At 46.7% G+C, this 488,825-nt stretch overlaps 18 protein-coding genes and 5 long non-coding RNA genes across 56 annotated transcripts in view; 11 read left to right on the top strand and 12 right to left on the bottom strand.

The window, feature by feature from the left end:
• Positions 1 to 45,674: 45,674 nt before the first annotated feature.
• Positions 45,675 to 59,577, top strand: HAS1 (hyaluronan synthase 1). The gene is made up of 5 exons (XM_083627278.1): positions 45,675 to 46,418; positions 52,584 to 53,281; positions 55,980 to 56,205; positions 56,946 to 57,078; positions 57,729 to 59,577. The coding sequence occupies exons 1-5, from the start codon at positions 46,232 to 46,234 to the stop codon at positions 58,402 to 58,404; spliced, it is 1,920 nt and encodes a 639-aa protein (XP_083483404.1). The 5' UTR covers positions 45,675 to 46,231; the 3' UTR covers positions 58,405 to 59,577.
• Positions 59,578 to 104,086: 44,509 nt separating this feature from the next.
• LOC310769171 lies at positions 104,087 to 149,365 on the top strand. Of its 3 annotated transcripts, none has more exons than XR_014551480.1 (4): positions 104,087 to 104,103; positions 135,138 to 135,203; positions 141,443 to 141,613; positions 142,705 to 149,365. It is a non-coding gene; the product is annotated as an uncharacterized lncRNA (long non-coding RNA). The 3 variants fall into 3 exon arrangements; XR_014551481.1 differs by lacking the exon at positions 104,087 to 104,103 and adding an exon at positions 129,561 to 129,580; XR_014551482.1 differs by lacking the exon at positions 104,087 to 104,103 and adding an exon at positions 131,964 to 132,047.
• On the bottom strand, positions 149,322 to 152,367 carry LOC310769213. The gene is made up of 2 exons (XR_014551533.1): positions 152,089 to 152,367; positions 149,322 to 152,057 (listed from the first exon to the last, which is right to left on the bottom strand). It is a non-coding gene; the product is annotated as an uncharacterized lncRNA (long non-coding RNA).
• A 4,865-nt stretch (positions 152,368 to 157,232) lies between these two features.
• On the top strand, positions 157,233 to 184,625 carry SPACA6 (sperm acrosome associated 6). 11 transcript variants are annotated; one of them, XM_083627641.1, is made up of 9 exons: positions 157,233 to 157,392; positions 162,839 to 162,916; positions 167,719 to 167,787; positions 169,583 to 169,606; positions 169,719 to 169,796; positions 170,717 to 170,820; positions 179,738 to 179,894; positions 182,455 to 182,701; positions 184,463 to 184,625. In XM_083627641.1, exons 1-9 carry the CDS (start codon positions 157,248 to 157,250, stop codon positions 184,497 to 184,499), a joined length of 939 nt encoding a protein of 312 aa, XP_083483767.1. In that variant the 5' UTR covers positions 157,233 to 157,247; the 3' UTR covers positions 184,500 to 184,625. The 11 variants fall into 11 exon arrangements, with proteins under 11 accessions (XP_083483767.1, XP_083483768.1, XP_083483759.1 ...); XM_083627636.1 differs by lacking the exon at positions 157,233 to 157,392 and adding an exon at positions 161,591 to 161,990; XM_083627634.1 differs by lacking the exon at positions 157,233 to 157,392 and adding an exon at positions 161,785 to 161,986.
• A 15,010-nt stretch (positions 184,626 to 199,635) lies between these two features.
• Positions 199,636 to 204,033, bottom strand: LOC310769173. The gene is made up of 3 exons (XR_014551484.1): positions 203,897 to 204,033; positions 201,734 to 201,969; positions 199,636 to 199,764 (listed from the first exon to the last, which is right to left on the bottom strand). It is a non-coding gene; the product is annotated as an uncharacterized lncRNA (long non-coding RNA).
• On the top strand, positions 199,702 to 205,571 carry LOC310768967 (uncharacterized protein; the record flags this gene model as incomplete). Its single annotated transcript, XM_083627963.1, has 4 exons — positions 199,702 to 199,874; positions 201,807 to 201,944; positions 202,690 to 202,963; positions 203,813 to 205,571. The coding sequence occupies 4 exons, from the start codon at positions 199,702 to 199,704 to the stop codon at positions 203,981 to 203,983; spliced, it is 756 nt and encodes a 251-aa protein (XP_083484089.1). The 3' UTR covers positions 203,984 to 205,571.
• A 10,015-nt stretch (positions 205,572 to 215,586) lies between these two features.
• Positions 215,587 to 216,014, top strand: LOC310769673. Its single transcript, XR_014551787.1, has 2 exons — positions 215,587 to 215,728; positions 215,856 to 216,014. It is a non-coding gene; the product is annotated as an uncharacterized lncRNA (long non-coding RNA).
• A 17,265-nt stretch (positions 216,015 to 233,279) lies between these two features.
• KCNN4 (potassium calcium-activated channel subfamily N member 4) lies at positions 233,280 to 279,944 on the top strand. Its single transcript, XM_083627576.1, has 9 exons — positions 233,280 to 233,950; positions 257,757 to 257,852; positions 265,474 to 265,883; positions 268,084 to 268,216; positions 270,297 to 270,407; positions 274,021 to 274,139; positions 275,044 to 275,113; positions 276,441 to 276,616; positions 277,554 to 279,944. Exons 1-8 carry the CDS (start codon positions 233,750 to 233,752, stop codon positions 276,597 to 276,599), a joined length of 1,299 nt encoding a protein of 432 aa, XP_083483702.1. The 5' UTR covers positions 233,280 to 233,749; the 3' UTR covers positions 276,600 to 276,616; positions 277,554 to 279,944.
• An 889-nt stretch (positions 279,945 to 280,833) lies between these two features.
• Positions 280,834 to 288,022, bottom strand: LOC310768592 (uncharacterized protein). 4 transcript variants are annotated; one of them, XM_083626972.1, is made up of 3 exons: positions 287,674 to 288,022; positions 284,378 to 284,464; positions 280,834 to 283,277 (listed from the first exon to the last, which is right to left on the bottom strand). In XM_083626972.1, exons 1-3 carry the CDS (start codon positions 287,875 to 287,877, stop codon positions 281,103 to 281,105), a joined length of 2,466 nt encoding a protein of 821 aa, XP_083483098.1. In that variant the 5' UTR covers positions 287,878 to 288,022; the 3' UTR covers positions 280,834 to 281,102. The 4 variants fall into 4 exon arrangements, with proteins under 4 accessions (XP_083483098.1, XP_083483099.1, XP_083483097.1 ...); XM_083626973.1 differs by having other exon boundaries at positions 287,591 to 287,709; XM_083626971.1 differs by lacking the exon at positions 287,674 to 288,022 and adding an exon at positions 286,247 to 286,746.
• SMG9 (SMG9 nonsense mediated mRNA decay factor) lies at positions 287,687 to 304,688 on the top strand. Of its 4 annotated transcripts, none has more exons than XM_083627475.1 (14): positions 287,687 to 287,826; positions 290,776 to 290,932; positions 291,017 to 291,091; positions 291,974 to 292,217; positions 294,162 to 294,259; positions 294,549 to 294,661; positions 295,491 to 295,602; positions 296,190 to 296,285; positions 296,756 to 296,841; positions 298,315 to 298,421; positions 299,230 to 299,337; positions 299,595 to 299,720; positions 301,957 to 302,101; positions 303,918 to 304,688. In XM_083627475.1, the coding sequence occupies exons 2-14, from the start codon at positions 290,789 to 290,791 to the stop codon at positions 303,994 to 303,996; spliced, it is 1,533 nt and encodes a 510-aa protein (XP_083483601.1). In that variant the 5' UTR covers positions 287,687 to 287,826; positions 290,776 to 290,788; the 3' UTR covers positions 303,997 to 304,688. The 4 variants fall into 4 exon arrangements, with proteins under 4 accessions (XP_083483601.1, XP_083483602.1, XP_083483603.1 ...); XM_083627476.1 differs by lacking the exon at positions 287,687 to 287,826 and adding an exon at positions 288,049 to 288,136; XM_083627477.1 differs by lacking the exon at positions 287,687 to 287,826 and adding an exon at positions 288,326 to 288,365.
• A 1,636-nt stretch (positions 304,689 to 306,324) lies between these two features.
• LOC310768812 (interferon-inducible GTPase 5-like) lies at positions 306,325 to 350,179 on the bottom strand. 4 transcript variants are annotated; one of them, XM_083627608.1, is made up of 2 exons: positions 349,965 to 350,179; positions 306,325 to 308,062 (listed from the first exon to the last, which is right to left on the bottom strand). In XM_083627608.1, exon 2 carries the CDS (start codon positions 308,044 to 308,046, stop codon positions 306,808 to 306,810), a length of 1,239 nt encoding a protein of 412 aa, XP_083483734.1. In that variant the 5' UTR covers positions 308,047 to 308,062; positions 349,965 to 350,179; the 3' UTR covers positions 306,325 to 306,807. The 4 variants fall into 4 exon arrangements, with proteins under 4 accessions (XP_083483734.1, XP_083483735.1, XP_083483736.1 ...); XM_083627609.1 differs by lacking the exon at positions 349,965 to 350,179 and adding an exon at positions 312,087 to 312,247; XM_083627610.1 differs by lacking the exon at positions 349,965 to 350,179 and adding an exon at positions 311,299 to 311,351.
• On the top strand, positions 312,348 to 317,717 carry LOC310768906 (uncharacterized protein). 2 transcript variants are annotated; one of them, XM_083627811.1, is made up of 2 exons: positions 312,348 to 312,679; positions 314,390 to 317,717. In XM_083627811.1, exon 2 carries the CDS (start codon positions 314,395 to 314,397, stop codon positions 315,310 to 315,312), a length of 918 nt encoding a protein of 305 aa, XP_083483937.1. In that variant the 5' UTR covers positions 312,348 to 312,679; positions 314,390 to 314,394; the 3' UTR covers positions 315,313 to 317,717. The 2 variants fall into 2 exon arrangements, with proteins under 2 accessions (XP_083483937.1, XP_083483938.1); XM_083627812.1 differs by lacking the exon at positions 312,348 to 312,679 and adding an exon at positions 312,691 to 312,935.
• Positions 329,166 to 460,652, bottom strand: LOC310768763 (interferon-inducible GTPase 5-like). Its single transcript, XM_083627519.1, is given in 6 exon segments — positions 329,166 to 330,013; positions 330,015 to 331,170; positions 333,256 to 333,400; positions 357,548 to 357,684; positions 432,698 to 432,933; positions 460,044 to 460,652. Coding segments are annotated over 4 exon segments (1,455 nt in total). The 5' UTR covers positions 357,657 to 357,684; positions 432,698 to 432,933; positions 460,044 to 460,652; the 3' UTR covers positions 329,166 to 329,968.
• LOC310768814 (interferon-inducible GTPase 5-like) lies at positions 346,228 to 410,505 on the bottom strand. Of its 4 annotated transcripts, none has more exons than XM_083627618.1 (2): positions 410,089 to 410,494; positions 346,228 to 347,748 (listed from the first exon to the last, which is right to left on the bottom strand). In XM_083627618.1, exon 2 carries the CDS (start codon positions 347,718 to 347,720, stop codon positions 346,488 to 346,490), a length of 1,233 nt encoding a protein of 410 aa, XP_083483744.1. In that variant the 5' UTR covers positions 347,721 to 347,748; positions 410,089 to 410,494; the 3' UTR covers positions 346,228 to 346,487. The 4 variants fall into 4 exon arrangements, with proteins under 4 accessions (XP_083483744.1, XP_083483746.1, XP_083483743.1 ...); XM_083627620.1 differs by lacking the exon at positions 410,089 to 410,494 and adding an exon at positions 371,821 to 371,871; XM_083627617.1 differs by lacking the exon at positions 346,228 to 347,748 and adding an exon at positions 364,413 to 366,664 and having other exon boundaries at positions 410,089 to 410,505.
• Positions 351,885 to 357,667, bottom strand: LOC310768833 (interferon-inducible GTPase 5-like). Its single transcript, XM_083627680.1, has 2 exons — positions 357,540 to 357,667; positions 351,885 to 354,462 (listed from the first exon to the last, which is right to left on the bottom strand). Exon 2 carries the CDS (start codon positions 354,444 to 354,446, stop codon positions 353,289 to 353,291), a length of 1,158 nt encoding a protein of 385 aa, XP_083483806.1. The 5' UTR covers positions 354,447 to 354,462; positions 357,540 to 357,667; the 3' UTR covers positions 351,885 to 353,288.
• LOC310768832 (interferon-inducible GTPase 5-like) lies at positions 351,885 to 432,522 on the bottom strand. Of its 3 annotated transcripts, none has more exons than XM_083627677.1 (3): positions 432,377 to 432,522; positions 427,100 to 428,900; positions 351,885 to 352,048 (listed from the first exon to the last, which is right to left on the bottom strand). In XM_083627677.1, exon 2 carries the CDS (start codon positions 428,882 to 428,884, stop codon positions 427,727 to 427,729), a length of 1,158 nt encoding a protein of 385 aa, XP_083483803.1. In that variant the 5' UTR covers positions 428,885 to 428,900; positions 432,377 to 432,522; the 3' UTR covers positions 351,885 to 352,048; positions 427,100 to 427,726. The 3 variants fall into 3 exon arrangements, with proteins under 3 accessions (XP_083483803.1, XP_083483804.1, XP_083483805.1); XM_083627678.1 differs by having other exon boundaries at positions 432,369 to 432,518; XM_083627679.1 differs by lacking the exon at positions 432,377 to 432,522 and adding an exon at positions 431,243 to 431,336.
• Positions 364,413 to 469,603, bottom strand: LOC310768800 (interferon-inducible GTPase 5-like). 3 transcript variants are annotated; one of them, XR_014551375.1, is made up of 3 exons: positions 468,939 to 469,083; positions 465,643 to 467,190; positions 364,413 to 365,158 (listed from the first exon to the last, which is right to left on the bottom strand). XR_014551375.1 is itself a non-coding variant. In XM_083627593.1 (3 exons), exon 3 carries the CDS (start codon positions 467,160 to 467,162, stop codon positions 465,897 to 465,899), a length of 1,266 nt encoding a protein of 421 aa, XP_083483719.1. In that variant the 5' UTR covers positions 467,163 to 467,190; positions 468,939 to 469,068; positions 469,219 to 469,603; the 3' UTR covers positions 464,893 to 465,896. The 3 variants fall into 3 exon arrangements, 2 of the variants coding, with proteins under 2 accessions (XP_083483719.1, XP_083483718.1); XM_083627593.1 differs by lacking the exon at positions 364,413 to 365,158 and adding an exon at positions 469,219 to 469,603 and having other exon boundaries at positions 464,893 to 467,190; positions 468,939 to 469,068; XM_083627592.1 differs by lacking the exon at positions 364,413 to 365,158 and having other exon boundaries at positions 464,893 to 467,190.
• Positions 373,902 to 378,598, top strand: LOC310768824 (interferon-inducible GTPase 5-like). Of its 2 annotated transcripts, none has more exons than XM_083627652.1 (2): positions 373,902 to 373,980; positions 377,380 to 378,597. In XM_083627652.1, the coding sequence occupies exon 2, from the start codon at positions 377,396 to 377,398 to the stop codon at positions 378,578 to 378,580; it is 1,185 nt and encodes a 394-aa protein (XP_083483778.1). In that variant the 5' UTR covers positions 373,902 to 373,980; positions 377,380 to 377,395; the 3' UTR covers positions 378,581 to 378,597. The 2 variants fall into 2 exon arrangements, with proteins under 2 accessions (XP_083483778.1, XP_083483779.1); XM_083627653.1 differs by having other exon boundaries at positions 373,908 to 373,988; positions 377,380 to 378,598.
• Positions 395,433 to 399,216, top strand: LOC310768145 (uncharacterized protein; the record flags this gene model as incomplete). Its single annotated transcript, XM_083625860.1, has 3 exons — positions 395,433 to 395,501; positions 395,548 to 397,084; positions 399,197 to 399,216. Exons 2-3 carry the CDS (start codon positions 395,911 to 395,913, stop codon positions 399,214 to 399,216), a joined length of 1,194 nt encoding a protein of 397 aa, XP_083481986.1. The 5' UTR covers positions 395,433 to 395,501; positions 395,548 to 395,910.
• On the bottom strand, positions 401,116 to 444,653 carry LOC310768791 (interferon-inducible GTPase 5-like). 3 transcript variants are annotated; one of them, XM_083627573.1, is made up of 5 exons: positions 444,488 to 444,653; positions 443,501 to 443,639; positions 408,153 to 408,287; positions 407,090 to 407,213; positions 401,116 to 404,167 (listed from the first exon to the last, which is right to left on the bottom strand). In XM_083627573.1, exon 5 carries the CDS (start codon positions 404,164 to 404,166, stop codon positions 402,865 to 402,867), a length of 1,302 nt encoding a protein of 433 aa, XP_083483699.1. In that variant the 5' UTR covers position 404,167; positions 407,090 to 407,213; positions 408,153 to 408,287; positions 443,501 to 443,639; positions 444,488 to 444,653; the 3' UTR covers positions 401,116 to 402,864. The 3 variants fall into 3 exon arrangements, with proteins under 3 accessions (XP_083483699.1, XP_083483700.1, XP_083483701.1); XM_083627574.1 differs by lacking the exons at positions 407,090 to 407,213; positions 444,488 to 444,653 and having other exon boundaries at positions 443,501 to 443,915; XM_083627575.1 differs by lacking the exons at positions 401,116 to 404,167; positions 407,090 to 407,213; positions 408,153 to 408,287; positions 444,488 to 444,653 and adding an exon at positions 439,097 to 441,389 and having other exon boundaries at positions 443,501 to 443,654.
• On the top strand, positions 414,961 to 423,341 carry LOC310769129 (interferon-inducible GTPase 5-like). The gene is made up of 2 exons (XM_083628251.1): positions 414,961 to 415,220; positions 421,275 to 423,341. The coding sequence occupies exons 1-2, from the start codon at positions 414,976 to 414,978 to the stop codon at positions 422,566 to 422,568; spliced, it is 1,539 nt and encodes a 512-aa protein (XP_083484377.1). The 5' UTR covers positions 414,961 to 414,975; the 3' UTR covers positions 422,569 to 423,341.
• Positions 452,274 to 460,060, bottom strand: LOC310768775 (interferon-inducible GTPase 5-like). Of its 2 annotated transcripts, none has more exons than XM_083627540.1 (2): positions 459,561 to 460,060; positions 452,274 to 453,562 (listed from the first exon to the last, which is right to left on the bottom strand). In XM_083627540.1, exon 2 carries the CDS (start codon positions 453,544 to 453,546, stop codon positions 452,389 to 452,391), a length of 1,158 nt encoding a protein of 385 aa, XP_083483666.1. In that variant the 5' UTR covers positions 453,547 to 453,562; positions 459,561 to 460,060; the 3' UTR covers positions 452,274 to 452,388. The 2 variants fall into 2 exon arrangements, with proteins under 2 accessions (XP_083483666.1, XP_083483665.1); XM_083627539.1 differs by having other exon boundaries at positions 459,553 to 459,868.
• Positions 469,604 to 484,240: 14,637 nt separating the features above from the next.
• Positions 484,241 to 488,825, bottom strand: part of LOC310769194 — a 122,198-nt gene continuing 117,613 nt past the window's right edge. Inside the window, exon 3 of the long non-coding RNA XR_014551511.1 lies at positions 484,241 to 484,274. This is a non-coding gene — a long non-coding RNA (uncharacterized lncRNA). The remainder of the gene's footprint in view (positions 484,275 to 488,825) is intronic.

Here is a 488,825-nt window from a genome sequence, read left to right on the forward strand (position 1 = left end):
TTGTGTGCCGTGTAGGAATGTGACTTTTGCATCCTCTCTTTCTGGCCTCGCTTCGCAATAACGTTTTCCCTGGCAAGCCCCCGTTTCCTCTGCCTGTTTGGCCACGTCTGCCAAACCTGATGCCGTAATAAATTTGTCAGCTTTCAAACATTTTCCAACTTCAGGTGGGCCTTCATGGCAGGAGTAGCATTGCCAGCTCCTTACCTGAAGGCCATCCTATAATTCTTTTCCAAGAGGGATGACAACTACGTATTCTTTTTGCAAACAGCTTTGAGTTGTTTTTTATGATCAAGCAGTACAGACCCTCCAATTGTCCCTAGTATCCAGGGACGTCCCTGATTTAGAGAAGCCGTCCCAGTTTCTGATTTGACCCTGGAATAGCCTGCTTTTCCTTAGCACGTCCCTATTTTCATTGGAGAAATGTTGGAGGGTATGGAGTCATCCAACCCCCGAGCTGTCTGAAGACAATCCTGCACAGTGGTACCTCGGGTTAAGTACTTAATTCGTTCCGGAGATCCGTACTTAACCTGAAACTGTTCTTAACCTGAAGCACCACTTTAGCTAATGGGGCTTCCCACTGCTGCTGCGCCACTGGAGCACGATTTCTGTTCTCATTCTGAAGCAAAGTTCTTAACCTGAAGCACTATTTCTGGGTTAGCGGAGTCTGTAACCTGAAGCGTATGTAACCTGAAGCCTATGTAACCCAAGGTACCACTTTATAGTGAGTATTTTAAAAATAATAATAATGTTTCATGTTTTATTATGTTTTTATATGTACTGGAAGCCGCCCAGAGTGGCTGGGGCGACCCAGTAAGATGTGTGAGGTATAAATATTAAAATTATCGTCGTGGAATGGGGGGAAATGTTGAAGGGTATGGCAGTAGATAAATGAAATAAATAAATAAATACCTTATTTGCCGAGTGAGGCCATAGGGTACCCCACCACCACTTCCTGAATACCTGGTCTGGACTCCACAAAAGTTGTTTTTGCTGCTGCAGTAACAAAACCAAAGTCTCTATGCTGCCATTACTGGCACAAACCATAATTAGAGGGCTTTAGTGCTGAGAAGACGGAAGGCAGGGAAACAAAAACATGAAAATAAACCAGTCCTCCCCCTTTGCTGCTGACAATCCTAAATGAAAACCTCTTACAAGCACGGCTTCCTCAAATAGTGTCCCTGTGTTCAAGCGGGCCTGACCCCCAGGTAGGCGTCACCTAGGTATTCAGGCTGCTGCAGTCCTGTACCCACTTACCTGAAAGCAAACTCTGGAGAAATCAATGGGTCTTCCTTCTGAGCAGACACGCATAAGATTGCATGGTTAGCGCGCTATATTCCAACAAGTCTCAGGGAGGCGACAGCCCAGACAGCAGCCTAAATGCCAACATCCCTTAGCTCAACTGTACAGCGATGGTTATTTATATGACCGCTTTTCAAGATTTCTGCAAGCTGCGGTTGGCTCCCTCCCTGCAAATTAAAACTGAAGGCACGCTTCGGTCTTACACCTGTAATGGTTTTCATTGCCCAGGGGATGGAACAGTGAACCCCACCTGCTTGCAGGGGACCCCCCTCCCCATATTGCTGCATGACTCATTGGAACGGGTGTGTCTCCTCTGAGGTTTAAACTAAGTATTACAGAGAGTTCTGTGATTCTTTACTTCTTTCTTTAACCCCCAACGGGCCAGGGCAGACTGTGTCTGAGTTGAAGGATGGAGAGACATGGAACAGAGAAAGCTCATAGTTTGGGAATTATTTCTGTTAGGCAATTTATGGCGCAGCAATGTGTTTGGCAATGGTCTGCAATTACTATGCCCTGAAGACAGGCCGTTCTCTAGTACCTGCTAACAAGAGGCAAGACCTGATCCTGACTCAGCCTGCTGGCTCAGGTGCCTTCATTGTGAAGTTGGTGTATTCCCTGGCATGGTATATATTCTCTGTATTTAATCGTTCAGCCCAGATATTGAGGCATTCTGGCAGTTCCCTACCTGCGAGAAGTGAGGTTACAGGGAACTAGGCAGATGGCCTTCTCGGTAGTGGCACCTACCCTGTGGAACGCCCTCCCATCAGATGTCAATGAAATAAACAACTATCTGACTAACAAAGACATCTGAAGGCAGCCCTGTTTAGGGAGGTTTTTAATGTTTTAAGTTTTATTCTGTTTTTAGTCCTTTGTTGGGAGCCACCCAAAGTGGCTCAGGAAACCCAGCCAGGTGGGTGAGGTATAAATAATCAAATTATTATTATTATTATTGTGTTGAATTGCCAGTGACTTTGTTTATGGGGTGGGGTGGAGGGTTTTTGTTTTTTTTTTTTTTTGAGTTTGTGGATTTCATCAGCATGCTCTTCTAAAATATATATGTTGTTTTATGCAAGTCACTTTGGGGTGCACTTGTTTCCATTGATCGAGCAATCAATTTAGTTAAATAAAATAAACAAATAGAGAAGAGGGTGGGACTCTGGAAGCAAACCTTGGGATGAGAATAGCGGTGCTGCAAAGCCTGCCCATATTTTCATTTGTGGAACATCAGAGGCATGCCTTAGGGCCGGATGACACATTTCCTGAGCTGCAGCAACAAGTCCTCACAGCCTAAGAGGAGGGGAGGATGTGGTTGACCCCAAACTGGCTATGGCTGAACATCAAGGGCCTGAGGAGTTCCAACAGGGCTCACCCTGGATCCAGCTCAGTTTGCAGCGATGCTGCTGTGTCTCGGCCTCTTCCTCCCTCACTCCCTCTCTCACACGCTTGCCAATACTAACCGCTAAGTCTTACTAACCTGAACTTGCTGTCTGGAAGCAGAAATTCAGTCCAAGCAGATTCATGACCGTGGCCACATTCACACCATGCATTTAGAAGACTATGATACCACTTCAAAGAGTCATGGCTTCCCGCAAAGAATTCTGGGAGCTCTGCTTAGAGTCATTGGAAGACTTCATCTGCCATTCTTCTCTGGTCAGAACTTTATCTTCTTTCCAGATGAAGTTAATGGACTATGCTGAAATGGCTAAAATGACTGGAAGAGTCAGAAATCAGGAAGACCAAAATTTTAACAAGAAGTGGGGAACTTATCTTAAGTTGAAATCCTTAGTAGGATTGGAGTATCACTTGTAGCTTAAGGGTGGATTTTGGACACAGTGGAGATGTAAATGATTTGGATCATCATAAAAGATGTGGGAGGATATGATTAAAAATAGGACCCACAAAGGGGAGGATGGAAGTCCAGGAGATTCCTTGGAATCTTGTTTTTACGATTTATGTTTGATATATCTCTGTAAAATTTTCATTTGAAAAACCATATATACACACACACACACACACACACACACACAATGGGAGATGCTTATTTATCCTAAAATGCACATTTTAATATTTGTTTTGGAACAGAGATTTTTTGCTTTTGAATTTTTTAAGTCGAGAACTTCTATCACAAAATTCGCACTAGTACAAAATTCAAAGGATAAATAGATTGCAATCCGCATAGTATTCCTAGAAATGTGGATCAGATCATCTCACATCAGAATTCCCAGAAATCAAATTCCTCCAGCGTCCTTACTTCCAGATAATCATGGATGAGATCGGGTCAGATACAACTCACTCTGTGTTGAATGTTGCTATCACAGGATAGAAAAATACAACTGCTCAGGGATTCTTTTGGCTGGGGTGAGGGATCCCCTGTGGACAGGAGATAGGGCACACACACAGGAGCCCTTTGCCAGATGACTAAATTCCTTATTCCTTGGGAAAATATTGCTTAATTATCAGTCCCGGGATGTTGCAGAGGCAGAGCCATGATTAGGATCTCAGCGTGGACACACACAATTACAGCAGAGATGAGGAGAGCAATTTAAACATTTTCCCAGTGAAAATCATGCCACACCACAGCTTCTATTTGCCACAATGACAAAGCCAACATGGGGCAAATCGTGGCTGCGGGAGGGGGGCAATTTCATAAAGAAAACAAAACTGAGATAAGTGCCCTTTTCTAGCATGATGGTCCTGATTGAAACCACTACCCCAGCCCTAATGTTAACTGGAGTGTTTGGGGGTTTTTTTAGTGGGAGAACCTATTCATTAATTGCCAGCTTCATGTCCAAAGAGTAGCTCTGTTCTGCTCCATCTTGTTTTGCTTCTGCTCAACCTATCCACAAATGAGGAGTTCCTTAGCACTGATTTTTAATATGCAATCCTGGGCTAGGATACAACTGTGCCACACAGTCATTGTGTGACCTCAGAAGACTTCTTCTCTCTCCTCCACTGTTTTCTCCAGACGTTTGTTTCTACATTTCCTTCCTTTCTTCTCCTTGGCCTTTCCCCCCACCCCACAAATCTCTTCAAATAGCTCTCCTCCGAACACGGCTGCACCTCACAGGGTTACACCTGATTGCTATGCCCTGCTGCAAACTGAAAACACCAAACCAGTAAAGTTTCCTGCAGCATAATATTACGTTTGTACTATACAGAACGAAAGCCCTGCAAATGGAATTTTTGTAAATGGCCGTCAGGTGGCAGTCAAAGCTTAAACTGGACAAGTTTTCTGCCCTGTTCTGACTACTGAATTCATAGCCCCGAGGCAAGGGGTGAAGAATTGAGGCTGGGGAGGGAGTCGAAGAGTCAGGACTCCTGGGTCCTGAGATTCCTGGCTGTTCAAAAGAAACAGGATTCGAGCCTTGCAGGGAAAGAAAGTAGCCTGTGGGCCTTTGGCAGTGGTTCAACACCAGGTTTCCATGGCAACTGAAGACCGTGGCAGGCCTCAGATATTTCAGACCCTGCCTCATTTTAACTTCATTTCTAAGTAAGGCAGCAACCTGTTTCCGGTTCTTGAGTCTGCACTAAGCACTCCCGATTCATCGGGGACAGCCATTAGACAGCAATACACATAGATTTGTCAAACATTAGGTCCCAGGAGAAGACAATTTGGAAAATAAAAGCCATGCAGATACATTCTTTCCTTGCTTTCGTCAGGATTCAAACAAGGTGGTTTATTATGAGCCATAGAAAGTGCTTTTTTTCTTAAAAAAATGTTTAGAGGTACTCTCATTTTCTTACTCATATTGAAATACTGCCCCTCAATGAGGCCAAACTTAGATTCACAAAATATTTAGGGGTATGCGTACCCCAAGAAAAGAAGCACTGGCCATAGAGCAGTGTCAGAGTTGTAGGACACCATAGGGCAAAAGGGACTGATACTAATTATACTATCAGCTCATGCTTAGAGGCCTGGATTGCATGGCATGGTAAACTAAACTATTACTTACTGGGACTGCACAAATTGTTTGTTTGCTTGCTTGCTTGTTTGCTTGTTTGTTTGTTTGCTTGCTTGCTTGCTTGCTTGCTTGCTTGCTTGTTGTTACCCATTCTTCACCCTAAGGTCCCAGCACAGGTAACAACAATTTTAAATTCAACATTAAAAACAGTTTTAAAACTTGCAATTGCAAAAAAAAACAAAAACCACCCCACAATAAAAAAGTAACATCTAATAAAAATAACAAAAGCCTCTAATAAAAAGGAACAAACATATATGCAACTGTTTATATTAGATTTCAGATCTTTTGCATTATAAATTTTAAAGGCTGTTTTCTAAACAAAAAACAAAAAAAACAGATTATTTACTATTTCTCTACTTGATTTGGGGAAGGTGTACACTATCTGAGGACTGGCTTATAGTTTTGCTATCATCCTATATACACTGGGGCTTTTTGTTTTGTTTTTACTTTAGCTTTTAAGGTTTTTGAGCTGCTCTTCAGGACACTGATTGCTGCTTCATTGCAGGCATCTATTTTCTCATTAGTGGTCATTTTCCTGCTTTCACTCAACATATCTTCGAAAAACAGATCTTGTAAGGCCTGGGAGACGTCACTGCTCTTTACCAGTTTGCTAGAAGAGGAGAACTTGATATGATATTGATCTTATTCTCTGAGATGGCATCATTACTGCCATTGTGGATACCGACAGACCACACAGCAGCTCCGGCTACAATTATGTGACGCTTTGGAGAATGTGCAGGCTTCAAAGAGAAACTTGCAGCCACTTTGCTCTTTCCCTGTTCTTTTGCCGCTTGGTGTGTCACTTAGTATAGCTTAGTGTGTTGTCCAAATCCATAGTTAAAGTCTCTCCTCTCGATACACCAGCTGGTACCTTCTTCAATCAGTTCCTGACACAATAATAGCCATGCGCAAGTAGTGGATTTATTCTGCTTTAGCTCATTCTGTGATGCTTCCCCAGTGCTACCACATTATTGTTGTCTGGAGGGGCTATAATTCAACAAACGTGGAACAAAAAGATAAACCAGAAAATCTGCGGTATGAAAAGCTACGGGATTTCGGCAGGAAGTTGTGGGTTATGCACTGGAAGCGAAACAGCATGGCCTCCTCAAAACCTCTGTAGGTTCAATGAGCATCAAAAGCAAAATCATGTCTGACCTCTCTGATAGCATCAGGAGCACAAATCATGAATGTGCAATAAAAAAAAAAGTTTGAGGGGTCCTTATTTTTCAGCCTTTGAAAGAAGGTTAAATAACTGGAGGGGGGGAAACACCTTGGCCATCTTGTGTATTTAAGATAAGAGGAGAGGAGAGCGACTACAAAGGCACAATGTGGACAGCATGGGGAGAGGCTGGTCTGGTCCAGGACCTTGCAGGATGTTTGCTTATGACACCTTAAAGACAGATTTATGGTGGTATAAATCAGGGCTGGGGAGCCAGTGGCCATCCAGATGTTGCCATGCTCCAACTTCCATCAGCCTCAGCCAGCATGGCCAGTGGTCAGGGACAACGGGAGTTCAGCAACGCCTGGCAAGCTACAAGTTACCCATCACCGGCAAAAGCTTTTGATAAACTTCTATGGACCGAAGTCCACTTAATCAGTTGTCTAAAGCTGGCAGGTACGTGTATACACGTTAGAGTAAGGAGAAAAGGGAAATAAGCAGCAAGGTCAGAGGAAATAAAATGCAAATACAGTTTATTATACCTTGGCGTGAGGTGTGGATCTCTAAGCCTGCCAAATCAGTCTCAGCGTCTTCAAGAGAAAAGAAAAGTGACTAAACTTTAGCATTAGGTGAGATAGAACACAGCACGACCTTTACATATCATATCAGAAATACAGTGGTACCTCGGGTTACATACGCTTCAGGTTACAGACTCCGCTAACCTAGAAATAGTACCTTGGGTTAAGAACTTTGCTTCAGGATGAGAACAGAAATTGTGCAGCAGCAGCGTGGCAACAGCAGGAGGCCCCATTAGCTAAAGTGGTGCTTCAGGTTAAGAACAGTTTCAGGTTAAGAACGGACCTCCAGAACGGATTCAGTTCTTAACCTGAGGTACCACTGTATCACCAGGGTGTTGGAGCCAATGTAAGAATGGGATGTACTCCCAGCTGTGGCAGAACTGCCCATAGGTGGTTATTTTGGGTGCTAGGAGATCTCTTGTAAACAGAGAGAATAAGTTCAGTTCGTATTCCAGTTAATGTCACTCTAGATATTTGATGGGCATAATGAATATGTTCAATCTAAGGAGTCACTTACCTTTTTGGCCACAGCAGCAAGACTGTTGATTATTCAAACTTGGAAAACACTCCAAGCATATTACAACTCAAAAATGTTGTTGTTGTTGCAATTTCTATACTGCCCTTCCTCCAAAGATCACAGTGTAATCTTTACAATACAAAAGCACAAAAAGACAAAAGAAAAACAATAACCTCACACACATGCTTGAAAAGGCCATATTGGGAGGTTTTAATGATTGATGTTTTTATCATGTTTTTAGATATGCTGTAAGCCGACTGGGAAACCCAGTCAGATGGAAGGAGGAGGAGGAGGAGGAGAAGAAGGAGGAGGAGGAGGAGGAGAAGGGTCTGGGAGAAGAGGCATGTTTTTGCATGACCTCTAAAGAGATGTAAGGGACACGGGTGGCACTGTGGGTTAAACCACAGAGTGTAGGACTTGCCAATCAGAAGGTCGGTGGTTCAAATCTCTGCGACGGGGTGAGCTCCCGTTGCTCAGTCCCTGCTCCTGCCAACCTAGCAGTTCAAAAGCACATCAAAGTGCAAGTAGATAAATAGGTACCGCTCCGGCAGGAAGGTAAACGGCGTTTCTGTGTGCTGCTCTGGTTCACCAGAAGCGGCTTAGTCATGCTGGCCACATGACCTGGAAGCTGTATGCCGGCTCCCTCGGCCAATAAAATGAGATGAGCACTGCAACCCCAGAGTCGGTCACGACTGGACCTAATGGTCAGGGGTCCCTTTACCTTTAAAGAGATGTAATGAAGGCAGCTGGCGAGCATCCCTATAGAACTAGGAAAGTGCAGAAGAGGGCAAGCACAATAAACAGAGGGTTGAGTCACCTTCCTAACAAGGGACAGCAGCTTTGGGGGATTTTGAACTTTGGGGGGTGAGAGGGAGATAACCAAGGGAGACATGATAGAAGTTTATTCTGCTTGGAAATTTCGGTTGCTAGCTTTGCAATAGCCCTTAAGAAAACCATGTTTCCCAGGAGCTATTTGTGAGCTGCCACATTACAAGACAGCACACGAGGAGCTAGGGAGGATGAGGACAGAGATTTCCCTTCCTTTCCTCCACTGGTGCCATTCCGTTGATCCAGTAAGTGGGGTGCCAAGGAATGAGGGCTGAGAAAGGGAGGAGGGAAAATATTGTCCTTCTTGCATTAAAATCCAAGCTGGAGAAGAATTCAGTCTGAGCCCCTGAAACTTAGTATCTACAAAGACAGAGGTTCAGGTCAAGGATTTAATAGACATGGCAAGTTTCTAAATAACGCTAAGGTTCCTGAGAACACAGTTCAAAAACCACAAAACCACAGCTGAAATTAAACGTGCTGGTGAAACACCCTTTCCTCCCGTCAGTGGTTTCTGAAGCATTGTTTTATTCGTCTTATTCTTAGCCCATCTTATATTCAAAGTTTCTTGATCTCCCTTCATAAATAAATCGTATCGTAAGTATTACAAGTGTCAAAATTTTATGGATGTTATGCTTTCTTAGAATCTTTTGGAGTTAACATAATCTCATTGCCCCTTGGCTCACATAGCTTTTTTTATCATGCAGTGTGTCGACTTTGTGCTGTTTTTAAAATTCATTTCCTGTTATTTTTCTGTGTTGTTGTTTTTTACTGTTTTGTTTATGCTAAATTTTGTACATTGCCTTCCGTCATATATGTGGAGGGATGATAATAATAATAATAATAATAATAATAATAATAATAATAATAATAATGTCTAACAGTAGAAGAACAAACCCATAACTCCAGGAGCAGTAAAAATAAGGGAACTCCAAAATTAAATTTTGACCCAGCAAAAAAACTAAACCACACCCCCGCACCAACAGTCTCCAGCCATCCTGAGCAGAAAGTCAGGAGGGGGGAACTTGAAATGACAGATAAATCCCTAAAATTCCTTGGATTCTCCCTGTCCTTCGACGGCTCCCTTGTATCAGCAGAACAGCACTTGCACCCACCCTTGTGCTGAATCACTGAACCGCTCGCTTTCCAAGATTGCACAATGCCCAGGCTCTGGTTGAGATCAAGTGGTCCAAGGCTGACTCACTCTCTTATGCCAGACCACCACCCCCTGCCCCTGTTGACCAGACTGGAGAAGTCTATTCTCCAGTGTTATTCCTGAGCATTGCTGCTGAGTGTAGGGGTGTGTGTGTGTGTGTGTGTGTGTGTGTGTGTGTCTGACTGCCTGTCTTGAGTCCTAAAGTGAAATTGTGGAGGGGCTGGTCAGGCCAGGCCAGGTCAGGGGGTAAGGGGCATTTGGAGGAGTTTTCCATTGGTATTCCTGAGGAGGAACCTAGTGGGTTGGGACAGGCTGCCTCAGAGCCTCGAGAGACAGAGAAGTCATCCTGGGAGAGAGATGCAGATGAGGAGTCAGATCCCTGCAAGGGTCCCAGGGGTGTAGCCTCCCAGCGTGCCACTGCCCTCCCTTAAATCACCCAGATGCGCTGCTCCCATTTCACTCCCAGCTCCTGCGCCAGTGTCGCCTCCGAACCCATCAACTCCTCCAGCATTGCTGGAGCCTGCCCCTAGCCATGTCCAAAGTCTGATTTGGGGGCCTAATCCAACTCGCCAGTCAGATTAATCTGGCCCCTGTGGCAGTTTATTTCCTCGGGTAAAATCCTTAAAAAAGCTCTCAACAACTTCAGTCCTGGTTTTAACCTTTAAAGCACTATACGGCCTAGGACCCTCGTACCTACGGGACCGCCTCTCCTGGTATGTCCCACGGAGGACCTTACGGTCTTCAAACAAAAACACCTTGGAGGTCCCGGGCCACAGAGAGGTTAGGCTGGCCTCAACCAGAGCCAGGGCTTTTTCGGCTGTGGCTCCAATCTGGTGGAACGCTCTGTCACAAGAGACTACGGCCCTGCAGGACTTGACATCTTTCCGCAGGGCCTGCAAGACAGAGCTGTTCCACCAGGCCTTTGGCCAGGGCACAGCCTGACCCCCTCCTTTGGTAATCCTCACAGAACTCTAGCCCAATGGTTGCCATTAATCTGATTTGAACTGATTTTATAATGAAATGATTTTAGAATGTTGTATCATTTTACTGTTGTCAGCCGCTCTGAGCCCAGCTTTGGCTGGGGAGGGTGGGATATAAATAAAAATTTATTATTATTATTATTAATCCTTAATAAAGGCCAACAGCTTTGGTCGGTCCTTTGGTCGGCCCTCACGGCCCTTCACTTCATCAAATCTGGCCCCCTTTGAAAAAAGTTTGGACACCACTGCCCTAGCCCATCCTCTCAGGAGGAGTCAGGTGCCGAGTTTGGCTTGGAGCCCCTATTGCCACTGCCTCCATTGCCTAGGTCACGGGGACACCAGTGCAGGCATGAACAGGCAGCTCAGGTCCAGCCCTCCAGAAGGCGTTCCTGCTTGCATGCCTGTTTCTGTGTGCCTTCCCCATTCCCATATAATGGGGAACCCAAGAGGACATATTGGGTCAACATCTTAGCTTGCATAGCTATGCAGAGCACCTGGTCTGAACACTATTTGCCTGTGCACCCCACTGAATTGACCACCCAAGATTTTGGCAGAAACCAGACTCCGAGTTCAAGTTCTTCATCCAGTGAGAGCCAGGATACTGCCTGCATTTCTGCAGAACCCTGGAGACTCATGCCGGACCAGGCATGTGCAAAAGGCTCCTCCTTTGCCCGCACTTCTCTGAATTTTGCCATGCAGTTCACCACCCACCAAAAGTGTACAAATACAGTGGTACCTCGGGCTACATACACTTCAGGTTACATACGCTTCAGGTTACAGACTCCACCAACCCAGAAGTAGTGCTTCAGGTTAAGAACTTTGCTTCAGGATAAAAACAGAAGTTGTGCTCCGGCGGTGCAGCAACAGTGGGAGGCCCCATTAGCTAAAGTGGTGCTTCAGGTTAAGAACAGTTTCAGGTTAAGAACGGACCTCCGGAACCAATTAAGTACTTAACCCAAGGTACCATTGTAAAAAAAATGCCTATACAAAGGTGAAGTACACATTTAAAAAAAATCCATTATTATTATTATTATTATTATTATTATTATTATTATTATTATTTTAAAAAACATATACAGAAGTGCATTATTTATGGGGAAATTGTATGTGCTAGGAAAAATCTGCATTAAAATGCTGGTGAATTTTCATGAGAGCTTTTTTGAAAATTGCAAACTGATGTGGAAATGTGGGGAGCAGAGGAACAGCCTGGAAAAAATGAGGAACGGGGAGAAACCAAAACTGACAGATTGGCCCATCCCTAGGCATGATAAAGGGCAGGGTAGCCCCTGTGCCAGGATCAAAGCCACAGCTCACTTGACTTGGGCTGGGCTTGTCCTCCCTTTTCTTCCTCCTACACAGTTTCCCGGCACTGTGGCTCTGAAACAGATAAGGCAAAGCTGGGTTCTCCCAGCAGCTTTGTCCTTTTCTTTCAAGTACTCAAATTGCATCTCAAGAGGAATCTCAAAGGTTAGTTCCGATTAGCTTCCCTCACCACCTTGCAACAGCCAGGAATTTTTGAGCTTTTGTCTCCCAGAGGAAATCTCCTCCTACAGGTAGGGCTGTTGGACATCAGGTATTAGGGGGAGATGATAGATAGATTAGATAGACAGATAGATAAATGATAGATAGATAGATATAGATAGATAGATAGAGGATCTATCTATCATCTATATTATCTATCTATGGGAGCAGGTATCTTGTCAAAGGAACCAAATTCTTTTGGGCAGGAAGGAGGGGAAGAATTATTTCCCTCTTTATTCTGTTGGGACTCACGTCCTGACTTCCTGAACTGCCCGATCAAGGCATGCGCCACTCCCAGTCAGAACAACAACACCCTGGCATTCCTCAGTGACCACACTGGCAATCCTACCTGCGGAAGAGTTTCCATACAGAATCCTCTTACTTGGTCACACCAAGGTTCGACAAGAGGACGTCACGCTGGCACAGAAACCACACATACTATAATCCTCTTACTTGGTCATGCTGGAGTTCGGCAAAGAGACACAATACGGGCATAGGGAGAACACATATTGCAACTCTAGTACTTGGTCACACTTAAATTCGACAAAGAAACAAATTACTGGCATATATAAATGCATTCAATGCCAGATCTGGTTTGGGTGCTTTTCGAGCCGGGCCAGAATGAAGCCCAGGTCAGGTTGCGGGAGGCATGCACAGTCCCAATACAGGGTATGGTCAGCTAGGACTATACGCTATGCTGTCACCAAAAACCCATCAGCTTTGATGGGTGGTCAAAGGGAAGTGTGAGGGAATCTCAATCTTTTCACCTTCCTTCCCTCTATCTGCCCACTAGACAGAGAGGACAGGGCTCATGGGGTAGAAGAAGAAACATGCTAGGGAGAAGAAGAGAAGGAGGAGGAGGAGGAGGAGGAGGAGTTTGGATTTGATATCCCGCTTTATCACTACCCGAAGGAGTCTCAAGGCGGCTAACATTCTCCTTTCCCTTCCTCCCCCACAACAAACACTCTGTGAGGTGAGTGGGGCTGAGAGACTTCATAGAAGTGTGACTGGCCCAAGGTCACCCAGCAGCTGCATGTGGAGGAATGGAGACGCGAACCCAGTTCCCCAGATTACGAGACTACCACTCTTAACCACTACACCACACTGGATGGAAGGCATGCTTTGCAAATCCACACCATGATCAACTCCCGCCCAGAAACCAATGTCCCCACTGTGGAAGGATGTGTGGATCCAGAATTGGCCTCCACAGTCACTTACGGACTCATTGTTAAAACCGTGTTTATGGAAGACAATCTTACTCAGCTACAAGTGATCGCCAAAGAAAAAGAAGAAGAAGGGTTAGAAAGAGAAGATTTCAGCAGGTGTCACACCATAGCCCCGAGAAGTAAATGAAGACTTCTGAAGAACCGTCTAGCCCTGAGGGGATCAGAGAAGAGAAACAGACTGAGTTGCAACCATTGCACTCACAGTGCTGGCTTCTCCCTCCCTCAAAGGCTACTACAGGCACTTCTAAGAACTCGAGAAGAGACTGGCTGCTGGACCAGGCCAAAGGCCAACTGATCACTTGAAGAACCACCTTACCTTAAAAACCACTGTAAACAATTAAAATTATTAGTAGGGCTGGAATGACACTTGTAGTTTAATGTTGAATTTTGTGTATAATGGAGATTTAAAAGATTTGGATTAATAGACAAGATGCAGGAGGAAAAGGTTAATATAAGGACCCACAAAGGGGAGGAGGGAAGTTCAAGAGATTCTTCGGAATTCTCTTTTTATGTTGGTTTTTGGATAATTGTTTCTAAAAAATGTAAATCTGAATTAAATTAAATCTGAAAAATAAAAAGCCCACATGCAGAATGAAACACAGCACTCTCTCCACTAGTGATTCCTTGGAACTGGCATTCAGCAGTTGACTGCTCATAAAAGTCCTTTTTTGTTTGCCCTGCATCTCCCACCATTCAGCTGCTGGCCAACTCCAGATTCTACTATTACGAGAAAAGGGGGGAAGCTCCCAGTCCTCTTTCTCTTTCTGAACTGTGCTAACATATGACGGAATGTCGGGAGAGTTTGACTAAATGCTGAGAAATGTGTTCTACATTCTCTCCATTGAAGCCTTTTAGAGGGCCCTCCCTGCAGGCTGCCTCTCAAAATACTTAACCACAATATTTTTAATGCAATTTTCCACTTGCCTAATTTAATTACCGCTGGAAGATCCAGCAGCAATTCCAGGCATCCCGAAAAAAAAGGCTTAGACAGGTTTGAGATCTTCTAAAAGTCCTGTGATAAATATTAGCCTGGTTAAGGAAACAAGTTTTAGGGGGGGGGATGATCTAGCTCAGTAGCAGAACATTTGCTTGGCCTACAGAAGTTCCTGGGTTCAACTTATGGCATCTCTAGATAGGACTTGGGGTGGCCTTTTGTCTGGAGAGCCACTAAAAATCAGTGTAGGCAATAATGCACTAGATAGACCAATGGTCTTCTTGACTCAGTAGAAGGCAGCTTCCTAAGTTCCCAAGAGAGGCATCTCAAACTTCTGGAACTTGGAAAATGGAAATTTGCCTGCCTGGGATGAGTCCTTGAACTCAGTTGATGCCTCTTGCTTCCCTGGATGGAGGTTAGTGTGTGTGTGTGTGTGTGTCACCCTGTCCTGTTGTCTCCTTCTCACCACCCCTCCAGCTGCTATAAGAAGAATGCAACAGCTCACAATGTTCTGCCAGCCCCTCAAGCTGGCAAGGCATCATGGAATAGGAATAGGTCCCCCCCAAAAAAAAAACCTGTGCCCAGGGTGATGGCCCCTGAGCCCCACCCACACTATGCCTCTGATTGGAGCCGAAGTCCAGCAGCATCTTCTATCATCATGAACATCATCATCATTGAAGTGTAGGTGGGTTCCCATGAGGCAAGACACAATGATAACAGCAAGAACCTTTATTGAACTAACAGAACTGGACAACTGGGGCAAAGCAACTGCTTATACACATTTCTGAAGGCCTTGGCCACTTCCACTCCCACTCCCAACGTGATTGGCTGTCTAAACTTTCAAGCTGTGAATCATGACTCAGAGTTTAAGGGCCAATGGCAGAGGCCCAAATCCTGAAATGTTCTGTGATTGGCTATCACGTATTGAATTAGAACACAGGGGCTCAGAATCCTGAGTCCAGACTCAAGCTCAGGCAAACCCAGACCACTGAATACATAACAATTATCATTATCATCCTTATTAATTTATATACCACCCTTCACCCAAAGATCACAGGGTCACTGGTTCCCCATTCCTGCTCCAAGGCAGAGGCAAGTAGAAGGAATCTGATATGGCAAAGGGACCTTCTGATAGATCTTGGAGGTTTGCAGCAGATCTGCAAAGGCTTCTGATTCTGAAGAGTCTAGGAAGAAAACCTGAGGGGGCGGAATGTTCTGGCAGGCATTTATTAATGACTGGTCTCTCAGCCTCAATTTCCTTGCCTATAAATATAAGAATTAATCTGCTGCCTTTGAACAGGTCTTAATGCATGTTATCTGGCCAGTTTTAGACTTCAAATACCAGTTTCTGGAAACCGCAGGAGGGGAGAGTTGTCTTGTACTTGGGTCCTGTTTGCAGGCCTGTGGCTGGCCACTGTGAGAACAGAATGCTGGACTAGATAGGCAAGTTCTGTTTGTTCTTATTTAATCATGTCTGAATCCCAGTAGTAACCTGGAAGTAGATTTGTACTTGTATATGCAAGTTACTTTATTCTGCGGCTCACAGGCTAGAGTACGCACTGCTGTGCCACCCAAAGCCATCATTTTTACTTGATACTCCAATCCCTCCCCCCGAAAGCAATACATATTGCTCTAGTTTAAAAACCTCAAGGTTCCAGGAGGGGAAAACAAAGTAGATCCCACAAGCCTGAAGTCTGTCCGGCCCTGTTTATGAAACGTTTAAATCCCACCCAAACGGACAACTTTCCATTCCCTCACAGAAGTGAGCTTGCAAACCATGTTGTTCCTCAGGCAACCAAACATTCCATGCCATCATGCCAGCTCAGCCAATCAGGGTTAAGTGATTGACCAGCACCAGCTCAACACATTTGTTTCTTTTGGAAAAAGTGAATGCCGTTAAACGCTGCCCGCAAAAGTTCTTCTTCCAAATCATTACAACAGCGTAAGTAGTGCCCTGCTGAGTCAGACCCTCAGTTCATTTAGCTCAGCAGTTCTGCCTTCCGGCAATGCCCAACCAAATACCAAGAGGAAGTTCATAAGCAAGGCATCTGCTCTGCTGCAATACCCTTTTGGAAGAAGGAGGCTCATAGTTCCAAAATAGAGATCTGCCAGGATTCAGGTCTATTGGTGCCTTCTCAACCAGAAGCCCTACACCAGGGAAGGGGAACCTGTGGCCCTCCAAATGTTGCTGGACCAGCTTCCACCAACTCCAGGAAGCACCATCAGTGATCAGGGATGATGGGCACTACTGAACAGGCCACCCTCTGCACCTCTCCTAGGGGTGGGACCTCAGAAGGCTCGTCCTTTGTGCAACCAGGTCTCAGAGCCCCGGGAGACCTGGCTGGTTCCATCACTGTTGGTCTTATGAAAAGGGTCCTATTTCGCCTGGCATTTTTTGGCCCAGATACCTGAGTTTTGCTCCTCTCTGAAAATAAGCAAATTTTCAGAAACTGATTCTTCATACAGTTACATAATAAACAAGGCAGTGGTTTCCGATGAAGGCTCTGGAAGGACGGGGATGGAAAACGTCTGCTCCACAACTTTTGGATGTTCCTGCTGCTCTAGTCCCTGAAACATGTGTAAGCAGGCATAAAAACAAGAGAGTTTGATTCCACTTGTTAAAATATTTACACCCTACACTTCTGTCTCAAGGATAAGAGCGCCATAGTGGCCAAAAGCAACTCTGTGGAACAAAAGCAACTTGCAGTGCAAAGGTATGAAGAGCCAGCTGATCACTTGAAGAATCACCTTGCCCCTTGATCAGATGACTAGATCCCTGCGATCGTCGGGATGAAGCCCTCCTGACCATCCCACCGTTTATTTCACATTTGTTTAGTTTCCGTGCAAACCAAGGCTTTTAGCGCAGTGCCCCCAGCAATTTGGAACACAGCCCCCGTTGAAATTGGGTGGGCCCCTGTGACTTTGATATTTCCTCAGCTGCGTAAATATTTCACCAAGGATTTTTCTTGAGAATTGATTTGATTCAAGGTTATTCACATCTGTGCTGCACCTTATTATCTTATCATTTTACAAGGTCTTGATGAGTTTTGTGGAACACCATCATGATGCTATTATTTCTTTTACGTGTTGGCAGTTTGCAAATGTTATTATGAATTAAATTAATAAGGAAACGGCCCTTTTCCCCACCTTCCTGTACATTTTCCCCTTTTGTATCACATCTGTTTGACTGTACCTTAGCAGGAAAGGGTTGTCTTGCTTTATGCATAGTTATACAGGACTACGAAACCTTTGGACTCTATACAAGTAATAATAAATGGGACCTCCAACAAAATGTTGCAGCACAGAAAGCTACTGTTCTCTGTTCCAGCCAGCCATGCCCCTGGTACCCCTCTCCCACCTGGTTTTCCATTCCCCATCCTGCATTAAGCATCCTGAGACCACAAGAGGCAGACCTGAGCTCAAGGAAGGGAATTCCACAAGAGCCCAGCTTTACAGAGTATGGCCCTCTGCCTCAGGTATCCTCAACTTTTACAGATCCACTTTTAACCTAAACATGCATTGGGGGAGTCATTTCTTTATCTTTCCCCCAAGGCATTTTGGCATCTCAGGCAAACCGCAAAATGCTTTCCCCTGCCCCGCCGCTAGGGAAGAAGGGGTGAGTGAAGATCTGCATAAGGAACAAATGGGAGGGATGAAAATCTACAATGGGAACAAGAAGCAGACCTTCTATTCAACAAGAGACCATTGTAGAGGCAGCAGGGGGCGCTGCTGAGGAGGCAGCATATCCAATCTCCAGATCTGCTGGCCCTTGTGAATCCTGCCGCCGGAGGCGGTCTCCTCACCTTGCCTCATGGGTGGGCCGGCCCTGATTTACATGGTGGTAGTGCTCCTGCCGTGACCGACTTTGGATCAGGACATGGCCCACTTGTGGGTTCCAGCCCACCAGCTGAACATACAGTGGTACCGTGGGTCAAGAACTGAATTCATTCTGGAGGTCCGTTCTTAACCTGAAACTGTTCTTAACCTGAGGTACCACTTTAGCTAATGGGGCCTCCCACTGCCGCCACACGATTTCTATTCTCATCCTGAAGCAAAGTTCTTAACCAGAGGTACTATTTCTGGGTTAGCAGAGTCTGTAACCTGAAGTGCCTGTAACCTGAAGCGTCTGTAACCCAAGGTACCACTGTAACGCTCTTTCTGAAGGTATCCTCTTGTTTAATGGGACTGCCTGGCCAAAGGCCAGTTTAAAGAACCCTGCAATTTCCATTGCAAGATCCTGTTATAGCAATTGCTTCTAAATTGGTGGCCATGCATATACAATGGTCCGTTCTGTCCAAATGGGGGTCTTCGCTTTTCCTCATTCTTTGCTGATGCATGTTGCTGCAGTCACCTTCTCCCATCCCACCTTAGGTCTGCAAAATTTCATGGTGACAGTGGAGAAAGGGCAGTCTAACTCTCTCTCCTGAGGTGGACCATGGTTAATGGCAGACCACCCACTTTGCAGTCAGAAAATCCCAGGTTCTCTAGCATCTTCAGGGAGAGTTTCCTGCCTCGAAGCCCAAAGATCTGCTGCCAGTCAAGGCAAACGATATGGAGGCAGACTGACTTTGTTATAAGGCAGCTCATGCCAATTATTCCTAGTCAAGATGTTTGCATCACGTATCCAGCCCCAAGAGAGGCATAACTTACAACAGAAAAACATGACTCACTACAAAGCACGTGGCTAGTCACTATGAACAATACTAAACAACAACAGCCCATTCAAAGTAGCTAAGCAATAAAATACGGCAATAAATACACGTGTTTCCAATGTTAATCATGCTCAGAGGAGACTCCTTGAAATTAATGACTAATATGGGTTGATTAAATGTACATATGAAAATGCAAATTAGGGTTGTTTCGTTTGCAATCTCTGGAAAGAATTGGTCTTATCGAAACTGGCCATTAAGGAATTTTGGAATCACATCTATAATGAATTTTAAAAATTATTTACGTTCTCATTTAAGAAAAAACCTGAAACCTTCCTCCTAGGTATAATGTCACCAGAAATATTAAAAAAAAAAAAAATTAGACCACTTTTCTTGTATACAACAGCAGCAGCCACGATCTTAATTGCAAGAAATGGGAAAAGTGACAAAACACCTTCAGTAAATGAGTGGCAGGTCCAAATGATAGAATATCTGCAAATGGCCATGATGACAGGGAGAGTTAGAGGTTATCCAAAGCAAAATGTGTCCAAAGCAAAGAATGGAAAATCTTTAAAGAATATCTGGAAAAATATTATAATAATAAACATCTCTTGGCAGAAATAGAATGATCCTTGAAAAACAAGAAATATAATTTTTTTTGGTATCTGAGGAAACCAAAGAAAGTAATACAACAATTTGGAACTGTGTGTGAAAAAATAGTAGAAATAATAACACAATGCGTCTAATCGGATGTCAAATGTGTTTATTTTATTTTGCTTTGTTTTCTTTTTCTTTTTTTCTTTCTAATTTTTTCTTTGATTTTCTTTGATTTTTTTCCCTTTCTCTCTCTCTCTTTTTCTTTCTCTCTTTGTACCTCTTTCTTTGCTCTTTTTCCTTTTGACTTGCTAAGTAAGAGATTAAGATATAAAAGTTAAATATGAAAACTCGAGTAAGTTAAAGTGATGTTCTGTAATTTTTCAATTATTGTTCAATTATTGTTAAAGATGATCAGTTGTAATGAACTGATGTAGTAGTTATTGCGGTTTTATTTTGTTATTGTCGAACTCTAAATAAAGTACAGTGGTACCTCGGGTTAAGTACTTAATTCGTTCCGGAGGTCCGTACTTAACCTGAAACTGTTCTTAACCTGAGGCACCACTTTAGCTAATGGGGCCTCCTGCTGCTGCCGCGCCGCCGGAGCACAATTTCTGTTCTCATCCTGAAGCAAAGTTCTTAACCTGAAACACTATTTCTGGGTTAGCAGAGTCTGTAACCTGAAGCGTATGTAACTCGAGGTACCACTCTATTAAAAAAAAAAGAAACTAGGAGTGCTGACAGTGTTTAATTTTAACTCAGTTGGATTGTCTTTCTTTATTTTTGTATGCTTTTGTAGTGCATGGCCTTGGGGCAATCTGGGATGGGATGCAAATGAACTGAAGAACTCACCTGGGTTGATATGGATGGGAAATGAATCAGCTTGCCATTGGCGAAAGTTTTAATTTAAATTTGAAACTATACATAAAAATTTGCACGTGCAAAATTGTGGGGGCCTCAGACCCTGAGTTTTTTTATATAAACATAGCAACACTCCTACTCCAGGAAGAGAAGGAACTGTAGAAGGAACTGAAACTGGCAGAGTTCATGCCTCCAGAAGGCAGCCTTCAGATCGGCAATGTCCTCAGAGATGATGTTGACATAGGCCAAGAGTTTGCCCACAAGCTCAGTCTAGTCGCTAGGGTGGCTCATTGGATTCCATGACGGCAATGCAGCCTTGCCATCATAGGAACAGTTTCCAAAGCCCAGAGAGAAGTCTGGGATGAACTGACCGGTCATAAGGAAGACACAGTGCTTAAAAATCAACAACCCAGAACTCTAGCAGCAACAACACAAGCCTGAGCCTCGTCTCAAATCACAGCACCACCATCTAATTGAATTTTCATGAAGACGTTTTTATTTTTACAAAATAAATGAGAAATAGAGAGAAACCAAAATTGACTGTTTAGTCCATTCCTAGCCAGGTGGTTCAAGATCAGCTTGAAGGAGAGGCTGACCAGTTCCCAGGTTGGACAAACCTCATATTGCGATTGTGGACAAACCTCCGGAAGGCCAAACCTGATTCTGATAAAGGGAGAGAGAGAGAAAGAAAGCATCTGATGTGTTTCGCATCTCCCCTCAAATCTATATTTATCCATCAGGTGCACAGAGAATACATTTAAGTATCTGAACGGACCACCTCCTAGTCTCTCCCTTAACATTTCAGCAATTACCACCCATTCATCACACTGTCACCAAGACATTTCCTAATCAGTGGTCAACACCCAGATACCACAGTCTACACAAACAGAATCCTTCACAGAGAACTAATATATATATATTTAAAAGGACTCCTGGTGACAGGCCTTAAATTTCTTTCTGTGCTAAAGAGAACTGAAATCCGGCACCCAGACCATAATACTCTGCACTAAGAGAAGCAACATCTTGCAATCTGTATATAACAATCAGCAAATCAGTACACATTTCTTTGCTTTGCATGATTTATTGCACCATATATATATATATATATATATATATATATATATATATATATATATATTTGCCATTGGAGTTTTGCTGAGTTACAAGATGGGACAATGAAGCATGTATTCCAAGGAATTTCACCTCCTACCAAGACAAACCACTGGAAATTTTGCTCAGTGACTCTGGCTAAATTTGGAGTTTTCAGGAAGTATGACATAGCTTTCCCTCCCAAAGAATAAGGGCATAGAAATACTTTTTGTGTGTGTTTTTTAAAAAGTCCTTGGGAAATTGAATTCTATGCCCACATTCTAAGCAATATCTACCACAGGGCTGCCCCAAGATATTCTTCTCCAAGAAGCAAATTACACCCATGCCACACTTGCATACAGAAATCAACCAGACACTTTAAACTGTCATGGCTCCCACCCATCCCTGTTGCCACCACCCTCCCTCAGTGGGTTCGTGCAGCGGCGACTTCTGGATTCTGGTGAGATCTCACAAGACCTCTGCAAGATTGCGTGGAAGCTGCCACAGCTGTACCTCCTCACTTCTCGGGCTGCAGGGAGGATCCTACCACCTGAGGCAGCTTCCTCAGTCTGCCCCATGGATGGGCCGGCCCTGTAGGTAAGACAACCGGCTACCCCAAGCCAGAAATAATAAAGCATTGCTACCTCTCTGGGGAAGCAGCTCAGCTGTAGGATGTTTAAGGGGGGACAGGTGAGGCAGCTGCTGCCACCAACCACAACATCCGTCACTTCAGGCAGGCTGCCTCACCGCCTAATGGTAGGGCCCGCCCTGCACAAGCCCTGCCTTTTGGTCCCAGGACATAGTCCGAAAGGGCTGTGATAGACAGCAGGGGTGAGGAATCCCAATCAGCACGAAGGCTGCATTCCCTTCTGTAGAACCTACCAGGGACCGCATGTCAATGGTGGGCAGGACCCAATGAACAAATGTGGGTGGGGAAATGTTACATTCCAGCCACACAAAAGTCAGAGGTTTCTACACACACACAAAGAAGAAGAAGAAGAGTTTGGATTTGATATCCCGCTTTATCACTACCCAAAGGAGTCTCAAAGTGGCTAACATTCTCCTTTCCCTTCCTCCCCCACAACAAACACTCTGTGAGGTGAGTGGGGCTGAGAGACTTCATAGAAGTGTGACTGGCCCAAGGTCACCCAGCAGCTGCATGTGGAGGAGCGGAGACGCGAACCCGGTTCCCCAGATTACGAATCTACTGCTCTTACCCACTACACCACACTGCATCCACCATCCAACCATGCCATCATCACTGTTTGAGAGCACATGCGAGCCAGGCAAAAGCAATTGAGAAGGGCACAGAGCAGAGCAAATGAGAGGTGTGGGAGTGTCCTGGGGGCCATTTGTTGTTGCTGTTGTTGTTGTTGTTTTATACCCTGCCCACCTGGCTGGGTTGCCCCAGCCACTCTGGGCGGCTTCCAACACATATAAAAACATAATAAAACATCAAACATTAAAATCTTCCCAATACAGGACTGCCTTCAGATGTCTTCTAAACATTGTGTAATTCTTTATCTCCTTGACATCTGCTGGGAGGGCGTTCCACAGGGTTGCATTCAGCACACAGTTCTGAACTTCCCCCACTCCTGTGATGTACACACCTCGGATCTGGACACTGGTTAGATTATACAACGCCTTGAGTCTCACAATGGAGGAAAGGTCACATCTAAAGGCAATACATAAGCCTGTCAAAGCCTACAGGGTCCCTGCTGAATCTGCTCTCGATAACCAACTTTCAAACTACTTCTTCCCCATAACCAGGAGTTAAATCTGCCCAGGCAATGCAGACACAAAGTTAATGAGAGAACTGGCTTCCCAGTTCTAGGAATGAGGGAGAAATTTCATTCAGCTCTCGTTTAAAGGTGAAATTGTTGGATTCATACTGAATTCTTACAGAATTGGCATTTACCTGAATTTTGCAATGCAGTTATCCAATCAATTAAAACAAAAAACTTATATCACAGTGAAGTGTGTGTAAAAATTAATGAGTGGGGTGCAAGTAATGAGTCCTGTCAGAAGAAGCCCATGCAAAGACTTACACTTGCGCACTAGGGCTTCCCCCTCTCATCCCCTTGCACCCCCCCAAATGGCTTTGGGTTTTGGGAGGAACCCCCCCCCCCGAATTAGGGATGCCAACTAGAATAAAATATGGGGGGCAGGTAAGCCCCCACTCTGCATAATCGATCACATGCACACCATTTGAACGGCAATGTCCATTACCTTTGGGGAGCCCAGCCCCCTGAGATATTTTATTGGGGGGCAAAGACCCTTTGGCCCTTATGCCCCAAATTGTGATAGGAGGATGAGGATGGAAGGGAGCATTCTGTCTGGCAAGTGAAAATGTTTGGCCTTGGCGGAATGATCAACTTTGCACGATGTTTAATTCCTCCCAACATATTAGTGGAAATAACATACAAAAAATGGATGCTTACGTATAAGGAAATTGCTTGCAAAAATGTGTACATTGGTTGGTTGGAACTGCGTCCAAAAATGTGTTTATTGGGAGAAACTCGCACTAAGACGCTGGTGGATTTTTCACGAGGATTAAAAAAATAAAGAGATTCGTAAATTGTTGCAGAAATGTGCAGAACTGAATTTAAGATTGGAAAATATAAGGAACCGAGGAAGATTATTCTGTCCCTGCCTAATGCAGATTCTCCCACCGTGGTTTAAGAAGCACCACTGCTCCTTTTCCTACCAGCGCTTTGGAACTGCAGCAGTCCGTCAGTTCCCAGAAGACCAAATGTTTGGTTTGTCAAGAGTGAGCAGATAAAAAAATTCTGAGCCTGCATAACTGAGGCAAAAGCTAGGCATTCCTAGCCTGAAAGAGGAGGTGTGTTCAGAATGCTCTGCATTACATGCTCCCATTGGCTCCTGGCCAGGAGAACGTGTGGAGAACAGCCAGAGGTGGTGGGAATTGTGGGCAGGCACCGAAAGAGGTAAAGAATGGGCAGGAAACATTTTTGCACAGAGAGAGACCCGGAGAGGATTAGAGCCGAGTGGAACATTGGAAGCTGCCTGATATACAAGCTTATACGTCCATCTAGCCAGATATTACCTACCACTCTCATTGGTTTAGTTGGCTTCAAGGCCCTGCCCAATGCTCTGATCCACTCCCCCCAACCTCCATGGGGCAGGCAGCAAACCTGAAGGGCCCTCCAAGAATGGGAAAGGTTATTTCCAACCAGATTTCTCAATCTGTTTGGAAGCGGGAAGGGGATTGAGCAATACACTCCTTCGAGAAAGATGCAGGATTTAAGAAACGGAGTTAACGGAAATTCCCGAAACCACAGGAATGGGGCTGCTTCTAGCGTTGACTCACCGGTTCTCAATTGCCAGGTATAATTTGTGAATGTCGCCAGCAGGCACAGTGTCCCACACACACACACCTCATCCAGTTATGGAGAGGGGGCACAAAGAGTGGCTAAGCCCATTGCTGCTTCTTCCAGCAGGAGCAGTGGTCCCAGCTGCATGCTTTATACTTGAGCCCTAGGTGGAAATTCAGCGGGTGCAGCTTTGCCTATCACATAAGTGCAGGATAGGCTTCACCGGGTGAACTTCTGCTTGTTAAAAGACACAGGAATCCTGCCTGGGTGGAGGGGGCTGGGAAGAGCAAAAGGTGAGGAATGTGACGCAAAACGTATCCTTTCCCATATCACAGATTAGTAACAGAGACGTACATGTAAGGCAATTATATTTGCATACCTGGAATTACTATCCTGTCTTTGGGCAGGGTCATGGCTCAGTTGCAGAGGAGAATAGCTGCAGATTTGTCTGCAAATCAATGGGAGATGCTAAGCAGGGAAGAACATATACTCTAGGAGTGTAGCCTTGGCGATTTGGGCTTCGTTGCATGTCAAGACCCCGCAACACCCCCTTGTAAAGAATAAGACACCAGGACACGGATATTATGTTAATGCTACTGGGCAAATTTTGGCCACAACTTTATCGATTACAGACTGTGAGCGGTATTGGCTTAGGCACTGAATGGACCCAACTATATCTGACTCCTGCCCATTGTGCAGGAAGTCCGGTAAGGGTCAACCACCAGAAAGGAGAGCCCCATCGATGCAGACCAACTCGAGCTCCCCCTGGGTTCCCCACGGGGTTGTGGCATGGCCCTAGTCCAGCCCCGGACTTCGGACAAGATCCACACCCCCAGATTCCTTTAACGGAATACCCTTAAGCTTGAAGGGGCAGGTGGTGGCCACACCTCCCCTCCCCCATCATAAGGTCAAACAATGCCTAACCGCCAAACCTTACAAAGTTGTGACGTTTGCTACAAGGCAGGCGAAAACCAAATGGCCCCATGCCAATTTTGCCAAGTGGAAAAATTCCTACCAGGCCCCTCAACGGCTACCAACCGAGGTCCATAACAAGGCCAATGAAAAAGAAACCTGTAAAATAGGGAGGGAGGGAGTTTGAAGATGCGAGCCAAGAGGAAGCCCTCCAGCTCGCGCCACAGCTTAAACGGTCGTGGCCATGCCCCCCAGCCACCAGATTGGCTGGCTGGTGATGACATGGCCAGGATCCCCCGGGCAATGCTGGACTTTGTCCCCCACCCCTGGAGGAGAGGGGGTGGCCACGTGGTCTACCGCAATCCCTCCCCACCAGGAAGTGGAGCAGACTTCACAGCCCTATTTACTCTGCACCCAGTGTGTGCCCTCGACACACAACATTAGGCCACTGGCTCACCTTGTCCAGCATCCTGCTCCCACGGAGGCAACCCAGAAGACTGTGGGAGATCCCCAAGCAGAACACAAGTATATCAGCTCTTTCCCCTCCTGTGTTTTCCAGCAAGTGGTATTCAGAAGCATTATTGCATCTGGCTGCGGAGACAGCGCATAGCCAACATGGCTGATAGCCTTCTCTTCCATGAATGTGTCTTATTTAAATCTATCTAAGTATGTGGCAGTCACTGCCTTCTGTGGCAATGAGTTCCATAGTTTAACAATGCACAGTGTGAAGAAGTTCTTCTATCCCTGTTGAATCTTCCAGCATTCAGCTTCATTGGAGCTCCATGACTTCTAGTGTTATGAGAGAGGGAGAAGAACCTTTCTCCTTCCACTTTCTCCTTGCCATGCATAAATGTTCTGTCGTGTCACCTCTTCCTACCTTTCCACAAAACCAAAAGCCCCAAATGCTCCAATCTTTCGTCATAGGAATCCATAACTACTCTGTATCTATCCTGTTGTTTCTCGTGAAATTCTGTGTTCTGGTGCAGTTCCCTGCAAATCAGCTTCAACCCAGGATGAGAAAAAGAATGACCTAGCTATGTTTTAAGCCAGCAACTTGTACACATCCTTAAACCCTGGATGGCCTGGGGCTGGGGAATAGCTGGAACCTGAAGGCGACATTTAGCTATACACAGAAGCAACATTTTTTAAAAGGCAACATCTGAAAAAGCGAACACTGGAAGGCAAATTCAGGAAAGTAAGTAACCCAGAACGGATTGTTGAGCTGAAAGAAGATAAGATTCATGCACCTGCGACAGAGTAGATATTTTAGTTGAGTTTTGGATACAGGTTTATTGGCTTGTGTTCATTCACTGAAATGCACGAAAGTATCTGGTTCCTTCCATTGATTAGCACCGAGGCATAATTCCCACCCAGTGAGCTGCTGGAGAAAGAGTACCAAGGGGTGTGAGCTAAGAGACCACAAATTCAAACAGGATGTTGAATTTGGGAAGGACTCAGGAGTTACAAAGAAGATTAAAGGATGCATTGGCTGAATGGGAGGGGGAGAAAAGTGCCTTTGGTTATTCTGTACTTAAATAGATTTCAACAAGGAAACAATTGTTCATACTGTTCATAGTAGAGAGGCAAGGATACATTGGTTTGTAAGTAGCGGGGAAGCGGATTTAGATTAAATGTTAGTCACCCATGAAACAAGCTACTTACAAAGGTTGAGGAATCTAGAGGGTGAGGTGGGAGGGGTGGAGTTGGCCAGGCATCTGTTGGGAATATTTGAGGTCTGCGATGGCTTTTCTCCCAGAGGAGATGATTCAAAGCCATATCATGGATGAGTTTAAAAGCAGCCAGATGATATTCTGGAGAAGGTAGCAGGGGATATTTCTGAGGTGGGGGGGGGGACTGCAGCTGCCCAGCTGTTTCCCCAGAGCTTCGGAAAAACTTTTTTGTCTGGGCCACACTTTCAGAATAAAAATCTGCTCATGCCACACCAATTTTTTAATTGATAAGACATACATTGGAAAACACAACCAGGCTTGTCCTGGATATCACCTGACGCTCTTGCTCTCATTTTGAAAAGATAGCTATCCATATTCTGCACATTAAATATATATATATATATATATATATATATATATATATATATATATGAGACTATACTGCCCTGAAATGTTTAAATATTTCTTTGATTGTTGTTGAATCTTCCCAACACACTTGTGCCACGTCACACCCTTTGAGAACCGCTCCTCCAGATGAACCTATGAGTCATGACTGTCCAGCATTTGACATTTAATGGTTGGCTGGGGTCCTTCCCTTGGGAGCCCTATAAATCAAGGCACTCAATATTAAATCAACGGTCAGTGCCGGCTAGGTTCTCTCCACCACCAGAAATCGCTAGGAGTCCCGATTTCTTCCATCCCTTAAAATCTTGGGGACAGACAGGGAGGGCAAAGGTGTCCAACATCAGGCAGTTCCAGTCATCAAAGGAGATTCTTGTGGCCATCCCATAGATAACAGGAAAGGACAGTTTAATCAGTGGGAAAGAAAAGAAATGGAAAAGTTATCCAGGTCTCCCCCTTACCTAAGACCAGTTAATTTGTAGCCAGGTTGACTCCTGCTACAGGTAATGGGTCTAGTCTGGAATGCAGAGTGAGGGCCCTTTTGAGATTTTAAATGGCTCTCATAACGGTTAGTGTGCCTTCTGAGCCCCAAATCTTGATACGCGCCTTTAATCCCTTTGCTACCTATTTACTACACAGTCAGCTGTTCCTTGGTGCTTAATCTATTCTTATTTGAAGCCTCTGCATCATGCCTTTGTTCTTTTCCCAGTATCCTGATGTTGCTTATCTCCTGCACAGCGCCCCTCACTCCCTTTTCATCTGGGTCAACACCAGCCTTGTTCCCTAGCTTGCAGTTTCCTTCTAGCTAAGCGATTTAACCGTTTCGTTTCCTACGTATCTGTAAGTAACCTGGCCTCAAGCCTCCATTTCAATTGTCGAAATAGGATAGGGCAAATTCATGGGGGCATGAGGCTATCCGGGGTTACTGGTCACGGTGGCTGTGCTTTGACTCCACAGTCAGAGGCAGCTAAGCTTCTGAATACCAGTCGCTGGAAGCCATGGGAGTAGAAAGTGGTCTTGCAGTTTTCTCTGCGAGAACAGGATTCTGGACTAGACGGGCCATTGGTCTAATGCAGTAGGCTATTCTTATGTTTCCATAAGTCAGCCTGGATAGCTCAGTTGGTTAGAGTGCGGTGCTGATAATGCCAAGGCTTCAGGTTTGATCCCTGTATGGATCAGCTACATATTCCTGGGTATATGTTTCCAGCTGCTGTTGGACTACAACTGCCATCATCCCTAGCTAGCAGGACCAGTGGTCAGGGATGATGGGAATTGTAGTCCAAAAACAGCTGGAGACCCAAGTTTGGACTAGAAGATGAACCTCAGGGTCCCTTCCAACTCTGTGATCTATGATTAGCTAAATGCTCTCACCCAGACATTTTCTTCTGCCATTGCTCTAGTTTTGTTTTGTCTCTCTTGAGTGGTAGCCTTTATGTGCAAAAAAAATATATGCATACAGTGGTACCTCGGGTTACATACACTTCAGGTGACAGACTCCGCTAACCCAGAAATAGTACCTTGGATTAAGAACTTTGCTTCAGGATGAGAACAGAAATCGTGCTCCGGCAGCGCGAGGCAGCAGGAGGCCCAATTAGCTAAAGTGGTATTCACATTAAGAACAGTTTCAGGTTAAGAACGGACCTCCGGAACGAATTAAGTACTTAACCCGAGGTACCACTGTATTTGTTCCTCTTTTAATCCCTGCCCAAATCTTTCTCCTCTTCCTTGGTTGTGTCCAATTTTAGACTGGCAAAGCCCTTGGCATACAGAGACCGCCTCCTTTGCACTCTGCAAAGCGCCAAGAAAACTGATGGGGTTCTATAAAAAGTGACAGTTAGCAAGCCTGACGCAATGAAAGCTTGTGTGGAAATGAATTCCAGGTGCACCCAATGGAACAGTGCTTTCAAATGAGTGTGACCAGGATTGCAACCATAGCAGAACACAGTAGGACTTGCCTCTGTGCAAACAGTTGTCAGGTCAGTCTGGCTGAACGCCTTGTAAAGAAGGGGTACTCGACTTCTAATCTTAAATCTTAACGTCACATTTTCATGCAGTTTTATGTGGATAGTTACTATTTACAGATCTCTGTTTTGTTTCCAGCGCTATGTATAGAAGGGGTTTCTTTCCTTGTTTGTTTTTCCACAGTGTCAGGGCTTGAGGCGTTTCTTGGGCTTGAAGCAGAAATTCAAAATGGCGACACACGCACACACACCTTTTCTGTTGGAGCCGTGCTCTGTTTCAATGATTTCAGTGAGTGGAGACAGGAAAGGGACACTCCCCGTAGAAGCAAATTGTGTGTTTTAAAAGCACAAACTTTACACAGAACTAGTAACCGCATTTTAAATGTTGAATGAATGGAAACAGCGGGAATAATAATAATAATATATTTATACCCCCGCCCATCTGGCTGGGTTTCCCCAGCCACTCTGGGCAGCTTCCAACAAAAGAATAAAAATACATTAAAACCTCAGTCCTTAAAAACTTCCCTAAACAGGGCTGCCTTCAGATGTCTTCTAAACGTCAGATAGTTGTTTATTTCTTTGACATCTGATGGGAGGGCGTTCCACAGAAGGTCCTCTGCCTGGTTCCTCTGCCTATAACTTCACTTCTCACAGTGAGGGAACCACCAGAAGGCCCTCAGAGCTGGACCTCAGTGTCCGGGTTGAACGATGGGGGTGGAGACACTCCTTCATGTTCCCATTTTTGATCACCCTCATTTTAGGGATCAGGACCACCTCTTTCCATATGAATCTACCCGGACCCTGAGATCATCTTCTGAGTCCCTCCTTTGTGTGCCTCCTCCTCGAGAGGTCCAGAGAGTGGCAAGATGAGGTGAGGGGGATTATTGGTGTTATGTACTAAGCTTGGATCCTAGAACAATAGACAGGTAGGATCCTAGAATGCAACAACAGACTGACCTGCAGTAGCAGCCCAGTCAGGCTCCAGGAGGGAAGCAGAATCAGCCAATCAGACGGGACCCATTGTGTAAATAATGTATATAAAGCCTGAGGTTTGGAGGGGGGAATCATCCACTCTGAGGTTTTGGGGGGGGTGGAATCATCGACTCTGAGTATATTTCAATTTTATTATGCATTATGTATTTTTTGTGATTTTATGTTGTAACCGCCCTGAGACCTGTAGGTATAGGCCAGTATACAAATTTAAGAACAAATTTAACAGGAGGAGGAGGAGGAGGAGGAGGAGGAGAAAGAGAAAGAGAAAGAGGAAAACTTTCATACTTGGTGTGGGTGGAAGGAGACTGTGAGCAGCAACTTCAAGACCCCTGCTCTCCCTTATTTATCTTTCATCTTTAAAGCAAGCATATCTAGATAGCCTGTCAAATAGAGAACTGTCCTATGGAGAGTTAGGGGTGAGCAGGGAGGTGGTGACACCATATTGTTCAGAGTGGGGACACTGAGTGAACAGGCATTCAAATGGCAAATGCAGTTCAGTGTAAAGATGGGGGAAGTGGTTCACATTCAGGAAAAAAAACTAACTTCACATACACATGACTGGCATTTGACATAGCCGTAACTGACGTGGAGAAAGATTGTGGGGTAATGGCGGATAGCTCAATGGAAATGTCAACTCAACCCATGGCGAGTGGCTGTGAAAAGGGCAAATTCCATGTTAGGGGCCTTGAAAGAAGACAGACAGACAGACAGACTGGTTGATTGATAAATAGGCAATGATATAGCTGTACAAATCTATAGTTTGGCTGCATTTGGAATCCAGTGTATAGTTCTGGCCCTCAAAGAGGTTATTATAGATCTGGGAAAGGTACCAAAATAGGGAATGAAATTTTCAAAGGACTGGATGGAACTTCTCCCTTGTGAGGAAAGGTTACACACTTGGGGCTTCTTAGCACAGAAGAAGGTATCTAAGATGGAATAAGACAGAGGTATCTAAAATTATGCATGTATTGGGGAAAGTGATTGAGACATTTTCTTCTTCCTCCATCCTTTCTATCTCTAGAGCACAAGGTCACCCAATATAGCTGAACTTTAGAAGATTCGGGAGAATGCAAAAGGAAGTGTTTCTTCACATTGTGCATCGTTAGACATGTGGCGTTTGCTGCCACAAGAAGCAGCGAAGGCCACCAATTGGATGTCTTCTTACTTTCTTTAAGACACAGGAGCACTTTGCTTTTCAAACTACAGGCACCCACACAAACACCCCTTACGGGTAATTGACCCATGTGCAAGCGCATATATGTGTGGTGCTGGGAAATAAATAAATAGATTCTAAATAGAGTACTTGTGGCTTGTGAGGAGATCCTCCCCGGCAGGGGCGTCTTACCCATAGATGTTAGTGGCACAGGGCACCAGGGCATCAGATTTTGGAGGGCGCCACAGGCCAAGTGTCCAGGAAGGAGGGTCAGGGCGCGCTCCCTTCCCAGCTCTGGGGCAGCCCTCTCCTCTTCTCTCATCCACCCATCAGAGCACGCTGCGTCTGGCTCAGGGAAGCCCCTTCGCATCCCCTCCTGCCAGGGCTGCCTGGATGCCTGACGGGTGTGATCGGGGGCAGGCGCAGGGCACCCCCTCTGGCCACATCCCTGCCTGTGCACCTCCCTGAGAAGTCTGCAAGCAGAGCAGGGAAGTGCCCTGTGCGATCCTGGCACCGAGCGAGGATGGCACAGCCGGCAAGCCACCCTATCTGCTTGTTGGCCCTCCTTTTTTTTTTTTTTTTAAATAATATTTATTAAAATTTTTCAAAAATACAAAAAATATCACTTTACGGGACTCCCCCCTTCCCCCACCCCTACCATATTCCCCTTTCATATTGTTGGCCAAACAAGTTCCCCATTCAAATTGAAACTTAATTTGTTTTACAGTAAAAAAAAGAAAAAAAAAACCCAGTGTTCTTTCCCCAAGACCCACCCCATGTCATTCCACAATTTCCATTTTTTAATAAAAGAAGCACCCCAGATAATAGAAACAGAAAAGGTAGAGAATAAAAAAAATATAATGAATAATAGACCAATTCAGCAAAAAATAACCAAGTTGGCAAGCCTTTGGAGTTTTAGTTCTCCCCCCCCTGTCCCCGGTTTAATTTCCCCCTGACCATCAACCCCTGGTGTCTGCCTGGAATTCTTAAGACCATAAATCACAACTTTTCCCCAACTCCTTGCTGGCTTTTTCTTTTTTAAAATTAAAAATAAATTTTTTTGAAAATCAAAATTATTATTATTATCATTATTTTTCAAAACTTTAACTTCAGTCTTTAATAAAACTGTAATAGAACTCCCTCCATTGTTCTTTCCAGGTTGTAGTCTGATTTCCCTTTGTTCCGCTGCTAAAACGTTGTAGTTCGAAAGTTTGGTAAGTCTGCAGGGATGGTTGTTATTCAGGGGCAAAACCTTACGTTCAGTCCCTTCCTTTCTTCAATAGAAAAATCTATTGTCTCCTTTAAAAAAACAAAAAAGAAAACACCCTGAAGACGAGATGTTATTTCCGTTTTGCAGCTTTCCCAGAAGATAACCAGTCCTGTAAAGTTCCATTGGTGTTTTTCCACTTTCCCAATCCTTGTAATGTCCCGAAACTCCTCAAGGGGGATTGTTGTATCTTTGTTTCCTCTAATCCAAAAGTCAATTTGTTATCCATATTCGCCATTTTGTATCCAAATTTTAACAAGTTGTAGCAAATTGTATCAAATTTAACCAGCCAAGTTCTCATAATAAAATCCACTCCGCTTTTCGACTTTGACAGCTATTTTGACAGCTGTCAAGATCTCCGACTCCTTTCACCAGGCTCTCTCTTCAGTCACCCCGGTTCCCAGGGGGGGGGGTTGCGTTTCCCTTCTCCAGTTCCTCCTCCAGCACAGTTCTTGTAGTTCCCCATCGTGAAATTTTGGATTTTTATCAGCAATGCAAGCCTTTTTGGGTCTTGGTTTCCCCGTCCTTGTTTTGGAAAGTTTACAATAGGGAGGGGACTGACTTCCTTTTTGGATCCCCCCCGCTCGTATCCAATTCGAAAAAAAAATTTTTTTTTCCTCCTTTTGAACCCGATTTCCAAATTTACTCACGGGTTGTTGTTGAAAAGTCCGAATTTTCAATGGAAGAAGTCAGCGCTCTCCGCCGAATGGCATGCGGCTTCACTCAGCAGGGGAAGCAGAGAACTCAAGGCACCACGCTTCTCCCCGGCACCCGATCCGTAGCCTTTAAAAAGGCTCCTTCACGAGTCGGGAGGGCGCTAACGGTGCAAGCCGAGTCTCCATGTCCACGGCCTCCGTGGCCGTGGTTTCTAAGGGTCCCCGCATCGCCGGTGCGGTAGAACCCAGCCCCTGCCGAGCAGACTCCCTCCGGAGCTCGGAGGGAGTCCGCCATTCGGCGATGGCGCCAACCCGGAAGTCCCTGCTTGTTGGCCCTCCTGTGGCACAGACTTCCCCGGATGGGGGCACATAAGGGGCACCAGGCATAAGGGGCACCAGGGAGGTTTCGCAGGAGACCATCTGGGCTGTGATCCGGGCGCCTCTTACTTACATGCAGCACCGAGCACGCGTCGGACCGCGCAATGTAAATGAGCCAGACCAAAGTCCCCCCCCCTTTAAAAAAGGTTGACAATTCTGCGAAAGGGGAAGGCGCAGGAGAGATATTTGCACCACGGCGCCGGATATGCTTAAGACAGCCCTGCTCCCCGGAGCCCAAAGAGGACTTTGGTGTGAGTGGAGGAAGCCCCAAAGAGACCGGAGGCTTTGTTAGGATGCTCAGCCTCCCCACCTAACAGCTGACGCACGTGGTAGCACAGCAGCAGCTTTTCCACGCAGCCTTCAGCCGGTCCCAGCATTGTAGATACACCATAAATTTAAAGAATCCTGGAAACTTGTAGTTTGTTAAGGGTGCTGGGAATTGTAGCTCTGTGGGGGGTAAACTACAGCTTCCAGGATTATTTTGGGGGACATCCCACTAAATGGGAAACCCAGTCAGATGGGTGGGGTATAAACATTATTATTTGCTTTAAATGTACAGAGGGTATGCAGCCTGTGTGCCTTTGTATATGTGCACGTGCAGATTTTAAGCAAATCTACGTCCTCTTTTACCGGCCTTGGCAATGCGTAAGAGACGGTGCTCTTGCTACCATCGGGGAGATTCTGTTTCTACTGCCTGAGGCACTAAAATGTAGGGCTGTTTCTAAACTCTGGTAAGGTCCCCAGCTCACGGCTCCCTGGAACTCTGTTCAGAAGCCAGTTTTGCAGGTGAAATGCCCTGGCAGACAGCCATTCGGTTTCGAAAGGCATTTTTTTTTATTTTTAAAATGGAGTGCAGCTGCAGGTCAGCAATGCTGTCCTCGCGCAACACATAGGTTCAGGAAGAAGTGTCAAAACTGATACAAGCGTCCTTTGTCAAAATGCCTGTGGCATATGCTGCAACCATCCCCATTTGTGAGGGACAGTCCCTGTTTGCTGGAACCTCTCCCTACTGAGTCTGCGTTTGTGGGGAGAAGTGGAGCTCACTGAGCTCAATTTGTATGCAGTGAGACAAAAAAATCACTCTTCTCCACACAACAACCAATCAGATGCCTCTGAGAATCCCACAAGAACAAGCTGGCGGCAACAGACTTTTCCCCTAAATTTGCCCCTCAACTGTTATTCAAAGGTAGACTGCCTCTGAATCTGCAATTTACAAATAGCTACTGATAGACCCACCCTCCATGAATTGACTAAAGTCAATGAAGGCCTAGCAGTGACAGTTTGACCTTCTGGTAGCAGGTTCAACAAATGAATTCTGTGTTGCACAGGCTGCATAATCTGCATTTCCTACTTTCTGCTTCTGTCACATAACACCTAACTCTAACTCTCTAAGCTCCTTGCAGGAGTTTGGACCAGATTACCCTTGTGGTCCCTTCCAGCTCTTCAGTTCCATGATTCTATGATTCATTCATTTCCCATCTCAAACAGAGTCCCTTGATCCTTTGTTCTTAATAACCATCCCCAGGCTATCACCCCCTGAGGAAGTTAGCCTTGCTTAATTAGCTGTTAGCACTTGCTGATTGCAGGAGATTTGCATTGTCTAGCACACAGCTTAATACACACGGATCTGGCTTAATACACTTGAGACTGGCTATTTCCCAGGTTTAACACTCCTAGCATTGATTAAATTCTAACACTAGCTTGGTCCAGAGATTACAGTGGTCTAGCACCCACAAACTCATAGCACTATAATGGTCTCCTCTACATCACTGCCTTCCCACATTTTAATCATACCTGTTCCTCTTCAGAGAATCCCTGGCATGGGAAAATCCAGACTGAAGGAATGTTTGGAAAGCCAGTGATTTGGAGGCTAGCTTACGGACACTAAAGAATGGGTGGAATGACAGGAGCTTACTATCCACATTGAACGGCAGTATGGATGAGTGCTGGTTTTCAGAGACATGCAGCTTTTATCACTGGAGGTGATGAGCCTCCTAACCCTTGGATGAAAGAGAGATGAGAGCTCTTCCTTGTGTTACCTGTGGCTGCGCTCCTGTGCACACTGGCTTCTGAGTAAGCCTGCAAGAGCTCAGGCTGCAACCACTCATTCTCTTTGTCATTATTAATATCTATAAGAAGACTTGTGCACAGAGCTTTCAAGTGTTCAGAGCAGTTCTCTGGCTTGCAGTCCTTACGAAGACCCCGTAAGGCGAGTCAGTATTATCATCTCACCTGCCCCTATTCTGCAGATCAGGGGCACCATCTTGTCCTCAGGAACGTGGGTGCCCATCACTGCAGTGCAGACGTGCTGGCGTGTGACGTCGCACGTCTGTGGTTGCAGGGGTCGGCAGCAACTCCTCTTCCTCCTCCTATCCGCAGCCAGCGAGGCACCCTTCTCCTTGGGGTGGGGCTCAGACTCAGAGGCAGATAGACTCTGCCTCCATGCCGAGCTCCACCTCCCCGGAAAAGGGGTGCCTCACTCACTGGCTGCAGAGGGCCAGTGCTTCTCTTTTGGAGGCAGCGCCACTGCCACCTGCCAGCTTTGGCCATTGACTTTGTGGGTGCCCAGCCCCCACAATCATACAAGGTGTGACCAAAACGTTCAGTGAATGGCCACAGAAATCGGACAGCGGGAAATATTCGAACATACAATCAGCATCGGAAACCCACAATTGTGTACAGAGATGAAGCTGTAACTCGAAAGACAGTGTATGAGTGGTTTAAGCATTCCATGAAGGACAGCAAACCATTGAAGATGACCCTAGGTCTGGCAGACTGTTGATGAGCAGAACAATGGCAAATGTCAACAGGGTTCATGAGTTACTGATGTGGGATCGGCATTTGTCCGTCCGAATGCTGGCGGAAGAATTGCATATTCCGCATGAAATCGTTACTGAGTTTCCCCACCCTCCATATTCTCCCGATCTGGCCCCACCAGATTTCTTTCTTTTTCCAAAACCGAAATTTGCCCTGAAAGGGCACAGATTTTGCAACATTTCACACATCCAAGCTGCTATGACGAGGGAACTGAAAGCAGTAGGAAAAGAGGATTTCTCCAGAAGTTTCCAACGGTTCTATGAACGTTGTCAACGGTGCATTGGATCACAGGGGGCCTACTTTGAAGGCCTGTAAGGTATGTAAGTAAGGGTGGCTCTGTGGTCTAAACCACAAAGCCTAGGGCTTGCTGATCAGAAGGTCGGCAGTTTGAATCCCCATGATGGGGTGAGCTCCCGTTGTTGGGTCCCAGCTCCTGCCCACCTAGCAGTTCGAAAACACGCCAAGTGCAAGTAGATAAATAGGTACCACTCTGGCGGGAAGGTAAATGGCGTTTCCGTGCGCTTCTCTGGCTCGCCAGGAGCGACTTAGTCATGCTAGCCACATGACCCGGAAGCTGTCTGCAGACAAACGCCGGCCCCCTCGGCCTATAGAGCGAGCTGAGCGCACAACCACAGAGTCAGACCTAACAGTCATGGGTACCTTTACCTTTAAGGTATGTATGTTCGAATATTTCTTGCTGTCTGATTTCTGTGACCATTCACTGAACTTTCCAGTCACACCTTGTATTACTGTGGGTGCCCAAGTACTCACAGTCCCCTGGAGATGACTCCTGTGTTGCAGATTGGGCAAAGGCAAACCCAGGCACTCCCACAGCCACCTTGTGAGTCTCGGGCAAGGGCAAGATGCGAACCAGGGACTTCCTGACGTGTTGCTCACCCCCTTAGGTGCTATTTTTAACTTTGAGTCCATTCAGTGACACCTCTTGTTTCTGAAGCCAATAGTGAGCAGGCTACAGCAAAGCAAATGAATGCAATATACATAGCTTTCAGTGATGTGCAATTGCAGTGGGTGGGTGCTCAGTTATCCTTGGCTGTGCATACAGAGGTGTTAAAAAGCGTACAAGAATGTCTGAATAGCCAGTATTTCCTTGGAACTGAAACCAGCGGGTCTCTGACTCTAAACATGGGCTGGGCAATGAACACTAAGAAGCTGGGCATGGGGAAGGCTTAGCTTTGCGCAGCCATGGCATGCCTTAGTCATGTTGCCAAAAAAGCCAATTCCCACAGCATCTGGTAGGAGGAGGAGAGCCACTTATGTCATGAAACTAGGTGTGTCTTTCAGCCCCCTTGCTTACAGTTGCTGCCTGTCCCTTGTGCCACTGGAGCTGAAAGACTGAAAAATGATGGATGGACAAAAGCTTGGCAAGGAAAAGAGAAACCCAGGAGCAATGTTTGCAAAGGGCTGTCGGTAATACCTGAAGGGTGTTTGCAAACCCAGAGGTGGGCAGAGCTGTGGTTTAGGAGGACGGAGGGGGAGGGAGGAAACTTTGGGGGCTGGAACAGAGTGGAGAGGCAGCTGCGGTTTAAGGCTAGATGCCTTGCAATAAAATCCTCTCTGTGTTTATGCAGAATTAAGTCCCTGTGTGTGCGTTGGTAGGGCTTATCTCTAGGTAGCTGGGCACTGGACTGCAGCCTTGATGCTGCAAGGTAAGCGAGATGTAGGCCTAGGAACAGGCAGCTTAAAGTTCGCTCAGAAAGCTGCCAAATTGTCCACTTACAGGCTTTGTTTATTTTATTTAACTGAACGTATATCCCCCTTAATCATCCACAGCCTCTAAGCGGTTCGCATAGCATATAAAACGCTTATTGAAAAACATTGCTAAAGCTGACCATCAAAAGCAAACACTCAAATGTGCCAAAATATCAGCAGCTGTTAAAAATATACATCACAAAATAGAATTCTGAGTTAAAATTACAGGTCTGGGTAGGCTTGCTTAAACAAACAAGCAAAAAGTATTTAGCAGCTGCAGAAAACAATACAGGGAAGGGGCCTGCCTAGTGTCAATGAGCCTTTAAAATATCTCTCAAATTATTGTTTTCGCTGATGCACCCCACCCCAGTATCTGAGAGGTGTGAGATTCCAGGTTTCCAGGTGCACTTACTTGAGGGTCCGTGTTTCCTTTTTGGGAATGAGGCACAGTGGAGACGATGGTGTCTTTAGGATAGATAAGTTTATTTACAAATACAGTATATACAACTTGAGCCTACGATGGAGGGGTTCACAGCACCGACACCCCGAAAGGGTCTTGTTTCTCCCATAGCTGCAACCTTGGATGCAAACGGAAATCAGCTCCCTAAACTCCTGAGAATTTTACTATGGCTAGCAAAGGTAAAGGGACCCCTGACCATTAGGTCCAGTCGTGACCGACTCTGGGGTTGCAGCGCTCATCTCACTTTATTGGCCAAGGGAGCCGCCGTTTGTCCGCAGACAGCTTCCGGGTCATGTGGCCAGCATGACTAAGCCGCTTCTGGCGAACCAGAGCAATGCACAGAAACGCCGTTTACCTTCCCGCCGGAGCGGTACCTATTTATCTACTTGCACTTTGACGTGCTTTCGAACTGCTAGGTTGGCAGGAGCAGGGACCGAGCAACGGGAGCTCACCCCGTTGCGGGGATTTGAACTGCCAACCTTCTGATCGGCAAGTCCTAGGCTCTGTGGTTTAACCCACAGCGCCACCCGCGTCCCTCCTTACTATGGCTGCCATACCCCAAATTCAGGCTTGCTTGTGAGGTTGTGGGGAGGCGGCAAGGGAATGAATCTGCACTGCCTCCTTCTGCTCCCTGCGAGGATACACATCTACCACACAAAATATGTGCATGCGCTTTATCCATTATGCGTACGCACATAGATGAATGTGTGTGCACTTGCATTCATGCAGTCCCACAAATGCAAGGCAATTCTGCCTCCTCCAATGGCTTTCCTCCTCCCTGTTACCTTTCCTCCAGCTGGAGTGACAGCGAAAAAGATAAGGACAGGGAAACTAGCGTGCCTCCGAAGCCAAGTGGAACCACTGACAATTGCCTCAGGGGCAGCAATCAGTCAAGTGTGCCAAGCCCAGGCTAACTTCCCACAGATCTGTTACTTGGCAAATGGTGCCTAAGCTGCATTTGTGTGTGTGCACGCACATGCAACCAGATTTATTTCTCTGCTGTTTTTCGCAAAGGAAAGAGGGAGGCTATATCATGGCTCGGAAATCCTCGCCTGTCTTCCCGACCATCTCATTTTTGTCCTTGGTCACCTACAAATAAACCGGCTGAGTTTCAGAATCAGATATAGATGCTAAGGAGGAATGGAAGTGCTGGCTGTCGTAAGTTGGGAAGGCTATGGGACATTCATGCTGAACGGACCAGTTACTGCGGAAAGGGAACCATACATGTTCGTTTACTGGAGATGCAAAATGCTCTTTGTAGGGCTTTGATGGGAGACAAGGTTGTAAAACACAGAGCCTGTCTGGTGGAAAGGGAGGCCTGGTGTATGACTGGTGGCATGTGTGCTTTAAAAAAAAAACTGACAGGCATTGACAGAACTGTGGGCATTGCTTTCTCCTCTGGCCAGTTTATTGCTTATTATTGCATTTCTGTGCCATCTTCCCTGCAAGCAGTTTTAGGTGGTGAGCATGGTTCCCCTCCTTCCACATTTTATCCCCGCAGCAAACCTGTGACGTAGGTTAGGCTGAGAGACAGTGACTGGCCCAAGTTTACCCGGTCAACTTCATCATGACTGAGTTGGGATTTGAACCTTGGTCTCCTAAGTCCCAGTCCAACCCTCTAACCAGGCCTAGTGCTTGAATGCCCAAGGCCTATAAGAAGGCTGATCGCCGAAGAATTGATGCTTTTGAATTATGGTGCTGGAGGAGACTCTTGAGAGTCCCATGGACTGCAAGAAGATCAAACCTATCCATTCTTAAGGAAATCAGCCCTGAGTGTTCACTGGAAGGACAGATCGTGAAGCTGAGGCTCCAATACTTTGGCCACCTCATGAGAAGAGAAGACTCCCTGGAAAAGACCCTGATGTTGGGAAAGACTGAGGGCACAAGAAGGGGATGGCAGAGGACGAGATGGTTGGACAGTGTTCTCAAAGCTACCAGCATGAGTTTGACCAAACTGCGGGAGGCAGTGGAAGACAGGAGTGCCTGGCGTGCTCTGGTCCATGGGGTCACGAAGAGTCTGACATGACTAAACAACAACAACAAACGGCCTATTCTATAAAATGTGTTCTTTTAAAGACATATATATCAGACCGTCCAAGCATCCCTATTTTCCAGGGACAGTCCCGGATTTACAGAAGCCATCCCAGTTTCTGATTTGACTCCAGAACATCCCACTTTTCCTTAGGATATCCCTATTTTCATCAGAGAAATGTTGGAAGGTATGGAGTTATGCAACCCCTGAGCCAATGAGATACAGTATAGACTTTAGAAGACACCTGAAGGCAGCCCTGTATAGGGAAGTTTTATAATGTTTAATGTTTTATTGTGTTTAGTATATGTTTGAAGTTGCCCAGAGTGGCTGGGGCAACCCGGTCAGATGGGCAGGGTATAAATAATAAAAGGGTGGTTGTTGTTGTTAAATAGGATGTCGGACCCTCCAAGTGTCCCTATTTTCCAGGGACAGTCCCAGATGTATAGAAGCTGTCCCGGTTTCTGATTTGATCTTGGAATGTCCCGCTTTTCCTTAGGACGTCAGAGAAATTTGGGATGGTATGGAGTTATGCGACTTCCTGAGCCAAGAAGATAAGTAACTGTACAACCTTTAGAGTCAGGTAGGTAGCCATGTTGGTCTGACGCAGTCGAAATAAAAAAAAAAATTAAAAATTGTCCAGTAGCACCTTAGAGACCAACTAAGCTTGTTCTGGGTATAAGCTTTTGTGTGCATGCATCTGAAGAAGTGTGCATGCACACAAAAGCTTATACTCAGAACAAACTTAGTTGGTCTCTAAGGTGCTACTAGACAATTTTTAAATTTATTTGTACAACCTTTAGAAGACATCTAAAGGCAGCCGGCCCTATGTAGGAAAGTTATTTGATGTTTAACGGGTGGCATATAGATAATAAAATTGCTGTTGTTGTTACATAGAACATCCCTATTTTCATTGGTGAAATGTTGGAGGGTGTGATATATATCTGAAAATGCAATGCTCCAGAACCTGAAGGAGAGTTTCATTTATGGAGGAAAGTCTTGGGATGGCCAAATCGTTGCCTGAGATAAAATGAAGAGGGTGGACTACTGAAGTCTTGTCTATGCCTGGTCTCTGGCCTTTCCACTATCGCTTCACATTTCAGGGGAAAGCCCTTTGAACTGGAAGTTACAGGCTGTCCTGGCTATGGGGGAATTTGCCCTTTGCTGACCCGTTAGGCGGGGATGTTGTCCTGGGATTGGGAAGCCCTAAAAGAGATTGCAGGCCAGCTTCTGAAGTGACTAATCCCAGCAGCATCTGGAGCAGAGATTCTGTGTGTCAAAACCTGAGGCGGGGTGACATAAGCCAGAATGGGGCCTGGCTTCTGTGAAGGCAGAGGAGAGATTTTGCGAGAGATGCGCAGAAGTCAAAATAAATTTCATTCCAGCAGCAGAGTCCCTGGTGTCCGTTTTTGGACCGGAGCGAAAGCTTCGTGTGGTTTAAGGACATGGGAGGCTGTTTGCTTTAACGTGGAAGTTCTGTGTAAAAGGGAAAAAAGAAATCTCTGAGGGCAATTGTGTGTCTGACTCAGAAAGAAATAAAAACCCCTGACTCTGTGAGATACATGTAAAAATGGCCACACATGTTAAAAAATATGTATACCCTGTCACATATTCCCCAAAACTAGCAGTTGACGTCTGGTAAAAAACAAAACAAAACTAAGATACACAATATACACAAAACTAAGATACACAATATATATTTACAGCACTCTTATAACACTTTAACAGTACTGGTTTCTGCCAAATAATTTTGGGAACTGTAGTTGAAGAGTTCTGGGAATTGTAGCTTTGTAAGAGGTCCCCCAGCAACTCTCGGCACTCCTAACGAACGACACTTCCCCAAATCTTTGGGGAAAGCCATGACTGTCAAGTTGGTATTTGGTATTTATAACATTTTAACTTTTAAACAGGACCTTTGTTTGTATTTTAATGTGGTTTTTATTCAGGCCGCTTTGGTCCGAAGAAAGAAATCTTAGCCTGAGTTTGAATTGAATAATATTAAACTCTGTGTATGTTCCGGTGAAAGTGCAGAATTGTTATTACTATTATTGCTAATGATTGAGGATTATCTATAATTTGGCTTTTCTCCAAGGAGCTCAGGACAGCATACATGGCTCCTCTCTGCTCCTTTTCACAACTACCCTATGAGGTAGACCGGGCTGAGAGAAGGAGTGACTGGCGACTCTCAGCAGGCACCATTTTAGAAGAAGGCATAGTGTTCAATGGAACTTGTATTAAAAACAGATCTTTTTTTTAAAAAAAAATTGACTACAAGTTGCAGGACTAAGAATTTTGTTTTATGTCCTACTATTACTCCAAGGAGCTGGAACTGATTATTCCCACACCCTGCCCCATTTTATCCTCTTGCACAACAACACTATGACATAGCTCAGGCTGAAAGAGTGACTGGCATTAAATTAGGGGTGCCATACATCCAGAATTTCCCAGACATTGCCGTGATTCACCCTTCAAAAACGACATCCGAGGGGAATTTTTGAAAAGAGCTTGAAATGTCAGGGTGGGGGGAGCTCAACAACTTTGGCCAAAAAACAAAACAAACAAACAAACAAAAAACCACAACAACTTTCGTGTCCGGATTTTCACTTTTTGAAATATGGCAACCCTAATTAAATAAGGAAATTTGGTCGGGAGGAGGGAGGTGTTCTTAAAAACAGAGAGTTTAACCTTCCCACCTGAAGAGGACCAGAGGCATTCATATCTCACAGCAGAGGTGAAATTTAGAGGGGACCAGGGCAGGCCTAGCCTGCTTATTTTTATTTTGGAGTCTCATTATTAAACCTGCGTGCGTCTGTGGCCCTATATTGGCATGATAACCTAAATAGATAGGTTTTGGAACCGATAATGACATTTTCCCTAGCTAAAAATGAAAAAGAAGGGTAGTAATGTGCCTTTTTCAAATCCCCGCGACGGGGTGAGCTCCCGTTGCTCGGTCCCTGCTCCTGCCAACCTAGCAGTTCAAAAGCACGTCAAAGTGCAAGTAGATAAATAGGTACCGCTCCGGCGGGAAGGTAAACGGCGTTTCCGTGTGCTGCTCTGGTTCCCCAGAAGCATCTTAGTCATGCTGACACATGACCCGGAAGCTGTACGTCAGCTCCCTCGGCCAATAAAGTGAGATGAGTGCCGCAACCACAGAGTCGTCCACGACTGGACCTAATGGTCGGGGTCCCTTTACCTTTACCTTTAATGTGCCTTTTGTTGCTATATGACAAGAATATGTTGTCCTCCAACTCTCTTATTTAAATTTGTATTGGTATGTATTTCTTAATACAGTACATATAGATAAGCATGTTTCTTAAGAACGTAGACGTACAGATTTATGGATACGTCAGTATTTATAATACATTGGAACACAATGATAAGATCTGATCGCCTTTCTGATCGCCACCCTTTTATCTTTTATTTCTTGTGTCATAAAAAGTGTGTGTGTGTTTGCACACACACGCGTGCGCGCACTTTTAATTACTTTTTCTTTAATAAAAATGAAGGGGGGAAATACTGGATCCCACCCACTCATCCCACTGGGTGTCTTCGGACAAGCCAGCATCTCTCCGCCTAACCTACCTCACAGGGTTGTTGTGTATGCCAACTTGAGCTCTTTGGAGAAAAGGTGGGTGCTAAATGCAGTAAGAAAACGAAAATAAATTTTTGAAGGCCATATTGGCTGGCATCTTGCATTCACGGGAGCCAACCAGTCGGCTCTGAGATACCCAAAATCAGCGCCTGAGCCCAACAGGGTTCCCCCATCCACTTGCAGTTCCCAGCAGCCAATCTCTGCCTCTCAGCCTAACCTACCTTACAGTCATAGAACTTGTAGAGTTGGAAGGGACCACGAGGGTCATCTAGTCCAACCCCCTGCAACACAGGAACCTTTTTGCCCAACGTGGAACTCAAACCCACAACCCTGAAATTAAGAGTCTCTTGCTCTCTCTATGGGATATAAACCACATACAAGAGCCCAGCAAACATTATAATGCTTCTGGTTTGGTTTTGTCTAGCTTGCCTCACGGCCTTGGCACTTAACGGGCCCAGGAGGATCCACAATTTGACGCACGATGTGTCAATTGCCTCATAACATCTGTCCATGGGCTCCTTTCTTCTTGTTTGCCAACCATGTCTCACAGATGCCCCTGGCCCTGCTTTATAACCCAGGGATCCCCTTATCAGCTCCTTGACTTGCCTCCTTCAGTAACGCATCTGACCCACATCTTTGACCCCTGGCCATCATCTGCTCTGATCCCCTTCCTCCTCCTCCTCCCGGCTCAAACACTCTCCTGTAGCCCAAATCCACCTTCTATTCTCCATCTCTACCCTCCCCATCCCACAGCTGGACTGCCCCACCCTCCAATTTTCTTCCGAAGTCCACCCAGCCAGATTACGAAATACAAATCCCCCTGCCTTCCCGCTCGGCTTTTGCAGGGGGGGGGAAATCCTTTTTCTTCTCCACAAGGCACTCGAGAACTTTAGCACGACTACTGACAGCTGTTCCTGGAAATTCTCCGGGTTTGTCCACACCCTCCCTGCAAAATGTGAAGAGGCTTGCATCGTGGCAGCCGCCTTGTGCGCGCTTTCTCGGGAGTAAACCCATCAAGGTCAGGGAGGCTTACTTCCGAGTAAACGCACGCAGGAGGATCATTCTCCAGACGGGGAAAAAAAGTGCTCAACGCGAGTGACACACCATATCTTTAAAAAAATAAAATAACCAGTCAAAGCGCACCCACCCACGTGCCAGGAAATCCGTTTGTTCAGAGAGCTGGGAACGGTAGCTTTGTCGAAACTACAGTTCCCAGAAGGGGGCTTTAAATGTTTGCTGTGTGCGGGATTCAAGGCTTCTCCCCTGACTGCTAGCCTCGATCCCGCCCTTCTAATGCTGGATGCCTAGTGCGTCGGCCAGCTGCGCTTTTACGCAGCTCGAGGGGCAGTGCACTCGGCACGTTCTCAGGAGCACTCTTTTCCGGCACTGGAAATCCGGTTCCAGTTAAGTCCCAGCTTGAGAGTTGATAAAGTAGCCGGAGACTCCTTGGAGGCTGCAAAGCAACGTGTGCGAATGGATGGGCGTGTTCCACCACGGGATGGGGCTCAGACCCTAAAACGGCATTACTGGGGCGTGAGTGATCCCAATGACATCAGATGGGCCCCAGCCCAGCCTTGACGCACGTCAGGGGCCGCCTCCCCTCCAATCCGCCCTCCTCCTCTCCCCCCCACCTCGCGAGATTCAAAAGCTTCCCCGCCAGACATCAAACAAACCAGACTTCCCCGCAACCAAACCCGGATCGCACACGGGCTCCGGCCGCCCCAGCGCCGCAGGTGAGAGACGGGACAGCGAGCCTGCTGCTGGAGGGTGGCTGGGTGGGGGGCAAGGTCTCGTGGGTCAGGGAGCCTGGGCGTCTTTTGCTTTGAGAGAGAGGGGGTAGTGTGAGCTAGTGGTTTAAATTGATGCTGAATTGGTGCCAGGGCTTGACCCTGGATGGCCGCTCAAAAGAAAGAAAGCCACCGCGCCCTTGAGCACATGCAGAGTGCAATTCACTCAGCACTTAGTAGCTACAAATAAGCCCCTCTGCATGGGGCAATTAAGACTTCAGTTGGGTTAGTATTATATTTCAAGGGCTTTCAGTTGCAGTGGTATTTCCAGAGGCGTTGAAACTCTGCATCCCTCCTTCCCCCACTCCCCAACCTAGAAAAATAAGCTCTAATGTTGCTGGAGGGATAGAGTGACTGGATCTTAAAGCCCCAACAGCAGGGTGGGGGCTGGTGACCTGTGTATATATGAATACTTCAGATCACTTGATAGAGACTAGTTGGAAAGCTTTTTTAAAAATGTATTTCTGCCCCTCCTCGCCGTTTGAGTTGGTAACTGAGTGCTTGGAAGTTCCTTGAGTTCTCTTCTCGTGTGTTTTGCTTTAATGCACTTTGAGGTGCCAATTATGAGTTCCTGGTCCAAATGAGCAATTGCAATACTTAGGCTGGGTTGATTTATCAGGAGTAAAATAAGGTGCTTGTTCACCTCCCCGCTTACTGCCAAAACTCCACTCCTTGTTGCAACAGAGCTGGAAGTAGCGGTTAGTGGTTGCAACCTGGAATGTGACTTGAAAAGCCGTGGTTGAGCTGCTCCCAGGGGGCAGAAGGGGAGAGCCTAGTGGTCAGTGCAAAGGTGGGAGCATGCAGGTGTAGGGCAGCTTGTGGGGGGTGGAGGCTTGCTGTGTACACTACAAGGAAAAGACTTCAGCTGCAAGACATGTACAAGTCTTGATTTGCATAAAAAAGGTCCCCAGTTTATCTCGGTAGCATCATCCAAGGATCATAATGTTGTTTGTGAATGAGCTGGCACAAAGGACTGGCAACGACACTGATAGTGAGGTTGCCGAGTTCTGAGCCTGCTGCCACATTGATTGATACAGGTTGGCATGAATGCTGATGGGATGCCAACATTTTAATCAGCCTGCAGAACCTATCTCAGTCTGGTGGGTACTTTGATCTGTCACATATACCTGAAAAGCTGGGCTGGAAGATCTGTACTCCAGAACACTGATTCTTAGAAGTCTAATCACTCCAAGCAATCCTCCAGGGGTGGCTCTTTGTAGTTTTCAAGGTACCTTTTAAGAAGTGGTGGAAAGGAGGGTTTTCTTTTCATGGAATAATAATAATAATAATAATAATAATAATAATAATAATAATTTATTATTTATACCCCGCCCATCTGGCTGGGTTTCCCCAGCCACTCTGGGCGGCTTCCAACAGAATATTAAAATACAATAACCTATTAAACATGAAAAGCTTCCCTAAACAGGGCTGCCTTCAGATGTCTTCTAAAAGTCTGGTAGTTTTTTTTGTCTTTGACATCTGGTGGGAGGGCGTTCCACAGGGCAGGTGCCACTACCGAGAAGGCCCTCTGCCTGGTTCCCTGTAACTTGGCTTCTCATAGCGAGGGAACCGCCAGAAGGCCCTCGACGCTGGACCTCAGTGTCCGGGCAGAACGATGGGGGTGGAGACGCTCCTTCAGGTATACATACATGTGCCGTTTATCCCACCGCTGCCTGTGGTCAAACGGTTAGGGGGATGTTTTGGGGAAGTGATTATATTGGAGGCAAAAGTGGTGCCCGTGCCCACATCACAATGGGGTTGGACTAGATGACTCTTGGGTCCCTTCTGCCTCTAAGATTCTATGAGTTGTGACCCTTCATTTGAAATGCCTTTGGCTTCCTGGTTAGCTTCATCGGCAGTGGACCTTACAAAAAACCGAGAAAAAGGTAGACCAACTGTATTGACCTCAGGTGCTGATGGAAGGTTGCCTATGGAATTTGTGGCTGAGTTGGGATTTGAACAACGAACTTCCTCCTACCCAATGTGGGTATAGCAGCCACTCCACCCTAAAATGGTTGTGGTGGAATTCTAACCAGGGCCGGCCTGCCCATGAGCAAGGTGAGGCATCCACCTCGGGCGGCAGGCTCTGGGCAGTTGGGAGGGGTGTGCTCTGCCACTGCCCCCACTGTGCCCCACTGCTGCCTGCTCCCCTCTGGAAAAAGGGTGGCACAGCAGCAAGAGAGGAGGCTGATGGAAAAGAAGCTCAAACCTGTCAGCCGCCTCTTTCATCACTAGGTCTCCAATGCAGCAATGTGAAAAGGGTGAAGACTGCCTCTCTGTGTTCAGTATCTGAGACCCTTCTTTGTATGCTTCCACCACATGAGGTCCAGAGGCTGGCAAACACGAGAAAGGGCCTTTTCTGTAGTGGCTCCCCATTTGTTGAATGCTCTCCCCAGGGAGGTTCACCTGGCACCTTCACCATATATTTTTTAAGGCTTTAGGCGAAACGGTTCCTGTTCAACTAGGCCTTTGGCTGATTAATATTCTACAGCCTTTTAAATGTGTCTTTGGGGAGGGGGGAGGGTATTGTTTTGCTGTTTTGGTTTAATTACCTTGTATTTTATTCTGGGAACCACTCCGAGATCTTTTGGTGAAGGGCGGTAAATTAATTTAATAAATAAAATAAAAATAAATAAGATCAGCGTCGGAAGTTAGGGGGCAGTGAAGATCAGCACTGAAAAGAAAGGGGGATTGAAAATGGGCATGGGGGAGATATTTCCAGTATTTCCCAAGTGAAGATTAGCATCGAGAAGAACGGGGCAGCAAGGATCCGCATCAAGACCGTGGGGTGTGAGGAGCCTTGGCTGCATATAAAAAAGCACCCCTCACAAACTGCAATGGGGGAGGCATCAATTTCTGATTCGCCTCCGGTGCCCAAATGTCTGGGGCCAACCCTGGTTCTATCAAGCCACAGGGGCAACTCTTTATTTGGCTTCCTGGTATGTCTGTACACATATGATAATCTGGGCTCACGTAAGCTGCGTGTTTGGGGTCACCGATGGTTGTGTGCGTTCACCACCGAGGGAGTGCAGGACCAGGCTTTTTGGAAGGCCAGTTCCAAATGTTGCTTCAGGTTGCTCTAGCAGCAGAAGAGATTGGAGTAGTGGTGCATAGTGGTTAGAGTGTGGGGTTTGCTGTTCAATGGTTTGTAGAGAAATGCATAAGCTAGACAGGGGTCAGCAAACTTTATCAGCAGGGTGCCAGTCCACTGTCCCTCAGACCTTGTGGGGGGCCAGACTATATTGGGGGGGGGAATGAACGAATTCCTATTCCCCAAAAATAACCAAGAGATGCATTTTAAATAAAAGCACATATTCTACTCATGTAAAAACACCAGGCAGGCCCCAGAGATGCATTTTAAATAAAAGGATACATTCTACTCATGTAAAAACACACTGATTCCCAGACCGTCCGCAGGCCGGATTGAGAAGGCGATTGGGCCGGATCCGGCCCCAGGCCATGGTTTGCCTACCCATGAGCTAGAGGGCTCCCTAAAGGCTTGTGGCACAAAATGGGGGTTTTCTTCAGTGATGTGGGGGTGTCCACAGGCTGTCATCCCAGTGCTGTCCTGGACTTTTCTCCCTTTAAAGGTGTTTGCTTGTTTATCATTGGAAAGTCCAAAATGGCAATGATCAAAAACTCTGTGTTTAAAGGAAGAAAGTTTCTGGAACAAAACTGAGCTGGGGTCTACATTTTGGTCTGGTGTGGATAAGCCCTAGATTTTACCAGCGGCTCTGAGAGGCCAGGAATTCTGGGTTTGGCAGTGCAATCTTATTCATGCCTACACACTTGAGTTCGGTGAGACTTATCCTTAAGTAAGTATGCGCAGGATTTCACTTGATATTTACGGTTAAAATAGGAGGAAGGAGATTTTCATGTGCTGTTGCAGGAAGGGGCAAGCGAGGGGAAAAACAACAACACAGGATTTCTGTTCCATTTGCTAAGTGGGGTGTGCAAATGGTATGTACTGTGTCAAGCACTTTGTCATTTATTTATTCAATGACCCGTTGGTGTCATTTGCTGTAATCTTTTTGAAAACGCCTCTTCCTTGGCTCTATTAATAATTTTTTATAGAGTTAGCCTGAGCCCCTGCCAGGAGGTTAGTTTGGAGTGGAGGAACCTGGAGAGAAACTTGTGTAAACATTTAATAGTGGGACCAGCAATCTCCAAACAGATTGGCTATCGCCCTCTTCTTGGGGGGTGGGGGGTTGTTGCAGGCTAGCCAAGAGCCCTGTTCCATTGTTGGCTTTAATGCAAATCATGGCTCAGCCTCTGGTTGGGTCCATATACCCCCACCCATATGTGAAAGATGGGATAACTTGACAGGTATATTAACTCTGGGTCTCTGGTGCAGTACATCATTCTTGCCTGTAGGTGGTGTACACACCCCAAAGGTTCAAGATGACAGATTTTGGCTAGGGAGAAAGAGACAGCATCGTCTATGGTAGTACAGTGGTACCTCGGGTTAAGTACTTAATTTGTTCCGGAGGTCTGTTCTTAACCTGAAACAGTTCTTAACCTGAAGCCCCATTTTAGCCAATGGGGCCTCCTGCTGCCGCCATGCCGCTGGAGCATGATTTCTGTTCTTATCCTGAAGCAAAGTTCTTAACCTGAAGCACTATTTCTGGGTTAGCGGAGTCTGTAACCTGAAGTGTATGTAACCCGAGGTACCACTGTAGTCTGTGCCTAGACTTGCAAGAAACCACAGCCTTTAAAGTCTAAGCACCAGGGCTTTTTTTCAGGGAGAACTCATAGGAACTCAGTTCCAGCACTTCTCAGGTGGGCGCCGTTGCCATTCTAAGAGATTTTATGCCCCTTCTTGTGCTTCTGCACTGGTTACAAGTGAGCATCTCAGAATGATCCTTGGAGCTGGCATTCCTCTTTAAACAGGACACTGCTTTGAGCCCATAGAGAGGTTGTTCCTTTGCCCATAAATCTTTCGCCCTTTGAGATACGCAGGTGAGGCCATTTTCTACATCTCTTAGGGACCAGCAGTAAACACCAGAGCCGTGTGGATTGAAAGCTGAAATTTATTTATTTTTAATGCACCCAGGAAATCCAGATTCTGCCACTAAGAAGCTGAACAATGTGACTTTGGTAAACTATGCAAAGGGGGGGGGATCCTAAATTCTGCACATAATTTATTCTGGCTTTGTTAATCATGGGAAACAACAAGGGACAAAAGCCCCTCAGCCATTTCACCTCTCGCTCTAGAACCAGCCCCACAACAGTCTTTATTAAATTTGTCCAGAGCTGGGTGTTCCCATTCCTCAGGGTGTAAACCCAAAAGGGGAGACCGTATTTTTTTTATTGCCCCTTTGAGATTACTGTACCTGGGTAGTGCTCTTAGCAGCCTTCTGCCATCTGCAGTGGGTCCCAGGTTTATACCTCCTGCCCAGATGCCGGTGGGTACAACCCCCATGCTACAAGTTGTTGATGTGGGGAAGAAAAGTCCAGCGAGTCGCAACTTGCCATAGTACTCACCTCCTGTTCTCCTGCCCACAACATTTCTGCACTCTTGTCTGTTGGGATGAAGCCGCTGTGGGCTTTTGGGAGCAGGGGTCCAGGTGGCACAAATCTGCCCTCCCTGCTCCCAGAGTCTTTCAGCCATCTTGTTTCCCCACTGCCTCTGAATAGTGCCGTGTGTATTCTTGACCTGTGGATAAATGTTCAATACCGTATTTTTCGCTCTATAAGATGCACCAGACCACAAGACGCACCTAGTTTTTGGAGGAGGAAAACAAGAAAAAAAATATTCTGAATCTCAAAAGCCAGAACAGCAAGAGGGATCGCTGCGCAGTGAAAGCAGCAATCCCTCTTGCTGTTCTGGCTTCTGTGATAGCTGCACAGCCTGCATTCGCTCCATAAGACGCGCACACATTTCCCCTTACTTTTTAGGAGGGAAAAAGTGAGTCTTATAGAGCAAAAAATACAGTAAATACCATCTGCATGCTTAATGGGTTTTTAATAGTTTGTTTTGCATTGCAATTGTTGTGTTTGTTTTGTGTGCTGCCCAGAGAGCACTTACACTGTGGGGTGGCCCCATTCCATCGACAATAAATTCTCCTGAGAACAATCCAGCTCACTCACTACCTTGACTATTCCTTCCAGGGATGGATGTCACCATACTGCCAAAGGGCGTTGTCTCTATCGGACGTCGGATCGTCACCATCGGCTTTGCGCTGCTCATACTGTCCATATTGGCATGGGCCTACATTTCGGGGAACCAGCTGGCTTCCGACCGGTACCACATTATGGCATTTGGCCTCTACGGGGCCTTCCTCACGGCCCACCTCATCATCCAGAGCTTCTTTGCCTTCCTGGAGCACAAGAGGATGAAGAGGGACTCTCTGACTTGCAGCTACACCAAGACGGTGGCTCTCACCATCTCCGCTTACCAGGAGGACCCGGCTTACCTCCGCGAGTGCCTCGAGTCTGTTAAGGCAACTTTGTACCCTCCAGAGAAGCTCCGGGTCATCATGGTGATCGATGGCAACAGCCCTGACGACCGGTACATGATGGACATGTTCCAAGAGGTCTTTGCTGGGGAAGACGTGGGGACGTTTGTCTGGGAGAACAACTACCACCAGCAGCCTCTGTTGGATGTAGACGAAGGGGACAGCGGCTACCAAGCCGGAGATGAGCCGCCTGTCTACAGTGAAATAGATATGGACGACCTCGGGCAGCTGGCTGTAGAAGAGCTGATCCGGACCAAGAGATGTGTCTGCATCATGCAGAAATGGGGAGGGAAGAGGGAAGTCATGTACACAGCTTTCAAGGCCCTGGGCAACTCGGTGGACTACGTCCAGGTAAATGGCTCCTATCCGGTTGTCTCGCTTCCTTGTTTGTTTTATCCCATCCCGCAATGTCCTCCAGGCTGAGAGATAGGGACTGGGCCAACATTTCCCGCAGCAGAGAAAGGCTGTTGCACTTCAAGGGGGAATTAAAGCAGAAAGCAGGGAGGAGATGGTGGGAAAGGCAGAGATCCTTGCCACACGGGTAAGGTGCTAGCAGCAGAAGCAGGAAGGCGAATGGCCCTAAGGGGGAAAGAGAAGGGGTGCTTGAGTTTGCCAGTCTCCTGTGCCTGCTGCCTGAAACGGTTGTCTCATTCCACCTCTTGAACAGCCCTGCCCTGCCATGTGTCGTGCCTCACTGCATGCAGTGAGAATGCACAGCGTTTGCTTTTGAGCAGAGGTTGGACAGTCAGGGTTGCTTTAGCTGAGAATCCTGGGGTTGGACTAGATGATCCCTGGGGTCCCTTCCAGCTGTGCAATTCAACAATATGCTCACCGTTCTTCTCTGGCTGCACATTGGAAGATCAGTAATTATGGGCAACTGCTTCTTCCATTGCTAACCTCATTAAGGTGCTCCTGGTCAGCTTACAAGGAAGCTTGTGGTTCCTCAGTGTAGACTTTGACAACCGCTGAAGTGTATATTTAAGTGCATTCTGTGATTTCTGCAGAAGCTCAGAAAAATACCAAAATATGGCGTTGGTTGAAGGGTTCGGCATTCCGAGACAGGGATAGGATGAGGCAAGGCGAAGCACCGAAGCCTCTGTTTCCTGACCCACACAAATCCCACTGAGTCGTCGTCTTCTCCAGTTATTGACTTATGCCATAAGAGCTACAAACTTGGTTTATTTAAAAACAAATGCTCAGTTGCTAGCCAGACCCTTGTGGCTTGTTAGGATTGACCTTTTAGAAGTGTGCGAGTCAGTGCCTGAAGAGAGCGTGCTTCTGCGAGTCAAAGGGAGCGGCCCCTAACACTTTACTATGGGAAGCAGAATTGATTGTGCAAAATACGGAAATATATGGAAATTTGTTTAATTTCCACAGTCCAGCTTATCTGGGTACAGAATTTATTTTTCTTGGTTTTGCCTAGTCATGCTACCTATGAACTATCTCCTCTCCTACTACCTCTGGGCTTTAATATCTAATTTGACCCTTTCAAGCTTATTCTCAAGGGCGACACGCTGCCCTTAACTCTGGAGGCATCCCTGGTCACCAACTAATTTTGCTGGAGTGCGAGACTGACAAAGCAGAAGAGGAGCAGCAAGCCAAAGACTCTGCCCCTGCCCCAACTTTGTTTCCAAAATTGCCTCCTGCCAAATCCACCAAATCCAGATGTTGCTTTTTGCCTCACAGGCTGGCAAGGAGTGGGCCAGATGACACCAGGGTGGATTTGTCCTGGAGTTTCCAGTTGCAGACCTTTCATGTATATACTCTGGGGGTGGGGGCGGGAGAGATAGAAACCTTGTCCCAAGGAAACCCCAATTCTTCAGCAAGGGGGAGGGGAAGCTTCTGCAATCTGCATGAATCTGTTCATCTAATTTCGTTTACGCATCGCTTCTTCTTTAGCATCTCAGAGCAAGTACATAATACAATAAAAGTGTATATTTTAAAAAACTGCATGTAAAAATGCAGCTAAAACAATTGCATATATAGAAATGATTTCAACTCCAATACAGATGCCAACAGGGATAGATTGCCGCTTAAAAGTATTGTTGAAAGAGGAAAATGTTCAACATGGTAATTATCCTTATTAAGCCTTATTAAACATGTAGCTCATTACTTACTTTGCAAAACCTAAGCTGCTTCCCTGGGTTGTGATGAGGAGCAAACCTCATCAAGATGGTGAAGTTTTGCCCTTTGACCTCTACCCATCATGCCCTACTCTCAGGGTCCCACCTGTATCTCCATCAGCTTCTTACCTGGCTAACCATATAACCCAAATTTCTGTCTCTCTTTCAGTGTAACAGAGTATTGCATCCATATAATTAACTGTGCTTTACAAATTAGTTTTCATAAGGTTCTCCTCCACTCCTTGCTTCCCAGCCATCTTCAACCAAACTATTGATCCACTTAATGTTCTGCAATATGAGCCATTCATTCTCCCTCATTTGTACATCACTCCTTAGCCAAAGAAGTGTCATTTCTAACTTTGGGGGTGTGCAAAATGCTTGATAACCTTTCTCCTGTTCTTATCCTTGCATTAATTGCGCCCGTTTTACAGACAAGGTAAGCAAAGACTGATTTGCCTCAAGCCAGTCAATTAATCCCATAAACCGAGACAGCGTCTGAGCTGGGCTTTCCCTGCACACAGTCTGTGCTCTCCCCCATTGCATCACACTTGTCAAAGACGCGAATGTTGCATTTTCGGGACGCTTTTCATACATTCTCTGGTTTTGCCACAGACCCTGGGCTACTTCACACATGCATGTGTGTTACTTAATTATTGTGCACTTAGCAGTTGCACATTGGAAAGGATTGTGGCGTTGACCAAGCCATGAAAGTGTCAAAGCTGGGGCATTTCACCGCAAGCTTAGTCATTGCTCGGTGTCACAATTCTCCAGTGACAACTGTGCAGATGTGTGAATCAGCCTTTGAAAGTGAGAGTGCTCTGGCTAACTTTCCCCGTGTTCTGTAAATTGAGCTTCTGGCAACTCAGATCTGTCTGGCAAATTCTAGGGGTGTCCCTTCTCAATCTCCATCTCTTGGCCTCTCCCAGGTTTGCGATTCGGACACCAAGCTGGCCCCAGATGCAACCCTGGAACTGGTGAAGGTGCTGGAGTCGAACGAACGCTACGGGGCTGTCGGCGGGGATGTGCGGATCCTTAACCTCTCCGACTCCTATATCAGCTTCATGAGCAGCTTGCGGTACTGGATGGCCTTCAACATCGAGCGCGCCTGCCAGTCTTACTTTGACTGTGTTTCTTGTATCAGTGGCCCCCTGGGTAAGGCTTCCCCTGTGTGTTGGTTCCGCCTCTTTACTTTCAACAGGAAGCGGTTTTATTCGTTTGATCAGAAAGCTGGTTATGTTTTACCAGCCCGTTGTATACAGTGGTACCTCTGGTTGCGAACAGGATCTGTTCCGGAGCCCCGTTCGCAACCTGAGCAGAACGCAACACGTGTCTGCGCACGTGTGGGTCGCGATTCGCCACTTCTGCGCATGCACATGACATCATTTTGCGTGTCTGCGCATGCGCGAGCGGCAAAACCTGGAAGTAATCCTTTCCGGTACGTTAACCTGAGGTATAACTGTATTTGTATCAGGGACGTGGGCGGCGCCATGGTCTAAACCACTGAGCCTCTTGTGCTTGCTGATTGGAAGGTCAGCGGTTTGAATCCATGCGACAGGGTTAGCTCCCGTTGCTCTGTCCCAGCTCCTGCCAACCTAGCAGTTTGAACGCATACCAGTGCAAGTAGATAAATAGGTACCACTGTGGCGGGAAGTTAAACGGTGTTTCTGTGCGCTCTGGCACTCAACAAGGACTGCCGTTGTGCCACAAGCAGTTTAGTCATTCTGGCCACATGACCTGGAAAAGCTGTCTGTGCACAAACGCCGGCTCCCTCGACCTGAAAATGGAGATGAGTGCCGCACCTCATAGTCAAATTTTACTGGACTTAAACATCCAAGGGTCTTTTACCTTTTTACCTTACGTTTGTATCTCACCTGTTTTGTCCCCCGTTATAGGCCTGTATCGGAATGACCTTCTGCAGCAGTTTCTAGAGTCCTGGTACAATCAGAAGTTCCTGGGTACCCACTGCACCTTTGGAGACGACCGGCACCTCACCAACCGGATGCTGAGCATTGGCTATGCCACCAAGTAAGAACATGTGGAGACTTGGGTTTTCTGGAGCAAGGGTGATGCAGAATGAAAAATGGCACGGAGATGGGAGAGGTGCAAGGAGACAGCATCTTGTTGGGTAGCTCCAGCTCCCATCAGCCCCAAGGCAGCACAGCCGCTGGTCAAGGATGATGGGAGTCGTAGTCAGTGACGTAGCATGGGTTGCCAGTGCCCGGGGCTACGCAGAAGGGGGGGACACGGAAATGGACAGAACAGGCATGCGCAGTTGCAGAGTTAAGAAAAATAGTCATTCCATTGTCTGGAGAGGTCACTTCCTGGTTCACATGGAGAAGCCGTTTTCAACAGAGCCCAGAGATGGAACCGGGCACTGAAATTTTGTGCCCCTAACCATTTTGCACCTGGGGCAACCAGCCCTGTGCCCTCTGTGCTATGCCACTGTAGCTCAGTGACATCTGGAGGGCCGCGGGTTCCCCATTCCTGTTCTAGACAAAATTGAATGAAGACTATATTACCGGTATATTAGACAGTGGAAAACAGAAGTGACAGAAGTGCCTGGCGTGCTCTGGTCCATGGGGTCACGAAGAGTCGGACACGACTAAACGACTAAACAACAACAACAACAACATATTATATTCTTAACTTCTCCTCCTTTCTCCTCTGTGTACCAGGTACACTGCCCGCTCCCGCTGCTACTCGGAGACGCCGTCCGTGTTCCTGAGATGGCTGGCGCAGCAGACTCGCTGGACCAAGTCCTACTTCCGTGAGTGGCTCTACAACGCCCTCTGGTGGCACCGCCACCACCTGTGGATGACCTACGAGTCGGTGGTGGCTGGGATCTTCCCCTTCTTCGTCACGGCCACCGTCCTGCGGCTCTTCTACGGGGGAAACTTGTGGGACATCCTGTGGGTGCTGCTCTGCGTCCAGCTGGTGGCTTGCGTGAAGGCCCTTTACGCCTGCTGGCTGAGGAAGAACTTCATCATGATCTTCATGTCTCTCTACGCCGTGCTCTACATGGGCGGCTTGCTGCCGGCCAAGTACTTCGCCATCATCACGATGAACAAGAGCAGCTGGGGCACCTCGGGCAGGAAGAAGATGGTGGGGAACTATATGCCTCTGCTGCCTGTCTCCATCTGGGGCCTGCTGCTCTTGGGAGGCCTGGTCTACACCATCTACCAGGAGGCCCTAGCTGACTGGACAACCGAGGCCAAGCAGACCGAGATCTGGTACCTGCTCATTGGCTCAGCCATCTATGTCGGCTACTGGACGTTCATGATCATGCTTTATTGGCTGTGGGTGCGGAGATGCTGCCGGAAACGGGTGGATTTCTATAGTGTTCAGGTGTGAAGGGCCTGGGGGGTTCTGAAATCTGACTGTAAGACAGAATCTCGGACCAGTGAGGGCTTGGGTGCTCACCTAAGGTCTAGGAGTGAAGAGTGATCTCGTAGGAGCCACTCCTGGCTAAGAAATGATGAGTTCAGTGTCCTGTGAGTTTCCACTCCATCATGTGGTCTGTCAGCAGAGTGGATGTACACACTCCTTGGGATCTCTTCTAGGACTAGAAGCCCCGGGGTTGCCTGAATCTCAGGGAGGAGATCTTTTACCCAGCAAGACATGAGGGTCTCCTAGCCTCCTCTTCTCTCCCTCTTTGGCTGCTAACGGTCTAGGTCCTGGGAGATGTTTCTGACCTCAGTTTATTTATATAGTGTTTGAGTTTTTTCACATTCCAAAAAAAGCCAAATGTCTGCCTTCTCCTCCTTCTTGAAATGCAGCCATCTCTGGGGTGGGTCAGCTGGGTGATGCGAAACCCCACAGGGACACCAGACGCACAGGAACCAATCTCATTGCACTGATATGCCACTGCAGATCCAAGTCTTGAGTGCTGCAGCCACTGAGCAGAGAGACAAGGATGGAGGGATGTTGGCCAATGGTTGCTGTTCAGTTGACACATGCAACAGGTTGGATCTGACTGGGAAAAGAGGGAGGTGGGTAACCTCCTTTTGATGGAACTGGAGACCAGACCTTGACACACATGAATCCTGCATCACATAAAAGGATTCTCTTCCCTCTCTTTTTCCCGCAAGAAAAAGAAATCCCTTAGTGCTATGTCTTATCTTGACTTGTTGAACACTTGATGGTTACAGAAGAAACACAGTTTACAGTTGTGGGACAGAAGCTGGAAACTTCTGTCTTGGTTTTTGCTTTGTTTGTTTTCGTTTCTTTCACCTGGAAAGGAAATTGGCATTGTGGCTGAGAGGAGAGGGTCAAACTCGCCCTTAATCAACTCTCTGTTATTGTTTTTTAAATTGTAATATTGACCATTGGAGTTTTGGGAGCTCCTTTCTACAGGAAAATGAAGGAGTATGATATTATTTATTTGCTGTATTTTAATAATAAGGGCTATTTAATGGTTGTTGATTTTTTTTAAAAAAAGAAAGAAAATTGAATAATGAGGATTTTTAAAAAACAGTTATTTTTTATAAATGGTATTAAAAAATAAAACATATTTTTTTGGGAAAATTTGTCCTTGGTGTGCTTGCGTTAATTTCACTTTTGTAGGGAAGGTGGAAACTTTGCTATCGAATAAAAACAGTACTTAGCAGTTGCATAGCACTTTCAGAGGTTCAAAGCACTTGGCATGCAGTTGCTTTGTGATCTTTACAGCAGCAGTGAATAACCTGGGGTTTTTTGTTTTATATATATATGTTTTTTATTAATTTTTTTGAAAAATATAAACATATTACAAACATCAGTTCAAAATCCAAATATTGAGATTGCTCTGAATCTCTTGACTTCCCCCCATCCCTTTCAAGGGTCCTGTAAAGGGAATTGGGGGTTGCTCGTGCGTAAGGGGGCTGCTGCTCTAGGCAACGTTGTCTGGCTAAACCTTTCCCTGGCTGGACAGCCCTTTCTCCGTGGCTGTGTCAGTCACTGGCAGAATCCGTCAGTGGGCGTTTCCTGAACTTCTTCCAACATAAAAGCTCCTTGACGCCAAGTCTCCGCCTAGCTTCCCTGCGCGGAAGTCTTCTGCGCAGAGTGGGCGTGGCCAGCGGAGGTCCTGGGCTCTCCCCGCTGGTGTCCGTGGAAGAGTCTTGGAGCCCTCTCTCCGAAGTCCTTCCCTGCTCCCCTTTCTTCCTGGTGTCACGCCGATTTCCTTCCCCAAAGGAAGTGTTCTCTCTCTCCCTGCTGGTCCCTTCTCCTGCATCGTTGGGGAGCCTTACCTCCACTCTTGGCTCCAATGGCAGTTCCCTGACAGGTCCTAATGTTAATATTTACAACTGCATATCAATATTTATCCAAACTTTTATCCTTCTAAAATATCCATACTTTCCATTACTTACAAGTGTGGTAAAAGTTCTGTTAATGTTTTAACCTGCTTGCAGTGGTCTCATAGGTAAATTATAACCTTTCCCCAATCTTTTTCAAAGTTCTTGTCTTCCTGAAGAACCTGTTGACCTACAGATGTTGCTAGACTGCAACTCCCATCATCCCTGGCTATGGGCCACGTTGGCTGAGTCTGATGGGAGTTGGAGTCCCAACATCATCCACCGGTTCCTTGTTTATCTTCTTATTGTAGATGAGTGGGGCTGGGTCTAAAGCCAAGAGAGGTTGTCCTCCTTAAGACCACCTGGTGAGTTTGTGGCAAAAGGAAGACTGAAAACAAATACTTGATGCTTTGTAGCTTGGCCACTTAGCCACAAACTCCTGCATCTCAAAACTGAAAGGAACAACAATAATTGTATTAATTTTATTTGCTAATTTGTTCAAGAGCTCTAGTACCTGATATGCCTAAATACACCAATAACAAAAAAAAGGTGATTGCTGCAAGGCTTCTTATCCCAGGTCCAATCTCCAGTTTATAGTATTAGGTAGCAGTTGGTTGGAAAGGATTCATAGATTTGTAGTGATGGAAGGGATCGCCAAGGGTCATCTAGCCCAATCCCATGCAATGCAGGAATCTCAGCTCATCCAACCTCTGCTTTAAAAACCTCCAAGGAAGGAGAGTTCACCACCTGAGAGCATCTGTTCCTCTGTTGAACAGCTCTTACCAACATTGGTTCAGGTCCTAGCTTCTGGAGCTGTAGAAAACAAGCTTGCTCCATGTGGCATGTAACAGCCTTTGAGATATCTGAAGACGGCTATCGTATATCCTCTCAGTCTCCTCTTTTCCAAGCTAAACATACCAAACTCCCTCAACCATTTCTCATAAGGCTTGGTTTCCTGACCCTTTATCATCTTGGTTGCCCTCCTCTACACACATTCCAGCTTGTCAACATCCTTCTTAAATTGTGTCACCCAGAATTGGATATAGTACCCCAGGTGTGGTCTGAACAAGGCAGAATAGAGTGGGACTATTACCCCCCCCCCCTTGACTGGGACACTACACTTCTGCTGATGCAGCCTAGAAGAGCAATAGCTGCTGCAAAAAAACACTGACTCATGTTAAGCTTGTGGTCTACCAAGATTCCTAGACCCTTTTCACATTCACTGCTGGCAAACCAGATGTCCCCCATCTTATAGTTGTGCAGCTGGTTATTTCTGCCTAAGTTAAGAACCTTACATCTGTCCCTTTTGATCTTCATTCTGCTAATTTGGACCCAGTTCTCTAATCTGTTAAGGTCATTTTGAATCCCGATTCTGTCTTCTGCGCAATTAGCTACCCCTCCCAATTTGGTGTCATCTGCAAATCTGATGAGCATCCCCTCGATTCCTTCATCCAAGTCATCTATAAAGCTGTGGAACGGGCCCAGGACAGAACCCCACAGCACCCCACTTGTCACTTTTTCTCAGGATGAGGAGGAACCATTAATGAGCACTCTTTGGGTTCAGTCAGTCCAGCCCACAGTTTACCAGCTTCACCACAAGAATGTCATGGGGAGTGTTGTCGAAAGCCTTATTGAAATCAAGATACACTACATCCATAGCCTTCCTCTGATCCACCAACCTTTTAACGCTAGCAAAAATAAAGAAATGAGGTTCGTCTGGCATTACTTGTTTCTGTAACCACAGTGCCCTTTTTTAAGCATCCTTTTCTAAGTGGTCACAGACCGACTGTTTAATTATGTGTTCTAGGATCTTTCCCAGTATCAACATGAATCTTCCTAGATAGCTTTCTGGGTCTTTTTTCCCCCTCTCTGTGAAGAGTCTTTGTTGTGTTTGCTGCCAGGCAGAGCAAAGAAGAAGATAAGGCAAATATTCTGACCTGCCATAAGACAGCATCCTTTGGAAAACAGGGAGCTGACATGTGAGGCGGTTGGAGGATGGATGGCGGTTAACAGATTGAGGTTGAATTCTGACAAGACAGAAGTACTGTTTGGGGGGAACGGGGGGGTGTATGGAGGACTCCCTGGTCCTGAATGGGGTACCAGCTCCATCTTGTATGCAAGCTGAGACCGTACCTGCCCATGGACTGTCTTGCCAGAGTGGTGCATGCTCTGGTTATCTCCCGCTTGGACTACTGTAACGTGCTCTACGTGGAGCTACCGTTGTGGGTGACTACAACTAATCCAGAATGCGGCAGCTAGACTAGTGACTGGGAGTGGCTGTCGAGACCATATAACACCGGTCCTGAAAGGCCTACATTGGCTCCCAGTATGATTCCGAGCACAATTCAAAGTGTTGGTGCTGACCTTTAAAGCCCTAAACAGCCTTGGCTCAGTATACCTGAAGGACCATCTGCACCCCCATCAGCCCAGACACTGAGGTCCAGCTCCGAGGGCCTTCTGGCAGTTCCCTCCCTCCAAGAAGTGAGCTTAGAGGAAACCAGCCAAAGGGCCTTCTCGGTGGTGGCACCCACCCTGTGGAACGCCCTCCCATCAGATGTCAAGGAAATAAACAACTACAGTGCTACCTCGGCTTATGTTACCTTCAGGTAACGTAATTTCAAGTTATGAACGCGACAAACTTGGAGGTGTATACTTCTGGGTTTCGCTGCACACGCATGCACAAAAATGACGCCCCCAGAAACAGACTTTTCAGGGTAAGTACGGACCCACGGGATGAATTAAGTTCGTATCTGGAGGGTTCACTGTATCTGACTTTTAGAAGACATCTGAAGGCAGCTTAGAGAAGTATTTAATGTCTGATGTTTTATTGTGCTTTTAATATTGTGTTGGAAGCCGCCCAGAGCGGCTGGGGAAACCCAGCCAGATGGGTGGGGTAAAGGTAAAGGGACCCTTGACCATTAGGTCCAGTCGTGACTGACTCTGGGGTTGTGGCGCTCATCTCACTTTACTGGCCGAGGGAGCTGGCGTACAGCTTCCGGGTCATTTGGCCAGCATGACTAAGCCGCTTCTGGCGAACCAGAGCAGCGCACAGAAACACCGTTTACCTTCCCACCGGAGCGGTACCTATTTATCTACTTGCACTTTGTGCTTTCGAACTGCTAGGTTGGCAGGAGCAGGGACCGAACAACAGGAGCTCACCCTGTTGCGGGGATTCGAACCGCCAACCTTCTGATTGGCAAGCTCTAGGCTCTGTGGTTTAACCCCACAGCGCCACCCGCGTCCCTCTGGGCAGGGTATAAAAAATAAAATATTAATACTAAATCAGCCCATTGGCCCATCTAGTTCAGTTATTGGCCACAATGACTGGCAGCAGGGTTCCAGGCAGAGAACATTCCCAGCTTTACCAGGAGACTGAAGTCTCCAACTTGCTCACTTTATTTCAATTCCGAAATACCCCATGCCGTGTTGCTCATTTGCCATGCCTTTCCCCCCTCACTGCCCGCCCCAACGGTGCACCATTCCTGAAGCTGTACTATCGCAAACTGAGTCAATGCTGAGGCCCCAGCGCTAAGCATTTGGTGGGGGAGAGCTGAGCCCATGGTTTGCCAAAGGCCTGCTCTTGCCCTGAGCTGTTGCAACAGTTCACAAGACTTCTGTCTGCTTCCCCTCATGCCTTTGCTGACTCACATCTCGCGCAAGCCACTCTGGCAGCGAAGGAGCAGGAGGAATTTGGAGCAAAGGCAAGTGAAGGCTGACAGGATTGCAGCACAGACGGGACCGTGAAGGGACAAGAGGGAGATGCCCGTATATTCAGGGGAACTTCGAGGTTTGCAAAAGTGCAAACAACTTTTTTTTAAAAAAAATGCAATCCCCAAAGGTTCAAAAATCCGAGCACCAGCCCAATGATGACTGAGATACGGAACATTGAGGGCTCATCTAGATTTCATTTTGTGCCATGTTTCTAAGCACAGGTTCGCACTGTAAAGTGCCGTGTCTGAATGCTTCATGCCACTCTTTGCCCGTGCTTTTCATGTGAAAACCCACTTTTACCCCTGAATCAAGCAGCCTAAACTGTCATGGGGAAATCACTGAGGCAAAAGAAAACGCCTGGAAACGTGAGGGAGAGTGGAGTATCCTGCTTGATCTCCTTAATCCAGCGATGAAGAACCTGCAGCCCGCCAGATGTTCCTGGACTGCATACACACCATACAGTTAAAGCAAAGAATCCTGGGAACTGTAGTTTACCCCTCACAGAGCTATAATTCCCACTAGACAACACAAACTACAGTTCACAGAATTGAGAAAACCCTTTAAATGTGTGGTGGGCATGCCGACTCAGCTTTCTTTTTTTGAAATCATTTTTATTTGATTTTTACAATACAAAGTTATAAAAATATGAATACATATCCATTTACAGTTATACCTCGGAAACTGAACAGAATCCGTTCCGGAAGTCCATTCAACTTCTGAAACATTCAGAAACCAAAGCACGGCTTCTGATTGGCTGCAGGAAGCTCCCGCAGCCAATCGGAAGCCGCGGAAGCCCTGCCGGACATGCGGCTTCCAAAATAACATTCGGAAACCAGAGCAGTCACTTCCGGTTTTTGATCGTTCGGGGGCCGATTTGTTCGTACAACTACTGGAGTCTCATTTAAACATTAAAAACTGCATCTTCTTCCCAACTCTAGTATATCAGTCTATATTTTCCATGGCAATTGCTACACTACAAGTGAAATCAAAATCCTGCCAATGTTTCCATCTGCTTACAGTGGTCTCTTAAATAACTTATACATTTTCCCCATTCTTTTGTAAAGTTTTTGTCCTCTTGGTTCCTGAGTTTTCCAGTTGGCATTGCCATTTCGGCATAGTCCCTCAGCTTGGTTTGCCATGTGCAGACTTGGTTTTCTCTCCAGCGCCCTCGAATCCAAACTTTTCTCATTTGAGTTGGCAAAGGGTAGTGACCAAAAAGCACCCCAGAGGCTAGGAGGGTGGTACTCAGTGAGCAAAATTCCTGTTTGGCTATGGTATTTCCTCTCCCCTGAGTCCATGTCTCTGAATCCTACCTCACTTCCCTTTCCCCTCTTCGCCAGCCTGTCTTATGAGGTGGGAATTATTCACCACTGAGGGGTGGTTGTTTTTTGAAGTGGGGGTGAAGCTTTGGCTACTTTGCTGAGCTGGGCAGCTTACTCAGCCCCTCAGACTTCAAGAAGTAGACAGAGCCCATGACGTTGCAGTCTACCCCCCGGTCCACCCTGGTCTCTGAGAACTCTGCCTTCAGTTGCTATGAAACATCTGGCTGGAGGGATCTGGACAGGCGCTGAGTCAGGTCTTGGAAGCGGAGATGCTATCATGTACAGGAAATGATCCGCTCACTTGACAGATGAATCTGCAGGGAGGACAAGCTTTCGACGGAACTGAGTTTAGGTCTTAGCCCTCCGCAGTACGTTGGGGCTGTCATCTTGGGCACAGATGATGGCATGACTCACGCCCTGAAGGAATCGGAGCGTCAAAAGGGAGAAGGAACGAGTCCTGATCGTAGGACGCTATTTTCAGATTTCAGGGGGGTGGGGAAGGGGAAGGGGAAGGTTCAGTGGCCTCCTCTGGCAGATACTTCAAATTAAAACGCACATATTACTGGGGCGGCAAACCACAGAAGTGTAAAAACGTCAACGTGAGATCACAGCTGAAATGAGCGTAAAGCAGAACGGCTGCAACAATTCAACATTGCAAAATTCAGCCCAGTGGATAAAACCCAGTGGTTTTTTTTCTAAAAAAATGTTTAGGGGTACTCTCATTTTCCTACTCATATTGAAATACTGCCCCTCAATGAGGCCACACTTAGATTCACAAAATGTTTAGGGGTATGTGTACCCCTGCGTACCCCAAGGGGGAAAAAGCATTGATAAAACCTATGCGGGCCAATTCATATCCAGAATGAGCTGTGGTCCAGCGGTCAAGCAAGCTGAAGGTCCCAGATTCAGTCCCTGGCATCTTCAGGTAGAACTTAAAAGGGCTCACTGGAACACCAGATTGCTGCTACCAGTCAGTGTGGACAATACAGTGTTAGATAGTTCAGAGGTCCGGTTCAGTAGAAGTCAGCTTTCCATTCAGGAATGCCTTGGGAAATAGAATTGTCTTTGTCTGCTGCCAATGAAGTAATGCTGTGGAAGCCATCAAGCCACCTTAGGGAGTGCATTTAGCAAACAGGGTGCCGTGACTGAAAAGGCCCCGTCTCCATTTGCCGCTGACCTACGGTAATTTCAGATGGTGGTGGCCCTGGATGAAAACCTCACTGCAGGAGGAGAACCTGGATAATGAAAGCAATCTCTGGATGAGCTCTTGTAGAAGAAGGTTGTTGATAACTGTTTGGTTTTGGTGGGACTTGCTATGGAATGAAATGTGCCATGTAAGTGACATGGTTTTAATTGTGTCAGTATTGTAGCAGTTGTCAGCACACCAAGTGAAACTATCTATTATTATTATTATTATTATTATTATTATTATTATTATTATTATTATTATTATTTTATTTATATCCCGCCCATCTGGCCAGGTTTCCCCAGCCACTCTGGGCGACTCCCAACAGATTATATTAGAAACATGATAAAACATCATACATTAAAAACTTCCCTAAACAAGGTTGCCTTCAGATGTCTTTGAAAATCAGATAGTTGTTTATTTCCTTGACATCTAATGGGAGGGCGTTCCACAGGGCAGGCGCCACCACCAAGAAGGCCCTCTGCCTGGTTCCCTGTAACCTCACTTCTCACAGTGGGGGAACCGCCAGAAGGCCCTCGGAGCTGGACCTCAGCGAAGGGAGGTGGAGACGCTCCTTCAAGTATACTGGGCCGAAGCCGTTTAGGGCTTTAAAGGTCAGCACCAACACTTTGAATTGTGCCCGGAAACGTACTGGGTGCCAATGTAGGTCTTTCAGGACCTATGTGCTGCTGCAGGGGTAAGGGGTTGCAATAATGGAATGAGTGCCTATTGGATGGTGCCCATGCCATTGCTGAGAGCAAACCATCCGTCAGGGGCAGCTCATCTGCAAGAGGTTCCTACATAGCAAGATTCTTGATGCCGGCCTTCTTGTCACATTTGCAGAGATCTTTCTACTGCATATACACCACTTCCCAAACCAGCAGTGGGAGCACACTGGATGCAGCATAAACAGAAATGTGCACACAGCCTCTTTCTGTGGCACCTTGAAGCTCCTCCCAAAAGGACCCTGGCCCACAGGGTGGGGTGTGCCTTGTTGTCTTGGCTATTAATAGCCACTTATCAGACGTGACGTGGTTTCCCTAGGTGTGGTCCGGCTGAGACGTTCAGGAGACGCCAAAGGGGCTGGAGGAGACTGTCAGGAGCTGTTTCGCAGTCCGTCCTGCAGCCGCAGCTGGTGTTGGTGTGGCCAGGACAAGCAGATCTTGCAAGGGAATGAGAAGCAACTGAGGGAATGGAAAAGCCTCTCGCAGAGGGAAAGTCAGCGACACCCAAAGACAGACAGGGGCCCACCCAGCTGAGCTCAGCACCACAGCTCGGCTCAGCCAGCCGGGCAGGAGGGGAGGCAGCAGGAAGGCACAGTCTGAGCAAACACAAACTTTCTCACTCCTTCGGACACGGAAAGGGCCAAGGAACTGGGCCTAGACTGCTGCAGACTCCAAACTGTGGGGGTCTCAATATGTCCTGGAATGCAGAGAAAGCAGAAACAACACGCAACACGGCTGAAGCATAGCTTGCGCATTTCCTCCTGCGTACACATCTCACGACGACTGTGCGCACACCATTCATTTAGAGCACGTGGAAAGCATAATTCCACCCCCACCCCAAAATGGGAACTGTACAGCGGTACCTTGGGTTACATACGCTTCAGGTTACAGACTCCGCTAACCCAGAAATAGTACCTCAGGTTAAGAACTTTGCTTCAGGATGGGAACAGAAATCGTGCTCCGGTGCTGCAGCTGCAGCGGGAGGCCCCATTAGCTAAAGTGGTGCTTCAGGTTAAGAACAGTTTCAGGTTAAGAACGGACCTCCGGAACAAATTAAGTACTTAACCTGAGGTACCACTGTAGTTTTCTTCTCCCAAGGCTACAATTTCCAGTACCCTTAACGAACTACAGTTCCCAGTACAGTCGTACCTCTACTTACATATCCCTCTGAATACAGAATCTTCAGGTTACGGCCATGGCAAACCCGGAAGTGTATACTTTCGCCCCGCGCGCATGCGCAGAAACACGCCTCTATTTACGTTATTTTTGGGGTGTGAATGGACCCCTGGAAGGAATTAAGCTCGTATCTGGAGGGTCCACTGTATTCTTTTTTGGGGGGAGGGAGGAGTCCCTTAAATGTATTGTGTGTACACAGCCCGTGAGAAAGAAATAAACACACATACACTCTCCCCCCTTTTGTACTCTACCTGGAAGCATGACAAGGAAATATATGAGTCATCCTCAAACATCTGTTTGGGGTTTGGGGTGCTTTTTTGTTTCTTTAACCACTTCCAGCTTTGTGCGAAGTGGCTGGAGAGCAGGAAACGGGTTGTTTCGAACTCAGGTCCATGTATGTGTGTCTGTGTGTGTGTGAGAGAGAGAGAGAGAGAGAGAGAGAGAGAGGAAGAAGAAGAAGAAGAAGAAGAAGAAGAAGAAGAAGAAGAAGAAGAAGAAGAGGAGGAGGAGGAGGAGGAGGAGGAGGAGGAGGAGGAGGAGGAGGAGGAAGAAGAAGAAGAAGAAGAAGAAGAAGAAGAAGAAGAAGAAGAAGAAGAAGAAGAAGAAGAAGCAGCAGCAGCAGCAGCAGCAGCAGCAGCAGCTTCTTTTAACGCAGAGAAATTGCATGTGGTACAGTCCTTCCTGGACTATGCCACTTTAAAGAGCACAAGTGCAAGACTGCATGCTTGCATTCTTTCCCCATATTTATTTGTTTTTAATCCAAGTCTTCCTGCAATTAGAAAACTAGCCTAATAGTCTCCCTAATTTCCAAGTTCCAGGGTGACCCCTGACACAAAGCTCCATCAGTAGGTCTTGGCCATAGTAGCCAGACAGTGGGGTGGGGGAGGTCCAGCTGCCATTCTTCATCCCCATGTAGTCCTGTTCTGGAACATTGTGGGAAACGCCAAACCAAGAGAAAAGACAGAACAGGTGCAGCAGTGCATCCTGGGCCCTTGGATGGCAGGTCCAAGCTGCTGACCCTGTAGCTGGCACTCCTGTGAGTGCACTTGCCTCACTGTGGGATGGTGAGATGTGTAGAGCAATTGACAGAAGGACTGTACCACATGCTCTTTCTGCATGTAAAAAGCAGAGCCCTACAAAGAGTGTGTTTGCACAGGTTCATTCATTTCTGATAAGGGCAAAGAAATACTGATCCTGCTAATCATCTTCTGTTTAATAATAATAATAATAATAATAATAATAATAATAATAATAATAATTTATACCTCACCCATCTGGCTGGGTTCCCCCAGCCACTCCAGGTGGCTTCCAGCACATACAAAAATAGAATAAAAAGTCAAACATTAAAAACTTCCCATTACAAGGCTGCTTTCGGATGTCTTTATAATCATAATTTTATAATTTGAGGACCGAAGCTCACATTGAACTCATTCCAGGGAATGGCAGATTCACCCCACTTGGGTAGTTCCCGGTGGGGTGGGCTTCATTTGCAAACATATCCTTGACCACAGACTTGGTTTATTTGCCATATTTCCCCTGGAAAGGGTAAATCCAGATCAAACGGGGCAGGGCAGAAACAAGCTGACATTCTGATGCCGACAGTGTTGGGTGGCTGGTGCAAAATTCCACAATATGCGCCCATCTGGAAGCACCCTTGCATTGCACTCTCATAGAAGCATAGAATTGTAGAATTGGAAGGGACCCCGGGGATCATCCAGTCCATCCCCCTGCAGTGCAGGAGGATGCAGTTGTCCCATACGGGGATCGAACCTGCAACCTTGGCGTTATCAGCACCACGCTCTAGCCAAGTGAGCTATCTAGCGTGCCTTGAAAATTAAGACACACAGTCTATTTCCCTATGGTTTATCTACCCACCCATCCCTCTATATTACATAAGAACACAGGAAGCCCCCTTATGCTGAGTCAGGCCATTGTTCCCTCTGGCTCAGTATTGTCTGCACTGACCGGAAGCATCTCTGCAGGCTTTTAGTTAGGGGACATTCCCTGCCCTATCTGGAGATGCTGGGGATTGAACCCAGGACCTTCTGCATGCAAAGCAGGTGTCCCCCCACTGATGCATTTTCTGAATCGGCTTTTAGATACATCCTGCATCCATCCAGATTCATTGGGATGGTTCAGTCGGTAGAGCAGGAGCCTCTTCATCTCAAGGTCATGGTTTCGAGCCCCACATTGGGCAAAAGATTCCTGCATTGCAGGGGTTGGGCTAGATGACCCTTGGGCTCCCTTCCAACTCGATGATTCTTTGTTTTGGTAGATGGTTAGTGGGATCATGTGGTTGAGGAAAGCTGAAGGTGAGACTCGGACTCACCCAGATGAATCCCAGTACACATAGGAACGAAAGGCTAACAGAAGCTCCCGTCTAATTTGCATTGGTGTTTGGTGCCATCTCCTGGACCATGACTGAAACATCACCTGAGTAGCTGATTCATAAACATTGCCATGCATGCACTCCTCTCTATGGGGTTGCGGCGCTCAACTCTCTTTCAAGTCGAGGGAGCCGGTGTTTGCCCACAGACAACTTTCTGGGTCATGTGGCCAGCATGACTAAATCGTTTCTGGCACAACGGAACACCGTGAAGGAAGCCAGAGCGCATGGAAATGCCATTTACCTTCCCGCCAGAGTGGTACCTATTTATCTACTTGCACTGGCGTGCTTTCGAACTACTAGGTTGGCAGGAGCTGGGACAGAGCAACAGGAGCTCACCCCATTGCAGGGATTTGAACTGTCAACCTTCCAACTGGCAAGCCCAAGAGGCTCAGTGGTTTAGATCACAGTGCCACCCGCGTCCCTTTGACTGGACTTAACCATCCAGGGGTCCTTTACCTTTACCTTTAAAAGTAAAGGTAAAAGGACCCCTGACCATTAGGTCCAGTTGCGGACAACTCTGGGGTTGTGGCACTCATCTCGCTTTATTGGCCGAGGGAGCCGGCATACAGCTTCCAGGTCATGTGACCAGTATGACTAAGCTGCTTCTGGCAAACCAGAGCAGTGTATGGAAACGCCGTTTACCTTCCTGCCAGAGCAGTACCTATTTATCTACTTGCACTTTGACGTGCTTTCGAACTGCTAGGTTGGCAGGAGCAGGGACTGAGCAATGGGAGCTCACCCCGTCACGGGGATTCGAACCGCCGACCTTCTTATCGGCAAGTCCTGCACTATCACCAAATAAATGAAGCGTTTAAACTGGACAGTAAAATTGGCTTCCAGGTGGAAAAATCAAAATTGGAGACAGAACTGTTAGAACCCAGTACTAAGAATTTGTCAAAAATGTACAATTTGCTGCTGAAATGGAATACACAAGATGAAACGGTTAAATCGGCCATGATTAAATGGGCTCAGGACATTGGTCATAATATTTTGTTTGCTGATTGGGAAAAGTTGTGGACCACCGGGATGAAATTTACGGCATGTAATGCCTTAAGAGAAAACATTATGAAAATGATATATAGGTGGTACATAACCCCAGTCAAGCTTGCAAAGATTTACCATTTGCCTGACAATAAATGTTGGAAATGTAAAGAAACTGAAGGTACATTTTTTCATCTTTGGTGGACTTGCCCGAAGATTAAGGTATTCTGGGAAATGATCTATAATGAACTTAAAAAGGTATTTAAATATACTTTCCCCAAGAAACCAGAGGCCTTTCTCTTGGGTATTGTCGGCCAAGGGGTGTTAAAGACGGATATAACTTTCTTTATGTATGCTACAACAGCAGCTAGAATACTCATTGCGAAGTACTGGAAGACGCAAGAGCTACCCACACTGGAAGAATGGCAGATGAAGGTGATAGACTACATGGGTTTGGCAGAAATGACGAGCAGAATCCGAAACCAGGGAAGAGAAGCAGCGCAAGAAGAATGGAAAAAATTTAAAGACTATTTAAAGAAATATTACAAAATTAATGAAAGTTAGAATGATGCTGGACTGGAAAGTAAATGGTTACTATTAGCTATGGTTAAGACAAGGAGAATAAGGAAGACTAGTCTAAATTTAAATTAAAATAAGGGAAGATTTGCTGAACAATCGATAAGAATTTGGAATACAGAAAAGGGAGGCATGAGGAAGTCGGGGAAGAAAGGTATAAGAAATTAGGATATGAAATGATACATGTTTTTTGTTCTGTTTTTGTCTTTGTATGTTTATGTATGTTGTGTTTATATGGAAAAAATAAAAATATTATAAAAAAAAAATTATCGGCAAGTCCTAGGCTCTGTGGTTTAACCCACAGCGCCACCTGCGTCTCTTACCTTTACCGTTTTCTAAAGCGCAAAGTCCCTGCCTTGAGCATAACTAAGCATTTCATCAGCACAGACATAAACCACAGTTATGGCTGGCCTGGGTTTCCACTTAGAACCCTGGTTTCAAATCCCAGCTAAGTGGGAAACCCGGTTAGCTTCAAACGCAGGCAATAGCAGTGTTGATACAAAGCTTAACTAAGTGCAATGCAGATAAGGAGGAGAAAGCAAGCGATCCACAGCTGGTTCCTGGGTATTGATTGTGCTCAAGCCATGAGAAGCGTGATTGTGCCATGGGGAAGAAGAGCCATGGCTCAGTGGTAGAGCAGCATGCCAAAGCTCGCAGGTTCAATTCCTGCCATCTGCACATCGGGCTGGGAATGTCTTCTGTTCGGAAGCCACTGCAACTCAGTGCAGACAGTACTGAGCTTGCTGGAACACTGGTCTGACTCCACATGAGGCAGCTTCCTACATTCCTAATATCTGGAGGGATTTGTTCCAATAAAGACAGCCTACAGATCCCACAGAGACTCACAAATGTGTTTGTGGGCTGGAAAGCCTCTGTCTGGTGCTTTGCAAGGGTTTTGTCAGACAGCGGCTTGCACTTACCCCATGTGATCGTCGCCTCTCCCGTTCATCCTCCCTCTATTGTTTTTCTACCCTCTTTCACTCTCATCATGGAAATTTAGATTGCAAGCCCCCTGGGGCACAGACCTGGCTTGTGTTGTTCTGTAAAGTGCCATCAAGTGGACTGATGCCAGGCAGTAGTAAAAAAATAAAATAAAATAAAATAAAATAAAATAAAAATAAGGGGGTGGGCAGATAGTTCAGGGGTCAGATAACCGCAAACTGTCCAACATTTCTCCGATGAAAATATGGACATCCTAAGGAAAAGTGGGACATTCTGGGGTCAAATCAGAAACTAGGACAGCTTCTCTAAATCAGGGACGTCCTTGGAAAATAGGGACATTTGGAGGCTCGGTGAGAGCCCAGTTACATTTGGGTCCTCCTGCCCTTTTGAACTCTTTCCCTTCTTGCTGCCCATTATGACTACACAACTTTTAAGAACTGGCGCCTGAGTTTGCTTGTTCCCTCTTCTCTCCTCAGTGTTTTTCTGAGGTTGTTGTTCATGTTTGTTACGGTTGCATATCTACAGGGCCGGCCCACCCGTGAGGCAAAGTGAGGAGACTGCCTCAGGTGGCAGGTTCCACAGGGGCAACAGATCTGGCCTCCAGGGAATGTGTCACCCACTGTTACTGCTGGGCTGTGGTGCACTCCTTGGAGGCAGCCTCCCCGGTATGCTGCCTCTACAGCGGCCTCATGACAAACAGGAGGCTGCTGGTCTCCTCTTCCCTCCTTGTTCCCAACGTAGATCTTTAGTCCTCCCTTGTTCCTGCTGTAGATCTCCACGCATCCCTTCTTCCCTCCCTGGGGGATGTCTTGCGCCAGCCCTATATATCTCTGAAAACTAAGAATAATTATAGGGTTACCATATTTCAAGTAAAAATCCGGACAGAAAAGTTGTTGAGCTTTCTTTGGGAAATCAACCTCTAAGTTGTTGCTTTGCTTTGCTTTGCTTTGCTTTGTAAATTGCCCACAATTGTCATTCTTGGTTCTGGTGGCGAGAACCAGAACGTTTTGCCGCGTGGAATTCTGGACATATTCTGAATGTATGGCTGGAGGTGGCTGGAGCCCTTTGGGACTGGTAGGATGGAAGCCAAGGAGACCAACAGTAGAGGGTGCCAGAACCAATAACAGGCAGAGCTAATTCATTCTCGTTTTTTGCCCCTCTTCCTGAATTCTACATGGGCAATGATGGGTTTAAGGAAAGGGAAGCAGACAAGCTTCCTGGACTGGTTGTAAGGAAGAAGGCAGAGACGGCTGGGGGCTAGCTAAGGGCAGTTTGATGGACCAGCCTCCCCTGCTTTAACTGCATGGTGTTGTACACAACTTGAGTGTCCTACTAGACAAAGCACAGCCCTCTGTTTCAAGATGTCCTCTGTTTGAGGGGCTGTCTGGTCCAAGTCAGCTTTATAAGGAAGGAACCCCAAGAAAAAAGGCCTCAAACCTCTTTGGGACCCAGACAGTAGACTTAGCAGGCACACAGGCCACATTTACACCATAAAGTACAGTGATTCCACTTTAAGCAGTCATGGCTTCTTCCAATGCATCATGAGAGCTGTGGTTTGATAAAGGTCCTGAGAGAAGTAGCTCTGGGAGGGGAAAAGGGGTCTCCAAACTACTCTCAGCACGCTTAACAAACTACAGCTCCCAGGATTCTTTGCGGGGGGAGCCATGGCTGTTTAAAGTGGTACCATAGTGCTTAAAATTACTGGTCTTCAGCTGGTGGTTCAGGACGCGCTAATGGGTCACAGCCTGGTCCATCAGCAGCACCCCCGTGCAGTTATATGGTAAAAGATTAAGAAATGGGTCCCCAAATGCATGGTTGAGCTAAAGGGGCATCCTGAGTCTGAAAAAGTTGAAGACTGCTGTTTTAAATATATGGCATAAATGTGGCCCTGGTCACAGTTTCCTTCCAATACGGTGAGAGGTATAGAGGTACCTCTGGTTGCGAACGGGATCCATTCTGGAGGCCTGTTCGCAACGTGAAAAGCCCGCAACCTGAAGCGCCGTATCTGCGCAGGTGCGTGGCACAATTTGGCACTACTGTGCATGCGCAAAGCATGATTTCGTGTTACTGCGCATGCGCAAGCGGCAAAACCCGGAAGTAACCCTTTCCGGTACTTCCCGGTTGCCGCAGGACGCAACCTGAAAAAACATAACATGAAGCAAATGTAACATGAAGTATGGCCGTATTGCTGTCTTCATGGAGTCGCCTGGAATAGCTCAGTCTGTAGAGCGTGAGACAGTTAATCTCAGGGTCATGAGTTCGAGCCGCACAATCCCTGCATTGCAGGGGATTGGACTAGATGACTCTCATGGTCCCTCCTCTCAACAGTACAATTCTATGGTCCTGTTTTAAAGTCTAGTAAAAGTAATTTTGCATGGGGGTTACGTTCCGGGTCATCACGCACAATGGCGAAGGGTGCATAAGCCCGCCCTGCCCCGTGATGCCACCTTTTTCTGCCACTTCTGGGTTCACAGCAATGCGTGTGTGTACAGCCGTTTGTTATTTGAAGGCGTGCAAAATGGGAGTTGCCTGTAAATATTTCCAAAAGTGCGTCAAGACAGACACAAATTAGCACATTAAAATGTTATGCAGATCTGCATTTTTATTATTATTATTTATTTATTTATTCATTTATTTATTTAAAGAACATGCAAGTGACCACCCTAGAGCACAGCCATGTCTCATTTGCCTTTGGCACCAGGTTTCTTACACATCATAGTAGCAGGTCGGAAAGGAAAAGGGCGTATGTCATCTGTCTCTCTGTGTCTGTGCATCTGCATTTCCAAAGATGGACAGCAGAGGGAGAATTTTTTTTTTCATGTTAAGGCACCCAAGCAGCCCCTGAGAGTGCCCCCTTCTCAACACACAGACAGAGCCTGCATACACTGTGCATGTACAAACAGTTCTGTTTGCTCACGTCCTCAGTCTTGACCCATGAGCTCTTCCTCCCCTAGCCCAGGGCTCGCTCCCCTTTCATAACAACTCCACAGAGTTTTTGCCCGCAGCTCACCCTTTGTCACCCAAACAAGGGCTGCGTCCCGTCAGCTTCCCCCCAACTTCCACCCCCAAACTGCCCAGTGCCGTTGTTGCTGCTGCTGCACCATGGAAGCCAGCGAAGGGTTAACATGTTCCAGACAGAACATGGGGGTCGGGCTCTTTGATCTGCTGTGACCCACTGACCTGTGACCTCTGCCTTCATGGCTGGTCGGTGGCGGAGAACTAGAGAGCAGCTGGAGCGTTCGATCCTGGAAGGCGGGGAGGGAAGCGTCCTGTCCTGAGAGACGCAAACACACATCTTGCCAGAGTCCTCAGAGAGTAGGCACGGCACGGGGACCAATCCTCACCCCTGTTTTTGCCGAAGCAAACACAGCGCGAGTTGACTTTTTGCCAACACTTCTGAAACATCGCATCGATCTCCCGAACGACCAGGTGTCAGACTTGCAAATCCAAAAAACGGGTGCTTGAGATGTTGTTTTAGTCTAGTTGACCAACTCTTGCCTATATCTGGGGCCCATGTGGATAATGTTATTATATAGTTTAGTCACTAGGTGGCACTGGACTAAATCCTAGGTATCTGCAGGGCTGGTTCTTTCCTGCTGCTGTTCTGTCCTTGTTGGAGATGGGCAGTGAAGGTCTTGCCTCCTGAGTGCCGTGTCTGTTATTCCTTCCATTACGGGGCAAGCACCTGGGGAAGGAGAGAGACAACACGAGGCATCTTGATCTCTGAGGGGAAGAACAAAATGGCGCCCATTGATCCATGTACAAAAGCCAGCTGGGCTGCCAACTGAATTTTCTTCCAGTACTGGCCTTGGGATAATGCTCTCCACTGTACCTGATGGCAGCAGGCTAGTTACGGGGGTGTAGAGCCCAGGGAACATAACATTCTGCCTCCCAGCAGAAGGAAATGACCAGGGAGATCAAGCGGAGCAGCCGGAGATAATGATGATGATTTCGCCTTCTACCCGCGTCCCAAGGCGATGTACAAACTATAGTAAAAACTGCCAAAAAAATAAACCCCCTTCAAAACAGCATGAAAAGTAACAGGGCATGGATTTGAAAACAATACAAAGTACACATGGAACAAAAATACTCCAGCCATTATTTTAAACCCACCTTCGTCAACTTGGTGCCCTCCAGATGTTTTGGCAGCAGCTCCCATCAGCCCTAGCCATCTTCCCAATAGTCCAAAACATCTGGTGGGCACCAGATTGGCAAAAGCTGGTTCGAACGCTCAGCATTGCATAGTTGATGGCAACCATCGCATACCCAAACCTCTGCATGGCAGCTGTCCAGCTGATCTCCAAAATTCACTAGTGTGGGAGTTCTTTGATGGCTCTTTACTAAAGAAATAAAATTACTGGTACACATGCTAGCGTGCATCAGAACCCTTGTTGCACATAGGAACTGAACAACCTGTGGAAGTCCATCCTTTCGCCTAAGCCGACACCAAGCACTATAGGTTAGCGAAGGCACAAGTGTTTTCTGCATCCAATAAGCGCCTCTGGGTTGCGTATCCGGTGCTCCGGTCTGGCGAGGCCTTCAGCTATTCCCTGCTGGGCTCAGTCCCGTTTGCTTCCCTTTGGGGGAAGCTGGCGTCAATTTTGCAGGAGGGCGTCAACCGCAACCACAGACTGCAGCACGATGTGTCCTTGGACGACCTAGTGTGCTGGAGCAAACTCGGCAGCATTCTGTGTTCCGGGGTGGGAGTGAGGTGAGCGGGGTTCTGGAAGGGAGAGAACTTTCCCTGCCTCTCCTACGTCAGCCGAAGACATCACTCGATGGCATTGACTGACTTGAGCAATGTCCCAGCAGTGGGGAGAGGCAGGATCTGTACTAGGTAGAGGCAACCGGAGGAGGCCTGGAGTCTTTGATTTTGCCTGTTGCCTCACCAGGTGATGCACAAGGAGCTGTGCGATTTCCAAGAACAGCCTTTGCCAAACTGGTGCCCTTCAGATGTCCTGGACTACAACTCCCTTCAGCTGATTTAGAACCCAAAACATCGGAGGTTGGCAAAGGCTATCCCAGAAGACAGAAAATCTCCATGATTGATGAATAAATATGATATTGTATGCATGATACTGGAGGTAGCTGTACGAGGTAGAATCTGAGTACCCAAGCAATGGGCATCTCTGCACTGAAGTTTATTGTGGACTCGGTGCTGCTCACATATGCAGGCTTTGCACAGCGCCCACATGTCTCTTCTCTGTGTGCCATTCCCCTCTTCCAACCCCCTGGCAGGCCCTTTGACCGCATGGAAACTTGAGTGAACTCAAGGAATAAAGGGCATGCGGAAGGTGCAAGGTGTGAGCGTAGGGCTCTTGCATTCTTTTCATCTTCCAGACATCTGCTGGGGCCTCTTACTCTTTCCACCTCAGCTCGAGACATCAGCCCATGTAAGGTGCCTTCATTGGCAGGGTCCTGTCACTGCCTCAAGACTTTTCACTCAGACCTTTGGGGTGCGGGGACGGACTATCGAGCCAAGTTGTTCGACGAGACCGGCCAAAAGTGGGAACGCTCCACTTACTGCTGAAATACATTTGCGGTGATCGTCGTTTTTAACCGCTTGGCTGAATGAATCGGTTTGATTCATAGCTCCCAGTTTGTTTTTGTTTGTTTGTTTGCTTTGTTTTGTTTTGTTTTAACATGTGAATATTGCAAACCGCCTTGTGATTCTGCCAGATAAAAGGCAGTCTAGAAGTACAGTGGTACCTCAGGTTACATACGCTTCAGGTTACAGACTCTGTTAACCCAGAAATAGTGCTTCAGGTAAAGAACTTTGCTTCAGGATGAGAACAGAAATCATGCTCTGGCGGCGCGGCAGCAGCAGGAGGCCCCATTAGCTAAAGTTGTGCTTCAGGTTAAGAACAGTTTCAGGTTAAGAACGGACCTCCGGAACGAATTAAGTACTTAACCTGAGGTACCACTGTAGAAGGAATCATAAATGCAAGAAAAGAAAGAACACATTCATAACTGACAGATGGGTATTGACATATGACTGTCCCCTGAGATCCATCTCTGGGCAGGTGTTACTCCTTTCGCCATAGCAGTCGCCCAGTTTCGGGTCACTCAAACCCACCTCAAGCATTATCTGCCTTCATTCTGTCAAGTCACTGGGAAGATGGCTCTTCCACTGAACAATTCTTAATTTATTTTTATTTTTACATTCTCATTCTCGCAGATGCAGCCTGTGTGTGAAGTGTGTGTGAAGCCTTATTCAATTCCAGACAGTGCGAGGAGGCAATCTCCTAATCTCTCCATCCAAACCCTCCCCATGCCTAACACTTCTCTGTCCCTAGGGGAGATAACAGTATCTTCAGTGCCTGGAGCAGTCTTTTAACACCAGCCGGTAACAGCTCCATCACAGACAGGAATCAGCAGCTTTTCTCAGCATGGAGAGGCAGCCGAGGCAAAAGCTCCACCTGTTTATTTCTGTCTGTTTGTGGGGGGGGGGGCAGGAAGCCAAGTTCATATTTGTGGCAAGCACAGCCCCTTGACGTCACCCTTGAATTGGCAGAGAGGGGTGTGCCATTTCAGGGAGCAGTTGGGGCTAGGTACCACTTTTGAACGCTGTGTAAGGAAACTCCTTGCAGGAAGAAAACTGGCATGTTAGGGAGAGAGGCCTCACCATTATCTTTCACCTGTACAGTGGGGATGGGGGCTAATTTGGATCAGACCAGTGACAGATTTAGGGGCAGTGTGGGTGGTTCCCTCACACAGAACACCAAGCCGAGGGGGCACAAAGTTGAGAACATCCATAAATGAGAAGATGCATTTGGAGGCACCAAAATTTGGCCTTGCACTGGGCGCCTCATTACAAAAGATTACCAAAGTCCGTCCCAGATCAGACAAAGAGAACAGAGAGATAGGGTGAAGCAGTTAACCCCTTACCCAGCGCAATTCTTCCGCTCCTTACTGAAGCCTCCACATCTCCTTTTTAAAAAACGTAGCTCACAACTGCATAGAATAAAAATGTGCATAGCTCCTTGGCACAAGAGTGGATTCTGATTGCCCAGAGATCCGCTTGTTGCGTAGAGCTGCTCTACACACAAAGGATCCCTAAACAAGGCTGCCGAACACACACAGTGGTTAGGGAGTGAAACCAGCACTCTGTGGGAGCTGGGGCAACGTGGTCTGACCCCACAACCACCCTGTTGTCTTTACCCTGCATGCTGCCATCTTCTGATGCTTTCTCGGCAAAACATATACCTGAAGGAGCGTCTCCACCCCCATTGTTCAGCCTGGACACTGAGGTCCAGCTCCGAGGGCCCTCTGGTAGTTCCCTCCCTGCGAGAAGTGAGGTTACAGGGAACCAGGCAGAGGGCCTTCTCAGGTAGTGGCACCTGCCCTATGGAGTGCCCTCCCATCAGATGTCAAGGAAATAAACAACTATCTGACTTTTAGAAGACATGTGAAGGCAGCCCTGTTTAGGGATGTTTTTAAGGACTGATGTTTTATTGTGCTTTTAATTCTGTTGAGAGCCGCCCAGAGTGGCTGGGGAAACCCAGCCAGATGGGTAGGGTATAAATATATTATTATTATTATTATTATTATTATTATTAATTAAGGATGCCTCACAAGACGCCTTATGCTGATTCAGGCCATTGGTCCCTTCAGCTCAGTACTGTCTACACTGACTGGCAGCAGCTCTCCAGGGTTTCAGGCAGGGTCCCTGGGGCCCTTTTTAACCAATGCACCAATCGCATTGAGTAGCATGGAGAAGGAAGCCACCATTTTAATTTCCCACAATGCCCCTGGTGTAGCAACACTCCAAGGCATTGTGGGAAATAAAAATGGTGGCTTAACCATGGTGCTGTTGCCTACTGCTGCTCCCAGGTAAGCTTGGGGTGACAGAGGCGGTGAGGCACTGAACTAGGAGGCAACGCATCAGACAGCCGTTTGCTGAGGGCCCCCTCAAAGCTGGGACTGCGCCTGCTAGACAGGTGCAATTTTGCCAGAACCAAGAAGCACCTTCCAGAATCTCTTCTTAGATGCTGCCTCTGATCACCCATAGTGGTAAATTTCCAGACCCTGGGCGGTTAATTTTTCCTTCTCCGGAAGGCAAAGTATTGGGTTTTCACCAAACAGGGAAGGTGCAGAGAAAAGCAGGCAAAGGATGAATTGCTGGACTGCTTCCTTCCGAAAATGCTCAATAGAGAAGTTTAGCAAGGAGGATGGAGGGGCAGATGATGGATGGATGGTGTAATGTTTCTCGTTTAGCTGGTGAGGATGCCTGCATTCCAGAGCAACTCTTTGAAGGCCAAAGCCAGCCAATTGGATCGGCGCTTCCCAAGTGTGGGCGGGGAAAGGGGCTGTCTGGCTCTGTGTCCTTGGCTCACCCCTCCCCTGAGCTAAGCAGCGGGAGGGGCTGAGGGCCAGGAGATTCCTAAGAAGCTTCCAGATGCAACTAAGCGGAGATGCAGATGGGGAGGAGGAGGAGGAGGAGGGAGAGAGGGAGCAGAGATGCTCTGTTTGCAAAGCTGGAAGGGGAGGCAATGCAGAGAGCAAGTCTGCATTCCGCCACCCCAGCCTCTTAGCAGCCTGCAAGGAGACATCTCTCCCCTGGGTGAAGGCTGAACTCTCCAGAATGGCATCAGAGGACACACTTCTGCAAGGCCCTTGCACACCAGGCTGGCTCTGAATGGTGCCTGTGTGCCAGGATGAATTAATCAACATGCAGCTTATGTTGCAAAGCAGAGACCCATCTGTACTGGGAACTCTGCAGCAGCGGGAGATGGGTTGGGCTTGCAGTCAGTCACATGCCTGGTAGGTCGGCTCTTTGCAGGGTCAGTGCTGTTTCTAAGGTTGTCTCCTGAGAGGCGCATAGCAAAGCGGCAACCAGGGTGCGCCAACAGGGTGCGATGAGAGTGGCGCCACTGCAAGCTTGAGGCCTTCTGAGAGTCCCATGGGTATGAGCTGAATAGATGGGGGCCATCTTGGTGTTTTGTTTTTCTGACAAGGAGCCTGTGACCTGAGCAACAATGTGACAGGCAGAAAATCAACAGGTGAAGCCCTTTCCCATCATTATGTACCCTACATAGGCACCTTGACACCACACATTTAAAGCATTATGATCTCTCCTTCAACAGCCATGGCCACCCCACAAATAATTCTGAGAGCTGTAGTTTGTTAAGGTTGTGAGACTTGCTCGGAGACCTTGATTCCCTACAGAGAGCCACAATTCCCAGAGTTCCTTGTGGAGAGGGTTTGATTGTCAAACTGCTCTTGAAACTGTAGCTGTGTGAGGGGAATAGGGGTCTCCAAACAATTCTCAGCACCCTTAACAAAGTACAGTTTCCAGGATTATTTGAGGGAAGCCATGACTGTTTAATGTGATATGATACTGCTTTAAATGTATGGTTTAAATGTGGCCTTAGAGTATGTTATGACTAAGTGGTCTATAAATCTTTCTAAATAACTTTTTAAAAAACAACACCAAATATTGACATTTTCATACAGGAAAAGGCTTCACCTGGTGCATTCCCCGCCACCAAGCACCATTTTAAACAAAGAGTTCCTTGATATAGGACAGGGGTGGGTCAGCAACCTTTTTCAGCCGTGGGCCAGTCCACTGTCCCTCAGACCACGTGGGGGGCCGGACTATATTTTTAAAAAATAATGAACGAATGCCTCACAAATAACCCAGAGATGCATTTTAAATAAAAGCACACATTCTACTCGTGTAAAAACACCAGGTAGGCCCCACAAATAACCCAGAGATGCATTTTAAATAAAAGGACACATTCTACTAATGTAAAAACACGCTGATTCCCGGACTGTCTGCGGGCCGGATTGAGAAGGCAATTGGGCTGTATCCGGCCCCAGGGCCTTAGGTTGCCTACCCCTGATATAGGAACAGAGAAATAAGTTTCATTTAAAGTTTCATACAGGGCATCTAATGCCTAAGTTTTGATATAACAAGTCTGTCCATCGCCTCTCACAAAATCCATCCAGATTCAGATTACCCTCCAGTGTCAGGAAGCCAAGTCGACCAGAGTCTACACAGAGTGCCAGGGCAGGGCAGCTCCTGTGGGTGTGATGGGGTAAGGGACCACACTTCACCAACTGGGATGGAAGCGGGGGGCGACCACCCAAAAGAGACGAAATAAAACTAGAACAATGGCAGATGTAAAGGCCTGGTGACACTTGCATTTATTTAATGAGACTATAAACTGAGCTCTAGCACAGACTGATCTTTGACCAGCTGAAAACCAAGTTATCCAATCAAGGTGTAAAATGCCACAGCTTCTCCCCGCCCGCCCGCCCCCCGCAAATTCTACCACAGATGAAAGGCCAAATTACACATAATGTCAAATGTGTATTGTTCTTGTCTTGTTGTATTTCTATACTGCCCTTCGTCTGAAGACCACAGGGCAGCTGACAATATAAAAACACAAAAATGCATAACATAATAAAAAGCAAAAACAACACTCCCCTCCCCGCCCCCATTTTATGTTTGCAGTGGTTTTACTTTAATACAACTCCAGAATCAGCTGAGAGGACTGATGGTTATCATAGCATAGGCATCTGCAGAATTTTTGCAGGGTGGGGCGGGGCAAGTTAAACACTGAAATGGGGAACAGGTTAGTTTTTCATACACACAAATGAGAAAAGTGGGAGGCAGGAGGGCTCTGAGTGTGTCCTGGAGCCCTCATGCTGCCTTCCCAATGCCAGGTGAGCAGCCCTCCACCTTGCTGGGGTTGGGGAGGGGGTGTCAGCTCTGACGGTTCCTGGCTTTGTGTGTTTTTACCTTTACGCATGGACCTGGAACTGAACCCTTAATGTAAGATGCAAGCTACCTGTAACCCCTAGACACCTTAGCTTCAATCCTGATTTATTATTATTATGCATTGTATTAATAAGAAACATTTTGAAAGCAAAGCACCATAAAATACTGAGCTGGAAACAGTACTGGGCCTCCCTTAAAGGTAAAGGGACCCCTGACCATTAGGTCCAATCGTGGCCGACTCTGGGGTTGCGGCACTCATCTCGCTTTATTGGCCGAGGGAGCCGGCGTACAGTCATGTGGCCAGCATGACTAAGTCGCTTCTGGCCAACCAGAGCAGCGCATGGAAACGCCGTTTACCTTCCCGCCGGAGTGGTACCTATTTATCTACTTGCACTTTGACGTGCTTTCAAACTGTTAGGTTGGCAGGAGCAGGGACCGAGCAATGGGAGCTCACCCCATCGCGGGAATTCGAATCGCCGACCTTCTGATCAGCTCTGTGGTTTAACCCACTGCGCCACCCACGTGCCGGGCTTCTCTTACAGTGGTTTAAAAGATGGCCAAGGCAATGAATTGTGTACATCGAGTTGTATCCAGCTCATTTCTAGTTACAGTTAGCCCACCGAAACCGATAGACCTAAAGTAGCTGTGTCTATTCATTTCAATGTCTCTAGCACTGGATGCAACCCTTCAATATGTATTATTGATGATGACGGTGGTGGTGATCCCTAACAAATATATAGTCATAGTCAGGTATTAAGAGACCCATAGGGAGCGGGTGGCGCTGTGGTCTAAACCACCAAGCCTCTTGGGCTTGCCAATCGATTGGAAGGTCAGTGGTTCGAATCCGCGTGACGGGGTGAGTTGCCATTGTTCTGTCCCAGCTCCTGCCAACCTAGCAGTTCGAAAGCACACCAGTGTGAATAGATAAATAGGTACCACTGCAGCAGGAAGGTAAACTGTGTTTCCGTGCACTCTGGTTTCCATCATGGTGTTTCGTTGCACTAGAAGCGGTTTAGTCATGCTGGCCACATGACCTGGAAAGCTGTCTGTGGACAAATGCCAGCTCCCTTGGCCTGAAAGCGAGATGAGCGCCGCAAACCTCATAGTCACCTTTGACTGGACTTAACTGACAAGGGGTCATTTACCTTTACCAATTGGAAGGATCCTTGCTCTCTCCAAAGCTGCTGGCCGAACTATCTAGTTTTTTAATATATTTGTCATCTTTTCTTGACACCCCAGAGTCTGACACTTGAGGCAACTACCTCAGACTTCCTCAGGGTTGCCCAGGCCCTCGATGGTCACACCACAAATTTTCGCTAGGCCTCCCCCTATGTACCAGAGAAACAGATGAAAGTTTCAGCTTTCTTTTCCTTCCCTCTTCCTTCTTTTTAAAGTTATTTATATTCCACTTCTTTAGAAGAAGAAGAAGCTTCAGGCAACTAACAATAATTAAAACATTAAATCACACCGTTGGCGATATTCACGGTTATTCCCGGCTTTGAGGCAAGTGGAACAGAAAGGTGGCGAGGGAGGGTCGGGGAGGCCACTTGTAAGATTGTTTGGCAGTGCAGTCCTTTACTTGTCTACTCAGAGGTAAGCCCCGCTGACCTCAGTGGGACTTAGCCCAGCCTCAGAAAACACAATGGGGCATCTTGATCTCCAGCCCCAGCCATTAACTCCAGGACTGGCAATTCTGGGGGTAATTTACTGTGGAGTCAGTGCTGCTCATGTGAGATCGGTTGCAATTTCTTCCACACACAACGTAATTGCTGTAAAACCTGGTATGTTACGGCAAGTGGGGCACTGCCCAGCCAAGCTCAGTCTGCCTTCTTGCTTACATCCAGCCCAGCGGGTGGCACCCCCTGCCATCTTCCACTTCTTTAGTTTCAAAGTTGGCCTCCTAGAACTCAGCAGGAATAAGGATGGAGGGCAACATCATAAATAGTTGGCTCCGCCGCACATTTGCTCTGGCTCTCCACTTACTTTCGTCCTTCCTACTTTCCTGCTTTCCCAGTCCCAACGGGCACCAGATGCCACTGCATAATTGGCATCAAAATGGCAGCCTGATTCTGTCTCTCTCTCCCCATTTAATATAGATTTGCTCATTCTGGGAAGAAGTTGGTTTCTTTAAAACAAACAAAAACCTGACCCAGTTGCAATGTCTGAATCAGCCCCTTTTCAATATTAAGTCCCTGTTTGGAAGTGTCCACAATTTCTGGTACAGTTGAGGGAGACCCGTACAGAAACAAGTCCCAAGCAGCTGACTTTTTTTAAAAATTGATACTTTATTGAAATAAATTTAAATATAAAAGAATAAAGTGATACAAAAAGAAAAAGAAACAAAACACACAACTGTGTAAAGTGGGGGACAACAAACATTATATGAATATATACAAAAATACCCTAACCCATACATTCTTTCATAAATTTGCCATTATTATCCTAAGACTAATGTAAATATTAATAGCCTGCTACATTTTGTATAAATTCGTTCTAAATATTGTCGTATTTATCCAAGCAGAGTCTACTACTACAGTCTACTACTGTTCGTAGGTTGCAAGTGTTATCATATTATCAATCCACTGATTAAAGGAGATAATGTCTTTATTCTTCCAGTTCGTCAATATAAGCCTCTTGGCTACCATTAGAGCACGTAAAATCCATTTTTGTTGTCCAGTTGTTAACTTTCATATAGTCAGTATACAGTACCATACCGATTTAAACAGCCATGGCTTCCCCCCACCAAGAATCCTGGGAACTGTAGTTTGTTAAGCGTGCTGAGACTCGTCTTGAGACCCATGTCCCATGCACAGAGCTACAATTCCCAGAGAGGTTTAACAATCAATCTCTCTGGACAAAGAATTGTAATACTGCAAGGGAAACAGGACTCAACTCTCAGCCCCTGTAACAAACTACAGCCCCCAAGATTCTTTGGGGGGGAAGCCAGCACGGTTTAAAAGCAGTGTGCCATTGCTACAAAAGCAGAGTGCAGGCAGGGGCCCAGGCTGTACACCCCAGACATTTAAAGCATCCCATCTTAATAATAATAATAATAATAATATTTCAAAATATAATAATAATAGGAGCTGTAGTTTACCAATCACAGCACCCTTCACAAATTTCAATTCCCACGATTCTTGCTTGGAGGGATTTTCCTCGACGCCGTCTGTTTCTGCAGCCATAGGAGCCAATTCCTAGGGGCCAAGGGGTCTACGCCCCCCCTAAAATATTTAAGCCCCTCAAAAGTTGATTAGCATTGCCATTCAAATAGTGTGCGTGCATCGCATCCTGTGATCGATTATACGAGGCAGGGCTTACCTTCCCTCCCCCCACCCCAATATTTGATTCAAGTTGGCACCCCCTCATTAGCCCAGGTCGCTGACACAATGGTGCAAAAAAAAAAAAAAGCCAACTAGAAACCTCTAAGCGGCATGTGCAATCAGGGGGAGGAGACCCTAAGTCCTTCGCCATTCTCCTGGCGCCCAGCACCCTGCCGGTGCCGGATGAGACCCATACCTCTCCCGCGCGGAGCCCTCCAAGCTCCTCCCCGCCTCGCCTGTCGCTCCCAGCTGCAGCGGCGGCGGCCGTGCGAAGGCGGAGCGGGGAGATGGAATTTTTTCCCCTGGCTGCCGGCCAAGGGCTCAGCCTGACTGCCCGGCCACAGTGCGCGGCTGGGGGAGGGCAAGGAGGGAGGGAGGCCGCCAAGGCAGCCAGCGACGGAGGCGCTGCTCTCTGCAGCCAGCCGAGCCCGGCGCAAGGGAGGCGCAGCAGAGCGCGCAATCGGGATTCCAGAAGGTTATGGATTCGCCGGGTCCTGCGCCTCATATGCATGGCCAGAGTAACGCGGCCAGGAGAGGAACGGCTCCAGAAGTATACCTCCCCCCCCAAAAAAAAACCCCACCCCTGCTCGCCATTTGGACATGCACGTTGCGCGCTATGCAGCCCCGTGGGTGCAAAACCAGTAGGAAGATCACGCAGTGGGATCCAAGCTGCTTTACACTGGATCGCCTACGCCTTGCCAGCAGCCACTTCCTCCAGCCTTCAGATCTCCGACAGGGCCTGACCAAGCCGCCAGCCTCTTGGACGGTATCCACTGCTGCATATATGTAGAGCACATTCACACACATGGGGCATGAGAATCGTGGGAACTGTAGTTTGATCTGGATGCTGGAGGGTGGTAGCTCTGTGCGCGGTAAACTACAGTTCCCAGGACATTGGTGGCAGCGGTAGAGACGTGCATGGTGCTTGGGAAGGGGCTTCAACCCCAAATGTGCCTCTTCTAATGTTATGCTATACTGCGTTTGCTGGCCATTCTGCATTTCTCTCTCCTGCTGCTTTTCTATTTCCTCCTCCTGAAACTTTTTGCTTTTTCTGTCTTTAAAATAAACGCCCCCCAAAAAGAAAAAAAAACACTGGGTCCTTGGATATCACTGCTGCATCTGCCACCCCACCTTGCAAATGCACTCAAGCTGTGTGGGAGAGAGGTGTGGAACTCGTTATTCAAATAGAACTCTCTTGCTCCCCTTCCCAGAGTACCGTTTTTTATACAAAGAGCTAAATCCGAAAGAAAACACTGCTTTTGCAATCCAAGTACAATTGGCGACGTTGGGCCACTCACTCTCTGTTAAGCCTAACCTACCTCACAGGGTTGTTGTGAGGATAAATGGGGAAGGGGGAAACCATGCATACCACCTTGAGCTCCTAGAGCAAAGGTAAATGTAATAACAGAGAGAGAGGCAGAGAGAAAGGAAGGAAGAGCAAAAGATTACAGGTCTTGAAGTTACCTATCAACAGTTAACACCTGGACAGCAGGCTAAGCAGTCAGGCACGTCACCTGGTCACAGTCGTCCCCACCATGTTAAGATATATTTATTTTTAAATTATAGTAATTATTTCTAACTTTGCATCTCTTGGGGCACGTGCAAATTTTATGCAGATCTGTGTTTTAATCCCTTTTTTTGCATGCATTTCCTCGCTTTAGGGTTTGTTTGTTTGTTTTTGGCAATGTGTTTATTGGCTACTTTAGTTTTTAGTCTGGACATGCACAAGCAAAAAAAACAAAACAAACAGCATACTTCTATGTCCAACCATGGAAGAGAGATGTGGCTCTTTAATTTTATTCTTTTTTCAAATAATGAGATTGCCTTCGAATCGCAAAGCATTAGCATTTCTGCCTCTGCTGCTTCCGGGTTTCATTGGAAACTAACAGAACACACAATTCAGTCAGTCGTAAAGGGTATTGTGACACTTTCCCCTGGGATCAGAAACAGCTTTCCAGCTTGGCACCAGGCAGATGGCCTAAGGCAGCTTTGCAGGTAGCCATGCATGGGACTCAGGCCAGAGCCAGCTAGGCAGACAAGCGGAGAAGGCTGCCTGTGGATTATACCCTTTTAAAATCAGGGGCACTGAGGGCTGCTAAAGCTGCTGCTGGGGTACCAGCAAGAAATTCAGGAAGTGTTCCTGGAAAAGAGAGGTAAGCCGTAAGAGGTCTAGCAGCCGTAAGATGCTGCTAGAATATGGACAGCTTGAGGCCTGATGTGCAAGACTTCTTTGGTCCCTTAGTTGCCTATTCGGCCTAAAACATGGATTTGGGGTGGAGAGAGAATGCTGGTTAAAGACCCTGGTAACATCTGAGATGTGCCCCAAGAGCACGAAAAAGAATCAGTACATATGTCAGAAGACCACGAACCTTAAGCACACCAGAAACCATCTTGGGTGTGGTAACAGCAGTCAGGATGGTGGGTATGCAGAGCAGGGCCTTCTTGATGGTGGCACCATTCATTTTTTCTTCCAAGTGAGATCAGGCAAGCCCCATCCCTGCAAATTTTGAAGGCATCTCCAACAAAACATTTGTGTTCTTCTGCTCTTAGGAGGATGTTCAACTGAATGAAATCCATTTAGCAGGAAGGCTGTTGTCTCTGTGTGCTGGTTAATTTTAAGGTTTGAGGGTGTTTTAAAGTTGTATTTTGTATGATTGCCACATGGCATGTTTGCCACCTTGAGAGGAGATTCTTCTTTAAAGTGCAATAAAAATCTACTAAAATAAGTAAGCAAACAGCACCGTACTTTCCTGAGTCCTTTTGGATGCAATGTTAACCTTGCTGTCCTACGTTTATTTTGAGATGTTACTACCATTTGCCCATCTGTAATGCTGTTTATATTTATATTTAAAATGTTTTATTGCAGCTTTTATGTAAACCACTCAGGGAACATGATCAAAGAGGACCATTAAAAAGAAGACCTGGATCTTCTGGATTCTGCTTCCAGGTTATTTCACAAGTGGAACCCAAATATGCTATCTCCCTACCCAATCTCCACCCTGTGGCACTATCAGAGGCTTCTAACAAAAGCCCGTCTCATTCAAGTCAGAGTTGGCCCCGATATGGGGAGGAGTCGGACTGTTCTGTGTACAGTCAGTAAGTCACACAGTTCAAGCTGGAGTTCACTCTTTATTAGAAAAAAGCAACCTTCACAGACTTGGGTTTCAGGCCTGATGAGCACAGCAACACTTGCCCTGTAGGTGATACGCAATGAAATCAGTTGCCGAGACGAAAAGCTCCCATCTCCCTACAGCTGCCTAAGTCCCCTCCTCTCCATGATTTTCCCCAAGCGATCAGAGACTGCCTGCATGCAGCCTGTCACTGCTCCACCCATTTCAGCCCTCTCCTGGTTCTGGGAGTCAAGGGAGGAGGAAGACACCCATGACTTCACCAGCCTGACTCATCTCTGCTTCTGGACCTCCCTCCTCCCACTCGCCTGCTTCAGCTTCTGTCTCTGATTCTGGTTTGCCACAGACTCTCCAAACCACTGAGCCCTGTTACCCCTTCGATTTCCAACACTTTCTCTTCCCAGTCTTCTCCCTCTTCTCCCTGTAACTGCTCTTTACTGTCCCACCACCGCTCCCTGGGCTCTGAGCCGCCTTCTTCCCTTGGTGGTTCTCCAGCTGGTTCCTCCCAACACTCCTCTGTGTTCAACCAGTCCATGACATTGGCTTAACTTTGCACCCCAAGTGTTTTTGCCTGGCTGGAATGTGTCCTTAAACTCTGATAATGCTTTTTGCTTGTCTGGATGGAGAATAGAGAGGGGTGTGTGTCTGTGTATAAACTACCCTGCTGTACAGAGCTACTCCACCTACCTCCAGTATGTAGCCCTCATAAGGGAATGTGGCTTTCAGGCTATAAAAGGTTCCCCATCCCTGGGTTAGGTAGTGGCAAAAGCTTCACCAAATAAACTTCCTGGGTGTTGTTATTGGCACAAGAAGCACCATTAAAACGAAAAAAGTGGCAATCTTATTGGGACGAAGATGTTTTCCCTTCACAGATACAGCTTAGCCATTATCTGAAGAACATTTTTATATGCTGTACAGTTGATTTGTTTTCCTAATTTGCACTTTGTGTGCAGAATTTGACCTTCCATCATGCAGAATAGGTTTCCATGTCGTCCCCTTCTTGCTACCAGACTCTTCTTTCTTCCTCGGCATCAAAGACTTTAGAAGCTGCCATAAACCCCATTAAACCTTGCCAGGGAAGCCAATTACCACCTGTAAACGCATTATACTTGATCAGCGAGGGACTAATCTGCCCGAAGTGGAGCTCAAATTGGGGGCTGAGAGACAGCAGCAGAACTCGGGCTAGTTTAGAAAGAAATGGATGAGCAAAAAAAACGGATCGCGAGAAAACTTAAAAGTGACCCCTGTGTGTTGCAGGATTGAGAACAGAGCCGGGATCATAGCAAAAGGGCAGCCCTGAAGTGGATTGTTCCTTCCAATTCTATCTCCTGTTAATTATGCCTGCCCCAGTTTGAGCCAATGATAATCCCTTTTATTCTGCATTATTTTCCATTTGTCCTTCCAGTGGGATGGCTATAAATAAACCACAGCAAACAACAACAGCATGTTAGAGAGCGAGAACTCGACAAGACAAGCAAAAGCCAAGGAGAGTCAGTACTGTAGTTAGAACTTGGAGCTGGGACCAGAGAAATGGGGGCTCAGGCCCCAGATCAGTGGAACATTTGAATCTGCCTTGCACTGAGTCAGACCATTGGCCCATCCAATATTGTCTACACACCAACTAGCTGCTGATTTCTAGGGCTTCAGAATGGAGTTCCTCCCAGCCTTATCTGCTATCCACTGAGCCACAGTCCTTCCTCATAAAGGATATGAGGGCTTAGTGAGGCTGCCCCACTCCCAAGTTTTCTCCATACATGCAAGCACCCTCACGGGCCATAGGGCTGCAATGAGGACAGTTATCAGGGATTTCAGTTGCGCTATCATCCAGCAGGGCTTCATTTAGCCTTTTGAAACGAGCCTCAGTTTCCCCGTGGTAACTCAAACTCAGGTCATGGATGCCGCAGCGCGATCAAGCTGCAAATTTACTTTCTGGGAAAAACGGAAGGAAATCAATCTCAGAGCAATCTTGTCCTGGATGTGGCTTACACATGAAAGCGTTTTTAGGTACTGTACTGTGAAAAGTTGCATTCAACTTTTCTGAAGATGGTTAGTTTGCAAGAGGGGCATGGCCTGCCCTTCAGATACCAGGTTTGCAAGAGACAATGTACAACTATAATCCAGTGATCTCACTGAGAGATCTGCTTCTGCTTTTTCTGCTATTTGATGTCCATGCATCGGAGGCCATATTACAGTTGACAACTGTCCAAAACTGATCAGGTAAGAAGTTGAGGACACAATTCTCCCTTGAATACCCAATGCCCAGGATTTTGAAGGCTTTTCAGATGGGGTAGGCACATATTTTCTCCTTTACGACACAACCTCAGCATGACAGGATGGCTTTCTGCCTGCCACATTCTTTAAGGCTGACATCTGTCTGGCTTTTCTTGCCCATATCTTATGGGGCTGGTGATCTACGGCCAGCGTCGGACCAACCCTTGACCCAGATTATCCAAATCCAGAAATAGTTTGAGAAGAGCACCTTCTCTACTGTGCCCCTTCTCTCTCTCTCTTTTTAAGGGCGGAGAGAGCAGGTGACTTTTAATATTCCGTGGTTAAGAACATTAGGAAAATCTAGTCCAATATTTTGTGTCAGCAATAGCCAACCAGATGCCTCTGAGAAGGCCCTCCCTTGCTGCTAGTTTTTAGCAGCTCATCTACAGAGGTATTCCACCTTTGAATTTGGAGATTCCATTTAGAACATAGGATGCTGCCTTGTCACAAGACTATTTACCCTTCAGTATTGTCTATTCTGGCTGGCAGCCTCAGCCAGAGGTCTTGCCCATTACTTGCAACCTAATCCTTTTGACTGTTGATGCTAGAAATTGAACCTAGTAGGACTCGTAGAAAGGAAAAATGGGGTGGGCCTTGGTATGTGCCCACCAAAGTCAACAGGTCCATTCGGGTGGCACCACGAAAGGCCTTCCAGTGAGTGGTCTTTTCTTGATTTCTACCATGCAAAATACACTTCAGGGATTCGTTTTCTGAACTGGGCCCGACCCAATCCTTGTCCTAGGCATGTCGTACTTGCACAGAAGGCAAACAGGCCCTCAACCATACCCTCCAACATTCCTCCAATGAAAACAGGGACGTCTCATTCCATAATGACATCTGAAGGCAGCCCTGTTTAGGGAAGCTTTTAATGTTTAATAGACTGTATTTTAATATTTTGTTGGAAGCCGCCCAGAGTGGCTGGGGAAACCCAGCCAGATGGGCGGGGTATAAATAATAAATTATTATTATTATTATTATGCTAATTTTACTATTTATACCCCACACATCTTACTGGGTTGCCCCCAGCCACTCTGGGCGGCTTCCAACATATATAAAAAAAAATAACAAAACATTAAACATTTTTCTAAAAACCTTCCCTATACAGGATTGCTCCATACCCTCCAGCATTTCTCCAATGAAAATAGGGACATCCAATGAAAATAGTACAGGCCTTGCCCCACTCTAACAAAGTTGCTGTTGTTTTGTTTGTTTCTGCCTGGCATTTCTTAGCTCGCCAAACTGGCCACTCTTCCTCCTGTTGCACACCAGCGAGCAAGTGTAAGTGGATAATGACCGCCTCGCTTCGCCGCAGAACGGACTGCCCAGCCACTTCCAGGTCAACCCTAAAATGTCAAGAAAAGGAGTGGGGCCTGCAGCTGCTAGGCAAACCGTGAGGCGCTCCTTGGGCCTAGCTAGGCAGCATAACCAGGTAGCTGGGACCCTGGGAGTAAAAGTGTCTGTAGACGCACAAGCTGAAGGGTGTGTGTGTGTGTGTGTGTGTGTGTGTGTGTGTGACACACAATGGATGTGCACACCTCCGGTGCTTTATCCAAGAAATCAAGAAACTAGGGCATGCGGTGCCAGTTCGGGCTAAAAAAATTCCACACATCAGGGCTGCCGCAGGCTGTGAATTCTTGTGGCCTATTTTAAGCTTTAAAATACCCAGCCATTTTAGAGGGCAAAACCAGGCCATAAGATATTGCACTTCCCATGTCAAAGACAGTTGAATTCTCAGACGTTTCAAGCACTGCATTCTCGTTGCCTAGGCTTAATCCGATCACGGAAGTCACCTTCGTGTCAAAGCAGTCTTTCCCCCCTTTCTTTTTCCTTTCCCCTTTTTTTGCAAGCCGGCTGGATTCGACTTATCGCTGTGCAACAGCAACGCAGAGTTTCTTGGTGGTGTTCTTCTGCAAAGACTTTGCTGCTACAATTCATGACCTAGGCTTTGAGGCCTGGCCAAAAGTTTCTGTGCAATAATTGTGTTTCCAGAGTGGAGGGGGTCGGCGGCCTCTGAGACTGGCTGCAGGAATGAAAATCCATGCAGGATATCTCACCACACCCTCTGACTTGTGTGTACAGCTCTTTTCTCTCTCCCAATTGTGATGTCCCAATGACAGTGCAGTAAAACAGGTAAGCAATACTGAGAAGGAGGCTTGGAGGCACCTTGGTAACAAAAGCACGCACTCCAAAATTTATCTAATGAAATTAGGAACGTCCTATTCAATAATAATAATGTTGTTGTTGTTGTTTAGTCATTTAGTCATGTCCGACTCTTCGTGACCCCATGGACCAGAGCACACCAGGCACTCCTGTCTTCCACTGCCTCCCGCAGCTTGGTCAAACTCATACTGGTAGCTTCAAGAACACTGTCCAACCATCTCGTCCTCTGTCGTCCCCTTCTCCTTGTGCCCTCAATCTTTCCCAGCATCAGGGTCTTTTCCAGGGAGTCTTCTCTTCTCATGAGGTGGCCAAAGTATTGGAGCCTCAGCTTCAGGATCTGTCCTTCCAGTGAGCGCTCAGGGCTGAATCCCTTAAGAATGGATAGGTTTGATCTTCTTGCAGTCCATGGGACTTTCAAGAGTCTCCTACAGCACCATAATTCAAAAGCATCAATTCTTCGGCAATCAGCCTTCTTTATGTTCCAGCTCTCACTTCCATACATCACTACTGGGAAAACCATAGCTTTAACTATACGGACCTTTGTCGGCAAGGTGATGTCGCTGCTTTTTAAGATGCTGTCTAGGTTTGTCATTGCTTTTTTCCCAAGAAGCAGGCGTCTTTTAATTTCGTGACTGCTGTTTCACCTTCATTAAAAGGTTATTTAATTCCTCCTCACTTTCTGCCATCAAGGTTGTGTCATCTGCATATCTGAGGTTGTTGATATTTCTTCCGGCAATCTTAATTCCGGTTTGGGATTCATCCAGTCCAGCCTTTCGCTTGATGAATTCTGCATATGTTAAATAAGCAGGGAGACAATATACAGCCTTGTCGTACTCCTTACCCAATTTTGAACCAATCAGTTGTCCCATATCCAGTTCTAACTGTAGTTTCTTGTCCCACGTAGAGATTTCTCAGGAGACAGATGAAGTGATCAGGCACTCCCATTTCTTTAAGAACTTGCCATAGTTTGCTGTGGTCAACACAGTCAAATGCTTTTTCATAGTCAATGAAACAGAAGTAGATGTTTTTTCTGGAACTCTCTAGCTTTCTCCATAATCCAGCGCAAGTTTGCAATGTGGTCTCTGGTTCCTCCGCCCCTTTGAAATCCAGCTTGCACTTCTGGGAGTTTTCTTTTTTTAAAAAAAAATAAATAAAATTTTATTAAAGTTTTACAGAAAAGAAAAGTAGAAATTCTCAGAATAAAAAAAACCATAAGTTACAGAAAAAAGAAACACACAAAGATACAAGAAAAAAAATCACAACTAATTAAGAAAAATTAAATTTAAACAAAAAACAAAAAATAAAAACAGATCCATTATTCCCAATAACCTCGAATTCATATGCTTATGTTCTTGACCTCCTCACGCCTCCCCCTGCACTTCTGGGAGTTTTCAATCCACATACTGCTTAAGCCTGCCTTGTAGAATTTTAAGCATAACCTTGCTAGCATGTGAAATGAGCGCAATTGTGCAGTAGTTGGAGCATTCTTTGGCACTACCCTTCTTTGGGATTGGGATGTAGACTGATCTTCTCCACTCCTCTGGCCACTGCTGAGTTTTCCAAACTTGCTGGCATATTGAGTGTAGCACCTTAACAGCATCATCTTTTAAAATTTTTAAATAGTTCAGCTCATCACTTCCACTGGCCTTGTTATTAGCAGTGCTTTCTAAGCCCCATTTGACTTCACTCTCCAGGATGTCTGGCTCAAGGTCAGCAACCACACTACCTGAGGTGTACGAGACATCCATATCTTTCTGGTATAATTCTTTTGTGTATTCTTGCCACCTCTTCTTGATGTCTTCTGCTTCTGTTAAATCCTTACCACTTTTGTCCGAAGCTGTACGCCGGCTCCCTCAGCCAGTAAAGCGAGATGAGCGCTGCAACCCCAGAGTCGGCCACGACTGGACCTAATGGTCAGGGGTCCCTTTACCTTTTACTTTGTACGAAAAGTTCCTTTAATAATAATACCCCGTCCATCTGACTACCACTCTGGGTAGCTTCCAACATATACATAAACAATAAACATTTAAAAACTTCCCTATAAAAGGCTGCCTTCAGGTGTCTTCTAAAGGTTGTATATTTACATATTTCCTTGGCTTGGGGGGGTCACATAACTCCACACCCACCAACACTGATCCAATGTAAATAAGGATGTCCTACCATACCCTCCCAAAATTTTCCTAAGGAAAAGCGGGACATTCCAGGATCAAATAATCAGAAACCAGGACGGCTTCTGTAAGTCTAGGACTGTCCATGGAAAACAGAGTCACTTGGAGGGTCTGCAAAGGCATTCAGACCCAGTTATAGTACAGACAGTAATCTATCTGTTGACAATAGGAGTCACAAGCCTTTTTTTGCCTCTGCGTGTGGGGGAAGATCCAGAGCTTATGCCCTCAATAAAAGCCCTTCTGCTGGATCACACCTACCTAATCCAGCCAGATGCGCAAGTAGGACATGAGCACAACGGCACTCTTCCTCGCTCAGGTTTCCCTCTGGCTCATAGGCATCATGGCAAGTTGCAAAATGCACTTATGTAAGAAGAACGCTGCTGAATCAGGCCAAAAGCCCATCTAGTCTAGCATCCTGCCATCACAGTGGCATACCCTCCAACATTTATCTGATGAAAATAAGGATGTCATCATCATCATCATCATCATCATCATCATCATCATCATCATCATCTTTATTCCCCATCCATATTACTGGGTTGCTCCAGCCACTCTGGGCGGCTTCCCACATATATAAAACATTAAACATTTTTTAAAACTTCCCGATACAGGGCTCATAGCTGTCAACCGTCCCTTATTTGGCGGGAAAGTCCCTTATCCCAGCGCTGTGTCCCGCTGCTGTCCCTTATTGATGATGTCCCTTAAATTTCCCGGGTTTCAAAAGGAAGCAGCTCCTCTCCCTCCCTGCCTGCCGGCCAGGGAGGAGGGAGGCTCCAACTGTGTTGCTTGGCTGCGTTGCTCACCCAATAAGGAGTCTAAGAACGACTGGGGGGTGGAGCTTGCATGCCTTGTGCCGATCAAATTGGCTGCATTGCCTGGGGACTCGCCTTTGCTCAGTGCTTCCCAGCGGAGAGGTGACAGTGGTTTTCCTTGCTGCATCCCCTTTGCCGGGTTGCTGCGCTGTGGGAACCACGGCTTGAGGCTTCGTTTGGCTGCTGGCTGGGCTTTCTGCCTTTGGCTCGGAGCGGCTCAGAAGTTGAACATACCTGTGTTCAGAAAATCCCTTTTGGCTGCTGAGCCCTTATTTTCGAGGCTGCTGGTTCCTTATTTTCAAATCTGTAAGTTGACAGCTATGACAGGGCTGCTTTCAGATGTCTTCTAAAGGTTGTATATTACTTATCAGCGTAAGCTAGAGTCCAACATGGCGGCAAGAGCTTTGGGGCAGCCCACCTAGGACAGTCTCACAACTCACCTGTGTGTCCTGTCCCACTGGTTGAAGAGCTATGCTGCATTCCAGTCCATTCCTCCCAATTTTTCGTGCCCCTCCTGGCAACAAACAACATTCTGAAGTCTCTGAGCATGCTCAGTTCCCATTGGGCTGTTTTTGGGTGCATGGCATGGCATACCCCCTATAGATTTTAGCCTAAATCTTGTTTCCTACTTTACAAAGCTTGGGGTGCCCTTGCCCATGCTTATACCTCCTCTTCCTTGTTTCTCTGTATCCCCATTTTGGCTTCACGGCCATCATAACTCATCACTTGAGTTCACTATTAATGCATGAGACAATCCATACACAGTCGTACCTTGGATCCCGAACGCCTTGCAAGTCAAACGTTTTGACTCCCAAACGCCACAAACCTGGAAGTGAGTGTTCCGGTTTGCGAATGTTCTTTGGAACCCAAAGAAGAGCCAGTGTGGTGTAGTGGTTAAGAGTGGTAGATTTGTGATCTGGGGAAACGGGTTCGCGTCTCCACTCCTCCGCATGCAGCTGCTGGGTGACCTTGGGCTAGTCACACTTCTCTGAAGTCTATCAGCCCCACTCACCTCACAGAGTGTTTGTTGTGGGGGAGGAAGGGAAAGGAGAATGTTAGCCGCTTTGAGACTCCTTCGGGTAGTGATAAAGCGGGATATCAAATCCAAACTCTTCTTCTTCTTCTTCTTCTTCCGATTGGCTGCAGGAAGCTCCTGCAGCCAATCAGAAGCCGCACCTTGGTTTCCGAATGTTTTGGAAGTTGAACGGACTTCTGGGATTGGGAGCTTTGTCCATTGTAAGTATTTTATTACTTATTGCATCCCTCCGCCAAAGCACTCAACATGTTTCCCCCCTTATTATATTCACAACCTCCGTAAAGTTGGCAAAGCTGAGAGAGTGGGAATGACTGCCCCAGAGCCACCCTATACCTGCCGTGAAACAAAGGATGTAATAAATGAGGTGCATTGTTATTTATTTGATGTGTCAGCAGCCCTATACCAAAAAAAAAAAGGGGGGTTCTAGAAAACTTAGAATAAAAATCCACTGAAGACCCAAGTGGTCTCTGGTCAGGCAGTGCCCTCCATTAGCCAGCCTGAAGTGATAGCTGCCACATTTCCTGGGGAGAGATAGCCTGATCACAGTTATACATGCCTTGTCCACAATTACATTAGATCGCTGCAATGCCTTGTCCTTAGGGCTGCCTTTGAAGACTCTTCAGGAACTTGAGTTAATACAAAACGCAGCTGCTAACTGGAACCGGCTAGGGATAGGCTTGTGTGACATCATCTTTGATGTCATTTGGGCGCCACTCAAAGACCTTATTAATTGCACAAGGAGCCCCAGCATTTCATATAAGCCAAAGCTGTTCCTGATTATGGTTTTATCTGTTGGGCCAAATTTCAGGGCTCTGTTTTCATTTCGGTTTCTGCTATTTTATTCTATATGGGTTTTATTTCTTCAATGGTTTTATCACTGTACCATAAGTCACACTTTTTTCTTTTTCTTTAACTGAAGGGTGGCATAGTTTTCTTCTAAACTTTTTTTTTTAAAAAAAAAAATTAAAGCACTGGGGAAAGTCAACCAGTTTTTACTTCCCGTTTTAGATTATTGTTTATTATGTCCGAAATGGGACAAACTGAAACTGCACCAACCATGACTGTTCCTGGAGAGGGATAGTTTTGCGACAGCAGTCCATATACTTGTAAGCTCACAATTAGACTAGTACAATGCACTGTATGTGGGGCTGCTACTTGCACTGGGTTCAAAACGTGCAGGCAGCTAGTGTACAATGCAGCTGCCTGGGTGGGAGGTGGGGGAACCTCAGCTTTTGCACATATCACACCAGTGTTGAGAGATCTGCACTGGCTGTGCATTAGCTGCTGAGCCAAGATTTTGCTGTTGACATTTAAGGCCTGAAACAACTTGGGACCAGGATACCTGGCAGACTGTCTCGCCTGATACAAACCAAGCTGATCTTTCAGATCTTCTGAGACCTGGTCTAATCACAACCAGCATGGTGACAACATGGGAGCAGTCCTTCTCGCTGATAGCACCCACCCTCTGAAATGCCCTCCCTTGGGTAATTTGCAAGGCAAAGGCAAAAATGACCTTTAAAAGCCTTTTTTAAACTTACATGTTTACGCTGCTTTCGTGGACTTTGACTCTTAATTTTTAATTTTGTGGACAGCTAAGATTTATTTGTGATATACAGTTGCTTTCTGGGTTGTTGGGTTTTTTGTGATTTTCAGGAAATTCTATTGAATGTTGTTTTGATATTTTCATGCAAACATAAAAAAATAAGATAGGTAGCCGTGTTGGTCTGCCATAGTCAAAACAAAAAAAAAATTTTCCTTCCAGTAGCACCTTAAAGACCAACTAAGTTAGTTCTTGGTATGAGCTTTCGTGTGCATGCTTCAGTGCTTATTTTTTAGAAAAAGAGGTGCCAGAACTCACCATGAACCCTTGTTTTCTTATAATGACAGCGGTGCCCATCTGAGAGGTGCCAGAACTGAGTTCCGGTGACTTTTGGCTGAAAAAAAAGCCCTGGCTATGGTTACTCTTAACTATGGTTAAGGAAAAGCATGCCAACTTTATTCCTAAACCACAGTTTCAGGTTTAGACATAATAATAAACTGTGGTTAATTGAAAATTGAAGTACAGTTGTACCTTGGTTGAACGTTTTGGCTCCCAAATGCCGCAAACCCAGAAATGAGTGTTCCAGTTTGCAAACGTTCTTTGGAAGCCGAATGTCCGGCGAGGCTTCCGCAGCTTCCAATTGGCTGCAGAAAGCTCCTGCAGCCAATTGGAAGCTGCGCCTTGTAAGTCAAACGTTTTGGAAGTCGAACGGACTTCCGGAACGGCTTCCGTTCAGCTTCCAAGGTACGACTGTATAAGCTTCCAATCACCTCCCTATCAACGTGCCATAGGACAGAGAAAGGGTGGGAGGATGCATAAAAGCCTGTGTAATATTGCCAAACCATAGGTGAGCATTGTGTCCAAAACATTCGAAAACCAAAGCACGGCTTCTGACTGGCTGCAGGAAGCCCCGCCAGACGTTCGGCTTCCAAAAATAGTTCACAAACTGGAACAGTCACTTCTGGGTTTGCAGCGTTCGGGAGGCAAAACGTTCAGGAACTAATCTGTTCGAAAACCAAGGTACAACTGTACAGTGTTGTGTAACTTAAGGACCACCTTCTTCCATGAGAACAGTGGTTCCATCATGGCAACACTTGGGGGGCAGAAGTCCAGGCCCCCACTCAGTTGAATGTGTAGAAGGTCCACCAAACACAGCAGAGCTAACTTACCACACTTAGAAGTAAGTCATTAAGTCCAATGTTCAAAGTATAAAATTACCTAACTAAACCACTGTGTAAGATCGAACCAAAACTCTTCCCCATGTCTTGGAAGCTCTGCTTGAAATTTCTCTGCCATCCGCACTTCCACATCACTTTTATTTTTATAAAAGTCCTCAAGAAAATACATCAACATTTCAGTGCAGACTTCTCCTAATATATGTATTACTGTGCCATTTTGCCTAACATACACATTTTTGCAAAACAATCTACCCTCTATTATAACACATTGTTAATTTTGCTAACATGTGGATTTTCATGCACATTTTCTTCTAGCATGTGCACTTTTGTACACATTACTTGGCTGGAGTACTGCATTGCAAAATTCAGAGACGTATGGATTTCAAAAGTTGCCTGTGTTTCGGTAAGTATGAATTTGGTAGTTTTATCTTTAATGTGAACTGAATCAAATTTCTTCCCTATCCATATCCGGGACAGAGTGAAACATCTGGGGAAGATTCTTTCTGCCCTCTTTCTCCTGGTTTTTAGAAACTGGGGTCAGTTTCTGTTTATTGAGTCTTCATCCTATTCAGGAGATTAGAGGACATAGCATCCAACAAACACTACCCCACACTGTCCAGTGCATTTCCCCCTAACTTTCCATATCACAAAATCCCCATTTGGGGGTGAGAAGGTTTGTTGTGCAAAATCTTCAAATCAACGCACTGCAAAACCAAGAGTTTACCAGTGCGTGACTGAATCACACCCCAAAATAGTGGCAGTCTGGAAGCATCCTGGATTAAAGGGTTGTTTTTATTAGACACCTTCTAGGCTCTCCAGTTATCTATAAGCTTTCTTGTTTGCTCTTATTAGTTTTTGTTTGTTGGTTTCCGGTTTGTTTTTCGTTCATCTCATTTGTTGTATATTTTTCTGATTATTTTATTTGTGCTGCTTTGCTTGCTATGTGTGACACATTTTCCAGATTTAAAATGATTTTGTAAGCCCGTCGGGCCAAAAGGAGAGATAAAAATATGTATATGACATTTTTGAAAGGGGCTCTTTCTTGAGCCTCTTGAGGTTTCGTCACTTCATTCATAATTCCCTGCTAATTTAAGATTTTGGGAGCCTTACCCTTTGATTAGGAGTGACTTGCATGGGGCAGGAATACCGTTTCCTTGAAGGAAATGCCAGCTAAGCTGTAGTAGCCACACTGATAAGTCCACTTTCTAGTTTAAATTTTGGGCAATATTTCCCAGAATTTGCCAATGCAGAGGCCCAGATCAGAATTGGTTTGCTTGTTCAATGGCAGCAATAAGATTAAGGAAACAAGCACTGGAGACTTCCTTTGAATCTTTTCCAGGGTCTACCTAGGAGATGGGGAAGCCTTGCTCAGCTGATGGGGAAAGGAGGGTCTCTTCCTTCCAGGTTGTTCAAGAGAAACCTAGAGAGCTTGGGGAATCAAAGATGGGCCCAAGCTCCAGACCAGGCCCTCCTATGTGCTTAGAGTGAGTTCAGAGGATGGAAATCCATCAAAGGACTGCTTGCCCGATCTATACCGAGCAGGATCCTTCCCCGTACGCGCTGGCAATGCTAGAGGACTGGGACCTTTCTTTGGAACGCCAGTTTCCCCCTTAGCTAAGCGGGAAAGGAGAGCAGACTCTTCCAGCCACCGTTTGGTGCCCTACCTAGAGTTTTTATGGCTACTGTGCATCTTGTTAGTCCCTGATTGGCACCTGACGGCACGCCTCCATGGGCGAGGGAAGCACACTCCACACATGCCCAGGGGCAATTACCAGGAGGGATCCAACTCTGGCACTGCAAAGAACCTCGCGCCTGCTGGGCCCTCTCTCCGTTTATAATCTCTTCCCCTGCTTATCACTTGACCCAAGTCAGCTGGCTGCGGCCGGGTGGGATGAGGGAGAGAGAGAGAGAGATCAGGGACCCAGGAGTCCTGCTTCCTCCTCCTCCACCACCCAAACTCAGCCTTCCTCCTCCTCCCCATCTAGCTGTGTTAGGGCACCAGACCAGACCCCGTGCAGCCTCCCCCCGCCAACGAAGCGGGCGACGGGCGAGCGCGCCTGCTGCAGCCCGGAGCTTTGCTGCTTAGCGCAGTCCAGCGGCTCAGGCTCAAACCAGCCACTCCAGGGCGAGCGAGGGGGGGAGTCGGCTGCTCCGCTTTGCTTTCTTTTCTCTTCCCTCCGTCTCTCTCTCTCTCCCTCGCTCTCCCACCCCTTTCTTTTCCGGGAGGGGATCCAATATCCCGCCCCCCCTTCTCCAACCAATGACATCACCAGCACCCCCAAAGAGCCTCTCCCAGCATGCAGCGCTGGCTGGCCCCGGAGACTTGGTCTTCGTTGCCGGTGGAGACGCAGAGGAGGAGGAGGCGGAGGAGGAGGAGGAGGAGGCTGGTGGCGGCGGCGGCAGCAGCAGCAGCAGCGCTTCGGGTCCTGGCAGGTGAGTGCACGGCGAGGCTTGAAATTAAAGATCGGTGGCGGCAGAGAGCGGTGGAGGGGGGGCGTCCTCCCCTTCCCGAGCCATCGCTGCCTGCACTGAACCGGGGCAGGGGGCATGCCCTTTTTGCACTCCTCTATCCCTCCCTCTTTCCTCTTCTCTCTGCATCCGCAGCAGCCCCTTTGCCTTGCCTTCCCCGCTAATCTCTTTCTCCTTCTGCCATCTCCCTCCCTCGCCAGCTTTCCCTTCTGACTTTCTCCTGTCAACCTTATCTGAGGCTCCTTCCTTCCTTCCCTCCCGCTGGAAGTTCAGTGGCTTTACTCCCCGGTAAGTGGCCTATGGCAGCCTCCCAGCCCCCTTGTTCCTCCTTCTCTCCTCGTCTCTGCTGTCATTCTCCTGCTCTCCGAGCCCGCTTCCCAAATCTCCTTTCCTCGTATCTTGTGGATCCACCCCCCTCCCCGATCCCGTCCTTCCTAACCCTCTTTTTCCTCCTCCTTAACCTTCTTCCTCTGCAAACCCTACTTCTGCATTTTTTGCGGGGTGGCGGCGGCAATTCTGCTGCTTTTTCTCCCTTTTCAGCACCCCGCCCCCCTCCCCGTTTTCCTCCTGCCCTTGAGTTCATGCATTGCTTCGTTCCCCTCCCTCGTCCAGCAACCTGACATCTCCCCTCTCTCCGTCCTTCTGTCCGTCCTCTCCCGCCGCCGCCGCCGCCAGCCTCGCCTCCTTTCACTCCTGGGTTTCTTCTTTTAGCTCTGAGTTGCGGAGAGACCCCCTTTCTCTCTCCTCCTTTTACCCGCACACCCCGCGCGCGCGCTCCGCCGCCGCCCCACCAATTCTGCAAGATGCAAAGAAGGGCAAAGCTGCCTTCTCCCCTGCAGGTGCAGCAAAACTCCTGGGCTGGACAGCCGCCCCCCACCCTCCCCTCTTTCCCCTCCCTCCCCGTTTCCCCTGCGGGGCCCCTTTCTAACTCAGCCTCTCGCGCTGTGTATTTTCCTGTGCAGAAGCCTGGAAAAAAAAAGAGAGAGGGGGGCACACACGCGCACACACGAAAGAGAAGCAGATTGGACTGGAGGTCAAGTTCGGAGAGAGGGGAACCAGGAGCCTGGGAGGAGAAGGAGGAGGGGTTCCTACTCTCCCCGCACACCACCAAATCAGAGCAGAGGGGTCGGCAAGAGAATGGCAGGCAACTTCCCTCCCCATCCACCTTGTAAGATGCGCGTTCTTTGTTCGTCTGGATCGCTTTCCCCCTCCACCCCGCGCGCCCACTTTTTGGGAGCTCTTAACTGGGGGAAAGAGAGGATCACCGCAAGCCCCCTCCCTTCCCCCCCGAGGATCAGGTAGGTCGGCAGGGCGGGGTGAGGGGCGCTGCAATGGGAGGCTGCTCCGAAGGAAGGAAGTTGAGGCGCTGGGGCCGCTTGGAAAAGATAGGAGGGTTCCTTTTGCAGGAGGGTTCTGCCCTCGAGCGCAAAGTGAGGGGAAGGCAGTGCGAGCCCCGTGTTTACTCGAAAGCAAGCCCTACACTTCACGGGGGCTTGCTCGTAAGAGTTGGGCTGCAGCATAAGAATCGTAGAATCCCCTTGATACTTTCCTCTTTCCCCCCGCCCGCCTCTTTTCTGTCATCTTTCCTAGGATTGGTACTGTACTGTGCATTGCAATAAACATTGCGAAGGGGACCCCTTTCAGATGTTTATTCCCCCCCCCCACATTAATGCACATATTTCGAGGGGAGGGGTGGAGGCGTTTCTGCAAAATCAAAAGGAAAAGCGACTGTCAGGACACTTGGGTTCCTTTCCTGGGAGCCGGAAGAAAAGTGCAAAGTGGGTTGGAGCAAGCAGGCTGTGGATTGAGGCGCTCCTTGAATGGGGAGCGGGGATCTTGAAGGGGGGGTGGAGCGGAAGATTGCCTTGGAAGTGGGGCCTGTAGGATTTGTGTAAGGTGGCTGCAGGCGAATCAGATCCGGAGATCATGAATTGTTTTCCAGTTACGCATTGGGCATCTTGGGCGAAGGTTTGGGGTCTTGGCATCTGGGGGTGGGGGAGGAACACAAATCCGGGCAACCTCCTTGGGAGACAGCAGCAATTCTCTCTTCCCTGCCACCCTGTCTGGTTTTGCTTGCCTCTCCCCCTCGCTCTCTTTCGTCTGTCCCTGAATTCTGCCATTCCACTGCCCATATAATTTATTCATCCCAAGATGCACCACTCTGCAGTTGCAGGCAGGAATGGGGGAGGGGGGCCCAAAGAGCTTGCCCCCCCCCAATGACTCTACATTTTGCTTCTGCTTGCAGCCCCTAACCTGTCCTCCGTGGAGCAGGGGAGGAGGGCATTGTGGGAGGTTTGGGGCATCCATGGAGCTGAAGAGGTGTGCGTGTGCCCCCCTCCCCGCTAACGTTTAGGGGTGGGGAGGGCAATGCAACACGAGAGTAGGAGGAGCCCAGGGAAAGCACCGAGGAGAGCTTGGTGTTGAGGCGGGAGAAGGGAGATGGGGCATTTTCAGGGTTTGAACAGCGTCTCCCTTCCGTGCCCTCCCCCTTTTGACTTGGAACTTGCAGAGTGTAAATGTTATTCTGCTGAGATTCGGGAAGGGGTGGGGTTGAGAGCAGGAGAGCATGTCTTTGGGATAGAGCTGGAAACACTCTTTCATTTGGAGGTGGTTTGCATGATCTGCTGAAATAGGTTGACTGAGGATTTGGAGAAGTAAAGATGAATTTAGAGCAAGGGTGGCAGCTAGGATTCCAGACTCCTCTTCCCTCTCCCTCTATTCCGAAAATCACACCTCTTTCCATCTTGGCAGGATCAGGTACAAGAACCCCCCTCCACCCACCCACCCCACAATCCTAGCCGAGTTGGCTGCTCTTTTGAGAGCTGTGGCACTCACAGGGTTAATGTCTGGCAGTCTCCTTGGTGGGGAAGGGCGGGTCTGGAATTAAAGGGTCAAGGGGGAGAGACCCAGCTGCAGCCTGTCTGTGAAGCCAGACAGGGTCAGAGGTCATGGGCGAGGTCAGGGGTCTCTCCCAGCGCAGCCTCCATTCATTGGCAGCGCTTTGCGTGAGCATAAATCAGTTGGCCTAGGAGGGGAGTGCGGTCTAGGGGGCTACAGGCAAGGAGTGGGGCACGCCTCTGTGGTGCTTGGGGAAGCTGATGCAAACTGGGAATCCTCGGCTCACATCCTTATATAACACAGCCTTACGGCTCTCCATGCGTGAAAACACCCCTCCCCTCCCCCTCTCTCAGTCTCGCTGTACAGTGCATAGAGACAAATCCATATACCACTCGTGCAACACAGTCATGAGTGTGTGTGCACGTGTTTGCACTATAGTTTGTGTAGCAGCACGCCAGAAAAAGTTAACACGTGTTCAGAACCACCTCCGCAGTACAGGGAAGCAGATGCATATGTTCCTCATCAAAGGTGTCGCTGCATCCGCGCATGCGTGAGTGCACACAAACAGCCTCTGCTAAGATGTTCCAGGGTGGGGCAGCATCTTGGGAGTGGGGGGCATAGCCTTTTGGCTCCCCACTCTCTGACATATATTGCAGCCGCCTCTGTGTAGAATAACACTAGGAGCAGTGGGGGCACGTCCAGCACACACACAGAGACACAAATTATGAAGAATCATGCATTATTCTACAACAATTACCTAAGTTCATTGCTCAATATGCAGATGCATGTGTACTCTCTCTTCCATATACACTGTACAAGTGCACCTTCTTCCCCTATATATCTTTCTATTCACTCACCCCTGAATATGACACCATCCCACAAATTCCAACACAGCATAGATCCCAGGCCCCTTGTGGTTACTTCCACGTTTCTTTTGCGCAGGCACCAACCAGCCTGTAACACAAGAGATGTGCCTTCATGCCCCAGAAATCATACCTGCTCCCCTTAGGCGATGACTGGGCCCTTCCCACCGGTAGGAACCAAACCTTAATGCAGTGGGTAAAGCACATTATAATGGTCTGTAATATAATGAGGAACAATGCTTAGTTTGAATTAAATGCAACCATCACCCCAGTGCCACGAATCAGCAGATACGTTTTCCATGGGGATAAGGATGCATCTGAAATTTCATATGCACGGCCTCCAAGAGTTATGGGAATACCTGACTTATCAATAACCGGGAACGTTCACCATAATGGACAGATTTGAGAACAAAAACAGAGCTGCAGCTGGCTAGTTAGTTGCCTCAGAGAGGTAGCAAACCTTATAAGATGGGGCTGTGGACTGATGGAGAAGACTTTGAGGTGTTTGGTTTGTGGGGAAGACTGCTGCCTGGTGATTTCACCACTGCCCCCCTCCCCACCCCCTCAGTTGTGACCTACTTTCTTAACAGCCCAAGTAAAGGTGTCTTGGATGGTGATGATAAGTGGGCTTGGGGTGGTGGTCCTGATCTGTTCTCCCTTTCTGGCTTAGAGGGGTCTGTATGTGTCCATAGTTTCTTAATTTAAGTGTGTGTGTGTCCCTGTTTTTCTGCTTGCACATGCAATTTGACTAGGGTGCTTTTATGTGCTGAGTTGTAGCTAAAAGCTTTGATCCCAAATCTTAGCCCAGTGAAATTATGATTTAGTTGGTGGGCGGGTGGAGGGGGGCTATGCCCAGGACGCCCTTGTGTATCTTATCTGTTTGGATAATTGTACAGCTTTGGGAAAAGATATGCGTGTGAATGAGCACGGCAATATGATGTGCAAAGGTGCTGCATGCTCAAGGAGGTCGTGTTCACCTAGCGGAGCACGCCTGTACAGCCGGTCTTTTGTGCACACAAGCATGCAGTCTCCTACAGCCCCTATGCCACCACCCCCATGTACTTTCACTGCCTGTGTTAGAGCCAGAATCCTCTTAAGAACTTGACCTCCCGACCAGCTCTAAGGCGGTGTGTGTGTGTGTGTGTGTGTGTGTGTAAGAGAGAGAGAGAGAGCAGGGAGGGAATTGCAGCACAGCAGGGACAGATGGGGGAGGGGAGCTTATTGTAGTGGTCCCATCACTAGCTATTTTCCTTCCTTGCTCCTTATCCCTTTACTTTTCTGCTCCCCCCCCCCCCTTGCCTTCCTCTTTCCCCACTTTGTGGATATCCCAGCCTTGGTCCCCCCCCCCCCCCATATCCTCTGTGTTAGGAAGGTGGAAGCCTGCATTCAAAGAAACTGCAAATGTTTCTCTTTGCAATAGTTGCTCAGAGACTGTTGGAGGCTGCAGCCTCTCTGAGCTGTGGTTTGAGGGGCATGGTGGAGGGTGGGGATTCTTCTGTCCTTTCGGTGCGAATGAGGTGATGAAAAAGGCCCTTTGAATGCAAACCACTGTGGTATAAACGGCTGGTGTGGACCGGTCTCTGTGTGTTTTGAAATCTGCACCATGTCAAAAACGCACAATGGCACCCTGTGATCCATTTCCCCACCTGTCCAGATATATAGATATCCTACCCATCACTCTGCTTAACTCAGCCAGCTTCTTATCTCCACCCTTTTTTCTAATGCACACCCATCCATGTCTTGCAATACACCGCCTGCCCTTCATCTCTCCCCATTCATCCATCTCCCCTACTGGCTTCCTCATCCATTCATCACCCTTTATAGGCACTGATCTATTTCTGCTCCTGATAGGCAACTTCCAGCCCAGCTCCGTATTCCCCCACCCACTCGCTTTTCCATCATTCTTCAGCCTTACACATCCGGTGATTCCCATACAACTTTCTATGCCGTCCCACCCCACGCCCTTGCCTTCAACACCATATGCTCATATTTACCGCATCGTCTGCATTTAGCCACCCATGTCGACCACCATTTCCCACCTGATTTTCCATTCTCACTTGTTCAGATATGCCCACGTTTCCACATACCTGAAGGGTCTCGCACTGTTATTTGGTGGTTGCTGGAGAGGTCAGAAAGCATGTGTAAGGGCAAGTGTTTGTGGGGATGACAGGCCTACCTTAAAGGTTTGAGGTGGTTATGAGGCACCTTCTCTCTATCTTGCCCTGTTATTACCTCTTCTGTTGGCCTAATGTGAATTATGGATTTCCCCCACCTTAGGGGTCAACACCTTTGCTTTTTGTCCTTTTTCTTTGTGTGTTTCCATCTCTCTCACATGCCCACTTGCTCAGCCTTTCCAGGAAGCATATCTGTGTCCCCAGGATTTGTGCATTATGGTGGGTGGGTGGGTGTAAGAGGAGGATGGGGCAAAGAAGAGAAAATGTGCAATGACATGACCATCCCCACCTACCTAGGAACTTGGGGTTTGGAAGGAGGGAATGAAGGAAGTGGTTTGACCTTAGAGAAGAATGGGTTGGACACAGCTTTCTCATATTACAGCAGAGACAAAAATGTCATAATTATCAGAGTTGGGATAGTGCTACTAAAATAGAAGTAGCTTCTTCATGTTAGGCCGCATGCATAAGGTTTGTGAGGCTATGCAAAGTCTCAGTTGGTTTCATGTTCCCATAACAGATGGTCCCGGCAGGTAAGAACGAGGGGAAAGGTTTGCCATGCCAGGCTGTTTAAAAGGCCAGGCCCTTTTGCAGGGAGGAGAGTGTGATGTATCTTCCATGACAAAGCAAGCAGGTGGCCGCCAGGTCAGCCCCAGTTTCCATCACTGCCACCACCCAATTTTTTCAGAGCTCTGCATGCTTGCTGTAAGGAGGAACACAGGGGCATGAATTTGGGAGTGGGCCCACTTAACTGATCCAGGGCACCAGTCAATGAGACATGACTTGTGACATTTTGCGGGTTTAAGAGTGCTTCTAGTTGGATCCTGGGTTTTCAGATGTCGGGGGCATAAAGAGGATTCAAATCTGTGTTAGCGATTGTGGACATGGGGCCTGATGGTATGGTAGTTATCTCAGAGGATGCCTTCTTATGCAGATAGTGTATCTCTTTTCCCAGAAGGGGAGTGGCAGAACGCAGAGTCCCAAGCAAGGTGAGTTTGGTTGTTAGCAAACAGGTTAGTAATGGACAGGGTGGACTTCCTTCTGGAACTGTCCTAAGACCTAGGCAGTTGCCTTTCTGACCAGGAGGCCCTGTTCCCATTGCTCAGTCTCCCCCATTGCTCACTCAAAGCAAATAATAGCTAATTCTTCTGGACAAAAGACCTGCACCTACATTCTAACATCATTCCATCCCTCTCTACCACCTACCTAATTCCACTCCCCAAACCCGGGAAACCCAGGAAAAGAAGGACCTTTTCCTGGCAGAGGAAAACCACAGGTCCCTTATTCCATGGCTAGTCCTAGGGGACAGCTAAGATGGCGGTTTCAGTGTGCGCCTGTGTTTCAAGCAAGGCCAGCCCAACAGGGCGCCTCATGTAGCGAATATGGAGAGCATTTTAAGACCATTTGAAGTCCCAAATATCCTACTGACAAACTGTCTCAAGATACTTGGGGGTGGCTGAGAGATGAGAATGTGGATCGTATACAGGTTTCCTAGAATGGTTTCTCCAGGCTGGTTCCATCTTGCCTAGAGGATGACAAAATATTGGAATATGGGGTAGGAAAAAGCTGAGTGGCAGTGCAGCAAAGGTGATAAAAAGGCTCATTTTAAGTGAAGCAAAGGCCGGGGGGAGGGGGGTTGGTGGCAGTGAAATATTTTAAGGTGGCAGGATTATTGTTTTTGATCAAAAATCAGGTGTGGGGGCATAAACCCTGTTAGAGAGGTTCTGGGATTTCTGTCTTTTGTGGATTTCAAATGTATGGGGTGCCATGTCTCCCAGGGGGTCCCTGCATTGTGTTGGCCTCCTGGGTTGTTGGTCGGCACCGTGCATTGTCTTGCTCTCTAACCCGGTCGGTATCCTTTGCTTTCTTGACTTCCGTAGAAAGACTCCTTAGCCCTCAGACTGTCCCATAGCCTTTGTGTGGTGATCAGCCTCCGAAACCGTGTGGCCTTGCGTAGTTGTCTCCAGTGTGTGTGTTAAATGCGCGCGCATGTATTTGTGGGCGCACGCCTCTGTGGGTACCGTGACACTGCAGTCTGGTGCATGCACGAGGGTCACTGCTGTGCACTTGCTTTGCTGTTTTCTCTTTGTCGCGTCCCCCTCCGCTCCCCCCCCCCCCCGCGCGTTTGGCGCATGCATTCAGTTTCACCTGTGCGCATTCTTGTGGCATTGTAATTTATCTGCTGCTGTGCATTAGCCGGGTGATGTACATGGCTGCGTCGCTCTTTGTCTGCATCAGTGGTGCTCTGTGCTTCTGTATCGCGGCGAATCACTGCTTGAGGCTCAGCACCTTGGCTCCAACTGTTTGCTCCCCATGCATGTGGTGCTTCAGCCCGGATGTCGCGGCACATGCATGTGTGTGTGTGCACTGTTGTACGTCTGTATCAGGTGCTAGACTGATTCTCCTGGGACTCTGCCCCAACCCCGCCCCGTAGTGTCTGTGTCTCAGCCTCTTTCCCCCTCCCCAAGATCCCCCTTCAGGGGTCAGGGAGTGCCAGCGAGACAGTCTGCCGCCATGGCAACGAGGCCTAACACAGGCTTCAGCCTGACAGTTCTGCTCCCCCCTTAACCCTTCCGGGCCCAGGTTTCGCTACCTCTCCCCAACCTACCCGCTCGCCCCAATTCAGTCTGCTATTGAGTCCTCTCGTCCAGAAACTTTGCTAGTTAGCTTTTCTGCTGTAAACCCCTGCGGCTTAAAAAAACGGTGACCCCTCTCTCCCCGCTGCCAATACCCCTGACTTTGCAACATCAAAGTTGCTTAATTGCTTCAGCCCCAGACCACCCTTCTAATGGCTTTGTACCACCCCTGCGTCCGCATTGCCGGTACGGCTGCTGTTGTGACGCTAAGCCAACCCCCACCCCCCACCCCCAAAAGCCCTTCCTATTCTTTTGTGTCATACTTAAACCAAACCTGAAAGGTCCAATTTCCCACCCACCATGCTTTTCAGCTGTTGCTACAGCAAAAAAAGGGGGGCAGGCACCTTGTTCTTCTAACTACAGAGTTTTCTAAAGGATGAAGTATTCATGGGGACTAGATGCATGCCCTTCCAGCCATATCTTATTTTCTCACTGTGTATACTAGCTGTAGGTGTGGGTGGTATTTTAGCCTCTTAATAAGTTATATTTAGCTGGATCCCACAATACTTCATGATGATGATGACAGTTTCCTGGTGGATCTTACAACTTTGCTGTTATATTGTACAATTTGGGAAGCTAGATTCGCGTCCAACAAACATGGATTTGTGGGGGACTCCAAATGCAATATACAGTATTTGTTTTTCTAACCATAAGGGAAGGGGCACATCTGAAAATAAGATTTTCAGGTTTTATCTGGTGGGTTGGGCCCGCTGTCAGGCTTCATGGAACCACTTTTATCCCCTCCTCCCTGCATATGAAGCTCCTGTAATTTTTTTTAAGTGTACCTATTTTTACTCTTAACAAATGTTGGGAGGTCATGTAGAAGCCACAGATTGACAATAAGCAGCAGCTGCCGTGAGCTCAAAGGGTTGTCAAGAGGCCCTGAGAGGTGAGGAAGGGAAAAGTAGAGAGTCCTCTCTTAAGCAGGAATATTATAACTCAAGAATGGGCATCTTTTTGTGGGCCCCTGTACCTTTTAATAGCTATGCAGAAGGGGGAGCACAATAGCCCTGGTCTGCTTGTAATCCCCAGTAACTGGTATTCCGAGACACCCAGCCTCCGATACTGGACATACTGGACGTAGCATATCATGACCAGTAGCCATTGGGAGCTATTCTCCTCCACAATTTTTTCTCATCACCTTTAAAAAGCCACCCAAGCTGTTGGCCTCTTGTGGCAGGGAATACCACAGTTTAACCGTGTGCTTTGTGAAAAAGTCCTTCTTGTTTGTCTGAACCTTCCGACATTCAGCTTCTAGCACAGTGAGAGAAATTTCAGTGCACCACTCCAATATGAGAAGCAGCATCTGCCAAAACATTTTTCCTGCATATGGCTCTTAAAAACACAGACACCTTGATGCAGAAGAAAGGTTGGTTGTCTTCTCCTTGACTCCTCCGCCGTTATGAACGATAAGAGAAAGACACCCTCTGCCCTTTCCTTCCCAATGTGCCTTTGTCCGGCATGAAGCACATGGCTGTTTGCATTATAAGAATTCTGGGTTGCATCTGTATGCCTATTGTCACAGCGGAAGGAATGGGGTTGCATTCTTTGGTTCTTAAAGCTGACTGGGTAGGGGAGCAAGGCACACTCCCCTTTGAATAACCCCTACCAGAAGACTGCATGCTGTTGGCTTATGTTAATGTGAACACAGCCTGGTATGAGGAAGAGTTTTGTATACCATTGGTCCATTGCAGAGAGAGCTGAATTGCCTTGATCCTTGTAACACATCGCATTTAAATCAGGCGCTAAGCAAGAAAGGGACTGCAAGCTTCTGTGTTTATAAGAGCATCCTTCAGCGTTGGTACAGGAAACAGCCACCCTTACCATTGCTGCCTTTGAGGAAAAGCCAACACACCAATACTGACCCAGCTAGCTTTTTAGCTGGGCCTAAGGCAGGGGTGTGGGACCTTTTAGGCATGGCTGGCCAGATCTTTATCTCTCTCCATCCTGTGGGCCAATTTTTGACCAGTTGGTGAGACTATGCTCCTGTCAATCATCTGACATCATAATGCACAAGCAGCCAATCCAGTCATGTGACATGGGGTGAAGAGCAGGTGGACGTGATTTGGGGAGAATGGCCTCATGGGCCAAATAGGGAGCCGGATTTGGCCCAAAGGCTTGAGGTTCCCTACCCCTTGGCCCAAGGGGTGTTGGGAAGGGGAAACTTTGAGGTTGATTAGCAACTACATTTCACCTAGTATCCCATAGTTCTAGCTTCTGCCCTTAATGGATACCTTTGCCACTGGTGGGTATAATGAGCCACTGCTGCAGAAGGCAAGGTAAAGGTAAAGGGACCCCTGACCATTAGGTCCAGTTGTGACCGACCCTGGGGTTGCGGCGCTCATCTCGCTTTATTGGCCAAGGGAGCCGGCGTACAGCTTCTGGGCCATGTGGCCAGCATGACTAAGCTGCTTCTGGCGAACCAGAGCAGCGCACGGAAACACCGTTTACCTTCCCGCCAGAGCGGTACCTATTTATCTACTTGTACTTTGATGTGCTTTCGAACTGCTAGGTTGGCAGGAGCAGGGACCGAGCAACGGGAGCTCACCCTGTTGCGAGGATTCGAACCGCCAACCTGATCGGCAAGTCCTAGGCTCTGTGGTTTAACCCACAGCGCCACCTGCGTCCCTTTTTGCAGAAGGCAAAGTTGACTGCAAAGATGGTGTGAATGCTTGCTTATTTATTTATTTATTTATTTATTTAACATTTAAATCCTGCTGTATGACTTTATGAGGCCGTTGTGGTGAGTTGCCATTCAACCTTTTTCTAACGATTTTTGACTTACAATTCTAAAACAAACAAACAAACAAAAAACCCTGTTGAAATCCACCGAGCTGAAAATTAACAACAACAACAACAACAACAACAACAACAACAACAACAACAACAACAACAACAACTGTAAATAGTAAGCTGGCTCAGCCTCCGAAAGCTGACTGAAATAAAAGTGGAACAAGTCAGTGGAAGGCGAGGACAAAGCTAGCCTGGTGGGCTTCAGTTCAGGTAACCATTTACAGGTTGCCAAAAGAGAGGAAATGCAACCCTAGGTGGGGGGGACAAGTGGGCACAGATTTGCATAAAATAATCACCAGAATTTAAATAGAAATGCAATACATCTCATCATCGTGGAGAAGCCTGTGACCTGGGAACCTTTGTGCCTCCTCTTTCTGGGGTCTTGGCATACAAGGAGGCCTGTAATAGAGGAGTCGTTTTCCTTATGTACAGTATTCCTGAGTCTAGGCCTGTGGCAAATTCATTCAGCGCTCAGTATCATCCTGCTCTCCAGAAGCTGTGGGCCACTCTTGCTATCTGGACTGCGTTCCTTTCTGGTGTGTGTGTGTGTATGTGTATGTGGGTGGGTGGGTGTACGCCCAAACAAGAGATAGTGAGGCAGGGAAGGGATGGGATGGCACAGAGGGAGAAGAGGCTGTGTAATTTGGCAGTACTGCAAACACCTTCTCGTTTTGACACTGCCTCTGCCCACAATCTCCCCACCTATGCAATGATTTTTTCCTGTGGGTCAAGGACCCTCCATAAGGTGAGGAGCATTATTTACTGCCAGGCTAGATAATTCAGGGCTTATCTCTCTGTTTTCATATCCTGGTTCCTGATACATCCTAGCTGTTGGCTTCACTCCTCCACCACCTTCAGCCACTTAAAAGATCTCCTCCTTGTTCAAATGTCTTCATCCTTTTCTCCCTTGCTGCCCCAAGATATGTATTGGCAGTGGCAAAGCTGGTAAAGGATGCTCTTGGCAACAACCCCTTAGTGGGTACCTAAGAGCAAAGCAGGGTTGAGCATTACCCTCCAGGATATTGTCTCTCACGCCAACCCAGATCCAGCTGGGATGGGAGATGTACAGGCTGCCTGAAAGCCAGGCATGCCGTCTGGGAAGGTGGTGAGAGGCTTGCAAGCAGAGGGAGAAATGCTGATGGAGATAAAAAAGGGTGTGCTCACCAATCGATGAGGCCGTCTTGAGAAGATGCCTGGCTCTTTGTCCTTTTTAATTTGAGTGCCCCATTGTCTCTTTGTCAGCATTTGGAGGCTTAAAGCTCTCCGAGCTCCTCTGTGGTTTTTGAACAAAATTCAACTGTCTGTGAGTTCCCTTTAAAAAAAAGGAAAGAAAAGAAAAACTAGTCACTTGCGCAATTGCCTCTGCCTTTCTTTGTTTCTTTATTTTGTCGGTGGTCTTCAACCTTTCAGTCTGGGACCCAACTTTAATCCCAGCCTGCTACAATGGCCCCACTATTCATTTTCCATTATGTATGTATGCCCCCGTCTTACCCTTTTCTTTCCCCTGTCCACTTTCTCCTTATCTCTCCCCATGTCCTCCACCTTTATCCTCTCTTTCTGCTTCTCTTACTAATATATATGCATATAGAAAGAATACTGTGATTGCCCCTCTCATGTGTGACCCATCTCGGGTTGAATTGCAACCTGTTCCCACCCCCTGCCTCAACTGGACCAGTGTGCTATAACCAGAGAAACTTTGGGCTTCCAAACTAAAACTGCAATCCTAAACATTAAGTTTCATTGAACTCACATATTCCTCTAGGTAAACGTGCTCAGGACTACACGACAAATTCAGGAGCATGGCTGCTCCTACAGAGTCCTCCTCTCTTCCTCCAACAATAAGGAAGGAAGTCTTGGAGCCAAACTGGCAGAAAAGAGGATAATTTGACTTAGCAGTCTATCACTGCAACACGGAAGTGTAATAACATCCCAGTAAATATAGGACCTAGGCTGCGCAGGAAGGGAAAGGCAGAATGCCTACCCTAGTAAGTTAATTTGCTGCCTTGACATGTTGGTTTGTACACCTTTTCTAAAAGGGATTAGGTGAATGTATGAAAAATCGTTCTATTTGTGTCTATTAGTTGTGATAACTTCATAGATCCTCCATTTGTAGAGGGTATATATATATATCAGTAACTGGTTCCGAACAAGAAAGGAAGGCTATTGGACCATGCCTCACTGCAGAACTCCCAGAGGCCTTCTGGTAGACCATAGTTGGAAACAAGATTCAATGGGCCTTGGTTTGATCTAGTATAGCAGGGACTGTAGCTCAGCAGTCGAGCGCTTTGCATGCAGAAGTTCCCAGGTTCAATCCCTGGGCATTTACAGTTTAAGGAACAGCTAGCAGGTGGAAGGAAAGAGTGTCTGCCTTGGGAGCTGCTGTCAGTAAGAGTAGATAATACTGTACTGGACTAGGTGGACAAATAGTCTGACCTGGAATGTGCTTGTAAGTCAGTTCTGTGACTTGTAGGAGTCTTGCTAGTGTGGAAATGAGTCTTTTGCCCTAGCTGAAAGCACGCACGCCTGCCAATCCAAAACTTGAGCAATCCGCAGTTTATTCCCCCACCTCTTCCCGTTTCTAGGACCAGAATCTGAAAGGTCCATGTCCATAGTTCCCTATAGCTATTGCCTCCAACCAACTAGGTTTTATCTTCTGTTGAAGCATCAGAGGTTGGTGTGATTACCAATGGCATTTTGGGTGCTGCACATTAGTTTTTGAGTATGTCTGCATGGTGCTTCTTTTAGGGATCTGATGCATTTGTGCAACGTGCTTGACTCCTGAAGACTGTTAAGTCCAGGGTCTCCAATCCATACTAACCCCTGCTTTTCTAGGCAGTTGATGGGACTGAAGATGGAACTGTGTAAACAACATTACCAGCTTCCCTTTAGGAGCACAGGGGGAAAGCACCTGTCTCATCAGTGGACCCTTCTGTTGAGCATCAAAGCAGCAGCACTTGCCAGCTTGTGGGTGGACATTTTAAAGAGCCTGAAAAACTCCTGTATATTATCTTTTCTGTTTGTATCTGGGTGTGTCATACTTTAGTCTCAGGGTCCAACTGACCACTATATATTGGGTTGGGCAAGAACTTTTCGGCAGGCAAGATTATTTTGGCGGTTTTTACCTTAGCTTGCTTTACCATTTCTATCTGGCATTGGTTTGTTTGCTTGAGTTAGAAGGAATTTTTTTGCTCCCTTTTTCGCTTGTTGCACACTATAATATTCCATAGATAGATTAGGTTAATTTGTATATCCCCTGTTTCTGCAGTGACCCCCTTCAAGCACGGAAATCGTTTCTGGGGGCATAAATGACAGCATACCAAGGACCTTAGTTTTTCATTTAACAGTAAAAGCAAGTTACTAGCCCCTGAGGTTGTGAAGGTGTGCTCCAAGGTATGTGGGCAATGTCCAGTAAAGTTCATGCCCTCCAACACTGCACAGATGAAAATAGGCCTGTGACACCCCTATTCTACCAGAGATCAGCTTTTGAGCATCATTCATTCTGCATTGCTGCATTCATTTACTGTGCAGTAGGTAGCCTGTCCTTTGCCGGTTTAGAATCAATATGTTCTTTGTTCTTTTGGTTGCAGATATATTGGTAGGGGGAGACCTGATTGTCTGATAATATGCCATCACAATCTGAAAACATATGTCACCATCTGCAGTATGTAAAATGCCAGGATTTGTTCTTTGTAGCGTGTGCATGCATTTTTATGCATGTGCACAAGGGTGAATATACATCCATCACAGAAATGCACCTTCTAGAGACTTTGGGGAGGAACTTAAACGTTGAAGAACTGCAATTCTAGCAGCCCATCCTAAGAAAGCTTTAATACCGCCCCCCCCCAGCGCAAAATAGGAATAGTGATTTACCAGGAGTGGTAGCAAAGAATATAGACAGTTTCTGGCAAGCAAGGACAGTTGACATGTATGGAAATTTGAGATGAAATCTCAGAAGGCTTTTGTGCCTTTCATAGCCCTTTGTGACTAGGAGATGCAGGATGAATTCTGCAAATATATCCTAAACTCATTGTTTTCGTACTGATCTGCTTTTTGGTACAGAAGTTGGTCTACCTTGTGCCAGAAACATAGGCTGCTTCCACTAACTGTTTTCTTTGAAATTGTCACAGTTCACTCACTTGGTTATTCTGGAGAATCCAGACAGTGGTGCTCCCAAACCATTACATTCCCATGTTTTCCCAGATATAGTCTTGCTCCTATATTACCTTTTCTGCAATGTGGTCCCCTACTACTGTCACTGCCTCTTAAGCAACTTGTACTTGCCATCTGTGAAATTCATATATATTATAATTCTTCCCAATGTATAGAGTGAATGTGCCTGTGTGTGAGAGAGAGAGTGTGTACACACACAGGGCAGAAGGACAATAAAAACACTTGCTGTGTTACAATTTGGTTGTAGATAAACAAGTGCAAAAGTTTCTGTTTTTGAAAGGAAACAAAATGCATGGAGGTTGATGCAGTTTGTGTGCATGTCTTTGCAGATGAGAAGAAAATGGGGATGAATGGGAGTAGAGACCTGCAGTGCACCATATGTTTCTCTATACTGTGCCATTATTCATTTCTACTATGGAGGGACAAGTGTTACAGGATATTACTTTATTTATTTATTGAATGGTATTTGTGCACTCCTTGATTGTGAATAAAACCTCTATGTTTTAAAAATGTGAAATACACGTTAAAATAGTTAGTGTTAGTTGGAAAAGTAGCTTTTATGTGGAACCATAATTTTAATTTCACTTCCATCTGACTGCGGAAGAGCAATGACTGCATAATACTAAGACACTCTGGTGTGGAAGCTTTCTTATAATCTTGCGGATGCCTCTGGGGGAGCATGTGTGCCTACAGTCCTCTATCTCCTTCTGAATCACCTCTTTGGCACAGGTAGGTACAGTCATCAAACTGGTCCACGCAGCTGAACTCAAACAGTGAATGCATCATTGGTTTATATTTAAGCAGACTTCACATTTGGTGGGGTGCAGATTACTGAGAATTTTGCCTTTGGCTGAGGGTTTTCAATTTAAAAAAGACCTTCAGGTTCTCTGTTGGTCTGTGACTCAACCAGAGTGAAGATCGCCAAAGAGACAGATAAACATAACGTGAACGAGGAATTTAAAAAGAAGGCCAAAAACGGTTAGAGATAGACTGGCCATATGTTCCGCGTTGCAGAGGAGAGCCCTTTATTTTGAAGGCCTCTCAGAGGACGTTCCTCTATTTGAAGGTGACCTCTGTTTGAGGGCTCTCTAATCCAGGTTGGGATTAAACATAAGGGACCATAAAAGGGGATAACAGGAGCCTTGAAGTTGTGCATCAGCAATGAACAGCACCTGGTCTGAAGATTGAGAAGGCACACAAGTCACCTGGTGTCTTCTCCGCTATGTTGAGATGTGTTTCTGTTCATTACATCTATACATACAAATCGCCATATGCAAATTCTGTGCAAATTACTGCCCTCTCTTTTTTTGGTGATGCAGATCTTCTTTGTTGGCAATGCGTAACTGGCCGTGAGGATCAGTGGCCAGGAGGAAGGATGGTGTAAAGCATTTCTTCACTTTTCCTAAAGTCAGAGTATATTTTGATAAAGTCTGATGCTTTTTATGATCTGTTAACTTTCATGTTAAACTGCCCCCCCCACCACTGGCCAAAGTGCTAAAATGGATTACAGCTCCCATCATCTCTAACCATCAGCCATGGCAGCTGGGATTGATGGATGTCTGAAGGCTGTTCCCTATCTCTGATTTAAGAGTAGTCTGTGGATATTTAGTGGGAGAGGTGGAGATCTCTGCTACTTCAGTGGATAGCTAAATCGGTAGAACACGCAACTCTCAATCTCAGGGCCATGGGTTTGAGCCCAACATTAGACTAATGATTCCTGCATTGCCAGGGATTGGACTAGATCAGGGTTTCCCAAACTTGGTTCTCCAGCTCTTTTTTGGACTACAACTCCCATCATCCCTAGCTAGCAGGACCAGTGGTAAAAGGTGATGGAACTTGTAGTCCCAGGTTTGGGAAACACTGGACTAGATCTTTCAAGGGTGGTGCCTTCCAACTCTATGATTCTATGAAGCTGAGCCAATGGCAGTGTTAAGGGCCTTGCCAGGGCTACAGTGGCACCAGGAAAAATAAACCACCAGAGAAGGATAAGTAGAACTAAGTTGTACAGGGGGTAGGGAACCTGTGGCCAACTCCCATCAGCCCCAGTCAGCATGGCCAAGTGTCAAGAAAGAGGAGAGTTGTATCCTACACCCATACAGTCCCTGTACCTGCTGTACTGCTCTGAAAAGTTTTAACAGAGCAAGAAATTTGCGCTGCACAATATGCCTTTGTGCATGTCATTTATGGGCTAGCACTACTCGAAGATATCACAGGTCGCACCAAAACTTGCCTTACACCCTCAAAGGATCAGTTGCCTCTCTATCCTAGAGACCTCTGGTCATCTCCCCACAAATTATATGCTGTTTCTAGAATGGACCTGAGGCCATGCAGTGCCTGTGCCCATTCTGGAAACAATTCAGTCTCAATTGGACCTCCTTTTTCCAAGTGCGGAAAAAAGATCAGAGATAGAGATTGCTACAGTATCTGACTACAGTATATTTATGATCCACCATACAGGTGGAGCAGAAGTATGGAAATGCAATCCCCTTGTAATATATTTCTGACAGCATGTGCTACTGAAGCAAACTTGAAGAAACTGTAGGATGGGACGAAAGCCCTTGCGTCAGCACAAAAAAGTGCAGTACCTGCTTGCAATTACAGGGAAAGAGAAATTATGATAGATTATTGGTACCAGTGGAGAAATTTCTGTGTTTGGATATGTGCATTCTCAGAATCCACAGCCTCAGTTTGTCTTACTCTGCAGCTAGGAGGTTGGCTTAAGACATTTAAATTTGAGGTTCCCAGCACTTGCGGGTTTCATAAATTTTGGCTTGAGGTAAATGGCTATAATAAGGGGTTTAGTGTATTCTGTGATGAAGCAAATCGTAATTTTCAGTTCAGAACAAATTAAAATGATTATAAATTAATCTACAATATAAGTACCCTAGTTCCCCAATATAAGTACCCTAATGTCCTTATTTGCACCCATCCCAACATTCCTTTTCCAACCTTATATCTGACTTGGTCTAAAGAGATTTTGGGGCATACGTCGCTTTTAAGTAAGTGTGCTACTCTGGAAATAGACCCAGATGTGCTTTCATTAAATTCAGCGGGACTGGCTCAAAATAAGTTACTGTTGGATTGTGCCCCGTGAAACTACTGGCATCTGAGGCACGACTGTTGAAAAATATTTCAGATTCCTAGGCAACAACATCACATATTTCAGTGCCTTAGAAACTAGGCACCTGGGATTTTTTTCTCAGTTGAACTTCTCGGTCATAGTCAATCCTGCCTCCCATTTTGAAAAAGCCAGGCTTTCTCATCTGCTACGAAGAGAGAAATGATTGGTACATTTTTGAAAAGGCAGGGAGATTTCTGGCAAACTGTGGCCTAGTTCGGAATCTTACCCCGGCCAAAGATTGCATTCCTAACTTGGCATGTGATACAGGCTTGTGTGCAGCGTAGCACCAAGCATCGCTCTGCGCCAGTGAACAACCTCCTCTTAACGGGATGTGACCCTTCTCTTCTTCCCCCCATGCACCCCACAAATTCGTTCCATGGGTTTCGCCAACCTAGGGGGGACAGTGAAGAGTTTGGATTTGATATCCCGCTTTATCACTACCCGAAGGAGTCTCAAAGCGGCTAACATTCTCCTTTCCCTTCCTCCCCCACAACAAACACTCTGTGAGGTGAGTGGGGCTGAGAGACTTCAGAGAAGTGTGACTGGCCCAAGGTCACCCAGCAGCTGCATGTGGAGGAGCAGAGACGCGAACGCAGTTCCCCAGATTACGAGTCTATCACTCTTAACCACTACACCACACTGGCTCTAGGGAGGGAGAGGGTGGCAAAGTCACTCAGTTGCTCCAGTGGGTATCTTTGCTCTGGCTCCCAGTTACCACAAGGGTTTAGCTGAATGTTACCCAAAGATCAGGGGTCTCCAGCCCTTTTGGGCCAGTGGGCACATTTTGAATTTTGAGAGAATGCTGAGGGTGCCTGTAGCAAAATTGCAACCGTGGGGGTAGCGTAAAGCAAAATTAGACAGCAGGCAATGGCTGTTTAACCAATTTGAATCCATGGTGTAGACTCCATGCTATGGCAGTACAGTGGTATCTCGGGTTACATATGCTTCAGGTTACATACGCTTCAGGTTACAGACTCTGCTAACCCAGAAATAGTGCTTCAGGTTAAGAACTTTGCTTCAGGATAAGAACAGAAATCATGCTCCGTGGCCCGGCAGCAGCAGGAGGCCTCATTAGCTAAAGTGGTGCTTCAGGTTAAGAACAGTTTCAGGTTAAGAACGGACCTCCGGAACCAATTAAGTACTTAACCCGAGGTACCACTGTATGCACCTTTTGCGTGAAATGTTGTTTCTTGCTTTTTCTACGCTCACACTAACTTTCCTGTAAGGCAAGGAGGCTGTGCGTTTCCGGGCCGGATATCTGCTTGCAATGGCTGTCGCAGGTCATTCTACTCCCAGGTATATTTCCACAGTGCCCACGTGGGCACTTCCTTTCAGTTTGACTCAACACTCTGTAAATATGGCCACCCACAGTCCTGCTGCCCAAACAACCACTTGGTCCTAACAGTATTTGGATGAACTGCAGGCATGCATCCTGCACACATCTTCTAATGCATGCAAACACGCAACACTGCTTTGTGTTTGTCAGCAGGCTTGTCCAACTTGCTTGGCATTGTCTCTGACTGGCAGTAGCTCTCTGAGGCTTCATATCAAGCTCCTTCTTATATCCCTGGTGCTTGCGTTCCTTGTAAACCAGAGACTAAACTTGGGATACGATGCACACAGAAGCATGTGGTCTACCCCTGAGTTGCCGGCAGCATCCATTTCTGAGGAAGTGGTGAAGCACGGACATGTTCAGATTGCAGAGGAGCGCCACTCAGAATGGAATACTTATGATTACCGGAAGCCATAATAGAATAACTCCTTAAGATGTGGAGAAATGACTTACCCATTCTTTAAGTAGCTGAACTGAGTTCTCATTGACGATGCCAGAACACAACAACCAACGAGGGTGTAGTGAAGCCACAAGTACCTCTTGCCCTTGCACAGAAAGGTTTAAGAAGTTGCACAGCATCAGTCCACATGCGTCCGTTCTTTCTGGTTTATTCCTTTGCCCCAAGATTCACTGGGTTCGTGCCACGTGTTCAAGCTTCTCATGCAAACACAAGAGCTGGAAACTTGCTTTGAATAAAACAATTAAACTCGAAATGCCAAGGACGCTACGTGGGAATTTGCAGGAATATAGCAGAACCCTTTCCACATTGGGGAAATGGGAATTCTGTGTGTGCTCGCTGCTGGCGTTGCCGCTCCATTGAAGCAAAAATTGAAAAGGGAATGGTATTGCAGCTCATAAAATCAGGAATATTGTAGGGGTCTTGGAGAATTCTGATGAAAATGGAAACTGGGATGAAAATTGCAAATATTTGCTTATTCTTCCCATGGCTCCCTGACTGTGGAATGCTCTCCCCAGAGAGGCTCACCTGACACCCTCATTACATGCCTTTAGACACCAGGCAAAAGCATTCCTCTTTACCCAGGCCTTCCACTGTATGGACTGTAAAAATGTGGGGGGGGTGAGGACTGTTATTTTTATGATTATTTTACTATTATGCTGTCTATAAGTTTGCTTTTTATTATGTTTTTATTATGTTTTTGTCATTGATGTTTTGTAACATGTTTCAAAGGTTGTATAACATCCTGAGATATTTTGATAAAGGGTGGTATATAAATTGAAGTAATGATGATGATGATGATGATGTCTGGAGCGGAAATTATTCCAGCAAATACAATCGGTATTCATTGCTGTTGTTGCTTTCAGTCCCCAAACAACACATACAGTGGTACCTCAGTTTACGAACTTAATCCATTCCGGAAGTACGTTCTTAAACCAAAGCCATTCTTAAACTGAGGCATGCTTTCCCTACTGAGGCCTCCCGCTACCTGTGCCCTTCCACCATTGGGCTTCCGTTCGTAGACCGAGGTAAAGTTTGCTAACCGGAACACTACTTCCAGTTTTGCAGAGTTTTTATACCGAATAGTTCGTAAACAGGGCTGTTCTTAAACCGAGGTACCACTGTACTTGATTACATCCCCTGTTGAACCATTTGCATTGTGTTTCCTTTGCATCGAAATGAATGGGGTGGAATAGCGTAATGACAACATAATTTACATAATTACATAAATTGCATACGTAATGTAATTTTGCCACAGTGGGCAGCAAAATGAATAATGTAGTTTTTGGCGGAGGGTGAACTGCAGTGGGACGGAAACAGAGCTGTAATGAATATAAGGCAGAATGAAAAACAATGCCTTTTTACATCCCTAGTCATGGGATGACCTGCTGCCGGCTCTGATTCTGCCTCATGCCTGGCAATCATGCCGCGCTGTGGTGTGGATCCCACACCTCGTTGAGTATTGGAATACAACTGGTATGCAGCTGACCCACGCTATTTTGCAGTAAGCATGGACTCGGGTGTATAGATTGCATTCAGGGGAGAGCACCCAAAAGGATGTGTCTTACCCAAGGATGCATGCAGCTAAATTAGGATTTGAACACATATCCAACTCATGGGGACCTCGTTGGCTCTTAGGGACCCTCTTTCTGGTCCTTTCTGTCAAAGTTTCCCATTGAAGAAAGATAGGAAGGCCTTAAAATTAGCACCAAACAGCCTCAATAGAGGAGGAAAAACTTCCCTGCATGCAAATGGGAGGATGATTCTTCCTATGCAAGAAAGAAGTGCCTTGACTTGCCTAAATGGGAGCATCCTGCACTCCATGCTAAGTGCTTTACTGTAAAACAGGACGTGTGGGAAGCAGCACTTGGAAGTGCAGGGCCAATGTAGCTTGGTAGGGTTTCATGCAACAGTAGCTCTACATTGTCTCTGCCAGCAGTGCATAATCTGCAATTTCCTGTATCTGCCATGTAGACGGATGAGGTATTTGTTTGGGGATGTGCATGGCTTGCTGTGAAGTTAGGGAATGCTAAGTAAGCACATCTGAGACCGCTGTTTACTTGCTATAATTATTTATATCCCATCTTTCAGGATGCAAATCCTTCCAAGGCGCAGCTTACAGGCAGCACCGTAAAATCAGAACAAACGACATCGAAACAAAAGAAGTCATTGGGATCCTTCCCACAGGGCATTTGGTGGTAGATGGTTTGGGGGGCGGAGAGGTGGAGAGGGGACAGTCCAGCTGGTCCTCCTTCCCTCTCTGTGCCCTGGTATCCTGCCCCAATCCTCTTCTGAAGATGCCCCTATAAACCACTGGTGACACCCTGGGGGTTGTGACTAGCAATTCGATTGTGATCTTCATGAAGTGAGTTGCAATAGATGGCAATCAGGGCATGGCGAGATCAGGAGAGACTGGAGCCTCAAGGCCAGTGGCACCACAGCCCCCAAAAGTGCCCAGGATCCTTACCTTCTACAGAGCATCCAGGAAGACCAGGTGTGAGGTTTTTAAATTATACATAAGGCGGAGGAGAGGTAAATGTTTCTCCCCGTCTTTCTCATAACACATGGGATCACTTTGACCGGTGGTAGATTCCAGACCAGGGTTAGGCAACCTAAGGCCCGGGGGCTGGATGTGGCCCAATTGCCTTCTCAATCCGGCCCGCAGACAGTCCGAAAATCAGCGTGTTTTTACATGAGTAGAATGTGTGCTTTTATTTAAAATGCATCTCTGGGTTATTTGTGGGGCATAGGAATTCGTTCATCCCCCCCCAAAAAATACTGTATAGTCCGACCCCCCACAAGGTCTGAGGGACAGTGGACCGTCCCCCTGCAGAAAAAGTTTGCTGGCCCCTGTTCCAGACCTTCCAAGTGTCCCTATTTTCCAGGGACGCTCCCAGATTTAGAGAAGCCGTCCCGGTTTCTGATTTGATCCCGGAATGTCCCGCTTTTCCTTAGGACGTCCCTATTTTCACCGGAGAGATGTTGCAGGGTATGGAGCTATGTGACTCCTGACCCAAGGAGATAAGTAGCTATGCAACCTTTAGAAGACATCTGAAGGCAGCCCTGACTGGGGAAGTTTTTTTTAAAAAAAAATTAAATGTTTTATTATGTTTTGATATATGTTGGAAGCCGCCTAGAGGGGCTGCGGAAACCCAGTCAGATGGGTGGAATATAAGTAATAAAACGACTACTGCAGGAAGCTCCTGCAGCCAATCGGAAGCCACAGAAGCCCTGTCTAACATTCAGCTTCCAAAGAATGTTTGTAAACTGGAACACTCACTTCTGGGTTTGTGGCATTCAGGAGCCAAAACGTCTGAGTACCAAGGCGTTCAACAACCCAGGTACGACTGTACTGTTATTGAACAGAACGTCCCTGGTTTCATCAGAGAAATGTTGGAGGGTATGAGATTCAGGACCTAATTTTTTAAAGTACTCCTTATAGACACACACACATGCACACAACAGTGTGCATAATTAATATATAGCATTTTCTGTCGCAGGATGCGGCGACGGCCACAAGCTTTGATGGCACTCAAAGAGAATTAGACTTGTTCATGGAGGGAGGGAGGTGTATGGATGACTATTAGCCTTAGTGGCTGAATGAAGCTGCCGCATTCAAAGGCAGCATGGCTGGGGGAGGGGGCTTTGTGGACAGGAGGCATTAGCAGTTGCTGGGGGGCAGTCAGCAGTCATTCCTGCCCATAGGCTACCCCGATGCAGTTGGTTGGCCACTGCCGGAAGCTGTATCCTGCCATAGCTCCGCGATAGAGCATCTGACTGGCATTTAGAAGGTTGTCGGTTCAATTCCCAGCATCTCCAGGTTGGGCTGGGAATCACTGCCTACCTGGAGAGCCTCTGGCAATCTGTGTAGACGATACTGAGCTAGTTAGACTAATGGTCTGGCTCCGAATAAAGCAGCTGCTTATGTTACTTAGTCTAGCAGGGCCAACCTCATGTATGAGAATTCCCCACTGGCACATCCTACCTCTTCGGAGTTAAGAGGAGCTCAGAAAGCACAGCTTTCTTGTGGGCTCCAAAGTCTTGGAGCCGGCAGCGCTTACTTGTTTTCTGCTTTGCTCCGATCGCCAGGAAAGAAGCAGGGGCGCGAAATGGCTTGGGGTGAGGGAGGAGAGAGCTGCAGGAGGTGGGAGAGAAATCTAAAATGGCTGCCGCTGCTGGTCACTCGTGCCTCGGCGGCTAGTGCAGCGAGTCCTGGCTGGGCTGCATGAGGATGGAAGCAGGAGAAAGTCCAAGAGAGTGGGGAGACAGTGAGATAAGATGGGTTTCATGTTCAAGCCTGGGGTTAAATATGTGCCCCAAGTCTGGGAAGTCTACAAACCGCCGCTGTCTATGCACCCCCTAAACGAGCCGGGGAAATGGACTCCTTTGCCGGTCATAGGGGCAGTTGGATTCGGACAGAAGAAATGCACCAGGAAGAGCCAGCTCTGTTTGGCTGAGGCTGTGTGCAAGGAGAAGAAGCTGTGGAGAGCAGCCCTAAGTCTCGGTTTGGGGCTGGTGGCCCCAGGCCAGCCATGGGTGCCCCTACTCAGAGGCACGAAGGTTCCTGCCGAGCTGGGCTGAGTCAGTCGGGGTGGGAGGAGAGAGTTAACCATGGCTGTTGGATCGTGGCCCAGAGCTCTGTTTTTTTTTTCCCAGCGTCCCTCTCTCCTTTGCTCTCTCCCGCTCTCCCTCCTCCTTTCTCTCTTTCTCTTCCCCCCTCCACTGGCACTGAGCGCTCACTCATTCTCCCAGCAAAGCACCCCCAGCTCCCTCCCAGCTCCCCTCGGCCACTGTGCCCCGGCACCCTCTGCAATCTCCTCTCCCACCCTGCTCCAAGCCTCAGGCACGATCTACCTCAGCTTGGCACACCCTGGCAGAGTTCCCGGCCTCTCGTCCCTCTCGCCCTCGGTGCCAGCCAAACCCCTCCATTTTCTTTCTCCTTCGCTCTGTAACCTGCACCCTTTCTCGCTTTTGTCCCCCACCCCACCCCCAGCTCAGGGCATCCCCCCGCTTGAACCCCGAAGACCGTGTCCCTGGAGGCGAACCCGTCCCGAGCCGGGTGAGGCGTCGTGCTAAAGACTTTGCTTTTTTTATTCCCCCTGTGTATGCCAATTTTGGGAAAGGAAAAAAAAGTTTTGTTTCGGGATAGCTGTGGGGCGGCGGGTTGAGATTGAGGGGCGTCCCCATCGGGTTGGGACACTGAGAGGCTTGGCTTGGCAAACGAGGGTGGAGCATAATGGCGGCGCTTTGTTTGAGGAAGGGGGTCCCGCAGGCGGGGAAGCGAGCGGGTCATGCCTGCAGTTCCTCGGTTTATCTTTACTGTAGTGAGCCCCAGGTAGATACTGCAGCCCAAAGGGCCACGTTGACCGTTCTTCTGCCGTACCAGACAAAAAGGAGGCGATAGGTGGGCCAAAATGCGTGGACCACATTGTGCCCGGGCACAGTTTGTGCTGTGGCGGTCGCAGCAAACGCCAAGTCCTGCTTCTTCCTCTGATCTAGGAATGCCAAGGCACAAACTGCTTAAGGGTTAGCTGGGCTAAAGCCCGGAGACCACCGCCGTTGCATCCTGAGCCCTTCGATGCTCTCCCTTATTCGCCCCATAATTTTGGTGCGTGGCCTCGCGGATCCTTCACCCTCAGAGGGGATCTTAATCCACAACTGCAGATCCCCACAGGCAGGTACTGCAAATGCCAGCAGCCTCCTTTGGTTATTCTGGCTCACCCCCGGGGTTTGGGCCCGCAGCCCCTCCGTGCACACCCCGAACGTTCGCCTGAGCTCCCCCAGGCTCGGTTTTTTTTAAAAAAAAAATTGGCCGCAGTGCAGTTGTGTAACAGGACTGAAGGCCTTTCAGGAATTTCCCCCATCAGGCTCTGGGCTGGAAGATCGCCGCAGAGTTAGGTAAGGAGCGGGGGTGCCTGGAGTTCTGTGGTTCCCTGGGAATCTGATCTGGCCTGGCTGTAGGGCTTGGGAGCAAAAAGCGGTGTGGCGGCAGCAGCGATAGGGGAAGTGCAAAGCCTCAGGATCTCGTTCAGACACCTCCTTCTGCGTTTGCTGCATTTGCTCAGCTCCCGTTTGTCTGCATCTAAAACCGGTGGTGTGTGTGTGTGTTTCGTTTTCAAACCACAACAGGGGCGAAAAAAGAAGAAAGGGTTATCCAAGACAGTGTAGGATGGGAGCGTTGCCCCTCAGCAGCCCCACTCCAGTTCGGTGGGGAGGAATAGCAAGAGGTGGTTGGGTGGGGGAGGCTGCAGTGGGTCAGGGTTGAAAAAGAGAGGGAGGGAGGGAGAGAGAGAGACTTGTAGCATTGATGGAAGCTGTATGCGCAGGACTAAGAAGGGGGCTGGCGGGTGCCATGGGCGATGGATCGGCACAGGGAGGGTGGATTGGCACGATGCCAAGGCCTAGGCGGCCGTTGCTAGGAAACCCAGGTTCCCTTGGCAGCCAGACCGCCGTTTCACTTTCATTAAAGGGTGAGGGAGACGGAGACAGAGAAGAAATGGGGAAAGTGGCAAGGGGGGAGAGAGAGAGAGAGAGGCAGGTCAGGCGGAGTCTTTAGAAGGAGCGGTGGCGGAGTCGGGTCAAGCAGCAGCGTGTGGGGGTCACAAGGACGAGGGCACAGTGTGGAGCTGGGTTCAAATGCCCGCTGCAGAGGGCAGGGTGGGGTCGCATCGTGGTGTGCCAGCTCCTCCACCCCTTGGCTCTCATGAATAGATAAGGAATCAACTTCTCCCTCCCCAAGAAGGTTTTCATGAGGAGAGGGTGTGTGCATGCGCATGTGCATGCTCTGGGCCTTTGGTTCACAAGGAAAGTGCAAAAGTGAGTGGGGGGGGCAGTGGGGGGAGAGAGCAAGAGGGCAAAAGACCCACCGCTGGTCAATTTTGGGGGTGTAGCATCAAGACAAAGGAGGCAGTGGCCTTCTGCGCTCGTGCTTTTCAAAAAAAGAATATTCCACAAAAAATTATAAACTACACAGCAACCCTTGGTCCCCCCACCCCCTCTGCAAGCTCCCTACTCCCCCTCACTTGCTTTGAGGAATTTTAGGCCCAAAGCCTAATCCCTTTCTCTTACACTCCCCACCCCACCCCAAAAACCCAGGCTGCTCTCTGCTGCCATTGTCTCTACTGCCCTCCCCGCAAAATGGCCAGCACGGGTCATTTGGAAGCTGGGACAGAGGAATATGGGGAGGAGGGGCATTTGGTGGCTGTGAGTGTCTGGAAGCGGGTGGGTGATGGGTTGGTAGATCAGGAGAGCTTTGGATTCCAACCTGGAATAGCTGTGGTTGGGCCCTGGCAAGTGAGGAGGGCACCACGCAGGGTGAATATTCGCTGCACTTAGGGAGACAAGTTGCTGCGTGGAGTGGCAGCTGGGGGGTGGGGTCGGGAAGGTTGGGTCAGCAGACTGGTACTCCAGAGCAGCTGGCAATCTGAAGGGTGGGCGTTGAACTGGAAGAAAGGAAAGGAAGATAGATGGCACGGGGAGGGCCTCTCCAATTGGCGCTTAAGGGTTGGCACAGGAGATGGTGGCAGGTAATGATATAGCTGGGGAGGGTTGGCGGTTGCGAAGCCGGGGGGGGGAGGGCGGCAGGTTCCTGGCATTTTGAGGCCAGGTTGGCGAGCAGGGAAGGCCTCGCAGGCAGGCGGGTGGGGGCGGAGGAGGGCTGGCTGCCTGGCACTCCGGGGGCCAGCCTGCTGGCGGGCAAGTTGGCATAGTGTACCGCAATACAGCGTGATGTGAATTCATTAGAGGCCAGAGCGAGAGAGCGAGACAGGAAGGGAAGGGAAGTGGCGGGGGGGGGAGAGAATGGGAGACGGGCACTGACCCAAAGGCCAGACAATGGCAGCAGGTAACCATGGTGATGCGCCCGGCTGTGCCAGCCTAGCTGCCAAACTGGGAAGAGAGTTATCCAGACAACCCCTGGGGAACTGCCCGCCCACAGTGGTGTGGGGTGCAAGAGAGGGGTGGGTCACCCTTTTCCATTCTTCCCCTTCTGTCTACTATTTATGAATGTGCGACTGGTGCCAACATGACCCCCCCCTTTCTGCTCCCACACTCCATCTCTACCTCCTCGGCTGTTTTCACCATCCTTCTCTCACACCTCTGTCTGATCTTTTCATCCCTCTGTCCTCTGTTGCTGTCTGGCTTGCCCCTGTTCTCCCCCCACCACGATCATCTCCCCCCGCCCAGCCCCATAGCGGTGCCCTTCTTTCTTTCCAGCCAGACCCCTAGCCACATAACATACCCCTCTCCATCCCAGGACCCTCCTGTGTTGACGGTGCCGCCTGAGGGACGGCGGGGGGGGGGCCAGGGAGGTGGCACCGTGCCCAGATCTGAGTATTCCTCCCTGCCTGCACGTCCCTATCTTTCTTCTCCATTGTCTGCCTCGGTCTTTTTGCTTTTCGCCTTCCTCTTGTTCTCCATGCCGCCGCCACAGCTGTCCGCCGGCTTCTCCCACCTCATGCTTGGCCCTCTCTGTCGTTTTATTTCCCACCCCCTGTGTATCTTGGCACAAGATGCCCATCTAATAGATATTCCGAGGCTCGCTCTTCTCTGCCACTGCAGCCCCCCTCCCATTCCAGCACAGCACCTCAGGGTGAGTCCCGGTGCATGGTCTGTAGGTCCATCACTCCACCCTTGTTCCCCATTTTAAAAAACACAGAGAGAGAGAGAGAGAGATATTAAATGTTTAGGGGGAGATGGCGACAGTGGTGGGGGGAGCATGCCTGGGATTTATTTCCTCCTTTACACACCCATCTTCTCCTTGCACTCCCTTCATCCTTTCATTTCTGCCGTCGTCTCTTGCAGCCAGAGAGATTCGCGACCAGGCCTGGCCCTGCCATTAGGCAGAGTGGGGCGGCTGCCTCAGGCGGCAGATGCGGGCGGGTGGTATCAGTGGTGAGATACTGGAGGGCAGAGCTGCATGCATCATGCGGTCTGCTCTATGCCTCTTAAGCTAGCCTGTTGCCCTCTGGTACTACTTTTGTACCCGGAAAGGAGAGAGGTTGCCATCTTGTCCTTTGTCTCAAGCGGCACAGTGCCTTGGGCTGTACGAGGAAGGTGCCTCTACGTATTAGGGCTCCATACACTCTATACATTTAAAGCATCCCCGCAAAGAATCCTGGGAACTGTAGTTTACCCCTCCCAGAGTTAAAATTCCCAGCGCCCTTAACACACAACAGTTGCCAGGATTTTTGGGGGGAGGCTGACCTGAACAGAAGGAGCCTTGTCTTCTATGGGAGAGCAGGGATGGTGAACTTGTGGGGTGAGGGTTTCACTCAGAAGATGGGGCTAGTTTAATGGGTACCTAGTTTAATATAGCTAATATATCTGGTTTTCACGACGCTGCAAAGATCCATTTCATTCTGAACCACGAAAGGAAACCACCTTTCCAGTTTCTAACGCAGGAGAGGCGATGGCAGAATTAAAAACTCCTTTTGGATTTCTCAGGAAGGGCCTGTAATGCCCCTGTCAGTCTTCAATCCTGGTGTAACTTTTCCAGAGTGCAGACCATAGATAGGGATTATGAAGGCCTCCCCCCTCCCTCCAAAATTATAATTAACTTGATCAATATTCCAGTGTAGGGCTTGGAGAGATCCCTGCTCCCAGCCATTGTGGGCAGTACTGAGCTGGATGGAACAATGGTCTATCTCATTATAAGGCCATTTCCCATATTTCTAAATTTCCTGTGGCTTCTCTTGAAATTCCTTACGATGTTTCGCCCAAGGAAGAACATCTAAAATACCCCATGAATTTTGATTTAGGTGACGCCTGGCAACAGCCTAAGGATGCGTAGAACCGCCCAGATAATTATTTGTCAGTTGGAGCAAAATTTGTTTGGCTTCCCTCCCCGCCCCCTGACGAATTTTAAAACGAACTCCTCAGGCGAAGTTTCGGCTGAAGCAACTGGAACCTGCGAAATGGAGCCTTTGCAGGGCACCAGGAACTGATGAGCACATTTCTTGGACTTGTACCTCAGAGAAGATTTTTGCATCAAGGCCTACTTTTGAAGCATCTGTCAAGACAAAGATAACCCGAAACAATAGATAGACCTGTTATTCAAATATACCTGCTTGCCTCTTAAGTCTACAGGACTTAGCATTTATATAATTAACTAGACCTCTCTCCTTTTTCCTCCTGGTTGGAGGAGGGTGCCTCTGAACATGGACAGAGTCTGTCTCTCTCTCTCTCTCTCTCTCTCTCTCTCACACACACACACACACACACACACACTGGGGTGTTGCATGTTGGATTTTGGATGTAGGAAATGGGCTTATCACTCACTGATCCTAACCTAGCTTGCAAGGTTACATGCAACAACCCGGTGTAACTTACCCTGAGCTCACTGGAAGAAGCGTGTTATGCAAATGAACAAAAGACAAAAAGAATTAAGGGGAACAGAAGGTTTTTTTTTTCTAGAGAAGTTTGTTTCCCTTGTGCTTCTTATTTTCTACGAAAGAATAAGCCCATTAAAATTGGGGGTTCAAGTATTCCCCACCACCTGGGAACTCAAAGTGATTAAATTACAAATGCACTCAGAATCCGCTAAACTCAGCTTTGCTTTATTCGGTTTGTACGGTCTCCTTAAACAAAGAGAAAAACTTTTCTCTCTTTTTTTCTAGACTAAGAACCAGAGAACCCATTTCTGAGCCCCACTGAAGAGAAATGAGGGAAGACAACCCCTAGAGGTAAGACTGTTAAATGAACATTATTTCCCCTCATTGGTAAACATCATTTCACAAGCAATTTGCACATTTAAAAGGACAACAAAAAGAAGTATTCTGCCGTTCTGATCTTGTTTGCTCTCACCTCAGCTTTGCTGCTGATGTTCCCATTTTGCAGATTGGGAGCTATAACTTGGGACAGCGATGACTTCCCTGAGACGGCCCAATGAGTTCATTGCTGCCCAGAGATAATGAACTTAGATTGTTCAGATCCTGTGCATTGTTAGTAGTTTGCCCTGGCTTTCTTCTTGGCCACCAGACAGTTGCCTCTACGCATCTTCCTTATCTTGACTCCGCTAGAAAGCCCCAACCTTTAGCATCTTTATCAGGGCTGCTTCAGTAATTGCAAGGAAGCATCTAGAGCGAAGCACTTCCTCTCCCCACCAGTGGTGTCAAGAGGCGAATGAGGTGCATGTCTCCTGTGCCAGGGGGTGAGGAACCTTTTTCCAGCCAGAGGGCCAAATTTTCCCCTGGACAGCCTTCCAAGGGCCACATTGGGCAGGGTCGGGGGAACAAGCAGAGAAACATAGGCAAATTTTACCTTTCTGCTGCAGGCTGGTTCCTACACAAACGCGCACACCCCATCCAGACAAGAAAGAGGCCTTGTCAGTCAGGCAGCAGTGTTTAGTGTGTGAAGCAGGCTCGGGGTTGGGGTACGGCTTGTTGAGAGGGTGAGACTTCCAGCAGTCAGGCAGATGTTGAGTGCCTGGGCCTCAGGTTCTCCATCTCTGCCCTTACAGGGACATGAGTGTTCTGCCCTCTGCTTTAGGCAGATGTACTTTGTCCTGTGTGAGAAATAGACGCCACCTCCTTTATTTATAGGGAGAGGAGGATATGTGGCTCGTGCTTTCTGTCTCTTACCACCCGTTCGAAGAATTTAAAGTAGCTGGTGATCGTACTATGCCCCTCGCAGACCCCCAAGCGTGGTGACCCCTTGTGAGAGGCTGTCATTGCACCCTACCCTTCCTGCCTAACCCTCCCATTCTTTCTCCACTTTTCAAAGGGCGGGAGGGGTGTAAGGTTTAGTGCTGCTTAACACCAAAGGATTGCCCAACCATCCCTCCCCAGGGTTCTTATGTCTTGCCTCTGAGCTGGAGAAACGCCCATTCATTTCAGCAAACCATGCACAGGAGAATTTCCTAGAGGACATTCTAATCAGGAGGAGGGATTTGCCTTTTGAATGTTCAGCCTCAGGCACCCAAATAACTTAGACCGGCTCTTGCTGTCGCGAGCCACCCACTTCAACACCTCTGTGACATGACTGGCACCGTCATTCTGAAGAGTCTTTGTACAGCAACGCGTGGTGATGAGCATAATCAGCCTTTCCTTCTGCTCTTCCGGGCCCTCCCTGCAAATCTGGGTTGAGTTGCTTTCATATTTTGAGTTGATTCACGGTTTCCTCTTACACTCTGCAGTGAGTCAGCGCTTTTATTTTGAAAAATCGTTATTTTGTTCTGAAAAGAACCGGGCGAGGCTTCTATTCACAATTCCGCTGCAGAAACATTTATGTTTGGAGCAGCTGGAAGCAGCTTTGGCTGGGGAGAGGGGACCAGAATCCATAAAGTGGCTAAGAGGCTAGGGTACCCCGCCCGTGCGCTAAGCATCTATCTGTGCAGAGAGAGGTCAATTTGAAGTGTTTGATGCCCTCACCCAAGCTGCATGGGAGTGTCCGGTTTGCAGATCTGTGCCATACATTTAAAGCACATGGTTTTCCCCAAAGAATCCCGGGAACTGTAGTTTGTCAAGGGTGCTGGGATTTGTAAGTCTGCAGGGAGGAATACTACGCTTCCCATGATTATTTGGGGGAAGCCATGTGCTTTAAATCTATGGTGGGGGTTGTGACCTCAAAGCACGTTTAAAGCACAGGATTCTTTTGGTGGGCGGGTGCTTTAAACTTATGGTGTGTACACACCCTCACTCCCTAGTGTCCCTTCCCCCTTCATTCTGCATATTTAGTAGTGTTGCACAGCAGTGCAGAAGGAGCACAATTTCCATTCGGAAGCCCTGTGGCGGCTCGCAAGATGGTCACCGTAAACACATTAACTTTTATTGCTGCTGCATCACAACTGTCGAGTCACTGTGATGTCCGCCAAGACCCCTAGATCCTATTCACATGTATTGCTGGTAAGCCAGATGACCCCCCCCCCCCCATCTTATATGTGTGCATCTGGTTCTTCCTGCCTAAGTGCAGAACCTTACATTTGTCCCTATTGAAATTTGTTTTCTTAGCTTGGGCCCAATTCTCCAATCAGTTAAGGTCTATTTGAATTCTGATTCTGTCTTCTGCGGCTACCCCTCCCAGTTTGGTGTCACCGACAGATTTGATGAGCAGTTCCTTCATCCAAGTCATTTACAAAGCTGTTGAACGATGGGCTCAGGACAGGACCCTGCAGCACCCCACTTGTCACTTTCTCCCAGAATGATAAGGAACCATTAGATAGCGATCTTTGGGTTGGGTCAGTCAACCATCTTGCAAATCTGCCTAGCAGTTCCAGCCCACATTTTACCACCTTCTCCACCGGAATACCATGGGGGACTTTGTCAAAAGAACTCAAGCTACACTATGGTTCAGGGTACGTTCCTGTTTCCGTAACCTGACTTCTTGGTGCAAGTGAGCCAGTGCGAGAAAGGCTCAACCGGTGCTTTTAAAACTCCCAGTTTCACTTTCTCCCTACCAGCCTGCAGTGTGAACCCTCTGGATTGTCCAGGCCAGGTTTCAACAGAATGGATGACTCGTACAGGGATGAACTAAGTTAAAATTCCCTTGCCCGGCCATGGATGTGCTGGGAACTTAGGGCAGGCCACAGTTTATTGAGCTCAGCTTCCTGTCTCTAGAATTGCATCCTACCTTAGCACTCAAATGATCAAGGCCTGCTGTTATGTACTCCAGGCTGCGCACGGCTCAAGCTGCCACTCCAACTCAGATTCATGGCTCTTCTTCCAGCAACAGGTAATCTGGTTTGGGGAGGGGCAGGGAAACCCAACCAGCAGAATCCTAGGTCCTTAAAGGATTCAGAATCCCAGGACCAGGACACATATTTATCTTATTTTTGCCAAAAAAAGAAAGAAAGATGCTGATTTGGGAAAGAGCGTGCTGGATCAGGCCAAAGGCCCGTCTAATCCAGCATCTATTCCCAACTAGATATCCACATGCAAGCATGCAAGATGGAACTGAGCTCAACAGCACTCTCCCCTCCTATAGTTTCCAGAATCCGCTAATTAGGAATATACCACCTCTGACCAAGGAGGTAGGGAAATCCATTCTGTAAGCAAAACGTGTGTGCATGCGGGTTTTTTTAATGTTTAAAAGGGTGCAGTGGGAAGGAACAAAAGCCTCAGGCCCCCCTGGCTACCCCCTAACAACACCCTTGTTGCCCAGCTTGGGCCCACTTAATACTGCTGATTAAAATAAGTAAATAAAATTCCAGGAACTGCATTCCTTGTTCCTTCTCCCTCCCGCCAACAAAAAAAACCAACAACCCCAAGGTGATTGAAATCAAGTTTGTACAGATCACCTTAATGTGTCTAATGCCATAAGATTGGCATTTTTTAGCTCAGACTCCTAGACTGTGTTTGTGTGTGTAAAATGACGTTTCATTTGGGTTACACACATAAATATTAAGCCTAAACACTGCTCAGCAACTACCTCTAGCATCACATTAGATTATTTTATTATTTTGAAGCATAGTAAGGTGTTGAGATAAAACATGTTACGTTATCATCTGGTTAAAATTACAATACCGTAGCAAAATGCTGGTGGCGAAAGAGCTCCCCCTTGTGCATTTTCTCTGAAATTCCTCTCTTTAACCCACTGCCGCTACCCTCTTGCATTTTGTCCTGTGACAACCATCCTTTCTCTTTGTCACCAGCTTCTGCAGGACGGTCCATAGAACAGGCTCACCAGCCAGAAATAAACTAGCAGAAGCACCGGGGGCGGGGCGGGGGGACACCCTCTTTGTTCAAAAGACAGTGTGGGCCGTTTGAAGAAGAATAAGTGGGAGAGAGAGAGAGACTTGTCATGCCACTGGGAGAACTAAGAGCATAACCCAAGTCAGTTGCACATTGTCTTTGGCGGTCACTCATAGCTGAGGGTCTTCCATGAACACGGTCTTAACGGTGTGTCCGTAATTGACTGTGAAAGCTAATTCTGGATCCACACGTCCTTCCACAGTGGGCACGTAGGTCTCCAGGCAGGAGATGATTACGGTGAGGATTTGCCAAACGTGCCTTCCTCTTAGCTCATTTCTCCCTTTCATCCTGAATTTTTGCTTCTTCAAAGTCCACAACGACTTCAGTAGAGGCTATTCTCCAGTTCAAGCGCTTGCAGGCCAGTGTTTCTGAATTATGTTTTTTAGATTTGCCTTGAGAGCATCTTTAAACCTCTCTTGTCATCCACCAGCATTTTGCTTTCCATTCTTAAGTTGGGAATAGAGTACAGTCAAACTTTGGGTCTTGAATGGCTCCGTTTTGGAACGTTTTGGCTCCCAAACGCCAAAAACCCCAAAGTAAATGCTCCGGTTTTCGAACATTTTTCAGAAGCCAAAAGTCCGATGCAGCTTCCAATTGAGTGCAGGAAGCTCCTGCAGCCAATTGGAAGCCGCACCTTGGTTTTTGAACAGTTTTGGGAGTCAAAGGGACTCCTGGAACGGATTATGTTCAAGAACCAAGGTACCACTGTAGTTGCTTTGGAAGATGATAATCAGGCATCCGAACAGCATGTCCATAGTTGTGCATCCACCACTATGAGAGCCGGTTCCAAGACTGCATGGTGGTGAATAATAATAATAATAATAATAATAATAATAATAATTTATTATTTATACCCCGCCCATCTGGCTGGGTTTCCCCAGCCACTCTGGGCGGCTTCCAACAAAACACTAAAATACAATAACCTATTAAACATTAAAAGCTTCCCAAACAGGGCTGCCTTCAGATGTCTTCTAAAAGTTTGGTAGTTATTTTTCTCTTTGACACCTGGTGGGAGGGCATTCCACAGGGTGGGTGCCACTACCGAGAAGGCCCTCTGCCTGGTTCCCTGTAACTTGACTTCTTGCAGTGAGGGAACTGCCAGAAGGCCCTCGGCGCTGGACCTCAGTGTCCGGGCAGAACGATGGAGGTGGAGGTATACTGGACTGAGGCCATGAATTCACAGCTGGCCTGGGATATGCTCTTAGTTCTCCCATGAGGATGGCAGGTTCTTTGCAAAGTGTTGCCTGGTGGCCTGCCTTTTCAGACACTCTTAATGCTAGTGGGCCCTGGTGGCCTTATCTGGCAGTGGTAGACAATAGCTATTGGACATGTGCTCTGATCAGCACCTTGGCAGTGGGACTTTTCCAGTGGATCATCTTATTACAATAGCCAGCCTTTATTTCACAGAACTCATGGCAGCAGACTTCAGATTCCCAGTCGGGGCCTTCTGTCAGGTAGAGACCAGAACCACACCTGCTTAGCTTCATTACTGTTGCTGTGTTCTATGCCTTCAGATCATAGGCTTACAAGAAACTAAATTAATTATTTTTATTTTTTTAAAAAAATTCAGTTTTATTAAAGGTTCCAACCTAATATACCATCAAATTCAAACTAAACTAAACTAAAGAGAACAATAAAAAACAATACATCAAACTGGAAAAAACTGACAAAAAAAAGAAAAATACATTAATAATAATCCTCACACGATCCTCATGAAGCACGAAATTATAAATATACCTATGTAGCGCTCAGTCACTGTTTTATCTTAATCTTCACACATACAGAGAGTTGAATCCTCCCACCTCCCACCTGAGAGAGCTCCCCCTTCCTTAGTCCCCCCCCCCGAGAAAAGCCACTCTGACCTGCCTCTCATACAGCCCCCTTCCTCTTCTCTCTGTCAGCCCCCCGTACATGTCTTCATTTATCACAAATATAATTTTTTAGACGTTAAGACGTACATCTAGTGAATACTACTAAGAAAGCCATCAAAGATCACACAAGAAACCCAATCTCAAAAGAAAAAGAGATGAGAGAGAAGAGAAAGTAGAGAAAGGTTAAAAAGAAGAAATACTACAATTTCTCTATTTGCCAATTGTGAATATAACTGTTATTCATAGTATTTAACACGTATACTGCAGAGCAATTCCAGCTATAAGTAACATCTAGTTATTGTGTTGAAGAAACTCACTTTATTCTTCCTTCTCTCCTCTTTCCCTCTCTCCCACAAATCCCAGTGTTTTTCTTTTTCTTCCACAGCCTTGCAGGTTTTTCTGCCCTGCGCTGCAGGCCTCTTCAGCTCCTCCAGGCAATAGTCCACCCAGCTCCTGCTGTGGTTTTGCCGGTTGCCATAAACCCGTAGATCCGAACTTGCGGTACGACTGCCTCACACAAGCTCGAGTCTGTGGGTATGTGTCGACCTTGGCCAGGACTTCCAGACACGCTGTTGCACCCGGACCTTCTCTCTAGTGTTGGAGCTTAGATACGGACCCCCCTGAAAGTTGTCGAGAGCTGATGTCCCTGCAGCAAAAGCAAGCAGTGTGACAACTTCCAGATCCCCGTTCTCTGGAATCATTCAGCTGAAAGGGCAGGGGAGAGCACAAAACATGGGAATTTAGCTTCCCAAGGACCTCAGCTTTTGTTTATTTTTATTTTTTTAAATCAGCAAGATCCTAGTCCATATGTCTCTAAAAAAAACATGCTTGGAAGTGTGTGGCGATGCCTGCTGAAATTCCAGAATCCAGAGAGGTTGTGTAAGATTTTCGTGAATGGGGACGGACAGGCCTTCAAGTGCCCTACATAGCTCTACGCTGCTCCCTATGCTAAGCAAATCCAGATTCAGTGGTGCAAAAATTAATAACAATTATGATGATACTTTATAAATAGAATAAATTATGCAGAGGAGAAACACCGAACGTTTACCCTACCGGCTAGTTTAAACAGGTTGCAGCATTTGGACTGCCTGGGAAGATCTTTTTCTTTTCAGCAAGCAGTTGGCACAGCCCTGCCAGCCAGCCCCATGACCAGCACCAGCAGTTGGCAGGGCTGGCACCTGCCAAACCCCAGAAGCTGCTGCAGACCCCATCGCCAATCTTCCCTGCTAGGGAATTTGCGATCTCCCAGGCTTGCAAGTTGCTAGATCTTCGTTCCGATTTATAGGCACAGATTTTGTAAATGCTGCCTAGAAGCAACAGCCTTTGCCCCAGAAGCCTTTTCCCTGTATCTCATATGCTTTGAGGCTGCCTGTGATGATGCAGGGATAAGGGAAAGCCTGATTTTGGACCAGAAGGATCCCTAAGGGCCTCTTATCCAAAAGCCCATGAAAACCTGAAGCCAGGTCTTCTCTCTCTTACATATAGCTGGGTGGAAGCCAAGCGTATTTGAGAAGAAAACCCATTCTATTTCCTCATGGCAGTAGGTTTCTATGATCTTAGAGGGGGCGAAATTGGCCTCTTTCTCTTTGGTGGTAGGGCTGTGTGAAAACCTCTGTCTCCTGCAGCTGGACTTCCTCCTAGCCAACGAATGACTGGTGTCTTCAATCTGCGGCGCAGCTTGTCTCCTCCTGCTGGGGGTCCTGCCACATTTCCAGACGAAACCTGGTTGGGAAGCTTTCTCTCCTCTTCTTCCAACTCCTGCTGCGTGGCCTCGTGTTGAGGTAGTAGGTTGTATGGTTTAGAATAACACCATCAGGAGATAACTGTACAGCCTCCTAGCTTTCCCTGGGGCAACGCCACCATCCGAGTTGGTCCACTTGGCAGCGGGGCGCCAGCCGCCATAAGGGTGAGTAGCAAGCAAGGTGTCTCCCTGTTGCTGGAAGCGATTTGGCTTAACCTCAGAAACTCCCTGTTGCAGTTTCCTCATGGGGTGGTGCACCGGAAGGCGAGCCACATGCCTAAAGCTGTAGACCGGCTTCACGAGACCTGGAAATGGTTTGAGAGAGGCTCCTCTTTGTGTGGCACAACACACCCACATTTATTTCGTCTACACACCTATTTGGTTGAAGGAGAAAGTTGCACGCCAGCACGACCCCTCTTTGAAATGTCCTTCTTCTAAGGGGGCTGCTGTTTGTGCATTGCCAAAAAGGAGGGGACGGGTTTGCAAAAAATGTGCACCTGCTAATTCATATGGATAGGTGCAAATGTAGAAGCAAGCACTGCAATTTAAATGGAAGTTAAATGCATTTGACCCTACTGTGGCAGAGGGGGATGAAGTGACTCCTGTGTCTTCTCAGTCTGCTTTCTGGGTGCTGCTAACTTGCAGGGGAAGTAGAAGGGACCCTTCTGCTCGCCTTTAATTACGGTGTTTTGTCTTTAAACCATACTTGGTCCAGCCATCCTTTCAAGCAGACAACTGTTAGCTGTAAATTATTATCATTATTACTGTAATCAGCAAACAGATACACAGTTTAAAAACAAAAACCAAGCAAAAGACATTCGGAAGCATATTAAAGGTAAAGGGACCCCTGACCATTAGGTCCAGTCGCGGACGACTCTGGGGCTGCGGCGCTCATCTCGCTTTACTGGCCGAGGGAGCCAGCGTACATCTTCCGGGTCATGTGGCCAGCATGAGTAAGCCGCTTCTGGCAAACCAGAGCAGCGCACGGAAACGCCATTTACCTTCCTGTCGGAGCAGTACCTATTTATCTACTTGCACTTTGACGTACTTTCGAACTGCTAGCTTGGCAGGAGCAGGGACTGAACAATGGGAGCTCACCCCATCGCGGGGATTCGAACCGCCAACCTTCTGATTGGCAAGCCCTAGGCTCTGTGGTTTAACCCACATACTTCCATCCAGTGTTTTCTCGAGGTTTGCAGGTACAGCATTCTTCAGCCACCAAATGGCTGGGTGAATGGGGATGTTTTCAAATTCCTCCTTAAAGTTAATAATGAGGGAGGGAGGCACTCCTCACTAGGATACATGGCAACCCTATATCTTCAGAAATCTTGGGGCCGGAGGCAGACATCTTTCTCCAGGTTCAGAGGCTGGAGAGGTTGCTGAATACAATTTTCAGTGGTCAGGAATGAAGATCCAGTGTTTTGCAGGACTCCTTGTGGCTAGCGGAAACCACAAGATTAAAAACTCAAGATTGCCGATTCTGCATAATGCGTTTTGTAGAACAAATTTGCAGGTTTGCGTGACAGTTGCCTTTCTTTCGGTGCAGGCCATTGTTTGTGTAAATTACACAACCGGCTTAAAGAGGCTTAAAGACAAAGATTCTGCAGGTGCTGACCTGCAAGGGATGCCAGGCTTCTGTGGGTAAAAGGGTTTGAGAAATGGAGTTGACCTTGGAGAGAAAGTGGGCAAGGTGGATGTCTGGAGCAGCTGTAAGAAATGATACTGAGCCTAGGAGAAAGACGGGGAAGGCGTGCAAGTGCTGGAGATATACTTGTTGCGTTTTTATCTTGCCCTTCGCCCAAGGGTGGCATGCAAGGCCTTTCCAGATGGGAAAGGATGGCGCCGTCTCTTTATGTGAGGTGCTCAAATGCCATGTGCTGCGCAAGCAACACGGGAGCAACAGATGGCTTTGTGAGTCACATTAGGGGAAATCAGAGGGCACTGAAGAAGCCCGGGACCACATACAAGGAGGCAAGTTCATGCCTGGCCTTAAGGGCATGTGAAGATGTCAGCTGTGCACGTTGCCCCTTGCACTAAGTTGTGGTGAGGCACATCACCGTGTGATATGCAGGGTCTCTCCATGACCTTTCTGCTGCCCCCTGTGTTCACCCCTTGTGTTCACTCATTTGGGCAGAGAAGGATTTGTGTTACGTTCCCTTGACAGTGGATGAGCAAAGTGGAAGAGATTCTGTGTGCAGGACTTCGGTGTGTGTGTGTGTAAAGGGGGTACTTATTCCAGATAAATTATTCTGGAATCTTGTTTTATTTTAAAGCATGATCCTAGGGGAGTGACCTTTTGGTTCTGCACACATGGAGGGCAATACGCATTTACAAAACTGCAGGAATACGCAGATCGGGTTGTGTTTTGTAACCTTTGGGAAATAGTGTGTGGTCTGAAGCAGCTCTTTGTTTTACTGCGTGAATTGTCCTTGTTTGTGCTGTGAGCGACTGTCTGGCGTGGTGTGGAAGCTATATTGTGAGATGTAGCCTTTGTTAGCAACACAAAGCCCTTGCAAAAGCAATGCATGGAGTTGGGAAGTACCCATTTATTTATTTTTTAAGGGTTGTACCTGTGGGCACTGGGCATGCACTTTTTGGGGCGGGGGCAGCTGCCTGCATGGGAGGGGCTGCTTCATTCGCAGACGGGCCATTTGCCTTGCGCCTCACGTGCCGTTGTCTAGGTACGTACACGCGTGTGGTGCATCTGTGTTTCATGCGTACACTTAATGTGGAGAGCGTGTGAATTTCAAACGTGAACATGGGGGGGGCGTCTCTCTGGGGCAGACCAAAGGTCCCTTGGCTCCAGCGTTCGGTGCTCAGCAACGATCTGGCATGATAGTGCGGGCCATGCCCATTTGCCCCATGTAATTTAAGATACACTGCCACTGAAAATGGAGGCTCCATTCCTCTGGCACGGACGGTTCCGGCTTGTGCCTTGCGGCACTTTTTTTGTCATTTTCACGCGAGGCAGCCATGCGTGGCTGGCATGCTCTTGACCTGTGGCGGGCCATGCAACATGGCATGTCTGGCTCTCGGTCCATGTGGTGCGGCTTGCGTCTTTTGCCTTGCATTTGCCAGCCGCGTTGTCCCACACTTGCCGCGCTGCACACTCTCGTCTGATGGGCGCAGAGTGTGGCGTGGGTCTGTTTGGGCTCAGCCCCACCTGCCTAGCTCACCTGCCGCTTATTGTCTCGGTTTGCTGCCATTTGAATTTTTCCCAGCCAGCTCCCTCCCTCCCTCTCCGCCGCTCCCTCTTCTCCCCTCCTTCCCTCTCTCACTCTCTCTCTCTCTCTCCCCGCCCTCCCTGCCGTCTGGATCCAGGCAAGTCTGATAAAGTTCCATTCCAGACAACAGCCGCATTGCGTTGCTACAGCATAGACAGCGGCCCAGGGAGAGAGAGGGAGAGACATACAGCCAGAGCTAAGCGATGATGGGGAGAAAGAGAGAGGAGAGCATCCGTCAATAGGCACCACCACCCGTGAACCACAGCCAAAGCCAAGGACGGAGGATGGCAAGCGAGGAGGGCAGAAGGAGAAGAGGACCAGAACAGGTTAACCTTCCTTGCATGGGGAGTTCACCAGCCCTGACCTGCGGGGTGGGAGAGGGAGGGAATTGGGAATAAGGGAATAAGGAGGACCAGGATGGAGGCTGGAGGAAAGGGGCTGGGTGGGTGAGTGCAAGAAACAGGCGATGAAGAATAAGGGGAGGGGAAGGGGCTGACACAGAGCAACAAGGAGGAGAGAGGCGATGAGGCAGAGGTGCTGGAGAGGATGGTGGGTGGGGGGACAGGTGGCATGTCAGGGGCAAGAGGGAGAAAGGGAGATGGGTCAGCCTTTGCGCACAAAGCTTGGGTGGTGAAGGGGATTGGCAGGTAGGTTAATGACCTTAAGTTTGGTGGTGAGGAAGGGGGAATGTGTGGGGGTTTTGTGTGGGAGGAGGCGACTCACCTTCCTTAGAAAGATGAGAAGCCCCGATAGCTGTGGAATGCTAAATTTCCATCCTGCCTGCCCCCTCCAGGGGCAAGTGGAAGCAAAGATGAGAACAGAGAGAAGCACTCTTTCTCTGGGGTTCAACAGTTGCCACCTGGGGCATCTCTCTCTCTCTCTCTCTTGTTCTCTCTCTCTCTCTCTTTCATATGTCATGTGTGTCTTTCTCCAAGGAAGGCGAAATGCATGCGCAGTGTCCCCATCCCTCCCACCCAGCCAAACCAACCGGGGGTTTCTTAAAGAGGTCCCAGCTGCTACCACCCCTGTGGGCACTTCCTGACATAACGCACCTGTGGACCCGTGACCTCATTGAGGGATCCAATGCATGACCCCCCCCCCAAAAAATTTGCCTCCCCCCACTCCAAAATACGAGATGGACACGCTGTATGCGCATTGGAACGATTCATGTGCGTGCACACACGCCTCGGGGGCCACACCCACCCAAGGGAGTCCCATCCTCAGATATACACCAACCTCTTTTGAAAACACTATTGGGTTCTTCTCTCAGGGAAAAGAAAGCACACACACACACACACACACACACACACACACAAACACACAGAGAGGAAGAGTCCCCCAGGACTGGTCAAGGAGGAAAAAAATCTGCATGTGAGGGAGCTGGGTGTGGGTGTGTGGGGGAACAGAAAGACTGAGAAAGCGGTTCTTAAGGTTATTCGTCACAGATCGCCTTCCGTTGTGTGCATGGATAACTACTGTTTGTGTGCGGTAGGGTGAGCCGGATTTGGCAAGTTGAAAGCAATGGGAATTACGTGGCACAAGTTCCGTATAACGAGAGAGGGGTGTGTGTGCCATGCCACATGCGTGTGCCATGAATCAATCCATTGTGCACCACGGAGGCAGCGTGCTTGAAAGGGGCAGTTTGGCAGAGGTCTGTGAGTGCGCGGAGAGAGGGTATTGTTTGCGGAGAGGATGGCGTGGTTTGCGGGCAGTGGTATCGATGTCAAGGTGAATGCATGAAAGAGATCTCTGTGCGGGGAAACGTGTGAGCCTGTGTGTGCCCGGGGTGTGAGTGCGAAGGAGCGGGCAGGTGTGTTTGCTGTGCATGCCGTGGCTGCAAATGTTCAAATCCTTGGTATTCCTTTGGACAGAACATGCTCACATAACACAGACCCCAAGCAAAAGTATCTGTTGGGGAGTTGGACCCTGTCTCTGCCTGGAGTGTCTGCATTATAGCATGTTTGGAAGATGGCTTGTATCCAGCACAGTCTTGGGCTGAAGGAAGTTTGGTGTATGTGTGCCCATTTGTGTGTGTGTGTTGTGCATACATCATGAATTGGCTGTAGAGGGATTTGTGTATGTGGTTGCTGGCTTTGGGGGGCTGGTGGAATTACCTGCAGATGGTTGGGGTTGTCCATTAGATGTACTTTTTGGAAAACACAAATGTGCTGGTGCAGGTGTCTCTCCTATTATATCACAGAGCCGTTCGTGATGTGGCTTTTGGCTCACCTCGCCCAACGCCTGCGCCCAGCGACAGCAACAAGATACACACCCTGACCAGGTGAGTTGGTGGGTGGGGAGAAACACCCTTTTGTGTTCAGGGACTGGGCTCCAGATCTCCCTCAGACTTGGCTGGTTATGCTTTTCCATGCAGCCCTGATCAGTGTCCCTCGCCTAACCTAGCGAGTCTCCGTGGCGCTGCTCCCTGTGGACTTCTCAAAGGCCACCAAGGACTGTTTCACATGATGGCTGCAGTCAGGTGCCCACCGCTTCTTTCGGCTTGTGGGTCAGCCGATGTGCTCGCCCCGAGCAGATGCTGCCACTTTCTCATGTCGCCTCAGATCAACACCCGTTGGCAGCAGACGAGGCAGACAGCTTGCCACAAAATCAGGGGCTGAAGCAGCAGCCACGAGAACCACAGTTGTGGAGACTCAGCCTGAGCAAGCTGCTGGTTTTCCGTGAGGAGGGCAGTCTGTGCCTTGGTGGGCTGGGGGGGGGCGGTCCTCTCACACAAGGGCTGAGTTCAACAGGGCCCCAGAGCCTCTCTTGAACTTTCTGGGCCAGCACATTTCCCTGACTTGAAGCCTACCCAGAGACTGAGCCGGCCAGAGGAGTCAGCCCCCTGACTGCATTGAAATCCACTTCACCATTTGCAGCAGCAGGGGGACAGGCGCAGTTCTGTGTCCTCTGGCATATGCTGGAACATTCCAGAAATGTAGGCCCATCCCTTATCCAGAGTGTAAGGGAGTCTCTCTGGAATCTTAGCAGGAACTAAGGCCCAAAATGCAGAAATGCCAAGAGCACAGCGGGTACAGGCTGAAGCTGTCCCACCTATAATATGCTACCCAATATTGAGGTTGAAACATCCCAGTGGCTTCTCCTTGCCGACCCACTTTCCGCAAACTTCTCAACTGGCGCTTATCGAAATGGAGATCAGGCCCAGGCTTTTCTCCAAATTGAAAGCATCCTTTAGAAAACTTTCTAAGAATGGCGCCCTTCAGAACTTCCAAATTTCCCACAATAGTTCTTTTAATTAAATGTGTCTTGCCTAGCCTGGTTTTGTTTTCATATTTGTTCAATGCTTAAAAAAAAGAAAAGAAACAGCTTATATCCTCCCAAACAGCCTTCCCTCTTTTTAAAAACCCTTTTTAAAGATTCCACTTCTTATTTAGCAACTGGCTTTGATGCTCTCTTTCGCCATGACCTTCCTGAGTTCACATTACCTGTTCTCAGTGTGGTTCCCCCCCCCAGCACCACATTCTCTGCTCTTTGGTGATTGTATTTTCTTCGGGGCATACCCTTTTGGTTGCACGTCATAAAACTCCCACCTTTTGGGGGGGGGTTGCATTTTCCTGGGTCCATTTTCAGCAACTCTTGGCTGTAACACATTACGAAACCTGTGTCCCCCAGACATTGCCAGACTGCACCTACCACCAGTCCCCCACCAGCCTGGCCAGAGATCAGGGGTGACAGGAGCTGTAGTCCAGCAGCATCTGGGAGGCCCACACATTCCCCCCATCCCTATTACTCCAGCGGTGCTCTGCCCTGAAAATGGTTAGCTGCTGTAGAGTATCTGTCTTCAGCTGGTGGTTTGGGTCACGGCTTAATCCAAGGTGGGTTGCAACAGGAGCACTTCCCATTGTGGAATTGTATGGTAAAAGATTAAGAAATGGGTCCTCAAATGCATGTTTGAGTTACAAGTGCATCCTGGGTCTGAAAAGGTGGGAAGCTACTGCTGCAGGATATTAGGAGAGGTGAGTAGCAGGAGGGAGGGAGGGGAGGCAGCGGGACATGTACCTTTGCTGCATTTCTATCCTGGTTGCTTGCATACCATTGGGGCAGGTAATAGCGCTGCAAAGTGACAGTGGGCTGTAGCCAACGCTCATTCTTCTCAGAGCAGACCCACTGAAATTAATGGGCACGACTGATTTAGGTCCATTAATTTCAGTGTTGTCTAAGCAGAAATCAGATGGACCCAGAAGGGTTGGCAGTTAAATAGATCTAGTTGTGGTGGGAACTGGCAGAATAAAAAGGTCGGCTTCCACTGGACTGAGGGCTAAGTGGGAGGCTTGAGGAGGTGCCGGACTTCAAGCTTCCCAGGATATTGTATTCTTTGGCCTAGAATTTTTTCTTTCAGCTTTCAGATACTTGGGGGCTGGCTACCAATACTGAGTGGTCCCGCATGTGTCTGGGAGGACACTCTGTGCGTGTTCAGGGTAATTTCTTGTTCATCTCACTTTCCATGTCCTAATATTTGGCGTTGAGAATAATGATCCAGCCCTGGCAAAATTGGAATTGGATAATGGTGAAGATGATTTACGCAGCCGCCGAGAGCTCCCTGCATGGCTTACAGCAATGATTTTAAAATGCAATATACAGTAATAATTACGAACCAACAATTAATAACAATATAAACCTTACTTTCATAAAGCAGCCTGAATTTAAAACAATTCAAAAGCCTGAGTTGAATAAAAAGGTATTTACTTGGCACTGAAAAGACCACTAAGAAGATGTGAGGTGAGACAAATAGCGTCAAAGAGACCCTGCTCTGAGTGCCAAGTGCGGTGAGCCGAGTGGCTCCAAAGGAGAGAGCCTTTTTGATAGTGGCACCATAGCCTACCTTCAGTGGCGGTCAAATGCCTTCCTTATGGTATTTCTGGTGCCTTTTTATTCACCCAGGTGTTTTAACTGTGCTTTAAACCCGACCTGCAAACCGCCAGATAATTAGATATGAGTTATGTCAGAAAAGCAACAGGGCGTTCTGTTTTGTATTTTAATTTTCAGGGGAAGCTAAAAAAGAGAATCGCGTTGAAAGAATTGACCCAGTTCCGCTGAACTTAAAGCGTGTCATTAAGGCTTCCTTGCATTTCCAAAGCGGCTGCCATCCTTCTGCTTTGCTGCCTGCCTTGGCGAAGGAGGGGAGGTTTGGGGATAAAAATGAAACTAGAGAACGAGAATCATCCAAGATTCTTTGAGGACCTGCCATGATTTGTGTGTAGCAGCAGTTGAGGAACGGAAGTTTGCTTGCTCTTTTTATTCCTGTCTTGCTAACCTTATGGTGCCTTGTCTCTCACCTGTTTTCCCCCCTCCCAGGTTAAGGAGTCACATGGGGGAACTACCTCCTCCCCACCCCTGCCTGCCCCTTCCTGTTATAGTCCCATTATCCTTTCTCTGCCTTCCTGCTTCCTCATTTCCCGGCATCCTCTCTGTCCCTGAGACCCTTAACCTGTGAGGAAGCCCAGAGGTCACAGGTGAGGTTCTTGGGAACTGAGCGGGTAGCCCACCCCCTGCGACCCCCAAACATCAGGGTTCTTGCCTCGTTCTCCCAGGACGGAGCAAAGGGGCTCAGTAGCACAAACTACTAGATGCATTGTGAAATACTGTGGCTGTCTTGGTCATCCAGAATGGTGAAGAAAGCAACTGCTTTGAGTGGATTCTATCTTACGCTGCGGGGAACACCCAAGCTCACAGAAAAGCTCTTAAGATGAATGGTTTGCACAGCATCGGCCCGATAGGGTGTGTGATCTTTGTGCTATATACCTCTGGTCTCACAGCTAAAACCCATACTGCTCCCATCTAGAATGTCCCATGCCCAGCACGACCTCCTATCCTGGGTACCAGAACCATAGAGGCTTCGCCTGTGTCAGCAGTTTCACTAGTGAAAAACTGAACTTCCTCCAAAAGGAAGTTGCCCTGCTGTAGCTGTTCTTGCCCAGTCTTGCGGTGTTATCGGAGACAACAGAATGCAGAAATGAATTGGCCTGGACAAGTTGGGAATGTGCATCTTCATTGGCTTCTAGTTAGGGCTCGCTTTCGCAAAGAACCCCTGGGAACTGTAGCTTTTGTGAAGGGACCAACAAGTCCCTCTCTCAGGATCCCTGGACTTCTTGTTCCCTGCTGCAGCTCCTACAGTTCCCAGGATCCCTTGGGGGAAGAGACAGCATCATTTACACTAGTAAACATCAGTAATGTAAGAGACGCTCCCCTTGTGAATTGGCAGTGGCAGTGGCACATATGGTACTTCCTCCCTTGAGTCGAGGAGTTTTCAGTACTTTAACTGAGGTTGGGAGAGCCTTTCCCATTGCTGTGCTTGCACCAGCCACAGAGATAACTCAGCTGCTCCACAGAGGCACGGCCGTGAAGCTTGAAAGGTGCAGTTGACCCACAGCCCAAAGTTATCCCTGGCTGCCTGGAATTGCCATCCATCCCCCTCCAACCCAGCATGAACCGCGACTGATTTCTAGTCACTGCATCAAAACCTATTCTAAGCAAGATGGTAATTTCTGGATTTTCCTGATTGGACCATTACGCATTAATCAAGGGAGCCGTAACGCTGCCTGACCTTCTGCAGTAGAATGTTTTTAACACCACTGAGAAGCATCTAAAGATAACTGGACGTGCTCAGCTTTGAGGTGTTCCTTTATTAGGTAAAGGTAAAGGGACCCCTGACCATTAGGTCCAGTCGCGGATGACTCTGGGGTTGCGGCGCTCATCTCGCTTTACTAGCCGATAGAGCTGGCGTACAGCTTCCGGGTCATGTGACCAGCATGACTGAGCCGCTTCTGGCAAACCAGAGCAGCACACGGAAACGCCGTTTACCTTCCCACCGGAGTGGTATCTATTTATCTACTTGCACTTTGATGTGCTTTCGAACTGCTAGGTTGGCAGGAGCAGGGACCGAGCAACGGGAGCTCACCCCGTCATGGGGGATTCGAACCGTCAGCCTTCTGATCAGCAAGTCCTAGGCTCTGTGGTTTAACCCACAGCACCACCCGCGTCCCTGTTCCTTTATTACATGTGGTATAATACCAAGAATGACAAAGTACTCATGGTTGGGTACACGGACTAATCGTTTCACACATATGTGGGCAACTCACAGGCAGTCATCAGAGGTTCCATGTGGCCTGCTCAGGTGTTCAAGTTGCCCCCCGCTGCCAAACTTGTGCATGCAAAAGGCTCCCTGCCCTTCTCAGTACCGCTCCATCCCTGTTTTACTCGGACCTCTGTCGTTGTTTAAAACCACCATTTTCCTCTCAGTGTTGCTCCACTAGCACTTTCCACAAACTTCTACCATTATTTAAAAGAACAACATTTTCTTCTTTCCAGTGTAGCTCCCTATCACTGCACTCCCAACTTCCCCCTCTTCCGTTCCATAGCTGCCTCTTGTGGGATAGATAAAGCATGTGTAGCCTTCAACTATTCCATAGTACTTGCTCAAACCTCTGCTCCTTTTCGAAAGTGCCCCTTCCTCTCATTTTTCTCCATCCCAGCTTTAGTCAAACTTAACCCTGTTGTTTTAAAACACCACTTTCCCCTGCTCAGTGTCCTCCCTCCCTTGCCATGGCCACTGCTCGTGCAACCTGCCTTCAATCTTGCTCCGCGATCCTGCCCCTGACTTCATCCAAATCCAAGATTGTGATGAAGTACGACATCCTTACATTTTTATTATAGAGGGAGATATGACTCGTTACTTCAAGCTAAACTGCGGGAGGCTGGGATTCTTTTACACCTTCCCCACCCAAGGGAGCAGGTTTGACAGGTGTCTCTGTGCCTTTAAGGCTCCTCAGAGGGAGACACCATCAAATGACTGATCCCCTCTATCTCAGCAACATCGGGGGTCCATCATCCCACCTCAAGAAGAAACTGAACGGGAGGACAGTAGGGTCACTTTAGCAAAACCTGATGTTGTGTGTTTTTCTGTGACATTAAAGAACATGCTATCCAGCCCTCTGTTTTTCATATAGCCTGCCGTATCCCAAGGACTCTGTGTAAGTAACAGGGGTAAGTATGAAAAGAAATGAGAATATGCAACCGACAGTGCTAGTGAGCTCTTGTCATGCTCCATTTTAATGTTGCATGGCAAAGGTGAATGATTTGCCAGTGGTATGGAGTCCTTCATTCAGGTGTGAGGTCTGTTAATCACATAGACAAGACATGTGGTCTGTGCTATCAGAGTGCAGCACAGCCTACAGCTAGCTGGCTGCACATTGTTCTGTTGTTGCAATTCAGGTGACATATCAAATCCATGAACAGTCATTTTTCTTAAACAGGAGAATGGATGGTAAAGCTCATACCTGCTGCCTGTCTTCTGCAGGTTGCCCTTTTCAGTTATCCTGGAGAAATGGTACAAGCAAGGCAGCACAGGTGGGGCAGCCCTATTTCCAGTGGGTGATTCTAGGTGGTTGTCTAGGGCAGCACTTTTGCTGCTGCAACAGCAGGCTGAAAGACCCTTTCCCACTGGTAAAAAGGTAAAGGGCCCCCTGACCATTAGGTCCAGTCGCGGACAACTCTGGGGTTGCGGCGCTCATCTTGCTTTACTAGCTGAGGGAGCCGGCATACAGGTCACGTGGCCAGCATGACTAAGCCGCTTCTGGCGAAACCAGAGCAGTGCACGGAAACACCATTTACCTTCCCACCGGAGTGGTACCTATTTACTTGCACTTTGACGTGCTTTCAAACTGCTAGGTTGGCAGGAGCAGGGACCGAGCAACGGGATTCGAACCGCTGACCTGATTGGCAGGCCCTAGGCTCTGTGGTTTAGACCACAGCTCAACCGCGTCCCTTTCCCAGTGGCACCTCTCTACATATGCTTTTACAGTCTGAGACCAGCAGAGGGCAACATCTGAATGGAGTAGCATCCAAGGAGGTATCAACCAAGCAAGATCCCAAGAGGGTCCAGCAGCTGTAATGTTAAGTGAGGAATCCTTGGGACCCAAAGTCTGGTCTCATGTTTTTAAGCAGTGTTCAAGCGGTCCTTTGCTATATTTCTATCCCAGCTTTTAATGCAGATGTTCCCAAAGTGAACAGTTCGAAAACAGCAGTAATGAAAGTGGGCTTTCAAGATGAGGAGCAGCATATGGAAAGGAGAGATCTGTCACATGTCCCAGGGGATATAATGGACACTATTCATAAGGTGCTCGCGGGCAGCCGCAGATTGTACAGTGCTCTTTATTGAAACAAGCTGGGATTTTCCTGCTACACAATGTGGTGGGAGCTCATTGATGGGGGAAGTGCCATTTCCCCGCACAAGAGAAGTGCCAACTTCAGGTGTGGAGCAGGTAGGTGGGGCAGCTGGCTCTGCTGCATCAGCTGAATAAAGACTGCACTACGTTGAAGACACATGTTTCCACAACTATTAAGGGTGGCACATTACGCTTGTGGAAAATATTGGCCCATCAGGGCTCCCGTTCATTCCAGCTTTCTTCAGCCTGGTGCCCTCCAGAACGTTTGGACTTTCTGGGTGGGGTTGATGGGGGCTGTATACCAAAACAGCTGGGGGGCACCAGGTTGCCAAGGCTTTTTTGCTGGCACTGAGTGAAGGGGAATGGAAGATAACCACACTTGGAAAGGTGCCTGATTTCTGCTGATAATCAAGTTCAATTTCAGTATCGGATAATTACACACTCCTTAAAAGTGGCTTCTTTAAACCTTGGTTTATTGCCTCTAGTGCCTAAAACAACAACAACACACCTTTCAGAAACACTTCTATGCAAGTTGCCTCTGGGCATGTTTGAAGCACCTTTGTAAAAAGAGTGCTTCCTTGCCTGTCTTGAGTAAGGTGTGGTATCTGGTTTTTATGCTAAAGCCTACCTGCCCTAGCATGGGAGAGCCTTCACACTGTCTTATCTGAAAGGTAGTATTTTGTATACAGTCATTGCATGCTGCTTCGGGGGCGGGGGGGGGGGAGGCATTAATCCTATGTGATTACTGGTTGCACAGGTGCACACAGTGACAGCAAACACATGCACTGACAACTACCAACCTTTCTCTTCTGCCTTTGCAGCCTCTTCATTCAGACAGCTGACCAAAACTGATACAGTTCTGGCTTGGACCCCCCAATTTTGCCTGGGTTGCAAAAGCAGTCCCTAGAATTACTTTTGTCCAGCCCTAGGCTCAACTTGATGCTCTCCAGCTGTTGGATTACAACTCCCTGCAGAGCCAGTGACCAGAAATGATGGGAGTGTAGTCCAGCAACATCTGGAGGGCACCACATTGGGAAACACTACCTCAGGGTATCACTGAGCTGGCACTATAAGGGGGAAAAACTTTTCCTCCTATAGCAGCAGCGAGGAACCTGTCATTCCCAAGGGCCACATATCCCTTCTGAGCAACTTTTCAGAATTTGAGGACAGGTTTTAGCTAGGCAAACACACTCGGTGTGAGGAGTGTGGGCCTAGGGAGGGGGGGATTGGCATTGGGCCTCTAGCGGAGGAACTGCTGCCCTCCTGAGGGTCCAAGCAGCCCTTGCTGAAGCAGACCTGAAAGACCCAGGTGCAGAAACGTACCACCACCAAGTTTAAGAAATGAGCCGTTTAAAGCATCTTGCAAAAAGCAAATTGCCACTGGATTTTTACAGCTGGGTTTTTAACACACACAGGAAAGAAGTTAAAAATGTCTGGTGGGAGCAGTGGCGTAGCGTGGGTTGTCAGCACCCAGGACAAGGCAAGTAATTTGTGCCCCCTAACCCGTGGATTTGCGCCCCCTAACCCGTGGATTTGCGCCCCCTAACCCTGACCCCCAGATGTTGCGCCCGGTGTGGCTGGCCCCCCCTGCACCCCCACGCTACGCCACTGGGTGGGAGTGCATTGAAAGAGCTGGCATTTGAACCAAGTGCGAAACCAGCCGCAGAAATGGAGGCAGGGCAGAAGGACATGCAGATTGGGAACTGAGTCTTGAGGGTCCAAGGCTGAGCTTGCCTTGCAGATCAGTGTTCTCATTCGTTCTCTTATCGATTTAGCTGTCATGGGCAAGAGCACCTTCTGCCTTCTCTGCTTCTCCCTCTCCTCCCTGTTTAAAGGACATATTCTCAGCTTCAAGCTGAGCTGTCTGGTTTCCATGGAGACAGAGGTCTGAGGCCTACAGATCCCTCCTCTCTCCCATTACGGCTTTCCACTCTTCCACATTCTCTCTCTCTGCCTCCCCCCTTTTCCGCCTGTCACAATGCCAAGAAAAGCAATAAGTGTATAGACAGAAGGTGCCAACAATGCGGCACCTTCCGTCTTGCCAGGGAGAGTCGTCGTCATTCTCTCTCGGCATCTTTGTTTCAGCAAATGGTCTGGTGCTTTTACCAGCATGCTTAAGACAAGGGGTCCTGTTGGCCACAATGAACAGGTACCTGTGGGGAACAGGTGCGTGAACAATAAAACCATTGTCCAGCCAATCCAATTCTGGGTCCCCATAGTGTCTTAACAGCAATTAAAAAAAAAATACGTGCAAAATCGCCTAAGAGTATGAAAAGTTAGGGATGGTTTCCAACTAACACGTCCTGTCAGAACAAGGATGTATGCTTGTACAGCAGAACTTACCCCCTGTGCACCCCTAAATCTGTTCTATGGGTCTCCCCAACCCTCTGGATGAGATTGGTGAGGATGGGGAAAGAGGAAATGTTCCATTGCATAAGGGTAAATCCTTGACCTTTTTCTCCAAAAGACTAAAATAGATGCTGGGCGCACCTCGCTGGGATTCCACAGACCCAAAGCACCCAAACGGGGCTAGTCTGTAGGGCAGCACTTGCTTACCCAAAACAAATGCCAGGCCCTCGGGGTTTCCTTAAGCTTAAGACGTCCGCCACCTTCGCTGGCTGAAGTCCAACCGTGCAGTTGATTCTCTTCAGCCCTCTTTCAAGCATATCAGATGTGCACGGTAGCTAGGAGCCACCAGCCACTGATAGTCATGAAAGAAATGTCTGGCTATAGGAAAGCCAAGAGAAAGCAAGATTTTGCTTATCCAAAAAGAACAAATGCAACAGGTTATAGAAATGTGAAACCAAGCTGCAAAGCTACATATACATTATGTTTTTATATATGTTGGAAGCTTCCCAGAGTGACTGGGGCAACCTAGTCAAATGGGTGAAATGATGATATTATTATGATGATGATGCAGATCAACACTTCCCGAGGAATCCCAAGAGTCTAGATCAGGGGTTGGCAAACATTTTCAGCAGGGGGCCAGTCCACGGTCCCTCAGACCTTGTGGGGGGCTGGACTATATGGGGTGGGGGAATGAACGAATTCCTATGCCCCACAAATAACCCAGAGATGCATTTTAAATAAAAGCACACATTCTACACATGTAAAAACACCAGGCATGCCCCACAAATAACCCAGAGATGCATTTTAAATAAAAGGGCACATTCTGCTCATGTAAAAACATGCTGATTCCTGGACCATCTGCAGCCCAGATTTAGAAGGCGATTGGGCCAGATTCGGCCCCTGGGCCTTAGTTTGCCTACGCATGGTCTAGATGCTTAGTTATGCCCATGGAATACCTCGCGAGTATCTGGCAGGTGAAACAGTCCATGCTCGGAGCACTGAGAGGTCACAAATACAGCCAAATTTCATGCAAATAAATGGTCACATTTGCATATTATTGCTTGCTTAGCAAATAGAAGTTGTAGTCCTCTCTGTGTTTTTTTTTTTGTTTGTTTTGCTTTTTGGGTTTGTTTTTTTTACAACGGCGCTGCCAGGGCTAATGTGTGATCAAATGGGTGGTATCCAAATTCTCAGGCTTTTGTTTTGCTTGGCAGAGAGTGTGTGAGGGGAGACTGTTAAGCCCAAGGAATCTTGAGAAGGGATTTGAGAGAGATAACTTGAAGAGATAACCTGGGAGGAAGGAAGTTTCAGGCACAGAGAAGGAGAACGAAGATGCAGATTGTTTTAAGAGCATGAGATATGTATCGGGAAGGTTTCTTAATGTTTTATCATGTTTTTATGTATGTTGGAAGCTTCCCAGTGTGGCTGGGGGCACCCCAGTAAGATGTGTGGGGTATAAACAGTAAAATTATCATGGAAGGGGACGTCCCTATTTTCATCGGAGGAATGTTGGAGGGTATGGGTGGAATATAACAATGGTGTTTTATCATGTCTCATAGGAATATAGGAAGCCATCACACACCAAGTCAGACCAGTGGCTTGATATTGTCTGCACTGCCTGGTAGAAGCTCTCTGGGGTTTCTGTTGGGCTGTCTCCAGCCCTGCCTGACGAGGTCAGAGGTTAAACCTGGTACCTTCTGCATGCCAAGCAGATGTTCTGCCCTTGAGCTACGGCCTCTCCTGTTGTCTTTCCTCTAAAACATCCCAAATCTTATCTTTCTCCTTCCCCTTGATAATTTTGGCTGCCTTTTGCTGAACCGGCTTCAGCTCTGTGATGCCATTTTAGTAGTGAGGGATCTTTGTTACTGACAACCTGATCCTTACCTCTCTCCCCCCCCCCATCCCCAACCTCTCTCTGCTTAATGTGTGGATGTGCTGAACCAAAGGTGACACATGGGCATTGCCAGAATTTTTGATTTTTTAATAAATCAAAGAAGTTGTTGAGCATTTCTTTGGAAATCACAGGTAAAAATGCCCCATAAATAGGCTTCTGCTGGGCGGTGGAGCAAAACCATAGCTGTCAACCTTCCCTTTTTTTGCGGGAAATTCCCTTATTCCAGGACCGTTTCCCGCTGCTTTCCGCTGCTATCCTGGATTGTTAGATATCATGTAGACGGTCCCCAGGACAGGTGAGGCTGCTGATCCCTTATTTTCGAGGCTGCTGATCCCTTATTTTCAAATCTGAAAGTTGACAGCTATGAGCAGAACCTCAGATAAATGAGCACTTTCAATACTTTTCAATAATATTTGTGGAATATCTAGGGAAGGCAGCTGCTCCCCTCCCCCCCCCCAGCTATGCCCATGAAAGTTAAACTGTTCCAGTAGCTCTTCAAACGCCATCTTGGCAGTCAAAATAACCCCACAATTAATTGGTAGTTGTTTGTAACCTTGAGCTCATATATGTTTATATTCACTTGCTTTGATGTGGGTTAATTGGCTTTGTTTTGATGCTATCCTTATCTGTGGCCTTGGAGTGCTGAGCTTTGAGCCCAGAAAGTGGAACTATCTGTAAGACTTGGGTATTTGCCATTTAAGGCCTCATCTGGTCAGGTGGAGTGATGGGAAGTCCTGGCCAAACTGCGTTTGCCAATTTGTGTTTATAGAATTATAGAGTTGGAAGGGGACACGAGGGTCATCTAGTCCAACCACCTGCGATGCAAGGATCTTTCACTCAACGTGGGGCTCCCTCCCACAACCCTGGGATTCATGCCCTACTTCTTTCGTATATCTGCACCCAGCCACTCCCACGAACCTCCCTTTGGGCCTGTGGTTCAAAACAGTTGATGGGAAGTTGAACAACCAACCTGAGTTTGCCCTTCTCCAAAGTTTGCAATTCAGTTTTTGAAAGTTTAAACACATCAAAATGTGGATTTTGAGAGGGGAAAAAATATTATTAATAATAGTAATAATTTATTATTTATACCCCACCCATCTGGCTGGGTTTCCCCAGTCACTCTGGGCAGCTCGCAACAGAATATTAAAAACATGATAAATTTACAAATACATACTTAATCACACATATAAATGCAGAGTTGCTTTTAAATTCAGGCTGATTTTTTAAACAACAACAAGCATACAGAGAAGCCGTTGGTTTGGGTCCACCTTCAGAGCAAAAGAAAACAAGCTTGCTCTATCTTCCATGTGACAGCCCTTTAAATATTTCTTCTTTAAAAATCTTCTTTTCCAGGCTAAACATAGCCAACTCCAGGCTAAACATACCCAACTCCCACAACCTCATAACCCTTGATTCCTTCCAAACCCTTGATCATCTCTGTCACCCTCTGCACACATCTCAGCTTGTCGATACCCATCTTAAATTGTGGCGCCCAGAACTGAACATGGTTGGATGGCCATCTGCCTTGTATGATTTAGTTGAGATTCCTGCATTGTAGGGGTTTGGACCAGAAGGCCCTTGGGACCCCTTCCAACTCTACAATGCTAGGATTCTGTGAAGAGGAAGTCTAGTCAGACGGTGAAAAGAAGCAAAAAGCCAGTGCAGCAGTTTTAAAGAGGAATGTATTCTATGGCCTGAATGCAGAGAAATGCAACTATTTCAAACACGAGTCATTGTGGGTAAAATTGCGTAAGATGGATGAATGGTCTGATTCAACATAAGGAAACCTCTGAGGTGCCTGCATTTGTTTTGTTTTTACTTCAGAGTAGTTTATTTATTTTATATTATCTCCTCTCATTTATGAATCACTTCCCATGAAACACCCTGAAGCAATTTAACAGTGATATCGTCAACAAGAAAAAACATATGTATAAAACAATTTCAGATCCAATACATGAATGGATAGGATTTTTTAAAAGGTCTTTAGCAGGTGATGGATGCTTTAGCCGAGATCCCTGTATGACAGGGGGTTGGACTAGATGACCTTTGGGGTCCCTTCCAACTCTACAATTTATTATTCCAAAGGGTAGATGCCACCTTCTGCAGAGCACAGTGGTTGGTTGGGTACATATGAATGGGCGATGCAATATTTTAGGTGCAAAGACCTTTGACCCTCCGTGGTCCCCTCTTGGAGCTACCCTTCTGCATGCGAGCCATGAAATCACAAGCAGCTCTGTGGACCTCCCTTATGACATCACTGGAGAGTTCTTTTCTTGGGCGTGGTTCTTCTCCAGTGGCTTCCTATCCCCACTCAGAAGGCTGGGCATAATGCTTACCATACATTTCCTGCTCCTCTGGCTAGCCTTTTCTGCACAGGCCACAGCTTGCCTTCTCTGCTTCACCACCCAACGAAAACGTGCCCGCGTCTGCCAACACTTCTTTGGCCACCGGGTTTCCCAGCATGGAAACTGCCAACCGATTATGGAAAGGGCCTTTGCGCGTTTCGCCAAAACCCAGGTGGGTGAGTGCCGTCCAATTGAGCACTGGACCAAAATGGAGGCGGTTGCACATACCACCTTCCCCCGATGTGCAATGTTCAGTGTGCATGCTTATGGGTGCTTATAGGATTCCCCGATCTCAGTTGTTTGATTTGAAGTTTCAGGGGTTCAGCTCTTTTCGCTCCAGGTCCGCAACCAGAAATATGTTAAGCGGATCTTAACGGACAGGGCCATAGCTTGTCAGTTATCCCAGTGCTGCCAGTCAGTGTCAGCGATACTGAGCTAAATGGAATGATGGTCTGGCTCGATATAAGGTAGCTTGATATAAGTTCCTTGGATAGCTATCTGAAAGCATAGGTAAATGTGACCAACTTGGCCAGGCAACTGGGCTATTGTAGATGATGCCAGGCAAAGGAATGTGTGGAGGAAATGCCACAATTGTGGTGCCAGCACAGAGAAGGCCCTTTCTCTGGTGGCCACCAGCTTCACCTCCAAAGGCGGGCTGACCTGGAGAAAAGCTTTCAGGTGAAGATCTGAATAGATTGGCAGCTTCATAAGGGAACAGGTAGCCCTGAAGGTATTTTTCTGCTTGGTTCTCCAACTTGTGTTCGGCTCCCTGACACAGCAGATGCCATTCACCACCTTGACACTGTGCTCCCGAGCTCTGCCCCTATCCGGAATCATAGAATTTGTAGAGTAGGAAGGGACCACAAGGGTTATCTAGTCCAACCCCTTGCAATGCAGAAATATTTTGCCCAGCCTAAGTCTTGAACCCATAACCCTGAGATTAAGAGTATCATGCTCTACCAACTGAGCTACAATGGGAAAGGGACCAGGCCCTTCAACAGCTTCCTATCGTCTTCTTTCCAAGATGCGTCTGAAATCGAGAAGCTGAAGGATATATTTGGCAGAATGATCTTTTTCCTGGAGGAGAAAAGCATGGCGAAGGGTGGGTATAGACTCTTCCATCTTCTGCACAGAACTCTGCATATTTAATTGGATTTATCACCTACGCTATTCCAAGGTCTCATGGTTGCTAGCGGGAATGTTCTATTTTTTAATATATTTTTTAAAATAGAAACATACAACAACAAAAAATTCAAGATCCAAATACAGTATCGAGATTACTCTGAATCTCCTGACTTCCCCCCATCACTTCCATGGGTTCTAGTGATAATATTTACAACTGCATACCAATACTATCCAAGTTCTATCCTTTCAAATTATCCATACTTTCCGTTAATTTACAAGTGTGGTTAAAATCCTGCTAATTTTTTAACCTGCTTACAATGGGTTTGTCAATAAATTGTAAACTTCCTATTCTTTTTTTAAAGCTCTTGCCCTCTTGATTTCTGAGCTCCCCAGTTAATTTTGCCATTTCCGCATAGTCCATCAACTTGGTTTGCCATTCTTCTCTGGTTGGGGTTGTTTCTTCCTTCCATCTCTGAGCTAGTGGCATCCGTGTGTGTGTTGTCACATATGTGAACAGTCTTCTCTGGTCCTTTGGTAGCTTGGTACCTGTAATTCCCAATAAGAAGGCTTCTGGTTTTTTGTTAAAAAGCTAGTGGGAATGTTCTAGAAGAGTAAAGGTAAAGGACCCCTGGACAACCGTCCAGTCCAGTCAAAAGCGACTATGGGGCTGCGGCGCTCGTCTCACTTTCAGGCTGAGGGAGCTGGCGTTTGTCCACAGACAGCTTTCTGTATCATGTGGCCAGCATAGCTAAACCGCTTCTGGCACAACAGAACACCATGATGGAAACCAGAGCAGCGCACGGAAACGCCGTTTACCTTCCTGTCACAGTGGTACCTATTTATCTACTTGAACTGGCATGCTTTTGAACTGCTAGGTTGGCAGGAGCTGGGACAGAACAATGGGAGCTCACTCTGTTACAGGAATTTGAACCGCCAGCCTTCTGATTGGCAAGCCCAAGAGGCTCAGTGGTTTAGACCACAACGCCACACGCGTCCAGGGGTCCTTTACCTTTCTTTACCTCTAGAAGAGTAGCCATGCCACAGCACCCACAGCACGTAGAACATAGAATTCAACCGTGCCCTAAAGGTCACATCCGCACCATAGCTCCGTCCAAACAAGAATCCCGGGAACTGTAGTTCATCCTCTCACAGCACTACCATTCTCACCATCCTTAGCAAACTATTGTTCCCAGGATTGGGGTAGAAGCTATTGTGTGGATGATGGCAGAAGCCTCCTTGAACTAGAGCCTATTTTCTCTTTGTGTGACCAGTGAATTAGCTTTAGTGCAGGACTGGATAACCTGTGGACCTTCGTTGGACCACAGGTCCCATCACTCCTGACCGTTGGCCACACTGTCTAGGCCTGATGGGATTTATAGTCCCACAGCATCCCCATCTCTGTACAGAATCCAGCATTCTCCCGTCTGATGGATCTTGGACTGCCACTCTCATCAGTCCCAGCCCAACTGGGCAGTGCTGGTTGGGCTTGATGGTACGAAACAAGGGTGGAGAACCTTTTTTCAGTGTGAGGACTGCATTCTGTTCTGCGCAACCATCTGAGACCTAGTGATATGCAGGGCCAGAAGCAAAAGCAAGCAGAACAACTAATACAATGTTTACCTTTCTTCAGCACGAACACATCCTCTCTATCTTCCATCCAGGCATGGGATGACACATTACAGCCAGGCAAAGTCAGATAGGGGAGACTTCTGAGGGTCAAATGCACCTACAGGTCTGCATTTTGCCCCTGATCCAGAGGTTTGCCACCACTGGTCTAAAACATCTGGGCATCACTAGGTTGGGGGAAGGCTGATCAAGTACATAAACTTTTCTGCCACAATAAATTTCCTGTAGTGTTGGTAAGTCTAAACTTTATATGTCAATACAGAACTCTCTCTTTTCAAAAAATTGTGTGTGCCCTCTGCTCCCATGGACTTGGGAGCATGTCGTACTGATTTCAATGGGGGCTTACTCTCAGGTAAGGCAGCACAATATCACACCCATAATTGCTTTCAAGGGTTCATGTCTCTTAAAGGTTTTGCAATATAAAAAGCAAATTGGGGTTATAAATGGTTCCACAAGGGCACTGTGAGGGAGACAGTAAGGCAGAAAATAAGCCAGGGCTGTCACTTTGTAGAATCAGTGCTTTTTTCTGGGGGGATGCACGGGTATGCATACCCCTAAACATTTTGTGAATCTAATTTTGGCCTCATTGAGGGGCAATATTTCAACATGAGCAGGAAAATGAGAGTACCCCTAAACATTTTTTTTAGGAAGGAAAAGCACGGCGTAGAATAATTCTCAGCTGCTTAATCTTTAAGTTGATTTCAGGCTACATAAATATGCATATCAGAAAAGAACAGTGGTTCTAAAGAGGGGGGAAATCTTCTTGTTTGTGCTTCATTGGGTGCCCATTTCCATAGCTCCAAAAACGAGGACATAAACCTGCCTTAAAATGTGGACATAATTCACGTGTACAGATAAACTTTTGGGAAGAATTGCTGTTGTTTAAATGCACCTACATCTCACCATAGCAAGGGAAACTCTGAAAAGGTTACCCATGTGCCTGCTCAGTCCGCAGCCTAGGAAGCTGGCCATTGTTAGGCAGCTTCAAGGTCCCTACTCTCCTTTCCCAGAGCTCTTTATCTGTAAAAGCACAAAGCTAAACTGTGGAATTCACTTATCCCACGGGAGTCAGTGACGGCCATAAGCTCACAATACATTTAAAACATAAATATAAATACATTGCACCATTATACCAAAAAAAACAGAACAAAGCAGACCGCATAACAGCCACAGGAAGGTTTGTTGTGGTGCACTGGTAACAAAACAACACCATCTTAGTCTATCAAAAGCCAGCTGGGGGTGGGGAGGGGAGATAAGCCCTTCCTTAGCGCCCAAAATATGTCAGCAGTGGCAATGCTGCAACCCTAACAAAAAAAAAAGAAAATCCATTTTTAAAAACCCCACCTATCCCATGTATGGAGAACAAGAAATTATTCTGAATATTTAAGGTAGGAAAGGTGATTATGATGAGTGATGCTGAATTTTATTATTACGGTCACAGACCAGTTCCGGCTCACTTACAATATCAGGAAAATAATAAAACACAACAGGAATACATTGAATTGCAATTGGGTATAACACAGACAATACAGATTTAGCGGCAGTTAAAAATATATATTGAATCTTGATCACTAAAATATAACCTAAAATGGTCATTTAAAACCTTAATCATTTGGTAGCACAGCTTGTTCCCTAAGTTTTATGGCAGTCGCACAAAATTTGGCCACCCTTGGCGTGATCTCTCGATCCTTGTCCTCTACCAGGAGTTTTAGACATTGAAGTTCGAACCCATTTGGAGATTTTTGTATAACAGGAGTGATAAACACCTAGCGTATATCCCCATACAAATGGCGGCGTAACAAGACAAGGTGATTAGACGTTGAAATCATAAAATTATATAATTGTAGAGCTGGAAGGAACCCTAACGGTTGTTTTGTTCAATCCCCTGCAACGCAGGAATCTCAGCTAAAGCATCAATGACAGATGGCCATCCAGCCTCTGCTTAAAAGCCTCCAAGGAAGGAGAGTCCATAACCTCCTGAGGGAGACTGTTCCACCATTGAACAGCTCCTACTATCAGAAAGATTTCCCTGATGTTTAGTCGGAATCTCCTTTCTGGTAACTTGAAGCCATTGGTTGGAGTCCTACCTTCCAGAGCAGGAGGAAACAGGCTTGTTCCCTCTTCCATGGGACAGCCCTTGAGATGTTTGATGGTGGCTATCATATCTCCTCTCAGTCTCCTCTTTTCCAGGCTGAACATTGAGGGAAGGAAATATGTGGTGGGGCTTAGGAAATATGCTTCCATGTACAGTAAGATTGGCCAGTTTCTTGGCTCTAAGGGACAGGGAGAGTCGAACGGACCCTGCATTGGCCAAAGAGTGCTGCCCAACCTTCTCCAGTCCAGAGTTCTCCATAGGTTTTGGATTACTGCTCCCATTACCCATGCTGCCTGGGGCTAGAGGGAGTTGTAGTTGCTCTGAACCGCAGGCCCAAAGTGCAAACTCAGGTTGTCTGCTAAACTTCTGATACACTGCTGTGAATCGCAGACCCAAAGTTGGGTTTGTGGGGGTGGTTGGGTACAGGGATGTCAGAAACATCAGAGCAATCAATTCCAGTGCTTTATTAAAGAAGGTGCAGACTTACAGCAAATCACCCTGCCAGGTATCCCAGCCTTTATAGACTGCAAGACAGACACTGCAGCAAGGCTATGGCTTGTCCCATGCAAACAATCATACATTCTTTATACACAAGGCATCATAGGTCACTTGGGCCGGCTGTTCCCATAAGGGCATAGGTGGCAAACAACCCGAATCTTGCAGATAGTTCCCTTTCTGGGCTCCTAGCCCAGCATCCCAAACCCACAGATAAGGATAGCATCAAAGCAAGCCAATTAGCCTATATCAAAGCAAGTGAATAGAACCATGTACAGTATGAACTCACGATTACGACAACTACTGTATTTTTTGCACCGTAACACTCACTTTTTTCCTCCTAAAAATTAAGGGGAAATGTCTGTGCGTGTTATGGAGGGAATGCCTACGGGTGGCATGCCTACGGATTTTCCTCCTCTAAAAACTATGTGCGTGTTATGGTCGGGTGCGTGTTATAGAGTGAAAAATACGGTACCCATTAATTGTGGGGTTATTTTGACTGCCAAGATGGCCTTTTGCATCCAAAGGAATAACTTGACGCCCTTCTCCATCTGCCCTCATAGTGCCTTATCCCCTGGCAGTTAAAGAAGCTGAGAAGCAGGTTGAAAAAGAGATGGCACAGCTCAAAGCAGGTAATGTAGAGATATAACTGGACGTGGGGCTGCCTTAAAGCTGCCTGTTCCCTCTTTTGAGTCCACAAACATTGTTCCCTCCACCACACAGCCTCCTTTTCTATCTCCAACTTGAAGATAGCTTTGCATCTGCGACTAACTGAGCGTAGGTTTTGTCTGGCTGGGTGCATTATCATGTTCCTGGAAAATGCAAGTAGATCTCCTCTTGTAAGTCCCACAATATTTTGCTAGTGTCTCAGCCTTTATTGTGGCTATTAGACGTGATAGCTAAATCAGGCTTGTAAACAAGCCCATAGAAGTTAGTAGCCTGTGGAAATATTTACCAGAGGATGGCCAGACAGCTCCACAAGCCTGTTGCGTTTCCATGCTAGGCATGGAGAAAGCTGCTGGAGTTCCTTTGATATTACTTGGACAATCTTAAAAGGCGATTCGATGAATTCATGGAGATTAAAGGCTATCAGTGGCTCCAGCTACGCTCTCCCTCCAGTGTTGGAGAAAATATATGAATACCAATTGGTGGAAATCACAAGTGCAGAGAGCACTGTTGACTCAGATCCTGCTTGTGAGCTTCCCATAGGCATCTGGTTGGCCAGAACAGGATGCTGGACTAGGTGGGCCATTGGCCTGATCCAACAGTTTCCTTCTGGCAGCCCACTTGCTTTTACACTGGACAAGAGGGAAAACAGAACACTCCATTGCTTTTCCTCCTCCATCGCCTTCTCACTCACTTGCATGGAATTCATTCTTGCTTACCACTACCAGGCTAGTGCTTAATTACAAGGCTGAATAGACCCAGAAGTTTCTGAGACTGTGTACAATGGAATAACAATTGCTCTGGGGCAAACAACAGGAGAGGTTTTCATGTCTAGCACCCAGGCTTCACAGAAGTATCTGGTTGATTGCTGGGGTAGAAGTGGGGATGTGATTTCGGCTGGTCCTGCCCTGCGGCAGAGCTGAAGCAGCCAGAAGCGGTTTAGCCAGATAGATAAAGGCAGGAAGTGGTGCCTGAGTGATATAATAAGACTTTTTAATGGGTTGACCCTTGAGGGGAGGGCATTTGGACTCCTCTTCATATGGTAAATGTTTGAATAGAATCAAAGGCTAGATGGACCTTTGTTCTGACCCAGCAGTGTTGATAGGTTCTTCTACAAGAAGGCTGACTATGTTTGGATGTCTACAGATTCTCCACCCATACGTTCATCCAATACAAAAGCTCAAGGTGGCTTGCAAAATTGCAATAATAAATAAATGGGTAATAGATGAGAGCTGGCGTGGTGTGCTGAACCAGGACCTGGGAGATCAAGGAGATCAAGTCCCCTACTCACTCATGAAGTCCACGGGGCAGCCACAGATCAGTCACTGTCTCAGGTTCAACCTACCTCACAGGGTTGTTGTGAGAATGAAATGGGGGTGGGGAGAGAAGCATGGACAACACCTCAGTTGAACTTATTGGATGACAGGTGGGATAATAATACAGTGGACGCTCGGGTTGCAAACATGATCCATGCAGGAGGCACATTTGCAACCCGCAGCGTTCACAACCCGCAGCGCACACGCAGGTTGTGATTCGGCGCTTCTGCGCATGTGCGATTAACACTTCTGCGCATGCACAAGCACCGAAACCCGGAAGTAACCCATTCTGGTACTTCCGGGTTCGGTGCTGTGCGCAAGCCAAAAACGCGCAACCTGAAGCGTCTGTAACCCGAAGTATGACTGTAACAACAATAGTTTAAAATGTAATATAAATGTAATAAACAAGCAAACAAATAATGCAATTTCCTCTCCTCCTGTACAGCTCCAGCTTGCATCCCACCGTGTGGTGAGTGCTCAAACCTACCGCTTTCCTAACCTATCCTCATTGCCCCTCCGTTCCAGCTTCCCTCCCTGGCTTCTGCATCTATTCCCATCACACCCTTTCATCTTCCTCCCAGGGTTCCAGAAAGAGGCTCGCCAGTACCGATGCTCGTCTTGCACCATGGTGGACTGCTCGCTGCCCATCGATTGCCCAAGTACATCCCTCTTGGTTCTTCCTTGATTTTCGGGGTCAGGGATATTTGCTGGCCCAGGTGGTGGAAAGATTCTGTGCCAACCGTACCAAGAAGGAACTTGCACTGAGAGCTATGGAAACCACAGAGATGTGGGAGGGGAGAACTGTAGAATTGTAGAGTTGGAAGGATAAGGAAAGGCCATAGCTTAGTGGTAAGACACATGCTTTGCATACCAAAAAATCGTGGGTTCAGTCCCTGACATTTAATCCCTGGTATCTGAATAAGTGTGCATGCACATGGAAGCTCATACCAATAATAAACTTATTTGGTCTCTACGGTGCTACTGGAAGGAATTTTTTTTATTTTGTTTTGGCATTTACAGATTGGGATAGGGAGGGGCTCCTGTCTGAAACCCCTGAAGAGCCACTGACTAAAGCTTTGATGATGTTTCAGGGGGGCTTCCTATGTTCCACATTGCCCTGGTGAATGATGCGCATCAAATTGGGCTCACAGCTTAATAGGAGACTTATGTCGTGTGCATTTCAGGGGCATTGGACTAGAGAACCCTTGGTGATCCCTTCCAACTTGGTGGTTCTATGATGATTCCATACCTGTGTAAAGTACATTTGAAATATGTTCTTTCGCTCAGAAGAATTTTGGGCACTGTAGTTTGTGACTGCTGGTAACTGTAACTCCATGAGGAGCAAACTATCTATTATTGATGTCTTAAACTGGTATACTGACCTTCGTCTGTAGATCTCAGGGCAGTTCCCAACATGTTTTGAATGTGCTTTAAAGGGATAGCGCGTACAAGGCCACAATGTTTCTGAGCACCATCTAGGATGAGAAATTTCCCCAGTCTGACTTACTCTGCTGAAAAATATATCAATTTGATTCTTTCTCCTCCCCGCTCCCCAATTCCTCATCTCCCAACCTCCCAGTTCAGGATGTGCAGAAATCTGAAGGGGACGTGACACTTCTCAGCTGCGGAGTTAAGTTTGAGATTCCTGAAGACGCAACCTTCCGATGGAAATTTGCCAAGGAAGTAAGTGGCTTTTGGGTGGTTGAAACAGAGCCGTCCTCGCTAACCCCCCTGCTTGTGAGGTAGCTCTATACCAGAAGATTAAATGCTCCTCACTGTGTCCCTTGTTCAAAGGTGCTTTGAGCAAGGTTTTTGCTGCAAAAAGCCGCAAAACTTTGACTCAGGTTTGGAGGGGACCCCAGATTTGGGGGTTCATAGTTGATGAAGCCATTCTTAGGGCTTTCCTTAATTCCAAGTGTGTCTCCACCGATTTGTGGTGTAGTCCTGCAAATCGTCATTCAACGGAAATAACACAAAATCCAATGCAAGTCTAACGGTTTGGAGCCCTCACTGCAAGGAGGACTGTGTTCCTGAGGAGGGGTGAGAATGCTTTTGTGTATGTGTAAGTAGCCCAATAATATATATACTCACACAGCAGAATAGTGCTCAGTCTGCAAAGAGGATCATCCCCTGGCAGCTGAAACTGACTGGTCTCAAGACCGTCTTGAAAGTGAGGCTGAAACCACCAAAAAGTCTGGTATCGTTTCATAGAACCAGTGTCGGATTTAAGCATAAGCTAAACAAGCTATAGCTTAGGGCCCCCCCAAAAAATAAAGAAAAAAACCTGGATGTACATTTCCAAAATATAAGACAAAAAAAACAAATAAAATAAAACCTACATACAGCAACAGTGTTTTGCGTTGTGTAGGCTCCTACTTGTTATGTGCAAATGGCTTTAGATACCTATTAGGTCCATAAATTACCATACATCATATATTCATTTTTTTTTTTTTTATAATATATTTATTGAAGTTTTCAAATAAAGCATATATTAGATAAACACCACTTATCATTGTCCATTTAACATCTCTCAATTGTTACATGGGACTCCCCCACACCTCCCGCATACACTTACATCATTATTAAATTAATTTCAAACAAATTATCATTTAACTCATCTTAATTAATAATCTTAATTTGGTTTGACATATAATTCAGCCTTAAATCTAATTTAATGGTAGACAATTGTCTGCACTGGCATCCAATTCAGCACTCAGCCAAATTACAATATTTTTGTAAATAAATCTTAAATTTCCTCCAGTCTTCTTCCATCCTTTCTTCTCCCTGGTCTCGAATTCTGCCGGTCATCTCGGCTAATTGCATATAGTCCATCAGTTGCATCTGCCATTCTTCCACAGTGGGTAGCTCCTGAGTTTTCCAATTCTTGGCAATTAATATTCTTGCTGCTGTTGTTGCGTACAAAAAGAATGTTCTGTCCTTTTTTAACACACTCTGGCCGACAATACCCAGGAGAAAGGCCTCTGATTTCTTAGTAAAGGTGTATTTAAACACCTTTTTTAATTCATTATATATCTTCTCCCAAAAGGCCTTCACTCTAGGGCAGGTCCACCAGAGGTGAAAAAATGTTCCTTCATTTTCCTTACATTTCCAACATTTGCTATCAGACGAATGGTATATTTTAGCCAGTTTAACAGGGGTCATGTACCATCTATACATCATTTTCATCACATTTTCCTTCAACGCATTACATGCAGTGAAGTTCAGCCCAGAGGTCCACAACCTTTCCCAATCTTCAAACATAATATTATACCCAATATCCTGCGCCCATTTTATCATTGTTGATTTTACCATTTCGTCATGTGTGTTCCATTTCAGCAGCAAGTTATACATTCTTGAAAGTACCTTAGTCTTAGGTTCTAACAGTTCAGTTTCTAACTTTGACTTTTCCACTTGGAATCCTAGCTTTTTGTCATTTTTAAACACTTCTTTAATCTGAGCATAGTGTAACCAGTCTCGCACTTTGTCTCTCATCTTTTCTAAACTCTGCAATTTCCAGTTGTCACCATCCTTTTCTATTATCTCCCAATATTTTGGCCAGTTGGCCTCCATATTGGCTCTTTTCCGAGCCTTAGCCTCCAGGGGTGACAGCCACCTCGGAGTTTTATTCTCCAGTAAGTCTTTATATTTTGTCCAGACATTAAAAACTGATTTTCTGACAATATGGTTCTTGAAGGCCTTATTTATCTTAGCTTTATCATACCATAAATATGCATGCCATCCAAACGCATTATTAAAACCTTCCAAATCCAAGACATCCGTATCTTCAAGAAGTAACCAATCTTTTAACCAGCAGAAAGCTGCAGCTTCATAATACAACTTTAAATCTGGCAGGGCAAAGCCCCCTCTTTCTTTCGCATCTGTTAATATTTTAAATTTGATTCTGGGCTTTTTGCCCTGCCAGACAAATTTAGAAATATCTTTCTGCCACTTCCGGAAGCACTCTGTCTTGTCTACAATCTGCAGTGTCTGAAACAAAAATAACATTTTTGGCAATACATTCATCTTGATGGCAGCTATTCGGCCTAACAAAGAAAGTTTTAGTCTTGACCAACTATCCAAGTCTCTCTTAATCTCTGACCAACATTTTTCATAATTATCTTTAAATAAACTCAGATTTTTTGCTGTTATGTTTACCCCTAGGTATTTAACTTTTTTAACCACATTTAGTTCTGTCTCTTTCTGAAGCTGTTCCAACTCAATATCTGTCACGTTTTTCCCCAAAACTTTAGTTTTTTGCTTATTTAACTTAAATCCTGCCACTCGACCAAAGTTTTGAATCAGTTGTAGTACTCTTTTCAAACTAGACTCCGGCTCCTGTAATGTCAGAACTAGGTCATCTGCAAAAGCTTTAAGTTTATATTGTTTCGCTCCGACCTGAATCCCTTCCACCAACCGGTCCCCCCTAATCATATTCAGGAGCACTTCCAGAACCGAAATAAACAGTAATGGGGAAATCGGGCAGCCTTGTCGTGTACCTTTTTCAATTTTAAACTCTTCTGTAACCACATTGTTAACTATCAGTTTAGCCTTTTGTTCTGAATATATTGCCTCAATCCCGTTCTCAAACCCCCGTCCCACTCCCATTTCTTTTAAATTCCCCTTCATAAATTTCCAAGATATGTTGTCAAAGGCTTTCTCCGCGTCTATAAAAATTAAAACTGCTTTAGTGTTTATGTTTGTTTGTAAAAGTTCCAATATGTCTATGATGTTCCTTGTGTTAGTAAACATATGTCTGCCCGGGAGAAAGCCTGCCTGGTCTTTATGGATTATCTCACTTAAAACTTTCTTAAATCTTCGTGCCAAAACATCTGCAAATATTTTGTAATCCACATTTAAAAGGGAGATGGGACGGTAATTCTTGAGTTGTGTCTTTTCAGTTTCTGACTTTGGAATCAATGTGATAAATGCTTCTTTCCACGATTCAGGCGCCTTCTTCCCCTCCATTATTTCATTACTGACCTCCAACAAAGGTTGTATCAAATAATCCTTCAATGTCTTATAGTAGTTAGAGGTCAGTCCATCTGGCCCTGGTGATTTGCCCTGTTTCAGACTCAGGATGGCCTGTTCAATCTCTTGTCGTGTTATTTTGCCATTTAAAATTGTTCTATTTTCTTCTGACAGCTTTGCTAATCCATTTCTCTCCAAAAATTGTGTAATCTCTATTTCATCTTGTGGCCCTTGAGTATATAACTTTTTAAAATACCTCTGGAAGCACTTTCTAATCTCTCCCGGGTTCTGAATGTTCCTTCCTTCAACCTCTAAGTTTGTTACTGTATTTAATCTTTGTCTCCTTTTCAACTGCCAAGCTAGCAGTTTCCCACATTTATTTGCCGATTCAAAAGTTTTTTGTTTCATTGTTTTAATCTTCCATTCTATTTCCTGATTTATCAGCTTGGAATATTGCGCCTGATAAAGTTTAATTTCTCTCAGAATCGGTTGGGACTTCGGGTTAGATCTTAACTTCTTCTCCAACTCTTTGATACTTTCCAGAATTTTATCTTTCTTTTCATTTTGCAGTCTTTTCTTTAAGGAATTCTGTTGAATCAAGAACCCTCTCATCACAGCTTTACTTGCATCCCAGATAGTTCTTTTTTCCACCGTAGTGTTCAAATTAATCTCAAAATAGTCCTTTAAGGTTTTTTGGGCCTTCTTTACAATTCTTTGGTCTCTAAACAGGCCATCATTCATCTTCCATCTAAAGGAGCCGATTGGGATCAATGTCATATCCATTCTCAAGGCGTTATGGTCGGAGCATGTTTTGGGGCAGATTTCCACCTTCCTCACCTTAGGTGCCAGACTTCTAGTTATCCATATTTGGTCGATTCGTGTCCAAGTCAGTTGAGCTTCAGAAAAGAATGTTCCTTCTCTTCCCAGGGGGTTTCTAACTCTCCAGATGTCAACCCAGTCCATATTGTCAGTCATTTCAAAAAAGGTCTTAGGTAGTCTTCCCTCTTTAGTAATGTTCTGGTTCTGTGACTTATCCATATTTGTTGATACGACCCCATTCATGTCCCCCATCATGATGACGTTGTTGTAATCCAGATAATCCAGCATGGTCTCGTGCAACTTCTTATAAAAATCCGATTTTCCTTCATTTGGAGCATAAATTCCTAATATCAAAATTTTTTCTCCTTGATACTGTACTTCTATTGCGAGGATTCTTCCACTTTCATCTTTAAAGAGAAATTTTGGTGAAAGGCTCTCTTTTGCATAGATCACTACACCTCTCTTTTTAACTGTATCCGATGATATAAATTCTTGACCAAGCCTTTTATTTATTAACACCTTTCTATGGAGCCTAATCACATGTGTTTCTTGTAAGCATATAATGTCCAATTGTTCCTTTTTTAAAATATGAAAAATTTTAGACCTTTTTTCGGGACTGTTACAGCCATTTATGTTCCAGCTCAAAAGCTGCAGAGACATCCTGGATAGGTCTGGTTATTCTTTCTGGGGTGGTACCTTGTTCTCCGGTCCTTGAGGATCCGAGGGGGCGGGCTCCCCTGGAAGTTCTGGCGCTGGCAATCCAAGTCCTTTGTGGAGGTCTTCTCCGTGTGCTCCCAAAAACTTGTCTCTATCTTCCACTGTTTTGATTTTGATCTTTCTCCCTCTGTAGGTAAAGGATAATCCTTGTGGAAACTCCCACCTGAAGATAATTGCGTTGCTTCTCAACAGTCTTGCCAATTCCGTGTAGTTAGATCTAAGGTCCAGCAACTGCTTAGGAATGTCCTTGTAGATTTCAATTCTCTTGCCCAAAATGTCTAGTGACTTTTCGTAGTGCAGGCCCAAAATCTTGTCCCTTTCCTCCTTTGATCTCAGTGTTATCAAACAATCTCTGGGCTTCTCTGTCCTTCTGACTCTGCCAAGCCTGAAAGCAGATACAATTTTAAAGTCTTTTTCCTCTAACTTCCAAAACTTGGCAAATTCCTTAGTTAGAAATTCAATAAAATTATCTTCTTCCACCTCTGGTATTGACCGTATCCTCAAGTTGGTCTCCCTGTTTCGCAGTTCTGTCATCAAAAAGTAAATCTGATGTTCTCCAACTTGTTTGCTGAGTGGTCTTACTTCTTTCTCAAGTTCTTCCAATCTTTGACTAGTATCTTCAGCCAGTTTACGATTTTCACCTACAGCCTCCTTTAATTCTCCAATAGACTGGGCATTCTGTGCAACTTGTCCAGTCAGCTTATTCAAGCTTTCTGTGTTCTGTTCAATTTTAGCTGTATGCAAATCAGCCTTCTTGTCCAGAGCCTCCAGTTTCTCCAAAATTTTCTCCAAGACAGAGCTACTTGTCCCTGAAGCCATATCTCCCAGGTGCAGCTCCTCTGTCTCACCCTCCCCTGCCTGTATTAGGGAGGCCGCCTCTATGTCTGGAGGCAAAGTGGAAGGCAAGGCCGGCACAGAAGATCTACGCTGTGAGGCTGCAGATAAAGTTAGAGTTGTTTGTTTAGTCCTTCCTCTTCTCCTTGCGCCACTCATTCCAAAGTTATCTGTAATCCAAGGTCAATCCAAGTTGTTCCCATGAGAAAGCAGAGTCCCAGATACAATAGTCAAACAGAGACCGGGAAAGGGAAAGTAAAACAAAGTCACTGCTGTAAGTCCAAAATCCTCTAGAGGGAGCTTAATACGTCTTCAGGGAAAAGATCAAATCCAAGTTAGACTTATAAATTTAAATCCATGTCTATCGCCTCCACAATGTATTATTTTTAGCAGAGTAAAACTTAAAACAAAACAGTGTTTCTTACAGTGCCTTGACTGCAACAGTTTCAAAGTATCCAGTTCCAACTCAGAATGTTTCAAAACCTGAATTCAATGTATCCAAAGTTGCAAACTGGTGCTCATCCAGGCAGCTCCAGCACCAGAGATTCTTATTTATTTTATAATCCACTGGTGCCACAGAAGAAGGATATCAATGCACCCCGAATATGACCAGCAAAAGTCAATAGCTCAAAGTCTTTCACTCAGAAAACTGCTTTAACAGGGTGCCAGCATTTAGTTAACACATAACTTTTTGTCTCCACTCCTCCTGCTCTTTGCTTAAAGTTCAGTATAGCGGGAGATGGGCTTCCTGCTTATCCTCACTCCGTTTTCAGCCAGATTTCAACTTTTTTAAAAAAGTTTTAAAAGTTTCATAAAGTTCTCAAAAAGTTTCAGAAAGTTGACAAAAGTTTCAGAAAGTTTTCAATGTCCAAATTTACTCACGGGTTGTAGTTTCCAAAGTTCAGAAAAGTTGCAGGAAGAAAGGACAGCGCTGACCGGCAACAGCAACGCGGCTTCACTTCGCTGTTTGCGCAACGACCCACAGCGCCGCTACCCCCTCCGCGATCCGGAGCCCCTTACGGGGTCCCTTCAGCGTTTTGGGGGCTGCTTCTGGCGCCCGCCGGGTCCCGAGACCACAGGCTTCTGCCACCTGTGGTTTTCCTGAATGGGTCTCCGCTTCGCCGTAGCGGACGACCCGTTTACAGCGGAGCTCCCTTCTCCTTACTCGGAGAAGGCAGCCATTACCGGTCGCGCCGCCTCCGGAAGTCCCATACATCATATATTCAACACAAAAAACAGCAACAATTTGTTGTTGACAAAGGACAGCTGGACATATAAAGGGCCCCATTACCTTCAGTAGCTTAGGGCATGGGTAGGCAAACTAAGGCCCGAGGGCTGTATCTGGCCCAATCCTGCGGACAGTCCAGGAATCAGTGTGTTTTTACATGAGTAGAATGTGCCCTTTTATTTAAAATGCACCTGTGGGTTATTTGTGGGGCATAGGAATTCATTCATTCCCCCCCCCAAAAAAATATAGTCTGCCCCCCCACAAGGTCTGAGGGACAGTGGACCGGCCCCCTGCTGAAAAAGTTTGCAGACCCCTGGCTTAGGGCCTCATCACACCTAAACCCGGCCCTGCATAGAACCACCATTTATTTCTAGAGACAATGCATCTGTGATCCCTAGATGCAAGCAGCAACAATAAGCCATCGCTATCAAGGTCAAGGGGGCCCTGTTTACTTGCAAAGACACCTGGCTTCCTGCTTGCTGGGAACAGGAACATTGGTGTACTTTTTCTGTGGCCTTGCAAGCCTGCACAGATAGTCCTTGGACATTCTGTAATCTGCACAAGCGATCACAAGCTCTCAGAATACAGTTTAAAGGCTACGGCAATGATGAGAAACCTTTTTTTCCCCAGCTGGAGGTCCACATTGACCCATAACACCAACCTGTTGTGCACTGTCTAGTTATTTAGCAGGCTTCTGGAGCTACTGGTCGGTGGGGACAAAGGCAGATGTGGACAGAGCGAGAAAGGCAAATTTTGTGTTTGTGCAGGAGGCTCGTTCCTACAAACACCCTTCCCTTTCTTTAATCCAGGAAAGCAAAAGGCATTATCAGAGTTGAAGGACACATTCCAGCTGAGCAAAAAATGCTCAGGGAGGATGCGATGTAGGAACAGCAGATGTGGCCTGGGGAGAGGGAGGGTGGAGAGAGGCGAGTTTTGGAAGCCAAACAGAGAATCTCAGAGGGAAGTATTTGACCCCCACCCCCACCCCCAGGCTTGAGTTTCCCTGCTCCTGATCTAAGGGAAGGGGCAATGTTTGTGTGCCTGAAGGTGGAACTTGAAAAGACACACACACCAGGTTTTTCTCCTTGAGAAAATAATCTATACACATCCCCCTATATTCCATTACCCAGGGAGAAAGACAGATTTGCTTAAAATGGGAGGGGGGGTATGTGTTTGATTTTGAACAGAGAAATGGCTGGAAAGGAAAAGGTTCAGCAGCCCCCACACTAGACAATCTGCAGCCACCTACAGCTAGTTTGCCTGGCAAAATAAATTCCCCAGGAGAGCTGGGTGTGGGTGCAAAATTGTGCAACTACACACTATGGGTTGCATTCGACTAACTTTTACTCAAAGTTGGACCCATTTGAATGAGCGGGTCTCATTGGGTCATGGCCATTACTTACAACGGGTCCTCTCAGAATGAAAGTTAGCTGAATGCAGTTCCTCCTGTATGCAGTTCCTCCTTGACAAGAAGGTTCTCCACACCTGGGTGCAAAAAAAAGTGTTCAGAGGATCCACCAGGATTCGCCTCCATCCAGGTAAGAATCTGAGGAAACACCTGAGGGAGAAGAGTTGCAGCATGGCTGCTTTACGTCATTAAAAACAGTCATAATAATGACTGCATGAGAGGCACACCATATTCAGAGTCATTTTTGTCCTATCCCTTTATTGCTGTTACCATCGATTTATCATGAATCCTCTAAACCACCGTCTGAAAGCAATTTACACCTAAGATACATAAAAAGCAGCTATGAATGTGAAAACAACAAATATATTTAAAACGAGTCCGAAATCCTAACAAGGAGACACCCATTCAACCATCTGGGAAAGGCTGTCAGAACAAAAATGTCCTCGATTGTTTGCGGAAAGTACTGGTAGTGGACACCTGTCATATCTCAGCAGGGATGTTATTTCACAGCACAGGGGCAGCCACAGTAAAGGCCCTGTTCCGAGTTACTGCTTAGGACTTGTAACACTACATTTCCCTTCCTTCCTTCTCTCACCCCTCTTCTCTCTCCACTTCTCCACCTGCAGACCAGAACCAACAAAGTTTTCCTCTTCCAAGACCTGAACTTTGGGTTCAATCCTTCCCTCCTTATCCGCCCCACCCTGGGATCCCACCATGGCACTTTCGCCTGCCAGATCGCCGGGGAGGACGGGGTGCTGGTCAGGAAGTTCTTCTACCTCAACGGTGAGGAGTTGGGGCTTGTGGCACAAATAGGCTCCTCAGAGAAGTCCAGTAGTTTTTGGATGGTGAGGCCTAGACTAGCTTGGGTCACGTCAAAACCACACCATACATTTTAAGCCCGCTTATACCACTTTAACCAGCCATGGATTCCACCAAGGAATCTTGGGAACTGTAGCTTGCCCTTTGCCAAGCTACAATTCCCAGTACCACACTTCTCAAGTTCCCCCGAAATACGAGACATCCCTTTTTTTTTTTTAAGAAATATTTATTAAGAGACATCCCATTTTCTCGTGTGAGATCTCAGCAGTTGTTTTGGGTGCCGTGCTCTCACGCAACCAAAAAAACCCCCACTTTTGGAGGGTGAGAGCAAGGTACAGGTCACAGGAGTCCCAGTTTCGGGTTTTTTTTTAAATGGACATTTTGGAGTAGTCTTCATAATCTACAGTTTCTTTTTGGGAAGCAATGGCTGTGAAAGTAGCATAAGAGTAGTTCAAGGCTCACCTTTTTGCCCTGGCTGTGGACACTTGAGAGCTATATATACTTGGGGGACCCACCTTATTTCTGCAACTGCAAGTTGCTTAAAATTGTTTTAAATATTGTGCTTTAACCTGCCCTGGGACCTCAAGGTGAAGGGCAAATTAACAAACAAACAAGCAATGCATGGAGTGGCTGTGACCTTTGGTTATACAGTGGTACCTCTGGTTACGAACTTAATTTGTTCTGAAGGTCCGTTCTCAACCTGAAACCGTTCTTAACCTGAGACACCACTTTAGCTAATGGGGCCTCCCGCTGCCACCGCGCAATTTCTGTTCTCATCCTGAGGTAAAGTTCTTAACCCGAGGTACTCCTTCAGAGTTAGTGGAGTCTGTAACCCGAAGTGTCTGTAACCCAAGGTGTTTGTAACCCAAGGTACCACTGTACCTGGATTGGGCCAGGAGGCAAATGATGTTGCAGCAATAATATACAATAATATACAAAGGTAAAGCTTTCCCCATCACTGTGTGCTTGGGATTTTTGATTATTTCCTGCCCATTTGTAACCCGCCCTTCCTCCAAAGGTTTCAGGATGTGGTTCATCCTGCCCTTTATCTGAAATGGATAAGGCTGAAAGGCAATGAGAGCTCCAAGGTCATCTGGCAAGAGTTTCATGCCTGAGTGGGGGTTTCTTTGAGCCTGACTCTCTCCCCTTTCCTTTTTGTGTAGGTGGGTGATTTCAACCAGAATTGCTCCATCAAAAAGCATTTGCTCATCAAAAAAGCCTTTTATTTGGCTCTCCCCATTCTTGATCCTGTGCCCTGAGCACTGCGCCATGATGCTGCTAGGGGCAGAAAGCCAGACTTTCTTTTAAAAAATAAAATAATAATGACTTTTTAAAAAATTGTTGCATTTTTGCCTGTTGCTCAGCTATTAAATAGACAGGAGTTTCTCTCCCTAAAAACCTGGCAACCACGGACTAAATAGCAACACGTTGAATTTGCCACGTCAAATTGGTACAAAAAGCCTTTAACAGAACTGACCTTTTGACAATTGCCATCTAAAGTTAATCCCACACTTGCAAGAAACTGATCCTTCAATATGGCAGTGTCCTTTAGTACTCCCTGCTCATTTATATTAGGCAGGTGTTATTGCAGTCTTCTTTTCTGTGACTGCTAAAAACTTTTGTGCTTAAGCAAGCCTGCACAGACATATAAATCTGGCATGTGTGTGTTTTTATACTGTTTATTTATTTATTTTTAACTCCTGGTTTTCTTTTTATAGAATCATAGAATTCTAGGAAAGGGACCCGAGGGTCATCTAGTCCAACCCCCTGCAATACAGGAATCCCAATACAGTGGTACCTCTGGTTACGTACTTAATTCAATCCAGAGGTCCGTTCTTAACCTGAAACTGTTCTTAACCTGAAGCACCACTTTAGCTAATGGGGCCTCCTGCTGCTGCTGCGCCACCGGAGCACAATTTCTGTTCTCATCCTGAAGCAAAGTTCTTAACCCGAGGTACTATTTCTGGGTTAGCGGAGTCTGTAACCTGAAGCGTATGTAACCTGAAGCGTATGTAACCCGAGGTAGCACAGTACAGGAATCTTCAATGACAGAACCATTTAAATATTTAAGGCCAACCTTTTCCCTAATTCATTATTTTATTGGTAACTTAATGTGTGTTTTGTACTTTGCGTAAACCGCTTAGAGGTTTTGACGACTAAGCGGTAAATCCAGTGCATTGTTAACCCGTGGAACTCCCTGCCACAGGAGTCGGGGATGGACAAAGTCGTGGAGGGAGAAGCCCATCAATGGTTACCAGCCGCGATGTCAGCATTCTGCCTTCATGGTCTGAGGCAATAATGCTTCTGAATGCTAGCTGTTGTGAATCACAAGTAGGGTGAGAACTGTTGCACTCAGGGCATGTCCTATAGGCATCTGGTTGTCCACTGTAAGGGCAGGATGCTGGACCACTCGCCTGACCCAGCACAGTTCCTCGTATGTTCTCAAATTCAATAAAATATAGCAAGGTTGGTCTTTCAATGGTGATTTGGCTAAGTGGATTGGATTTTCCCCTCTCCTCTGCAGTGACGGCGAAGAGACTTCATCTAGAGAAAGAGTTGCAGGAGATGTTCAAAGGCATCTTGAACCCCCCGCCGATGGTAGAGGTTGCGGGCGAAACATGGGGAGAGGAGGTGCAGACCAACCTATCCGAGTCAGAGATGCCGTCCTTGGAAGAGATTCTCTCTGGGCCAGACTTCCTCCACAAGAAGGTCGTTGTCTTCCTCATCGTGGGGATAGCCATGCTGTCAACGCTGGCCACTATGATAGCAATGTGAGTTTCCTTGCAGTTCTTCCTGCACAGAGGGCTGGGATTCCAAAATAAAGCGACTTGCTTTATTTTATCTCGCATTCTGTTCACCTCATTTTACATATAAAAACGAAAAGTACTGAGACACCGGTTTCCTTGCCTGGAACAACCTCAGCTCAGGGGTAGAAGATGTGTTTTGCACATAGAGTTGTCCAAGCTTCAGTCTTTTGGGGAACAACTTCTATAAAAGTAGACAATACTGAAAACAAGATGGACAATGAGTGTAAGAAGATTGCTGGCAGGGTCAGTTCAGTGGCCAATCTCACAGTGGCTTGTCAATTGATTAAAACTAGTATCTGTTTAATAACCTGCCTTTTAAACCAACTAACTGATTAAATCTTAGGCTGTCACCTGACTAAATAAATCCAGGGCTGCAAAACTACACCCATTTACCAGGGAGTTAGCCCCACAGAGTAAACCTGCATGGGAAGGCCATTGATCAAGAACTGATTAAATCTGCTCAAATCTGCATATGAGAAACACCCATTTTAAAGAGGGAGAAAAGATCATTCCTGATTTTTTCCAGATAAGGTTGGCATACCCAAAGAAGATGCGTTTGCCTCCCTCCTCACACACAAGTGGAAGAATGGTGTTCACCATCTCAAGTGTGTTGCAAATAAGTTATATTAAACAGTGTTTTTTTATCCCTGGCGGTACACTTACCCCTAAACGTTTTGTTTAAGTTTGGCCTCATTGAGGGGCAGTATTTCAATATGAGCAGAAAAATGAGAGTACCCCTAAACAATTTTTAAGGAAAAAAAGCACTGATATTAAAAAATATGATTGAAAAATAAACAAATAAATTCTTAAGACCACATATTTAGTGTCAGGTATCTATATATAACCATATATATATATATATATATATATATATATATATATATATATATATATAATGATAGTTCCAACTGGCTAATAAACAAAACAGTTGCAACTCTAGTTAAATATATTTTATTTTATTTCATATTACTGCAATAAACAACTCAATAGTAGCCAAATTGTTCAGCATCAGCTACACTTCCTTTGTCATTCAATAAAAAGAAATTTGCTCCCCTGATTTTCAGGTCAGTGGAGTCAAAGTTCTGAAGCAAATAAATAAATAAATGTTTTTCAGACGGATCCATCCATTCATAGTTTTCACCTATTTGAAACCTTACATGCTTAAAACAATTTAAGAACGGGCTTAGGGATGAACAGAGGTAGAGACTCAACCATTCATCTGTCCCTGGTCACATTATACTGTATTTGAAACCTTGCATTTTAGAGCAGCTTTTTTTCCACCCAACAGATTTTTATTTTTAGAAGTCTTTTGTATTCCTACGTTTTTGCATTTGGAAGCCTCAGGTTAATTTTCTCATCTCTCAAAAAGAGCTGGGTTTTTAAAAATAGTTTGATCTGTTAAACCCTGGAAGTTTAACTACCCCAATTCCCATTGTTAGAGGGGAAAGTTGTCCTTTCGAAATATTTTCCCCATGTGCTCCCAAAAACACATTAAAAAATGCTCTGTTATGCATGTAGCTCTGCTGGTTAAATTTGGCCGGCTAAACATCCTACACATTTTTTTGTTTTGAGATTTAAAGGTCCTTTTGCGATCAAGAGCACTTTCTCCCACATAAGAATGCAGCCTTGATTAATCTTATCTCTTAAGCAGCTGCTAAGAGATGTTAGTTTTAAGTATTTGGAACAGCCATTGAACTAAGCATCAACTCTCTGTTTGCTCTTTAGCACAATTTATCGCTGGGCTACAGACATCAAACTGTGAATTGGGAGGAACTTCACAGAACATTCCTCCCTTCCCCTCTACCCACCCCTTCTTTTTGCTGTGCTTTGGTAAGGACTGTACAACGATGACATCACCATTACGACACAATTAAAAGAATAATAATAATCCAGGTCGCACACTGGAACTTCTAAGGACAAGTTATGAGTTTTGCAATTTGTACTCAGGATAATCTCTCTTCCATTTAATGACGGGGTGGGTGGACTGGTGACTAGCAAAAACTCAAAAGCTTGCATCTGTCTGTCTGTCTGTTGTTGTTGTTTGTTTGAGCCTGTCTGAGCCTGTCACAACAAAAGGAAAAAGCACATTGGGTCCTCTCTGGGCTGTTTTAGACGTTTCTCCCGCACTCATCCCCATTAAGAGGTCCCCCCCTCCAAATTTCTGCAGAGCATAGGTTTGTGCCAAGCCTACTGATATCTCCTTCCTGCTAAGCGAGCAAGGCACTCAAATCTGAAAATGGAGAGATTAGAAGACACAAAATCCACAAGGACAGAGCTGTATTACAGTATAGCTCAGTGAGAGGGCATCTGCTTTGCATGTGGAAGGTCCCAAGTTCAAGTCCTGACAAGGCTTGAAACCTTGTAGAGCTACTGCCACGCAGTGTGGACTAGATGGGCCCACTTTCTGACTGGACCTGCCTGCTGCAGCGAAACCAAAAGAAGTTTTCTAAATGGAAATTAAGCCAAAGATTATGAGCTGGTCCTGCAACAAAATGTTGCCATGTGGCCTGTTCCCTGTTCAGGATTCTGTTCCCTCAACACCCAGGTTCCACCCCATCCCCGCAAAAGTCCGTCTGTATTCCACGTCACGGGAGACAGTCAAGTAACAAACTAATAGTGCAAAGTAGGAATTTATTAACACAGGAATTAATACATTCCTCTAAGACAGGGTTCGCCAAACTTGGGTCTCCAGCTGTTTTTGGACTACAGCTTCCATCATCCCTAGCTAGCAGGACCAGTGGTCAGGGATGATGGGAACTGTAGTCCCTAAACAGTTGGAGAGACCCAGGTTTGGGCAAGTCCACTCTAGGGAGGGAAACCTGTGCATCTCCAGATGTTGTTGGAATCTAACTCCCATCAATTTCAGCCCGAATGGTAGGGATGATGGGAGTTGTAGTCTGGCAGTGAATGAACAAAGGTTAATCCCCACTGAACTTGTCACCTCGCCTCAAGAACGATATTTGGGGAAGTTCAGAAAAGGGCAGACAAAATGATTGAGGGGATGGAATGGCTTCCCCAATGAGGAAAGGTTGCAGCACTTGGGACTTTTTAGTTTACAGAAAAAGCAAGAAGGACATGACATGATATATAAGTTTAGGCTAGGCATGGAGGAAACTGAGAAAGAGAAGTTTTTCTTCCTCTCTCATACATAACACTGGAACTCGGAGACATCCAAGGAAGCTTCACAATAGATAAAAGAAAGAGTTCTTCAGGCAGTTAAACTTTGGAACTCACTGCCACAGGAGTCAGTGATGGCCACCAACTTGGAGGCTTTAAAAGAGGACTGGGCAAATTCATGGTGGGCAAGGCTAGCCATCGTTACTTGCTGCAACGGCTATGCTGTGCTTCCACAGCTGGAGACAGCAAAGTGTTGAATATCATTTTCTGGAAACCACTGGAAGGGAGGGAGCGCTTGGGTCCTGTTTGCAGGTTTCCTAAAGGCACCTAGTTGGCTGCTGTGAGAACAGATGCTGGACTAGAGGGGCTAGTGGCCTGATCCTGCAGGCTCCTCTTACATTCTCATGACAAGAGCAGGGCTGACGAATCTGTGGCTCTCCAGATATTGCTGAGCTCCATCTCTCATCAGTCCCAGCCAGTATTACCAGGAGGCAGGGATGATGGGAATTGTAGTCCAGCAACATCTTTAGCATGGCAAGTTCCCCATCCCTGCTGCGCAAAAGGCAGAAAAGATCATGTTTCCCTGGTGGCTTGGGGCAGTTATTATAGGAAGGAAATTGAATTCACTCGAAACTATTCAGAACTATCACCCTACCCTGTTTCTCGGATGCCTCTAAAAACAGGCAGTTACAGATCTTTAAAGGGAGCTGTGTGGAATTTTCAAATGAGAAGAAACATTTCTTCTTCCAACAAAGCTATTTCATTTTTTTTAAAAGAAGTTTCCTTCTCTTGGTGAATATGGGCTGCTGAAATTGGCAGTGTTCAAATCATCAGTGACATTGCACTTGGGTGATTTTAGATTCTGAAGTGAATAAGTTTAAAGTGTGGGCCCTGGGGCCACAATTAACAACTCTGCACTGAATAGAGCTCCAAGAGCTGATGGATCTTCACCTCCACAGATCGAGTGGAGATAATCTGGCAGATCCGCCTGAGCTAATCAAAGACACTTGATTAGATTACTGATTGTTGGGTGTCACCTTTTCCTCCTGATCCATTTGCCCCCAAGGGTAATAGGCCCACCCTAGACTCCATCCATCCCTCTTCAATGGGTCTTGGGAGGGGGTCTTTGCTATCCACACATATCCAAAACAGCAAAAGGTCTTCTGGCGGTACCTTAAAAAAACCCAAAACCTAATTTATATTACAAGTACATAACGCATGAAGCCTGGTGTGGTTTCTCTTAATTGTGGAAGTTAACATAAAGCATGTGTTTGGCTAGGGGTCAAATTGAAAAGAAGAACATGATAACTTCTCAAGTGTTTCTCAGAGCTTTATGTGCACATGTGTGGTGTTAATATAGCACCCAAACTGTTTCGGCCAGGTATGGAATCCATTTGACACTCCTTAAATAAGATGGGAGACTGCAGAGGGTGTTTTGGACTAGGCAACTCTTGTAACAACCTATATAATAACAAAAAGCAAGAGTTGTATTGATCGGTGGATACATTACTTTGTCAACTGCAAAAAATTGTTGTGCTCCCATATATAATTTTCTTCTCAGAAAAGCTGAAAACAAATATTCTTAAAATTTAAAAAAACAAATAAATGAGGCATAAGGTTTCGTGCACTATGGATTCGTGAAGCATTATTCTGAATTATAGGTATTTTTACACATGGGTTGGTGGGGGTGGTAAAAAGCGAGAACTTTAAAGTGCCACAGGAGGCTTTGTAGCCCTCTGCTGCAAAAAGACTAATGAAGAAACTGAAACATAAAGGTAACGCAGGACTGTGAGGAACACATATTTGCAAACACAGGTGTTAGGTAAGAGACAAAGGAGGAGTCCAAGGGTACCTTGATAAACTGAGGCTGCAGCCCTAATTCCCATTTACCTGGTTTTAAGCCCCGTTGAATTCAGTAGGGTTTACTTCTGAGTAGACACAGGATTGTGCTGTAATGCATTTATTTTTCACATAAACCATTCGCTATTTTCTTCTTCTGCACAGGCTGCGTACACACTCCTGTTTACTCGGCATCCGGTATATTCCCACTCCTAGTTTGGGAAGCAGAGTACACATGGCGTTAGCCACAAACCCATGTCCATCCTGTCGAAACATTCCATCTTGATCTATCTCCCCTCCAAATTGAGAAAATAATAATAATAATTTTATTGTTTATACCCTCCCCATCTGGCTGGGTTTCCCCCAGCCACTCTGGGTGTCTCCCAACAGAATTAAAAGCATAATAAAACACCAGACATTAAATACTTCCCTAAACAGGGCTGCCTTCAGATGCCTTCTAAAAGTCAAATAGTTGTTTATTTCCTTGACATCTGATGGGGGGGCGTTCCACAGGGTGGGCGCCACTACCGAAAAGGCCCTCTGCCTGGTTCCCTGTAACCTCACTTCTCGCAGCGAGGGAGCCGCCAGAAGGCCCTCAGAGCTGGACCTCAGTGTCTGGGCTGAATGATGGGGGTGGAGACGCTCCTTCAGGTATACTGGGCTGAGGCTGTTTAGAAAAGTCATGGCCTAGCTGTGTTTCAAGTAAGGTGTGCCTCCTCTGGAAATTAGCAGATGCAGGCGGTAGCTGTTGTCAGTCCATACATCTTAAGTCAAACATACAAGGTAATATAAGCCCTGATGAGATAGGTATTGACGTAAAACCAAATGAAATATGTTCAACTGTGTTGCAGCCAGAACTGTGCGATCCTCAGACAATTGCATAATGAGCGGTGGGGGTTTCTCCTTCATGGTCCAAGTATAAAATCTGTTTTGCAGCCATTAGGGCTTGCAATGTCCACTTTTGTTGCCCTACTATCCATCAGTACATGATCATCTGCAAACAGGAAGGATTTTCACCGATACCAAATTGATGCAGGCAACAACTTCGGACCAGAAATAATCTGACAAAGCCAAACCACATGCTTCAATTGACATCTGTACAAATGCCTTTCTGTACAAATGTTGTCGAGTCCGATATACTTGGAAGTCTACTTTGTGCCAGATCAAACTCAATTTCACATCCAAGGAAACATTCCATTTGGATTCTAAAGCAATTCATTTAGGGCAGGGCTCAGCAACCTTTTTCAGCCGTGGGCCGGTCCACCGTCCCTCAGACCATGTGCTGGGCTGGACTATATTTTTTGGGGGAAAAGAGCAAATTCCTATGCCCCACAAAAAACCCAGAGATGCATTTTATATAAATGCACACATTCTACTCATGTAAAAACACCAGGCAGGCCCCACAAATAACCCAGAGATGCATTTTAAATAAAAGGACACATTCTACTCATGTAAAAACACGCTAATTCCTGGACCGTCCGTGGGCCAGATTGAGAAGGCGATTGGGCCACATCCGGCCCCAGGTCCTTTGGTTGCCTACCCCTGGTTTAGGGTTTATATCACCTTCCATTTCCCTATTCCACACGTCTCCACGACACCTTCCCAAGTTGGTCTAGATGGGCCACTGGCCTAATCCTGCACCTTCTTTTTCATTTCATTCTTAAGTCAGCCTGCTTGAGCAATCTCAACCTGGACACACTATTTGATTTCACCTGCTTTAAAATCTGTTCCATGTTTCTCTAAGTTTATTATTTTAAAATCATTTTTAGAGGAGGCTTCCCCATGTTTTAAAATACGCTTCCCTTCTTTTCAGCTGTATTATTTTATCGCAGATATGTTTGCGGCCTTGGGATCCTCTGGGAGGGAAGAGCAACGTGTAAATAAATGTAATAAAGGAAACAAGGTAACTAAACAAAATGTACCTGTTCCTACTAAAGCTCATTTCCAAGTACAGCAATGTTTGTTCCAGGAGCCTGAAGCCTTGACATTCACACCTCGATCCTTATCTATAATGCAGTGGTATCTCAGTTTAAGAACAGTCCGGTTTAAGAACGATTTGGTTTACCAACTCCGCAAAACCAGAAATAGTGTCTTGGTTTGAGAACTTTACCTCAGTCTAAAAATGGAAACCAAATGGTGGAAGGCCGAATTAGGGAAAGCGCGCCTTGGTTTAAGAATGGTTTTGGTTTAAGAACGGACTTCCGGAACGGATTAAGTTCGTAAACCAAGGTACCACTCCTGAGACAGCTGGATACCAATCAAATCATTATCTAAAATAAAAAAATTATTTTTATAAATATATCGGTTAAGGTTTGGTTAACTACAATAACATATATATTTTAATGTATACTGTACAAGTTTCCCCCCTCCCAGTTCTGTTTTTTCTACATGGGTGCTATTATTTTCCTTCTTCTTTGCATCTTACCTTACTCTGTGCACTTGCGATTATGTACTTTTTATATTTCAATAAAGAATATTATATAATAATAAATTTATTATTTCGGTCACAGACCAGTTCCAGCTCACATACAATATAAGGGAAGTCATAAAACATGATAGGGATACATTTGAATGTGCAATTGGGTATAAAAAGGAAATATTATATACATACAGTGCTTTTTTCTTAAAAAATGTTTAGGGGTACTCTCATTTTGACTCGAGAAAAATCATCATTTTATAGTTCAGATTGGGAAAAATAAATACAGTAAATGGAGAAATGGACAAAGATTCACAAAATGTTTAGGGGTACGCATACCCCTATGTCCCCCCAGAAAAAAGCACTGTATACATATAAACTGCATGGGGGGTGTTATTGTTTTGCTTGTAACTATTGCCATGCATTTTTGTGTTTTTATTTTGCAAACTGCCCTGTGATCCTCAGATAAGGGCGGTGTAGAAATTAAATTAATCAGATTAGAAAGAACCCCTTTCTTCTCCCCACCCGCCCTTTCCTCCTATTGTCATGTTAATCCCTTTGTCCAGAGATCCGTACAGCTCCTAGCAAATTGAAGCACCCCGCGCGGCCCTGCCGGCCACGCCCCCTGTGACGTGTCCCTCCCCTCCCTAAGCTTCCTACCCCTCGCCCTGCACGCTGGAAGGTCCCACGTGGACAGGATCTCCATTTATGGTCGCTGACGCGGCAGTCGCGCAGGGAACCCCCGCCTCTTTCCCCCCCGCGCTTTGGTCCCGCCTCTCATAAGTCAGAGGATCCAGGAAGAGGCGCGCACAAGCCCAAGGGAGCGAAACAAGGGAGCCGCGTGGTTGGCCAGAGCGGAGAGGACCAGAGATCGAGCGAGAGAGCGCACGCTGCCTTGTCGGGTAAGGCTGATGCGGGGGCGAAGCGGGGCGCGATCTGATGCGGGGTTATTTACTCCGGGTACCTCTTTTTTCCCCCGAGAGAGCTGGAGTTTTTTCCTTCCTTCTCCTTCCAGGAGAGTGTTTGGCGGTTGCGATGGGAAAACTATTCCTGGGATTCTGGGTTTCTTCAAGGGATTTATGCGCTAGATCCTCTTTTTTCATAAAACGTTTCCCATAGAAACTCTTTCCACCGAATTAAGGGGCCCGATCCGGTTGGTTTTCTGTTTAGCGAGTGTGTGTGGCTTTCCCCCTGCTTCCCCACTCCCCGATCGTCTTACTTTTCTCTACCTGATATTCCCTCCCCGCTCCCCAACCAAAATTTCATTTCTGCCTGTCCGACTCTCCCGACCGGATCCAAACATTCCTGGCGTCACACCGACGACACCCACCTCCCCACGCCGCGAAGAGTTATTGCTTAGCTGTCCGGTTTTCTTTTTAAATTACTTTTTATTTCCCGCGAACGCACTCGATCCCCGTCCTGGCCGAAACCTTTCCTCAGTGGATTTGACCCACCCGCGGTGATATTTCTGTCCCTAGAAATAGGGATCGGGTCCGGGGTTAGGGGAGAGGTCGTGTAGGATTTTTTATTTCGATTCCCGCCCCCCTTCTCCAGTCCTCAACCCACTTTAAATTCCCCATCGCTGGTATTTTCTATTGCTGGCATTGCTATCTGTGCCTGTGCCGCTCTCCCCCCCGCCCGCACAGTTTCATCCTTCAGATCTGACTCAACCCTGCTTCATCATATTGTCCCCGCCGGAGCCATCCTGGCACTGCACCGGCGACCACCTCCACTCCATGCGCGTTCCCACCCCTAATTCCCGGGCGGCCTCATAACATGCGTCCCTTCTTTAACATTAGCACACCTCAAATCTACCTGAACTTTCCGTCCGTCTCTCGCTCTCGCTCTCGCTCTATTGCCTTGTCTGGTTCCCAAATCCTTCTTTCCTCCGAGTCTATTCTTTCCCCCACTCCCCTTTCACGTGGCTCGTGGCGCCTTAAATGTTAATGCACGACCCTCCCCGTGCCCATCGGAAGGATGCGCAGAGTTCAGGGGGTCGCCATTCTCCCAGGGACGTGCGTAAAGGATTTGCAGCCTTGGGGTGCTCCAAAGACTCCCGTGTGTTTAGACTACTGACTCCTTCGGCCGTGACCTTCCTCCTGCCCCCATCTCGACACCCCATATTCTCCCCCTTTCCCGAACTCGGTACCCACTTCCCCCAGGTTACCGATTGCCAACCCACTCTCTGCGTATTTCCTCCTCTGACGCTCGTTATCGCCTTCCTGCTGATGAAACTGTCCTGTAGTTTGTTTTGCAACTTTCATTTAGATCAGTGCCCGGGGTGAGAAGGGAGACCGGCCTTTGCCTCTCCCCTCCCGCGCTCCGCTGGGAACTTTATTGTTAAACAAATTGTTAAACGCATTCCTATGCTCCCTTCTGCGTGATTTCGCCGGTGAGTTGTGTGGGGGTCTCTTGGGTTGTTTGTTTTGATGTTGCGCAGGAATCTCAGGTGGGGAGAGCGGTCTTGCACCTGGGTCCTGCTTGGTAGCTTCTCTGGGCACCTTGGGTTGGTCAGATCCACCTGCAGAACTCTTCTTGCGTTTTCAGTTGCCGATTCCTTGTTTTGCACCCTCTGTTGTGCTAATAGAGGTGGGTTCTCTGTTGTTCAGGAAAGTTTTGGGGAGGTGTACTGCCCCGTGGAAATTGTATTCCCCTTGAAAGACACATTTTCAGAGAATAGGTCCACGGAATTGTGTCTTTCAATGGAGCTCCATTTTCAGGGAGAACATTACCCCCCCAAATATATATAAATGCTAAGCAGATTTTAAGATGTTTTTAGGACAGAACCCAAAGGGTGTAATGGGACTGCAGATCCATTTGTACATTTGCTGAGGAATTGGGGGTTGCCTTTAGCTACCTGCTGAGTCCGGATTTCCCATTATGCTGTGTGGATTTGTACCTGCTGGCAATGCAATCAATATGGCTTGTTTATATACCTTCTTAAAAAGTTACATTTTGGGGGCATGGTTTTTTGGGATTCTCTCCCTGATGAATGTATTTGAGGCAGGTAGTAGCTGGGACTTTTGGTGACTTGCACAAGACTGGATCAAAGAGTTTGTTGCAGAGCTGAGAACTAAATATTAGGCTTTTTCAGGGCTGGTGTGTGCAGTACATTGTTTGGTCTGTGTGAGTTGTTCTGACCATTCCTGGCTGCACGCTCACTTTGCATGTGTGTGTATCTGGGATGTCAGGTGGAGAGATGCTATATTGAGGCTCATTCATGGATGTTCTGGCAAGTGGACAAATCAAGTGCAGTATAAATAGCTTTGCATGCAGGGAAGTTTTTAAGTATAGGGAAGTTTTTAATGGTTTATATTAGTTGTATATGTGTTGTAAGCCACCTAGAGTGGCTGGGGAAACCCAGCCAGATGGATGGGGTATAAAAAAATATTATTGTTATTGTTAATATTATCTTCAAGTGTCTCAGGGGTGAGGAAACTGCGGCCATCCAGATGTGGTTGACTCCAATTCCCATCAGCCCTAGGCAGCATGACCAATGGCTAGGGGATGATGGAAGTTGTAGTCTAGCAACAGTCTGAGTGCTCCCAGTTTCCCCATCCTTTCCCATTTTCTTGAGGAGGGAAAGAATCTCAAAATTCCTAGTGGGTTACTCCAGTTTCAGATGTTGCGATGTGTTGCATTTTGGTGTCTCTGCTGGATAGCATTTATTTTTTTCATCACCCTTAAGCCAATGGTCTTGCTACCTTTGGACCCAAGTATGCATTCAGGGACATTCTGCATGTACTTTGCATGGTGGCAGTCCTGCTATTGCTACCCCCCTGGTAGCAAGCTGTGACCCAGTAGTAGTAGCTCTTTCCTGCCCACAGGCTAAAGCTAAATGGTGCATTTGGGGAAGTGGTTGCCTAAAGGGCTGGCAGTGAACATCTCTTGGGGTGCATTTGTTCCTTCCAGGCAGCATGAATTCCTGAATATCTGTTAAAGCCCTACCCCCTCCCTAAAAAGATAACCAAACAGAAAAGGTGCCCCTTAGCATTTAAAGCCTGCTAAGTCGCATTTGTGAAGGGCCATTGTTGATGGGCTTAGATAAGGTGTCTGAAGGCTTTCTCTTTTTTTATCTGTTGTGTGTCTCACCTTGGTTTTTGGAATGACCACTGCAATGCATAGCTTAGAGCCTCTCATTTGCATTTTTTTTAAATCAATTGTTTCCTAATGGGTCCTGTATTGCCCCAGGAGAGGGTGGATCTTGCTAAATTAGCATCTGTATCACAAGGTTTCTAAATAGCCATTGGACAGCTGCTGGTAGACCAAACAATTAATTTGTCTGCACTTTTGGGAGGGTTGAGGTTGAATCATTCCTTATCAACCTTGCACTTTCCAGATGTTTCGGGGGAGAATTCCCATCAGGGTGCTGGAAGAGGCTAATGGGAATCTTAGTCCAACGCATCTGGAGGGAGGCCCCAGGCTAAATAAATCTGTCTTAAGTGTTGTGTTCAGTTGCTTGCTGTTTTATAGCTTCTGGATTAATGTTTTAGCCCAGGCATAGGCAAACTGGGCCCTCCAGATGTTTTGGGACTACAACTCCCATCATCCCTAACCACTGGTCCTGTTAGCCAGGGATGATGGGAGTTGTAGTTCCAAAACATCTGGAGGGCCCAGTTTGCCTATGCCTGCTTTAGCCTCTAGAACTGGGCTTCCCAAACTTGGGTCTCCAGCTGCTTTTGAACTACAACTCCCATAATCCCTAGCTGACTGGTCAGGGATGATGGGAATTGTGGTCCCAAACACAGCTGTAGACCCAAGTTTGATGAAACCCTGATCTAGAAGCATAGTTATTGTTTGCAATGCCTGGGTTATAAATAGGATAACCTCCATATGTGCATAGCCACCAGAATATCATAATAAAACCACACACACAGAGTAGATCATAGACCATAAAATTGTACGGTTGAAAGGGACCCCAGGGGTCATCTAGTCCAACCCCCTGCAATGCAGGAATCTCCACACACTGTCCTCCATCCAGTTTTGAAACCAGACTCTGCTTAGCTTTGCAAACAATACTGGTATTACGTAGTGTGCTTCCTAGGTGTAGAACATCTCAGTGGTACTTAAACTAACCTTGGAAAGTAGGCCAGTGTGATTTCCTCTTGTACTGTGGATTGTGCAAGGCGGGGAACACCAAAGTGGAGAGGAATGGTGCCTTGCAAGAACCCATTCAGTAAGTTTGCAAACAGAGCGGGTTATGTATGTTTTGAATGGAGGCTTTCCTTCCTGGGTACGGACTGTTTGGCCAAACATTTGTTTTTATTTTAAAAGATGTGTAAACGGCTTTATCGGGAATGTGTCCTTGGTGAGGAGCCTCACGAGTTAGCTGGCATTGAAAAGTGGATGGAGTAGGAAGGGTTTGCTTTTTGTTCCCCGTGAGGCAGAAAGCGAAAGAGGGAAGTGGGAAAAGCCCCTAGGTCCAAAAATTCCTGTGGGGTGAGGCAAGTGGGAAATCATTTTCCAGAATCCCCTTTGTTTGGGGAGGGCAGAGGAGAGCACAAGGGAATTCCCAGTTCACCTTTTCACTTAGGTTGAGTGGGAAGTGACTGACAAACCATGTGTGTGTGTTTGTCTAGGTCTAGGAACAGGTGTCAGATTTGGCTTTGGCAGTTGAAAAACAGCAGGTGCTCAGGCAGCAACCGTGACTTAGTTTGGGTGTGTGTGCCTCTGCATTAAAGTTGGGCCATCTGAGGTCCTAGGGCAGGTGGGGGGGACCCTTAGCCCTCCAGATGTTGTTGACCTGTGGCTTCCATCACTTCTGGCCATTACCTGTGCTTTCTGCATTAAAGTTGGGCCATCTGAGGTCCTAGGGCAGGTGTGTGGGGACCCTTAGCCCCCCATTACCTGTGCTTTCTGGGACTGATGGGAGTCATAGTCTAGCAGCATCTAAAAGACAAAGGACCCCCCCCCCAGACCTGAGTTACAACCTGGTTCCAAAATTTGATATTTGTGGGGCAGAAATGAGCCCCAAAGTAGAACTGATCACATTTTAAGTGATCCAAAAAATCTGGATTTTAAATTTTTTTAATGTTGCGTTTGTCAGGTTTTAAAAAATGTTTTTAGGGTAGATTTTCAGGCTTCCCTGGTGGGGGCAGATTTTTTGATTTCTGGTTTTGGTGATCCTGTGAGTAATGTGTGTCTTGCCAGGAACTGAAGCTTCCTTTTCCACCCCAGTATTAGCTTCCACTTCCAAAGTAGTTTGTGGGACCCCAGTGTGCTCCGCACTGTTTACCATTTCCAGGAAGTGCTTTGTGTCATGGTTTTGGCTCCCTCTCCCTATGATATCATTTGATTTTTTTCCCCCCAATGTGACTCTTGAGTCGGTGATAAACGCAGGTGAGCTGATAGACGCTGCAGATAGCTTGCTGAGCTAATGATACTTGACAGGTTTTGTGGCTTGGAGGGGTGAGGTGGGTGAACGCTTAAAAACAGGTGCCTCTCCTCTTCCTTACAGCCTTGGGACCTATGTAATGGCTTGCCTTTCTGGCAAATAATGCTGTGCGTTATTCTTGTTATCTGTCCAGCAAGTGTCTTGCTCAGGTTCTGGGTGGGATGGGGCCCTTCTGGCCATGTTTGCTGGAGTTGGTGGCCGTTGTGGTTTAGCACCATCTGTTACTCACACCTGGCCTTGCTGCTGCAACTTTCTCCTTTGTTATCCTCAAGACTAGCCTGTAAGGTGCTATAATCCAGGCTTCCCTTTGATGGCTGTCAGTCAGGACCAGACCTGTCATTAGACAGGCGAGGTGGCCTGCTTCGGGTGTCTGATCTTCACTGTTTTCAAAAGTCCGTTAAACGACTGATGGTAATTTTTTTCCTGCATGTGCTTGTGAGCATACCTATACACGTACAAGTGTGCCAGCCATGTGGACTTTGCCTCAAGTCCCACATCGCCTTGGACTGTCTCTGCTGTTGCTTGAGCATCAGAACAGGCCTGTTGTATACTGGGTGCAGTTCAAGATGCTGTGCTTCTAAGGCCTACACTGCAGGGCTGGGGGACAAGTGCCCTTCCAGATGATGTTGAGTTCCAACCCCTGTCAACCCTGGCCCTGGGGGTGATAGGAACTGTAGACCAGCAGCAACTGGAGGCAGTGTTTTCTGGGCGCATTTTGCACCGGGCTATCGGCCACTTGTGGTGCCTGATGTCTCCACCATCTGGAGGTGCACGCCTGGGGATCTTAGGATCTTGCCTGTTTCCACACACTAACACCACATCCTGTAGAATTTTATCAATGATATTTTATCTTCGCAGTCAGAACGAATTTCAGGAAGCAAAAAGACTCACGAGCCATCAGGCCCCTAACTGGCAAGTAGACATTCCGTTTTGGAGGCTGTAACCCTGGTTTAAGGAGCCATTTGGTTCCTAGCTTATATATATCTGGGTTTTTAACAGTATGGCATCTAGACTAGCTTTCCAGGATCATAGGTAACTCCTGTCATGCACAGAGAAAGATCTCTGTCTGAAATCTTGAGAGCTACTGCCTGTCAGTGTAGACAGTTGCAGAGGGACCCAAGGTGTGACTCTGTTTATAGGTCATGTTTGGTTTTGGCTCATGTGCTCCTATATAGATTCTGCCCACATTTCACTCAGCTGACGGTTCTTGTAGATTTGACTCTGCGGGGGCAGAACCTGCCTCCGTGTGTTTTGGAAGCATAGGGCTGGGGTTATGATGGACAACAACATTGACCATTATTTCCTGATTTGCAACATTCATTTGCCTCTCTCTCTAGCCAAGCTAAACACAGCTGGGTGCAAGGGAGCCTTCTTTCTGCATCAACAAACCATAAATCTCTTGCCTTGCCCCAACTGCCTTGTGCAAGAGATCACAGCTTTGTACGGGTGTGTGTGAGCGCATGCAGACGTACCCAGTCACGTGCCAGTGTTGATAGGAAGAGGTTGGCAGCCCACGCATGGCCCTTTCTCTTTTTGTTTTGCTGCTTCGAGGCCCAGCCCCTCGTGTTGCAACCTTTTGCAACCAACTCAGTGTGTACTTCTGTGTCCCGTCAATGGCAGGTAATCTGCTTGCAACAAGCTGTTCCCGGAAACTGAGCGGGCCAGCCCAGTGGGGGGAAGAGCGTGTGCGTACAAAATGGCATGGCTGAGCATCCAGGCTGTGGTTGTTCTTATCTGGAGTGTGTGTGCTGTTTGGGTGGGGGTAGGTGATTGACAAGGGAAGTAGAATTCTTGGTACCATCAGCATCAATCGAGAGAACTAGCAGAATGTAGGGCAGGTAGCTTTGGCAAATGCTGCTTTAAAAACCTAGGTTACAGTCACCAAAATGGAATGTCTAGGGGCCATTTCCACTTCTCCCTGTGAATAATCTTCTCCTCCTCCTGGCTTTACTTTACTTTTCTTGTTCTTCATTATCATCATCTATACGGCTCTATATTTTAAAGGAAAACTCTCAAGCAGTTTACAACCCTTTAAGCCATCAAATAAAACAATTCAGAACAAGACAAATTCAAACTTCAAGGAAAATATCTAAGATCCTTCTCTAAAGTGATGTTTTGCCTTCCTCATATTTCTTAACCTGCTTAATTTATAGAGCTTGCCCTATAGTAGAAGTACCCTAGGAAGCCAGGGTCACAGTGTAGGACTTGTAAGGCCAGGGTTCAAATCCCCGGACTCTGCCATGAAGCTCACTTGGCTGTCCTTGGGCCAGTTACAGCCCCTTAACCTACCTCACAGGGTCGTTGTTGGGATTAATTGAGGAGGTGGGTGAACAATGTATTGCTTGGAGAAAAAAGCAGGATGTAAATGAAATAAATAAGCTTCTTCTGAAGAAAGCTGGAGGGGCCGGCCAGATGTCAGACACCAGCCTGGCATTCAGAGATCTCCACGTGGTGCCATTTGGTGATTAGATGATACACCTGAGTTTCTGACGCTGGGTGGGCCTTCTCACTCACCTTATTCATGGTTCTCCTTAACTAAGAAGGCTCCCCCTCCCCCTTTTTAAAAAGGATAAGGGACTTAGTTTTTGACCCCTTTCCTCTAGGGCATAGGGGAGTGCTATAGTTAAGAGACATGTTTGTTATTGATAAGGGTGTTGACCCACAAGCATTCACCCCCCTCCCAAATGCCCTTTTGGCTGTGTTGTAATTCTCATCCTCCTCCTTGACCCAAGGATGGATGGGTTGTGTGAATAGTAGCGAGCTAGAGAGTCCTAGATGGCCACAAGGCAGCCCACTGCAGCACCACCTTGTCCAAAAGTCCTGGAGCCAGTGTTTTGTCAAAAAGGTTGCCTACTCAGCTGAATTGGTATGGGACTGGCAGGAGCCCTGATGTAACAGCCTTGCAAGCTCTGCCTCGGTGATTCACTTCTGCTTCATAGGCCCGAGTCACTATTTTGTGGTCCTGGTGTTGCAAGCTTTTAGAACAAAGAGTTTCCTCGTGCTGTGCAGGAACACAGCTCTCTCTCTCGAATCTGTTCCTTGCAAATTGAAGGGCCACTTCTTTTGGCACAAAGTGACTTTTTAGAGAGTTTCCCCGCTTCCTACACTGGAGCCCTTGGCTGCTTTCTTTGTAGGGCTCATTTGCTGAATGGGATTTCTTCTTTTCTCCCCCAGGACGTACACAGCGAAGGGCCCAAGATGAAGGAGGAAGTGGAAAAAGCAGTCTGGTTCATCTCCCGCGTGATGGATCGCGACCGGAAGCTGGAGGAGGAGAAGGTGGAGCGTTTCAGGGAGAGCCTGGCCACGATCCTGTGCGAGCGCTACAAGGACCATTGGTACCCAGAGAAACCCTGCAAAGGGCAGGCTTACAGGTAAGCAAGGAAGTTGATTTTTTTTTTATGAACTAAAATTGGAATACTGTCAACTGATGGAAGAGCTTTCAGCAAACAGATCCCCCCACCTTTCGGTTAAGTTGACATTCACGTTGTTACCAAATACCGTGTTATTACAAAATGTCAACATTTGTGGCCTGCTGTTTTTAGGTGCTGATTTTAAATTGTTTTGGAAATGCCGATTTGGGATTCATTTGAATGGAGTGCGGCATAGAAATTCACTAAATCAACTCCCTTTCTGAATGCCAACAGGCTTGTTCACACATTACATTGGGTGAAAGAGTCTACACTTCATACAGCTCGGTGGCTGCCACACCACTGTGACAAAATTTAAGAACTTGTAATGGAAATAAGGCACATTCTCCCTCTGTTTGCCCTTTTTGGCTTCCTTCCTCCTCTTAGTTTTCTTCCTCCGAGATCAGGGTGGGGGGAAGCTGTAGAATAGTTTAGGACTACAAGCTCCTCATCAGCCTCGGCTAGCATGGTCAGAGGTCATGGATAATGGGAGTTGCAGGCTCAGCAGTATCTAGAGGACCGCAAGCTCCTTATTAGGGCTGAAGGTTAGATTGTAAGCTCCTCGGGGCAGGGACTTTGGTGCTATGTGAGTAAATAAACAATACACAGCTGCTTCTGATTCTCATTGCCTTAAAGAAAGGGATAAAAAGAGCTTGTGCTTTTTGCCAATAACTTGTGTTCTGCTCCGGAACCATGAGGGCTAGCTACTTGGATAAATACATTTCACATTTAAAGGAGAAAGGGGAAGAAATAGACTCAGAGCTGCGGTTATGTTCCTTGCTCTGTCTCGAGATCCCAGACATTGTTACTCACCCTCGCCTCTTGTCTGTCTGTTTGTCGAGGATGAGGCAACGATTGGATGCCTCTTTATGGCGGCAGCTGTTTGCAGAGCTAGCTGCAAAATAACTGTATTGTACCTCTCAAGGCTATTTGTGTAGCTGATAGAGAACTGCGGTTTACAAACCAGTTGGCTGCTGCTACGCCTGTGTCACCAGCCTGCAGGTCAGCTGGAAGCTTTGTTTGCAAGGACTCTGTCTGGAGCTTGTTGTACTACAGATTATTACCTGGCAGTCCCTGTTTTATAATATAACAAATTGCTGTGTACACAGAGTACCCGAGTGGCAGAGCATGTTCATTTCAAGTAAATCCTGCTGAGCTTAGTGGCAATTAATTTCTGACTTTGCGCACGTGTAGAGAACAAATGTTCGAGTCACCCAGCAAAAGTAGAAATGTTAGATTCACCCAGCAAAATTGATTTGGCCGTAGATTCTGGGCAGACAGGTGCAAAGGGCGCAACGAGTAGGCAACCTACAGTTCTTAATTCTGAAGTTTAAATTGTGCAATAAAAACAATAAGTCTAATAATAATAAGTATTTGTAAGATGCCATAGATAGAGGTATACCTGTTAAATAATTATGCATATTTTTATAGATATAAAATATTTAGAATTGTAAGGTGAAAGGGATTGTGGTCTATGTGTATTGCATGATTTCGTGGTTCTAGGGTTTCCCCCCATTGTGTTTACAAAAATGCATTCAAAATGCTAATTCAACAGCCCAGGAAATGATTGTATTCAAAATGTGAAAATGGAAGTGCTGGCAACCTTGAATATGTATAAATAGCTTGTTTGCCTCTCTTAAGTAGACTTAAAGGTCTCTTCAGTTTCTGACAAAGCTACATCACAGATTAGTGAGGATCGGGGTGGGGGGAGACTGCAGATGCCACCCCGCCAAGCTCTTTAGAGGAAATGAATAAGAGCAAACCATGCTAATTTTCTTGGGGGTGTCCGGGTGGTTCTCCCCATTATGGGAATGTAAGTTTACCTGCTGTGCCTGATCACCATATCTCGTTCTAAATCTAAGCCCTTTCTGCATCATCTCCGCTTCCTCCTCGCAGGTGCATCCGAATCAACAGGCAGTATACCAAAGATGATGCCATCCTGAAAGCTTGTATGGAGAGTGGTCTCGATTACTCGGCCTTGACGCTGAAAGGCGAAATTACAATCTGGATTGATCCTGGCGAGGTTTCTTGCAGGTGAGTGCATTCGACGGAACCGTCCCTTTAAAAAAGCAACAACCCCCATAGGTGAGTTATAATGGAAAGCACCCTTTGAAAGAGGGATTCCCCTTCGTGTTGTGTAAAGTTCTTATGCTAAGAGTTGATTTTTAATTGAGCACCAACAATTCTTGTTCAACCCAATAATTTCTTTGAAGCACCCCATCCTTCAGATGAATAGAGCAACTTGTAAGAGCAGTTTTAAAGCTTGCGATTCATTTAGCTCATCATATTTTTCAGTTCTTAAAGTTATGTAGAAGCTCATATAACTTATCACCCGGAGCATACAGTAAATGGATTTTCATTTCCTTCTTTATTTTCATACCCCCCAACCACATTACAAAAGTAAGATTGATACAAATCTTACTTCTGCTTGAACAGCATTTCAGGATTCAGATTATGTTTCTCTAAAGCACAGCATTGTCTAAATACAGGATTAAGGACATTCTGTTTAACATAATATTCGATCTAATACTTTATGGCATTCATTGTTTTCTATAACGTGTGATTAAAACAAATGTCCCCATTCACTGGATCCACATTCGAGCTTTCTCGATTCACCTTGCATTTTTCATTAAAAAAAACCAAGCCATCATTGGAACTGTTCTCTGCTTGCAAAATAAAACATTTAAGAAAAAAACTGCCTGTCTTCCTTCCAATGGAAGCTTGTGAGTGTAAATAGAGGGAAAGCGCTGATCCCTACCTTCCTTCCCCCCCACCCCAGGCTTGGCGAAAACAGCCGCCCCTTCACAGTGAAGGATGATGAGGAGATGAAGGAGAAGAGGAAGGAGAAGGAGAAGAAAGTGGAGAGAAGCAGTAGCAGTAGCAGCAGCAGTGGCAAAGCAACGCCTGAGTCTGAGACGTCTGACTATCACTCCGAGTCTCCTTCGGAGTCGCCTTCTGAGTGTGCGTCGTCCTCAGAGGATGAGAGTTCCGGCAGGCGTTCTGCAGCAAAGACATCGCAGATTAAAGCCGGGGGAGCAAATCTCCCCAAACACGTAAGCTGATAGGAGAGAGGCTGGGAATCTGGTTCTGTACTGTGTGTTTGCTTCTAGGCAGCAATGTAATTTTATGCAGTGTTTTGTACTATAATAATAAAAATAATAAATAATTTATTATTTACAACCCGCCCATCTGTCTGGGTTTCCTCAGCCGCTCTGGGCGGCTTCCAACAAAATATTAAAAACGCAATAAAACATCAAACATTAAAAACCTCCCTAAACAGATGTCTTCTAAAATTCAAATAGTTGTTTATTTCCTTGACATCTGATGGGAGGGCGTTCCACAGGGCAGGTGCCACTACTGAGAAGGCCCTCTGCCTGGTTCCCTGTAACTTCCACTTCTTGCAGGGAGGGAATCTTGGGCTGAATGATGAGGGAATTCTTGGGTTGAATGATGGAGGTGGAGATGCTCCTTCAGGTATACTGGGCCGAGGCCATTTAGGGCTTTAAAGGTCAACACCAACACTTTGAATTGTGCTCGGAAATGTACTGGGAGCCAGTGCAGGTCTTTCAGGACCAGTGTTATGTGGTCTCAGCAGTCACTCCCAGTCACCAGTCCAGCTGCTGCATTTTGGATTAGCGCAAAGGGGGCACTGGCCTACCAAGCTCAAATGACCCACCCACCTGCCTTACATGCAACCAGTCTAGGGGGATGACCCTGGCTGTCTGAATTGTGCTCGGAAACATACTGCTAGCCAATGTAGGTCTTTCAGGACAGGTGTTATATCGTCTCTGTTTTGTTTTGTGCTGAGGTCGTTTATCTTGTGCCCAAGCGTTAATAAACTACACCAATATGTTGCGTATTTAAGAAGTCCTATTCTGACCTCTCTCTCCCCCCTTTTCCAGGAGCCCCATCGCTACCGAACGCCATCTCCCCTTTGGATCCCGCACCCACAAGGCACAGTGTTCAGCTACTTCCCTGTAACTTACTATTACGTTCAGCCGACGATGCCGGTTCTCCAGAGACCCAACCCCAACATGTTGAAACGGCTCACGAAGCGAGCATCCAAACCCTGAAGACTGGGCAGAGCCTGGGGGTGGTTGTGGGGTTTTTTTGGGGGTGGGGGTGGGAAACCGTAGTATCCCTTCACGAAGGACACCTGGCTCCTAAGACTCCTCCTTGAGTCTGGAGAGGTTCCTTGAGAGGGGCTGGGTTGGGCTGACCTTGTTTCTATGGTGTTGAACAACTGTAGCATTCCAGTTTGTCTGATTAAGCCCTTCCAGAATGGACGGGCTGTGTTTGCCAGTGGTTAGAGCAGGGTAAGGTGAGTGTAAAATATATATTTATATATATATATATATATAGTGTGAGTGTGTGTGTTTTCAGCTCTTTATAGAGAGAGAAATGTGAAGCGGTGGGGCAAAGGACCCGCGAGTTCCTAATTCTCAGTGGCTTTTCTCAAAGAGGTTTTCTGTAGGCGCTGTGTGTTTATCCTGCACTTTAGAACCAAACGCTGCTTCTGCTGCTTTGAATGAGAGGGACAGGAGAGCTCCTGACCCCCTATTGCACTTTTATGGGAAAACATGCCATTGCGTGCAAATGCGCTCTGTCTGCAGCAAGGCAGAGGTCCAAATAGCATTAGAGCAGAGGTGGGGGGGACCTGTGATCCTACAGATGTTGCCATGCTCCAGCTCCCTTCAGCCTCCCCCCCCAGCCCTTGGGCTGCACTGGCGGGGGGGGGGAGGCTTATGTGACCCAGAGGGCTGCAGGGTCCTCCCACCCTCTGCTAAAGCCTCATTCGCTTGCTGTTGCTGCTCAGGTCTCCTTTTGCTGCCACCCCCAGCTTCTGCAATGCATCCAGGCATCTCTCGCCTACATTTCCAGCTCTTCTGCTACTTAAGGCAAGGCTGGGGGAGCCTGTAGCCCTTCAGCTGACCTTTTCTTTGGACTCCCAGCATGCCCAGTGGTGGTGGTGAGGAGGTTGGGGTTGAGTCTAGCAGCGTCTGAATGGCCACAGGTTACCCTTCTCTGACTTAAGGTCTAGAAATTATAGGTGTTTTGTTTTTGTAAGCGCTGAGATACATCCCAGCTGTGATCCTACGTGCATATACTTGGCAGTAAGTCCAGTTCAATCCAGCAGGACTTAATTCTAAGTAGACATGCCTAGGATCGCACAGTTTGAATCCATGCGCACGTATATATATTTATATAAATATAAATACATGCCGTACTGCCTTGCGTCTTTTCTCCTGGGAATACACACAGCTGCAATAATAATACTTATCTACCTCAAGAGATGCTCTTATCAAGTTGTTATTGTTATTATTATCAAGTTATTATTATTGTTCTTACTATTATTAATACTACTGAAGGATTGTTGGCACTTGACTGGACCTACTTCTTGTTGGGGAAAGTATTATTCTTGTTGTTGCTGATAAAATGACAGATAATATATATATTTAGATATATATTATGTATTCTGTAAATAACAATCGGGAGCTTTGTAATTTATGGAATGAAAATGATTTTGTAAATATGGTACCTGCAGCTTGTTTTTACGCACCATTGATACAACAAATTTTGCCTTTTTTTAAAAAAAGCAAACGCCTCTTATCTTTTTTTATACAGCTTTTAAAAACTAATAAAATAAATGATGCAAATAAAGGATAAGGTTGTGTTTGTGGTTTGGGCAGGGGGGGGGAGAAATGATGATGATGATGGAGGTGCAGCCATTGTACACAGGCACCCAAAAAAGGAACTTTCAAAACAAAGCAAATAAGGAAGCGTTTCCGTTCTAAAACAGTCAGCTTTGTCCCTCCAGATCTTGCTGGGTTACACCACATGGCCTGGAGACAGGCAGTCAGGTTGTGCATCTGCAGCAGTGACCAGAGGAGGAATGACTGCTGGGAGGAGCTCAGAGAGAAGAAACGCCATGGCGATTCTGCAGCGGCAAAACTGGACGCCTCACTCTGCCCCAGCTGCAACAAATCATGTCTCTCCTGTATCAGTCTCTGCAGCCACAGCAGGTGCTGTAACACTCCAGCGGTTTGCCTTTACCCCCGCCCAAGGGTGCACTTTAGACAGATCCCAACGCACACACTTTTACTCTATCCAAGTTTGAAGCAAGGGAGCCTTTTCATCTAGCAAAGCTTATCCGCCTCCCCGATCTGGTCTACATATTTCCTAGCTCTGCAATGGCCTTTCTGAGTGGCCAGAGCCATATTCCAAGGGGCGACGGGATCCCATGGCCCTCCACTTATGTATTGGACAACCTCCATTCAGCCCCAGCCAGCTTACCAGTCAGGGGTGATGGAAGGAGCTGCTATTGTTCCATCGGATTTCTTAACTGGTCTTCACCACGAGGTCCCAATGCAGGTTACAGGGATTTAGAAAGATGGCATTCAAGCCAGCTAAAACAAAAGTCTATGGCAGCAGGTGTCTCACACCGAATGTAGCCGGCCTGTAGAAAAGTCTCTATCCTCTGAAAACAGACGCCATATGTACCCTTGTTAACTATGAAAATCCTTTAATAAAAAAAATTACTTTTTTAAAAAAATTAGGGTGGGTCTTAAAATATTGGTTGTAGCTCATTAGCAGCTGGGGGGGGGTGGCAACAGGCTCCATTCCACAATTGCTGGCCAAACAAAGCTGACCACATGTTTCTTACATAAAGGAAATGGAGGGAATGTCCTCTTTGGGATTTTCCTTCTCCATGCTAATAATTCCTTGCATTCGGTTTGCTCTCCCGCAAGAGAAAAAAACCTTTGCTGAAGGTTTCAGTGTTGTATACCAGCGTGCACCAACCTGGTATTCTCCAGATGGTTTGTGTTAAGTTGTGGGTGAACATATCAGACGACACAGCGATTCTTCAAACAGCTCTTGTTTATTCACAGGCCAGAACAGAACTGAACTGAAGGGTTCAGCCAGCCTGCTTATACAGAGCTCCACTAGAATGCAACAGTAACCATTTTCTGTAACTATCCAATCACGGAACGTCACTTTCAATCCCTTATTTGCATATGTGAACCTGAGTGAAAACTATCTACAGTGTCCCCCTGCTGGTCCAGGGTGAGAACTTCAGTACATAACAGTTTGGACTACAACTCCCATGAGCCCTAGGAAGTATGTGTTGGCTGGGAATGATGGGAGCTGTATGGGATAATTATTCCGGAAGATTATTGTAATTTTGAGGAGATAGTGATCTGACATGGCCAACTCTTCCTGTCTGGTTATCTCTTCCTGACTCTGGCCATCTATGTTTTATTGCTTTCTCCATCCCTTGAAAAAAAAAAGGTCTTTGATGTAGAGTAGCTCAGCCCCAGCAGGGACCAGCATCTATAAAATACCTAGTTTTGAATACAGGGGCTGGGAGTTCGCGCACAGTCTGTTGGCCACAGAGCTGTGCAAAAGAAGGCTACCTGGTGGTCACCTCACCACGTCTCCAGGGCTTCCCCTTGGCAAATTGAAGTGCTGCTTGGTAATGTATATTTTACTTGCTGTTCATAATAAAATCTGAAATCTTCTCACCCACTTGCGTTTGTATTGCTTCTGAATCTAATTTTAAAAGAGCCGTCTTGCATTTGGCAAGACAGAGCCGTACCCCCAAAGATCTGGAGGGCTCCACATTGGCAAAGGCTGATCCTACTTTAAACAGGGCTGCCATAACCAGTTCAGAACATTTCGTATGTGAAAGTAACACAACGTGCACCGTTTTGCTCTAGGGTTGCACCCTATGTGCCTTTTCTGCACACATAGGCACAATTGGGAGCCAATGTGTCATTGGTGGTGCGAGCCCAGGGTTTGAAACCCCACTTTCAGCCGTGAAGCTCACTGCGTCACCTTGGGCCAGTTGCTGCCTCTAAGCCTAACCCACCTCACTGAGTTATGAGCACAACCACAATAAAAGAGATAGCTGGATCAGGCCAATGGACAAGCCTGTCCAACATTCGGTTCTCACAGCTGCAAAACAGCGGCCTGTGGGGGCCATGAAAGCAGGGGATAAGGAAAGAGCATTCTCCCCTCCTGTTCAGCAATGGGTATGCAGAAGAATTACTGCCTCTTGACTGTGGAGGCAGAGCATAGCCATTGTGGCAAGTAGCCACTGAGAGCTTTTCCCACTATGAATTTGTCTAGTTTAAAGCCACCCAAGTTGGCTGCAGTCACTGCCTCCTGTGGCAGTGAGTTCCACAGTTTAACTCTGCACTGCATGAAGAAGCACTTGTTTTTATCTGTCCCGAATCTTGCAATGTTCAGCTTCATTCAATGCCCCTGAGTTCTAGAGTTGAGAGAGAGAGAGAGAGAGAGAGAGAGAGAGAAACCCCCTCTCTATTCACTTTCCCCATGCTATAAAATGATAAGCTTCTATGCATTGCAGCAGGGTTGGACTTGATGACCTTTGGGGGTCCCTTCCAACTGTATGATTCTATGTCACCTCTTAACTCTCCTTTTGGGACGCGGGTGGTGCTGTGGTCTAAACCACAGAGCCTAGGGCTTGCCAATCAGAAGGTCGGTGGTTCGAATCCCCGCGACGGGGTGAGCTCCCGTTGTTCGGTCCCTGCTCCTGCCAACCTAGCAGTTCGAAAGCACATTAAAGTGCAAGTAGATAAATAGGTACCGCTCCGGCAGGAAGGTAAACGGCATTTCCGTGCGCTGATCTGGTTCGCCAGAAGCGGCTTAGTCATGCTGGCCACAAGACCTGGAAGCTGTCTGCGGACAAACGCCAGCTCCCTTGGCTTATAGAGGGAGATGAGCACACATCCCCAGAGTCGTCCACAACTAGACTTAATGGTCAGGGGTACCTTTACCTTTGCTAACTCTCCTTTTCTGGAAACTAGACAGTCCCAAATGATGCAACCTCTTCGGCCAAGGCTCAGCATATATTCCGATCTAATAAAAGACAAACGGCAGCGACAAGCTTCGCACAGTGCTGCTAGCTGTGCTTCTTTGCACTGCGTGAAATTTTCCCCTCGAGGAAAATGTTAGCGTTCGCATCCCGTCGCTTCGGAAACTAAGATGGTCCTTAGCCCTAAGGAAGCATCCCGAATTCCTTTAGCTGCAGTTCTCTCCTAACGCCACCAGGGTGGGCTATTGCTCTATAGGTGTGCAAGTGGCCTGTGGCTTCCCTATTCTCATTCATTCACGAACTTCAGAAATAGAGAGAAGGGACTCTCCTTGTAGCACCGTCAATGATTGCACCAACCGGGGTTTTTCTTGGTGCAGGATGCCATTTGCGTGCAGCTAGTCCCATTCAAGGAGACATGTTGCAGACAATAGCAATGGTGGACAGGTGCTTAAAAAGAAGCACCCTTCCTGTAGCTCACTGGTTAGAGCATCCGCTTTGTGTGCAGGATGTCCTGGGAATCCTTGTTCAATCCCCACCATCACCTGGGAGCGCTGAAGGAAAAGACACCAGACTAAAATTCTGCAGAGCTCCTGCCTGTCTAAACATTAGGAAGAAGGTTTCTGACGAAAAGAGTTTCTGACCCTGGGGGGTCCCTTGTGTTATAAGAATTTTAAGGTCTTAGATATGTAATAAATGTACCAAGCAAACAAACAAACAAACAAGCAAACAAGCCACATGTCTGAAACCCCACAGAAAAGAAAGTCCTGAACAAATTGACCTCAAATATTTCTCTGCAAGTTCAAAGTGGGAAACCTCCCCATTGTCTCTTTCCTCACAAGGGCACATTTAAGATATGAATAGGGTGTGAGCCTGTGACCTGGCTCAGGAACTAAGTATTCATCATTACAAATGACTGGCCGGGCTCCTCAGGGTATCCAATCAAGTAAGCATTAACAGGTAACCTGCCAGACAGGAGATAAACAATGACAGGAGATAAACAATGTACTCAGATTTCTGTTGTAGACTGCCCTTTCTGTGATGTAGGTATGGTGTTTCTGGGGGTGGTCTTGGACTCCAGGGTGAGCAATTTAAAATGTCTTTATAAAGGCGGACACACCTGGGTTCTGGGTCCTCCTCCTCCTGCGTGTGAAGGGGGCACCCTGTTGGAACAGTTCAATAAAGATCAGGCTTACTAGCTGCTTTGCTTCTCAGTATTCTCTGGTTGGCCTCTGTTATTTTTCTCTGACTGATGGAGAACCAACAAAGGACTCTACAAGGGCTCTTGTGTACCCCATAAGAGAATAAGGGCAGATTTCCGTTTATTACACTTGCAACTCTACAATGGGTCTGACTCATTGCAAGGCGGCTAGCTGACTTTAATTGTTGTGCTGAAGAGGAGATTGCAGCAAGACTAGCTTGCTTAATGTGGGTTGATCTGAACCAGCAAAAAGCATCCACATTGTATGCAGAAAGGTCCCAGGTTTAGTTCCTGACGTCTCCAGGTATGGCTAAGAGAGGACACCAGTCTTCATTCCTGGGGAGCTGCTGCCAATCAGTGTAGACCAGAGGTTTTTGAGTCCACGGCTCCTTTGACCAAGTACCTTCTTTCTGTGGCACCCCTGTGGGGATCAGGAGCCCAGCTATGTCACCCCTTGCCTGCAGAGCTGGCAGCCTCTCACCCTTTTTCAAATACCCTCCCTTGCAGAGTTTTCCCTCAGACTCCTCTCTTCTCCCCTCTCCTTGGGAGTCCTCTGGGCAGCCGCCCCTGGTCTTTGAGCTGCCTCCCCTGCCCCAAAGAGTGGTGCCCCCTCACACTGCCCCACAGGGGCCTGGGAAGCACCCCCTGGCCTGCTGCAGAGGCACCATTCTCCTGGGGAGCTTGTAGCCAGGGCTGCTGCAACGAACAGCTGTGCAAGCCTTTGGGAGGCAGAGACGAGAGAGGGCACATCAGAGGAGGGAGGGAGGGAGGGAAGGAAGGAAGGAAGGAAGGAAGGAAGGAAAGAAGGAAGGAAGGAAGCCAGAGGCCAGTGTTGCCCACAGCACCCCTGACCATCATTCAAGGCACCCCAGGGTGCCATGGCTCCCTGGTTGAAAACCACTGGTGTAGGCAACACTGAGCTGGCTAGACCAAGGCTTTGACTCAGCATTTGGAGGCCTCCTATGTTTCTGCGCCTTGAATAGCTGCGTGGAAGAGGGGATTTCATTGAGCCCAGCTTGCTTAGTCAGCAGCATGGAGAAACTGAAACATGATCCACTAGCAAAACCCAGTAGTATCCTATCTTGCGTAGGGCAGACAATGTCCCTCCTTGCTTCCGCCCACCTCCTGCTTCTAACCATGCCTAACTGTAGCTTGATAAAGCAGCCGTGAGCCAGTGATAAAGCTTATCTGCCCTTTCTGAACCAAATCAAGCCACTGTAGCGTGTGAAGCTAGAGAGACCAGTGAACAAGCTGGTCGCTCTTTATCTGGGCTGTGCGCTTATCCAGAAAGGTGAGAGAGGCCTTTTGTTCCGTTTCCTTCAAAATGCCTTTGCAGCTTATCTTGGCCCAGCTAGGGCGGGCTTAACAGATGAGGCAAACAGTTCCCGACTTTGGATTTTGGAAAGGCCAAAATCCAAACCGGGAAGTAACTTGTACCCTCCAACATTTCTCCGATGAAAATAAGGACACCCGATTCCATAACAACAACAACAACAACAACATTTATACCCTGCTCATAATATCTGGGCGGTTTCCAACGCATATAAAAACATAATAAAACATTAAGCATTAAATAACTCCCCCCTACAGGACTGCCTTCAGATGTCTTCTCAAGGTGTTATAGTTACTTTATCTCCTTGGATTGGGGGGAGGAACACATAACTCCATACCTTCCAACATTTCTCCAATGAAAATACAGACATCCCAAGGAAAAGTGGGACATTCTGGGGTCAAATCAGAAACCGGGATGGTTTCTGTAAATCAGGGACTGTCCCTGGAAAATAGGAGGGTCTGGTAACTGTTTTTTTAACTGGGGTGTGTTTGCAATTGTTTCAGTTGCTTTGATATATATATATATAATTGTTTTATACATATAGATTGCATTGCAAATCATTTTGTGATGCATCATAGGAAGTGATTCATAAATGCGGGTTTACCCTTGGGCCTGATCCGGAGGCTCTAGTTTGTGCAAAACACTGCTGCTAGATTGCCAATGGGGACAGACTATCGCCAGCACATCCCTTCCAGCGCTCAAAAGATTTCACTGGTTGCTCATATGCTACCAGACCAGGTTCAAGGTCCTTGTATTAATTTACAAGGCTCTTAACAATTTGGGTCCAGGATATCTCAGGAACTGCCTAAACCCTTATACCCCAAGCGGATCCCTGAGATTTTCTGGGAAGTCACTGTTAATGCTCCCTCAAGCCTCAAGCCACAAAGCTTCTATCCACCAGGAATTGTGCTCAGAAACTTACTGGGAGTCAATGTAGGTCTTTCAGGACCGGTGCTATATGGTTCCAGCAGCTGCTACCAGTCTCCAGTCTAGCTGCTGCATTCTGGATTAGTCTAGCTATCATGCTGGAGGAGCTTTGCTTACTAAGTTTCTGCTGGTCATGTTAAAGACACAAGAGCGCAGCCAGGAAAAAATTTGGCAACCTTTGCTGATGACATTTGAGAAGCATGGTGACCAAATTTTCCCTCACAGGGCTCCTGTGCTGTTAATAGCTTCTGAACAAGCAAGCAAGCAAACACTTAGAAGGAAACATTTTCGTGGCATGAAGATAAGTGGTAGGAACAAGTTGCACCTCTTAGAAACTTTTCTGAGTCCAGCAGCTGTTAAATGTGCAGGAGCTCTTCCAGGGGGTAAAAGCTAACAACCTCAACCATTAAACTTTTCAGACTGGTTATTAAAATTCTTCACCGGATTTTACAAGGTTGCCTGAATTAATTAGCCCTCTCAGTCCCTTAGTTTTGTAACTGTTTTTGAGCCCTTGAAATGGTTGCTTCTCGTACCTACGGGACCGCCTCTCCTGGTATGCCCCACAAAGAAACCTACGGTCTGCAAATAAAAACATCCTGAAGGTCCCAGGCCTCAGAGAGGTTAGGCTGGCCTCAACTAGAGCCAGGGCCTTCTCGGCTGCGGCTCCAATCTGGTGGAACGCTCTGTCACAAGAGACTAGGGCCCTGCGGGACCTGACATCTTTCCGCAGGGCCTGCAAGACAAAGTTGTTCCACCAGGCCTTTGGTCAGGGCGCAGCCTGACTCCCTCCTCTGGCAACCTGCACAGAGTTTTGCTTAATGGTTGCCATCAACTTGATTTTAATTAATTTTTATAATGAAATATTTTTAGAATGTTGGTTTATTTGATTGTTTGATTATTTGATTGTTGTTAGCCGCCCTGAGCCCGGCTTCGGCTGGGGAGGGCGGGATATAAATAAAAATTTATTATTATTATTATTTAAAACTTGCCTCCCCCCCCCACTAAATATACTTTCTACTCCGCCAACCCGAAACCGATGATCAGAGCTGATGATTCACACTGTACATTTAAAGCATCTGACTTGCCCCATAGCATCCTGGGAAGTGTAGTTTGTTCAGGGTGCTGGGTATTGTGGCTCTGTAAGGGGGAAACCACAGTTCCCAGGATTCTTTGGAGGAAGTCACGTGTTTTAAATGCGTGGTGTAGATCTGCCCACGGATACTTCCTGATGTTGGGTGGTGAAGTGAAAAACAAGAAGTCTTCTGCAAACCTGCTATTGTTGCCCTCGAGGGCCTGCAGCTAGGAGGCACTGATCTCAATGCAGGCATAAACAGAGGCGTAGCAAGCCCCCTGCTGACATCGCAAGGAAGCTTCCTAACAACAAAGCAGTGGCCCTTTCTGAGCCTGCTTCTTCCCAAGCAAGGGCACAGTGAGGGCGCTTTCCGCTGGGGGGCGGTGAGGGTTCTTTGCCATGCAGACCCAGTCCTCTTGGCCGGAGGCACAACTTGCTTTAGGATGCTGTCTCTCCCTGGAAAGTCAGATACAGTGGTACCTCAGGTTACAGACGCTTCAGGTTACAGACGCTTCAGGTTACAGACTCCGCTAACTCTGAAGTAGTACCTCAGGTTAAGAACTTTACCTCAGGATGAGAACAGAAATTGCACAGTGGCAGCGGGAGGCCCCATTAGCTAAAGTGGTGCTTCAGGTTAAGAACAGTTTCAGGTTAAGAACGGACCTCCAGAACGAATTAAGTTCTTAACCTGAGGTACCACTGTACTCCAAAGGGAGGGCTGCCCCACAGTTAGATAACCACACATGGTAGAGCATCTGCTTTTCGTGCAGGAGATTCCAGGTTGCATTCCTAACATCTCCAGGTAGAGCTTGTGTCCTTTTCCATTATACACACCGACAAGTGGGAAACACTGGCCTACGAGCGCTCCAGTAGGAGAACAGCCTTTACCAAAGGTGTCATGGGCTTTGAAGACGCTCGAACTCAGGACGAAAGGGAGAAATGCACTAAGAGGAAGGCACGCTTGGCAAACCCTCACCGTGATCAACTCCTGCCCGGAAACCAACGTCCCCACTGTGGAAGGACGTGTGGATCCAGAATTGGCCTCGACAGTCACTTACGGACTCACTGTTAAAACCATGTTTATGGAAGACAATCTTACTCAGCTACGAGTGGCTGCCAAAGAAGAAGCGCTTTTTTTGTTGCAGAAGAAAATCCTCACCCCCCCATTTATATATTAAAAAGTGCATCGATTCATAGAATTGTATAAGTGGAAGGGACCCTGAGGGTCATCTAGTCCAACCCCCTGCAATGCAGGAATCTGAACTAAAGCATCCATGACAAATGACCATCCTTCGAGGGACTGTCAAGGAACAATCCTCTAACTCAGGTTTGGGGAGTCATTGGCCCTCCAGATGTTGCCCCAGGAAGAACGGTCAGTGACTAGGGATTATGGGAGGTGTGCTCCAGCAACATCTGGCGGGCCAAAGGTTCCTTGCACATGCTGTTAACTGAAGGAGCTCTCTGTTTGGAAGGGCTGCCTGGTGTGAAGCTGAAGAACCACAAGAAGGAAGATCAGGAGTCTGGAAATAGCTGCCCTTTAGTACTCGATCAGCAGACATTTGACCCCTGACCCCCAGGAGTCTTCCCCATGATGGTGAGATGTTTTGCATCATAAACTGCAGTATTCCCACCCCCACCCCCGAATTTGTGTCTATAGATAGTGCGTACAAATGTTATGCAATTCTGTAACAACCCATTTTTGGGTGACGATGGCTGTTGAAGGATTGCACAATGTCATGTGATTTATTTAAAAGTGACCCTCTTATGCTTGGGCATTTTCACTTTCTGGGAGGAGGAGGAAGACAATGTGATTTAGTGGTTAGTGCGTCAGGCTAGGACCTGGGAGACCGGGGTTCAAATCCTCACATGGCCATGCCAGTGGCATAGCATGGGTTGCCTGTGCCTGGGGCTGTGTGGAGGTGTGGGTGGGTGGGAAACAGACAGAGTACGCATGCCCATTCAGCTGCCTAATGGAAGTGTCTCCATCACCCAGGAAATTGTAGCCACAGAGACAGGAAAAGAAGAGTCGTTCTGTTGTCTGGAGAGGCCACTTTTTGCTTCGCATGGAGAAGCCGTTTTCAATGGAGCCTGTGCAGCTGTATTGAGGCACCACCAGGTGTTGAAATCTTATGCCCCTAACAATTTCATGCCCGGGGCAACTGGCCCTGTGCCCCCCGCCTTGCTATGCCACTGGGCAGTGAAGCTTCCTGGGTGCCTTTGGGCTGCCTCTCAGACTAACCTACCTCACAGGGTTGTTAATGGGGATTAAAATGGGGAGGGGGGAAACCACGAGCCCCTTGGAGAAAAGACTGGGAGAAATGTGCATCACAGAGAAGATGGTGAGGTGCCCCTCTGTGTTGACCCAGATGCGGAAGGGGACCAGAAGCTCAAGCCTGAGATGCCACATTCCTTACATAGAGTCCCCGATTTGCGGTTTTAGCCAAATGTGGTAAGCCTCTAAAGAGATTAGCGATGCATTTGTTTTTCTTTCTTGGGTGCTGCTGGAGAAATGGGTGTCTGCAGAAAATGTGTTTTTCCACTTGCCTAGAACAAAGTTTTTATTCTCTCTCTTGCAGGGCTCCTCCTGTGCTTAACAGGCAGTAATCCAAGAGACGAAACTTTTTCCCATCACTGCACCTGCTGAAATTCCGCACCGTACACTGTCCTGTTCCGCCCTGCTGAAATCCCCTCTCCTGCACAACTATTAAAAAGTGCAAGAGCCCTGCCTTCTGCAACATCTGACCATCCTACACAGCAGTCAGCCAGTGTAGCTGACCAACTAGGACCAGATGGATGGGATTTGGGGGGGTTAGGGGTGGGGAGGTGTAATTCTGCAATACGACATTGCCCCAATAATGGTCCATTAATGGTGGGATTATCCTGGGCTGGCCACACATCCTTCCATGATTTTAGCTGTGCTGCGATGCTTCCCCAGAGTTATTGCATTATTGTCATCTGGAGTGTCAAGCTTGCATTACAGCCCAACGAAAGCAGGACGAAAAATAAACTGGAGCACTTTTGGTATGAAAAGCTACAGAATTTCATTCTTGATAATAGCCATTATAAAAGCTTTGCCAGCTACATTTCTGCTGGTTAGGCAGCTGCAGTGATCCAGGAGTCCTGTTTAAAAAAAAAAGGGAAGGAGAGAAACAGCCTTAAGCTCTACCAGTTGGATTTCTGCTTGTAGTGCAATGGTTAAATGGCAGCAATAGAGAGATTTGGAATGTGGCACAGCATAGCATTCAATGGTATGTCACCTTTAGGCTGCCAGGATTACTTTTGCATTATGAGAGCAAGTTCAACAGGTGAAGCTTTTCCACTTGTTGCTCCTCCATCGCTGGAGAGACTTTCCTGATTGTCTGCTGGCCATGAAACTGCGAAAACATCCAAGGGCCCCAGCAGGAAAATATATTGACAACACTTTGTTATTGTATCTGAGAAGCATGGGTTGCTAAATCCGGTGGCCAACTTTTCATTGAGTCCACCTACGTATTTTTAAATTATTGGCTTAAATTACAATTTGTAGATGGAGGAAAGTTCCTCAAAATAGACCTTTCCAACAAGAAATTTCTTCTGGCTTCTCAGCTGGAACAACCCTTTCCATGGCTCTATTTTCTACTTTTGATTAAACAGAGAAAACTACCTTATAAAGAATCATAGGAAAGGTGATTCACATGTTACATTGAACAAGTGCCCCTGTATTCACAAATAGCTGACCTGGACATTGGTACATTTATTGACACGTAGCCTTCAGTGAGTGTACAGTCTGCATATATCTCAGCAAGTATACACTCTTTCCATTAGGGAGACTTTGCATATCAGTAGCAGGAGTAATTCGTTATATGCCCCCCATCTGACTGCGTTGCCCCAGCCTCTCTGGTCTACAGGAGTGTCAACTTGGCCCCGTGACCATGGGTGCCTGGGGCTGTGGGTGCCATGCACCGTGCATGGCCCTGGCACTGAAATTTGTGAGTGCCCGGCCACTTCATGGGGAATTTTGTGGGTGGTTGGGCACTCAGGGCCCCAGGGAATTGGCACCTATGTTGGGCTGTTTCCAGTGAGTTATAAAACTGCAATAAAACACCACACATTAAAAAACTTCCCTATACAGGGCTGTCTTCAAATGTCTTCTAAAAGTCAGATAGTAGTTTATTTCCTTGGCATCTGATGGGAGGGCGTTCCGCAGGAAGAGAGCCACTACTGAGAAGACCCTGTGCCTGGTTCCCTGTAACCTCAGTTAACTTCACAGTGAGGCAAATGCAAGAAGGCCCTCAGAGCTGGACCTCAGTGTCTGGGATGAACGGTGTGGGTAGCGATGCCAGACCCTTCAAGTACCTCCATTTTCCAGGGACGTCCCTGATTTAGAGAAGCCGTCCCAGTTTCTGATTTGATCCCAGAATGTTCCACTTTTCCTTAGGATGTCCCTGTTGTCATTGGAGAAACGTTGGAGGGTATGGAGTTTTCTGACCCCTGGGCCAGCTGAAGGAAATCCTGTATAGGGAAGTTTTAAAAAATGTTTAATGTTTTATTATGTTTTTATATATGTTGGAAGCTGCCCAGAGTGGTTGGGGCAACCCAGTAAGATGTGTGGGGTATAAACAGTAAAATTATCATTATGGAATGGGACGTCACTATTTTCATTGGAGAAATGTTGGAAGGTATGAGATGCTCCTTCAGGTATACAGGGCCGAAGCCATTTAGGGCCTTAAAAGTCAACACCAGCTCTTTGAATTGTGTTTGGAAACATACTGGGGCCTGATGTAGATCCTTCAGGACCAACAGCCGCTCCCAGCCACCAGTCTAGCAACTGCTTTCTCCGTTAGTTTAAGTTTCCGAGTCACCTTCAAAGGAGCAAAGTGCTACTCTTTCCTGTCTCAAGTTCATTTGCACATTGAGATAAAATTGCAAAACACAGATCAGATTTGCCTAGAATCTCCGAGTATTGAAATCTGACAGCTGAAGCAAGCATTTGCAGAGTAATTTTTTTTGCAAATGTTGCAAACTCACCAAGATCTAAATCTACTGATCCTGTCTTAAAAGCATGGCGGCATGTAGATCATGAATGTTGTCGCCAGTACCCATCTGGCTCCCATGAAACCTGCAGGCAGCAAGATAAACTGAAATCAAATGGGTATCTTATCACTTGCGTCACCTCAAGTTGCATGGGAAGGATCACCGCTAGGCACGGAGGCAGGAAATCTGGGCAAATTTAGTTCTTCTTTTTCCCTCCCTCTTTTCGACTAAAAATAGCAATCATACGTGCTTGCGGGTTTCTTGTTTTTAAAAGAATTGTTTGTGAGGTTGACCTAAATCTCACAATTTGGGCTTTTCAGAAGTTGGCTAGACCTCCTAATTCACAGCCTAAACCTGCATCAAATTAGATTGCAAACCTGCCAACTTCATGTCTGGATAGACTTGTCTACATAGGCCTAGATATTATTTTCATAATAGCTTGCTTGTGCAGTCTTTCCCCCAAACAAATTATCAGTTAAGGGGAAGACTATATACAGTGGTACCTCGGGTTACATACGCTTCAGGTTACATACGCTTCAGGTTACAGACTCCGCTAACCCAGAAATAGTGCTTCAAATTAAGAACTTTGCTTCAGGATTAGAACAGAAATTGCGAAGCGGAGGCGCGGCAGCAGCAGGAGGCCCCATTAGCTAAAGTGGTGCTTCAGGTTAAGAACAGTTTCAGGTTAAGTATGGACCTCCGCAACGAATTAAGTACTTAACCCGAGGTACCACTGTAGTTATCAAAAAAAGAAGAAGAAAGTTCTAAAGTTCGACTAAGATCCCCAGAAATTTCCAAGCAATCCACGGTGTGTGTGTGTGTGTGTGTGTGTGTGTGTGTGTGTGGTTAGGATGGCTGTCCTGGTTCTGGACGTTGCGTGACCTGGAGACATTAGCAGGTGATGTTGCTTTGATTTGGGATCATGCAAAACTTCACTCCTGATTTTGAAATTCAGAGATCTGCTGTTCAGGGTTTCCAGATCAAGATCATCCAAGACCCTGAGATCTCAAGAGCCAAACATGAAACAGAGGTGCAGCCCTTGGAGATGTCACGGGAGTGTGTCCTGGAGATGGAGGTTAATTGGGAGAGGGGAGGAGGGCAGACCTTGCAGAGTACTGTATCTATGCTGTGATTTGCTGGCAGGTGGACAAGTGTGCCTTATCTATAGTGCCCACCTGGAGATTCAAGTCCTCCACCTCTAAGCGGTTTACATAAAATAGAAAATATTTATTTGAAAATGCCAGTAACCTGCAACTTTATAAAAACAAACAGAGATGAAATGTATCAAAGCGTACGAAAAATCAGCAATTCTTTTTTTATTGAGTTTTATAAATACAAAAAGCAAAAAAAAGCAAAATAAAAAACATAGAAATACATAGACAAACAAAAAATAAACTGCTGTTTACACAAACAAGAATTGTACCCACCCCCGTGACTGCACAGTTCTTAGCACAAAATATGCACAACAAAATTGCATGTCTGGGGACGAGTCTTGCCTAAACAAAAACAGTTTTAGGAAGTGCTGGGGGAAAATACAGCGAAGGTGCATGCCCTCATATCAATGGGTAGTGGTATTCCCATTTATTTTGGAAAGGGTGGCAAAGTGAAATTTCAAGTAAGCCACACCTTCTGAAATAATTCTTCTTCTTAAACCCTGCCTATCCTCCTAAGAATCCCCGCCTTTTTTACAATCTCCCACCTCCAGCATTTCATAAGCCGCCCAGAGAATTTATGCCATGGGGCAGCCAGTAAATAAACAGATACATACATTTGGTCAGGGGAAAAATCTGTAAGTATAAATCAGTGACACCATTTCAGGATGCTCAAATTCGGCCACCCAAAACGGCCATGGCACTATACCTTTTGGTGGGTAGCTGACCTCCATTTGTTTTTGATCTGTTGAATTCACTTCTGTTTCCTTCCTTCTCTTCCTTCAAAGCATAGCCCAAAGCTTGTTCTCTCCTGGATCCATTTCTGAATGCCCAGCCCACTGTATTGGGATCACCCTGGCAAGTAACTGGCTCTGACAAACTCAAAGGAGGAGCTGGTTAGATCTTATTACATCTGTGCTTTCATTCCAGGGAACTCCTCATCCAGGGGCTGAAACTCTCAATCTTTCCAGGACAAGCCAAGACGGCAACTTCCGGTGGCTTCCCCGCCCATCACAGAAATAGCACTTGTGTGTCATAATGGCCCCTTCTATGAATCATAATTTCTCTCCTTCTCCATGGCTGGTGCACCATTATTCAGAGCCGAGAGGAATCCTGGGATTATCTTATGCAATAAATGCCCTGTGTTTCATCGCTGACTCCCAGAGGCATTTGGAGGTCTATTAAGCACATTCTGAAAGGCCGTTGTGACACAGAAGCGCTGTTTTTGCAAGGGCTTGTGGGTTGAACCTCAGGGCCTCAGAAGAGCCCTGATGCACCAGTCCAACGGCCCATCAAGTCCAGCATCCAACTCTCACTGTGGCCACCCAGAGGCCTGAGGGAAAGCCTCAAGCAGCACCCGAGTGCAAGACCACTTTCCCCTCCCGTGGTTTCCAACAACAGATTTTCAGAAGCATAGCTGCCTCCACCTGTGGAGGCTGAGTGGAGCCATCCCAGCTAGAAGCCATCAATAGCCCTCTGCTTCACGAGCATCCTCTGCGACTGCATCCTACAGGTTGCAGAAAACATCACTACAGTGGTACCTCGGGTTACAGACGCTTCAGGTTACAGGCACGTCAGGTTACAGACTCCGCTAACCCAGAAATAGTACCTCGGGTTAAGAACTTTGCTTCAGGATGAGAACAGAAATTGTGTGGCGGCGGCGTGGCGGCAGCGGGAGGCCCCATTAGCTCAAGTGGTACCTCAGGTTAAGAACAGTTTCAGGTTAAGAACGGACCTCCAGAATGAATTAAGTTCTTAACCTGAGGTACCACTGTATTAGGTATCACAAAGGCCACTATCAGGGCTGGATTTAGGTATGATGAGGCCCTAAGCTACTGAAGGTAATGGGGCCCTTTATATGTCCAGCTGTCCTTTGTCAACAACAAATTGCCGCTGTTTTTTGTGTTGAATATATGCTGTATGGTAATTTATGGACCTAATAGGTATCTAAAGCCATTTGCACATAACAGTCCATGCATAATGTAGGCAGCCTATATATAAAAAGGTAAAGGTACCCCTGCCCGTACGGGCCAGTCGTGTCCGACTCTAGGGTTGCGCGCTCATCTCGCTCAAGAGGCCAGGAGCCGGCGCTGTCCGAAGACACTTCCGGGTCACGTGGCCAATGTGACTAAGCTGCATCTGGCGAGCCAGCACCAGCGCCGCACACGGAAACGCCGTTTACCTTCCCGCTATAAAGCGGTACCTATTTATCTACTTGCACTTAAGGGTGCTTTCGAACTGCTAGGTAGGCAGGAGCTGGGACCAAACGACGGGAGCTCACCCCGCCGCGGGGATTCGAACCGCCAACCTTTCGATCGGCAGGTCCTAGGCTCTGTGGTTTAACCCACAGCGCCACCCACGTCCCTCACCCTATATATAGAAATGAGCAAACCAGTGATATTTTAGGGAGCAGGCTAGCAGGCGGGGCCCATTACTTACATCACAGGAGCCTACACAACACAAAACACTGTTGCTGTATGTAGGTTTTATTTTATTTGTTTTATCTTATATTCTGGAAATGTACATCCAGGTTTTTTTTCCCTTTAAATTTTTGGGGACCCCCAAGAGAGGGGGGGCCCTAAGCTGCAGCTTGTTTAGCTTATACGTAAATCCAGCACTGTATGTGGTCTTGTCCAGAAGCTGTTGGACTCCATTTCCCCTCAGCCTCAGCTAGCATGGCCAGTGGTGAAGGATGATGGGAATTGTAGCCCCAAACGTATTGGAAGGCATCAATATAGAGGCATCATATTGACCAACTACCCCTGGCTTTAATGAACTCTCTTGTGGGTGTACATCATAAACTTGCTGTTCTAATTTATACTAGGTATTTTGTGGTTTTCATATTGTAATTTTATGTCACGAACTCACCCTGATGTATGTAGATGAAGGCAGGTATTTAATAAGTAATAATCATGATAGAAAATCTCCCCACCCTCTCTACGCATCTACATAACATTAATTTATATCCGGTAACTTTTTTATTGTTGTGTTTTATGGTGCTAGTTTAGATTATGATATCCCAGGTTTATTGCATCTCGGCACGCTCTGAAGCGTCCCTTTGAGGAGAGAGACAACGAGCAAACAGAAATACACATGTTGCAAGGTTTGTGGTTTGGGGACAGGAAGATTTGTGGAGCCAGAATGACTGTGAGGCTTCTTCAATAGACCCTGGCAAAGCTGGCTAGCACCTTTTTATTTTATTTATTTCTTGGTTAGGGAGATTACTGGCAAAATGGCTAGGAAATACCTGAATGGGTGTTTGTCTCCCTCCCTCTGATCTTAGGTGTCTAGGGGTTATTCCAGAAAACCTGCTTGTTTTCCCAACTTGTTTCCTTGGAGATTAGACGATGTTCACGATTTAATGAGCATTCACCCAGAGTTGCTTAGGGGAGGCTAAATGTCATTGCATCAAAACAAGTGTCCCACACTTTCCAATGTACAGTATCTTCCTGCCACTTTCATTATCACAAAAAGCCCAATCTCAGGGGGAAGTTATATGTCTCTACAATATATTTGCACTTGTTTGTCTTTTGGGCAACTATGAAAGACCATTCTTTTTCAACATGTGCTTTAAGTAGAGGTGTGGTGTTTTTTTTTAATAAATCCCAGTCTGTGTTCCTATTGGATTTTATTATTATTATTTTATGAAATTGTTTTTTGTTGTTAAATTGCTTTGAGGTGTTTCCTAGAAGGCAATGCATAAATGGAATGCATTAAAATGAACAGAGAGATACCTACTCGGTCATTAGGGAGAAACAGCCTGCACTTAAAAAAATAAAATAAATCAGAGCATGGAACACTTTCTACATATTTACCAAATAGGCTCTTTTTAATGTAGGGTTAGGACTTCCTGTGAGCAGGCAAGAGGGCCTAAGATATCAGCTCTGGAATGTCTGTTGAATGCCAAGGCACAATGCCCATACTCCACCTATCGGAACATGCAAAATAAATAGGAAGACGCTTCACTAAAATGTCTGATTTCACCTCTCAAAGTTTATTAAATGTGAAATTTCAAAATTCATCCCCCAGCACTGCAAGCTTCCCAGATGGCTGTCCTCCATCAGAATCAAGATGCTGTGTGTCCCTTATTTTGGTCACCTTACCCACAGAAAGTTACCTATTGCCCAGCTTGGTGGAGGGCAACCTTCCTTTCTAAACACAGAATGCCCTTTAGTTATTTCAACTAGACTGCAAAGCCAAGCAGAAAGGCAAGCGGCCAAGGCAGAAGGAAAGGCCCTCTGATTGTTGAAGGATATTGATTCAGCCACACTCAGAGATGCTGCCTTCTCACCATTGCCAGGTGCCAAAATGGCACTTCCTCTGGGTCACACAGGCGGATCACAGAGAGCACTGCAGCGGGGGCCTTGTGGACATTCCATGTGGCTGCATTTTAAAGTCGCCCAGCTGCTAAGTTTGGCTCTTCGCTGTCATTTCTCAACCACTTCTGATCCCTCGAATTTCAACAGAGGAGGGATATTCCTTGCTGGCAAGCTGGGTCTGTCCCCCCGGGTTCTCCTTTGATGGGATCCCTAAAAATAAATAAATACCCAAACCCTCCAGGATGTGCGATTGATGACTCACTGGAGTGGCATCAAACCCATTGCATCAGGCAAAAGCCAACGCCCAAAGTTGGGATGGTTGGGTGGCGCCATGGCGGGGAGAGGAGCAGGGCTTTATGTTCACACTGCGGTGAACGGCCAACCCCAGCTGAGAAGCATGTCACATGGCTCCATCCCTGCTGGATATCAAACTCTAGGAAGGCCGTGTTAAGGCCTTGCCTGGTACCCATAGGCGAGAAGGAATCACAAACTTACTATTATTGAGGGGAAGTGCGTGGAACAGGTCTCGGTGTTTCGATTTCTGGGAATGGAGTTGAGAGACGACCTAACCTGGGGAGAAAACAGCAAAGACCTGATGAAGAGAGCACAGCAGAGGTCATATTTTCTGAGAATCCTCCGGAAAAACAATCTCTCAAAGGACCTGTTGATGGCATTTTACCATTGCACTGTGGAGAGCGTATTAACTTATGGTCTGTGTGTGTGGTTTGGGAGCTGCACGGCCAGGGAAAAAACAATGCTATCCAGGGTTGTAAAGACTGCAGAGAGAATAATTGGGTGCACTCTTCCCACCTTAGATCAAATCTATGGTGCCAGGTGCCATAAGAAAGCGGCAGAGATAGCACATGACAGTACGCACCCCGGAAATGGTCTCTTTCAGCTTCTGCTTTCTGGAAGAAGGTATAGGGTTATAAAGGCCAGGACTAGCCACCTGAGAAACAGTTTCTACATAAATGCAATTCTGGTTCTAAACGCAGCATAAGGGGTCTCTGTAGTATAGTGTATTTTAAAATGGGGTTTCAGAGTTTTTAGGGTTTTTTGAATGTTTTATGTAGTTTTTCAGTTTCATTGTTCTGCATGGGACAATGACAATAAAGATATCGTATATCGTATTGTATATTGTAAACAGAATTCTATTAGGATGAGTGAGTGAGAGAGCAAGGAAGTTTGGTCAAGTTGCTCCATACTTCCCTGTACTAAGCATAGAAACTAAACGGGTGTAGGAAAGCCCCTCTCTATCCCGCATAGCATACCCTCCAACATTTCTCTAATGAAAATAGGGACGTCCAGTTCCATAATGATAATTTTACTATTTATACCCCACACATCTTACTGGGTTGCCCCAGCCACTCTGGGCAGCTTCCAACATACATAAAACATAATAAAACATTAAACTTTTTTTAAAAAAACCTTCCCTATACAGGATTGCCTTCAGATGGCTCGGGGGTCAGATAACCCCAACATGGGGACATCCTAAGGAAAAGTGGGACATTCCAGGATCAAATTAGAAACTGGGATGGCTTCCCTAAATCAGGGATGGCCCTGGAAAATAGGGACACTTGGAGGGTCTGGCTTAGAAATGCAGACAGCTGTTGAAGGAGGGACAGAGCACTCCATCTACCCTCTGCCAGCCCTCAGCTGGTCAGTAATATTCCTTGCAGGCTAGTAGCTTTTGTACACTTATTTGCAAGGCTATAATGAATGAAATAATAATAAGAATAAACTATTTCCATCCTACTTGTCTACCGATGAACCTAGTGGGTTGTTACCTAAGTTCTACTTGAAGAAGAAAATCCATTGAAATTAAAGGACATAAATTGTTATTATTATTTATTTATTTGATTCATTGAAGCCCATTAGTCATGCCCATTACTTTCAACGGGTCTACTCTGAATAATGCACAAGCCCTGGATATAGCCCAGAGCAGCTGCCAGCAAAGATTTAAATCAACAGCAATAAATTATTTCGATCCTGCTTTTATACTAATGTACTCATGAGTGGTGATCATCCTGTATACATTCCTGCAATGCAGAAATCTTTTGCCCAACTTCGGGCTCAAACTCATGACCCGGAGATAAAGAGCCTTGTGGTTTACCAACTGAGCTACATCTCTTGATTATTATTTCATTAATAGTATTTTCTGTCTAGCTTTTCTGCTGGTGTACTCAGAGCAGGGACCAGCATAGGTTTAAAAAGTAGTCACAAGAAAACAATACAGATAATCAAGCAGCTCTGTAAGCCAGTCTAGACGTTAACACAGAAAGAACAGTAAAATTGGGCGGCGGCACAATCTAAATTTGCAGACAAAAAGACTGCTGAAATAAAAATGCATTTTCTAAGGGAAAAGGCTCAAAGTTCATACATTTTTCAAGGATAAGACTGGATTAGCCACCGTTTGCGTTCCAAATCAGACAAAGCCAAGCCTGCCTGTCTGATGCATGTATCTACAAAAAATTTAAATAAGTAGTTGTGCATCACTTTTTTTGCAGGGAGGAGTGTACACTCTGAACATCTTAGCTATGCACCTAAATCATCCTATCTGAGCAGCCCTCAAGACTCCGTTGTCAACTTGGATTGATGGGGCGGCATTGCTGGTATGCAGCTGGAACAGAGATCGGTTGGCACTTGAGAGAGACTCTCCAAATACAGTTGTACCTTGGTTTTCAAAGGCCTTGTGAGTCTAACATTTTGGCTCCCGAACGCGGCAAACCCGGAAGTGAGTGTTTTGGTTTGTGAATTTTTTTGGAAGCCAAACATCTGGCGCGGCTTCCGATTGAGTGCAGGAAGCTCCTGCAGCCAATTGGAAGCTGTGCCTTGGTTTCCGAACATTTTCGGAAGTCAAATGGACTTCTGGAATGGATTCCATTTGAGAGCCAAGGTACGACTGTAACCACCTTTTGCTAGCACCCCATTGCCCAGGTGATATATAACACGTCTGAACCCTGGCTGAGCTTCAAGACTTCAGGCTGATGAGTTGCCTCCTTCCCTTCTGATTCTTCCTCTGATACCCTTTGGCTACATTCACACGATACATTTTAAACACTATTTTAAGCACGCTTTTAACAGCTGTGCCTTCCTCCCAAGAATTCTGGAAGCTGTAGTTTGTTGAAGGTGTAGAGAGGAGTTTATTTATTTTTGCTTTTTTATATCCCAACGTGCTGTGCGTAGCTCTACCTGCCTCAATATCATGCCCATACTGTCTGAACATTACAGTATGTATGGAGCATAGTTATGTAATAGCTAATCTGCAATAGGATTTCATGTTAGGAGAGCTCTGGAGGGAAGTTGGGTTCTCCCTGGGAAATCGCTGGCTTCCAACGCACTGTGGTCACTCTTGTCCGGCACCTCAGTTTCTTTTCTGTAAAACGGGAATAATAATAATGATAATGACTCACTTCAGACAGCTGTCATCACGAGGATGATTAACAAGTCTGGCAAAGCCTCGCAAAGCACTTCCCCGGTCTTGTATGAACGATTATTAATAAACAGCTCAAGGCTAAACTTACAGCCAACACAACTGACTCACACTTTGCCATGTGGTTGTGGCAAGGCCTTTTCTTCAGGCTGGCGAATGTAACCCCACTCACACCCATTTCTCCAGCTCCTCTCAGATCGCTTGGAGTTTGCTTCTTCGTCTGTCGAGAGACTCCAAAAGAAAAACATATACAGTATATATCTCCCTGGAAGTCACACTTCAATCTGGAAGCCCAGGCCTGTAATTCTGTGCCTCTGTTTACAAGGGAATCGGTTGTGCATAGTCACACACTTTTCACATGCTCAGAAGCACTGCATTTCCTTGGATTATTTTTTAAAAAATATCTTCCAGGGTTGAGCCCAGCGCTGAAGAATGATTGTGCTATGATAATTCCTTCCCAGGACCCAGAGGTGAAGGAAGATGAGGCTCCCTTTCCCACGAGCAATTGTGTTCCCACAGGTGCAATTCTGTTCATCTCCCCGCAGCAGTACTAAAGGGCAAGTGCTGAGCTTCTATGCCCGCTATTGAAGGTAGGTAGATCTTCTGGCCATCTTGGCTCATATTTAGCCCCGTGAATGAGCATTTGCCCTCAAGACCTGCCTCCAAGGCTCACCTCCCCTGTGCCAATGGGCACATCAGAGTACCTGCTATTCCACAGGAATCAAGGAATTTCTAACCCAATGAGGAAAAGGCGACTTTAGGTCCCCACCTGGCTTCAAGAACAGCATCCAGGAAGTGGAAGGCCCAGCAGGAAGAAGCACTTCTGCCTCTTACTTCTTGAAAGCTCCAGTGCTGCCAACCCGAATTAGCCCCAGCAAAATAGCCCTTTCTCATACACTGCTGCAGTTTGTGGCTTTGCAGTCCGGACTAGGAAATCCACCCAACGGTATCTGACTCACCATGACTGAGGCAGATTACCTCCCTCCCTCGCACAACCAAAGAAAGGAGAGGGAGGGAAATGCCACAATTTTAGTTGCATATCTGAGGGAACGGCCTGTGTTTGCTCAGAGCGGTCAGCGAAATGCACTCTGCACATGTTCAGAGGTGTCGACTGCTGTTGCTACACTGTGTGCTCCGGCTGCATTTGATTTAGAAATAACACCTATAAGAAGTTAGCTGCAATCCTGTGTTCCGGGGCCGAGTACTCGTATTGCAACTATGTGCTTGGGCTAAATCCCAGTGAAGCTTGGACAGAGCTTAAATCCTGCCACGGCCTCCATCCTGTTGCATTTCTCAGCTCTGAATTTACCGCCCTGTTTTCTTAATTTACCCAAATGTAATTTTCGCTACTGGATGTCATTTGTGATTGTAATCACCTTAGGGCGGAGCTTTCCAAACTTTTCATGCTGGTGACACGCTTTTTTGACATGCATCATTTCGTGACGCAATACTTCAGTTTTACTAGCAAACCGAAGGTTAAAGAAACCCCTTTTCCAGCCCCAGGAGAAGCGCATGACATGTCTGCATGGCACACCTACACACTGCAGCCGACACACTAAAGTGTCGTGACACTCAGTTTGGAAAGCTCTGCCTTAGGCTGTGTGGGACTGCACAAGCTAATAAAGAACTACAAAACCAGAAAAGACAAATCATGGTAACCCTTTGAACAATCCTGAAATATTGTCAGTATAGTCAGAGGATAAATGTTGAACTAGGACTGGGCTCAAATCCCTGCTCCACTGTGATCTTTGGAGAGCCACTACTGACCAAAACAAATAGTACTCGACTAGAACCAGTGGCCTAACTCTTCATTCTTCTTCTTTGGCGATCACTCATAGCCGAGAAACATTGTCTTCCATGAACACGGTCTTAACCGTGAGTCTGTAAGTGAATGTGGAGGCCAGTTCTGGATCCTCACGTCCTTTCACAGTGGGGACATAGGCCTAACTCTATACTACAAGGATAGGGAGCCTGTGGCCTTTCACCTGTTTTTGAACTACAACTCCCATCATCCTTGACTTCTGGCCATGTTGAATGGGCCGCAGAGAAATGGAATCTGTTAATATCTGGAGGATCACAAGTTTCCCATTCCTGCTGTACAAGATAACAAAAAACAAAAAAAACTGATGGCTGCAGAATCTCACAATTAAGCAGAAAGGAAGTCATGGGTGCAGGAATGCCCCTTAAACTCAAAACCTGGGGGGTTTCCTCCCATTGCAAAAACTTGGGGGTTTCCTTCCATTGCAAATAGCCTCTTTGGTCAAATTCCACACTATACCACTTAAAGCACATAACATTCCCCAAAGAAACCTAGAAACGGTAGTTTCAGGGTGCTGGGAATTATAGCTCTGTGACCAGGCAACTACAATTCCCAGGATTCTTGTGGGGGAAGGCATGTGCTTTAAAAGTACAGTGTGGGTGTGACCTATGTCCGAGCCCTGTTTGGCCCGGAATTTCATGTGCCCATGGAGGAAATTCCCCTGATCTCTCTTGCACCCAACATTCTTTTTGTGACCCTGAGCCAGGATTTCCGATAGGGCTGCTGATCTGTGGAGAAAGTGCCCAACACTGGGAAGTTAAACAGGTGGAGTTTTCCTGGCTGCTAGAAACAGTGCTTAGGGAAGCTTCGCCTGTTGAATTTCATCCATCCCACCATTGTTCAAGCCCTTATGAGAGAAACAAAACAAGGCAGCAATTCTCTCCACCCCAAACTGCCCCTGCAGCAGGACGAAGCTTCAGGTGATGGAGTGGAGATCATTGAAGACAGGAATCTGAGTCTGAGTAGTGAAGGGATGACTTTTTAAAATGTGGGACCATGGATGAGAGATGAATTTTTGGTTTCAAAATGCCTCGGGCCAGCTCTTCTCCACAGCCTCCTTCCTTCCCTGCTTTACTTTCTTCAGGAGGCTTACAGAATTCTAACAAAACATATTAAAATGTCAAGCAAAATAAAATAAGTGGAACCACCTGCATCTGGGAGGAAATCAGCCCCAAGAAAGAAATAACTTGTTGGCCTTCCAGAAGATCCCAGGCGTTGGCTCATCCCCTGCCTTCAGTTATCACAGGGCAAGGAGGACCAAGGGAGAAGAACAAGGAGTCCATCTGCTCTGCAGGATTGCCAAGCAGGCATGAACTCACAATTCAACAGGTGCAGGGTTTTTATCCCCAGCATGGAGAAACAATGGAGAAGGTTTCACCCTTTGAATTTCTGAGTGTTGTAAAAGGCACAGGAAGGACTCACTCTAGCCGGCCCTTGATGCTGTCAACCACACCCTTCATTGACTTTGTTTTGCACCCTCTTGGGGGTGTTTTTGCTTGGTTGGGGTACATCTTCGAACTCTGATAATGCCCTTTACTTCCCTGGATGGAGGATAGAGGGTGTGTTGGTGTGCATGTGCAGAAACTTGCCTACCATAAAAAGGTAAAATTGACATCCATTGCTCTGCTCACGTTTTGCCCCTTCCCCCTCTCCAAGGTTGCCCAGAAGGGAATCAGAGAATCAGAGAACTGTAGAGCTGGAAGGGACCCTGGGGATCATCATACAACCGCCTGTAATGCAGGAATATGCAGCTGTCCCACACGGGGATTGAACTTGAAACCTTGGCATTATCAGCACCATGCTCTAACTTTCTAGGAATGTGGCCCTTAAGCTGAAATGGGCCTGTCAATGGCTTCTAACTGCATGGCTATTTGCAGCCTCCCGGTTGCCTATTACAGGTATGTCTCTGCATGAATGAATGAATGAATGAATGAATGTGAAGGTCACAGAACAATGAAGTGACTCTTTATTGCTTTGTAGGCTCTCCCCTGCCCCATGCACAGCCACACCCAGAACAATGACACACACAGAAAGTGGGACCTCCTCTGCCTATGGGTAGCAATGCTTCTTCAGCAGAGCAATTCCTTTACCTGTCTATTCAGAAAGGGCTGTGCTTCTCCTTCCCACCCCAAAACAGCCAGTGTGAACATCACTAAGCTGAAAATGTTGAAACCATGGAGGCACCTAACTTCTTGCTTCTGGAGCGCTCTCGTTCTGTGCGCTCCGTTAACTATGAAATCCCTAATTTGGGTGCCTCGCCTCTTTCCCCAGGCTGCAAACCTGGGCGGCAGTGGCGGCCAGCTCTCAGAGAGCTGCTGTCCACCTGCGGGTGGCTCTGTGCCCATCTCTGCAATAGCACCCACTGTGTCCGTGTGTCCAAGTGATGAACTGGCACAGCTTCCTTGGAGGGGATAAAAAATTATAGGGTTTGTAGTTAAGGAAGCTCTGGTGCCTGGGTGGGAGACCTGTGCCTTGGCTGGCAGAACTTAAGGTGAAAGGGTTTTTCATCTGCAAAGCAGATTCCATTATTCATCTGAAAATGCCCTCTGTCCGAGGACCCTCGTGCACTTGGCTGAGGTTACCTGACCAGTGTGTATGTGTGTCTCAGTAAGTCTTGTGAGCAGTGCAGTTGCCTAATCCCTACCCAGGCTGTTAAAGTTCCCCGTGGCTTGTAGCTACCTAGGCTATTATAATACAATAATTGCTGCCAGTGCCTAGGACCTAATTATAATTTCTCCATTGCTGCTTCATCCCTACCTACCTAGTCTAGCATAAGAATCCCCTCACTGATGCCTAGCTGGTGAGTACAGTATATAATTCATTCCTTAAATGTACTTTGGAACTTCAAAGGAGGCTAGCACACAAACACCAGGATCCACCTGCCTGGAAATTTACAGGGTTCACCCCCTTTTGTGCATCCAACAATATCTCCAACTTTCATGCACCTGTGTAGGAAAAAACAGAAAGTTATGGCCAGTTTAATTTTTATTTTTTTTATAAATAAAAATGTAAAGTTTAAATGTGGCTATCACAGGGCCCCTTAATTCGCCTCTCTGAAATTTAGCAGGGTTAATCGGCTCTTGTCATGCACCTCTGTGGAAAAGAAAACCCCATAAACTTATGGCTGTTTTGGTTTCCCCATGCAAGTCCATGGGAAGACTGGAGCTATGGTTTCCCAAATATTGGTTTGGATATGAGATCTGAGGTGAGACCCTCCCAAAGTGAACCCAAGGGAACAGGGGCTGAGTCAAGGTGCCAAAACAAGCTGTGAAGGTGGGGGTGGCCTCATACAGTCTCTCCATTGAGCTCATTGGGACTCTTGAGATAAATTGCCTATAGGATTGCAGCCTTGTATGATCCAATGGGCATCTTTGGAAGTGCAAGACTGAAGCATGTTTTTATTGGTAATCAGTGCCTATTGGGGGTTTATAAAACAGTTGTCTGAATTCTGCTTGTCTGGCTACTTGGTCATGAGTAGGAAGAATATGCTCTGCAGGATGTCAGAGGTACTCTCGCCTCCAGAGGCTGGACTACGCCTTGCATCCCGGAGAGAACTTATTCGGGTGCTGCTGGTGGGGTGTAATAGAGATTTTGAGCTTCAGAGCACCGCGCCGGCTTAAAAGACAACGACTGGAAACTTGCCTCGATAAGGGCAGCACTTCAGCTCTCAAGCACCTAAAGCCTTCCTCAGGAACAGCGTGCCTCTGAGCATGGGCAGAGTTCTTTCATCCTTCGCCGCGGCAGCCCCCGTTTATTCGTTAGTGTTGGGACAGTTTCGAGGTCAAAATTGCGCTTGTCATGCAGCGTCGAGCGCCAGCGGTTCCTCTTACGGGTGAGTAAGTGAAGGAGGAGGAGGAGAGAGAGAGATCATAAACCTTTACCAAGTTTCCACGTGCTTGAACCCCAGCGAGCCACACCTCCCCACCCTACAGGAACCCAAGAAGCTGCCTTCTACCGAGTCAAGCCGTTGCTCCACCTAGCTCAGCGTTGCCCACACGGATCGGCAGCAGCTTTCCAAGCTTGCAGGAGACACCCCCAGACCCGCTGGGCGATGCCCGGGGCCGGGGGGGGCACTAAAGGCGGCACCTTCTGCGCGCAAGGCAGGCGCGTTTTCGCTGCGCTACGGCCCTTCGGCGCGCCTTCCTTGCGCTGCTTCGGCGCTCAGGTTCCCTCCCTCCCGCCTTCCCTCCGCCGTTGTTCCCTCCCCGGGGAGCCCCCGCCCTGCCCTGCCCCGTGACGAAGCACTAGAGACCGGCCCGCCGGCTACTTGCCCAGTTCCTCCGGCGCTCTCTGGGGCTGCCTCCACTCTCCACCCTCTTCCTTGGCCGGATCGCTGCCACCGGCTCCGCGCGCTTGGAGAACTTCGCCGCGCGCCCTTTCTCCTTCTGGCCTCCTTCCTTCCATTTTTAATTTTTTTTTTTTTAAACCCACGCTCTTCACTTTCTCTTTCTTCTCCGGACCTTCCAGCTCGCCTTCCTTCTTGTTCTCGCTTTCCCCACGCGTCGCTCGTGCTTTGCTTTCTTTTTTTGTTTCTTCCACCCTCTTCCTTTCCCGGCCACCCCGGAGCGCCAGCAGGTGCCACCGCCCCATAATACCCCTACCGCCCCCCTCTTTCGCCCTGGCTGCCTGCTGGCTGCTCAAGAGGCAGGGATGGGGGGCTGCCCAGGGGGTCTTCAGCCCCTGCCTCCCAACCTCGGCGGCCAAGCGCTCGTCCGTCCCTGGCAGCGCGCAAGAGATGCAGAGCAAGGAAGACCCGGCGGAGACCACGGTGCTGCCCATCCCTGGGGAGCCCGGCGACAACCTGCGGCGCCTCCGAGGCAGGAAAGTTTTGCTGGGGGAAGAGAAGAAGCTGGCTGGGTGGGCGCTGGGCATAGCCCTTCTCGGCATCTTCTTGATGATTTTGCACACCGAACTGGCTTGGTTTGGACGCTGTCAGGTAAGTCACCTTTACGCTCGACTCTTAACAGCCCTCACCAACCAAATGTTCTCTTGTCCGGATGTTTTGGACTGATGGGGATTGTGGTCCAAAACATCTGAAAGGCACCAGGGTTAGCAAAGGTGTTTTAATAGCAGGTGTTTGCCCCAGATCCGTTTCCATTTGGGGGACTTTTTAAAGTTTTGCCTCATGCAGAGAAAATACAGAAGGAGTGCAATTTGGAGTTAGGAAGAAACTTCTCTTAAAATCGGGTCAGCTGGGGGAGATTCATGGTCTTTGCTCTCTCTATACATCAGGGATGGTGTCTGTGGTGTCCCAACAGATGTTATGGGACTCCAGTCAAGCATGGCTAATGGTCAGGGAGGGTGGGAACTCTCCATCCCTGATGAGACACCCAAGAGCCTGCTGCTGCTGCTGCTTTTCCACCCGATGAAGAATTCTGTGGAATTCAAAAGCTGGCACGCACTCTCATCAACCACAAGTCCCTCCGTTGACATGCACAACCTATAATTGGAGAGTCGTGGTGGTGCACTGACTGCTTGGTCTTGGATGGGCTGGGTGGGCAGAGTCTTTTTCAAAATCCAACTCTGCAATAAAGTTCACTGAGTGACTTTGGTCTTAAGCAGCCTGCGAAGGGATTGAGTTCTTTGGGAGAAGGGCAAGATTGAAAACGTGACGTTTCCTTGTCCATACCCCTTTGCATCTGCACCAAACACTCAAAATAGGTATCAAAAGGAAATGGAGGCCATTTGCCATTTCCTAAACCAAAGTTTAGGACATTGTGAGCTGGGAATGTATCCTTCTATATTTTCTTTTTCCGTTGCCCAGTGCAATATCGCATTGCAACAAAACAGTAGCTTCAGAACAATAAATATGCGTGGCTTTCAGTCATGACCCTGCCTGCTCCTCAAGAGCGCCCAGCCACCCTCCACCTCTGGTGATAAAAGTGGGAATTAATTAACATACAGATGAAACTAGTCCTATTAAATTAACCTGCGGGACTCATTGCCACCCAGTGTTGTGACGGCCACCAGCACACACGGTGGCTTCAAGAATTGCTTCAGTGATATCCTGCACACATCTGTCCCACTGAACTCCAGCTCCCGTCATCTCAGACAACTGGCAGTGCTGGCTGGGGTTTCTGTGATGTATGTTGTGGTCCAACAACACCTAGAAGGTCCCTGGGTTCTCTATCCCCTTCCTTAAGACCTACTCAGAGTAGGTGCCTGCCTGGATTCTGTCTCGGAGATGGCCGTACCACGAGGGAAGGTGAGGCAGCGGCCTCTGGTGGTTGAGGGAGCGGAAAGCAGGTGGACCCAATCTGCAGGGCATCATTCACAGAGAAGTTTTTTTTAAAAAACACCTCGATTTCTTAGAAGTCTTTTTGCAGGAGCCCTGTTGAAGTGCATGAGAACTGAGGAGCAGAGTAGAGATGATGCGGGGAATTTATTAACAGCATCTTGCTTTTTTTTTTTTAAAAAATGCTAATAACAGCCAAAGGTATTAATCAGGACCGTGTGTGTGTGTTTGTGTGTGTGTGCATGCTTAACCCTTTCATTCCATTCCAGTTTCCCAATTAAATCAACCTTCCAGCTGCCATTTAGCCCAGCTATTTTGCTAGTACCACTGTGCTTCCTCCCATGGGGCAAATAGAAGATTGGTGCAGAATTTAACCAGACAAATAGTGAAATCGGCCATCTCTCAGTCCTCCCCCTCATAAGTCCTGCAGCTTTTCTTAACATTTGCAAGAGAGAGAGAGAGAGAGAGAGAGAGAGAGAGAGAGAGAGAGAGAGATCCTGTTTAGGGATTTCCTGCATCACTTCTGGATTGGTCCTGGAATGAACAGCCGCTCATTCCAATGCAGTTCATGCAAAAAAACATCCCAGCAGCTTCCTTCCTTCTCCTGTTTAATTTGTGTTTCTCAGCTGGGAAGGGATTGCACTTGGACTTTCCTGCCTCAACAGCACAAGTGGGTTCCTGTTTGTGGCTAACCTGTGATATCTGACGCTATGCACTCGATATGTGAGGACACTTCTGAGTCCTCCAAACCGTGGCTATTTTGGGGATGGGGTTCTATGGGTGTGACTTACAGCCATGGAAAAGCCAGAGGTTTCTGAGCACCCAAAACACACCTCTTCACTCCTACGAGCAAGAGGCATTGTCCCGGTTCGAGGATGAATTCCAGCCAAGCGAAAGAGCACAGAACAGGCCCAGCGAGGACAATGGCTTGGAGAGGTGGGCTGTCCAGAGGGCAGAATCAGTGCCACTTTTGACTTCATGGGAGAAGGTGAACTGGAGGTTCCCCAACCCAGATCCCCCTGATTAGGGAAGCAGAAAGGAAAAACACCCTTGGGAAAAGAAGACCCTCCATATTCACTGATTTGTGTATCTCTGTGTTGGAGGAGGAAAGAGTCCACTGTTTGTGTCCCCAGACAAGTCCATGTGTGTCTGCAGTAACTTTTTATTTTTTAAAAAGACACCTCTACATCTTACCAGAAGACAAAACAGTGATGGTGCTTTCAACAGGGAGATGTAGTGGAAGGGAGAGCCAGCGGGGTGTAGTGGTTAGAGTGTTGAACTAGGACCTGGGAGACCAGGGTTCAAATCACAGAATCTTGTAGGGTTGGAAGGGGTCATGAGGGACATCTAGTCCAACCCCCTGCAAGGCAGGAATCTTTCACCCCATGTGAGTCTTGAACCCATGACCCTGAGATTAACAGCCTCATTCTCTACCGACTGAGCTATCCCAGCAATGCACACAGGATGACCTTGGGCCAGTCCCATCCTCTCAGGCTAACCTACCTCACAGAGTTGTTGCGAGAATAGAATGGGGAGCAAGAGAACCTTGAGCAACTTGGAGTTATAAATGAAAATGGGGACTTTTTATTTATTTTATTTATTTTCACGTTTATATCCCACCTTTTCTCCAAGGAGCTCAAGTTGGTGTTGACACTTGTCCCTCTCCCCACAACAATCCTGTGAGGTAGTTACAGGTAGGTAGCCGTGTTGGTCTGCTGTAGTCGAAACAAAATAAAAAAAATTCCTTTTAGTAGCACCTTAGAGACCAACTTAGTTTGTTATTGGTATGAGCTTTCATGTGCATGCACACTTCTTCAGATACGAAAGCTAATACCTGTGAGGTAGGTTAGGCTGAGAGGCAGCGACTGGCCCCAAGGTCACCCAGTGGGATTCCTGGCTGAGCGGGGATTTGAACCCTGGTCTCCCAGATCCTAGATTTGACACTCTCATCACTACGCCACACTGGTTCAGACTGGCTACACCACAACCAAGAGAACAGAGTTTCTCCTTGGGTACGTTGTGCTGGTGGATCTAGGTGTGGAGCTTGCAAACCGTCCTCATCACACTGCTGCGTAGCACAGCTCTCTGGTCTGAGTCATCTTGGCTCTGACTTCATCAAACACTTCCCTTGCCCTGCAGGCAGCTCTTAACTGTAGATTTCCCCCCCTTGATAACAAAAGGGCTGTAAGCTTTCTTCACAAGTGAGGCTTACACTGGTGTTTGTATTACCCCACATTTGTAATGCAAATGAAAAGTCTACATGGCTAGAGCCAGCCTCATCTGCTTGTCTGCTTCAGGAAGCCAAAGACAGCCAGACAGCGATGGCTTATAATAGGCCACTGACTTTAAGCGCTCAGTTAATGTAGTTTAGGAAGTTCTGTGCATGCTGGAAAGCAAGACTTCTGAAATAAGAGATTGTGAAACTGGAAGAAAACGATGCAGTGTGTCTTTGCAGGACATTAAGGTCAAGGTAAAGGGACCCCTGACCGTTAGGTCCAGTCGCAGACGACTCTGGGGTTGCGGTGCTCATCTCGCTTTATTGGCCGAGGGAGCTGGCGTACAGCTTCTGGGTCATGTGGCCAGCATGACTAAGCCACTTCTGGCAAACCAGAGCAGCACACGGAAACGCTGTTTACCTTCCCGCCGGAGCGGTACCTATTTATCTGCTTGCACTTTTTGGCGTGCTTTCAAACTGCTAGTTTGGCAGGAGCAGGGACTGAGCAACGGGAGCTCATCCCGTCATGGGGATTCGAACTGCTGACCTTCTGATTGGCAAGCCCTAGGCTCTGTGGTTTAGACCACAGCGCCACCCCTGCCCCATTTGCAGGGCACTCATTTGCAGCGAGATGAGTGCCGCAACCCCAGGGTCGTCCGTGACACACCACATCATTTTCTTCCAGTTTCACAATCTCTTTCTTATTTCAGAAGTCTTGTTTTTCAGTATGCACAGAACTTCCTAAACTGCATTAACTGAGCGCTTAAAGCAATGCTTTTACTGGAATATTACAACATGGTTCCTGCCAGCTGATTTGGAGACGAGAGCTGTGGTCCAAGATAGCTGGGGGTATCAAGGTTGCCAAAGGCTGGAATAATGTTGTTGTTGGCATCATGGGTGTAGCCAAGGGGGGCGGGGGTGGACAGCTGGCCCCCCCAAGCAATAAAAATCAGTACAAATCTGAGGTTCTCCCCACCCCAAAACAAAAGCCTGCTCCCCTAACAAAAATCCTGGCTACGTCCATGGTTGGCACCCATCTTTCTCAAAAGACAATGGAGTGTGTCTCTGGGGGGTGAAATCAAACTGCTGCGACCCTTCCCACAAAACCAGCAGCCAAACACAGAAGCTAATCTCCTCTTAAGATGCATGGAAAGCTACGTCAGACCACTGGTATGTCGAGCTCAGTACTGTCTACACCTCTTCAGGATTTGAGACAGGAACCTCCCCTGCCCTGCCTGGAGATTTCATGGCCCTTCTACATGCCAAGCATGCTCTGCCACTCTACCTATGGCCTTCCAGCTGTTGACAAGCTCCGACTCTCACTCCACTCCCCAGGCAGCGCAGCCAATGGTCAGGGATGATGGGAGTTGTGGCGGGTAACAGGTGCCCCATCGCTGCATTAAAGCTTAGATGTATTGAGCTGCTCCAGCACAGCAGCTGGGAGGCTGAGTTTCAAATAAGAATATAGGAAGAATCCTACAGGATCAGGCCAATGGCCTACCTAGTCCAGCATCCTGTTCCCACAAAAACCCACAAGCCAGAGCACAAGCACCTTTCCCACCTGCGATTCCCAGAGACGGGCATTCAGAGGGCATCCTCCGCTCAGCTCCCAAAGCCAAAACAAACGGGAGGAACAGAAACCGAAAAGAATATGAAAAGGTTCTCGAAAGCACTTACAATCAAAAGTTTATCATAGCTCAGCATCTTTCAGAACCAAAGGTCCTTCAACTGGAGACTTTCCGAAGCAGTTTGCACAAATGCTGCTGACTGTCTGGCGCCATGGGGAAAAACAGGGAACAAGTGGGGTTTGGGTTTCTGTCGTTTTGCATCTGTCTTTTCAGAGTTCCTTTTTGCACAACCTGTTTAGATGGGCCTAGACCGGTCATGCTCTCCCAGTCTTAATCCCACCCCCTTTTGTGTTACTATAGGGCAGGGCTTCCCAAACCATGGTCTGTGGACCACTGGTGGTCCGCAAACTTCATTTTGGTGGTCCAGGGCAAGGCTGTAAAGAAGAACATTTATCCTTTGAATTCTGTAAAGTTCTGCAGAATTCGAACTGGAAAGCAATGAAGTGCAATATAAGAAAGGAAGGGACCAATCAAAACACAATTAAAAATCATTACAAGTGCTACAGCAGGCACACAAAAATCACCAAGAGCCAGTGCGGTGTAGTGGTTAGAGGGTCAGACTATGGCCTGGGAGACCAGGGTTCAAATCCCCTGCTTCTGTGCTGCTAACGCAGCAAAAACAACGCAGGAGGCAGCAGCTACAGGTTACCGGTCTCTGCAGCCACAGCAGGCGCTGTGATTCGCCAAAGGTTTGACTTCACCCCTGGAGTGCACTCCATTGTCTCTCGAGACAGATGGATGTCAACAACAATTCAAAGCACATTCAATACAACTTAAAGCACACAACTTCCCCCAAGGAATTTGGGGGACTCCAGTTCCCCCCTCATATAGCTCCAATGCCCAGCACCCACAACAAACCACAGTTCCCGTGATTCTTGGGGGAAGCTATGTGTTTTAAACAAGCATTGAATGTGCTTTAATTGTATGGTGCGGATCATTGCTAAGCATGCCAAGCTCTGCCGATCTCCCACCCTGTAAAAATGTCTCCTGTACCTTATCCCAGAGAAGCAGGAAACAGAAAGTCCTCGCTCTGGCTTGTCTCCTCCATCCCCTCCCTTGAGATTTATTGCATTTTGCTGCTGCTGCAATTAGAGACCTGCAGGGTGGAAGGACGTTGGGGACATCAAGACCACGGGAAAGGGAAGGGAATGTGCTTATTCAGGGGTGGGGTGCAGGACTGAATGGACAAGTCCCAGCATAGTGGGGCAATGGCGTGCTGAAGTGAAAGATTTGTACCGGTTGCATAACACAGAAGGTGCTGAGGTTAAAGCCCGCAATTGATCGTGTGTGTGTGTGTGTGTGTGTGTGTGTGTGTGTGTGTGTGTTTGTAAGCTAGCCTAAGTGATCCATAAGATAAAGTAGCTGAGGCAGATTGCTTATCTGACCCTTCTGAGTCATCAGCAGTTGGATTGTCCGTAAACATTCTGTGACATCACCAGTCGCTAGCATTCCATAACTGGTCCTTTCTCCTCAGCAGTTAGAATGCCCGTAAACATTCTGTGACATCACCAAAGCTGAGGCAGTGACAGGGTTTGGAGGTGGCTGGGCAGCAGCCTGCATCTATAAAGTGCTTCTTAAACCTCTAAAGTGTTTGAAGGAGACTTCCTGTGGAGCAGTCATTCCCAGAGTGTAAGGTGGGTCTTTGTAGGGTGATTAGCTACTTCCTCCTTGATCCCCTTCCAGAATGTGCCAGGAATTCAATCGCTGAGCTTTCCTTTGTAAATGCCAAACAGTGTTGCCATCTTTTGCAGGGTGTGTGTGTGTGCGCCTGCCGGCCTGAGAGGGTTGCATTGGTAAGAGAGGTATGACAAGCAGAAATACAACAGGAGCAGTGTGCCCTGGAGATGTGGTGACTGGGGAAAAGACCTGCTGAATTTCTGCCTGTTGCGCAAATGTTTTTTTTTTTTAAAAAAGTACAGCAGTTCAGACTAGAGAGGGGGAGGAAGTAGCAACACTAGTGAGAACAATAAATTGGGGCATGACCTGCTTTTTCCAAAGTTCTTTTTTTACCTCAATTTGTGTGGTGGTGAGGAGAATATTAATTTAATCTACTTACCTAATACTAGGTTGAGGGCAGTAGATCCTGCGAATCACTGCAGGGGGGTGGGGAATAAAAAAGCAGGTGTTGTATCTTATAAGGAATGAAGAACCAAACCCTTAACATGCAAGGAAGAACTGACAGGTCAGGGGGTGCTGAATTATTCCCCGCTACCCTGATCCTCCCCTGGAAATCAGCCCTACAACCGCTTAAAATCCACCTGCTGAACTGAGCTCCAAAAGGAGTGTGAGGTCAATGGGGAGTGGGATGGGTTAAGCACCTCTTCCTCTCCCTCATCAAATGATGGCATTGCAAGAGAGGACTGCAATGGGCGAGCCAAAATAAGTTGCTGGGATCAACAGCAATTCATGGTAATGATTCACAACTGTGTGGTTCTGCAAAATCTGCAAGATACCTTAGTATACGTTTAGAGGTAGACCTATATCCCAGTTGTTTAACGATAGCAGCAACAGAAAGACTCCACCCTCCTGGCAGATTAACTGGGAGTAGCTTTTTGCGAGTTTCGTTCAGTCTCTGGTACTCAAAACGAATTCCTGAGTTCATATTTATTTCTGCAAGTAAGTCTGTCATACCAGACTCTGGTAGGTGGATCTCAGCAGCGGCAGGCCTTGGGACCTCAAATTTAAGTGGTATGCTAGGTGACACCAAAATTCAGCGCCCCCTGCCTATTGCACTCCATTCCAAATAATAGTTGTGGCACCCCCAAGGCTGTGCATCCAGGGCGACCAAACTGGTTGCTCTCCCCTAAATCTGCTTCTGATCTTTGGCAAAACTCCTCCACAAAATCATTGCCGCAAGTCTGAAGCCTGTCCACCCACCCCCAGCTCTGTAGCACAGATCCTATTGTGATGTTTGTGGGGCAATGGAGGAACTCCACAGTCTCTCATGTATGCGGAATATATAGGAAGGGCCCTACCAATCAGTGTGGACAATACTGAGCCAGCTGGACCAATAGCTTGCCTTCATATAAGGCCGCTTCTCTGTTGAATGGTTTGCTGAGAAGGACGGGGGTTCTGCAGAACAGGATTCTATAAAGCGAGTGTGGGAAAGACCTTGTTGACCTTGAAAAGTCCAGCTTTGTTAAAAAATAAAATAAAAATAAGTATGGCAATCACTCCAAAAGTTCTGGCTTCTACGCAGAGAGGTCTGGCAAATTGCCCAGAGATCAAAAACCTGCTTGGGCTGCTTTGCTTTGTTTTCGAGTCAATGAAGCAAGAAGACCTCTAGACCTACCTTATAGGGCTGATGTGAAGACTTCTGAGAGAGTGTTCTAAAATTGCCCGGTTTCAATTTTTTAAAAACATTGTTATTAGGTCTCACTCAGAAAGAGAGCCAGACGTGTAGCTGCTGTTGCCATTCTTAAACTTGGACCCTGCATGTCCTGAGTTGCGTGCCCAGTGCTGTTCAGATCCAAAAAGTGATGCTGTGGCTCTCCTGGGACAGAATTCACATTGCAGATTAGATACAACAGGAGCAGAGCATATGCTCTCTTTGTGTTGGGTTTATAGCTTCTCTTCCCCCAATTTTGATGGGAAACCTTGCACAGACCCGGAGAGGACTGAGGAAGCATCTTGTGCCCACACTTCCTTGTGTTTGGGACAGCGTGTGACAGAAAGCTGCCCTTTGTTTCAGAGTCTGAGGATGACTGCACAAGTGCACAAGCCCCGGACCCAGGAGTCCTGGCATGCAGCCCCCCCTGCCCTCTACCTCCCCACCCGCTGGGAAGGGGAAATATTTTCCCTTGCTACAGCTTGAGGTCTCTTTGCTTTTGCCCTGCTATGTGACAGCAGCTCCGCCTCCCAAGGGCACAGAGATCTGGAGCAAGTTTCCCCTGGAAGATGAAGAGCCTTTCCTGAACCTCCGTCTGCAAACAGACCTCGGATCCGTTCTAGGTCCCCTCTGTGACCGCTCCCTGCTTGGGAACACGTCGGAGAAGCTGGCTGGAAGAAACAAGGAGTGAAACGCAGGCAAAGGGCTCTGTCTGGGCTGCAGAGGAAAGGGGGCTGATTTTTATTTTTTTGGAGGCAGGGGAAATGTTTCAGTAAATGTGCTCCAATTTAAATATTGCACTCGGATTCAAAAAGGAGTACCATGATTAGAGCTGCCTTCTGTGGGCTATAGTGACCTCCCCGTTGCCCTCGTCACTCGCTGGTACCGAGACTGAAAATAAATCCGATTCCTGCCAGCTCAGGCATTTTAATATTTGGGCTCCTTCAGAGCCTGTTCTTAAACATCAGGTAAAAAGAAATGCACGTTGGCGTCTTTCAGAGGCAGGACCATGCAGCCAAATGTGACCCACCAGTCATGTATGGAAGCAGCTGGTGCTTAACTCCTTCCCCATTTTTGCAGTGACAGGCAAGCCAGGGGATCGTTCTTCAATCTCATAAATGCTACCTTTACATGTCTGGTAGCCTGTGTTCAGCTTGCTGGGTCAAAATTTGCTGACCCATCAGGATTAAGCAGATTTCAGTCTTACTTCTGCTCTGTTTTTAAAGCCTTACTATAACAGATTAGCAAGTGATCCGCCTTGAACTATTTGGCCAGGAACACCAGTTTCCACTTTAAAAAAAACAAAAACTTGAATCTTGCAGAGTTCTTGATTAACTTGATTAACAGCTGAGCTCTTGCAAACAGCTCTGGGCTTTGCTCCAGTAGGTCAGTTCTTGCATAGTTTACAACCCAGGTCTTGCAAGGAACTTTGCTTTGACCTCCCTGCTTGACTCAAACCATGCTTCTGACTGGAGGTTTGTAATCAGGTGGCATCCTCAGACGCCTGAGTTCAAGTCTTCACTCAGCTACAGGAGCTACAGGACATGTGGTGGTAGGATTCCGGACTGTACCACTTTAGGGGTGTGAGCATGGTTTTCCATGTCCCCTCGCAAAGTAATAAATTAGTAAAATGGGGGAAAACTTTAACACAGCCTTCTCCCTGGTGTTCTAGTTTTCTGCATGCAAGGAGTTGTATTTTCATTGTTGAATGCCGGAATATCCAGAAGTAAGACCCAAACACACCTGCAGTCTGAAGTGGTACAATCCGGAATCCTGCCCCCTCATTCTCTTTAATGTGTTGCAAGGGTGGGAGTTTTCCACTTAACAGAACAAAGGTGGGTGCTTATTTTTCCAACATAAATAGATTTTTTTTTAAAAAAAATTGTTTTGCAAACTGGGATCTGAATGGACATGCAGAGGAGCCAAGCAGAGGCATGCAGCTCTGGGATTTACTGAGCAACTTGTCCGTACCTTCACAGAGTTGACCTTTCTTATCTAGTAAGAAAGGTAATTCTGGCTTAGGCAAAGGAGCAAAAAAAACCCGTTTTCATAGCACTTTAGTGGAAATGGGCTGGAACGAAATCAAAGCAGGAGGCGAAAGATAAAATCGGGAAAGGGACTAATGTTGACACTTTGGCATGTGGAGCAGTGCAATAGGCAGGTGCTGAGGGGTGTTTCCCCCCATCGGCACCCAAGGGTGACCGTAGGAAATAAGTTTTTGGGAACAGGCAGAGAAAAGGCAACGTCGCAAGATGAGGGGGCTGGGAAAGGAGAGCATCAAGGAGAGGAACAATGACCATAAAAGGTGGCAAGAGTAATGTTTGGTTCACCCGCAGCTATTGCAGAGCCACCGGCATTTCCAAAGAGAAAAACAAGGAGACGTGAGAATTTGGAACATCTGACCCATCACAGATGTGAACCTGTGATGGTGGACTCTGGTCCTATCGGCCCCAGCCAACATGGGAAATGGTCAGGAGTGATGGGGTTGTAGACCAGCAACATATCAAGTGACACACACACACACACCCTCGATTTAGTTTCACACTCATAATCACTGCCGGAGCCCCTTCCTGTCTGCACACACTCCACCAAATTGTGGTAATTTGTGTAAACTTTCCCGTGTCAGCTTTTGATGAAGGGTGTGTGAGTCGACTGGCAATAACCATTTCCGAATACTGTTTAACAAAACGTTTTCATCTTACAGTGGATTTTATTGTAATCATCGAAATAACAAGGGCAGCTCAAACGCATTCAGGCTAGGCACAAGTTACTGTTTACTCTGGCCCCAGTGCGCTCCCGCTGTTGGGGTTTGAAGCTAAGTACACATGAAGTTTGTCACGATCCGTATGTATCCTGTAGCTTCTTGAGAAACGGTGCGGGTGGGGGGGGGAACAAATCAGGTCATGTGCAACAGGTGAAGACAGGAACACAAGGATGTGACTTGAGATGCAGAGGTGCACAGGCAGGACCCCACTGAGTCGCCTCAGTGACATTTAGGCGCACAGAGCAGGAAGTGGCGCTCTGGGATTTTTGCACATGCTCTAGAGTCAGGACAGGTGGTCCTGCAACAAAATGTTGCAGTGTGGATTGCTACAGCTTAGGATGCCTGCTGCTCATAGGATGAAGGAAATCAGAGTAGACCTAATTTTTCAACTAGTGCATGCACTTCAGATTACTAGAGTGGGGCTAAGTACACAACATACATTTAAAGCACATCCCCTCCCCTCCTGGGAAGACTCCTGGGAACTGTAGTTTGTTTGTTATAGGTGCTGGGAATTGCAGCTCTGGGAGGGGTAAACTACAGTTTCTGAGATTCTTTGGCAGGTGGATGTGCTTTAAAGGTGTGTTTTGTACACAGTCCCAGTTAACCCTCTTGAAAGAAGATGAAAGAATTGCCTTGCAGGACCAGCACAAAGGTCTGTATGGTCCTCAACCTTTGGACGTTCGGAGGCCGAATATTAGGCAACATCCCCTTCCCCTGTTTATCTCACGACTGGTAAGAATGGAACCTGCAACAAAGTGCTGCAGCATGGAATGCTTATGTTCAGGATTCTAGCCAGTTAGCCATACTGTTTTATCAGGATATTTTTCTGTTGGAAGCTTCCCAGAGTGGCTGGCGCAACCCAGTCAGATGGGTAGGGCACAAACAAATTATTATTATTATTATTATTCTCAGATACAGTGGTACCTCTGGTTAAGAACTTAATTCATTCCGGAGGTCCGTTCTTAACCCGAAACCGTTCTTAACATGAGGTGTGCTTTCACTAATGTCGCCTCCTGCTGCTGCCGCACCGCCGGCACGCAGCTTCCACTAGCATCCCAGGGCAAAGTTCGCAACCAGAGCATCTACTTCCGGGTTAGCAGGGCTTGTAACCTGAAGCATTTGTAAGGAGGACGGTATGTGTTAAGTTGTGGGTGAACACATCAGACGACACAGCAATTCTTTAAACAGCTCTTGTTTATTCACAGGCCAGAACAAAACTGAACTGAAGGGTTCAGTCAGCCTGTTTATATAGAGCTCCAGTACAACGTAACTGTAACAATTTTCTAAAACTATCCAATCACTGAACGTCACTTTCGATCCCTTATTTGCATAACTATCTACAGTATCCCCCTGCTGGCCCAGGGTGAGAACTTCAGTACATAACAGTATGTAACACAAGGTTCCACTGTATTTGCTTTTTTTACAAGCAGAGTTTTTTGTGCATGGGGTGGGGGGCAAAAAACCCAAAAGTAATGTGAAAAGGGGGAGGACTAGTTTTGGAAAAGTTCCCTGGGAAAAGCGATTGAAACTACTCTGTGAATTGTAGCTCTGGTCAGGTAACAGGGGTTTCCTAACAACTCTTAGCACCCTTAAACTACATTTCCTAGGGTCCTTTGGGGGAAGCAATGAGTGTTTAAAGTGGTATCATAGGGTTTTAAATGTATGGTATGGCCTAGACCTGGTCTTTACTGGGCATATGTTCTGATTTGTTTGTGGGACAAACAATGAGCATTCATCCTGATTGGCTTTGTGGGGTGTTTATACATCTTCGCTGGTTGACCCCACACTTTTCAGTGCATTTCCCTGGGCACTTCCAGCCTGTTGTTGTTTTTGTGTGGGCCACCCAGTCACGTTCTGGGAAATTAAGCTTGCACAATTATAGCTGGTCAGGAGTTCTTGCACAACAGACCTGCTTCTCCAAAAGATGGGTTATTTCTTGATAAAGAACTCATTTACACTTTTGCTTGACCTGTATTTTGATCTTATTGTGCACTAATTAATTCCCCCCTGATCCAACAGATGTTTGTTTGTTTGTTTAGCGGCCGTGCCTTGCGAAAATCTAACCTTACCCGTTGAATCAAGGCTCAGTTAAGCAAAATCTCTCTTGGGTTTTTCCACACATCGGATAAGATCCATTTCAGCAGCTAAGGTTGGGTAAGAATCCAGGGAGCTGTGGTTTATCCACAGTGCTGGGAATTGTAGTTCTGTGGGATAAACTACACTTCCCAGGATTCTCTGTGAGGAGGGGAATGTGCTTTAAATGTATGGTGCGTATCCAGTCCCCACTAGCCTGAAAGGTTAGAATTGCCTCGTTGGATCAGCACAAAGATAATAGAAGTCCACCCATTGATCATAGAACTGTAGAGATGTAGCCCAACATGTCGTCTCCCATCCAACTTGAAACTATACAAGACCCTGCTTAGCTTTGTAAATGTGCTAGCAGTTTTTAGCGCTGCACCACAAGGAGGACTAAGATCTGTCTGGCCTTTGGAGGATTTACAAGCAAGAGGCACACAGAGGAACAAGCGGCACACTGGCCTTTTGAGTTTCTTGCATTTGTGCATTTTTCAAGGCTACCTGCAACAGTATGTTGCAGCGTGGAGAGCTTGCCGCTTCAGATTCCAGCCAGCCGGTAGCACGTAGGACAAAAGAAATCTGTAAGAAGAGCTTGCTAGATTAGGCAAGTGACCCATCTAGTTCTGCACCCTGCACTGTCCTGAATCTCCCAACAGATTAATTAGCACACAAATTCCAGATTACTTGACTTGGGCAGCATACGCACCATACATTTAAGGCAACCCCACCTGGGAACTGTAGTTCCTTTCAGGGGCTGGGAACTGTAGCTCCGTGAGGTAAATTACCACTCCCAGGATTCTGGGGGAAATGGGCTATAAAGTTGTGCTGTGTACGCAGGTCCAGTTCAGAGGAAGGTTCACCACCTCAGTGAGAAAACAAGGCTGCGTCTTCTTGGCTTTTCGCTTTTCCCTTCTTTATTTCCTTATCCTACCATTCCTGGCACAGGCAAGCCGCTTCTCCCGGCTCACGGAGCAAGCCCAACTTCCTTCTCTTGTCCGATTGTTCAGGACACAATTGCTCCCTTCACGGCAGGGGCTGTGGAGCTGGAGGGGGCGGGGAGGCAGTGTTGGGACCGGTGACAGGATAAATATTAATCCGGATGGGCCAGGTGACATGTGTTCTCACGGAGAAGCCGCCACCAGCAGTGGGAACTGCCCAGGGCAAGGGCGCAGAGGAGCCAAGAGACTCCAGGAGTTCCTTCCCAGCGCTGGGAGGAGAGTAAGGGATAGTGGTTAGGGATGGCAGGAGTGCAGACGTCACAAAAGGGAAGAAAACACACACACATACACAAAACCTTGCAAGTGCAATGACTGGAATTCAATGGAAAGGAGAGCCAAGTTGTAAATGTTAAGCTTTTAATCCAAACTCTGGAAGGGATTTGAGGACTAGTGGGTGCTGCCAAGCCGCAAAAGTTGTTATTTCCGCTCCTGGTCCCTTTATTCCACCTCACCCTTGAGCTGTGGCAAGTTAATTTAATTTGCCATCTTTACGGCGAGCGACTCTGTGCCCTTAATGGAGTGGTAGCTGATGTATTTGCTCTGCAGAGGTAAAGGTAAAGGTAAAGGGACCCCTGACCATTAGGTCCAGTTGTGACCGACTCTGGGTTTGCGGCGCTCATCTCGCTTTATTGGCCGAGGGAGCTGGCGTACAGCTTCCGGGTCATGTGGCCAGCATGACTAAGCCACTTCTGGGGAACCAGAGCAGCGCACGGAAACACCATTTACCTTCCCGCCGAAGCGGTACCTATTTATCTACTTGCACTTTGACGTGCTTTTGAACTGCTAGGTTGGCAGGAGCAGGGACTGAACAACGGGAACTCACCCTGCCGCGGGGATTCGAACCGCCGACCTTCTGATCGGCAAGTCCTAGGCTCTTGCACCAGATCAACACCAGATCAAGCTGGTGTTGATCTGTAACATTTCCCCCCCCACACCTGAAAAGTGAAGCAACATATTTTTCGCTCTATAAGACGCACCAGACCATAAGACTAGTTTTTGGAGGAGGAAAACAAGAAAAAAAACATTATGAATTTCAGAAGCCAGAACAACAAGAGGGATCGCTGCGCAGCGAAAGCAGCGATCCCTCTTGCTGTTCTGGCTTCTGGGATAGCTGCGCAGCCTCCATTCGCTCCATAAGACGCACACACATTCCCCCTTACTTTTTAGAAGGGAAAAAGTGAGTCTTATAGAACAAAAAATACAATAAATTAGCTTCCATGCCCTGGAGCAAAATGCGGAAGTGTTGAAAAGGGGTTATTCTTGGTGCAAGGGCCTCCACTCCCCCATCGGCCAATGGCTTCGCAGAAACAAACCAAAGAAGGAACCCAGTAGGGCTGCATGCCCTCACGGTTAACTTTCCAGGGGCCGCCTGCCAAATGGAGGGCGGGGCCAGAGACAAAACAGGTGGATCACAAGCATGCCTCTTACCTTTGCACAGTAAAAGTCACAGATTTCTGCATGCGACCCCAACCCCTACCTCTCTCTAACCTCCATTCGAGCAACAAGAGGAACAAGAGCAACAAGACACATTCCAGTCAGGCAAAGGCACTTGAGGAGGAAGCAGAGCAGGGCTGTCCAAGGGCGAAGCTGGGAAGACCCCTGGAGTAAATAAAGGTCACATTCATGCCCAAAGAATCCTGGGAAATGTAGTTTGTTAAAGGTGCTGAGTATTGTTGGGAGAAACCCCCAGTTCCCCTTGCAGAATTACAATTTTCAGAGCGCTTTAACAACCAATCCCTTTTCACAGGGGACTCTGGGAATCGTAGCACCTCCCAGAACCCATATCGAACTACAGCTCCCAGAATTCTTTAGGGGAAGCCGTGGTTGTTTAAAGTGGTATTGTAGTTCTTTAAATATATGGTGTGAATGTGGCCAAAGTCAGGATATATTTTGGCTTTAAAAAGAGACTCATGATGAGGAGGCAGCGTGGGTTACTCAACTCTCTCCTCTGCCCCCTCCTGTGCCTCTATCTGTCTGTCTTGGCTGTCCTTTGAGGCCTGCCTTGCTTATATATCCTGTGAGTGCCTCCCCTCTCAGGCTCCTTCCCTATTGTAATAATATTTGCCCAGGGTGTCTCCTGTACTGCCTTGGCTGTCCTTTAGTGGCCAGAAGTGCTCCCCCCCGACCTTTTTGTCTTTCTGGAGCCCAGCTCTGGAAACGCCACCAAGGCAAATGTTTCCCCGCAGGACAAAGACCCCTTACTGTTCCAAGCTTTTATCACTTTCGAGGGAAAGACGGGTGCAGGGCTGGAATGTAAGACTGGGGTGCAGGGCTGGAATGTTTTAATCTGGAGTGTTGCTAGGTTCTAAAAGAACTCAGCTGGACACAGGCTGACAACACGAAACTAGAACGTAAGAGCACCCCAAAGTATAGGGTGTTAAGTTGTGGGTGAACATATCAGACGACACAGCGATTCTTCAAACAGCTCTTGTTTATTCACAGACCAGGACAGAACTGAACTGAAGGGTTCAGCCAGCCTGCTTATATAGAGCTCCAGTACAACGTTACTGTAATAACTTTCTAAAACTATCCAATCACTGAATGTCACTTTCGATCCCTTATTTGCATAACTATCTACAGTATCCCCCTGCTGGCCCAGGGTGAGAACTTCAGTACATAACACCGGGGTCCTGGAGGAGAATGTAAGAAAACACAAACACACACAAATCCTTGCAGTGGCCAACCTAGTTCAACCTCCTGTTCTCACAGAGGCCAGTCAGATTCCACAGCATTCTCCCCTCCTGCGGTTTCCAGCAAGTAGCATTCAGAAGCATTACTGCCTCCAGTCATAACCATCAGAGCTGCAAAGCCCCAGTCCCACTTTTTAGAAGTACAACTTTAGATAGCTGTGCTTCCTTACATCTTACATTCCAGGGCCTGTGGAATTCCCTGCCACCGTAACTCAAGAGTTCCTCAAGGCGACCCTTTTCTGCTGCCGCATGTTTCCTTTTAATAAGCCACTTGATTGATGGTTTGGCATGAGCCTGACACCAACAAGGGGGATGGAGCAAGCTATTAACTGTGATCACTTATGGAAAGGAAACGTAAGGGAACTCTGATATTTACCTTGATAGAACACGGGGACCTGCCTTGTACTGAGTCCAGATTATAGGGTTGATCTACCTCAGGACTGTCTGCACTGACTGGCAGATGCTCTCTGGGTTTCTTTAGGCAAGGGTCTCTTCCAAGTCTTACTGGGGATTGAATCTGGTTCTTCCTTCATGCAAGGCAAATGCTCTACTGCGGAGCTATTGCCCTTACCCGCTCACACTCATTTATATATATTGATGCCTTGGCTGAGATTAAGGTGATATGTGGCTGAGATTTCACCAGCCTTGTACATTGCAGTATGCCCAGCTGCCTGAAAAGAAAGTTGTTTTTTTCTTAATTGAAAAATTTTACAAAGTAGCAGGGGACACCGTGGCTCAGTGGCAGAGCATCTGCCCTGCAGTGCAAAAGGTCGCAGGTTCAAAACCCTGCATCTCCAAGTTTGGCTGGGGGAAAACCCTGCTCAGACAACTGCTGAGTGGTTCCACGGGGTAAACCAACTGGAATTAGTGAACGTGACCATCAGGTCCATTGCTTTCAGTATGTTTGCTCTGAATAAAACTTAGCCGAATGCCACCCAACATAAACAAGGCTGAGCAAGATGGACCGATGAGCTGACTCTGCCTCCAGCAGTTTCCAAAGGGGCAAGACACCTGAAGTCTGCAACAAAAGACCCCTTTTTGGCTCAGTGAGCCAACCCTCCTAATTCCCAAGGGATGTATGCAATGCCCTTCAGACTTGGAAAGAATTGAGTGCTGAGTTATTCTTTTCCACGGGTGCATTTATTTCTACATCTGAGTTCTGTGCCTAATTTCCAAATGCTTGTAAATAGGATTTTAGTCTGTGTGTGCCTGTGTGTGTAGGGGACAGCCTCGCCCTGAAACCAGTAAGCCTGTCTGGAAACACCTGGTTCAGGTGGTAGCTGGTTGCCCAGGTGAAAGCTGTTGCCTCCAACAAAACCCACAATGATTCAATTGTTTTATTAGCACACGATTGGTCACACACCCCTCATCTGTTGCCCCACGCAGCAGGGTTTTAACTCCTTCCGTTCCATGAGAAACAAGTAGAACCACCTCTTCGAGGCCTGCAGAGAGCTGCCGTTTTTGGAATAAAACGGTAACACACTTGCAAACTTTAATAATAATAATAATAATAATAATAATAATAATAATAATAATAATATTGTTTATCCCCTACCCATCTGGGTGGGTTTCCCCAGCTACTCTGGGCAGCTTACAGAATATATAAAATGTAAGAAAACATCAAACATTTAAAACCTCCCTAAACAGGGCTGCCTTCAGATGTCTTCTAAAAGTTGCATAGTTCTTTATCTCCTTGACATCTGAAGGAAGGGTGTTCGACAGGGAGGGCACCACTACCGAGAAGGCCCTCTGCAGCACGGTTCAGGGCAAAGAATGACATACATCACAGCACTGGCAGGTTGGCAGAACCTCACATGATGCTGTTTGGCTAAACCACCTATCCACCAACTTGCCCTTATGGACAGCGGGAGACATTTGATTCAGTACTCGTCTGAAGGCAAACCAACCCAAGTTGCGCTTTCAGAAAACAGTAACCCGAAATGGAAACTCAGACATCATTCAAAATTCATACTTCTCTGAGTTTTGCAATTCATTTATTTATTTCAGTTTTTAAATTTCTTAACCCTCCCCCTTTTATCCGAAGCTCACATGGTGGTTTATAATATGAAAACTTGAAGATACATAACATAGTAACAAACGTAACGATAACCCACCCCTGCAGTTTAAAAGACCACAGATTGTTTAATTGGCCAAAGGCCTCAGAAAAGAGGAATATTTTTGCCTGGCACCTAACGCTGGTGCCAGGCAAGCCTCCCTGAGGAGAGCATTCCGCAAATGGGGAGCCACCACAGAAAAGGCCTGTTCTTGTGTTGCCATCCTCTGGACCTCTTGCGTAGAAGGTATTACAAAGAACGGACTCAAAGGATGATCATAGGGTCTGGGTTGGCTCAGTTTTCCAGACAAATTGTACAAAAATGCATATACTACTAGGGCACAGTGTGCAAAAAATAAATAAATGCGTTTTGACATCAGGCAGACACCTTCTCTGCACTCTTTTCAGTGCTTGCTAAAAATTGGAGTTTTTTTGTTTAGACAAGCCTACCCAGAGATATAGAATGCTGACATGTGTTTTAATCAGGTTTTTAGCTTATTGTTGATTTTAATCTTTTAAATTTTTTTTAAAATACAGTCAAACGTTCGTTGTCGAACGCAATCTGTTCCAGAAGCCCATTTGGCTTCCAAAATGTTTGACAACTGAGGCACGGCTTCTGATTTGTTGCAGGTGCTTCTTGCACTCAAGCGGAAGCCGCATCAGACGTTCGGCTTCTGAAAAAAGTTCAAAAACCAGAACACTTACTTCTGGGTTTGGGAGCCAAAACGTTCCAAAATGGAGGCGTTTGGGAACCGAGGTTTGACTGTAGTTGTTTTTAACTGTTTTTACTGATTTGTTTTGTTGTTGTTTCATTCTTTGTGCAAACCACTTCGATCCTTTTTTTAAAAAAAAAATTACCAGCCAGTGCACTAAGCTGATGTTTCTAGCTGCCATGTAACCTTCCGACAGTTTGAACTCACCCCTCAAGGCGCAGTCCTCCATTGCCTTCTGAGACAGATGGATGCCAGACAGATACTAGCTGCTGTTTCCATTCCCCACAATTCCTTGGAGCAAGGCCACACCAAGGGCACTGTGGGAAATCAAAATGACTATTCCCAGCTCTCCCGACACTAGTCAGAGCACCAGGCCGTGTGTGTTTGTGTGTGTGTAAATGACATCCGTGGTTGTGCCCTGTTGGGATGTTGGACCTCTGGCAGATACCCAAGGCCCACAAAGAAACTGGAAACCAGTGCAGGTTTTTCAACGGAGCCAAAATGTGGCAATTATTGCAGCGATTCCCACCCCCTTCCCGGTTATTAACCTTTTTGTTAACTCTGTGAACAATTACTTCCTTTTGTTCGGCCTGAGCTTTGTGCCAGCCAGGTTCCCCTGAGGTGCCATTCAGCTGTCAGTGCTGGCAGCCAATTCTTGAATGCCATCCTAGACTTTCCTGCAGGTTGGTGTAGCCTAGGAGCCGTAGGAGAAGGATCCGCAAATTAGGAAGTACCCGCTTTGGATGTTATCTGTGGGCTGAGGTCCCTAGGCGGTCTCAGGCAATCTGCTCCTTCTCAGCCCCTGTGCCTCCATCCCATCTGCATTATGGAGGGTGATAATATTGACCTACCTAGCTAGAGCTATAGCATGCATTGTATGTGGAGTGCTTGGAAATTTGCAAGCATTAAGCCGTATTATTTATATCATCGCTGTTCTAACAGATTTGCTTACGTATGAACAAAGGTATGAGCCACATCCAATGCATATCATACTCAGAGTTAGACCCGTTGAACTTAATGGGCATGGTTAATTTATATAAGTATAAAGGGGCTAACTGAAAAAAGTGGTGTTTGTTTGTTTTTTGGCTAAACATCAAGTGGGATTTACAGCACGATCCAATGCATGTCTACTCAAAAGTAATCCCAATTGAATTAAATGGGACTTATGCCCCAGGAACTGTCTACATGATCACAGCCATGGGCATAGCCAGGATTTATTGGGGGGGGCAGGCTTTATGTTGCAGGGGGCTGAACCAAGTTATCTGTGATACAATTGGTCAGTTAGTCAGTTAGTTAAGTATTTTTATTTATTTACTTGATTTGGGGGCGGGATCTGCCACACCCATGATCACAGCCGGGCATAGGCAAACTCAGCCCTCCAGATGTTTTGGGACTACAACTCCCATCATCCCTAGCTAACAGGACCAGTGGTCAGGGATGATGGGAATTGTAGTCTCAAAACATCTGGAGGGCCGAGTTTGCCTATGCCTGACCTTAGTTTTGTATAGTTGTGCTGTCTGCTTTGTTAGGTGTGTGTGTGTGTGTGTGTGCGCGCGTGTGTGTGTCTATATATATATATATATATATATATATATGAGAATGTATTATGTACTGTTTGTTTTATGACCTTTTTAAAATGTATTTTTGCTGCGTTGTAGATCAAGACCAGTGGAAGGTTAGGGTTTGTTGTGAATAACAGACAACATAAAAGTGTAGAATGGCTACGGAACAAGCATCTTCAGCTTTGTTTACTATGATTACTGTTATATAATATGGATCATAGAATCGAGTTGGAAGGGACCCCTGAGGGTCATCTAGTCCAGCCCCCTGCAATGCAGCCATCCTGCACGTAGCCATCCCTGGGTGGGCTGGAGCCACCAAGCTTCTGGTTAACAGCCAGATGCACTGACTGAAGATCTATGAAAAAGCGGGTTGGCAAAACATGCAAGAAAGGAACCCCCCCCCCCCGAAAAAAATGCAACCAAATTCATACTATGATCAAGCCATAATAATAGCTAGGGTCTTTGAATGCATATCTTCCGAACTGCATTCATGCACCAAGCATGAACTGAATGTGAGAATCAAACTCTCTTTTACTCGCAGCTACATGACAGAAGCTCTGACTTCCCCCTCTCCAGCCCCACTGGAAAGAAGAAATGTTGAGGAGGCTGCAATTCTGGGTCAAACAGTGGAAGAGGAGACATTTTGCGTAACTACTTTTCTGATTAAAAGTCACTTTCCTCACCCAAAGCTTGGAGGGAAGAGCTAAGCACCCACAAATTTTGCTTCCTCCCCACTCACAGTTTGCGGTCCCCCTCAAAGCTCTTTTTCTCAGTTAAGTGGAAAACAAAGCAAGTCCATTGCGACACTGTTGCAACAGAGCACACACAATGTGGCATTTGGTCCTAAGACTGAGGAAAATTACTTGTTTATTTATTTCGCAAAAGTTATTTAACACTTGATTGTGAAAAACAACAGCAGCAACCTCTAGGTGGTTTACAAAAGAATGAAACAACGCAACAGTTAAAAGCATCAATTTGAAACCAGTATGAACCTACCCAGACCCTGTGATCATCATCTGAGGCCCTTCTTTGTGCTCCTCCTCCGTGAGAGGTCCAGAGGGTAGCAACATGAGAATGGGGCCTTTTCTGCAGTGGCTCCCTGTTTGTGGAATACTCTCCCCAGGAGGACCCACCTGGCACCTTCATTGCATACACCTGTAGGCACCAGGCGAAAACGTTCCTCTTCAACCAGGCCTTGGCTGGTTAACATTATATGGCAGGAGTGCCCAAACTTTTCTCAAAGGGGGCCGGATTTGATGAAGTGAACATGCGTGAGGGCCGACCAAAATTGTTGAGTTTTTTTTAGGGTTGAAGCCACAGGGGCCAGGTTAAATCGACTGGTGGACCACATTAGGCCCCCAAAGCAGACTTTGGACATGCCTGTTATAAGGCCTTTTAAATGTGCCTGCGGGTGGGAGAGGTTTATTGGTTTTGTTCTTGTTTTTATTATGTCTTTTCTGTATTTATCTTCTATATTTATGCTATGAATCACCTTGAGATCTATGGATACAAATTTAATGAATTTAATAGCGGTAACAACAACAAGCGTCGCTTCCCCAAAATGGCCTTTGCTGGCCAAATGGGGAGGCCTGGTGGGCCATGCTGGAGGGCTGGAGGTTCCCCACCCCACAGTACTATGATAAATATGGTCCCATTTCATAGAATTGTAGAGGTGGAAGGGATCCCAACGGTCATCTAGTCCAACCCCCTGAAATGCAGGAATTTGAGAATTAAGTGCTACCATTCAAAGTTTTTGAAGGGAGGCCAACCACCAGAGCCTACAACTCTTGTCAAACAGCAGCCACCATCAAACCATTGGCTCTGGGCGTAAGAGCTGACACCTTGAGGGGCTGAAATGCACCCAGGGCCCACTTGTTTGTAGACAACTGGCTGGCCATTATGAAAACTGGATGTTGGACTAGCCAGGCCATTGGCCTGATTCAGTAGCCAGGCTCTCCTTCAGCTATGACTTCTTATCCCATTCAGTGTCTATAATTGTTTTTTTATATATATGCAATGACTTTCCATTGTTTCTGCATATGCTGTTGTTTTAACTTTCTATATACTGTATTTTTCGCTCTATAAGACACACCAGACCACAAGACGCACCTAGTTTTTGGACGAGGAAAACAAGAAAAAAAATATTCTGAATCTCAGAAGCCAGAACAGCAAGAGGGATCATCCGCTGCACAGTGAAAGCAGCAATCCCTCTTGCTGTTCTGGCTTCTGGGATAGCTGTGCAGCCTGCATTCGCCCCATATGACGCACACACATTTCCCCTTGCTTTTTAGGAAGGAAAAAGTGAGTCTTATAGAGCAAAAAATATGGTAATTAAGCAGTAGTTGGATATGCATTTCTACTGTAATGCAAAATCACTTCAAGGTGCTTCATAGGAAGCGATTCATAAATGAAGTGGAATGATAATAATGCTCTAATGGCACCCGGCCCTTCTCCTCACTTCTCCCTCCTCTTCCCTTCAGTGGTTTGCGTACTCCTTCATGGTGAAGTGCCTCATCACCCTCTCCACAGCTGGGCTTCTGATCACGATCCTGGCTTTTCACATCAAAGAGATCCAGGTAAGCCTAACTATGGGACTATTTCGCAAATTAGCGCAGCGGAGGTCAGACAGTCTGACAAAATGCTGCGAACACACCATACCTTTAAAGCACTAGGATGACGCAATGATAGCAGTCATGGCTTCTCTCAAAGAATTATGGGAGCTGTAGTTTGTTCGGGGCGCTGAGAGTTATTAGGAGACGCCTGTTTCCCTCACAGAGTTACAATGTCCAGGATTCCCTGGGAAGGAGGATTGCTTGTTAAATCTCTCTGGAAATTGTAGCTCCGTGACTACAGCCACCAGAATTCTTTGGGGGAAGCCACAACTGTTTAAAGTGTTACCATAGCACTTCAAATGTACGATGTAAATATGGCCACAAAAGACCTAGATCACCTACTGAGCGTCATCAAAAGTCACCTGGGTCACAGTCTTCTGTGAAGTGTTTTTTCTATCTCCGTTATAGTAATTAATTCTAAAATTAGCATATTTGTGTCCTTCTTTTGGACAGCACTACTTGATGCGAATCTGCCTGTGGTGGTTCCCACCCCCCCTTGGGGGAGAGGTGTTGTCATGGAAACGACAAAAAAAATAAAAACCTCCCCAAAACAGGTTCACTCCAGTAATTGGTACATATTTTGGTATGCACACAGCAAGTAGCACACAGAGTGAGAAAAAGTAGGTGTTGTGCTTGTTAAAGAGGGACAGGATGAGGCTTGGGAGGGGGATAATTATGCCCCAAATCAATGACCCAAAGCTTGAAACAAATTCCTGGCAGTAGGGCTTCTGGTTGAAGGACAGGTTACTCAGCCGAAGGTTACCCAAAAGGGCCCGATTCCTCATTTTGAGAAGCTGTAGCCATTATAAAAGGAAGATGGTAATGGGAAGGTATGTATATGAAACTGGGATCGTGACAGAGATCTGCATATGCTAAATTATATGCATAGGTGCAAATGTCTCTGAGCATGTTAAGCTGGAGGGGGCTGGACTAGATGACTCTCATGCTCCCTTCCAACTCTAAAAGATAAAGGTACAAGACCCCTGACAGTTAAGTCCAGTCGGAGACGACTCTGGGGTTGTAGCACTCATCTCGCTTTAGAGGCCAAGGGAGCCGGCGTTTGTCCGCAGACAGTTTTTCTGGGTCATGTGGCCAGCATGACTGAGCCACTTCTGGCAAAACCAGAGCAGTGCACGGAAACGCCGTTTACCTTCCCGCCGGAGTGGTACCTATTTATCTACTTGCATTTTTGGCGTGCTTTCGAACTGCTAGGTTGGCAGGAGCAGGGACCGAGCAACGGGAGCTCACCCCGTCGCGGGGATTCGAACCGCCGACCTTCTGATCGGCAAGCCCAAGAGGCTCAGTGGTTTAGACCACAGCGCCACCAACTCTACAGTTCTATAATTCTATAAACCGACCACAAGAGCACTTTCCCCTCTTGTGGCAACTGGTATTCAGAAGCATTGCTGCCTATAGTTGTCGAGGCAGAAAATAGACATAATGGCTCATAATCACTGATAGCCTTATCCTCCTATGAATTTGTCCAGTCCTATTTGAAAGCCGTCCAAGTCACTGCCTCCTGCGGAAACGAGTTCTGTAGTTTGCTGTGTGAAGTACTCTCTTTTCTGTCTGCTGGATCCAAAGGACTAATGGTCTCTGACTCAGTCAGCTTCCTATGTTCCCTACCTTTGACCTTGGGGTGGTGGCGGCGGTGGTTGCATGGATTTCGATTTGGAACCTGTAACGTTCCTCCACTCTATAAATTAACTGCAAAGAAAAAATGGCCGGGAACTAGCTTTTCATGGAGAAACGAAGGCGAATGGAAAGATTAGGCTGGCAGGCAGGGATTTGCATTCAAGGTCTGGGACGCAAGCCCAGAACTTCAGCCTTCTTCGCAGACCCATATAGCTCAACCGCGCATAGGAGCTGGTGACACTTGGAAAATACATCTCAGAAGGGTTTTTCCTTTCCTTTGGGCTGTTTGATCTCTGCTGCTGATCTGAGTGAGCTGTTTCCTGACTGAGTCACGGCATGTTTCATCCAGCTACTGGGCGAGTTGTGGTCGCTGCAGGATATCGCGGAGGGCTGGCTCTGGTGTGATTTTGGGGGTCCTTTGCTTTTCCTCTTCAGGTTAGCTTCTCCTGTAATTTGCCAGAAGGACTTTCTGGTCTTGGTTCAGTTTAGCCTGGTGTTATCAGTTCAAAGCAACCAAAGGAATCAGGACGAAGATATATAACCAGATGTCTCAAAGTCTCAGAATATAGGCGGGTGTGCAGAAACCACTGGTCTGAATAAGATTTTGCTCCCTCCGAAGTGGACAAGCCTTGGATTGTGACATAAATGCAACTTAACTTAGTTGATTGGGTGAGTTTTAATCGACTGGTTGGTTAACTGATTAAACCAGCCTGGCTTCTGCATGATTGAAACAATTGTTCTTGAGCACAAAGCATAGAATCAAAGAGAATCAAAGAGGGGTCATCTAGCCTAACCCCCAGCAATGCAGGAATCTCAACTCGATCATACAAGGCAGATGGGCATCCAACCTGTGTTTAAAAACATCCAATGAAAGGGAGTCCGCAACCTCCCGAGGGACTCCGTTCCACCTTGGAACAGCTCTTGCAGTCAGAAAGTTCTTCCTGGTATTTCATCAGAATCTCCTTTCTTGCAATTTCAAGATATTGGTTTGGGTCCCAGCCTCTGGAGCAAGAGGAAATCTTGCTTCGCCCTTCATGAGACAGTGCTTTAGATATTTGAAGATGGCTGTCACATCTCTCTCAGTCTCCTCTTCCCCAGGCTAAAACACACACAGCTCCCTCAACCGTTCCTCATAAGGCTTGCTTTCCAGTCCCTCAACATCTGGGTTGCATTCCTCTGCATACGTTCCAGCTTGTTCAATACCCTTCTTAAACTGTGGCACCCATAATTTGAGCGCATCTGATGATGATGATGATGATGATAATAATAATAATAATAATAATAATAATAATAATAATAATAATAATTTATTATTTTTACCCTGCCCATCTGGCTGGGTTTCCCCAGCCACTCTGGGCGGCTTCCAACAAAGACCAAAAATACACTAAAATGTCACACATTAAAAACTTCCCTTCTGAATGTCAGGTAGTTGTTTATCTCTTTGACATCTGGTGGGAGGGCGTTCCACAGGGCGGGCGCCACTACCGAGAAGGCCGTCTGCCTGGTTCCCTGTAGCTTGGCTTCTTGCAATGAGGGAATCGCCAGAAGGCCCTCGGAGCTGGACCTCAGCATCCGGGGGGAACGATGGCGGTGGAGACGCTCCTTCAGGTATACTGGGCCGAGGCCATTTAGGGATTTAAAGGTCAGCACCAACACTTTGAATTGTGCTCGGAAATGTACTGGGGGTAGAGCCTGCAGGATCAGGCCAGAGCCTGTAGCTCTCTCCCCTCCTGCAGTTTCCATCCACTGATGGTATTCTGAAACATACTTCCTCCGACAGTGGATGGAAACTGCAGGAGGAAATAAGGGCCGCTGCTATTGCTGTTCTCAGCTCGATCCAATGGACTTAAGTTACTCAGCTCCATTGATTGACGCTGAGCATGACTAACGTTGGTTTTCACCCTTAAAACGTTTCAGAGCAGGCCAGTGAGGAAGAACTGAACTAGAAGGAGCCGCCAATACAGACAGAAGCATTAGTAAGGTCAAAACTATGCCTGATGTTTTGTGCAGGCGAAACCTGATAAAGCCCAAACTCCTGTTGCCTAAACACATATAAGCCTGGTATTCATTTTTACTCCGTATGTTACAAGAATTACAGTGGCAGCTCTTAACAAGCATTGGGTTCCCCCCCTGCCCCCCTCCCACAATGAGCTTGAAATTCCTCAAGAATTATCAGACTGCTTTGCATGCAGATAAATATATAACCTTGAGTCACACAGACACACCCAGAGGTGCAGGCGGCCAGCAAAGAGACGTGGGCTGCCGAAAACCTGCCTGGCAGACACTCTTAAGTGTTTGCGCATTCACATGCCAGACCTTCTGCCACACGCGATGGGGTTAGCCAGCGGAAGAGCAGCTCCTGCAACTGAAAGTGCTTACATAGCGTTGCAGGCAAGAGGCAATGATGGCCACAGACTCGGGTGGCTTTGAAGGAGGAGCTGGCAGCTTCATGGAGGATAAGTCGCTGTCGGAGGCAGTAAACACGTTTGGTGGAAGATCCCTGCATTAAAGGGGGTTGGACTAGATGACCCTCGTGGCCCCTTCCGGCTCTGCGAATCTGTGATTTTGTGATTCTGTGAATGCCAGTGGCTAGAAAGCGCAGAAGCAGAGAGGGCTCTTGGGTTCAGGCTTTGCATGGGCAAGTGGTCGGCCGCTACGAGAACAGCATGCTGGACCCAGATGGGCCACTTGCTCTTATGTCCTTAGGATTCAACCACATGCCAACAAGTTCAGATTGGGCAATTAAAGCTGATTTGGCACAGCAAACCTGCTTCTCCAATAAAGGTTCAGACTTCTTGCAATCAGGGAAGTGATGCGGAAATGCAGCGGGACAAACACTTGCTCTGATGTGACGCCTTCCTGCATACAAATCAGAGTGAATATTCATTAAATAGCCAACTTCATCGAGTTTCCATGCAAGCAAATCAGGGTGAACGCCTGATTCTCATCTGGAAATGCCCTATGCATTCTCTGTGGAGCATAGGAGTTATACCAGCAGATCCAATGTAACACCACCACCACCACCATCATCATTACAGTCGTACCTCGGAAGTCGAACAGAATCCGTTCCGGAAGTCCGTTCAGCTTCTGAAATGTTCTACTTCCAGAGTCCAGCTTCTGATTGGCTGCAGGAGGCTCCTGCAGCCAATCAGAAGCCCCATAAGCCCCGTCGGATGTTTGGCTTCTGAAAAAACGTTCAAAAACCAGAACAATCACTTCCAGTTTTTAATCGTTCAGGAGCCAGAATGTTTGACTCCCAAGGTGTTTGGGAGCCGAGGTACAACTTTTTTATTATTATTATTATTATTATTATTATTATTATTACTGACTAAACTGCGGGAGGCAGTGGAAGACAGAAGTGCCTGGTGTGCTCTAGTCCATGGGGTCATGAAGAGTTGGTCATGACTAAACAACATTATTATTATTATTATTATTATTATTATTATACTTATTTTTTATTATTATTATTATTATTATTATTATTATTATTATTATTATACTTATTTATTATTATTATTATTATTATTATTATTATTATTATTATTATTATTATTATTATCCTGTCTTTCACCCTATGGTCCCAGGGTGGGTTACAGCATTAAAACAATATTACAAACAGTTTAAAACAACTTACAACCACAGTTCCTAAAAATATACACCTCAAATATCAAAAGCCAGGGTAAAGAGGTGTATCTTCAGCATTTTCCAGGAGATGCATAATGAAAGCGCTAGCTAGATGCATCTCTGTGGGGAGGGAGTTCCGCAGCTCAGGGGCCGCCACAGAGAAGGCCCTGTCCTGGACCACTCTGCTTCCCCCCCCCCCACCTGAGCCTCTGAAGGTGAAGGAACCACCACGAGGGCACCCTCTGCTGATCTCAGCACCAGAGACGGTCTGTAGGGAAGGAAACATGCTTTCAGATATTTGGGCCCTGAACATTTAGTGCTTTAAACAATAACATGAGCACCTTGAATTGGGACCAGAAATGAACTGACAGCCAGTGCAGCTGTCTTAAAACAGGGGTTATTTGAGATCTAAAGGGACCCCTGGCTGCTGCATTTTGGACCCACTGAAGTTTCCAAGTCACCTTCAAGGGCAGCCCCATGTAGAGAGAACTGCAGTGATTTGATGCGGAAGTTTCCAGGGCACAGCCTTTAGTCTTTTCAAACTGTAAACTCCCTTCGTTGTCTTGGCCGAGAGATGTAAAGGCAGTCTTCATATAAGATAATAAAACACGTTGTAAACTTGGCAAGGCCACCCTGCTTCCCAGCCAGTTTCTGGGAGGTTGTGTGTGTACACAAATAATTGGAAATGTAAGGTCCTCCTTCTACTCAAAGCTAGGTGCAGAAGAGGCAATGCGTTTCTTGTGGGATGTGGAGATGCTTTGTGGGAGTTTAGGGACAGAATGGGGGTAGTGTGTGTGGGGGGGAGATGGCGATTTAAGAGAGGAGATGGAAGCTGAACCAAGGTAGATGGCAGGGAGCAGCATCAGGACATGGGCAATAGAAGGAGCGCTGGAGCTTCCACACTTCTCTCCTTCCACACATATGTGCATTTTCATAAGCCATTCATTACCATTCTTATACTGGGAATCGGAATCTGTGCGGGAAACAAAACTCTTGGCGTGGCAGCAACTATTCTGTGGAACTCCCTGCCTATTGATATCAGGCAGGCTCCTTCACGGTGCTGTTTCTGACCCTGCTAAAAAAACCCTCTTCCTTTTGGCTAACCAGACATGCCATTTTATTATGTACATTTGTGTTTTCTTTTATCATGTTGCAATGCCTACTGTTTTCATAAAGCCTTGTTTTTATTGCTATTTTAAATGAATGTTTTATACCATTTATTGAGACTGCTTGGGGAGAGAGAGAGAGAGATTGTTAAAGAAATACAAAGAAATTAAGAGGCCTTTTGATTCTTTTACTCTCATATATAATTTTTTAATTAGTTTTTGCACAAATTTTCCAACATAATAACTCCAAAGCAACATGATATGTCTTTGGCCATCACAGCCTGAGACCTCCCTCAACCCCTTCTAATGGTTTTCCAAATTTTTCTCTGATTTTGCATTTTATTACTATGCTTATTGCTAAAAGTCCAGTCTTACATCCACTAATCTTAGTCCTTTTCACAATAATTTGTAAAGTCCTCCTTACAAAACTTCCTGTAGTCCTCAAGTGATGTTAAGTGATTACAATTGTCTTTCAAATGCAAGATAAATTTCTTCCAGTCCTTTAGGAAAATCTGGTCCTGCTGGTTTCGAATGTTCCCTTTTAGTCTCGCCAGCTCAGCATAATCCTTTTACTCTCAATTCCAGGAGAGAAGCAAGGTGCTGTATATGTTTCGAGAAGGGTCGCCATGTTAGCCTCTTGTAGCAAAAACAACAAATGTTGCATTTCCATGGCCGCTTATTCCATTTCCCCAACATCTCCCTACCTTCTAATTTCCACATTATATTTGAGCTTGAAGCCATTTCTGGAAACACAGCTGAAAATATAGGGCATGTTTGGTGCTATTTCTGAAAGGATTTCTTTTTCCTGGAAGCAAATAACATTGACCTGAGCACAAAACTTCCACTGTAGTCCACGATATTTCCGGAAGTGGCTTCCACATCAGAAACACAGCAGAAGATGTCGTAAATTTAGTGCTAACCTTAGTGTTAATTGCAAGCAGATTCCCACCCCCCACCGGAAGCAAATAGCATGGAACTTAGCGTGGAACTTCTGCTATGTTTCCGGAAGTGACATTTTTAGCATCATGCGGAAGCTCCAATATAACATGGAAATGAATAGCTAGGGAACTGTCAAAAGAATGGAATAAGCTGAACAGAGCCTTGGTCTCCCTATCTTCTGCCCTACCAGTACCAACGTCCACCAGCCACTGGGGGGTGACAAGAGGGCGTCGCTTGGATACTGGATTTTTATTATTATTATCTGCTCTCTTTCCCCTTAGCTGTTCATGATGGACAACTCCTTGACTGACTGGCGGATTGCTGTCAGTTGCCGCAAGCTGGCGTTTATCATGCTGGAGCTGCTGGTCTGCTCCATCCACCCCTTGCCCACCGGAGACTTCGCCTGCTTGGAGCCCCAGCCCACGCAGGCCTTCCTGTTCCTCTCCGAGGTCGACATGCTGCTGTCGCTGCTCATGTTCCTCCGCCTCTACCTGGTGACGCGGGCGGCCTTGCTGCAGAGCAGCGTTCTGGGAGACGCCTCGTACCGCAGCATCGGGTCCCTCAACAAGATCCACTTCCAGTACCCCTTCGTGCTACGGGTGATGGTGAACAGCCAGCCAGGAAGGGTGCTGCTAATCTTCACGATGGGACTCTGGTTCATTGCCTTTTGGGTGCTGTCTGTCTGCGAACGGTAAGGACCGGGGCCTGCCTGTGCTGGCGTTAGGCAGTGAGAGTCAGTTAGTAATAATAATAATAATAATAATAATAATAATAATAATAATAGTAATAATAATTTAGGGACGCGTGTGGCACTGTGGGTTAAACCACAGAGCCTAGGACTTGCCGATCAGAAGGTCAGTGGTTCGAATCCCTGCGACGGGGTGAGCTCCCGTTGCTCGGTCCCTGCTCCTGCCAACCTGGCAGTTCAAAAGCACGTCAAAAAGTGCAAGTAGATAAATAGGTACCGCTCTGGCAAGAAGGTAAATGGCGTTTCCGTGCACTGCTCTGGTTCGCCAGAAGCGGCTTAGTCACACTGGCCACATGACCTGGAAGCTGTATGCCGGCTTCCTTGGCCAATAAAGCGAGATGAGCGCCACAACCCCAGAGTCGGCCATGACTGGACCTAATGGTCAGGGGTCCCTTTACCTAATAATAATTTATTATTTATACCCCGCCTACTTGGCTGGGTTTCCCCAGCCACTCTGGGCGGCTCCCAACAGAAGTAAAAGCACACTAAAACATCAAACATTAAAAACTTCCCTAAACAGGGCTGCCTTCAGATGTCATCTAAAAGTCACATAGTTGTTTATTTCTTTGACATCTGATGGGAGGGCGTTCCACAGGGTGGGCACCACTACCGAGAAGGCCCTCTGTCTGGTTCCTTGTAACCTCACTTCTCGCAGGGAGGGAACCACCAGAAGGCCCTCGGAGCTCGACGTCAGTGTCTGGGCTGAATGATGGGGGTGGAGACGCTCCTTCAGGTATACTGGACCGAGGCCATTTAGGGCTTTAAAGGTCAGCACCAACACTTTGAATTGTGCTCAGAAACGTACTGGGAGCCAATGTAGGTCTTTAAGGACCGGTGTTATGTGGTCTCGGCGGTCACTCCCAGTCATCAGTCTAGCTGCCATATTCTGGGTTAGGGCAAACGGGGCACTGGCCCACCGAGCTCATCCGACCCACCCACCGACCTGCCTTACATGCAACCAGTCTCGGGGGATGACCCTGGCTGCCTGCTTCCTCCTCTTAATCTCAGGGTTGCTCTTGTACAATGTGGGAGAGAGGAGGATGGGGACCAAACCAGAATGGACTCTGATTACCTGTGTCCTTCTATAAGACACAGCATCCCCCACTTCTGTTCTAGCTGCACACTGAGCCTGGAGCTCTCTGCTTACAGAACATGTGCTTTGTCAGTTAGATGGACCCAACTATAGAAGGAACCCATTCTACTCTGAAGCAGTCCAGAGTGCTACCCTCTTCCTTTTCATAGCAGGCCTTTGTTTGTAAAGGACAATCCCATTTTCCGCCTGATGCCCAGCCAACAGGTAAATAAACTCCCCTGATGAGCCGGAGGCTAGCAACTGAGTCAGCCGCAGCGAAAAGAATAAACAAGCATTTTGTCACTTCAGGTGACACTCAGTCAAAAAAATAATAAATAGGCAAAGCCCATAGATTGGATTTCAAAGCAGTCGCGAGGAAGATCAGTTGCAAAACCAACAGTCTCCTGCTCAAAAGCTGCAGTGTTGGCATGCCTGCCCCGGTGCATGATGGGAGAGAACGCTTGCCTAACTGGACTGGGTTATGTTTCATGGGAAAATGTACCCAACCCCGCTTGATTATTTTCCTCGCTCTCTGGTGTCCCCCTCCCCACTATGCCAAGCTGCCACGAGCAAAACTTGAAAGCCTTGTTATCCCCTCATGGATTTGCCCGAGCAAAGAGAGACAAATGACGTCATCGCTCCTGCCCTGCCCCACTCCCGGTCTGTTTGGGCAGTGGTCCAGACTGGGCCCAGAGGGAGAGGGCCTGTGAGGGAGCAGTGGTGGTAGTGGCAAGGACAGCATAGCCTGTGCCTGAGTTTTACTTCCCTGACTAGCGGCAGTACCCCTCTGAATTCCAGTGGCAGGGAGTCACAAGCGGAAAGAATGCGCTTGTGCTTGCAGTACCAAATGTATTTTTATTTCCCAGGGCCTATTTTGAGTCAATTTGAACACTGCTGGTACCTCTTCACTGATCTGCTATTTTAATCTCTTGCGTATGGGTGTTTAATTTTAGTTTTTAGGAGTTTACTATTTCTCCTGTCCTCTTAAGTAACCCTGCAGGGTGTAATATAACTCTCAATAATGTGAAATACACATTTCCTATTGAACCTCTCTTCATTCCCACCTGTCAGGGAGCATATGGACAACGACTACCTATATAGCACTTTCTGGCTGATCCCCATCACTTTCCTAACCATTGGCTACGGAGATGTTGTTCCGGTGACGGTGTGCGGAAAAGTCGTGTGCGTGTTCACCGGTGTTATGGTAAGAGATCCGTCTGTGCATGGCGCAGAGCTGAAACGTGTAGATTTGTGCAAATCCGGAATCTGTCTCCCAGCTCCCCCCCCCACAAAATTATGTATTTATTGTGTCCGTATCCCACCCTTTTCTTCAAGGAGCTCAAGGTGGCTATGTGGTCTCTCCCTCTCTGCATTTAATCTTCACAACAACCCTGCGAAGCAAGGGTTCAAAACCCCACCCAGCCTTGAAGCACATTGGGTGATCTTGGGCCAGTCACTGCCTTACCTTGCAGGGGTTTTTTGGGATTAAATGAGGAGGTGGAGAATCTTCAGCTCTTTGGAGGAAAGTGTGGACTAATGAAATCGATTAGGCAGCGACTAAGAGGCAGCAGCTGACTCCAAGGTCATCTGGCAAGCTTTGTGGCTGACTGGATATTTGAATCCTGGCCTCCCAGGTGCTAATCAATCACTCTAACCACTACACCACACTTCCTCTCAATTCTGAATCGGAAAGTTGCCTGATTCTGAAATGGAAAGTTCATATCTGAAAATGTGATGCTACAATGCTACTTCAGAAGTTTGGCAGATGGACTTGAGTGCTTTAGACTCAAATACCTTGATTTGATTTTTTTAGTGTCATTATTATTATTGGACAGGTGTCAAATAAGAAATCCTATAAAGCTGTCAAGTGCTAAATGCTGCTTTTTGTGCTGTCTGTGAAGGGCTGTCGGATGCTATATATAACAGTGGTCTCTTGGCAAATTCATTTGATAACAAAACACGAATTGATACCAATCCTTTCCTTGGCATTACTGGGAATGTAGGCTGGACCAAATGAAGTTGGCTTGGATGGACAATGGATTCTGTATTTCAAAATCATGGGATTAAATAAGGAATGGTCAGATCCATAGCTGGTCCATAGCTACTGCTGAAAAATTAACCCAGAAATGAAGGTAGAGGACAAACCAAAAAAAGATTTGTTTTCAACAACGTGGCAAAAAATTATTTTATATATTAATGGGGAAAACAATGTTCAAATGCCTCCTGTGGAATATGCTACGGTTTGGAGTTAACTTTTCGTCTTCAAATTAGAATGCCATAAATCCTCGATGGCAATATATTGGTATTTATCAATAAAATAAATACTATTTTTTTTATTTTAAAAGATTATATCACCCTCCCCACATCCAGTAACAATAATAATTTTCCACGTAGGAATGTGAATGAAACAACACAAATTTACACTGTGTGTGCATTTGTACATTTCATTTCCATTGAATTGTATTGCTTTTCTCGGCCTCCTTATTCTTGTGTGTTAATTGGAAGCCTATGTGTGTAGACCTCAGATTTTGCTGTTTATTGATGATAGGCTTTTGCTGCTGCTCTGTGGATCGTTGCATGGGTAGCCCAAGTGGAGATCTTGAGATTTGGGGCTTCAGCTTCCATCAACTTTAGCCAGTGTGGTCCATGGTCAGAATGCTGATGACGGCTGCAGTCTAAAAATGTATTGGGGGGTCTTCCCCACACAATTGTGTGCTCTGCTTTAAGCTGCTTTGTTTTTATTTCAAACAAGTAATATACAAATCTTGTGAAATACGTTGAGAAAATGCTTTCTGCATTTCCAAAATGTTTAGAGACTATTCATGTAGCAAGTGATTAATGATGATCACAAACATAACCATAATAATCTACTATATATTTTGGGAAGTTGCATGTTTATTCATTATGCATTTGGGCATCTCTTAAGAGATCACCACCAAAATTTGAGCAGTAGTTCCTGAGATGAAGGAGCAGGTTTTCATCTGTGCTTGGATACAATGTGATGCCATTTTAAATGAAGATAGCAGAATGAGCTTTTCAAAACTGCACTGAATCAAATGCACCAACTGGGCTGATTTTTTTTGTTTTTAAATTTCTGAGCTATGCGAGGAACGAGGCTAATAATACAGAAAACCCTGAAATTAGATATGTGCCCTTCCGCTGAGCTATCACAGTCCCTGTCTGCCACAGTAATTCCTAGTTTGACCTGAGGCACAAGGCGTATATTTCCTCTGTGCCTCCAGCTTTATTGCTTCAAACTCATTGTCCTCGTTGTTTTTTTGCAGGGAGTGGGCTGCACGGCCCTCTTGGTGGCTGTTGCTGCTGATAAGCTGGAATTCAGCAGGGCTGAAAAACACGTCCATAACTTCATGATGGACATTCAATGTGCCAAAGAGGTAAGGCAGATGATGAGCTCGCTGGATCAGGGCAAAGGCCCATCTAGTCCAGCTTCCTGTTCTCACAGTGGCTTGTGGGGAACCAGCAAGCTGGATGAAAAGCACTTTGCCAACCTGCGATTCCCAGGAACTGGTGCTCAGTGGCAAAGAAGAGCTTGTAGCTGCTGATACTCTTCTTTGCCATGATTTTGTCCAGTCCGCTTTGAAAGCCATCAAAGTTGGTGGCCATCACTGTGGAAAAGAGTGGGAGAGAGTTCCATAGTTTACGTATGTGCTGTGCTTAGAAACACTTGTATCTCAGGGTTGCCATACGTCTGGAATTTCCCATAAATTGCCGGTATTTGGCCATTGGAAACAGTGTCCGGGCAGAAATTGCCCAACATAAAGAAAAACACAATAAAACATTAAACTTAAAAAAAACAAAACTTCCCTATACAGAGCTGCCTTCAGATGTTTTCTAAAGGTTGTATAGCAGTAACTCGGAGGCCTGTTCGCAATATGAAAAGAACACAACCCGCAGTGGCACGTCTGCGCACGCGTGGATTGCGATTCGCCGCTTCTGCGCATGCGGGTGACGTCATTTTGCACTTCTGCGCATGCGCGAGCAGCGAAACCCGGAAGTAACCCTTTCCGGTACTTCTGGGTTGCCGCGGGACGTAACCTGAAAGAACATAACATGAGGCAGATGTAACATGAGGTATGACTGTATAGTTACTTATCTCCTTGGCTTTGGGGGTCGCATAGCTCCATACCCTCCAACATTTCTCTGACAAAAAAAGGGGCGTCTGCCAGGCAAGGCCTACCTTCCCCCTCTCTGTAGATAACAGCATGAAGCGAAAGCAGTCTTTTGCAGCAACAGAGAGCTTTATTGAACACAGCACAAACATTCAGCATCCATTTTCGCCGTGCAGATGCTCCCAATTGAGTTCCTCCCACTTCCCTCCAGTTACTTCCGTCTTCCCGTCTCCTCACCACGTGACCCCCCTCCAACCACTGAGCCTTCTGAGAGGCTACCCTGTCCAGACGCCTGCCTCTACAGCTCATGGGCTTTCTAGTGAGGGAGATCCAACCAGCTCTCTCTCTCTTCCCGTTCCTCTCCCCTTGGTTGCTCTTCTCCCAGCTCAGCCCAACAGTCAGTTCCTGAACTGTGTCCTTCTGAAAACCGTTGCTCTAGGTCGATACTATCCTCCTGCTCCAGAGGAGCTTCAGGATCAGGCCCTTGAGCAGAGGGAGAGGGGGGTGTCCACCATTCTTCCTATGAGCAATACCCTTCAGTCTGGTTCCTGACAACGTCCTAAGAGGGACATTCTGGGATCAAATCAGAGACTGGGACAGCTTCTGTAAATTCAGGACAGTCCCTGGAAAAGCAGGGTTGCCATATTTCAAAAACTAAAAGCCAAGACACCCCAAAATGAGTTGTTGAGCTTATTTTGAACAAACCCCAAAGTTGTTGAGCTTGACACTTCTTACTCACCTTCTCTCTCAACTAAAAAGTACCAGATGTGTCAGCCTTTCCTCAGAGGAGAATAGCTCCCATTACCTGCACCTGGGGTGGGTAACTTTAGTCCATCAAGGGCTGCAGTCCCTTGGGGAATACTATTTTGGAGCCTGCATATTAACAGTGGGTGGTGCCACTCTTTTTTATCTCTCTGCTACCTTTTCTCTTTTTTCTGCCACCCGTTCACTCTCTCCCTCTCCCTCCCCTCACTTCCTCCCCCTGCCCCCCAGTGGGCTGCCAGGAAAGGAATAGGTTACTCTCGCCAGACATCTGAATTAATTGTTTGCAGAGGATTTTTGAAATTAAGCCAAGAGCGTCACATGCACGTTGCCCACCCCCTGACTTTTCGGATCAATCAATTTCAGCAAGATTAATGTGGGAAGTGTAGCTTTTGAGTTTCCTTAATGCCTCTTCTGTTTTCATTTCGAAACATCCTCTTTCTTGTCATCATTCACCAGAAATCAGGAATTAACAGAAGACAGGGCTTCCTGGTCACAGGAAGGTTTTCGGGTATTACATCAGACCTTCCTCCTTCCAGAGTTGCGTATCTTTGTTGGCTACAATTTTTAGTGAAATGCTACCATTGTGTTTTCCACAAAGCGTGTTCCTGCTTTGCAAGTTTGCAGGCTCTGGCTCAGTTTTTTTTTGGGGGGGGGGCTGGATATGGGTCAGGTGGATTCCCAGGTCAGCTTGATCTGGGGCCCCCACATTTGGGCTTCTGGTCGGGTCAGGGGCCTGCGCACAGCCTTAATTATCACAGTTGAAGGAACAAAAATACTCAGAGCCAGGCAATGGTACCCCAAGAGGATCGGGAGGGGTGCCCATGAGAGAAAAGTGTGTAGTCGAGGGAGAGTATTAAGGGCCAGAGAGAAAGGCCTGGAGGGCCGCATCCCTGGTGTCTACAATAATGAGGTGGATGGGACTTTGGCTTGACTTCGTAGGAAGCAATTTCATACGTCCAAGTGTCACTCTTCTACACTGATGAACTGCAGATATAGTCCTCTCCATTTCCTTCCCTGCTGGGCAGCCCTTCTAAACTGAAACTCTGCAGGGGTTTCTGCTGCAGCATTTTGCCCTGCAGAAGAGCTAAAAGGCTCCCCTATTTGAATGTTAATATGCAAATACAAGGGGCATGTTTTTGTGTGGTTAGCTCTTCCACCAAGGGGCAAAAACTTGAAACACGACTGGCTCTGTTGTTCAATATATACGATATACGATATCTTTATTGTCATTGTCCCATGCAGAACAATGAAATTGTAAAACTACGTAAAACATTCCAAAACCCCTAAAAACTCTGAAACCCCATTTTAAAATACACTATACTATAGAGACCCCTTACGCTGTGTTTAGAACCAGAATTGCATTTGGGTAGAAACTGTTTCTCAGGCGGCTAGTCCTGGCCTTGGCAGGTGCCATTTTAATGTGCCCTGTGGACCACGGTTTAAGAACCCCCTGCAATAAACAATAACCGCTGTTCCTGGGCTCTCTGCCTTGTTATCTCAGGGCGTGTGTAAGCATACATGCAAATCAAGACTTCCTTGTGGGTTTCCTCCTCCCTGGCCTCCCCCCCCACGCTTTCACAACACTTTTGACAGATGTCCTAGCCTGCAAAATCAAAGGCTAATGCAGTTTTCAGTTTTCCTCCTTCTTCCGCTTGATGGGTCATGAATGGCGCTGCAGGGAAGGGTTGCAGCTCAGTGGGAGACTCTCCTTCGCTTGCCAAAGGTTCCGGGTTCAAATCCCCGGTATTTCCTGGTAGGGCTGGCAAGGCCTCCTTGCCTGAGTTGTCTCCCAGTGACATCCACAGGGCCAAAAGTTCCCTAGTCCAGTTGCGGACCGTCAAAAACTTTCCGCAAAAGGAGCATAGATCAGTGGTAGAGCTCGTGCTTTGCATGCAAAAAGATCCTTGGCATCTCTAATTAATGTCTCCTTGGCTGAAACTCCAGACAGCCTCTGTCAGTCAGGGCGAGGGAAGCCCTGAGCAGTTGAGCCTGTGCTCTGACTTCATCTAAGGTCCCTTATGTTCCTAGGGACAGAGAAGGGAAACTGGTTCGGCGGTTCGGCGAGCCGTCACATCTCTCCCTTTTCTCTCCATTTTTTTGCACCAACCTCTAGATGAAGTGGTCGGCCGCCAACGTGCTGCAGGAGGCTTGGATGCTGCACAAACACACCAAGAGGAAGGATGGCCTAAGGACACGCAAACATCACCGAAGGCTGCTGGCAGCCATCCATATGTAAGTCAATCGCTCCCAGGTCATGGGGTGCTCAGGTGTAGTGCCAAGTCGGGTAGGGGAGAGGGCTGCACTGCCCTGGTCCTGCTCTGACAGTTCCCCCTTTTTATGTCGTGGACTGCTTGGGAGCCAAGGAATGGTGGGAGAAACCATCAGGTGAACACCCAAAGGAAGAAGGCTCAGAGCCCTGGGATTAGAGCCAGTGTGGTGTAGTGGTTAAGAGCGGCAGACTTGTAATCTGGTGAACCGGGTTCGCTTCCCCGCTCCTCCACATGCAGCTGCTGGGTGACCTTGGGCTAGTCACACTTCTCTGAAGTCTCTCAGCCCCACTCACCTCACAGAGTGTTTGTTGTGGGGGAGGAAGGGAAAGGAGATTGTTGGCTGCTTTAAAACTCCTTAGGGTAGTGATAAAGCGGGATATCAAATCCAAACTCTTCTTCTTCTGCAAAACAATCCTCATTAAGTCGTCTTATTTTTGCTGTTAACTTTGCCTAATTCTACATCACCTTGCTTATTCGTTTTTCTTTGGCTGGAACTTCTTCTTCCATCCATTTTTTGTGCATAAATATTCCTAGTCAAGCGAGGATTTCGAATTGAACTGATCGTTCGATTTGAGATGGGAGGCGGCGGCGACAAGGGCCGGTTAGATTTGTTACCCGTCAGTCATCCTGCGTGCAAGGGATCTGAGCCACTCGGAGATGGGCCTGGGAGGGTGTTGTATATTTCACTAGAAATTATAGCGAGCGCACGCATCCAGTGACCAGGGTTTCCTGGGGAAAGTGCACCGGCGGGTCACGGCTGCTGCGTACGTTTTAACTGTTAAAACTCTTCTCTCCATTGCAATTTGGAAAGGAAGCACATTGGCGAAAGACCAGGAGGGGAAATAACTTCTCTGTTCTCCTCGTAGGTTCCGACATGTGAGGATGAAGCACAGGAAGATCCGAGACCAAGTGAATGCCATGATGGATGTCTCTAAGGCGAGTTGTGTGCTGGGGACATTGTTGCCCGGTCGATAAGAGGCTGTGTACACACAAGTTTAAAGCGTATTGCTCCCCAATAAATGTATCCTGGGGAATTGCAGCTTACCCTTTAAAGAGCTACAGTTCCCAGGCTTCTTTGGGCTGTGGTGCGGGGAACATGCTTTACATGCGCAGCGTGTATGCATCCTCTGTCGACTCTCCTGTGGTGCAACGGACTAGTGCATCTGGCTGTTAACCAGAAGGCTGGCAGTTTGAGCCCACCCAGGAACTGCTGTGGGCAGAATTCTGGCATCACAGGGTGTCAAGGACCCTTCCAACTCTACAGTTCTGTGGTTCTATTAATCTAAGGCAATGCAATGCCTTTAAGCGCAGTGTGTTTCCAATATAATAAGCGTTAGCAAATTCTCGCCAAAAGGCCACTGATAAGTTCCTGGAGGTGTAGCTTCTTTGACAGTAAAGTGGTACCTTGGTTCTCAAACTTAATCTGTTACGGAAGTCTGTTCCAAAACCAAAGCGTTCCAAAACTAAGGCACACTTTCCCATAGAAAGTTATGCAAAATGGATTAATCCGTTCCAGACTTTTAAAAACAACCCCTAAAACAGCAATTTAACATGAATGTTACTATCTTAACGATACCATTGATCCATAAAACGAAAGCAATAAACAATGTACTGCAGTCACACAATCAATCAATCAATCAGTAGCTGAACTGGGTTCCTCTCCCCTTTGATCCTCATAACAACCGTGTGAGGTAGGCTAGGTTGACTAAACTGATGGACTTGATGTCATCCAAAAGGCTAAATAAGAAGTGTTCACTAGATCTGGTATTGGACTGCCCGATATCTACAGATGAAGGGCAGCATACAAATAAAATAAATAATAATATGAATATGAATATATTATATAAAAAAAATATAATGTAATAGCAGGCTTGGAATGAGGCAATTTGTGCCCCCCCATTTTATATTTCTGCATCTGGTTCTTCCTGCCTAAGTGCAGAACCTTACAATTGTCCCTATTTTGTTAGTTTTGGCCCAGTTCTCCAGTCTGTTAAGGTCGTATTGGATCCCAATTCTGCCATAAGCTACCCCTCCCAGTTTGGTGTCATCTGAAAATCAGATGAGCATCCCCTCACTTCCTTCATCCAAGTCATTTACAAAGCTGTTGAATGACACCAGGACCAGGACAGAACCCTGCAGCACCCCAGTTGTCACTTCCCCCCGTCCCTGAGGACAAGAGCGCCACCTGTGGGCCAGTCCCGAGAAGTAATTTGAGCAAAGGCTGAACTGTTGACAGCCGTGTCCTGTTCTTCCTCTGCTGCAGATGCAGATGATCATGTGCGACCTCAGCTCCAGCCTCAGCAGCTCCCACCGGGAGCTGGAGAAGCGGATCGAGTCCCTGGACAGGAAACTGGACGAGATGACGAGGCTTCTCTCGGGACTGGTGGACTCCAAGCAGCGGCAGGAACAGCGGGCGCTCTGAACGCCAACTGCGGTTTGGTAGGTGTGGCACCTAGAACCCTGCAACAAAAACCCTCTTCGTGACACAAGATTCTGCAACTCGATAACACCCAAATTCTGCAATCGGAATCTGTTTGGCCAATTTGAATATACTAGCAAGTTCTCCCCGGGTGGAATTATGTCTTTCTGTTCTTCCCTCTGGAGCCTAGAACTTGAGAGACATGCTGGGACCTCAACCCTACGCTCTGGGCTCTAAAAGCGGGAGTGGCGAGACCTCTGACCTTCACGATGCTCCTGGACTACAACTCCCATCATTCTGAACCATTAGCATCACTGGCTGAGACGGATGGGATTTGTAGTCTCTCCCCCCCCCGCCCCCCAAAAGGGAGGGGGAACTTGTTTGCTAGCTATCTGGGCTCTACTTTTAATATAATCCTTCTCCTTCTTGGGACGTGGGTGGCGCTGTGGGTTCAACCACAGAGCCTAGGACTTGCTGATCAGAAGGTTGGCGGTTCGAATCCCTGTGACAGGGTGAGCTCCCGTTGCTCGGTCCCTGCTCCTGCCAACCTAGCAGTTCGAAAGCATGTCAAAGTGCAAGTAGATAAATAGGTACTGCTCCGGCGGGAAGGTAAACGGCGTTTCTGTGCGCTGCTCTGGTTCGCCAGAAGCAGCTTAGTCATGCTGGCCACATGACCTGGAAGCTGTACGCCGGCTCCCTCGGCCAATAAAGCGAGATGAGTGCCGCAACCCCAGAGTCGGCCACGACTGGACCTAATGGTCAGGGGTCCCTTTACCTCCTTCATTGCAGGTTTTTTTAAAGCAGAGGTTGGATGGCCACCCCCCAGGGATGCTTTAGTGAAAATTCCTGCATAGCAGGAGGTTGGACTAGGATCTCTCCGAACTCTACAATTCTATGATGCTATCTATTCCTCCGGTATTGGTGCCACTTTGACCTTTGTTCTCCTTTCCCTTCCAGGTGGCTAAAGAGATGGTTTTGATCATCCCGCTGAAGCCTCCATAGACAGAACTTTTAAACGCCTCCTGCCTTTCTTCATGGGCATCAGGCAGTGTGTCAGGAACACACGGGACTACACCGCCACCTTGTGGTGGAGGAGAACCACTACAGGCATTTTGAAAAGCCGACACACCGCATTGCCAGACAAAAGAAAAGGAGCGAGGAGCTGCTTTTGGAACTTTGCTCTCTGCGGAAAAAACTTCTCGAACCTCCGAATGCCTTTTGCAAAGGTGGTTGTGTCTTGCAAGAGGGACTCTGGATGCAAAATCAATAGACAGGACATCCATTCCTCTAGCAGGCTTCTAAGCTGTGGGTGAGGGAACCAAGAGGACAAGATACAGGAATAAGTGTGCTTGAAAACTGTACAAAGACCTTGCCCTTTGGCAAAAGACAGTTTGTCCATCCAGGGCAGGAATGCAATTTTCAGGAAGCAATTGCTAACTGGCTGCACAGGATCTCCTGAGATGGGTAGGCTAGGACCCCACACCCTTGAAGTTCAGGCTTGCATATAAACATGTTTTTGGTCACTTAGAGAGTAACAGTTGCTGCAGGTGAGGAAGCTTGTGTGTGTCTGTACCGGGGGTGGGTTTATCATTTAAGGCGGTTGATGTTACACCAGTGTCTTAACATAAGCTAGGGCTACGCAGGCAGGCTTCTGACAGTGCGCAGGCTACTTGCCAGCCTGCTCTTGACATTTACTATGCATCTGGAACAAATGTGCCTTAAGACAACACTGCAGAAACACAACTGCTGGCAAGGAGACCCTGATCAGGAGCTCCAGAGACAAGCAAGAGCCATCGTTTTAGACTAGAATACCCTAAGGGTCCCAGCTTCAGTACGTTCAAAAAGTTATGTTAGGCACAGAGGGCAGAAAGATGCCTCGTTTGTGCCATGGACCTTGGAGGCGGGCGAAGTAGATGAAGGGTTGGTTGGATGCAGTGGTCCAACTTGAGACGAAGAGTGAAGTTCTCAAAGGGTTGCTTGGCTAGCTGTTCAGTGAGAGCTTGTAGGCGTCTGGGGAAACCTCAGTAATCAGCCACTGAGCATCCTTTGTCTGGCCAGAGGGAGAACTTTGGAAGTCAACATCTAGTGGGGAAAGAGCTGCTTAGCTCTCAGTCTTCAGGTTAACACTGAAATGCAGAGAGACGTGCTTTCTTTTTCCAAGGTGTGCAGACAGGAGAATCACAATTTGCACTCGGGTCCTGGTTTCAGGCTTCCCACAGGTATCTGGCTGGCCATAGGAGAACAGGATGCTTGTCTAGATGGGCTTGATCCACAGCAGGCCTTTCTTACCTTCTTAGGGGATCAGCTTTTAGAAGCCATACTTTTGTGGGGAGCCGACTGTCGTTTCCTTCCTTTCTGCATTAGTTTGTGAAGCACATAAAACTGGAGGTACAGATTCCTACCTCTCCCCTAAGGCGAGAACTTGATTTTTGGATTGCTTTTGGTCTCTCAGGTGAGAGATGAGGGAAGCCAGCGGTGTATGTATAGGCGGCACTCTCCTTTATAGTATTTTCTTCTCTCCTTTTTTCTTTAGAGGGGAGGAAAGAAACAGACGAAGTGCCATTGCCCAGTCTGTTAGAAAGCAGTTTCTATCGCCTCTCATGAGAACCTGCTGCTTACCCAGTGAGAGGCAAGGGGAACGCTTGGTATGAATGCTCACCTGGGGGTGTCTATATTACTGCTTGCTTGTCAGTACTTGACATTTGTCTGGCGCTCATAGCGCAGACATGCGAGGATGTGAGACTGAATTATGGCGATTGTGGAGTGTGATTGGAGGGTGTGCTAGAATAGTAAATTTGAGTGCATTGGAGCATTGATGTGTGCTGACCATGCAAGGTGTGTGTGTGTGAGCGAAACTGAACTTTCTCTGTATTTTTAGCTGTAGTTAGATTAAGTTGTGCAAATTGCTGAATAGGGAGCTGGGCATTGATTCGTTTAATGGGATGATTGATTGATGTACGGTGGTGGGGAAGAATGAGTTGATTTTCTTTTGCTTCATTGCGAATCAGATTTGTTTTTTTTATAAAAAAGGTGAAATTTATACTTCTTAGCTCATTTTTAATTATTTTGCTTCCTGATCTTTAGAGGATGCTTGGAATTAGTCCTTTACTATGGATTTTCCTTGCATTTTTTTGCAGCTGATTTTTATGTGGCAATGTTTATTTTGATACTGATGAGGATGCTCTACTTAGTTACGTTTTATAGAACGTAGAAATGCTCTCCTTTTTTTGTTTTGGTATCTGCTGTTTATTTAAGATGTTTTAACCTATGTTGTAAACCGCTTAAAGAGTTTTGTTTAACTAAAAGCGGTATATAAATGGGCCAAATAAAAATGAACGAAGGCCATTATCCCTGTTGCTAAATGACGGCTGCACACCAGTCCCAAGGAAGGAAACATCAGGACCACTTTTCGTCCCCCCTCCCACCCCTGGGCTGCCATCCCAATACACACTGAGGCAGCAGTTTTAAGGAGAGGGGTTTGCATCTCACCAGCCACTTCCATGGAAGAGACCAGAGTTCTTTACTCCCCTGAAATAGAGGTCACTACATATCAAACGTTTAATTAAATCTGCATTCATGTGGATACAGGAAAAGGCAACGGGCTGGATCCACAGTAGCTCTACCACTGAAACCAACAAGTTCTCAAATAAAGTCGTGGCTACGACGTGACTCGTCGATTTCAATTCGACCTGATTTCAACTGACTGAGTCTGGATGTATCCCAAGAACTGCATAGATATATACATAAGTTGTTTTTAGCTCATGCACACATGTTGCAAAAACATATTATAAGATGCGTTCTGCATTCTCTGGCAGGAGGAAGCACCGCTTAAGATGGCGTCTGCCACCCCTAGTTTAGGTACCTGTACTGAAAATAACTTACAATGTGAAAAGAAGCTGTTGATTGGTTCATTGGGGGCACCTTTGCAGTCAACCCAGATGTGTTCTCAGTCTGCTGAGCTGCTACACCAAGGACAGCCAATATGATGTGTGTCCCCCCCCCAAGGTGCTGTTGGACTCCAATTCCCATGAGCCCTGGTTACTCCAACCAATGGTCAGGGATGATGGGAGCTCGCCCCCTCCAGGTATCTCTGTGCCTGACGCTGCAGCCCATGGCTTTCTGAACAATCCCAGTCTACACACCCCAGCCTTCCTCTTGTGAACAAAACCCACATAAGAAATACAGGTTTCTGCTACCACACAGGCCTCCCCCTGCAGGTAAGCAAAGAGTGATGGACTCAGCATCTTTTGCTGTTTTAATTTTCACAGTCATAATTACATGAGGGGAGGGGAACAAAACAAAAGAAATACATCCCAACAGAAACAAGCTTCACAACCAGTAAACCGTATCAGACTAATGCTCCCCTGGAAGCAGCAGCCTTTTGTCTTCGGGTCCCCAGACATACAAGGCGAACTGCCAAGGGACTGGTGGGCGAAAGGCTGGGGGTTCGCTCTCAACAGGACCTCCAGATATTCCTGGGGCCCTGCCTGGGCGAGCCCACCTGGCTCAGCTCGAGGGGAGGAAACCTGAGAGGGTGTACACCCGCAGGCCGGGCCGCTGGTTCCTCACATGGTGCCAGAGGTAGCGGGACAGGCGCCGGAAGCTGGCTCCGCACGGGCAGCTGAAGTGGGCCGGGCGAGGGTGGCAGGAGCCGTGCCTGGCGAGGCCCGTGTGCCCTTTGAGGGACTTCCCACAGGCCGCGCAGATGAAGAGGGCTTCCTCTAGATGCTGCAGCTGGTGCCTCAGGAGGTGCAGCAGGCCGCGGAAGGAAGTCCCGCATTCGCACAGGAAGCCCCGCCCTCGGCGCCGGGGCCACTTCTGGTGGGCGCGGAGCTGGGACACCCGGCTGTAGCGTGCCCCGCAATCGGGGCACCGGAAGCCCCACGCAGTCCTCCTCCGTCTGGCCGGCTTCCGAACCCTTCTCCTCCGGGAGGCCCGCCGCCTGTGGCTGCTGAGGGGGCGGCCCACCGCCGACATCTTGGGGCCCCTCGAGTCAGGGTCCACCTCCACCACGATGAAGTCCTCCTCTGCCGCCGCCACCACTTCAGCACCGTAGGCCTCTGGCCCAGCCCTCCCGTTTGCCTCCCACGGCTCAGAGGCCACAGGTATGCCGCCGCCCATGTCGTACTCCAGGTCCAAGACCTCGGGGTGGTCCCCGCTGGACGTGCTGGGGACCAGGCGGACAACCACGGAGCCTTTGGGGGAAAGGCTGGCGGTCGCCGGTGGTGATGGCTGCTTGTTTTGTTGACACGGGTTTGGCACGTACCCCGAGAACTGCACGGTGGCGGCCTGGGGCTCTTCCCAAGCCCCGTTCCCGTCGCAGGTTGGATCTGTGCTGTCCAAGGTCAATGCGTTCCCGTACGGGACGGTTATAAACTGAGACTCTTGGTGCAAAGGGACCAAGTGGAGGGTGGCCAAGTCCACAGAAGAAAGGTGAGGGTCCGGGTCCAGATACAGCGTGGATGCACCTTCCGAGGTCTTGATGATCACCTGCTGCATGGGGCTGGCCTCCGCTTGGCCGTCCACGACGGCTCCCTGCTCGTCCGCCTGGAGCAGCACAGTCCGGAGGAGCGTGCAAGGGTTCTGGGAGACCCAGCCGGCGGCGAGGGCGGCCTGGTCCTTATTGACTCCGCCCAACTGCAGGGAGCTCAGGCTCACCGGAGCGTCCAAAATGGCCGTCTGCTCCTCAGCCCGGAGGAAAAGAGGCCGGAGGGCGTTGACATTCCCCTGCCCGTCGAAGAGGGTGGCCTGCACCTCCGCCTCGTCGCCATCCAGGATGATGATCTGGTTGTCGGCGTTCATGACCGCCGGCTGGAACAGGCCCCCCGCCACCTGCCCTTCCAAGATGGCCTCCTGCTTCTGCCACGGCTGCAACAGGGCCACGCCAACGTCCCCGTCCAAAATGGCCACCGAATGCCCCGGGTGGGCAGGACCCAGCAGGCCCTCGGCGGGCGGAGCACTGGCAGCCGGTAGCTTCCTCTGGTGCTTGGAGGACTTCCGCTTGCCCGCCTTCTGGGTCCGGGGCACCTGGAGCCTCTTCGGCTGCCCCGGAGTCTCCTGCGCAGCCAGCAGGCCGGACGCGCCTTTTGCTCCCGGCTGCGTTTCGGCGGGCTTGTAAACATAGGCGGCTTGGGAGGCGGGGGAAGAGGAGGAGGAGGAGGAAGAAGAGGAGGAGCGCCTGCACCCCTTCCTGTGGCAGACCTTGATGCCCTTCCGCACCAGCTTCAGGTGCCACTTGGTGTGCCGGGCAAAGTGCTCTGGGTGCAGGAACCGCTTGCCACACTCCAGGCAGCGCAGCTTGCGGGGCGGGGAGCGTGCGCGGGGCGGTGGCGCCGCGGGCTTCTGCAGCTCCTCTTGGGCATGGTCCTTGAGGTGCTGGGCGTAGTGCCACTCTTCCATGAAGACCTGCAGGCACTTCTGGCACTGGTGAGCGCCGAACGCCGGGCTCCCGGGGGAGGAGGGAAGGCTGGGGCGCAGCGGGCAGGGGTACAAGGGAGGGATCCATTTCGCGCAAGCAGCCGACCGGGCGGAGGGGGAGGCTGGCGGGCGCTGAGCTGGGAGGCGCTGAGCAGGCCGGGGCGGGCGCCGGGCAGGGAGGTAGAAGGTGAAATAGGCCTCCCCGTCGTCATCGCTGCTGGAGGCGTCCAGGGTTTCCCAGGAGAGACAGTTCTTGGCATTTTCCTAGTGGCGGAAGGAGAGAGATGTTAACAGAAGATGTTAACACCAGACACCATTCCTTCTGACAAACTGCTTACCGACATAGGCTTTGTTTGGAAAAATAGGACATTATTTGGATCAAAGCTTCAGTAGGGAATGGGACATATATATAAACCATTTCCTCCTGAGAGTGGACTACGGCCTTGCTCTGCACACACTTCTGAAGGAGAGCAAGATAAAAACAAATAGGTTGAATCCAGCTGTATTCAAAGTTAGTTGCATTAATTTCCAAGGGTATAAGTTAGTCCTGCCCATTACTTTCAATAGGCCTACTCTGAGCAAAGCCAACAATGGACTCAACCCAATATTATTTAGTAGTGATATGCTTGTTTCTCAAACAAATCAAAGGTGTATTCTTGACAATCCTAAGAAGAATGACTGGGCAAAGCAGACCCATGTTGTCCCCATGTAAAAGATTCAAGACAGTGACTTGCATTTAAGGCTACTGCTCAAGTTCATTGTGGGGCAGGGATCTGCATCACAGGACTTCCAGCTCGCTGCTCATGCTATTCACCAGTATAAGCAACAAGGCTTAATTTAGGGTACTGGGGATTATTTAAAAACCAGAATATTTTTACTAGTACAGTCATACCTTGAGTAACGTTTTTTCATGGATTACGAACGCAGCAAACCTGGAAGTGTTTACTTCTGGGTTTGCCATGTGCACATGTGCAGAAGCAATCTGCACACTTCGCACATGCACAGAAGCGCTCTATTGTGCTTCGCACACATGCAGTAGCGGCGCTCTACTTACAGACTTTTCAGGGTGTGAACGGCACCCCGAAATGGACTGCGTTTGTAAGTAGAGGTACCACTGTATACTTGATGTTCCCCGTAACCTTCTGGGTTAGTGTAAGGTAAACAGCTGGCAAACACACAGAATTTAGACAAAATGCAAGATTGGCGTGAGTGGTTTATATAGTACAGAGAAGAGTGCAGAACCCCAGATACCCTCTGCCTCTCATACTACCCTCATAAGCCATGCGTTGGTGCAGATCTATAAACACAAAGCAATTCAGGTTTCCCCACACCACAGGGAGAAGAGCTGAGACCCTGTTGCATACCAAGTGCAGAGGCAGTTCATCCAGAGACCCATCTTCCGTCAGTTCAATTTCAGCTCCAACATCCATCCCTGCCAAGTCCATGGCGCCCTGAAATGAGGAGAAACATCTTGAATGATCCTTGCCTTCTCCTGAAAAAACAGAATTCACAACTGCGGGCTGTGTCATATGGGAAATTGACACACCCCAGACAACAAAATGGGCTAACCTGCTGTGGGACAGTGGGGAGAGGACAGAAAAGATGACCCTGTGATCAATTCCAGTGGGGCCCATTGGGCAAGACTGAAAGAGGGACTCAGGAGTCCTGGATCTAGAGAGCCCCTGATGCCGCCAAGGCCACAAGCTCCCATACCAAGCAGTTGCAGCTGCTGCAGCTCCATTATTGGGCTGTAGAAAAAATGCACCTTCCCCCTTTTCCAAATAACTTTTGTTCCTGAGCAAAACATGCAAGCTCCACCAATGGCAGAGTTGCCATTTTTGGAGATTCAACATTCACTCCTTAACATCTTATAGCGCTATCTGGCTCCCAGTCCCCCTGCTGCACAAGCCCTTATGCCAGCCTGTACAAACTTGGTGCCCCCTCCAGTTGCTTTGGGCTACAACTCCCAGTCCCATCAGATGGGTGTTGTAGCACAAAACATCTGGAGAGAGCTTCAGGTTGGCCAAGGATGCCATGCACTCAAATGGAAACAGAGCCATGCACATTTTAGGGAAGGGCCACAGCTCACTGGTAGAGCATCTGCTTTGCACGAAGGTTCAATCCCTGGCAGCTCCAAGGAGGGGCCCTGGAGAGTCACTGCCAGTCAGTGTAAACTGGTACTGGTCTCAGTGGCCCACAAGCTTCATCTAGGTGGTCTACGGCTCATCTGCTAAAATGCAATTAAAAACCATGCGGTGTTTGGCACAGCATGTTACAACTGCTATAGCAAGCAGGAAAATCATTAAGCGGTCCCCCAAGACCCTCTGCAATTTTCAAGTGGTTGGTGGGGCGGGGGGAGAAATATTTAGGAAGCACCAGCGCAGCAGGAGCTAGTTGGACCAATGGCCTGACTCACTAGAAGGCAGCTGCTCCTGTTCCTAACCTAGGAGTTCTGATTACGTGTCTTGAACAGCAGATCTGGCTGCCATTCCCACAATTAAAGCTCAGGAACTGCAGTTCACAAGCGTAACCCTGCAAAAACAAGGAGGCGGCTGAATCCAGACTGTGGACCAGAGGGAGGTCACAGGACCACCTAGCTCCTGCTGGGACAGCTGTATGAAGGTGTGCAGCACTACATGGGCTCCTATTTGCGGTAATGGCACAGAGATCCTGGCCATGTGCTGCAGCTTTTTTGGGGGGGGGGGCATGACAGCACACCATCAGTTGATAAAGCAGTGCGCATGCCACACAAAACGGAAATTGAGGCCGCCCATCCCTCCTTTAGCTCCACTGGAACCAGCAGAATGAATGGCAGAGACCCCCACCCTGGGTAGAATGAGAATCAATGACAGACAGAGCCAACTAATCCTCTAGCTTTGTCCCCCTCCTCCTCCCTGCTGAGAGGGCAACTCTGAATCTGGGGAGGAGCAGGAAGCTGGCGGCCAGTGATTCCCCTTGGACTAGCAGTAAGCAGGAAGGCATACAGCTGGGGGAGGCTGGAGTCGGTGGGGCAGCGCCCCATTTGAGCAGCCTCTGCTGCGAATCAACTCCTCTTCTGCGTTTTATACAGAAGGGGCGAAACCAGGCCAGTTCCCCTTCCAAGCCCCGCCTGGCATCTAATCGCGGGCATTTTTTCCCTCCCTTGCAGGGATCGGGTCGCCTGCTGGCTGCGGGCGCGCCCCCTTCCCCCCCGGGCTGCAAACTTGCCTCCTTTTGCTCCAGTTCGACCTTACCAAGGCGTGTCCCGCAGGCCTCGCCGCTGCTCCGGGCCAGCCCAGCAGACCCTCCCGCATGGTGCTCGGAGGGCGGCGCCCCGGGGCATCCGCAAGAGCCCGCGCTCCGGGGAGAGCCCGCCGCACGCGACCTGCTGCACCGCGGCCGCTGCTCTTCCTGCTGCGGCCGCCGCCTCCCCTTTTGCAAGGCGCACGGCGACCGGCCGGAAACGAGCCCGAAGATTGCTGGGGAGGTGGGAGTGGCGACGGCGCAGAGGCTGCTGGGAGTCGTAGTCTTTCGATTCCTTTCCTCTTAACACTCCCAGCCAAGCGCTTTTGGGTGACCTGCGGAACTCCCCGCCCCATGCTCCGTCCCTCCGCTTAATGGCGCCGCAGGCTCGCCTGGGACTCACCACCCTTCGTGGTCACAGGGACCTTTACCCCCCTCCAAGTCAGGATGCTTCAAAGCCTGTGGGAGCTGAAAAGCACTCTGCACATGCTCTAGAAGGACTTGTAGAGTTGGAAGGGACCGCGAAGATCGCGCGGTCGTTTCGGATTGAGGGAAAGGAAGGGTGTGAGAACAAAGCGAGCCTAACGTGGATAAGGCTGCTGCGAGTTTGGATCCTAGTTGGCTGCTCTTGTTTTCAGTCTCCACAAAATAATTCTTCCAGGAGCGGTTTTTTGCTCTCAGTGTAGTATTGTGACACCCCCCCCTCCCCAAAGGGGGCTCAAGGAGATGCTTGTGTGTCTTTTGTGAATTTCCACATTTGATTTGGATTTAGCTTAGATTGATTTAAACGGGGATTCAGGCAAATGCAGGAAGAAAAAAAGTTTTTAAAGTGAAGACATGATTGACCTGCCGCAGCCTGTAGCTCAGTGGGTCCCCCTACTCCAGAGTAAACGAGTTGATTGCACTGAATGCTGTATTGAATTAGGCAGCCAGGGGTTGGTTTTGGTTTTTTTGGCTACACACTTCTACTTATTTTTATGATCTTATTTATTAGCACCACCAAAATACTCCCCTTATGGCAAGTTCTAGTTAATTGCTGGGGGGAAAGTTTTGTGTTGTAAGTATTATTATTATTATTATTTTTCTGCTCCAACCATTACACGCCGCTACCATTCAGGTGGGAAGCCCCGCCTACCCCATTCGCCCTGCCTGGCCTTTAGCCTCGCTCTGGTTTCACGCCCCGCCCCCGGAATGAGATCCATCTACGCGTGTTCTGTCGGCTTCTGACGCATGCGTACAAATGAAACTACTTCCGCAACGCTGCCTAGGCAAACGAAAGGCTCCGAAAGCAGCGCTGCAATGCACACACTTGCCGCAGACTGAGCATGCGTCAATCCAAAGCCAACGGCGCTCACCCGTCCCCGGAGCGAGAAATGACGCCCAGCGCATGCGCGTTGGCTCAAGCAACGGTGGCCGATGAGGTCCGCAACCCTGCTACCTTCCGAGATGCGCTGATTCGCAGGACCGCATTCCAACCGGCATTCAACGAGGTGTTATCGCCGCCTAAGGCTACCTTCTGCCTCAAGGGACGCTCGGAGGATCTCTTTCCTGCGTAAGCGGGGCTGCTGGCTTTTACCGCCCCGCCGCTCAGGTATTTCTCTGGGACGGAGTGGGTAGTTCCGGGTTTTGCCCTAGTATCCATCCGCTACACGTTAAAATGAGTTTGCGGTATCCATCCGCTGGTGGTTGGATCTTATTTTCCTCTATATCCCTCCGCTGTATACTGCATTAGTGACGTTAAAAGCCGAATTATATGAGTGTATCCTTCCGCCAATTAATATAGTCCCTTTGCTTGCCCACCCCCACCCCCCGCCCAGAACAACAACCTATGGTTAGACCTTGCGTAGAAGCTATGACTTCAGACCTGGAAACTTTCCCTGTAAATGGAGGTGGTTAAATTAGTAAGTCGTGAGACACTCTGCACATGCTCAGAAGCATTATCATTTTCATGTGCCTCCCATGCTCCATTTGTACTCTTATTAATTTATTTTTAAGCAAGGTATGTTTCCTTTGCTCTTTTTCCCCACAAGCTTCTCTTTATTTGCATGGAAACTAAGCGGACTAAATCTGTTCCTCTTCCTCCAGGTTGCTAACTCATCTCCATCTTGTCCTCTGCGGCTGCCTGTTGAGGTGCTTAATGTACAGCTATAATGAGCACCGCAGGGTTGGTTTCTCACGTTTGAAACGAGATCCGGGAAAGCTGCTTTACATTGGCTGTGTTCAGACATTGCAAAAACAAAAAGCAACAACAAACCATGGTTTACTGTGACAATAATAAGCCTCCCTCCCCTCATGCTGGTATAGCCCTTGTTTATATCCCAGCGTAGACATAAGGAAGCTTATGCTTCATGTTTTGATCATCTACATCATGCCATGTTGTCCACATTAAGCTTAGTGATGGTGTGTTTGAAACAAAGTCACTTCACACTGCGGCTTAGGGAGCTAGCTTGAGTTTCAGCAAACCATAGTGACCTCTACATATTTTAGGCTGCAACTGTCATCACACCCAATGCTCATGGGAGTTGTAGTCCTGAACATCTGGAGGGCATCAGGTTGGGAAGGATTAAACATAGTTTGGACGTAATCCTGAAGCCAAAACTGGTAAATCAAAAACTAGAAGCAAAAACTCCTGATCTTCTCGTGGCTATCACTGGGAGGGAGGCTAGGTTTATTCCAGCCATGCTTACTCATGGCTTAGCTTTATTCTATCTGGATGCAGCCATTGAGACAGATGGGTGTTTAATCTAGGCCAGTAACCTTAAAGTAATTTGCTGATCCAGGTCCCACTTTTGATCCCAAACTGCAACACAGTGCCAGGTTCAACACTCCCTTCCTTTGCACCTGGTCACTTTAAAGTGCAAGCAGGGCCCTTATATTTTTAATAGTTGCATGGAGGAGGGAATTTTGATAGGTGCAGAGGAGGAAATGTTGCGCCTACTGGAATGTATACAACACAGCTCTTTAAACATCGAGGAACATTTACAGACATTTATATGCCGATCTTCAGTGAAGCTTCCAGTGGTTTGCAAAACCAAAGAAAAATTCTGAAATCTAAACAAAGTGCAATAAAATTACAGCATGCTAAATGCATTAGAAATCCTAAGAGAATGGAAATGCTTTTGCATGGCATCTGAAAGATAACAGTATTGGCACTAGGTAGGCCTTGCTGAAGAAGGGAATTGCACAGGCAGGACACCACCCCTGAAAATCCTTACCTTGAATGACTGGGGGCACTTGTAGAGAGCCTGCAGGTATCCCTTTAGTACAAGGACAGGTTTGGTACAGGAGCAAGGCTTCCTTCAGCCTTGGCATCTTATCACCCTACCCCTGTACACATCTGCTTCTGTTTCACAGCATCGTAGAATAATAGAATTTTGGAGTTGGAAGGGAGACCAAAGGTCATCTAGTCCAACCCCCCGCAATGCAGGAATCTCAACTAGATCATCCATGGCAGGTGGCCATCCAGCTTCTGCTTAAAAACCTCCCAGGAAGAAGAGTCCACAACCTCCTGAGGGAGATTGTTCCACTGTCAAACAGCTTTTGCTGTCAGAAAGTTCTTTCTGTTGTTTAGTCAGAATCTTTTTTCTTGAATTCATTGGTTCGGGTCCTAGCCTTACAAAAAACAAAACACCGCCTTTAAAAAGCAACAACAGTGGTGCAACTCACCCAGTGGGTGAAGGCAAATGATCCAGCCCAGCACTGAGTGGCAGCCTTTGTTCTTAAGTCCTCAGGTAGGGTCTTTCCTAGTCCTTCCTTCATGTTTGGTTAGTTCTGACATGGATGGAACCTGAGGCTGCTCTGCATCCTCTTGCTGAGCTGTGAGCCCACCTTGGAACAGGTTTCAGGGCCTGAGGCCTTTGAGTTATGGCCCAAATTCCTGTATCTTCAAGAGGTATGGATTATGCCTTGGGAAAGGGATGGGTGGGTCTGTGGTTGAAACTCAGCCGACTGAACTTTCTAAGACAAGGGAAGAATATTAGATTCCAAGTTGTACTTCTGGTCTTCTGGTTTTTATGACTGATAGTTTACAGAGGAAAAAGCAATTCCCACCCCTTGTTGGTTTTTGGAGTATTCTTAATAATCAATGCGTGTGTGGGAATTGCAGATGCTGCTTCTCAACATTCAGTTACACCCCAGCATGACCAAGAAACAACCCAACAAAGGGTTGTTCAGGTACGGTAGGTATAGTCAAATACAACCCTCAAAGGCTTCTCAGTATTGCCCTTGATCTAGAAAAGGACACCTTCTTCCATACACATATTTTACACCTCAGCCACGTTCTCCCAAGCTGAGACCCCAGGCAAAGGACTCATGATCACAATGTAAATAGGAAGAGAGGCCTTGGCAGAGCCCTTTTCCTTTGTTATATTTCTCTGCTCTATGCTTGCATCTTTCTGACCCTTCCCCAAAACCTTCTGTTTGAGTGTCTCTTGGCATCCTTGCGGAAACAGGTGACAATTGCTGTTTATGTACTCAGACTAAAGTTTGTTTCTCAGATATTACTATTATTTATTCAGCTTCTTGTTTTTCCTCCTCCCAGGTCCTGCTTCCACATGTCCGAGTCAGGGCACAGCCAGCCTGGGCTGTACGAGCGCCGTCGCCGCTGGAACCGTGACAAGGAGCTGGGTCACCAGAGCCTGTCTGGGCCGGGCCGGGATCGTGACTACGTCCCCTGGGATCGCGAGCGAGACCGGCGGGTAAATTCCATGCTTTGACTGCGGTGGGAATAAGGTGAGGGAGCAACGTGGGGCCCCAAGTTCACCCTGTTCTACTCCTTGTAGGACCCAGTGGATGAGCCGGTGGGAACCGTGATGCAGAAGACACCCATCATCCTGGCCAAGCCACCTGCAGAAAGGGTAGGTTGGGAGACAAAATGCCAGCACGCTGTGGCCTGATGGGCCTTAGTCCCCTGCTCGATCCCATGGTTGCCCTCCGAAGAGGCCAGTAAGAGCTCCTGTGGCTCCTGTGGCTTGCTCCTGAGCAACGGGCTTGCCATTCAAAGCTTAGCTGAAGTTATTGACGCTGTCGGTCATTGACAGCTGATATATAAGAGAAAGCTTAGAGGTTAGCAGCTAGGGCTGGGCTATTGTTAAGCTTATCATTTATTTATTTTTCATTTATGGCCTTCAGCCAAACATCACAGGGCAGTGGGTGGGTATGTAGGGACCATTGTTGCTGTTGTTTTTTGTGTCTTCATTTTAGATTTTGTGATGTGGAAATAGTTTTGTGTTTCTTAATGTTTTATTTGTTGTTTACTTTTGTTCGTTGCAGTTATTTATTTTCCCCAAGTTGTCAGTCGCCTTCAGCATGGTGCGAACTGTGCAGAGGTGGGGTGCATATAAAATTATGTACTCTGATCCACTTCCTCGAGAGGAGTATTCTATGGACTTCTTAGCTGCCAATTCTTTCTTTCCTTACCTCTCTGTTTGAAAAGGGATTGGGGAGAGAGAGAGATTCCCTCTTCTTTTAATTTCATCTTCTCTGTGTGAATTTCCCTTTTAGAAGTTATATAGGGTGAGGTGGAGGAACAAGGAATCTGGAGCGTAGATACCCACAAGAGAAGGGACTCCTCTTTTCCACCCCGGCTGTTTTAGGTAGCACAGAGGTGGGTGGGTCACATGCCCAGCTCTGGGAAGGAGGCAGTGTTGCATTTGAGCCAATGAGGCTATGCTCCCGTTTCTGGCCGAGAGAGATGTTGGATTTCGGCCTCTGTGTCCTCAGCCTCTGTGTCCTCACAGTCCAAGGGGACCCCAACCCCCACTCCTGCTCCAGCGCCTGCTGCCGCCCCAGCCATAGAGAAGCCCATTGTGCTGATGAAGTCGCGGGAGGAAGGCAAAGGTCCCGCGGGGGCAACGGAGACGTCCGCTCAGCCCCCCGCTGCTGTCGCCAAGGTGGAGAAGGAGGGCCAGCGCCCCACGCAGCCGGTCTACCAGATCCAGAATCGGGGCATGGGCTCGACCGCACCCAGCAGCGTCATGGACCGTAAGTCACGAGAGATGGCAACTTCTGGAGGTCTAGCCTCGTTGGCCTGTTCCGGACAAAAACAATGTAGAGACTTGGGGTGCTGCAGAGGCCAGCTGTGATTAGGAGAGAAGGGGCATGGAGGAAGTATTAGGGCCCAATGCATTGTCTACACACTGCATCAAATACAGTGGTACCTTGGTTTAAGAACAGCTTAGTTTATGAACAATTTGGATTTAGAATGCTGCAAACCCAGAAGTAGGTGTTTTGGTCTGTGAACTTTGCCTTGGAATAGGAACATGTTTCATTTCCTGTTGAGAGTTGTTTCATTTGTAAATCGAGTCCCCCGCTGCTATGGGAAAGCATGCCTTGGTTTAAGAACACCTTGATTTAAGAACGGACTTCGGAACGGATTAAGTTCGTAAACCAAGGTACCACTGTAAAATTAACCAGTCTAAGGCCCTGATTTGTAATAAACTCCCATGAGAGACAGAGTGCTAAGAAGCACCCCTGCCAGTCAGGTATGCAAAGCATCTCAAGAGTGTCTGCTTTCACTTCTCAGTGTAACATTCTAGTCCACTGTGTCACCGGGCCTCGTAAAGTGTGCTTTGGTGAATTGGCCAACATAACTGAATACAGTGGTACCTTGGTTCTCAAACTTAATCCGTTCCGGAAGTCCGTTTGATTTCCGAAATGTTCGAAAACCAAGGCACAGCTTCTGATTGGTGCAGGCACCCCGGGAACAATAGCTGACAGCCGCATCGGATGTTCGGCTTCCGAAAAATGTTCAGAAACTGGAACACTTCCGGGTTTTTGGCGTTTGAGCACCAAGGCGTTTGAGAACCAAGGTACCACTGTACCTCCAGCACTTTGTGTGGCCATCCAAAATAAAGGCACCGGCGTCAACCCGAGAGGGTGACAACGCAATCCGATGCACATCTGTTCCAAAACTATAAGTCCCATTGAGTTCATTGGGGGTTTATCTCGGGTAAGCGTGTAAAGGATTGATTCCTGAGTTAAGATGCCTAGATAAGCCCTCGCACAACAATGGACTGGCACTCTGGAATCGCCAGCAGCTCAGAAAGTTGCCCCATTTCTGACTTGGTGCCCGTTCCGTTTGCTTTGCTGTAGGATGGTGGTGGGGCTCTGGGCAGCGTGTTCCCTCCTCTCCCAAGTCACTGTTGCCCATTCTTTTGCCCGGTCTGCACATTTGCCCAGAGGAGTTACCACTTTTCGTTGCTTGCATACTCGAAAGGGGGCAACTGAGCAAGCAATGATAGGAGGAGGAAGAGCAGCAGGACCAGGAAACTACAGAGGGTGGCAGCAGGTACTGTGGGCCTCAGCAGGTGCACAGTTATGTCTGTCGCTGATACTGGCCCTGTACTTACCAAGCAAAGGGAGGTCCAACCTCTGCGAAGTGCTGTTAAATGGGAAGTCCCACGCATTGTTCTAGGCGCCAGTGGAGAAATCTTGCACGTATCCTCTCTTGGGTGTAAGAGCTGTGCCTTCACTTTTAATCTGGCAGTGGGGTGGTTCCTAGGTGTAAAAAGTTTGGGGAACACTGTGCTAGTCCCTGTGACTGGGGACGACGACGACTTGGAATTGTATGAGAATGTCTGACGAGAGTTCAAACAAGAAGTAGGGCAGAGCAGAACTTGGGAAAGTCAGACTCGCCTTATGAAATGCCATTGCTGTTCCTAGAAAGAGCTGCAATATTTAATGGGGAGTAAATGGGACTTTTGAAAGCTGTTAATGATCACTGCCCATATTTTGTTTATAGGTTATTGGAATGACTTCACTGGAATGCGTTGTTTTGTTCCGTTAGGCCTTTTTCACTTTTTTGTAAGCTGTTTTTTTATTTTTGCATTAAACAACTAATCAATTAAATAAATAATGATGCATTTAACCTTTATGTGGGACCTATCACCTGGCCCCTGTTGACCTCAGACCCTCTTGCCATTCCAGCTGTGGTTGGCCAGGCCAAGCTGTTAGCCCCGGAGAAGATGAAACACAGCATCAAGCTGGTGGACGACCAAATGAACTGGTGTGACAGCGCCATTGAGGTACTGTGAAAGTCCAGGGACTTCCTACTGGCCATCTTTCATCTGCACCTCTTCCTCTTCCTGCAGCTTTCCTGCGCTCCCCCAGTAATCCCACTTTCTAATTGCTCGGCCCTTGTTCTATGATCAAGTATGCCTGCATTGGGGATGGGTTATTTCCCTGGGAACATTTCTTTGCGCTGAGAAACGATGGTAACAATACCTAGATAATCCCTCTCTTTAAAACTCCTGTGATTTCTGTCCTAGCTGGTTATGTTTTACAAGTGTTTTCCCCCCCTATGTCCCACATTAGTATCTCCTGGACCAAACGGATGTGCTGGTGGTTGGGGTGCTGGGACTGCAGGGCACAGGCAAATCCATGGTAATGTCACTGCTGTCCGCCAACCAGCCTGAAGAGGATCAAAGGTAATTTGGGGGCTTGGCTCAGGGGAACAGTTAACCACAAGTGCAGACTCAGGCTGTTTAAATGGAAAGGGTTGGATGATGAAGTTGAGAGAATGAATAAGGAAAGTAGTTGGGGAGACTTCCTCTGTTGGGAGATCCTCATAGCTGTTTAGGGGGTGGGGTTGCCTGAAGATTCAGGACAATGCATCTTGGGCATGCTGAAAATAAAGCTTTGAAGATTATTGCCTTGTGATTTTGATTGGCTGGAGACATTACTTGACACTGATGTAGCGGTACTAGAAGCCTTAAGCCAAATAACTGACCGATTCAAGTCAATATGTAACATTCATCCTCCACCTCCTCTTAATGATTTTTATCCCTTATCTCCTCTGCCCTTAAACCTCCTGTTTCTCATTTGTGTACTTAGAATCTTTCCTTCAACCACCTTGCCTCTTGAGATTTCTGCCCCTTAGATTCTCTATATCCCAGAATCTCTTTCCAGCCCTAAGCTTGCCTTGTTGCCGTCACCATCAGTTTATTCATTGCTTTCTTTGATATACAGTCAAAACAGTTAAAACACAGCCTCATGAATCTGTTCCTGACCCCAGTATCTAAATAAGATTATAATCCCTGCTAAACTGACAGCTTTTCTTTCCCTCACACTGACATGTGTGGCTGCAGACATTTTCTCATTGTTTTTTCTTTTAAGCACTAGGAATGATTGAACATTGCATGCCTTCACACCAGCTCAGCCAGTTAGTGATCAGTCTTCACTGCTACAAGCAGAATTCAATATAGATTTATCAACTCTGCTTTGTCTTTCCTGCCAATCCTTTCTCCTCTCTTCCAGGACCTATGTGTTCCGCACTCAGAGCCAGGAGATCAAGGAGCGTGGGGGCAACCAGACCAGTGGCATCGACTTCTTCATCACCCAGGAGCGTATCATCTTCCTTGACACTCAGGTCTCTGCTTTGGTCATCATTCTGCAATTGCCTCCGACTATCTTTGGAGAATTCTCCATGCAACTTCCAGTAGACCCTGGATGAGTTTAAATGCCAGACCTCCATTGCCTTGCCACAAACAGCTTGGGTGAAAGATCTATTTGTCTTTGTTTTGAGATTGAAGCTTATTTGATCAAGGCAGCTGATCTTTAAGGCAGTTTATAACGCTTCTCTTCCACAAGACATCTGTTCCCAGTGTGGGAGAGTCCAGTATGGAGAGCAGAAAGTGATCCACTGGGTTTGTTAGATGGGGTACAAGAAAGGAGAGGTTGGAGCTATGTGAGTGCCAAATTTGTTGAGCATCTAGGTGAGTGAAGAAAGACAAAATGAGTAAGAATATAAATTGGTCATGTTCTCAATTCACAGGATATAATGTTTCATCCATGAATTGTTGAGAAGGAGGTAGCATCGTTCAGTAGGAAAACCTAGTGCCCTAGGAAAGGACTAGCTTTAGCTAAGAAATGAGGACTGACAACAGAGTAGCCTCAGGTTAGAAACTAGGGTGAACAAAACCCTACAAAGGCTTTTTCCTTTTTCCCTCTCTGTAGCCCATTCTGAGTCCCTCCATTCTAGATCACTTGATCAACAATGACCGCAAGCTGCCTCCGGAGTATAATCTACCTCATACCTACGTTGAGATGCAGGTAGGGACCATTTGTATGTGTCGGGTGATGGTGGCGGATGTGGCTGCAGAATCTTCACCTCTGGCAGATGATGGGGGTGAACCTCCCTATAGAGACAGGTAGCTCCCTGTTCCGTTGGTCCTCACAGTGCTAAGGCATAAGTGAAAGCAAAGCTGGAGAAATGGGGAATTCCTGCCCTTTTCAAGCCAGCTTCCTGGCTCAGTTCTGTTACCTTCTGTAATCCTTACAATATAACTCTCCCTCAACTCTTTTTTCACTGGCCTTGTCCCTTCAATAAACTCATCTGACCCAAAGGAGGCCAAAGGATGTTTCCCACCAAAAGTGCAGCTGGTTTTGAAGCATGGCACTCTCAGCACAGGAGCAAAGGTGTCCTTTGGCCTGCGTTCTTGAGAGCATGCTCAAATCAAAACCTTGTACCCTGAGGTCCCAAGCCCTGACCCGTCTCCTACTCACACCTGCTTTCCTTCCAGTCCCTCCAGATTGCTGCTTTCCTCTTCACTGTCTGCCATGTGGTCATCGTGGTGCAAGACTGGTTTACTGATCTGAGCCTGTACAGGTGAGACATGCTAGTCACACAGCTGTAGGAAACAAAAGAGTCAAAACAAAGGCCCTAGGCCAGGCTTCCTCAACCTCGGCCCTCCAGATGTTTTGAGACTACAATTCCCATCATCCCTGACCACTGGTCCTGCTAGCTAGGGATCATGGGAGTTGTAGGCCAAAAACATATGGAGGGCTGAGTTTGAGGAAGCCTGCCCTAGTGCCCCAGGGTCAGAAGTTAAGCCCCTTCGTTTTCCTGCTGCCTAAGCAAGAGGGCTGGGCATAATCTTTCCCTTCAAACCTGAACCTGAATTCTACATTTGGGTAGCATGCAACTTGTTCCCAGAAGTGGTGGATTTTGCTATAATTTAATACAAATAAAGCATAATTTCTTTTGTGTCTGGTTGCTGCAGAGAGTTGCCAGCTATACCGGACGCTGAAGATGAGACCTTCTGCGCACTGGGAATTTTACTCAGTCCCTAAGATTCCATTAGGCATTGGATTTGGGTGTCTTTTAACTGGAGATTACTAGACATCAAAGTGCAAGTAGATAAATAGGTACCGCTCCGGCGGGAAGGTAAACGGTGTTTCCGTGTGCTGCTCTGGTTCGCCAGAAGCGGCTTAGTCACACTGGCCACATGACCCGGAAGCTGTACACCGGCTCCCTCGGCCAATAAAGCGAGATGAGCGCCGCAACCCCAGAGCTGGTCACGACTGGACCTAATGGTCAGGGGTCCCTTTACCTTTACCTTACTAGACAAAACATAGGACCTCATGTTCTTTATATATGCTGTTACCAGTAAGTTAAGGGAATTGATAGATTTCAGATTTCAGTCCTCATTTTGTTTCCTCAGCTCTGAAGTTGCGCGGGTATATTTGAAAATCCAGAGATTTCGAAAGCTAAATTGCAGGGCTGATCTTGAGAAAAATTTGCAGTCTTGGGAATGGATTTTTCTTTTGGTGATTCTCCTGTTTGTTGGTACTTAAAATCCTTGAGAAACACCCAGTATTTCCAAAAAGTTGGTATTTTGCACTATACATTTTGAAGCGGTCTTGACAAGAGGAAAAAATGTTTGTTTAGTATTGTAAGTTCTGAGTGTGTGTCTGGTTGTGATGGGCTGGTTGGGTTTGATCCATTTCAGACAGTATAGGGGTATCTGTTTCTGTGGGTACTAACTGGCCATCTTAATGCCAACCAGTAGGTGCTAGCCCAGTATCTCTGGATGAAAGAAAAAGAAAAATGCCTCTTTCACCTTCATGCTTCTGTTGCCATCTTTCAAGCTGCCCCAGCTATTTGTGCGCTCAGAATTGGTATCACTTGGTTTCCCTTGCAACAGCAAAAATTTAAAAATGGCCAGTAGCAGAAAGATCCTGCAGTATATCCATTCTCAATTAGAGGTGGGACAAGGTCTATTCAAACAATGCTTCCTTTTACTTATTCATTGCAAAATATTATTCCTAGTCTTCAACCGCAAGTGGCTTTTTGTTGCAGGTTTTTGCAGACAGCTGAGATGGTAAAGCCCTCCACTCCATCTCCCAGTCACGAATCCAGCGGCTCCTCTGGCTCGGATGAGGGCACAGAATACTACCCACACATTGGTACGAAACAGCATAAGCACATCTTTATTGGGCTGGATCAGTGGCCTGTCCCATCTTCACCCCAGTATCCTGTCTCTATGAGTGATTGCATCTGGCAGGGTCCTGCGATGGCCTACAGCCGACACCTGCTCAAAGGACCTCCCTAAAGAAAGATAAAATTATATCTGGGTACTCCCAATGAGAGCACCAACTGGTGGCCAGGCATAGCAGCAGTTCTAATTTTCCACCAGACCCCCAATTCAAGGCATTGTGGAAGTTTAAGTGGCCTCCTGCCATTTGGTGCTGCTTGAATTGCTACCAATGTCCCACCAATAAAGGAGGAAGACCACCAGAGAGCCCTTTTTCCTGGGCCTCATGACACCTGGAGCTGGCCCTGGGATCTGGAGGGGGCAGTGGGGTGGAAAGCAAAGGATGGTGGGGGGTGGAGGCAGAGACCCAAGGGACGGAGAAGGCATGGGATGGTGAAAACAAGGGGCAAAGCAGAAAGAGGCCACCAACGGCATCTTAGTTGGCGTTTCCACATTTTCCCAGCTCTTCTCTTGAAAAAGAGCTGAGGTTCCTCAGGCTGCAAGCTGGATCCTAGATTGTGTGTTTGTGCAGCGTCCTGGTAGATGTGGCAAGATAATGCCCACAGCGGTTAACAGCTGCCAATTCAGAAATCTGAAGAGACAACTGCTCTTCATTTGAGCGCCACAATTGGATGAAGTTCTGTCTTAGGGTGGGGATGGCCCTATCTCTTCTTGTTTAGATTTGAGCAATGGGGACAGGCACATTTAGGACACCTGTAACCCCCCCTCTCTCTGCCTAGTTTTTCTCCAGAACAAAGCCAAGAGGGAGAACTTCTGCCCCCGGAACCTGAAGCAGATGCACCTGGTTATTGACAAGATTATGATGCACTCTCACCTGAAATATAAGGGTAATGTGCCTTTTTCCAATCTATTTGAAAGGCCAGATTGTGGAGCTTAAAATAGCTAGAAGATGAAGCGTGCCAAGTGAGGCAATGTAGAGACTTGGGCTTTCTCATCCCAAATATAACAGGTTGCTGACCCAGTGGGCCAGCAGGCAGCACTGACTTCCTGGCTACCACCTATTAAGCCCCCGAAACCCAGAAAATCGTATTTTGTGGTATCTCAAGACAGTTGTCTGCTTAACCGCACTGTTTCTTTCCACCAGGCACCCTCTCCATGCTGGAATGCAACATATTTCCTGGCCTTCCTCAAAGTTACCTGGACTCAGAGGTCAACCTGTTCTTACTGCCATTTATGGACAGCGATTCGGATGATGCTCTGCCCAGGGCAGGTGAGTAGCTGGTGCTGTGTCTCCAGCCCTTTTGCTTGATATTTAAACAGGTAGAAGGGCTGAAACCCCCACTGCCTTCTGCCTCTGGGCAGCTTCCTCTGCCAACTGGTCCCCAACATAATCCACATTTAATATTTAACTCACCATGTGAGCAGGTAAGGGATGCGTGCCGAGTGACTCAAGAGAGCAGGGCTGGTCCTCAGCAGCCATTTCTGGCATTTTGATTCATTATGAGTTTGTATCGAATGGCATTGTTTGCTGAACTTGTTTTCTGCTTTATTTATACGCTGCCATGCTTTAGGTATGATTACAGCGATCGCAATGTCTGCTGATTTTTTTATATTGCTACTGCGAGCCACCTTGAGCACAGCGTTGTTTAAAAAGGTGGATACAAATACTAAATCAAAACTGAAAAAGGGAAGCAATGCACAGCATCGGTCCCACATCAGCCTTGGAAATCCTGTCACCTGCCTACCATTTTCTTTTTCATATGAATTAGTTGCAGGTGGCTCCTGGGTGGAAAATGGGATGGGGATGGCAACAGACTTAGCCCTTTCGTGTGCTCAGAATCCTTCCCTTCCAGCAATCTGCCAAGTTCTCTCAAAAAAAGAGCTTAACGGGATGCGGTGGTATTCCACTTTTACTCAGAGTAAACCCATTGCAATTGATCATGACTATGTTAGGTCCATTAATTTCCGTGGGTCTACTCTGGGTAACTTGGGATGCGGGTGGCACTGTGGTCTAAACCACAGAGCCTAGGGCTTGCCGATCAGAAGGTCAGTGGTTTAAATCCCTGCAACGGGGTGAGCTCCCGTTGCTCGGTCCCTGCTCCTGCCAACCTAGTAGTTCAAAAGCACATCAAAGTGCAAGTAGATAAATACCGTATTTTTCGCCCTATAGGACGCACCGTCCCATAAGGCGCACCTAGTTTTTTGGGGGGAAATAAAGGGAGAAAAAATATTTTCCCCCCAGGCGTGGGGCTGCGGTGGGGGAGGCCCGAGCTTCCCCCGACCCCAGCCCCCAAACAGGCAGCTCTCTGCAAGCCGTGGGAGCCCAGCGCTGGCTCCCGCTGCTTGCGGAGAGGTCCCCGAAGCCTGGGCGCGCTGATCTCAGCGCGCGCAGGCTTCGGCTTGCAGGCAATTCTCCGCAAGCAGCGGGAGCGGTCCTGCTTGCGGAGAGGTCCGCGAAGCCTGGAGAGCGAGAGGGGTCGTTGCACACCGACCCCTCTTGCTCTCCAGGCTTCAGCGAAAGCCTGCATTCACCCCATAGGACGCACACACATTTCCCCTTCATTTTTGGAGGGGAAAAGGTGCATCCTATAGGGCGAAAAATACGGTAGGTACCGCTCCAGCGGGAAGGTAAACTGCGTTTCTGTGCGCTGCTCTGGTTTCACCAGAAGCGGCTCAGTCATACTGGCCACATGACCCGGAAAAACTATCTGCGGACAAACGCCGGCTCCCTCGGCCTCTAAAGCGAGATGAGCACCGCAACCCCAGAGTCATTTGCGACTGGACTTAACTGTCAGGGGTCCTTTACCTTTACTTTTACTCTGGGTAGAAGGTAGGCTTTTACTAGAAGAACAGTTGGGGTGGGGAAACTGCAGGAAGGGAAGGCTTTAAGAGCACATTTCACTGCCTACCCTGTTTAGCCAAAATAGCAGAATTATGTTGCATTAGTGATTTAGGTTTCTGCATGGATTGCGTATAGTTCTGTCCCGATACGAGGAATTGCAGCAACCCTGGAGCACAGAGCAAAATCCATCCACTGAATTTCCCCCTGCTGCTCCAAATAACACTGCAACCTGCATCCCCAATGTACTGGACTGGGGGCAGGTTTGGATTGTGTGAAGGTGTCCCTCCATCCAGCTTGTGCCTGTGGAGTTGGTGCCAGTTTAGTTTAATCCACTGAAAGCCCCCAAACACGGTGTTCCATGAGGGGCTGAGCCAGCCCAGGACCTCTTGGCTTTTCGGGCCAGTGCAGCAATTTGCCTGCCCTTCCAACCCAGCCAGATGCGGTGATGGCCCTATCACGGCTTGAACTGCCACCTCACTTACACCAGGTAACAAATCACTTGCTTGCTTTTTCCTCGCGGGATCAGTGTTTTTTTATTATTTGATAGGTTTTTCTCTCTCTCTCTCATTACAATTCCTTTTGGAAAAGGGCTGTTTACATTCTGGTGAAAGCTCCAGATGCCCCAATGGATGGAGTAACCCGCCTGTCTTCCTTTCCTTTGCAGCCCCTGGGAGCGGCCCCCTCTTCTCCCTCCTGCCTGGGTACAAGGGGCACCCCAGTTTCCAGTCTTTGATTGCCAAGCTTCGGAGCCAGATTATGTCTATGTCCCGGCCTCAGCTCTCCCACACCATCCTGACCGAAAAGAACTGGTAAGTGTGTGTGTGTGTGTGTGTGTGTGTGTGTGTGTGTTTGTGTGATTTTGGTGGCTGAAGTAACATAGGAGAATAACTTAAGAGGGGTCTTAACTTGGTGGGTTGCAAGGCCCATTGAGCATCTGATCAGCCATCCGTTCTCGTCAGGCAAGTCGCTCTCCCCGCTAATGATTTTATGTAATTAAATAACGTTCCAGCTTCCCCATCTGGCAAAGTATGCTTCTGCTTTCAAAAGCTCATGTCACAATAAAGCTTCATATTGAAGGTGCTAGGCTCCCTTTTGAGTTTAGCGAGTTAATGTGTCATCGCTTCATGTGCTGGCAGATGCCTGCCTTCCAGGAAGCGTGACAAAACGGTGCCTTTCGCACCACCCTGCCTTGGCTGGTTTCAGACAATGGCTCAGACCCCAGAGCTGAGCGTCCTGTTAATAATTTCCTTTGACCCAAAGTTGCCCAGCTGAGCCTGTTACATAGGGGAGGAAGGCATATTTTGCATCTCTGTGATGTCCACACCAAGAAAGGTGATACAGACCAGAATCACATTACCAGCCTTCTGGTCCCCATTCTCTTATCTCAAAACAATATTTTCTTTCTTAAAACAATGTTTCTTGTCACAAAAGCACAAAACCTTAAGCTTATTGCAAAGTTATAAAAGCTCAAAACAACCGGCACCTATCACAAGCAGTAAAACCACACTTCTAACAAAGCCATAAACTTAAACGTGTTGTAAATTACTAATTGCTCCCAATTAGCAAGAAAAGTTTGTTTTCACAGAGATAGGAACCTGTGCATCAGACTCTTTAACTGGCAATTCTGAGATGCGTATACTGGACATTTTGTGATGTCTAAAAGTACCGGTATGTTATTCTGAAGACTTCCACTCAGAACAGAGCAAAAATTGCTGTATAAGATGTACGTCGTACTTTGAAGTGGCTCCATCTTAACCTTTTCATGTGATTTAAGAGGATTTTAAACCTAGGGGTGTGAGAGTCAGGAATGCCTCTACTATAAACGCAATGTGAGTTTCACTGCATGATGAAAGCTGCCTCACTCCTGCGAGCGTGCATACTCTCAGTCTGTTGTGCACTATATAGATCATCCTCAGGAGATGCAAGAGGTAAATTTGCCATAGTAAATGGAGTAAATGGAGTTGCGGGCAGCTGGGTAGCGTTGTGAGCCACAGTGCATTTTAGAGGGGCCCCAGTCACCCTTACGTAGGAGTGAAAAGCCTGCCCTTCTCCTGTTCTGGTATGCCAGAGAAAGGGCTGCCAAATTTCCTTTGCATGCAGGCCCAATGCACAAGTGGATTTCAGATGTAAAATCAGCCTTTGAAGAAGCACATTTTGTATATTAAAGCAAGTTTCTAGCTCTCCTGCACACAGAAATTTAGAAATAGGATGTGGCTGACAAAAACTTGAAAACCTGAGTTTTGTCTGTGTCAGGCATGGGTTCTCTATTCTTTCTTTCTTTCTTTCTTTCTTTCTTTCTTTCTTTCTTTCTTTCCATGCCTAGGTTTTCTGGGGATTTTGTCTCTTTCCAGTGTGCTCATTCTCCCTTGTAACTTGCTTCCAAAAAAATTAACACAAACACATGTATGTGTATATATATATATATATATATATATATATATATATATATATATATATATATCTGCCAGTTGAAAGTAGAAATAAATAATATATGTATGCGGATTAACTTGCCATAACATTATTGGTATTGTGAAGCTATTGTGGAACAGAGCAGATAACTCAGTAGGACCCAGTTTGCCTCTGGGCTGAAGCTGACTGCCATGTTCCTTTCCCTCTCCCGGGCAGGTTCCACTATGCAGCTCGCATCTGGGATGGTGTGAAGAAATCCTCTGCTCTCTCCGAGTACAGCCGCCTGCTGGCCTGAGCGTGACATCCTCGCATTGGTAGCTGCCAAACAGCAGCCAGGCTCCCCCCACCCCCCGAGCTGGGTGGGCCAGGGCATCTGAGCCGGCGTCCAGAGGCACAAAACGGCGTGTGTCTCCCAGAGAGGGAGCTGTAGGGGGTGGGCACTAGCCCTTCTTCAGTGATGCTATGCAAGGAGCAGAAACGCAGGATTGGTGTGGTGTCCCTACTGGGCCACCGTACTACCTGCCGCCCAGCACGGGTCTTGCTCCGTGTCTCTTAGGGCTCCGATTCCCACCTACATGCAAAGACGGGAGAGCTCTGCATGTCTTCTCATGGGCTGCGACTCCCTCCAGAAAGCAGAAGCCAGTGTAGGAGTTATGACAAGAACCACCAGTAACCTCCTCCTACCCTTCTAAGCAGGAAAAATAATATCTCTGCAATATTGCAGTGGTGGGTCAGGGCAAAGGTCAGTGGGGAGCGAGAGTTGTTGCTTTGTATATGTTGAGATAGTACTTCCCTGTAGGCGAGTGTGTTGCTCATAACCTTCCATTTTGAGGGACGTGGACCCCAGCGCATCTCCCCCTACTCAAGTCTCTGCCCCTTTCCTCGATCCAAGCCTAGCTTTCTTGTTCCTGCAGCAATGTGAGTTAAGAGTAACTTCCCTTTGGGGAATATGACATTCTTGTTTAATAAATTGTTTGTGCCGTTTCACCTTGTGTGTGGCTTTCCACCTCAAAAAACTCCGGACTGCCTCCTTTGTTAACAGTATCTCTAGTGTGGGTATGCATAGATGCCTGTATGTTGAGCATAGCCTGGCCTATAAAATTATTGAAAGAATAATGTCTGTAATTGCTTCCCTCTGAAGAAGGGATATAAGAAGACTCAACCTAGAGCAGGGTTTCCCAAAGTTGGGTTTTCAGCTGTTTTTGGACTACAGTTCCCATCACCACTGATCCTGTTAGCTAGGGATGATGGGAGTTGTAGTCCAAAAACAGCTGCAGACCCAAGTTTGGGAAACCCTGACCTAGAGAAAGATAAGAAGGCATGATTCTTGAGTGATGGGCTCCTGTGCAAAATGAAAGTTGGCTTGAAAATATTTTTTATTTCCTCCAATCCACCTTGGAGGTGGCAGAACATCTCTTTAGCACAGGGGTGGAGAATCTCTGGTCCATGGGCCACTTTTGGGTGTAATCTGACCCACAAAGTAATATCCACAAAACCACATCCACCTGTCAATCACCTGATGGGTGGGATGCAGGAGTCAACTGTGCTGGGTTCTGCTTTGCCAGCATATTTCCTCCAGGGAATGTTTTTCAGCAAACGCCTTTTGAAGCGCCGTCCACTGTCAGGAATGACGCTGACACTTCACTGCTTTTCCCTCCATCGCTTCCTACCGTCATCATGACAGCCTGATTGCCCTCCCTGTTCTGCGGACTGTCACTGGCTTTGTTTATAGGTTGGCAGAAGGGAAGTACATGTACCACAGCCAAAAATCCCTGAGAGCTTTTCATCTGTGACATGATTCCTGTCATGCTTCATGGATGTGGTTGGAGAGGACTTTCATTGACATAACCACATCATGCTTTGGCCTCAGGAAAAGGTTAGATGGCAGAACAGTGCCCCAGGAAACATGAAACATTCTGCTGTCTGGAAAGCTACATCACAGCAATTAAGATCTGACACCCCTGGAATTCTTGTATGGTTTCTGTACTTGGTTTTCATAAGTCGCCTTATCCCCCCCCAAAAAAACAACAACAACCCCTTACCATGTTTGATTAGAACAGAATTTATAAGAAACATGAAAATTTAGATTGTGGTTCCTAATAAGTAGCTCCAACATGTTTTGTATGAATTCAGTTTATCAAACCAAAGCCACAATTTACTAGTCTTGCTTGTTAAGCAACACATGTACTCAGAATCGTGGTCTTAAAGTTTGTATCACTGGGTCATCAGTAGAGAGGATTTGCTTAACAAATTGGTTAAACTTCCTTGGGTTATTAGCCAAACTCAGTATTTCATTTGTCAAAGAATGCATTTTTAAAATCTGAACAAAATGTTATTGGGCTTACCTACAGCTCCAAGAAGGCTTGTGGAGAACGTGTGCCCCATCCCATTAAAATTTCTCCCAGCCTTTATTTTTTCCCCCTCCTTAGTATGGGCTGTTGCTTAAATACTGACTCTAGAAGTTAACCTGGAGATCCAATATAGCTAACGGGATTGGAGCTGGCCAGATAAAAGTTTTTTCTAGAGGGCAACAGGACCTGGGTCAGAGTTACCTATGAATGAGAAGATGCCATTTGTTTTAAATCTTCTGCTTCAAACAAAGGAACTTGAACACTCTAGATGCTTTAGGTTAGACACATTTTATTATTTCAAAAGAAAAAGGGAAAGGAAACCAAGACAGGCCTAAAGATTCAGGTTGTCACAATCTGTGGCTTGAACCACTAGTAAAAAGGGAACTGATTTGTATTCCAGTTCTTTGTTAAGTTAAGCCCTGAACGTTGCCCAAGGAGCTTCACCAGGTATAAAACAGCACAATCTTGGCTTTAGTTATAAAGTCATTAGAGTGGTAACATTAAAACAAATTAAAAAATCTTCATCCATTTTCACTAAAGGAAGCAAGCTGATTCAAAAAGGCCTCCAGTCAAATGCATATGGCTCACGTCTACATGACAAGTTTCAACCAGCTTCATTCTAGTTTAACTGCCATAGCTTTCCCCAAAGAACCTTGAGAACTGTAGGACAGAGCTCTGTTCGATTCGGTGCTGTTCCATCCATTTAGAAGCTAAGCACCCATCATGGATCACTACACGAGATCCGAATAACTTTTTCAAACATCAGACTCAAAGGCCTTGATGAGGACACGCTGAGCATCACCTGCCACCTCGTTTAGGAAGCTGTAAAGCATGTAATAGGTGGTTCCAAAGGATATCCCTCCAGCTGTCACGGAGCCAAATACAGGGATTGTGCTGGCAAAGTACTCCACCAGCATCAATGCCCCACCACCAGCTTTGGTTAACATCTTCACCACGAGGTCCCTGGAGATTTCTTTGGTCAGTGGTGACTCAATCACCTCTTTAAGCTCCTCCACATTCTTGCCAACCTTCTCAGCTAATCTGATGAGGGATTCGTCGTCTAGGCCGAAGTTCTGACGGTATTCCGAAAGAGATTTAACCAGAATAGTTATATCGCAAGCTACAGAGAGGCCTGGGATGGGCACAGCTGCTATTCCACATGAGATGGTAGCCAGCTTCCAGATTTGCTTCTGCAAGGCCTCTTTCTTCTTCTGCAAGATGGACAAAGAGATGTTTGGCAGGGCCATGAGGAAGGCATGTCTCTTGTGGCTCGGCAGCTCCTTCTCCAGCGTCTCCTCGAGCTGTATGAAGTCGTACTTGTTTAGCTCCCAGCTGGAAAGGAGGAAGACCTGGGGAGCAGCCACTCCTTGGGCCTGAAGGCACTCTTTGCAATTCTCTCGAATCTTCCTCAGTATCGCCTCCTCGTCGTAGGCTTTTGGCCGGCGCTTTTTGGTGGCCTCTAGATCTGCGTCTACCTTCGAGCGCACAAAGTAGAAGCATTTGCCCAGCCGCTGGATTTCCTGCGCCAACTGGGCATGGTTGGACTTGAAGCGCTCTGAGGCAATGAGAATAAAGAAGTCATAGCGGGAGAAGTTGACCTGTTCCAGGTAAGTGCTGGACTGGAAATCTGGAGTGCCAATTCCGGGTAGATCCCACACAGTCACGTTGGGGTGCTTGGGGTGTGAATAAGGAGTGGGCACCTTTGTGGTCTCCACAACCCCCGTGTCGGCAGATCCTTCGTCTTCATCCCCTAGGCCTCGAATGGCGTTGACAAACGAGGACTTGCCGGAGCCAGACTCTCCCGTTACTGCAATGTCCAGCCGGGCATTCTCCAAAGCCTGCAGGTTTTCCAATATTTTGGACGCTGCTTCTGCCATTCTTCCTCCTTCAAGTGCATCCTTAATCTCTTCGATGTCTTCTTCGGTGATGATATCATATTCTTCTGCATAGGCAGCGGCTTGCTTTTGGGAATCCGGTGGCGGCTGAACTGCCATAGGATCGTATCGAGGCCTGGCAGAAAGGGGGAGAGAATGCAATACATAAGGAGACATTGAACAAGTTTCACTTATTGTGGTACAATGTGTTCCACATCTGAGACATCAGCTGAGGAGATGGCATGAAACAGGGCACCTTTTTTTCATTTAGAGAACCATGCAGCCAGTTCAGCTCTGGGCTGGATATTTGGAGAAAGAGAAAAGGAGCCAGCGTTCCCTTGAATAATGTTTATGTTATAAAGAGGGCCTTATTCCATCCAAAATTTGTTATGTGAGAGGTTGTCAGGTTGGGGGAAATTAGGGCTGCCTGGCTCCGACCTCTGAAGCAAGAACCAATAGCCTGCTTCCTTTTTGTTTAGTCCACAGGTGGGGAACCAAAGGTCCTTGGGCCAAATGTGGCCCTCCAGGCCTCTCTATATGGCCCTCAGAACTCTCCTCAGGCCACACCCCTCAGCTGCCCTACATTTCCATGTTTTTGCTGGGTTTTGCCATTGAATTCTGCTAATGCTTCTTGCTTGACTGTAAGGAATGGGGCCCTCAAGCTGACTTTTGACTTCCATTTTTCCCAGGGCGAAAGAGAAGCATCACATAAAATGTTGGTGCGTAGCCAATTTAAACACTATTGCACTAGTGATAATGCCCTAAAACGACTTAGACCCCAAATGGCAGCCCTTAAATTGTGGAATCCCCTCCCTACAAGTGTGTGCCTAACACCTTCATTGTATCATTCCCGTTCAACAGTGTTTGCATCCTGAAGCAACACCTCCGGGTGTTTTAAACCGTTTCTATCATTGCATTTTAAATTGTTGCAATCCACCCTGGGACTTTATTGCAAAGGGTCAGGTGAGAAATCAAATTAATAATAATAGTAATAATGAAGAATGAGCAGAACTTTAAGTTTCCATAGGAAAACACAATGATTAAAAATGAAAAAGTTTCCCCAGAGAAAGACAGCGAGCTATGAATAACAAAATACTGTTTATACTCAAAGAACGTGGCTAAAACACTCTTTGTTCCTTGATCTTGTAACCCCCGTGTGCTAGTTATCAGTGAAACTTGCCTGAAGGGAAACACACCTTTTGGGCCTGCTCTCGCCAACCTCTGCTTCACCTCGTCTCTTGGCAGCCATCTTGGACTAGGTCTCAGGCCAGCAGGTGTTTGCTCAACAAAGCGTCAGTTTGCACCTTTATAGCCTTAGTTAAGGAGGGTCCTCTCTCTCCCTACTTCAGGCCTGACTTTCTTCACCTGAAAGTGCCACAGTATTTGGTTGACAGCGAACCAACAATTCACCCTATCCAATTTGGTTCTGGCTAGCTCCTTTTCATCCTTGCACTGTCGTCCGAAATGGCCATTCCCTCTCTTCAAAGCATCTCGGTTCCTCCTCCTCTCCTTTTTTGTTTTAAATGTGTATCCTCAAAATGCAGGCACCCGCTCACAGCCCAGCCTCTCAGCTTCATTCCCACACAGCTCTATATATGGCCTAACCACTTCCTTTTGCTGCCTAGCCCTGGATTTCCTCCCCATTCTACGTTGCAATGATACCTCCCTGCTAAATGTTTTCAGAACCAACTTAAGGGGCCTAATTCACACAAGGAGCTCTGGAGACAAGCAAGTACTCAAGAGAAATTGTTTTTTCCCCTCTCTCTTGTAACCCTAGAATTTGTGAACTGCAAGGAAGCTGTATGTTGGAAGATTTAGGGCAGAGAAAAGAGAGCACTGATTCAGGCAGTGCAGTTAAAACTATGGGCATCTGGTTGACCACGGTAAATACAAGATGCTGGACCAGAGGTGAAAAAAGCTCTTTTTGTTGAAATCCCCTCTTCTGCACAGCTGCCTTTTTCCAACTTGAGACCACTGGCCTATTTGGATTAATCCAGTGATGGCCAAACTCTGCCCTCCAGCTGTTTTGGGACAACAGCTCCCATCATCCCTAGCTAACAGGACCAGTGGTCAGGGATGATGGGAATTGTAGTCCCAAAACAGCTGGAGGGCCAAGTTTGGCCATTACTGGATTAATACTAATATTGTCTACAATGAACCGTCAGTGGCTAGCTAAGATTCGCTTCTTGTGATAAGGGAAAAGTGCAACAGAAAGTTGTTTGCATAACTCTGCAAACAAATCAGAATGAATGTCACAGTCAGTTTGCCTTAACACACACAGCACTTTGACCTTTAAGACACCCACATACAAGTGAGAGCATTTCACTTCCTCTGCCCTGTGAGACACTGCTAATTTCACAAAAGAGGGAAACCCTTTGCATTGCATTTCAGTTTTTGTTTGCTTTTAGAAAGAAAGGAAGAAAGAAAAAAACCTTGGGGGAAAATTATAGAACATTATAATCACTTACAAAATACATAGCCCTGATGCCGAAGCATAGTAATAGAATCTGGGGCAGACTTTGGTAATCTTTTGTAATTATGGTGTTCTGTCCAAGGCCAAAATTTGTTTGTGCAAGGTCAAAATCCCCCCCCATGGATTTTCTCCATTATGGATTTTCTTTTTGTGTGTGTGTGTAATAATTTCTATTAGTTTTCAATTAAGGTAAAGGGACCCCTGACCATTAGGTCCAGTCGTGGCCGACTCTGGGGTTGTGGCGCTCATCTCATCTGCGTTTCTCCGCAGACAGCTTCTGGGTCATGTGGCCAGCATGACTAAGCCGCTTCTGGCGAACCAGAGCAGCGCACGGAAACACCGTTTACCTTCCCGCCGGAGTGGTACCTATTTATCTACTTGCACTTTGATGTGCTTTCGAACTGCTAGGTTGGCAGGAGCAGGGACCGAGCAACGGGAGCTCACCCCATTGCGGGGATTCGAACCGCCGACCTTCTGATCGGCAAGCCCTAGGCTCTGTGGTTTAACCCACAGTGCCACCCGCATCCCTAGTTTTCAATTACAATAACTCAATAAAAGCCTCATTGCCCATACCAAAATATAATACCAAATTATAATACGATTAATAATGCCGATTGTTCAGATGCCAAATTATATTATTTTGTTGCCCTCCATGCTAGAATTGATGATTTACTTTAACTCTGTACTCTAAAAACTTATAAATTCCAGTGCACGCTAGTCAGAATAACAAACCCTTATACAGTACCGCAGCTGCAATTTTAACGACTTCAATTCGCATTAACACATCAAATAATTTACAGTCCTACACCAATTATGGATCTTCTCAATTTTGGTCCTCCTTGGCTAGGTGTTCTGCGCTGATAAGAGTAAGAAGTTGGTGCTGTTGCTATTAACGTTACCATTATTAAGAGCCCTGCTGCATCGGCCCAAAGTCCAACGCACTCTGCCATCCTGCATTCCAGTGTGGCTAAGCAGACACGCACAGCAGGAAGGCGAGAGCTCTTTACTTCCTAGTCAATACCTGGCGGCATATACTGCACCTGACGCTGGAGGTTCCCTATGACTAATAGCAACGCATCTGTTGTCCTGCGCTCTTGTTTTTGAGCGCCGTATCCTGAGCCACTTCCTGCTTCTTAAGTACCTCCAAGGGAGCAACAGTTTCCAAATATTTTAAGCCAAGGCAGCAACACTTTCCAAACATTTTAAGCCAAGGCAGCAACACTTTCCAAACATTTTAAGCCAAGGGCCACCTACTGAAACGACATTGGCCCCCGCTCCGAAAAAGCACAAAACAGAAACGGAAAAGTCCACTAAGGTGTCAGAGCCGGATCTTCGCTTCCCCCAGGATCCAGATGAATGGGAGGCTGGTTTTCCGAGTCAAGTGTTTGCGCCGCCGATCCACATTTTCTTTCCAACCCCTCCCGCTGTCTCCCGTCCTTTTGCAGGCGGGACTCAAGCTGTCCTCCCGCGACCTCAGTGGCAGATTCCCAGCGATCCACCGGTGGGGAGGCGGGGTGGGCGAAGGGATCTCTTGATCTTGCCGAGCAAGCCGCTTTGAGGGGAACCTCCCTTTCCCTGCAATCTGAATTGCTCGCCATCTGAACTCAGCTCTGGCTAAACTTTGGCCAGCCGCCCCCAGCTCCTCTCCAATCCCCATCCACCCCGCCAGCCCCCCCACCCCGCATACCTTTCAAGGCAAATCCGTGGCGATCCAGACGTTCAGCAGAGTGACCTAGGAAAGAATGTGGAGCAGATCGTTTGGAGTGGGGGGCGCTGAGGGGGTTTCCCGAGGGGCGGCCGTTTTGTTTTGCGCGCGCGGCGGCTCCAGAAGCGCCCTGATTTCCCGGTGCATCGACTTTCGGTTTCCAAGCTGCTTATTGTTCCTTGCTGCCTCCTGGTGGAAGGAACGAGTTCGGACCGAAACAGAATCGCTATTATTTTTAAGCGGGGGGGGGATAGGGGTGAAATTACCGTAAAATTTGCTGTGTGGTGCTCATCCAAAAGTGCGTGCGAAGTGTGCGGCGGGGGAGAAAATATATTTGTTTATAAATGGCACGATCGCGTCAATCGGGGAGAACACTAAAACGCTTTTTTTCTTTATTTCCCCTGAACCGAATAAGGGGAAAACCGACTTTAGGACCCATTCGTTGCGCGCCGTTAGAGGCAGCGCCGTGCGCCAAGGTGGAGTCACGTGCATTGCAGGAACCCGAAACTGAGAAGTTAACAGACTAGGATTGTTGTCATTGAAGGAGAGGACGGAGAAACGGCGGCGTGCGATATGCAAGTACTTCAGTCACAGAGGAGGCAGGTGTAATTTTTCATAGGGGATTTTTATGTCTTCCCCAGATCGCATTCCACACGGAAGTGCAGGTGACTCTCTGCCGCTTATCCGGATTGCAGTCAGGTTTGTAACGTTAAGGACGCAGTGGTTCGTCTGGCAAGAACCAGAGGAAGATTTATTGATAGGACATGTGCAAGATAGAAACCGAAATCTGCAACTGGAGCAGTTCTCTTCTGGGAAACAGTTTGGCTTATTGTAATAATAACAATTTTTAATTTATTTATACCTCGCTCATCTGGCTGGGTTTCCCCAGCCACTCTGGGGGGCCTGCGGAAAGCCATCTAATCCAGATTTTAATTTTATCCTGAGTTGTTTTTAAGAGGTGGTTTAATTATTGTTTGATTTTATATCAATGTTTATATTTGATGTTAGCCACCCTGAGCCCAGTCTTGGCCGGAGAGGGCGGGATACAAATAAAAGTTGATTATTATTATTATTATTATTATTATTATTATTACAGCACATAAAAAATGCAACACATTAGACATTAAAAACTTCCCTAAACAGGGCTACCTTCAGATAGTTGTTTGTTTCCTTGGCATCTGAAGGGAGAGTGTTCCACAGGGTGGGCGCCACCACCAAGAAGGCCTTCTGCCTGGTTCCCTGTAACCTCACTTCTCGAAGTGAGGGAACCGCCAGAAGGCCCTCGGAACTGGATCTCAGTGTCCGGGCTGAACGATGGGGGTGGAGACACTCCTTCAGGTATTCTGGGCCGAGGCTGTTTAGGGCTTTAAACGTCAGCACCAACACTTTGAATCGTGCTTGGAAACGTATACCGGGAGCCAATGTAGGTGTTTCAAGACCTTATATGGTCTCGGTGGCCACTCCCAGACACCCATCTAGCTGCCGCATTCTGTCACAGTCTAGCTAGCCTTCTCCTCCATTAATTTTCCTGATCCGCTTTTAAAGCCATCTAAGTTGGTGAGCATCGCTTCCTTCCCGTGGGAGGGAGTTCTGTAGCTTAACTAGGTTCTGTATGAAGAAGTGCTTGTTTTATCTGCTCTGAGGGTTTCCTAATAAGAATTAAGTATCCACGCCCACTGTTGTGCATGGCAGGATCTAGAATGAATCTGGACTGAAAGCATTTTGGAGATGAACATGAATGGATTGAGGAAAAACTATTTTTTTGTGGCACTAGCGGGTCAGTGTGTGCAAACACCTTGAGGCTGCAATCCCACCCTCACCGTCTTGCGTAAGAAAGTATCAGGAATGTCACACCTAAGGCAATGGGACATACATGCCTGCATGCCTCCCTTTTCTAGGACCATTGCAAAATCTGTTGAGTTTTGCACTGGAGGATAAAAGGGGGTGCACACAGCAAAGTTTTCAGTTAGATGATGCAAGCATGCATACGTTCCATCAATATGCTCTTTATTTTCTCTCTCACACACACAGGTGGGAAAGCCTCTTTTTAGATGATGGGTGGCACCAGCTGTAATAATAGATTATTGTATTTTAATATTCTGTTAGAAGCCGCCCGGAGTGGCTGGGGAAACCTAACCAGATGGGCGGGGTAAAAATAATAAATTATTATTATTATTATTATTATTATTATTATTATTATTATTATTTTATTTTGAATTGTGGAAACAAAAACCGCCAATGAATTCCACCCCCCAGCACTGATGATATTTCCCTTCTTTTTAAAGGAAACATGGCCTCTGTCCTCAGCACTGTCTTGCAATGGGCTCTCAGCATCGTCATCCCTTGGTTTACAGCTCAGCTCTGGAGATTCATGAACAAACTGCTGACCGCCGTGGTCGTGGTGGCGCTTGCTGTTCTCCTCTCCACGATGTGGCTAGCCGTGAACAAAGCGGATTATTCCCCCATGGGCACGGACCACGAGGTTGCTGTGACAGCCAAGCAATTGTGGAAGCCCACCAGTGTCCTCAATATCATGAAGGATGCCCTGTTGTACGTGGCTAACCTGCTGCCCTCTTACGAACCACTGACAGCTGAGAATCTCCTAAGGCACCGCGATCGACTAGATGGTGTCAACTACATACTCCAAGCCTGTTTCAACAAGGCCATTGATACCTTTCTCCAGGAGCCCTGGTCTGTGCAGCAAAATGCCCAGCTGGTTATCCAGTGCGACGGACCCCCCATAGAGTTTCGGTCCGGCAAGGGGGACTGCCAGATTTCTGTATATGTCCTATACAAGCAGATCCAGTGTGATATCAAAGAGCGGACGGCCGAAATGTACCTTGCGAGGCTGGCCATTCGCAAGGAGCCGCTGAGCGTCGGAGACCTGCTGAGAGTGAGGCAGAGCTTGCGCTCCTGGGGGGTTCTTCCCGAGGAACTAGGCCACTGCTTGGAGTTTGCAGTGGAAGAGTTTGCCAAGGAGCCGTTTTGCGTCCAGGACAATGCCCACATGGTTGTAGACTGCGGCGGGCAGGTGCTGAACTTTGCCTCTGGCGAAGGGGAAAATAAGATCAATATCTACGACGTACGGGGAGGCCTCATTCACTACCGGATCAGGATCTCAGGTTCCTGGACCAGCATCGTGCGGTTCTTTCATGGGAACAAAGATCACGCGCAAACACATGCAAGGAAGCCTCTGCAGCTAGAGTGAGATGAGAGCTACGGAAGGAGCTCGCCTCTTCTCGCCTCTAAAAAGACTGGTTCACAGTTTCCCCAAAACATGAGAGAGGCAGAACATGTGCACATTTTTGCAAACAGCCCCCCCCCCCAATTAAATGCGTTTTGTATGTTGTTTTCACAAACTCATGGATTTTTATGCATGCTCAGCCATACCTTTATGCATTTTTGAACACGATTTGAGTTGGGGAAACTGCATTGATAAAATTCTGGTAATCACTGATTTTGAAGAATAGCTTCCTTTTGATCCATGGGCTGATAGGAAACTTTTCCAACCCAAGAGCCATATTTTCTCACAGGGAACCTTTCTGGTTGGGGACACACCCCTCCGGAGATGGGTGATGCAAACAGATTAGGAAGACTAGGTAGCAATTGAGCCCCCATTGCTTTTGTTCATTTCTTTATTATTTACAACATGTATACAATACTCTAGCCAAAAAGCGCCCAGAGCAACTGATATGATCTGGCTTTCAATCCAAAATACACAACACACAAGGAAAAGGGGTGGGGATGGAGGAGGAAGCATGCCAGGACACTAGTTCTTAAAGTCCTTTTAAGGACCTGTTGGGAAGGAACTGGAAACTGTTCGGTAGGCCTGATGCGACTGGCTACTGCTCCTGATGGTGGACCAATCACAGCTAGTCTTTGAGCAGAGGCAGTGACACAGTCCTCCTGTGCTGCTTCCCCTCTGCTCTGACACTGTGAAGCAGCCTTGACCCTCATCCATTCGTTGCTAAAGCATCACTTCATAATATGGCATGGAACAACCTTTAAAAGTCTGGGAGAAGAGCCATAGCTCAAATGGCAGAACATCTGATTTGCACGCAGAAGGTCCCAGGTTCAACCCCCCACAGGTAGGCTGGGAGAGACCCCTGCCTGAAACCCTGAAGAGCAGCTGCCAGTCAGTGTAGACAATACTGAGGTAGGTGGGCCAACGATCTGATTCGGTATAGGGGAGTTTTTACCACCGATGTGTGGCTGGTCCCTTCAGGTGATAGTCTTCACCAGCTGCAGCCAACCCATGCTTGCCCGTCTTCTTACACCCGGTCCATGGGATGACATTCCCTCTCATCTTATTATTCCTGGAAGTATTGCCCTTGTAGAACTCATCAGGAAGGTGGATGGGGACAAAACCAGGGTTAGCTGCCTGTCATTGGCTCTGGCGCCACCTACTGTTTGTCTCCCTGTCTTCCTCCCTACCAGACACCACTGCTTCCCATGCTCCCCAACGCCACCAAATCTCCCCCTGCCCAGTTTACACATCATCGGGACGCCTGCTTCGTGCCCCGACCCAGCACAGTATACAGAGGGGAAGAGGGAGGAAGAGAAAGAAGAGGAAAACCAGCACAGGAGAGCGGTGGTCTATTGCGCCTCCTTCTTTAGTGCTGGTGTTGGACTCTGTAACCGACCACGATGCATCCATTGGTGGAGAAGTAAACATAGGAGTTGACCTTAGCGGCTGGTATGGGCGTGGACTGGAGGAAGGGCTTGGCTTGAAGTTGTCAGGCTGTGATGGGGCCCGGTGCCCCAGGTCTTGGCTGTTTTGAATTACAGCTGTCCTCGTTTTATTTACATCTGCTTTATCTTGTCCTCTCATCCCACGCATTGTGGTTCCCTCTGGGATGCTGTAGCTTGCTGAGCCGGTAGCAGGAGCGCAGCAGATTGTAGAAGTTCCTCCCAACCTCCTAATCCAAAAAGGAGCCTCTTCTGCGTTCTGCCTAATTCTGGCCAGAAGACTCACTTGGGGGTCCTTCTGGGTTTCTGTCTTGGGCGTCTCTCTATAGCGGCACTTGCTATAGGCTTTCAGACTGGGTGGCGTAGCTGTAGTTGCAGCCTGGTCTGTGGCCTTGTTGATGCTGTGCCGGGCAGCCATTGATGCTGTGTTTTCTTCAGGAACATCCAGGAGCTTGGGTGTCCCTGAAAAGGTGTGATGGCTGCCTTTCGAGTATTGCAACTGGGCTGTTGTGTGACCTGCCACAGGAGTCATGGAAGAGGATGTAGCTGGAAAGAGAAATCAGACTTTGGTCACCTTCTCAGTGTCTTGTGCTTTTGAACTATAGACCTATTGTATGGAAGTTGGCAGCAGGACAGTGAAAATGGATTCTATGTGCCCTAATGGTGGCCGAGAGACTGATACGGGTGAATTGGAAGAATGGAAATACATTTCCCCTTAATCAATGGCTTGACAACATTAGCAACATAGGAACAGACAGCTTTCAGACACAGGCTTTCCTTGGATAAATACAATGAATGAGTTTACAGTGGCGAGTGAGAAATCATTTAATTAAAATTGTATTAATTTGGTATCAATGTATAATCATTTGTGAAAATTGGGTTGTAATTTGGAAAATCAATAAAAATAATTGACAAAAAATGGAATGAGTTCTCACAGAATATACTAGGTTATTGACAATTATGTGGGGTTTTTTTTGGGGGGGGGGTTATTGTTCTTATTTGGATTTTATATATTGTGATCTTTTTTGTGAACCGCCCTGAGACCTCCAGGTATAGGGTGGTATATAAATTCATTCATTCATTCAATAAATATTAGGACAATAGGAATATGCACAACTGTATATTAATGTATGATAATGCAACAGTATTTTTTTCATTTTCACTCACTTTTTTCTTTCTTTTTTCTCAATCTATGTCTTTTTGTAAATGAAGTTAACATTATTGTTGTTGTTTGTTGTTGTTGTTGTTGTTATTTCTCCTCCAAGGAGCTCAAGGTTATCTCCCGCTTGGACTACTGCAATGCGCTCTACGTGGGGCTACTTTTGAAGGTGACTCGGAAACTACAACTAATCCAGAATGCGGCAGCTAGACTGGTGACTGGGGGCGGCCGCCGAGACCACATAACACCGGTCTTGAAAGACCTACATTGGCTCCCAGTACGTTTCTGAGCACAATTCAAAGTGCTGGTGTTGACCTTTAGAGCCCTAAACGGCCTCGGCCCAGTATACCTGAAGGAGCGTCTCCATCCCCATCGTTCTGCCCGGACACTGAGGTCCAGCACCGAGGGCCTTCTGGCGGTTCCCTCATTGCGAGAAGCAAAGCTACAGGGAACCAGGCAGAGGGCCTTCTCGGTAGTGGCGCCTGCCCTGTGGAACGCCCTCCCATCAGATGTCAAAGCGATAAATAACTACCTGACATTCAGAAGACATCTTAAGGCAGCCCTGTTCAGGGAAGTTTTTAATCTGTGATATTTTAGTGTATTTTTGGTTTCTATGGAAGCCGCCCAGAGTGGCTGGGGAAACCCAGCCAGATGGGCAGGGTACAAATAATAAATTATTATTATTATTATTATTATTATTATTATTATTATTATTATTATTATACATAGCTCTCTCCCTCTCCATATTATCTTCACAACAACCCTTTGAGGTAGCTCAGGCTGAGAAGTGGTGACTGGCCTAAGGTCAGGGAGCGTCATTGCTGAGTAGGGATTTGAACCCAGCTTTTCCAGTTCCTGGTCCAACACTTTAACCATTGCACCTCCGCTAACTGAAAATCCTGGGGATTGCACCCGTGACATTCTGCCACTGAGCTACAGCAGTCCTTCCCTAGGAAGAGAGATTGGTGGTTAAACAACTCTCTTTTGTTATTGTTAAAGATTAAAATCAATGGGAGGTTTTATTCCACCGTGAATAGCAGACATAGTTGGAGTGGGGAGAATTTCAACCAGGGTCACAGCAGGAGCCAAAGGATTAAGGCCATCTTTCCTGTCAGGCCACAGTCTCGGTCTGACTCTGGGGTCCATCGCACTGGCTGCTTAATGAAAAATCAGCGACAGAACCCTAAACCATGTGTGTTTAGTTGGGCCTTAGGGGGAGCCGGCCTTCCCCACCAGGTGCCACTCCTCCCAGGTGTATCTGTGATGCAATAATTTTGTGCGAGTCGTGACCTCGATTGTGCAAACTGGGCCTGGTTGGCAGAGCTGTCCTGGCTGAATAGGGAAGGGTGCAATCTATGCTTGGAATGTTATCGTAGAGGTGGATGCCTCTGTGCTGAGACGCACAGGTGGTTTCCCCGGGGCATATCCAGGCCTTGTGAAACAAGTCACATTCCGGAGGGAGCGGGCAGGACCTAGAACAAGGAAGAAGGAATAATAATATGGTGGACTTCGGTTATTGATGAGGGACAAGTTACAGACTTCCCTCATGCTCAACCTGCAGGTAAGTTAACAACTTTTTTGCTATTCCTGAAACGGAAATGGATGGATCAGCGCTCTTCCTGGTCTGGTTTGAGTTCTTGTGCATGTTCTCTGTAGACAATTTTTTTTTTTAAAAAAAGCACAACTCAGACAAAAGTGCTAGCAGCATCTGTAGCTCGGTGGAGCACATGTATTCAGTGCAGAAGTTCCTAGGTTCAATCTGAAGGCAGCCCTGTTTAGGGAAGTTTTTAATGTTTGATGTTTGATCGCTTTTTAAAAATTATTATTAATATTCTGTTGGGAGCTGCTCAGAGTGGCTGGGGAAACCCAGCCAGATGGGCGGGGTATAAATATTTTTTATTTTTTATTATTATTATTATTATTATTATTATTATTATTATTATTATTTATCAGTCCCCAGGATCTTCAGGCAGACCTGTGAGAGACGCATACAGTGGTACCTCAGAAGTCGAACGGAATCCGTTCCGAAAGTCTGTTAGACTTCCAAAATGTTCAGAAACCAAAGCGTGGCTTTTGATTGGCTGAAGGAAGCTCCTGCAGCCAATTGGAAGCCACGCTGGACATCCAGGTTCCAAAGAACGTTTGCAAACCGGAACACTCACTTCCGGGTTTGCTGCGTTCGGGAGCCAAAATGTTCGAGTTGCAGGGCGTTTGGGATCCAAGGTACGACTGTATTTGAAATCCTGGAGAGCTACAGCCAGTCATTATAGACAGTGCTGAGACAGATGGACCAATGGTCTGAGATGGTATGAGGCATATTCCTATGGGCTGGGAACATTCTTCTTTTTCACTGTGGAGACACTTGTGCAAGGACACCCATTTTGTATTTCATCTCACGGGTGCAGAAGCTGCAGAAAAGCCTTGGCTGAAACACAAGCCCTGAGTTGTAAACCTTTTGGGAAGGAAATGTACAGCAATCCATTGAATGTGAACACGTTTATAAGTACCATAGACTTACGTCTTCCGTTCTGAGCACCAGCTGCACCCAGGAGAACCAAGGAAAAGCAGAGGATGGGTGGAGACAGCATTGCAGGGTTTTTTTTTGAAATCTCGGTGTGCAAAGCCCCACTCAAAGCTTGACGCGTCAGACTACAAGAAGGGATGACCTGAGGGTGGAAGCAGAGCTGCATTGTAGTGATGATGGGGAAGGAAAAGAGAACAACCCGAGGACTTGGTGACATTGGGCTGCACCAGCCTTCTGCCCACTAGTGGAAGATCTCTTGCATTAGCAGATGGCAGAGTTTTAAGCTGGCGTAATAAAGCAACTCAACGGAACAGTTGCATGTGCGGAAGCTGTGCAATCAGTAGTGTGGCAAGTTTGGGTAATGTACTTATTATAGTTACAGATAGGTAGCCGTGTTGGTCTGCCATAGTCAAAACAAAAAAAAATTTTTTCTTTCCAGTAGCACCTTAAAGACCAACTAAGTTAGTTCTTGGTATGAGCTTTCGTGTGCATGCACACTTCTTCAGATACACTGAAACAGAAGTTGCCAGATCCTTCTATATAGTGAGAAGGTGGGGAGGGGTATTACTCAGAAGGGTGGTGGGAATGGGTGATTGGCAGATAGCTGTGATGAGCCTGTTGACGACTCTTAACGACTGCAATAGGTCTTACAGGAAAAAGCAAGGGGTGAGAAGGTGAAAAATGGCTTTGTCATGTATAATGAGATAAGAATCCAATGTCTTTGTTCAGACCAGGTCTCTCCATGGTTTTAAGTTTGGTAATGAGTTGCAATTCAGCAGCTTCTCTTTCCAGTCTATTTCTGAAATTCCTTTGTAGTAATACAGCTACTTTGAGATCTTGTATAGAATGTCCTGGGAGATTGAAGTGTTCTCCTACTGGTATACTTATTATACTTAGCAAGCTGCCTTACACTGAGTCAGGCCATTGGTCTCTCTAGTTTAGCCTCCAGGGAGAAATCCATACCGTGATCAACTCCTGCCTGGAAACCAATGCCCCCACTGTGGAAGGACATGTGGATCCAGAATTGGCCTCCACAGGCACTTATGGACTCATTGTTAAAACCGTGTTTATGGAAGACAATCTTACTCGGCTACGAGGGATCGCCAAAGAAGAAGAATTATTCACACCCTTTGCCCCATTCTATCTAGGCACAAGTCTGAGCTTGCCTGGTCTGTCTCAAATGGGTTCCCCCCCCCCCACTGCTTTCCGCAGGAAAACCTGATCTTCACTGCCGAATCAGAGCAGACAACAAGGATTTAAGGCAGGGCTCTCTTTCAGCCCTATGTGGAGATGCCAGGGAGTGAATCCATGCCCTTCTGCATGCAGGGCAGATGTCCTACTCCTGAGCCAGGGCCCTTGAGTTTTCCCATCTGCAGCAATGCCCCACCTGCGCAGTAAATACAGTGGTACCTCTGGTTACGTACTTAATTCGTTCTGGAGGTCCGTTCTTAACCTGAAACTGTTCTTAACCTGAAGCACCACTTTAGCTAATGGGGCTTCCTGCTGCTGTCACGCTGCCACCACACGATTTCTGTTCTCATCCTGAAGCAAAGTTCTTAACCCGAGGTACTATTTCTGGGTTAGCGGAGTCTGTAACCTGAAGCATCTGTAACCTGAAGCGTATGTAACCTGAGGTACCACTGTATACTACTAACTGACTTGTAACTTGGTGTCGTGTTGGACACAGCCCATTAACATTTTCATGGATGAATCACTTCCTTTGAAGCAACATCACAATACAAAAAGAACGTCTATAATTGCCTGCCTGCACGCAAGCGGACATATTTAATAAGATTGCGTATATCGAAGCAATTTCAAATCCAGTACACATGCTGACAGGGGCAAAAAAGAATCTCCACTTAGAAGGCTTGTTGAAAGGGGAATTGGATTTCCTCCCTCCCAAGTGAATTCATGGAGGACAAGGCTGTCCATGGACTCTAGCCACAATAACTACGTAAATTTGCCTCTGTTGGAGACAGGATGCCTCTGGGTGCCAGCTGCTGTGGGTCGCAAGCGGGGAGAAGCTTGTGGGCTGCATGAGGGACTGCATGCTGAAATTCCTGCATTGCAGGGGGTTGGACTAGATGACCCTGGGGGGTCTCTTTCAACTATGATTTTCCTGAGCATCTTTGCCACTGTGAGAGCAGGATGCTGGACTAGGCAGGCTGGTCGCCTGAACCAGCAGGTGACTGGTAATGACAATAAGAAAAACACACAACCATAATAAAACCACAATTAAAGGCAATGGCTAAAAAACTCTGTCAGCATTACGGACAGATGAAGCTGTCTCTTTTGGTTTCTCTCTGTTTCTCGTTTCTCTGATCTTCAGTTCTCCACATTCCCAAAGCAATTTTTGTTTATCTTTAAGCCCTCAGGAAAGTTCACGTACAAAGAAAATTCCTGCCAACAAGAACCACATTTTTGTTTGCACATTCTAACATGTACGTTTTTGCAAGCAATTCCCCACCCCCACCCCTTTGCATATTCTTTGTAGGCAAAACTTTTGTTACCATCTTCCTTCTTTGCTTTGCTACTGCTTCCCCCTGAAGTGAGAGGAGAGACACTGGACCATCTCTAGAGGAAATCGGACTCACCCACCACTGTTTTGCAACAGCTAGTCTCGACACCAGACTTCTGGGTGGAGTGGGGAGGTTAAAGAGGGAAGATTGATGGGTTGATGTGAATGGTTTTTGGACTAGAGGAAGGTTGAGGTTTTGTTTATCTGTTAATTAATGGGTCTGGTTATTGCTTTGTTCATTATTTGAGTATTTTTTAAAAATGGATTCCATGTTTATATGGAATATTAATGTATTAATGCCTTACGTGATTCCCCCCTGAAGGTATTATGTACTGTATATCTTTTTTTTGCTGTAAGTCACTTGGATACATTTGGGTGACAAGCAACTGAGAATGAATGAATTTCTGCATGCGTTGTATAGTTGGAGAACTGCACACTGCAACATTCAGAGATATCCAAATTTCGAAGGATAGCTGTGCTTTGGTTCACATATTGGTTTGAGAAGTACAAATCGGGTAGTTTCTTATTAAAACACAAAGAAAATCATACCTTTCCCCAATCACTAGCTAAGATAAAAAAATAACTGTAAAGGAACAATGCAACAGATACATTAAAGAACAATAATTTTTGAGCCGACATTGTTGAGTCTTGTGAAGGATCTTAAAATATTTAATCCAGATTGAGATTGTTTTCATTTTGCAATATTCCCAATGAAACAAACGGAATGATTTCTTTGTTTTAACAACATAGGCTACAGGTTGCCCACTGCTTTCCTATCAGAGCTTCTTTGACTACAACTCCCATCATCCCTGATCACTGGCCATTCTGGCAAGCACTGATGGGAGTTGCATTCCTCTTCGGTTGGAAGAGGGACTAAGCTCTCACCCGCAGTTTGCCTGGCAGTCACTTCCCCATGGAATCAAGGTCAGGCAAAGGCACTGGGTGCACGAAGCACTCCGGCTGCCGTGACCTCCCCCCGATCCCGTTTGTGGAAGCACAGGTTATCCTGCTATTTGGTTCCTAAATGGAATAAACTACAGGTGCATGCCAGAGATGAGATGAGAAACAACGAAAACAACTCAGCTACAAGGAACTAAAAGGTTTGGAATGAGAGTGGATTCCATTCGTTGAAAGAGAGGATGGGGGGCCCCCACAGTTTGCTTATTTAAAGTTTTTCTCTACATTTATGATACGGCAACCCTCCCGGGAATGCAAGTTTTATTAATAAAATATCTATACAAGCGAGGATGGGAGAAACTGGAATATAAATATGGAATTTAACAAAACTGGAACTGTGTGTATGAGAGAAAGGAACTGAGAGGGAAGGGGAGGGCAACGCTATTCTTTGAAAATATGGAGCAAAGTTCTCCCTAACCTCCATTATCCACAAAGGAATGTGTTTGAGATAAGAACAATTGGCCATAAATCAGCGGCAGGGAGGAAAGGAGTCTACCAGCTGCGGGAATAGAAGTTTCTGGATTAACTATTTGTAGTCTGGATTCAGACTGTTCTTCCTAGGCTGCCTGGGGAAAATGGCAAAGATGGATTGTTTACTTGAAGCTGAATCACAGGGCAGAGCGATGCAGTGACTTTTGGAAACTCTGGGATAACTGCTTCTCCCGGGGCGTGATGGAAACCATCAACAGTTGCAGGAATAAAGGATTCAACACCATATATGAACGGGAAAACATCATGGAGAGAAACTGTCACACGCAGGAAAGAATAAGGATTACAGTTAGAATTCTTCACTTGAAATTTTATAGATTACCTAATATACCATCGCAAATAGAAATCACAACTGTAGCTGTTAAATAAGGAATTATTATATCTGTAAGGAATGGAATGGAAATTATTAAAATTTTGGAACGCAGAAAAAATGTAGAAGAATGAAGCCATCAGATGTAGCATGTGAGAGGGCTAGTTTAATTAAATTGTATAATTTGACATTTGAATAATTGGCATTAATAATTATATTAATTGGATAAAATTGGTATTGCTATAATGAGGCTGCTATTGGAATGATACTAGAAAATTAACAACAACAACAACAACCTACATAAGAAATGTATTTTCCAAAACTGATAAAGTAAGTTACGAAAGAAAAAAATACTGCAATACAAGATTTAGCTTTTCTAGAACTATTTCCAGATTGAATTTTAACAAAATTTCCAGAATTAACATTTTCAGTTTTGAAAGTCTAACAGCTGCCCTGTTTCAAATATGTATGAAACTGCATTTATTCTAAGTCTGCCAGAGGTAGAATAATGGGCATATATTTGTCAGACCTAACAAGGTTTTGCTTACTGAATTCAAAGAATGGCTTACCTGGCAGTTGTTCCTGAGAATCCCAGTGACTTTGTTCTTCTATGGCAGGTAAGAAATATGGAGTGACCACCAGGTCACTCTGTATGCCCTAAACTTCATTCGCTATTGAAAGAGTGATAAGTTTCTTTTGGGAGATGAGAGCAGTTTCTGAGGCGGCACCCTCACATTCTAACATTAAAAGAGGCATTGTGCAATATGAAAAGGCTTTCCTGGTCAGTGAGGTTGTCACAAAGCTGCAATTGGGAAACTGACAGTGCTTACCTCTGTTTCACCTGAGAGGAATCCCTCCCTATTTCATACCTTGTTCAGCAGCCTTCATTGTTTGCAAAGGTTGATGTCTCATAGGATCAAAGAGTTGGAAGGGACTGTGAGGATCATCTTGTCCAACTCCCTGCAATGCAGGAATATGCAACTGGTCCATACAGGGAACGAACCTGCAACCTTGGTGTTGTCAGTAAAAACCCATGCATGTAGGCTTTGTGGTTGGTTTCTGACTAAAAAGGACTTTTGGCTGCATATGGTGCATGTTTTTCCTATTTTCCTTTTAGATGCTGATTTTCTTCTTTGTTTTGTGGTCGTACCTTGGTTTTCAAACAGCTTAGTTCTTGAACATTCCGGCTCCCAAATGCCACAAGCCCGAATGCCACAAGTGACTGTTCTGGTTTGCGAACTATTTTTGGAAGCCGAACATCCGATGGGGCTTCTGCGGCAGGAGTTTTCTGCAGCCAACCAGAAGCCTCGCCTTGGTTTCTGAACATTTTGGAAGTCAAATGGACTTCTGGAACAGATTCCATTCGACTTCCAAGGTACGACAGTATTGCATGTCAAAACTCAATAAAAACAATTTAATTTACAATGAAAATGCAAATGAATACATCATCAAATCAATGCACTAAAAACAAGATATTGCAATCCAAATAATTCATTTTGGCAATATACACATGCCATTTCAAATTCATTATAAAATAACTATTAGAACATATCAGTTAATATAAATTAAACACAAGAAATTCCAGTAGAAATCACATGTTAAGAATAAAAAAGGAGCCACTGTATCAGTTAGATTTCCTGCCATAGGTCTAAAACAGAATCAGGCAAGGGTCTTAGCTGGTCAGATCTTGTCATAATCTTTTGTCCTTGCTGAAAAGCAGCAGGGTTATATTTCTCAATAAATGAGAGAGAAGGCATTTGTTGTCCATCAAAGCATGATATATTTGCTGGAAGGAATTCATATACTCACTCTGGATGATTCATGGCTGAGTTCTAGGTGTCATTGGGTTCTGCGGAATGAATTAGGCACATGCAACTGATCCCTCCTTGAAGCAGGCAGTACACTGGCATCAGCATGGCTTTGGGGAAGGCTTCTCACTGCTTAGCCAAATTGCAAACATTAGTTCCAGGGCATGAATCAAGTTCCAGTTGAACAAGTTGCTGGAAGCAATTGCAGATCGATCAGGGGGCTGGGGATGTCTGTGTGGGGGGGAGGCGAGGATGGAGAGATGGGGTAGGAAGGGAAGGAGGGAGATCTAAAAACTCCTTTTTTGAGGTCAAAAAGAAGCACGACACAAAACTGTAGAAGAAAGTCAGCTGGAGTGCAAAATGCTTACATGCAAAATATGCAAAAGTTAATATGTCACATTGCTTTGTGTGTGTGTGTGTGTGTGTGTGTGTGTGTGTGTGTGTAGTGAAAGTGCTTATTTTTAAGCAGTAAAGGTAAAGGACCCCTGGACAGTTAAGTCCAGTCAAAGGCGACTATGGGGTTGCAGCGCTCATCTCACTTTCAGGCCAAGGGAGCCGGCATTTGTCCACAGACAGCTTTTCTGGGTCATGCTGCCAACATAACTAAACTGCTACTGGCACAACAGAACACCGTGACGGAAACCAAGAGTGCATGGAAACACCATTTACCTTCCTGCCGCAGCGGTACCTATTTATCTACTTGCACTGGCATGCTTTCACACTGTGAGGTTGGCAGGAGCTGGGACAGAGCAATGGGAGCTCACCAGCAAAAGGTTAATATATATCATTAAAACAACTCTTCATGTATGCAACATTAACCCTGCCCTTGCAGGTACCTGCAGTGCCCAATCAAGTTGTGTATCCACAGCAGTGACTAGAGGAGGATCGACCACTGGGAAGATTGCAGAAAGAGAAATGAAAAATGCCTGTTGCTGCTGCCCCTTCTGACCTCTTTTTCAGAACATCTCTGGAGGCACTGCTGACCTGCCTTTGTGCTCCAGAGATGTTCTGAAAAAGAGGTAAGAAGGGGCAGCAGCAACAGGTATTTTTCATTTCCCCACAGGGGTTGTGCTTGTGCTAGGTGGGTGCTAAAAGTAGAATGCTTATATTTAGCTTGCAATAAAACTGTCAAAAGACATTAAGGGGAAACGCCTCTTTGGGTTGCAAAAGATTTCCTCTTGGCCCTGGCATGGTTCCTGAGCCTTTATCGTCACCGTATATCATCTATAAATTACCTAATATTATGTGTCATTGCAAAATAAGTTTTAAAAAGCAGATCCCTGCCTGCAGGTAAGCAATGTGCCTACAGATCTTCCTGGGACTTTGCCACACATTGTGCAGTGCAGTTTAATTCGTACCGTTTACAGTGTTGTTTCTGTAAACAAAAACAAGCAGCCATTTTGACCCCCCACAATGAAACAAATGGTTGAAACTCCCCATTGCCAACCATGAATAGAGTGATAAATTGTGGGAGGGGTGGTTTAGTTCTGTCCTAATCCCACGGTATAGTAGTATTTCACCTCAGCCTTCCCAAAGCAAGTAATGCTTCAGAGGTTTTGGACTACAACTCCCATCAGCTCTAGCCAGCATGGCCAATGAAGCCCAAAACATCTGGAAGGCATCAGTTTGAGGAAGGCTGTAGGGATCTTCCAGACGTCCTTTTTATTGAGCATTCATATCTGAGCTCATATTGGGGTGATTATACGTGATCCCACTTTCAATACCCTTTGCATCTGCAAATGTTTTGGGATGGTCATTCTGCTTCGTTTGCAATAGGCACGGACTCTATAGTTTCCTGCTAAAGCCCTGCAACTTTTTCATAGCACAAATGTTGATGGGTGTGTGTGTGTTGCCCACTTTTGTCACACTACAGATCAAGAGTGACCTTCCAGATGGCAATAATAACCGAGTGACATTGGGGAAATGTTGCAGAACTATTAATAGAGTGGAATGGTATGTGGATGGCCCACTATAACCCCCCCACTCATGCATTATTACTGTGTCGATGACATGTCTCAAGGCAAATCTAAAAAAATGTAGTATAAACACTGACAACTGGGGAACACTGGCCTGCGAGCGATCCAGTTGGAGAACAGCCTTTAGCAAAGGTGTCATGGGCTTTGAAGACACTCGAACTCAGGACGCAAGGGAGAAACATGCTAAGAGAAAGGCATGCTTGGCAAATCCACACTGTGATCAACTCCCACCTGGAAACCAATGTCCCCACTGTGGAAGGACGTGTGGATCCAGAACTGGCCTCCACAGTCACCTACGGACTCAGTGGTACAACCATGTTTATGGAAGACAACCTTACTCGGCTACGAGTGATTGCCAAAGAAGGAGGGGTGGGGTGTCTAGATAATTCACAATATTTCTTATTTATGAGACTTTTATGGAAAACTGAAAGCTGATTAGTTAGGGTGGCCATATTTCAAAAGGAGAAAATCCAAACACAAAAGTGTATGGCTTTTTCTCCCCCCAAAAAGCTACACTTCTGACATGGGCTGCCATACATCTGGATTTTGCTGGACATTTCTAAAATAATTAGAGGGACCATGTGAAAGCAGTGTTGATTATAACACAAACGTCCTGGCAGTAGCAAGGAGATTAATTTAACCAATTAGTTTATTTCATGAAAACTTATACACTGCTTGATTCTAATAAAACCTCAAAGAGGTTTGCAAAGAGATAAACCAATAAACAATTACAGTTGTGCTTTAAGATATGCAAGAGTTAAAAGACTAGAACAGATTAAAATTACCTCAACTTTCTATTTCACAAATGTGGAGGCTCCTGTCTAGCTGAATGCCCTCCTTCAGTTTGAGTGTGTATGAAGGAAAGCAAATTTTGAAATAGATGTTGCATGTTACTTGTGATATAGAGCTAACTCCTGTTCCTAAAGAAAAAAAGCAAATGCAATATATATATATATATATATATAGAGAGAGAGAGAGAGAGAGAGAGAGAGAGAGGGAGGGAGGGAGGGAGGGAGGGAGAGAAAGAATGCTGCAGCCTGCATAAATTATAACTTGAGACCATCCTTGCAAGCAGGTTCACAGAGGTCACTAGTTTTTTCTAGTCTGACATCATATACAGAGCAATTCATCAATGGACTGAAAGAATTATGAATAGGAAAAAAGTCCATTTGTCCCAAAGTCTGCTTTTGGCATTGGTCTTAATTCTTAGACATTGGATAGAGACACTAATTTAAAAAAGTAACTGAGGGGGTATTATGCTGGCATTCAGATTATTTCACTTAGGGTTTTTTATAAAAAATGAGAAGCCTAAGATTTATGGAATTTTAAAAATAAAAAACCTGATCATCTGATTATTATTATTTTAATGTCTTTTGGTGGTGGTTGTTTTAAAAATGGAAACGTATAATTCACCAGATACTATATATCAAGCACTTAGTCATCATGGCACATCTGCTTGCTGCTAAATGGACTTTTTCCCCTCTGCCTCAAGAGCTTTGGCCAGAACCCTCTGGGTGTCATCAGCAGCACCCGATATGCATTTCTGCATCATGAAGTAGGTGCGAGGAAGCGAAATCCCAACGGACAGAAGGCAGCCAAAGATGGGGAAATGCTCCCAGCGGTGATATTCATAAGCCATCACTGAGAGTCCCACCAGGTCCGGCAGCACCCATAAAATGGCAGAGAAGATTCCCAGGGACTGCATTGCTGCTTTAAGGGCTGTGCTTGTCTTTCCAACCCGCTGGGCCAGAGCTGCAAGGGATGGATTGTCCAGGCCAAAGTCTAGGAAGCACCAGGAGCGGAACTTACTAAACAGAAATATGGGGAGAAGGAAGGGAACTGGGCTTCCAAGAGCGACCAGCAAAACAAGCCTTCTGATCCAAATCTTCCCCTCCACAGTGGTTTTCTTTTTCTCTAAGATAGGCAGGCAGATGCTAGGGAAGCGGTGCAGAAAGGCTTGCCTCTTCAGCTGGAAGAGATCGTTCTTCAGCGTTTCCTGCAGGAGGGGGAAGTCAAAGCGGTCGGCTTCCCAGTTGGAGACGATGAAGACTTGTGGGTCCCTCACTCCTTCTCTTACCAAGCACTCTTTGCAGTCCTCCTGGATGTGCAAGAGGACCTCCTTCTCATTGTAGTCAGATGGCTGTTGCCTCTTGGCGGCTGACAGGTCCAGGTCTGCTTTGGTGCGCACAAAGTAGAAGCTCTTGCCCATATCTTGGATCTCACGGACCAGGTCAGAATGGGTGGAGCGGAAGCGCTGGGAGCCAACGATGATGAAGAAATCAAAGTGATTCAAATCAACCTTCTTCTTAAATTTGTCCTCTCCAAAGGTTGGCGTTCCCCTTCCAGGGTGGTCCCAAAGGATCACTTGCGGAAGTGTTGGGTGTGGGTAATCCTTGACTTGCACAGTCGTCATCTGTATGCCAGTCGCAGCGGCACGCGGGTCATCGGCACGAAGACCCAGCATGGCATTGATGAATGAGGACTTCCCGGAGCCGGGCTCTCCTACTACGGCAATGTGGAGCGGAGTGCTGTTGAAAAAGTGCAGTGGTTTTGCCAGCACGTGTGACATAGCGTCTGCCAATTGGCCCTGAGAAATGGCTACCTCAAAGTCTTCCACCATTGTGGATCTCAGTGTGCTGCCAAGAAAGGAAGCAGGAAAATGTTAAGCGACCGGCCTAACTAGAAGCATTTAACAAGAGTGGCATGCCCTCTGTAAAATTTCCAGCGTCGCCAATATTATTACCATTTGCCAAGCAACAAAGCTTTACAGGTAGATGGTATGAATCCCATCACATTCCATAATTCAGAAGTGAGTGCAAGGATAAAGTGCCCAAAGGTCATGGGAGGTTAGGAGCTGGAGTTGGTGAGCAATAAAACACCCGTTGTCTGTGAAGTTAACTCTTTACTCAAAGAAAACCAAACAGCGCAGGCCAAGTGAACACAGCAACTCTTCCCAGTATCTCTTGCCCCAATGAAGCTGTTGCGAGGACTGAAGGTCCCCACATTCCCCGCTCTCTTAGGCTCCTTCTTCCCCAGCAACCTGAGGTTCTTTTGTCTTGTCTCTCATTGCTCTGCCCTCTTCATTCCTCTTCATGTTCTGGCAGACCAGGGGGGAGATTCCCTGTGTCTACTCTGCCTCTTGACCCCCCTCCAGTTCTGCCTCTGATTCTGGACCGCTCTCTGCCACAGACTCTTCCTGCTCACTAAACCCTGTTGCCTCTTCAGCTTCCGACATCTCCTCCTCCTCCCAGTCTGTTCTCTCTTCTCCCTCTGACCACTCATCTCCATCCCACCCCCAATCTCCTGGCTCTGAGATTCTACCCCTGGGGGCTCCCTTGGGGGTTCCTCAACTGCTGCCTCCCCCCACTCCTCTACATTTAGCCAGCCCAGGACACAGGAGCAGAGCCCAAGAGCCCAGAATACAGAGAGGGACATGAGGAAGGGGACTCTCAGCATTTTAAGAAACTGCATTTCCTGATTTTTGATTTTTTTTTTAGGTTGGGGAGGGACACTGTGCCCATTACATTGATGATTAAACCTTACATGTTTTTTAGAAAGATGCAACAAAGAGTTATCGGTCTGAAGGTGCAGAAGAAGAAGATCTGGTCAAAAAGAAGAAGGGGTTGGGGCAGTTTTATTTAAGAATGTTTTAAGAGCACATCTTACCTTTACACACTGCATGTAAATTCTGCCCTTGCTTGTCATTTAAGACAGATGTTTTCAACCTTTTTGGGTCCCCAGCTCCTTTGACCAAGTACCTTCTTTCTGCGGCACCCCTGTGGGGCTCAGAAGCCCAGTTATGTCACCCCTTGCCTGCAGAGCTGGCAGCCTCTCATCTTTTTTCAAACAACACCCCTCCTTGTTAAGTCTTCCCTCAGCCTCCTCTCCCCTCTCCTTGGGAGTCCTCTGGGCAGCTGCTGGTCTCTGATCTACTGTCCCTGCCTCTCCACAGGGACCTGGGACCTGTCTGTCCATTCCCAACAGCAAGGGCTGGTGGTCTGGCTGGCTGGCCTGGCTCCCTCGCCCACTTGCCTGCTTACTCTGAGGCCCCTTTCAGCTCCTGGAAAGCGGCACCCCATGTGCAACCGGTGTTGCTGGGAGAGGAAAGGGCGGCGGGGGGGAGTGCAGATCAGGGTCCAGACTGGAAAGTTGGCCGGAAGTTGGGTCCTTTCTCTCTCTCCCCCCACCCCACCATCTTCCCTTCAGGGAGGGAGAGAATGGGATGGGAGCTCTTTTCCTTCTGATCCTGGCATCCAAGGTGAGGGAAGAGCCCGGACACGAGGGGAGGGGTTAATGAATGAGGTCTCTCTCTCTCCCCCTCCCTCCCTGCTCCAGGTGTGTGTTGGGTATGCGGGCGAAGAGCAGCCTGGAAGGGAGGGCTGTGTGCACCAGAAGGAGGGCAGCCTCGTAGCAGCTGCAGAGGGGGATGTCGAATGAACACGCGTCACCGCTGGAAAGGGAGACCCGCGTTGATTTGAGAGCAGTTACTTACAACTCTTAGAGTAGCACCAGCTCTGCTTGCTCCCTGGATTTTTCATGTTATTTATTCCCTTTGCAGCGGGGAAGAAGGGCAGCCTTCTTCAACATCATTAAGAGTAAAAATAAACGATTCTGCCCCCCCCCCCCGCCTAGCTACGAGCTCAGAGTCTCCTTTAACGCAAACACGCTCAGAAAAAAACCCAAACCACGGAAAACATCAGAGCCCCAGGAGAAATGCTCACCTCCTTACCTGCTGCCAGTCCGAATTTTTTGCAGTAAAGCTCAGTTCCCTCTTCGGAGGCTTTGCTTGCTGGTCTCTTAGGCTTTTCTCCGTCCAACTCTCTTCCTCGCTCTCGCTTTTATTCCCTCTCCCTCCCGGTCGTCGCACTAAAAAAAGCAGAGAAGAAAGCGAAAGTACGAGCGAGGACGAGATTACAACGCAGAGCCAGAGCCTTATTCCCCGCTAGAGGGAGCTCCAAGCAGCCTGATTGACAGCAGTGCAGCTGCCTTCAAAAGGGAAGGTCCCAAAGGCTCACTCGTGAAACTTGAAGCATCCGAGATGGTTAACCCTTTACCTCTGCGGTAGTTGCCTCTGTGCCCGTCTCAGCAGCTCCCGCGTTTTCTGCACTTAAGCCCCACATGGCACTGATTTCAGGGGGATGATCTAGATGACCCTTGGGTTTCCTTCCGGATCTGCAATTCTACGATCCTAGATCCTAGTGGCGCGAAATGTTTTGGCACCTGCAAAGAAGAAAACAGGACGGGTCCTATCGCCTGTCTCAACTGCTTTGAGGTTTTATTGCAATTAAGCAGGACATAAATGCTGCGAAATAAACAGTGTTGTTCCACAATGCTTCCTTCATGGCTTGGATGCCTGCAGCCCACGATCTCATTGGTGCAATAGCAGCAACATCTGTACCATGATGTATTTATTGCTTTAAAAACCTCTTCCAACAAAGCTTTATGTACAGAATGAGTCAGTGCCCATCATACTTTCTAACCCCTATTAACCAGGGCCAGTGAGAACAATCATGCAGGCAGGATAAAATCTGCCACTCACTCCTGATATTTGGGTAGATCTTCTGCAATTCAGAGCAGGGCATTCAGTGTGACTTCCCCTGTTCTGTGAAATAGCATTCCTGCAGAGATACAAAAGGAACCCGCTAACCGCAATTTCTGGAAACAACTGAAGATGTTTTCATTCCGACCAGTTTTCCCAGGTGGATGAATAGGTTGCTGCCATGAGTGTCTATTTAGCATTGTTTGGAAAAATATTTACTTTTTTTCCTGTGTTGTTTTAACTGCTTTTCAGCTGTGTTCACTGCATTTTGTACACTGCCTTTTGAGGATGATAATAATAACAATTATAATCATAATAAATAGAAGTCCTGATGAATTCTGCCGAGAACTTTTTTAAAAAGGAAATAGCCAACTTTTTTGGAAAAGTTCTAACATTCTGCAGAGTGCAGAGCGTCTATAGAGCCTGCATGACAAGCTGGCTTTGCAAACCAGGCAGACAAGAAGGACACCAAACTCTCCTCAAAGTGATCCTAGACTGACAGCAAAGCCTGTGTCTTATCTGACACCCTCAGCCTTAGGGGACATCATGCAGGGGGGCACCAGGCACCGGTTCCTTCAAGGGTTTCTACAGCCTCACACAGAGAGACTCGCCTTCCCTTCCCCCAGTTGGTCCTCCAGCTTCCTGCAGCCTTGGGAGCTGGAGCTCTTTCCACACATACACCCCGACTCCGTCTCCTTGCAGACTGGACAGGCAGGTAGCAGCTGCATCTGCAAAGCCAACTGAGAAGTGTCTGCAGGGGGAATTTCTTGCCCCACGCTCTGAGTGCCAGCAGTGGCTATTTGAATCTGAAATCTTTTGACACACTGTACTGCGTTAAGAGTTCAGACACCCAATCAGGACCCAGCCCAGTCCAAGAAAGGATTTTCAAGAAGGAGAAGGACCTACAGCGACCCCACTAACTTTCGATTTCTCAGAAATCACCTGTTTGAGCAGAGCTGTGTGTTGGGCAGGGGAGGGGGAGAGGGGAACTTGTAAACAGTATCTAATTTCTGCTCCAAGATATTAAAAACCCAAAGCTACTTTCCCTTTCAAGGTTATGCAGGGTATACAGTTGCAAATCTGTGAGGAGAATCAGAACTTACAGGGATAAACAGTTCTGTGTGACGTCACCAGCAGAGCATTTAGTAACAAATACATGCCTGCACCAGTTAATTAGGCTTTTGTTGGAAATAAGCTCAATGGTCCTTGGTGATTTAAAAGGGGTTTTCAGTCTCTATTCGGGGTCTCCCATCAGAAGTATGTACCATACTTTTCCGTGTATAAGACTAGGGTTTTTTTTAACCTTAAAATAATGTTTAAAAATTGGGTTCGTCTTATACACGGATAGTGCACTGTACAAATTTCTTACTTTGTATTCCCCCGAAATACATGGGGGGGCGTGTTATACATGGAAAAATGCAGTATGTCATTCCTAGATCAAAATTGGTGATACATGGTCATCACTGCTGATCTTCAGTGCACAGCTGCAACAAGGCAAGTCTATCTGTGAGTTTATGCACATTCCCAGCCTATGGACCTCGACAGTGAAACCTGACAGATCTGAGCAGCACTACATGTGAACCAATATAACATGCTTATGATGCTTTTGCATTCTCAGAATTTTCTGCAAGGCAAATGAGTCACGTGACAAAGGATGTGCAGGAGGCCCTCAGTAGACATGTTAGTGACAAAAGGGCTCCCTTTAAGCAGAACAGAAGCACATGCTAGTGCAATACGTTCACTGTCACATACACCCCCCCATCTATTTTGTTGCAAATAACCAGTGAGGTCTATGCAGAGACAGGGTTGGAAGAAAGAACCTGACACACTTCAGATATGAGGCAGAACCTTGTTGTCATTGCATTCTTACACTGTCTCCCAGCTCCACCTGGTACGTAGGCCGCCTGCCCATGGACTGTCTCGCTTCTCGGCCTTTTGGCTAAGATCAAGTGTAGAGTGGTGCATTCTCTAGTTATCTCCCACTTGCACTATTGCAATGCACTCTAATTGGGGCTACCTTTGAAGGTGACCCAGAAACTAGAACTAATCCAGAATGAGGCAGCTAGACTGGTGACTGGGAGTGGCCACCGAGACAATATAACACTGGTCCTGAAAGACCTACATTGGCTCCTGGTACGTTTCCGAGCACAATTCAAAGTTTTGGTGCTGACCTTGAAAGCCCTAAAGGGTTTTGGCCTAGTATCTGAAGAAGAGTTTCCACCCCCATCGTTCAACCCGGACACTGAGGTCCAGCTCCAAGGGCCTTCTGGCGGTTCCCTCCCTGTGAGAAGGGGGTTTACAGGGAACCAGGCAGAGAGCCTTCTTGGTAGTGGTCAGATGTCAAGGAAATAAACAACTATCTGACTTTTAGAAGATATCTGGACGCAGCCCTGTTTAGGGAAGTTTTTAATGTTTGATGTTTTATGGTATTTTAAATATTTTATTGGAAGCTGCCCAAATGGGCGGGGTATAAATAATAAATCATCATCATTACTACTACTATCGCTACCACATCTGATGTACTGCAGATGCAGGTCTGGTTATGCAACCATGGGCATCACATGCCCTTATCAGTTGAATTTTCCTCATAGCACTGCTCTGCTCCCCCAGCTTGCCATTTACACCCCAGCCTATGGATTTTATCCAACATTACTCATGCTCAGAGCACACCAGTTGAAATGAATGCACCTTATTAACTGGAAGGTTAAAAAAATAAATGGAAATTTCTTCGATACTTTGCAAATATTCTACACCGCAGTAGTAGGAAGGCCAGGTTCTGCGTAGTCCTCTTTCATCAATGCCCCGCTACTTAAGTGCCGACAACTCAGGTGCTGCTGAGACTGGCACAGAGGCAACAACAGCAGAGGTGAAGGATTACTTCCATGGGATGCTTCCACAGGTGATCCTTTGGGACTTCCCAGGAAAGGCAGCATCCCCGCTGGCCACCGGTCTGCTTGGCCAGGAATGCGGCTTCGGCTATTTGTTGTGATCTTATCTTGTCCTCGCTGGTTACCTTCACTTTCTCTTTTGCTTTTAGTAGTGTGAGGGTCAGGAGGGAGAGAGGGTATAAAAGGGAGATACAGAGAGAGAGCAGGACGGAGAAAAGTGCGAGAAACCTCGAAGCAAAACGTCTGAGAAGACGACTGAGCTTGGCTGCAAAATATTGGTCCAGCAGCAGGAAAGGAGTTGAACTTTTCTCCTGGGTCTAGAATGATTTCCGTTTCTTTCTGAGCTTCTTTGCGTTAAAGGAGATTCTGATGTCCTTGCTTGGTGGGGGTGGCAGAATGATTGTTGTTGTTGTTTACCTTTTACCTTTTTATTGTTATTATATTAATTATATTATAGCTGTCGTGATATTATATTATACTATCATATCATATTACATCCAGTGCTTTTTTTTCTTAAAAAATGTTTAGGGGTACTCTCATTTGACCATTCAAAACCACCATTTTATAGTTCAAATTAGGGAAAATAAATACAGTAAATGGTCAGTGCAAAGAACATGCATTACCTCATATTACACAGCTCACAGTAACTTCCACATTGGCATGAGGTTGTCTGCACTAACATCTTCCTGATTCCCTTCTGGGAAAGGAAAGGAAGCTGCCATCGAAGGTGGTAACAACAAAATGTTTAGGGGTATGTGTACCCCTGCGCCCCCCCCCAGAAAAAAAGCACTGATCATATCATATTATAAACAATAAGATTATTAACAATGATGTTCTAGAAGGCTGCCATTTTCCCCCGTGGCAAAGGGACTAAATAACATGCCATCACCATTGAGCAGAGCTGGTGCTACATTAAGAGTTTTAAGAAACTGCCCTGAAGCCTATGCGGCTGGTCTCCCTTTTGAGTGATCATTCAATATTTCCCTCTGCAGAGCCCCCCCCCCCCCAGTTGATGGATATTACCACTACAAGAAAGCAGCAGGAACACTTTTTGGCATGTACAAATGGTATCTGTGAGCCATTTCTGATTAGAAAAATGGCATGGCAAGTGTTCAAGGCAGGGCAGAAGATGCTGGAGGTTCTCTTGGTTCTGGGTTGGTGCTGCCTGATGAGCCTGGGTAGCTCAGTTGGTTAGACCGTGGTGCTCCTAATGCCAAGGTTGCAGGTCCCTGTATGGACCAGCTGCATATTCCTGCATTGCAGGGGGTTGGACTAGATGATCCTCAGCGTCCCTTCCAATTCTACAGTTCTATGATTCTACAACTTTGCCAAGTCGCCCTCCCGGGGCTTTCTGTGTCCTTCCATGACTGTGGTACCAAAGATGAAACTTCCCTTCCCCATGCACTTTAGTCCTGCTGCAAAATCGCCTCCCCATATCAATTCAAACAAACAAACAAACAAACAGACCGACCGACAGACAGACAGACAGACAGAGACAGACAAACAGAAGAATCCCCCACTGATAACACCCCACAGTTAATGTATCATGCAATTAGGTCCTTAGAATGTCTTTAATGCTAAAAAGGATGTTATGCTCTTTTTTCCTTTGCTGTATTTCATTTATTTATTCATTATATTTATATAGTTTTCAGGACAAGATAAGGTTGCTGATAATGGGTTGTCTTCAACTAACATCTACTCAGAGTAAACCTATTGAAATTAATGGACCTTAGACATATTAATTTCAGTGAGTCTATGCTAAGTAAAACTCTCACACAAAGATGTTTTAAGGGTTATGTGTGAATGCATGCACATATAGATTTTTGAGAGATTGACAACAGGCAGAATTCTTCACTTTATTGAAATACTACCAACTGCTGCTCAAACAACCCACTGGTAGAGACAGGCCCCAAGTAGATTGATTTTCCCACATAAACCACGGATTGTAAAGATGTCCATAAAAGTGTGTGGAAAGCTATCGTTTAACTATTACAGTTTTCTTCTCTTTCTCAGATAAACTGAGCCACAAGGAATCACTGTCATGGATCCTGCCATAACAATAGAAACCTTAACAAAAGACCTTGCTGAAGTGAAGTCTGCTTGGGATCAAAAGAAATTCGAAGCTGTTTTTTCATGATGAATTTTCACGAAAACTTTTTAAAAGTGGAAATACCCAACAGATAGGGAGATGCGAGGAGCTGAACTTAAATATTGGAAAAATTAGAAACTGAGAGAAACGGAAAATAATAAATTTGCCCACTTCTCTCAGGAGATTTGCTGAGGGAAATATTTGCTGACATTCCCCCTTCTACACAAATGTTAATGAGGCAGGAGTCCCTGTCCTCTTTTTCAACTCATCCCCCCCACATCTCCTCTAAAATCTGCTCTGGAAAGTTGCTCCCAGCTGGGAAGGTGTGCAAGTCATTCGCTTGGGTGAGGAGAAAACATGATGCAGACAGTGATGTTGAAGCTGGAAGCTCCTCATATCCTTCAGAAGAAGGATATTGACAAGCTGGAACGAGTACAGAGGAGGGCGACCAAGATGACCAAAGCTCTGAAAACCAAGCCTTATGTGGAATGGTTGAAGGAGCTGGGTATGTTTATCCTGGTAAAAAGAAGAATGAGAGGAGATACGATAGCCATCTTCAAATATCTCAAGGGTTGTCACACAGACGAGGGAATAAGCTTGTTTTCTTCTGCTCCAGAGGGTAGGGCCCAGCGGCGTAGCGTGGGTTGTCAGCACCCGGGGCAAGGCAAGTAATTTACGCCCCCTAACCCATGGATTTGCGCCCCCTAACCCGTGGATTTGCGCCCCCTAACCCATGGATTTGCCCTAACCCCAGATGTTGCGCCCGGTGCGGCCCGCCCCCCCTGCACCCCCCACGCTACGCCACTGGTAGGGCCTGATCCAATGGCTTCATATTACAAGACTGAACATGAGGAAGAAATAGTTTATTTTTTAGAAACATTCTAACATTCTGCAGAGTGCAGAGCAGCTATAGAGCCCGCATGACAAACTGGCTTTGCAAGCCAGGCAGACAAGAAGGACACCAAACTCTCCTCAGAGTGATCCTAGACTGACAGCAAAGCTTGTGTCTTATCTGACACCCTCAGTTTTAGGGGGACATCATGCAGGGGGGCACTGGGCACAGGTTCCTTCAAGGGTTTCTATAGGCTCATGCAGAGAGACTCGCCTTCCCTTCCCCCAGCTTGTCATCCAGCTTCCTGCAGCCTTGGGAGCTGGAGCTCTTCGCCACCCCCACCCTCCAACTCCCTCTCAGTGCAGATGGGGCAGGCAGGTAGTTGCCGTTTCCCGTCTGTGTCTCTTGGGGTTTGGGCCTCTACATTGGCCCCTGACAGGGATCCCCCCACCTTCCTATCGGGACACAGTTTTGCCAAATGCCCCTGCCTCCCGCGCACAAAGCAACTGTGTGTTTCCCAACGCCATTGACTCCCTTCTTTCCATGCCATCCTAGTCTTCCCTCTTTCTCTTGAGCCAATCTGCATTGGTTCAACTGCTTGCCCCTGGCTGGCTGGGTCGCTCATCCCTGGCGCAGAAAGACTTGGAGTGTGGCTCCTTACTAGCGGAGGCCCCCCAGCCCCCCTCTTTTCTAACGTCCGTTGCTCCTGATGTAACCCCAGCTGTAGGGAGGCTCTGACTAACTCGTCCAGCGACTGCATGGGTTGCATCTTCGCCATCTCATCCAGGATCGATGTGTTCAATCCTGCTCCATAAATGAGTGCCAGCGGTCCCGTGTTTTGTCCCCAGCCAACCCTTTGCAATAAGGCATTGAAAGCAGTCCAATTAGAGGCCACAGAACTCTCCCCCCTCCAGTCGCAGATTCAACAGTTGTTTCTCAGCCACTGCATGCTCCATGGGGCTCTTGAACATTGCATCCATCTGTCCCCAGAATTCCCGCAGCTTTCCCAGTGTGCTGTGCTGGCCCTCCATTAAAGTGATGGCCCAGTCCTTAGCTGGTCCTTCCAGCCAGCTTATCAGATAAGCTATCCGCTGTTTGTCCGAGCTAAATTTGGCTGATCTCACATCCAAAATGTAATTGGATTCCGTTTTAAGGGCAGCATAACGTTCTGTGTCCCCATTGAATTTTGCAGGATGAACCCCAGGCCCCTTGCCAGCCCTGAGGTCCCTTTCAGCCTGTGTGTTCCTCCTTTGTTCATCTAGAGCTCTTGCTAGCATATCGAGCTGTGATTTGAGTTGCCATGTGTAGCTTCTCAATTCTATTATGGGTCTGTGGGCTCTCCTGCCCCTCCCTCTGCTCCCCCAGCTGCATTCCCCACGTTCCGCACTTGCCTTTCCCATCACGTTCTCTGTTGGCCTCCGGCATGAGAGAAAAAGTGAGTCCGGGCAATCTGTTATGGCTTGGTCTCTCCCACAAACGTGAGACGAATCTGGCTGTTAATTATTTCAGATTTATTGCTAAAACAACAAACTAAGACGGAGCTTCTCTACTCACCACCCTCCCCAGAAGATGGAGTTGCCCGGACTCAGCTCCTCCCCCTTCCCCAACACGGAAGCCCCCATCTTCTCTTCCCGTATCTTTCGTGCATCTCTGCTCCTTTTTTTAAAAAAAAATTATTAAAGATTTACTGGGAGCGGCCGCAGAGACCACATAACACTGGTCTTGAAATACCTACATTGGCTCCCAGTACGTTTCCGAGCACAATTCAAAGTGTTGGTGCTGACCTTTAAAGCCCTAAACGGCCTCGGCCCAGTATACCTAAAGGAGCGTCTCCACCCCCATCGTTCTACCCGGACACTGAGGTCCAGCACCGAGGGTCTTCTGGCGGTTCCCTCACTGCGAGATGCCAAGTTACAGGGAACCAGGCAGAGGGCCTTCTCGGTAGTGGCGCCTTCCCTGTGGAACACCCTCCCACCAGATGTCAAAGAGAACAACAACTACCAGGCTTTTAGAAGACATCTGAAGGCAGCCCTGTTTAGGGAAGCTTTTAATGTTTGGTGTATTATAGTATTTTAATATTCTTTTGGAAGCCGCCCAGAGTGGCTGGGGAGGCCCAGCCAGATGGGCGGGGTATAAATAATAAATTGTTGTTGTTGTTGTTGTTGTTGTTGTTGTTGTTGTTGTTGTTGTTTTACAGAAGTAAGTGTAATGTCTCTCATTTTTTTCCATGTAACATTTTTACAGATACGTTTCATTTGTTGAGACATTAGGGGAGGGGGAAAAAAAAGAATGGGTGGAGGGAGGGAAGACGGGTGGGGGTGGGGTCGGGTGGCGATGTTTCTATTATACTTAATGTATGTAGGGTATCTCTGCTACTTTTGAAATCCTACGAGATTTGGCAGAGCGTATTCCCAGTAGTGATGTATGGAAGTGAGAGCTGGACCATAAAGAAGGCTGATCGCCGAAGAATTGATGCTTTTGAATTATGGTGCTGGAGGAGATTCTTGAGAGTCCCATGGACTGCAAAAAGCTCAAACTTCTCTATTCTTAAGGAAATCAGCCCTGAGTGCTCACTGGAAGGACAGATCGTGAAGCTGAGGCTCCAATACTTTGGCCACCTTATGAGAAGAGAAGACTCCCTGGAAAAGACCCTGATGTTGGGAAAGATGGAGGGCACAAGGAGAAGGGGACGACAGAGGACGAGATGGTTGGATAGTGTTCTCAAAGCTACCAGCATGAGTTTGACCAAACTGCGGGAGGCAGTGGAAGACAGAAGTGCCTGGCGTGCTCTGGTCCATGGGGTCACGAAGAGTCGGACACGACTAAACGACTAAACAACAACAACAACAACAACATTTCCTGCATTCCAACGTCTTGCCCACTATCGTAGTTCTCACACATCTATCTGTCCCTTTGGTCAGAGCTCAGATTACAGCTGCTCTCCCCCTCCTCTCTGCTTTCTGCTGTTAACTGTCATCTCCCTCTGCCTGCTTCTTTTCCTCCTGTCAGCATCCAGCAATTGAGCTGGATCTGATGCACAGCGCAAGTGAAACATGTTCTTAAATAAACTGAAATTTGGCTAACAACACTTGGCTCTAGAGCCCCTGCTGCCATACTTGTCCCAAGTCTCTTTCTCAGTTGCCATAATTCTCCTCATGAAGTTCCATTTTCAGCACCACAGAAACTTCAACATGGAACTTAAGTCCCTTGCAGTTCACTCTCAGCTATTCAGAAAGCCAAAGCAGTGTTGTAAATCAGATGGTGTTGGGCAGAGTCTGAGAAGTTTGTGCTCGGACTGATCGATCACAGGGCCGTGCAAACCTAAGGCTACCTGGGAGACGCTTTGCCACTTTTAAAATAATAATAATAATAATAATAATAATAATAATAATAATAATAATATCTTTATTGTCATTACCCCCTCTCGGGGACAACGAAATTACTTGACTGCTCCATAAAAACACTAATTAAAACAATACAGTATAGTACAGCAAGGAAGATTAGATGACTTTCGAAGTCCAGGCTTCCCATTCAGGGCTGAGATCGCTCTGGAGAAGAAGCTGTTCTTAAGACGGCTTGTTCTTGTCTTGATCGTCCTGTATCTCCGCCCCGACGGCAGGAGCTCGAAGAGACAGTGACCAGGACTTCCAAGTGGCAGATTGAAGTGCTTGCTTAGTAATGTAGAAATTGCTTGCTGTTTAGAATAAAATCTTAAATCTTCTCACTCACTTGTGTTTTGTATTGCCTCTGAATCTCAGTTTAAAAGAACCATCTAGCATTTGGCAAGACAAGCATTCATAACATTGCCAACAGAGTACTAAAGAGCTGAGGATAAAAAATGCTAATGGAGGATTATATTTTTAAGAGAGACCTTTATTCCAGGTAGGGTACCCATCCTTTTCTTAGATTCCTATTTTGTTCTGTTTTAACGAACAAGGAAACAAACAAACAACAAAACTAAGAAGTCTGCAGGCAGTGCTCCAGACTGCCTCTCACTTTAGGTTTATCAGTGGCCTGTAAGGCTTAGCATCAGAAAGGCCAGGGTGAAGCTGCAAAGTTCTTTTTAAAAATGTATAAGCAAAAATTCACAAAACTCAGACACCTCTTAATTATGTTAAGATCAGAAATAACCTCCCACCCATGAAAATATCAAATAAGTATGGAGGAAGGTAAACCCACTTAACTTCCTCCACAAAGAGCCCCTGGATTTAGGTAGACTTAATCCAATTTGTAGGGTCTCCTATGCCTGCAAATTTCACCCACTTTGGCCAAAAGGGGATTATTTGATTCCTCATTATAATGAATGGGGACACAGAGCTTTATTTGGTTAGAGTTGTCTGGAACCCAAAACACAGATATAAGCAGAGAGAGTACAGAGTAATTAATGCACAGATACTTGGTCACACCTAGTGAGTTTGAATGTGTTTTGCTATTTGTCAATAAAAACTATATTACTTTGAGTGTTTATTTGTGCTGGCAGCCAGTGGGGGAACATTTCAACCTCCAAGGCTTTCAGGCTGTAAGGCTTTACAGAAAAGTTGCATTCTGAGGAGGGCTAAACTCATTCCACAAATAAGAGCTGGTGTTGCTGACTCCCAGCTTGATGCATAGCCAATGCATAGCCATCTCTTAGTGTAGCTGCTAGTAGCTGTCAGTGTAGCCCCCTCCGACAGCTGGAAAAACTTGGATTTTTATCTCAGCAGGTGGTAAAATCAAGCATGGACTATAACAATCTCAAAAACAATTGGCTAGTGATTGGAATGAACAAGTTCAATGTGCACTGAATTAGTTTGAAAAACATCTGAACTACATGTGAAAGTAGTTCCCATAATTGCTGGGTAACCTGAACATGAATTAAGTTGATGTTGGGGCAAAATGAAGAATGATTTCTGGCTCATCTTCAAGTTCATTGTCACTTTCTAAGCGCTTTAGAGTATTTCTACAAAAAAAATTGCCAAGGGTAATTTGGATGAACTTGAAGTGAACTGAACATAAAGAGAACTGGTTTGTTTCATAAAGGGATTAACATGAATGGGAATAAGTTCTTTTATGGACATGTTGAACTTGAACTAGTTCCAAGCTCTGATATGGACAGAGACCCGATTTGAAGTCTTGTTTGTTCTGATGTTGTCGTCTCTGGTTTTTTTGTTTTCTCAAAAACCAAGAAAAGAAAAAAGAAAATAAAAAGCACATATCCCTCAAAAACAAAACAAAACTAAACAAAAACAAAGAAAGAAAGAATAAGAAGCACCGATCTAGAGTTATTTGTGGCAGGAGGACACCCAAAACTCCCTCTACTCCAACTATGTTGAAGATGAACCACTCTTTCTCTGTTTCATAGCATCCTAAAATACAAGGAAATTTGTGGGCATGTGTATGCTTACTTACAGAGAAAAAACCCCAAAAACTCAGGCTTCCCCTACCCACCCAGCTGGTGAAGAAAAGATTAATCATTACAACAAGGAGGCTGAAGGAAAACAGGCTTGTGGTTCAGGTTAGGACAATTAAATCTGGAGTGTTGCCTATAGCTTTCCCATGCCTGGATTAAATGATTTTTTTACAACTAAAATTAAAACAGTTGGGGAAATAATTGCAGTAGGGAGGATTCAGAAAAAAAAATTCTTAAAATTTTAATATTTATAATTTTATTGAGATTAAGTCAATAACGCAAAAGGAAAGAATAGCAATCAAAGGAGGAAGAGAATACATTATAACATTTTTAAAAGCAGCAATAACAAAATAACCACAAAATATACTAAAGGCTACAAAACTATATAGTATATTTTTGCATGGATAAGCATGTCTCGCAGGATCCCACCCAAGACGATATCTGTGTTAGATCTTGTTTAATTTCAACTGCTTCAGATTTTGATATCTCCTCATTAAGATCAGTAACTTTTTGATCCAGGGCTGTAATTTTAAGATTCGCCTTTGCTAAATTATCCTTCAGACATTAATTCTGCATCACAATTTACTTAAGCGTAGCAGCAATAGAACTCTCTGAAGCCATTTCTCTTCTCTTCTTTTCTCCATACTTTACGTTTTGCTGCCGCAAATTTGCTGCATGTCGGAGGAGGGGGAGTCATCCGTCGTTTTAACACTGACAGGTAGGATATAAGAAGAAGAAGAGGATTTGATATCCCGTTTTATCATTACCCTGAGGAGTCTCAAAGCGGCTAACATTCTCCTTTCCCTTCCTCCCCCACAACAAACACTCTGTGAGGTGAGTGGGGCTGAGAGACTTCAAAGGAGTGTGACTGGCCCAAGGTCACCCAGCAGCTGCATGTGGAGGAGTGGAGACGCGAACCCGGTTCCCCAGATTATGAGTCTATCGCTCTTAACCACTACACCACACAAAAATTGTCCAGGCAGGCTACTGATTAAGCTTTGTTACAATAGGGCTGCCTTATGTCTGGGATTCGTCCGTTGGAAGTAGTGTCCAGGCAGAATTTTTGAAAATTGGTAAAAATGTCTGTGAAATGTCAGAAGTGTTGATTTTTTGGGGTAGATTTCCTTTAAAATAGCTCTAAATAGCTTTCAAATAGAAAGATGAGATAATGCGTGTTGTACCTGGATGTCTCTTCCCAGGTAGATGTATTGGCTGTTTACTTGCGTCTCTTGGGCTCAGCAGCCTTTGCCAGAACTTTCTCTGCATCTTTCACAGCGTTTTCCAGGAAATTCTCCAGCAAGTAGAACGTGGTAGCAAAAGAATTGACCCCACCATAGAGAGACCCCAACACAGGTATTAAATTCAGAACCTCCTCTGCCACTGTTAACATTCCCCACATTGCTGTCCTCTCCAGGAGATCCATGACGAATTCTGTTGTGATCATACCGGTGCTTGGGGTATGTTCAATAACAGATTTCAACTCCTCAAAAGGTTTCCTCACACGATTTGCTAGTATATTGAGGGAATCGTCATCCAAGCCAAAAACTTTGCAGATATCACTCATTGTCACAGACACAATGGCAATGTCACAACTAAGCGAGAGGAATGGGAGAGGAATCAACCCAACACCACAACTCACAATGGCTCTTTTCCATATCAGGCTCTTCATAGCAGCCTTTTTCTTTTTAATGCTATCTTTTGTTAAAATCGGAAGACACATAATTAAAACATCTCTCTTGATTTCATCCTGTTCCTGTTCAATGGTCTCTTGAAGCAGGGGGAAATCATACTTGCTCAAATCCCACCTTGATATTAGAAAGACCCTTGGAGAAGACTCACCTAACGCCTTCAAATTATCATAGCTATCTTTCCGTATAATGTCAAGAGTTTCCTTCTCAGACTGCATCATCTCATCGGTGTCCCCCACATTGATGCCTTTTGTCCGCCTGTCATTATCTATATCGATATCCACTTTGCTGCGCACATAGTAGAATTTCTTCTTACTTTTCTGGATCTCAAGAGCCAATTTGGTGTCATCCTCAGTGAAGCGTCCCGAGGAGACAAAGATGAAAAAATCATAACGGTTGAAATTGACCTTCTTTAGGTATTCCTTTGTACTAAATTCAGTTGTTCCAATTCCTGGTAAATCCCAAATTTTGAAGTTGGGGAATGCGGGGTGTGAATATTCTTGTGGCTCCATTGTTGTTTCTGTCACCCCCGTAAGAGCTGCACCCTCTTCATGATCTTTCATTCCTCGCAGGGCATTGACAAAAGATGATTTCCCAGCACCTGCTTTTCCTGTGATGGCAATTTCCAACGTGATGTTATTTAATAAATTTGACTGCTGTTGAGCTTCAGCTGAAACAGCTTCAAATGTTTTTTTTTCCAAAGCAGCCTTCAATTCAGCAAGGTCTTTTTTAAAGGTTTCTATTGTTATGGCAAGATCCATGGCAGTGATTCCTTGTGGCTCAGTTTATCTGAGAAGGAGAAGAAAACTCTAATAGTTAAATGATATCTTTCCACACACTTTTCTGGTCATCTTTACAATCTGCGGTTTATGTGGGAAAATCAATTTACTTAGGGCATGTCACTGAGACTAGTGGGTTGTTTGAGCAGCAGTTGGCAGTATTTCAATAAAGTGAAGAATTGTGCCTGTTGTCAATCTCTCAGAAATCTATATGTGCATGCATTCACACAAAACCCTTAAAACATGTTTATGTGAGATGTGGATCTTTTTTGAACTCAAATTGTTCATTCCTCTAGAGTAGGCATGGCCAAACTTGGCCCTCCAGCTGTTTTGGGACTACAACTCCCATCATCCCTGACCACTAGTCCTGTTAGCCTGGGATGATGGGAGTTGTAGTCCCAAAACAGCTGGAGGGCCGAGTTTGGCCATGCCTGCTCTAGAGATTTGACTCTAGAGGAAGCATTTACACACACACACTAAGGATTACTCTTTTTTTTTTTTTTTTTGCTAAAACTTTGGATAAAACACTTAATAAAAAAAATAAGCCAATGCACTGTGCGTATCCCTAGTATATTCTGGCCAAGTCTTGTCCTGCCACTTTCACAAAAGTGACCATAAAATGAAGAATATTTTTAGAAATATCACCAAGGGGGAGATAAAAAAAGGAGCCAAAGGGTAGAAATAAGTGATGCAGAAAGAGCCCAGAAATATTCTTAAAGGGCAGTACTGGGGAAAATATCCACACTGGGTTCTTGTCAACTAACCTTTACCCAGCGATGACTCAATGAAATTAATAACCATGCCTAAGATCCATTAATTTTAATAGGTCTACTCTGAGTAAATGTTAGTTGAAGACAACCCATTATCAGCAACAATATCTTGTCCTGAAAGCCATATAAATATACAGTAATGAATAAATGAATGAAATACCGCTAAAGGAAAAAAGAGCATTAAAGACATTCTGAGGACCTAACTGCACGATACATTAAGTGTGGGGTGTTATCAGTGGGGTTTTGTTTGTTTGTTTGAATTGATATGGGGAGGCGATTTTGCAGAAGGACTAAAGTGCATGGGGAAGGGAAGTTTCATCTTTGGTACCAGAGTCATGGAAGGACACAGAAAGCCCCAAGAGGGCGACTCGGGAAAGTCGTAGAATCATAGTACTGTAGAGTTGGAAGGGACCCTGAGGGTCATCCAGTCCAACCCCCTGCAATGCAGGAATATGTGGCTGATCCATGCAGGGACCTGCAGCCTTGGCGTTATCAGCACCACGGTCTAACCCACTGAGCTATCCAGGCTCATCAGGCAGCACCTACCCAGAACGAAGAGAAGTTCCGGCATCTTCTGCCCTGCCCTGCCTCAAACCCTTGCCATGCAGTTTTTCTAATGAGAAGTGGTGTTCGGATAGCATTTTTACACTCCAGCAAGTGCTGGGACGCAGCTGTGTTCCTGCTGCTTTCTTGGACTGGGGGGGGGGGCGGACTGCAGAGGGCTATATTGAATTAACACGCAAAAGGGTGGCATTGGCTTCAGGGCAGTTACTTAAATCTCTTATGCTTTGCTTGTGCACTAAGGGGCAGCCCAGATGGTCTCTGCTTCGTCAGCACTCAGGGCATTGTTTGGAGAATAGAAGTTGCTGTATTCCTCTGTTCTGTACCCCATTCCCCGCTCTGACAAAGAGGGTGGGGTAGGGTTGCCAGACGTTCCCAGTACAATATGCATGTGTGCTTGGGCCCAGGGTCTTTTGCCTCACCATCCTCACGACTGACTCCCTGTTGCTACTCAGCTTCAAAGAAAAAAACAGAAAAAACAAGTGTCCCTGGGTTCATTGGAAAAAAAACCTGGTGACCATAGGGTGAACTGCATTGCAATGCTAATAAACGTCTTTTATTAAACTTGTCGGGGGGAGGGGACTAGTAGCACGAGCTCTACTTGCTCCCTGGTGATGGCATGTTATTTATTCCCTTTGCTGCGGGAAGAAGGGCAGCCTTCTCGAACATCATTGTTAATAATATTATTGTTGTTTATAATATAATATGATATATGATTTCACAGTAGCTATAATGTAATGGTTAATATAATAATAAAAATGTAAAAAATAACAATAAAAAGGTAAAAGGTAGACGACGACGACAACAATTGTATCTGTCACCCACCAAACAAGGAGCTTAGAGTCTCCTTTAACGCAAACAAGCTCAAAAAGAAACGCAAAGTTCAACTCCTTACCTGCTGCCGAACCGATTTTTTGCAGCCAAGCTCAGTCCTCTTCTCGGAGGTTTTGCTTCGAGGTTTCTCGTGCTTTTCTCCGTCCTGCTATCTCCCTCTGTCTCCCTTTTATACCCTCTCTCCCTCCTGACCTCCACACTACTAAAAGCAAAAAGGAAAGCGAAGGTAGCCAGCGAGGATGAAATAAGATCGCAACAAATAGCCGAAGCCGCATTCCTGGCCAAGCAGGGATGCTGCCTTTTTTGGGAAGTCCCAAAGGATCACCTGTGGAAGCATCCCATGGAAGTAATCTTTTACCTGTGCTGTTGTTGCCTCTGGGCCAGTCTCAAAAGCACCTGAGTTGTTGGCACTTCTTACTACAGCTGTGTGGAATATTTGCAAAGTACCGTAGAAATTTCCTTTTTTTAAAAAAAAAACTTTCCAATTAATCAGGTCCATTCATTTCAGCTGGTGTGCTCTGAGCATGAGTATATTGGATAAAATCCTTAGGCTGGGGTGTAAATGGCAAGCTGAGGGAACAGAGCAGTGCTATGAGGAGAATTCAGCTGATCAGGGCAGTGGCGTCCCTGGTTGCACAACCAGACCATCATCTGCAGTACATCAGATGCGCACTGGACACAGACTTATTAATATAAGAATGCAATGACAACAAGGTTCTGCCTCATGTTTGAAGTATGTCAAGTTCTTTCTTCCAACCCTCTCTCTGCATAGACCTCTCCTGTTATTTGCATTAAAAAGATTGGGGGGGGGGGGTTGGCAGTGAAAGGATTTCATTAGCATGTGCAGAGATACTTTGTTCTGCTTAGGGAGCCCCTTCAGCACTAACTTGTCTACTGAGGGCCTCCTGCACATCATTGATCACGTGACCCATTTGCATTGCAGAAAATGCTGAGAATGGAAAAGCACCATAAGGGATGTTATATTGGTTCACATGCTCAGACCTGTCAGGTTTCACTGTCAAGTTCCATGAACTGGGAATGTCCATAAACTCAAAGATGGGCTGTGCCTTGTTGTAGCTGTGCACTGAAGATCAGCACTGATCACTGGTTTTGATCTTGGAATGACATACAGTGGTACCTCAGGTTACATACCCTTCAGGTTACAGACTCCGCTAACCCAGAAATAGTGCTTCAGGTTAAGAACTTTGCTTCAGGATGAGAACAGAAATTGTGCAGCAGCAGCAGGAGGCCCCATTAGTTTAATTGGTGCTTCAGGTTATGAACAGCTTCAGGTTAAGAATGGACCTCCAGAACGAATTAAGTACTTAACCCGAGGTACCACTGTACATACTTCTGAAGGGAGACCCCGAACAGTGACTGAAAACCCCTATGCAGTTTAAAATCACCAAGGTACTTTGAGCTTATCTCCAACAAAAGCCTAATAAACAGGTACAGGCACATATTTCTAACTAAATGCTCTGCTGGTGATGATTTGCAACTTTTTATCCTGCATAACCTTGAAAGGGGAAAGTAGCTTTGGGTTTTTAATATCTTGGAGCAGAAATTAGATCCTGTTTACAAGTTGCCCTCTCCCCCTCCCCTGCCCAACACACAGCTCTGCTCAAACAGGTGATTTCTGAGAAAACGAAAGTTAGTGGGGTTGCTGTAGGTCCTCCTCCTTCTTGCAAATCCTTTCTTGGACTGTGCTGGGTCCTGATTGGGTTTCTGAATTCTTACTGCAGTACAGTGTGTCAAAAGATTTCAGATTAAAATAGCCACTGCTGACACTCAGAGCGTGGGACAAGAAATCCCCCCTGCAGACACTTCTCAGTTGGCTTTGCAGATGCAGTTGCTACCTGCCTGCCCGATTGCAAGTAAACGGAGTCGGGGTGTATGTGTGGAAAGAGCTTCAGCTCCCAAAGCTGACCATGTGAAAGCAGCATTGATTATAACACAAACATCCTGGCAGTGGCAAGGAAAATATTTTAACCAATTAGTTTATTTCATAAAAGCTTATACACCGCTTGATTCTAATAAAACCTCAAAACGGTTTGCAAAAAGATAAAACAATAAAATCATGGGGGGAAATTACAGCCGTGCTTTAAGATATGCAAGAGTTAAAATACTAAAACAGATTAAAGTTACCTCAACTTTCTATTTAACAAATGCACTTGTGGAGGCTCCTGTCTAGCTGAATGCCCTCCTTAAGTTTGAGTGTGTATGAGGGAATGAACATTGTGAAATAGATGTTGCATGGGACTTGTGATACAGAGCTAACTCCTGTTCCTAAAGTAAAAAGCAAATGTAGCAGAACGAGAGAGAGAGAGAGAGAGAGAGAGAGAGAGAGAGAGAGAGGAGAGAGAAAGTGAATGCTACAGCCTGCATAAATTACAGCTTGATATCATCCTTGCAAGCAGGTTCACATAGGACACTAGTGGGTTGGTTTTTTTAGTCTGCCATCAGATACAGAAAAATTCATTTGGGGACTGAAAGAATTAGAAATATAGTAAAAAGTCCATTTGTCCCAAAGTCTCCTTTTGGTATTGGTCTTAATTCTTATACATTGGGTAAAGGTTAAGTTAAGGGACCCCTGAGCATTAAGTCCAGTCACAGACAACTCTGGGGTTGCACTGCTCATCTCGTTTTACTGGCTGAGGGAGCCAGCGTACAGCCTCCGGGTCATGTGGCCAGCATGACTAAGCCACTTCTGGCGAACCAGAGCAGCGCACAGAAACTCTGTTTACCTTCCCGCCGGAGCGGTAACTATTTATTTACTTGCACTTTGATGTGCTTTCGAACTGCTAGGTTGGCAGGAGCAGGGACCGAACAACGGGAGCTCACCCCGTTGCAGGGATTCGAACTGCCGACCTTGTGATCGTCAGGCCCTAGGCTCTGTGGTTTAGACCACAGCACCACCCATGCCCCATCACATACATTGGGTAGAGATACTAATTTAATTATGCTTGCATTCAGATTATTTCACTTAGGTTTTTTTATGAGAAGCTTAATGTTTATGGAATTTTTAAAATAAAAAACCTGATCATCTGATTATTATTTTTTAATGTCTTTTGGTGGTGGTGGTTGTTTTTTTAAAAAAAACCACACTGCCTCTTCATGATTAGCAAATCCAGAATAACTCATGCCAATTTGCTCTATTATCATTCATGATACGGATGGGAGAATTGATCTTTTCTTAGTGCAGACTTTGAATCATCTGGGTTCGATTTTAAAGCTTGGGACACACACAAGCCTTTTTACATTCCCAGACTTTGCGCTCGCCATGTCTTCTGGGAGCTTGTTTTATAAAACACACAAATGGAAACATGTATATTTCGCCAGATTCTATATATCAAGCACTTAGTCAACATAGCACATCTGCTTGCTGCTAAATGGACTTTCCCCCCTCTGTCTCAAGAGCTTTGGCCAGAACCCTCTGGGTGTCATCAGCAGCACCCGATATGCATTTCTGCAGCATGAAGTAGGTGCGAAGAAGCGAAATCCCAACAGACAGAAGGCAGCCAAAGATGGGGAAATGCTTCCAGCGGTGATATTCATAAGCCATCACTGAGAGTCCCACCAAGTCAGGCAGCACCCATAAAATGGCAGAGAAGATTCCCAGGGACTGCATTGCTGCTTTAAGGGCTGTGCTTGTCTTTCCAACACACTGGGCCAGAGCTGCAAGGGATGGATTGTCCAGGCCAAAGTCTAGGAAGCACCAGGAGCGGAACTTACTAAACAGAAATATGGGGAGAAGGAAGGGAACTGGGCTTCCAAGAGTGACCAGCAAAACAAGCCTTTTGGTCCAAATCTTCTCCTTCACAGTGATTTTCTTTTTCTCTAACATAGGCAGGCAGATGCTAGGGAAGCGGCGCAGAAAGGCTTGCCTCTTCAGCCACAAGAGATCGTTCTTCAGTGTTTCCTCCAGGAAGGGGAAGTCAAAGCAGTCGGCTTCCCAGTTGGAGACGATGAAGACTTGTGGGTCCCTCACTCCTTCTTTTACCAAGCACTCCTTGCAGTCCTCCTGGATGTGCAAGAGGACCTTCTTCCTATTGTAGCCAGATGGCTGTTGCCTCTTGGCGGCCGACAGGTCCAGGTCTGCTTTGGTGCGCACAAAGTAGAAGCTCTTGCCCATATCTTGGATCTCACGGACCAGGTCAGAATGGGTGGAGCGGAAGCGCTGGGAGCCGACGATGATGAAGAAATCAAAGTGATTTAAATCGACCTTCTTGTCAAATTTGTCCTCCCCAAAAGTTGGCGTTCCCCTTCCGGGGTGGTCCCAAAGGATCACTTGCGGAAGTGTCGGGTGTGGGTAATCCTTGACTTGCACAGTCGTCATCTGTATGCCAGTCGCAGCGGCACGTGGGTCATCGGCACGAAGACCCAGCATGGCATTGATGAAGGAGGACTTCCCGGAGCCGGGCTCTCCTACTACGGCAATGTGGAGCGGAGTGCTGTTGAAAAAGTGCAGTGGTTTTGCCAGCACGTGCGACACAGCGCCTGCTAATTGGCCCTGAGAAATGGCTACCTCAAAGTCTTCCACCATTGTGGATCTCGGTGCACTGAAGAGAAAGGAAGCAGAAAAATGTTAAGCGAACGGCCTAACTAGAAGCATTCATTTATTTAACAAGAGTGGCATGCCCTCTGTAAAATTTCTAGCGTCTGCAATATTATTATCATTTGCCAAGCAACAAAGCTTTATAGGTAGAAGATATGAAGTTCATGGGACGTCAGGAGCTGGAGTTGGTGTGCAATAAAACACCCGTTGTCAGCGATGTTAACTCTTTACTCAAAGAAAACCAAACAGCGCAGGCTGAGTGAACACAAGTCTTCGCAGTATCTCTTGCCCCAATGAAGCGGTAGCAAGAACTGTAGGTCCCCACATCCCTCGCTCTCTAAGGCTCCTTCTTCCCCAGCAACCTGAATTTCTTTCGTCTTGTCTCTCATTGCTCTGCCCTCTTCATTCCTCTTCATGTTCTGGGACACCAGGGGGACGGAAACAGGTTGCACCACAAGGGGGAGATTCCCTGTCTCTACTCTGCCTCTTGACCCCCCTCCACTTCTGCCTCTGATTCTGGACCGCTCTCTGCCACAGACTCTTCCTGCTCACTAAACCCTGTTGCCTCTTCAGCTTCCAACATCTCCTCCTCCTCCCAGTCTGCTCTCTCTTCTCCCTCTGACCACTCATCTCCATCCCACCCCCAATCTCCTGGCTCTGAGATTCTACCCCTGGGGGTTCCTTTGGAGGTTCCCCAACTGGTGCCTTCCACCACTCCTCTGCTTCCAGCCAGCCCAGGACACAGGAGCAGAGCCCAAGAGCCCTGAATATAGAGGGGGACATGAGGAAGCATTTTAAGAAACTGCACTTCCTGATTTGTTTTTATTTTTTTTAGGTTGGGGAGGGAGGCTGTGCCCATTACATTGATGATTAAACCTTAAGTGTTTTTAGAAAGATACAACAAAGAGTTATCAGTCTGAAGGTGCAGTAGAGGAGGGTCTGGTCAAAAAGATGAAGGGGTTGGGGTAGTTTTATTTAAGTATGTTTTAAGCGCGCATCCTACCTTTAGACACTTTATGTAAATTCTGCCCCTGCTTGTCATTGAAGTCAGAGGTTTTCTACCTTTTTGAGTCCACGGCTCCTTTGACCAAGCACCTTCTTTCTGCGGCACCCCTGTGGGGCTCAGGAGCCCAGCTATGTCACCCCTTGCCTGCAGAGCTGGCAGCCTCTCACCCTTTTTCAAACAACCCCCGTCCTTGTTAAGTCTTCCCTCAGCCTCCTCTCCCCTCTCCTTGGGAGTCCTCTGGGCAGCTGCTGATGCAGCCCCTGGTCTCTGATCTACTGTCCCTGCCTCTCCACAGGGACCTGGGACTTGTCTGTCCATTCCCAACAGCAAGGGCTGGTGGTCTGGCTGGCCTGGCTCCCTCGCCCACTTGCCTGCTTACTCTGAGGCTCCATTTCAATTCCTGGAAACCAGCACCCCCTGGCCAGCCCCAGAGGCATCATTCACCTGGGGATCTTGTAGCCAGGGCTACTGCAAGAAATAGCTGTGCAAGCCTTTGGAGGAGGGAGGGAAGGAAGAGGGAAGGAGGCCAGTGTTGCCCACGGCACCCCTGACCATCATTCAAGGCTCTCCAGGGTGCCACAGCACACTGGTTGAAAACCACTGATTTAAGTAATTAATAACCACATGTGCCTAATGTGTCTGTGTTCCCCCACCCCCTCCCCCCTCCCCCAATGTGCACATTACCAGCTTTCCGAAGGATTGGTTTCTGTTCTCAGATTCGGGAAAATCTCCCCCCTCCTTCTCCCCAACTTGTGGAAGGACCAGACACAAATTCCTTGCCTCCTGGTCCCTCAGCAAACCTTCCCCCCTCCCTTCTCTCTCTCCCCTCCGAAGAAGTCACCTGGAAGGCTGCTGAGATTTTGTGTTGGTGTTGCTGAGAGAGGAAAGTGAGGGGGTAAAAAACCCTCTAAACAAACGGGGGGGGGGGCGAAGTGCAGAGCAGGGTCCGGCTTGTAAAGATGGCCCAAAACTGGTCTTTTCTGACCCCCGCTCCCTAACATCTTCCCTTCAGGGAGGGAGAGAGTGGGATGGGAGTTCTTTTCCTTCTGATCCTGGCATCCAAGGTGAGGGAAGAGTCAGGAAACGAGCGGGAGGGGCTAATGAACGAGGTCTCCCTCTCTCTCCCCCCCTCCCTCCCTCCCTGTTGCAGGTGTGTGTTGGGTAAGCAGGTGAAGAGCAGCCTCGAAGGGAGGGCTGTGTGCACCAGTGGAGAGATCTGGGATCGCCAGGTTGGGGGGGGCAAGGGAGGTGGGCTGTGGACTGTGTGTGTGTGTGTGTGTGTGTGAGAGAGAGAGAGAGAGAGAGAGAGATAGAGAGAGAGCGAGAGCGAGAGAGAGCGCTCTGAAACCAGAAAGTTATCCTTGTGGAACAAATCAGTACGATATGGTTTGTATGTCTGTTTATTGTTTTACAACTGAATTACATTTAAAAAAACTGTCAAGTCACATCAAAATGTCATTTTCTTTGCTGAAACCTTTTATTAAGAAATAATAAATTTAATACTGGATTTTCTTTGAAGGATTCATTACAAGGGGAAGTGCGTGAGGAATTGAATAGGTGGAGGAGAGAGGGAAAGAAGAGCTACTTTTTCCGTGGCTAGGGGGGGGGGGCGCAATCTGGACGGTTCTGCCAGGGGCGCCAGATCACCTAGCTAAGGCTCTGCCTGCTTCCAAAGAGTTTTCCTCTCCACTCTGCGAAACCCCCAAAAGGGATAGAGGCAGGAGGCGAGAGGAGCAGGAGGGCAGCCTCGTAGCAGCTGTAGAGGGAGATGTCGAATGAACACGCGTCACCGCTCGAAAGGGAGACCCGCGTTGATTTCAGAGCAGTTACTTACAACTCTTAGAGTAGCACCAGCTCTGCTTGCTCCCTGGTGATGGCATGTTATTTATTCCCTTTGCAGCGGGGAAGAAGGGCAGCCTTCTCCAACATCATTATTCATATGAGTAAAAATAAACGATTCTGCCCCCCCCCCCCCCCCGCCTAGCTATGAGCTCAGAGTCTCCTTTAACGAAAACACGCTCAGGGAAAGAAAAAAAAGACACGGAAATCATCAGAGCCCCAGGAGAAATGCTCACCTCCTTACCTGCTGCCAGTCCGGTTTTTTTGCAGTAAAGCTCAGTTCCCTCTTCGGAGGCTTTGCTTCCTGATCTCTTAGCCTTTTCTCCGTCCAACTGTCTTTCTCTCTCTCGCATTTATTCCCTCTCCCGCCGGATCGCCGCACTACTAAAAGCAAAGAAGAAATCGAAAGTACGAGCGAGGACGAGATTGCAACGCACAGCAAGAGCCGAATTCCCCGCTAGAGGGAGCTCCAAACAGCCTGATTGACAGCAGTGCAGCTGCCTTTCCTGGGAAGGTCCCAAAGGCTCACTCGTGAAATTTGAAGCATCCGAGATGGTTAATCCTTTACCTCTGCGGTAGTTGCCTCTGTGCCAGTCTCAGCAGCTCCCGCGTTTTCTGCACTTAAGCCCCACATGGCACTGATTTCAGGGGGATGATCTAGATGACCCTTGGGTTCCCTTCCAGATCTGCAATTCTACGATCCTAGATCCTAGTGGCGCGAAATGTTTTGGCACCTGCAAAAAAGAAAACAGGACGGGTCCTATCGCCTGTCTCAACTGCTTTGAGGTTTATTGCAATTAAGCAGGACATAAATGCTGAGAAATAAACAGTGTTGTTCCACAATCCTTCCTTCATAGCGTGGATGCCTGCAGCTCATGATCTCGTTGATGTAACAGTGGCAACATTTGTACCATGATGTATTTATTGCTTAAAAAACCCATTACAACAAAGGTGGTATCTAACATTGATGGTAACAAAGCTTTGTGTACTCTCTGGCCCCTATCTGGCACCAGGCATTGCTCCCTTCAAGGGTTTCTCCAGCCTCACGCAGAGAGACTTGCCTTTCCTTCCCCCATCTTGTCCTCCAGCTTCCTGCAGCCTTGGGAGCTGGAGCTCTTCGCCACCCCCACCCTCCGACTCCCTCTCAGTGCAGACCAGGCAGGCAGGTAGCAGCTGCATCTGCAAAGCCATCAGAGAAGCATCTACAGCAGGAATTTCTTGTCCCACGCTCTCAGTGCCAGCAGTGGCAATTTTAATCTGAAATCTTTTGACACACTCTACTGAGTTCAGAAATGGCTGGCGCTAAATAAGTTCCCTATGGCAGAATGCCCCTATCACTATGGGTCTTTCGGACTCTGGGATATGATCAAAAAATAATAAACCAGTGCAATCATGTACTGCTCAGCAACAGAGCATTTATAATAAATTACATTATCAGCTCTGTTGCTGATTATTTATTTATCCTGCTTAATCTTAGAAAGGGGAAGGGAGCTGCAGCTTTTTGTTATCTTGGAGCAGAAATTACATCCTGTTTCCAAGTTTTCCTCTGCCCCACCCTTGACCAGTACACAGCTCTGCTCAAACAGGTGATTTCTGAGAAAAGGAGACCTAAATGAGTTCGCCCTAGTTCCTCCTCCTTGTAAATAATTTCTTGGACTGTGCTGGGTCATGACAGAGAGCAAAAGGAAGCAGAAATTTCTCCAGCCTGAAAGCAGAGGAGGAGAATGCAAAGGAAGTTTTCCCCAACAGTCCAAAGAACAATTTGTTTGGAGTCTTTGTATCATGTCATCCCATTTCTCCTGAGTTTTGATGCAGTGTGATCTCCACATGGCTGGCTCCAAAGGGCAGAAAAACTGAAGAAACCCCATAGGGATATGGGATGGTGTGGGGTAAAAGCAGGAGCCCTATGCCTAGGATACCCCAGTTATGGCTTTCCCCAAAGAATTCTAGGAATGGTAGTTAGTTAAAGGTGCTGAGAGTTGTTAAAGGTAAAGGTAAAGGTACCCCTGCCCATACGGGCCAGTCTTGACAGACTCTAGGGTTGTGCGCCCATCTCACTTAAGAGGCCGGGGGCCAGCACTGTCCGGAGACACTTCCGGGTCATGTGGCCAGCGTGACAAAGCTGCATCTGGCGAGCCAGCGCAGCACATGTGTCAGGGCTGCCCTAGGTCCCAGCTCACAAAGGACCAACGCTGCTTCGTTGTTAAGTATAAAAGTCTTTATTAAAGTTCAGTCTCACTTCCAGAGCCGCAGCGCGCAGCCCCACGTCTAAAGTGTCAGACCACTGATGCTCCGTCTGAGTCTCCTCCCCCCTGACACCAATTTAAGATCCTAGCCTTGCTCCACCTTCTCCGCTGCTCCTTCCTCCTCTGGGTCCGCCTGCCCGCCGGGGTTCCGCCCTTTCTAGCCTCTTCTCCCGCTGATTCCCCTGAGCCTTCTCCCTCCCTCCGGCGGGCTTTAGGAGCTGGTTCCCCATCCGGGTCTCCTGCTGTTCCGCGCGCCTGCACATTTGAACTTGGCGCGCGCGCCCAGCCAGCAGCTTTCCTCCTGACCGTTTCACTGCTGCTGCCACTGCTTCCCCCTTCGGGGGGGCTAGCTGCAACTGACCTCCCTTCCGTTCCCCCACTCTCCGATGGAGGCGTGGTCAGCCCTGACTCATCTTCTCTCCCTGCTGGAGGAGACGCTGGCCCTGACACATGTGACTCCTCCCCCCCACTATGCTCTGGTGGGGAAACTGGTCCCGATCCTCCACTGCTGCTTTGGGGTTCCCCTCTGGCTCCTTGTTTCTGGTGCGTCCCCCCTGGGACCCCCCTTGCCCTGACCATCGGCGCCCCCTTCTGGGAATCTTCTGATTCGCTGGAGAAGCTGATGGAATCTCTCGGCCCACTGTCATACTCCCCTACGCTGCCCTCAGATTCTTCCCCTTCGCTCTCCCAATCCTCTCTCCCCAGTGCTCCTGCTCCTGATTCCCTGACAACATGGAAACGCCGTTTACCTTCCCGCCAGCAAGCGGTCCTTATTTGTCTACTTGCACCCGGAGGTGCTTTCGAACTGCTAGGTTGGCAGGCGCTGGGACCGAGCAACGGGAGTGCACCCCGCTGCGGGGATTCGAACCGCCGACCTTTCGATCGGCAAGCCCTAGGCGCTAGGCTTTTACCCACAGCGCCACCCGCGTCCGCTGAGAGTTGTATTCCCTTCACAGAAGTACAATTCTCAAAAGTGATTCAGCAGCCTCTTTAATCAGAAGTGCCTGGGCACCATTTTTGTGTTCAGAGCTGAGCCGCGATGGGTGAAAGAGGGACAGGAGCTGGGGAACATGAGAATGACTTGCGCACAGTTATAGGAGCCAGCTCCCAGGGGCGATATATGGAAATATTGGAGGGGGGCTGCTCCCCACAAGGTGATGGGCATTGCCACTCAAATGGGGTGCGTGAGCCACATCTTGTGATCTATGAGGTGAGGCAGGGCTTATCTGCTTCCCCCCATATTTTAAGTTGGCACCCCAGCACACAGTCCTGTTACCTCTGCTGCTTGGCTCCCTCTCCAAGCCTGGCAGGAGTTGTGTTTCTGCTACTTTCTCACAAGGGCAAGGGCAATGCCCATCAACTTTTTTGGGAGGGGGAGCCCCTCAAATATGATATTTGCAGGGGAAACACATGTAGACTCCTAACTCTGTGGTTAAAGTGGTTATCAGAGGCTGTCACAGGGGGAGGGGCCTGCTCTGAAGCATGCTGGGCAAGTGTAAACCCCATGAGACCCCCTAGTGTGCCCCACCCAGCATTTTCTCCCTAGGGGAGGGGGGATACGAGCAGCTCCTCCTATTCAGCAGGGGGCCACTGCAGAGACATTCGCTCTCTCCCAGTGTTTTGCATTGCTTACTTTTACGAATGTAACTGAGCATCAAACTCTGCCCTCAGCATGGCAACTCCAAATTTCCAGAGCTTGTTTCCATGAGCTCATTACTGAGGTAGACACCATGTTTCCTTCCCTCTTGTCCAGCTGTATACTGGAGCTGCCTTCTTTCACCTCTCCAGGAGATTCACGTTTGAGAGACTCCCTTGCATGGCAGCCAACTCCCAGGGGCTGTTTCATAGATGTTGGAAGGTGCCCAGGCTGGTTGGCGCAACCCAGTCAGATGGGTGGGGTACAAATAATAATTTTTTTTGTCATTGTTGTTGTTGCTTTGAGTCATTTTGGGTGCTGTTTGGTGTTGTTGTTGTTGTTAATTGAATTAATATACTGCCCTATACTTGGGGGTCTCAGGGCGTTTCACAGAATAAAATCAAGATAGAAAACCAGAAGATAGCAAATAAAAACAAACAAACAGAACAATACCCCCACCCCCAAAAAACACATTTTAAAAGGACATAGGATGTACCGTATCTTTTGCTCTATAAGACACACCAGACCACAAGACGCATCTAATTTTTGGAGGAGGAAAACAAGAAAAAAATTTTCTGAATCTCAGAAGCCAGAACAGCAAGAGGGATCGCTGCGCAGTGAAAGCAGCAAGCCCTCTTGCTGTTCTGGCTTCTGGGATAGCTGCGCAGCCTCCATTCGCTCCATAAGACGCACACACATTTCCCCTTACTTTTTAGGAGGGAAAAAGTGAGTCTTATAGAGCAAAAAATACGGTACATCAGATCCGCCAAAGGCCTGGTTGGAAAGAAATGATTTTGCCTAGTGCCTATAGGTGTATAATGAAGGCGCCAGGCAAACTTCTCTGGGAAGAGCATTCCACAGACGGGCAGCCACTGCAGAAAAGGCCTGTACTTGTGTTGCCACACTCTAAATCTCTTGAGGAGGAGGCACACGAAGGAGGGTCTCAGAAGATGATCTCATGGTCCAGGTAGGTTCATATGTTGTTGTGATTACAAATATATAAATTGTTTTTAAAGATGGAATAGTGAGTGAGATGGGTTGGCTGGCCTGATCTGGTGTGATCTAGGATTGCCTCAACATAATCTGACCCAATCCTATGTTGATACAAATTGGCCCAGTCCAATTCATTAATTGGATTGGGCTGGATCTGATGCACAGCCCAAGTGAAACGTGCTCTTAAATAAACTGAAATTTTTCTAGCAACACTTAGCTCTAGAGCCCCTGCTGCCATATTGTCCCAAGTCTCTTTCTCAGATGCCATAATTCTCCTCATGAAGTTCCATTCTCAGCACCACAGAAGCTTCAACATGGAACATAAGTCCCTTGCACTTCGCTCTCAGCTGTTCAGAAAGCCAAAGCAGTGTTGTAAATCAGATGGTGTTGGGCAGAGTCTGAGAAGCTTGTGCTCAGACCCACCCATGAAAATATCAAATAAGTATGGAGGAAAGTAAACCCGCTTAACTTCCTCCACAAAGATCCCCTGGATTTAGGTAGGCTCAATCCAATTTGTAGGGTCTCCTATCCTGCAAATTTCACCCACTTTGGCCAAAAGGGGATTATTTGATTCCTCATTATAATGAATGGGGACACAGAGCTTTATTTGGTTAGAGTCGTGTGGAACCCAAAACACAGATATAAGTAGAGAGAGTACAGAGTAATTAATGCACAGATCCTTGGTCACACCTAGTGAGTTGGAATGTGTTTGTCAGGAGTGTGTGCAGGAGCCTGGCCCTGTGACTGGTAGGGCTTTGCAGGATTGGGGCCTTCCTGAGTTTGGCCTGGAAGGGCAAGGCGCTGCCACACAGGGGAGGCTTGACAGAAGACTCGTAGCACCTGGTGGCAGGGGTCAGGAGGGGTATATAAGACCAGCATTTCCTTCTGCCTCTTTGCCACAGCAACACACTACTCACCTAGCTGTGCTTCAGTTTCCTGACTCCTGGTTTCCTGACCCCTGGACTGCTGATTCCTGCTTCCCCTCCTCTACCCCTGTCCCGACGTACTGAGCCAGGACTCCGACTGCCTGTAACCCGGACCGTGACAGTCTTTCGCTATTTGTCAATAAAAACTATATTACTTTGTCTGTTTATTTGTGTTGGCAGCCAGTGGGGGAACATTTCAACCTCCAAGGCTTTAAGGCTGTAAGGCTTTACAGAAAAGTTGCATTCTGAGGAGGGCTAAACTCATTCCACAAATAAGAGCTGGTGTTGCTGACTCCCAGCTTGATGCATAGCGAATGCATAGCCATCTCTTAGTGTAGCTGCTAGTAGCTGTCAGTGTAGCCCCCTCCCACAGCTGGAAAAACTTGGATTTTTATCTCAGCAGCTGGTAAAATCGCACATGGACTATAACAATCTCAAAAACAATTGGCTAGTGCTTGGAATGAACAAGTTCAATGTGCACTGAATTACTTTGAAAAATATCTGAACTACATGTGAAAGTAGTTCCCATAATTGCTGGGTAAACTGAACATGAATTAAGTTGGGGCAAAATGAAGAATGATTTCTGGCTCATCTTCAAGTTCATTGTCACTTTATAAGTGCTTTAGAATATTTCTACAAAAAAAATTGCCAAGGGTAATTTGGATTAACTTGAAGTGAACTGAACATAAAGAGAACTGGTTTGTTTCATAAAGGGATGAACATGAATGGGAATTAGTTCTTTTACGGACATGTTGAACTTGAACTAGTTCCAAGCTCTGATATGGACAGAGACCTGATTTGAAGTCTTGTTTGTTCTGATGTTGTCATCTCTGGTTTTTTTGTTTTCTCAAAAACCAAGAAACAAAAAAAGGAAAATAAAAAGCACATATCCCTGAAAAACAAAACAAAAACAAAGGAAGAATAAGAAGCACCGATCTGGAGTTATTTGTGGCAGGAGGACACCCAAAACTCCCTCTCCTCCAACTATGTTGAAGATGAACCAGTCTTTCTCTGTTTCATAGCATCCTAAAATACAAGGAAATTTGTGGGTATGTGTATGCTTATTTCCAGAGAAAAAAACCCTCCCCAAAGGCTCAGGCTTCCCCTACCCACCCACCCAGCTGGTGAACCAAAGATTAATCATTACAGCAAGGAGGCTGAGAGAAAACAGGCTTGTGGTTCAGGTTAGGACACCTAAATTTGGACTGTTGGCTATAGCTTTCCTACGCCTTGATTAAATGATTTTTTAACACAAAAGTTAGAACAGTTGGGGAAATAATTGCAGTAGGGAGGATTCAGAAAAATACATTTCTTATAATTTTAATATTTATTATTTCATTGAGATTAAGTAAATAAGGGAAAAGGAAAGAATAGCAATCAAAGGAGGCAGAGAATACATTAAAACATTTTTTAAAGCAGCAATAACCAAATAACCACAAAATATAGTAAAGGCTACAAAACTATATAGTATATTTTTGCATGGATAAGCATGTCTCACAGGATCCCACCCAACACGATATCTGTGTTAGATCTTGTTTAATTTGACCTGCTTCAGATTTTGATATCTCCTCATTAAGATCAGTAACTTTTTGATCCAGGGCTGTAATTTTAAGATTCACCTTTGCTAAATTATTCTTCAGACATTAATTCTGCATCACAATTTACTTAAGCGTATCAGCAATCGAACTCTCTGAAGCTATTTCTCTTCTCTTCTTTTCTCCATTCTTTATGTTTTGCTGCTGCAAATTTGCTCCATGTCGGAGGGGGAGACATCCATCACTTTAACACTGGCAGGTAGGATATAAGAAACCTGCAAACTGGATTGAAATTGCCCAGGCAGGCTACTGATTAAGCGTTGTTACAATAGGGCTTCCATATGTCTGGGATTCGTCCGTTGGAAGTAGTGTCCAGGCAGAATTTTTGAAAATTGGAAAAAAATGTTTGTGAAATGTCAGAAGTGTTGATTTTTTGGGGTGAATCTCCTTAAAAATAGCTCAAAAACCTTTTTTGTTTTTGGGAGATTTTGGCAAAAAAAGCTCATCAACTTTGCCCTCCTCATCTTCATCACTTTGGGATAAGCGAAAAGCTCAACAACTTTTGTCTCCAGATTTTCACTTTTTGAAATATGGCAACCCTACAAATGCTGAGCTGAAGAGTAATAAAGGGAGCAATTGGTTGATGTTGTTGCAAGACCAGAAGTAGAACTTGTGAAGAAAGCAATTGGTTGATGCTGTCGTAGAAAGATGAGATTATGCATGTTGTACCTGGATGTCTCTTCCCAGGTAGATGTATTGGCTGTTTACTTGCGTCTCTTGGGCTCAGCAGCCTTTGCCAGAACTTTCTCTGCATCTTTCACAGCGTTTTCCAGGAAATTCTTCAGCAAGTGGAATGTGGTAGCATAAGAACTGCCCCCACCATAGTGAGACCCCAACACAGGTATGAAATCCAGAACCTGGTCTGCCACTGTGATTGCTCCCCACATTGCTGATCTCTTCAAGGGATCCATGTCGAATTCTGTCGTTATCTTACCGGTGCTTGGGGTATGTTCAATAGCAGATTTCAACTCCTCAACATCTTTCCCCACACGATTTGCTAGTATATTGAGAGAATTTTCATCCAACCCAAAAACTTTGCAGATATGTATCATTGTCGAAATCACAATGCCAATGTCACAACGAAGCCCAAGGAATGAGAAAGGAATCAACCCAACACCACAACTCACCATGGCTTTTTTCCATATCAGGCTCTCCATAGCAGCCTCTTTCTTTTTAATGCTATCTTTTGTTAAAATTGGTAGAGACATAATTAAAACATCTCTCTTGATTTCATCCTGTTCCTTTTCAAAGGTCTCTTGAAGGAGGGGAAAATCATACTTGCTCAGATCCCACCTTGATATCAGAAAGACCCTTGGAGAAGACTCACCTAATGCCTTCAAATTATCATAGATATCTTTCCGTATAATGTCAAGAGTTTCCTTCTCAGACTGCATCATCTCATAGGTGTCCTTCACATTGATGCGTTTTGACTGCCTGTCATTATCTATATCAATATCCACTTTGCTGCGCACATAGTAGAATTTCTTCTTATTTTTACGGATCTCAAGAGCCAAGTTGGTGTCATTCTCAGTGAAGTGCCCTGAGGCAATTATGATGAAAAAATCATACTTGCTGAAATTGACCTTCTCTAGGTATTCCTTTGCATTAAATTCATTTGTTCCAATTCCTGGTAGATCCCAAATTTTTAAGTCGGGGGATCTGGGGTGTGAATATTCTTGTGGCACCATTGTTCTTTCTGTCATCCCAGCCAGAGCTGCACCCTTTTCCTCATCTTCCATTCCTCGCAGGGCATTGACAAAAGATGATTTCCCGGCACCAGATCTTCCTGTGATGGCAATTTCCAACATGATGTTATTTAATAAATTTGACTGCTCTTTAGCTTCAGCTGAAACAGCTTCTAATGTTTTTTTCTCCAAAGCAGCCTTCAATTCAGCTAGGTCTTTTTTTATGGCTTCTATTGTTATGGCAGGATCCATGACAGTGATTTTTTGTGGCTCAGTTTATCTGAGAAAGAGAAGAAAACTCTAATAGTTAGATTATAACTTTCCACACACTTTTATGGACATCTTTACAATCTGTGGTTTATGTGGTAAAATCAATTCACTTAGGACATGTCTCTGAGACAAGTGGGTTGTTTGAGCAGCAGTTGGTAGTATTTCAATCAATCTCTCAGAAATCTATATTGCTACCGTGGAGGGGCGAGGGAGGTATGGCAGTGGGGGCAGATGTTATAGGCGAAGGGGATCGAGATATGGATATGCTCGTACCCCTTCCAATCTGCGCCTCATCCCGAGGGACGAGGGTAGGGCGAGCAAGGATTACTCACCTCCGTCACTGGTGCTGTGCAATGCCAGGTCTATAGGCAACAAAACCGCCACCCTGCGAGATTTCTTTATCTCGCAGGGGGTCGACCTGGCTTGTGTGACGGAGACCTGGGTGCGTGAAGGGGCAACAGTTACCTTACGAGAGATGGCGACCCCAGGTTTCTCCGTCCTCCACCAGTCATGGACTGTGGGCCAGGGGGGAGGGGTGGCATTATTAATCCGGGAAGATTGTCCTTTCAGGGCTCTACCATCACCATCGATCCCCGGCATTGAATGTGTTGGCCTAGTGTGGGGCTCCGAGGAGAGCTTGGCTGTCTGGCTGGTGTACCGGCCACCTAGCGCACCAGCAGCCACCCTGTCAGGCCTATTGGAGGCGGTGGCCGGCTGGGCCTTGAAGTTCCCTAACCAATTGGTATTGGGGGACTTCAACATCCATGCTGATGCCACTCCCTCCTCACAGGCTCTGGACCTGGTGTCTTCCATGGCAACACTAGGGCTCTCCCAGTTTGTTTCGGGCCCCACACATCAAGCAGGCCACACGCTGGATTTGATCTTTGGTGTAGGTATAGATGTGATCATGTCTCCTTCGATGAAGGTGCCATGGTCTGATCACTACGCTCTGAAAGCCAGGATTGACTTTCCACCCCCACCCTGCTTAGGTGCCAAGCCGATTTGGGCTCGCCCGCAGAGGCTGATGGACCCTGATAGATTCCGCCAAGCCTTGCGGGACCTTGCTCCCCCTGGCGACTCATTGACTGAGCTTGTTGAGGGCTGGAATATCCAGCCCTGGCAGCCATCGATGAGATCGGACCTAGGCGTCCTCTGCGACCCCGCAGAAATCGAGCTCCCTGGTTTACCGGGGAGCTTCGGAAAATGAAGTGGGACCACAGACGGCTAGAGCGAGTATGGCGGGGTGCCCGTGACGGAGCCTCAAGAACATCTTATAGGGCTTTTATGAAAACCTACGAGATGGCGGTGAAGGCTGCTAAGAAGTCTTACTTCTCGGTCTCCATTGCATCCGCTAGCTCTCACCCGGCGCAATTATTTAGTATAATCAGGTCTTTAACGTCCCTTGATGGACAGCCAAATTTAAATAACAATTTGACACAAAGCTGTGAGGCATTTGCGAGCTTTTTTGCGGAGAAGGTCTTGTTGCTCCGCCATGACCTCCCTGCCAATTTGGATACAGTAAAGGAACTGGAGGCCCCTCGACTGCCCTCGGGTCCAGTATTGGACCACTTCGACCGGATACCCCCAGCCGATGTGGACAGACTCCTCCGAGCTGGAAAGTCCACCACCTGTCCTCTCGACCCGTGCCCGTCTTGGCTGATTAGAGTGTGTCCAGACGAGGTGTGGGCCCTCCTGGGGGATATCATCAATTTGTCCCTTGGCACGGGGACATTCCCAGGGGAACTGAAGGAGGCAGTGGTGCGCCCGCTCTTAAAGAAAACATCATTAGATCCTTTAGATCTATCCAATTACCGCCCGGTTTTGAATCTTCCGTTCCTGGGTAAGGTGATTGAGAGAGCAGTTGCTGAACAGCTTGGTGGGTTTCTGGATGAAACATCGGCTCTGGATCCATTCCAGTCCGGCTTCCGCGCTGGTCATGGGACCGTGACAGCTCTGGTTGCCCTAACAGATGATCTTTGTAGACAGCTGGATCGAGGCGGGTCGGGGCTGCTGATTCTTCTAGATCTGTCAGCAGCCTTTGACATGGTCGATCACGAACTTCTGGACCACCGCCTTGCCAACGTGGGGATCCAGGGCACAGTCCTTCAATGGCTGCGCTCGTTTCTCTCTGGTCGGGGACAGAGGGTGGCGCTTGGGGGGGAATTGTCATCGCGCCACTCCTTGGTGTGTGGAGTACCTCAGGGTGCGATACTCTCCCCGATGCTTTTCAACATCTTTATGCATCCCCTCGCCCAGCTTGTCCGGAGTTTTGGGCTGGGTTGCCATCAGTATGCCGGTGACACCCAACTCTATCTGTTGATGGATGGCCATCCTGACTCGGCCCCAGACACACTGACCAGATGTCTAGAAGCTGTGGCTGGATGGTTACGTGGGAGCCGGTTGAAGCTAAATCCTTCGAAGACAGAGGTCCTGTGGCTGGGATGGGACGATATGGGATTGGGGGGGGGGCAACTCCCATCTCTTGCGGGGGCGCAGTTAGTGCCAGCACCGTCCGTTAAGAGTTTGGGTGTAATCTTCGACACCTCCCTTTCCATGGAGGTGCAGATTGCAGCTATAACAAAGGCGGCATTTTTCCATCTCTGCCAAGCTAAGCAGTTGGCTCCTTACCTCTCTCGCCCTGACCTAGCCACTGTGATCCACGCAACGGTCACCTCCAGACTGGATTATTGTAACTCGCTCTACATGGGGCTGCCCTTAAGACTGACCCAGAAACTCCAGCGGGTGCAGAATGCTGCAGCGAGACTCCTTATGGGGTCTTCGCTGCCAGGTCACATTCATCTGGTGCTATATCAGCTGCACTGGCTCCCGGTGGAGTACAGGATCAGGTTTAAGGTGCTGGTTTTAACCTTTAAAGCCCTATATGGCCTAGGACCCTCGTACCTACGGGACCGCCTCTCCTGGTATGCCCCACAGAGAAACTTACGGTCTTCAAATAAAAACATCTTGAAGGTCCCAGGCCACAGAGAAGTTAGGCTGGCCTCAACTAGAGCCAGGGCTTTTTCGGCTGTGGCTCCGACCTGGTGGAACACTCTGTCACAAGAGACTAGGGCCCTGCGGGACTTGACATCTTTCCGCAGGGCCTGCAAGACAGAGCTGTTCCGCCAGGCCTTTGGCCAGGGCACAGCCTGACTCCCTCCCTCGGCAATCTTCGCGGAGCTCTGGCCCAATGGTGGCCAGTGGCTTGAATTTAATTAATTTTATAATGAATGATTTTAGAGTGTTGTTTGTGTTGAACTTTTGTACTGTTTTATTGTTGTTAGCCGCCCTGAGCCCGGCTTCGGCTGGGGAGGGTGGGATATAAATAAAATTTATTATTATTATTATTATTATTATTATTATTATTATTAGTGCATGAGTTCACACATAACCCTTAAAACATATTTATGTGAGATGTGGAACTTTTTTGAACTCAAATTGTTCATTCCTCTAGAGTAGGCATGATCAAACGTGGCCCTCCAGCTGTTTTGGGACTACAACTCCCATCATCCCTGACCACTAGTCCTGTTAGCCTGGGATGATGGGAGTTGTAGTTCCAAAACATTTGGAGGGCCGAGTTTGGCCATGCCTGCTCTAGAGATTTGACTAAAGGGAGCATTTACACACACTAAAGCTTCCTCTTTTTTTGCTAAAACTTTGGATAAAACACTTCATAAATAAATTGGAGTCTTCTCAACTAACTTTTATTCAGCGATGACTCAGTGAAATTAATAACCATGCCCAAGGTCTATTAATTTTAATAGATTTACTCTGAGTAAATGTTAGTTGAAGACAACCCATTATCAGCAACATTACAGTATCTTGTCCTGAAAGCTATATAAATATAATGAATAAATAAATGAAATACAGCTAAAGGAAAAAAGAGCATAAAATCCTTTTTAGAATTAAAGACATCCGAGGGCCTAACTGCATGATACTTAAGTGTGGGGTGTTAACAGTGGAGTTTTGTTTGTTTGTCTGTCTGTTTTAATTGATATGGGGAGGCGATTTTGCAGCAGGACTAAGGTGCATGGAGAAGGGAAGTTTCATATTTCGTACCAGTCATGGAAGGATACGGAAAGCCCCGAAAGGGCGACTTGGGAAAGTCGTAGAAACATAGCACTGTAGAGTTGTAAGGGACCCTGGGGATCATCTAGTCCAACCCCCTGCAATGCAGGAATATGCAGCTGGTCCATACAGGGACCTGCAACCTTGGCGTTATCAGCACCACGGTCTAACCCACTGAGCTATCCAGGCTCATCGGGCAGCACCAACCAAGAAACGAGAGAAGCTCCAGCATCTTCTGCCCTGCCTTGAACCCTTGCCATGCAGTTTCTCTAATCAGAAGTAGCTCACAGATACCATTTTTGCATGTCAGCAAGTGTTCCTGGTACTTTCTTTCAGGAATAATACCCATCAAAGGGGGGGGGGCTCTGCAGAGGGATATATTGAATTAACACACGAAAGGGAGACCAGTCACATTGGCTTCAGGGCAGTTACTTAAAACTCTAAAAGTAGCTCCAGCTACTTGTGGCATGTTATTTATTCCCTTTGCCGCTGAGAAGAAGGGCAGCCTTCTAGAACATCATTGCTGGTAATAATATAATTGTTGACAATACAATATGGTCCTTTTTCGGGGGGGGGGGACACAGGGGTACACGTACCCCTAAACAGTTTGTTGTTACCACCTCCGATGGCAGCTTCCTTTATTTTCCCAGAAAGCAATCAGGAAGATGTTAGTGCACACAACCTCATGCCAATGTGGAAGTTACTGTGAGTTGTGAGCTGTGTAATATGAGGTAATGCATGTTCTTTGCACTTCTGACCATTTACTGTATTTATTTTCCCCGATTTGAACTATAAAATGGTGGTTTTGAATGGTCAAATGAGAGTACCCCTAAACATTTTTAGGAAAAAAACCACTGAATATAATACGATAGGATAATATAATATAATATCACAATAGCTATAATATAATTAATATACCGTACTAACAATAAAAAGGAAAAAAGGTTAAAAAAAGAAGTAAAAGGTTAAAAAAAAAACAAGAAACAACAATTGTTTCTGCCGCCCCCACCGAGCAAGAAGCTCAGAATCTCCTTTAACGCAAACAAGCTGAAAAAGAAACGGAAATCATTCTAGACCCAGGAGAAAAGTTCAACTCCTTACCTCCTGCCGGATCGATTTTTTGCAGCCAAGCTCAGTCCTCTTCCCGGGTTTTTGCTTCAAGGTTTACAAAGCCAGCTCATCATGCAGGCTCTATAGACGCTCTGCACCCTGCAGAATGTTAGAACTTTTCCAAAAAATAAACTATTTCTTCCTCATGTTCAGTCTTGTAATTTGAAGCCATTGGTTCAGGCCCTACCCTCCGGAGCAGAAGAAAACACGCTTATTCCCTCTTCTGTGTGACAACACTTGAGATATTTGAAGATGGCCATCATATCTCCTCTCAATCTCCTCTTTTCCAGGCTAAACTTACCCAGCTCCTTCAACCATTCCTCATAAGGCTTAGTTTCCAAAGCTTTGATTGGTCACCCTCCTCTGCAGTGGCGTAGCGTGGGTTGTCAGCACCCGGGGCAAGGCAAGTAATTTGCGCCTCCTAACCCATGGATTTGCGCCCCCTAACCTGTGGATTTGCGCCCCCTAACCCGTGGATTTGCCCTAACCTCAGATGTTGCGCCCGGTGCAGCCGGCCCCCCCTGCACCCCCCACGCTACGCCACTGCTCCTCTGTACAAGTTCCAGCTTGTCAATATCCTTCTTCTGAAGGATATGAGGAGCTTCCAGCTTCAACATCACTGTCTGCATCATGTTTTCTCCTCACCCAAGCGAATGACTTGCACACCTTCCCAGCTGGGAGCAACTTTCCAGAGCAGATTTTAGAGGAGATGTGGGGGAGATGAGATGAAAAAGAGGACAGGGACTCCTGCCCCATTAACATTTGTGTAGAAGGGGGAATGACAGCAAGTATTTCTTTCAGCGTAGGGGGAAAACTCCTGCGGGAAGTGGGCAAATTTATTATTTTCAGTTTCTCCCAGTTTCTCATTTTTCCAGTATTTAAGTTCAGCTCCTCGCATCTCCCTATCTGTTGGCTATTTCCTTTTTTAAAAAGTTCTCAGGAAAATTCATTAAGACTTCTATTTATTATGATTATAATTGTTATTATTATCTTCCCCAAAAGGCAGTGTACAAAATGCAATGAACACAGCTGAAAAGCATTTAAAACAACACAGGAAAAAAAGTAAATATGTTTGCAAACATTGCTACATAGACACTCATGGCAGCAACCTATTCATCCACCTGGGAAAACTTGTCGGAATGAAAACATCTTCAGCTGTTTCCAGAAATTGCGGGTAGTGGGTTCCTGTTGTATCTCTGCAGGAATGCTATTCCACAGAACAGGGGAAGTCACACTGAAAGCCCTGCTCTGAATTACAGAAGATCTACCCAAATATCAGGAGTGAGTGGCAGATTTTATCCTGCCTACATGATTGTTCTCACTGGCCCTGGTTAATAGGGGTTAGAAAGTATGATGGGCACTGACTCATTCTGTACATAAAGCTTTGTTGGAAGAGGTTTTTAAAGCAATAAATACATCATGGTACAAATGTTGCCACTGTTACATCAACGAGATCATGAGCTGCAGGCATCCAAGCCATGAAGGAAGCATTGTGGAACAACACTGTTTATTTCGCAGCATTTATGTCCTGCTTAATTGCAATAAACCTCAAAGCAGCTGAGACAAGCGATAGGACTCGTTCTGCTTCTTTGCAGGTGCCAAAACATTTCGCGCTGCCCCTGAAATTTCTACTGTCCTTTGCAAAGACTCCAATCTACACGGCAGTAGGAGGAGAGCTAGACTCTGGAAAGTCACAGAATCAAGGAATTGTAGAGTTGGAAAGGACCCCAAGGGTCATCTAGATCAACCCCCTGAAATCAGTGCCATGTGGGGCTTAAGTGCAGAAAACTCGGGAGCTGCTGAGACTGGCACAGAGGCAACTACCGCAGAGGTAAAGGATTAACCATCTCGGATGCTTCAAGTTTCACGAGTGATCCTTTGGGACCTTCCCATTTAATGGCAGCAGCACCGCTATCAATTAGGCTGCTTGGAGCTCCCTCTAGCGGGGACTACGACTCTCGCGATGCGTTTCAATCTCGTCCTCGCTCGTACTTTCGCTTTCTTCTTTGCTTTTTGTAGTGCGACGACTAGGAGGGACAGGGAATAAAAGCGAGAGCGAGGAAGAGACCGAGGAATAGCCTAAGAGACCAGCAAGCAAAGCCTCCGAAGAGGGAACTGAGCTTTACTGCAAAAAATTCGGACTGGCAGCAGGTAAGGAGGTGAGCATTTCTCCTGGGGCTCTGATGATTTCCGTGCTTTTTCTTCTTTTCTGAGCGTGTTTGCGTTAAAGGAGACTCTGAGCTCATTGCTAGGCGGGGGCGGCAGAATCGTTTATTTTTACTCTTAATGACGTTGGAGAAGGCTGCCCTTCTTCCCCGCTGCAAAGGGAATAAATAACATGCCATCACCAGGGAGCAAGCAGAGCTGGTGCTACTCTAAGAGTTGTAAGTAACTGCTCTGAAATCAACACGGGTCTCCCCTTCGAACGGTGACGCGTGTTCATTCGACATCCCCCTCTGCAGCTGCTACGAGGCTGCCCTCCTGCTCCTCTCGCCTCCTGCCTCTTTCCCTTTTGGGGGTTTGGCAGAGTGGAGCGGGGAGCTCTTTGGAAGCAGGCAGAGCCTTAGCTGGGTGATCTGGCGCCCCTGGCAGAACCGCCCAGATTGCGCCCCCTAGCCAGGGACAAATTAGCTCTTCTTTCCCTCTCTCCTCCAACCCCCCTTCCTCCCATTCAATTCCTCACGCACTTCCCCTTGTAATGAATTCTTTCACAGAAAAGCCAATATTTAATTTATTATTTCTTAATAAAAGGTTTCAGCAAAGAAAATGATATTTTGATGTGAGCTGACAGTTTTTAAAATGTAATTCAGTTGTAAAACAATACACAGACATACAAACCATATCATACTGATTTGTTCCACAGTGATAACTTTCTGCTCTCAGAGCTGGAGATGGTATATTCCCTCCCTCCCTCCCTCCCCCCTCTCTCTCTCTCACAAACACACAGCCCACCTCCCTTGCCCCCCCACCTTGCAATCCCAGATCTCTCCACTGGTGCACACAGCCCTCCCTTCCAGGCTGCTCTTCGCCTGCCTACCCAACACACACCTGGAGCAGGGAGGGAGGGAGGGAGAGAGAGGGAGACCTCATTCATTAGCCCCTCCCACTCGTGTCCGTGCTCTTCCCTCACCTTGGATGCCAGGATCAGAAGGAAAAGAGCTCCCATCCCATTCTCTCCCTTATTTCCTCCCTGAAGGGAAGATGGTGGGGAGGGGGAGAGAGAGAAAGGACCCAACGTCCAGCCGACTTTCCAATCCTGACCCTGCTCTGCACTCCTCCCCCCTCTTGTTTGTTTTGACCCCCTCACTTTCATCTTGCAACTCCGTCCTCTTTCCTCTCTCAGCAACACTAATAAAATCTCAGCAGCCCTCCAGGTGATTTCTCTCACCCCAAAAAACTTCGAAAAACTTCGAAGGGGGAGAGAGAAGAGGAAAAAAATAAATAAAGGTTTGCTGAGGGGTCAGGAGGCGAGGAATTTGTATCTGGTCCTTCCACAGGTTGGAGAGAAGGAGCGGGGAGGCTGTCCCCAATCTGAGAAGGGATACAGTGGTTCCTTGGTTTGCAACCGCTTTGGATTACAACCATGTCAAACCCGGAAGTGCGTCTCCCTTTTTTTGAATTACAACCAATTTTTTGGGGGGGAGGCCCCATTGGCGAAAGCGCGCCTTGGGTTACAACCTGTTTTGGTTTACAACAGGACATCCGGAACGGATTATGTTTGTAAACCAAGGTACGACTGTAATGTGAAGCTTGGGGGGGGGAGTGGGGGGTGAATTTAGACACATAAGGGAAATCTGGTTATTAATTACTTAAATCAGTGGTTTTCAACCAGTGTGGCATGGCACCCTGGGGTGCCTTGAATGGTGGTCAGGGGTGCCGTGGGTAACACTGGCCTCTGTCCCTCTTTCATTCCCTCCCTCCTCTGAAGCATTCTTGGGTCTTGCCTCCCAGAGGCTTGAAGAGCTGTTTGTTCCTGCATCCCTGGCTACAAGCTCCCCAAGTGAAAGGTGCCTATGGGGCTGGCCAGGGGGTGCCAGTTTTCAGGAGCTGAAAGGGGCCTCAGAGTAAGCAGGCAAGTGGGCGAGGGAGCCCAGCCAGCCAGACCACCAGCCCTTGCTGTTGGGAATGGACAGACAAGTCCCAGGCCCCTGTGGTGCAGTGTGAGGAGGCACCTCTATTGAGGGCAGGGGGGTGGCAGCTCAGAGAGGACAGGCAGCAGCAGTGGCTGCCAGAAGACTCCCAAGGAGAGGGGAGAGGAGGCTGAGGGAAGACTTCACAAGGGAGGGGGGCTGTTTGAAAAAGGGTGAGAGGCTGCCAGCTCTGCAGGCAAGGGTGACATAGCTGGGCTCCTGAGCCCCATAGGGGAGCTGCAGAAAGAAGGTACTTGGTCGAAGGAGCCGTGGACTAAAAAAGGTTGAAAACCTCTGACTTCAATGACAAGCAGGGGCAGAATTTACATAAAGTGTCTAAAGGTAGGATGCGCTCTTAAAACATACTTAAATAAAACTGCCCCAACCCCTTCATCTTTTTGACCAGATCCTCCTCTACCTTCAGACTGATAACTCTTTGTTGCATCTTTCTAAAAACATGTAAGGTTTAACCATCAATGTAATGGGCACAGCCTCCCTCCCCAACCTAAAAAATAAATAAATTAAAAATCAGGAAGTGCAGTTACTTAAAATGCTGAGAGTCCCCTTCCTCATGTCCCTCTCTAAATTCAGGGCTCTTGGGCTCTGCTCCTGTGTCCTGGGCTGGCTAAATGTAGAGGAGTGGGGGGAGGCAGCAGTTGAGGAACCCCCAAGGGAGCCCCCAGGGGAAGAATCTCAGAGCCAAGGGATTGGGGGTGGGATGGAGATGGAGATGAGTGGTCAGAGGGAGAAGAGAGAGCAGACTGGGAGGAGGAGGAGGAGATGTCAGAAGCTAAAGAGGCAACAGGGTTTAGTGAGCAGGAAGAGTCTGTGGCAGAGAGCAGTCCAGAATCAGAGGCAGAACTGGAGGGGGGTCAAGAGGCAGAGTAGAGACAGGGAATCTCCCCCTTGTTGTGTAACCAGTTTCCCTCCCCCCTGGTCTCTCAGAACATGAAGAGGAATGAAGAGGGCAGAGCAATGAGAGACAAGACAAAAGAACCTCAGGTTGCTGGGGAAGAAGGAGCCTCAGAGAGCGGGGGACGGTGGGGGCCTACACTCCTCATAACTGCTTCATTGGGGCAAGAGATACTGGGAAGAGTTGCTATGTTGACTCGGCCTGTGCTGTTTGGTTTCTTTCAGTAAAGAGTTAACATCACTGACAACGGGTGTTTTATTGTTCTGTTTTATTGTTCACCAACTCCAGCTCCTGATGTCCCATGACCTTTGGGCACTTTATACTTGTGCTGACTTCTGAATTATGGGATGTGATGGGATTTATACCTTCTACCTGTAAAGCTTTGTTGCTTGGCAAATGATAATAATATTGCAGACGCTGGAAATTTTACAGAGGGCATGCCACTCTTAAATGAATGCTTCTAATTAGGCCAGTCGCTTAACATTTTCCTGCTTCCTTTCTCTGCAGCGCACCAAGATCCACAATGGTGGAAGACTTTGAGATAGCCATTTCTCAGGGCCAATTAGCAGGCGCTGTGTCGCACGTGCTGGCAAAACCACTGCCCTTTTTCAACAGCACTCCGCTCCACATTGCCGTAGTAGGAGAGCCCGGCTCCGGGAAGTCCTCCTTCATCAATGCCATGCTGGGTCTTCGTGCCGATGACCCACGTGCTGCTGCGACTGGCATACAGATGACGACTGTGCAGGTCAAGGATTACCCACACCCGACACTTCCGCAAGTGATCCTTTGGGACCACCCCGGAAGGGAAACGCCAACTTTTGGGGAGGACAAATTTGAGAAGGAGGTCAATTTGAATCACTTTGATTTCTTCGTCATCGTCGGCTCCCAGCGCTTCCGCTCCACCCATTCTGACCTGGTCCGTGAGATCCAAGATATGGGCAAGAGCTTCTACTTTGTGCGCACCAAAGCAGACCTGGACCTGTCGGCCGCCAAGAGGCAACAGCCATCTGACTACAGTGAGAAGAAGGTCCTCTTGCACATCCAGGAGGACTGCAAAGAGTGCTTAGTAAGAGAAGGAGTGAGGGACCCACAAGTCTTCATCGTCTCCAACTGGGAAGCTGACTGCTTTGACTTCCCCCTCCTGCAGGAAACGCTGAAGAACGATCTCTTGCGGCTGAAGAGGCAAGCCTTTCTGCGCCGCTTCCCTAGCATCTGCCTGCCTACGTTGGAGAAAAAGAAAACCACTGTGAAGGAGAAGATTTGGACCAAATGGCTGGTATTGCTGGTCGCTCTTGGAAGCCCAGTTCCCTTCCTTCTCCCCATATTTCTGTTTAGTAAGTTCCGCTCCTGGTGCTTCCTGGACTTTGGCCTGGATGATCCATCCCTTGCAGCTCTGGCCCAGCGTGTTGGAAAGACGAGCACAGCCCTTAAAGCAGCAATGCAGTCCCTGGGAATCTTCTCTGCCATTTTATGGGTGCTGCCAGACTTGGTGGGGCTCTCAGTGATGGCTTATGAATATCACCGCTGGGAACATTTCCCCATCTTTGGCTGCCTTCTGTCCGTTGGGATTTCCCTTCCTCGCACCTACTTCATGCTGCAGAAATGCATATCGGGTGCTGCTGATGACACCCAGAGGGTTCTGTCCAAAGCTCTTGAGGCAGAGGGGGGAAGTCCATTTAGCAGCAAACAGATGCACTATAATGACTAAGTGCTTGATATAAAGTGTCTGGTGAATTATAAGTTTCCATTTTTTCAAATAACCACCACCAAAAGACATTAAAATAATAATAATCAGATGATCAGGTTTTTTATTTTCAAAATTCCATAAATCTTAGGCTTCTTATTTTTTTAAAAAAAACCTAAGTGAAATAATCTGAATGCCAGCATAATACCCCTTCAGTTACTTTTTAAAATCAGTATCTCGATCCAGTGTATAAGAATTTAGACCAATGCCAAAAGCAGACTTGGGGACAAATGGACTTTCTCCTATTCATAATTCTTTCCGTCCACTAATGAATTGCTCTGTATATGATGTCAGACTAGAAAAAACTGGTGACCTATGTGAACCTGCTTGCAAGGATGGTCTCAAGTTATAATTTATGTAGGCTGCAGCATTCACTCTCTCTCTCTCTCTATATATATATGCTGCATTTTGCTTTTTTTTTAGGAACAAGAGTCAGCTCTGTATCACAAGTCCCATGCAACATCTCTTTCAGAATGTTCTTTCCCTCATACACACTCAAACTGAAGGAGTGCATACAGCTAGACAGGAGCCTCCACATTTGTTAAATAGGAAGTTGAGGTAATCTTAGTCTGTTCTAGTATTTCAACCACAGACAAGCGAGTTAGAATTAAGTGTGCAATTGAGCACATTCTGAGCAGGAGACTTCAGTACCAGGACTGAATTGAGCTCACAAACCTTTCACCATGGCCAGCCAAGGACATTTTGATGGCTGAGGAAACCACAAAATTCCCCCTCCCATTTGGGAAGAAGGAGTGAGTGAAAGCTTACATCGGGAACAAGGCAGGGAGGGAAATCAAATCAGAATTAACCAACAAAGGCCATCAGAGTGCGAAAGGGACCTGCTCTGAATCAGACCAGGTGGGCAAAGAGCCCAGGAGACCCCAGAGGGCAGCCCTTGCCATTTCCTCCCTAGAGGTGGGAGGAGACCAGCAGTGTCCCCTACAGTGGTACCTCTGGTTGCGAACGGGATCAGTTCCAGAGCCCCGTTCACAACCTGAAAGGAACACAACCTGCGCCTGCGCATGCGCATATCGCAATTCGCCGCTTCTGCTTATGCGCGTGACGTCATTTTGCATGTCTGTGCATGCGGCGCAACCCGGAAGTAACCCTTTCCGGTACTTCGGGGTTGCCACAGGACACAACCTGAAAAGACGTAACCTGAACCGAACATAAAAAGAGGTATGACTGTATTTGCCAACAGGCTGCTGTTGAGGCAGCATTTGGGGAGGGGTCTAGCCAAAGAAGAAGCAGATCCAGCCTCCAAGGAGCATGCACAGCCGTTGCTGCCACTGTGGCAGAGGACAGGTCTGCTGCTCCTCTGCATCCTGCTGCTTGAGGTCCTGCCTTCCATACACAAGCCTACTCCTAGTTAGTGCTCTGCATTTCAGCAGACGACTTTACGTGGAACAAGTCGGGCTTTTGTTGCTATGGTTCAACAACTGGGAGCAAGAAGCCCTTGCAGAGCTGCTACAAACCATCCAAAGATCTGCTAGTAGATTCAAGTCTGACTTCTGCCCATCCTGGTTGGATGCTCAGCTAGAGGATCAAGCAATCCCAAATGCTATTTAAACAAATTACTTGAAATTGTTTATATGCTGTCTTTGGGGGGCATGCCCCACCCAAGAAAGCATACAAGATTATAAGATGACAAACAATCATAGCAATTAGTTACAATAACATTAACAGCTATGAAAAAGACCATTGAAAATAAATAACAGGGCTTAATAAAGCTACCTATGGTGCATTCTGCAGTATACACCAAAAAAGTGGGTTTCATACATCAAGGCCATGCACATCTCTGTGGGAAAGGAATTCCACAATCTGGGGGCCACCAGAGAAAAGGCCCCCAACTTCTGTGCATGTCAACTAAATCACAGGCAGGCACACTAGCAGGACCTCTGGGGCAGATCTCAATGCCCGGACAGAATCGTATTACACTTCAAATAAGTCGGCCCCAAACATTTAGGGCAAGGGTAGCTAACATGTTTCGGGTTAAGGTCAACCCTCCAAGAACAGAATACGAAAGTGTTAAAAAGTGGGCCATAGCCAATTTTAACTTTTTGAAAAATGGGCAATTTCATTGGCATATTGGGGCACAAAAAACTCAGCAGAGTTCGCTGGTTGCACTACAAGTTAACCATCCCCTGGTCTTGCACTTTACAAAGTTAAAACCAGCACTTTGGGCCTTGAAAATGAAGTCGTAACCAGTGCAACTGGTACAGAATTGGTGTCCCACACTCTGACCACCTTACCCCTGCAAGCCACCAAGCAGCAACAGTTTGCACCAGCTAGAGTTTTTGGGATGACAACTGCTTCTGCATTTAACACTCAAGGTTAAGTGAAGCCTATTTGGATTCTTATGAAATAGGCAGCAACAACCCAACCTTTTCCTGCACTAGAAAAACCATGGTACTTTCCATGAAGCATAGGGAAGTTGATGCAAGTGTCAGTTGAAGCAGAATTCGAACCCTGAATTGAAAACTTCAAAATTCATATTCAGTATGTCTGGAAACATCTTTCATTAATGATTTGGAAGAGCCTAAGATTGGCCACGGTCTGATAGGAGAGTTTTAACCATGTAGAGGTGCATGCCTTCTGCCTGCTAGGTGAATTTCACCCAACCTAAAGTGAACAGGATTTGTAAAATCTAGGCTCCAGCAGCAAACTATACCTCTACAATTAATTTTGCTTTTTGTTCAGAATAAATTGCACCTATACCATTCTCAAAACCTTGGCCTACCCCCATCCCTTCAAGATTCTTCTTCATAAAACTCCAAGAAATGTTGTCGAAGGCTTTCTCCGCATCCACAAATATCAAAACTGCCTTAGTAGTAATATTAGCTTCCAGTAATTCCATAATGTCTATTATATTTCTCACATTGTCAGATAAATGTCTTCCTGGAAGAAAGCCAGCCTGGTCTTTGAAAAAGGTGGGATATAAATGCAATAAATATTAAAGACAACGACAATAATATTCTTAATATTCCTGCTTTTTCACCTGCCTCAATTTCCTTCCCCTTCCTCTTTTATCTCCCCTGTATCAAATTATAGATTGCAAGCCCCACAGGGCACAGATTTGTCCACTTGCACTCTAGAAAAGCAACATAACAGTTTGATGGTACTATACAAGTGACAGAATTCTCGATTAAGAATTTAATTACTATTACTGCATATTTGAACCCATCCTTCACAATCACATCTCCTCTTCTGCCAGGAAAATGTGCCCGCCTTATGCCAAGCTGCATTTGGGGGGCTCATTTCCATGGTCATCCACTGCCCCACACCACGCACAAGCGCATGCATTCACCCTACGAGGCCTACTCCTGTTCTGCAGCATTTGAGCAACTGAAGAAGACTGCCAGGGCTCATTCTTGGCTCACTCCTTGGCGCTGCTGCAAGACAGCATGTACTGTAGTTCAGTGCAGGAGGCATAATCAGTTTTGCTCAGCGCTGCAGAAGTTTCTGCAGAGCTAAGCTGCAAGGGGCAGGGGAGAGCTTGCTTCCCAAAAAATCATTCAGTCACTGTGATGTCTTTATGGGGGAGGATGCTAAAAAAAAATTGACATACAGCCACCCTTGCAAAAAAACAACAGTACTCTTTCCTTCTCAAACAGTGAACTTCTAAGGCCCTTTTAGTGGGAGGTATTTTTTTTTAAGTCCCTCGCATACCAAAAACCCCTACACAGCAGCCCACAAAAGTCCCAAGCCCAAATATCCATTTTTAAATATTGCTGGTTTCATGGGAATTTCATCCAGAGAAGAATTTCACACAAAAAACTGCCAGTAAAAAACACCATCTCTCCACCCGCAAACTTGGTGGGCCTCCAATTGATTGAGTTCTTTCTTTTAAAATCTATTTTATTGGTTTTTAATAAACAATCATACAGCATCAAACTATGTATGGAGTTCAGCCATCTAAACCCGTATCATACAACGCACATCATTTCAGGATGCTGCATCCCTCCACAGGGTTACATGTGTTGCAGGAAGAGGAAGCGGATTTATTAAATGTAAGGAAAAAACAAAAGCTAAGCCACATCAATCCTATCCTATCCTATACTTTTTTGAATTAAAAAAACTGACTTATTATCCTGCTCTGCTGAGTTAGATGCCCTGATACAGCTGCCTAGCAAACCACTTGTGAGGAGTTGAGTCCTGAACCAGTTTGGCTGCTAATTCACTCCTAAAGACTGTAGTGATGAGGCCTCAAAATCAATAACATATGCAGATGTGATAAGAGTACAGGGACTGAAGACATTATACGCCACTAGAGAGCCAGAGAATTCACTATGCAGCTGCTTTGCTCTCCCTCTCCAAGAAGAGGATCTGGGTGATCAAGTTTCTGGTGCACAGCCATGGCATGGGGCGGGGGGTAGGTGCACTGCTGGCTGACAAGTACTAGGCACAGATAACTTGCACTATCAAAGCACAGCAGAAAAAGTGCAAGTGCAGGCCGGCTGAAAGCTAAGCCACCGTCTTGCCTAGCAAGCAAACCCTGCTGCCCTTCTCTCCTTCAAAGTCCTTGCCATTTACATCACCAATATACAAAAAGGGTGGTGGCGGCACAGGGTCTTCCAAGCGAGACCACTTAATTCTAGCAAGACTTTTGTATCAAAAGAAGCAGCTAATATGGAACCATAGCTGTCAACTTTCAGATTTGAAAATAAGGGATCAGCAGCCTTGAAAATAAAGGATCAGCAGCCTCACCTGTCCCAGGGACACTCTACGGGATATCTAACAATCTAGGATAGCAGCAGGAAACGGTGCTGGAATAAGGGAATTTCCAGCAAAAAAAGGGAAGGTTGACAGCTATGTATGGAACAGCCACCCCAGACAAGATAGTTTCATCAGAGCTTTCCAAAAGAGCAATAGGAAACATCTCACCAGAATGCAAAACCAACTCCCCATGCATGATTTGCGGCGGCACACTTTGGCTGCTGCGGTAATGGAGCAATTTCCAAGAGCTGCTGCTAAATAGAGAGTGATTCTCCCAGAAATACACAATCATGATACTTTCCACTAAGAACAGAACTCTCCCCAAGTTAAGAGAGATGTATGAGATGTACAGGAAATCAGCCAAATTTTAGAGGCCGCTTTAAGATCGTTCCCCTGGTCAACTGGTTGACTGCGGCAGCAGCACCATCTGGGTCTGGAGGTTTGCTACATGGAGAGGGTTCCCCCCCCCACACACCGCCACTGTAAGTCTTCCATATAATGCTAATATAGCTGCAGTTAACAAGGTGGGCACTAACAGGAATGCAGAACACACATTCTCCTGGACAGCCGTAGAACTAAACATCAATATAAAATAAGTACGAGACCTGGATTTAACATTCTTACATCCTCCATTCAATTCTGTGCGCACACACAGACATGCAGTATAATCTTTCTCACCTACAAACACAATCACTTTCTTACCCCCCCCCCCCAAAGTGTCGTCCTATAAGAAAACATCCAAAATCCATAACATCCTCGCTAAGCCCACCAAAATGTCACAAAAATGGTTTGCAATCTCCAGAGCTCTCTTCAGCAGATAAGATGCTAATCAGCTTGAAAGTGGAGCAGAGGAAAAGTTGTCTGGTGGCGAAGGGAGGCTGTCTGCATCCAGTCAGAGAATAAGGAATCAACCATTGCATGCTCCTAGGTCACAGCAGCCTGAAGCGCCACATGAAACTTGTACAGGTGAAACTTGAAAAATTAGAATATCGTGGAAAAGTTCATTTATTTCCGTAATCCAACTTGAAAGGTGAAACTCATATATGAGATAGACTCGTGACATGCAAAACGAGATATGTCAAGCCTTGATTTGTTATCCCTGCGATTATCATGGCGTACAGCTGATGAAAACCCCAAATGAACAATCTCAGAAAATTAGAATATTCAAGGAAATCAGCAAAACAAGGATTGCAAATTGAGCAAGATTGGACCTCTTGAGAAGTAGAAGCAGATCTCGCTTTGCATGTCATGAGTCGATCTCATATATGAGTTTCACCTTTCAAGTTGAATTAGTGAAATAAAGGAACTTTTCCACGATATTCTAATTTTTTGAGTTTCACCTGTATAAGCAAGCACCTAACAACAGTCTTGTTTGAATGCCTGCTACCTCCTCACATCCCATCTTAAGACCGTCACCTGATGCAGGTTCCATGTGGTCACTACCAGTCAATCTTTTTTGTCAGCTGTAGCAGGAAACATTTGTCCCCCAGCTTCCTAAGTTAGTTAACTGCACAGATTCTGAGAGCTATGACATCACAGGTGTTCCAGGAGCTCCCAATCAGGCAGCTGCAATCTGTGGCAACACCATTACTCTGATGAGGCCAGAAGGACTGACCCGAGAATAACCTCTGTCCATCACCGATGCGCACCAAGGACTCAAGAGACTACTTTAAGCACAGCGTGAGTGAGTGCCCAGATTCTCCCACACCCACTGTGCAGAAGCCAATGCCAATAATTAACAATCCATGATATTTCCGTTTGGCAGAAAGGAATCATCAGCAGCAAAGCTTCGCGACATAGCCCTCATTTGCAGCTGCCAATAAAACAGAGCGGAGAAAGCAGCTGTAAGATGGTTGTTTGGCTGATCCAGCCTCCTCAGACAACCTATAAATTCAAGGCTCGTTACAGACTGCTTATCTCAATGCAATTTTATTGTAGTCACATATACAGGTTTTTAATGGGGCCATTCAGTGAGGTTAATAGCAATTTTTGAGAACTCAAAGCACACTACATGTCTTTTCCACAATGCTTACAACAACCCTGTGAAGTGGGGAAGCATTATCCCCCCCTCCCAGAACAGGGAGTTTTTCCAAGGCTACCTTGCAGATTTAATAGCAGAGGTAAGATTCTTATTTATTTATTTAATAGATGAATATGCTTCTTCGGTGGCACTGTGGGTTAAACCACAGAGCCTAGGGCTTGCCAATCAGAAGATCGGCGGTTCGAATCCCCATGACGGGGTGAGCTCCCGTTGCTCGGTCCCTGCTCCTGTCAACCTAGCAGTTCGAAAGCACGTCAAAGTACAAGTAGATAAATAGGTACCGCTCCAGCAGGAAGGTAAACAGCGTTTCCGTGCGCTGCTCTGGTTCGCCAGAAGCAGCTTAGTCATACTGGCCACATGACCCGGAAGCTGTACGCCGGCTCCCTCGGCCAATAAAGCGAGATGAGCGCCGCAACCCCAGAGTTGGTCACGACTGGACCTAATGGTCAGGGGTCCCTTTGCCTTTATGCTTTTTCCAACTCTCTGGAGTGGCCGACATAAAAATTAAACCACACCCAAGTAAGGAGAGAAAAGTGGAAAGCAAGAATCACAACATCAAGGCAGCAATGTCAACTTTAAAATAGCCACAGAACACCTATTATTTGACAGTTCCTGGTTCTGAAGCTGCCCTTTCAACCCTACCTAAGCACAAAAGATTGCCAACATCAGATCTGCAGATACGGCTGGAGTGCAGAATTCTCAGGAAACCGAAGTGAAAAGAGAGGGGGGTTGGGGACATCAAAATGTGTGGCAGAAAAGCCTTGGAATTCCTCATCCAGGTAGACAGGCAGGGCTAAGCCTAAGCCTTTTTTCTGCTCGAGTCAAAGGAGAAGATGGTGCCACTCCTATTCATTTCAGAAACAGAAGCTGACTGGACTACCAGTTTAATGTTACTTTGAGAGGATGCTATAACTCCCCAAGGAGAAATGAGGTGACAGCGCTTGGAACTTGTCAGTTTAGAGAAAGGTGGGTAAGAGGTGCCACGAAGGAAGCGTGAAATGATGCATGGAACGTGGATAGAGAAGGTTTTCTTCCTCTTGTGTAACACTAGAACTCGTGGACATGGAAGGAACCTGAATGTTGGAGGATTCAGGGCAGACAAAAGAAAGTACAGTGGTACCTCTGGTTGCGAATGGGATCCGTTCCAGAGGCCCATTCCAGAGGCCCGTTCCAGAGGATCCGTTCCAGAGGCCCATTCGCAACATGAGCAGAACATAACCTGTGTCTGCGGGTTGTGATTTGCTGCTTCTGCGCATGACGTCATTTTGAGCGTCTGCACATGCGCGAGCGGCGAAACCCGGAAGTAACCCTTTCCGGTACTTCCGGGTCGCCGCGGGACGCAACCTGAAAACGCTCAATCTGAAGCAAACGTAACATGAGGTATGACTGTACTTCTTCATGCAGCACACAATGGCTACTGGCCACGGTGGCTGCGCTCTGTCTCCACAGCCAGAGGAGGTAAAGCTTCTGAACCACAGTGACTGGAAGCCAAAGGACAGAGAGTGGCCCTTGAGCTCAGGCCCATTGGGGGCATCTAGTTGGCCACTGTGAGAACAGCATGCTGGACTACATGGGCCACTATCCCGATTCAACAGGTTCTTCTTATGCTCAACACTGGTAACCAGGACAGTATCCTCCGCAGTACCCAAGTACACGATATACAGAGCTGTATCTCCAACACTTTCCTATTGCTCTGCACCCCCAGCATCTACTGCCGGGCAATATCAGTTTTTCAACACTGTAATTTGTCACCAGCTAAACATCGGGTGGCGCTGTGGGTTAAACCACAGAGCCAAGGACTTGCCGATCAGAATGTTTGCGGTTCGAATCCCCGCGACGGGGTGAGCTCCCGTTGCTCGGTCCCTGCTCCTGCCAACCTAGCAGTTCAAAAGCACGTCAAAGTGCAAGTAGATAAATAGGTACCACTCCGGCGGGAAGGTAAACAGCGTTTCCGTGCGCTGCTCTGGTTCGCCAGAAGCGGCTTAGTCATGCTGGCCACATGATCCAGAAGCTGTACGCCAGCTCCCTCGGCCAATAAAGCGAGATGAGCGCCGCAACCCCAGAGTCGGCCACGACTGGACCTAACGGTCAGGGGTCCCTTTACCTTTAAACATCGCAATAGTGATAAATCACGATGTCTCACATAAGGAGCAAGAAGGAAATAAGGTGAAGAGAAGCAGCCAAGATACATCACTACAGCCCTACAGTATTGGCCCCATACCTGGGGAACACCAAGAGAGAGGAGATCACAAGGCTGGGCAGACATGGCACTGCGCACACAAACAAGGTGTCCTGGACCACATAAAAGACTGCCCCTTGCCCAGGCGAGGCACCAGGTCGAAGCTGCCTCCACCAGTACCTGGTGTGCAGAGGCAAGAGGACGGAGCCTCGGCCCCAGGCCAAGAGACTCCAGGTGGAAGCTACTGTCACTTCCATCATCACCTGTGCCCAGTACGAGGAGGTAGGAGGAATGAGCACCGGCCCCGGCCCCACAGGGCACCAGGATGAAGCTGCTATCACTTCACTGCCAGTGCCCGGTGCGAGGAGGGAGGGAGGAGCACCGGTCCTACAAGGCACTGGGGTGAAGCCACCACCAGCACCCTGTACAGGGAGAAAGGAGGCAGCCCACCTGCTTGGCCAGAGAATAATAATAATAATAATAATAATTTTTTATTTATACCCCGCCCTCCCCAGCCAAGGCCGGGCTCAGAGCGGCTTACAAGCAATAATAAAAACAAGATGAATGATTACAACTTAAAAACAAAAATAAAATACAACATTAAAATAATGGAACATTAAAATATTAAAATGTAGCCTCATCGCAGGAGGAGAAGGAAAAGAAAAAAGAAAGAGAGGGAGGGAGGGAATCAAATTGGCTCCAAGCCAAAGGCCAGGCGGAACAACTCTGTCTTACAGGCCCTGCGGAAAGAAATCAGATCCTGCAGGGCCCTGGTCTCATGAGGCAGAGCATTCCACCAGGCCGGAGCCAGAGTTGAAAAGGCCCTGGCTCTGGTTGAAGCCAATCTAACTTCCTTAGGGCCTGGGACCACAAGGGTGTTGTTATTTATGGATCTTGAGGCTCTCCGTGGGGCAGAAGGAAGTAAGGTGCTGGCTGGCTGGCAAGCCTCATTTGCAATGTACCACCAGGTGAAAAATCAGGTAATTGCCATCGCGATCTGGCCTTCCAACTGGTCCTGGATGATGTATTGATACATCACCCAGGCCTACTGCTGCCTGAGGCAGTTTTTCCTCCACCTGACAATAGGGCTTGTTTCACTGTTGATGCTCAGGAGAGCTGTTGCTTTAGGCCTTGCCTGAGAGCTTCCTAGAACAGTATTTCCCAACCTGTGGGTTGCAAAGCCTCTGGCAAGTGGGTCAAGTAAGCACAAAATAATTATTGTTTATAACCCTTACAACTTTTTGATTTGTGATTTGATTTGGCCTATTATATTGCTATGTTGGCATTTGCAACTGAATGTTAGCAAGGTGTCTTACATTCCCATAAACAAAACTGTGAATGATTTTGTAAGTACAGTACTATAAATACTTCAACCAATTCCACATTGCTAGGGAATTTTTGCTTCGGTCCCTCGAGTAATGATAACTGTCAGGGAACTGACATCGGAGCCCAGAGTGGAGGTAGGGCTCTCCGATGATGCAGGAGAAGGGACCAGCAGGGAGAGGGAGAGCACTTCCATTGGGGAAGGAAATCGGCGTGACACCAGGAAAGAAGGGGAGGAGGGAAGGTCTTCGGAGAGAGGGCTCCAAGACCCTTCCACAGGGTCCAGCGGGGAGAGCCCAGGACCTCCGCTGGCCACGCCCACTCTGCGCAGGAGACTTCCGCGCAGGGAGGGTAGGAGGAGACTTGGCGTCAAACAGCTTTTATGTTGGAAGAAGTTTAGGGAACGCCCACTGACGGATTCTGCCAGTGACTGAGACAGTCGCCTCGTAAGGGCTGTCAAATCAGGGAAAGGTCTAGCTACCCCAACAACTGGGAGCAGTTTGGAATTTACGCACAAGCAACCCCAATTCCCATTACAGCAATCCGTCAGTCCTCTAAGTTGCTTGTCGGCAGAGCAGCAAGGAGCAGCATCATGAGTCAAACCGGAGGAGCAGGCGCTGGAGAGGGGGCCAGGGGAGGACCAACCCTGGAGGAGAGAAACAGAGATTTGGAGCAGCAACTGGGCCTACTAGTGGCGCGGCTGGATGAAAGGCGGACTCAGGATGCCCAGGGGAAGCCCACCCCCATCGCAAGGAAGGTACCGGGACTAGTGCAGAAGTTTGGGGGGAATCCCAGAGATTATAACGCATTTAAGACAGAAGTGCAGTAGGCACTGGACCTGCAGTATAATGACTTTGTGGACGATGGGGAGAGAGTCGCCTATGTGGTAGGGCATCTGGAAGGGGGTGCCAGAGATTGGATCAGACCATTAATGGCATCGGAGAATGCTGCCCTGAAGGATTTGAGAAAAATTTTTAGCACAATGGACCATATGTTCTCGAGTGATGTGGAGCAGAGCGTGACGCGCAAGGAACTGATGGGGTGCAAACAAGGGAGCCAATCAGTGAGAGACTACTGGTCGCGTTTTGCGATGCTGATCCACAAACTTGGTTGGGAACTGGGGTCACAGCCAGTGCAAATGTTATTTGAGGAAGGCTTATCCCCTTGGGTGAAAGATGAACTTTCCCGCTCACCCCGCCCGGAATCGATGGACCAGCTGACCAAAATGGCGCTTGCTGTGGGAGTACGGCAGGAGGCGCGAGCTCTAGAAAGGCGGGAAGGGAGAGCAGAGCGTTGGTATGACAACCGCATTCCGGACGTGCCGGAGCAACCTGCGCCGCCCGCGGAACCAATGGAGATTGGAGGAGTGAGCGCGCGCGGGCGGCGCAAACTCCAGCGAAGTTCGCAAAAAGGAGGGAAAAATGAAAAGGAAGTGTTTTCTTTGCCAGCAGCCGGGACATTTTGCCAGAGTCTGCCCTCAGAAAAAGGCGTGGCAAGGAATGGTGGGGGCAGTGGGAAGTGAGGAGGAAGAAGATAAAAAGCAGGGAAACGGGAATGCTTGGCTGCAGAAAAGTGGGCACAGCAGCCAGGCGAACAACCAGTAAAAGTGCCCAAACCAGACCCTCCCCGGGCAGCCATAGCCATAGAGGTGGTACTAGAACTCTCCAATGGACACCCAATTAAGGTGAAGGCGCTGCTGGATTCAGGGAGCTCTTGTAACTTCTTTAGCAGGGATTTTGCGCTAGAACACCAGCTCCACGTGGTGCCTCTAGCACAACCCTTGCACGTTACGACCATTGATGGGAGAGAACTTCTGGGGGGGGGGGAAGTGACCCACCAAACCCTCCCCATGAAAATGAGGGTTTCCAGACACACTGAGACAATTGCTTTTCACGTAGCCACATTAGCAGGACCACCAGTCATACTGGGAATGAGTTGGCTGGCACTGCACGATCCAGTAGTAGGATGGCACCAGCGGACAGTCACCTTTGGGTCAGCCCACTGCGTAGAGCACTGCCACGGGGAGGAACCCCAGAGGATGGCAGTAGCCAGGGTGGCAGGGCTGGCGGTAGGAGAAAAGGGGAGAGTACCACCTCAGTACGCCGATCTGGAAGAAGTCTTCAGTGAGAAGGAGGCGGATAGACTACCCCCTCACAGACCATTTGACTGTCAGATCAACCTACTCCCAGGGGCTCAGCTGCCGGTGGGTAAGCTGTACGCCATGTCGGACAGGGAGATGCAGGAGTTGTGGAAGTTTATTGACAAGAACCTGAAGAGGGGTTTCATACGAGAATCGAGGGCGGTGGGGGGTAGTCCAGTGTTCTTTGTGGACAAGAGAGACTCCAAAGAGCCCAGATTGGTCGTAGATTACAGGGCGTTAAACCTTGTGTCGGAACCAGTGACCTTCCCAATGCCCAGAATCGACGACATTTTGGCCAGAGTAAGGAAAGGGAAGGTCTTTACCAAGTTGGACCTTCGAGGGGCGTACAATTTGATAAGGATGAGGGAGGGGGATGAATGGAAAACCACCATGTTTACCCCTCTGGGGGCCTTTGAGTACTTAGTTATGCCTTTCGGATTACAATCAGGCTCAAGCACCTTTCAAGCTTTCATGCACCACGTGCTGGGGTCCCTACTGTACAAGAATTGCATGGCTTTCTTGGACGACGTGCTAATCTACTCGGAGAACGAAGAGCAGCATGTAAAGGACGTCAGGGAAGTGCTGAAAAGGCTGCAGGAGCACCAGCTGTGGGTCAAACTGGAGAAATGCCAGTTCCACGCCCGAGAGGTGGAGTTCCTGGGTTACAGGTTGTCGGACAAAGGCTTAGCCATGGACCCAGGCAAGGTGCAGGCAGTGCTAGAATGGAAGACTCCCAAGAATCGGAAGGACGTGCAGAGGTTCCTGGGGTTTGGAAACTTCTACAGGAAGTTCATCAAGAACTTCGCCCACTTAACGGCACCCATAACCGATTGCCTCAGCAGCAAGAAGAAGTTTGAATGGACGGAAGAGGCTCAGCAGTCCTTTGAGAAGCTAAAGAGGGCGTTCGCTTCTGAAGAGCAACTCTTACACGTGGATCTGCAGAAACCAATGAGGCTGGAGACAGACGCATCAGACAGAGCGGTGGGAGCCGTATTGCTCCAGCCGGGAAACCGGGGAGAGTGGAAGCCGTGCGCCTTTTTCTCAAGGAAGCTGAACAAGTCAGAACAAAACTACACGGTGTATGACCGGGAACTGCTGGCAATCCATGAGGCTTTTCGCCGCTGGAGACATTTTCTAATAGGTGCACAGCACAAGATCCAGGTGTGCACGGACCATAAGAACCTGGAATATTGGAGGACTGCGCGAGTTCTGAACCAAAGACAGGTGCGATGGGCACAGGAGTTTTCCAAGTTTTTGTTTGAGATTAGGTACGTGCCGGGGAAGGAAAACGTCAGAGCAGACGCTCTCTCTCACAAACCTGAGTACTTGGAAGGAGAGGAAGTGCCGGAAGTACGCCATGTCATACCCGAGGATCGATGGGTGTGTGGTGGAGTGTTGGTAGGGAGACAAGAACTAGCCGGGTTGACGAGGGATGACCAGTACGCCCAAGCTAAAATCAGGGAGATCCGAGATGCTGGAGAAAATCAGGGGGGTTTTGAGGTTAAGGAGGGGGCTTTGTACTATAAAGGAGCGTTGTACATACCCAAAGGGGACTTAAGGAGAAGGATACTCAAACAACTTCATGACAACCCCACGGCGGGACATTTCGGTCAACACAAAACCATGTTGCTTGTCACTAGGCAGTTCTGGTGGCCAAGGGTGAGGGAAGATGTGAGGGAATACGTACGGGGGTGCGAGCGCTGCCAGCGAGCTAAAGGGGAGAGGGCAGCACCCGCGGGGTTACTGGAACCATTACCCACACCAGAAAGACCATGGGAGGTGGTATCAATTGATTTTATGACAGATTTACCCAAGTCTAGGGGGAAAACAGCAGTCATGGTGGTAGCTGACTTGATGACCAAAATGTGCCATTTTATTGCTTGCTCTCATGCAGTGACGGCAGAGGAAACAGCTAGGCTGTTTGTAGGTCATGTCTTCAGGTTGCATGGCGCCCCCTTGAGGGTTTTGTCCGACAGAGGCAGGCAATTTACTTCCAGATTCTGGAGGAAGCTCATGAGCCTGCTGGATGTAGAGGTAAGCTTCTCGACGGCCAGACACCCAGAGACCAACGGACAAGCAGAAAGAGCTAATAGCATACTTCAACAGTACCTACGCTGCTATGTCAACGAAAGGGAGAACGATTGGGTGGACAAACTAGCACTGGCTGAATTTGCGTACAATAATGCGGAACATGTGTCCACGGGAATGAGCCCGTTCATGGCCAATTATGGGTGTCACCCCAGGGCCTTCCCAGGGGAAGGGGAGGGGAGGTGGAGTGTACCGGCAGCGGAGCAGTTTGTGGAAGAAATGGAGGCCTTACACCAACAGCTTAAGATGAACTTGGAACGGGCCAAGGAAGTGTACAAGAGGCAGGCAGACAAGCACCGGAGGGAAGGGGAAACCATACAGGTGTGGTTGTCAACACAAGGGTTACCGTTCAAGGGAGGTTGCAAGAAGTTGCGGCCAAGGCGGCTGGGACCTTTCGAGGTGACACAGCAAGTTAATCCCGTGGCCTTTAGGCTCAAGTTGCCGACCAGTATGAAACTATATCCGGTGTTCCATAGGTCTTTACTCTCACCATATAGGGAGAGACTGGAATTCCCAGGGTGAGAGAGAGAGGTTCCCACACACCCACACGTAGAGGAAAGGGAACTTAGTAGTCAAGCTACGGAAATACTCGATTCAAGATGGCAAAGGGGACAGGTGGAGTATTTGGTGGCTTGGGAGGGGGAACCCGAGTCTGAAAACACGTGGGTTCCTGCGGAAACCATCAGGGATGAGTATCTCCGAGGGGAGTTTCACAGCAGGTTCCCAAGGAAGCCCAAACCAACAGCGAGGTTCTGGGAGGAGCAATTTGGCACCACAGATGAGGAAGAAGATTTTATGGGGTTTCCTGCCTCCGAAGAGGAGGGAGGAGAGGTATCCGAGGGAGAGGAATCGGACTGGGAAGATTACCCGGTGCGAAGAGATAGTAGCAGGTGGAGAGCAATGTTTGAATCCTCTGGGGATGAGGATAGTTCCTTCCGAGGATTCCCTGCATCACCGCCAAAGGAAAGGGAAGGAGGTGAGGGGGGTCCTGGGAGGGAGGTGGATGTCAGGGAACTGACATCGGAGCCCAGAGTGGAGGTAGGGCTCTCCGATGATGCAGGAGAAGGGACCAGCAGGGAGAGGGAGAGCACTTCCATTGGGGAAGGAAATCGGCGTGACACCAGGAAAGAAGGGGAGGAGGGAAGGTCTTCGGAGAGAGGGCTCCAAGACCCTTCCACAGGGTCCAGCGGGGAGAGCCCAGGACCTCCGCTGGCCACACCCACTCTGCGCAAGAGACTTCCGCGCAGGGAGGGTAGGAGGAGACTTGGCGTCAAACAGCTTTTATGTTGGAAGAAGTTTAGGGAACGCCGACTGACGGATTCTGCCAGTGACTGAGACAGTCGCCTCGTAAGGGCTGTCTCAAATCAGGGAAAGGTCTAGCTACCCCAACAACTGGGAGCAGTTTGGAATTTACGCACAAGCAACCCCAATTCCCATTACAGTATTGAAAGTGGGATCACGTATAACCACCCCAATATGAGTTCAGATATGAATGCTCAATAAAAAGGACATGTGGAAGATCCTTGCAGCCTTCCTCAAACTGATGCCTTCCAGATGTTTTGGGCTTCATTGGCCATGCTGGCTAGAGCTTATGGGAGTTGTAGTCCAAAACCTCTGAAGCATTACTTGCTTTGGGAAGGCTGAGGTGAAATACTACTATACCGTGGGATTAGGACAGAACTAAACCACCCCTCCCACAATTTACCACTCTATTTGTGGTTGACAATGGGGAGTTTCAACCATTTGTTTCATTGTGGGGGGTCAAAATGATGCAACCTGTTTTGGGAGGGAATGGCATTTCATGTGGCATTCACGGTATGGATTGATCCCTTCACTCTTCAGCCCTGGCCTTCACACAAATTCATTTAGGTCTGGAGAGATCAGGCCCATAGATCAATGTTAGCGCTACCCCCAGCATGAGGAAATTTGAAGGACTGGCTGCTTCAGCCGGGCTTGTTTCACGTTCTGTCACAGGGTGTTGCCATTTTCTTGGCCTAGTCCAACAGGACCAGCTCTTCTATTAGCCAGTGTGAAGCAGCTGCCTCAGGTTGCAGATGCTGAGGGTGTGCGTATTGGGGGAAGCTCAGTAGTGGCGGCTATTCCTAACCGTTCCTCTTGAGGATCCCTGCTAGCCAGTCTCATCTTTTAAGATGCCATGAGACCCTTTGCATATGCTTCAACATTTCTCTGGTGAAAATAGGAATGTCCCATTCCATAATGATAATTTAACTATTTATAACCCCACACATTTTAGTGGGTTGCCCCAGCCACCCTGGGCAGCTACCAACAAGTATAAAAATAATAATAAAATATTAAACATTTTAAAATAACTGTTATGTACTGAAGTTCTCACCCTGGGCCAGCAGGGGGATACTGTAGATAGTTATGCAAATGAAGGGTCGAAAGTGACGTTCAGTGATTGGATAGTTTGTATGCAAATGCAGGGTCGAAAGTGACGTTCAGTGATTGGATAGTTTTAGAAAATGGCAACAGTTACATTGTTCTGGAGCTCTATATAAGCAGGCTGACTGAGCTCCTCAGTTCCGTTCTGTTCTGGCATCTGAATAAAGAAGAGCTGTTTGAAGAATCGCTGTGTCGTCTGATATGTTCACCCACAACTTAACACTGGCGACGAGGATGGGATCGATGGACATCAGAGCACAGCCAGATGCAGCCACCCTCTGAGAAGAGCTGAATCACTGAACTGAATCACTGAGCGAAATCACTGAACAGAACCAATTCAGAGCTGACTGTTTTGGCTAGAGCACGGTGTTCCATCCATCGCGCTTCATGCCTGCATCGGAATCATGACTTCACTTGTGCCTCTACCGCTGTTTGTGTCAGCCTCTGAATCATGGGACTCCTACCTCTCTCGGTTCGACTGCTACCTCCAAGCCAACGAGCTGACGCAAGTATCACAGGAGCGTAAGCGGGGCCTATTCCTCAGCCTCTGTGGGCCTGAGGTGTTTGAGACGGCCCGAGCATTGGTTGCGCCTGAAGCAGTCCAGGCAACACTGTGGGACACGATCCAAGAGAAGCTCCGCAACCACTACGCACCAAAGCCGTCCAAGATTGCTGCCCGCCATGCGTTCTACCACCGGAACCAGGCAGAGGGGGAGTCAATCAACAACTACACCACCGCCCTGCGACAGGCTGCAATGCACTGTGAGTTCCGAGACTTAGACGATGCCCTGATGGATCGAATCGTCTGCGGGGTCTGGGACATCCATCTGCAATGGCGTCTCCTCGCCAAGCCAGACCTCACGCTGCGGAAAGCCATTGAGGAGGCTGTGGCCTCGGAAGCTGCTGAACGCTCCACCCAGGAGATTCGCAAGGCCAGCAGCCCGCGTCTTGCTAGGAATCCAGTTCCAGTGCATCACGAAGAGGCCAGCAGTGATGCTGCATCCTCCAGTGAAGACGATGACGTGCACCAGACAAAGCGGGAGTGCAGGAAGTTCCAACAGAAGTCCAAGGGCCAACCGGAATGTGCCGGCTGCGGAGGCAACCATTCCCATGCCAAGTGTCGATTCAGAGACGCCATCTGTCGGACGTGTTCCAGAAGGGGCCACATCGCTAAGGTCTGCCGATCGGCTCCGTCTGACACCCCCCCTTCACCGACTCGCAAGTCCAAGTCTTCACTCCAGTCTGCCAAGGAAAGCTGTTTCGCTCTCACCAACTGCCGCTGCCCGTCTGGAACCACGATTGGCCAAACCGACTTGCCTACGCGACGCAAGCTGAACGTCATGGTGCTCATTGAAGGAGCTCCATGTGACATGGAGATCGACACCGGGTCTGCCCTGTCCATCGTGTCTTGGAGCACCATCAAAAGACTGGTACCCAGAGTGTCCAAAAGGCAACTCGACTCTCACCGCATACTTCTGAGAGACTACCAGGGAAACGACATTCCCGTGGTAGGCGTTGGCCGGTTCCAGATCGCCTTCAAGGATTTTTCAGGCCTGCTCCGACTGGTGGTGGTCAAAGGTCAGCGGCCAAGCCTCCTAGGCCTAGACTGGTTTGATGCCCTCGGCCTGGAAGTCAACGGCATCAACTGCATCTCTAAAGCAGAGACTGAGGGTCTGGTCAAAGACTTTGCTGAGGTTTTTGACATCACTTTGGGGCAATATACAGGTGCGCCCATCTCCTTTAGCCTTGATCCACAAGTCGCGCCTATCAAGCTAAAGCCACACCGGGTTCCCTTTGCTCTCAAGGCTAAGGTGGACGAACAACTGGACAAGCTGATTGCCCAAGGAGTTTTGGAGCCAGTTGACCACGCCAAGTGGGAAACCCCCATCGTCACGCCTGTCAAGCCAGATGGGTCGGTGAGAATCTGCGCTGACTACAAGTGCACAATCAACAAGGCACTTCAGCAGCACGCTTATCCGGTTCCTGTTGTCCAACACCTGCTGCATTCCCTGGGTGAGGGTAAGGTCTTCGCTAAGCTGGACCTTGCCCAAGCCTATCAACAACTGCCCATCGATGATGCCACTGCTGAAGCCCAGACGATCGTCACCCATTGAGGGGCATTCCGTTGCCGCCGGTTGCAGTTCGGGGTGAGTGTGGCTCCTGGCATCTTCCAAAGCCTTATGGAGCGTCTCCTGCAAGGGCTTCCGGGCATGGTACCATATTTTGATGACGTCTTGGTGTCTGCAGACTCACACCAGCAGCTGTTCGAGCGCCTCCGTGCCGTGCTGACCAGGTTCCAGGAGGCCGGGCTCAAGGTAAAGAGGGAGAAATGCCAGATCACCGTTCCACAGGTAGAGTTCCTGGCCTATCTTATCGACGCCTCCGGCCTTCACCCGACCACATCCAAGATCCACGCTATCCAGCAGGCCCCCATCCCAAAGAACAAGACGGAGTTGCAGGCGTTCCTGCGGCTGCTGAACTTTTATAACATGTTCCTGCCCCACAAAGCCACGGTGGCTGAGCCTCTTCACCGACTCCTCAGCACAAAGACGCCTTGGTCCTGGGGTCATCGGGAGACGGCGGCCTTCAATGTGGTCAATGCTCTCCTTTCCTCGGACAGTGTGCTGGTACAGTACAGTGAAGCCAGGCCGCTGGTCCTTGCCTGCGACGCCTCACCTTTTGCATCGGCGCTGTCCTTAGTCACCGTTTTCCAGACGGAAGAGAAGCACCGCTCGCCTACTTTTCCAGGACGCTATCTCTGACTGAACGGAACTACAGCCAGCCCGACGAGGAGGCACTGGCACTTGTGGCTGGAGTGAAGAGGTTCCATGAATACCTCTACGGCAGGACTTTTGACCTCATCACTGACCACAAGCCACTCCTGGGCCTCCTCGCCAGTGATCGTCCAACTCCACCGGTCCTCTCGCCGCGCATGCTGTGATGGACTGTTTTCCTGGCTGCCTACCACTACTGGCCTGTTCATCGCCCGGGGAAATCGATGGGCCATGCCGACGCCCTCAGCCGTTGCCCTCTTCCAGCGTTTGTGGAAGACCCGGCTCCTGCTTCATTGCTCCTCCTGATTGAGGATCTTCTGGCGGCGCCTGTATCGGCTGTCACTGTGGCCTCCGCATCTGCCCAGGATCGCACCATCAGCCGTGTGCTCAACTGGGTGTGGAGGGGGTGGCCACAAGTGCCTTTTGCATCAGAGTTCCAACCGTTCGCAACCAGACAACATGAACTCTCAGCTCATCATGGCTGTCTGCTGTGGGGAGACCATGTCGTGATTCCCCAAAGACTCCGTCAACGTGTCCTGGAGGCTCTGCACATTGGCCACCCGGGAATCACCAAAATGAAGGCGTTGGCTCGGTGTTACGTCTGGTGGCCTAACATGGACGATGCCATCACTGCCTGGGTGTCCACCTGTCAAGCGTGCCAAGAATCAAGGCCTGCACCACCGGCAGCTAAGGCACACACCTGGGAGACGCCCAAGACACCCTGGTCGAGGGTGCACATCGATCTGGCCGGCCCCTTTCACGGCCAGACCTTTATGGTAGTGGTGGACGCCTATTCCAAATGGCTGGAGGTGGCCCTGATGCCCTCCACCACTACCGAGGCCATCATCCGGGTGCTGCGAGGCCTCTTTGCAACACATGGTGTCCTGATGTCCTTGTCTCCGACAATGGACCGCAGTTCACATCACGCACTTTTGAGCAGTATCTTTTGGGACTGGGAATCCGCCATGCCCTAACGGCACCATTTCATCCATCCAGCAACGGGCAAGCGGAGAGAATACTTGTTCGTGCAACACATCATCCCTCATGCGGCCACAGGGTGGAGTCCTGCTGAACTGCTTATGGGCCGCTGCCTCAGGTCCCCGCTCGACCGGCTGCACCCGGACTTTGCCATGGCCGAACCCCCAGGCTGTGCCAACGCGCCACGGTCATTTGTTCCAGGAAACCAGGTCTTTGCCCGGAACTATGTGGGGGACATTCCTTGGGTGCCAGCCACAGTAGTGGGAGTCACTGGACCTCGCTCGTACCAGGTGGCACTCGAAGATGGACGCTTGTGGTGCCGGCACATAGACCAGCTTAGGCGCAGGGTTGGGGACTTGGACACTACCGTGGTGCCCCCAACTGCGCTCGTGGCTCCGGAAGAGACACTTACAGATGGTGAGGCTCCACCTACACCTCTCTCGCAAACTGCCAGCGTGGAGCCAAACCAAGCCACTTCAGAGGGTCTGCCAGACTTACCACAGGCTCAGACCACTCCACTTGCGGAGGCTCCACCCACAGCAGCGGATCCAGGGGACTTGGTTTCAACGCCACCTAGGGTCGCACCACAGCCTCAGCAAGAATTGTGTGGCCCCCCCGGACTTGGCTACCAGTCCCTGGCGGTCTGTCAGAGTTTCCAAGCGCCCAACTTATTTAAAGGACTATGTTGTTGGACATGTATCACTGTTGGTCTAAGCATGTGAAATGTAACCGATATGCTTTTGTGCCTAATTGAACCATTACGTGTAGTGCTGTATATAAGGAAACCATTACGATTGTAACCAACGCCTTATCTCGGTGGGGAGGGGTGTTATGTACTGAAGTTCTCACCCTGGGCCAGCAGGGGGATACTGTAGATAGTTATGCAAATGAAGGATCGAAAGTGACGTTCAGTGATTGGATAGTTTGTATGCAAATGAAGGATCGAAAGTGACGTTCAGTAATTGGATAGTTTTACATTGTTCTGGAGCTCTATATAAGCAGGCTGACTGAGCTCCTCAGTTCAGTTCTGTTCTGGCATCTGAATAAAGAAGAGCTGTTTGAAGAATCGCTGTGTCGTTTGATATGTTCACCCACAACTTAACAATAACTTCCCTATACAGGATTGCCTTCAGACGGCTCAGGGGTCAAATAACTCCATACCCTCCAACATTTCTCCAATGAAAATAATAATAATAAGAAATAATTGTATTGATTTATACCCTGCCCTCCCCAGCCAAGGCCGGGCTCAGGGCGGCTAATAACCAATAATAAAAACAAGTTGAATGAATACAACTTAAAAACAAGATTAAAATACAACATTAAAACATTAAAATGCAGCCTCATCACAGGAGGAGAAAGGAAAAATGAAAGAGGGGGAGGGAATCAAATTGACTCCAAGCCAAAGGCCAGGCGGAACAACTATGTCCTAGGGAAATCCTAAGGAAATGCGGGACGTTCCAGGATCAAATCAGAAACTGAGATGGATCCTCTAAATCAGGGACGTCCCTGGAAAATAGGGACACTTGGAGGGTCTGCCTTTGCTGTTTTTGCTTCAACAAACCAACATGGCTACCCATTTGGAAACAGCCTGCCTAAGTCCCCTAAGGCCATTTCCCTCACGTGAGGAGAGGACAGGGCTCCATTGCACGTGTTCTGAAGTCATTCAGTGGCTGATCCAGTTGGTTTCTGCCCATGGAATGGAGTGAGGGGGCAGCGGCCATTTTGCCCTTCATGTCAGGCAACAAAACTTCTTGGGTTGATTCTTCCTCAGAGAATAGATGTCAGGGATTGTGAATGTGGTGGAGACAGGAGGCTGACCCAGGAGAGGGAGCCACAGATTTATGGGGCTGACAGCCAGACCAGGTGGAGGAGGAAGAAGATGAGTTAGGGCAGGAGGAGGTGGAGGAAGAAGAAACTGTTCAGCCAAGGGATCGGCCAGTTGACTCCCTGCCTTCTCCTGCTCCGCCATCTCCTAGAACCAGGAGGGGCTTGAAGAGGAATGAGCAGCAGTGGCTTCCATGCAGAAGTCGCCCTGTGGGAGCTGCTGTCAGTGTTTCTCTGGCCAATAAAGTGTCAACCACCAGCCATGCATCTTCATGAGCTGCTGCAGTGGGCCATGACCATTATGTTCCAGTGTGTTTTAACCAAAAAAGCAAAACCACACATTCAAAACCCAAGTTCACAAAATCCCTCATAGCCCAAATTGTCTGTAGGCTCTACTATCCTCAGACTGAACGAGGAAGCAAGACTCATGCTTTAAAGAATGCCATAACAAAAAGTTCAAAATGGCTGCAAGTCCTTAACTTTATGAATCTTGAACTTTTAACAATGTTTTAAAACAATTTCTAGCCCCTGTGGTGCAGGCAATTCTCTCTGGCCACTTGGCCCAGAATGTCTCCCTTTGAGAGATGACCCTCAAACCAAGGGAGAAAAGAGGAGCTGCTGCATTAGTGTCAGCAAAGCATTTCCGAAGTAAAAGGGGGAGAGGAGACCAGGCAGTGTGACAGTATTGCTTTGTTCAGGGGGGAAATGTATGCTCTATTTCTATGAAGCAGAAATCCAGTTTCTCATCTCAGTTCCCTTTATGACGAAATTAGCCCCCCTTCATATCAACACAGAAAATTCAGTATTCAAAGATGAGTCTTCAGGCACATAGCATATGATTCCCTTTACTTGATGGAACTTAATTGAGCACTACAGAAAATAGATAAATGAGGTTAATAACATAAAAACAGTATAATATGTTAGCATTACAAATCTGAAATATTATTAAGGCTGAGAAACCTTGACTAAACCTTAACTAAATCATAATTTTCTGAATCAGCAAGGCTAGAATTGGGCAGGAAGCAAAATATTACATAAGCCCAATGCGAGAGAGACACGCTCCAAGGAAGGGGTATGTATTCCCAAATTCTTCTTTGAAGGAGGCTTTTTTTCCTACGCTTTCTCAATTATCGAAGAAAAGCAAGATTGCATTCCACAAAATCTGCAATTTCATTATTATTATTGTTATAAATTGAATTTATATACCGCCCTATACCCAGAGGTCTCAGCGTAGTTCACAGAAAACTTCATGAAAGGAAAAACCTATATGCCCAAAATACCTACACTTCAACTTCTACAGTAATTTTAATTATTGCCTACTATCATCTAACGAAGCAGTTTTAGCAACATCTAATAAAACTGCATCAAAGTCAAACAATTCTCTTTTTTAAAGGCATACCTGGGTAGAAGTTACACAGAGAGGTTTCAATAGGATGTTACATCAATATGACAAATGTGTCTAGTTTACATCGGAGCATATTTTAAAAGTATCAGTTAAAAATAGCATTCACTATGGACATGACATGTTTAATGAATCTCTAAGGGTGGGATGATTAAACCTGGCCAATTCAATTCATAAGAGTATTGGGTTCCATACAGGAAATGGGGAGCAGTGGTGTACCTGTCTGGCACGCTTGCCTCCAAAGGACTTTGTGTTGTATTGTGGTAATGCAAGTCAGCTATGAGGCCTGCTCCATTGTCTCTAGAACCAGCCAAAATGGAAATGAAAAAGGGTGCCAAAGTGGGAATGTTTGCCATCGCAGCAGCAGCAGCAGTTCCTACTTACTTCACCTTGGGTTGCATCAAGTCCTGTGCCTGCCTGGGTGCTATGCCTGGGGCTCTGGGTTCCAGGGCTTTCTTTCGAACCCTATCAGCATCCTCAGCTAGATTATCCAGGAACCTCGACAGCATACAATAAGTGATGACAAAAGACACCCCTGCTGCTACCAAGCTTCTAACTAGCGAAGGCGGGAATAATTCTTTTGCATAATCAGTTGTTTTCTTTATAACCAGATCGATGGTAATTTCTATCATCTGAGGAGACTTCATCACGGCCTTCAGTTCTTCAACAGGCTTCCTGGCCAATCTGGCCCGCCTAGCTAAGGAGTCATCATCCAGCTCAAACATCTTGTAGAAGGCAACCATGGACCCAAGCAAAAGGGCAGCATCACAAGCCAGAGGAATGCGTGGAAGGGGAATAGCATTGATGCCAGCAGACGCCAGGGATATTTTCCACAGGTGGCTCTTCAGTGCAGATTTCTTCTTTTCTGTGAATTCAGGGGAAAACATGGGAAGGCTGAGCAGGAATGCAAGTCTCTTCAGGCTGGGCAGATCTTTCTCCAAGGTCTCTACCAGTCGGGGGAAGTCATACTTTTCAAGGTCAAAGGAGGAGATCAAAAAGACTTGAGGGATGGTGTTCCTGAAGCACTTCCTAAGCTGCTTCTTGAAGTCATTCCTCATCTTTTCAAGGACTTCCTCTGCATTGAAGGTATTTGGGTAAGACCTTTCCATGTTGGATAGATCTGAATCTACTTTGGAGCGCACAAAATAACACTTCTTCTCCATCTTCTGGATCGCCTGAGCTAGGTCAATGTGGTTGGATCGGAATCTCTCTGAGCCAACAATGATAAAGAAGTCATAGCGAGGGAAATCCACCTTCTTAAGGTAACTGTCTGGTGAAAAATCTGGGGATCCAATTCCTGGCAGGTCCCAGAATTTCACTTTGGGATACTTAGAATGGGTATAAACATTTGGATCCACTGTAGTTTCTGTCACTCCTACAGCGGCAGCACCAACATCTTCTGCCTTCTTGCCTTGGAGAGCATTGATGAAGGCTGATTTCCCAGAGCCCGTCTCTCCAGTGATGGCAATGTCAAGCTCAGTGTTTTCCATCTCTTCCAGCTCCTTTTTTACTTCTGAAGCTGCTTCCTTCATTCCACCATCACTGAAAGCCTCCATAAACCTCTCATATATCTTGATTGCTATATTGAAAGGTGTCTTGGGGTCGAAATTCACGTCTATATTTTTCAATATACCCTGGAAAATCTCAGGCAATGATGAAAGTTTTTCTTCGTATGAATTCATCCTAGAAGAAAAAGGGAGAGCTCAGAAAGGCTTGGTCAATACTAGCTGGGAAACTCAGTGATGATTTACACTCAGCTCAAATATAAATATTCTCTGCACAGCAAGAAAAAGTTTGAATTTTGATACTGTGGGCATTTCTACAAGGAATTCCTTTTGTACTTGGTGTTGCTCTTAAATTTACATTCTTCTCAGTGTCCACACAACAGCATCATTATCAAAATGCCATTTTATATTTCACACACCCCGTTGAATCCAGACTTTCAATTTCCATGCTTTTTCTGTTTTTGTTTTTACATATTGAGTTTTGCGCAGAAACTGTAAATTCAGATTAAATGCCAAGAAAACATTGGAATTTTGATGAGGACATTGTCATGTAGACACTAAAAGACATCCATGTATAAGTAGAAAGAAGTCCTCAATAAACTGTGGTGTGGAAGCTTCCTACCAGAAGTGGCTCACTGTCATGGGACTGCCAGGGAATGCCTTTGAGGAGTGGGAACAGGCAGAGGGAGACAGAGAGGAAGTGACGGATGGGGAAGAGGGAGAGATCCCAGAGGCAGAACGGCTCTCTGATGCTGAAGCAGAGCCCCAGCACCACACAGGAAGTTCAGGAACAGACGGAGAGCCAGTCCCTGTGCTGTCTGCACAGGAGAGGAGGGCGTTAAAATGCAGGGAGGAGAGACGTCCCATGAAACTTCCCCGCCTTTTCTGTTGGAGGAGAAGCCGGCGAAGACCACTCCCCAAATCTGAACCGGACGATTCAGATGCATGATTGTAATGTGCTGCTTGTACATATGTAAAATAAAGAACTGCAAATATCTCTGAGTGAGCAGAGGTGCTTATTGCGAAGAGCGTACACAAGTCATCACACCCACTCAGTGGGGCTGAGCCACGATGCTAGTTTACCGGCACTCCTGCCGCTTACTGGGAACGAGAGGACAAGGCAGCTCAGAGGATAATGTTGCATTTATGCTCTAGTAGGAGCATTGCATTTGATCAGCTGGTGTGTCTGCACCATGCTGGACTCCCCACCACTTTGCACCACCCCTCTTTCCTGGTAAGACGCAGGGACACACCAACAGGTAAATGAACCGTGTGTAATGGAATGAGGCACTTCTGCTCTGTTCAGATTTTCTTAAAAATAAATATTTCCCTTGATCCAATTCACTGTGCTCACTTGCGCCCACACTTGAAAGGATTGCCATAAGGCATATCAGAGCCCAGAATTTCACAAAATACTCATATATCCACACACATTCAAACTTTGCAACTTCCTTTACACCTGGAGTTCTGCAGCAGTGCCTCAACTGCTAGGACCCCTGGAAAATCCCATTTCCCAGTCTCGAGAAAGAGGGAAAGGACTTGCTGAAACAACTAATTGAACTAGAACACAAAAAGGGAGGTGTGAGGAAGTCAAGGAAATAAGCAAATGAAAGATAAGGATATGAAAATAGGGGTTTTTTCTTTTCTTTTTAAATATTTTTTCTTGTAAAATGTTTTTCCTTTTTATTTTTTCCTTTTGTATTGTAATCTTTTTATTGTTTGTATTTCTTTTTCTTATATTTGTTAAATCTGAATAAATATCATTTTTTAAAAAAAGAAAATCCCATTTCCCAGGCTCCTAATTCTTGTATCTCCCAGGGACCCTGATGCTCAACCCATTGCTGCTGTTGCATTCTTGACATCATGGAAAGCCTACTGCGGGCTCTCCCTATTGCCTATATAGCATTCTAGGCAGAGGTGCCAACTTGAATAAAATATTGGGGGAGACCAGGTAAACTCTGCCCTACATAATTGATCACATGATGCATGATCACATGACACATGATCACATTTGAATGGCAATGCCCATTAACTTGGAGGGGGGGAGCTGGTCCCCTCAAATATTTTATTGGGGAGGGCGAAGCCCGCTCGGCCCATAGAAGTTGGCTCCTATGATTCTGGGATTGGGAGCTAGCTTAAATGATATATTAGGGTTCCCCCTAAGCCTGTGATTTCATAACTGTAAGATTGGATTTTGTAGTAAAAGGAACTGCTGAAGTGGTCAGACTAATCTGGCCAAGTTCATGGATCTGGCCAAGCCTGTTGGGCCTCCATTTACATGTCTAAAGTGTTGGTGAAGTACAGATGTGTTGCCATAGAAATGACTAGCTAGTGATGCTTCAAGAAGGAGAGGATAGGCTCCCCCCCCCCCATCAACATTGTCTAGTCTCATCTGGAGCAGGGAAGCCTTATGGGGAATTAACATCTGTTGGAGTGTTAAAGCTGTGAGCCCTTCCATCTTGTGCTGAGGTGGTGGGTGGGTGTGCAAACACAGCACCATATATCAAAAAGACACCACAGTTTCCAGTGGCCTTCATTCCAAGCAAAAAGATTCCAAGGCAAGTGTTGGCACCCTTGAAGTGTCTCCCCACATGGGTGATGGGGTGTTTCTTTGAGGTGGCAGGGTTGCTGGGAGGAAGAAGGAGGAAGAAAGACTGGGATCCATCTTGGGCAGGCTGGCTGCAGGCTGTCTGGGAGAAATGCCCTGGGGCTGTACTACTGTGGGGGGACAAATCCCTCTTGAAAAGAGCATGCTGTAAGATCTGGACTCCCTCCGTGCAGATTGAAAAATAGGGTAAATAGGTGAATAAACTATATTTCTTAAAGTCTCTGCTGTGTCTCACTTCTGCAAGGGACCACAGACCCTGGGTGCATGCCAGCAACCCCATGGGCTCTTGCCACTGCTTGGCAGACACAGAGGGAGGTTTTCTAACTCTGCTTCAGAAGCATGTCATTTCCTTCCCCATGCTGCTATAAACCTTAGGGGAAAGCTCAAGAGCAGCAGGAGATCAAACATCATTGGGATCACAAGCCTGCCAGCTGAGCAAGGGGAAATCAGGCTGGGAGGGAAAGACTTTGAAGGACCTCTGATAAGACTTACTTGCTTCTCAAGATCCTTGACAAACAGTTGTTTGATGATAGGATAGTTTATCTTCTCACTTCAGCTGCTCACACTCTCCTGTTCTCTCTGGACTTTGTGGCAGAAGAACTAGTTCAGAGTTTTACTGAAAAACAAAGCAATTGTCCAAGTCCCATGGCAACCACAGTGAAAAACATCCAGATGGGCAGTCCTCATTCCTTGTCTTTCTCAGTCAGGCCGAGATGCATTTCCATGACAGAAAGCCTAGGGTAGATCCACTCCACTGATGTAATGTGGGGAGGGTCAGGGGGGTGGTTGTCCCAGGCACAAAATTTTGAAGGGGCACAACTGGGTGAAGGTAAGGTTGGGGGGGCAGGTGAACAAGCGAGTGACAGTGGGTGGGGCAGATGTGGGGGGGGGGCAGAGACAGGTGAGGGCAGGCATGGAAGGGCTGATCCCAGTGTTTCCTGGTCCAGGACTCCTTTCTGCGGGTACCGCCAACCCATGGTACACCACTGCTCCCAACTACACATTTTTGTCCAAGTGCACCAAAATATATATGACAGAGTTGAGTCCAGGAAAAAGGAAGCACTGCTGGTCCCAGAGGATATTTACAAATCTTTTTAGTAAATAGGGAAGAGGAACAGAGAAAGATGAAGGACAGCGCAACAACTATGTGGTGTGACAGCTTCCAAAGAGCTTCTCTCTCCATTGTGCCAAGGAAAGGAAAAGAGACAGGTGCCAGGAGGAGGAGGAGGAGGAGGAGGAGGAGGAGGAGGAGGGCAGCCTCATCGCAGCTGCAGAGGGATGTGTCAAATTAACACGCATCGTTTGAGAGGGAGACCCCTGTTGGCTTCAGAGCAGTTACTTAAAGTTCTTATAGTAGCACTAGCTCAGCCGTGATGGCATGTTATTTATTCCCTTTGTAGAACGGCAGCCTTCTCCAACATTAAAAATAGTAATAATAAAGAACTCTGCCATTCCCGCCCCCCCCCCACAAGGAGCTCAGAGTCTCCTTTAATGCAATCAAGCTCAAAAAGAAATGGAAATCATCATAGTTCCAGGAGAAAATTTGGCTCCTCACCTGCTGCCCGTCCGATTTCTTGAAGCAAAGCTCAGTCCACTCCTCGGAGGTTTCGCTTCCAGGTTTCTTAACACTTTTCTCCTTCCAACTCTCTTCCTTTCTCTCTTTTATTCCCTCTACCTGATGTTCATCACACTACTAAAAGCAAATACGAAAGCGTAGATGCGGGCGAAGAAAATGTAAGATTGCTGGAGAGTTTGAAACTTTCCCTCCCCCTCCCCTCCCCTTCCAGGTCTCTTAACACTTTTCACCTTCCAACTCCCTTCCTTCCTTTCTTTTATGCCCTCTCCCTCCTGGTTGTATGAGCAGCAGTTGGTAGCATTTCAAAAAAAGGGAAGACTTGCGCCTGTTGTCGATCTCTCAGAAATCTATATGTGCATGCATTCACACATAACCCTTAAAACATATTTGTGTGAGGTGTGGATCTTTTTTGAACTCAGATTATTCATTCCTCTAGAGATGTGTCTAAAGGAAGCATTTACACCCCACATATCCCTAGTATATTCTGGCCAAGTCTTGCCCTGCCACTTTTACAAAAGTCACCAGTAAAAAAGAAGAATAATGTTAAAAATGTCATCAAGGGGCAGGTGAAAAAAAGGAGCCAGAGGCTCGAAATAAGTGATGCAGAAAGAGCCCAGAAATATTCTTAAAGGGCAATACTCAATACTGGGGAAAATATCCACATTGGGTTCTTGTCAAGTAACCTATACTCAGCGATGACTCAATGAAATTAATAACCATGCCTAAGATCCATTAATTTTAATAGGTCTACTCTGAATAAATAAATAAATGAAATACAGCTATAGGGAAAAAGAGCTGTGAGGAAGTTGCAGAATCACAGAACTGTAGAGTTGGAAGGGACCCTGAGGATCATCTAGTCCAACCCCCTGCAATGCAGGAATATGCAGCTGGTCCATACAGGCATTGAACCTGCAACCTTGGTGTTATCAGCACCATGGTCTAACCAACTGAGCTATCCGGGCTCATCAGGCAGCACCTACCCAGAACCAAGAGAACCTCCAGGATCTTCTGCCCTGCCCTGCCTCGAACCCTTGCCATGAGGTTTTTCTAATCAGAAGTGGTGCACAGATACCGTTTTTACACACCAGCAAGTGCTGGGACGCAGCCGTGTTCCTGGGGGGGGGGGGGGTCTGCAGAGGGATATATTGAATTAACACGCGAAAGGGAGACCGGTGGCATTGGCTTCAGGGCAGTTACTTAACACTCTTATTACAGATAGGTAGCCGTGTTGGTCTGCCATAGTCAAAACAAAAAAATTTTTTTCCTTCCAGTAGCACCTTAAAGACCAACTAAGTTAGTTCTTGGTATGAGCTTTCGTGTGCATGCACACTTCTTCAGATACAGAAACAAAATTTTTTTTTTGTTTTAACACTCTTATGCTTTGCTTCTGCACTAAGGGGCAGCCCAGATGGTCTCTGCCTCGTCAGCACTCAGGGCATTGTTTGGAGAATAGAAGTTGCTGTATTCCTCTGTTCTGCACCCCGTTCCCCGCTCTGACAAAGAGGATGGGGTCATGAACTGCATTGCAAAGCTGATAGACGCCTTTTATTAAACTCGGGCGCGGGGGGGGGGGGGGAGAGGACACCTTTATAGTAGCACCAGCTCTGCTTGCTCCCTGGTGATGGCATGTTATTTATTCCCTTTGCCGCGGGGAAGAAGGGCAGCCTTCTCCAACATCATTGTTAATAATAATATTATTGTTAATGATATGATATCACAATAGCTATAATGTAATGGTTAATATAATAACAATAAAAATGTAAAAAAACAAACAAATAAAAGGTAAACAACAACAGCAACAGCAATTGTTCTGCCACCCCAACCAAGCAAGGAGCTCAGAGACTCCTTTAACGCAAAGAAGCTCAAAAAGAAACGGAAATCATTCTAGATCGAGGCGAAAAGTTCAACTCCTTACCTCCTGCCGGATGGATTTTTTGCAGCCAAGCTCAGTCGTCTTCCTGGAGGTTTTGCTTCGAGGTTTCTCGCGCTTTTCTCCCACCTTCTCTCATTGTTTGCCTCTTTTATACCCTCTCCCTCCTGATCGTCACACTACTAAAAGCAAAAAAGAAAGTGAAGGTAACCAGCGAGGACGAGATAAGATCGCAACAAATAGCCGAAGCTGCATTCCTGGCCAGAAGCAGCTCCAAGCAGCCCGTTTGCTAGCGGGGATTTTGCTTTTTCTGGAAAGTCCCATAGGATCTCCTTTGGAAGCAACCCATGGAAGTAATCCTTCACCTCTGCTGTTGTTGCCTCTGTGCCAGTCTCAGCAGCACCTGAGTTGTCGGCACTTAAGCAGCGTGGCATTGATGAAAGAGGACTACCCAGAACCTGGCCTTCCTACTACTGCAGCATAGAATAGAATATTTGCAAAGAACCGTAGAAATTTCCTAGATTTTTAAAAAAACCTTCTAGTTAATAAGATGCATTCATTGGTGTGCTCTGAGCATGAGTATATTGGATAAAATCCTTAGGCTGGGGTGTAAATGGCAAGCTGGGGGAACAGAGCGGTGCTATGAGGAGAATTCGGCTGATCAGGGCATGTGGCGTCCCTGGTTACACAACCAGACCATCATCTGCAGTACATCAGATGCACACTGGGCACAGACTTATTAATATAAGAATGCAATGACAACAAGGTTCTGCCTCATGTTTGAAGTGTGTCAAGTTCGTTCTTCCAACCCACTCTCTGCATAGACCTCTCCTGTTATTTGCATTAAAAAGATTGGGGGGGGGGGTTGGCAGTGAAAGGATTGCATTAGCATGTGCAGAGATACTTTGTTCTGCTTAGGGAGCCCTTTCAGCACTAACTTGTCTACTGAGGGCCTCCTGCACATCATTGATCACGTGACCCATTTGCACTGCAGAAAATTATGAGAATGGAAAAGCATCATAAGGGATGTTATATTGGTTCACATGCTCAGTCCTGTCAGATTTCACTGTCAAGGTCCATAAACTCACAGATAGGCTGTGCCTGGTTGTAGCTGTGCACTGAAGATCAGCAGTGTTGACCGTCTATCACTGGTTTTGATCTTTGATCAGTTCGAGCAGAACTGTGTTGCTGGGCAGGTGTGGGGAGAGGAAAACTTGTAAACAGGATGCAGTTTCTGCTCCAAGATCTTTACCCATCTACCATGGCCACATTCTCACCCTCTCCCCACATGGCATTTTAGTAGGCCTCATCTAAAACCATGTATCAGAATGAGACCACCCCATCCTCTCTGATCTTACACAGTTACACCACTGCTTGTACGTGTGGCAAACAGATAATGACAACGAGGCAATGAGCCTCCATTGGTCTGTCATCTGAAGGAAATGCACTGTGCTAAAGTTCTCCTGAGCTTTCTACCAAGTAGCAATGAGGCAAACATGGAATTGGAACCTGGACCTAGGGCACAGACTCACTTGACATTGTGGTGAGCCTCAGGCCTGGAAAGGGTGGAGGCTATAGGTAATCATAGGTAGTCAGAGACTGTGTCAGCAGCAGTAAGTAAAAGCTCATGTGACACGAGGTAGAAGTGTGCATGCCTGTCTTTGTGGCAAAAAGTATACAATAAAATAAGAGATGATGCAAGCTGCAGAACACCACTATATAAGGGAATAAGTGTAATTGGTCGGGAAAGGTTATGGTAAGGGGAGAGGGGTATAACAGAGGGGGCTTGCCAAGGCTCAGGTCCAGCCTTTGGGTGCAATCCCCCTGGACCATGCTTCTGTACAGAGCCAATAAACGAACTTCTTCTTCACCAAATGCATCATGTGTGTGACTCTTTGGAGGAACTTAAGTGAGAGCTCAGATTCTCCTGCAACAACATGAGTTCAGCCATGATGCATCCCTACTTGGCCTCTGCTCAATTAGTCCTTAGGCAACACAAGCCACCTATTCTCACCTTCTTAGCTAGCAGCTGCCAAGTCTTAGAAAAGGGAATTCTGTAACCTAGCAGACTGGGGCTGGGAATTTTGATGTCAAAATTCAAAACAGGAGGGAGGGGATCCAGGCAGCGAGCAACCACAGCCTCTTCTGCACCTGTCTGTTATGCTCAATGCCTAGCTGAGGGCAGACCGCAAATTTCCTGTTGCTAGCACCAACTCATAAGAACGAAAGCATCAGTCTGTGGAGATCTTCTAGCTCTTCTGCCACAGAGTCCAGAGAGGACAGGAGAGCGCGTGAGCAGCTGAAGTGAGAAGACAAACTACCCTATCCTCCTATCCTCAAGGAACTGTTTGTCAAGGATCTCAAGGAGCAAGTAAGTCTTAACAGAGGTCCTTCAAAGTCCTTCCCTCCCAGCCTGCTTTCTCCTTGCTCAGCTGGCAGGCTTGTGATCCCAATGATGTTAGATCTCCTGCTGCTCTTGAGTTTCTCCACTAAGCTTAACAGCAGCATTGTGGGGAGAGGGATTATCATCAGAATCATGGGGTGGAGAGGGAAAGTTTCAAACTGTCCTCTGCCAGCAAACCCTTTCTGTCCTGTTGAGTTGACTGGGGAGTATCTGAGAATGTTTAAAAGGAGGCTAGACAGCAAGAGGTTAACAGTTATCTGAAGCCCCCCACTCCGTACATCCGCCTTTGCCCATGAAACTAGACAAACTATCTGGTACCTTCCTTTCTCCCCCCTCCAACATGGCTGATCAGTGGAAAGGTACATTGTAAGCCACATAAGACTACGCAGTGGGACAAATCAGTCTGAGGGGTGCAAATGGCATGTTTCTGAAGCAAAGTTAGAAAACCTCCCTCTCTCTCTCTGCCGAGCAGTGGCAAGAGCCTGTGGGGTTGCTGGCATGCACCCAGGGTCTGTGGTCCTTTGGAGAACTGAGACACTGCAGGGGGGTCTTTTGCCACCACTTATGGGATGCTGTCGAGCTTCCTGAATAATCTAGCTGAGGATGCTGAAAGGGTTCGAAAGAAAGCCCTAGGACTGGAAGAGTGTGAGGCAGAGCAACTCAGGGCCAAGTAGAACTGGCATAAGACATGATGCAACCCAAGGTGGGGTAATAGGAGCTGCTGCTGCTGCTATGGCAAGTCTTCCCACTTTGGCACCCCTTTTCTTACCCATTTTGGCTGGTTCTAGAGACAATGGAGCAGACTCTATAGCAGATTTGCCTTACCTCAATACAACACAATCAAGCTTTTTAAAAAAGCACCAGTTTTTGTAAAGTCATTGTCACAAACTCTCAGATTTTTCCACCTACAGCTGGTTCACTGCTTTGGACAGAAATGGCCACACCAAACTAGTCTCTTGACTGCTGGGGAAGGCTTCCTGTGCGTGCTTAGCTTCTGCTAGTCTGGCTGGAGAGATTTCTGTTCAGTTCAGGTTTCTCTTTCTCAGAAATCAGCCATTTGAGCAGAGCTGTGTGCTGGCAAGCAGCCAGGAATTATCAGCAACAGAACATTTGGTCCGAAATACATTGCTGCGCCAGGCTCTTGTTTGTGGATCATAATATATTGGCTAAATGCAGGCATCCCCAACCTGCGGCCCTCCAGATATTTTGGCCTACAACTCCCATGATCCCTAGTTAACAGGAATAGTGATCGGGGATGATCGGAATTGTAGTCCAAAACATCTGGAGGGCCGAAGGTTAGGGATGCCTGGCTTAATACATCTCCCTCCTCATCCCCATGAAGTTCCACACATAGCCCCTTCCCCAGACTTGGATCTTGGCTTCTGAAAGGTCCCAGTCAGAACCACATCACATTTCAAGTTGCTTTGTCGCATTGTTATTGTTCTTCAGACCCATGTAAATGTCAGAACAGAAGAGTTCTGCTGGATCAGGCAATGGCCCACCAAGGCCAGGCTCATATTCTCAGAACTCAACTCAGTTCACTGTGAAACCACTCTGCCTCGCTTCCTTGTTGGCTGTTATTTATAGTTCGGAAGGCAGATGAAAGTGAAGCCTGCTTTCACTGTCACTGTAAAAAAAAATATTTCAAAGTGTGGCATGTACCAGATAAGTTTTTCTAGATGCAAGAGAAAGCAATCCTCTCAAACAGCTGTCCAACTTGTCACTGTAAGGGAGTTGCTGTTTTTCCAAAGAGCTACTGGCTGCCAATGGTAAGCAATTTTAATTTGCTGATTATAAAAATATTTCTATGCTGCCTTTCAGCTCTAAAAGGAGCCACCCTAATTAATTCTGACTTTTTCTTTCTTTGCTCACTTTCCCATATTCCAACCATTTCTACTATGTGAACGGTTGCTTGAAAGGACAACAATCAAATATACAGTGAGTGGAACCTTGGTTCTTGAACTTAATCTGTTCTTGGTTTCTGTTCGACTCCCGAAACTATTCAAAAACCAAGGTACAGCTTCTGATTGGCTGCAGGAGCTTCCTACACACTCGAGCAGAAGCCACGTCGGACGTTCGGCTTCTGAAAAACGTTCGCAAGCCGGAACACTTACTTCTGGGTTTGCAGAGTTCAGGCGCCGATTTGTTTGACAACTAAGCCGTTCCGGAACCAAGGCACCCCCGTATATCAGAGTTTCTCCAGGAGAAACCCTCACCAGGACAGGAAGTCCAATTTATGCAGTTCGAAAGCTTCTCATCAAAGCATTGCAGCCATTTCAGGGGGTTTAGGCAGGAAATCTGAGAGGCAGATGAAGCTGTGCAGGAATTTCAAGAGCATTTGTTAAAGCTGTTTACTTAAGACGTAATGACTATAAAGTTGCCTGCACCCCAATTTCTGTTTAGTAAGAGATTCCTGGGGTTCCAGTGCTTACCCAGAATATGGTTTCCTTGGAATGTCAATGGAGTTAAACATTAATGTGAGTAGTTTGAACTGGCAAATGATGCAGCTGTTTTAAAAGAGGACTTAAATGCAGAAGGCATTAACTGCTGCAATATTTCTGTTCTTGTTTAGGTGTGATAAATCTCACAGAAGAGCAGCCATGGGTTGTAAGAGCAGCAAAAAAGACACGTTAGCTCAAATGAATCAGACAATTTCCCCCTCCTGCATGTACGATTTCCCCCTCCGGCAGAGGACTCTGCAAGATGAATGTATTGATCCCCAGAGGTGTGCCTTACTACCACCCCGGGACCCAGGAAGGAAGATGCACAATAAGTATGTTGGTTTCAGCTGAAGCCAAACTTTATTCAATTACATATCTTCACCTCAATATGAAAGCAAACATGTTTAATGTTTCTTTATTCTGTGATATTGTGGCTGTACAAGGATGTAGAGACCATACCTGCCCTCACTTTCCTCTTAATAGCAGTATTGTGGGGAGAGGGATTATCATTAGAATCACAGGATGGGGAGGGAAAGTTTCAAACTCTCCTTTGCCTGCAAATCCCTTCTGGGCTGTTGAGCTGACTGGGGAAGTACTGAGAGTGCAGAAAAAGAGCCTGGACAGCAGAAGTTAACAGTTAACTGAAGCCCCCTTCCCGATTGCCGATGAAATAAAAAAGCGAACAATAACTGGCTGTTATCCACATTAACTGCTCCACTCTCATTACCCCAATGCATGCACACACAGTGTGTGACTCTGTATGGGCAGAGACTTCAGGGGTGCCAACACTTTGCTTGGATGAGGGTCACTGGAAACTGTTGTCTCTTTTTGATATATGGTGCTGTGTTTGTGCGTTGAGTGTGCACACTCACATACCACCTTAGCACAAGTTGGAAGGGCTCACAGCATTACCACTCCAACAGATGTTAATTCCCTAAAAGGTTTCTTGCAGGGGAAGAGTTGCAGCATGGAGAGTGGGTCTGAGTAGCACTGAGTCAAAAACGAAAGAGGAATGTAAATTGGTAAAATTGATGGTAATTGCAGCCAGACAGGTTATAGCGAGTTATTGGAAAAATGCAGAAGAAACAGGGGTGAACCAATGGAGGAAAAAACTGAATAATATTATAATTTTAGAATATCTAACTGTGAAGATACATAGAATGAAAGGGTTTAAGGTCAGTGAGAAAGAGGAGGATTGGTTTGAGAAGATATTGAATTATTTGGGTCGGTTTGAACAATTTGGAGCAATTAAAATGCTAAAAGTTAAATAAACCTTGTGGAGGGAGGAGTGTTAATGTAGAATTGTACATATGGTTGATTTGAATATGTTATTATTGATTATGTATACCCAATGTATCAGCCGCCTGGGGGGTTTCACTGTTTGTGTTTTGGTTGTTGATAAAAAATATTTTTTAAAAAAACAACAACTGCCAGGACCTCTGGGAAACGCCATTTCCCAGGCTCCTAATTCTTGTATCTCCCAGGGACCCTGATGCTCAACCCATTTCTCCTGGATTATCCTAGAGGTTGCAAAAAAGGGTGGTTGCTGAAAGATTCTTTCCCAATCTTCATCTAAAATCTGTTCCTGAATGTCTAACTTCCAATATTCTTTCAAACTTTCCTTTGGTGATTCCCCCTTGTCTAATAACACCTTAAACAATTTTGAAACTATTTTGTCCCTATCTGTCCTATATCCTTACACTAAGTCTTCGAAGGGTGTAATAATTCTTTTACCACATTTTTTAACTTCTTCTTCCTTTAGCAGAGAGGAAATTTGTCTTTTCTGTAGCCAATTAATTTTATTCCAAATACCACTTTCCTGTTCCACCGTACCTTCTATTCCCCAACTATTCTCCATCTCCTCAATTGAGATCTCCTTTAATTTATCCCCTACCTCCTTTCGGATGAGCTCCTTTAACGGGGCCATTTTATCAAAATACCACATTTTGGTAAGGGGGGAGAGGCCAGGAAAAAGCTCCCTTATCCACTTCTCCCATACCCAGATGAACCCCGTAAATGTTGATATTTTATCTACTTCCCTTTTCCTCTTATCGAATATTCTTATTTTTCCCTCCTACTACTTCCAAATTCTCCCACTCAATACACCCCAAATCTTCCCCCTGTTCTCCCTCCAACCAAATCATAAGATGTCTCAGTTGGTAGACTTCGTAATATAAAACCAAGTTGGGAATCCCCCATCCTCCATCTTGGATCCTATGATACCTATATCTACCTGCCGCCCTTGGTTTCTTGGATGCAAAAACAAACCTATCGATTTTCCCTTGCCACCCTTTCAATATCCATTCTGGTATGTGCCAGGGTAATACATAAAAAAGATACGTTAATCCAGGTAACAAAAACATTTTAACTAATGCAATTCTTATACTAATTGATTCCTTCCTTTTCTCCCATATTTTCAACTTCGACTGAATACTGCTCCAAGTTTTTTTATAATTATATTCAAATATTTTCTTCAAATTTTTAGTTATCCTTTTTTTTTATTAAATATTTATTGGCATTTTCAAGAAACACACAACAAACAAAAACAAGAAATACACAAAACAAAACAGAAAAAAAGCACAAAAATACATAATATTCAAAACTAAACAAAGAAAGAAAAAATAGAAAAAACCACATAAAATTTCTGATACTTATTATTCTTAACCTTATTTCTCAGACCTCCTCACACCTCCCCTTCTTGTATTCCAATTTAAATTGTCAGTTCAGCAAGTCCTTAACTTATTTCTTTACCTTAACTTAAACATTTGTTCTAACATACTATTGTTTTACTTTACTCCTTTTTTCCATTTCCTCAATTTATTTCTAACAGCCTTATTTTCAATTAATTTAAAAAGAAAAAACCAATTTTACCTTATTAAAATCACACATCAATACTTATACCTCATTAATTATTCTTAAGCCTTTTTCCTAAAGTCGACCAAAATTTCCCTTCCACGATTTACCCAATTTCCTTACCACTAACAAAATGTAAAAAGCAAATTATCCTTATGTACCCTTTGGATTCCCAACCTCCACCCACCCTTCTCCCGGTTCCAGTCCCCAACCAATATCCATCAGTCTTTATGTTATTTATTTAGCCTGGAGATCTCACGTCCGAGGCCCTTATATCTCTCTCAGTTCCTTTCTGCCGGTCTCTTTGATAGTCCTTGATGTTGAGCCCCAAGTCTCGGAGGGGCTCCGGCCCAACAGACTCCATGTTGCTTCCAGCCAGTCCTCCATACTTAAACACAAAGCCTATGGGGTACTCCAACTCTTGTTTCAAATTTCTTTCAGATCCATATGTCCCCAAAGCTCCAGCTTTCACCTTCAACAAATTTGTAATCCTCAGGTCTTCAGATCTCCTCCAAAGGGGATCTCTCCATTTTCCAAAGTCCCATTCAGACCAGGCTTTCCACATCCAATTTTTATTGTCCTTTTTTATCATCATGTCAGGCCTCATATTGTAACTCTCCTTTGACTCCTGCAAATCTCCTGCTCCTCCTTCATTTTCTTCAAAAACAACATATTGCTCCATCATATCTACACTTTCAGTTTCATTTATTTGTTCAGTTGAATAGGCTTCCTGTTTCAAGTCCTTATCAGGCTCAAAACTGTTGTTTACTGTCCAGTGTAGTAATGATACCTCTGTAGACAAAGCATTGTATTCATCTTGCAAGTTTCCCAAGAGAACGAGTGCTCTGTCCAATTCTGCTTGGATTTTACATACTCCAGCCATTTTTGTGGTGTAGTGTCCCTATTACCCCTCTAGGGGGATTTTAGTTCCTTAATGTTCCTTTCAGCTCAAAACCAAAAGTCCAGTTATTTTGTATCAGCCCTCCTTATTTTCAACAAGTTGTACCAAATAAACCAGCAAAAACAGCAGAAACAATGTTCTCTTTTTCCAGCTGACAGCTCACTTGACAGCTGTCAAAATCGTCAATACAACAGGCTTTCTCATAGGACGTTCCCGGGTCTCGGGGGGGGGGTGAAATTTCAGCTCCCAAAATTCTTTTTATCCTCCAGTAAATCTTCTTATAGTGTCAAAACCGTGAAGTCAGGATCTTTCATTAAAAAGAAACAAGAAACAAATTCTCTCGACCTTAGCTGCCCAGTCCTTTGCTTTAAATTGTTTACAAAGAGGGGGGGTGGACTTCCTTTTTAGCCCCTTCCCGCTCGTTCCAAATCCAAAATTAAAAATTTTTAAGATTCCAATCTCCGTATTACTCACGGGTTTATATTTTAAAGTCCGATCGGTCTTGGAAGAAGTTGGCGCTCTCTGTCAATGGCTTGCGGCTTCACTCCGTAGGCGAGGGAGTACTCTCAGCACCACGCCCCACCCTGCCTCCGTTCCGAAGCCTTTAAAAAGGCTCCGTCGCGGATTGGGGGGGCGCAAATGGTGCCCGCCGAGTCTCTGTGTTCACAGGCATCCGCGCCTGTGATTTTAAGGGTCTCCGCTTCGCCACAGCGGCCAGACCCAGACGCTACGGAGCCGATTCCCTCCGGAGCTCGGAGGGAATCCGCCATTATACAATGGCGCCAACCCGGAAGTCCAAATTTTTAGTTATCCTTACCCCTAAATATTTTACCATCTTATTTGCTATAGGAATACCCAATAATTTAGAGGCTTCTAGTTGAATTTTAAGTTTCACATTTAAACACATCATTGATGATGTATTAAAATTAACTCTGATACTTTTGAAAATCCTTGCAAAATTCTTTTTAATGGCACCACTGCGGTCCCCAGGTCCCTAACCATCACCATCACGTCATCCGCATACATTGTCAATAACTCCCCCTCTGCCCTTCCTTTCCCTGGGATTTCAAATCCTTTAATCTCATCATTCTTTTTGAATTTGATTGCTAATGGTTCCAATGCTAAAATAAAGAGCAGGGGAGAAGGTGGACATCCTTGCTTTGTACCAGTTAGCACTTGGGCGTTCCCCCCCCCCCCCGCCGACCCATCAATTCCTCCCATTGCTTTGGACTCCGTATATATTGCCTCAACCAGCAGTTGAAATTTCACTCCAAATTTATATTTTTGCAATATCTTTTTCAAATAATTCCAATCCACCAAATCAAATGCTTTATATATATCCAATGACATGAGAGTGAGAGGCAAATCTTCATTTTTCACTAAATACACCATACCCATCACCTAGGGACGCGGGTGGCGCTGTGGGTTAAACCACAGAGCCTAGGACTTGCCGATCGTATGGTCGGCGGTTCGAATCCCTGCGGCGGGGTGAGCTCCCATCGTTCGGTCCCAGCTCCTGCCCACCTAGCAGTTCGAAAGCACTCTTAAGTGCAAGTAGATAAATAGGTACCGCTTTATAGCGGGAAGGTAAACGGCGTTTCCGTGTGCTGCGCTGGTGCTGGCTCACCAGCTGCAGCTTCGTCACGCTGGCCACGTGACCTGGAAGTGTCTTCGGACGGCGCCGGCTCACGGCCTCTTAAGTGAGATGGGCGCACAACCCCAGAGTCGGACACGACTGGCCCGTACGGGCAGGGGTACCTTTACCTTTTTACCCATCACCTTCCTGACTGCCTCCACCAAATACAGTTGAGGCACTGCTGCAGAACTCTAGGTATAATGGAAGTTGTAATGTGTGAAAGTGTCCGCGTATATGTATTTTTTGTGAAATTCCGGGCTCTGATATGCCTTATGGCAAACCCTTTCAAGTGTGGGTGCAGTAACCACAGTGAATTGGATCAAGGGAAATATTTGTTTTTAAGAAAAATCTGAACAGAGCAGAGGTGCCTCATTCCGTGCGGTGGAGCCACATGGTTCATTTACCAATCGGTGTGTCCCTGTGTCTTACCAGGGAGGAGGGGTGGTGCAAAGTGGTGGGGAGTCCAGCATGGTGCAGACACACCAGCCAATCAAATTCAATGCTCCTACCAGAGCATGAATGGAAGCTTCCACACCACAGTTTATTGAGGATTTCTTGCTGCTCATATATGGAAGTTTTTGAGTGTCTACATGAGAATGTCCTCATCAAAATGCCACCCATTGTTATTTTCCCATTTAATCTGGATTTACAGTTTCCATGCAAACCCCAAGAAGAAAACATCAAACAAACAAAACAAAACACCCAGGGAAATGGAAAATCTGGATTAAAAGTGGGAACAGAATGTGAAATGGCATTTTTATGATGATGTTCTATAGACACTGAGAAAAGCATATATGCAAGAGCAGCAGTGAGCATAAATGGAAGTTCCATGTAGAAGAGCCCACAATATCAAGATTTGAATGTGGGTTGTTGTTGTTTTTTTTGGGGGGGGAGATATTCATATTTCAGTTGAGTGTAAATCATCACTGAATTTCCCAGCTGGATGGACCACTAGTATTGCCAAAGTCTTTCTGAATTCTCCCTTTTTCTTTCTAGGATGCTATCATCATATAAAAAGAAATTTTTAGCATTCGTTGAGTTTATCAAGTCTCTCCAAAAAAATGTAGACATAAAATCAGACCCTGCTACATATTTCAATGAAACAATCAAGATATATGAGAAGTTTATGGAGACTTTCAGTGACGGTGGAATGAAGGAAGCAGCTTTTGAGGTAAAAGAGGAGCTGGAGGAGTTGGAAAACACTGAGCTTCACATTGCTATCACTGGAGAGATGGGCTCTGGGAAATCAACCCTCATCAATGCTCTCCGAGGCCTGAAGGCAGAAGATGATGGTGCTGCCCCTGTAGGAGTAACAGAAACCACACTGAATCCAAATGCTTATTCGCATCCCGACTATCCCAAAGTGAAATTTTGGGACTTGCCAGGAATTGGATCCCCAGGTTTTTCACCAGAGAGTTACCTTAAGAAGGTGGATTTCCCCAGATATGATTTCTTCATCATTGTAGGTTCCACAAGGTTCCAAGATTACCATGTTAAGCTAGCTCAAGAGATCCAACGGATGAATAAGTTGTTTTATTTTGTACGCTCCAAAATGGATATAGATATGTCCAGCATGAAAAGGGATTATCCTAAAACCTTCAGTGAAGATCAAGCCATTGAAACGATCAGGGATGACTGCAATAAGAACTTGCTAAACTTCAAGGACTCCAGTCACCAGAGCTTTCTGATCTCTTCCTGGGACCTTGCCAAGTATGACTTCCCCCGCCTGGTGGAGACCTTGGAGAAAGATCTGCCCAGCCTGAAGAGAATTGCATTCCTGTTCAGCCTCCCCAACTTTTCCTCTGAGGTCATAGAAAAGAAGAAATCTGCACTGAGGAGTCACATATGGAAAATATCCCTGGTGTCTGCTGGCATCAATGCTATTCCCCTTCCAGGCCTTCCTCTGGCTTGTGATGTTGCCCTCTTGCTTGGGTCCATGGTTGCCTTCTACAAGATGTTTGAGCTGGATGATGGCTCCTTAGCTAGGCTGGCCAGATTGGCCAGGAAGCCTGTTGAAGAACTGAAGGCCGTGATTAAGTCTCCTCAGGAGAAAGAAATCACCCTGGATCTTGACAAGAAGAAAATAATCCATACTTTACAATGTTTCCTCCCAGTTTCACCATTTAGTAGCTTGGCAAGTGCAGGGGTGTCTTTTGCCACCACTTATTGTATGCTATGGAGCTTCCTGGATAATCTGTCTGAGGATGCTGAAAGAGTGAAGAAAGTCCTAGGACTGGAAGAGTGTGAGGCAGAGCATCTCAGGGCCAAGCAGAACTGGCACAAGACATGATGCAGCCCAAGGGGGAGAAAGTAGGAGTTGCTGCTGCTGCTGCTGCTGTGGCAAACATTCCCACTTTGGCACCCCTTTTCATACCCATTTTGGCTTGTTCTAGAGACCATGAAGCAGACCCTATAGCTGATTTACCTTACCACATTATGACACAATCAAGCTTTTAAAAATAGGGATAAAAAGCATCTTCCAATTTTTGTAAAGTCTTTTGGAGACAAACGTGCCAGACAGGTACACCACCGCTCCCCATTTCCTGTATGGAACCCAATACAGTGGTACCTCGGGTTACATATGCTTCAGGTTACATATGCTTCAGGTTACAGACTCCACTAACCCAGAAATAGTGCTTCAGGTTAAGAACTTTGCTTCAGGATGAGAACAGAAATTGTGCTCTGGCGGCGCGGCAGCAGGAGGCCCCATAAGCTAAAGTGGTGCTTCAGGTTAAGAACAGCTTCAGGTTAAGAACAGACCTCCGGAATGAATTAAGTACTTAACCAGAGGTACCACTGTATTCTTATGAATTGAATTGGCTGGGTTTAATCAATGCACGCTTAGAGATTCATTAAACATGTCGTGTCCACGGTGAATGTTATTTTTAATTGATGCTTTTTAAATATGCTCAGATGTAAACTTAACACATTTGTCATATTGATATAACATGCTATCCAAACCTCTCCATGTAACCTTTACCCAGATAGGCCTTTAAGAGAGAGATGTGTTTGATGTAGTTTTATTAGATATTGCTAAAATTATTTTGTTAGATGATAGTAGGTAATAAAGACTCTCCTCCCTGGAAGAGAGGGGGGTGGTTGTGGGCGGGAGCCCGAGCTCCGCCCCTAGCAGGGGGCGTTAGCCCCCTGCCTCCTCCTCTCACCTGGCTGGCGCCCACGCCCCTCGACAGGCACCCAACCAGGTGCCTCCGAGGGGGCGTTTACAGCAGCCTTTTGCTGCGGCGCCAGCTCCTCCTCGGCCTCATTCTTCTCTCCGTCGTCTTGGCGCGGTGCGCAGAACTGTATGGCCATTGAAAAAACCAGGAAACTCGTAAATCGGGCAGTGGCCCGTTGGGTGCGCTTCATGAATGGCCGAGTCATTTATCATGACCGTATCCGGATCGGCGACCAGGCCTTATACCGGAATGACGGGGTGCATCTCTCAGACCTGGGGAACGACATTTGGCTAGATAGTGTCATCAACAGCATTTGGGATTGGTTACAGCCGTGAGGGTATTGGCGGCGAGCCTTTTCCGGCTCGGGTGGCGGTTAGGCATTGGAATAATGTGTTGTGGTGTGTCGAAGGGCTAGGTGTGGCCATCGCCTGTGCCTTCAATTTTTGGGTATTCCGTTAAAGGAATCTGGTGGTCGTGTACTCTGTCCGATGCCTGCTTGGCGGGAGGCCATGGCACGACCCTCGGTGACATCAGGGGAGAGCCTATAGTTGGATTAGCATCAACAGGCTCCACCTACTGGTGAATAAACCCCCTTGTTTTAGACATCCAATGCCTAAGCCAATACCTTTTCACTGCTGTAATCAATAAAGTTGTGGCCTTTTCTTGCCCATTAACCTTATATCACGTGTCCTTGCGTATTCATTTCACATTGCGGGGGTCGGGTCCTCGAACCACAATCAAAGTTACTGTAGAAGTTGAAGTGTAGGTATTTTGGGCATATAGTTTTTTCCTTTCATGAAGTTTTCTGTGAACTGCCCTGAGACCTCTGTGTAAAGGGCAGTATATAAATTCAATTTATAATAAAAATAATAATAATGAAGTTGCAGATTTTGTGGAATGCAATCTTGCTTTTCTTCGATAATTGAGAAAGCGTAGGGGGGAACACCTCCTTCAAAGGAGAATTTGGGAATACATACCCCTTCCTTGGAGCTCATTTGGCTTATGTAATATTTTGCTACCTGCCCAATTCTAGCCTTGCTGATTCAGAAAATTATGATTTAGTTAAGGTTTAGTCAAGGTTTCTCAGCCTTAACAATATTTCAGATTTGTAATGATAACATATTATACTGTTTTTATGTTATTAACCTCATTTATCTTATTTTCTGTAGTGCTCAATTAAGTTCTGCCAAGTAAAGGAAATGCATTTGCTATTTGCCTGAAGACTCATCCTTGAATACTGAATTTTCTGTGTTGTTATGAAGGGGGGCTAATTTCGTCATAAAGGGAACTGAGATGAGAAACTGGATTTCTGCTTCGTAGAAATTGAGCTTAGATTTCCCCCCTGAACAAAGCAAAACTCTCACACTGCCCGCTCTCCTCTCCCCTTTTACTTCAAAAATGCTTTGCTGACACTAATGCAGCAGCCCCTCTTTTCTCCCTTGGTTTGAGGGTCATCTCTCAAAGTGAGACATTTTGGGTTAGGTGGCTGGGGAGAGTTGTCTGCACCACAGGGGCTAGAAATTGTTTTAAAACATAGTTAAACGTTCGAGATTCATAAAGTGAAGGACTTGCAGCCATTTTGAGTCTCGCTTCTTCGTTCAGTCAAAGGATAGGACAGCCTACAGACTATTTGGGCTATCAGGGATTTTGTGAGCTTGGGTTTTGCACGTGTGGTTTTGCTTTTTTGGTTAAAACACACTGGAACATAATGGTCACGGCCCACTGCAGCAGCTCAGGAAGCTGCATGGCTGGTGGTTGACACTTTATTGGCAAGAGAAACTCCGACAGCAGCTCCCACAGGGCGACTTCTTCTGCATGGAAGCCGCTGCTGCTCATTCATCTTCAAGCCCCTCCTGGTACTAGGAGATGGCGGAGCAGGAGAAGGTGGGGAGTCAACTGGCCCATCCCTTGGCTGAACAGTTTCTTCTTCCTCCACCTCATCCTGCCCTAACTCTTCTTCTTCCTCCCCCTGGTCTGGCTCCCATAAACCAGTGGCTCCCTTTCCTGAGTCAGCCTCCTGGCCCCCTGTCTCCACCACATTCACAATCCCTGACATCTATTCTCTGAGGAAGAATAACCCAAGACATTATGTTGCCTGAGATGAAGGGCAAGATGGTCGCTGCCCCTCCCTCCATTCCATGGGCAGAAACCAACTGGATCAGCCACTGAATGACTTCAGAACACGGGCAATGGGGCCCTGACCTCTCCTCACGTGAGGGAAATGGCCTTAGGGGACTTAGGCAGGCTGTTTCCAAAGGGGTAGCCATGTCGGTTTGTTGAAGCAAAAACAGCAAAGGCAGACCCTCCAAGTATCCGTATTTTCCAGGGATGTCCCTGATTTAGAGAAGCCGCCCTGGTTTCTGATTTGATCCCGGAATGTTCCGCTTTTCCTTAGGATGTCCTTATTTTCATTGGAGAAATGTTGGAGGGTATGGAGTTATCTGGCCCCTGAGCTGCCTGAAGGCAATCTTGTATGTGGAAGTTATTTAAATGTTTAATGTTTAATGCTTTATTATGTCTTTATATTTGTTGGTAGCTGCCCAGAGTGGCCAGCTAGCCAGCATGGCCAATGAAGCCCAAAACATCTGGAACGGGTCCATAGTTTCCTGCTAAAGCCAGTGTGGTGTAGTGGTTAAGAGCGATAGACTCGTAATCTGGGGAACTGGGTTCGCGTCTCCGCTCCTCCACATGCAGCTGCTGGGTGACCTTGGGCCAGTCACACATCTCTGAAGTCTCTCAGCCCCACTCACCTCACAGTGTGTTTGCTGTGGGGGAGGAAGGGAAAGGAGAATGTTAGCTGCTTTGAGACTCCTTCGGGTAGTGATAAAGAGGGATATCAAATCCAAACTCTTCTTCTTCTTCTTCTGCAACTTTTTCGTAGCACAAATGTTGATGGGTGTGTATGTTGCCCACTTTTGTCACACTACAGAGCAAGAGTGACCTTCCAGATGGCAATAATAACCGAGTGACATTGGGGAAATGTTGCAGAACTATTAATAGTGTGGAATGGTATCTGAATGGCCCAGTATAAACCACCCACTCATGCATTATTACTGTGTTGATGACATGTTGTCTCAAGGCAAATCTAAAAAAATGTAGTATAAACACTGACTACTGGGAAACACTGGCCTGCGAGCGCTCCAGTTGGAGAACAGCCTTTACCAAAGGTGTCAAGGGCTTTGAAGACACTCGAACTCAGGACACAAGGGAGAAACGTGCTAAGAGGAAAGCACACTTGGCAAATCCACAACGTGATTAACTCCTGTCCGGAAACCAATGTCCCCACTGTGGAAGGCCGCGTGGATCCAGAAGTGGCCTCCACGGTCATTTACGGACTCACTGTTAAAACCATGTTTATGGAAGACAACCTTACTCAGCCCAGAGTGATTGCCAAAGAAGGAGGGGTGTATGTCTAGATAATTCACAATATTTTTTCATTTCTGAGACTTTCATGGAAAACTGAAAGCTGATTAATAAGGGTGGCCAGGAGATTAATTTAACCAATTACTTTATTTCATGAAAACTTATACAGCACTTGATTCTGATAAAACCTCAAAGCAGTTTGCAAAGAGAAAAAACAATAAAACCAAGAAACAATTACAGTCATGCTTTAAGAGTTAAAATACTAAAACAGACTAAAATTACCTCAACTTTCTATTTAACAAATGTGGAGGCTCCTGTCTAGCTGAATGCCCTCCTTCAGTTTGAGTGTGTATGAGGGAAAGAACATTCTGAAATAGATGTTGCATGGGACTTGTGATACAGAGCTAACTCTTGTTCCTAAAGAAAAAAAGCAAATGCAGCATATATAGAGGGGGGGGGGGAGGAGAGAAAGAAAATGCTGCAGCCTGCATAAATTATAACTTGAGACCATCCTTGCAAGCAGGTTCACATAGGTCACTAGTTTTTTCTAGTCTGACATCATATACAGAGCAATTCATTAGTGGACTGAAAGAAGTATGAATAGGAAAAAGTTCATTTGTCCCAAAGTCTCCTTTCAGTATTGGTCTTAATTCTTATACATTGGATAGAGATACAAATTTTAAAAACTAACTGAAAGGGTATTATGCTGGCATTCAGATTATTTCACTTAGGGTTTTTTTAAAAAAATGAGAAGCCTAAGATTTATGGAATTTTTACAATAAAAAACCTGATCATCTGATTATTATTATTGTAATGTCTTTTGGTGGTGGTTGTTTGAAAAATGGAAATGTATAATTCACCAGATACTATATATCAAGCACTTAGTCATCATGGCACATCTGCTTGCTGCTAAATGGACTTTTTCCCCTCTGCCTCAAGAGCTTTGGACAAAACCCTCTGGGTGTCATCAGCAGCACCCGATATGCATTTCTGCAGCATGAAGTAGGTGCGAGGAAGTGAAATCCCAACGGACAGAAGGCAGCCAAAGATGGGGAAATGCTCCCAGCGGTGATATTCATAAGCCATCACTGAGAGTCCCACCAAGTCGGGCAGCACCCATAAAATGGCAGAGAAGATTCCCAGGGACTGCATTGCTGCTTTAAGGGCTGTGCTTGTCTTTCCAACCCGCTGGGCCAGAGCTGCAAGGGATGGATTGTCCAGGCCAAAGTCTAGGAAGCACCAGGAGCAGAACTTACTAAACAGAAATATGGGGAGAAGGAAGGGAACTGGGCTTCCAAGAGCGACCAGCAAAACAAGCCCTTTGGTCCAAATCTTCCCCTTCACAGTGGTTTTCTTTTTCTCTAAGATAGGCAGGCAGATTCTAGGGAAGCGGAGCAGAAAGGCTTGCCTCTTCAGCCGCAGGAGATCGTTCTTCAGCGTTTCCTGCAGGAGGGGGAAGTCAAAGCGGTCGGCTTCCCAGTTGGAGACGATGAAGACTTGTGGGTCCCTCACTCCTTCTCTTACCAAGCACTCTTTGCAGTCCTCCTGGATGTGCAAGAGGACCTTCTTCTCATTGTAGTCAGATGGCTGTTGCCTCTTGGTGGCCAACAGGTCCAGGTCTGCTTTGGTGCGCACAAAGTAGAAGCTCTTGCCCATATCTTGGATCTCACGGACCAGGTCAGAATGGGTGGAGCGAAAGCGCTGGGAGCCGACGATGACGAAGAAATCAAAGTGATTCAAATCGACCTTCTTTTCAAATTTGTCCTCTCCAAAAGTTGCCATTCCCCTTCCGGGGTGGTCCCAAAGGATCACTTGCGGAAATGTCGGGTGTGGGTAATCCTTGACTTGCACAGTCGTCATCTGTATGCCAGTCGCAGCGGCACGTGGGTCATCGGCACGAAGACCCAGCATGGCATTGATGAAGGAGGACTTCCCGGAGCCGGGCTCTCCTACTACGGCAATGTGGAGTGGAGTGCTGTTGAAAAAGGGCAGTGGTTTTGCCAGCACGTGCGACACAGCACCTGCTAATTGGCCCTGAGAAATGGCTACCTCAAAGTCTTCCACCATTGTGGATCTTGGTGCGCTGCAGAGAAAGGAAGCAGGAAAATGTTAAGCGACCGGCCTAATTAGAAGCATTCATTTAAGAGTGGCATGCCCTCTGTAAAATTTCCAGCATCTGCAATATCATTATCATTTGCCAAGCAACAAAGCTTTACAGGTAGACGGTATGAATCATAGAAGGGACATCAGGAGCTGGAGTTGGTGAGAAAGCATCTTAAAAAGAAGAGACATCACCTTGCCAACAAAGGTCCGTATAGTTAAAGCTATGGTTTTCCCAGTAGTAATGTATGGAAGTAAGAGCTGGACCATAAAGAAAGCTGATTGTCGAAGAATTGATGCTTTTGAATTATGGTGCTGGAGGAAACTCTTCAGAGTCCCATGAACCGCAAGAAGATCAAACCTCTCCATTCTTAAGGAAATCACCCCTGAGTGCTCACTGGAAGGACAGATCATGAAGCTGAGGCTCCAATACTTTGGCCACCTCATGAGAAGAGAAGACTCCCTGGAAAAGACCCTGATGCTGGGAAAGATAGAGGGCACAAGGAGAAGGGGACGACAGAGGACGAGATGGTTGGACAGTGTTCTTGAAGCTACAAACATGAGTCTGACCAAACTGCGGGAGGCAGTGGAAGACAGGAGTGCCTGGCATACTCTGGTCCATGGGGTCACGAAGAGTCGGAAAAGACCAGACGACTAAACAACAAAATACCCGTTGTCAATGACGTTAACTCTTTACTCAAAGAAAACCAAACAGCGCAGGCTGAGTGAACACAGCAACTCTTCCCAGTCTCTCTTGCCCCAATGCAGCTGTTGCAAGGACTGTAGGTCCCCACATCCCCTGCTCTCTAAGGCTCCTTCTTCCCCAGCAACCTGAATTTCTTTTGTCTTGTCTCTCATTGCTCTGCCCTCTTCATGTTCTGGCAGACCAGGGGGGAGATTCCCTGTGTCTACTCTGCCTCTTGACCCCCCCCCAGTTCTGCCTCTGATTCTGGACCGCTCTCTGCCACAGACTCTTCCTGCTCACTAAACCCTGATGCCTCTTCATTTTCCGACATCTCCTCCTCCTCCCAGTCTGCTCTCTCTTCTCCCTCTGACCACTCATCTCCATCCTACCCCCAATCCCCTGGCTCTGAGACTTCTTCCCCTGGGGGCTCCCTTGGGGGTTCCTCAACTGCTGCCTCCCCCCACTCCTCTGCATTTTGCCAGCCCAGGACACAGGAGCAGAGCCCAAGAGCCCTGATTTTAGAGAGGGACATGAGGAAGGGGACTCTCAGCATCTTAAGAAACTGCACTTACTGATTTTTAATTATTTTTTTTTAAGGTTTGGGAGGGAGGCTGTGCCCATTACACTGATGATTAAACCTTACATGTTTTTAGAAAGATGCAATGAAGAGTTATCAGTCTGAAGGTGCAGAAGAGGGGGGTCTGGTCAAAAAGAAGAAGGGGTTGGGGCAGTTTTATTTAAGTATGTTTTAAGAGCGCATCCTACCTTTAGACACTGTATGTAAATTCTGCCCCTGCTTGTCCTTTAAGTCAGAGGTTTTCAACCTTTTTGTGTTCACAGCTCCTTTGACCAAGTACCTTCTTTCTGCGGCACCCCTGTGGGGCTCAGGAGCCCAGCTATGTCATCCCTTGCCTGCAGAGCTGGCAGCCTCTCATCCTTTTTCAAACAACCCCCCTCCTTGTTAAGTCTTCCCTCAGTCTCCTCTCCCCTTTCTTTGGGAGTCCTCTGGGCAGCTGCTGATGCAACCCCTGGTCTCTGAGCTGCCCTCCCTGCCTTCAGTAGAGGTGCCTCCTCACACTGCCCCACAGGGGCCTGGGACTTGTCTGTCCATTCTCAGCAGCAAGGGCTGGTGGTCTGGCTGGCTGGGCTCCCTCACCCACTTGCTTGCTTACCCTGAGGCCCCACTTCAGCTCCTGGAAACCAGCACCCCCTGGCCAGCCCCAGAGGCACCATTTGCCTGGGGAGCTTGTAACCAGGGCTGCTGCAACAAACAGCTGTGCAAACCTTTCAGAGGCAGAGACACCAGAGGGCATCAGAGGAGGGAGGAATGAAAGAGGGACAGAGGCCAGTGTTGCCCACGGCACCCCTGACCACCATTCAAGGCACCCCAGGGTGCCACGCCACCCTGGTTGAAAACCACTGACTTAAGTAATTAATAACCAGATACACCTTATGGGTCTAAATTCTCCACCCACCCACCCCTCCCCCAAGCTGTACATTACAATGGTACCTTGGTTTACAACCATAATCTGTTCCGGAGGTCCGGTTATAAACCAAAACAGATAGTAACCCAAGGCGCACTTTCGCCAATGGGGCCTCCCCCCCCCAATTGTTTGTAATTCAAAAAAAGGGACACGCACTTCCGGGTTTGACGTGGTTGTATTCCAAAAAGGTGGCAAACCAAGGTGCCACTGTATCAGCTTTCCAAGGAAATGGTTTCTCTCCTCAGATTTCCAAAAGAATGGTTTCTCTTCTCCCCGCTCCTTCTCCCCAACCTGTGGAAGGACCAGACACAAATTCCTTGCCTCTTGACCCCTCAGCAAACCTTTATTCCCTCCTTCTCTCTCTCCCCTCCGAAGAAGTCACCTGGAGGGCTGCTGAGATTTTGTGTTGGTGTTGCTGAGAGAGGAACGGGTTGGGGGGGCAAGGGAGGGGGGTTGTGAGCTCTCTCTCTCTCTCTCTCTCTCTCTCTCTCTGTGTGTGTGTGTGTGTGTGTGTGAGAGAGAGAGAGAGAGAGAGAGAGAGAGAGGGAGAGAGCTCTGAGACCAGAAAGTTATCCTTGTGGAACAAATCAGTATGATATGGTTTGTATGTCTGTTTATTGTTTTACAACTGAATTACATTTAAACAAACTGTCAAGTCAAATCAAAATGTCATTTTCTTTCCTGAAACCTTTTATCAAGAAATAATAAATTTAATACTGGATTTTCTGTGAAATAATTCATTACAAGGGGAAGTGCGTGAGGAATTGAATGGGAGGAAGGGGGGTTGGAGGAGAGAGGGAAAGAAGAGCTAATTTGTCCCTGGCTAGGGGGCGCAATCTGGGCGGTTCTGCCAGGGGTGCCAGATCACCTAGCTAAGGCTCTGCCTGCTTCCAAAGAGCTCCCGCCCCCCCCACTCTGCGAAACCCCCAAAAGGGATAGAGGCAGGAGGCGAGAGGAGCAGGAGGGCAGCCTCGTAGCAGCTGCAGAGGGAGATGCTGAATGAACACGCGTCACCGCTCCAAAGGGAGACCCGCGTTGATTTCAGAGCAGTTACTTACAACTCTTAGAGTAGCACCAGCTCTGCTTGCTCCCTGGTGATGGCATGTTATTTATTCCCTTTGCAGCGGGGAAGAAGGGCAGCCTTCTCCAACGTCATTAAGAGTAAAAATAAACGATTCTGCCGCCCCCGCCTAGCAATGAGCTCAGAGTCTCCTTTAACGCAGACACGCTCATGAAAAAAAAAAGACACGGAAATCATCAGAGCCCCAGGAGAAATGCTCACCTCCTTACCTGCTGCCAGTCCGGATTTTTTGTAGTAAAGCTCAGTCCTCTCTTCGGAGACTTTGCTTGCTGGTCTCTTAGACTTTTCTCCGTCCAACTCTGTTTCTCTCGCTTTTATTCCCTCTCCCGCCCGATCGTCGCACTACAAAAAGCAAAGAAGAAAGCGAAAGTACGAGCTAGGACGAGATTGCAACGCAGAGCCAGAGCCGAATTCCCCGCTAGAGGGAGCTCCAAGCAGCCTGATTGACAGCGGTGCTGCTGCCTTTAAATGGAAAGGTCCCAAAGGCTCACTCGTGAAACTTGAAGCATCCGAGATGGTTAACCCTTTACCTCTGCCGTAGTTGCCTCTGTGCCCGTCTCAGCAGCTCCCGAGTTTTCTGCACTTAAGCCCCACATGGCCCTGATTTCAGGGGGTTGATCTAGATGACCCTTGGGTTTCCTTCTAGATCTGCAATTCTACGATCCTATGACTTTCCAGAGTTCGGCTCTCCTACTACTGCCGTGTAGATTGGAGTCTTTGCAAAGGACGGTAGAAATTTCAGGAGCGGCGCGGAATGTTTTGGCACCTGCAAAGAAGCAGAACGGGTCCTATCGCTTGTCTCAGCTGCTTTGAGGTTTATTGCAATTCAGGACATAAATGCTGCAAAATAAACAGTGTTGTTCCACCACACTTTCTTCACAGCGTGGATGCTTGCGGCTCATGATATCGTTGATGTAAAAGTAGCAACATTTGTACCATGATGTATTTATTGCTTAAAAAACCCATTACAACAAAGGTGGTATCTAACATCGATGGTAACAAAGCTTTATGTACTCGCTGGCCCCTATTAAGCAGTGCAAATGAGGACAATCATGCAGGCAGGATAAAATCTGCCACTCACTCCTGATATTTGGGTTGATCTTCTGTAATTCAGAGCAGGGCTTTGAGCGTGACTTCCCCTGTTCTGTGGAATAACATTCCTGCAGAGATACAACGGGAGCCTGCTACCAGCAATTTCTGGAAACAGCTGAAGATGTTTTCATTCCGACAAGTTTTCCCAGGTGGATGAATAGGTTGCTGCCATGAGTATCTATGCAGCATTGTTTGGAAACATATTTACTTTTTCCCCTGTGTTGTTTTAAATGCTTTTCAGCTGTGTTCATTGCATTTTGTACACTGCCTTTTGGGGAAGATAATCATAATAATTATAATCATAATAAATAGAAGCCTTGATGAATTTTCCTGAGAACTTTTTAAAAAAGGAGATAGCCAGCTGATATGGAGATGGGAAGAGCTGAACTTAAATATTGGAAAAATGAGAAACTGAGAGAAACTGAAAATAATAAATTTGCCCACTTCCCGCAGATCTCCCCCTATGCTGAAGGAAATACTTGCTGACATTCTCCCTTCTACACAAATGTTAATGGGGCAGGAGTCCCTGTCCTCTTTCTCAACTCATCTCCCCCACATCTCCTCTAAAATCTGCTCTGGAAAGTTGCTCCCAGCTGGGAAGGTGTGCAAGATATTTGCTTGGGTGAGGAGAAAACATGATGCAGACAGTGATATTGAAGCTGGAAGCTCCTCATATCCTTCAGAAGAAGGATATTGACAAGCTGGAATGTGTACAGAGGAGGGCGACCAATCAAAGCTTTGGAAACCAAGCCTTATGAGGAACGGCTGAAGGAGCTGGGTATGTATATCCCGGAAAAGAGGAGATTGAGAGGAGAAACGATAGCCATCTTCAAATATCTCAAGGGTTGTCACATGGAAGAGGGAGTAAGCTTGTTTTCTTCTCCTCTGGAGGGTAGGGCCTCAAATGGCTTCAAATTACAAGACTGAACATGAGGAAGAAATAGTTTATTTTTAAGAAAAGTTCTAACATTCTGAAGGCTGCAGATCAGCTATAGAGCCCGCATGACAAGCTGGCTTTGCAAACCAGGCAGGCAGGAAGGACACCAGACTCTCCTCAGAGTGTTCCTAGACTGACAGCAAAGCCTGTGTCTTATCTGACACCCCCAGCTTTAGGGGGACATAATGCAGGGGGGCACCATGCATGGCTACCTTCAAGGGTTTCTACAGCCTCACGCAGAGAGACTCGCCTTCCCTTCCCCCAGCTTGTCCTCCAGCTTCCTTCAGTCTTGGGATCTGGAGCTCTTCACCACCCCCACCCTCCGACTCCCTCTCAGTGCAGACCAGGCAGGCAGGTAGCAGCTGCACCTGCAAAGCCATCTGAGAAGTGTCTGCAGCGGGAATTTCTTGTCCCACACTCTCAGTGCCAGCAGTGGCAATTTTAATCTGAAATCTTTTGATGCACTGTACTGCAGTAAGAGTTCAGAAATGGCTGGCGCTAATAAAGTTCCCTATGGCAGAATGCCCCTATCACTACAAGTCTTTCGGACTCTGAGATATGATCAAAAAATAATAAACCAGTGCAATCATGTACTGCTCAGCAACAGAGCATTTATAATAAATTATATTATCAGCTCTGTTGCTGATTATTTATTTATCTTGCTTAATCTTAGAAAGGGGAAGGGAGTTGCGGCTTTTTGTTATCTTGGAGCAGAAATTACATCCTGTTTCCAAGTTTTCCTCTGCCCCACCCTTGACCAGTACAAAGCTCTGCTCAAACAGGTGATTTCTGAGAAAAGGAGACCTAAATGAGTTCGCCCTAGATCCTCCTCCTTGTAAATAATTTCTTGGACTGTGCTGGGTCATGACAGAGAGCAAAAGGAAGCAGAAATTTCTCCAGCCTGAAAGCAGAGGAGGAGAATGCAAAGGAAGTTTTCCCCAACAGTCAAAAGAACAAATTTGCTGGAGTCTTTGTATCATGTCATCCAATTTCTTCTGAGTTTTGATGCAGTATGATCCCCACATGGCTGGCTCCAAAGGGCCGAAAAACTGAAGCATATGGGGTGGTGTGGGGTAAAAGCAGGAGCCCTATGCCTAGGATACCACAGTTATGGCTTTCCCCAAAGAATTCTAGGTAGTTAGTTAAAGGTGCTGAGACTTGTTAGGAGGCCCCTGTTCCCTTCACAGAAGTATAATTCTCAAAAGTGATTCAGCAGCCTCTTTAATCAGAAGTGCCTGGGCACCATTTTGGCGTGCAGAGCTGAGCCGCGATGGGTGAAAGAGGGAGAGGAGCTGGGGAGCACGAGAATGAGAATGACTTGCGCACAGTTATAGGACCAGCTCCCAGGGGCCGAGATATGGAAATATTGTGTTGGAGGGGGGCTGCTCCACATCTTGTAATCTATGAGGTGAGGCAGGGCTTATCTGCCTCCCCATATATTTTAAGTCGGCACCCCAGCATACAGTCCTGTTACCTCTGCTGCTTGGCTCCCTCTCCCTCTCCAAGCCCGGCAGGAGTTGTGTTTCTGCTCCTTTCTCACAAGGACAAGGGCAATGCCCATCAACATTTTTGGGAGGGGTTGCCCCTCAAATATGATATTTGGAGGGGAAACACATGTAGTCTCCTAACTCTGTGGTTAAAGTGGTTATCAGAGGCTGTCACAGAGGGAGGGGCCTGCCCTGAAGCATGCTGGGCAAGTGTAAACCCCATGAGACCCTGAGGTGTGCCCCCCCCAGCATTTTCTCCCTAGGGGTGGGGGGATACAAGCAGCTCCTCCTATTCAGCAAGAGGCCACTGCACTGGCATTAGCTCTCCCCCAGTGTTTTGCATTGCTTGCTTTTACGAATGTAATTGAGCATCAAACTCTGCCCTCAGCATGGCAACTCCAAATTTCCAGAGCTTGTTTCCGTGAGCTCATTACTGAGGTAGACACTATGTTTCCTTCCCTCTTGTCCGGCTGTATACTTGAGCTGACTACTTTCACCGCTCCAGGAGATTCAGGTTTGAGAGACTCCCTTGCATGGCAGCCAATTCCTAGGGGATGTTTCATATACAGTGGTACCTCGGGTTAAGTATTTAATTCATTCCGGAGGTCTGTTCTTAACCTGAAACTGTTCTTAACCTGAAACACCACTTTAACTAATGGGCCTCCTGCTGCTGCCGTGCTGCTGGAGCCCGATTTCTGTTCTCATCCTGAAGCAAAGTTCTTAACCCGAGGTACTATTTCTGGCTTAGCGGAGTGTGTAACCTGAAGCGTATGTAACCTGAAGCGTATGTAACCCGAGGTGCCACTGTATGTTGGAAGGTGCCCAGGCTGGCTGGCGCAACCCAGTCAGATGGGCAGGGTACAAATAATAATTTTTTTGTCATTGTTGTTGCTGCTCTGAGTCATTTTGGAAGGTGTTTGGCATTGTTGTTGTTAATTGAATTCATATACCGCCCTATACTTGGGGGTCTCAGGGCGTTTCACAGAATAAAATCAAGATAGAAAACCAGAAGTTACCACATAAAAACAAACAAACAGAACAATACCTCCCCCCCAAAAAAACACATTTTAAAAGGGCATAGGATGTAAATTAGATCCGCCAAAGGCCTGGTTGGAAATAAATGATTTTGCCTGGCGCCTAAAGGTGTAGAATGAAGGAGCCAGGCAAACTTCCCTGGGGAGAGCATTCCACAGATGGGCAGCCACTGCAGAGAAGGCCTGTTCTTGTGTTGCCGCACTCTAAACCGCTTGAGGAGGAGGCACACGAAGGAGGGTCTCAGAAGATGATCTCATGGTCCAGGTAGGTTCATATGTTGTTGTGATTACAAATATATAAATTGTTTTTAAAGATGGAATAGTGAGTAAGATGTGTTGGCTGGCCTGATCTAGGATTGCCTCAACATAATCTGACCCAATCCTATGTTGATACAAATTGGCCCAGTCCAATTCATTAATTGGATTGGGCTGGATCTGATGCACAGCCCAAGTGAAACGTGTTCTTAAATAAACTGAATTTTTTCTAGCAACACTTAGCTCTAGAGCCCCTGCTGCCATTTTGTCCCAAGTCTCTTTCTCAGTTGCCATAATCCTCCCCATGAAGTTCCATTCTCAGCACCACAGAAACTTCAACATGGAACATAAGTCCCTTGCACTTCGCTCTCAGCTGTACAGAAAGCCAAAGCAGCGTTGTAAATCAGATGGTGTTGGGCAGAGTCTGAGAAGCCTGTGCTCAGACCCACCCATGAAAATATCAAATAAGTATGGAGGAAAGTAAACCCACTTAACTTCCTCCACAAAGATCCCCTGGATTTAGGTAGGCTCAATCCAATTTGTAGGGTCTCCTATGCCTGCAAATTTCACCCACTTTGGCCAAAAGGGGATTATTTGATTCCTCATTATAATGAATGGGGACACAGAGCTTTATTTGGTTAGAGTCGTGTGGAACCCAAAACACAGATATAAGCAGAGAGAGTACAGAGTAATTAATGCACAGATACTTGGTCACACCTAGTGAGTTGGAATGTGTTTGTCAGGAGTGTGTGCAGGAGCCTGGCCCTGTGACTGGTAGGGCTTTGCAGAATTGGGGCCTTCCTGAGTTTGGCCTGGAAGGGTAAGGCGCTGCCACACAGGTGAGGCTTGACAGAAGACTCGTAGCATCTGGTGGCAGGGGCCAGGAGGGTTATATAAGACCAGCATTTCCTTCTGTCACAGCAACACGCTACCCACCTAGCTGTGCTTTGGTTTCCTGACTCCTGGTTTCCTGACCCCTGGACTCCTGATTCCTGCTTCCCCTCCTCTACCCCGGTCCCGACGTACCGAGCCAGGACTCCGACTGCCTGTAACCCGAACCATGACAGTGTTTCGCTATTTGTCAATAAAAACTATATTATTTGTATGTTTATTTGTGTTGGCAGCCAGTGGGGGAACATTTCAACCTCCAAGGCTTTCAGGCTTTAAGGCTATACAGAAAAGTTGCATTCTGAGGAGGGCTAAACTCATTCCACAAATGAGCAGCTGGTAAAATCACTATAACAATCTCAAAAACAATTGGCTAATGCTTGGAATGAACAAGTTCAATGTGCACTGAATTAGTTTGAAAAACATCTGAACTACATGTGAAAGTAGTTCCCATACTTGCTGGGTAAACTGAACATGAATTAAGTTGATGTTGGGCAAAATGAAGAATGATTTCTGGCTCATCTTCAAGTTCATTGTCACTTTCTAAATGCATTAGAGTATTTATACAATTTTTTTTTGCCAAGGATACTTTGGATGAACTTGAAGTGAACGGAACATAAAGAGAACTGGTTTGTTTCATAAAGGGATGAACATGAATGGGAAGTACCGTAGTTCTTTTACGGACATGTTGAACTTGAACTAGTTCCAAGCTCTGATATGGACAGAGACCTGATTTCAAGTCTTGTTTGTTCTGATGATGTCGCCTCTGGTTTCTTTGTTTTCTCAAAAACCAAGAAACAAAAAAAATGGAAAATAAAAAGCACATATCCCTCAAAAACAAAACAAAAACAAAGAAAGAATAAGAAGCACCGATCTGGAGTTATTTGTGGCAGGAGGACACACAAAACTCCCTCTACTCCAACTATGTTGAAAATGAACCAGTCTTTCTATGTTTCATAGCATCCTAAAATACAAGGAAATTTGTGGGTATGTGTATGCTTACTTCCTCCCCAAAGGCTCAGGCTTCCCCTACCCACCCACCCAGCTGGTGAAGAAAAGAAAAGATTAATCATTACAACAAGGAGGCTGAGAGAAAACAGGCTTGTGGTTCAGGTAGGACACCTAAATTTGGACCGTTGCCTACAGCTTTCCCATGCCTGGATTAAATGATTTTTTAAAACAAAAATTAGAACAGTTGGGGAAATAATTGTAGTAGGGAGGATTCAGAAAAAACCATTTCTTAAAATTTTAATATTTATTATTTCATTGAGATTAAGTAAATAAGGGAAAAGGAAAGAATAGCAATCAAAGGAGGCAGAGAATACATTAAAACATTTTTAAAAGCAGCAATAACAAAATAACCACAAAATATGCTAAAGGCTACAAAACTACATAGTATATTTGTGCATGGATAAGCATGTCTCACAGGATCCCACCCAAGACGATATCTGTGTTAGATCTTGTTTAATTTCAACTGCTTCAGATTTTGATATCTCCTCATTAAGATCAGTAACTTTTTGATCCAGGGCTGTAATTTTAAGATTCACCTTTGCTATATTATCCTTCAGACATTAATTCTGCCTCACAATTTACTTAAGTGTATCAGCAACAGAACTCTCTGAAGCCATTTCTCTTCTCTTCTTTTCTCCATTCTTTATGTTTTGCTGCTGCGAATTTGCTCCATGTCGGAGGGGGAGACATCCATGTTTTAACCCTGACAGGTAGGATATAAGAAACCTCTAAACTGGATAAAAATTGCCCAGGCAGGCTACTGATTAAGCGTTGTTACAATAGGGCTGCCATATGTCTGGGATTCATCCGTTGGAAGTAGTGTCCAGGCAGAATTCTTGAAAATTGGTAAAAAGGTTTGTGAAATGTCAGAAATGTTGATTTTTTTGGGTAGATTTCCTTTAAAATAGCTCAAAAACTTCTTTTGTTTTTGGGAAATTTTGTCAAAAAAAGCTCATCAACTTTGCCCTCCCCATCTCTATAACTTTGCCCCCCCCCCAATAAGCGAAAAGCTCAACAACTTTTGTTTCTAGATTTTCACTTTTTGAAATATGGCAACCCTACAAGTGCTGAGCTGAAGAGTAATAAAGGGAGCATGGTAGGATGCCATGTTGCAAAACCAGAAGACGAACTTGTGAAGAAAGCAATTGGTTGGTGCTGTGGTAGAAAGATGAGATTATGCATGTTGTACCTGGATGTCTCTTCCCAGGTAGATGTATTGGCTGTTTACTTTCGTCTCTTGGGCTCAGCAGCCTTTGCCAGAACTTTCTCTGCATCTTTCACAGCGTTTTCCAGGAAATTCTTCAGCAAGCAGAACGTGGTAGCAAAAGAACTGCCCCCACCATAGAGAGACCCCAACACAGGTATGAAATCCAGAACCAGCTCTACCACTGTGATTGCTCCCCACATTGCTGACCTCTTCAAGATATCCATGACAAATTCTGTTGTGATCATACCGGTGCTTGGGGTATGTTCAATAGCAGATTTCAACTCCTCAACAGGTTTCCCCACACGATTTGCTAGTATAGTGAGAGAAGTTTCATCCAAGCCAAAAACTTTGCAGATATCCCTCATTGTCACAGCCACAATGGCAATGTCACAACCAAGCGAGAGGAATGGGAGAGGAATCAACCCAACAGAACAACTCACCATGGCTTTTTTCCATATCAGTCTCTCCATAGCAGCCTTTTTCTTTTTAATGCTATCTTTTGCTAAAATTGGAAGAGACATAATTAAAACATCTCTCTTGATTTCATCCTGTTCCTTTTCAAAGGTCTCTTGAAGCAGGGGGAAATCATAGCTGCCGAAATCCCAATTGGATATTAGAAAGACCCTTGGAGAAGACTCACCTAATGCCTTCAATTTCTCATAGCTATCTTTCCGTATAATGTCAAGAGTATTCTCCTCACACAGCATCTTCTCATGGATGTCCCCCTCATAGATGCCTTTTGACTTCCACTTGTTATCTATATCGACATCCACTTTACTGCGCACATAGTAGAATTTCTTCTTATTTTTACGGATCTCAAGAGCCAAATTGGTTTCATGTATAGTGAAGCGATCTGAGGCGATGATGATGAAAAAATCATACTTGCTGAAATTGACCTTCTTTAGGTATTCCTCTGCATTAAATTCATTTTTTCCAAATCCTGGTAGATCCCAAATTTTGACTTTGGGGAATGCAGGGTGTGTATATTCTTGTGGCACCATTGTTGTTTCTGTCAGCCCAGTCAGAGCTGCACCCTTTTCATTATCTTTCATTCCCCGCAGGGCATTGACAAAAGATGATTTCCCGGCACCAGATCTTCCTGTGATGGCAATTTCCAACGTGGCGTTATTTAATAAATTTGACTGCTCTTTAGCTTCAGCTGAAACAGCTTCAAATGTTTTTCTCTTGAAAGCAGACTTCACTTGATCAAGGTCTATTCTTATGATTTCTGTTTTTTCAACATATTGTTTTTCTGTTATTTGTATTGTTTTGGCAGGATCCATGACAGTGATTCCTTGTGGCTCAGTTTATCTGAGAAAGAGAAGAAAACTATAATAGTTAAATGATAGCCTTCAACACACTTTTATGGACATATTTACAATCCAAGGTTTATGGGGGGGAAATCAATTTACATAGGACATATCTCTAAGACCAGTGGGTTGTTTGAGCAGCAGTCGGTAGTATTTCAATAAAGTGAAGAATTGTGCCTGTTGTCAATCTCTCAGAAATCTATATGTGCATGCATTCACACATAACCCTTAAAACATGTTTATGTGGGTGTGGATCTTTTTTGAACTCAAATTATTCATTCCTCTAGAGATGTGTCTAAAGGAAGCATTTACACCCCAATAAAGATTCCCTTTTTGGCTAAAACTTTGGATAAAACACTTCATAAATAAATAAGTCAGTGCACTGTGCATATCCCTCGTATATTCTGGCCAAGTCTTGTCCTGCCACTTTTACAAAAGTCACCAGTAAAAAAAAGAATATTTTTAGAAATGTCATCAAGGGGGAGGTAAAAAAAAAGGAGTCAGAGGGTCGAAATAAGTGATGCAGAAAGAGCCCAGAAATATTCTTAAAGGTCATTAATACTAGGGAAAATATCCACATTGGATTCTTGTCAACTAACTTTTATTCAGCAATGACTGAATGAAATTAATAACCATGCCTAAGGTCCATTAATTTTAATAGATTTACACTGAGTAAATGTTAGTTGAAGACAACCCATTATCAGCAACATTATCTTGTCCTGAAAGCTATATAAATATAACAAATAAATAAATGAAATACAACCAAAAGAAAAAAGAGCATAAAATCCTTTTTAGAATTAAAGACATCCGAGGACCTAACTGCATGATACTTAAGTGTGGGGTGTTATCAGTGGAGTTTTGTTTGTTCGTCTGTCTGTCTGTCTGTCTGTCCTAATTGATATGGGGAGGTGATTTTGCAGCAGGACTAAGGTGCATGGAGAAGGGAAGTTTCATATTTCGTACCACAGTCATGGAAGGATACGGAAAGCCCCGAAAGGGTGACTTGGGAAAGTCGTAGAAACATAGTACTGTAGAGTTGTAAGGGACCCTGGGGATCATCTAGTCCAACCCCCTGCAGTGCAGGAATATGCAGCTGGTCCATACAGGGACCTGCAGCTTTGGCGTTATCAGCACCATGGTCTAACCCACTGAGCTATCCAGGCTCATCAGGCAGCACCAACCCAGAACCGAGAGAAGCTCCAGCATCTTCTGCCCTGCCTTGAACCCTTGCCATGCAGTTTCTCTAATCAGAAATAGCTCACAGATGCCATTTTTGCATGTCAGCAAGTGCTGGGGCGCAGCTGTGGTCCTGCTGCTTTCTTGTAGTTTTAATATCCATCAACTGGGGGGGGGGGCTCTGCAGAGGGATATATTGAATTAACACACGAAAGGGAGACTGGTTGCATTGGCTTCAGGGCAGTTACTTAAAACTCTAAAATTAGCTCCAGCTACTTGTGGCATGTTATTTATTCCCTTTGATGCGGAGAAGAAGCGCAGCCTTCTAGAACATCATTGCTGGTAATAATATAATTGTTTACAATATGATATGATCAGTCTTTTTTTGGGGGGACGCAGGGGTACACATACCCCTAAACATTTTGTTGTTACCACCTCCGATGGCGACTTCCTTTCTTTCCCAGAAAGGAATCAGGAAGATGTTAGTGCACACAACCTCATGCCAATGTGGAAGTTACTATGAGCTGTCAGCTGTGTAATATGAGGTAATGCATGTTCTTTGCACTTCTGTCCATTTATTGTATTTATTTCCCCTGACTTGAACTATAAAAAGGTGGTTTTGGATGGTCAAATGAGAGTACCCCTAAACATTTTTAAAGAAAAAAACTGGATATAATATAATATAATATAATATAATATAATATAATATAATATAATATAATATAATAATATAATCACAATAGCTATAATAGAATTAATGTAATAACAATAAAAAAGAAAAAAGGTAAAAGGTAAAAATAAAAAAGTAAAAGGTAAAAAAAACCCCAGCAACAACAATCGTTCTGCCAAGCAAGAAGCTCAGAATCTCCTTTAACGCAAACAAGCTAAAAACCCCCACAAAAAACCGGAAATCATGAGAAAAGTTCAACTCCTTACCTGCTGCCGGATCGATTTTTTGCAAACAAACTCAGTCGTCTTCTCGGAGGTTTTGCTTCGAGGTTTCTGGCGCTTTTCTCTTACCTTCTCTCATTGTGTGCCTCTCTTTTATACCCTTTACCTCCTGATCTTCACACCACTAAAAGCAAAAAAGAAAGCGAAGGTAACCAGCGAGGATGAGATAAGATCGCAACAAACAGCCGAAGCCGCATTCCCGGCCAGAGTCCAAGCAGCCCGTTTGCCAGCGGGGATGCTGCCTTTTCTGGGAAGTCCCAAAGGATCACCTGTGGAAGCATCCCATGGAAGTAATACTTCACCTCTGCTGTTGTTGCCTCTGTGCCAGTCTCAGCAGCACCTGAGTCGTCTGCACTTAAGCAGCGGGGCATTGATGGAAGAGGACTACCCAGAACCTGGCCTTCCTGCTACTGCAGTGTAGAATATTTGCAAAGGAGCTACAAGTTTCCCAGTTTTTTTAACCTTCTAGTTAGTCAGGTGCATTCATTTCAGCCGGTGTGCTCTGAGCATGAGTAATGTTGGATAAAATCCATAGGCTGGGGTGTAAATGGCAGGCTGGGGAAACAGAGCAGCGCTATGAGGAGAATTCGGCTGATCAGGGCATGTGACGTCCATGGTTGCACAACCAGACCAGCATCTGCAGTACATCAGATGCGCACTGGGCACAGACATTTAATATAAGAATGCAATGACAACAAGGTTCTGCCTCATGTCTGAAGTGCATCAAGTTCTTTCTTCCAACCTGCTCTCTGCATAGACCTCTCCTGTTATTTGGATTAAAATAGATATGGGGGGGGCAGTGAAAGGATTGCATTAGCATGTGCAGAGATACACTGTTCTGCTTAAAGGGAGCCCTTTCGACACTAACTTGTCTACTGCGGGCCTCCTGCACATCATTTGTCACATGACCCATTTGCATTGCAGAAAATTCTGAGAATGGATAAGCATCATGGAAAGGTCTTACCCAAATACCTTCAATGAAGAGGAAGTCCTTGAAAAGATGAGGAATGACTTCAAGAAGCAGCTTGAGAAGTGCTTCAGGAACACCATCCCTCAAGTCCTTTTGATCTCCTCCTGGGACCTTGCCAAGTATGACTTCCCCTGACTGGTGGAGACCTTGGAGAAAGATCTGTCCTGCCTGAAGCCTTCCCAACTTTTCATCTGAGGTCATAGAAAAGAAGAAATCTGCACTGAAGAGCCACCTGTGGAAAACATACCTGGCATCTGCTGGCATCAATGAGATTCCCATTTCAGGCCTTCCTCTGGCTTGTGATGTTGCCCTCTTGCGTGGGTCCATGGTTGCCTTCTACAAGAGATTTGAGCTGGATGATGGCTCCTTAGCTAGGCTGGCCATATTGGCCGGGAAGCCTGTTGAAGAACTGAAGGCTGTGATTAAGTATCCTCAGCGGAAAGAAATGACCAGGGATCTGGTTATAAAGAAAATAACTGATTATGCAAAAGAATTATTCCCGCCTTCGCTAGTTAGAAGCTTGGTAGCAGCAGGGGTGTCTTTTGCCATCACTTACTGGATGCTGTCAAGCTTCCTGAATAATCTAGCTGAGGATGCTGAAAGAGTCATCTCTCAAAGTGAGACATTCTGGGTTAGGTGGCCAGGGAGAGTTGCCTGCACACACAAGTTTCCACAGGGGCTAGAAATTGTTTTAAAACATACAGTCTTAATGGCGTTTGATATCCTTACTACCTGTCTCGCTGCCCAGCAGTCTCCTTGCCTGAGCCAAAAGAGCTTCTCGGGGGGGGGGGCGGTTGAGGAGTCATAGACTGCTGGTTTTGGGAGACTTCAGCATCCATGCCAAGGTGACCAGCTCTGGGGTGGCTTAGGACCTCATAGCTGCCATGACAACCATGGGGCTGTCCCAACATGTCAACAGCTCAACCCATGTGGGAGGCCACACTCTGGACCTTGTTTTCTCAACTGGGCAAGAAGAGCGTGATCTGAAAGTGGGGCATAGCGACATCAGTCCCTTGTCATGGTCAGATCACTTCCTGTTGAGATTTAGACCTTCAGCACCTTTTCCCCTCTGCAGAGGTGGGGGACCTAATAGGATGGTCCACCCTCAGAGATGGCTCTGGGGGGCTTCCCATCCTGCCTTAGTAGCAAAATAGACACGCGATAAGTGCGTTGGGTTCATCTTAGGGCGACCACATTTAAGTTTCATTTTCTCAGAAATCACCTGTTTGAGCAGAGCTGTGTGCTGGTCAAGCGGGGGTGTAATTTATGCTCCAGAATAACAAAAAGCTACGACTACTTTCCCCTTTCCAAGATTAAGCAGGGTTAATAAGTAATCAGCAAGAGAGGATTTATTGCTCTGTTCCTGAGCAATACATGATTGCACCAGTTTATTTATTTTTTGATTATATCTCAGAGTCCGAAAGACCCATAGTGTTAGCAGCATTCTGCCATAGGGAATTTTATTAGCGTCAGTCGTTTCTGAACTCTTACTGCAGTACAGGGTGTCAAAAGATTTCAGATTAAAATTGCCACTGCTGGCACTCAGAGTGTGGGACAAGAGATTCCCGCTGCAGACACTTCTCAGTTGGCTTTGCAGATGCAGATGCTACTTGCCTGCCTGGTCTGCAAGGAAACTGTGTTGGGGGATGTGTGTGGAAAGAGCTCCAGCTCCCAAGGCTACAGGAAGCTGGAGGACCATCTGGGGGAAGGGAAGGCGAGTCTCTCTGCGTGAGGCTGCAGAAACCCTTGAAGGAACCCGTGCCTGGTGCCCCCCTGTATTATGTCCCCCTAAGGCTGAGGGTGTCAGATAAGACACAGGCTTTGCTGTCAGTCTAGGATCACTCTGAGGAGAGTTTGGTGTCCTTCTTGTCTGCCTGGTTTGCAAAGCCAGCTTGTCATGCAGGCTCTAAACCTGCTCTGCACCCTGCAGAATGTTATAACTTTTCTAAAAAATAAACTATTTCTTCCTCATGTTCAATCTTGTAATTTGAATCTTGTAATAGTTCAGGCCCTACACTTTGGAGAAGAAGAAAACAAGCTTATTCCTTCTTCCGTATGACAACCCTTGAGATATTTGAAGATGGCTATCGTATCTCCTCTCAATCCAGCTCCTTCAACGGTTCCTCATAAGGCCTGGTTTCCAGAGCTTTGATCATCTTGGTCGCCCTCCTCTGAGAATGGAAAGGCATCATAAGGCATGTTATATGGGTTCATATGCTCAGACCTGTCAGGTTTCACTGTCAAGGTCGATAGGCTGGGAATGTGCATAAACTCACAGATAGGCTATGCCTTGTTGTATCTGTGTACTGAAGATCAGAAGTGATGACCGTGTATCGCCGGTTTTGATCTTGAAATGACATACATACTTCAGATGGGAGACCCCAAACAGAGACTGAAAACCCCCATGCAGTTTTAAATCACCAAGGTACTTTGAGCTTATCTCTGACGAAAGCCTAATAAACTGGTACAGGCACGTATTTCTTACTAAATGGTCTGCTGCTGATTATTTGCAACTTTTTATCCTGCATAACCTTGAAAGGGAAAGTAGCTTTTGGTTTTTATTATATTTGAGCAGAAATTACATCCTGTTTACAAGTTGTCCTCTCCCCCTCCCCTGCCCAGCACGCAGCTCTGCTCAAACAGGTGCTTTCTGAGAAAACGGAAGCTAGATGGGGTCACTATAGGTCCTCCATCTTGTAAATCATTTGTAGCTTGAAGCTGTTTGTCCAGGTCTGACCATCTGGAGCAGGAGAAAGCAAGCTTGCACCGCCCTCCATATGGCAGCCCTTGAGATATCTGAAGATGGCTATCATATCTCAGAGTCCAAAAGTCCCATGGTGATAGGTGAATTCTGCCACTGGGAGTTTTATTAGTGCAAACAGTTTCTGAACTCTTATCGCAATACACTGTGTACACACTGTGTACAATACACTCAGATTAAAATTGCCATTACTGGCACTGTGGGCTGGATAGGAAAAGATCCTGCTGCAGCCGCTTCTCAGCTGGCTTTGCAGATCCAGCTGCTTCCTGCCTGCCCGGTCTGCAGGGGGTGGGGAAGAGCAACAGCTCCCCAGGCTGCAGGAAGCTGGAGGACAAGCTGGGGGAAGGGAAGGCGAGCCTCTCTGCGTATGGCTGTAGAAACCCTGGAGTGTAGCAGCGCCATGATCCCTTGCATTATCTCCTTCTCAGGTTGAGGATGGCGGGTGAGACAAAGGCTTTGCTGTCCATCTAGGAACACTCTGTGGGGAGTTTGGTGTCCTGCCTGCCTGCCCGGTCTGCAAAGCCAGCTTCTTGCTCTAACGTCGCTCTGCACCCTGCAAGGAATAATATTTATATTCTGCCTTTCAGCTCTAAAAGGAGCCCCACCTAATTAATTCTGACTGTTTCTTTCTTTGCTCACTTTCCCATATCTCAACCATTCCTGCTATGTATTCAGCAGTGAACGGTTGCTTGAAAGGACAACAATCAAATATACAGGGAGTGGAACCTTGGTTCTTGAACTTAATCCATTCTGGGTGTGTGTTTGACTCCCGAAACCATTCAAAAACCAAGGCGTGGCATCCGATTGGCTGCAGGAGCCTCCTACACTCAAGCAGAAGCCATGTTGGATGTTTGGCTTCTGAAAAACGTTCGAAAGCCGGAACACTTACTTCCGGGTTTGCAGCATTCGGGAGCCGATTTGTTTGACAACTAAGCCGTTCAGGAACCAAGGCACCCGTGTATATCGGAGTTTCTCTCTCCAGGAGAAACCCTCACCAGGACAGGAAGTCCAATTTATGCAGTTTGAAAGCTTCTCATCAAAGCATTGTAGCCATTTCAGGGGGTTTAGGCAGGAAAACTGAGAGGCAGATGAAGCTGTACAGGAATTTCAAGAGCATTTGTTAAAGCTGTTTACTTAAGACGTTGTAATAACTATAATGTTGCCCGCACCCCAATTTCTGTTTGGTAAGAGATTCCTGGGGTTCCAGTGCTTACCCAGAACATAGTTTCCTTGGAATGCTGAATGGAGTTAAACATTAATGCGAGTAGTTTGAACTGGGCAACCGATGCAGCTGTTTTAAAAGAGGAGTTACATGCAGAAGGCATTATCTGCTGCAATATTTCTGTTCTTGTTTAGGTGTGATAAATCTCACAGAAGAGCAGCCATGGCTTGTAAGAGCAGCAAACAAGACACGTTAGCTCAAATGAATCAGCCATCTGGCAAACGTACCCTTGATATCGCCATCGTAGGGGACTCAGGTGTCGGCAAATCATCCCTGGTCAATGCCCTGCGAAATATGGCAGACGATGAGGGTGGTGCAGCTGCGGTCGATGTGATAAAAGGTACTAGGGAACCAACGGGGTACTTGTACCTCCAATATCCAGATGTAACCCTTTGGGATCTACCAGGTGAAGCCAAACTTTATTCAATTACATATCTTCACCTCAATATGAAAGCAAACATGTTTAATGTTTCTTTTTTCTGTGCTATTGTGGCTGTACCCTTATAGAAGGATGCAGAGACCATACCTGCCCTCACCTTCCTCTTAATAGCAGTATTGTGGGGAGAGGGATTATCATCAGAATCATGGGATGGGGAGGGAAAGTTTCAAACTCTCCTTGGCCTGCAAATCCGTTCTGGGCTGTTGAGCTGACTGGGAAAGCGCTGAGAGTGCAGAAAAGGAGGCTGGACAGCAGAAGTTAACAGTTAGAAATCGAGAAATTGTAGAATTCGAGCATGCATTTCCCCCCTGAACAAAGCAAAACTGTCACACTGCCCACTCTCCTCTCCCCCTTTTACTTCAAAAATGCTTTCCTGACACTAATGCAGCAGCCCCTCTATTCTCCCTTGTTTTGAGGGTCATCTCTCAAAGGGAGACATTCTGGGTTAGGTGGCCGGGGAGAGTCGCCTGCAACACAGCGGCTGGAAATTATTTTAAAACATAGTTAAAAGTTTGAGATTCATAAAGTTAAGGACTTGCAGCCATTTTGAACTTTTTGTTATGGCATTCTTTAAACCTTTAAAACATGAGTCTTGCTTCCTCATTCAGTCTGAGGATAGTAGAGCCTACAGACTATTTGGGCTACAAGGGATTTTGTGAACTTGGGTTTTGCACGTGTGGTTTTGCTTTTTTGGTTAAAACACACTGGAACATAATGGTCATGGCCCACTGCAGCAGCTCAGGAAGATGCATGGCTGGTGGTTGACACTTTATTGGCAAGAGAAACTCTGACAGCAGCTCCCACAGGGCGACTTCTTCTGCATGGAAGCCGCTGCTGCTCATTCATCTTCAAGCCCCTCCTGGTACTAGGAGATGGCGGAGCAGGGGAAGGCGGGGAGTCAACTGGCCCATCCCTTGGCTGAACAGTTTCTTCTTCCTCCACCTCATCCTGCCCTAACTCTTCTTCTTCCTCCTCCTCCTCCTTCTGGTCTGGCTCCCAGCCCCATAAACCAGTGGCTCCCTTTCCTGGGTCAGCCTTCTGGCCCCCTGTCTCCGCCACATTCACAGTCCCCAACATCTATTATCTGAGGCAGGGTGAACCCAAGACGTTTTGTTGCTGGAGGTGAAGGACAAGATGGCCGCTGCCCCTCCCTCCATTCCATGGGCAGAAACCAACTGGATCAGCCACTGAATGACTTTAGAACACGGGCAATGGGGCCCTGACCTCTCCTCACGTGAGGGAAATGGCCTTAGGGGACTTAGGCAGGCTGTTTCCAAAGGGGTAGCCATGTCGGTTTGTTGAAGCAAAAACAGCAAAGGCAGACCCTCCAAGTATCCGTATTTTCCAGGGATGTCCCTGATTTAGAGAAGCCGCCCTGGTTTCTGATTTGATCCCGGAATGTTCCGCTTTTCCTTAGGATGTCCTTATTTTCATTGGGGAAATGTTGGAGGGTATGGAGTTATCTGGCCCCTGAGCTGCCTGAAGGCAATCTTGTATGGGGAAGTTATTTAAATGTTTAATGTTTAATGTTTTATTATGTCTTTATATTTGTTGGTAGCTGCCCAGAGTGGCCAGCTAGCCAGCATGGCCAATGAAGCCCAAAACATCTGGAAGGCATCAGTTTGAGGAAGGCTGTAGGGATCTTCCAGATGTCCTTTTTATTGAGCATTCATATTTGAGCTCATACTGGGGTGATTATACGTGATCCCACTTTCAATACCCTTTGCATCTGCAAAGGTTTTGGGATGGTCATACTGCTTCGTTTGCAATAGGCATGGGTCCATAGTTTCATGCTAAAGCCAGTGTGGTGTAGTGGTTAAGAGCGATAGACTTGTAATCTGGGGAACTGGGTTCGCGTCTCCGCTCCTCCACATGCAGCTGCTGGGTGACCTTGGGCCAGTCACAAATCTCTGAAGTCTCTCAGCCCCACTCACCTCACGGAGTGTTTGTTGTGGGGGAAGAAGGGAAAGGAGAATGTTAGCTGCTTTGAGACTCCTTCGGGTAGTGATAAAGAGGGATATCAAATCCAAACTCCTCCTCCTCCTCCTCTTCTTCTTCTTCTTCTTCTTCTGCAACTTTTTCGTAGCACAAATGTTGATGGGTGTGTATGTTGCCCACTTTTGTCACACTACAGAGCAAGAGTGACCTTCCAGATGGCAATAATAACCGAGTGACATTGGGGAAATGTTGCAGAACTATTAATAGAGTGGAATGGTATGTGGATGGCCGACTATAACCCCCCCACTCATGCATTATTACTGTGTCGATGACATGTTGTCTCAAGGCAAATCTAAAAAAATGTAGTATAAACACTGACCACTGGGAAACACTGGCCTGCGAGCGCTCCAATTGGAGAACAGCCTTTACCAAAGGTGTCATGGGCTTTGAAGACACTCGAACTCAGGACACAAGGGAGAAACGTGCTAAGAGGAAAGCACACTTGGCAAATCCACACCGTGATTAACTCCCGCCCGGAAACCAATGTCCCCACTGTGGAAGGCCGTGTAGATCCAGAAGTGGCCTCCACGGTCATTTACGGACTCACTGTTAAAACCATGTTTATGGAAGACAACCTTACTCAGCCCAGAGTGATTGCCAAAGAAGGAGGGGTGTGTGTCTAGATAATTCACAATATTTCTCATTTATGAGACTTTCATGGAAAACTGAAAGCTGATTAATAAGGGTGGCCAGGAGATTAATTTAACCAATTAGTTTATTTCATGAAAACTTATACAGCACTTGATTCTAATAAAACCTCAAAGCAGTTTGCAAAGAGAAAAAGCAATAAAACCAAGAAACAATTACAGTCATGCTTTAAGATATGCAAGAGTTAAAACACTAAAACAGACTAAAATTTCCTCAACTTTCTATTTAACAAATGTGGAGGCTCCTGTCTAGCTGAATGCCCTCCTTCAGTTTGAGTGTGTTTGAGGGAAAGAACATTCTGAAATAGATGTTGCATGGTACTTGTGATACAGAGCTAACTCTTGTTCCTAAAGAAAAAAAGCAAATGCAGCATATATATAGAGAGAGAGGGGGGGGGGGAGGAGAGAAAGTGAATGCTGCAGCAACTTGAGACCATCCTTGCAAGCAGGTTCACATAGGTCACTAGTTTTTTCTAGTCTGACATCATATACAGAGCAATTCATTAGTGGACTGAAAGAAGTATGAATAGGAAAAAGTCCATTTGTCCCCAAGTCTGCTTTTGGCATTGGTCTTAATTCTTATACATTGGATAGAGATACTAATTTTAAAAAGTAACTGAAGGGGTATTATGCTGGCATTCAGATTATTTCACTTAGGGTTTTTTTTAAAAAAACGAGAAGCCTAAGATTTATGGAATTTAAAAAATAAAAAACCTGATCATCTGATTATTATTATTTTAATGTCTTTTGGTGGTGGTTGTTTTAAAAATGGAAACGTAGAATTCACCAGATACTATATATCAAGCACTTAGTCATCATGGCACATCTGCTTGCTGCTAAATGGACTTTTTCCCCTCTGCCTCAAGAGCTTTGGACAAAACCCTCTTGGTGTCATCAGCAGCAACCGATATGCATTTCTGCAGCATGAAGTAGGTGCGAGGAAGCGAAATCCCAACGGACAGAAGGCAGCCAAAGATGGGGAAATGCTCCCAGCAGTGATATTCATAAGCCATCACTGAGAGTCCCACCAAGTCTGGCAGCACCCATAAAATGGCAGAGAAGATTCCCAGGGACTGCATTGCTGCTTTAAGGCCTGTGCTTGTCTTTCCAACCCGCTGGGCCAGAGCTGCAAGGGATGGATTGTCCAGGCCAAAGTCTAGGAAGCACCAGGAGCAGAACTTACTAAACAGAAATATGGGGAGAAGGAAGGGAACTGGGCTTCCAAGAGCGACCAGCAATACCAGCCTTTTGGTCCACATCTTCTCCTTCACAGTGGTTTTCTTTTTCTCTAAGATAGGCAGGCAGATGCTAGGGAAGCGGCGCAGAAAGGCTTGCCTCTTCAGCCGCAGGAGATCGTTCTTCAGCGTTTCCTGCAGGAGGGGGAAGTCAAAGCGGTCGGCTTCCCAGTTGGAGACGATGAAGACTTGTGGGTCCCGCACTCCTTCTCTTACCAAGCACTCTTTGCAGTCCTCCTGGATGTGCAAGAGGACCTTCTTCTCACTGTAGTCAGATGGCTGTTGCCTCTTGGCGGCCGACAGGTCCAGGTCTGCTTTGGTGCGCACAAAGTAGAAGCTCTTGCCCATATCTTGGATCTCATGGACCAGGTCAGAATGGGTGGAGCGGAAGCGCTGGGAGCCAACGATGACGAAGAAATCAAAGTGATTCAAATCGACCTTCTTTTCAAATTTGTCCTCTCCAAAAGTTGCCATTCCCCTTCCGGGGTGGTCCCAAAGGATCACTTGCGGAAGTGTCGGGTGTGGGTAATCCTTGACTTGCACAGTCGTTATCTGTATGCCAGTCGCAGCGGCACGTGGGTCATCGGCCCGAAGACCCAGCATGGCATTGATGAAGGAGGACTTCCCGGAGCCCGGCTCTCCTACTATGGCAATGTGGAGGGGAGTGCTGTTGAAAAAGGGCAGTGGTTTTGCCAGCACGTGCGACACAGCACCTGCTAATTGGCCCTGAGAAATGGCTACCTCGAAGTCTTCCACCATTGTGGATCTTGGTGCGCTGCAGAGAAAGGAAGCAGGAAAATGTTAAGCGACCGGCCTAATTAGAAGCATTCATTTAAGAGTGGCATGCCCTCTGTAAAATTTCTAGCGTCTGCAATATCATTATCATTTGCCAAGCAACAAAGCTTTACAGGTAGAAGGTATTGCTGAGACAGCATCTTAAAAAAGCAGAGACATCACCTTGCCAACAAAGGTCCGTATAGTTAAAGCTATGGTTTTCCCAGTAGTAATGTATGGAAGTAAGAGCTGGACCATAAAGAAACCTGATTGCCGAAGAATTGATGCTTTTGAATTATGGTGCTGGAGGAAACTCTTCAGAGTCCCATGAACCGCAAGAAGATCAAACCTCTCCATTCTTAAGGAAATCAGCCCTGAGTGCTCACTGGAAGGACATATCGTGAAGCTGAGGCTCCAATACTTTGGCCACCTCATGAGAAGAGAAGACTCCCTGGAAAAGACCTTGATATTGGGAAAGATGGAGGGCCCAAGGAGAAGGGGACGACAGAGGACGAGATGGTGGGACAGTGTTCTCGAAGCTACAAACATGAGTCTGACCAAACTGCGGGAGGCAGTGGAAGACAGGAGTGCCTGGCATACTCTGGTCCATGGGGTCACGAAGAGTCGGAAAGGACCAAACGACTAAACAACAAAATACCCGTTGTCAATGACGTTAACTCTTTACTCAAAGAAAACCAAACAGCGCAGGCTGAGCGAACACAGCAACTCTTCCCAGTATCTCTTGCCCCAATGCAGCTGTTGCAAGGACTGTAGGTCCCCACATCCCCTGCTCTCTAAGGCTTCTTCTTCCCCAGCAACCTGAATTTCTTTTGTCTTGTCTCTCATTGCTCTGCCCTCTTCATGTTCTGGCAGACCAGGGGGGAGATTCCCTGTGTCTACTCTGCCTCTTGACCCCCCTCCAGTTCTGCCTCTGATTCTGGACCGCTCTCTGCCACAGACTCTTCCTGCTCACTAAACCCTGCTGCCTCTTCATTTTCCGACATCTCCTCCTCCTCCCAGTCTGCTCTCTCTCCTCCCTCTGACCACTCATCTCCATCCTACCCCCAATCCCTTGGCTCTGAGACTTCTTCCCCTGGGGGCTCCCTTGGGGGTTCCTCAACTGCTGCCTCCCCCCACTCCTCTACATTTAGCCAGCCCAGGACACAGGAGTAGAGCCCAAGAGCCCTGAATTTAGAGAGGGACATGAGGAAGGGGACTCTCAGCATTTTAAGAAACTGCACTTCCTGATTTTTAATTTTTTTTTTTAGGTTGGGGTGGGAGGCTGTGCCCATTACACTGATGATTAAACCTTACATGTTTTTTAGAAAGATGCAACGAAGTGTTATCAGTCTGAAGGTGCAGAAGAAGAAGGTCTGGTCAAAAAGAAGAAGGGGTTGGGGCAGTTTTATTTAAGTATGTTTTAAAAGCGCATCCTACCTTTAGACACTGAATGTAAATTCTGCCCCTGCTTGTCATTTAAGTCAGAAGTTTTCAACCTTTTTGTGTTCACAGCTCCTTTGATCAAGTACCTTCTTTCTGTAGCATCCCTGTGGGGCTCAGGAGCCCAGTTATGTCACCCCTTGCCTGCAGAGCTGGCAGCCTCTCACCCTTTTTCAAACAACCCCCCTCCTTGTTAAGTCTTCCCTCAGCCTCCTCTCTCCTTTCCTTGGGAGTCCTCTGGGCAGCTGCTGATGCCACCCCTGGTCTCTGAGTTGCCCTTCCTGCCCATAATAGAGGTGCCTCCTCACACTGCCCCACAGGGGCCTGGGACTTGTCTGTCCATTCTCAGCAGCAAGGGCTGGTGGTCTGGCTGGCTGGGCTCCTTCACCAGCTTGCTTGCTTACTCTGAGGCCCCTTTCAGCTCCTGGTAACCAGCACCCCTGGCCAGCCCCAGAGGCACCATTTGCCTGGGGAGCTTGTAGCCAGGGTTGCTGCAACAAACAGCTGTGCAAACCTTTCAGAGGCAGAGACACCAGAGGGCATCAGAGGAGGGAGGAATGAAAGAGGGACAGAGGCCAGTGTTGCCCATGGCACCCCTAACCACCATTCAAGGCACCCCAGGGTACCATGCCACACTGGTTGAAAACCACTGATTTAAGTAATTAATAACCAGATACACCTTATGTGTCTAAATTCTCCACCCACCCACCCCTCCCCCAAGCTGTACATTACAATGGTACCTTGGTTTACAACCATAATCCGTTCTGGAGGTCCGGTTATAAACCAAAACAGATTGTAACCCAAGGCGCACTTTCGCCAATGGGACCTCCCCCCCCCCAGTTGTTTGTAATTCAAAAAAAGGGACACGCACTTCTGGGTTTGACGTGGTTGTATTCCAAAACGGTGGCAAACCAAGGTACCAGTGTATCAGCTTTCCAAGGAAATGGTTTCTCTCCTCAGATTTCCAAAAGAATGGTTTCTCTTCTCCCCGCTCCTTCTCCCCAACCTGTGGAAGGACCAGACACAAATTCCTTGCCTCTCGACCCCTCACAAACCTTTATTCCTCCCTTCTCTCCAGTGGCGTAGCGTGGGTCGTCAGCACCCGGAGCAAGGCAAGTAATTTGTGCCCCCAACCCATGGATTTGCGCCCCCTAACCCGTGGATTTGCGCCCCCTAACCCTAACCCCCAGATGTTGCGCCCGGTGCGGCCGGCCCCCTCTGCACCCCCCACGCTATGCCATCTCTCCCCTCCGAAGAAGTCACCTGGAGGGCTGCTGAGATTTTGTGTTGGTGTTGCTGAAAGAGGAACGGGTCTCTCTCTCTCTCTCTCTCTCTCTCTCTCTCTCTCTCTCTCTGTGTGTGTGTGTGAGAGAGAGAGAGAGAGAGAGAGAGAGAGAGAGAGAGAGAGCGAGCTCTGAGACCAGAAAGTTATCCTTGTGGAACAAATCAGTATTATATGGTTTGTATGTCTGTGTATTGTTTTACAACTGAATCAAGAAATAATAAATTTAATACTGGATTTTCTGTGAAATAATTCATTACAAGGGGAAGTGCGTGAGGAATTGAATGGGAGGAAGGGGGGTTGGAGGAGAGAGGGAAAGAAAAGCTAATTTGTCCCTGGCTAGGGGGCACAATCTGGGCGGTTCTGCCAGGGGCACCAGATCACCTAGCTAAGGCGCTGCCTGCTTCCAAAGAGCTCCCCTCTCCAAGCAACAAAGCTTTACAGGTAGAAGGTCTGAATCCCCATCACATCCCATAATTCAGAAGTGAGCGCAAGGATAAGGTGTCCTAAGGTCATGGGACGTGAGGAGCTGGAGTTGGTGAGCAATAAAACTCCCGTTGTCAGTGAAGTTAACTCTTTACTCAAAGAAAACCAAACAGTGCAGGCCGAGTGAACACAGCAACTCTTCCCAGTATCTCTTGCCCCATTGCAGCTGTTGTGAGGACTGCAGGTCCCCACATCCCCCACTCTCTAAGGCTCCTTCTTCCCCAGCAACCTGAGGTTCTTTTGTCTTGTCTCTCATTGCTCTGCCCTCTTCATTCCTCTTCATGTTCTGGGACACCAGGGGGGACGGAAACTGGTTACACCACAAGGGGGAGATTCCCTGTGTCTACTCTGCCTCTTGACCCCCCTCCACTTCTGCCTCCGATTCTGGACTGCTCTCTGCCACAGACTCTTCCTGCTCACTAAACCCTGTTGCCTCTTCAGCTTCTGACATCTCCTCCTCCTCCTCCCAGTCTGCTCCCTCTTCTCCCTCTGACCACTCATCTCCATCCTACCCCCAATCCCCTGGCTCTGAGACTTCTTCCCCTGGGGGCTCCCTTGGGGGTTCCTCAACTGCTGCCTCCCCCCACTCCTCTACATTTAGCCAGCCCAGGACACAGGAGCAGAGTCCAAGAGCCCTGAATATAGAGAGGGACATGAGGAAGGGGACTCTTAGCATTTTAAGAAACTGCACTTCCTGATTTTTGATTTTTTTTTTAGGTTGGGGACAGAGGCTGTGCCCATTACATTGATGATTAAACCTTAAGTGTTTTTAGAAAGATGCAACAAAGAGTTACCTGCCTGAAGGTGCAGAAGAGGAGGGTCTGGTCAAACAGAAGAAGGGGTTGGGGCAGTTTTATTTAAGTATTTTTTAAGAGTGCACCCTTCCTTTAGACACTGTATGTAAATTCTGCCCCTGCTTGTCATTTAAGTCAGAGGTTTTCAACCTTTTTGAGTCCACAGCTCCTTTGACCAAGGACCTTCTTTCTGCAGCTCCCCTATGGGGCTCAGGAGCTCAGCTATTTCACCCTTGCCTGCAGAGCTGGCAGCCTCTCACCCTTTTTCAAACAGCGCCCCCTTGTGAAATCTTCCCTCAGCCTCCTCTCTTCTCCCCTCTCCTTGGGAGTCCTCTGGCAGCCACTGCTGCTACCTGTCCTCTCTAAGCTGCCACGGCACCCTGGTTTAAAACCACTGATTTAAGTAATTAATAACCAGATTCCACTTATGTGTCTAAATTCCCCACCCACTTCCCCCCTCCCCCAAGCTGCACATTACAATGGTACCTTGGTTTACAAACATAATCCATTCCAGAGGTCCGGCTGTAAACCAAAAGAGGTTTTAACCCAAGGCGCGCTTTCACCAATGGGGCCTCCCCTCCCCCAATGGTTGTAATTCAAAAACGGTGGCAAACCAAGATACCACTGTATCAGCTTTCCAAGGAAATGGTTTCCCTTCTCAGATTGGGGACAGCCTCCCCCCTCCTTCTCCCCAACCTGTGGAAGGACCAGACACAAATTCCTCGCCTCTTGATCCCTCAGCAAACCTTTATTTTCTTTCCCCTTCTCTCTCCCCCCTCCGAAGTTTTTTAGGGGTGAGAGACTTTTCCTCACGCTCATGTCGGGAAATCAGCTGGGGGGCTGCTGAGATTTCTTGTTGGTGTTGCTGGGAGAGGAAAGGGGGGGGGGAGTTGCAAGAGGAAAGTGAGGGAGTCAAAAACCTTCGAAACAAACAAGTCGGGGGAGGGGGGCGCAGAGCAGGGTTCAGATTGGAAAGTTGGCCCGAAGTTGGGTCCTTTCTCTCTCTCCCCTCTCCCCACCATCTTCCCTTCAGGGAGGGAATAAGGGAGAGAATGGGATGGGAGCCCTTTTCCTTCTGATCCTGGCATCCAAGGTGAGAGAAGAGTCGGGAAACGAGCGGGGAGGGTGGTTGAGGTCTCTCTCTCTTTCCCTCCCTTCCTGCTCCAGGTGTGTGTTGGGTATGCTGGCGAAGAGCAGCCTGGAAGGGAGGGTTGTGTGCACCAGTGGTGAGATCTGGGATCTCCAACACCTCCGGCTCTGAGACCAGAAAGTTATCGTTGTGGAACAAATACGTATGATATGGTTTGTACGTTCCATTTACGCCTATCTGTGTATTGTTTTGCAACTGAATTACATTAAAAAAACACACCTGTCAACTCACATCAAAATGTCATTTTCTTTGCTGAATCCTTTTATTAAGAAATAATAAATTAAATATAAAATATTGGATTTTCTGTGCGTGAGGATTTGAATGGGTGGAGGGGGGATGGAGGAGAGAAGAGCTAATTTGTCCGTGGCTAGGGGGCGCAATCTGGACGAGTCTGCCAGGGCGCCAGATCACCCAGCTAAGGCTCTGCCTGCTTCCAAAGAGCTCCCCGCCCCCCCCACTCTGCGAAACCCCCAAAAGGGATAGAGGCAGGAGGCGAGAGGAGCAGGAGGGCAGCCTCGTAGCAGCTGCAGAGGGAGATGCTGAATGAACACGCGTCACCGCTCGAAAGGGAGACCCGCGTCGATTTCAGAGCAGTTACTTACAACTCTTAGCGTAGCACCAGCTCTGCTTGCTCCCTGGTGATGGCATGTTATTAATTCCCTTTGCAGCTGGGAAGAAGGGCAGCCTTCTCCGACATCATTATTCATATGAGTAAAAATAAACGATTCTGCCCTCCCCCGCCTAGCAATGAGCTCAGAGTCTCCTTTAACGCAAACACGCTCAGAAAAGAAGAAAAAAAAAGACACGGAAATGATCAGAGCCGCAGGAGAAATGCTCACCTCCTTACCTGCTGCCAGCCCGGATTTTTTGCAGTAAAGCTCAGTTCCCTCTTCGGAGACTTTGCTTGCTGGTCTCTTAGGCTTTTCTCCGTCCAACTCTCTTTCTCTCTCTCGCTTTTATTCCCTCTCCCTCCCGGTAGTCGCACTAAAAAAAGCAAAGAAGAAAGCGAAAGTACGAGCGAGGACGAGATTGCAACGCATAGCCAGAGCCGCATTCCCCGCTAGAGGGAGCTCCAAGCAGCCTGATTGACAGCAGTGCAGCTGCCTTTCCTGGGAAGGTCCCAAAGGCTCACTCGTGAAACTTGAAGCATCCGAAATGGTTAATCCTTTACCTCTGCGGTGGTTGCCTCTGTGCCAGACTCAGCAGCTCCCGCGTTTTCTGCATTTAAGCCCCACATGGCACTGATTTCAGGGGGGTTGATCTAGATGATCCTTGTGTTCCTTCCAGATCTGCAATTCTATGATTCTGTGACTTCCAAGAGTTTTGGCACCTGCAAAGAAGCAGAACGGGTCCTATCGCTTGTCTCAACTGCTTTGAGGTTTATTGCAATTAAGCAGGACATAAATGCTGTGAAATAAACAGTGTTGTTCCATCACGCTTTCTTCATAGCGTGGATGCTTGCAGCTCATGATCTCGTTGATGTAACAGTGTCAACATTTGTACCATGATGTATTTATTGCTTTAAAAACCCATTACAACAAAGGTGATATCTAACATTGATGGTAACAAAGCTTTATGTACTCTCTGGCCCCTATTAAGCAGTGCAAATGAGGACAATCATGAAGGCAGGATAAAATCTGCCACTCACTGCTGATATTTGGGTAGATCTTCTGTAATTCAGAGCAGGGCTTTCAGTGTGGCTTCCCCTGTTCTGTGGAATAGCATTCCTGCAGAGATACAACAGGAACCTGCTACCGGCGCTTTCTGGAAACAACTGAAGATGTTTTCATTCTGACAAGTTTCCCCAATTGGATGAATAGGTTGCTGTCATGAGTGTCTATGTAGCATTGTTTGAAAACATATTAACTTTTTTTTCTGGGTTATTTTTAACTGCTTTTCAGCTGTGTTCATTGCATTTTGTACACTGCCTTTTGGGGAAGATAATTATAATTCTAATTATAATCATAATAAATAGAAGTCCTGATGAATTTTCATGAGAACTTTTAAAAAAGGAATTAGCCAGCTGATATGGAGATGGGAAGAGCTGAACTTAAATATTGGAAAAATGAGAAACTGAGAGAAACTGAAAATAATAAATTTGCCCACTTCCTGCAGATCTCCCCCTATGCTGAAAGAAATACTTGCTGACATTCTCCCTTCTACACAAATGTTAATGGGGCAGGAGTCCCTGTCCTCTTTTTCATCTCATCCCCCCCACATCTCCTCTAAAATCTGCTCTGGAAAGTTGCTCCCAGCTGCCAAGGTGTGCAAGTCATTCGCTTGGGTGAGGAGAAAACATGATGCAGACAGTGATGTTGAAACTGGCAGCTCCTCATATCCTTCAGAAGAAGGATATTGACAAGCTGGAACTTGTACAGAGGAGGGCGATCAATCAAAGCTTTGGAAACCAAGCCTTATGAGGAACAGTTGAAGGAGCTGGGTAAGTTTAGCCTGGAAAAGAGGAGATTGAGAGGAGATACGATGGCCATCTTCAAATATCTCATACAGAAGAGGGAATAAGCTTGTTTTCTTCTGCTCCGGAGGGTAGAGCCTCAAATGGCTTCAAATTACAAGATTGCACATGAGGAAGAAATAGTTTGGGGTTTTTTTTGGAAGAGTTCCAAGATCCTGCAGGGTGCAGAGCAGCTATAGAGCCCACATGAGAAGCTGGCTTTCCAAACCAGGCAGGCAGGAAGGACACCAAACTTTTCTCAACTTTTCTCCTCAGAGTGTCCCTAGACTGACAGCAAAGCTTGTGTCTTATCTGACACCCTCAGCCTTAGGGGACATAATACAGGGGGCACAGCACTGCTCCCTTCAGGGGTTTCTACAGCCTCAGGCAGAGAGACTCGCCTTCCCTTCCCCCAGCTTGTCCTCCAGCTTCCTGCAGCCTTGGGAGCTGGAGCTCCTCACCACCCCCGCCCTCCAACTCTGTTGCTGATTATTTATTTATCTTGCTTAATCTAAGAAAGGGGAAGGGAGCTGCAGCCTTTTGTTCTCTTGGAGCAGAAATTACATCCGGTTTCCAAGTTTTCCTCTCCCCCACACTTGACCAGTAGAAAGCTCTGCTCAAACAGGTGATTTCTGAGAAAAGGAGACCTAAATGAGTTTGCCATGTTCCTCCTCCTTGTAAATAATTTCTTGGACTGTGCTGGGTCATGACAGAGAGTAAAAGGAAGCAGAAATTTCTCCAGCCTGAAAGCAGAGGAGGAGAATGCAAAGGAAGTTTTCCCCAACAGTCAAAAGAACGAATTTGTTTGGAGTCTTTGTATCATGTCATCCCATTTCTCCTGAGTTTTGATGCAGTGCAATCCCCACATGGCTGGCTCCAAAGGACAGAAAAACTGAAGCATATGGGGTGGGGTGGGGTAAAAGCAGGAGCCCTATGCCTAGGATACCACAGTTATGGCTTTCCCCAAAGAATTCTAGGTAGTTAGTTAAAGGTGCTGAGACTTGTTTGGAGACCCCTGTTCCCTTCACAGAAGTATAATTCTCAAAAGTGATTTAGCAGCCTCTTTAATCAGAAGTGCCTGGGCACCATTTTTGCAAGCAGAGCAGAGCCGCGATGGGTGAAAGAGGGAGAGGAGCTGGGGAGCATGAGAATGACTTGCGCACAGTTATAGGAGCCAGCTCCCAGGGGCCGAGATATGGAAATATTGGAGGGGGGCTGCTCCCCACAAGGTGATGGGCATTGCCATTCAAATGTGGTGCGTGCGCCACAACTTGTGATCTATGAGGTGAGGCAGGGCTTACCTGCTTCCCCCCATATTTTAAGTTGGCACCCCAGTACATAGTCCTGTTCCTCTGTTGCTTGGCTCCCTCTCCATCCTCAAGCCTGGCAGCAGCCGTGTTCCTGCTACAAGGGCAATGGCAATGCCCATCAACATTTTTTGGGGGGGGAGCCCCTCAAATAAGATATTTGGAGGGGAAACACATGTAGACTCCTAACTCTGTGGTTAAAGTGGTTATCAGAGGCTGTCACAGGGGGAGGGGCCTGCTCTGAAGCATGCTGGGAAGTTTAAACCCCATGAGACCCCCCCAGCGTGCCCCCCCAGGGGGGATACGAGCAGCTCCTATTCTGCAAGAGGCCACTGCACTGGCATTAGCTCTCTCCCAGTGTTTTGCATTGCTTGCTTCTATGAATGTAACTGAGCATCAAACTCTGCCCTCAGCATGGCAACCCCAAATTTCCAGAGCTTGTTTCCATGAGCTCATTACGGAGGTAGACACCATGTTTCCTTCCCTCTTGTCTGGCTGTATACTTGAGCTGCCTTCTTTCACTGCTCCAGGAGATTCAGGTTTGAGAGACTCCCTTGCATGGCAGCGAACTCCTAGGGGCTGTTTCAAGAAGGACACTGACAAACTGGAACGTGTCCAGAGGAGGGCAACCAAAATGGTCAAAGGCCTGGAAACGATGCCTTACGAGGAACGGCTAAGGGAGCTGGGCATGTTTAGCCTGGAGAAGAGGAGGTTAAGGGGTGATATGATAGCCATGTTCAAATATATAAAAGGATGTCACATAGAGGAGGGAGAAAGGTTGTTTTCTGCTGCTCCAGAGAAGCGGACACGGAGCAATGGTTCCAAACTACAAGAAAGAAGATTCCACCTAAACATTAGGAAGAACTTCCTGACAGTAAGAGCTGTTCGACAGTGGAATTTGCTGCCAAGGAGTGTGGTGGAGTCTCCTTCTTTGGAGGTCTTTAAGCAGAGGCTTGACAACCATATGTCAGGGGTGCTCTGATGGTGTTTCCTGCTTGGCAGGGGGTTGGACTCGATGGCCCTTGTGGTCTCTTCCAACTCTATGATTCTATGATTCTATGATTCTATGGTTTCATATATGTTGGAAGGCGCCCAGGCTGGTTGGCGCAACCCAGTCAGATGGGCAGGGTACAAATAATAAAATTGCTGTCATTTTTGTTGTTGCATTTCCTTCTGCCTCTTTCCCACAGCAACACGCTACCCACCTACCCACCAAGCTTCGGTTTCCTGACTCCTGGTTTCCTGACCCCCGGACTCTTAGTTCCCTACTCCCAGTTTCCTGATTCGTGGACTCTTGACTTCCTGACTCCTGGACTGCTGATTCCTGCTTCCCGTCCTCTACCCCTGTCCCGACGTACCGAGCCAGGACTCCGACTGCCTGTAACCCGGACCGTGACAGTGTTTCGCTATTTGTCAGTAAAAACTATATTACTTTGTCTGTTTCTTTGTGTTGGCAGCCAGTGGGGGAACATTTCAACCTCCAAGGCTTTCAGGCTGTAAGGCTTTACAGAAAAGTTGCATTCTGAGGAGGGCTAAACTCATTCCACAAATAAGAGCTGGTTGCTGACTCCCAGCTTGATGCATAGCCGATGCATAGCCGATGCATAGCCATCTCTTAGTGTAGCTGCTAGTAGCTGTCAGTGTAGCCCCCTCCGACAGCTGGAAAAACTTGGATTTTTATCTCAGCAGCTGGTAAAATCATGTATGGACTATAACAATCTCAAAAACAATTGGCTAGTGCTTGGAATGAACAAGTTCAATGTGCACTGAATTAGTTTGAAAAACATCTGAACTACATGTGAAAGTAGTTCCCATAATTGCTAGGTAAACTGAACATGACTTGAGTTGATGTTGGGGCAAAATGAAGAATGATTTCTGGCTCATCTTAAAATTCATTGCCACTTTCTAAATGTTTTAGAGTATTTATACAAAAAAAATTTGGGGTTTTTCTCAAAAACCAAGAAACGAAAAAATAAAAATAAAAAGCACATGTCCCTCAAAAACAAAACAAAACAAAAACAAAGAAAGAATAAGAAACACTGATCTAGAGTGATTTGTGGCAGGAGGACACCCAAAACTCCCTCTACTCCAACTATGTTGAAGATGAACCCGTCTTTCTATGTTTCATAGCATCCTAAAATACAAGGAAATTTGTGGGTATGTGTATGCTTACTTCCTGAGGAAAAACCCTCCCCAAAGGCTCAGGCTTCCCCTACCCACCCACCCAGCTGGTGAAGAAAAGAAAAGATTAATCATTACAACAAGGAGGCTGAGAGAAAACAGGCTTGTGGTTCAGGTTAGGACAACTAAATTTGGACCGTTGTCTACAGCTTTCCCATGCATGGATTAAATGATTTTTTAAAACAAAAATTAGAACAGTTGGGGAAATAATTGCAGTAGGGAGGATTGAGAAAAAAAAATTTCTTAAAATTTTAATATTTATTATTTCATTGAGATTAAGTAAATAAGGGAAAAGGAAAGAATAGCAATCAAAGGAGGCAGAGAATACATTAAAACATTTTTAAAAGCAGCAATAACAAAATAACCATAAAATATACTAAAAGCTACAAAACTATATAGTATATTTTTGCATGGATAAGCATGTCTCACAGGATCCCACCCAAGACGATATCTGTGTTAGATCTTGTTTAATTTCAACTGCTTCAGATTTTGATATCTCCTCATTAAGATCAGTAACTTTTTGATCCAGGGCTGTAATTTTAAGATTCTCCTTTGCTAAATTATCCTTCAGATATTAATTCTGCATCACAATTAACTTAGGCGTATCAGCAATAGAACTCTCTGAAGCCGTTTCTCTTCTCTTCTTTTCTCCATTCTTTATGTTTTGCTGCTGCAAATTTGCTCCATGTCGGAGGGGGAGACATCCATCGCTTTAACACTGACAGGTAGGAGATAAGAAACCTCTAAACTGGATAAAAATTGCCCAGGCAGGCTACTGATTAAGCGTTGTTACAATAGGGCTGCCATATGTATGGGATTCGTCCGTTGGAAGTAGTGTCCAAGCAGAATTCTTGAAAATTGGTAAAAATGTTTGTGAAATGTCAGAAGTGTTGATTTTTTGAGAAGATTTCCTATAAAATAGCTCAAGAACTTCTTTTGTTTTGGGGAGATTTTGCCAAAAAAAAGCTCATCAACTTTGCCCCCCCAACCTCATATCTATAACTTTGCCCCCCCCCAATAAGCGAAAAGCTCAACAACTTTTGTCTCCAGATTTTCACTTTTTGAAATATGGCAACCCTAGAAGTGCTGAGCTGAAGAGTAATAAAGGGAGCATGCTAGGATGCCATGTTGCAAAACCAGAAGACGAACTTGTGAAGAAAGCAATTGGTTGGTGCTGTGGTAGAAAGATGAAATAATGCATGTTGTACCTGGATGTCTCTTCCCAGGTAGCTGTATTGGCTGTTTACTTGGGTTTCTCAGGCTCAGCAGCCTTTGCCAGAACTTTCTCTGCATCTTTCACAGCATTTTCCAGGAAATTCTTCAGCAAGTAGAACGTGGTAGCAAAAGAACTGCCCCCACCATAGAGAGACCCCAACACAGGTATGAAATCCAGAACCACCTCTACCACTCTGATTGCTCCCCACATTGCTGATCTCTTCAAGATATCCATGACAAATTCTGTTGTGATCATACCGGTGCTTGGGGTATGTTCAATAGCAGATTTCAACTCCTCAACAGGTTTCCCCACACGATTTGCTAGTATATTGAGGGAATTTTCATCCAAGCCAAAAACTTTGCAGATATCCCTCATTGTCACAGCCACAATGGCAATGTCACAACCAAGCGAGAGGAATGGGAGAGGAATCAACCCAACAGAACAACTCACCATGGCTTTTTTCCATATCAGGCTCTCCATAGCAGCCTTTTTCTTTTTAATGCTATCTTTTGTTAAAATTGGAAGAGACATAATTAAAACATCTCTCTTGATTTCATCCTGTTCCTTTTCAAAGGTCTCTTGAAGCAGGGGGAAATCATACTTGCTCAAATCCCAATTCGATATTAGAAAGACCCTTGGAGAAGACTCACCTAATGCCTTCAATTTCTCATAGCTATCTTTCCGTATAATGTCAAGAGTATTCTCCTCACACAGCATCTTCTCATGGATGTCCCCCTCATAGATGCGTTTTGACCACCTGTAGTTTTCTATATCGATATCCACTTTGCTGCGCACATAGTAGAATTTCTTCTTATTTTTACGGATCTCAAGAGCCAATTTGGTTTCCTGTTTAGTGAAGCGATCTGAGGTGATGATGATGAAAAAATCATACTTGCTGAAATTGACCTTCTTTAAGTATTCCTCTGCATTAAATTCATTTGTTCCAATTCCTGGTAGATCCCAAATTTTGACTTTGGGGAATGTGGGGTGTGTATATTCTTGTGGCACCATTGTTGTTTCTGTCACCCCCGTCAGAGCTGCACCCTCTTCATGGTCTTTCATTCCCCGCAGAGCATTGACAAAAGATGATTTCCCGACACCAGATCTTCCTGTGATGGCAATTTCCAACGTGACATTATTTAATAAATTTGACTCCTCTTTAGCTTCAGCTGAAACAGCTTCAAATGTTTTTCTCTTAAAAGCAGACTTCACTTGAGCAAGGTCCATTCTTATGATTTCTGTTGTTTCAACATATTGTTTTTCTGTTATTTCTGTTGTTACAGCAGGATCCATGACAGTGATTCCTTGTGGCTCAGTTTATCTGAGAAAGAGAAGAAAACTATAATAGTTAAATGATAGCCTTCAACACACTTTTATGGACATATTTACAATCCATGGTTTATGGGGGAAAATCAATTTACATAGGACATATCTCTAAGACCAGTGGGTTGTTTGAGCAGCAGTTGGTAGTATTTCAATAAAGTGAAGTATTGTGCCTATTGTCAATCTCACAAAAATCTATATGTGCATGCATTCACACAAAACCCTTAAAACATGTTTATGTGGGATGTGGATCTTTTTTTGAACTCAAATTATTCATTCCTCTAGAGATGTGTCTAAAGGAAGCATTTACACCCCAATAAAGAGTCCCTTTTTTTGGATAAAACTTTGGATAAAACACTTCATAAATAAATAAGTCAATGCACTGTGCATATCCCTCGTATATTCTGGCCAAGTCTTGCCCTGCCACTTTTACAAAAGTCACCAATAAAAAGAATGTTCTTAAAAATGTCATCAAGGTTCAGGTGAAAAAAAGGAGCCAGATGGTTGAAATAAGTGATGCAGAAAGAGCCCAGAAATATTTTTAAAGGGCAATGCTCAATACTGGGGGAAATATCCACACTGAGCTCTTTACTCAGCGATGACTCACTGAAATTAATAACCATGCCTAAGATCCATTAATTTTAATAGGTCTACTCTGAGTAAATGTTAGTTGAAGACAACCCATTATCAGCAACATTATCTTGTCCTGAAAGCTATATACATATAACGGATAAATAAATAAATGAAATACAGCTATAGGAAAAAAGCTATGAGAAAGTCACAGAATCATAGAACTGTAGAGTTGGAAGGGACCCTGAGGATCATCTAGTCCAACCCCCTGCAATGCAGGAATATGCAGCTGGTCCATACAGGGATCGAACCTGCAACATTGGTGTTATCAGCAACATGGTCTAACCAACTGAGCTATCCAGGCTCATCAGGAAGCACCTGCCCAGAACCAAGAGAAGCTCCAGCATCTTCTGCCCTGCCCCAAACCCTTGCCATGCAGTTTTTCTAATCAGAAGTGGTGCAGAGATACCATTTTTACACACCAGCAAGTGCTGGGACGCAGCCGTGTTCCTGCTGCTTTCTTGTAGGGACTGGGGTGTGTGTGTCTGCAGAGGGATATATTGAATTAACACGCAAAAGGGTGGCATTGGCTTCAGGGCAGTTACTTAAATCTCTTATGCTTTGCTTGTGCACTAAGGGGCAGCCCCGATGGTCTCTGCCTCGTCAGCACTCAGGGCATTGTTTGCAGAATAGAAGTTGCTGTATTCCTCTGTTCTGCACCCCATTCCCCGCTCTGATAAAGCGGGTGGGGCCATGAACTGCATTGCAATGCTAACAGACGCCTTTTATTAAACTCGTGGGGGGGGGGACACCCTTATAGCAGCACGAGCTCTGCTTGCTCCCTAGTGATGGCATGTTATTTATTCCCTTTGCCGCGGGGAAGAAGGGCAGCCTTCTCCAACATCATTGTTAACAATAATATTATTGTTAATAATATGATATGATATGATATGATATGATATATGATATCACAATAGCTATAATGTAATGGTTAACATAATAACAATAATAATGTAAAAAAATAACAATAAAAAGGTAAAAGGTAAACAACAACAGCAACAGCAATTGTTTCTGCCACCCCCACCAAGCAAGGAGCTCAGAGTCTCCTTTAACGCAAACAAGCTCAAAAAGAAACGGAAATCATTCAAGAACGAGGAGAAAAGTTCAACTACTTACCTGCTGCCGGATCGATTTTTTGCAGCCAAGCTCAGTAGTCTTTGCTTCGAGGTTTCTCGCGCTTTTCTCTTACCTTCTCTCATTGTGTGCCTCTCTTTTATACCCTCTCTCCCTCCTGATCATCACACTTCTAAAAGCAAAAAAGAAAGCGAAGGTAACCAGCGAGGATGAGATAAGATCGCAACAAACAGCCGAAGCCGCATTCCTGGCCAGAGGGAGCTCCAAGCAGCCCGTTTGCCAGCGGGGATGCTGCCTTTTCTGGGAAATCCCAAAGGATCACCTGTGGAAACATCGCATGGAAGTAATCCTTCACCTCTGCTGTTGTTGCCTCTGTGCCAGTCTCAGCAGCACCTGAGTTTTTTGCAGCGTGGCATTGAAGAAAGAGGACTACGCAGAGCTCAGCCTTCCTACTACTGCAGTGTAGAATATTTGCAAAGGAAATATTCCTAGATTTTTCCTAGAAATTTCCTAGATTTTTTTTAAAAAAACCTTCTAGTTAATAAGTTGCATTCATTGGTGTGCTCTGAGCATGAGTAATGTTGGATAAAATCCTTAGGCTGGGGTGTAAATGGCAGGCTGGGGGAGCAGAGCAGTGCTGTGAGGAAAATTCGGCTGATCAGGGCATGTGGCGTCCATGGTTGCACAACCAGACCAGCATCTGCAGTACATCAGATGCGCACTGGGCACAGACTTATTAATATAAGAATGCAATGACAACAAGGTTCTGCCTCATATCTGAAGTGTGTCAAGTTCTTTCTTCCAACCTGCTCTCGTCATAGACCTCTCCTGTTATTTGCATTAAAAAGATGGAGGGGGGGGGTTGGCAGTGAAAGGATTTCATTAGCATGTGCAGAGATACCGTACTTTGTTCTGCTTAGGGAACCCTTTCAACACTAACAGGAGAGAGTGTGAGCAGCTGAAGTGAGAAGACAAATTATCCTATCCTCAAACAATTGTTTGTCAAGGATCTCGAGGAGCAAGTAAGTCTTAAGAGAGGTCCTTCAAAGTCCTTCCCTCACAGCCTGCTTTCTCCTTGCTCAGCTGGCAGGCTTGTGATCCCAATGATGTTTGATCTCCTGCTGATCTGAAGCTTTTCCCTAAGATTAATAGCAGCATTGCGGGGAGAGGGATTATCATCAGAATCATGGGATGGGGAGGGAAAGTTTCAAACTGCCTGCAAACCCCTTCGGTGCTGATGAGTTGACTGGGGAGCCTCTGAGAGTGCTTAAAAGGAGGCTGGACAGCAGAAGTTAACAGTTATCTGAAGCCCACCATCCCCCTTTGCCCATGAAACTAGGCAAACTATCTGGAACCTCCCCTTCTCCCACCTCCAAGATGGCTGATCAGTGGAAAGGTACATTGTAAGCCACATAAGACTACGCAGTGGGACAAAAGCAGTCTGAGGGGTGCAAATGGCATGTTTCTGAAGCAAAGTTAGAAAACCTCCCTCTCTCTCTGCCGAGCAGTGGCAAGAGCCTGTGGGGTTGCTGGCATGCACCCAGGGTCTGTGGTCCTTTGGAGAACTGAGACACGGCAGGGGGGTCTTTTGCCACCACTTATGGGATGCTGTCGAGCTTCCTGAATAATCTAGCTGAGGATGCTGAAAGGGTTCGAAAGAAAGCCCTAGGACTGGAAGAATGTGAGGCAGAGCATCTCAGGGCCAAGTAGAACTGGCATAAGACATGGTGCAACCCAAGGTGGGGTAATAGGAGCTGCTGCTGCTGCTATGGCAAGTCTTCCCACTTTGGCACCCCTTTACATACCCATTTTGGCTGGTTCTAGAGACAATGGAGCAGCCCCTATAGCTGATTTGCCTTACCACAATACGACACAATCAAGCTTTTAAAAAAAGCAACAATTTTTGTAAAGTCCTTTGGAGACAAGTGTGCCAGACAAGTACACCACTGCTCCCCATTTCCTGTATGGAACCCAATACTCTTATGAATTGAATTGGCCAGGTTTACTCAATGCACCCTTAGAGATTCATTCATTAGTATTTCAAATACTGAAATACTAAATAAGATGGATAATAAATACTAAATAAGATGTTCTGACAATATGATTTTTAAATGCTTTATGAGCTTTAACCTTGTCATACCACAAATATGCATGCCACCCAAAAACATTGTTAAAACCCTCCAAATCCAAAATGTCTGTGTTGTGAAGAAGTAGCCAATCTTTCAACCAGCAGAACGCTGCTGATTCATAATAAAGTTTAAAGTCTGGCAGGGCAAATCCACCCCTTTCTTTTACATCAGTTAACATCTTAAATTTTATTCTTGGCTTCTTGCCCTGCCAGACAAATTTAGAAATGTCTTTCTGCCACTTCTTGAAACAGTCCATCTTGTCCACAATTTGCAATGTTTGAAACAAAAACAACATTCTAGGCAATACATTAATCTTTATAGCTGCAATTCGACCTAACAAGGAAAGCTTCAAATTTGTCCGAATTTCTAAGTCTTTTTTCACTTCCGCCCAACATTTTTCATAATTATCTTTAAATAAATTCCCATTTTTTGCTGTCATATTAATCCCCAAGTATTTCACTTTCTTCACAACAGTTAGACCTGTTTCATTCTGAAACTTCCCTCTTTCTATCGGTGTTAAGTTTTTCTCTAAAACCTTAGTTTTTGACTTATTCAATTTAAATCCTGCCACTTGGCCAAATTCTTGAATTAGTTCTAAAACTCTTTTGGTACTAGATTCTGGCTCCTGTAACGTCAAAACTAGATCATCTGCAAATGCTCTCAGTTTATACTGTTTGGCTCCAACCTGTATACCTTTAACCAACCGGTCCCTTCTAATCATGTTCAGCAGGACCTCCAGGATCGAAATGAAGAGCAATGGGGAAATTGGGCATCCCTGTCGTGTCCCTTTCTCTATCTTAAATTGTTCCGTAACCACATTATTTACAATTAATTTAGCCTTTTGTTCAGAATATATTGCCCCAATACCATTCTCAAAACCTTGGCCTACCCCCATACCCTGTAAGTTCTTTTTCATAAAGCTCCAAGAAATATTGTCAAAAGCTTTCTCCGCGTCCACAAATATCAGAACTGCTTTAGTGTTTATGTTCACTTCTAGTTTTTCCAAAATATCAATTACGTTCCTCAAATTATCAGACAAATGTCTTCCCGGGAGAAAGCCCGCTTGGTCCTTATGAATCTCTTCCATCAATACTTTTTTCAGTCTCTTGGCCAAAATGTCAGCAAAAATTTTGTAATCCACATTTAGTAAGGATATCAGACGGTAGTTCTTAAGTTGAGTCTTTTCAGTTTCCGTTTTCGGTATTAGTGTGATATAAGCCTCTTTCCACGATTCTGGTGCCCTTTTCCCTTCCAAAATCTCATTGCAGACTTCCTTCAAAGGTTGTAGTAGCCACTCTTTAAAGGATCTATAGTATCTGGAAGTCAGCCCATCCAGTCCTGGAGACTTGCCTAATTGCATATTTTGAATGGCACCTTCTATCTCCTGGTCTGATATTTTACAATTCAACATTATTTTACTTTCTTGTGAGATTTTTTGTAATCCATTTGTTTTCAAAAAACAGTCAATATCCATTTCATTCTGTGGCCCTTGTGCATATAGTTGTTTGAAGTACTTCTGGAAGCAATTTCTAATCTCATTTGGATTAGGTATATCTTTTCCTTCTACTTCCAAATTTGTGATGGTATTTAATTTTTGTCTTTTTTTCAGTTGCCAAGCCAGTAATTTCCCACATTTGTTCGCTGATTCAAATGTCTTCTGTCTCATTTGTTTAATTTTCCATTCTATTTCCTGGTTCATCAATTCCATATATTGTACTTGATAAAGTTTTATTTCTCTCAAAATCTCCTGTGACTTTGGCTTTGCTCTCAATTTTTTCTCCCCTTCTTTTATTTTCTCCAGAATTTTATCTTTTTTCTCATTTCGACTTCTCTTCTTTATTGCATTCTGTTGTATCAAGAACCCTCTCATCACAGCTTTGCTTGCATCCCAGATTACTCTTTTTTCAACATTTGTTAACATATTTATCTCGAAATAGTCTTTCAGAGTTTTTTGGGCCTTCCTGTGTACTTCTTCATCTCTAAGTAGGGCGTCATTCATCCTCCATCTAAAGGTGCCGGTTGTTATTTGCTTCATCTCCATCTTTACAGCATTATGGTCAGAGCAAGTTTTAGGGCAGATTTCCACTTTTTTTTATCTTTGGTGCCATTCCTCTAGTAATCCAAATTTGGTCAATTCTAGTCCATGTCATCTTAGCTTCAGAGAAAAAGGTTCCCTCTCTCTCCAGGGGGTTCTTAGTTCTCCAAATGTCAATCAAGTCCATATTGTCAGTCATTTCAAAGAAAGTTTTTGGTAGTCTACCATCTTTAGTGACTACCTGTTTTTGTGCCTTATCCATATTTGTAGATACAACTCCATTCATATCCCCCATCAGCATTATATTATAGTCCATGTAGTCCAAAAGTACCTTATGCAACTTCTTAAAAAATTCAGCTTTCCCCTCATTCGGTGCATACACCCCTACAATCAGAAATTTCTCTCCTTGAAATTGAATTTCAATAGCCAAATATCTCCCTTGTTCATCTTTAAAAATTACTTTCGGTGAAAATTTTTCTTTTGCGTATATCACCACACCTCTCTTTTTGACCTTGTCAGACGAAATAAATTCTTGTCCCAATCTCTTATTGATAAGTATTTTCCTGCGTAGCATCATTACATGTATTTCCTGAAGACAAATCAAGTCCAATTGTTCCTTTCTTAATATATGAAAGACACCTTTTCTCTTTCGAGGGGAATTAAGTCCATTACAATTCCAACGTAGAAGTTGCAAAGCCATGATGAGTTATTTAATTTTCCCTCCGACTGCACCGAGTTGTTGTTCTTCTTCTGTCGGTGGTATGTCTTTCCCTAGGCCAGGAAGTCCATATGGTAGATTTGCAATGTCTGAAATTCCTATTCCTGATACGGTTGGTTCCTCTCCAGATTCCACTTCCTTCTGTAAGTCCTCTTCGTGGTCTTTCAAAAAGTTGTCTTTATCATTTACTGTCCTTATTCTTATTTTTCTTCCTTTATATTTAAAAGATAGACCTTGGGGAAATTCCCACCTGAAAAGTATTTTGTTTCTTCTCAGTAAAACAACAAGATCTCTGTAGTAGGCCCTTACATCCAGAATATATTTAGGTATGTCCTTAAAGATCTCCACCGATGAATCTCCAATTTCCAAAGTTCTTTGATAGTGCAGATTCAAAATTTTGTCTCTTTCTTCTTTTGTTCTTAAGGTAATCAAACAGTCTCTTGCCTTGTTCTTTCTTTGTCTTCTACCAAGCCTAAATGCACTCACTATCTTAAATTCTTCCTTCCCCAGGTCCTGTTGCCAAAAATCTACGAATTCCTTTGTAAGGAAGTCTGCCAAATTATCTTTCTCACTTTCAGGTATTGCTCTGAGTCTTAAATTCCTCTCTTTTCCTTGTAATTCAATCATAGACAGTGTCAAATCATGATCCTCAAGTTTCTTATATACTGGTGGTATCTTCTCTTGGACGGCGGTTGCAGTTTCCTTAGCTTCCTCAGCTAACTTCCTAGTCGAGGCCGATTCCTCCAATAACTTTTCTATGGACTGTGTGTTAGAATTCACCTTCTTTCCCAGTTCATTAATATTTGTAGTGTTCAAATCAATTTTTGCTGAGGCCTCAGCTACTTGTTTATTTGTCTCTGCAACCTGTTTGTTTGTCTCTGCAACCTGTTTAGCTAAATTCTCCAAAGATGCATTTATTTTACCAAGTGCCTGGGCCAACAAGTCTTCAGATGTCATAGCTTTTGGCTTAACTTGTAAAGCAGCAGCACCTGCTGTGCCTGCTGCTCCGGATGTTGAAGCCCTTCTCTGTTGTGTAATATCTGTCTTGTATTGTCTTCCAGACCTAGTGGTTTTTTCCTGTCCATCTGCCATAACACTCTCATGCACAACCCAAGGTCAGTCACACGCCTAGAAAGATTTGTTTTGAAGAGGAATTTTCCACAACTTAGTTACTTATTGGCTTAGTTGTTATTGCAACAAAGTCTCCTCTAGGGGGACACACTTCCAACTTCACTTTGTAACTTTTCAAACAAATAATCCTTATAAGTCTCCAATATCTCTTAAAAGTCACACTTTCAATGTCCTTAAAAGTTACTTTCAATAGCAGTACTGGAGACACTGTATCTTTCTTTCAGAGTTAAGTCAAAATTCTTTACCCTTAAAGTGTTGACAGTTCATCCCGGTAGTCGGCTTCCCTGTCATAGGCAGTCCGTTCCCAGGTTTTAAAGGCAGCAGATAAACCTTTTCTCCTTTTTTTTTTCCTTGCAGGAATAAATATTGCTCAATTTCACCCCTCTGCCCCTGCAAACAGAGGGGGGATCGCCTTTTTGGTGCTGGATTTTAAGCCTTTAATAACCTCTTCCAGAGTTGTAGCTTTACAGTCTCTTTGCTTTGATCTATTTACAAGAACGGAAAGGCAGACTTCCTGTTTATACCTTTCCCGTTTCGGCCGAATTTGTTGTAAATTTCCTCCAAATATTTACTTAATCCTACTCACGGGTAGTTCTTTTAGCTTCCAATTGTCCAGAAAGAAATCAGCGCTCTCCGGCTATGGCTTGCGGCTTCACTCCGTGAAGAGGATAGACGGCTCTCAGCTCCACGCCACACACCCCCTTTCCGTTCTGGAGCCTTTAAAAAGGCTCTTTCACAGCGGGGGGGGGGCGCAAATGGAGCCCGCCGAGCCTCCAAGTTCACAGGCTTCACCGCCCGTGATTTCTTTGGGTCTCCGCTTCGCCACAGCTCGGAGGGAATCCACCATTAATCCGCTGGCGCTGACCGGAAGTCTATAGTTTTTTTCCTTTCTGAGGCTGTAGATTTTGTGGAATGTAATCTTGTTTTTCTTCGATAATGGAGAAAGCTTAGGAAAAAATACCTCCTTCAAAGGAGAATTTGGGAATAAATATCCATTCCTTTGATCACCCCCTCTCTCTTTCATTTGACCCATATAATATTTTGCTTCCTGCCCAATTCTAGCCTTGCTGATTCAGGCAATTATAATTTAGTTAAGATTTAGTCAAGGTTTCTCAGCCTTAACAATATTTTAAATTGGTAATGGCAACTTTTATGATGTTTTTATGTTATTAACCTCATTTATCTTATTTTCTGTAGTGCTCAATTAAGTTCCACCAAGTAAAGGAAATGTGTTTGCTACGTGCCTGAAGACTCATCCTTGAACACTGAATTTTCTATGTTGATATGAAGGGGGGCTAATTCTCTTCTTCAACATGACAGTCGTCATAAAGGGAACTGGGATGAGAAATTTGATTGCTGCTTTGTAGAAATCGAGCTTAGATTTCCCCCTGAACAAAGCAAAACTGTCACACTGCTTGCTCTCCTCTCCCCTTTTACTTTCAAAATGCTTTGCTGACACTAATGCAGCAGCCCCTCTTTTCTCCCTTGCTTTGCAGAAGAGGGTCATCTCTCAAAGGGAGACATTCTGGGTTAGGTGGCTGGGGAGAGTTGCCTGCACCAACATGTTTCCACAGGGGCTAGAAATTGTTTTAAAACATAGTTAAAAGTTTGAGATTCATAAAGAAAGGATTTCCACATTCTTTCAGACAACAACAAACTACCCCAAACTATTGTAATAGGTCTTAATGGCGTTTGATATCCTTACTACCTGTCTCGCTGCCCAGCAGTTTCCTTGCCTGAGCCAAAAGAACCTCTCAGAGAAGAAGAGTTTGGATTTGATATCCCGCTTTATCACTACCCAAAGGAGTCTCAAAGCCGCTAACATTCTCCTTTCCCTTCCTCCCCCACAACAAACACTCTGTGAGGTGAGTGGGGCTGAGAGACTTCAAGAAGTGTGACTGGCCCAAGGTCACCCAGCAGCTGCATGTGGAGGAGCAGAGATGCGAACCCAGTTCCCCAGATTACGAGTCTATTGCTCTTAACCACTACACCACACTGGCTCTCAGAGGGGGTGTTGAGGAGTCATAGATGGCTGGTTTTGGGAGACTTCAGCATCCATGCCAAGGTGACCAGCTCTGGGGTGGCTTAGGACCTCATAGCTGCCATGACAACCATGGGGCTGTCCCAACATGTCAACAGCCCAACCCATGTGGCAGGCCGCTCTCTGGACCTTGTTTTCTCAACTGGGCAAGAAGAGCGTGATCTGAAAGTGGGGCATAGTGCCATCAGTCCCTTGTCCTGGTCAGATCACTTCCTGTTGAGATTTAGGCTTTCAGCACCTTTCCCCCTCTGCAGAGGTGGAGGACCTGTTAGGATGATCCGCCCTCAGAGATGGCTCTGGGGGATTTCCCATCATTCCTTAGTACCCAGTCAGATACGTGATAGGTACGTTGGGTTCAGCTTAGGTTATTTATGTTATCATCTGACACTCCTCAATTCTACCCAAGCCTCTTGTTTTCTGTATAGGACTAGATTTAGAGAGTATTTATGTGTGTGCTATGTATTATGAGCATGTATTAATAAACTTAGGGACGTGGGTGGCACTGTGGGTTAAACCACAGAGCCTAGGGCTTGCCAATCAGAAGGTCGGCAGTTTGAATCCCTGTGACAGGGTGAGCTCCCGTTGCTCAGTCCCTGCTCCTGCCCACCTAGCAGTTCGAAAGCACGTCAAAGTGCAAGTAGATAAATAGGTACCGCTCTGGTGGGAAGGTAAACGGCATTTCCGTGCACTGCTCTGGTTTGCCAGAAGCGGCTCATTCATGCTGGCCACATGACCCGGAAGCTGTACACCGGCTCCCTCAGCCAATAAAGCGAGATGAGCGCCGTAACCCCAGAGTCGGCCATGACTGGACCTAATGGTCAGGGGTCCCTTTACCTTTACCTATTAATAAACTTTTATGCAGAATGAAATTTTCCTTGGTTTGAGAAGTCCTTCTTCATCTTTCCAGCCAAACCTGAAACCAAGGACTGGCGATACCAACCCATGCTCTCCAAAAGGAGCTAGCTCTACAAACAGTGGTGGAGCTAGGTGCTCTGGCTCCTGGGGCAGGGCTAGCCGCCCACGGGGGCAGGGTGAGTGTTCCAGGGGGGTGCTGAGAGGCCTTGGGTCCCTTTGCTTCCCTCCCCCCCAATCATTCATCTCTCAGCCCCCCAACAGTCTCCTCTGCAACCCCAATCACCCTAGAGCCTCCCCTTCACCCAAAAGACTCACCACCCCAGTGGCCTTCCAAGACAAGCATGGAGAGGAGATGAGATGAGGAGGAGAGACAGAGAGAGAGGCCTTTTCCGGACTGCTCTAGGGAGCCCAGCTCTCTCACTCCCCTTAACCCTTATGTGGTCGCACCACTCGGAGATTCCTGCCCAGGGGGAAATTGCGCAAGGCACCGGGAGGGATCCAGATCTCACCATGAGATCCTGCCAGTGGCGTAGCGTGGGTTGTCAGCACCCGGGGCAAGGCAAGTAATTTGCGCCCCTAACCCGTGGATTTGCGCCCCCTAACCCGTGGATTTGCGCCCCCTAACCCATGGATTTGCCCTAACCCCAGATGTTGCGCCCGGTGCGGCCGGCACCCCCTGCACCCCCCACGCTACGCCACTGGATCCTGCTAGATTCAGGATATGACTCGGCAATGCTTGGCTAGGCTCCCATGCTGGGAAAGGGGCATACATAGGGGCCAACTCCAACGGGCCAACTCCTAGGGGCCCAGCTACCTTGGAGTGTGTGATGACGTATCAGAAGAGCGATAGGTGGAATGGGCCAATTGTGGTGCAGCGGCGCGATCTGCCGGGGGGGTTGTCACGCCCCCCCCCGGGATGACACCCGGGGCGGACTGTCTCCACCGCACCCCTTCCTATGCCCCTGTCCACAAAGTGTGGCAGTGGGTGCTAACTAAGCAGTTAGCACAACAGTGTGTTAATGCAACGTGACTACTTGAGTGACACCTGCCTTCCCATCATTATTCAATCAGGAGGCAAGCTGAGTAAACAGAGGAGCTCTTATTTCAATCTTGGCCCATGAAGGGGTCCAATTTGGCCTCCGATCACAAAATTTTCCAAACCACGTCCACCGGCCAAACAGCTGCCATCAGCTGATGGGCAGGTGCATGGTGTTCAATTCTAGGTTGGCTCCAGGTGTTGGCTAAGACAGGAGGGAATGGGTGCAGGCAGTGAAAGCAGCAGGATTTAATCTCGCAATTATCAGCTGTTAAATCCTGTTCTGTATGGCTGTGAGTACCTGCTCACACAGAGCCCCATTATTTGCAAGTGCTGGATGCAAGATGAAAAACACAATTGTTGTTGTTGTTGTTGTTGTTGTTGTTGCTTTTGCTGCTGCTGCTGCTGCTTTTAAACACCCTATGGATTCAATATTAAGTCATATGGCTAATGGTGTTTGAGTTTTATTTTACAACCTGATCAGCAGGACCTTTTATTGCCCATCTAAAGACTGCTGAATCTCCCTTTCAATGAAAAGACAAGTAGTTTGCATTCTAAAAATCTCTTTTATTAATCAAAATTGTCCCGGGAAATAGTGTTTAGTTTTCTGGATTCATCATTGTCACAAACTCTCAGATTTTTCCACCTACAGCTGGTTCACTGCTTTGGACAGAATTGGCTGCACCAAACTAGTCTTCCTGTGCGTGCTTGGCTTCTGCTAGTCTGGCTGGAGAGATTTCCGTTTGTTTTTATTCTCCAAATGGTTTACAATGAAGAGGAAACAGAGCCACCCATTTTAGGTTTCGCTTTCTCAGAAATCAGCCATTTGAACAGAGCTGTGTGCTGGTGAGCAGCCAGGAATTGCGTGTCAAGACCCCGCAGCCACCCTTTTGTTGAGAAATAACTCAAACAAGGACACGGATATTAGGTTAATGTTATTGGGCAAAATTTGGCCACAAATTTATTGATTACAGAATGTGAGCGGTATTGGCTTAGGCACTGAATGGTCCTGACTATATCTGACTCCTGCCCGATGCGCAGGAAGTCCAGTAAGGGTAAACCCCTGGAAGGGGAAGCCCTGTTGACCTCCCCCTGGTGTTCCTGTCGGGGTCGTGTCATGGCCCTAGCCCCTGACCCGGGCTTTGGACAAGATCAACACCCCTGGATTCCTTTAACGGAATACCCTTAAGCTTGTAGGGGCAGGTGATGGCCACACCTCCCCTCCCCCATCACAAGGTCAAACAATGTCTAACCGCCACAAGAGCCCAAAGGCTCACCACCAAATACCCTTACACCTGTAACCAATGCCTCAAGTCATCTGCAACATCGACCAGCCATATATCATTCCTCCAATTGGAAAGGGGTACAACATCATCACAAAATAGTGCCATCTTGCTGAAAACTATGGAAGGGTGCGCGATCGCCCGGCCACCCAACGTGATAACCTTCTGTGAAACGGAACGATTCAAGTGTTTTCGGACACAATCTGTTGCGGCTGGAGAATTGCTGCCACACCAAACGTGTCTCTCCAAGAGCAGCGACCAAAAGAGAGTCTTTTTCGGGAAATTCAGTGCAAGGTTGTCCAAGTCCTTTTTGATATTGAAGAGCAAGTCCACGCCTTTCCAGCAAGGCAAATCGTTCTCACCCAGCTGCAAAACCAAAGCATTGGGGGGGGGGGGCATGTGCATCCACCCTGGCCTTCACAATTGGCATCATCTCTGCCCAGTGCATCCCATGTCTCGCTATCCAGGAAATAATGATGTGGGATGGAAAACCCAGCTGGCACCCCTGGCCGCTAGCTGCCACCTGTTCCCAGGCCCAATGGACGATACTGTGTCCCACAATCCAAATTTCTATGCGGTTTGTCCCTGAAAAGCAAGAAAAAGACAGAGAAGTGTAAGTGATAGGTCTGTTTTAAATTTTGGAGTTGTCGCAGATATAACTTTTGTACGCATTGGATTGCCAGCGTCCCATGTCTTTTATTCTGTCCACTGGCAAACCCCAGTGGGCTGCCATTGTGGTGGGCCCGATCCAAAAAGAGTGGTGTTTGAGTTTTATTTTACAACCTGATCAGCAGGACCTTTTATTGCCCATCTAAAGACTGCTGAATCTCCCTTTCAATGAAAAGACAAGTAGTTTGCATTCTAATGTTGTAAACAAAAATCTGCCCTTTTCCCTTATGGGATTCCACAGCAATTTCTTTCAAAGGGTATCGACTGACGGAGGAGGGAGGCTGACAATGGGGGGGGGGTTGAATTGCAAGGACATTCTCTCACATTTTAAACCTCAAGACTCTGTGCTCCAGGACTGAAAAGATGTGTAAAAGATCACGATTGCCTCAAAATATGCAACTGATATTTAATTAGTTTGTTGTGTGATATTATGTAGGAATGCTAAAATGTGCCTGGCAGTATGTTATTTCCACAAAGGTGGGACCCAATTATTGTGTGTACTGTAATTTTTTTTATGTTCAATGTTATTGCTTACATCAGTGGAGGATTCTCATGCATTTTGAGCCTTCTAATAGATCAGGCTATTGCGTAATCCAGTATTTAGATTAGATCATGTTCCACCTGGTGCACTCTGCAGTGTGCCAACCTTCCTTACCCATTTTAAAATGTGCTAAAACTCATTTGTTTTTGTTCTCCAAATGGTTTACAATGAAGAGGAAACAGAGCCACCCAGTTTAGGTTTCGCTTTCTCAGAAATCAGCCATTTGAGCAGAGCTGTGTGCTGGGGAGCAGCCAGGAATTATCAGCAATGGGACATTTAGTCCTAAATGCATTGCTGTGCCAATCTATTGTTTGTGGATCATAACACATTGGTTTAATGAGAGGTCAGCAAACTTTTTCAGCAGGGGCCAGTCCTCTGCCCCTCAGACCTTGTGGGGGACCAGACTATATTTTTTTTGGGGGGGGGGAGAATTCCTATGCCCTACGAATAACCCAGAGATGCATTTTAAATAAAAGGACACATTCTACTCATGTAAAAACCCGCTGATTCCCAGACCGTCTGTGGGCCAGATTTAGAAGGTGATTGGGCTGGATCTGGCCCCCGGGCCTTAGTTTGCCTATCCATGGTTTAATGCATCTCCCTCCTCATCCCCATGAAGTTCCACACATAGCCCGCTTCCCAGACTTAGATCTTGGCTCCAGAGGAATCTGGAAGGTCCAAGCCAGAACCAAATCACATTTCAAGTTGCTTTGTTGCATTATTGTTGTTGTTGTTGTTCAGACCCATGTAAATGTCGAAACAGAAGCCTCCTGCTGGATCCGTCCAACCAGATGCCTGTAGGAAACTGGAAAGCAGGACCTAAGCACAAAAATATTTTCCCCTCCGGTGGTCTCCAGCAACTGGTGTTCAGATGCAGTATATCCATTGTGGCTGGAAGCTACCGCTTGCCAACAAATGGTTGATGCACACCAATGCACTTTCATCTCAAAACCCACATCTTTAAATGAGGTTTTGCCCAATGTATTTTTGCATATTATTTCAGGACACCTGCGCCACAACCAGCTGGGCTATGATGGGGGGGGGGGAGATGATGGCACACAGTGCTGGTGCACCTGTGTCATACCCTCCAACATTTCTCCGATAGAAATAGGGACAGCCTAACAGAGCTGTAGCTAGGTGATCTTGAGAGCCTGGCAGAACTGTCCAGATTGTGCCCCCTAGCCATGGACAAATTGGCTCTTCTTTCTGTCTCTCCTCCAACCCCGTCCCCCCAGCACCCATTCAATTCAATTCCTCACACACTTCACCTTGTAATGAATTCCCTTTTGTAATGAATTCTGATTGAAGGAAGCCAAAACAGAGAGAGGACACCAAGATGGGGAAGGCTGACCTAGATGATGGTATATAGGCGTCTCCTCACTTACGTGCGGGTTACGTTCCGGGGCCTTGCGTGCATAAGTGAAGTCGCATAAGGTGGGGAGCACCCCACTTTAATAGGGAGGAGTGCATGGGAGCCATGGGAACAGGTGCATGGGAACAGGTGCCTCTGCGCCCCCCCCCCCATGGCAGAATAAAAACGCTCTTTCTCTGGATTAACCCCTTGGTGTCGTTTGGCTCCTTTTGTCTCTGTGTGGGTGCAACAAAAGGCTACAATTGGAGCATCATTCTAGGATCAGAAATAGAATTTTGGGTGCTCCTCTGGTATCCCATTTCATTCAAAAGTCGCACACTGAGGATGACCTTACTTTTTTTGTACTTTGGACCTATCAAGGACCTCTTGAAAATGCAGGAAGAGTCCTTACACAGAAGGAAAGCAGATTTATTTATTTTACTCAACACTCTGCATCGTTTAGGTCTAAATACTGAATTGTATACATGCTTTTTATAATGACATATCCCACACAAGCTATGTCAGGGGTCAGCAACCTTTTCAGCCGTGGGCCGGTCCACCGTCCCTCAGACCATGGGGTGGGCTAGACTATATTTTGGGGGAAAAAGAACGAATTCCTATGCCCCACAAATAACCCAGAGATGCATTTTAACCCCTGAGCTATGTGAAACATATACTACATAAGAGCTCTGCCTATGTGACACCATTGTGGTCATATTCCTTTAAGACTGCATTTAGGTTAACACCTGTCTCATCATATGGTTTTGCGTATTAAGGGTGTACTGAGATTCATTGGCCATTACTATTAAGAATTGTCCAAGAATCATTGTTTACGTGATCTGTTACACACTTTGATGGTATGCACAACCTCTGTATCTTTTAATGATTGATAACACTGGTCAACAACAAATTTGTTGTCTGCGTTTTTTCAGCTGATTTAGGATGAATCTGATGCGCTGAATCCAAAAATCACATTGGTTTTGCTCAATCAGGTCAAGTTTTTGAGCTATGGCCACATGTCTTTTTTTACATTTTTGTTCACATGTATGCTTGTGTGGAGCATTTTAGAAGAAGTTGGTGGGGGTAAAATGCCTTGTCAAATAATTGTTTTGATTGGAAATGATTATTTTAATGACAAGAAGTATTCAGGTCCGATAGTTCTGGGTGATTATGTCAAAAAGGGATCAGTTTGAAGTCATAAAACCTCGAAATCTTCCATAAATTGGTCCAGCAAAGCATAAAGTTGGGGGATCAAAACTAAGTTAATGGGGCAGCCGCCCCATGAAGTATCCTGATCTTCAATCAGCTCGTCGTCCTGTAGCTCATTGTGATGAAATTCCAGTGCCTATCTTCGGAGTACTTCCTGACATTAGTGACGAAGATGCCTCCAGTGTTGAAGGACATGAAGAAGAAGTAGTTCTTGAAGATGATGCTCCACATCCATTTTCCCAAAAGGAGTTGAATGATCTAGTTTGCGACCTCAGCTTGTCAAAGGACTCTGCCGAACTGTTGGCATCCAGATTGAAGGAAAAAACCTCCTCTCTGACAGTGCTCGCATCAGCTTCTTACGCAACAGGCATCAAGAGTACCTCCGTTTTTTCTCGGAAGAGAAGGACTTGGTGTACTGTGCAGATATTGCGCAGCTTCTGCTCAAGTTTGGAGTGCCACAGTACGAACCCAAAGATCGGAGACTGTTCATTGACAGCAACAAGCGATCACTGAAATGTGTTCTGCTACACAACGGCAACCAGTTTGCCTCTATACCCCTGGCTCACTCGAGTACACTGAAGGAGAACTATGAAGCGGTGAAGTATGTGCTGGAGAAAATTGGTTATGATCAGCATAAGTGGTTTATTTGTGTTGACCTGAAGATGGTGAACTTTTTGTTGGGACAACAGTCTGGCTTCACCAAGTACCCATGTTTTCTGTGCATGTGGGATAGTAGGGACTGTGCTCAGCATTACTCGAAGAAGGACTGGCCTGTGCGGGAGGAATTGGTGCCTTGCAAAGAAAGGAACGCCATCAAGGACCCTCTGGTGGACAGAGACAGAATACTCTTCCCACCGCTGCACATCAAGCTCGGCTTAATCAAGCAGTTCACCAAGGCTCTGGACAATGATGGTGACTGCTTCATTTACTTGTGCCAGGCTTTTCCAGGACTGACCATGGAGAAGTTGAAAGCTGGCATCTTTGACGGTCCTCAGATCCGTCAGCTCATCAGAAATCCAGAGTTCGGAAACTCAATGAACGAAGTGGAACTGGAAGCGTGGAAGGCATTTGTTCTGGTAGTGAAGAACTTTCTTGGCAACAATAAGGCCAGAAACTATGCAGAACTTGTCAACAACATGCTGACTGCTTTCAGAAACCTGGGCTGCAACATGAGCGTCAAGATGCACTATTTTCACATATGGACCGGTTTCCTGAGAACCTGGGTTCAATGAGTGACGAGTAGGGGGAGAGATTCCATCAGGACACGAAAGATATGGAGACCAGGTATCAGGGTCGCTGGGATGCAGTCATGATGGCTGACTACTGTTGGACTCTGAAGAGAGACCTCCGTGCTGCTGAGCATTCCAGGAGTTCCAAGAAACAGAAGTTCAAGCCCTGAAGTTTGAAAAATGGTGAAGCAACATGCAATTTACGTGTACTTACCTTTATCAATGCCCACCATTCAGTTTACAGAAAACCTGACCTGATGGAGAGAAACGGATGCCATTTCCTGATTCAGCAGTGCAAAAATACCCTAAATCAGTTGTAGAAATCTAGACAACATTCAAAAAGTAAAAAATTGTTGCCCAGTGTAATGCTTAATAAGGTATGAACTTCATAATTTTTAGTCATGATATAATATATTTATATTTGTAATTTCTACATGTCTAATATTAATCATGGTATTATCAAGTGTTTATATTTATTATATAGAACTATTAACAGCTTAGGAAGCCCTTCGGGGCAAAACAAGGAAATATCCGGAAACCTTGTCCTACCCAACCCAGCTGCCTGGGCCAGCCTGCCTGTGTCTGCTACCTATGCTGGCCAACTTCAACAGCTGTATCGTCCATTACATTCCGGGGACCTTTCCTTAACCACATTTGAGGACTGTGTAATATATGAACTCAAACAAACATGTATTAAGAAAGGAAGAAATGTATCTACATTGGATTTAATTAAATAGATTGGTTGCAGGAATTTATGTAAAGGTTGGGAGGGGGGGTTGTCCCTCCAGCAGATATCATGCACATGCAGCCCACTACCAAAATCAGCACAATCGCTTTTGTGACTTTTGTGATTTGTCCCCACAAAACACTTCATCACAGTTTCTTCCTATCTATTCAAAGGGCCTTTGCTGCACGATACCAAATGTAACAATTCACTGATAAATGTACTGGCTCACTGGGAAAACTTCAGAAATTCATATAGACATGTGAGCTCAGCTACTCAGCAGCCCGTCTACCTGAGTGATAATCCCTGGCATCCTGACACCTGAGTGCCAGACAGGTAGCCATTCCAGAAATAACAAACCCAGATGAAGACAAAAGGGTGTGATTAACTTGGCTGGGAAATGGGGAAATGTAAATTTTGTTACACTTGATGGGTGATTGGTGGAGGGCAAGGAGAACCATGGGGCAGGGTCCAGGATGCTTCGATTACTGCCACCAGACCTCCCCTTTCATGATGTAACCGTGATGTATGAGTGATGTAGTGGGGGGGGGAATAGCATGGGGATTGTTACACTTGATGGGTGATTGGTGGAGGGCAAGGAGAACCATGGGGCAGGGTCCAGGATGCTTCGATTACTGCCACCAGACCTCCCCTTTCATGATGTAACCGTGATGTATGAGTGATGTAGTGGGGGGGAATAGCATGGGGATTAGCAGCTAATAGAAGCTTGGGGGCTCTTTAGTTTGGGGCTTCCATCTTGTTCCACCTTGTGGCAGGTGGGAGTCCTGTGGCGACAGTCTTCAATAAAGACCAAACCTACTGGCTGCTGTTTTCCTCTGGTATTCCTGGCTGGTGTCCTTGTTTTTTTGTCCAAGGGAGCCCTCAGATTTCTCCATTAACAGGTTATATGCCTTGCTTTAGGATTGTATATGGTGTATATTCTGGACTTGATTCGTATGTTAGGAAGTAACCAGTAAAACATTTGTTACGAACATTACCATTCAGCCTGTTGCGCTCCATATGTTGTTGTAATTGCATCTGCGTAACAAGGTATTGTATTTGTTTTGGTCTGCAAAGCCAGCTTGTCGTGCAGGCTCTAAAGCCGCTCAGCACCTTGCAGAATATCAGAATGTTTCAAAAAAATTAAACTATTTCCTCTAAGATGCCCCAAATCCCCACAGCTTTCGAGCCCTTCCATTTTTCGCAGCCTATCAATGTAACAATGCAAAAGCAGACAACAAAGAAGCCGTCAAGGAATAATATCTGGATTGTGTGGGCTTGCAGACGACTCGGGTGCCGCTGAGACTGACACAGAGGCGACAACAACAGAGATGAAGGATTAACCACCTCTGATGCTTCAAGTTTCACAAGGCATCCTTCGGGACTTCCCAGGAAAGGCAGAATCGCGATCAAGCAGCTGCTCGGTGCTCCCCCTAGCGGGGAATACTGCTTTTGCTATTTGCTGCCATCGGGAAATAGGCGATTATCACCATGGGAGGGAAGGGAAAGTTTCAAACTCTCCTGCAATCTTACGTTGTCTTCACTCGCAACTTCGCTTTCGTTTTTAGTTTTTAGTAGTGCGACGAGCAGGAGGTAGAGGGAATAAAAGAGAGAAAGGAAGAGAGTTGGAAGGAGAAAAGTGTTAAGAGACCGAGGAGTGGACTGTGGTTTGCTGTAAAAAAATCGGGCGGGAAGCAGGTGAGGAGCTGAGCTTTTCTCTTGCGATTTTGATGATTTCCGTTTCTTTTTGAGCTTGATCGACTCTGAGCTCCTTGCTAGGCGGGCGGGGCGGGGCGGCTAGAGTTGCTTAGTATTACTATTATTAACGTTGGAGAAGGCTGCTCTTCTTCCTGCTACAAAGGGAATAAATTACATGGCGTCACTATTGAGCTAGTGCTACTATAAGAACTTTAAGTAACTGCTCTGAAACCAACCCGGATCTCCCTCTCAAACGATGCTGCGTTTTAATTTGACATACTATCCTTCTTTAGCTGCTAGGAAGCTGCCCTCCTCCTCCTCCTCCTCTTGGCGCCTGCCTCTTTTCCTTTCCTTTGGGTTGACACAGTGGAGAGAGAAGCTCTTCGGAAGCTGTCCACATAGTCGCTGTCCCGTCCTTCATCTTTCTCTGTTCCTCTTTCTTCCCTGTTTACTAAAAACATTTGCAAACATCCTCTGGGACTTGCAGGGCTTCCTTTTCCCCTGGACTCATACATATTCTGGTGCCCAAAGGCTGTTTGTTTGTTTTTTTTGGCGTGCACTAGGAAACAAAATGTGTAGTTGGGAGCAGTGGTGTATCGTGGGTTGGCAGCACCCCCAGAGAGGAATTCTGGGCCGGGCTATGCTGGGTTCAGCCCTTCCATGCCTGCTCCCACCTGTCTCTGCCACCACATGTCTGCCCCCCCATCGCTCATTCACTTGCCTGCCACCCCCTGTCTCCCTGCCTAACTCACACTCTGTCTCCGCTGCCGCAAGTCCTCTGCCAAAGCCTGCCACCTGTGCCAAGGCCACTGATGTACTTCCTTCCTGAAGCACGCCAGCTGCTGCAATGGAGGCCTGGTGGAGGCGGAGGCGCCTTGCGGTGACAGCAGATGAAGTGAGACATCACCTGTGTAGGGCAGCCTGGTTGTGCCTCCTCAAAATTTTGCACCCAGGGCAACCACCCCTCTGACCCTCTGCATTCTCTTGACTGCTGGGGAAGGCTTTCTGTGCTTGCTTAGCTTCTGCTAGTCTGGCTGGAGAGATTTCTGTTTGTTTTTGTTCTCCAAATGTTTACAATGAAGAGGAAACAGAGCCACCCAGTCTAGGTTTTGCTTTCTCAGAAATCAGCCGTTTGAGCAGAGCTGTGTGCTGGCAAGCAGCCAGGAATTATCAGCAACGGAACATTTGGTCTGAAATACATTGCTGCGCCAGTCTACTGTTTGTGGACCATAATATATTGGCTTAATACATCTCCCTCCTCATCCCCATGAAGTTCCACA

The sequence above is a fragment of the Podarcis filfolensis genome (genome assembly GCF_964270895.1).
Source record: "Podarcis filfolensis genome assembly, chromosome: 8".
Taxonomy (NCBI): domain Eukaryota; kingdom Metazoa; phylum Chordata; class Lepidosauria; order Squamata; family Lacertidae; genus Podarcis; species Podarcis filfolensis.

What these genes read in the sequence shown, in the direction of transcription:
- LOC310768775 (XM_083627539.1), bottom strand. Translation starts at nt 459,767, where the DNA reads ATGCGGCTCTGGCTATGCGTTGCAATCTCGTCCTCGCTCGTACTTTCG. An exon ending in GGCTGGCAGCAGGTAAGGAG is followed by an intron (nt 453,563 to 459,552) that starts GTGAGCATTTCT and finishes CTTTCTCTGCAG; the next exon opens with CGCACCAAGATCCACAATGG.
- LOC310768832 (XM_083627677.1), bottom strand. Translation starts at nt 428,884, where the DNA reads ATGGTGGAAGACTTTGAGGTAGCCATTTCTCAGGGCCAATTAGCAGGT.
- HAS1 (XM_083627278.1), top strand. Translation starts at nt 46,232, where the DNA reads ATGACATCAGATGGGCCCCAGCCCAGCCTTGACGCACGTCAGGGGCCG. An exon ending in TTGTATCAGTGGCCCCCTGG is followed by an intron (nt 56,206 to 56,945) that starts GTAAGGCTTCCC and finishes CCCCCGTTATAG; the next exon opens with GCCTGTATCGGAATGACCTT. An exon ending in AGCATTGGCTATGCCACCAA is followed by an intron (nt 57,079 to 57,728) that starts GTAAGAACATGT and finishes TCTGTGTACCAG; the next exon opens with GTACACTGCCCGCTCCCGCT.
- LOC310769129 (XM_083628251.1), top strand. Translation starts at nt 414,976, where the DNA reads ATGCAGAAGGCATTAACTGCTGCAATATTTCTGTTCTTGTTTAGGTGT. An exon ending in GGAAGGAAGATGCACAATAA is followed by an intron (nt 415,221 to 421,274) that starts GTATGTTGGTTT and finishes TTTTCTTTCTAG; the next exon opens with GATGCTATCATCATATAAAA.
- LOC310768814 (XM_083627618.1), bottom strand. Translation starts at nt 347,720, where the DNA reads ATGGATCTTGCCATAACAATAGAAACCTTTAAAAAAGACCTTGCTGAA.
- LOC310768824 (XM_083627652.1), top strand. Translation starts at nt 377,396, where the DNA reads ATGGTGGAAGACTTTGAGATAGCCATTTCTCAGGGCCAATTAGCAGGC.
- LOC310768592 (XM_083626971.1), bottom strand. Translation starts at nt 286,591, where the DNA reads ATGGGGCGGGGAGTTCCGCAGGTCACCCAAAAGCGCTTGGCTGGGAGT. An exon ending in GGCCTGCGGGACACGCCTTG is followed by an intron (nt 284,465 to 286,246) that starts GTAAGGTCGAAC and finishes TCCTCATTTCAG; the next exon opens with GGCGCCATGGACTTGGCAGG. An exon ending in ATGAACTGCCTCTGCACTTG is followed by an intron (nt 283,278 to 284,377) that starts GTATGCAACAGG and finishes TTCCGCCACTAG; the next exon opens with GAAAATGCCAAGAACTGTCT.
- LOC310768833 (XM_083627680.1), bottom strand. Translation starts at nt 354,446, where the DNA reads ATGGTGGAAGACTTTGAGGTAGCCATTTCTCAGGGCCAATTAGCAGGC.
- KCNN4 (XM_083627576.1), top strand. Translation starts at nt 233,750, where the DNA reads ATGCAGAGCAAGGAAGACCCGGCGGAGACCACGGTGCTGCCCATCCCT. An exon ending in CTTGGTTTGGACGCTGTCAG is followed by an intron (nt 233,951 to 257,756) that starts GTAAGTCACCTT and finishes TCTTCCCTTCAG; the next exon opens with TGGTTTGCGTACTCCTTCAT. An exon ending in GTGCTGTCTGTCTGCGAACG is followed by an intron (nt 265,884 to 268,083) that starts GTAAGGACCGGG and finishes CCCACCTGTCAG; the next exon opens with GGAGCATATGGACAACGACT.
- LOC310768791 (XM_083627573.1), bottom strand. Translation starts at nt 404,166, where the DNA reads ATGAATTCATACGAAGAAAAACTTTCATCATTGCCTGAGATTTTCCAG.
- LOC310768906 (XM_083627811.1), top strand. Translation starts at nt 314,395, where the DNA reads ATGGCCTCTGTCCTCAGCACTGTCTTGCAATGGGCTCTCAGCATCGTC.
- LOC310768812 (XM_083627608.1), bottom strand. Translation starts at nt 308,046, where the DNA reads ATGGCAGTTCAGCCGCCACCGGATTCCCAAAAGCAAGCCGCTGCCTAT.
- LOC310768800 (XM_083627593.1), bottom strand. Translation starts at nt 467,162, where the DNA reads ATGGATCCTGCTGTAACAACAGAAATAACAGAAAAACAATATGTTGAA.
- SPACA6 (XM_083627633.1), top strand. Translation starts at nt 161,600, where the DNA reads ATGAATGGGCGATGCAATATTTTAGGTGCAAAGACCTTTGACCCTCCG. An exon ending in GATGGAAATTTGCCAAGGAA is followed by an intron (nt 170,821 to 179,737) that starts GTAAGTGGCTTT and finishes CTCCACCTGCAG; the next exon opens with ACCAGAACCAACAAAGTTTT. An exon ending in GAAGTTCTTCTACCTCAACG is followed by an intron (nt 179,895 to 182,454) that starts GTGAGGAGTTGG and finishes TCTCCTCTGCAG; the next exon opens with TGACGGCGAAGAGACTTCAT.
- SMG9 (XM_083627475.1), top strand. Translation starts at nt 290,789, where the DNA reads ATGTCCGAGTCAGGGCACAGCCAGCCTGGGCTGTACGAGCGCCGTCGC. An exon ending in ATCGCGAGCGAGACCGGCGG is followed by an intron (nt 290,933 to 291,016) that starts GTAAATTCCATG and finishes TACTCCTTGTAG; the next exon opens with GACCCAGTGGATGAGCCGGT. An exon ending in GGTGTGACAGCGCCATTGAG is followed by an intron (nt 294,260 to 294,548) that starts GTACTGTGAAAG and finishes GTCCCACATTAG; the next exon opens with TATCTCCTGGACCAAACGGA.